At 43.8% G+C, this 471,799-nt stretch overlaps 6 protein-coding genes, 1 long non-coding RNA gene, 1 other non-coding gene and 1 pseudogene across 18 annotated transcripts; 2 read left to right on the top strand and 7 right to left on the bottom strand.

The window, feature by feature from the left end:
• Positions 1–4,274: 4,274 nt before the first annotated feature.
• On the bottom strand, positions 4,275–13,122 carry NUDT19 (nudix hydrolase 19). The gene is made up of 3 exons (XM_037516365.2): positions 12,430–13,122; positions 5,990–6,197; positions 4,275–4,812 (listed from the first exon to the last, which is right to left on the bottom strand). The coding sequence occupies exons 1-3, from the start codon at positions 13,120–13,122 to the stop codon at positions 4,607–4,609; spliced, it is 1,107 nt and encodes a 368-aa protein (XP_037372262.1). The 3' UTR covers positions 4,275–4,606.
• LOC119250573 (U2 spliceosomal RNA) lies at positions 11,936–12,033 on the bottom strand (annotated as a pseudogene).
• An 11,196-nt stretch (positions 13,123–24,318) lies between the features above and the next one.
• RGS9BP (regulator of G protein signaling 9 binding protein) lies at positions 24,319–28,956 on the bottom strand. Its single transcript, XM_037518126.2, has one exon. It carries the CDS (start codon positions 28,946–28,948, stop codon positions 28,250–28,252), a length of 699 nt encoding a protein of 232 aa, XP_037374023.1. The 5' UTR covers positions 28,949–28,956; the 3' UTR covers positions 24,319–28,249.
• Positions 28,957–29,964: 1,008 nt separating this feature from the next.
• Positions 29,965–81,971, top strand: ANKRD27 (ankyrin repeat domain 27). 5 transcript variants are annotated; one of them, XM_037516361.2, is made up of 29 exons: positions 29,965–30,061; positions 39,248–39,379; positions 46,427–46,537; positions 48,494–48,650; positions 49,336–49,490; positions 49,898–49,957; positions 50,042–50,095; positions 50,178–50,243; positions 50,331–50,407; positions 51,268–51,389; positions 52,421–52,499; positions 53,006–53,138; positions 56,448–56,540; positions 57,591–57,718; positions 58,289–58,371; positions 59,838–59,953; positions 60,385–60,477; positions 62,047–62,244; positions 63,740–63,799; positions 63,895–64,014; positions 64,976–65,020; positions 67,842–67,964; positions 72,705–72,902; positions 73,735–73,854; positions 73,939–74,100; positions 75,357–75,468; positions 76,461–76,539; positions 76,734–76,806; positions 78,166–80,252. In XM_037516361.2, the coding sequence occupies exons 2-29, from the start codon at positions 39,278–39,280 to the stop codon at positions 78,403–78,405; spliced, it is 3,159 nt and encodes a 1,052-aa protein (XP_037372258.1). In that variant the 5' UTR covers positions 29,965–30,061; positions 39,248–39,277; the 3' UTR covers positions 78,406–80,252. The 5 variants fall into 5 exon arrangements, with proteins under 5 accessions (XP_037372258.1, XP_037372259.1, XP_054553033.1 ...); XM_037516362.2 differs by lacking the exon at positions 29,965–30,061 and adding an exon at positions 30,217–30,327; XM_054697058.1 differs by lacking the exons at positions 29,965–30,061; positions 78,166–80,252 and adding exons at positions 30,357–30,375; positions 80,263–81,971.
• Positions 81,522–87,050, bottom strand: PDCD5 (programmed cell death 5). Its single transcript, XM_037516364.2, has 6 exons — positions 86,921–87,050; positions 86,018–86,055; positions 84,074–84,135; positions 82,959–83,050; positions 82,018–82,089; positions 81,522–81,700 (listed from the first exon to the last, which is right to left on the bottom strand). Exons 1-6 carry the CDS (start codon positions 86,984–86,986, stop codon positions 81,653–81,655), a joined length of 378 nt encoding a protein of 125 aa, XP_037372261.1. The 5' UTR covers positions 86,987–87,050; the 3' UTR covers positions 81,522–81,652.
• Positions 87,051–89,959: 2,909 nt separating this feature from the next.
• LOC119250589 (U6 spliceosomal RNA) lies at positions 89,960–90,062 on the bottom strand. The gene has a single exon (XR_005126329.1). It is a non-coding gene; the product is annotated as a U6 spliceosomal RNA (small nuclear RNA).
• Positions 90,063–153,145: 63,083 nt separating this feature from the next.
• On the bottom strand, positions 153,146–221,634 carry DPY19L3 (dpy-19 like C-mannosyltransferase 3). The gene is made up of 19 exons (XM_037516358.2): positions 221,574–221,634; positions 219,757–219,898; positions 216,958–217,091; positions 200,466–200,556; positions 194,046–194,167; positions 193,046–193,191; positions 190,111–190,234; positions 189,429–189,563; positions 181,646–181,777; positions 180,587–180,688; positions 179,053–179,126; positions 178,723–178,881; positions 175,822–175,947; positions 175,333–175,444; positions 174,439–174,495; positions 170,080–170,162; positions 161,709–161,841; positions 158,613–158,771; positions 153,146–157,183 (listed from the first exon to the last, which is right to left on the bottom strand). The coding sequence occupies exons 2-19, from the start codon at positions 219,857–219,859 to the stop codon at positions 157,022–157,024; spliced, it is 2,154 nt and encodes a 717-aa protein (XP_037372255.1). The 5' UTR covers positions 219,860–219,898; positions 221,574–221,634; the 3' UTR covers positions 153,146–157,021.
• Positions 221,635–238,727: 17,093 nt separating this feature from the next.
• ZNF507 (zinc finger protein 507) lies at positions 238,728–261,259 on the bottom strand. Of its 5 annotated transcripts, XM_037516355.2 has the most exons (8): positions 261,091–261,130; positions 259,552–259,643; positions 257,811–257,918; positions 252,360–254,491; positions 250,011–250,128; positions 245,711–245,825; positions 239,364–239,498; positions 238,728–239,247 (listed from the first exon to the last, which is right to left on the bottom strand). In XM_037516355.2, exons 4-8 carry the CDS (start codon positions 254,487–254,489, stop codon positions 238,881–238,883), a joined length of 2,865 nt encoding a protein of 954 aa, XP_037372252.1. In that variant the 5' UTR covers positions 254,490–254,491; positions 257,811–257,918; positions 259,552–259,643; positions 261,091–261,130; the 3' UTR covers positions 238,728–238,880. The 5 variants fall into 5 exon arrangements, with proteins under 5 accessions (XP_037372252.1, XP_037372249.1, XP_037372251.1 ...); XM_037516352.2 differs by lacking the exon at positions 257,811–257,918 and having other exon boundaries at positions 259,552–259,602; positions 261,091–261,194; XM_037516354.2 differs by lacking the exon at positions 261,091–261,130 and having other exon boundaries at positions 259,552–261,037.
• Positions 261,260–263,383: 2,124 nt separating this feature from the next.
• On the top strand, positions 263,384–421,488 carry LOC119249198 (uncharacterized). Of its 3 annotated transcripts, none has more exons than XR_008552467.1 (7): positions 263,384–263,701; positions 265,536–265,621; positions 280,556–280,606; positions 327,154–327,238; positions 363,755–364,010; positions 369,004–369,074; positions 421,410–421,488. It is a non-coding gene; the product is annotated as an uncharacterized LOC119249198 (long non-coding RNA). The 3 variants fall into 3 exon arrangements; XR_008552466.1 differs by lacking the exon at positions 421,410–421,488 and adding an exon at positions 372,864–372,930; XR_005126096.2 differs by lacking the exons at positions 280,556–280,606; positions 421,410–421,488 and adding an exon at positions 372,864–372,930.
• The last annotated feature ends 50,311 nt before the right edge of the window (positions 421,489–471,799 follow it).

Here is a 471,799-nt window from a genome sequence, read left to right as displayed (position 1 = left end):
AGAGAGGTGTGTGCAGGCCAACTGCCCTGTGTCAGTGACCGTGAGGGACCAGGTGGCCCTGGAGTCTACTACTGGAAATGTTCTTGCTCTGTGAGTGAAGCATTTTTCCACCCAGTCTTGCTTTTATTGTGATTTCCTTGGCAACTGTGATGCCAAGATGCAGTGGGGGCCGAAGTGTTCAGATTTCTGCTTTTATGGACTGGCAACAGGTGTCACTTGCTTCACATGGAGTCGGGTTCTGCTCTTGGCTGAGACGCTATTAGCTGTGTAAATCTGTTTCTCAGCTGTGTCACAGGCACAATCATGGTGTTCATTGAGGGCTCTTCTGGCTATAATATTGTTTTCCATAACAAAGACTATGCCCAAGACCAAAAGTCATTAAGGAGAACTTTCTATACATTCAGAAGCCAGCTAGAATGCCAACAGTATCTGTGGTTCTCAAATTTTACACATTTGAAACATTTGCTGAAGAAGATAGATTTATTCTAGATCAGAATTTCTCAACCTTAGCCAGATAATTTTTGGTTGTGGGCAGTTGTGGGCATTGTAGGATATTTGATTGTATCTTTCCACAACTCTGTCACAACCACCAAAACTGTTTTCAGATGCCAAATGTCCCCTAAAAGGCAACAGTGTCCCAGGTTGATAATTGATCTAGAAGTATTCCTTTAATCAGGATTAAATAATACACATAAACTTTATTTATCAATACCTCTATAGGTAGGAAAACTAAGACATTTCATGAAAAATGAAATATATTTTATGTACACTCAATATACAAAATACAGTAAAAGATGTGAAATAGAATTTGTGTCTTAACTATTTTGCAACTTTAATCAATAAACACTATTCCTTTTTTTTTAAGATTTATTTATTTATACAAGAACCGGGGTACAGGCCAGATGCGCGGGAGAGTGAGAAGATTCACCAGAGACAGATTGAGGAATAGAACAGGCAGGCTGAGGGGAGAAGCAGGAGAGACAGGAGAGGTCTGCCGCGCCATGTGGGATTCTCACTGGCCGGCCGGGATCAAACCCGCGCTACAGAGGCTGCGGACAGCTTCACAGTGAGGCGCTCAACCGTCTGTTCCACCAGGGAGGCCCTAAACACTATTCCTCTTAAGAGGTAAAAAAAAATTACAGATATAAACATTTAATTACAACACTAACCAATTTGTATTAACATTCCAGAATAAAAATAATTAAAGCTTTTTTCAAGGCTCCATAATGTCCTTAAATATTAACTAAAACAGACCTCCAATTTCGTAAGCCCAGTAACTAATGCCATTTGCTTTTAAACATAATTGATCTTAATCATCAAGCTAAACACATAACAAGAAAATAATGACATTGTTATTTGAAGATTGTCTCAGTCTACTAATCAGGCACCCTTAATACCAGCAGAAAATCTAAGGAATTCATGGATCAGCCCCCTAAGCATATCAAGGAGAAGTGTTAATACACTGGGCAGTTAGAAGATAATGGCAGGGGGGCCTCCCCGGTGGCACAGTGGTTAAGCACTGGGTTGCGAAATTGCCCGCAGTCTCTGCAGCACCGGTTCGATCCCCGGCCACCAGGCAAGGGTCCCACATGGCGTGCAGATCTCTCCTGCCGTGCAGACCTCTCCTGCCGCCCGCTGCTCCCCTCAGCAGTGTGCTTTGTCAGTCTGCCTGCTCTGCTCTCCTCTCTGACTCTGGTGAATTCTCTCACCCTCCTGCGCTTCTGACTGTACCCAGTGCTTGTATAAATAAATAAATAAATAAATAAATCTTTAAAAAAAAAAAAAAAAAAAAAGAAGATAATGGTAGGGGCCTCCCAGGTGACGCAGTCGGTTGAGCACAGTGCTGTGAAGCTATCCGCAGCCTCTGCAGCGTGGGTTAGATACCGGCCAGCCAGGGAGATATCCGCGTGGTGTGGCAGACCTCTCCTGTCTCACCCGCTGTTCCCTTCAGCAGTTCTTCTGCCTGTTCTTCTCCCTGCTCTGTCTGGTGAATCCTCTCACCCTTCCATGCCTCTGGCATGTACCCCAGCTCTTGTATAAAAATAAAATAAATAAATCTTAAAAAAAATAATAAAAAAAGATTAAAAGCCACACTACTGGAAGACCACTGGACTAACGAGGAGATCAAAGAAGAAGTCAAACTATCACTATTTGCAGATGATATGATAATATACATAGAGAACCCCAAAATCTCCACAGAAAAACTAATTCAACTCATCAATCAATTCAGTAAAGTGGCAGGATACAAAATCAACACGCAAAAGTCAGTAGCCTTCCTATACACAAACAATAAATCTGAAGAAGAAGAAATCAAAAAAACCACCCCTTTTATTATCGAAACAAAAAAAATCAAATATTTGGGAATAAATCTAACAAAAGAGGTAAAGGACCTATACAAAGAAAACTATAAAACACTGTTAAAAGAAATAGAAGAAGACACAAAGAAACGGAAAGACATCCCCTGCTCATGGATTGGAAGAATAAACATTATTAAAATGGCCATCCTACCAAAAGCAATATACAGATTCAATGCTATTCCAATCAAAATCTCAATGGCATTCTTCAAAGAAATAGAACAATTATTGATGAAATTCATATGGAATCACCAAAAACCCCGAATAGCCAAAGCTCTACTGAAAAAAAAAGAAGGAAATGGAGGCATCAAACTCCCAGACTTCAAACTATACTACAAAGCCATAATCATCAAAACTGCATGGTATTGGAACAAGAACAGACATACAGACCAATGGAATCGAATAGAAAATCCAGAAATAAACCCACAGATTTATGGTCAACTAATCTTTGACAAAGGAGCAAAGACTATGCATTGGAGCAAAGAAAGTTTGTTCAATAAATGGTGCTGGGAAAACTGGGTCGCTACATGCAAAAGAATGAAGCTTGACCACTACCTCACACCATACACAAAAATCAACTCAAAATGGATTAAAGAACTAGACATAAGACCTGAAACCATAAAATACATAGAAGGAAATATAGGCGAAACACTACGGGATTTGCACATCAAAGACATCTTTACAGACACATCACCCAAAGCAGTGATAGTGAAGAGAAAGATAAACAGCTAGGACTACATCAAATTAAAGAGCTTCTGCACAGCAAAAGAGACAATAACAAAAACAAAGAGAAACCCCACCAACTGGGAGAACATTTTTGCACCCAACACTAATGATAAAGGACTGATCACAAAAATCTGCAAAGAGCTGATGAGACTCAGCAACAACAAAGAAAATAATCCAGTCAAAAAATGGGCAGAAGAGCTAAAAAGAAACTTCTCTGAAGAGGAAATGCAAATGGCCAACAGACATATGAAAAAATGTTCAACATCACTTGTAATCAGGGAAATGCAAATCAAAACTACCATGAGATACCATCTCACACCAGTGAGAATGGCACATATTAAAAAAACTAGCAACAACAAATGTTGGCGAGGATGTGGAGAAAAAGGAACTCTTGTGCACTGTTGGTGGGAGTGCAAACTGGTCCAACCATTATGGAGAGCTGTGTGGAGATTTCTGGACCTACTAAACATAGAGCTTCCATATGATCCAGCAATTCCACTCCTAGGTATTTACCCAAAGGACACAGAAACATCAATTCCAAAGAGCACCTGCACTCCTATGTTTATAGCAGCACTGTTTACAATAGCTAAGCTTTGGAAACAACCCAAATGCCCAAAAATAGATGACTGGATCAAGAAGATGTGGTACATATATACCATGGAATATTACTCAGCATTCAAAAAAGATAAACACATGCAATTTGCAGCAACATGGATGGCACTGGAAGGGATCATGCTCAGCGAAATAAGCCAAAAAGAAAAAGAAAAATACCGGATGGTCTCACTCATAGCAGGAATCTAGAAAACTTAAATAAGGGACCAGGAAAATGAATATAAGAAAGTGAAAATCAAAATCAACAAAAAACTATGAACCAGAGACACTTTTTGGGGGTGGGGGGCGGGAGGGGAAGGATTGGGGTCAGAATGGGGCGTTTGCAATTGTATGGGGGAATATAAAAATAAAATTTAATATTTAAAAAAAAAAAAGAATTAAAAAAGGGCGTGTCTCAGACAGAATAGAGATGTGTGTCCTAAGATAAAGACACTTAAGGACATAGTCAAAGTAGGCAAGTGGCAACAAAACATAACGCTGTATTGAGAAGGTCAAGAAGATCTACCAATAAAATAAAAATGTTTAATAACTAGTGTATCAAAAGACTAAATGGAAATTAGAGAATTGAAAAAATATAGTAGGTGAAATTAAATGGCTGTCTAATAAGAAAAAAAAAAAAAAGATAATAGCAGGTCATTTTATTTAAACTTTTGAGATAATGAAACAATAGTGGGAACACTGAATTTTTGGGGGAGAGTGGTAACAAGATCATTAATACTTTATACTTGTGGCATATTCTAAGGTTTAAAGAATAAAATAAGCAAGAGAACTCTTGATATGAAAGTGCACTTGAAAGATGAAAGACTGTACTATAACTTTTATAGGCACAAAATACCTTAAGTTTCACAAAAGTCCAGTCTATCTTCATTATTTATTAGGAAGACTTCAAGTAGGCTGCCTGACAAAGCAGTTGTCTATAGTTGGCTCTTATTTACTATGTAGTTCTTGGGATAAACATGTTTATACTTTGACTGAACAGTCACATAGATGCCATAAAGATGGCGACTGTATATCACTAATCGGTGAAATTTTTTGCCTGCTTTCATGATTTCTTCATTCTTTTTTTCAGTGGATATAAGTTCTTCTAAAAACTTTGAGTCTTCTAAGTACAGCTCGTCTCCTGAAAAATATTTTAATTCCATAAAGCATTACTTTATAAAACATTCCAATATATTAGCAATATACAAATCAGTCTTTATTTTCTATTTCATGGATTTGAAACTAACCCAGTTAATAACCCTAACTTTACATTAAATAATCTAACTTTATGAGCTTACATTTCTTTTTTTGTTTTTGTTTTTAATAAGCTCCCTCCCCCCTTTGTTATACTCTCAGTCAAGAATTTCTTTGGCGGGCCTCCCTGGTGGTGCAGGCGGCTGAGCACCTCACTGTGAAGCTGTCCACAGCCTCTGCAGCGCAGCTTCGATGCTGGTAAGCATCCCACATGGTGAAGCAAACCTCTCCTGTCTCGCCCACTGCTCTCCTCAGCACTGTATTTCGGTCATTCTGCCTGTTCTGTTCCCCTCTGTCTCTGGTGAATCCTCTCACCCTCCTGTGCATCTGGCCTGTACCCCGGTTCTTGTATAAAAATAAATAAATCTTTAAAAAAAAAAAGAATTTCTTTGGGCACATAATATTGAGGACCAGTATTGTTTTCATCACAATCTGCAACTTTTCTTCTAGTTCATGACTGTAACATAGTCAATGTAAACATAAATCATCATACCCATCTAATTTTTGATGTTTCATTAAGGGCTGCTCCAATAATTTTAAGATTACATTGGAAGAATTATCATTTATACATCAAAACTGCTAAACTTTCTATCCATAGGCTGAGTGACAAATATCACTGAGAATGAAGACAGGTAGCTATGAAGTAAGATAGGTCACAAAGTCCACTCCAAGTTGTCACAAATGCTCCATCCTGTGCTCACCCTAAAACAGACCACCTACAAACTCCCTAATTCAAATAACTTAACAATTTACATGCTCTCATAATTCAAAATTAAAATGTAAAAAAGCAAGATAATGTGAGAAAGAAATCTGTCAGTTTAAGAACTATATTTACATATGTACATGCATATTATTTATAGTGATTTATTCAGAACTCTTTATAAAAATACCATGGATACTTTATATGTTTTGACTTTATTTAATTAATACTGTCTTAGAGTATAAAACACAGACTGTAACTCATGTCTTGGTGTTAGACAATACTGCCATACAGTTCCTTAAATGTGAATAATTAAAAAGTTAAATGTGAATACTGACACAAGCATCATGCTTTAGCGATTTACCTGGTAAAAGCTGGACCATCCCATCAGCTGTTAATAATGTGATCGGCAGAAATCTTTGCACCCCTTCCAATGCCTGATTCAAACAAAATTCGTGCAAGTCAGAGAAAGAGGCAAAATTTTCAAGTCTTCTTATTTCATAGAATTGTGGCGGGGCCAACCAAATTTCTTTTGATATGAAACTTTCCACTGCCTCTGATGGAGATGACCACTGTGGAAGAAAAAGATAGGATTTTCTAAGGTTTATTCCATAGACAATGCAAGATTTGAGACTGTTAGAACAATACCTAAGGACTAATTAAAGATATAAAATTAATTCATAGTGTACCTTGCTATATTCCTCTGAGATAACGTGAAAAAATTGGGTAGAAAGATTGGATGAGTTGATTCCCTTAAGGAGGCTGATTTAGGGCCTCCCCGGTGGCGCAGCAGTTGAGCGCTGGGTTGTGAAGCTGCCCGCAGCCTCTGCAGCGCCAGTTCGATCCCCAGCTGCTCCCCAGCCACTGGAGGAGGGTCCCACATGGCGCGCAGACCTCTCCTGCCGCCCGCTGCTCCCCTTAGCAGTGTACTTCGGTCCTTCTGCCTGCTCTGTTCCCTGCTCTGGCTCTGGTGAATTCTCTCACCCTCCCATGCTTCTGACTGTACTCAGTGCATGTATAAACAAACCATCAAACACACAAATAAATAAATAAAACATGACTCTATAAAAAAAATTAAATAAAAAAAATTAAAAAAAAAAAGAGGCTGATTTATTGGGATACTGATCTAGAGAAACAGGAGAGATCTGCAAGGGTTGGCCTGTGAGAACTGTTCAGCATAAAGGAAGGAGATGCTAAGAAGTCAAGATAGTGCTGGTCACTCCGAAGGAAGATGCTGAAATGTAAACTCATGGCAGGAGATTGAGAATTTGGTGCCCATTTGCTCCTTTCATAAATGAGTGTCTTGGTGAGGTCATAAGAATGTGGTGATAGACAAGACAGACTAAGGCTCTCTGAGGTCTTTAATAAGCAAAATACAGTGTGATCTGTGTCACATGTCAACAATATGGGTAAAAGCACAGGGGTAATAGGAACTTTCTGGGAGATCAAAGGGCAGACTATAATCACAGAGGTATATGTAGTAACTGCAGGGTATCACCAGACAGTATTTACCCATTTATCAATAACTTAAGTGTCCTCACTGCTGTGACCTGTGCTCCTTTCTAAGCCTGCCTTCCATATACAGTTTGATAAAAACAGCTGATTCAATGAATATGAAATAATCCCAAAAGGTCTTTCTTTCACTGGTCTATTAAAAACCCACTCTTAAATTGGAGGAAACCAATACCCATTCCCAAACCCAGAGAGTTAAAATTTACCTCTGCCTTAGATGGGCCATAGGCTGAAGGTCACAAACAAGATTATATGTGCTTAAACATCCACTGATAAACCTGCTAAAACTTTAATCTATGTGTTAAGCAATTTATGTTTAACAAGTATCTCAGATTATTCTGAAGTAGGCAAAGGCTGCATTTTGAGAAACAGAGCTCTGGTCTCAAAAGGACCACACAATCCATAAATTTTTTCCATAGCATTCTGCTTGCTCAATTCTATGTGAGTTGAGTGATAGGAATAAGATAAAGAGTTAAGTGACAGATTCCAACCCACTTATTTCAACCTGTCCAGATTAGTCTAGATCATCAGTGAAAATAATTTATCATGTATCAATTACTCATTGCCTATAAAGCACTGCTCTAAATACATTACATAAATATTCTCAGTCTTTAGGATAATCCCACATACTCTCATAGATGAGAAGCTCCTCTAGAAATTCTGAGTTTCAGACTTTGCAAGGGGTTGGGATGGTGGTGACCACTCTAAATTTCCTGTTTCCACACCTTGATATATAAACACTTTAGGCAAACAATACTTTGTTGTGAGAGGTTGTCCTATGCACTGAAGGTTGCTTAGCAGCATCCCTGGGATCTACCCAGGCTAGGTAGCCCCCAATTTTGACAACCAAAAGTATATCCAGACATTGCCAAATATATTCAGGGTTGGGATGGGCATATTCCCAGTTGAAACCACTAATGTAGAAGAGTTTAAGAATTTTTTACTGGAACCTCCTCTTTCAGCCTGAAGAACTATAATTACCATCTTCCATCACAATATAAACAACAGAGAGGTGGACAAAATCTGTAACATTACCTTTATCAGACACTGAAAATGTAGAATTTGTGAGAAAGGGAAAATGAAGTGAGTCCAACTATTACCCAGGCTTTCTGTCTCAAGGTAATTCCCAGGCTGAAGCACAAGAAAGGAGAACCTAATCAGAGTCTAGGGTTTTTACTGAGTTGAGGAGACACAGATCAGAGTTTGGGATGGCCCATACAGGCTAGAATTTGGAAGGCAGTATACCTGAGAATATAATCTGTAGAGGGTGCCCTTCAGTCTTTGCTAAACACTAATTTATATACATCAAGAGGTGAAACTATGTGACACCGGAAAACAGTGATTCCTGAGAAAAGAACAATAACCTGGGACTTCAAGACTAACAATTTCCAGGGCTCATCTAGGGACAGGAATTTTTCTAATTTCCTCCAACAATAGTGGAGAGTATCATGGTAAATATAAGTGATATTCAGTAGACCCCAGGATGGCCACACAGCAGCTAAATATGTCCTAGAAAGAAAAAGATAAATACTGGATGAACTTACTTATAGGTGGAATATGGAGAAGCCAACCGAAAGGTCAAGAAAAAGTCAAAACAAACAAGCTGACCATAGAACTGAGGCATACAGCAGAGGGGGAGGAGAGAGCAAAACTGGGGAGGGATGAACACAAGGGAATATGGTGATGGTTCATAGGTGATATGGTGGCAGGAGAACTGTGGGGACTAAAACAATGTAAGAAAAAATTTTTATCTAAAAATAGAAAATATTGGGCCTCCCCAGTGGCGCTGCTTGCGAAGCTGCCTGCAGCCTCTACAGTGCCAGTTCGATCCCCAGCTGCTCCCCGGCCACCAGAGGGAGGGTCCCACATGGCGCACAGACCTCTCCTGCCGCCCGCTGCTCCCTTCAGCAGTGTACTTCAGTCTGCCTGCTCTGCTCCCCACTCTGGCTCTGGTGAATTCTCTCACCCTCCCGCACTTCTGACTGTGCCCAGTGCTTGTATAAATAAAAAATAAATCTTTAATAGAAAAAAAATTTAAAAAAAGGAAGATTTAAAAAAATGAATTACTCCTACAATGAAAACTACTATACACCTGCTCTAAACCCTTAAACTCAAAAGCATCAAGTTAATTTGCAGTAACTCAACTTTCCACCAGGAAAAGTCTAATATTCTTTAAAGGAATATAATAAAGTGTAATAATCAACATAAAATCACAATACTTAACATCTAATCAAAATTTCAAGACCTATGACAAACCAGGAAAATGTGACTCATAGTGAGATGAAAAATCAGTCAACAGAAACAGGCCCAGAAATTATGAAATGACATTGAAATTATGACAATATGAAAATCCATTAAAACCTGGTATAGTATTATAAATCTGTTACATTGGCTCAAAGATATAAAGAAAACATGAGAGAAACAGAAAATGTTAAAAAATAACTAGATGGAGGGCCTCCCCGGTGGCGCAGTGGTTGAGCGCTGGGCTGCGAAGCTACCCGCAGCCTCTGCAGCACCAGTTCGATCCCCAGCCGCCAGCAAGGGTCCCACATGGCACACAGACCTCTCCTGCCCCACCTGATGCTCCCCTCAGCAGTGTATTTCATCAGTCTGCCTCTTCTGTTCCCCGCTCTGGTTCTGGTGAATTCTCTCACCCTCCCACGCTTCTGACTGTACCCAATGCTTGTATAAATCAATCTTTTTTTTTTTAAAGATTGATCTTTTTATTTATACAAGCACTGGGTACAGTCAGAAGCATGGGAGGGTGAGAGACTTCACCAGAGTCAGAGCGGGGAGCAGAACAGACAGACTGACGAAATACAATGCTGAGGGGAGCAGCGGGCACGGCAGGAGAGGTCTGCGCATTGTGTGGGATCCTCACCTGGTGGCCGGGGATTGAACCGGCACTGCAGAGGCTACGGGCAGCTTCTCAACCCAGCGCTCAACCGCTGCACCACTGGGGAGGCCCAAATCAATCTTTTATGTAAAAAAAAAAAAAAAAAGAACTAGACGGAAGGAACTTGTAGAGATAAAAATACCTGAAATGCAAATTACACTGGATGGTATTTACAGTAGATTGCATTTTATTTTGGAGAGGAAAAACTTAAAAATAGCAATAGAATCTATTCAAAATAAAGCACAGAGACGAAAAAAATATTTAAAAAATGAACCCATGGAATGTTACCTTGTAGTCCAAAACTAGGGAAAGGTGAAAAATGTTTGAAGAAATAAAGAAGAAACCACGTGTATCATAATCAAATTGCCAAACACCAACAATGAAGAGGAAATATCTAAAGTAGCCATACACACCAACCCCCACCCCCCAAATTTTATAGAGAGGAACAAAGAGTTAAAAGCAGACTTCCTAATGGACAATTATGCAAATAACAAAACACCTTTCATTACTGTTATCCTAGAATTCTATACCCAGCCAAAATAACTTTCAAAAGATAAATCAAAACAAAATATTTTTCAGCCAATATTTTCACAGTCAGAAGATGTGACATGCAAGCACTATTAAGTTTTTTAGGCAGAAAGATACAAATCTACAGATTTAAATCTATAAATCTGTATAATGGAATAAAGACTGATAAGATAGTATGTGTATATGTAAGGAAACATAAAAGACATTTCCCCCCTCATTTTCATGGTTCTGGTATTCTAGAGTTTCTAACAGAAATAAAAGTCAAAGGTATGGAAACAATATCATAAAATGGGGGAGAGAGGCACAGAGAAGTGGAACTTTGTTATTATAAAGTTCTAACTATATATATGAAGTGTAAAAAAATTGCAAACTCTAGAGCAACCACAAAGAAGTGCAAGTCAACAATGGAGATAAAACAGGGCTTGTGCAAATAAGCTAAAAGAATTCAGGAAAAGAAAAAGTGGGAGAACAAATGGGACAGATTGAAAAACCAATAGAAAGATGGTGGATTTTAATCTGATCTAATCAATAACATTAAATATAAATTATCTAAATACAATTAAAAGGCAGAAATTGTCACTGGATAAAAAAAAAAGAAAGACTATGTTGCTGCCTACAAAGAAACACACGTTAAAAGACAAGTTAAAGGGCCTCCCAGGTGGTGCAGCGGTTGAGCGCTGGGCTGCGAAGCTGCCCGCAGCCTCTGCAGCGCCAGTTCAATCCCCCGCCACCGGCGAGGGTCCCACATGGCGCGCAGACCTCTCCTGCCGCCCATTGCTCCCCTCAGCAGTGTACTTCGGTCCTTCTGCCTGCTCTGCTCCCCGCTCTGGCTCTGGTGAATTCTCTCACCCTCCCGCGCTTCTGACTGTACCCAGTGCATGTATAAACAAAACAAACAAACAAACAAACAAACAAATAAATAAATAAAACATGCCTCTTAAAAAAAAAAAAAAAGACAAGTTAAAGTGAAGGATGGGAAAAATACACTACCCCATTGCTAGACTAATATGACTATACTAGTATCAGAGTAAACTTCAGGTTTCATAATTCATAATATCAGAGTTAAAGGTTATTTCCTAATAATGAAAAGGTCAATCCTTCAAATCTTTAACAGTCCTACATGTATGCACAGCACTTTACAAGGGAGCTTCAAAATACATGAGCAAAAAATCTGATAAAAATGAAGAGAAAAAGATAAATCCAGTAATTCACTGACGATTCCAGCATTCCTCTCTCAGTATTTCATGGAACAAGTAAAGGACATAAAGACCTGAAAGACATTATCAACGAGTTTAACCTCAAAAGTATTTTCACAAGCACTCCATACACATTCTTTTTTCGAGAAAATTCTCCAAGATATGTTTGTGGCCATCAAGCAGGTCTTGATAAATTCAAAAAGTTTAAATCATACACAGTATATTCGAAAAGGAAAGATACTACAGTTGATCTTAGCCAAAAGGCCAAGAAGCAATTCGAAGAGGAAAGACAAATAAATGGCTGTAGGGATGAAACGAGGTTGGGTCTGAAGTGCTTGAACCAGAAGCAGCACCTGATCAGGCTCCGCAGTCACCAGGAATCTCCGTAGGGGACCGCTGGGGCAATCAAGGGAGAAGACATGCCAATGGCTCTGGGGCTGTAAAGCCAAGAAGCCAAGGAGCCAAGGAAAGCAGGGTGGACTTCACCAACGTGCGGTCCTTGACCCCCCTGGTTCCCATGCCCACCCACTTTGTATGACCCTGAGGATGTGAACTAGTCTCTCTAGGTTTGTTGTATTCAGAGGACCCTGATGGGCCTTGGCCACCAGCCGCGGTCCTCATTCTGGGGCTCCCGTGATGCCCTACTCCGCGGCCGCGGTGAGGACGCCCTACCTGGCAGCCCACCACCTCGGCCGCGTCTGGGTAGACCGGGGGAGGCTGCTGCAGGCAGCACAGGTAGAAGGCAGTGTCGAAGCGGCGGAGGCCCAAGCGTGTGAAGGGCGTGAGCCAAGAGCTCCAATCGTGCAGGGCCCAGATGTCGGGCGTGCAGTCAAGGTCGGCGCACAGGTGCAGGAAGTGGCGCGGGTCCTCGCGGACGCGGGCGCGCCAGGCTTCCAGGCCCGGCGTCTGCTCGAGGGGGCGGCCCAGCACGGGCGCGGCGGGCGGGGAGTCTCTGGGCCGCAGCAGCAGCAGGCCCGCCTCCTCGAAGGTCTCGCGGATGGCGCAGATACGAAAGGCGACGTCATCGGGCAGCGCCGCGGGGTCCCCGTCGGCGACGTCGGGCAGCACCGGGAAGGCGGCGCGCGAGGGCGGCGACGGGCCCAGGCCGAAGCGCGGCGGCCGGTGGTTCGGCGCGAAGAGGCGCAGCCATTCGGCCGAGCGGTCGGCCGCGTCCAGCACGCCCCCCGGGAAGACGTGCGCCCCGGGCATGAAGCCTTGGCGCGAGGAGCGCTGCAGCAGCAGCACCCGGAAGCCCTCGTCGGGCGGCGACGCCGCGGCCGGGCTCGGGCGCGTCCAGCCGGCCGCCAGCATCAGGGTGGCCGCCCGCCGCCAGCTGCTGGAACCCGGCCGCAGGGAGCCGCTCATGGCGGTCGGCGGCGCGCGGCTTCCGGGCCCCGGGTTCGGGCCGGCCAGGAGCGCCTGGACGCTGAAACTGCCGCCCGCTGAGGTCGTCCGGGCGTGAGGACGGAGGCCGGTCATGGAGGGCGAACTCCCGGCCCGGTGTAGGCTGGGCGCCGGGTGAACCCTGCCAGGGGGAGGAGCACGGCGAGCCCTCCTCCCAGCCCGGCGCTCTCGCGGGACCGGGACCGTCGGCGCCGCCCGCGCGGGATGGATAGTCGCGGCCGCCCCTAAGGAGGGTGGCATTATACCCACCCGGGACGCTCTGACCCAGCTCAGGGAGGCTTGGCGGCGCACGTGACCGGCCAAGGTAAAACTACGATGCCGTGTTTTCACCAGCCGTCGTGACACCTACCCCACCAAACCCCGAGAGCTAGGACTTAATCCCTTAAATCGGGTCGACAAGTAGGTGTGTTTACTTTGGCAGGGGGGCGGCCCAATGGGCGTGGCTGACCTTTCCAGATTCTCTTAAACCCCACCAGTGAGAAACTCGTGTGGGAACGAGCTGCCAAATTATATGTTTCCCACTGCACAGCCGCGTGTGAAAGGTCCACCTTGAGTCCCCCAGACGTCATGATCATGTATTCTGGACCCTTTTTATTGTCTGGGCAGCTGCTCCCCTCAGCAGTGTACCTCGGTCCCCCTGCCTGCTCTGCTCCCCACTCTGGCTCTGGTGAATCCTCTGACCCTCCCGCGCTTCTGACTGTACCCAGTGCTTGTATAAATAAATAAATAAATCTTAAAAAAAATGATTTATTTATTTATGATTACAACAACTGGGGTACAGGCCAGAAGTGTGGGAGGTGAGAGGATTCACCAGAGACAGAGCAGGGAACATAACAGGCAGCTTGACCAAAGTTCTCTGCTGAGGGGAGCAGCGGGCGAGTCAGGAAAGGTCCGCTGCGCCATGGCCATGTGGATAGTAGCTACCTGGCCGGGGGTTGAATTCATGCTGCAGAGGCTGCAGAGAGCCCCACAGTGCTGTCCTCAACCCCTTGCGCCACCAGGGAGGCCTCCACCGACATTCTTAGTGGCTGTAATACTCCCTTCTCCAAAAGAAATATTACTGTTTTTTAAGAAAGGCCTGTTTAAATCTGGGTTTTCTCTTTTACAGTCCCTCATCAGTTGCCAACAACTCCCACAATAGCCCTTGGGATTTATCACACATACCTATGTTTTTGGATGAGATACAGACTACTTTTGGTCTCATTTGCATATCATGCGTTATGGGTCATTTCCTGGGGGTGAAGACACACATGGCACTGCTAGTATTTTGGCTGATTTTTGTTAGTATCATTTTCTAAAGGTGCAAATCCCTGTGTACTGACTGCATCCCCAAAACAAAAATAGCCACATACAGAGAAAAACAAAGGGAGGGCTGTTGTCCAGTGGGATGATCTGCCAATTTTCATGGGTCCTGCATTTGCAGAATCTCAGTTGGGCCCCTCCCTGGACTTCTTCCTGACTGCATGCGACTCTGTTCTGAGACAGTCAGTTCAGAATCTTACTGAGTTGGGGTTGACACATTGAAGCCTGTGTTTTTAACCATCCTGGACTGTGCAGGTGAGTGCAGTCCTGTTAGGCATGGGGAGCCTAGAAAAGTAATATTGCCAGCAATGTGGTGACTCCATTGGATGGGACTGGACTGGAGGCCCACCCGAAGGTGCTAAACAAGAAATAATGAGGGCCTAAGCCAGGAGCGTGGCTGTGGAGAGTGGAGCAAAGGGAGTGATTTAGAGAGTATTTAAGGAGAAGACTGGATGTAATGTGGTAATTGGTTGACTATACAGAATAAGGGAAAGCAAGAAGTTAAGATTCTAGCTTGGGAGATAATGCTAGGTATGAAAATATTAGTAATTACTAAGCATCTGCTGTGTGTGAGGCACTAGGAACTTTGTGAGAATTAGCTCTATAATCTTTACAAAATCCTATAAATTGGAAATAACTTGCCATATACAGATGGGAAACTACTAACTGGTTAAGTACCATGACATACTGCTCTTCAGTATAGAACAATATTACATTTTGTAGGTATAAATGTTTATTTCCGTATCATCTACTTTTTCCAAAGGCTCATCCTGAGTGAGATGACCATGCCTGGAGTGCATAGCAAAGTGGATCTTCTCCAACACAGCAGCCTCCAGAAATGCACACACTGCCATGCCAGTTTTACGCAGGACCTGTTGGGAGCCTGCTGCCTAAAGGCAGCTAGAGTTTTTGGAGAATACCTGTTTACTCTGCATACAGAGTTCCAGGATCTTAGAAGTTCTGCAAACTTCTAAGAATTGACTTCTGTTTTCTGAGGACGTGCTGGCTTGTGTGCATGTTCCCTACTAGCCAGGAAAACTTGTATTCAGCAGTAGCTTATTAATCTGTATAAGCATAATCACAATTGCACACTATTTTCTTGTTCCTTTGCTCATATCTTTAATAAAAGCTTGGGCTGGGAGAGTGAAAGGCAGAACTGCTCTTAATGGCACTCTCCCCAGCCTCCCACCATTGCATATTCATTTAGGCTCCGAACCTTCGTTAATGGCAGAGAACTTCATCGGCTATCCTTTCCGCAGCAAGGGCCCTCTGTGCTGATATAGTGCCAATTTATTTATGTAACCAGAGCTCAAACCTATAACCTCGGTTACCTGAACTGCAGCCAAGAACCAAGGCAGAAGCAAAGAACAGATTCTGAGTAGCAAAACAGATACAATATTCAGATTTTAAAGTGCCATGCTGGTAGATGAAATTGCTATGTGGATATATTACTTACCTATTGCTATTACCAAGTTCTTGTAAACTTGGCCCGTTAAAACAGTAAACATTTACTCTCTCACAATTTCTGTGAATCAAGAATTTGGACGGTGGTGACTCAGTATTTCCCAGTAGATTATGTTCAGTGTGTCAACTGGGGCTGGGACTTAATGGACTGGGGCATCCATTTTAACAGTGGCTCACTCAGGTGGCTATTGGTTGGAGGCCTCAGTTCCTCTCTACTTGGCAGTTGAGAGGCAACTTGGCAGTTAATTTACCTCAGAGGGAGGGACCTAAGGAAGAGGAAGAAGCCATGGTGCCTTTTATGACTTAACCTCAAAAGACATTCTGTCCTTTAAAGTGTCTTATTTTATTTTTTGAAATATTCATTTATTTATGCATACAAGAACTGGGGTACAGGCCAGAGGATCACCAGAGACAGAGTGGAGAGCAGAATAGGCAGATTGACTGAAATACACTGCTGAGGGGAGCAGTGGGTGAGACAGGAGAGGTCTGCTGTGCCATGTGGGTCTCCTCCCTGGCCAGGGATCAAACTCAGTGCTTCTGTGGCTGCAGATAGCTTCATAGGCTGCATCTTAACCCCTTGCACCACCAGGGAGGCCCTCAAGTGTCCTATTTTAATACTAGTCAACTCTACTCATTGTGAGAAGAGACTACACAAAGTACCAGGAGGTGGGGACATTGGGGGTCATCTTGGGCAGCAGGCTACCAAAATGAATAAAAAATGAAACCATCTCAGCATTAGAAGAAAACAGGTAAATTGTAATCTTTGACTGAAATTATAGAAGCAATAAGGGAAAAGAAAGAACAATGTGACATTCTTTTTTTTTTTTTGTATTATAACAACCATGGCAAAAAACACCCTAAGGAATTCTGGAAGTAAGCTGGAAAAATTATGTTGTATCTGTCACAGGGATGAAAATTGAGAAGAAATAGGGTAGAAAAAACCTCCAGAAGTGTAGAAAAATGGGCACAGGATGTGAAAAGACAGTTCATAGTGATTTCTTTAAAGTCACGCTGTTTCCAAGTATTGAAATCTTGTCTTCAAATCTTTTGGCTTGTTCTCAAAGTGCCCTGCCCAGCCCTGTCCTGCCAGGGGCATGGGGCCAGCTTCCCTGGGCCTAAGAGTGGGTGCACAGAACCATCCCCCAAGAATGCTGGAGGTGGCACAGTGGTTGAGCGCTGGGTTGCGAAGCTGCCCGCAGACGCCACGGCGCCGGTTCGATCCCCGGCTGCTCCCCGGCCACTGGAGGAGGGTTCCGCATGGCGCGCAGACCTCTCCTGCCGCCCGCTGCTCCCCTCAGCAGTGTACTTCGGTCCTTCTGCCTGCTCTGCTCCCCGCTCTGGCTCTGGTGAATTCTCTCACCCTCCCGCGCTTCTGACTGTACCCAGTGCTTGTATAAATAAATAAATAAATCTTTAAAAAAAAAAAAAAAAAAAAAGAATGCTGGAGGTGACCATGGGCCATTTGGTCATGAGAGCAAGACTGTTTATGACAACGGTTGCTTCCTAGCTGAAGACAGTTGCCTCTTCCTTATTCCATTCTACTGGTCTTTTCCAACTATCTTTACAATGAGAAATTTCCTTGTTTGACTTATTGGAATATACATGCATGCAGAAAGAAAAACTTCCCAAACATATCATGTTGCATTTTATCTCTGGCTCTAAGTGGGCTTTTATTTCAGTCTCTAATTCATTGAGCTCAAGTTCATTTCTGTTATCCATTATTCATCAGGTTTTTCAGTTAAAAAAAAAAATCAGGAAAAGAGTGTGATTTGCAGGGCTACCCATGGAGAGGTGACTTCATCTTGAACTTGGAGACTCAATAGTAGCAGGAAGTCTGTTCATCCTGCCTAGAAACCAAGGCATGTCACTGGGGTTCAACAAGTCACCTGCAAATGACCAGAAACTCAGTGCACAAAGAATCATCACATAAAAATTGTTTCTTAAGGGACGCCCCTGGTGGTCTAGTAAGTCTCGCCACTATCACTGCTGTGGTCTGAGTTTGATCCCCGGCCAGGGAGCTGACCTGCGTGGTGCAGCAAACCTCTCCTGTCTCGCCCGCTGCTCCCCTCAGCAGTGTATTTCAGTAAATCTGCCTGTTCTGCTCCCCCATTCTGTCTCTGGTGAATCCTCTCACCCACCCCCATCCCACACCTCTGCTAACACCCCAGTTCCTCTATGCAAAAAAAAAAAAAAGTTGGGCCTCCCCTGGTGGCGCAGCCCTTGAGCGCTGGGCTGTGAAGCTGCCCGCAGCGTCTGCAGTGCCGGTTCGATCCCTGGCCGCCGGGCGAGGGTCCCACATGGCGCACAGACCTCTCCTGCTGCCCGCTGCTCCCCTCAGCAGTGTACTTCGTCAGTCTGCCTGCTCTGCTCTCCCCTCTGGCTCTGTTGAATTCTCTCACCCTCCCGCGCTTCTGACTGTACCCAGTGCTTGTATGAATAAATAAATAAATCTTTTTTTAAAAATTAAAAAAAAAAAAGTTAAGGGCCTCCCTGGTGGCACAAGGGTTTAAGCACTGTGCTATGAAGCAATCCGCAGCCTCTGCAGCACAAGTTCAATTCCCGGCCGGCTAGAGAGGAACCCACATGGTACAGCGACCTCTCCTGTCTCGCCCACTACTCCCCTCAGCAGTGTACTTCAGTCAGTCTGCCTGTTCTGTTCCCCACTCTGTCTCTGGTGAATCCTCTCACCCCGGCATCTCTGGCCTGTACCCCAGCTCTTGTATGCATAAATAAATAAAGCTTAAAAAAAGTTTAAAAAATTGCTTCTCAAGATGTTTTTAAGAAGCATTTTTTAAAAGGCTCAAAACGGGCCTCCCCAGTGGCACAGCAGGTTGGGCGCAGCGCTGTGAAGCTGTCCACAGCCTCTGCTGCCGCGGACCAGCACAGCAGTGAACGATGAGGCCGTCTCAGGGTTGAGAGATTGCTCAGGGTGGTCAGGGATTCAGTTAAAGAAATGACAAACAGACACACTTCAAGAGAGAGTGTAAATCTGAGTGTAATTTAATTTGAGTTGGTGACCAGTATATATATGTTTTCTAAAAGCATAGGAATGGCAAACATCAGTGAAGAAATCAGCTTGCTTATAGGTTTAGCTTATCATTGACAGGGCAGTGATTTACATCTGGACCCAGGCGCATTCCTAAGTAGTTAGGCTATTAATTTTTCTTTTTGTTTTATGTGATTACTTTTTTGTTTAAACTACTCACTACCAGTAAATTACTATTAATTAGCATGGGTGAATTTTACTTTTCACAATGTAATATTTTTATCATTAAGATTAATGCTAACAAGGCTAAGCATACAACAGAGAAATTATTAAGCTAACAGTTCTATTAATACACAGAGTTTAGTAATGTTTCATTTGAATTAGCCTAGTTATTAGATTTCGTATGTTCTTTTTTAATCAGCAAACCAATGACCTTTTTAGACAGAGAAAGAGAAAAGATTTTAGAGAGACAGTTGTATTAGAATAAAGTTTGTGGGCCTTGAGAAGGTTCCCTGCGGTCAGCATTCCTGTAGTGGCTCCTTGGGGTCGTTATCTTTCAACAGGCTTCCGTCTTATCTATGTCTTCGGGGGGTTTGCTGTTCTCCCACTGCGCGCTGGTTCCTTGCCCAGCCGGACCTAGGGACCGTGGCTTAGCCCTAAAGGTCACTGCAGGGGGAGGTGCAGCAGGTATGTCTTCAGGGGGTTTTGCTGTTCTCCCCCTGCGCGCTGCTTCCTTGCCCAGCAGGACCTAGGGACCGTGGCGAGAGCCATTAGCCCTAAAGGTCACTGCAGGGGAAGGTGCAGCACTCTGCAGTACAGGTTCGATTCCCGGCCAGCTGGGGAGATTCCCACATGGTGCAGCAGACCCCTCCTGCCTGGCTCTCTGCTCCCCCTAGCAGTGTGTTTCTGTCCATCTGCCTGCTCTGCTCCCTGCTCTGTCTCTGGTGAATCTTTCACTCTCCTGTGCCTCTGGCTTGTGCCCCGGTTCTTGTATAAAAATAAAGAAATCTTTAAAAAAAAAAGGCTCAAAATGTTTTCTCAAAAATTGATTCTGTTGATGTGGCATTCTGGAAAAGGCAATACTATATGGACAAATTAGATCAGTAATTGCCAGCCCAGGGATGGTGGAAAGGATTGAGTATCAAAGGACTTGGGATGATGGAATACTCTGTGTCTTGGTGGATTGCATATATTGGTATGATTGTATGACATATAATTTGTATGATTGCACATATTTATTAAATGATTGTATATCTTTATTAAAACTCAGAGCTGCACACCACAGGAACATGAATGTTACTGTGTTGAAATACCTCAATAAATTTGACTTTAAAAATGTATAGATTCCAACTTCCAGATGAATTGGAATTTCCATCTGTAACCTTTACCTTTTTATTATATACCTCTCATTTTGACATGTGTATCTAGTTTGGCCATCAGACTGATTTTTAGCAGTTTTGTTACAGAAAGTTAAATTTTTCATATATACTGTCCCCCCCCCCACTATCCAATTCTTAGGATTTATAGTTTGATAAATAAAAACAGTGGCATCCAACATGTACTGAGCCCTATAGCAGAAAAAGTCTTACCTCTCACTCTAATAAATTCCTATAAAACTTGGTAATTAAAACAATAGACATTTAGGGCCTCCCCGGTGGTGCAGCGGTTGAGCGCTGGGTTGAGGGGCTGCCCGTGGCCTCTGCAGCGCCGGTTTGATCCCTGGCTGCTCCCCGGCCACCAGAGGAGGGTCCCACATGGCGCGCAGACCTCTCCTGCCGCCCGCTGCTCCCCTCAGCAGTGTCCTTCGGTCCTTCTGCCTGTTCTGCTCCCCGCTCTGGCTCTGGTGAATTCTCTCACCCTCCCGTGCTTCTGACTGTACCCAATGCTTGTATAAATTAATAAAAAATAAATCTTTAAAAAAAAAAAGAATGTCCCATCCCTTTAAAAAATAAAAAAAATAAATAAAATAAAACAATAGACATTTATATCTCACAATTTGTGTGGATTTCAGGAACTTGATAACTATTATTACCATCATTATAAAGATAAAGAAATTTAGGTCAGTGAGAATAAGGGACTTTTGAGTGAGATCTGGCTTGAACTCAGATGTACCTTATTTCTTGCCCAGTGTCTTAAACTCAGTGCTACTATGGTTCAACACACAGTACAAAATCTGCTTCTCAGTCCCTGCAGTAGGACTGCCAACAATGCTTTGCTCTTTTGGGGAAGGTTCTGAAATTTTAAATTTGGCGACCATAGGTGATTACTGAAAATGGTTTATTACATTCTTGACCCAGAAAACCCTACAAAGTCATGGAAATTGAGAAGTTCAACTCTTCATGTTCATTTTAAGAATACTCATGAAACTGTCCAGGTGATCTCGGTGTGCATATCTGAAAAGCCACTAAGTATATGAAAGATGTCACTCTGCGGACGCTGTGTGTGCCATTCCTTCATAGGTGGTGGAGTTGGCAGGTGGGCCCAGGCCAAACAGTGGGGCTGGATGCAAGGTCGGTGGCCCTTAAAAGTAGTGCTGAATTTTTACTGCACATGCTTGCAAATGCAAAGAGTAATGCGGAACTCAAGGGTTTATGGTCATTGAGTACATCCAGGTGAACAAAGCCCCCAAGATATGGTAGAAGTTGTGGTTAAAAAAAAAAAAAAAAGGCAGATTATCCCTATATCAGAAGAGGAGGTTGCACAGAAGAAAAAGATCCCAGAAGAAACTGAAGCAGCCTGGGAATGAGTTCAACAGAAAGTAAAAGAAAATAAAAGAGAAAAAAAAATTAAATTTGTGTTTTAATAACAATGTTTTCTACATGTAAGAGCATTTTATTGTAAAAACAAGGTAAGAACACTAAATAAAAATACTGAAAAATACCATTCATAATCCCATCACCTTAACACATATTTTCACTTCTGTGTATCTTCTTGTAGTTCTGTGTACCTAATACATTTAAGCAGGAGACACTCAACTTTGCTTTCTGGAAACAACATATGAAAAGGACTCTTCAATGTACTTTTTCTAACAAGAACTCTCATTTGGCTTATTTACATTTGTCATATAAGCCTTAACATTACAAAATTCTGAATTCAAACCCCAAAGAACAAGGGTGACTAAGATCTCAGGATATAACAATGAGAATACCCAGAATCCTCTGTGGAATGAGATGAGAAAAAGTAAATGAAAGGCTCACTTTTAGGAACCCATCTTGTCCTCCTGGACACATATGACCTTTGGTCAGCTCCTAAGGGCCAGAGACAATATTTGAACAATCTTTGACTTTGTGTTGTCCAAAGTCAAAGATTGTTTATGTGGAGACCTATTATTCTTCCCAGATTCCATCCTGCATTAAAAGGTGAGTATAATCATCTTTTGTGCTTATCATAGAAAATCACTTGGAGATTTATAATTCTGAAGTATTTCTGAACTTCTCTTTATGTAATGAAATCTGTGAAGGGTAAATATGTTGATCAGAGACATTCGTTCAGTTCAATTTAAATGTGTATAAAAATTAATATTTTGGGGCCTTCTGGTGGCGCGGGCAGTTGAGCACAGCACTTTGAAGCTGTCCGCAGCCTCTGCAGTGCCAGTTCGATCCCCGCCGGCCTCGGAGCAACCCACATGGTGAGCAGACCTCTCCTGTCTCTCCTGCTGCTTCCCTCAGCAGTGTATTTCATCAGTCTGCCTGTTCTGTTCCCTGCTCTGTCTCTGGTGAATCCTCTCACCCTCCTGCGCATCTGGCCTGTACCCCAGCTCTTGTATAAATAAAATAAATCTTTTAAAAAAATTGATATTTTAAAAATCACAATAATTGATAGCTGGATCATTTTAAGATGTCTTGTCCCACTAAATTATGTTGTATGACATTCAAAAAAATTTTACTTAGTAATAGATTTTAGTTAGTAGCATCATTCAAAGGGCAGACATGAAGCCTTTAATTCCATGATACAGCTGATACCACTACAAAATACCCCTGCTGCTCTCAAGTTCACCTCAGGCAGGTAATGAAGTTGCAGTTCTGAGGACACCAGAATAGGATTCTTCCAGCTTAAATAACAAATCAAATCATTTTAAGTGGCCTGACTGTTGAGTAAAATAAACTCTTTAATAAATGCTAGGGTGGGCCCCCCCTGGTGGTGCAAGGGGTTAATCACTGCACTATAGAGCAATCCACAGCCTCTGCAGCATGAGTTCCGCCAGCCAGGGAGCAACCCACATGGTGCAGCAGACCTCTCCTGGCTCACCTGCTGCTCCCCTCAGCAGTGCATTTCAGTCAATCTGCGTGTTCTGTCCCCCACTCTGTCTCTGGTGAATCCTCTCACCCCGGCATCTCTGGCCTGTACCCAGCTCTTGTATGCATAAATAAATAAATCTTAAAACAAAATGCTAGGGCCTCTCACACTCAGACTTACAGCCTGAATTCAAATTCCTAATCTGATTTAATTATTAATAAATTTGCTTTTAAATCCATCCACCAATACTGATATGGACTAAAGTTACAGTAAGGACAGTTAATTCTGATTTTAAAGTTAATACAGAATTTTACCAACAGACTGATTTTGGACAGTAAGTACAAACTAAGATTCCATTCCAATATGCTCCAAGTCAACAGTAACAACCCCACCCCCAACCCAAACAAACAAAACAACCCTATCTTGTTTAACTGCATTTTGTTAAATGCTTAAGCTCTGAACGGAACTTTTGAGTCAATCAATCAGGGCCCTCTGTAGGGTAAAGCTTTTTCAGGCTTTTCTGCCCTCCCATTAGGATTGCCCTGCCTGATGGGACACCTGCAGTTGTTTCATTGTTGTAAGTTATGTTATTTACTTCTGTGGGCATGGGAGCAGTATCTAGACATTCCCAAAGAGAAGTAAGAGGCAGGAGAAGAAAACAGGAGAGAGAAGGGAAGAAAGAACCAGAGAAGCCCAGAGTGAAGACTTGCCAGGGGCTTGGAAGCCTCCTGGCCCCCACCCCCAACCTTTGTCGCCTGTGTACCTGGTTGCTGCACTACATGTAAAAGCTCAATAAAAGCCTGAGAAAGCCATGGAGGGCTCCGGGACTCTCCTTTACCCGGTCTGGGATCATACATAACCTTCTCTGAGCCATCCTGGCACTACACCCTCCCATTTCACAAAGGAGGGAAGGGAGTCAAAGGGAGATCAGTGACTGTCTGAGGTACTTGGGGATTGCCCTGGCGCCCCTGCCCATCACAATTGGTTGGGTCCGTGGGAGGAGGCATGGAGGCAACCCCCTAAGGAATGCAGAGGTGAGCCCCACAGCACTTTATCTCTCTGGCTGAAGTCCAGGCTTACACTTTGGAATTCACATTCTTAAACAGCATTCACTATAGAACAGAGAACTATTTCTGAAATAGCTTAAAACTGAGTAGCTAAAAAAACTACCGATGCATACATGGAAAAGGAAAATGCAGCATTTATCAGGGTCTTCATGCAAAGCAGAACTCTGTTCAGCCAAAACTATTTTTCAGTCACTGGGTATCACACACCTCTTGTAAGTTACTCTCATTTTATTTACCAAATATGCTCTCATTTTATTTACCAAAATTTCTTCTTCCCTGGCAGTATTTAAAAGCCTAACTTCCTAAAGCACATAAAAAAGTGTTTGCCAGGCATTATATTCTTACCAACAGTATGGGTTTTGTTTTATTTTTTATTAATATCACCGGTTCAGAACTCATTCATGTAAAAAACAAAGTTCCCAGGGTAAATGCCTTGACATCCAAGTTCTGGTTTGCTCACTGTCAGGTAAAGCAGTGCTATTTTCCCTTAAGAGAAGCCAGGGATGTTTTCTTTTTACAGGTATTTAAGGTCCCAAGAGATCTCTAAGAGCAATCACATTTAAATTGGAAGTAAAAATCCATCCTTTAACTTGTACCTATAATTTCGGGAAATAGCCACCCTCTACCATAGACTTAACACTGACCTTGTCATGTTAGCCTCTCCACTAAACATTTCTCATTTTTGTATTTCTGTCACTTTGTATCATGGTATAAGATCATACCTAGTGTTTTTATACAATAGATGAGTTTGATATTAAACATCTAAATTGAAGTAGGCTTATCAGAAAGTAGGCTTAGCTTAAATGATACAGAGAAAAGTAGAGAGAGAGATACTGAGCAGAAAATGACTTTGCTTGCATCTTATGTATAGCAAACATTCTACTAGGCAAAGTGTAACTCTAAATAATGACAAATATTCCTAGAGCTTAAAATTTTCAAACTCAAAGACTTGCTTAGGTGAACAGGTCAAAGATTCCATACATTTGTTGTGATCAAGCTCATTTTTTGCAACATTTCATCACTACTGTAACTTCAGTGAGTAGAACCTCAGAATCAGGGCCTCCCAGGTGGCACAAGGGGTTGAGCTCAGTGCTGTGGGGCTGTCCACAGCCTCTGCAGTGTGAGTTCAATCCCTGACCAGGGAGCTACCCCCCCACCCCCCGGCACAGCAGACCTCTTCTGACTCACCCACTGCTCCCCTCAGCAGTGTACTTCAGTCTATGCCTGTTCTGTTCCCTGCTCTGTCTCTGGTGAATCCTCTTACTTCCCACACCTCTGGCCTGTACCCCAGTTCTTGTAATCATAAATAAATAAATCTTTAAAAAAAAAAAGAGCCTCAGAATTGGGCACACATCTGACTGTACATATTAAGTAAATACCCCCAAATCTACCAAGTGGGTGTCAAGAATAACAACAAAGAAATTTGTTGGATGGCTTCAATGCAATACAAAATGTCTGATGCTTGTTTCTTTAAAAGTTTCTACAAAACATTTTTTTTTTTCATGAACCAAAACACACTGTGATAGAATCACAGTGTTAGAAACAGAAGAATATATTTAGGGTTTGATTCTTAGGGATATCTCCCACCTCTGCATCACACAATGTCCTAGCCTCCCCTTGCCTGGGAAGGATGTAACTCTGGGGAAGATGACAGATTCTATCTTGTGTTGTATGCAGGAGAAGGTAATTAGAAAACTTCCTTTGTCATCTCTTAAGGGGCCATGAGCATTTAGGTGCAAAAGAATTTGATAAGACCCCTATTGAGATTGACCTAGGCTGGATGAGACAGAAGTTTATTAGTTATTGCTATAAAACTTATTTTTTTTAAGATTTATTTATGTATACAAGAGCTGTGGTACAGGCCAGAGGTGTGGGGGGTTAGAGGATCCATCAGAGACAGAGTGGGGAACAGAACAGGCAGACTGACTGAATACATTGAGGGGAGCAGCGGGCGAGACAGGAGAGGTCTGCTGCGCCATGTGGGTAGTTCCCTGGCCGGGGATTGAACTCGTGTTGCAGTGGCTGCGGGTAGCTTCATAGATTGTGTCTTAACCTCTCGCATCACCAGGGAGGCACCTTGCTATGAAACTGTTAATTGCGTAAGACATTTTGGGTCTTTTAAAACCATGCAAAAAAAAAAAAGGCAAAAAAAAAAAATCAAATCTCATGTTTTGCCATCTGAGATAATGGATTATGTGCACCGAGGAGTAGAAGAGAGGGGAGGACTGGGAAGGACTGAGTGCCCTGAGGTCCTCTCGCTGCCCCCTGACCCTCTGCACTTGTGAAAAAACTGCTAGTCCCCTCCCCTGATCCCCTTTCTCAGTTCTGGGATAAAAATGAAAAAAAAAAAAAAAAAAAAAAACCTTGTCATTTTTTCACTCAAACCAAAGTCACTGAGTTCTGATCCAAATTACCTCTAGTGGCAGAGACATCTGTTTTCTCAGCTGCATTTTCCCACCAATGCTGTCTCTGGATCATGGGTGGGAGGTGGAAGTGCTGGGCCCCAGGGGGTTTTCCACATTTTCTTATTTATTGACCAAAAAAGCAGATGCCGTTTAACATCTGTCATCTAGACCTGTGATTCCAGAGGTTTATGCTGTGACCTCCTGCCCTTAAGGTCTGTTGTAAAACTAGATGCAGGTGTGTATTCAGTAACTTTGTGTATTCAGTAACTTTGTGTATTCAGTAACCTCTTTAAGTAAAGAGGACGGTTTGATGGCGTTGAACCCATTGGCATGAGAAATGTCCTTTATCAAAATCTGGTTATGTGATTTTTCTTTACAATGATTTTTATTTTTAAAAAGTTTCACAGGCAGCTCTCTTGCCCACCTGTGTCTATGTAGGCATCTCTTTTTCTCTTTCCTTTCCTTAATAAACCTGCCCTTTTACAATGTAAAATAAATAAATAAATTTATTTTTTTACTTAAAAATAAAAAGTTTCTCAAATTCCAAGTCAAAGCTGTTACATTATCACCAGTTCAAGGCCTAACTGGTTCAATATCTCTGTGTTAACAGTGTTGTCACTTTACCCTCTTAAGGGGCAGTGTTGGGGGTCGGAGGCTGTGCAGCTCCCTCCAAAGCCAGCTCTTCTACTGACCAGCATGCAAATTCTAAGGGATAGATAGGATTAAGGACTCCAAAGAGGATTCCACAGCCCTCCCCCAAAGGAGGATCAAAAACTCTGGTCTAGTTCTGAACAGAAACAAGCCCCAGGAAGGAGAAAGTGCCTATTTAAATAACTTGAGGACCTGGCCAAAGCCTGCAGCCTTAGAAAGACCTTCCAGATAGGCAATACATGTAGTGGATCCAAACGCATCAAGGCCTATGCAAGGAGTCTTCTCTGGTTTCCTAAGTCAAGTCAGACCCAAGGCTGAGGTCACGCCAAACATCTTCTAGTTGCTTTTGTGACTAATGGATAAACTGCCCAGAAGCACAATCGTTCAGCACAGAGAAAGCACTCTGCAAGAACTTCTATTTGCACACTCTAAGTTTAGGCCCCAAGAATTAAGATAATAAAAACTGCTTGCATGTGTTTCTTGTCCAGGAAACAAACCACCACCCACACATTGCAAAACAACCTCCAAACGGTAACACACATTTCATTTCATCCCCCTTTCAAACTGCCCGGTGTGGAAGGGTGGAAGTAGCTAACAGGGGTGGGGGCACCAAGCTAGGACTTAGTGTAAGCACCAGCACACGGGATAACCCATTAACTCTGAGGAATCTGGGGTCACTGTGGACCATTTTCTATTAATAGGGGATAAAGCTCCTGCATGCATTAGCGTAATGCTCTGGCAGCCCGTGAAAAATTAACTCTTTTTGGGTGAACACGAGGAAATTATGTTCTGCCCGGGCATATTTGTGTTTGAAACACGGGTGTGCGTGTACACACACACACACACACACACACACACACACACACACACGGTTTTAGGTCCATTCCCCTTAAAAATGCCAGATCCATTCCCATCGCAATCCTGGCAGTTGGGTTCATTCTCAGAGGGGTAGGTAACTCGGGAGGGAGTGGTGGCGGTCAGCTCAGTTTTGCCACGCACACAGCCAGGCCCACAGCCACTAGCAGCACTGCACTGAAAACCGCGGCGGCCACGGCCTTGTTCAGGTCACAGGGTCCCGTGCGCTCTTCTATGGACATCGAGGAGGCGCTGGCACTGGATAGGAGCTCAGCGCCCGCAGACTGCCGGGCCTGCACCGTCCAGCGGGGCACGTTGACTTTCATCTCCATGTCTCGTATCATTTCGCCCACCCGAAAGATCTCCCGCTCCAGCTCGCGCAGTTCTTGCAGGTCGAAGTGGCTCTCCGCCTCCCGCCGCAGGTTGCGGGCACTCTGGGCGCGCGCCGCGATGCCCGCTGAGCCTCCCGCCACGCCCGTGCGCACCAGCGGCCGCCGCGGCGCGTGCAATGGGAACGCCGTGCCCAGCACCAGCGCGCGCCGCAGCTCGGCTTCTAGCAGGTCCAGACAGCCGGAGAAGTTCACCCAGAGGCGCTCGAGCTCCGTGCGCTCCTCCGCGTCCAGGCTCCGGTCGCGCAGTGCGGCCGTCAGCCGGGCACAGGTGGCCACCGCCAGCTCCTGCGCCTTTTGGCGCGTCTTTTGCAACTCCTCACGCAGGTTCCGTGAGTCGGCGGAGCCGCCGACGGTCAGCATCAGGTGGTGGTAGCGCGCGGTCGCCCTGTTGAAAGCGTCCAGCAGCGCTTTGCACTCCTCTCTCGCCATGGCGGTGCGCCCCGGCCGCCGGCGGCTCCTCTCCCCAGCTCACGCGCTCAGCGCCGCATGGCGCGCCAGTCCCCTGGCCAGGCTGCCCGCGCGCTCCTCATGGCCGATACGAGGCAGACGCTGCTGCTGCTGTCGATGGAGCCCGGTCCGCACCCGCGCTGGGCGCCTCCACAGAGCGGAGAGGGGGCCCCGTCAGCTGCCCCCCATCCCGTGGTCCATCGCCCCCAGATGAGCTCCGGGGCACACACCGAGTCACCGCACGGCCCACGCCTCCACGACGGCACCCCGCGAAGCCCCAGGGGCGGACCCCATCCTCCTCGGGGCCGGCGCCCGGGCAGGCGGGCCACGGAACAGCGCGCCCCGCCTCGGCCGCGGCCAGGGCGGCCGGCGCGGGGTCCAGGACCCGCCCACCCCCGCCCATCTTCGCCGGCGCCTCCATCCTCGGACCAGGGAGGTCACGTGTGGGCCCTCGTTTTCCCTCCTGCGCACCCCTTTGCAATTCTGAATTACTAGCCCTCGGCTGGTCCAAGCGACACGTCTGCATTTCACGGATGGGGAAACTGGGGTCCAGGCTTACAAAGGGGGGCTCAGTAGCGTCTGTGCAAGGGAGGGTATTAAAACCCGGGAGCGCCGGATGGTGAGATTGTCTGCGGCGTGGGCCTGGGCACCTCGCTCCTCCCAAGCGAACTGCGAAGGGCGCCCGTGGTGAGGGCGGACTCTGGGGTCTCCCCGCCCCGGTCCACCCCACTTTCCAGCCACCCGGCTCGGACCCCACCCCTCGTGTCCGAGCCGCCTCTGGCCCCGCCCCCTTCCGCTCTGGGCACGCGCAGTCGGTGGCTCTGGGCGGGGCGGGTGGGAGTAGGAAGAGCTCTGCGCCGCTGAGCCCCACCCCCCGACCGGGCGGGCTGAATGATTGCTCCGTGCTCACGTCACTCTTAGCATGAGCTGCCTCTCATTGGACAGATCCAGGGAGGCTCCGCCCAACGGCGGGGGCTGGCGAGTTGAGCGGCGCCCTAGCGCAGGGCTGGTGGGCACTGAGGTCCGAGCCGAGGGGCCGGGAGGTGTCGCCGCGGCTCCGGGAAGGGCCGGGAGTGAAACTATGTAGTCTTTTAAGTAAGTGTCCGCCCCTGCGGTCTTCTCCTGCGCCTCCCTCCCTCCCGCGGCTGCGCCTCGGGTCTAAGGCCGGGCGGAGCCTCAGAGTGGGGGGGAGGGGCTCATTCCTCGCCCCGGCCGGCGCCCCGCGGCGCCCCAGCCTGCGCGGGGCGGCCCTCGGGGTCCTCGGCTCTGTTTGTGTGGACCGCCCGGCCGGAGCCCTCCCGGGTCTCGTCCGTAACCGGGCCCTGTTTATCTATCTGCTCTTTGTATCCGGACTGGGAAAGGTGGGGTAAAGAATGCGCCCTCTGACCCCGGCGGCTCCGGGCCGGGAGGTGGGTTCGGGGTCCTGGGAGCTCGGACTTGGAGGCGTTGAAAGGGTCACGCTCATGGGCTGAGAGGGGTCCGAGCCTCGCCTGCCCGCGCGAGTGGAGGGGTGGCCTGGGTAGGGGGTCTGGAACGTCGGGCCAGGCGATTGTGGCTTCCCAGGATGATGAAGGTGCAGAAGAGGGAAAGGGGAATCTCGCTGGGACTCCTCATCCTGCTGGGTAAAGATTACTCCGGGAAAAGTGTTAAGCACCTAAGATGTTCTGGACTCTGGGTCTGTTCAGTTCTTTTCGTTGAGAATGGGCTGCTCAGAGGCACTCAAGTCCATGCCCCCGCTGGCCGCTCCTCCAGGTGCTGGAGACTTGAGGGGCAGGTGGGTATTTGCAGCCTTGGTGGGCGGCGGCAGCAGCAGCAAGTGGCGCATCTTCCTTGAGGGTTTAGGACATTGAGGGAATGAGAAGCTAGTGGAACTGGAGGGACTACCAGTTTGCAAGGGAGCTGGGATTTCACAGAGGAACTCTCTGGGTTTCACAGAGAGAGACCCCTTTTTAAATTAAGTAATCATCTTCCCAACAGCCCTAGAGAAAAGCAGGGGGTATTAACATTTAGAGACGGCCCTCACTAGGGGTGTGTTGAGGCAGCCTTGCGAGTTCAGAGTTGGGCCCCTGGGCGCACTCACTCAACGGTTCAGTTCTTCAGTGAATGGATTGGCAGGTGTTGGGTGTCCTGCCTTGGCTCAAGCCTTGGCCATTCTTTTTTTTTTTTTTTTTAAGATTTATTTATTTTTATACAACAGCTGGGGTACAGGCCAGAGGTGCGGGAGAGGAAGAGGATTCACCAGAGACAGAGCAGGGAGCAGAACAGGCAGATGACCAAAATACATTGCTGAGGGGAGCAGCTGGCGAGACAGGAGAGGTCTGCCCTGCCATGTGGGAGTCTCGCTGGCTGGCTGGGATTGAACCCACACAGCAAAAGCTGCGGACAGCTTCACAGCATTGTGTTCAACCTGCTGCGCCACCGGGGAGGCCCTCAAGCCTTGACCATTCTGTGAGGCTTAAGGTCTCAGTCACTCACGGGCCAAATGAGGACCTTGGCAGGGAATAGTAATTTTCAGGACAAAATGAGTAGGGAAAACCCATCTCTTTGGGGGAAGCTTTAGGGACTAGAGAGGGAGATGAGGCTGCAAGCTGGGTCCCCGAGCCTTGGAGATCGGAAGTGAGAGGCCCTCAATGCCAAGCAGGAAGTGGAGATCTGATAAGGCGAAAGGGAAGTCATTGCAGGATACTGCACAGACCTCAAGTGCTCATCACTTTGTTGTCTTTCTGGAAGACAGGGTAGGCTGAGATCTAGTGGGGGCGAGCCTGAAGCATCCCTTGCAAGGGGGGATGAGAGCAGGAACAGATACTTCTGATCAGCCCAAGTGGAAAGCAGTGGTGCTCCGAAGTTGGGTAGATTTATATTCTCATCTGACACCTTGGGTGAGCTCTGCCTATCTTGACTTGTCATTGAAATAATCCTGCCTGGCTGCATTGCTGGGAGAGTGAGCAGTAGTGTGCCTCAGCTCAGGTCTGGGGTCAAGGTCTTGGTTGTGCTGCTCTGTGGCTCTTGACTGGTGTTGCCCTCTGGAGGGCAGTGGCTTGATTCTTGGTACTCATGTATCTGTGAGCTGCTCGTCTTTTTGTCTGGGTCTCTCTCTGTTTATGAAGCACCAGTGTTAGGTTGATATCCAGTAACTTCTTCCTAGAGCAGAGGAATAAGACTCTGTGATGATACAAGGCCTAGAAAGAACTGAAGCATCCAGACCTGGTTTTTCTGAGGTTGTTTCTGTATCTGAGACACACTGAGAAGCAACTGTTGGAGCTGCTGCCTTTTGGTCCAAGAAACCAGCAGGAGAGGAAGGTGCTGGTGGCTCCTCCCACTGCAAAGCTAGGAGCAGGTTGATGTATAGTGTTGTTCTGAGGGGCTCCTTTACATTTCTCTATTCCCTTGCTGGTCACACCCCCTTCCACACCCTTCTCTTCTCTCTTCCTCTCTGACCTTCCAGTTTCCAGCTGTCTGTGTGTTTGGCTAGCTCTGAGCACACCCTCTGCAGGGCTGCTGCCCAGGGCTGGCCCTTCACTCTTCTTTGGATATGGGCTGTGTTTCCAGCTCCTATGAGAGGTGAACTCTCCCAGGGAGCTTGAGCTTCCTCGAATACCGCATTATCATTTTGTTCAAGCAATGAACAGTTCTGTGTGCCTGCTGCGAGCCAGGTGTTGACCGTACACTTTGAGAAAAGTATGGACAGGATCCATAGATGTGACAAGCCAGAAGGACACCAGTGACTGTGCAACGTGCATTACATCATCAGATTGCTTTCATTTGATAGTTAACATAGATGGATATAAAGTTTTTTTTTTAATTTTTTTTAAAGATTTATTTATTTATAGAAGCACTGGGTACAGTCAGAAGCGCGGGAGGGTGAGAGAGTTCACCAGAGCCAGAGCGGGGAGTAGAGCAGGCAGAAGGGCAGAAGGACCGAAGTACACTGCTGAGGGGAGCAGCGGGCGGCAGGAGAGGACTGTGCGCCATGTGGGACCCTCCTCTGGTGGCCGGGGAGCAGCCGGGGATCGAACCAGCACTGCAGAGGCTGCGGGCAGCCCTGCAACCCAGCGCTCAACCGCTGCGCCACCGGGGAGGCCCTAAAGTTTTCTTTTTTTGACTTCTGTATCACAAATTAAACCAGCTGGAGTATTACTCATGAGTTGGAAAGTGGACCTGGTCAGGGTTTGGTCAGGGTCTTGAAAGAGATGGAGCAGCCACAGCAGGGAGATTTTGGCAGGGAGTGCATTTCTGGGAGGCGCTGACTTCCCTGCTGAGCCAGGCTGCACGCTGTCACCAGATGGTGCCTGGCCACCCAGACTCATCTGGGCTGGTAGAATAGTTGAGGACCACAAAACCACCACCTCCTGAAATGCCCCGTACTGGTTTGAGGCCTTGCCTGACTCTGCTGTTACTATAGTAATCTCAGCTAAGTCATGTTCAGGGTTTCACTGGATTTTCTACAAATCATCCCATCATTTGAGCTGCGGTGAAGGGAGGGTGCAGGGGGGAGAGGGAGGGATTTTTTTAAAAAGGAATTTAAAAGAGAATTTATCATGTTTCTAGTCAGTTTACTTTGCACGTTACTTTAAAATATAAAACTGGTTTTTGGAATTCAGCTTGTCTGGGCATTAAGTTATTTTTAACCATTCACCCCTATATAAGAATTCGACTCTGGCATTAGGGACCAGATTGTATGTGTTTATTACATAACTGCATATTACACTGGACAGAAAGGTTGGGAATGGTGCTGAACAGAGGATTCAGTCATTAGCAACCAGGAGGACTGATGTCCAAGGAAAAGCAGATAATGTGAAAATAAATCACAGCAAGTTCTGTCCTGTTCGCCAGCATTGCTTGCCAAGGGTCTTTTGTATTTACATAGTTTCATGCATTGGACTGCTTGAATGTTTGATGTGTTCAGATCCTTCCCTTACTGTGTTTCCCCTCTCCTATTCACTCTTTGCTGATGCTTATTTCTTTTCTGGGCTCATCTTCTCATTTAGTACCAAAAAAATATACTTTGGGTTCTCAGTGCCTGTTTCTGCCTCCTGAACCTTTGCCCTTCCAGGGATGCCTCCTTTACTCCCTCATTCCTCCCACTTCTGCTTTTCCCTTCTCTGTCTGAACCTTACCCCTCCCAGTGCTTTTCTAGAGTTGTGTTTTGCTTTTCTGGTGCATATTCCTTGCCTCTCTGCCAGGTTCTTAGCTCCTCCATTGAAGCTTGCTCTTGTCACCTCCATTTGGGGTGGAGGTGCTGTCACTCTGCCAGCATCTTGTCTGAGGGACAGAGTATCCCTTCCCAGCCTGTCTGAACATATCACAGTCTGTTCTCTTGTGTTTTTTTTTTTTTTCCCCAAAGCATCTTTACTTTTGTGCCCAGCCACATAGAACCAACTGTGTCAGGAACCAGGAAGAATTTTGTTTTCTTGTCACTCTGTCACAGCAAAATTTCATTATCTAGTTTTTCTGGTAGGGACACACAAAAGGATTATCTGGGCTCCAGCAATAACCAAATTCAACAATTCAATACCTGAATTGTTGCAGATTTGTCTCTGGAGCCAAGGAAAGAGTTCTACTTAGCCATTTTTATGCTGGCCTCTTCTCCCTAAGAGGATTGGCAGGGAGCTCAGGGACCTCCTTCAGGTAGTCCCCAGGAAGGGTAGTAGCCAAGACAGCTCTGGCAAGACCAGACTGAGGGAATTCATTGTGGGAGTTGTGCGGCTTTTTGTCATGGGGACCTTTGAGGAAAATGAAGTATGACTCCTGTCTGTCTGTGGCTCATGAAATATCCTCCAAGCCAGGCATATTTATTTTACATGATGGGTGTAGTGGTTACAGGGATGGATTTTAGAATAAACTTTGATATCACCTAACTGAGTCACCTAACTGAGCCTCAGTTTCTTTATCAGTGACATGAGGGTTAATGATTACTGTAGTTATTGTGAGCATTAGTTATAGTTAGTTACCTATAGGTATTATGAGCGTTAAAATGGGATAGGGATGCATAGACATTATCACAGTGTCTGATCTACATTTGCTCTCAAATGGCTGTTGTTATCATGGAATATTATTAGATATAAAGTAATTCAGTTTTTCATTCATTTCTCACTCCTCTGTATCAAGAATATATTCACTTGATGCTCTTTAACAGCTGCTGATTTTCTCTTTTCAATGAAAAGAAGAGGCTTTAAGCTCAAGGTTAGAACCTTTGGCAAGCAGTAGTATCTAGCAAGATTTTAAATAATGCCAATAGTTTTTATAATTAAAAAATTATGATTATCTTCACTTTATGGGAAGCGGTACCATTTTTCCATCTAAAGTAATAATGGCTTTTAAAAAATACATTTTAAAAGGGAGTAGGCGTTTAAAGGGAAAACACTAGGAATAGAACTGACACGTACAATTGTGCAGATTATTCACTGTGCAGGGGTGGAGAGTGTATGGACCCATATATAACCTATGAGCTTATCATTCCATGTGCACTAGCACAGTGCTGCATCCACTGGGGAAATGGGATGCTTTTTCTAATTCTCACAAAGGCACCATGTAGGCTTGCAGTTGCTGGTGGCACACTGGAATGCACTATGGTAAAAATAATGAGGGTGGCATGTAAAAGGAAGTTGTGCAAACAGGTATTAATAGTTCCCATTGCACAGACTGTGATAGAGACTCAGAGAGGTGGAATGACATGACTAGAACTCTGAAATCTTTTCTGTACCTAGTTTTTGTATTTCTCTCTGATAGATCACTCTGTGAGTGGTAAGAGAAGCCCACTGGGGCAATGGAGGCCCCTTCACAGCAGTAGTAAAATCTATGCAGAAAATACAAATACTGTAATAAAAGTATATGGTTCATGATCTTTGTGGAGAAAATTTAATTGGAAGATATAGAAGATGTACATAGAGGGGCATACCATGTTCATGGATAATGTTTGCTATAAAGACATTGACTCTCCATTCCATAAACACTCTCAACAGAATTTTTTGTGGAGTTGTTGATTCTAATGCATCTAATATTGTAAAGAATTAGGAATAACCAGACAATTTCTAAGAACAAGATAGGGGAGTACTTACTCTACAGAATATCAATGCTTATTTTCAAACTGTAGTCATATAAAATAGTAGTCTACATATTAAAAATGCAAACTATGTTATTAGTAACTTTAAAATACTCATGTTAAAATATTTGGGATACTGTTAAAATAAACACAAAGTTACTAAAAATGTCACTTGTTTAATTTTTAATGTTACTAATAGATAAGTAAAAGCTACATAATATATGTAATTACATTTCTTACAGATGTATGTTGGATAGCTCTTATTGAGGCCACTGAAACAGTAGATGCCAGAAATAGCCCAAACATGCAGGGACTTGGAATATGACAAAGGTAGCAGTATTAGCTAGGTGTGAAAAGGATAGACTTAAAAAAAATGATTTGGCTTATGCTATGGACTGAATGTTTGTGTCCTCTCCTCCTCCCCCTCACTTTCCCACCCCATACACACAACGTTCAGTGAAGCCTAATCCTGAACCTAATGGTATATGGAGGTGAGATTTTTGGGAGCTAATTTAGATTAGATTCATCCTGAGTGTGAGGCCCTCCTGATTAAATTAATGCCATTATAAAAAAGGGGAAGAAAAAGGAGAACTCTCTATGCCATCAGGATGTAGCAAGAAAATGGTTATCTGTAAATTAGGAAGCAGGCCCTCATCAAGAACCAGATCTGCCTACACCTTGATCTTTATCTTCTCAACCTCCAGAACTGTGAGATGTTAATGTTTGTTGTTTATACTATCTAGTCTGGTATTTTGTTACAGAGCCCAAACAGATTAGACAACTCACCAAACAGAAAAAAATAAAATTAGTTGCCTGATTTATAGTATATGTAAACATTAGATGAAGAAGTAAAAAATGAAAAACTTTGAGATATGTAGAAATTATGGAATATTTTTATGGTTTTGGAGTGGAAAAGAATGTGTTTCAATTAGCCTTTGCTACATAAATCATAACAAACCAGCCCAAAATTTAGCAAATCAATCAATCAATCAATCTTTAAAAAAAAAGAAAAAAAAAGAAAAAGATACTTAAAAAAAAAAACAACACAGGGCCTCCCCGGTGGCGCAGTGGTTGAGTGCTGGGTTGCGAAGCTGCCCGCAGCCTCTGCAGCGCCGGTTCGATCCCTGGCTGCTCCCTGGCCACCGGAGGAGGGTCCCACATGGCGCACAGACCTCTCCTGCCGCCCTCTGCTCCCCTCAGCAGTGTACTTTGGTCCTTCTGCCTGCTCTGCTCCCCGCTCTGGCTCTGGTGAACTCTCTCACCCTCCCGCGCTTCTGACTGTACCCAGTGCTTGTATAAATAAATAAATCTTTAAAAAAAAATTAAAAAAAAACAAAACAAAACACAGTTTATTATTTGTCAGTGTTCTGTGGGTAGGCTGGATAGTTCTTATCCTGGTCTTAGCTGAACTTCAGCTGACAGTTGACTGTGCTTACCCGGCCCTCTGGGCCTCTTTTTCCAGTCTTTCATCACTCAGGCTCCTTCACGGTGGTGTCAGGGTACCAAAAGAGTGGGAGTGGAATCTGCAGAGCCTCTTGAGACTGGCACTCAGAAATCAGGGTGTAAATTCTTTTTTTTTTTTTAAAGATTTTTATTTATTTATACAAAACTGGGGTACAGGCCAGAGGCTCAGGAGGGTGAGAGAATTCACCAGAGACAGAGTGGGGAGCAGAACAGGCAGACGGACCAAAAACACTGCTGAGGGGAGCAGCAGGCAACGCAGGAGAGGTCTGCTGCACCATGTTAATTTCTCCCTGGCTGGCCAGTAATCGAACCTGCACTGTGGACAGCTTCTCAGTGGGCATTCAACCCGGTGCACCACCGGGGAGGCCCAGGGTGTAAATTGTGTCTGTTGCTCGCCTAAAGCAAAATGCAGGACTGACTCAGAATCAAGGGGTAGGGAATTAGACATCATCCCTTGATAGAGGAAATCAAAGAGGCATACCAGATGATAGGCAGATTTTCTACGAGCCAAAAAACACTGACCATTGGAGCAAAGATTGACAAGAACAACTATGTTAAAACCATACACTTCTATTTTTGAAAACACTCATTTGAAAAAGTGCAAAGATTAGTCATAGATTGGAAGATGTTTGCGACATCTTTTAGTATCTGTCCATATAAAAAGTATGAATTATAAGGAAAAGGCCAATAGCTCAGAAAAATGGCAGAAGACCTAATTTATAGAAAATAAGGAAATTATTTAAATTTTAGTAGAGAAATGAAATTTGAAAGAGGCAAACTATTTTATATTGGCAGATTGAGAAAAATGAGATAATCTGATGAGACCAAGAAGTGCTGACTAGGATGTGAGGAAGAGTAGCTCATGTACTTGTCATGGGGGTAGAAAGAATTGTCCACATCCGCTGGGGGTGCAGGAGATGCACCCTGCTGCTCCTCCAGTAAGGACGTTGCTACTTCCTTGCTCAGGAAACACCTAAGGGTATAAGAGTGTTCATTTGCCACAGTGTTTGTAAATCTGAAAATGTGGTAGCAACTTAATACAGGATATTAAATAAACTGTGGCATGTTCAATTAAAAGAATACTACGCAGTAGGAATTAGTAAATGAATGAGAGCTGAGTGGATTAGCATGGGTGCATTTGAAGATATAATGTTGATTGAGAAGTGTGTTTCAGAATACTCACTGTATGTCATTTATGTAGTTTGAAGCCCACAAAACAGTACTTTAGATTGGTTACAGAAATTTGGGCAGGAAGAAAAACTTTAGGATAGTGCTTGGGATAGAGAATAGGATCATAAAGGCACAGTTGGTGGATCCCAATCTATTCTGATGTATTTTATTCAAAGAAAAATCTATGGCAAATATGGCCAACTGTTAAAATTTGGTAATTCTGGGTGGTAGGTTTGCGTTATTACTCCATGCTTTTCTGTATGCCTAAATATTTCATTAAAATGTATGCATATTTTTTAAAATGTCGTAATTTTGGTCATGTAAGATGTTCTAAAAATAGCCATTTCTACTTTTACAATGACTTAGCATTTAACAGGATTTTCAGCACATAATTTATTCATTTAATCAATAAAAAGAGTCATCCTGGAATTGGTGGGTTATCTTTGATATTTCCTGATGGAGTGTGAAGTCTGTAGTCTAAAAAAACAGTCTGCAGAATAGAATCATACATGTCAGGGGTGCTTTTTAGAAATTGCCAGATCAAGACTTTTATGTGGGATATAAATCTGAAAGTGATCATTTACTGCCTTTTCCTTTCATCCCAGGAGACTCCTTTTGCCCCATCTGAAGTCCATATGGCTTTGTATGATGAAGATCTCCTGAAAAACCCTTTCTATCTGGCTCTTCAGAAGTGGCGTCCGGACTTATGCAGCAAGGTGGCTCAAATCCATGGCATTGTAAGTGCAAGGTGGTCCTTCTCCATTAGGTATGAATCTGGCACTGCCTACAAGGCCAGAAATATGTGAGAGTTTGGTTGTTTAGAGGCAGTCAGTTGCAGATCTACTCAGTGTTATAGACCCCAGACCATGCTCAACTTGTCAAATGAGCAGAGTGGGACTGTCATGAGCTGCTTAAGCCTCCTGGGACTGCAGTCCTGGGACTGCAGCCTCCTGGGACTGCAGCAGACAGGACTGTAATCCTGTCTCTGAACTCTCAGTTTCAGGTGACACTGGTCTCACTGTATATGTTCACCTCTGTTTTGCTTGTTTCCCATTTGACCTTGAGGGCTTCTCAGGGGCAGAAATGATGTTCAGCCCACAGTGAGTGATGTTCAGCCCACAGTGAGTTCTCATCTGTGGGATGATGCTCACTTCCCTAGGATTAGGGAACATATAGACACATTCATACATACCTGTCAAAGGCATTTTAAAGCCTGCAGGGGCAGCGAGGCCACAGCATCTGCTGCCTGAGGGAGATTCCCTCACTTTTAGGTGCTGGTGAGATCAGCAGGCATCTTGCTTGGACACCAGTGCCCTCTCTCTGTGGTCTCTGCTTGAGAACTTCTTGCTGTGTGTTGCCTCTTTCCCATATCCCTGCTCTTCGTGCCAGTGGCGTGACTTGTCCCATGTTCTGTCAGGTGGTTGATGAGTTGCACGAAAGGAGGACTCATTTCAGCTCACGTCAACTTGAGCTTCCCGGCTGCCTTTCACCTTCCTTAGTACACCCCTCTACCACCAGAAGCCTGATTTCTTAAAGTCTTATGATTGGTGTTGTGACTCCTGTATGTGCCCTGGGATTTTTGTGCTTTGGATTTTAGACACCGTAAAATTCATTATAAAAAAAAATTAGGAAATATAGGTGTTATCAAGATAATAAAAATCTCATCTCGTAAAGCTTACCAAAGACATTCATTGTCAACTCTTCTTCCATACTTGTTGTGAAATGATGCTCTAAGTAGTCTTTGATCCTGGGGATGCTGCAAAAAATATGAACATGCAGGGCCTCCCCTGGTGGTGCAGCGGTTGAGCGCTGGGCTGCGAGGCTGCCCGCAGCCTCTGCAGCGCCGGTTCATTCCCTGGCCGCTGGCGAGGGTCCCACAAAAAAAAAAAAAAAAAAGAACATGCATCATTATCTTAGCCCTCATGGAGCTTAAATGCTAGTAGGAAAGGTGACAACATTTTGGGCAAATATACGCTGATTATAACTGGTCAGCGTTACAGAGACATAATCTAGGACACAGAAGCAATCTTGTTAGTCGGGAGGGCTGTGCCTGATACAGGAAATATTTCTTGCCCATCTTCCTTCTATTTAAAAATACTGCCTGGGGCCTCCCCTGGTGACGCAGCGGTTGAGCGCTCGGCTGCAAAGCTGCCTGAAGCCTCTGCAGCGCCAGTTCAATCCCCGGCCGCCGGGCGAGGGTCCCACATGGCGTGCAGACCTCTCCTGTCACACCCACTGCTCCCCTTAGCAGTGTTTTCAGTCCATCTGCCTGTTCTGCTCCCCTCTCTGGCCCTGGTGAATTCTCTTACCCTCCTATGCTTCTAACTGTACCCAGTGCTTGTAAAAATAAATAAATCTTAAAAAAAAAAAACAAAAAAAACTATTTGGCATTTAAAAAAAATAAAAAAATAAAAATACTGTCTGGATAAGAACATATTGTCATAAGTAACTCCCTTCTGCTTTAAAAAAAATACCACACACTGGAGAGCTGTTATTTCTCAGTGAGCTCTGGCGATCTCTGTCTCAGCCACCACCCTGTTGCCGGCACAGAGCATAGTTTCTGTCACCCAGTAGATGTTTTTTCAGTAATAAACTCGCTTTAATGAAAGGAGAGTTTTGAATAAGAACTTTTTAAAAAATAAGATTTATGTATTTATGCTTACAAGAATTGGGGTGTAGGCCAGAGGTCCAGTGGGTGTAGAGGGTGAGAGTATTCACCAGAGACAGAGTGGGGAGCAGAACAGGTGGAGCGATTAAAATACACTGCTGAGGGGAGCAGTGGGCCAGACAGGAGAGGTCTGCTGTGCCCTGTGGGTCAGCTCCCTGGGATTGAACTTGTGCTGCTGTGGCTGGCGTGATAGCTTCATAGTGCTGAGACTTAACCCCTTGTGCTACCAGTGAAGCCCTGAATAAGAACTTTTCTGTCTTGCGCACTAGTTTTGGCTATACCAAGGAAGGGGAGATTCTTCTCAAACTGTGTTGATCCAAGTCCGCAGTGGACCCAAGTCCCTGGGCCCCTAACTCTAGCCCCTGCCGACATCCATGGGACCATGAGGAGCTGTTCAAGGCCCACGTTTGGCAGCACTGAATTTCTGGCCTTGCTGGGCTTGGTTCAGTGGAGGCACGAGTCAGCGAGGCCATTTCTCAGCAGAAGTCAACAGCAGGAAGCAGCGATAGCTGGGCTGCTCAGCCTGGTTCATGTTGATGACCAGCTCCTGCCCTCTCTTCGCTGGGTGATGGGCGCTGGCTCATTCCTGAGCAGTGCTCCGTGCATACCTGTTGGTTGAAGGAAAACAATTCCAATTACTTCTGGAAGAGTGCTCATACTTTCTAAGAGATCCATGTGTCCTCAGCAAATAAATGCTACATTTCTTTTCATAGGGCTTGATCCTTGGGCCTAGTTTGGCTGTTTTTGAATCTGCCCTGGGCAATAGAGCCTTTTAGTGGGCTTTGAAAGGGGTGAGATCACCACTTTAAAATGTTCCCCAAGGTTTTTTCTGCCCCTACACTTGTCCCTACAAGCCATGCACATGGACTGCCTGTCCTCACATGATGGCAGGTGGCAGCTGGGGGTACAGTTTGACTGTCCCTACCCCCCACCCCTCTGCCCCCAGCCACTCCTTGACTTTGGTGTCCTTCCCAAGTCTTCCTCTGATGGGGATTCCTCTGTGGCCAAGCAGATGCCTCCAGTGTCCCCTGGTCCTTGGGACACCCACACACTGTTTGTCATGGTTACCCCTGTGCTTATCATCACCTGGATGATTATGCAGCTGTGGCTTCAAAGGGCCTGCTGCATGCCTGCTGTGTCCATGGGGCATCTGGGGGAGGCCCCCATGATCCCCAGGTGGATTGGTTGGTCCCTTTGTCTATAGGAAAAACAACAATTACAAAAGGAGATTAAATTTGATCCTTTTATTGTGGTCCTTTAATTATAGGGTACAGAGGCTTTTGAAGGCTAGTCTGGAAACATGTCTCTTAAGTTCCAAAGAACTAACTTTCAAAAAAAATCACTGGTCAAATCACTAAGGGCTTTGAGGCCTATGTTCCAGGGTGTTTAGTGTAGACTCAGCCCACAAACATTTGTAGAGCAGCTACTATGTGCCAGGCACTGCGCTGGATTTACAGGGTCCCACAGATAAGTGGGGAGCACAGCAAGCTTTCAGGGGATTCTAGAAATAGGCCATTTGCAGGACAGAGGAATGAGTATCAGGACAGAAGTTGTCACTGGTTCCGTGGGTTGCACACCCAGCCTGGGGGGATTTGCAGAGGGTTGCTTTAGACTCGGTATCATTAATAACAATTCTTGCTTTCTTACTGGTTTTTCTTTAATTATGGTAATTTCTTTAAATAAGGTAGTGAAATAAAAAGTTTTGTTCAACTTTGAAATGAATAGGTCGCAACTTATGGACTGTGCTGTGACTCTACACTGTGTGTTACAACTTCCTAATGTTTGCTTCAGAAGACATCTGAATCTCCCTGGGAAAGACCCCCTGCTCCCCCACCCCCGGCACTGGCCCCCGCTTCCTGCAGGCAGTTTCAGGGTTCAGGGTTGCTTCGTCCCCCTGTCTGGCTGACTTCCTCACTCCATCTCCACTCAGAGGAGATGGCTGGAGCCAGAGAGCCAACTGCTGGATTCTGCTTGTAATGAAATGCTCCAGGCAGTGCTATCTGCCTGAAAACTGACAGGGCCCCTGAAACTGGGCCTCCCTATTTGAGTAACAAACATTGTTGGGCACCTATTTTGTGTTGACTGTGTGCCCGTGATGGGGACACGCAGAGGAGCCGATTGGGCTTGTGCCAGTGGAGGTGGGTAAATAGATTGTAAGGTGGTTGGAGTGCAGTTGTCTGTGCACCTCACAAGTTCTGGTCCTCAGAGGTTCATCCTTGAGTGGGGCTGGTGACTCTTTCATCCCTGCAGCTGGCACGGGACCATTTCTCAGTCCCTCTGACTGTGGGCAGCCCCTTAGAGGGGCTTCACGGCCTCCCCTTGCCCGCAGCCAACCCTCAGTCTCCAGATCATTCCTTCTGTGCTCTCTGCTGCCGGGAACCCCCCAGGCTCGTACCTGAGGGCCTCCCTGTTCTTTAGTTTTACCTTTATTAAAAGTTAATATTATTATGCTTAATTTCAAACATGTATAAGTAGAAAGAAAAGAATTATGAGCCCCTCAGATCCATCACTCAGCCTCAGCGTGATCCTTGGCCATTCCTCACTTCTGCCTCTTGTGCCATCCATCCTCAGCCACAGGATTATTTTGAAGCCAATCCCAGAAAATTATATAAGGCATTCATGTGATTCCATCTATAAATATTTAGGAATGTATTTTTAAATGACAAGGCCTCTTTTTTACAAAATCCACAGTACAGTGCTGTCATTACAGCTAAATAACTCCTCAATAACTAATTCTTTGGTATTGTTAAATATCTAATATCTGCCAGATTTACCAGATCATCTTGTGGTTGGTTGGTTTTATACTTGGTTTGCTCAAATCAGGATCCAAAGGAAACCCAAACAGTATACAGAAGATCCCCAGTTTACAGTGCTCTGATGTACAGTTTTTTTTTTTTTTTTAAGATTTGTTTATTTATGCATACAAGAACTGTGGTACAGGCCAGAGGTGTGGGGAGTGAGAGGATTCACCAGAGACAGAGTGGAGAACAGAACAGGCAGACTGACTGAAATATACTGCTGAGGGGAGCAGCGGGTGAGACAGGAGAGGTCTGCTGCACCATGTGGGTCACCTTCCTGGCCGGGTAGTCACCATGTGGGTCACCTTCCTGGCTGCGGGTAGTTTCATATTGCTGCATCTTAACCCCTTGTGCCACCAGGGAGGCCCCTGATGTACAGTTTTTTTGACTTAGCAATGGTGTGAGGTGGAGCAGTAGAAACCTCAGGGACTTGATCTCTCCTGGCGCTGGGCAGCCACACCGAGCCACAGACCCAGTTGGGAGTTCAGGCTTAGGATATTTTTGACTGACTCTCCTGCTTGAGGAGTTTGTGTTTCCCTCTGTGTGGAGAGAGGTGAGCTGCTCTTCCCAGCCACCTGAGAAAGCTCCTGATGACAAGTGCTCCCCAGGGCTCCAAAGAGAGTCTTGAGTGTCTCTGCAAAGGAGGCTTCCCTCCCTGGTTCCAGAAGGTGGCTAGACAGGCCAGCTGTCAGGAGGGTGGCTCTGCCCCTCCCAGCTGGATGAGTTGTTGACTCCCTTGAGTCTCTGTTTCTGGGCCTGCACAGTGGGGATTTACAGAGGTGACAGCATATGAACCACTCGGCACGCATCCCACATGTAAGAATGCTCTGGAAATGGCAGCCATTGCTCAGACTTCCACAAGTCTGTGGAAGAGGACATTGCTAAGTCGTCACCTCTTCTTGCTATTAGAGACTGCAGGAACAACACAGACTGTCTACAGTTGTTCGCACCTGTTTGTGGGAGTGCGGGTAGCCACTGCACACCCATCCACTTTAGTGTTCGGAGGACAAGCTCCTCACTGTCCACCTTACCTCCAGCCCGCCACTGCTGAAATGTGGGTGCTGTCCCCATAGAGGCCACAGGGCCTTCCAGTAACTGTGGAATGGGGGCGGCAGCCTTCCGCTCCATCAGGCACTCCTCTGGTGGCCACGGTGTTTGGTCAGGGCCCGAGCGCTAAACGAGCTGATTCTGTTCGTTTTTCTCAAGCTTCGTGTTGGTTCATGTGAACCTTCACTCTGCTGTGTTCTACGGTGTTCCCTGTAGCTGAGTGGCTTTTAGTTTACCCTTTGGGACATTCTTCTCTTTGGAGGGGCCCGAGAGGTGCTTTATGTTTCTGCCTCTGGCTGGAGTCAGCTCTCCAAAGGGTGGTTGTCTGATGGAGTGAGCTCTGTCTGGATACTTTGCTTAGCTCTGAGGACCACTGGCTGAGCCCTGGGGCTTATGCTGCTTTCACTGCTCAGAGAGATGCAGGAAAAGGGCCACCTTTTCTCAGAATGTGAGCTGTGCCCATTGAGGGTCTGTGTCAACGGGTAGCGTGTGTCAGGTGCGTCTGGCGGCGCTCTGTGAACAGTGCGCCCACTGCAGTCCCTGGGAAGCTGAGCCCAGGAGGGGAGCCCAAGCATTCACTTGAGCACACAGGGCTCCAAGGGACTCCACCCTGTTCATCTCCTTGGCAGGTGCACTTGAGGGGCTCCTTCTAGACCTGGGTCCCTGTGCCAGGACAGAGGTGGTGTGGGTGCTGAGTCCTGCCCACGCTGCTTTGAGCTCAAAAGCAGAGGCCTGATATTTGTGGTGGCCACAGTTGGACCAAAACTCATGTTTCAGATTGAGCCTGCCTTGGAGAGAGTCTGGCACCCTAAGAAATCTCTGGTGGTGGCGGCAGCCATCTGTTATTTTCATTGCATCTTTCCAAACTATGACCACAGTTAGGCTTAGAAGAAAAAAAAGCATAGGAAAGAGATGGGAAGGAAACGTGCCTCAGTGCAGTGTTGATCATTCGGGCTGTGGGGTTACGTGGGCTTCTCAGTTTCACCATCCTGTACTTAACACACTATCCTTTCTTCATCCTGAGCCTGCTGTGGGTAGAGGGGGGCATTAGTTCTGGGGGGGGAGCCCATGGTAGTGGCCATGAGCTGCCTGTGTGCAGTGCTCCAAGAGGGCCCCCCCATCCTCAGTCAGCCTGGGGTGGGAGCTCTGTCCAAGGACGGCGGCCTTCTCCCTGCCTTCTCCATGTGGGTCTCCGCACTTCCAAGCAGTGCATTTTTGGATCCATCTGGTTTTGCCGGAGTCTCCAGGCTCACCCTTTTATTTCTCCCCAGGTCTTAGTGCCCTGCAGAGGAAGCCTGTCCAGCAATGTGCAGTCTACTTGCCAGTTTGAGTCCTATATTTTGATACCAGTGGAAGAACATTTTCAGACCCTGAATGGAAAGGTATCTGTCTCCTGTGGGTCAGCCAGGGTCGCTCACTTGTGTGTATGGTGGGGAGGGCCTCTCACATCAGTGTTCCAAGATGGTTGGACATGCACACAGCAGCTCATGGAGTGGGGGGGTGGGGGTCTGCCTCTGAGGAGTGGCTGTGTGAGCAGGGTCCAGGCTGCAGCTCGGTGTGAGGGGGTGCATTATTCACTCAGCCGGGGCTTCTGCTGGTGAGTTGGGGAGTCCCTGGAATACCTCGACTGGTAGATGAGCTCTTTTATCCCCATGTCCTTCAGTGATAATTAGTGTCTTAGACACAAATTTGGACATCAGGGGTGAATTCTTAATTTTTATTTTTATTATTTTTTAACAATTTATTTATTTATGCATACAAGAACTGGTGTTCAAGCCAGAGGTGCAGGGGGTGAGAGTATTCACCAGAGAGAATGGGGAGCAGAACAGGCAGAGCTATCAAAATATGCTGCTGAGGGGAGCAGCAGGCAAGACAGGAGAGGTCTGCTGCGCCATCTGGGTTGCTCCCTGGCCAGCCAGGAATTGAACCTGTGCTGCGGTGGCTGGCCATAGTTTGATAGCGCTGTCTTTAACCCCTGCGTAACCAGGGAGGCCCTGAATTCTTAATTTTTTAAAAAATGTTTTGAAATAGTTCCAAACCTAAGTTCCTGATTTGTCATTGAAAGAACTCACTTTGCCCCGGATTGGTCAACTGCTTAATTTCTGCACATTTGTTTTCTGTTTCTCCTATGTACCTAAATAAATAATAAACTTCTTTTCAGAGAGTAGGTTGCAGATACCATGTCTCTCTACCCCAGAAACACAGCACTGTGTGTCTCCTCCCCGACAGCAGCACAGAGACCCTCCAGAGGTTTAACGTGGGTAGAATGCTGATCCCCAGCACCCACCACATGTGCAGGGTGCCCGTTACACTCCTAGTACCTGCTTGAGCCCCAAAATGTTGTTTTTTTCCCCTCAGGTGTGGACTCGCACAGTGCATTGGGCTGTGAGACTCTAGTTTCTTGCTTTGTCGTTCACGGGGTCACCATTTTTGTTTTGCTGGAGGCTCCCTGAATGTGGGTTTCCCCACATTTCCTCATGATTAGGTGACACAATACCTCGAGGGTGTCTCATCTTTTTAACCGTGTCACATCAGGCAGGGCATGGTGTCGCCCTGGGCATTGTTAACTTGGGGCTGTGCCTGCTCTTCTCTTGTAAGTGGAAGCAAGTGGGTCCCAAGGGGGACCTTCCTAGTGAGAGCCAGCCCCCTACCTACCCATGGCAGGGAAGCAAGGCCACATTGCCCTTCTCAGTGGTGTTGGGGCTATGGTGCTGCTGTCCCTCTTGCACTTGACAGCTGAAATCTGTGGGCACTGTGTGAGGGAGAGGAGGGATGGGCCACAGGGTTACCAGTTACTCACTCGGGGTGGGGGTGTTGAGAGGGTCAGCAGCCTCGTGGCTCCAGGGCCTCTGCTGTTGTCCTGATGGGGATCTGCTCACCACCACTGCCGGACACTTGTTAGTTTCTGGATCCTCTTTGGGGATGAGGCATCAGGCTTATCAGGGCTGGTCTGCCCGGCACCCAGCTGTGGAGAGGACCAGGGTGCATTCTCAAGCCCCATGTGTGTGGCAGCACCCAATCATTTTGATCTCTGAGGTTGTTTAGACAGAAGAGCCTTCTAGCTTTTTCTTTTCCAGAGGGCACAGGTTTCCTTCTACTTTAAGAAACGGTTTAATGTATTTTCCATTGTGACATTAAAAATAGGTCAGGCCACTGCTGGGGCTACCAAAGAGGAAAGAAAACATGGTAGAAACAAAAAGCAAGGCAGGAGAGGGCCTGTGTCCCCACACCCACATTGGCTGAAGGCAGGCAGGGTGGGTGAATTTCATATTGGTGGCCAGGCAAGGGGCTCACGGTCACCCCCAGCTGCTGATGCAGCGCCCAATCTGTTGTTCCAGGATGTCTTTATACAGGGAAACAGGATTAAGTTAGGAGCTGGTTTCGCCTGTCTGCTCTCAGTGCCTATCCTCTTTGAAGAAACTTTCTACAATGAAAAAGAAGAAAGCTTCAGCATACTGTGCATAGCCCACCCTCTGGAGAAGAGAGAGAGTTCAGGTACTCTGGGAGAAAGCCCCTTTCTCCTGGTTTAGAGAAATGTATCTGTTGAACTTCCTTCTGACATAACTGCCCCAAACCTCCCATAAAATGCTCAGGAACCCACTGGAAAGCTGCATCACTGTTTGCAGTCCAACAAAGTCTCCTGGGCTAAAGAGAGGCGGGGCAGGGGCTACTGTGTGGGTTTGCACATCTTGGGCACTACACAATTCCGGGAGGCACTTCCTTGTGAATGTCACCCCCTGGAGTTGTGCAGTGGCAGCCCTGGCTTGTCTCCTGGCCTCGGATTAGGGCCAGCTCATAGAGCATCAGTCCCATCCCAGCCTCACTGCTGCTTTGAGGTCTCATTGTTTTTGCTCACTTTTGATTGCTCCAGGAACTTGAGATAACGATTAATGTACCAAATACACCCTGATGCTTTTACTGTCGAGAAAAACAGGAATGTTTAAATGAGAGCCTCACAGGTCATGCCCATAGTCCCAGATAATCTGATTTTGTCCTTGGAAAAGGCTTCATGAGAACTAGGCTCTCTGGATCCTGGTCCAGGGTCCGGGGTCTGTAACTGGGCTGCTCTGAGGCAATATGTTAAAGTGAGGTCCTGTGGGAGTAGAACAGAGGCTGTGGCACTCCCTCACTGGGAAACTGTGAAGGCTTCAGCCAGCCTGATCCTCTGTCTCTTTTTCAGAAGAACCTTCCACACCCTCAGATCCCTTTTCCCTGAAAACCATTGAAGATGTGAGAGAGTTTTTGGGAAGACATGCAGAGAGATTTGACAGGAACATCGCCTCTTTCCAGCGAACGTTCAGGGAATGTGAAAGAAAGAGCCTCCGTCAGCACATAGTCAGTAGCCATGTTTTTCTCTGTCACAGGCCAATTCAGAGCACGGGATCCCGCTCTGTTCACTCTGAAATTTTGCTGCCCCCACTGTTGGAAGTCTTATTTAAATATCTCTTTCTAGCTATAAAAGTAGCGTAAGTCATGGTGGAAAATTTGCAAATTGTGGCAACGTGTAAAAATGAGTGTCATTATCTATGTCAACCCCAAGGGGAAGGAATTTTTTTTCCGTACCTTTAATGTCTATATACCTTAAAAAAAAAGTTGGAAAGACGCCTCCTCATTGATTTGGTAAGCTTTCATTAGCGCCCCCCAAGCTTGTGCCCCAGGACATACATTTGGTGAGATGTTGCCCTCGCCCTGGGATGCATCCTCCACTGGCAAGCATGACCTGTCTGCTCTGTGTTGCCCAGGACTCGGTGAACGCCCTTTACACCAAATGCCTGCAGCAGCTCCTGAGGGACTCTCACCTGGTGAGCAGCCAGACTTGCCAAAGAGAATTGCAGCTTGCCCAGGCGCAGACATGCGCTCTTTAACCATGCTTTTCTGTCCTCTAGAAAATGCTTGCCAAGCAGGAGGCCCAGATGAACCTGATGAAGCAGGCTGTAGAGGTCAGGCCGCGAGGGACTGGCGGCGGGCGGGCTTCCCTGTCCCCTGGCTCCTCAGCTGAACTGGGCTCTGTTGATTTCACAGATGTACGTCCATCACGATATTTACGATCTGGTCTTTAAGTATGTGGGGACCATGGAGGCGAGTGAGGTAGGAACCGATCAGCGTCGCTCACCATGGAGACCTTTACTCAGTGTCTTTTACAAAATTTGAAGCTCCATTAAAATCTGTTGGTAGGATGCCGCCTTTAACAAAATCACAAGAAGCCTTCAAGATCTTCAGCAGAAAGATATTGGCGTGAAACCTGAGTTCAGGTAAGGGTGTGGGCTGTTGCAGCAGCTTGGTGTCCTCACGGGGCTGGGGCATGAATTTCAGTGCTTGGGCCTGAGGAGTCGTGCAGTTTACCTGTGACCGGAAGTTGGCAGACAGCTGTCTTGTAGCTGTTTGTGTGCCCCCATGCCAGCAGGGGGCGCTACAAGGGCTGGGCCCTGCAGAGTGGTCTCAGGCCCAGGTGGGTCCAGACTATAGACTCCACGTTCTGGTCTGTGGGACTCAGCCGCAGAAGCACCTTTTTTTAATCCCCTTTTTTTAAAAAAAAAGATTTTTATTTATTTATTTATACAAGAACCAGATGCATGGGAGGGTGAGAGGATTCACCAGAGACAGAGTGGGGAACAGAACAGGAAGACTGACGAAATACACTGCTGAGGGGAGCAGTGGGCGAGACAGGAGAGGTCTGCCGCACCATGTGGGTTTCAGCCCGGCCGGCCTGAATTGAACCCGCGCTGCAGAGGCTGTGGACAGCTTCACAGTGCTGCGCTCAACAGCCTGCACCACCAGGGAGGCCCACCTTTTTTTTTTTAATCCTTAATTCAAGTTTCATTAGCATGCAAAGATGTCTAAAGTGTTTGCATTTAATCTTTTCCTCTCTATTTAGCTCGGGATAAGGATTTAAATCTTTTTTCCTCTGATTTTCTGGTGCAGTTTTAACACGTGCAGCCTGAACGGGACCTCTGAAGGTGCTGCTTTGCCACACATTTGAGTTAGATTACTTTTGGGTTTCTGTTTTTGTTTCTCCTTTCTTGTGGTTGTAAGCAATGTGCATCTGAGGTGTGTTATCAGATCCAGGAAGAAGTGCCCTCACACTGTTGGCACCTTCCAAATTATTTTGCAGCTTCAACATACCTCGTGCCAAGAGAGAACTGGCTCAGCTGAATAAGTGCACGTCTCCCCAGCAGAAGCTGGTTTGCGTGTGGAAGGTCGTGCAGCTCATCACACAGTCTCCCAGCCAGAGAGGTTTGTGCTGGGGAAGGGGGCTCGTGGGGGAGGGGGGAGCGGGGTGGGGCGAGGTATCCAGATGCAAGACCTGTCATGGAGCAGCACTATCTTAAGAAGTCATCAGAGGGGCCAGTGCACACAGAGCCTTCCAGTGTGAGCACCCCACAGTCTGTCCTGCTGAGGAGCCTAGTTATGTTAGGCGTGATTAAGAAAATGATGAGCGAGAAGCTTTGGCCTCAAACATGAGCCAAGCTGCTGATGGCTCCATGGGGCTTACTCTCTTCATTAGCCTGTTCTCTCTAATTTACATATTCAAAAAATTTTCCATAATGAAAGAGAAAACAAAACAAAATAAGCAACGGGGAGACAGATCTGTGTGTGCTGACTGCAGGGACTGTCAAAGCACAAGGAGTGGAATCAGCTGGAGTGCACCTGGTGTGCCCCACAGCACAATAGAAAGAGGGGTGGGCTGTTTGTCGGGATATGTGATGGTGAGTTTGTCTCTGGAAAGATGTGTGAGATGCAACAGCAGGGACCCCTGGGAAAGAAGACTGGGTGGCAGGGATGAAGGGGCTGTCATGGTTAGGTCTTTTGCGCTTCTTGAATTTTTAAATGTATAAATGGATTCCTTAAAGTTGCAAAGTGAAAAATAAAAAGTCAAGTGACACGTCACCATTAGCCTCTGCAGTGTCTCAAATGAACATGATCTCAGGAGGAAAAAGGCTTGCTGGGGGCCCTGGGCACCCCTTCCTTCGTGTTCACTATCCCCAGCCTCCCTGGACTCTTTACCCACCCAGAAAGGGGGCAAAGGGTGACCTGTTTGGCGTTTCCTTCCTTAGCACAAGCTCCAGGAATGCCAGGCCTTTGTTTTCCCTTGAACCTGACCTGTATTCTGCGCACTGTAAAGGAAATTGTACACTTGAATATCTCCCTGTTGTGCAATCTTATTGGCTTGTGGTTTTGTGGGTTGGGTGTTGGTGGGGAGCTGACAGGCTTTTTGGGTCCCCTGGAACCTCAGGACAGCTTTGAACATGTATTTCCCCTTGCAGTTAACTTGGAGACCATGTGTGCTGATGATCTGCTATCAGTCCTGTTGTATTTGCTTGTGAAAACAGAGATCCCTAATTGGTAATATTTTTTGTCATCATTAAAATACTGCTTTAAATTGGCAGCACTGTACGGTGGTGGTTTTAGTGGAACTCCAGGAAACTGAATACTTCTCATGAGCCGGGTGCTGTGCCCACTCTCCCTTCATTCTGTAAGTGGTTATTATTTCATATACAGATGGGGAAACTGAGGCCCAGAGAGTTTACGGTGCTCATTCTGGAACATGCAGCTTGTCAGTGGCTGAGCAGGAAGCTGGAATCAGCTCTGTCTAGTCCCAAGCCCATCCCCTCCCCACAGGAGCCCACAGCTCACTTTACAATGGTCAGCTTTCCAAGAACTAACCTCTTCCAGGAAAGTAGCAAGTAGTTTGACTTATTTTCCTAATTGCACACACTCTAAATAGTGGTTCCAGCTTAGCAGTCAGTTCCCTGGAGCTAAATGGCTTTAGTCCCCAAGCCAATAGCATCATTGCTACAGCAGTGTTCATTGTATACAGCACAATAAAGCATTCTTTCCTCTTTTGTTAGGATGGCGAATTTGAGTTATATCAAAAACTTCAGATTCAGCAGCTCAGCAAAAGATGAACTGGGATACTGCCTGACCTCCATCGAGGCTGCAATCGAATACATTCGGCAAGGAAGCCTCTCTGTTAAACCGCCGGTAAGATCTCCCGCCTGGCCTGTCATGTGGGCCTTGTGGCACTTTTGACACAGGTCTCAGGTTGCTTGGTGGGGTGGGGGACTTTCAAGTGGCCTCCTGGGGATGGGGTTTCTGCTGTTTGAGGGCTGTGAGGCTTGACATCCTCCCAGCAGACTAAACATTCAGCACCCAATTGATGGTGACAGTTGACAGATTATTGTTGGATGCGCTGTGTTAATATCCTGCTTCATTAGTCCTCATCACCCTCAATGTGCTGCATCAGAAGCACTGGGGTAGAAGCTAGAAGTGGTGAAATTTGGATAACTTGCCCTGAGAGGCAAGAGATGAGATTATTCACGTATGCAATTTTAGGACTGCAGGCCTCATTGTTATTTCCATGAAGAGTTGGAGAGCTTTGACACAGGGAGGGGGTTGTGTTTTTCTGTGAATGGCAAGACTCTAAAACCAGACCCTGGCCTGTTTTGCTATATGCCAACCAGCAAGACATGACAGGACACCCAGAAATAGCAAAATTGAAACTGATAGAGATTTCTGTGTTATAAACCAAGCATTCTGAGGGTGGAACACTCATTGTACGTTTGTACTGATGCTAGAATCTCCCAAAGTTGTGATAATTTAAAATAGCTGGGAAAACACTTAGCTGTCTAGACCACCACAGGTAGGTAAAAGCAGTTCCTCTAAATTCATTCTTTCTTCACACATTTATGTATTTTCCAGTCTCTTCCCTTTCCACGTATACTTAGTTGAAATAATAGCATTGTAGGGCCTCCCTCATGGCACATGGGTTAAGATGCAACTTTTGAAGCAATATGCAGCCACTGCAGCATGAGTTCAATTCCTGGCTGGCTAGGGAGAAACCCACATGGTGGGGCAGACCTCTTGTCTCACCCGCTGCTCCCCTCAGCAGTGTACTTTGGTCCGTCTGCCTATTGTGTTCCCCTGTTGTGTTTCTCTGGTGAATTCTCTCACTCTCCCATTCATCTCTGGCCTGTACCCCAATTCTTGTATAATAATAAATCTTTAAAAAAATGATAGCATTGTATACTGTTCTTCTCTAAAAGAATAGTGTTATTATTATTTTTCTCTGATTAGAAGACTAATATCTGCTAATATCTCTGTGTCCTGGTTCTCCAGGGCATCTGGCGTGGCCATCTCCACAGATGACAGTTAGCTTGGGTGGCCAGGGAGGGACACTACCCAGTGTGTCCTTGGCAGGCGTGTTGGTCCTTCTGCCTGATGGGAGGTGGTTGGCCCATCAGCCCTTGGGGCAAGGTGTGTATCCGCCTCTGGGTGGCTGGGCTGCCTGTCCCTTGGGTCTCTAGCGGTCAGGTCTGAGAGGTGGTCTCACACTTTATTGATGGAACAGCTCTGTGGCTTCCTTGTCTTCTGGGTTGGGATTCTGTCTGCAGTGATGTCTTTGCCTGAGCCGCAAGCTAGTTTCTTTTCAGAAGGCAGTTCCAGCTAGGAACTTGCGAAGCTGCTGCCCAAGAGTGTCTCCATGGAAAGCTTTAACGGCTAAATAGTCATCATCAAATCATGTTTGACTTTTTTTTTTTTAATTTTTTGTTTATCTCTAAACAAGTTATATTTTACTGTAGATTTTTTTTACATCACATAATGTAGTTTCAAAGACACTTGCTGCTGAAGGTGTAGTCAAACTTGAGATGACCGTCAATGCTTGTTAGGCATTTTCGTAAGTGAAGACGTTCACCTTTTGAAAATAAACACTACTGGGGTGACTCTAGTTTTATAATGAGGGCCAAAACAAACAAAACAAAAACCAGCCTGTGGGGACCACCCTAAAAGAATCTGTACCTTCTCTGCTCCCACTTAGCAGGCTTCTGGTCTTTCTCACTTTATGGGGCTTCCACTACCGTCACCCCTTTCCCACACAGGACTTAGCCAACGCGCTGTCTCTCCTGTAGTTCCTTCTTCCCTGAGGAGTCAGTCCTGGGACATCTGCCAGTCTTCATTGGTCCTTCAAGTAGCCCGAGCTAAGAGCCCCCACCTCACCTGACAACAATGTCTCTGTCCTTTCTCTGACCCTAAGCGGCTTCTCTATAGTCTCTGAGAAAAACAGGTCGTTAGAGCTATTTATAGCACATAGCAGCTGGGATCAAAAATGGCCCTCACTATGAGATGTTGGAGTTTGTTAGCCAAGTTAACCCTTTCAGGGCAGCTGGTGTGCTGCACAGAGGACCCCACCTCTATCTTTGGTGGACCATTAAGCCGGAGTTGAAGAAAGGAACCCTGTCTCACAGCCCTGGCAGGGTTTGCTGAGTTCTTTTGGCAGCAGCTGACTGGGAAAAATTCCTTTACCTCCCACCAAGATTCTTTCCTGAGGAAATTAATTTGTCCTTAGGCAGATTAATTGCAGGTGCCCAAGTGAACATTGAAATAATTTTGTAAAGTAAGGCTAGAACTCTAGGTATTTCTAGCAAGGTAAACATTACCTGCCGTATCTTTTTTTTTTCCCTTTTTTTCCTTTTTTAAAAGGACAGGCTTGTTAGGACTGGACCTCAGTATCTTTTTTTTTAAAAAAATATTTGTTTATTTTATGTATACAAGAACTGGGGTGTAGACCAGAGGTGTGGGGGTTGAGGGAATTCACCAGAGACAGAGTGGGGAGCAGAACAGTTGGATCCACTGAAATCCACTGCTGAGGGGAGCAGCGGGCGAGACAGGAGAGGTCTGCTGTGCCATGTGGGTCAGCTTCCTGGCGGGCGATTGAACTCGTGCTGCAGTGGCTGGCAATAGCTTGATAGCGCTGTGTCTTTAACCTCTGCACCACGAGGGAGGCCCTGGACCCCAGTATCTTAATTGGACTTTGGACCAGTTTGATGTTTTATTAAGTTTGTTCAAAAAGCCAGAACCCTTCTCTCCTGTTAGGTGACAATGGGAAATATAGACCAGGCCATCAAGTGATTTTCCTGTCGGTAGGCCCAGAGAAAATGGCAGGGAATGGTGTGTCAGAATCAGGATAGGAGTCTGCAGAGAGGAGGCGGCCAGGGTACTGGGGCTCCCATTTGGAGTGTGATGCTACATTCTACACTCAGTGGTGACACAGTCCACACACTCATGGCCAGGGTGTTGCTGCTTCCTGGGCCCTAGCAGCAGAGCTTCCGCATCCCGGAGGGACAGATGAGAACTCCCCCAGCCTGCCGAGGGGCTGCTCTCAGCCCAGTGAGAGTGGGGGGCACTGCTGACACTGCTCTGGGGAAGTGGCAAGGATGGTTCCTGGAGTCTCTGTTTTACAGGACCCGCGCTGACATCTCTTGTGACAAAACAGATTGCTCCTTTTCCCTGCAGGAGTCTGAGGGGCTGGGCGACAGACTGGTACTTAAGCAGAGGATGAGTTTACTGTCTCAGATGACGTCCACACCCATCGACTGCCTTTTCAAGGTAGGATCCCAAGAAGTCTGTGGACACAGGTGTGTGAGGGCACCCCCTCCTCGGAGCCTCTGGGCTCCCACAGGGTGGTCTGTGAAAGGTGCACTGACCTTCATCTGCTCAGTCAGAGTTCACGGTGGGGTGCTCTAAGGTGTCATGGTGGGCACTGGCACGTCCGCCCACCTCCCCAGCGTGTGCTGGGTAGTCGCTGCACTGGATGCACACCAGGGGCACTAGACACAGAACCCTCCGGCTGGGCCATCTTCTGTCCACTTGTAAAAATTCGGCATGTCTTTTGGGGCCAGCTGAGAGGCCAGAGCTGGGCCTCCCCCGACTCCAGAAGCCCCGTGTCACTGGGGCGTCAGTGTACACTGGGTTGGGGCGCAGTGCTGGCTGTGGTTTCATGGAGGACCACACATGTGAGCTCCCCACTCAGACCTGACCCACTGCTGGAGGCCAGCGAGGTGACTTGTGGGGCTGGGAGAAGACGGGGCTCCTGGGAGACCTGGTGATGCAGGCTCCCCCAGCTGTAGTGGGGTCCACAGAGAGCCTTCCTGGATGATGTGCTCCCCAAAACAGAATCTCATTCCCTGAGGGGAGCACATCCAGGAACCATAGGGAATGGGCCCTTCAGGTTGGCTTGTTGATGGAGTCTCCTGCTAACTGCAGCTGTTTCCCAACCAAGACTGCTAGAATATGACAGGGTGGGGCTGAGGCTTGTTCTAGTGAGGTGTCAAAACCACACTGGGGTTCAGAATGTATTGCCCCTCCTCCAGCTGCTGCTCTGGGAATTTTGTCATGTTGTTTTTCTAAGTATGGAAACATTCTGACATTTACAAAAATAGTCAATGTAATGAAGGAAGCCCCAGGTAGCAATCTCTAGATCTTGTTTCATCGCTACCCCACCCCATCCAACTGGATTAATCAAAACAAACCCCAGAGAGCGATTCATTCCATTGAGACATACACAGATCCATCTCTGTGGACGCTCAAAAGCTCACACCTTGTAAAAAGCAAGTAATTCCTTCACATTGATTGTACCCTTGGCGTCTGTCTCCTCAGCACATTGCATCAGGCAACCAGAAGGAAGTGGAAAGACTTCTGAGCCAAGGAGAGCAAGACAGAGATGCTGTCCAGAAGATGTGCCACCCTCTGTGCTTCTGTGACGACTGCGAGAAGCTGGTCTCTGGGTAAGAAAGGCCCGTGTTGTCTGTGCTGGGAAGTGGGAGACTAGGCCCTAGGCCAGGCCTCTCCTCTCGTCTGCCAGGAGATTCTGAATAAGGAACTTTCCTCACCGTACTCAGCTTCCTATGCTGTAAAGTAAAACAGTAACCTCTGTGCAGAAGGTGGGTGGGAGGAAGGTGGTAAAAATCCTGGTCGCACCACTGGCTGTAGGAGGGTAGAGGGCCTGCCTTAGCCTCAGAGGTGTTCGGATGGAGGAGGAGGACAGCCAGCTCTGCCCAGCAGCCATTTGGTCTCCCCTTGACCTTCTCCTGCTGCTTTGCTGGTGTCAAGGCCTCCAGGGGTGGAGCAGGACGCGGGACCCCTCACGCTGAAAAATGCCTGCTAGTATGTCTGTCAGGGAATAAGCTGGAAGTAGAGGTCTCAGTCACTCCCCCGGGAGATGGAACAGGGCCTGGATGACCTCCAGGCATTGAGTGGCCTGGCTTGGCCCACACCCCGTACTGACCTACCCTTGGTCCCCGCAGCTCTGCCGTGCTGTTCTCTGGGTACATTTTTCTGTGTCTTTTCTCTCATAGGAGGTTGAATGACCCCTCGATTGTCACTCCATTCTCCAGAGATGACCGGGGTCATACACCGCTCCATGTGGCTGCCCTCTGTGGTATGTGGTCTGGGGTTGGCCTCGGTGGGCTGTCACAGCAAAGGAATGGAGCCAAGGGCAGCCCAGTGGGGGCCTGTCTGACTGGGGCCAGTGGAGTTGGGGTGGTGGGGGGACACCCCACGGGCTTCTCTGGAAGAGCAGAGCAGCAAGCGTTTCTCAGGCCTCCCCGACTGCTCCCCTGGATGAGCACATATTCCTGCTCTCACCACCCGGCGTCGGCACTGCCCGGCACGCAGTCCAGCCAGGGAGGGCTCAACCTGAGATGTGAGAGTGGTGTGTGAATTGGGATTCTTAACAGTCCTGTTTCTACAAAAGAACTTCACTGTGTTTTGAAGTGCACATTCAAAATAGAAAACTACCTTCTCCAGTATCACCTGCCATCCTTCTGTCTCCCAGAGATAGTTTAGACTCAGATGTGTCTGGAATTTCCACATGCTGTGCATGTGTGTGAACATAAAATATATGTTACTGTAGGGCTCACACTATTATGTACTATGTGTTTTTCACTGGGCAATATATAACATTTCTTCTCATCTGTATTTTTTTTTTTTAAAGATTCATGTATTTATACAAGAACAGGGGTACAGGTCAGATGCTTGGGAGGCTGAGAGAATTCACCAAAGAGCACGGGGAGCAGAACAGGCAGACGGACCAAAGACACTGCTGAGGGGAGCAGCGGCAAGGCAATTTGCCATGCCATGTGGGTTTCTCCCTGGCCAGCTGGGAATCAAACCCCCGGTGCAGAGGCTGCGGACAGCTTCACAGCGCAGCGCTCAACCCACTGCACCACCGGGGAGGCCTCTCATATTTATTTTTTTTTAAAGATTTATTTTTATTTGTTCATGCATACAAGAACTGGGGTAGGCCAGAGATGTGGGGTGGGGGTAAGAAGATTCACCAGAGACAGAGTGGGGAGCAGAACAGGCGGATCTACTGAAATCCACTGCTGAGGGGAGCAGTGGGCGAGACAGGAGAGGCCTGCTGCGCCATGTGGGTCAGCTCCCTGGCCGGGGATTGAACACAGGCCGTAGCAGTGATAGTGTGGGTCAGTCATGTGGGTCAGCTCCCTGGCCCAGGAAGAGGGTTGAACCCAGGCCACAGTGGCTGGCAATAGCTTAATGGTACAAGACTTAAACCCCTGTGCCACCAAGAGCCCCTCATCCATATTTTTTAATGGTTGCATGCTATTCTGTCTTACAAATTGATGAAACAATGGAATGCTCTGTCACGGTCTAAAGCTCTTTTCTACCTTGCTGAGGTGGACTGGATCCAGGTCCCTCCACGGGCTGCCCGCAGTACTCTGAACCGGTGACTTGATGTTAGCTCTGGGCCCTCTCATTCAGAAAACTGCTGCAAGTGTGTCTCATGTCTAGAGATTAAGCAACAAAAACAAGGCAGCCTCGCCTTTGGGGTTTGGAAAGCCCCTTCCCTCCCCTTCTCTGTTGTGAAGTCCTTCTGTTCTGTAGGACAGGCATCCCTCATTGACCTGCTAGTCTCCAAAGGCGCGGTGGTGAACGCCACGGACTATCACGGGTCGACACCACTCCACCTCGCGTGTCAGAAGGGTTACCAGAGCGTGACGGTAAGTGAGCGCCATCCCCACTCGGGTCCTTGGGTGAGTCACCTCCATCTTCTGCCTTTACGGGTGTGCTAACCTAGAGCTCCATCCCACTATCCCCACAATGGCTCAGGAGGGGCGGTGTCCAGGGCCCCTCCCTGTGGGTCCACTTGATAGACTACCAGGTCTAGATTTGAAATGGCCCCATAACTTTGGGGGAGAAGGGTGGGGTTGTGGACTTTTAAATCGCTAACCTTTTTGTAAAGGAAGGATGAGAGTGGTGATATTCTTTTCACTCTAGGAGAATATGAGTGAAAATGAAAGAGATGTCCCCTCCCACCCCCATAAGACTCCTCCAGGCCCCGCTTCTGGGGAAGCTCGTGCCTGTGCTGCAGGGTTTGTGGGAGTTCACCTCTCTCCCCCACCCCCCTCTCTCTCTCTTTCTCCCTTGGAAGCTGCTGCTACTGCACTACAAGGCGGGCACCCAGGTGCCAGATAACAACGGCAACACCCCGCTGCACCTGGCCTGCACCTACGGACATGAGGATGTGAGTGGCGCCTGCCATCCCCTGCGCGGTTTTACCCTTCCTTGCTCGTGGAACGTGTGGGTCCCCAGCGAGTTTAATATATGTTTGTTGGTAATTGATGGAACAATTGGCCTAGAATAGTTTCAATTTAAAAAATTTGAAACTTATTGCAGATGCTATATAGAAAGAACAGACACTGAAAACTAATCACCCAATATCCTAAAATTCAATATTTTCATTTATCACTGCTAACTGCTACCACCTGGTTCTCACCTTTGTACATGCTCTGTTTTTGCACTTTCATAATACCAAGGAATTATGTAATTCCTATTTTTCACATCGTATTTAATCGTGCATGTGTGTGCTGCATGTTATATTTTCCCCTCACCATGTTCTCTTCTCCCTTCTGTTCATAATATAGGTAGGTAGGTTTGTATATGCCAGGGGTGGAGGCTGGGCTCATGGTTGATATGCAGACATGGGGGTCACATCATATATATTTTTATGCAACTAGCTTTCCTAACCTAACAGTCCATCACAGAAATCCTCTAGGTTAGTAAATGTAGATCTAGCCCATTTTTTTAAAGATTTATTTATTTATGCATAGAAGAATAAGGGTGTAGGCCAGAGGTGCAGGGGATGAGAGGATTCACCAGAGACAGAGTGGGGAGCAGAAGAGGCAGATCTACTGAAATACACTGCTGAGGAGAGCAGCGGGTGAGACAGGAGAGGTCTGCTGCACCATGTGGGTAGCTTCCTGGCCGGGGATCGAATTCAGGCCGTACCAGTGATAGTGTGATAGCGCAGAGACTTAACCCGTACGCCACCAGGGAGGCCCAATCTAGCCCAGTTTTAATAGCTACCTGGTAATCTATTTTTTTTGTGTTATTTCAGCATCCCTGAGGCCACCCTTGGCTTACTTATTCGCCTGGGGGCTCCCAGGACACTGCATGTGGGTGCACTCATGGCTCCAATTTACTACAGTGAAAGGATTCACAGCAGAAGGGCACATTTGAGCCAGAGGAAACCAGGCACAAGCTTCAAGGAGTCCTTTCCCCGTGAGACAGATGGAACATGCTAATTCCCTTGGCAGTTAGGGAGTCGTTAGGGACACAGGGCCCAAGATTCTTAGAGGAGGATGGTCACACCACACCTGTGTCTGGCATGTGCCACAGTCCCAGACTTCCGCAGGAGAGCAGGTTTTCACATAAACCTCGTTGTTGTACAAAGAGTTTAGGCAAGTGAGCCACCTTATCAGTGTCACTAGAGGACGAGGGGAACACTCCCCAAATCCAATTGCCCAAGGACAGTAGGTGTCAAGAAGACCAGCTGCATGAGGGGCCTTCAGGAAGGGCAGCCCCGGTTCCACTGTGCAGGCTCCTGCACACAATTCCATCACAATTTCATTCCACCTTTTCTCATTGATTGGCACTGGGGTTCTTCTGCAAACACTATGTGTCCTGGCCAGGTAACCTTGAGTCTTGAGGTCCGACTGACTGCATATTGGCTTGGGGAACAGAGCCACAGTTGAGTGGGGGCATGATGGAGGCCATGGGGCATGCGGCTCAGGACTTCCCATTTCCTTTGCAGTGTGTGAAGGCGTTGGTCTACTATGACGTGCAGTCGTGCCGACTAGACATGGGTAACGAGAAAGGAGACACCCCCCTTCACATAGCTGCACGGTGGGGGTATCAAGGCATCATAGAGACGTTGCTGCAAAATGGAGCACCCACAGACATCCAGAACCGACTGAAAGAAACGCCCCTCAAGTGCGCGTTAAACTCAAAGGTAGCTTTTTCATCTGATTGCAGCAGTATGACTTTAAAAAAAAATTAATGTGCACAGCTTGGGTCTTGGCAGTGCCAGGCAGCTGTGCATTAGTGCCTGACAACGGAACTTGGCCTGCTCCCTCTCTGCTGCATTTGGGGCCTGGCTGTTAATGGGCTTGACTTATTTATGTTATTTTTGGTTTTACTGAAATTCCCAGCAGAGTTGCCCCCGCCCCCGCTCTTGGTTTGTGAGCAAATGGAGGGGTGGAGACGGACAGTGTCTCTGACTGAGAGCGGCCAGCAGAGGGGATGGCACCGGTGTGCTGGGCACCAGTTTCCTATTACTTCCTCCCAGGCTCCTAAAAACCTATTCTCATTTGGCCAATGTTGAGCTTCATTGGCCGTTGTTTCTTTCATAAGTGACTTGTTAATGAAGTAATAAGTAATTTCTGGAAATAGTTTTTGGCACCATGTGGTGAAAGTGCTCACTTCTTCAGGGGGTGGGGAGCCAGGGACGTGCCATGGCTGGTTCCTCCTGCCCTATCTCCCAGCAGCAGCTCTGGTTCATCAGCTACCCTCAAAGAAGTGTTTTTGAGTGTGTGAAGCACAGTGGCAGCATAAGTCATGGGCAGTGGATGCCCAGGGTCAGAGCATCTCCCCCTTGTGGCTCACATAAACCATCCTTGTTCAGTGCTGGCCTCCAGATGTCTTAAACCCGTCCACAATCTCTAGCTCTCTTCTGGGTCATTCTTTTAGCTTGTTCTTGCTAGAGCAGCACACTTTCTGTTGATTTTTAAAACCACTGTACTGAGCCTGACACACAGGAAGCTGTGTGTGCTGAATGCTGGAGGAGTCTGGAGAGATCTGCATGCCCACGAGACCATCAGCCCCATCTGTGCCAGAAAAATGTCTTCCACCTCTGAAAGTTCCCTCCCACCCTCTTATTACAGGGTGTGTGTGTGTGTGTAGAATTTAACATAAGGCCCACAGAAGCAGTTTTTGAAGTGGGTCTATGCACCTGACAACAGGGGCCTCGGCTGTACTGCCTATACCTTCAGCGAGGTCTTGGCTCTGCAGCAGCCAGGCTCACAGGACTGGGTGGTGCCGCCCTTTGCCGGGAGATGCCCATGAGGAGGTAATGGCTCCTCAGCCACTGTAGCTTCTACCAAAACCCCTTGAAAAGGGAGATCGGCTAGAAGAGAGACTGCCTTCTGGGCGTGGACCTGAGCTGCTCCCGCCTGAGGTCCTGGATGCCAGTGGGAGAGTTGCCCTCAGAGGCCCCGCTGCTCCCAGGCCTCTCTGAGCTCAGACAGCAGGAGCAGGTATGGTAGAAGGCAGCCCAGACTTTATCATTGTGATCCCCAGTAAGTCTCCACTTGCTCCCAGCCTTGACCTCTGTCTCTCAAGGGGCATGACTGGGTGACGTGACCTTCTAAGGAGATGGACAGGGTGTTATGGGTGACAATGCTTTGATGACCCATCTTATTCAGTATTTTCATGTCCCTTCATCCTAGATTCTGTCTATAATGGAAGCCAGTCACCTGTCCATGGAGAGGAGGCAGAAGTCCTCAGAGGTGAGTCGACAGGGCTGGTTTGTTGCCTCTCTCCGAGCCCAGGGACAAATCTCTGACCCTCTTCTGTCTCCTCTCTCGTTGGGACCTTGCCACAGGTCCCTGTGCTGCCCCCTCAGCGTTCTGTGGATTCTATCAGTCAAGGGTCCTCCACCTCCAGCTTCTCCTCCACATCCGCCAGCTCCAGACAAGAGGAGCCCAGAAAGGACTACAAAGAAGTGAGGCTCTGAGGTGGGAGGGCAGGGTAGACCTGTGTCGTGGCTGCCAATTAAAGAGGCCTGGCCTAACCACGCTGGACAGCCACGCCCTCTGTGGTGGATGTCAGTGCCTGGGAAAGAGCCCGGCGCCTGCCCTTCATGGCCTTCCCTAAGCGGCTCTTTGCTTTGTGGCTTGTGTGTGCGCGCGCAACACACGCGAGAGAGAGAGAGAGAGAGAGAGAATATTCAAAGTAAAAGCCAAACCACCTGTAAGTTATAAGTACTCCAAATTAAGGTAATTTTACAAAGTAAACCCTCTGCCCACTGTTGCCTGCTCCATAACCACCCTGTTAACTTGATGTGGGTCGTTTCTTTCTTCTTGCAAAATTTTATTAGACATTTAAATGCACACACACACACACACACATTGCCTTTTGGAGAAGCTAATTTGTGACGTGGTTTTGCACACACACATCTTTTACCTGTGCCCCCATGAGTGGGAACCCTCCCTGGCTCCGTCCAGTGCCCCCTCCTCCCCTGTCACCTCAAGCACTGACCTGCTCCTTGAGGCCCCATAAACTTAGCTTGATGTGAAACCACAGCAAAGAAAACCTAGAGACAAGCTCCAAAGGCTGAGACCTGGGGCCTGTCTTGGAGCATGCGCCCCCTCAGATGGGGGTAACGGATATTGATTGTGTGTGGTTCTGATGGGTGGCTGGCCTCGTAGGAAGCTGTGCTTCATGGTGACATCCTGGCCACATAAAAGGCAGTGTCATTTTTAAAGACCTGCCTTGGTGACGGGTCAGTGCACACTGCCTACTCCTGGGAGTCCCGTCTGAGCAGTTATAGGGGTGCATGAGACACTGATTGGGTTTAAATGTCAAAGCTCCACTAGTCAGGATGAACGAACAGTTGCTTTTATGATTTGTTATAATTTTATTTTTAAAATCATTTTCCTAACATTCTTGTTTCTTTTGTTAAGGTAGAAAAACTTTTAAGAGCAGTAGCTGATGGAGATCTGGAAATGGTGAGTGTTTGGACGTGCTTTTTAAAAAGCTCTCTTGGTTTAAACAGCTGTTCCTGTGTTTTCTGCCTCCAGCTCACATAGAGCCCATGTGGAGGCTTTGTTCACCAGCACGTGGAGGTGCATTATTACACACTGGGTAATGGCAGTGTTATGCCTCCCTGACAGGTAACAAAGCAGGTGGCCACCACGTCACACCTCTTGGAGTCTCCTATTCCAGGAGGGGTGAGGCGCCTGCAGGAAGCATGCCCATGTCCAGGAGCAGAGTGTGGGCTCAATACTAGTGGGTAGTGTGGTGAGAGGACTCTGTTGGGGGGGGGAAGAGGGGACATTAGTGTGGCCCTGCAGACTCCGTGGACGGCTGTGACCCCGGTCAGGTTGACTCCAAGGAGGTGTTAGGACAGGGAAGGGTCCAGGGGAGATGGTGCTGGCTGCTCTCGGGGGGCAGGGGCAAGGATGTCTGGCTGGAGGGAAGTGGTCTGTCCTGACCCCCACTGTTGGGGCACAGGGAACACCCTTGATGCGATCGCTTGAGAGTGGAAGCAGCCTCAGTAGTTTCCATGGTTGGGCTCCCCAGGAAAGGAGGAGTGAATTAGGAGCTTTCCCAGTTAGGAGCGCTGAACAGAACATGTTGTAAGAGAGCATCACAGTTGTGTGTTGTAAGAGCGCTTTTCACTGTTTGAGTTGGACAGAAATTCTGGAATAGTCAGAACCCAAATGTAGTTGTCAGCAGAGCACCCTTTGCCCAGGGCCACTCCTTGCCCCTCAGACGGACACCTGGTTCCTCTGGAGGCAGGGCATGGGCTCCACGTCAGGGCAGAGCCTGCATGGGGACGTTAACGATTGTCCCGTCATGACATACTCACTCTTCCTTCTGTGGGCAGACAAGGGGGTTGAGGCCGTTCATGCAGAGGTGCACCTGGGGTCACCATCCAAACTAGCCTATACAAGAGGCCCCTCCTGCCCCTGTTGGCCACCTGCCCTCGGCTTCTGACTGACCCTCGTTCTTGTTCTTTCCTCGCCAAGAGGACTTGCCCTTCATTCGCCCATCCTGCTCATCAGGGGGGCCCCACCCTGTTCTTGGGAGATTTGGAAGGGACTTGGGGTAGGGGGACCTTCCTGGAACCCTTTGCTGGCATTTGCTGACTTCCTCGGTGCTTCGAAGCCGGTCTAGAAATGTGTTTATATTATTTTCTTTGCTCAAATTTAATAGCTTAGAAACTAGTCTTTACTGGAACACTAATTTGACCTGTTCAGGGGTCTTGCCAGTGTTTTTGCTGGTTGCCTGGGACATCCTCTTGGGGAGGATGCTGGTGCAGAGTCAGAGCCTGCAACCCCCCCACCTTTTATTTATTTATTTTTTGTTGTGGTAACATCCGTTAACAACATGGCCTATGACTCATCACACCCTTCAGGTGTATGTCACCACACCCCACTACCACCAAGGCCCCCGCACCCTCACCATAGGCCGTTGTCCCCCATCCCCACTCCATCCTCTCCTGCCTCCTCCCCATGTTGGATCCTCAGTTATACAGTCAGGTTTCTGGGGTTTGTTACTGGTTTGGTTTTATCTGACTCTTTGTTTTATTTCTCTGTATTCCACATGTATGTGACACTATTCAGTATTTGTCTTTCTCCTTCTGACTTATTTCGCTGAGTATAATGGCCTAGTTCCATCCATGTTGTCACAGATATGTTAGTCCTTTCCTCATAGCTGAGGAGGATTCTGCTGTGTAAATGTTCTGTGTCTTCCTGACGCCCTCATCTGTCCTCAGGCTCTGAGGTTGCTTCTATAACTTGGCTGTTGGAAATGGTGCTGCAGTGAACGCAGGACTGCATGTATCCCTTCAAGGTAGTGTTCAGTGTTCTTCAGGTAGACACACTGAGGAGAGGTGGTCACTGGGTTGCACCATAGTTCTATCCTGGATTTTTTTTTTTAAGATTTATCTATACAAACACTGGGGTACAGGCTAGAAGCACCGGAGGGTGAGAGAATTCAGCAGAGACAGAGCAGGGAGCAGAACAGGCAGAAGGACTGAAGTACACTGCTGAGGGGAGCAGTGGGCGAGACAGGAGAGGTCTGCTGCGTCACATGGGAATCTCCCTGGCTGGCTGGGAATCGAACCGATGCCGCAGAGACTGCGGACAGCTTCACAGCACTGCACTCAACCCACTGCGTCGCCAGGGAGGCCCCTGTATCCTGGATCTTTTGAGAAGCCTCCATACTGTTTTCCATAGAGACTGGACCAGTCCACATCGCCCACCAACAGTGTACAGATACAGAGTTCCTTTTTCTCCACATTCTTACCAACACTTGTTTTTTTGTTTTTGTTTTTGTTTTTTTGGTTGGGCCGTTCTCACAGGTGAGGTGGTCTCTCACCACCACTTACTAGTTTGGCTTTGAGCAAGCTGTTGGCTCCTCCCAGGGAGGGAGGAAGGGACTGCTGTTGAAACTGCAGTTAGACAAGAAGAGGAGGTTCTCACTAAGTGCTCCAGGGCTGGGGTTTTAAAGCTGCACCCCGAAGCAGCACCTGCTTGTCCCTTTTTAAGAATAGAGAAGAATTTTTAACCTGAGCTACAGAAATGACGACTTAGCCTCTGAACCCAGGAAGAGGCTTCAGAAAGGCTGGAGCACAGGTAAACCCTGGAATCTTTGTGAGGGAGCTTCAGTCTTTTCCAAAAGTACAGCGGAGGTTGAGGAAGTGTGAGCCCTGATTTAGGAGCAGGTTGTGTGTGTGTGTGTACACTCATGTTTAAAGTTCTATGGCTTATAAAGATGCTGAGGATGAGTTTTGAATTTCTATTTCCTTTTGTCCACCACCAGGTGCGTTACCTGTTGGAGTGGACAGAAGAGGACCTGGATGACATGGAAGACTCAGTCAGTGCAACAGATCTTGAATTTTGTCACCCCCTGTGCCAGTGCCCGAAGTGTGCTCCAGCTCAAAAGGTTTGGCTTTGCTTTTGCTGACTGGGTGAGGGTGGAGGGCGCAGTCTTTTTTTCCCCTTATGAAGATTGTCTGCTTGTCTTTCTGAGACATTACAATAAAAGAAAAAGATAAAGGGGTTTTTTTTAAAGATTTATTTTTATGGGGCCTCCCTGGTGGCGCAGCGGTTGAGCGCTAGGTTGCGAAGCTGCCCACAGCCTCTGCAGCGCTGGTTCGATCCCCGACCACCGGGTGAGGGTCCCACATGGTGCGCAGACCTCTCCTGCTGCCCGCTGCTCCCCTCAGCAGTGTGTTTTGTCAGTCTGTCTCTTCTGCTCTCTGCTCTGGCTCTGGTGAATTCTCTCATCCTCCCACGCTTCTGACTGTACCTGGTGCTTGTATAAATAAATAAATAAATCTTTAAAAAAAAAAAAAAAAGATTTATTTTTATACAAGAACCAGGGTACAGACCAGATGTGCAGGAGGGTGAGAGGATTCACCAGAGACAGAGCGGGGAACAGAACAGGCAGACTGAAGAAATACACTGCTGAGGGGAGCAGTGAGTGAGACAGGAGAGGTCTGTTTTCACAGATTCTTGCCAGCCGGCAAGGATCAAACCCACACTGCAGAGGCTGCGAACAGCTTCACAGTGAGGCGCTCAACTGCCTGCACCACCAGGGAGTTTTAAAAAATCAGGAAATATAAGGACTTTATTTGGTAAATTCAGCAGATATTTTAATGCGTTATTCAGTTTCTTATTATAACTAATGAATTGTGAGTGTGAGAAAATGTCAGCGAGGATTATAAAGATCCAGGAACCACCTCTAACCACATAGTTGCTGACTGGGCCTGAGAGCTTGGTCACTTTGCAGCATATCCTTTGAAACATCATCTGCCTTTTTAATACCTGTTTTTTCATAGCAGCCCAACCAGGGAAATTCATTTTGGACTACACATAACCAGCTGCACAAGAGCAGAACAAAAAATCACATATCCTCAGTGTACGCATTGGTCTACAGCTAAAAGCTACATGTGAATGAAGTGCTGGGGTTAGAGTAACTTATCGTGAAGCTTTGTATAATAAGGTGGTTTTATGGTGCTGGGAAAACTGGGTCCCTACATGCAAAAGAATGAAGCTTGACTACTACCTCACAACATGAACAAAAACCAACTCAAAATGGATTAAAGAACTAGACATAAGACCTGAAACCATAAAATATATAGAAGGAAATATAGGCGAAACACTACATGACATTCACCTCAGTAACATTTTTAAAGACACATCACCCAAAGCAGTGATAGTGAAGGCAAAGATTAACAGCTGGGACTACGTCAAATTAAAGAGCAAAAGAGACAGTAACCAAAACACAGAGACACCCATGGATTGGGAGAAAAATTTTGCACACAACACTAATGATAAAGGACTGATCTCAAAAATCTACAAAGAACTGGTGAGACTCAACAAAAACAAAGTAAACAACCCAGTCAAAAAATGGGCAGAAGAGGGCCTCCCCGGTGGCGCAGCGGTTGAGCGCTGGGTTGCGAAGCTGCCCGCGGCCTCTGCGGCGCCGGTTCGATCCCCGGCTGCTCCCCGGCCACCAGAGGAGGGTCCCACATGGCGCGCAGACCTCTCCTGCCACCCGCTGCTCCCCTCAGCAGTGTACTTCGGTCCTTCTGCCTGCTCTGCTCCCCGCTCTGACTCTGGTGAATTCTCTCGCCCTCCCGCGCTTCTGACTGTACCCAGTGCATGTATAAACAAAACAAAAACAAAACAAACCAGCAAACAAATAAATAAAGCATGCCTCTAAAAAAAAAAAAAAAAAAAAAAAAAAAAAAAAAAATGGGCAGAAGAGCTAAAAAGAAACTTCTCCAAAGAGGAAATGTAAATGGCCAACAAGCATATGAAAAATATTCAACATCACTTGTAATCAGGGAAATGCAAATCAAAACTACAATGGGATACCATCTTACACATGTTAAAAAAATGGCACATATTGAAAAAACTAGCAACAATAAATGTTGGTGAGGTTGTGGAGAAAAAGGAACTCTCCTGCACTGCTGGTGAGAGTGCAAACTGGTCTAACCACTATGAAGAGCTGTGTGGAGATTCCTTAATCTACTGAAGGAGGAGCTTCCATATGATCCAGCAATTCCACTCCTAGGTATTTACCCAAAGGACACAAACATTAATTCAAAAGGGCACCTGCACCCCTATGTTTATAGCAGCACTATTTACAAAATAGGTAAGCCTTGGAAACAACCCAAATGCCCCAAAATAGATGACTGGACCAAGAAGATGTGGTACATATACACAATGGAGTATTATTCAGCAGTCAATTTGCAGCAACATGGATGGAGCTGGAAGGGATCATGCTCAGCGAAATAAGCCAGAAAGAAAAAGAAAAATACCGGATGGTCTCACTCATAGCAGGAATTTAGAAAACCTAAATAAGGGACCAGGAAAAAGACTAAGTATAAGAAAGTAAAAATCAAAAGCAGCAGGCAACTATAAACCAGAGATACTACAGGGGCGGAGGGGGGGGCGCAGGGCACGGGGGGACAAAAGGGGTAGGATCAGAACAAGGGGGGTGGGAATTGTATGGGGACTATAACCAAGATGAAAATGCATACATTGTGCAAAAATGAAAAATGATGTAAAAAATATATAAAATGAAAAATATTATTAAAAATAAATAAGGTGATTTTATCTTGCAATACAAAGGTCAATGTCATTCTAACTGTTTTGTAAGTCACATTAATATTCTTGGTATTGGAAAGATATGTCAAGTTAGACAGCCAGCAAGTGAGCACATACAACATATACAAGGCCATTTATGACTGTCAACAGGAAATGAAATACTCAGGTACACACCTATGAGCAAAACATGAACAAGATTTGTGATAGTCACAAAAATGTTGATAAAGAAACCAAGTACAAGTACTTGGAAAGCTGTACCATGTTCATGAAAATTCTACGTAGTAAACATGTTATTTCTCCCCAAACTGATCTTTGGGTTTGATGCGATTTCTATCAAAATTCTAGTTAATTTTTCTTGTAGACATAGACAAGCTTATTCTAAAATGCATATGGAAAGGCACTTTCCCCCAAGTAGCTGAAACAATCCTCTTCTAAGTTAGGAGGAATCCCTACTCATTATCAGCAGTTACCATGGAGCTGCAGTGATGGAGACATTGGTGCTAGTGGAAGAGAGAGACAAGATCCTGGAAACAGATGCACACTTTGGAGAGTCTCAAGTACAGTACAAAAGCAAATCAGTGGAAGAAGGATTTGATCTTTTCAAGTATTGGTGCTAGAGCAAATGGACCTGTGTAGGGAAAAAAAAAAATTTCAACTTAAATTTCATATCCTGCACAAAAATTTAACTCAAACTGGACCATCAACTCAACTGTAAAATGTAAAATCACAAATGTTAGGAGGGAGGGGAAAGGAGACAATTTTTGTTCAAAATCTAGGGCTAAACGCAGAGTTTTTATTTTATTTATTTTTATTTATTTATTTATTTTAAGATTTATTTATTATGTATTTATACATACAAGCACTGGGTACAGTCAGCAGCACGGGAGGGTGAGAGAATTCACCAGAGCCAGAGCGGGGAGCAGAGCAGGCAGAAGGACCGAGGTACACTGCTGAGGGGAGCAGCGGGCGGCAGGAGCGGTCTGCGCGCCATGTGGGACCCTCCACCGGTGGCCGGGAAGCAGCCGGGAATCGAACCATCGCCGCAGAGGCTGCGGGCAGCTTCGCAACCCAGCGCTCAACCGCTGCGCCACCGGGGAGGCCCCATAAACGCAGAGTTTTTAGACTTGAAAACAGATGCACAATCCATGAAAGAAAAAACTTGATAAACTTGCCTCCTAAATTTACAACTTGCTCTGTGAAAACCCCCGGGGAAGAAGCTATAGGCCAACTAGAGTCTATGAGAAAATACCTGCAAGCCACAAATCTGATACATGGCTAGAATCTAGAATATACAAAGAACTCTCAAAACCCGCAGTAAAGAAAAAAAAACAAATCAAGCCGAAAATGGGCAGAAGAGATGAATAGACGTGTCACTGGGGAGCATATATGGACAGTAAAGAAGCACATCATCACCTGTTAGGGAAATGCAAATAACCACAATGAGCCATCCCTGCACAGCTATCACTGCACACTTCACAGTGAACACTCAAAGGGCGGTGAGGATGCAGAGAAACTAGATCACACATCCATTGCTGGGCAGGTTGTCCATGGTGCAGCTCCTCTGGAAAACAGCTTGTCTTTCAAAGAACAAACATTCAAAATTTTTGTTAAACTTTGCCTTTCAAAGCATTCTTTTATGATTTCTGTTTTTTTGTGTCTTACCTGAGAAATCTTTGCTTATCCCATTGTTGTGAAGATGCTCTTTGGTGTTCACTTCAAGAAGTTTTAAAGTTGCTACTTCTGCATTAGGTCCATGATTTTATTTTTGTGTTTGGTGTGAAATAAGAGCTGCTGTGCAGTTTTCCACAGGTGAGTTCCTGCTGTTCCACTTCCACTCATGGACAGATTCAAAGAGGGCACCATTTTATGGGACTTGCCTTTTTGAAGATGGAGATTAACCCTTTGGTACACAATGCCTTTATAAGTAGGGAATTCGCTCCTGGGCAACCCCATTCTCGATTCCACTGTGATCCCAAATCTTGCCCAGGAGCCATCTGGGCAGATGGCTTCCTCTAGGCTTCTTAAATACTAATGGCACTGCTGTTTCCATCTCCTGCTCTTACAGAAGCTGGCAAAGATTCCTGCCAGTGGGCTCAGCGTGAATGTGACCAACCAGGAGGGCTCCTCCCCACTGCATGTTGCTGCCCTGCATGGTCGGGCAGACCTCATCCCCCTCCTGTTGAAGCATGGTGCCAGCGCAGGTGCCAGAAATGCAGACCAAGCCATCCCCCTGCACCTGGCCTGCCAGCGGGGCCACTTTCAGGTATGAGTCTGTCTCCTTGGAGAGCGAGCTTATAGGTACTGCTTTTGCTTAGAACCTCAGTTGGTGAGAAGGCTGCAGAGGGGAAAGGCTTGGCAGGTCACCCAGAGGAGGGCACATTTTGTTGCTCCCAGCCCTGGGGTTCTGAGATGTCCATGGCAGGACTGGTCAATAGCAGACCTTAGGACGCCAGTGCTTCTGGGGGTGCATCTACCCCGCTCCCACTGCCGCTCGCATCTGGTGGCTTCGAGGTACCTATTCTGATTCCACCCCAGCCAGGGCTTCCCCTAGGGCTTGGGTGTGGCTCCTGAGGCTCCACCCACAGGTCACTTCCCACTCCCACACCGCCCTTAGGCTGTGTCTGACTTAGTACTTTATAGAATCAGGGCCTGTTGCAGGAGAGTCTCAAGAAATGATTGTGAAATGATTGACTTTTAAAAAGTTGTGTATTTTTCTTTTTGAAAATGATTATCTGTTCATCTGCCTTTCCATTATTCATTCCCCTGTAAGCTTTTTAGACAGGAACCAGATCACCGGTCTTCCCTCTCTCGCAGGCCTAGCACTGTGCTCCCAGCATCCACTCCCTGATCTGTACAAATGGAGCAGTAATACCAGCTCTCCATGGAGAAATGATTAAATTTAAAAAGAGTGCCTAGCACATTGCCTGGCACAGAACAGACCCTCAAATGTTAATTCCCCCTTCAGTTCTGGAGGGCCAGACACCTGTCCAAAGGGCATTCTGAGTCCATTTACAGAAAACTCAAAAGAACATCAAGTTGGAGAGTTCCTCCTTTGCAAATTCCAGTTAGGACTGAAAATCTCTCCTCCCGGATAGGTGGTGAAGGACCTTTTAGGTGCTAACGTGAAGCCCAATAAGAAGGATAGTGGAGGAAACACGCCCCTCATCTACGCCAGTGCTGGCGGCCACCACGAAGTGGCCGCGTTGCTGCTGCAGGTAAGAGCCAGTGCCAGGACCTGTGACCTTGGGGTCATCGGCCCTCCCTGCAAAGTGAGCTTCTGCGTTCCCTTTTCTTTCTAGCACGGGGCTGCCATCAATGTCGCTAACAACAAGGGCAACACAGCCCTGCATGAGGCGGTGATAGGCAGGCACGTCTTCGTGGTGGAGCTGCTTCTGCTTCACGGGGCATCTGTCCAGGTGTTGAACAAGAGGCAGTGCACAGCCATGGACTGTGCTGACCAGGTGAGCAGCAAGGGAGAGCCGAGGGCACTGGGCATCCTTAGTGCTCACTCTGGACTCATGGTGTTTAAACAGATCTGGAATTGCACCAGCCAGACCTTTGACTTGCTGTCCGGGCTGAGCACCATGCATCTCCCTGATTTTTCAGAAGCACTGGTGGTGTAGGCCAGAGGTGTGGGGCATGAGAGGATTCACCAGAGACAGAGTGGGAAGCAGAACAGGCAGATTCACTGAAATACACTGCTAAGGGGAAGAGTGGGTGAGGTAGGAGAGGTCATCTGCACCATGTGGGTAGCTCCCTGGCTGGGCATCAGACTCAGGCCATAGTGGTGTTATTGCTCAATGATTCAACCCCTAGTCCACCAGGGATGCCCCCCAGTGTGGTTAAATAGATGCCTGGTCCTTGCTCACCTGCTCAAGGTGGCATGCTCGCTGGGGACCGGCCTTTCAGGGTGGTTTGCAGAGGGCCAAGCAGGGGCGCCCCTACCCCTGCAGGTCCTGGCACCCTGGTCTGGCCTCTGCCGAGCCATCAGTGTTCATGGCGCAGCAGGAAGCTGAGGCAGGTCCTGATTTCACCCTTTGGGAACTGGGTCTACACCTGGGGTCTCGGCTGCACAATGGAGAAAGTTTGCTCAGTTGGTAGCTTACACGCCTTGAGCTCTGTAAGGCTTGTGACAACCAATTTAGTGCTCGCAGTTATGAGAATGTTCACCAGCGAGGAGTGATGAGGAAAAATCCCTTCTCCTGGGAAAAAGGTGGCTCTTTCTGTTTTCATGTTGTCTAGTTCCATGTTTTCCTAGTTTTCTAATTAGGTAGACAATTAGTGGGCTCTTACTGGACACCATTGTCATGTCAGTTCACTCTCAGTCCAGCCTACTCACACTTACTGTATTATTAAGAGTGATTTTTCTTAATTTTAGAATTGAAATATTTTAACTTTCATCCTAATTCTTTCTCAAATGATGATAATGATGAATGTCTTTTGCCTCAGTAACCCCGTAACTGTACAACAATGTGGCTGAGCCTGTACCTGTCAACCTCTTTACACAGAGCAGTGACATCCTTGGCCTGGGACATCTTACTGGGGCCCCCGGCAGGGCCCCACCCAGACTGCTCCCCCCACTGCCCAGTGTCCTGTCGTAGCTGTGTCTTTGCTTTTCTGTCCCGCCACCTCAACATTGACATTGACATCAGAAACTGGTCATAACCTAAGTAAGAATAAAAAACAACTCGGTTATCTTTCCCCTTTCAAATTGTAGAATTCAAAAATAATGGAATTACTTCAGGTAGTGCCAAGCTGCGTGGCCACACTGGATGACGCCAGCGAAGAGGACCCCAAGGAGTACGTTACTGTTAAGATCAGGAAAAAGTGTAAGGGCTTCCATTCTTTCTGCAGTTCTCCACTTGGGTTTATTTGGAAGTTCACGAGTGGTTGATTCTCATTTGATTGTAAATGTAAAATGCAATTATAACCATAACTGGGGGTGGGATATAGGACCAAGGAAATGTGTTATTAATATATCCTAACTTAGTAGCTCTTTTTCTTTAGAGATTTATTATTATATTTTATTTATTTATGCATACAAGAACTGGGGTGCAGGCCAGAGGTATGGGCAGTGAGAGGATTCATCAGAGAGAGTGGGGAGCAAAACAGGTGGATCTACTGAAATACACTGCTGAGGGGAGCAGCAGGCGAGTCAGGAGAGGTGTGCTGCGCCAGGTGGGTCAGTTCCCTGTCTGGGAATAGCTTGATAGCACTGAGATTTTAACCCCTGCACCACCAGGGATGCCCTTTATCAGCTGTTTTGACGCTGTTTTTCTGGTGGGTTGTGTTGCCTTGAAGGTCAGGCCTCTACCAAGCTGGAGAAGGGGAACCATGCTGGTTTTTTTCTTTCATGCTTTGTGTTCCAAGCCAAGGCCTTTTCCTAAGCATATTCTGGGCATGCTATCTTCAGAGATGTTTTAAGCTTGCAGGTTTATAGTAATTAGAAGAGCAGTTGCCAAATGGGTTGGGCTAAAATACTTCCTTCTTTTCTTTAAGGTTGTTATAGGGGTCCTTTAATCTACTCTTTTCTAATTATGAGTTTGCAATCCAGTAATGCGAATCAGTCCGTCCTATAGCTACGATTCTGATGCAGTCTTATAATTAGCTGTGGAAAATTTCAGCATATTAAGGATTTAGCTTTGTTTCATGAGGGTTCATACAGTAGTAGATGTCTCCTAACATGATTCCTTAAATTCAATAATTTCCTAAATTTTGTTAAATTAAGAAAATGGAAAGACTGCATATATGCTATAATTCTAAAGCAATTCTTAGCTAGTTTTGGAAGTTTTGATATGTATGTTTGTCCTTTTGTCTACAGGGAACTCAAAAATATATGATCTGCCAAATGAACCTTTTACAAGACAGTTTTATTTTGTCCAGTCAGTTGGTCAATTGAAGTGAGTATAAAATTCGGGTTGATTTCTATACTTTTGACCCTACATTTACTTACAAGGGAGGCGGGGTATGTGTGGTTTTAATGAATTCTAGGCAAATGTGCATGCACAAAATGATGCCACCTTGTGGCCAAACAGAGTATTTCATACCACTATCCCAAACATTGCTTTTTTTTTTTCCTTTTTGGGGATTTTAGGGGAAAGACTTCAAGGGAGTTTATGGCAAGAGATAGAAGTGTCCCTAATTTAACGGAAGATTCTTTACATGAGGTGAGTTATTAAACACTGGCTTACAGTCAGTTTTCTAAAGCCTGGCTTTTTAAAAACAAAATCATTATAGATATATTTTTTATGTCATTATTCCCTTCAGAATTAACATTTAAAACTGTAGGGGTTCCCCCCCTCATTTTTATTTATATATCTTGATATTGTTGTTCATTTTTGTACAATTTTTGATTTCTCCTCTCAGGTGTTGTCCCCATAAAATTACCACCACCAAGATGCCCGTGAACCATCACCAATTTATAGTTGCCTGCTAGTTTTGCCTTTTTTTTTTTCTTTCTGATCCCTTGTATGGTTTCCCTGTGTTCCTCCTATAAGTGAAACCATTAGATATTTTTCTTTTTCCTTCTGGCTTGTTTCGCTGAGCATGATCCCTTCCAGTTCCATCCATGTTTCTGCGCATGGCATGAGTTTATCTTTTTTGATCGCTGAGTAATATTCCGTTGTGTATATATACCACATCTTCTTGATCCAGTCATCTATTTTTGGGCATTTAGGTTGTTTCCATATCTTGGTTATTGTGAATAGTGCTGCAATAAACATAGGAGTGCAGGTTTCATTTTGAATGAATGTTTTTGTGTCCTTTGGGTAGATTCCTGGGAGTGGAGTTGCTGAGTCATATGGTCGCTCCATTTTTAGAAATTTGAGGGTCCTTCACATGGCTTTCCATAGCGGTTGGAACAAAAACTGGAGTTCTTTAATGGGTCTGTCAAGGGGAAAGATTTCATTTATTACATTTAAGAATACATTTCTGGACTGAGAACGGAAAGCAAGGGAAAGGTAGAAAGCGGTGTGCGTGAGAAGCCCTGCAGCCCTGGCGGCTCAGCTGTCAGCAGCAGCAGCAGGTTCACAGCAGTGCTGCTGGGGCCTCTCCTCAGAAACACTTCTTGCTGCTGCTCACCTCCTCTGCTGACAGGGAGAAGAAGGGTTTCTGCCTTTCAGCATAGGCTTCTTAGAACAAACACTCAGTCTAAATCTTCTAGACCATTCAAGTGTTTTATGTTAGTATGACTGATTAAAACTTCATAGTCAACCTTTTCCTGGTCTTGCTAATATGAGAGACCTACAGCTAGGAGGGAAACAAGCGCTTAGCTTTGCAGATCCTGTCTCCCCAGCAGTACAGCGGGGGTGGTGACCAGGTACACACTTGTTAGGATGGTAAGGATGACATGTGAGGTCTGTGCATCTCACACCCAGGGTGTGCCCGTCACACTGCTGTCCCGGGGATGTCAGCTGAAGTTATGCTGGAAAGCACATTGAATGACGCAGATAAGCATCGAGGGGAGCTGTTGGCGGTTTTATAAAGTAGTGTCAACGAGAACTGCTTAAATGGTCCCTTTTCTTTAGCCAAGGAGGCCAAGAGGCACACTGACACAGACGCCCCTGCCAGGCCAGAGCAGCTCTCAGACTACTGACCAGGGACGCGGTGACCAGCTTGAGCGGTCTGGGTGGAAGCACAGCACTCCCAGAAGCCGGCGAATGGTGCGGAGACACACTGTTGGGGATGCCAGTGACACGGTGGCCCAGGGCCCAGAGCGGGCTGGCGGCCTCCCTGCTCGCCAGGAGGCTGGCCTTTCCCAGTCTTAACAGCGATAAGGAATGTCCCATTTGCTGCCAAGAAGTGAGTGCTCAGCAGGATGCTGGGCATGAACACGGCCTAGGACAAAATGTCCTTCCAGACAACTGGGAAACAAAGCAGAAAGTTCCTGAAAGCTTTCCTGTGGCCAAGGAAAAGAAGGCAACAGAAAACTTACCACCATCTCTTGTCTTCAGAGCTAATGAACACACTTGAAAAGAAGGGGACAAAAGTTGCCGTGGTGTCCTGTCCCCGAAGGCTGGGTGTTTCTTTTTAAGTGTTAGGTTTCCTTGGTTACAGTGAGAGGTTTCATCACCAGGTTGACCTCCCACTGAAAGGTGCTAGACCCCCCAGATGTGTGTAAATCAGCAAACCCCAAGCTAGAGCTCCCCGCTCTGGGAAAAGCTGAGATTAGCTGCAGTCCAGGCTGCAAGTACCAAGGCCGGGCAGAAGTGCACATTGGCATGAAGACAGGAACTGGAGAGTATTTCTTTGCAAAGCAACACTTGAACCCAAAGATGCCTAAATGCCCTTTTGAAGTTCATTCTAAAGAGGACCCACTAGACCAGTTCCATACCACGCATGAGGGAAAACTAGGTTTAATTCTTTTTCCAGCCAAGTACAGATCCCTGCACATGCGCATGGGTCACAGTGTCACTAGAAACCTCCCTTTCCGTTAAGAACCTCCCTTCCACGTACCCCTGAGGATGGTTACTGAACTAGAGAGATTTGGCACATCTTTTCTTAGTCTCTTGCTTCAAATTCCAAACTTACAGCACAAGCCAGGTCCAAGTTCCTTTACGTTAGAATTTATTGCCATTTCTTCCTTTTTATAAATTTCTACAGATTATACTGTTATTTTTTTATGTTACTAATTGGTCGAGAGCTGCAAAGGTGGGTTTGTCCTGCAGACATTTTCAAATGACTTTGTAAGAAGGAATGGTTTTGCGCATGTTCTTGGAAATACTTCTGTATGTATACAAGGGAGGGGCTGATTATTTTTCTACAAAGTAATTTATGATTTCTAATTTTCTAATGTGCCTTGGATATGTGCCAAATGATGGAAAAGAAACAGTAAACTTTATGATTCTTGAGTGTCTGGTATGTTTGCCTTTTCAGTTGAGGTTTTGCTGTGGGGAGATGTTTCTCAGCACTTCTGGGACACACATGCTTTATGTGTGGAGAAAACTCTTCCCACCAGCTGGGTATCCACCTTTACAGAAGTGACTGTGACTGAAACACGTCAGCTGGATCATTGTGAACAGAGCAGTGTTTGGGGCCTACCAAAATGTTTTCTTTCAAAATTAGAGCCAAAAAAGACAATGATGTAGCTTTCTAGCCTGAACAGGAGATGAGCACTTGGCTTTGTGAATTTCTTTGTTTTGATTTATTTCTTCTCCTTATCCTCATTTTTAAACAAAAGAACATAAGCATAAGGTGGTTTTCTGTCACTCCACTTAAGAAGTATAACCTATAGTCCCTTATCACCACATCCCCAACATGCAAATTCACAAATACCACCTAACTTTTGGGGTGCTATGGTATCATCTTGAAAATGTTCGTGTGCGCCTGTTTAATTCTAACAGTTGTCCTGGCAGGCAGGACTGTTCAGTGAGGAAGATGGGTACAGAGAACTGAGGGGCCCGTTTGCTTGAGCTGAAGCCGAGGCCCGATTGGCTATGTCAAGAGGGCCTTGAACTCAAGTTTCCAGCTTGGGGTTCCCCTTCACCTGGAGGCACAGCCCCAGGTGAGTTAGACTGTCAAACTGAGGGGAGGCGTTGCCTCTTGAGCTACCCTGGTAATCAGCAGAGCAAGCTGTCTGAAGTGATTATACCTCAATTATTTTTAACGCTTGTGTTTTTCTGCAGTTTTCTCTACTTAAAGCTACGTTTGACAGTTCAGAAGTGGGAATGCCTGAATTTCTGCTCTGGGGAAGACTGTCTTGCATTTAAAGTACCATCAGTCAAATTAGAAAGTTTAGGATAATCTCTCCCCACCCCAGACTCCTCGTCCCCATTGCCGTCCAGAATGGCCACCCTTGCAGGCAGAACCACTCTTCCCGTCTTAAAAATCTTTGAAGGACAGGAACCTGAGTCTCCACACAGTTGTGTTAGTAGATGCCATGGAGGCAGCGGCTATTCTGCAGGAGAAAGCGTGTGAAGATTAACTTCTGAGCATTATGTAAACGAGACCTAAAGTGAAGCTTATCTGTAATTGGGATTCTCCCCCCCAAATCCTTCACTTTGTAATGCCTTCAAAATTTTTCTGATGTGCTCGATAGTTCTACTCACTGATTTGTTGGAATGCCAGACACTTAATCACATTGGTTTTCCTGATCAATGAGGTGTTTTACAAAAATTTCATCTCAAATACAGTATAATCTCCCATATAGTTTAAAAGTTCATCAGCAATATGCTCACTAAAGTGTCAAGCACACTCAACCACTCTGTGGCTCGTGACCCTACACAGCTCACGAAGTTAGTCCTGTCCCCAGATCCCGGTCTTGGGGGACGACGAGTAAAGGGTGATGCCAAACCGCTCATTTAAGTTTATGATTTAAATTTATGAATTTTCACACCCTAGCGGGAGTAAAGCACAATCTAAGAGATGACGTTTAAATTACCTGCAGCTTCATCTGTGAAGACCCCAGGACACGTCTGTCAAAATGTTTTAACTGCTAAACCAGCTCACTGGATTTTAATGAGAAGTTGATGTCTCACATTTTTCTTAATTGCACTAACCAGTCTCTCCCAGTTTATATTTTTTAATGAAATATCACTCTTGTTGCAGAGGTGGTTTACTATATAATTTAGTCTCAATGCCTTTTAAAAGCAGATTATAAATGAAACCAAAGCTAGGCGTTTTCTTACATTAAATGTAAGTACTATCTGCAGAAGAACAGTCGCTTCCCTGCTTTCAGGGCCAATGTCTAGGAGTGGAGTGTTTGGCTTTGCCTGCCCTGGGCTTAGTTCTCGCCACTGAAGAGCGCAGGCAGCCTCTACTGCAAAGGGTGTGTCCAGGCTGCTGCGTGGGTTTAAGAGCTTTTGGTAGGAAAGGGGGAAAAAATTGAAATGTTCATTTTCTGTTCCTTTGGCTATGGTACAAAAAGAACTTTGTTCAAACTGTCATTTTGAATAACAAGTTTATTTTTTTAAAGGCATATAGACAATAAACAAAGTAAACATTCAATCAGGTCTCAACTTCTGCCAAGTAGTCCTAGAATTGTTCCATTAAGTTCAGTCTCTCAACATTACAAATTCAATAATCGTCATCTTCATCAGAGTCCATTACTTTTCTTCTGTTGAACTGGGGGTGAAATTAAATCAGTGTCATGTTTACTAAAGCATAATTCAAATTTTCCAGAAGAAAAATTTCTACCTACTATGTTTAGCATAACATTTTTTTGTCTTCCTTAAAACCTAGTGTTTTAGATCTAAGGGGACGGGAACAACAGAAAAGCCATAAAAATCAGACCCCGTGATAGATGCAGTCTTTCTCCCCAAACATCTATGTGTTACAAAAAGAACTTGTCTGTGGACTGACAGATGGCCGTGTCAGCAGAGGTGCGTTCAACACATCACTTAAAACGGTTTGTTTTGTGGTGTGCATTTGGGGAAACTTACTTTAACTGTTGTTTTCTTTTCTGTCTGTTGGCTTACTTTTTCAAGGATTTCTATTAAACCTTGTTCTGAAACCTAGAATAGCCAGAAAGAGAAAAAGAACTTTTGAAACAAAGAACCGTCCTCAGCAGACAAGTTTCACAACCTTTTGAGATACGGGAAAGTGAAGGTGGCATGAGGTTGAGACAACTGCTCGTATTTATCAGTTACAGTTATAATTTAAATTTGCTTGGTTATCCTCACTTGAGGGGAGGGAGTTTCCATCTGTTCGCTTCCTCAGAAAAGCCCAAAGTTAACAGGTGCCGAAGTACACCTTCATTATCATCCACAGACGATGAGAGCCACCCACACCACAGTGTTCAGTGCCAGGAGTAAAGGCGCATCACCCTGAGAAGCTCAGATGCAGGAGGCACAAAACCCAGGCTCTTTTGCAAACAAGTTCTTGGAATAAGGGGCTCGGGCAGGACTGACTCTGTGGACTGTGGTGGCAGCAGGCTTCCTGGTGCAGGTGGGGCTCGCCTGGGTCTTGAGAGAAGGCCCAGCTGCCCAGTGTGTCTCCATCACAGCATGAAGGGAACCCACACGACAATCAAGGGCTTTTACCTCCTCTGACCTCCATAGCAAGCTTCACTTCTACCTATATTGGCAGCTCTGTAACTTATTGACAACCCTTGTTTCCAGTAAGTTAAGCTGGCTGACAGTAACAGTTGTGGGGTCACACAGACACCCATGAAGTTCCATGGCAATGTCCAGGAAAGGAAAGCAGTAGAGGATTTTAAAGCAATTTATTGTCTTTTAGTATAGATATGACTATTCTATTTAAAAATTATTTCACAGAGTCAGTAAGAATTCCATAACCACAAGATGAAATTGGCCTTGCGAAGGTATGTTCTGGTACAGCAGGTAACACGGGGTAAAACTGCCTCAAGGCAATCCAAACTCACCTTCCCACTTAGTTGTCCATATCTTGCCATCTGTATAAGGTAATTCTCTACTGCTTTAGTTTTTTCGGGCTTTACAAGTGCTAAATTACTTACTAAAAAGAAAAATATACAAAAGTCATCATAACTAAATGCACATATTCTTAAAGCTATGCATTGACATTTCCAAAGCATTTCACAGACCATGTCTAGAGAGGGAGGTAAGTAGGCCAGATAGTCCTCTTAAAAAAGAAACTGAAGTTCAGCAGTGTCGATCTCAGTCAAGGCTACACAGAGGGGCTGAGCCCAGATTGAACTTGGGCCAAGAATGAACTTGGGTCCTCAGATTCTAAGTTCCCTACTTATTTTTAAAATATGATTGCCCTCTGGAAATCAACTTACAGGCTGCTACTCACATACAGCTGTGGTCATTCATCCGGGCTCCTTCTCCTAAGCTGGGCTTCAGTTTATGATACGGAATACATTAGTTCATTCTGATTGGCTTAATTTCATTTTTTATAGGGCTTTATTCTTAGTTTTTATTATGCAAAATTATGAATCGACATTAAAATCAAGAATGCAATAAACCCCTAAGTTCCCATCACCCATGGCAACTACCAGCAACGTGTGACCGCCTTGACTGAAAAGTTGTTGCCTATAAATTTTACCTACTTTGTGCTTGGAGATCATCTCACTAAGAACCAAGCTGGTGCTTTCAATTAATGATTAAAGTACTTTTCTTTAAGAATTATAACATCGCACTCCTTATAAATACTCTATCTCGTTTTTTTGATACAACTAATATTTACTACAGAGATAGCAGTATTTGTTGGAAATTTTTTTAAAGATTTATTTATTTATACAAGAACTGGAGTACAGGCCAGATGTGCGGGAGGGTGAGAGGATTCACCAGAGACAGAGCAGGGAACAGAACAGGCAGATGGACCAAAGACACTGCTGAAGGGAGCAGCGGGAGACATAGGAGAGGTCTGCCGCGCCATGTGAGTTTCTCCACAGCCAGCTGAGAATCGAACCAGCACTGCAGAAGCAGTGGACAGCTTCACAGCGCTGCGCTCAACCTGCTGCACCACCGGGGATGCCCTCTGGTAAATAATTTAAAGGAAACTGGAGATGCTTACATCGGGCCCGGGCTGATTGATCCAGAACTTGGGCCAAGATACTGTTTCTCATTTCTGCTTCCCTACAACAAAAACAGGTCAAGCAAAATTAGAACGAAGCAGCCAGCAGTCCTATAGAATAGACAGAAACATAACTCACTCGACACACTCCGCAAGATGGACCCCTGCTGCACACACACAGACTGCGCCATGGTCCGGTGCCATGTGGGTAGCAGCAGGCATACTAAAGTAGAAGAGTCCACTCTTGCCCTCAGAAGCTACCTTTACATTAGCACCCACCAGGTGGAAAGGTAAACTTTCTATTTTCATAATTCAAGGTGGAGTTCCAGTTCAACCACCATTACCAACACTTACTAAGTACTTCATGTGAGAGGTTCTAGCACTGTATAGTGAGAGTTCGATTAGAAGGACCAGTGATTCATCTCTGTGATAAGAGATAAGGAAGCTGAGACCCAGCGAAGACACTGAAGAGACAGGTTATCTGAGGCTAAGCTAGAACCACATCTATGTTTTGAGATTCTTCTATTTTTTTAGGTGGGGAGGAGATAGAAATAATAATTCTGCAACTATCCTTGCAGTTTCCTGCCTATCCAAGTAGAAACTAATTCATGTTCATAAGGCAGTTATTTTTTTTTAAAATGATGTCCTTCAAGAAACAACACACCACATAGACAAAAGCAGATTCTTTGGCTAAAACACTGGCTGTGCCTACTAACTGCCCCACGTAAGGAGCCCTAGGGCTCAAGGCACAGAGCCTGAAGCCCGCTACTTGGCATGTCCCCCTTATTCCAGAGTCCTCTGACCCTGCTATGAGCTGTACTGTACTTCACTCAATCTAAGATGTATCTCTAACAACAAGAAAACACTGCAGAGGAGGGTCTAATATAAGATGCTATAAGGTAAGGCAGAATAAGCCTGCTGTGCAGAAGGGCCAGCAAGAAGGCATGCATGCGCAACCTTGGCCCAGACTGCAGGTTTGCTGCCTGCATTCACTCAACCAGGGTGGAGGGAGGAGGATACCTCAAGCAGAGAATTTTAAGAGGTCTCCGGTTAGAAATGTACCCAAGTGATGGCAGAAGCAAAAGTAAATCCTCTCTGAAAGAACCCAGGATAAAAGGGATCAATTTTGACACACAGCCCATTTCGGACATGTTAAAATGGTAAAAAAGGCACATCTTAGAATCAATGAAATTCATTTTCTCGCTGGCACTATCCCAGGTGTATACCGTTTGTCTTGTCCCACTAATTAAGCCACTCAAGGGCAGGAACTTTCTCTGCCTCACCTATTCCTGCAGACCCAGCAGAATGCCTGACCCTGAGCAGGTACCCAAATATTTGCTGAATGAACATGTCAAGTGGTAACATGATGGGGGAGGGAAAAAGAAGAATTGTTCTGTAGGTAGAGTTTCAGGTTTGCAAGATGAAAAAGTTTTAGAAATCTGTTGCAAGAGAATACAGGTACTATTTCACTGTACACTGGTAAAGTTTGTGGGGTTTTTTTTTTTTTTTTTTTTTAGTCACAACTAGGGAAAGAAGGTAGCATGGAGCAACCACGTATTCATTCCACTAACCTGCCATGTGTGAGGTGCTCTGCTATGCACAGGGATAAAACAACAGTAAGAGTACTATAATAGTTACTAATTATTGAGAATATACTAAATGTCAAGCACCTGACCCAAGTAATCCTACCCTATCAAGTAGTTCTTGCTGTGCTGTTTTTAAAGTAATTTAGCAGAGCAACAAGCATCAACCCTAACTGCAAAGTAATGTGGGACTCCACATGTTTAATAAATTAGAACAATGATACCAGGATGATTCACAGAGAAATCACTACATCAGGAAAAAACTAAGATTCACACACTTGTTAAAATAACTGAAGTTCAAAAAAAAAAAGAAAAATTGGTAAAATCACCCTCGGTAAAAATTCTGAGCTCCAACCCATACCTGTGCTTTGCTTCCTGTTGTGCTGCATCTCCAGGGTCCTGAAATGATAATTTTTACCTTTTAGTGGCGTGCTTTCACAGAGAGAAACAAAACAAAGCAGGAACTATCCTAGTTGGCTTTTGATACCTAACAGGCTCCCGCAGTGAGACACAGAGTCCCCAAAACTAAACTGGACCTCACACAGGAGAATGGGTTACTTGTCATTCACCACAATGATCTGACAAGTTTCCAAAGCCACAATCTGACAGAGTATTTTCAAACACAACAACAATCAGGGAGGGGCGTCCCTGTACTATGCAGTTTACAATAACTGATGGAAAATGAAATCTGCTTCGGTGCTGGGGATGATTCAAGCGGAGCTTCACTAGGGACCACCCCTAACCCACCCCGGGCCGGGGCCCGCCCCTCCCGGTGTAGACACCCCCAGACACTCATCTCCGAGGTGAGCGCGGCTCCCGACAGCCAGCCCCCCACAGCGGGTGGGTGTCCCTCGACTCCCCGCACCCGGCGCGGGACAGACCCTCAAAAAATGTTTGCCGATAATGTGGGGGCGGCACCACTGAATTCCAGAAAATAATTCGAGGGCGAAAACGGTCTAGACACAAAAGCCGCACAAGAGTGCGGAGGGCCCCGAGCAGCCCGCGCTCGGCCCGGCCCGACGCCCCCGCGCGGGCCCCCTCCGGCCAGCGGACCCCGGCCCGACAGGCCCGGCCCGGGGGCGCACGTGGCCGCCCGGCAGCCCCGGGCCCCGCGCGACGGGGAGAGGCCGCGGGCCTCGGGGGGCCACGAGGCCGCGGGGGCAGCGGCGGGGTCCCGGGCCGCGGGTCGGCCCCGCTCCCGGCGCCCAAGCCCCCCCCCCGGGGCCGCGCCCTCCACCTCCGGCGAGGGCGGCGCCCCGCTCACCCCGTGCTTCGCCTGCAGCTCGGCCAGCCTCTGCTTCCGCAGCGCCTCCAGCTCCTCCTCCGCCATGGTGCGGCCGCCCGCCCTGCAGCAGCAGCCCCGGCCCGCTCCGGGGGATCTTCCGCAGCCCCTCGGCGCGAGCTCTCCCGCCCCACTGCGCAGGCGCCCGCAGCGCCCAGGCATCACCAATCCAGCCCCGAGCCACGCCGCCCGCGAAGCCAGGGCGCCGAGTGAGGCCCGATTCTGCGATCGCGGATTCGGGCGTGGGCGGGGCCGGGGACCGAAGCTCCGCGCGGAGCTGGGCGGCCGGTGATGTCAGCCCCCCCACCCCCGCCTCCGTGCGCGCTCCGGGCGCTGGCCGCTGCCTCGTCTCAGACTGGATGTGCGGGGGAAAGGGTAACTGAAAACAGGTCTCCATCGGAAACTAGAATAAGGGGCCTCCCTGGTGGCGCCAGGGGTTAAGCACCGCACTATGGAGCAATCCACAGCCTGTGCAGCATGAGTTCGATCCCCAGCTGGCCAGGGAGCTACCCACATGGCGCGGCAGACCTCTCCTGTCTTGCCTGCTGCTCCCCTCAGCAGTGTACTTCAGTCAGTCTGCCTGTTCTGTCCCCCACTCTCTCTGGTGAATCCTCTCAGCCCTACATCTCTGGCCTGTATCCCAGCTCTTGTATGCATAAGTAAATATTAAAAAAAAAAAACTAGAATAATAATAATAGGTAAAATTTGTTGGTGGCCTGTAATGGACTAGGCTCACTGATCTCCCATTACAGATGAGGGTCCCTGGGCTTAGAACCCTTTAAGTGGGGTGGGGTGGGGTGGGGGATGTTCTGAAACTGGATTGTGGTGATGGTTGCATGACTCTTAAATTTACTCAAAAACCGAGTTGTTCACTTAAAATGGGTTAAAATGGGGTGCTGGAAGATGAAAAGACTCGGGGGCACCCAACCACTGAGAAGCCAGGTTAAAGCAAACTTGTGAGTTTTGGGCACTGACCCAACTTTCCTCAGAGGTTGCAGAGGGTAGAAGGAGGAAGGAAGGGGAGAGAGCTGGGGGACGTTGTACCTGCCCCCAATGGGCCTCCCTCGGAGGATGTTGGGGTGGCAGCTGTGCTGGGATGAACTCCCTGACCATTCTCTAGTGACCCTTTGGAAGGGGGCTTAGGGGTGCGGTGGGGAGAGGTGGGGGATGCTCAGCTTCTTCACCTCGTTAGTCTTGCCTGTTATCCATGTACTGTTTTAATTTTTTAATTGTACCAAAATCTAAAAATTACCATTTTAACTCTACAGTTCAGTAATGTTCAATATGTCCACATCATTGTGCAACCAATCTATAGAAGTCTTTACATCTTGTAAAACTGAAACTCTCTACCTATTAGATAAAAACTCCCCACCGCACCCCCAGCCCCAGCCCTGGAGAACCAGCATTCTATTTTCTGTCCTTCCGATTTTTGCCTAGAGTGCCTACCTCCTATATGTGACAATCCATATTTGTCTTTTTGTGACTGGCTTATTTCACTTAGCATAATGTCTCCAAGTTTCTTCCTATTGTAGCACGTGTTAGAATTTCTTTTTAAGACTGAATAACTTTCCATTATAAGCATAGTCACGCGGCCATTAATGAGGGGGGTACATTCCGAGAAGTGCTTCCTTGGGTGATTTGGTCACTGTGCAAGCGTCCGAGTGTAAACTATTACACATCTAGGCTGTATGGTGTAGCCACTTGGGGCTGCCATGGTATATGGGGTCTGTCATTGCTGAAACATCATTATGCTATGCAAGACTATGGCTCACATTTTATTTATCCACTCACCCATCAGCAGACATTTGGGTTGTTTCCACCCTCTGGCTATTATGCATAATACTGCAGTGAATGTGGCTGTACAACTCTTTCAACTAAGGAATTTTGGGGTCTCCCTGGTGGCCTATGGGTTAAGTCTCAGCCCTATCACCACTGGGGTGTTAGTTCCATCCCTGGCCAGGGAGATGACCCACATATGGCACAACAGACCTCTCCTGTCTTGCCTGCTGCTCCCCTTAGTAATGTATATCAGTAAATGCCCTTGTTCTGCTCCCCACTCTATCTCTGGTGAATCCTCTCACCCCCTGCACCTCTGTCCTATACCACAGCTCTGTGCATAAATAAATAGATATATCTTTAAAAAAAGAACTATGGGGTATCAACACTCCAATGTGTTTGAATTTGACATTCTCAGACATTAATGATGCTTTTCCTCTAATGTGTAAACAGGAGAGATTTTGGGGGAGAGGTTATAAAAATTAAAGTCTGGCGTCTTAACTCCTATTTCAGGGTGTCAAGGTTTGAGACCCAGCTGGGCACTAGTGGATGTGATGGTTTCCACTCACAAAAGCCAGTCCTTGTCAGAAGGATGTAGGCCTAGCTAGTGTGGTGCACACCCCCATAAAGAAGTGGGGAAACCAGAATAGCAGAGATGGGGATCCTCACCGGATTCTTGTATCAAAATACATCCCCAGTGGATCAAATATTTAAAGGTTTAAATAAACAAAGCCCAACACTAAGATAAATTATGTAGTTGTGACTGTTTTAGGGCAGAAATGAAACGGTTTCATCAAATCATCTGGGTTGGACCTCTTTGAAATGTATTTTTGACAGCTTTTCATTTTTCTTCTAAGGTGATTATCCTGTTCCGGTTTCCTGTTTCTTCTTGAGAGAATTTTAATTTCTAGAGAACCATTCACTTCATTCAGGATTTCATCCTTTCAAAACGTGGCCAGCACCTCTGTATCTGTGGCACTATCTTCTCAGGGATTGTTGATTTGATTGTTCATTTGTGGATCATGGTTTCTTTTTTCTTGATTCTATTCTCCAGCCATTTTAATATTTCACTGGTTCTTTTTCCCAAGGAACTCAAATTCCTTGGGAAAGGAATTGTATTCTTTCACAATTATTTTCTATCTTCAGCTATATTCATTTCTATCCCCTTTTTTCTATTTTGTTGTTACTTTCTTTCCAGTTCCTTTAGGTGAATGTTCTGTTTGTTATTTTTTCTTTTTCCTTTTGAATAATATGGAACGCTTCACAAATTCACATGTCATCCTTGGTAGGGGCCACGCTTATCTCTGTATGGTGCCAACGTTAGTATATGTGCTGCTGAAGCAAGCACCGTGTGTTTGTTTTTCTTCTTTCTTGTTTAATAATGAAAACATTTAAGGAATGCGTTTACTTGTGAGTACAGTTTAGGGTGCATCCCCTCATTATTTTTTCTTTGACAGTGTCCTAAAATGTGTTTCTCTTGTTTTGAGAAAATTATAATTTACTTAACTCTTGATCAAAAATAATGTATTTACATGATTACAAAATTATAAGTGGTACATGAGGAAAGGCAGCTTATTCCTTGCCCACTCCTTCCCAACCTAGTCTCAGTTCTGCAAAAAAACTTTTTCTCAATATACCCAAAGGATACAAAATCACTAATTGGAAGGGAAACCAGCACTCCTATGGTTATTGCAGCACTATTTACAATAGTTAAGATATGGTAACAATCTAAAAGCTCCAAATCAGGTGGCTGGATCAAGAAGATGTGGTCTATATACACAACGGAATACTACTCAGCAGTCAAAAAGATAAACTCATGCCATTTGCAGCAACATGGATGGAGCTGGAAAGGATTATGCTCAGTGAAATAAGTCAGAAGGAAAAAGAAAACTATCAGATTGTTTCACTTATGGGAGAATATAGGGAAACTGAAGGAAAAAATCAGGAAAAATACAAAATTTGCTGGCAAATCATACATTTGAGTCAAACAAAAGGGGAGCAGGAGGGAGAGGTGTCAAACCAGGAGGGAAGAACACAAAGGACTATGCTGATGGATCACGGGTGCTGTGATGGTGGGAAAATTATGGGAGAAGTCAAATATTGTACCAAAATGAACAACGATGTAAGAAAATAAAAAATAAATTAAGAAAAAAAATTTCCTCTAGCTTGGCTCTTTAGTTGTTCCTTTTCATATTACCTCCATTTATTCTTTTAACATCTGTCTATTGAGTCCCTGTCCCCTATATTCTGAGCAGCTCTTCCAGGCACCAGTATACATAGAGGGGAATGAAACAAGCAAAGTTCTCCGCCTGCCATCCACTCTTACGTGGTACCGGGAGGGGACAGAGTGAACATGTAAAAAGTCAAGGACAATATATTAGACAGTGATCCCTGAAGTGCTACGGGGGAAAAAACTAAAGCAGCTAGGGAAGGGCGTGCTGGGGAGACATTTTCATTGAGATAGCGGCTTGAGTAAAGTCTATAGAGGGCGGGTGGGTGGGTCATGGAGGGGTGGATCATGAAGATATCTTAATGAAGAATATTCTAGGCAGAGGGAACAGAAACGCAATGTCCTGAAGTAGGGGCATGTTTGCTGTGTTTATGGCACATTGAGGTGAGACTAAACCGTGAGTGAAGGGGGAAGGAAAAGTGGAGTCCAGCAAGGCATTAAGAGGCTATATATTTACACAATATACCTGTGATGTTATTGGTTTATGTAGTTTAGACATTTTCCAATCACCTCCTTCCATGATGGATGAGGATTTGACACTTCACAACCTCGATTTTCCTTCTTTTTTAGTTTCTTAATACACATTTTACTATCTTTAGTTCCAAGGTTGGTTTTGTGTTGTATCTTCAGGCAACATACTTACACTTTCTTTTTCTTATTCCATCAGGTGGTATTTCTTAGCTTTAAAAGATGAAGATAAAAGCATCTCTACCCTTTCAGTAAGTTCACACCCTTTCTTCCACAGTCTCAGCTTTTATAATCTGGTTTCATTGCTCTATCTTATTGATATTCAGATCTGTAATCAGAATGAAATGAAATCTTTTTGCTTTGTCTATAGATTGATTCAAAAAGTTAAAAATCACTTTTCCAGTTATGACTTTTGCCTTTTTTTATTGTGATAAAATGCACATAATGTAAAAGGTTATTATTTTTAAGGGTGGCATTAAATACATTTACCACCATCCATCTCTAGATCTCCCTAACCATAACTGTTTACTCATCAAACACTTTCTTCCAGTGTTTCTCCCAGTGGTTGGTAACCACCATTCAACTTTTTGTCTCTATCATTTTGATTACTCCAGGTACCTTATATGGAATCAATTTTTGTTCTTTTGTGACTAGCTTATTTCACTTGGCATAAGGTTCATTTGTGTCGTAGCATGCGTCAAAAATTTCCTTTTTAAGGGTTGAATAATATTCCATTGGATATTTATAGTATGCCTCTTTTTGTTTATCCATTTATTTGTCAGCAGACACTTGAGTTGCTTCCACTTTTTGGCTATTGTGGTATACACAGTGTTTCTTGGCCTCCCAAGCCCCTGCCACTAGCCCGTGTCCTCTCGTTTGTTGTACTGTGGTGTATTTCCCTATGGACAATGTCACATTTTGTCACTCTGGAGCCCACTTGCCTACTCCCTCTCCCAACACCCTGCTTTTTCTCTGTAAGAGCAGTAGCTCGTTCATCTATTGTAGAGTAATCCAGTGACTCGATTACCACAGGGCAATGTCATTTTGTGCTATTTTGACCAATTAAAAATACCTTTTTCTAAATAAAAAAATTTTAAGTAATTGAATTAGAAAAACTTAACTCTTGGATCTTTATTTTTTTAAGATTTATTTATTTATGCATATAAGAGCTAGGGTGTAGGCCAGAGGTATGTGGGGCTTGAGAGAATTCACCAGAGACAGAGCGGGGAGCAGAACAGGTGAATTGACTGAAATCCACTGCTGAGAGGAACAGCAGGCGAGATTTATTTTATTTATACAAAAGCCGGGGTACAGGCCAGATGCACGGAAGGGTGAGAGGATTCACCAGAGACAGAGCGGGGAACAGAACAGATAGACTGATGAAATACACTGCTGAGGGGAGCAGCGGGTGAGACAGGAGAGGTCTGCTTGCCATGTGGGTTGCTCTGAGGCCGGCAGGGATCAAACCGGCACTGCAGAGGCTGCGGACAGCTTCACAGCGCTGCGCTCAACTGCCTGCGCCACCAGGGAGGCCTTTTATTGCATAATTTTCAACATTATTTTATAAGATTGAAGAGATGTATTCTGCATTCAGTGGACAAGTTTAACATATACATAGCATGAAACTATTTAACTCTTCTACATACCTGTTCATTATTTACTAGATCTGTCAAAGACTAAAAATATGTTTAATGTTCTTACCGTAGTATTGTGTTTCTATAGATTTCTCCTTGTCTTTTTAATAGTTTTGCACTCTTGTTTACCTTGTAACAGTCATAGTAGTTGTGCATTTTCTATTTTATTTAAATAGGCCTCTTTGTCCCAATTAATGGGAGTAAAATTCCTATTCTGTTCACCACATGCCTTCTGTACTCTATTTGGATGTCAAATTGCTTTCTAATTTTTTTTTTTGCTTCTTAAATTTTTTCTGGATTCTCCAGTAGCTAATTTTCAGGCAATGGTTCCTGCTCCTACTGAGACCAACCCCCTCCCCTCATTGAAAATGTTAAAGATTTTGAAAAAATCTTTGCAGTAAGATTTTTGCAAAATTGGGGTCATCCTGAATAGGACACTTAATGACGTGGGGATCTCTAGCCAAGGATCAAGATGAGGGAATTAATGGATAGGTTATTAGGAGGAAACATCAAGGTAAGAGGATTCTTGCTAAAGGCAGGTCAGGGCCTCAGGTATCAAGGGTAGGGGGAGAAAGGGGTAGAGGATTCTTTGCTAAGACTGCCAAAGATAGAGTAGGGGTCAAGGTCAAGACCTAGTTGATAAGAGGGCTCAGAGAAACTAAACTAACTAAAGTTACTAACTAAACTAACTAAAGTTTGGTCAAGGAAAGAGTCAGTCAATTACTACATTCCAGCCTCTCTCACTTACTCGAGAACTTTGCTTCTACAATTATCCCATTTGTAATATGTCTTCTTTAAAAACCAACCAACCATCCAAACAAACAAACAAACAAAAAACCATCCTTATACCTTAAATCAGATCCAAACATTAACTTAAAATGGATCAAAGACCTAAAAGATCAAAGAACTAGAAAAAAACATAAGGGATAAACTTTGTGATATTGGATTTGGTGATGGTTTCTTGATTATAACACTAAAAGCATCAAAAGTAAAAGTAGATATATTGGACTAAATTAAAATGGAAAAACTTCTGTGCATCAAAGAACCTAGCAACGGAATGAAAAGGCAGCCTGCAGAATGGGATGAAAAAAAATATGATTTATATATCTCCTAAGGAGTTAATGTCCAGAATATAAAAAGAACTCCTCCAACTCAACTATGGAAAAATAACCCAATTCAAAAATGGGCAAAGGGTTTGAATAGATACTTTTATAAAGAAGGTATATACAAAAGACCAGGAAAAGATGTTCAACATCACTAATCATTAGAAATAGTGCAAATCAGAACCATAGTGAGCTATCTCACATGCGTTAGGATAACTATTATCAAAAAATTCAGAAATAACAAATGTTGATAAGGATGTGGAGAAACTAGAACCCTTGTGCACGGTTGGAAATATAAAATGGTGTAGCTGCTGCAGAAAACAATATGGTGGTTCCTCAAATAATTAAACATAGAATGATCTAGCAATTATACCCAAAAGAATCAGAGACAGGATTTTGAAGATATTCACATACCCATGTTCATAGCAACATTATTCACAGTCGCCCACGGGGAGAAGCAAATGAATTATCCGTTGACCAATGAATGGACAAGCAAAATGTGGCATATACATATAATGGGATATATTCAGCCTTGACAAGGAAGTGAATTCAGACATATAGAATAACATACGGAACTTATGCTAAGTGACAACATTATGCTAAATGAAATAAGCTAGGCATGGAAAGACAAATATGTATGATGTTAGGGAATGAATGGGGTCCTCCTTAAATTCATATGTTGCAGCCCTAGTGTGGCTGAATTTGGAGATAGATTCTTTAAAGGGGTAATTAAGGCTAAAGGGGAGCGTATGGTGAGGTCCGAATCTGACATGACTCGTATCCTCATAAAAAAGTGGAGGCACCAGGGATGTCTGTACACAGAGGAAAGGTCACGTGAATGCACAGCAGGATATAGTCATCTGCAAGCCAACGATCTCAGGAGAATCAAACCTGCCAACACCTTGATCTTGGGCTTGCGACCTCTAGAACTGTGAGAAAATTAATTTCTGTTGTTTATGCCACCAATCTGTGGTGATTTGTTGTGGCAGCCCTAGCAGACTGATCTGCTGAAGCAGTCAGAAAGGAGAATGGTGGTGTCCAGGGCTGGGCAGAAGGGACTGGGAATGGCTTAATGAGTAGAGTTCAAGTTTTGCAAGATGAAAAGAGTTCTGGAATTGGTTGTTTAATGCGACTACACTTAATACCACAGAATTGTACATTTAAGTGGCACACTTTGTTATATGTTATGCATATGTCACCACAATTAAACATAAACGAAACAAAAATCCTCCCTTGTTACAAACCCCCAGTACTATGGACCTATTTTTCTGCTCTCCTTTATAGCAAGACTCCCGAAAAGACTAGCTCATATTTGCTGTCTCCACTTCTTATTTTCTTGTGAAACCAGGAATTTCTCCAACCAGGAATTTCTGTCTGTGTTTGGGGTCACTGGAATAAGCTTTTTTGATCTCTTGCTCCTTGGAATACTTCCCCTTTGGCTACCTGATTTTTGACTCATTTCTTCTTTGTTGGATCTGGCTGGCTCCTCCCTCCCCTCTCTCTGGGAGACTTCCCAGGGTTCTGCCCCCAGCTTTTGCACCAGCGCCTGCAACCTCGCCCAGTGACATCTATACCCTGGTGAACCTCACATCTTATCTCTTGTCCCACCCTCCCTTGGAACTCCTTGCAAGATATCCTCTTGCCCACTCAACATCATTCTGAGCGCGTCTAACAGGTGCCTAGAATTCACCACACCCAAGACCAACTCTTGGCTTTTCCTGCCCCCTCCATGGTTTGCCATCTCAGTAAATGACATCACTTTGCCACCAGGTCACTTTGCCACCAGGTTATGGCACCCCATAAGTGAACACCAAAGACCTTGGACTCACCTGGAATCATTCTTTTCCTGTCTCCCTCCACATCCAATATACTTGAACATCCTGTTGTCTGTCCAGAATCTCTCCAGGATTTCGCCACCTGCCTTGGCCAAGCCACCTTCCCACAGCTGGATGACAGTGCCATGGTTTCCTAGCTAAATGAGCAAGAGGTGTGAGTGCTCAAATTAATGATATGAAATATAAAAGTGTGTCACTGAGGACACTGTCAGAATGTAATTCAACGTTTTTCTTAGGAAGGTTGCAGGTGAGAACAGGTGATCATATACCAACATATATTGCTGGGAGACCTAGCAAGTCTCCTCCACCCAGTATCTAAGGTATACCCTGTAAAATAATGTTAGCATCACCAGGAAGTCTGCACACACATACACACACACAGTACACCTGTATCTCTGTTGACTAACTTAAAGTAAATTCATATGGTCATTTGAATTTTAAGAGGGACATTGGGGAATGTGAGGTATCAACTGTGCAAAGAACTGCATTATCAGAGAATGAGCTGGACATTTGCTCGTTGTGGGAGGTTGATGGTTCTGAGAGGAGCAGGTCTGATTCTACTTTCAAAGATGATGGTAACTGACTCCTATGCCTGAGCCTCACCCACACCCCCCACCCATTCCAGGGGTTAGCGTTTATAATCTGTTACCTACATCTTGGTGATAGAAACAGCTGGAATTTAGGGTGTATTTTTTGGCTTAACCAAATAGACACATCCAATCTGTGCCATTAAAATGTCTCCGGTCGGGCCTCCCCGGTGGCGCAGCGGTTGAGCGCTGGGTTGCGAAGCTGCCCGCGGCCTCTGCGGTGCCGGTTCGATCCCCGGCTGCTCCCCGGCCACCGGAGGAGGGTCCCACATGGCGCGCAGACCTCTCCTGCCGCCCGCTGCTCCCCTCAGCAGTGTCCTTCGGTCCTTCTGCCTGCTCTGCTCCCCGCTCTGGCTCTGGTGAATTCTCTCACCCTCCTGCGCTTCTGACTGTACCCAGTGCATGTATAAACAAACAAACAAACAAATAAAGAAAGAAAACATGCCTCTATTAAAAAAAAAAAAAAAACCTATAAAAAAAAAAATGTCTCCGGTCCCAGGATGGCTGCATTAAAGTGTCCCATCACTGTGGTGAGAGGCTTTTGAGTGGGGTGCGCCTGGCTTAGTGGGAAGCACCACCTGGCCCTGCAGCTGGCCACCAGCCGGGTGATGTGGTCTCCGGGCACCCCAAGGGTCAGCGGCGGGCTGTCCTGGGACCAGGCAGAACCCAGAGAACTTAACTATGTGCAGAAACAGAACAAGAGAAGCTTCTTGGGGTGGTATGGACAAGAAGAGAGGAGCCAGCAGGCAGGCTTTCCAGCATCCCTTCTCTGACAGCTCAGCTAGGACACCAGGCATCTGGTCAACCCATCTTTGTGCTTTTCCTTTTACCTCCACTTCTTGCAGCAGCCACAGCACAGAGGCCCCCCGTGCAGCACCCAGGATAGCTCATCTGCTTTGCTTGGGTCCCCAAGAAGCCCTGAGTACCCTGAGTCCTGGTGTCTCCTGTCGGCAGCAGAGGGAGCCCACACTCCACCAAAAGGCGTGGAGTTCCTCATTATCATACAAAGCAGAAAATACAATAGTTGTTTTTTGCCGCGCAGTATGTCCTTACAGATGAAGCTTTAATCTCCCTCGTACATCTCTGTTGCCGTAAATTCATGCTCCATTATGGTACCATATGCTCGGATATGCTCAGAGAAAGCCACCGTGAGCTTGGCAGTGAACTTGGGCCTCAGATCTGTGCTGTGCGTTGAATTGCACACTTAAAGGTTGTCTCAGCGCGCTGTTGGATCCGGTTGATTTGCCGTGCTGCTGCAGTTGATCGGCTGTGTCATGGCAAGGTGTCAGTTATGTCACTGAACCCACTGACACTGATGACAGGCGGAGGCAGAAGGAAAGTTGGCCGTTTGAAAAAGCCCAGAGGCGCCCGCTGTGGAGTGGGGTTGCGTCTGATTGTCTAGCAGCTGCGGGTTTGCCTTCTCATCTGTTCCTAAGTAATCGATATTGATGCTCCTTCGCTCAGTGCATGCTTATTTTACATGCAGTCGCCTGTGTGGTTCACAGAATGGCATTTCTTGCAAATCCTTTTGGGCTTCCTGCTAAAGTAGGTGTGATGTCAGATAGCAGATGCGGGGTAGTTCTGGGGACTTAGTCCCCCAACGTGATTCCTCATACTGTGCCCTTCCTGGGAAAACAGAAAATGTTGACCTTTTTTAAAAAAAACGAAACAAAACATTCTCACTTTATGTTTCTCCTCCCAAAGCAAATGACCAAATACAGAGGCAAGGTCCTCGGCCCCTTGATCCCCGCCCACAGCCAGCTACACCTGTGCCTGGAGTGACGGGGTCCCTGGGAAACATTTAGAAACAGGTTCTCATCTAAAGCCTGTTTTTTGCATAGGAGAACTGGGGTGTAGGCCAGAGGTGTGGGGTGCGGGGTGAGAGGATTCACCAGAGACAGAGTGGGGAGCAGAACGGGCGGATCTACACAGCTTGAGCTTTTGTGGCCACCTGCTGGGAAGCACCCCCCTTCTCCTGAAGCCTGTGCCCTAGAGTGGGGGCAGGGCTGGTGCCCCACTAGGGCCCCTCTGCATGGCTGGAAAGACCATGGGCACAGAGCCAGTCCTGGAGCTTTCCAGGGCCAGCGGGCTTTTACTTTTGGAACCCCACAGCATAAAATATAAAAGGTACAGAAATGCACCCTTCTTCCCCCTCAAGGTGACATAAATGATAAATGACAGTACGTGGGCATAGACACCTACTCTCTCATCAGCGTGTTATTAACCCCAACCTCACATCTTTTCCTCTACAATTTGGGGCTGATGCGTTTTTTCCCTCCCAGGCCGTGGAGACACCCCCGTGGGTCTTTAAAGAGCTCAAGGTTGTGGGCCCTGATGACATCTTGATCTTGGACTCCTAATCCTCTCTGTTGTTTAAGTCACCCCATCTGGGCACTTCTGCTGTGGCGGCCCCAGCGAACTAGTACACAGCCCTCTAGGATGCCTGGAGGGGGGCCCTGGTCTCTCTCCAAAGAAGAAAGAGAAGGCCGTCTACCAGCTTCGCCCCAGTCTGGTGGGAGCTTCTGCTCAAGGAAACCCTCATTGTACACTTACCTACAACCTCCTCACCTCACTTCTCAATTGACTTTTTTCCTGGTATCGACAGACCCATGGGGTGGGGGATTTGGTGGGGGGTAGAAGAGATAGGGTAGGAGTGCTCTGTCCTTGGCCACAGTGATTTGTTCTGTTTGCTATTCCTTGGAGGAGGGGGTATAATGGGGTGGTCCCCAGAATAAAGGGAGGTTCCAGGTTCCCTGCCCCACCTAAAGGAGGGTGGAGCTAAGCAAGGAGGAGAAGAGGCTGGAGAGGAGACTGGAGAAGGAAGGAAGCAGGATGGAGAGCAGGAGGGAGACCTGGAGGAAGCACATGGAACAAAGACACTTGTAAAGAAGCTGCACTTGCCTTTTGGTCTTGGACTGGTTGAGACAGATGCGGGTCAACAATGGCAGCTTTTATCTTGATTTTGATTTTGCTCTTTTCCTTCCAGACTTGTCTGGATGTTTCTGATCTTTTCTGTGGGTCCCCACTGGAAGTTGCTCTGGGCCAGTCACGTTTGGCTGCACTTTTACCCACGAGGGGATGGGTAACTTTGGGTGCTTGATTTAGAAATGATATTCTTTGTCTTTTCTGTATTGTTCACTAATTGTATTAAAGTTCCTTTCCATTAAATGTCTTAGATGTTTTGTCTTGATGCGGCGGATGGCAGAACCTATTTAGAGCAGGCAGGTTTGGGGGTTCTGGGGCTCCCCCTCTCCCTGCCCTGTAACAGGGGGAGGAGGCGGAGCACCAGAAAACTGGCTCCTGGGCAGGGGTCCTCCAGCCTTGAGCCCGGTTCACGCCCTGTGTGCCTTGCTGCCTCCACGTGTCTCTTCAGACCATCCTCTCGGCTGGGAGTGTCTCTGCCATTCACTGGCTTTTGGCTACTCAGCCTGCCCCTGTCCCATGAGAGCTGGACCAAAATCCAGTGGTGGGCTGTGGATGTGTGCCACGGCTTTGCGAACAAGCAAAATAAGACAAGCCCTGATTCAGGGTGCTTGCACCACTCTGGTGAAAATGCTCCTGTTAGAGCCAGTTGCAGGCTGCCGTTGTGAGGGCACTGAACAGGGCGGTGAATGGGAAGAGATGCCCAGTGGTAGACCACGGTGTTGCATGCCCACCGTCGAGATGCATAAGTGACCTCAAGGGCAAACAGGTGCGTAAAACAGACTAGAATAATTAGGAACGGTGTATTGGGTACTTATTATCTTTGTACTTCAATCCATTTTTTAAAATTGTAAACCCCTATCCTTTAATTTTAATAATGACCGTAGTTAACAACCAGCTTGCAAATTTTCCAAAATTTAACAATTGCCTCTGCATGTAAGCCGGCAGGAGCTGGTCCCAGCACACAGCTAGGATAACAATAACCTGTGTGTGGACACAGCAAAAGCGGCAGGTGTGGGGAGTAAATGGCCCTAGTCTGTGAGACCATGTGAGTTGTGAGTAAACACACTAGCTGTCTACTTCCCACTCCAGTGGGAATGAACACACAGACAGTGCTGGGGTCATGAAATTATACCTTTTTTCTGAGTTTGTGGCCACAGCCATATCCCTAGACACCTCTGGACAGTTGTGTGACTTCCTGGGTGGGTCTTGGTGGACTGCCCAGGCACACAGCCCCCTGGCTTGGGTCCCCCTGGCTTGATCCTTGGGCTGCAGCACCCAAAAGGGCCCCTGCTTGGGGCCTCAGTGACTTTCCTGGCTCATGGCCACTGCGACCAGGACTTTTTTTTTTTTTAAGAGAACAGTGGTGTTTTTTGGTTGTTTTTGTTTTTTGCCTAGAAGAACTGGGGTGTAGGCCAGAGGTGCAGGTGGTGAGAGGATTCACCAGAGACAGAGTGGGGAGCAGAACAGGTGGGGTTAGTGAAATACGCGGTTGAGAGGAGAAGTGGATGAGACAGGAGAGGTCTGCTGTGCCATGGGGGTCAGCTCCCTGGCCGGGGATCAAACTCAGACCTTACTGGTGATAACACTGGGACTTAACCCCTAGGCCACTAGGGAGGCCCCAGGACTGTTTTTGAACAGTAAGAAGCAGCAAAACTCTGGGGGCCCATAGCATTCCCGTGTGATGCTACAAAGCAGGGTGACGCTGGGGCTGATGGTCTTCCTTGCGATTCTCCCCCATCTGTTTCTTCCTGGGTTGTGCCGAAATGTTTTAAGCCATGAGAGATGCAGTCCTTATTCCTTAAATAATAGTATATTGACTACATTTGACTACTGTTGTAAAATAACCAAAATTATAATATGAGCTATTAAATTATTAATTAAAAATTTAAAGGTTCTGTGATAGAATCATTTTGGCATGAAAATCCAAAGCTCAGCTGGGAATAGAACTATATCAAACAATATCCTTCTGGCCAATAGGTGTTAATAGAAAAAAGTGATAATTCAAGAATATATTTCCCCTGCTGGAGCTGTAAGGGGACTGTGATGGACACGATTAGTTGGAGTTACCCAGACCAGTGCATGTAACGTGAAGCAATAAACCCCTTTCCTTCTGAATCCCAGGGCAAGTTAGGGAGAATGAGGCAGCCTCGAGGACAGTGCAGGTGGGGACCTCGGGAGAATTAAGGAAGGCTTCAGAGATAAGGGCAGCAAGAGGACTGTGTTCACGCTGGCCTTGGTTGCCTTCAGGGGATAAAGGATGGTGGATTTTGGGAAACGGAGAGTGGGTTCATTAGGGCAGCAGACTCGCTTATGAAAGGAGATGAGAAGGGTCAGCACTGAGACCGGTGGGCGCCAGACTGGTTTTTCTCCTTCAATAGCTGATGTTTGACTTTCTCTTCCCTAAAATGCAGGTGTGCTCATCTGGGAGACTGGGTCATAAAGATAAATCTATCAAACAAAGGGGAAGTTGCAACAAATGGGGAAAGACAAACCTGGTAGATAAGGAATGTGAAGATCCCCCGCTCAGTAGGAGATTGAGACAGCCGAGAACTAACCAATCACAAGGAGACTGGTGGAGCTTTAGAATAATGAGGGGAAGAAGGTCTATATTCCCTGAGACACGACTCCACTTTGGCTTCCTAGGCTCTCCCTGGCCTGGTTTCATGGCCTGGGAGTCCCACTTGATTTCTGTTCCTTTTCTCCTCCATAGACTTTGTCTTTCTCTAAACAAACCTTCCTCTTCTCGCTTGCTTGCCTGAGCGTCTGGGAAGTTCCTGCTGCGGCTTCGTGAGACACCAACCCGTGGGGGTCTAGTGGCTGGGACTCAGCGCTGCCCTGCAGCCTGGGATCGTTCCTGGCTGGGAGACTAGGCCTGACAATTCCGGTATCACTTCCAGGGAGACATCACACACATGTCGTCGCTGCTCTCTCCATGCCTGCTGATAAATAACTGATATTGGGCCTCCCTGGTGCTAGGGGTTAAGTATCAGCGTTATCACTGCTATGGCCTGACTTTGATCCACAACCAGGGAGCTGACCCACAGGGCGCAGCAGACCTCTCCTGTCTGGCCCATTACTCCCCTCTGCAGTGTATTTCTGTAGATCCACCTGTTCTGCTCCCCACTCTGTCTCTGGTGAATCCTCTAAACCACCCCCACCCCGGCACCTCTGACCTGCACCCTAGTTCTTCCGTGTAAAAATAAATAAAGGAATAACCAATATTAAACATCAAGCCACTGGGCTAGGACCGCTAAACACCAGGCTGGTGGAAGGATTTTATTTATTTTTTATCTATTTTATTTTTATTTTCTACTGGCACAACCTTCTATTTATTTATATTATTAAAGCTGCAATAATGAAATGAAAGCTAATTTAATGAAAGAGGACCTCAGGAGTGAGGTCATTAAATATAGCTAAATACACATTAAATATTAATACCTAATCTATCCCAAATTCTGGTCTTGGAGAAAAAGGTCAGAGACAATTACAAAGAAGGTGCTTCATATTAGGTCCATTTTTAAAACTGTGAGATCATTTGGGAAAACCCTTTTTAGTCTTTTATCAGCAATTTCTCTTGGTCTTTTGTTGGCAGCTCATTTCTGCCATCTCCTTTGCCTTTATTTTTATCACTGGATTCTTGTAGAGATTTTTGAGGCCACAGACGACTAACAAACAGGGAAATCGGAGAGAAAACATACGGCTCCAGGAATTTTTTTGATTTTTTTTTTTTTATTTTTATGTAGAAGAACTGCAGTGTAGGCCAGATGTGGGGGGGGGAAGTGGTCTGTGTGTGAGAGGATTCACCAGAGACAGAGTGGGGAGCAGAACAGGTGGGTCTACTGAAATACACTGCTGAGGGGAGCAGCGGGTGAGAAAGGAGAGGTCTGCTGCGCCATGTGGGTAGCTCCCTGGCTGAGGATAGAAGTCAGGCCATAGCAGTGATAGTGCTGAGACGTAACCCCTAGCCACCAGGCATTTTTTTTTTTGTGGACCCTGCGCAGGGCTGGAATTGTTAGGGGGAAAAGTATGTCCTAAAGCTAATTCCATACAGGCTTTGTGGACTCCACCCCCACTCCAGACCAAAGCCATCAAGACATTGGGAAAGACAAATCCCATCACCGCCAAAGGGAAGGTTGCTGGAACCTGAGGGTGGGGTTAAGCATCGGGTAGGACGCATTAAATACTTTATTTCCATTTTCTCCCTGAGTTGTACATTTCCTCATTTCTCTTTCCTTTGTAAATAAACCTTTTATTAACCTTTTGTGTGTGCCTGCAGTGGAGTATTTATAAGTCCCTTTTAAGCGCGCGGGTGAGGACCCACAGCCAGGCAACCCATTTTTATATCGGGGCTGCTCTGTAACAGAATGACAATATAAGGAATATACCCCACTGGCCCAGGTTTGAGCCCCTTCACCGCAGTGGTAGGATTTTAGTTCCTATGGAAAATAGGCAAAACCACTTCATAACCATCATTTTTCATGAGATGAAAGCGTGCCTAGATGACACACACCACATGCATATGTGTAAGTCTATCTAACGTATAGACCATATGTACACGTGTGTGCTGCACTCATCCATGTGTCCACTGGTCGTGTTGTTAGGGGGAAGTGATGTCCTGAGCTAATCCCATACAGGATTAACTTTGTGGACCCCACCCCCACTCCAGACTAAAGCCATCAAGACTCTGGGAAAGACAAATCCCATCACCACCAAGGGAGGGTGGCTGGGACCTGAGGGTGGAGTTGGGCAGCCAGGTTGGATATAAAAAACCAAACACGTGGGCCTTGGGCTCTCTCTGGCTCGCGATCGCTCGCCTCCTGGCTTCACCGCTCCTGGCTGGCGGCGAACTCTGAGAGCATCATTTTGGGATTCCTGATCGGCGGATCGGGTAGGACTCATTTAAAACTTTGTCTCCCACTTTTCTCCCAGAGCTGTACATTTCCTCATTTCCCTTTCCCTTGTAAATAAACCTTTTTATTAACCTTTCACGTGTGTCTGCAGTAGAGCATTGATAAGTCCTTTTAAGCGCGCGGGTGAGGACCCACAGTCAGGCACCCCGTTTTGTATCGGGGTTGCTCTACAACAGTGTGACCAAAATATCTGGAGGAAAAATAAAGCTTCCATGTATCAAGGGGCTGTTCCCCACACTCAGATATGCGGCTTCTGCTCCTGTTATTTTAACTTTCAGACTCAGCTCTCCTGGGGGCAGTGGCCAAGTCTTGCCTCAGTTGGGAGCTGGGGCCCAGGGTCACCTCCTGCCCAGGGCCGGGGCTGGGGATGAAGGGCTGCTGCCTGGGGGTTCTGCAGACTTTTAAGAGGCTTTGAGGTGCAAAACACACATTTCCTTCACTCCCAGCTGATAATTCCTGCATCAGTTATTCATCTCAGGTGTAATCTTCATGGGGCATTTAAAGCAGGAGAGACAAAGGGATGCTGGCCCAGGAGGGTAGGGGTGCATTTGCCACTATCTCTTCTCTGGGCTAAGTAAAAACAAACTGCTGTGACCCCCAAGTGTCTCTTTCAAGACCCAAGGACTGTGGAATCCATTGAGAGCTTCATTAAGTTAACAGCTGTCCTTAATTTTTTAAAAATAGGTAGAGGTTTTTTGTTTTTGTTTTTTTTTTTTCCTTGTAGGCAGTGGTCATGAAATGGTTGGGTATCATCAGATGAGGAAGGGAAAACATTCCAAAAGAAATTTGTTAATGGGGCAATTGTGTCCTCAATTTTATGTTGTATTTTTAAAAATCAAAAATATTGAGGTATAATTTGCATATAATAAAATGCACACGTTTTAAGTATATGGCTTGAGTTCTGACAAGTGTATTCACCATGAAACCATCACCCCTATCAATAGGCAGATAATTTCCATCACTCTATATTTTTGTGTGCCAGGTGGTATACTGGTAAATATTTAACAGCAGTCTTTCTGGAAAAAAAGGTCACATATTTAACATCTACTTATTTAACATTAATTTACATTGAAAAGTACAAACTTTATTGACACAAAGGGTGTTTGTTATGTGGTTTATATGTAATAATAAAATACTTGATTTTTTTTAGGGTAAAGTCCGTATTATAGTCAGTCGATTATCACAAAATGTTTTCACTGATTTTTGTCACTGCCTCCTATCTTTAGCCAGTCAATGATTACAGTTAACTAGTATTGTTCTTGTTAGGGGGAAAAGGATGTCCTAAAGCTAATTCCATACAGGCTTTGTGGACTCCACCCCCACCCCAGGCCAAAGCCAAAGACACTGGGAACTCCAAATCCCATCACCACCAAAGGGAAGGTGGCTGGGACCTGAGGGTGGGGTTAAGCAGCCAGGTTGGTATAAAGCCAGACACGTGGGCTTTGGAGGGGTCCCCCATTTTGACTCTCTGCCAGCTCGCAGGCATCCGGCCAGCTCTGAGAATGCTTTTTGGGTTTCCAGGTCGGCGGATCGGGTAGGACGCATTAAAGACTTTATTTCCCTATTTTCTCCCTGAGTTGTACATTTTCCGTATTTCCTTTTCCTTTGTAAATAAACCTTTTATTAACCTTTTGTGTGTGCCTGTAGTGAAGTATTAATAAGTCCCTTGTAAACGCGTGGGTGAGGACCCACAGCCAGGCAACCCGTTCAATATCGGGGCTGCCCTATAACATTCTGACTTAACTATATTACTTTCGTTCACTTTAAGAAGATAAAATGAAATAAGACATATGCTGGAATATCCCTTGATTGTCAATGACAGAAGCAACTTCTTTCTCAATCAGACAATAGTTTCTGAATGTCAAAAGAACAATTTCTTAGTTTTTTGTGTTACCCAAAACATGACACTAAGCTTTTAGGTTTAACTGGCATTAGACATACTATTTTTTTTTAAAGATTTATTTATTTATTTATACAAGCATTGGGTACAGCCAGAAGTGCGGGAGGGTAAGAGAATTCACCAGAGGTAGAGTGGGGAACAGAACAGGTAGACTGACGAAGTACACTGCTGAGGAGAGCAGCGGGCGTGGTAGGAGAGGTCTGTGCGCCATGTGGGACCCTTGTCAGTGGCCAGGGATCGAACCGGCGCTGCAGAGGCAGCAGGCAGCTTCGCAACCCAGCGCTAAACCGCTGCCACCAGGGAGGCCCTAGAAATAATTTTTTCCATAATTTTCTTCAATCTAGTAAATTTGTTAGGGAGAAATGATGTCCTGAGCTAATCCCATATAGGCTTTGTGGACCCCACCCCCACTCCAGACCAAAGCCATCAAGACATTGGGAAAGACAAATCCCATCACCACCAAAGGGAAGGTGGCTGGGACCTGAGGGTGGAGTTAAGCAGCCAGGTTGGGTATAAAAACCAAACACGTGGGCCTTTGGGGGCTCGCTGTCGCTCGCCTCCTGGCTTCACAGCTCCTGGCTTGCAGCCAGCTCTCAAAGCGCCATTTGGGATTCCAGATCGGCGGATCGGGTAGGACTCTTTTAAAACTTTTTCTCCCACTTTTCTCCCTGAGCTGTACATTTCCTCATTTCCCCTTCCCTTGTAAATAAACCTTTTATTAACCTTTCGCGTGTGCCTGCAGTAGAGCATTGATAAGTCCTTTTAAGCGCGCGGGTGAGGACCTACAGTCAGGCACCCCGTTTTGTATCGGGGCTGCTCTAAAACAAATTGAAAAAAATAAATCAAGGCCTGATTTGTAAAGTTTGCCAATCTCCAATTCTTCCACCATAGCCATCTCTTTTCTTTTCTTTTTTTTTGTGTGGAAGAACTGGGGTGTAGGCCAGAGGTAGAGGGGAGTGAGAGGATTCACCAGAGACAGAGTGGGGAGCAGAACAGGCAGATTGACTGAAATACACTGCTGAGGGGAGCAGCTAGCGAGACAAGAGAGGTCTGCTGTGCTGTATGTGGGTGAGTTCCCTGGTTAGGGATCGAACCCAGGCCGCAGTGGTGATAGTGCTGAGACTTAACCCCTAGACCACCAGGGAAGCTCCCATGGCTCATTTCAAATAGCCAGTGTGGTGGAATTGGGTAGAGGTGGAAACAATTATATAGCATTTCTAGCATGTAGACACAATAGCTGTAAAAGACTTCAAGAGCGTGGGTAACAGTAAAGGAGAGTAAAATGGTTTGGAAGAGGTAAGATTTGAGTATTCTCTTTGCTTTTAATATTACACATTCATTGAATTAATTTTAAAATAATAGCAGTTTAACAACTGGCTCCCATAACTCAAGGAAATTTAACAGTTGACTCTTATGAGCCAGTAGAGTCCGCCCGCCTCAGTATATCACTACTTTCCCCCTTTCCAATCCTCACCCCCACTCCATGCTCTGGACAACCATCTGATTTCAATCACTATAGATTAGTATTATTGAATTTCATGGAAATAGAATCCTGCAGCATGAGCTCTTTATTGCCTGAATTATCTTGCTAAGCACAATGTTTTCATAATATTGTGTGATTCATTAGTTTGTTCTCTTTTATTTTGAGAAGTGCTCCTTTGTGTGGCTATCTCAGTTTGCTTATCCATCCATTTGTGGTGGACCTTTGAGTTGTTTTCAGTTTGGGGCTATAGCAAAAGGTGTGATGAACATTTGTGTACAACTCTTTGTGTGAACATGTTTTCACTTCTCTTGGCTAAAGCCCAGGAGTGAAATTGCTGAGTCACCCTAGAAGTTTATCTTTAACTTTATAAAAAAACTGTTAAGTTGATGTACAGCCTACATTCTCGCCAGCAGCTGGACAGCTGCAGTTGGTCTCTGTGCTCGCTAACACTTGGAATTGTCAGTCCTTAAAAATTTTAACCATTTGATATGTGTGTCAAAGTATCTCACTGAGGTTTTGATTTTGCATTTCTCTGATGCTTCATGAATCATGTTGAGCAAGGGGATTTTAAGCCGTTTGTGTATTGTCTTTAGTGACATGCTTGTTCAAGTTTCTTGCACATTTTAAAAAAGTGAGTTATGAAAACAACGTAACTATTCATCAACTGATGAATGGAGAAATTAAATGTGATGTATCCATACGATGGAATATTATCTGGTAATAAAAGAGTGAAATATTAATATTTGCTATGATATGGATGAACCTTAAAAACACGCCAAGTGAAAGAAGCCAGACAGGAAAGGCCATAGATTATGTAATGCTATTTACATGTTAGGATATGCAAATCTCTAGAGATAGTAAGCACATTAGTGGCTGCCAAGGCCTTGGGGCATAGGAGTTGGGGGGCAGGTAGCTAAAGGAGCAGGGTTTCTTTTTAAGGTAATAAAATGTTTTAAAATTGGCTGTGGGATTGGAGACATAGCTCTGTGAATATACTAAAAGTCATTGAATTGTACATTTTAAATGGATGAATTGCATGACGTGTGAATTATAGCTTGAAAAATGTATTAAAAACATAAGTGGCTTGTCTTTTTATTAGTGATTTTATTAGTGGAAGTTCTTTACATATGAGGGATACGAGCAACTTGTGAGTGCTTTTTTAAGAATAGAGTCTTTAATTTAGATGAAGTTCAATTTTTTTCTTTTCTATTTAGTGCTTTTAATTTTATGTTGAGGAAATCTTGTCTACTCCAGGTTACAAAGATTATTCTTATGTTTTCTTCCAGGAATTTCGTAGTTTCTGCATTTACATTTAGCTCTCTGGCATATTTCAAGTTAATTTTCATATATGGTATGAGGTCAGGATTGAGGTTCATTTCTCTCCATACAGATGCCCAATTTTACTAACATAATTTGTTGGAAAGTCTATCCTTCCTTCCTGTGAACTATCTTAGTGCCTTTGTAAAAAATATCCATTAACCATCTCTCTTATGTTGACTTTATCAATACATCTGTCTTTATGCTAATCCTGTAATTAATAGTAAGTCTTAAAGTCAGGATTATAAATCCTCCAACTTTGTTCTTTTTCAAAATTATTTTGGTTATTCTAAATCCTTTGAATTACTTCATGAATTTTAGAATGCGCTTGTAAATTCTACCTCAAAACCTGTTGGGATTTCGACTTGGACAGCACTGACCTTGTAAGTCAGTTGAATCTTGTAATCCATTAACATTTCTCCACTTATTTGGGTCTTCTTAAATTTCTCTCAGCAAAATTTTGTAGTTTCAACATAAACATCTGGCATGCTTTTAAAAATTTGATTTCTATCACTATAGATGATTTTGGATGCTATTTTAAATGGTTTCTGAAGTTTTTGTTTTCTAATTATTTGTCACTCGGTTCTAGAATCGGACATTGGTGACAGTAGGAAAACAGGGTCATATTCAGCCTTGTGTGTTTTCATTAAGTATAACACCTTAGTTGGTAGCAATGTCTGTGAAGCATGGAGTTAAATTCCATTTGTGCGTGCACACGTAGGCATGTGAAAACCGGTTCCCAGATTTCAAGAATTTTGTCTTAACCCCTTGTGCCACCAGGGAGGCCCTGATTTCAAGAATTTTGTTATTAAAACTGATGATGAAGAGCTCACTTTCCAGCAAAGTGGGTCCTCTCTTTTCATCCCTCTGTTTCCTGAAGGTAGGAAATTTTGGGATGGAATCCAATTCTTTGTCTGTTTCTGAGCAAAATTAATGTAAGTGGAGAATCACAAAGAAAAAACAATATTAGATAAACCAGCATACTGGAATATGCAGAGATTTTCTTATCTTTATCCAATGTTCTCCTGATGGACTCAGAGTTTTTTTTCCTTTTTACTTTTTTTTAAAAAAAGATTTATTTTATTTATTTATGCATACAAGAGCTGGGGTGTAGGTCAGAGATGGGGGAGGTGAGAGGATTCACCAGAGACTGAGTGGGGAACAGAACAGGTGGATCTACTGAAATACACTGCTGAGGGGAGCAGTGGGCGAGGCTGGAGAGGTCTACTGGGCCATGTGGGTCAGCTCGCTGGCTGGGGATCGAACTCATGCTGCAGTGGCCGCAGATAGCTTCATAGTGCTGAGATTTAACCCTTTGTGCCACCTGGGAGGCTCCAGAACTCAGAGTCTTATTCTAGAAGCTCAGCCTAGAGGAAAGCCAGTTCTCTGTTCCTGACTCAGATCACTGGATGTTTTTTTTAACAAGTGACCTGGTAGGATATTCAGGAGAGACAGTTTGTGTCTATCTCTCCAGAGCACCCAGAACTCTTTCTTTCTGCCACAGTGGAAGCTCCAGGATACATTTACCATTTGCCAGAGTTTCCAGCATGAAGTGAGGTCAGTTCCCAGGGGCCAGGATGCTGAGCTGATGTTCTGAGAAGACGCGCGTGGAGGGTAGTGGAGAGGGGCTTCCCAGGATAAGAACTGGATTAGGGAATGGGCCAGTCGGGAAGGAGTGCTGAACTAGCAGAGACACAGGAGTCAGGGTGTCAGTGGGCTCCCGCCTCCGTCTCCACATCACTGGCATCCTGTCCATTGCTCCTGTCATGAAATTGACCTGATGCAATGGGAGCCACAATAGGCCACCCAGAGGTGACAGAACCAAGGGTAAATTGCCACCCAACAGTTCTGCCTGCAGAGGTGGACAGAGGTGGAGAGTGGCAATGGCAAACCTCTCTGGCAGGTCCAAGGGGTGTCACTGAATAAAGGCAGCATCACAGCAAAGCTGCACATCCCAGTGGGGACCGCCAGGTGGTGCCTGCACACAACTGGGACTCTGGGTCTGAGCCTGCTTTTCACTGGAGACATTTTAATCGATACAATAAGCCTCCAAAGAAGTTGTGTGGCTTGAAAATATACATCAACATTTTTCCATACGTCCCACGTTTTATATTTGAAAGTCAGAGAATATGAGTTTGGAAGGACACTTACCACCCTGCGCAGGCACTGGAGAACCTGCCTGGTCCTGCAGGGAGCACCCCTGGTGTGGGTGTCCTGCCTGCCGCTGTCCTGGGCGAGGTTAAAGTAGCTGGCCCTGCCTACGGCCTGAGAGGGGTCTTTCCCACTGCCCGCCTCTGCCTGGAGCCCCCTCTGTCTTCTCTTCACCTCCTACCCTTTTAAGGCAGAGAACTAAGTGCGTGAGGAGGAGACATCTCTTGGGCTGTCCTTGGCAGGTGCTGGGTGGGAAGAGCCCAGAGGTGCGAGGTTAGACACCCTTGGGGGTCAGCATTCCTGATACGGTGAGAACCCCTGCTTCCAGCAGTCACATGTGATCTGCACCAGCCAGGCAGGGCCTGCGCTGGACTGGGCAACCCACACGGGCTGCCTCCTTGGCCCAGTCAAGGACCCTGAAAACCCTGTAAGTGGGGAGAGGTTGCGACCCTGGCTCGGGTAGGGGGATCCCTGACTAGGTATAGGGCCATGGGATCTCATAGGATCATCCAGGATCTGGGCAGTTCCATTGGGATGAAGCTGTAGCACTGTGAAGGGAACACAGAAGTGACCAGGGCTGCTTGGTGACCACAAGCATTGGCGCCACTTACCTGGGAACGTATCTACAGACACCAGCCCAGTAGAAACCACACTGGGTTTTAGGCAACACCTTGTGCTCTCCCGAGTGGCCAGATCAGAAGGATCCAGAGATGAACTGAAGCTGCAGGTGGGACCATTGCTTATGTGCTCTGCATGGAATCCCTAGAGGGTGGACCACCCATGGTTCTGTGCCAACAGCCCTCCCTCCCAGTGGCGGGTTAGGGGATTGGCCAGCTTCCCTTCCCTGCAGCAGGGAGCTGCTTGCCAGGGCCACCCCATCCCACCCTGTTCTCTTCTTGCCCCAGGTGGAGCCAGGTGCCAGGAAGTGTCTGGAGCAGTGCTGGGATCACCGATCAGACTGACCCGCGTAAAAATTGCTTTTATTGACGATTAGTTCAGAATTCCAGGATTCATAATAAAAACATTAAAGGTGTCATTTGTTAACAATGGCATATTAAATCACCCTAAAACTTAGGGCTTAAAATGTCAACAGTTTAGAATTAGAATATCTTAGAATTGGGGGTGGGGCTGAGTAGTCCCTTTGCAGATTTCGCTGGGAACAGTCATGGGGCTGTATTCAGCGAGGAAAAGGGGCCAGCAGGTGTCAGCAGTTAGTGCTGGTCTCCAGGCCTCCTCCTCTGGCCTCCTTAGAGGGCTGGCCTTTCCTTCAGTGAAGTGACAGTCCAAGGGAACAAACACTGAAACTGTGCTCAGGACCTCACACTTCGTGACTCCTCACACATTCTCTTATCCAAAGTCAGAGGAAAGCCCAGGTCCAGGGGTTGAGTAAATGAACTTGACTTCTCTAACGGGAGGAGGCATAAAATACCGTGACTTTGGTTTTCATTCGCAACAGCTCTTTTTCCCTGAGTACAGCCGTGTCCCCCTCTTACAAACTGTGACATGCATTGTTCTTACTGTCGTGTGTTTACAGAGGGTGACTCTTGTTGATTTCCAGTTTGACCCAAGAGGGTGACTTTCAGGTTACAAGTTACTAGACTTTGTTTTGTTTGCTTTGATCAGCTTGTTAACCCCCCGTCCCCCACTGCCTCGGTGGTAAAAATATGTGCTGTTATGCTGGGGATGAGTTTAGGTTTTATTTGTGGCTTAGAGAGGATGACTTCTCATACACACACTATGGACATTTGACAAGATTGTGTATTTTGTTGTTTAAAAGATAAAAACAGATTTATTGGTTTGTATTTTTCCAATATGTTCTACTCACTCGATGGTTTTTTTCTTCTTGTCTGGAGTGTCATGGCTCTTTCCTAGAGTCCTTGTGGCCGGCAAAGTTGGGGGGCACCATGTTGGGTGGGTAAGGAGTTGAAATCAACCAACAAATGATGATTTTTCTCTGTAACTATTGTGGGGCCTCATGAGGGAGGAACTCTGGAGTAGAGGGGAGGTGTACGAAAAGCTCAAAGGCAAGCTTTGTGTATTTCTTATCCTCACATCAGGATGGTGTAGGGAAGGTAAAAAAATTATCAGGCTTTTCTGCCCTCCTGCCATTAGGATAGATGAGGGAACCCTGTGGTCCCGAATGCATGCCTGATGGCGGGCACCTGGAGCAGGGTGTGGGCAGAGGTAGATGGGATTCACCTGGGCTGAGATTGTGCTTTTAAGGGCGGTGTCATGGGGACACCAGCAGAGAGTGAAAAGAGTGAAAGAGGAAGCAGAACAGAATAGCGGAACAGCAGAGTGAAAGGAGCAGAGAAGCAAAGGCCACAAGAGAACGCTGGAGAGCCCAGAGAGAGAGAAGGCTTGTGGGGACTGGGAGGCCTGCCAGCCTCCCGGCCCCCCAGCTCCCCTGCCTAGTTGCATACCCGGTAAAAATCCCAATAAAAGCCTGCAAAAGCCACCGAGGGCTCCAGGACTCCTCCTTCACCTGTCTGCATAGGATCATAGAAAACCTGCACCGAGCTCTTCCTGCCGCTACAGATGGCACCCGCGGTGGCAAGAGTCCTTAAAAGAATGCCATAGAAATATCGAGGACAGTGTGACATACTTTGCTGATGTGCGGGCCTATGTAATTGCCTGGGAGAGACAAAAGCAATAGAGCAAAACATAAGACGTAAAAATGTTGTAGGGGCAGGAATGGGCCACTGAGCAGGTTTTCTATAATCCAGCAAACCAGACCAGGTAAAGGAGGAGAGAGTCCTGGAGCCCTCGGTGGCTTTTGCAGGCTTTTATTGGGATTTACCGGGTACACAGCAGGCAGGGGTGCTGGGGGGCCAGGAGGCTGGCAGGCCCCCAGCCCCCAGCAAGTCTTCACTCTATCTGGGCTCTCCGGCCTTCTCTCTCTCTCTCTCTCTCTCTCTCTCTCTCTCTCTCTCTCTCTCTCTCTCTCTCTCTCTCTCTCTCTCTCGGCTTCTGTTCTGCTTCTCTGCTTCTTTCTCGGCTTCTGCTGGCGTCTCCATGACGCCGCCCTTAAAAGCACAGTCTTGGCCCAGGTGAATCCCATGTACATACGCCCACACCCTACTCCAGGTGCCCGCCATCAGGCATGCATTCGGGACCACAGGGTTCCCTCATCTATCCTAATGGCAGGAGGGCAGAAAAACCTGATGCTTTTTACCTTACCCTACAGTTGTGAAGCAAAGAGAATGACAGAAGTGAGGGCAGCTGTGGGAAGGCTCAGGAGGGGGCACCTCTGGGTGAGGCGACTGGAGGTTTGGCTTCACAGAGCTGGCCTGAAGCCTGGACAGGGCTCCTTTGGCCTGAGAGGAGTTTGTACTTGGTGACTTCAAACATATAAACAGTTAAGTCTCAGTGGCCACAAGGCTACCCAGCGAACCAGAAGGTTCCTAATTTTGGTTATGCCATTTCGCTTTGCATTTGGGGTGTCTGCCCATATATCTTATGAGCGATGACATGCAGCATAACAAAGGCTGATCTTAAATGGGTTGGGTTGCCCAGAGTTTGGTTTTCACAGGAGAAGGACCCCAGGACTTGTCCTTGGCCTTATGGAATCATGTAGTACCCACAGGGAACTTATGTTCTTCAGGGGTAGAGAACTTTTTATTAAAATACTGGTGTACACCTCCAGTTGTTGAAAACTGTAATTTTTTTTTTTGTCCTCTGAAAATGTTTGCTACTTGGGGCCTCCCTGGTGGTGCAGGCGGTTGAGCACCGCACTGTGAAGCTGTCCGCAGCCTCTGCAGTGCGGGTTCAATCCTGGCCGGTGGGAGAGAAACCCACATGGCGCAACAGACCTCTCCTGTCTCACCCGCTGCTCCCTCAGCAGTGTGTTTCAGTCAGTCTGCCTGTTCTGTTCCCTACTGTCTCTGGTGAATCTTCTCACCCTCCCGCATATCTGGCTTGAAACTGGTTCTTGTATAAATCTTTAAAAAAAAAAAGTTTGCTACTTGTTTAACTTTGCTCCTTGTAAGGCAGGACTGGACAAGGTGCAGGTTTTCTGATCCCATGCAGACCGGGGTAAAGGAGGAGTCAGAGTCCTCAGTGGTTTTGCAGGTTTTTATTGGGGTTCAGCGGGTGCAGGGTGCATGGCAGGCAGGGGTGCTGGGGGGCTGGGAGGCTGGCAGTCCTCCCAGCCCCCAGCAAATCCTCACTCTCTCTGGGCTCTCTGGCGTTCTCTGCTTCTGCTTCTGGCTTCTTCTCTTTCGGCTTCTCTTTTGGCTTCTGCTGCTGCTGCTGGCGTCCCTGTGACGCCGCCCTTAAAAACACAGTCTTAGCCCAGGTGAATCCCATCTACCTATGCCCACACCCTACTCCAGGTGCCCGGCATCAGGCATGCATTTAGGGCAAGGATCCATCATCTAGCCTGATGGCGGGAGGGCAGAAAAGCCTGACATTTTTCTTTACCCTACACTCCTTTAAACACGCAATCCTATGTTCACTGCAGCACTATTTACAATAGCCAAGATATGGAAACAACCTAAATGCACCAAAATAGATGACTGGATCAAGAAGATGTTGTCTATACACACAGTAGAATACTATTTAGCAATCAAAAAGGGATAAGCTCATGCCATTTGCAGCAACACAGATGGAGCTGAAAGGGATTACGCTCAGTGAAAAAAGTCAGGAGGAAAAAGAAAAATATCAGATGATATCACTTATAGGAGGAATATAGGGGAATCAAACACAGGGTAAAAAAAAGACAAAACTTGTAGGCAAGTGTAGATCTGAAACTTAAAGCAGGGGAGGGGGAGGAAAAGGGATCAAAACAGGGGTGGCAAGAGCACAAAGGACCATGGTGACGGTTCACAGGTGATGTGGTGGTGGGAGATTTACAGGGACTACACCTGAGGGGAGACATCAAATGTTGTAAAAATATGAACAATGTAAAAATTTTTAAAAATTAATAAAAGGAAAAAATGTATATACATTTGCTCCTTTGGTCTGCCACACAAATCTTGTCCACTTGAGAATTCAAGAACTAACTCCCTGTGGGATGTCAAGGTAAGGGCCAGTTCAATAAAGGGCCAAGCATAATCACGATGTGGGGTAAAGTGCATTACGCAGGGTGGTCTGGACCCCAAGAAGGTCTTGAACTCTTGTGTGCATCTTGATTGCTAATTAGAAAAAGGTGTCTCAGCCTAGAAACTACTGAAATATGTAAACTGGGAGGCATTGGTTATGGAAATTAAAATCAAATGCATCAAGCTTTGCATTCCTGATTACATATTCAAACCATACAATTACAGTGTATAAAATCAATTTTTTACTATAGTCATAAGTAGTGATTAGACATAGACTTTAAAAATTCAAATCATATTTGTATTAGATGGAATCCCTCCACTTTTTTATTCCCCCCAGAAAAAAAAAAATCTGAATGGGGAAACTAGAGCCCAAGTCTCCCTTCTTCATAAGTAGCCCTTGAAATAGCTGGATGAGAACCCACTGTAGCTTGGGGGAAGATCTGGGAAAGAAATGAAGGTGTCTTTCTTCAAATGTGGTACCATTTAGGACCCCAGTTTCTAACCTTCAGAGCTTCCAACATTGTGTCAAGGATTCAATGTCCAGATGTAACTGCCCAAACCAGATCTTTTGCTTGCACCAGGAAGCCAGAATCTGAATCATGAGAATTGTCTCTACACAAAGGCATTTTATTTGAGATGGTCATCAAGGGAGTCAGCGGGATTGGCACCCCCAAAACAACCGAATCCCCAAATGGCAGAGTGCTGGGATTTTTTAAGGGGTGAAGAAAAGTGCAGGGCTTCTTGTCTCCAGGTGTGAGGAGATGCGGGCAGTCCAGGTGACGGGGGTTCAGAGTGTTTGAGGTTCCAAGTGTTAGGAGTTGGCGCCTCAACTCCGTCCAGGGTTCCCAAAGACTACACGGAGCCAGAGATGCAAAAGCAAAAGGCTTTATTGCTAGCTTAAGCTAGGGCCCATGTACCAAGAATCAGATGTCCTCCTCCGGCCTAAGCCTTTCTCTGGCCACCTCGTGTAGTAAGTGGGGATCCCGGACGAGCCCCCAAAATGTTAGGAGTTGGCGCCTCAACTCCGTCCAGGGTTCCCAAGGACTACACGGAGCCAGAGATGCAAAAGCAAAAAGGCTTTATTGTTAGCTTAAGCTAGGGCCCAGCTCTGCCTGGAGTACTGACACAGCATTCTCATCAGGTTGAGAGAGGGACCCCCTCCCAGAGCAACCAGCTGTTTTTGTACTTTGTTGACAGGATGCGGGGACTTTTCACACCTGGGGCAGGGTCCACCCTGATTGGATAGCTCTCATGGTGCCAGCTAAGTTTCGTTTTTCCTTATGTTGTGGTTTCTGCCCAGAAACGAAACCTCGCGGTGCCTTTTTGAGATGGCAGTTATTTCTCAAAATGGCTGCAGTCTTGCTCATCTTACACAAGCAGGGGGTTTTCTTGGCAATTAGCAGGTGTTTGTCTCTGAGGCCACAATCAACTCAGAGAGACAGAGAATGTTATTAGGGATGGAACACAATGATTTTTCCAAGTTCCCAGCAATGTAGGTGAAGCCAGTTAATGGTTAATCATGAGGAGGGGAGAGGGCGCAAATCAGTGAGTTGGCAGTCTGAGAGAGGGAATGCAAAAGGGTGGTTAGAGTTCAATTCCATGGATTCCTAATTTTAAGTCTTTTCTGTTGCAAAATGGAGGTGATCCAGCTACACAAAGAAAATGAAGGTGGGGAGCCTCCCTGGTGGCTTAGGGGTTGAGTCTCAGCACTGTCACTGCGGCAACCTGAGTTTGATCCCCAGCCAGGGAGCTGACCCATAAGGTGCAGCAGACCTCTCCTGTCTCCCTGCTGCTCCACTCAGTAGTGTATTTCAGTCAGTCTGCCTGTTCTGCTCCCCACTCTGTCTCTGGTGAATCCTCTTAACCCCTGCACCTCTGGCCTACACCCCAGCTCTTGTATGCATAAATAAATAAATAAAATGTTTTACAAAATAGAAAATAAAATAAAGGGGGAGGAGTAGAAAAAGAGTGGAGAGGTGGTTAAACACAAAGGCCAGCTCTTTACCAGAGTAAGTGAACAGGAGGCTATGAGAAAGCCCCGAGGCCAAACTGTGGTCTCTACACAGCCATTCCTTATGAAAAGAAAAGGTTTCTTGGAAAATGGTGGATTCTACATCTGGACCAGAAGAAGTAGAAATTATAGCTGGAACATCTTGCTCCACAAAGCAAGGACATGCTCTGAGGTTGGTGGGAACACAGCAAAAGGACACAGGGGCTGACTACGAGGCATCCCCACTGGGCAAATCTTGGACAATCGAGCGCGAAGACTGAGGCAGCTGTGGATTATCACATTCAACAGAAAAATGGTTTGAATCCTAGGGCACATGCCCAGCCCCTCCCTACTAAGAAAGAATGGCAATGTAAAATGTGGACTCTAAAATGTAGAAGAAATGGTAAGAATAGAAAATTACATTTTTTGGTAACAAATTTTGTTAAGTCGATTCAGGTGAAACTTATTCAAGGAGGCTAAGTTGGTGTCTTATATAGGTTGTTGGAACAAGATAATCACACAATCTTGGGCCTCCCTGGTGGTGCAAGTTGTTAAGCACTGCTCTATGAAGCAATATGTAGACTTTGCAGCAGAGTTTGATCCCTGGCCAGGGAGATACCCACATGTCGCAGCAGACCTCTCCTGACTCACCCGATGCTCCCCTCAGCAGTGTATTTCTGTCAATCTGCCTCTTCTGTTCCCTGCTCTGTCTCGGGTGAGTCCTCTCACCCCCTGCATCTCTGGCCTGTACGGCAGCTCTTGTATGCATAAATAAATAAATCTTAAAAAAAAATTACACAATCTCAAAGTGTCACCCAAAGGCTTATGAGTCATGACGAGAACATGGAGAAATCTGGCAGGTGCCACTTAACCAAATAACAAGATTCCCTCACCAATGCTGGCATCAGCTGAGACCGTGGGTCTTCCTTTGAAGGACACAACATCACCTAGGAGGATCCTTGCCAAAAAAATATTTAATCTGAGTTTACTCGTGAGGAATCAACAGGAAAATTCAAATTTGCAAAATATTCTGCTAAATAATAGAAATATCAAAGCCAAGGAAGACCCAGAGAGACTTGGGGATCTGTTACCGATGGAAAGAGATTAAAGAGACGTCACAACTAAATGCAGTGTGAGATTATTGACTGGATCTTGGATTTAAAAACCAAACAAGTATAAAAGGCACAATTGGGACAACCTAGGAAATTAATCATGGGGTGCTCCCCTCACCTGTGATGATGACTGTTGCCAAAAAGACAAGAAGCAACAAATGTTGGCGAAAAGGGAGTCTTCCTACCCTGTTGTGGGAATGTAAATCCATGCAGCCACTGTGGGAAACAGTATGGTGATTCCACAAAGAACCTGAGAATAGAAATTCCATGTGATCCAGGCATTCCATTGCTGGGTATTCATCCTAAGAACACACAAACATGAATTTGGAAAGGTCCATGGGTCCCTATGTTCATTGCAGGTTTATCTTCGATAGCTAAGGTTTGGAAACAACCTAAGTTGGATGAGATTTCCTCACCAATACTGGCATCAGCCGAGACCGTGGGTCTTCTGATGAAGGACACAACATCACCTATAAGAATCCTTGCCAAAAATATTTAATCTGAGTTTAATCATGAGGAATCAACAGGAAAATTCAAATTTGCAAAATAACTGCTAAACAACAGGACAGTTGGATAGATTGATACCCATTCATGGATAGATGGATGGATACTGAAGATGTAATATTTTCACATATATGACACATAGGTGGTATTATATACACATGGGATACTATTCAACTATAAAAAATGTAGAAATTTTGCTGTTTGAAATAACATGCTTGGGCCTTGAAGCTATTATGTTAAGTGAAATGTGTCAAAGATAAATACTATGTATCACTCATATGTGGAAGATAAAGAGATAAAACAACAGAATGGTGGTTACCAGAGGGAAGTGGGGGTGGGTCAGTCAAATAAAAGAGATCAATCAATTGTATGGTAGAGGATGGTAGCAATAACATGAGAGTACATACAGATGTCTAATTTTAATGTTGTATGCCAGAAATCTACATAATTGTCATAAACCAATGCTATCTCAATAAAAATGTATATAAAATGGGTTGATTCGTTTATAGAGAAGTTAAAAATTTTCATTGCAATAACTTATGCTTTTACAGAGAAATGTCTTTGTTCTTAGGAGCTACATGCTGAAATGTGTGAATTATCATTGGGTCTACAATTGATTCTCAGAAAGTTTAGCCCCCCAAAATGGCTGCTTGTGTGCATGTGTGTAGAGAGGGTGATAAAGCAAATGTGGAAAAATATTAGCAAGTAGTGAATCTAGGAGTAGGATGTTTGTCTGATTATTGTACTGTTATTTCAGCAGATTTGAAAATGGTTAAAATAAAAGGTGGAAAGAGAAGAGCTGGTCAATCATTGTGACTATTTGCCCATAGAAATGTTAGGTAAGTTTTAAGTAAAAAGATTAAATTTAGATGTCATCACTCATCACATTTTTAAATTAATGTCATTATGATTGTAGTGATAACTGTTTTTTTGAAAAACAACATCTAATTAATTTTTCTGCATGTTTAATTTTTGAATAGAAATACATTCACATAATTAAAAAAAGTACACAAAGGAATTTCCTTCCATCCTCCCCCATCTACCTCAATTCCCATTCTACCTTTGGCCTCTTATTTACTCTTCCAGAGATTACTTCTACATACATACACAAAAGCAAAATGTTTATTTTTTTCTTCCATTGTTACATTAAATAGTATAGTCTACATATGGTTCTACAGCTTGTCCTTTGCACCTAAAGTATCTTAGATATGTTTCGGTATAAACACATAAAGAATTGGACCATTTTTTTTGAAATTGAGATATAATTGACATATAACATTATATTAGTTTCAGTGTATAACACAGTGACTTTGTATTTGTATATACTGTCATAAGTCTAGTTAATGTTTGTCACTGAACAGTTTCAATTGTTTTTCTAAAAATAAAAAAATTTAAGATCTACTCTCTTAGCAGCTTTCAAATATGCAGTATGATATTAACTTTGGTTGCATGCTATACATTATATCCCCAGGATATAATGCATTCATTAAAGGAAGTTCCTTTATTCCTTATTTCATTAAAGGAAGTTTTTACATTTTCACCTGCATTTTGCCCACTGCCCAGCTGACTCTGCCCAGCTGACTCTGACTCTGCCCAGCCTCTGCAGCGCCGGTTCGATCCTGGCCAGCCGGGGAGAATCCCACATGGCGCAGCAGACCTCTCCTATCTCGCCCGAGGCTCCCCTCAACAATGTTCTTTGGTCCTTCTGCCTGTCTGTTCCCTGCTCTGTCTCTGGTGAATCCTCTCACCCTCCCGCTCATCTGGCCTGTACTCCGGTTCTTGTATAAAAATAAATAATTTTTTTTTTAAAAAGTGAGATTGTGTTGTGTTTGTCTTTGTCTTATTTCCCTTAGCATCCATGTTTTGCAAGTAGCAAGGTTGCCTTCTTTTTTTATGACTGAATAGCATTCCATTCTAAATATATATTTCACAATTTCTCTATCCATTCCTCCATCTGCGGGTGTTTAGGTTGTTTCCATGACTTGGTTACTGTAGGTAATGCTGCAATGAACTTAGGGGTTCAGATATATCTTTTCATATTAATGCTTTTGTGTTCTTCAGATAAATACCCAGAAGGGAATTGCTAGATTATATGGTAGCTCTATTTTTAATTTTTTGAGGAATCTCTGATTGTTCTCCACACTGGCTGCACCAATTTACGTTCCCACCGACACTGAAGAAGGGCTCCCTCCTCTGTATATCCTCACTGACACCTGCTATTTCTTTCCTTTTAGATAGTAGTCATCCTGACAGATGTGTGGTGATATCTCATTGTGGTTTTGATTTGTATTTCCTTGATGATTAGCGATCTTGAGTGACTTCCCCGGTACCTGTTGGCCATCTGAATGTCTTCTTTGGAAAAAATCTGTTCAGATCCTCTGCCCACTTTTTAATTGATTGCTTGGGATATTTTCGCTTTTGAGTTGTATGAGTCCTTTATATATTTTGGATACTAATCCCATATCAGGTATAGGATTTGCAAATATTTTCTCCCATTCAGTAGGTGGCCTTTATGTTTTCTTGATGGTTTCCTTACCTGAGGCCATTTTCATTCTTTACACAGCTGTGTGGTATTGTACTGTATGAACATAGTTTGATTTATTTATCTTTGACAGACTTTAGAAGTTTTCTTGTCTTTTGCTATTGCAAACAATTCAAAAGTGAACACCTTTGAGCACATACCTTTTTACACATGTGTGCTGGCAAGACCATAGAATATAGCACCAAGAGGCTCCTGAGGCAGAGGGACACGATTTCGTAATTTTGATGACTATTGCTTTTGGAATTAAAAATCTTCTTCACATAAATTTCTACCCCTGTGCAGGAAAAAGCTTTCCTGGCAGCCTTGTCAACAAAATGTACTATGAAGCCTGTGAGTTTTTGCCTGTTAGATGAGGACAGATGATTCTTGGGGAAATTTCCATCTGCCTTGCTATAATAAATGAGGTTTTTTCATACCTTTAAGAATCTTTTGCAGTTTCTTTCTGTGAGCTTTTCATACTTTTTGCCCCTTTTCTATTTCATTGTATTTTTATGGGAGCAAGGGGTTTACAAGAGGAATTAAAACTTGTATGAATGTGAGGAGTTGAAGTTCTGAAATAGAGCTTCTAATCAGACCCCCAGAAACATTAGCACAGCTGAGGCCAGAGTTTGTGGGAAGATTCTGGGGTTGTGGGAAGATGAGGGGCTCTGTATGAGCCCTGCTTTTTGGGCACTGCAGTCCAGCACTGTGTAGTGGGTGGGGGCTGCTCTTGGTGCCCATCAACCAAGAGCTTCCAAGACTTGCTTCATCTCCTCAAATTCAAAGGACGACCTTCTGCTGCCATCCACATTTTGCATTAGAAAGCACGAGTTGGGTGTCCTCCAAGCCCATCTGGGTCAGGGCCCTGGGCTCCTGGTGCCAGGCTGGGTGTGTGTGGGGGTTCCAGGACAACTTGGCTGCTTGGCAGCTTTAGGGGCAGGTGGGCTGTGAGTCTGAGGCAGGGTTTGGGGGATACCAGGGGGGGACCAATTCAGGGGACCAAGTCTGGGGTTCAGGGTGGCCCTCTGGGCAAAGAGGGAAAGGGTGGGCAGGAAGCTTGGGAGAAGAAGGGAGTAGAGGAGGAAATCTTGGCACAAGGGCTGATGTTCTTTTCCCCATTTGGGCACCCAAATCGGACTTTAAACCACCAGAGAACTTTCTAAGATGTAACGTCTCAAAATCCAAATTAGCATGTCTCTGTATGAAAAAGTAATCTGAATTAATGATCATATAACAGGATACGGGGCAGAGCCCGGAGCCGGCTGCGGGTGAAGGTAAGTAATTAAGCGGGTGGAGCAGGCGGCAGGGGCGCCTGGACACCCCGGGCTCCATCAGCCAGAGCCGGCTCCAGCCCCTTACTTCACCGCTGCGGGGGCCCAGGCGAGGGCGTGAGCGGGTCCCTGGGCTAGAGGCGGACGCCCTCCCGGCGGGGCCTGCAGAGGGACGGTCCGCAGCGGGCAGCCCTGGAAGAAGACCCGCATCTACGGCGCAGACTGGAGAGGCTCTGGGGGGAAGGGCTTGCGCCCCGGGAGGCGACTGGTGACTAGGACGACAGGAGGGGAGCGCCCGCGAGCCGCACTCACTGCCTGGAGGCCTTGGCGCTGCAGACCTGCCTCCCAGGCTCCGGGGAGCCGACCTTGTCTTCCACTGGATTCGAAGGGGTGGGGTCACCTCTAATAGGGCATCAATAAAGTTTCAGGATAATTAAGTGTCTAATTGAGTGTCTAAATTCAGCTGAAGCAATTTACATGGAACCTTGCCGCATCTGTGGTGCTGTTTTGTTTTTTTTTTTAGGAAGTCACTTTTTTTTGAGGCTGGGATGGGGTGTGTTGGTTGGGTGGAGAGCAGGGTGTGGAGGGGGCTCGATGGACTCTGGAGGACTGTGGGTGCCTGGGTAGTGGGTGATAGCATACCTCTGAAGGGATGTGAGCCTGCACCTCTGAATCACAGCGTTGCAAATCAATGTTACTTCAATGGAGAAATAAACTCTTTTTTGGCTTTAAATAAATCCCTTAATAATTCATGTTTTTTGACTTTTAAATTTTCTTTCTTGAATTCCTTTGATATGATTGTGGCTGCCTTTTGCTTTTTATGAAACTGTGTAGGGTGCTGTGGCCACATGTAGGGTAAGGTAAAAGGATCAGGCTTTTCTGCCCTCCCTCCATCAGGATAGATGAGGGAACCCTGTGGTCCTGAACGCATGCCTGATGGCGGGCTCCTGGAGCAGGGTGTGGGCATATGTACATGGGATTCACCTGGGCCAAGACTGTGCTTTTAAGGGCGGCGTCAAGGGGACACCAGCAGAAGCCGAGAAGCGGAGCAGAACCACGTGAGAGCAGAGTGGCAGAGACCACCAGAGAAGGCCAGAGAGCCCACAGAGTGAAGACTTGCTGGGGGCTGGGAGGCCCCATGGACAGTAGAGACTGACTCGCCCTTGTGAAATAGGATTAGTGCCCCTTTCCCTGACCCCCTTCCTATTTTGGTTTTGGTGGGGGTGTTCTCTCTGCAGAATTGCCTAACCCGAACTTCTGTGTCCTGCTTGTCAGTCTTTGGTAGGATCTCCACATTGTCACCATGGAGAGACATACTGATCCCCTTCAGTTTGCCTTTCCCTCTCCTTCTGCTTACCTTTCCCACCTCTGTTACATGTACTTTTCAGTGTTTCCTTTGTCAAAGTAAAAGCATGGACATTTTTTCCTCGTAATCATTTCTTCTTCCCGACCTGCCTAAAGAGTAAGTCAAAAAAATAGAACCAATATAGTATTTATTTTAAAAAAAAGTTGGTTTAAAAATAAGCAGGCAACTATAACTCAGAGACATTCTGCAAGGAAAGGGGAGGCAGAAGGATCAAAACGGGAGGGAAGAGCACAAGGTGATGGTGCACAGGTGAATGGGTGGTGGGAATTTTACGGGAATGTCACCTGATTAGAGAAAGCAAACATTGTACAAAAAATGAACAATGATGATATCTATATCTATATATAAAGAAAAAAAAGGGAATGAGATCTAGAGGAAAAAAAAAGCTGGTTTAGATCATGCAAGTGTTGCTCACTGGAATACCTCGCTTGTGACTTTGTACATCGACACATAACTTCCTCAGAAGGAGCGCTCAGCAGATATATTACTGCCCAAATCTCTGCATGTTTGCAACACTTGAGTGATAGTTGGCCTGCTTAGGAGTTCCAGGGTCAAAATTACTTTCCTTAAGAACTTTGAAGGCGTTTTGCTATTGAAGAAGTAATTTGCAAGACTAAATACCTTGACTGATACTACTATGGTGCTCGGTTCCAAGGTTTTGTGAGTGTCAAATTTAATCTGTAGTCCTGTGAAATCTATAGTATTATTATCCACATTGCACAGATGAGGAAACCAAGGTATGTAACTTGTCCAGGCAGGATTAAACCCTGGCACCTGTGTGCTGAAGCTGGCAGGCTCCTTCGATTGAGGGGTGACCTCTTGCACAATCCTTGTTCTCACAGGGTTCCAGAAAGACTGCTTCCCTTCCCTACCCCTTCGGGCCCAGGACTAACAGCTTCCCAGTGTTCCTGCTCCCAAATGCTTTGTCACACCCTGTTTGGTCCCATAACCCAGCCCAAACTTCGGTTCCGAGTCTGTGCACTTACCCATTGGAGGGGGTCAGTTGTATGCTGGTGGACAAAGCTAGACTTTTTGTGGTGATCACACTGCCGTACATGCAGATGTCGAATAAGAAAGTTCAGCCACTGAAACTCATATGATGTTACAAGCGAATGTGCCTCAATTTTAAAAAAGTGATCATTAAATTGCTTTTCTTAAGCCTCTTGAATGCCCACCAGGGACTGTGACTGTTAGCATGAGACCAACGGGTATGCTGGGACCCCCAAACTTGTGTGCTCTAAAGGGATTCTGCCATCTGCTACATAAAGACAAAGCAGACTCTTAGTGTCTAAGGTCTTCAATAGAATGGTTGTGCATAGAGAGGGAAGAAGAGAAAAGATATGATTTCTCAGTGAAACACCCCAATGTTACCCATCCCCTTGTGTGCAAATGTCCAGTTAAACAGGTTTGGCCCAAAGCGGGACCATCAGGTCTAAAAGCTTGCCACAAGCCTAAGGCACCTTCTGGTGGGGAACCACAGTTTCGAAAGCTCCCAGGAAGCTGGCACAGAAGGAAAGACGACATCAATATAATAGCTGCCACTGTCAGCCTCCCTGAACATCTAGTCACCGTGTCTATTGTCTCTACTCCCTGTGTCTCCTTCTGTCTGCAGAAGCAAGAGTCCTTTCCGCTTGTTTTAGTCCACACGTCTTCCATGTAACACAGCTTCACCTGGCCACCACCCCCTTTATGGGGATATCTCTAACATGGCCAAAGCAGTCACATGTCTTGGAAGGGCCAGGGCTTAGAATCAGTCTGGTTCTGGGTGTCTGTTCCCCAGAAGTAGGTTTAAGACATGAAAAGACAATAGTTTGGGGGCTTCCCTGGTGGCTCAGGGGTTGAAGTCTCAATGCTATCAAGCTTTTGCCAGTCACTGCAACATGAGTTCAATCCCCGGCCAGGGAGCTGACCCACATGGTGCAGCAGACCTCTCCTGTCTCCCTGCTGCTCCCCTCAGCAGTGGATTTCAGTCATTCTGCCTGTTCTGCTCCCCACTCTGCCTCTGGTGAATCCTCTCAACCACCCCCATACACCTCTGGCCTACACCCTAGTTCTTGTATGCATAAGTAAATAAAAATAAATCTTTTTTTAAAAAGAAGACAATAGTTTGAATGGACAAAATTTAAGTTAGTGCATTTTAATTTGGTATTGAATAAACCCATATTTAAAAAAATCAAACTTGTCCTAATATTGTTATACCAATAACCACACTGTTCGTGTCGTCACTTTTATCTATTAGTATTTCAGATCTGTATAGCAAAATAGTTGATCTAAGCAACTTATCTTTTAAAAATAGCATCATATAACTTTAAGTTCTTTTACCATTGTTCAAGTGTTTTGAAAACCAGAGAGCATCTTTCTATGGGACCCTCTGGGGCTGCCAGGTTCAGCCTCCCCTTTGGGTTCTAATTGTCATTACAGAGAAGAGTGGTTGTTTTTCAGAGTTTGGACAACAGGTCCACAGTGAAGACATCGGCTCTGAAAGAGTTACCATGACAACCTCCCTATTCAAGGTAAGCATTTAAGTTTTATCGAAACAAAGGACTCGGCTTTGTGTTAAATTGGTCCCCACGGCAGGGCTGCTCACAGCACGCACGTCGTATTGGCCCCTTTTCCTGGGATTCGGGCGCTCAGCTCCTGACTGGGTGGCTACCTCCTTGCATCTTGGACTCAGATCAAGAACCTGGTCTATTTATGAAATAAGACCCAGCTGCCCCAAATAAGCAAGCTCTCTGTTGGCCGTATGTAGCACCTCATTGTGTAGTTACTATTTGCTCTTGGAATAGAGGCTCTTAGATCTGGAAAGGAGATTTCGTTACTGGAACAGACTGCTGGGCTTTTTTCTCTGTTTGGCTTTTCTTGCTGCTCCCTCTACCCTGGGAATCCTGTTTCACTCCTCCCAGTGACTCGTCCGTTGATTGCTTAGTAAATGTTGCTGGGAGAGCTAGCTATCCATTTGGGGAGAAGTCACTTCTTTTTGTCTTGTTATTCACAAAATCTGATGGCTTAAAAATTAAAATTGCTAGAGATGAAGAAACTGAAGGAGTGTGTTTTCCTAATGAGAAGAAAGAAAAACATCTAGAGGCCCTAGCAGGAAAAAAAGAGGCCACCAGAAATTTAAAATGTATATACACAACTTCATCACAACAGGTAAACAAGTAACAAAATTTCAAACGTATGTGTGCTATATGACAAAATGTCAATAGCCATAAAGGCTTATGAAGTAGATAAGACAAATATGCGTAAAAGATATTCAAACATGTGGATCAAAGAAATATAAACAAATAGCAGAAATATCACCATCACCTTTTGCTCCAGCTGAAATGTGAAAATCCTGAGAAAAATTAAGGGTGTGTCTGAGTCTGGGCAAGAAGCATTTCTGTTCTGTTGATGGGATGTAAAATTGTAGCGACTTTGGAAAGGGTATGTGTGGCAATGTTTGTCCATTTAAAATGTCCAAGACGGGCCTCCCTGGTGGCACAGCGGTTGAGCGCTGGGTTGAGAAGCTGCCCGCAGCCTCTGCAGCGCCAGTTCGATCCCCGGCTGCTCCCCGGCCACCGGAGGAGGGTCCCACATGGCGCAGACCTCTCCTGCCGCCCGCTGCTCCTCTCAGCAGTGTACTTCGGTCCTTCTGTCTGCTCTGCTCCCTGCTCTGGCTCTGGTGAATTCTCTCACCCTCCCGCGCTTCTGACTGTACCCAGTGCTTGTATAAATAAATAAATCTTAAAAAAAAAGTCCAAGACTTCAACCCCCCAATTCCCTCCCTAATCATTGATTTTACAAGAATACTTTTACAGACTAAAAATGAGAGTATGTGAAAGTGGGAGTGTGTGCATCACAGTTTGAATTTACCTTGTTGGTAAATTTGCTCACATTCTTTTCCTCCACTGAAAGCTCTGTGAGGTGAGGGACCATGTCTCATTCACCGTTTTGTCCCCAGCCAGGTGTGGTGCTTTCCACATGGCAGATACGGAAATATTTGAATGAGTGAGTGGATGAGTGAATGGATGAGTGAATATCATGTAGATGCAATTAAACAAAAGTGGGATTATGTTACTAATACATGGAATGGATTTGGGTCAACGCGTCAATGATACAGAAGGTGAGATTTACCCTGATGTTCATGTCACTCACACAGATATAGTAAATAACTGAAGTTGAAATATACAAAGCAAAACTAGAAGACATTAAAGAATAAATTGTCACAAGGAATTTCAGAGTGAGACCTTTGGACACATCCTTCTCGCACTTTGACAGGTCAAATAGGAAAAAGGGAAGAGTTGGTGGCTCTGCATTGGGTAGACATGCTCTCCCAGGTGTCTGCACCTCATACAAACCCACCCACGGACCTCTCAACCTCTGAAATTCTCCAGTTCCACATGGTAGTAGAACAGGGCACATTTTCTAAAAATTTAATGTGACTTGAAATTGATTACAAAAGTTTATTTAAAAAATTCAAGGTCTGGAAGTAAAACAAATAAATCTTTTCAGTAATCTTCTGTCAGGGGTTAATTTCTGCCAAAAAGCAATTACGGATCATTAGAAGGTTAGTAACAGAGAGCAAGAAGCAACAAAGCTTCTGAGAGGCAGCCAGTGCTTTGCTCAGAGAAAGAGAATGGAGTGCTTTCATTATTAGGCTGGAGAGGATGGACATAAATGAACCAAGTATTCCATAAAAAACTAGAACACCTGGGCCTCCCCTGGTGGCGCAGGCGGTTGAGTGCAGCGCTGTGAATCTGTCCGCAGCCTTTGCAGCGCGGGTTCGATCCCAGAGGGTCGGTGAGGGTCCCACATGGTGCAGCAGACCTCTCCTGTCTCCCCCGCGGCTCCCCTCAGCAGTGTGTTTCCTCAGTCTGCCTGTTCTGTTGCCCGCTCTGTCTCTGGTGAATCCTCTCACCTCCCGCGCGTCTGGCTTGTACCCCAGTTCTTGTATATATAAATAAATAAATAAATCTAAAAAAAAAAAAAAAGCTAGAACACCAATAAAACAAAGCCAAGAAAAATAAAAATGGGACTAATGGAGACCAAATTAGAGGACAGCAAATTAAAGAACTAGAGTAGAATTTTTAATACAAGGAATAGTTTCTGGAAAAGATGAAAAATGACTAAAATTTTAGCAATGCTAACCAAGAAAAAGAAAGAAAACATGGGTAGTCGTGCAGGGCACAGAGCCCAGTGGGAGAGGATTATTACCTGGCATCCTCCCTATGCCCTGCTCTCCCCGGCCGAGCTCTCCTGGTCTCAAGGGCTGGTAAGCACCCTGGCTGGCCAGGCTGGTCCCTGGGGAGCTCGGCTGTGTATTTGGTGAGGAAAATGCAGACCTTTGCTCTTGTCCTTGTCTTCCCTTGGGCCAGGGCCAGATGCCAGTGGTGAACTAGCTTGGGGCAGTCTCCTCCTGAAAGTGGATTTAGAACCCTGCAGCTCTGTCAGGCTGGGCTGCTCCTTTAAATGGAGAATCTGCAAACTTGAGATGGAAGGACAGGCCTTGTACTCCGAGGTGTGGAAAGCGCTGTTAGCTAAGAGGAGGGAGCAGCAGGTGTGGACATCGCTGGGGCGGGGAGAGAACATCGACATGGCCTGATGGACATGGCCCAGAGTGGCCTAAAGGCAGCGGCTTCGCGGCTGAGCAACTCCTCCAGTTCTTGGGTTCTCTGAGACCCTTTTCCCTTCTGTGAAGGTATAATTTACAAAAGATTAAATGACATGACTCAACAGCAGTAAATGCCAAAGAGTTTCTTCAGCTCAATTAATGTGGGGACCAGGAAGATGTGAAAATGAGTTCTGAATACAGTTGAGGAACTGGGTGTTTCAGGAATTTGATAAAGCAGGGTTAGCGACATTGCTCCCTGAGAAAGAAACCCGCGAATCTCCTATAGGCCCATCGCTATAACACCTGGGACTATTTTTCCTATAGGTCAGAGATTATTTGCATATCTAACTGAAATAATCTCTGAGTTCTCCCCTGCCCTGGCAGAGCTCTACCTGACAACAGAAAGGAGAGCAGGGGTGCAGGCCCAGAACTACACTCAGAGCGCCTGGCAAATCTCTCTGTTCTATTTCAAGTTTTGGAAACTTGTACTTAAAAATAAACTGCCTTTAAGCTGATCTGAGAGGAGTTCTGGTAATCAAAGCCTAGAGGGTCTTCACCAAGTGTGGAACAGAAGCAGATGAAACAGGCAGGAGAAGTCAGGCGTACAAGACTCAGAAGGGAGTCCTGAGACTCTAGGGGTGGGATGGGGTGGGGTGGGGAGTTGGGAGGATGGGGATAAGGGTGGGGTAGAGCACATGGGCTCCCGTGAGCCTCCCTTTCCAAGGTTCTAAACCAAGCTATGTAAAACAAAGAGAAATAGAAGTGCACATCAGTTCATTATCAATGAACCAAACTATCAATCAACCTTTGTATTTGAGACCTGCTGTGTGATCAGAACCAGGTTGGAAGTACAGATGTGTGCGGGTGCTCTAAGCTGGCTCCCCAAGACTTCACAGGCAACCAACACACTGAAATTACTTCTCAGGTATCGCACACATGGTTTGTTATTCCTAGACGTTTTTCATAATCATAGATTATTGTAACTTATGGAGAGAGTGGCAGTATAGTGTATTTGCTACTACTTTTTTTTTTAAGATTTATTTATTTATGCATACAAGAACTGGGGTACAGGCCAGAGGTGTGGGGGGGTGAGAGGATTCACCAGAGACAGTGGGCAACAGAACAGGCAGATCCACTGAAATACACTGCTGAGGGGAGCAGCGGGCGAGTCAGGAGAGGTCTGCTGTGCCATGTGGGTTGCTCCCTGGCCAGGGATCAAATTTGTGCTGCAGAGGCTGCAGATAGCTTCATAATTGCATCTTAACCCCTTGTGCCACCAGGGAGGCCCCAGTATAGTGTATTTGAACTAGCAACAACAATTAACTATTGGGAGGAAATGAGAAAAAGGTACATTTGTGTTTTCAGGGATTTTTTTTTTTTCATTTTTTTGTTTAATATTTTTATTGAGGTAACATTGGTCTACAACACTGTGATTTAGAGGTGGCACTTCATGGCTCTTCACTTTTATGTCACTGACCACACCCACCAAAGCACCCATAAATCGCCACCATAATCCTCCTTCCCCCTTTGCTTCTCACCTCTCACCCTCCTCTTCAGGTAGTCTCAAATCTGCAGTTGGAGTTCTAAGTTTTGTTTTGTCTTTTCCTTTGCTTTGTCTCTTTATATTCCACACGTGAGTAAAACCATTGGTCTTATGACAACCATGTTGTCGTAAGCGGCAAGATTTCACTTTTTTTTAAAGATTTTTTTATTTATACAGGAACTGGGGTACAGGCCAGATGTGCAGAAGGGTGAGAGGATTCACCAGAGATAGAGCGGGGAACAGAACAGGCAGACTGATGAAATACACTGCTGAGGGGAGCAGCGGGTGAGATAAGAGAGGTCTGCTGCACCATGTAGGATTCTCGCCAGCCGTCTGGGATCGAATCCAGCTGTAGAGGCTGTGGACAGCTTCACAGTGCAGCACTCAATCGCCTGCGCCACCAAGGAGGCCCAGATTTCACTTTTTTTTTAAAAAAGCCGAGCAGTATTCCATGGCGTACATGTACTTCTTCTTTATCCACTGGGGTCAGTCCTGGGGCAGTTAGACTGTTCCTATAACTTGGCTGTTATAAATAGTGCTGCAATGAACATGGGAGGCTGTTATTCAGGGATTATTCTTGATGGCCACGTCAACTCTCAGACTTTCTTGGGGAACTGCGGATTTGGAGATGGTGTCAGTTATCTAGGGCTGCTTAACAAACCTCTGCCAAATTTAGTGCTCAACATAATGACTTATTATTTCCCACAATTTCATGGTGTGGCTGTGCTCTGCTGGAGGAGCCTTCCATTAGGTTCCCCTGGGGTTTCTCATGTGGCTATAACCATCCAGAATATCCAAGATGACCTCTGTAAGGTCAAGGCCAGGGCAGAGATGGGGTTGGGGAGGGGGAGAATTTGAAACTGCTGCCACCTGCATCCCAGAAGCCGGCTCTGCCCGGTTTGCACGGGCCCTGATTAGCAGCATTGAAAGAACAACCAGCTCTGAGAGAAAAAACTTCTTTGAAAAGCAACTTTGACTCCGCATTCTCCACCTCCCTCCAAGGCCAGACCCTGCCCTATAAAAGCTTGCCCTTATCCCCCAATGGGCTTGACTTCTCCAACCCCGGTGGGGGTCGGTGCAGGAGCACAATAAATTTCCTGCCTGTGAGAAACTTAGCCTTGCTTTCCTTTTCTTTACCACACTGATCCTTTCAGTCTCCAGTGTCTATGGCCTCATCACTGCCTGTTAGCTGGGCCTCTCTGTCCACTTCATCCCTAATTATTTTGGAGTCTACCACAGGCTTGCTCACTGGGCAGCAGAACAGTCCAAGAATTACAAGAGGAAGCGCCAAGGCTTCTTTCCGCCTGCCTCATATCTGCTGCATCCTGTTAGCCAAACTCCCCAAAACAGAGGACCACCATGTGGTAGGGTAATGGACCTCACCACAAGGTGGGAGGGGCTGCAAGGTCCCATGGGAAAGAGGCCTGGCCTCATGGAGGCAAGATTCCTTGGGAGCCTTACTTGACTCATTTACTGGCAAACCATAAGGCAGTCCCTGTTCACAAGGTTCAGCAGGAAAAGGGCATGTGGCATTAATGGGCCTGCTTAATTCGGGCAGGACCACACATATGGGAGGACTTTAATAAACATTTACTATATCGAGCCAGAAGAATGAATTTAGACCCTTGTTTTGTAATCTTCCTAACCTTACCTTGCACAGTCTACAGACCAAAAACCCTGAAAAAGATACTTAAAAGATTAAGTAAAAACTACTTCAGAATTTTTCATTCCACTTAATTTGAACAAATAGTATATGTATATATATCAGCTAATGAATATTTCAGTCTTTCACGTATGAACCAAAAATGTAATTATGGATTTGATTTTACCAACGTTTGCTGCCTGCAGTAGGCAGTGATCACAAATTGCATTAAATGAAAGGTGAACCCCATTATAGTATCTGGAAAATGGAGCTTAATAAGTTTTATAATTATGGGGCAAATCTATGCAAATTGCAATTTTTATTAGGCAATTTTCCATCTTCATCTAGGCTCTAATAGTCTATTAGGCTGGTGGCACTTCAGTGCTTTTATTAAGGAAGTTCTTTAACTTCTTTTCTGTTTTGTTCCTTATAATGAAGGAATTGTATTTTGGGGGTAAAATGGTCACAGACCTGATTTACTTATCTTTTTCGATCACATCACAAATAGGAAGCCGAGTTCTATGTTAATTACTCAGCTAAAACTCTACAGAGCCAATTTATACCCATCTTGTATAATGACTGAAAACTTAAGAGGATTTTTATGCTCTCTCAAAAAACCTTAATACTGAGATCTTTTCCATTTACTGTACCATGTTGAATGTTGGCCAAAAGAAAAGGACTTCTTGATTTAAAAATTTTGCCAGGTCAGTTTTTCATCCTATAAGTGTTGATTCCCCTGCTTGGTGATTATGAGGCTTTGAATCATTTTATAAGGGTGGAATTCAAAGTTGACACATAAAAGGAACCATAATATTCCCTTTGTCCACTTCTACTGCTCTATGGTTTGGGTATATTTTATGATATCAGACCCTGTAATTCAATGTTTTTAGCAAATTGTCAGGTTTTATTGTCATGTGTGTACAAAATTTTATCATGTTTTCTAAATCATGATTTGATGAAGAGAAAATGGCCCAGTGTCCCTAAGCATGAGGGGAAATGCATGTAGGAGGTTTTTCAGGTTGCTTGGTATTTTTTTTTTAATTATTTTTTTTGCAGAAAAACTAGGGTGTAGGCTAGAGGGGTGGGGGGTGGGAGGATTCACCAGAGACAGAGCGGGGAGCAGAACAGGCAGATTTATTGAAATACACTGCTGAGGAGAGCAGCAGGTGAGACAGAAGAGATCAGCTGTGCCATGTGGGTAGCTCCCTGGCCGGGAATCGAACTCTTGCTGCAGTGGCTGTGGATAGCTTCATAGTGCTGAGACTTAACCCCCTTGTACCATCAGGGAGGCCCAAGATACAGATGAATCTTAAATGCATATAATAAAAGAAAGACATCAGTCTGAATGACCCAATTATACAACATTTGGGAAAAGGCAAAACTATAGAAATGGTAACCAGATCCGTGGATGCCAGGTGTCTGAGTCGGGGGTTGAGCAGGGGGAGCACAGGGGAGTTTTTAGGACTGTGAAGCTATCCTGTATGCCACTATAATAGCAGTAGTGGCCACATGACAGCATGCACTTCTCAAAACCACCAGGTATTTTCTACACTCTTTAAACCTCAGGAAGCAATACTTGGAGCACCGTACTCCTTGTCTGCAGCCCTAAAACAGAGGGATAGTGGTTCTGTCCCAGAAGTCAGCTGTTGCATCCCTTTCATTTCTGCCACCTCAACTCAGGTCATAGGTTCACCAAGGACGGAAGCCCGTCAGTCACTCCATCTAAACACAACATACACTTTTTAGAACACTGCACAGGGGATAGTTGGTTTCTGTGTAAGAAGTCCAGTCCATACCAAGACCACCACATGAGAAAAGCCATTTAACCATATGGAGCTAACACTAGGAGTAAGAGGTGCCCACCAGCCACCAGTTGTCCTAACTACCATGGCCCAGGGGGCAGACATGCGAGTGAAGAGCAGACAGATATGCCCATATAAACAACTGACAGCTAGTTCTTCACTTCTCTGTCTAAGGGAATAATTAAGACAATGCTCAATCATCAGGAAAGGAGGGTGAGGCTATCATGTGGTTCTCAGCCAGGCTTATATGGAATTGGCTCCATTCACAGATCACCAAAAAGCAAGCAATGTGGAACTGAGCATAGATGTTACAAAAATGGGAATGGGGAGATGAGGATTAAGAACACACACGAACAAATATTCAATTATGTGATTGAAGAAACATTTAGATAAAACTTCTCCAAAGCCTCAGGAAAACTATGTTGTAAGAACTCAAAACAGAAAGGCTACAGTCAGAGACAAGAGCATCAAGCATCAGAAAGGGAGGGAAAGTGGCTCTTGGAGAATGCGTTGAAGGGAAATGATTTCTAGAAGGGAAAACCACCTCTGAAGCCCATTGCAGTCAAGACTGTACTGCTGCCATGGAGAAGATGGCCAAGGGAAACCCCAGCAAGTACAAGGAGCAGAAGTGGAGAACATACATGATTAGACAATGGACATGGAAGGTGATAGAAGTGGTGCAACACACAGTGGGTCTTCCCAAATAGAACAGAACAAATTTAACAAAAGTAAATTTATAGAAAAAATAGAAGGGTAACTGTGGTTTATATGCTAACAGGATTCTCTTACTAGAACATGAAAAATCAGTATAAAATCATCAGGCTAATATAAATTCTAGAAGCATCAGGGCAAGATAAGGTTATAACTTGTCATAGGAAATTTCAGTTGACTTCAGACTTTCTTCCCAAACTCAAGATGCCAAAAGATAATGGAACAATTTTTGCAGATGTTGGTGGAGAAAAGACTTCGGGTTAGGAATTCACAAATGCTTCTTAAATTATATACTTTAGTTGATGGAATGCATATTAATAAGGATCAAAATAAATAACGTATGAATATGGAGAATTAAGTTTGTGGTGACCCTTTAATCTAAATACACAGATTTATTAGGTTAACATGACTGGAAATTGTGGTCATAAAACCAGAATTTACATATTAAAATTTTTTTTTTACATTAAGTAGCTTATTCAAGAAATGTAAGCGATCATAAAAATTCCAGCTAGTGCCAGCAGAAATAATGGATGGGGAAAGGATGGAAAGATCTTGGCTTCTTTGTTTTTTTAATAAGTGGAATGTCTAGTCTGGCTGCTATAACTAAGTGCCATGGACTAGAGAGCTTATAAACAATAGGCATTAACTTCTAACAGTTCTGGAGACTGGAAGTCTGAGACGAGGGGCCAGCATGGCTGGGTGAAGTCTCTTTTGGGTTGCCTTGCTGTGTCCTCATGTGGTGGAAGGGATTATTGTTCTCTTGTATGAGACCACCATTCCTGAGGGCTCTACCCTCAAGACTAGTCATTTCCCCAGGCCATCACTTTTGGGGTTAGGATTACAATTTATGAATTTGGGGGGACACAAACATTTATGCAAGAGCAGGGAATCAAGAGGCAATAGTTTAAATTGAAAGCTATTAAATACACTTTAGCCTTTTTATACCAACCCCTACTTTAGATACAAACTTTAAGAAATGCCTTCTATATACACACATACAAAAATAATATAAAGAAATCACTTCTCTGTATACTCATTTATGTGCTTAGTCTGATTAGTTTTGAGGGTGATGGTGTCGCTCATCTCTCTCTCTCTCTCTCCATGCATTCCCTGTGGTTTTTCTTCATGCATTCCAATGCTATGTTATTTGGTGCATAGATGTACATGCCAGTTACCTCCATTGTGAGCTGTGACCTTTATGATAAAGTGATCCTCTGACATATTTAATGCTTTTTACTCATAATTTACATATTTGATGATTGATATGATTGCTACCCATGTTTTTCTTTGTTTGCATTTACCTTGTATATTTTTATGTATCCTTTTGTTTTCCTATTGTGGTATTCTTTTGTTTCAAGAATGCCTCGTATTTATCGCATAAAGTTGGACTTAGTTTTTAGGCCCGATTTTAGAATCTGTTTCATTTAGTGGGTTATTTTATTCCATGTTCTCTTATCATCAGAATTAATAGGGCCAGAGGGATAAACTAATGAATTAAACCAGAGTTCATAATTAGGCCCTAGTATCTAAAGAATTAATTTTGTCATAGACATTTCCTCAGAGAAGTGTGGTGTCAAAGAGCCACTATGTGTTTGAAGAATAAGTTAAATTCTCACCTTTCTCCTTACACCAAAACAAATTTCAGATAGCTAAAAAATTAAATGTGAAAAGTAGTGACAAATGGTCAGTAAATATGAAAGTATGCTTAATCGTAGAGATTAAAGAAATTCAAATTAAAGCAATGAGATCACTTATTTATAGCTACTTGTCAAGGAATTAAAAAGATGGATTATAGCAAATGCTATATGATATGAAGAAGTGGAACTCTTTTGTATGATTGGAAAGTTGGTGTTTGGCACTGTGCTTTCAGTTTAACCAGATCAAGAATCTTAAAAAGGGCTCCCCGGTGGCGCAGTGGTTGAGTGCTGGGTTGCGAAGCTGCCTGCAGCCTCTGCAGCGCCGGTTTGATCCCTGGCTGCTCCCCGGCCCCTGGAGGAGGGTCCCACATGGTGCGCAGACCTCTCCTGCCTCCCGCTGCTCCCCTCAGCAGTGTAATACTGCCTGCTCTGCTCCCCGCTCTGGCTCTGGTGAATTCTCTCACCCTCCCGAGCTTCTGACTGTACCCAGTGCTTGTATAAATAAATAAATAAATAAATAAATAAATAAATAAATAAATAAATAAATGAATGAATGATGGTATATCTACTTTTTTTTTTTTTGCATAGAAGAACGTGTGTGTAGGCCAGAGATGTGGGAAAGGTGAGAAGATTCACCAGAGACAGAGAGGGGAGCAGAACAGGCAGACTGACTGAAATACACTGTTGAGGGGAGCAGTGGACAAGACAGGAGCGGTCTGCTACGCCATGTGGGTCAGCTCCCTGGCCAGGGATAGAACTCAGGCTGTAGGGGTGAGACTAACTAATCCCTAGGCCACTAGGGAGGCCTACATTTACCTTTTTAATTGCAAGGGACAGAATTCCAATTTCTACAAACTTCAGAAGGAAAGGATCGCCCCCTCCATGGGGTTTCCTGGACAGGGCTGGAAGCTGGGACTTGAATACCCCCTCTCACGCCCCCTCTGCCTCTCCCTGCAAACTGGCTCAGTCTTTTCCTGGGCTTCCTTCCCTTGGAGAACATGAACTCAGGAGGCACTGGGCTTGCACCTTCCCAGCCCCCCATGGAGGGCTGCTTAAGAGACGGTCTTCAAAAATACTTCCTGGCATGGACCTGGACCTCTGTTTCCATTTCCACTCATGCCACAAGGGAGTCCACACAGGCTATTTCCTCTGCTGAAAAAACAGCCATGCAGCAAACAGAACTTTCCACATGGAGGCTTCCTGACAGCAAGCGTGGGGCGTGCTCCATTACTGGTGAACCCCGCCTATGGGACAGAGGCAAGCATTTCCTCCCAACTCGTCCTTGGTGAAAACAACAGCGTGAGGCAGTCGTGGGCACTGCAGAGTCCATGACCAAAACTGTCTTCTCCAAAGACTAAAAGGTAGTTCTCATATAAGCATTTTCCAACTTTTAGTTTAGAACAGTACTTGTAAATGAATCTCTAAAGACAAAGATGTCCTGCATCGGCCATGTAGGGTAATGACTCAGACACTGGCTACTTGGTCAGAAACCCAGCTGCAGCACACACGGCCTGGGGGGCCTTGAGCAAGTGATTTGCTTGAATTTCTCATCTGAAAATGAGGTTGATAGTAGTAAGTACCTGTTTCAGGGTGATGGGAGGATGAACTCAGTTAATATGTGCACAGTGCTTCGAGGGATTCCTGGCAGGGTGGTGATGCTACAGTGCAAATGTTAAATGCAATACGTGCAATCGAGAAGGAGAAATAGTCAGTGTTGGAGTGATATTCCGTCTTCCCCTGCTGAAGAGTGTGTCGACGGCTGTGAGCCTCGGGCAGTTCAATCTTTGTATATTGGGAATGGGGCAAAAATTGGGGTAGAGACCCTGAAATTTAGTTTCTAAGTGTCTGGAGAGAGCACCTCCTGGGACCAAATTTAGAAATTCTTGTGCACCATCCAGGGACTTTAAGCCATACGCCATGAGTGAAGGGGATTTTTGGATTATCACCGAGCGTGTGTAAGTACATATTGCTTGTTGGGAAGAAGGGGAATCCAAATACTCATTGCTGTTGGCCATATTTCCCTTTCTCCCCCTTTCCAGCCACACGGTAGGGTCACTTTGGCGCCCCCTGGTGGTTGAGCGGGGCCATATAACTGCAGAAGAGACGTGTCGCTTCCAGCTAGATGATTTTTTAAAAATTTTATATAATTCTTACATCATTTTCATTTTTTGCACAATGTATGCATTTTCATTTTGATTATATTCCCCATACAATTGCACCCCCCTTATTTTGACCCTAGTCCTTCTCCCCGCCCCTCCTCCCTCCATCCACCCACCCCCACAGTGTGTCTCTGGTTTATAGTTGCTTGTTGATTCTGATTTTTACTTTGTATTAATTAGTCTTTTCCCTGGTCCCTTATTTAGGTTTTCTAAATTCCTGCTATGAGACCATCCGGTATTTTTCTTTTTCTTTCCGGCTTATTTCGCTGAGCATGATCCCTTCCAGCTCCATCCATGTTGCTGCAAACTGCATGAGTTTATCTTTTTTGATTGCTGAGTAATATTCCATGGTGTATATGTACCACATCTTCTTGAGAGCTGTGTGGCGATTTCTTGACCTACTAAAGATAGAGCTTCCATATGATCCAGCAATTCCACTCCTAGGTATTTACCCAAATGACACAGAAACATTAATTCCGAAGGGTACCTGCACCCCTATGTTTATAGCAGCACTGTTTACAATAGCTAAGCTATGAAAACAAGCCAAATGCCCAAAAATAGATGACTGGATCAACAACTAGCAGCTAGGTGATTTAATTTCTAGTGCAAGACCCCCAGAGTCATCTCTGCCTTGGCCATAGTGACCAGGCACATGCCCAACGGGAGCTGCTTCACCCACTGAGATGGGACGGAGGAGAGCCAATGGAAAGTCTGGTCAACCCAGCTAAGGGTGGTAAATAACCTTCAGTGCTTTGAGCCACTGACATTTTAGGGCTGTTTGTCTCTGTAGCAGAATCAAGCCTTTCTAAAGACACAAATCGTAACGTGAGCATTTCACTTGTATAATATCACCTTGCTCTCTGTCCCCCTATTTTGTACCACAGTGGCATCAGCACCATGCTGATCATCCGGGAGCCCCAGGAGGTGGATGGTGATTGATTGATGAACACCATATTTTTCATGCTAGACATTTGCTTCCATTGGGCCTACAAGGTCTCCACTTAGCTTTGATTAAAACATAAATTGGAGTAGACTGCTCTGTAGTGACAGGAATATAAAAGTTGCTAACTTAGAGGCACTTCATTCTGAAGCCATTTGCACAGCTCACACGCAGGTTTCATGGCAAAGAGTTAGGAAGGCAGATGAGCACAGGGAAAGCAACACAAGTTCAAAATGCGGCTGGCAGGAGTTCTCTGAGGGGACTCGGCCATCTCAGTGGTTTCTACGTGGAGGTGATGCGCATTGAAGGGAGGCAGCTGCTTCTCAGCATATCCAGGGCTCTGTTTCCTTGTAGACCAGAGAAGGGGCCTGGAAAGCCCGGTGAGTCGTGGCACGTAGAGCACACAAAGCTCAAAGTCATCCATTTTTGGACCGACTCCTCTTAGTTACTTCACAAAAATGTTTCTTTTCCTGCTATGTGTCACCTTCCAAGAGGCTCTCCCTTTTAAAGTTTATCCTCTTATTCCACCTTGATTGTTAGTACAGGTTATGTTATTGGTCTTAGTTCACTTCGTAAGAGCAATGAAAGGGGGGGAAGGGGCAAAGGGATGGGGCTGCAGGATAAGCTTTGCCTTTTTAAATAATTCCACAAGGACGCTGGTTAGAGAGCACGTCCCCAGCCCAGCTCACACGTCGCTGCCAGCTTTCTTCAAAGTGCGCGTGAGGTGAGCGAGTCCAGGACAGAAATCACTGCCTTCTCGCTGATCTAATATCCAGCGTGGCAGCCCATCACTCGGCCACGCTGTGTTCTGTGACAGCCATTCCACAAGGTGGGGAATGGCTGGGAGGATACAGGAGGAGATGTAGACAGACAGCGGCTGCCGGGGTGAAAGCTGATGACCGCGGAGACTCGGTCGTGGTAGGGAGGGCCAAGCCGGCAGACACTACAGATGGTGAGGAAATTGAATGACTTATGGATTCAGGGGATTCTGGGGAGAGAGTCCGATGAGGTTTCTGGATGACGGGGTTGTCCCCTGCGCTACATGGAGTGGGCTGAGTGATGGGCTCCTAAATCGTGGCCTCCACCATGTCCCAGAACCTGTGGATGTGACTTTATCTAGAGATGTAGTTAAATTAAGACTCTCTAGATGAGATCATCTTGGATTTTTCCGGGGCCTTTTAAGAGAAATGGAGAGGGAGATTTGAGGCATGCAAGCAGAGAAGAAGGCGTCTGAAGACCCTGTACATGGGCCAGTCTGTACACAAGTCTGAACCAGAGAAGTCAGTGTGCAAGGCATTTGCATATAGGTGGCTTTGAAGTGAGCACATGGCAAGATCACCAAGGGGGAGAAAATAGAGTGAAAGGGAGGCCGAGGACCAAGCCCTTGGGGCTCCAACATTGCAAGGGATGAGTAGAAGATATAGCTGCTCGTGAGCTAAAGAGTTGAACTGCAAGAGAGGTGTCTTAAAGGAGAGGGCGCTTTGGAACAGATGGAATGGTAGCTGGTGCTTAAAATTACAAGGGCACAAGGATTAAGAAACAGTCACCAGGGCCTCCCCGGTGGCGCAGTGGTTGAGCGCTGGGTTGCGAAGCTGCCCGCAGCCTCTGCAGCACCGGTTCGGCCACCTGAGGAGGGTCCCACATGGCGCGCAGACCTCTCCTGCCGCCCGCTGCTCCCCTCAGCAGTGTACTTCGGTCCTTCTGCCTGTTCTGCTTCCCACTCTGGCTCTGGTGAATTCTCACCCTCCTGCGCTTCTGACTGTGCCCAGTGCTTGTATAAATAAATAAATAAATCTTTAAAAAAAAAAAGAAACAGTCACCAGATCTCATGACATCCTTGGTGACATCAACAAGAGTTCTGCTGGTCAAGTAATCCTGCCAAAAGTGCCTCAAGTGGATTGAGAGGTCACAAAAGGCAGTTTATTTTGGTGTATTTGAACTTTATTTTCTTTTAAAGATTTATTTATTTATTTATACAAGAACCGGGGTACAGGCCAGATGTGCAGGAGGGTGAGAGGATTCACCAGAGACAGAGCGGGGAACAGAACACACAGACAGATGAAATACACTGCTGAGGGGAGCAGTGGGTGCGACAGGAGAGGTCTGCTGCGCCATGTGGGATTCTTGCCGGTGACCGGAACTGAACCCTCACTGCAGAGGCTGAGGACAGCTTCACAGTGCAGCGCTCAACCGCCTGCGCCACCAGGGAGACCTATATTTGAACTGTTATTAAGTAAAGAAGAGAGAGGGAGGCTTAGATTGGTTAGATTTGTGTTTTTGTTAGTTTGTTCCTTTGAGAAGGATTATGAGTATGCTGAAAAGCACATGGGGAAGAGCCAGTTGAATGGAGAGTTTGACTGTAACGAAGAGGGATGGCTGACTGTGGAAGTATCCTGAAAGTTTCAAGATGGCAACACACAGCAGGCGGAAGGGTGTCGTCTCTGTTGCTCCAGGAGGAAAGGACGATGCATGTGAATGGCAGGAGAGGAGAAAGTTCTCACGCCATGGCTTCCATTTTCTCCGTAAGACTGGCCTTGGAGTGGGGGCAGGCAGGCTCTAAAGGGGTACCCTGTGGGGTCTCCTGGTGCAGCTGCCTTTGTGTGACCCTCCCTTGAGTATGGGCTGGACCAAGTGACTTGCTGTCACAGAACACAGCGTGGCCGAGTGATGGGCTGCCACGCTGGATATTAGATCAGCGAGAAGGCAATGATTTCTGTCCTGGACTCGCTCACCTCATGCGCACTTTGAAAAAAGCCGGCCGCGACGTGTGAGCTGGGCTGGGGACGTGCTCTCTAACCAGCGTCCTGCGTGGAGCTGACACGGCTGACGCAGGAGGAGATCGCACGAGGACCCAGTCCCAGCTCAGCCTTCACAGGAGGCTGAAACCCAATGAGAGACCTGGGTCAGAGGCACCCAGCCGATCCCGGCTTGGGCTCCTGAGTCACAGAAACAATGAGATGATACATGCACTAAGGGTTGAAGCACTAAGTGGTAATTTGTTAGGTTGCACAAGATAACTCACCTGGGCTTTCTTGCTGAGCGTATAGAGTATACACCCTATAGAATGGGGCTAGTGTAGAAGGGGGCTAGAATGGGGCTGGAATTTGAAAGAGGAGATTTGAAATAGTTGTGGAAAGTGAGCGTTTACGTCAGCCAGCAACACAGTAGGATTTCTGGGCTCTGTCGAGAGCTCTCATGAGTTTTGCAGTCAAGGCTTTAGAGTGGAACCAGTTTGTTCGATGCAGGTATAGTGGGGTCGTTAGTCAGCTTTTCCTAATGAAAACCTTTGTTATGTTTTGATGGACCAAGGGAAGTCTAGCGCCAAACCCCTCCAGTCTTTCCACAGCATCATGAGAGACATTTATTCTCTGCATATTTGCTGAGGGCTTATTATGTGCCAGGCGCTCTTTATTCATTAACTAATAGTTACTCAGTGTCTAATTGGAGCCAGGTGTGGTAGACCCCATTCCAGTGAGGGACGGGAGGAGAAATAAGTAAACAAGATGGCACTGCACACTAAGGAGCAGATGAGGGCATAGAGTTGCGGGGGGGCGGGGGGTGCTTCTTTTATATAGGGAGATCGGGGCGGCCAAATTACAAAGAGTTCTGGAAGCAGAATCTTTGCCCTCCTGAAGTTGCATTTTAGGAAGGAAATAGAAAAAGGACTGACAAAAATAAGTAATTGCGATGCTGCTAGATGGTAGGAAGCAGAATTAGTGAACAGGGCAGGTCTCTAAGAAGGCAGTACCTGAGCTAAGGGAGGGAGGGAGCCCTGTGGGGCTGAGGAGAGAGAATGGCAGGCGGGTGGCGGGGTAAGTCTTATGGAGCTCTCCCCACATGGGACCATGCTTGGAATGTCCAAGTAGGACCCAGGGCTTTGGGAAATTAGATTTGCTTTTTGCTCATGACACGAAATGTTTTAAAAAATTGTCACAAAGTAGAAAAAGGTGGGAGGTGTTTATTAATAGGTGATTTAGTCTCATCAGGGGTAAACATTTTATATAATAGAGTAGAAAGAAACCAGCAAAACTCCCCCTTTTAAAAAAAAATTTTTAAAGATTCATTCATTTATGCACACATGAGCTGGGGCACAGGCCAGAGATGTTGGAGGTGAGGATTCACCTCCAACAGACAGAGTGGGGAACAGAACAGGCAAACTGAATGTGATACACTGCTGAGGGGAGCAGCAGGCGAGACAGGAGTGGTCTGCTGCACCATGTGGGTCGGCAACCTGCCTGGGGATTGAACTCATGCTGCAGAGGCTGCAGATTGCTTCATAGTGCAGTGCTTACACCCCCGGCACCACCATGGAGGTCCAGCAAAACTCCCTTTTAAGAGGTATCAAAATTGTGTTAATGAGCAGCAATAAATATTTATTAGGTGCTCACTCTGCCTAGCACCATCCTAAATTTAAATTATTAACTAATGGAATCCTTTCAAAATCTATGGGATGAGCCAGTTGATTTAATCTACTTACAGTTCAGGAAACTGAGTCAGTTTCTGTGTTTGTGTGTCTGGGTCCAAGGTCACACAGCTGTCAGGTGATGATACTAGGGGAGGGCCTTGCCCACAATGTTGCTTCCTCCAATCTCTTTCTTGGGAGGATATTAGAAAATATTAGCAAATAAGGTGTATTATAGCTTAACTCTAATGGAGTGGATTATATATGTGTAGGGAAAACTAATTTTAAATACCTTACTGAAACAAGTACCATCACATGTCTGGTAGTCAGAAAGCAGGTTAGATTTTACAGATGACTCACGCATTATTTTGTATTAGAATTCTTACTATTAACCTAAAATATAGAAATACTAATAGGAGGGCCTCCCTGGTGGCGCAAGGGGTGAAGCACAGCACTGTGAAGCTATCCACAGCCTCTGCAGCACCAGTTCCATCCCCAGCTGGCCAGGAAGCAACCCACATGGAGCAGTAGACCTCTCTTGTCTCACCTGCTGCTCCCCTCAGCAGTGTACTTTGGTCAGTCTGCCTGTTCCGTTCCCTACTCTATCTCTGGTGAATCCTATCATCACACCTCTGCCCTGTACCCCAGTTCTTGTATGCATAAATAAATCTTAAAAAAAAAAAGAAATACTAATAGGCTAGTGATTTAGGATTAGGTGCTAACATGCTGCTCCTTTAAAATATTGCCAATCTGGAAAACCCCAAACTAATCATGGAGAATAGTAATTTTTCATGTTTTTTTTTTTTTTAAGATTTATTTATTTATTTATACAAGCACTGGGTACAGTCAGAAGCGAGGGAGGGTGAAAGAATTCACCAGAACCAGAGCGGGGAGCAGAACAGACAGACTGATGAAATACACTGCTGAGGGGAGCAGTGGGCGCAGCAGGAGAGGTCTGCACGCCATATGGGACCCTCACTGGCTGGCTGGGGATTGAACCGGCGCTGCAGAGGCTGCGGGCAGTTTCACAGCCCAGCACTCAACCGCTGCGCCACAGGGGAGGCCCATTTTTCATGTTTTATAGTGTTGATACACCAGGTTCAAAAACCCTGCATTTTGTTTTCTTTGTCAGTTGTGAGTACTGTCTATTAATGATTGATTTTCATTTAATCAATTTAATACTTCTTTTTTTTAGAGCAGTTTCAGGTTCACAGTGAAACTGAGCTGAAAGTACAGAGATTTTCCACATACTCTCTGCCCTCGCCTCTCCCCATAGCTTCCTCCACTGTCAGCAGCCCCACCCGAGGAGTATCCTTGTTATACCGATGAACCTATACTGACCCCTCATTATCACCCAAGGTCCATGCTTACCTTCGGGTTCACTCTCGGTGTTGTAGGGACTATGGGTTTGTACAAATGTCTAATGACGTGTCTCTACCACTATAGGATCAAACAGAACAGTTTCACTCAAAAGATCCTCTATGGCTAATTTCTCCCCACCAGCCTCTGGCAACCACTGATCTTTTCACTGTCTCCATAGTTTGCCTTTGCCAGAATATCAGAGTCAGAATCATGTGTTTATTTATGTTCGCTTCTTTCACGAAATTGTATGCTTTGAAGGTTCTTCCACATTTTCTCATAGGCTGGCAGCTCTTTCTGTTGAGGCACAGGCTGCTGTTCCATTGTCCGGATGGACTAGTTTATCCACTTTGCTCCTGAAGGACAGTCACTGTGCTGGATACAGTGGTGAGTGCTGGAGAGCTGCAGGGGTGAGGCACAGAGCAAGGACTAATGCCTGAGCATGGGGCACTCAATATTAACAGCTGTAGCCTGGGCTGGGTCAGAGCATCCGGTTCTCCTTATGGGAGAGGCTACCACCCAAAGCCCAGGAGGCGGTATCAGAACACCTGCCACCTGCCATCCCAGGGCTAAAGCAAAACAAAGAAACTCTTAAACAAGAGCCCAAGCTCCTACCCAGAAGTGCAGCAAACACCCCAGGGGAAAGTTCTGTGCTGGGAAAGAAGAGATGGACTCCCGGCCTGCGACACCTGTCAACTCCGGCCTGTCCCCAGCGCTGCCTCTAGTGCTTCAACAGCCTGAAGCGGAAGTGGCCACGAGACTATGAGATACAGGACCCAGGAGCCGACAGAGGAGGGTCACTGTGGAGCCTGACACACAGTTCTGGCACCCACAGCACAGTAGGAAGTTCAAATTCTTGAGTCTACAGGAGGTGATTATTTGGTGCCCGAAAAGCCACACTGAATAAGGAAACTAGGAAATGGGTACAGGCAGTCGGCTAGGAACAGGGTGGCCCAAACCCCGAGCCCCTTTATCAATCTGAATAAGGAGCATCAGTGGGACGGTGCCCCACCCCCACCAAGTCCAGGTGTCTGAAACTCATTTATCAAACTTAATGGGGAACAATTGATGGTCAGGATACCCCCAACGCCATTAAAATGGGATCTTCAGGACACCAGTACAATAACACAGTGCTACAGCAAAGGACCAAAGCTAGTGTCAGGGATGGTGGGCCAGGTTATGTGGGAGACTGAGTGCACCGGAGGAGACCCCACCGGCCCCCAACCAATCAGCAAGAGACACCCAACAGCCCAACCCCCACTTCTTGCCACTATACTTAACGGGTTGTCGGAATAGTGACTTTTGGGTTGTTATGACTTTTCTTTTTTTTTTTAAAGATTTATTTATGCATACAAGAACCGGGGCACAGGCCTGAGATGCGGGGGCAGGGGGGTGGATGAGAGGATTCACCAGGACAGGAGAGGTCTACTGCGCCATGTGGGTTGCTCCCTGGCCCACCGGGGATCGAAGTTGTGCTGCAGAGGCTGCGGATTGCTTCATAGTGCGGTGCTTAACCCCTTGTGCCACCAGGGAGGCCCTGTTATGACTCTTCTAACAACCCAACACACACACATACACACACACACATTCACACTCACACACTCACACACTCTCTTGCTCTTTAGCCTCTCAGTGGCTATGCACTCGGTACCATTCTCTGCTCACAGAACTTTCCTGTGTTCCTCTTATGTATCAGTGAATCTCTCGCTGCTCTCCTAATTCTGGTTTTGAGTTGAATTCTTCCCTTGCCAAGTCAAGAACCGAGAGGAGCCTCTGGAGGTCCCTAGACCCTTAAGGCCGGATTCACTAAGAAACACTATAGTTTAAAAAATACAATTGAGGACCTCAATAGCAAACAAACAGAAGCAATGGAGAGAATTAATGAGCTCAAGAATACAATGTTGGAGAACACAAATAGAATAATGTAGAAAGAGAATTAAAAAAAAAAAAAAAGAAAAGTGTAAGAGCCCTGTGTGATAATTTAAAGAAAAATAATCTCTGTATCATGGGGGTCACAGAAGGAGAAGAGGAAGCCAAGGAAATTTATTTAAAGAATAATCATCGAAAAACATCTCAATCTGGGAAATGAACCAGACGGCGTAATCCAGGAGGATCAAAGAGCTCCGTACAAAATAATACCGCCTCCAGTGCACACCAACACACATCATAATAAAGCTGTTAAAAACCAAAGGCAAGGACAGAATATTAAAAACATCAAGAGAAAGAAAGGTGACCTGTGGGAACCCTGATGAGACTGTCGTGCCCCTCGCAGTAGCAACACTATAAGCACCGAAGAGCTGGAAGGTGATCCTCAAGTACTTAAGGAAAAAGACTTCTAGCCCCAACCCTCTCCCAGCAAGATTAACATTCTATATAGAAAGGAGAGTAAGGAGCTTCACTGAAAAGCAAAAACTAAAAGGCTTTATCAACACTAAGCCTCCCAAGAAAGAAATCCTCGTGGGTTATTATAAAGCAACAGAACAATGAGTGTGGAGGGAACAGACGTAAATCACTTAACATGGAGGAGGAGGAAAGTAACAGTGTGGCCAGATAGCACAATGGTCACACAAGCAGCTCTTCATTTACTAACCTCAGTAGAACCCTCAAACAAGAGATAACAGAAGCAACACATATGACAACTGAAAAGGAACTTTAACAAACTATAACAGGAAGTCCTCAAAGGATAAAAAAGACTTGGACACCCCTGGTGGTGCAGGCGGTTGAGCGCAGCGCTGTGAAGCTGTTCACAGCCTCTGCAGTGCGGGTTCGATCGGGTTCGATCCCGGCCAGCTGGCGAGGGTCCCACATGGCGCGGCAGACCTCTCCTGACTCACCCACTATGCCCCTCAGCAGTGTATTTCAGTGAGTCTGCCTGTTCTGCTCCCTGCTCTGTCTTTGGTGAATCCTCTCACTCTCCAGCGCCTCTGGCCTGTACCCCAGTTCTTGTATAAATAAATAAATCTTTAAAAAAAAAAAAAAAGACAAGACAAACCAAAACCAGAAATAAACTCTAAATGGATAAAAGATTTAGATAATAAGACCTGCAACAATAAAATATATAAAGGAAAACATTGGCAATATGTTCCATATAGCAACAATAAAGACATTTTTTGGTGACTCAACACCCCCTCCCCACCCCCATAGCAAGGGAATTAGAAACAAAAATAGGGCCTCCCCTGGTGGCACAGGCGATTGAGTGCTGCGCTGTGAAGCTATACGCAGCCTCTGCAGCACCGGATCGATCTCGGGGGGCGGCAAGGGTCCCACATGTCGCAGCAGACCTCTCTCCTGTCTCGCCCGCTGCTCCCCTCAGCAGTGTATTTCATCAGTCTGCCTGTTCTGTTCCCCACTCTGTCTCTGGTAAATCCTCTTACCCTCCTGTGCATCTGGACTGTACCCCAGTTCTTGTATAAATAAATAAATCTTTAAAACAAAACAAAACAAAATAAACAGTACTTCAAGTTAAAAAGCTTCTACACAGCAAAAGAAAATACATGAAGAGCTAACCAACTAAATGGGAGAAAATATTTACACAATATATAACTGATAAGGGATTAATATCCAAGATACATAAAAAACTCATACAATTCAACAATAAAAAAAGTCCAATTAATAGACAGCAGATATGAACAGACAATTCACCAAAGAGATACATCCAGAAGGCCAAGGCCATATGAAAAAATGCTCATTGTTACTTCTAATAAGAAGTAAAAGGCTTTAGGGGGGTGGGAATTGTATGGGGACTATAACCAAGATGAAAATGCATACATTGTGCAAATATGAAAAATGAAGTAAAAAATACATAAAATAAAAATAAGAAAATAAAGAAGTAAAAGACTTTGATGGGGTTGGGGTACCCTGACTCCCATAGATTGTTCCCCATTTATTTTGATAACTGGATTTCAGACACCTGGGCTTGTGGGGGCACCCTGCTGGTTCCCACTGATTGCTTTTTATTCAGACTGGTAACTGTGCTCTGGGGCTTGGGCCACCCTATTCCTGACTGAAGTGGATGGCGAGCACAAATGCTGGCTTCTCGAAGTTAATATGGCCCATTCGTAACTCTGTTCCTCCTCCTGCAGAGGGCCTGCTGCTCCCTGTGTCGGCTCAGGGCATTTTCTTGTATTTTTCCTATTTGTTGTCTGTATCCTTCACTAAAATGTAAGTTAAATGAGCATATGGACCTTGTCTGTCTTATGTTACGCATTCCTAGTGCCTACAGGTCTCAATAAATATGAGCCTAATGAATTTAATCAGAGAGACATTAGATTAAGCCATATCTAAAAGCCCAACAAGTTTAATATGCTAATGAACTTGCTTCATGGTTTAAGCCAACTTGAGCTGGCCTTATTGTAACCCCCACCATGACACTTCTATTTTTCCTAGGAGGAGTTTGTGTAGTTGTATCTAAAGAATGCCATTATAACCATTCTTATTCAGTGCAATAATAGGATATTTTTTATTCATGGCTATATCATAGGCCTCCCCCATCCCCCCAGGTCCATCACAGAGTAGGTGCTGGGTGACCTCATGGAAGGAACCACTGAGCTGGACAACAGCAAAGGGGGAGGGTGTGTTCATGGTGTCCATAACCCACCAGGCTCTTACAGACACTCAAAGATTCAGAAACATTTCCTATCAAACAAAAATGCTGCCCACAAAGACAAAGCAAAACAACATACAGGAGGTCCCCTAATGATGATCTTGTCTATTTGTACTACCCTATTAATTATCAATAATCTCAAAGTACTTTCCTAGCCAGAGTGAGTGAATTTACTGTGAGATCAGGTGTTGTAAAAATATCATTAACAGCAGAGAATGTTAAATGAGCACAACTTATGTAAATAATCTTAATAGCAATGATAAGAGAGATAATTGTTCACAGGTGTCATTTCCTGGGGAAAAAACATCCACCTTTTCTTGCAAGAGAAAATGCTAATAGTTTCATTAAATTTATGAGTCTTAATTAGCACACTGCTGTTCTAATTACTGTGCTAGTCCTGAAATCATGTTCCTTCACTCCTTTGCCTCTCTTAAGCAGATTCATACACGATCACACTTCCATCTCTTTATGAATATGTGCATTGTGGCAAGGCTTTGACATTCATCCTCAACAATGATGGTGTCTCACCAAACACATTCATTCAATCAGCTTTTCTGTCGTTGTAGCTCATTTCTCACTTACACACACACCCATGCACACCCTTGTTAGGCAAGTCGTACTTCAGAAGTTATCAAGAAACTGGTTTTCCTAAAAACTGTTCTTACTGCTCTCCTACTAAGTACCTAAAGTTTTTCTTAATCATATTTTCTGCAGTCAGAAAAGTTCACATAAAATCACTAAGGGCTCTTTAGTACCTGTCTGACTGACATACTTTGTTCTTCATACTTTCTCTTTGACATTCTAATCTTGATAGTGAGGACACTACCCCACAATTCCATCTACTGCATTCACCATGTGCAGAGTATGGGGCCTAGTGCTTTACGCAGTATCTCATTTAATCCACCCCTTGACCCAATAAATAATAATTATTATACCTCCATTTACAAAAGAAAAAAGAAACATGCCAAGAATATAAGGAGACTGCTGAAAGTCACATGACCAATTCTCTCCTCTCCTTGGGACATCAGTGACACCTACCATGAAATGTTCTAATATACCTGATGCTCTTTCCTTGTTCATCATCCCCTCACCTATGTTTTAGTCTGAATATTTTCTTCTAAACTATCATCCAGTTGATTGGTGCTCTCTTCAGTTGTGTCTAATTTGCTATTTAACCCATCATTGAGTGCACATTTCTTGTATTTTCCTGTTCTAGTATTTCCATTGTTCTTTTTTTTAGTTTTCAGTTCACCAAAATTCTCCATCTTGTCATTTAAATTCTTAAATAAGCATAGCTATTTTAAAGTCTATGCTAAAAACTCTAATATCTGATTAGACTGTGGCTTTGTTTCTATTTCAGTTCTGTCAGTATTGCTTTTTATTAATTCCTAGCTATTACTGATTGAGTGCTAGTGATTACAGAATATTTGAGACCCAATGCCAGTTTCTTCTGGCTGGAAATATATCAGACACTGATCACTTCTGCTTGGAATTTCAGTATCTTTTTTGAACATTAACAGTCAGACACATTTGTTATCGATACACTCATACAGAAATGTAGACTACCTCCCATCTTCCCAAATTACTAAAGAAGAGAATTTAATCAAGAAATAGAAACAATTCCAAAGGTCAAAACAAACAGCATTTATCTCTTTGAGGATACATTGTGCTGATAGCAGCCTTCTCTTTAGAAATTTAAACTATAACTTTGAGGTTCAAGTGAAACAAACAGGTAGTTATAAAACCAAATTCCATGAAAAAAAAAAAAAAAACAACCCACAAAACTCTCCAAGTCCTTTAACATTAGCAAGACTAATGTAGACCTTGCCATATTCATCTTTAGTGACCATATACTATTTAGTGCATATTTAATACATTTTAATAATTCAGTTCCTTGGGTTTTGACATTCAAAGAAATGAAAGACATCTTGTCTAACTTAAAAAGAGCTTTATTTAGTATACAATCTCCATACAATCCAGTACAACAAGTTATAAAAGCTCTTTGTCAGATTTTACCTATAGGATATTAAATACAGAAAATCAATTGCACAAGAAAGTAAGCCACACGCTCATTTAAAAAGCTTTCTGCATGACCAGATGAACAATCTCTTCTAGGCCAAAAGGTTGTCATATATAAAGTATCTGGGAGCATATTAATCAAGATACATGATCTGAGAATATTTTAATATGTTCCAATTAATTCCAAGGTTTAAATGAAATTTTAAAAATGGAATATTTTTATGTCCATTCAGGTAGGTTTTGGCCAAAGATGACTTAAAATTGTTATATCTTAGACAAAGTTCATGTGGAATCATAATAAACACTTTTAGTTAATTGTGAAGATACAGACAAGATGAAATATTTACATATATCTTCAACACCTGGCAGAATCCCCCCACCCAAAACACACACACACACACACACACACACACACACACACTTTATCAATTGATCTCACAAGGGTCAATAAATCATCTCTAAGTGAACAATAAATGGCCTACGTAGCATGTAATTATGCTCCTGGCTAGTATATCTGAAATGAATTCCTATTTTTTAAAAGTCTGTATTAAAAGTGACTGGAACCTTTCGGCTATTATAGAATCCTTATTAGCCACTGTGATCAGTATCAGTAGTTGGTCATTTAATGAAGCAAGTAGGTTAAAACAGGGAAGCATAAGTTTAAGTGCACAATTGCACATGCATTTGCTAATCTTTTGATATAAAGCCAAGACCTTTCCTTTGCACAAGAGTCTAACGGTTACAGTTCTAGTCTTACATAAATCAGACTAATTAAATGATTTGGGTATATTTTAATACCCTCTGATCAGTCAAGAGTTTTTAAAGGTGCAATGAGTACTTATATAAATGTATGATGCAATCTAAGCTCAGAAATTTTCTTGAATTCTGTTTTCCCAAAATTTTGTAATTTTCCCAACCACGGCTACATTAAAGCAATTTTTATTAGAAACTCAACCTTTACCAAATTTTGCCAAAGCATTCAAATTAATTTTTGCAGAAATAACCCTTTCATTTTTACATTCATATTTCCTTGGTGTATGGTGAATTGTGTCCTTACAGTAAGAAGCAGAACTGGCACAGAGAAGTTTGCTATGGACCTCGAACTCAAGAGAGGGAGCAGAGGTGTGTGAGAGAATACCAGGGAGCAGCCCTCCAGCAAGGGCTTCAGCTTACAGGAGGATGGAGGCTACCAACGGGTCTGGAGAGTCCTGTAAGTAAAGGTTAATTAAGAGCACTTATTTACTTAGAGGTTCTTCCGAATGCTAATTCTGAAGCAAATTCAAGTTATTCTATCTGTAAAAAACATACAATTTGAGGCTATTGCCTGACATCAACACAGCCACCAAGATCTGCGCAGCAGGGAGCTTAGGTCACAGGTCACTTGCTTTGGCTTGGTAAAGAGCCAGGAGTCAGTCGCTTTTCTTCTTTTTCCTTCTCTCTACTCCAGAGAGAAGTCATAAAAGAGAACACTGACAAGCACTAAAAATATTTCACATGATTCATTAAAAGATTTGGTCATTAGGAAATAAAAATGTCTACTGTACATGGTCACAGTGTCCTGGAGAGTGTAGGTATGGATTCTGTCTTGCAAAAATTTTTTTTCTGGCACTTTATATTTTTTATTAAAGACTAAACACTAAATGTTGTGGCAACAATGGCAGCTAGACTATGATAAAAAGATTACCGTATGCCATCAATGTGTTGATGATAAGCATAAAAGTTTAAGTGCGTCTCTCATATATATTGAGAATCCAAATACCCAAATATTTAGATTGATGCATATAGGAATATTTAAAACAAACTGAAATATGTCGGAGAAGGAAAAGGAGGATTTTAAAAATGAAACTACAGAGTCTAAAATGTTGTACCTTACATGTGCTTAGTCTCAATTAGAGTAAGGCACTCGCTGAAGGATGTACTGACCCATGCTGTCAGCTACAACAGGCATGCATCATTACTGGCTTCATTAAAGTTTTAGTGCTGATTAAAATGTTTTATTATTGTATTAGCCTAAACTGCAGTGGTCTCCAACCTTATTAAAGGGATTCAGGAAAGATATAATTCAGGAGTTTCAGTTGCATAATTTAATAACCCAGCTACTGTCAAATTTTTATTTAAATACGTTTTGATAAAAGCCAAGTATCCTTGAGTTCAATATGAAAGTGCAAATTTTTTTTCTGAATGCTGCTTAATATGTAGTAACTAAATATAAAATCATTTGAACATGTGATAGATTGATCTTGATGTCTACAGTCATTTACTTTACTACAATGGCAAGGAAAAACATTTAAATCATTTCCAATTGGCAAGAACAGGGTAGAAAGTTAATTTCCTTAGGCATTTTGATTTAATTAAATGCACAATAAACTTTTATCAGCAACTTTTGCAAGTCTTCTGCACTAGAAATTAATTATAAAAGCAATTATCAAAAAATTTTGAGCAGGTACACACATCCTCTTTGTTGTTTACAAATCAGTATGACTTAGAGGCACTTGGTTACCTTTGAGTAAGGAAAAAAAATGATACTACTAGGGCCCTCGTAGTAAGATTGGAGACCACAGTCAAACTTGGTATGAAAATGCTCTTTGCCAAAAATATTGTATAAGTGGATTCATTAAGATACAACATTTAAAAAGTATTTAGACTTTGCAAGGGTCTAGGCTATAAAAAAATACAAAGGCTAAAAGCAAAAAGTTTACAAAATTTTGCAAACCCAGTAAATTTAAATGAGTAAGAAATAAAGAAAAATTATCTTACTTGCTGCAGGATAGGTTAAGTAGTATCAGTAGGCTTCAAAATAATAACACAGAACACTAACAAATTTCACGTGGCTACATAACATTTCAGTCCCTTTAAGACTTACAATACGGAACTTGTAACACTTTTCGGTGTCCAGCATTAAAACATGCACACACATGTGTGCACACAAATGCACACGCACAACTTAATACATGATACACTATATTTCGGACAGAGCACAACAAAATTTGAGATTCATACACAGGCTTAACATGATTTTTGGGGAAATATTAAAAGCATGAAAATTGGAAAACATTATAAAATGTTTAGGTGAAACAGGACAATAAAAAGCTTTTTTAAAAAAGACACCAATTGGTCTTCACTAGTGAAATAGTATTAAATAATCTAATTATGCATTCTCTCAATTCAATTCAACCACATGTGGTTGTCGTAAGTCAAACAAAAATTATGAGTATTTCATACCCCAAACAGGCTCTGAATTGTCAACATGATACATGGCTATTCAGGGCATCTATGGACACATACGGTTCTTCCCAAAGACAACTTTCTAGATCAATCTTAGAAAGCTGAGAACATTTAGGCTAGAGAATATCCATGGAGACTAGACAGAAAAAGACACATTTGTATAAGATACTTTCAAAGATGGCAATGCTTGTGTAAACATCTGTAGAACTTATTCATGTCACAGCTTTAAGGTAAGGGCTATCCAATCACATATGAAACATTATCTACTGAGTCTCATTATGATGAAGTTTCAGGTATGAAAAATAGAGATTGAACAGGAAGCTTTGTTACTTGCTTCTGGAAAGCTTGTAAACGTGGAATGTTTTGTTCTGAAACACTCTGGTGAAGTACGCGGTGTAGGGAGGCAGGTTTCTTTTGATCTCTTCACAGAAACGAGGGTGGCCTGCAAGTTTCAAGTCAGGATCATTCTCTCCTGGGCCATCCATCATCTAAAGCCAAAGCCAAACCAAACACAACTTGGGAAAAGCTCATCTTTCTAAGAGACAACAGATACAGCAGCAGGTACTGGTTTTCTTTAAGATGACAGGCTAGTGAACATAACAATTATTTCAATGTCAGTGGACCTGAAGATGGCCTGGTCTGTTCCTCCCTGTCAGCAGAGTCAACCAAGGCTGAGGAGGAGAGTTCAGTGTCACACAATGACCCCCTTCAATGGCAAAGCTAGAAGCAGAACTTGGATCTCCTTATTCTTAAGACTTGCTCCTCAGACATACAAAAAATACAGAGAATTATTTGTGACCAGAGAAAATTCTCCAACTTATCAGTAGGCCTGGTCAGTAAAAAGTCACACATAAAGCAAAATCTAAATGCATGCCTTTGGTCTGCATCTCTCTTCATTCAAGACAGCTACAGACAGCTGTTTTCCTTGGGCAAAAACCTGGAGCTCATATCCCTCCCCCCACCTTTATGAAGGTATGACTGACAAATAAAATCGTATATACTCAGGGCACCACCTGAGATACACATCCATTGTAAAGTAATTAACCATAGTCAAGCCATCTACATTGGTCAAAGGGACAAACCTGTGATGTGATGGATACTTTCTGGGGATCTAGTGCACAGCCTGGAGAAACTGTAGTTAACGGAACTGCCTGGAATACTTGCAATTTGCTAAGAGAGTAGATCTAAGGTGTTCTGAATTTCACATTCTGTACAGTGGGTTTTTTTTTTTTTTTTCAGAGTTAAGCTAAGTTCATCATTTTTCTCACTCATTTTATAAATATCTGTCAGCTTCTGTATGCAATGATTATAGCACACTCCACAGCTAAAGGGTGAAAATCTTCTGCTCACTCTACTTGAGGCCTGGAATAGATCCAGGGACATTTTCCTGAGAAGGGAGGACGAAGAAGGGCTTGTTTTCCTGCTTGGGAGTGCAAGCTGGGTCATCTCACAGGACCTGTCTTTGTGGAAATGGGCCAGTGGAAAAAGGGGCACCCCCAGTGTGCACCCCCAGGTAGAGTGGTGAGAATGCAAGACCATGGCTGGGAGAGGGGAGACACTGCTGTCCATCACTCACATATGACTTAACTGATGCTCTGGACAGTGGTTTATAAAAGCCGAGGTCTTATTTTTTATTTAGCAGCAAAATCCTTAAAAAAACCCAAATTTTTATGCGAACCCTCACCAGACAAACCAGCTGATGAGAGTTGTTCTGTTGGCCACCAGCTGGGGACCTAGAGCTTCCTCTTCCCAAGCCCCCGTGGCAGTCACTCAAATGCCAGGGTAGCAAGTTCTGCAGAATACAAGCCAAAGTCGAGTACTCGATTCTGCTATAATCCTATCACGGCAATGTAGAAACAGATTCCCGCTACTCGGGAGCCACCTGGACTCCTGGTCCCCGGGCGCCCTTGTGCTCACGTGTCCGTTGGCGACGTCCAGCAGGTCCCGCAGCCGGCAGCCCCGGCGGTGCCGCCGCTCGTAGCAGATGCTGTCCTCCAGGATGACATAGTCGGTGCCGAAAGACCTGAGGAGCGCATGCACGTCCTCTGGAGACCGCTTTGCATATATCTGATAAACCTTCGGATTGAGATAAAAAAGGGAATAGGGTAAAATGCCACTTAACTACCAGAAAGGTCACGGGGGAATATCTAATGACATAACTGCCCACCGGCTGAACGTAAGACCAGGACCCCAGCGCGCCGGATGCTCTGGGCTTCTCACTGTCACTCGGGCTCACGTGCAAGGCCCGCAGGGGTATGAGGGTAGGGGTGGGGGGAAGGGATAGGTGGAGGGGGGTGGAGGGGGGCGGGCGGTGACGTTTCCAAAGGGACGTTGCCATGACTTGGCCTTGGGAAGAGGGGGGAGTGAGTCACGCTGAATACGTTGGCTTTAGACAGTGTAATATTTTAAGCTACGAATATATTCATCAGCAGACCTTCTGAGACTGCTTCTGCAAGGTAAGTGACATAGCTGAGTAAATAAGCCATAGCCTCAACCTTTACAAATGGGACATTTGGATTAAAACGGTGTATTTGGTATGAGGGTAGTACAGTTTGAGGGTGTATGGGGTCCCAGTTTTGATAATAGCAGTTGGGGAAAGCACCCCCTAGAAGTCCCTGCTTCTAGGCTGGGGCAGCACTTGTTGCTTTACTACTACTCTGTGCCACCCTGCTTGACCAGGGGATCCTACACTTCTCATTTTTCCTGGGACAAGAGCAATTTATAGCATCCAGTGGAGGTTCAAAAGTGGTTCCACCTTCCATTCACCACCAGTGCCACACAATTTAAGTGAATATTCACGGATACTGAGTGTCCTATATTCTGGGACTTGGCATTGGCATTGGAAAAGGTCGTGTGTGTGTGTGTGTGTGTGTGTGTGTTGGGGGTAATGAGAGATATTGTTTCCTATGCTGCCCACTGATTTTTAATAGGTTTCTGACTTGGGAGGTTGGGTCTGTAGCACCTAATTAGTTGTATGGTGGGTAAAGTGGTGGGAGGTGAGCTGCTTCTCCTAACCGGTGACATCATTCCCTCATGTCCAGCACCAGGCTTCAGACTGGAGGCATCCCACAGATTCAAAGGGTCAGGACTAAAGAAGGGCCTAGGACCTTTAGGACATCAGCTTTTAGGGCACAAAACTAACCAGACAGGGATAGACCCTGGCGAGGATGCAGCACAGGCAGACTCCCAGCAGCTGATAAGCCTTTCCGGCATCCCCTGAGTCCAAGCACACAGGTAACCTGCTGGCTAAATTCTGGGTCTGGGGCCAAGTTGCAGCTGTTAAAATGCTTGGGCCAATTTATAGTTCCCATTTTAGCAGGAATATAAACTCAGATGATTCTCATTAAAAAACAAAACAGAGGACTTGGTAAAAATGATTTGCTTTTAGGCTAGTCAAATCTCACTCCAAAGTAAGACTTTTCAGCAACTTTCAGCTATCAAAATTAAAAAGTGACTGATATGAAACATTAGTAATTTGAAATCACCACTGGGGCCTCCCTGGTGGCGCAGTGGTTGAGCGCTGGGTTGCGAAGCTGCCCGCAGCCTCTGCAGCACCGGTTCGATCCCCGGCTGCTCCCCAGCCACCGGAGGAGGGTCCCGCATGGCGCGCAGACCTCTCCTGCCGCCCGCGGCTCCCCTCAGCAGTGTCCTTCCGTCCTTCTGCCTGCTCTGCTCCCCGCTCTGGCTCTGGTGAATTCTCTCACCCTCCCGCGCTTCTGACTGTACCCAGTGCTTGTATAAATAAATAAATAAATATTTTAAAAAAATAAATAAATGAAACCACCACTGGTAAGGACTGCAGGGTAGGAGACATGTTCCCTCCCGCAAGGCTGACAGGAATGCACTGGTACAATCTGTACAGAGGGCAACTTAGTAGAAGTCATGTAAATGACAAGTGCCCATGTCTTTTGCCCTGCAATTTCACCTCTCAGGGCCTGATGACAGGCGTCCACTCACCCATCTAGATTGACATGCCGCAAGTCTACTGTTTGGAACTTTGTTCAGAAAATTGCAAAAAATAAGTAGATGTTATGCCATATCTACATAACAAAGCACAGTGTACCTTTAAAAATTAATCAGAGCACTGATTAATTCACTGGATGGGAGGGCCTCCCCAGTGGCGCAGCAGATTGAGCAGAGCGCTGTGGAGCTGTCCGCAGCCTCTGCAGCACCAGTTCAATTCCCAGCCAGCCAGAAAAATACCCACATGGCGCGACAGACCTCTCCTGTGTCGCCCGCTGCTCCCCTCAGCAGTGTTTTTGGTTGTCTGACTGTTCTTTTCCCCACTCTGTCTCTGGTGAATTCTCTCAACCTCCCGCGCCTCTAGCCTGTACCCGTTCTTGTAGAAATAAATAAATCTTTAAAAAAAAAAATTTACTGATGGGATATACTGGAAATGGAATAATGTCCAAAATATATGAAAAGCCAAACAAGAAAGATGTAGGACACTATTCCTTAAAAAAAAAAACAAAAAAAAAAAACAATGAAGGGGGAAGAGTATGAACCTGTGTATACATATGTGTATGTGCATGAAACACCTGTGGGAAGGTACACAAGGAGGGAGGACACACAAGAAACTGATAACGTTAGTTGCCTCTGGGGGGCGGGGGCAGAGCCAGCAGGAGCTAGAAGACAGGGATAGGAGGGACACTCTTATGCCCCCTCTTGTATGTGCTGAGCTTTGAACTTTGTGGCTGTAGTAACTATTAACACACACACACACACACACACACACGAGAAGGTCCGTAACAAATGTGACCAGTATGTGTTACTCCTTTTCCTTCTCTCTCCAGTTCACATCTTGAGGTGTTTTATCTTCTCAGTTACTCTAACAGGGAGAAACACATGGTCTAAACAGCAGGCCTTCGATGGATGTGGGCAGGCCAAAGATGAGCATCAGGAGATGTGAGTCCCTACGTTTTGACTTCCCTTCAAAACCTACACACAGCATTAAGCCCCAGCTTTAGCAACTCAGAAGCACAAGGAACCCCCGCTGCCCCGACCGGCCCTCACCGCTTTGGTCCGCTCTCGCAGGCTGTTGTCTTCATAGTGCGGGTGGTTGGTTAGGGTCCTGCCAGTGCACAGCTTGACCCCGGCCAGCAACTGCATGCTGCCAGCAAACACAGCCTTTCTCGGGGTGTTAGAGCTGGAAGATTTGAGATTGTGAATTAACCCTGGTGCTAAGATTTCCTCAAAGGCAACAACAAAGACACTATCACACTCTCAGACTCCCCCAGCTATATCAGGAAGTGTTAAGAGTCGGAAAAAAACAGAGGAGGCTGCTTGAGTTTCTGATTTGCACTCAAATTTATTTTACAAATCTGTTTTTGGCAATGATTGGGAAGCTTCTCATGTACTGTTCTGATGGGTTCACTCTTATAATGAATTGTCTTAGATGCAGGTATCTCCTGAGGTAAGTCTTCCAGGCTAAAGCCAATGATTCACTCCTGCTTCTGTTCTAGGGGGGCACATTCTGAAAAGAAAAAAGCCTCAAAAGGTTGCCAATGCTTTTTGTATTAAACTGAACTAAAGGGCTGCCTAGAGTAAAATAACAAATTATAAAGCCAGAAACTGCCATTGATTATAAGCCAATTCCAAGGGGTTTTGTTTAAAACAAGAAAAGACAGATCACAGATCTTACTATAAATTACTTTTTAGTGAAACAGAACTAGTAAACACAGAAGAACATGGAAAGAAGATTCTGAAATAGCAAATATCATTCAATATGGGCATATGCAGCATTCCTGTTATAGAAACACGAAAATAGTTTGTATATTCCTTGTCTTTAGTCCTGACTATGAAAAATTATACACATCTGCAGGCATATAGGGCACCCTCATATTTAATCAGAATCTCATATTCCGATTCATCAAGGTGTGGGTCTCTGCCTCCCCATGAAGGACAATGACGTAAAAACATCCCCCCTCCCCCCCATCCCCGCCCCGGAAAAAAAGAATCTCAGTATTTGATTTAATTCCCTTCCACTTTTTTTGAAATCTGGGAGTTAATTGCAAATGGATGAGGTGTCATTTTTATAGTGAAGATGATAACAGCTTTTCTGTAGATTCCTCTCAATGAGAGTTTCCTGTGGCGACCCCGCAGAATACTGCAAGGTACAATTATCCTTGTGTTATGTATGAAAGAGGAGTCTGTGCTTGAGGGCCAGTTCCAATGGAGGAGTTTTGAGAAGGAATCTAATTCAAGTAATTAAAACAGAAATTAAAACAGAAAATGCTAGCAGAGTCTGTTGCCCTCAGTGTTTTCGGAGAGCAGCGTGTGAAGCTTGCTCTGGTGCAGAAGTTTCTAAGAGAAGCCCCCTCATATCTGTATGTCCCGTGAGGATGTTCTGCTTATTCCAACTTAATGTTGACGCTGCCCATGGATGCTATCCTTGGATGCCTGCACCAAGCAAGATACCCCACAGTTCCATGGTAACATTTATAAATAATGCACTTCTGAAAAATTCAAGATTTTCTAACAATGACAGTCACATTCATTTCTTAAGTGATGGAAAAAAGTGGACAGGATTATAGCAAGCAGACAGGGAACGACAATAGGCTGCTTCCTCCCCTAGTCATGCCAGAGCCCAGAATGTAGACAATAGAAAAAGTCTTATATGAGCCTGAGTATGCTGACAATCAGACCCATAGATGTTTGCTCACTTCCCTGAACCAGCACTCTTATAAAGAAGTCCTGATTTGCCCCATATGGTCAAGGAAACAGGAGGATTTGCATAAAAACATGAGAAGGTGCATTGATTTCCTTAGTGAAAGGTTTTACAAAAATTCAGTTTAATTCCATTAATACTTAGTAAGCACTTAGCCATGCCTTACATAGCATGCTGCCCCCACTTAAAGTGTGCCATAATAGCTGGAGAGGACAGACGTGGACACTCAATAATTGGTGCAAACACCATTATCTTTTTAAGTTAGTCTTCTTTCTTTTGTATACCTCCCATTGGCACACACCATTTCACTGCAATAAACAATACAATAACATCACATATTAATGCCAAAAAGGGTCTGTCTATGGGCCCCCTGACCTAAACTGCCTTGAACGCAGGGAGAAAGTAAGTAGGGTCTAGTGTCTGGCAGAGTACGCAGCAGAGGCGAGAGCTTTGGGGTAAGCTCTCCTGGCACGCACAGCCTTACTGCCTAGAGTGCCAAGCCGTTCTTTCTACACAAACCGCAAATCCAGCAGCTGAGCTGATAACATCCAAGCTGTAAGACTGTCTTAGCAGCGCTGTTGTGAATATATAACAGGTATCAGCCCGGGGGAGAGGCCCAGAGCTGTTTATCGCGCTTATTTTATAATTGTGGCAGAGACAGATGCCTGACCTGCTATCTATTTATGGCTAACAATCAAGGTTTCATCGAGCTGCTGGAGCAACAATCACAATACTTTGATGAATTACATAGTTCACAAAGGCTTGAAATGTCAAAAGTCCTGGGAAGTTATTCTTTGTTGGGTTAAAAAATATGACTGACTGCTGGACTGGCAAACATGTGATAATCTGTCTTCAAGAAGCTTACTAGCTAACAGAGCTAACTCAGCTCCCACTGCGGTCAATCAAGGAGGAGAAAACTGGTGGTTAGTCCACTATATGCTCACTAATGCCCCCTGCAGGCCTTTAGTGGTGCTGGGACAGAAACACCGTGCTATCACGTAAGGCCATACTATCACATAAGGACAGCCTCTCTTCAGTATACACTGAGGACTGAGAGTCCCCTGTCCTATCACCCAGCAGCCCCCATCTCCCAGCAGAGCAAAGTAATCAGTTACGATGGCTTAGAGGAGTTGAGGGGAAAAATGGAATAAAGCTCATTCATTTGTAATATCTTTTTATGTTTGGCCTCTTTAGTGAAGAGTTAGCAAAGTCAACCCCTTGGACTGTTAACCTGTTCATTCACCGAGGTCCTCGGTTTTATTTTAAAGTAGAAAAATACAAAGAGCCTAACACCTATAAAAGGAGTTAGAAACAATACTTCTTTGGAAACTTTGACGTCCAAGCATAGGAGAGATGATGCTTATTCACTTTATTCTGTTTAACTTGGCATCATATTCTAGTCCCACGGTAAATCTGGAATATTTCCCTGCTACTCTGAATATTTAAGTTTACCTCTAAAGTATATAGATAAGTAAAACAAGCAAAAGTGAAGTAGAACAAAATTAAAAGCAGAAAATCACACATTTCCAAAACCTGTATTCACTGTATTTTATGTTTTCTGTGGTAAACTTCGCAGGCAAGGGGGAAAAGGATTATTTGGTTTTAACTAAAAATGTGCAGTATGACAGGTGTAATGCTGGGTGTTCTTCCTTCCCAGATACTTTCGCTGAGCGAGCCTGTGGTGTGTGTCTAAAATAGCTAATGTGCTTTTAACCATTGAATGACACTTCTCTATTATAGAGAAACAAAGCAATTTTTACCAATGTTTGAATAAATGATGTATAAAATGAAAGGATAATTTGTTTTTATAGCTCTACACCAAGCTCCATAGCAGGCTGCCCAACCTGCAAACAATTTCTTCTGTAAGAAATGTCACTAAATAATGACAAGGACTCACAGGTCAAATGGATTTACATTATATAATTTGAATGTCATTCCAGGAAGACCTGATGGTATTTTGAACAAATAATCTCATTTATTTTTGAAGCTCTCAGCTTTAAAAAGTTAATTACTGTGGAACTAATAGGTAAACTGAGCATTAAAATATAATGTGTGAACGTTTCCCTTACTTACACTTCAAAAATTTACGAAATTATGCAAATACTACAAAATGATTCATTAAAAATAAAAGAAGCCTATAGGCATTTAAAGTCTGGATTTAACCTACATCATATTTAAAACATACAGTAATTCTTTCTGCTTTGATTAAACGTGAAGAAACTTTGGTCCTTTTTTGTAGTCCCATTGTGAAAATATTGCACACGTAGGCTTCATCACTGGAAAGAGACTGTTTCCAGTAGAAATCTCCTAAAGCCAAGTAGTTTAAATGTCAACCTCAGGATATTCAAATCTATAAGTCTGTCTATCTTAATTACATCCTATGAAAGAAAAATTTCAGGAACCTCAAACTAAAATGGTCTAAGGACATAGAGGAATGACGTATGGACCAGCAACTGCTGTAGCATTTGGTCTTGCTGAAGTAAGTGTGCTTTCTAATCACATATAAGACCTATTGAAAGTCCCACCAAGGTTATGCAGACATACCAAAAAGCAAAACCAAAAACTAAACAAACAGATAAAAAACACCAAGGTTTTACATCTCTGTATCCAGGAAACATTATCAGTGAACAGGGCATTTGAATCTGCTGGAACACAGGCATGTGGCACCTCAGGGTCATGTGGGGGATCACCCAGGCCCGGACTGCAGGAGGCACAGATGAGCTGACCTCTGGCTCTCAGAGGAGATGCTGAGATGTCTTTGAAAAATAAAATGTCTTTGAAAAATAATGAGAAATGCAATCCCTAAGTAACCTTGGTTTTTTTTTTTTTTTTAAAGATTTATTGATTGACTGATTTATACAAGCACTGGGCACAGTCAGAAGCGCGGGAGGGTGAGAGAATTCACCAGAGCCAGAGCGGGGAGCAGAGCAGGCAGACTGAAGTACACTGCTGAGAGGAGCAGCGGGCGGCAGGAGAGGTCTGCGCGCCATGTGGGACCCTCCTCTGGTGGCCGGGGAGCAGCCGGGGATCAAACCGGCACTGCAGAGGCTGCGGGCAGCTTCGCAACCCAGCGCTCAATCACTGTGCCACGGGGGAGGCCCAGTAATCTTGGTTTTATACCTAACTTTAAAATCTTGATTCCTCTGAGGAACTGAAGAGGGAAAGGATTAAACAACATTTCTGTTCTTAAAAATGACTCTGAAAGTTTTTCCCACTAAAACCTGGTAGGCCTCTATAAATGGAGCTGACAGTTCCGTGGGAGAAATGAATGAAGACAACAGTGCTGAGGTGAGCAAAGAGGCAGGCAGAAAGGATTGCCACCCAGTGTTTGCCTGTCCAGAGCGTCCTGTGGACACACAGCAGGTGCACAACATTTCTGGAGAATTGTTTATCGATAAGTAGACAACTTCAGATATGAAACAACTTTATACAGTAAGCTTTAAATTATTTCAAAGAAAACAAATCCCTCTAGTGTAACCACTCATATTAGTTAGTGCTTAGAGGAATCCCCCTTATTTTCCCTTGAGGCCATCTGTTTAGCCTCTGAAAGGTCCTTACTGAGCCCCTCAAAGAGTAAAGAAAACAACTGAATTGGGCTGAGGTGATGAATTCTTTCACTCACTCTTCAAGCAGTAAAGCCTCAGGGAATTTGGAAACATCTAGTCTCAACGGAAGCTCAGACCTGGGAGCACACCTCACCCAAAGCGGGGAGAAGGCTTGCTCCTGCATCAAGTGCACTGGCACAGTCTGGGCCATGGTGGTTGTTTCTTACAGCAACACTTAATCTTTGCTCCACATTTATTGAAAGGATATATTTCTTTTACTTTGTGAAAATTATTTGTTCATGACCTTTGATCATTTTTCTATCATGGTGATCACCTATTCCTTTAATTACTTGAAGTAATTATTTTTCATATAATCACCTTGCATATAAGTATTATTAATATTTTCTGGCTTATGCATTTCAAATATTGTCTCAGATTATTATTTTTCAATTATGTCTATGGTGTTTTATAATTTTTGGTTATTTCTTTTTATACAGACAGCTATGGTTTCTGCTTTACTGTCTCTGTAAGCTTTTTTCCATCTAAAAATCATTATTAAACTGTATTAAACTAATAAGAAATATTTCATTAAGAAAAGAAAAAGAGGGCCTCCCCGGTGACGCAGCGGTTGAGCGCTGGGTTGCGAAGCTGCCCGCAGCCTCTGCAGTGCCGGTTCAATCCCCGGCTGCCGGTTGAGGGTCCCACATGGCGCACAGACCTCTCCTGCCGCCCGCTGCTCCCCTCAGCAGTGTACTTCGGTCCTTCTGCCTGCTCTGCTCCCTGCTCTGGCTCTGGTGAATTCTCTCACCCTCCCGCACTTCTGACTGTGCCCAGTGCTTGTATAAATAAATAAATAAATCTTTAAAAGAAAAAAAAAAGAAAAAGAAAAAAAAAAGAGTTGCCCAGCACCAAATGGAGAGGCCCTGAGGGATCTCCTAGTTTCCACAGTCCAGACTCATCCCAGAAGGCAGTCATGCTGTAACAAAAGTTGCACCCCCTCCCCAATACACGCTGTCCTGGTAGCTTTGACACAAGCTAAGGATGGGGGCCAGAAGTGGCAAGAACGAGAGGTAGTGGCGTCCATTACTAACAGGGCTGGCTCCCCACAGGGGTCTGCTGCTGCCTTCAGACAATTTCCAATAGCCACCCAGCCACCAACCCCCATCTTCAGCCCAGCCTTTTCTCCAGTGCAGCCCAGACCAACCAATATCACAGACAGTGATGTGAAAGCTGAAGGTCGTATTTTGTTTCAAAAACAGAACACGTCAAGGCAGGTGAAAAGAATATTAAGTACTTTCACATGTTTTTGGAATTGAAGCCTATGGACCCAAGAGCTGATCTAAACGTTGATTTAAACAAATACATTTTGTGTCTAAAATAGACCCTGTTTTGGCATCCATTCATCATCACTTAAACTTATTTCACAAACATGCCCAGCAGCTATTTTTGCAAAAACAATAATTTAGATTTGAAGAATTTTAAGGGAAAACAGGCAAGATTAGAAGACAATGGAAGCAACTTTTTTTTTGAACAATATAAATCCTTCCATTACTGAGAATTTAAAACAAGTCATGAGTCTACACACAGGGAGAGCAAGGAGGGGGACAGACAGCTTTCCTAGCAGAGGAGTCACCTGAACAATCTGTCATCTAGTTTTCAGGACCAGCAACGTCACTTTAAGTAACTTTCTGTGAGGAAAGCATGAAGATAAAGGTATTACAGCATGGACATCTAGTAAGATAGAGCCAAAGACAGGCGGGGGCTTGCTAGCATAAACAGTAAAGGGGTTACAAGTAACTGCTAAAAGAAACGGAGGTGAGATGCTGATCATGCTAATCCAGGTCAATCCAGAAGACCCACCAACTCCAGGATTCTATAAGAGAGGAGATGCCCGCATGGTATTAACAGTGCAATTTTAAAAAGAGAAAATATCAGCCTCACCTTCAGATGCAAGTCATAAATTTCCAGTTGACTATAGTTAATGCAAAAGTAATTAGCTTTTCTTTATAGGAATAACCCTCTTTTCCCATACACAATAAATACTGAAGGAATTACTTACTCTATAATTGTCTGCCATGATTTAAAGTTAAATAAATAAATAAAGACAAAGCACTGCTTAGCACTCTCAGCACTGGAAATATATGAAAAATTATACTCACTGCATCTAGTCAAACTCAGTCTGACATTGGGACCAAAGCCACATATATATTTTAGGCATAAATCTCTATAAAATCCATGTATTGCCCTCAAGAGACCTAAGCTATCCAACATTTACCATCTCTTAATACACAAGCGGTGCTAAACTGTACTGGTTAGTAAACATTAGTCATGAGCAAGTGCCAATATGGCTACTAAAATTCTAAGTGATGGGGACAATACAGCCCAAGCTTTCAGACTGTGTCACCCAAGATTTGCAACATCTATTTAGTGTGAATAATCACACTGCTGCTGTTTTGGTTATAACACAGGGAAACACAGCATTACAGGCGAAAGAAAGCTGCTCTGATTAGAAAAACGGGTTTTGTTGGCGGGAGGCAGGTTTCATGACCAGAGCTTTGAAGCACAGATTTCATTCCAAAGCTGAATGCTGAAGCAAAGCATCAAAGTGCAGGTGAAAATAAGAACCAATGTAACATGAAAGGATGTTCAGAGAGGAAAAGAGCTTTTTTATTTTAGGTTCTCTCTAGGCCGAGGCTTGTGTAATATGATTAGTTAATATGATATCGGCACAGAGCTATTGTAATTCTTATTAACTTTAGCTTACAGAATAATTTTTAAGTGATTAACAAGGAAAGACTATTTTTATGTGTCAGCATTGATAGAAAATTTGAACAGTAATAAAATGAAAGAAAACGATAAAGATAAAATTGGCAGAGTAGAGAACTTTATTTCTACTGCAGTCAGAGCTTGAAATGCATCCCCCATTCTGTTGCCCCTTCCAGATGAATATTTTCCCTTCTGCAAAGGACTGTGGTTGAAAAGAACATTTCTTTAATAGAAAGATAGTACTTCATATAGACAGTTTTAAGAAAAACTTTGAAAGAAAGAAAGGACTTTCTTCACAGTTAGATTTGGAAGAAGGGTAACAACAACAAACTCCAAATGAGATCTACCTTGACTCTTAAACAGCACGTCACATTTGAAAGGTGAAAAAAGAAAAAGATTCTCTTACTTAATCCAATTCATCAGCTCCACTGTATCTGGATCGTAGAATTCTCTCAACTCGGAGAGTTCATCCATCATTCCTGGCCAGAACTAAAATTAAAAACAAAACAAAATAAATCCAAAATCCACCCACACCCACAACAGCCACTAAGATTGAAATGGAAAAGGAGAAATTATACATAATCTGGGAGCTAAATAAATATGCAGCTGGGCCACTAGCACCACAACTCTCCTAGGAAAAGTGAGCTGAAGTTTGAGAAAACTTCCAAAATTATTTCGAGCCAAGTTAATTAGGGCTAGAGGTGCTGTCAATTTTTTAATTTTTTTGTCAATTTTTTTAAACGAACTTTTATTTTACTTTAAAAAGTGCTATGCATCTGTTATTAACATCAAGTAAAACATTGACCTGGATCTGACAGGAAGAGTACCACGAGGAAGCTCACAGTGTACTGGGGGCATGTGACTAGCCTCACACAGGCTGCACCCTTGAGTGCAGCATGTGCCCTGGGAAGACGGCAAGCACCATCTCAGAGCTGCAAAAATGCTTTTGGAATCTCATTTTATCCTCGCCATTATCCAGGGAGACAGATAATCACTATCACTATTTATTTTTCATTTTGTTCATATGGAGACCTCAGTTCAGAGAAATAACCTGACTTGACAAGCTCACAGTGTAGAAACGCCTCGACCTGGAACCTGACTCCGAATCTCGCCCCCTAGCACTGGGTAACATGGGGGTTATGTACTTTGTACTAGAAATGTGAATACGTGTTGGAGGTATATAAATATAATTAACAGGTGCCATGGGAGAAAAGAATACTTGAAAGTAGGACTCTAGGAAAATCTGGTAGTTTTGAATACCATATTTATGCCACCAGCACCTCCTAATTGACTAGCTAACTTGGGGTTAGCAGACAAGTAGCTTTGAAAATTATACTGAGCCCACTGCCTATCTAATCTAACTTGTCTGTTTATTCAACAGTTAACCAAATATTTATCAAATGTTTTATCAAATGACAATTGGCTAAAAGGACTTGCTCATCATATATGTCCTAAAGTGAACTGCAGAATTAATTCCAAATATTAGGATCGAATACCAATGACAAAGTGTCTATGCTTTCATTGAACTTGAAAATAAAATTATTTAAGAGCCACTAGCTAGAGGCAAAGGGGCATCTTACTGGCCTGTAGTCATGTTTTAGTCCTATCACTTTCTTTTTTTTTTTTTTAAAGATTTATTTATTTATTCATACAAGCACTGGGTACAGTCAGAAGTGCAGGAGGGTGAGAGAATTCACCAGAGCCAGAGCGGGGAGCAGAGCAGGCAAAAGGACCGAAGTACACTGCTGAGGGGAGCAGCGGGCGGCAGGAGAGGTCTGCGCACCATGTGGGACCCTCAACCGGCAGCCGGGATCGAACAGGCGCTGCAGAGGCTGCGGGCAGCTCCGCAACCCAGCACTCAACCGCTGCGCCACCGGGGAGGCCCCCATCACTTTCTTATCCTGACATCCCGTTTGGTTATTTTTACTGCTCATTTACATCTTGTCTCCAGGGTGGGTGAATGAGGAAAACTGCTGGTGATAAAAAATCAGGTATCAGTTCTTCTGGTTCTATACTTTAGAACATAAAAACTGATTAAATGATATTTTTGTAAAATTTCAATTATCCATTATCTTTATTAATTTTATAATCAATAGAATACTAATTTTTAAACATGTTCTAATTCTTTTGAAATAAAATATATATTGAAGACTGTGACTTCAATGGATATTAGATAATTTGATAATTTTCTAGTTTGAAAGCAGCTGTTAATTCTGGAAATATTAAAATCTAATGATATAGTCTGGTGGTAATCTTAATGTAAAAGTAAGTGTTAAATGAACTTCAAAATATATGAGTTCATATAACTTACGAATCTCTTCAATGTTTGGAAAACAGACTCAGTTTCAGGGTAACCTCTAATACATATTATCATTATTTACTTCTTGATTTATATTTCGCAAGTTTTGAGAAGCTGAAATATCTAAACTATTTTGTACAGTGAAAGCTAGATATGTTAGGATTACTCCTAAAATCCAATACTGAAAGAGAGAGGGCCACTAGCCACTAGTGGTCGTTGGAAGCCTTCTTTAAAATACTAACTCCCTTACTTCAAGATGCCTACAAAGATTTCCTAGTGCAGTCTCTAATTCTTCTCTGATAGCGGTTCTCAATAGGGGTGGAGGGACAAGGTTTGCTCCACCCCCAAAGGGGCATTTGGTAATGTCTGGAGACATTTTGACTGTCACACCTGGAGGGAGGTGCTATTGGCATCCAGGGGGTGTGAGATAAGGATGTGGCTAAACTTCTAGCCTGCACAGGACAGCGCCCTCCCACATAGTGTTACCCGGGTAACATGTCAACAGTGCTGCTGTTGAGGACCCCATTCTCTGCAAGGGTTCTCAGACATGATGGCGCCTTAGCCCCACCTGGAGGGCTGGTTAAAGTGCACTCTTGCCCCTAGTTCCACTGTTTCTGACTCACAGACAGGTCTGGAAGTGGGACCTAAGAATCTGTGCTTCTGACAAGCGAGGTCACAAGCACCAATCTCCCTGACACTTGGGGACCCCTGCTTTACAGTATGGGTTATTTCTTTTTCAATGCCCTCCCTCCATTGTATTAAGAACAAGAGACCTAAGTCTTCACATAGCTTTAAAATGTCAATCAAATTTCAAATAAATTGCTGAGACAGGGGCCTCCCTGGTGGCACAGCGGGTTAAGAGCAGCGCTGTAAAGCTGTCCGCAGCCTCCGTGGCACTGGTTCGATTCCCACCCAGCCAGGGAGATTCCCACATGGCCCAGTGGACCTCTCCTGTCTGGCTCTGCTCCCCTCAGTAGTGCTTTCAGTCTGTCTGCCTGTTCTGCTCTCGGCTCTGTCTCTGGTAGATTCCCGCGCCTCCCTCCCGCACCTCTGGCTTATACCCTGGTACTTGTATAAATAAATCTTAAAAAATATATATTAAAAAAAATAGCTGAGACATAAATGGACTCAGCCCACCCACACAGGCCGTGGGAAAAGACTGTTAGAGCGTGCAGACCTTTTTAGCTGTGAGAAAAGAACGATGAGCTGTATCTTCTGGGTGAGAAGAGTGTCTTATCCCTCAAAATAATGTGTAAAGGTAAAATCACCTCATTCATTGTTAAATCTATATTTTGTTTAATCCTTAACTGTTGCTTCCTAGCTGTCTGAAGAAGTTTTAACTATTTACAGCACAGTAATAAAATTCCCAGAAGCGGGGAGGTAGACATAAGCAATTTCTGTTTTTCAGTACCTGAGAGTGAGTGCAGGGTTCAGCCCATAATAGTAAATGTTTTGATAAATAAGAACATAATAGAATATAATTTTTGAAATATTTACAAAAGCATTATCCAACATAGTGACTACTAAACTTTTTTTAGCCTAAAATTTTTACTTCAAAACAACTTAGATGAAAATATATGTAAATAAAATCCAAAGCTGATCCTTTCTGTGGGGGTGTTACCATTGCCCCCTTTAGCCACCCTACCAAATTAGGGACTCTATACTGTGTTTAACATCCATTGTTTTAACTTAGAACAAAAGTTGAAGTAAGAACATCTAAACTTAAAAAATACAAGGTTTGTTTTTGAAAAGAGAGGCTGAGAGCTCAACTGGATAAAACAACCGGCTACCTTCCCAGGTGAGAATTACAGCCTGTAAATCACAAAGACAAAACAAGAGCCACAAAACAGTCAACCTGATCAATGACTCAATGCCTCTTACAGAGAATTCTCAGAATCGAAGCACAGCTAATGCCGTTTCAGACATTTGTCAACTGAGAATAAGAAGAATTTCATTATTTCCTACTGAAACTGAAGGACAGAAAAAACTAATTTTAGACTACATTTATATATACCCAATCCTCTTACAAAGATGACTTTAAGCATCTAATATAATGAAACACGTGGATTAAAGTACAATGCATTTTAAAATCTCTGACTCTATACAAAGTATTAATAGATGACAAGGGAAATTTTTTCCTACTTTATTCATCTCAAAATAGGGTGGTAAATGTCTTTATTTTCAGAAACTGCATCATCTGAATACTAAGTCAAAATGAGAATTAATTCGAATTATTAAATCCTAGTAGTTTTTCTATAATTTCTGACTTGTTAAAAACTATTTAGAAAACAGATAAGTTTTCCTTATCAGAGCCAACTGCTATAGAAGGTAAGGAGATAGCAATAACCTCCACAACCACTCTATTTGCCAAGGATTATATAAAGTGCAATGTAACACAGCAATTATTCTGCTAAATAATAGCAGAATATAATAATTAAATACAAGAATGAGGAAAATGAGTCTTACCTTACAGCACAGATACAGCAGTATTAATATCGGTACTGAGTATCGCATTACACATATCTGGTAAGAAAAAATAATTCGGATTACAAGCATCTTGTCTTAAAAGTTAATTTTGCAAACATATATCTTAAAAAATATAATTTAATGGAGCGTGATCCTCAAATATGCAAACAACTGAGTCCATGTCGGTGTCCCAATAGGTCACAAGGTACATAAGCTTCTACCCTGGAGAACAGCTCACAACTGCATTTATAGGCTATTTATTATTACCATACACTTATTAATAATTATTTACAGGAGAATATATGACAGTAATAATAGTGATGTAGATTATAGGATTATTGGTGACTTTTTCTTCTTGTTCTATTGCCAAGTGCTGTATAATAAATATATCTAACATAAGGTCTAAGAAAGAAATACTTCAAAAAATAAAATTTTAAATAAAATTATTAAAAATTAATACCATATTGGGCCTCCCTGGGGGTGCAGCGGGTTGAGTGCCATGCTGTGAAGCTGTCCACAGCCCCTGCAGTACGGGTTTGATTCCCCGCCGGCCAGGGAGCAAACCACATGGTGTGGCAGACCTCTCCTACCTCGCACGCTGCTCCCCTTAGCAGTGTCTTCGGTCCATCTGTCTGTTCTGCTCCCGGTTCTGTCTCTGGTGAATTCTCTCACCCTCCCGTGCCTCTAGCCTATACCCCAGTTCTTGTATAAATAAATACATCTTTAAAAAAAAAATTAATACCATATAAAGTCATAATATATCAACCATCTATTTTTAGCTTCAAAATTGTGTATCCATTTTATCAGACTAATGTATAAGCAATTCTGAAATAAAAAGGTGGATTAAAGAAATATTAAGTCACTAAAATGAATGGAAGAAGGGACAGCACTGACCCACTTTGGATTATAAAGGTGGACCAACTTCAGAAGTAACTCCCAAATTTCAGGGCTGCATAAACCAAATGACGCAAACACGCACATGTGTGACGTCCAGAGGTACTTCATTCTGTAAGAGCAGGCACAGGCAAAAGTCAGCACGTGCTAGCTGTGCAGGGAGCTGGCGTCTGAGTGGCTGTAAAGGCAGCAGTGCTGACTGTGACAGTAAAATCTATTGAAACTGTCAACACTGTCTTTCAAAAGGGTAGATGAATACTACCGACTTTATGGAACTATGAGTAAAAACAGAGAATTTTGGTCATTAGGAAGAACTAGTTATAAATAAATAATATTTTACATTGGGAAAAGCCAGAAAACAAGAATAATTACATGGAAACCATGATCACTAATGAAGGGGATTGGCAGTTTCCAAATTATATTGCAAAATGATGTCACATAAAGAGTGGCTGAATAAAACCACCAAATAAATGGGTAAGGCAAAAATACCTCATTGTGCTCAAAGCCAAGACTCCAAACAGGATGGTGTGTATGAGGTTGTAGGCAGTTTCTGGCTTTAGGCCAATTGTGCAAGTTGCCATTGGACCCATAGGTTGCTGATTACTTGTCGAATCACTGAATAAAAAGTAGCAAACAAACAATATTGAAACTGGATATATAATTCAGCTAAATTTTTCCTGAAGACACAGAAACATATGCCTTCATATATCTAGAAATGTTTTCTTCCCCTCAGATAAAATGATCAATTCTGAATTTAAGAGGTTAAATTTGTCATAATTACAATTAAAATTTAATAGATTTTATTTAAATTTAAATAAAATATCAAAATGCTTCAAACTTTTAAGTTATGAACAAATAACAAAAAGAAATCTTTTGGAATCACTGAAACTGAGAGATCTTTAGTGATGTTTTTACAAGTTATCAGTATTCTTCAATATTTTACAAACAAGAAAAAAAATGTATCCATAAACTTGGGATTCAGTTCCTTTGTGAACCAATAGGTCACTTCTAACCTACTAATGCCTCTCAGACAGCTTTTATAAACTATGACTACACTAAAATGATCACACCTGACAAGAACAACTTCTTAAAACATCACCTATGCTCATGTTCTAGTTTCCCTGCTTATTAGAATTGTTTTTTTATAGGCGGTTTCTTTGATTCAAGAGCCAAAACTTATACACTGCATTTTGTCATATCTTTTAAAATTATCTTCAATCACATAAAAGTATTCTTCCTTCTTATAAGGCTATTTAGTGGTTGAAGAAAATGTATCATTTTTCATATAACTCTTCCCACCTTCTGGATTTGGCTAATTGTTTCCTGGCAGTGGTGTTTAATGCACTTCTCCATTTCCATGGATCTTACACATTTGTAATTAGATCTAGAAGTAGATAATTAGAGGCCAGTTCATTTTTTTGGGCAAGAACACCTCATGGGGTAGGATGTGTTCTATATGGCACTGCACTGGGAAGGATACACATACTGTCTGAAGGTCTCCACCTTAGGTGGATAAGTGTTTGGATGTTGCACAAAGTGTCATGAGGGGGAAAGAAAACAATGGAAAGGCGACCAGTTTAAGTTAAAAATAATGCTTTTATGAAGGCACCCTTGTCCTTCATATAAATCCAATGGATTTGGATATGTGTGATACGTCTAGGTAACCACAGAAACATTATTTCCTAGAAATCCTTTCACCCCCTAGATTCATAAGGAAATTTAAATAATACTCTAAAGGTAATTTATAGCATGGATAGTGATTTTTACTTATTATCTATTATAAGCCTAACTCTAGCTTCTATATTGGTACTAAAAGGTTAATGCAGACAAGAAGAATCCATGCCCTTATCTCCCCTTGTTGCCTGGGGACTTGTGCACCCCCTCCCCTGGTCCCTGAGCTGGGAAGCTCACATCTTATGAACATAGAGGAGGAACATTTTAGTTATGTTTTTCACACTAATGCAGATGTGTTGTATAAGTGTAATGGTATCAGCCTTCCTAGTACTAAAAAGGTAGGAACAATTTAAATACTTGGCATTGATAAAATATTCTTCAAATTACTTAAAAATTCATATGAAGATACTATAATTCTTAAATTACTTTAATTAATGTAGTGCTTTTCCTCTAATATCCCTACCTGATAGATGAGGATGTTCTAAAATCTTTATCTATATTCATAAACCAAATCAGTTTCCAGAAACGACTCATTGATTCACACTGAGAATGGCAGACGTTTTCACAAGACACTGCAGACCAACTGAACGTCCTGCTTTGCATGCAGTCTAGAGTCCTGGCGACACTTGGTGTGTCTGGAATAATATTAAATTACACTGTCTAGAATAATTTCCATCTATTTTCACAGGGCTAAATTTTATCTTGGGCTAGGTATAAAACAGAACACTTCTGAAAGATACTAAAAGAGTTTATAGTGAATGAAATATTTTCATGGTTCAATGTTGCTTCATTTTTAATAATCGTGAAACACCTCAACTGATCTGGGCTTATTTTAATGACTTTTTCCCAGAACAGCTCTCTGGTGGCTGTGAATCACAGTTCACCAGCAACTTAATTGGCAAGGTAACTACATAGAAAAAGGGCTTCCTTCTGAGCTTCATTAAGTTTTCATAAATGACAGTAGTTTCAACTTCTTACACTTAATTTTCTTTCAATTTAATAAGGACAGTAAGTGCAAAGCCTCCATCAGCTTGATTGGTAGGTTTTCTGCAAGTTTTCAAGTCTTCATACCCCCTAACTTTTTCTTTTAGCAGATTAGTAGACATGCTGAGTTTTAGAAGCTTATCTATTTATTATTCCTTAAGGTTTTTTAGTAGATGCTAATAATTATGATCTACTGTAACTTTATATGCTCTTAAACAAGATGCAACAAAACAAGCAAATAATATTTCACTCTTGATATTTCGTGAGAAATATAAAAGGTAGAGGAAGAAAAGTAGAAAAACACAAGAAACTATTAATGTGACCAAATAGAAAGACTTTGAGTCAATCATAATAATTATAGCTAATGATAATGAAAATCTACAAAAACATCTAGACATGAGGCACTATTTAAATACTTTATGTTGTTTTAACTCATTTTTCACAAAGCCCTGTAAAGTACTCTTAGTATTTCCAGGCTATGGATAAGGAAATGAAAATACTGAAAGGTTCCATCTAGCGCAAAGACTACTCCATCCCAGGAGCCTTGTAAGGTAAGACTGCGCTCACTGCTTCCTGGTGCTCTTAACTCTGACTTGGATATCTTTCCTCTTCTGGTGGATAACACCACACTGTTCTGTGTCGGATATTTTGATTTCCAACTTAACAATTTTTTTGCAACATAGAACAAGTTCATCAAAACATCGCAGCATTACATTTCTGAATACACCATACCTGAGATTGTGGAAGGCAACAGCTAATGCTGCAACCACTGTGATGGATAGAACAAATATGTAAGCATAGAAAAGCAGAGTATCTGAAAGCCTTTCAAATGTATTAAGAGGCAGGAGGCCAAAAGCTTCTTCACAAAGATACAGATTTGCATCAAAATCTCTAGGGAACAAATGGAAAGCAAAGTATTAAAATCAATATAAGACAGGTAAACTACAAATTTTTCCTCAAAATGATCCTGCAATTAATAGTTGAAGGCAGAATGATAGATTGTTTTAAACTCCATGCTGATGTAATATAAAAACTCAAACATCGATTTAAATTCATTCATACCTTGTTGCTCCAAACCCAAATTTTGCCTTCAGGAATTTAAATATGTGTTCATCTGATTTCAGGTTAAGAATTTTCTGTTGGAAAGGGAGAAAACAAAACTGCTATTAATGTCTTAGGCATGGTTTCCAGCTAACTTCCTATTCAATACATTTATTCAGTGTTCACTTTCAATGGACTGTATGTCTATATGCAATTTTAATTAGTAAATGTTTCCAATAGTTCTTAGAACTAGGAATTCAAAAGAAAGGACTTCCACACTCCCTCCACTCTTTTTTTTTTTAAGCAGAGTCATTTTTTCAAACAAAATCTTATGTTTAAGTTTAATTTGTAAAATAGATAAAAGATAAGCTTCTTTGGTTTCAGAAAAGGGAAATGTCTGTAGCCTGGTGAGTATAATTTTTTAGATCAGAAAATAATACAATCACTTGGAACCCCCAATAGGTTTATCTTCTACAAGGCCTGCTTGTCTTTGGTGTCTTTTGTCTGCAGATACAACTGATATAAGACTCATTCCACAAAGACAATTCAAGACACAGTATAACCCTTAAGGGGTGAACAGACAAATGCCAGTGCTTATCATTAATGATTATAATTTTAATTCATATTTTATTTTTTAATTTATGGCTTACAAAAATCCATATAACATAAATGGGTGAAGAAAGTGTGTCAGAAAGAAAAATGAAGATAGAAAACAAGAGCCCCAAACTGTGGTTAGTACCTAAAATATGTTTACGAGGGAAGAGCCACAAATCTGGGTTTATGCATTCTAGAACAAATGCAAACACAGAGATAAAAGCATTTATGTTAGTCATAGGGTCACAAAATTAAAACAAACCAGTTGCTCAAAGATCCTAGTATGCTAGAACTGAGACTTAAAAGAAATTTTCCCCTTAGGTGTAGTAAAAACAACAAGGAATCTCGTGGATAATGTTCCCTAATTCTTATTGTAGATTGCTGGCAAAACATCAAGTACAATTAAATAGTTGTTACTCTTTGGGGAGTGAAAAAAACAGCAGTCCAGACCTACAGCTCTCTACTGGCTCAGTCCAAGACCAGATCACTTACTATGTGGAGTGGGCAGACGGATGAACTGTATACCTTTCAGCTAAGACTACTTTCAAAAATGTTCATTATTCTGCTCAAATAAGCTTTGACAAGTACTGTGTGGGATTTAAGAACATAATGACAGGGAACTGGAGTGGTGGTATTTAGTAAAACCAGTTTATTTATTAACTCCCCAGGAAAAGTCATGTCATCTCTTTTTTAAGTATTGCAGTACAGAAAAGTATCTCTAAAAAGTAGAATTTTCTAAATTTAGAGAGGTACCTGCTTAAGGTTTTTACTTTTTAAAAAAGCGTGATAAATCAAAAGGGGATTTCAAGGTGGAACGTATTAAAGAAGAGTGAATAGAAATCAAGGACTAAAATCAAGGAAATATCCTGTTACTGAAGCAAAGTTAATACTGAGCCTATTTGAAGTAAAGGTGGTAAATCTTTAGTACTGCTAAATTAATAACTTCATTTTATTAACCTACCTTAGCAATGTTGTTGAGAAAGAGTGTGAAACATAAAACCACAAATAAGTGCAACAAAAGTTTTCCAAGCCTATTAAAGAAGCTTCCAGTTTTCAGATTTTTCTAGAAAATAAAAGTTTTAATTCTTAAATTTTCATATAACTTCATAAACATTGAAGATGAGATTACTTAAGATTTAAAACATGGAATCATATAACACGGAACTGTGGAAACATATAACATGTGGAGTATATAACCCAGAAATTGTTCATGATGCTACATGGTCTTAATATTTGCAATTTTCTAATAGTAAATAAACCCCTTCGTAATGAGCAACGTAAGTGGAGAAAATGTGTCTGATGTGAAAGGGTGGGGCAAAAGGTGGTGTCATCACATCAAAGAAAGACAAGGTGTCCACGAATTTGAGACTGTGATGAACGTATTCCTGTAAGCAGCACATTCTTATTCAAGTTCATACATGCACAAAAGTTAACATCATTTCTTTTATTTCAACTTTAAATCAGTGGCACTCAAGTTAGTATCTTTGGCTAATCCCTGAAAAGAAATAAAATTCTAATTCTCTAAAAAATACAAAATGCCAGAAGGAAGGGCATATCAGAAAGCTTGAAAGCAGAAATACTATTCCACACATTTCAAAAGGAAAAAAAGCAAATAATGCCACTAGTGAGTTTTAATGGGAATTTGGCCATAAATTTTTCTTTGTATGCTATATGAAAATGAAATCCAACCAGTCACAGTTTAAAAATTTACCTTAAGGGCCTCCCTGGTGGCCTAGGGTTAAGTCTCAGCACTATCACCACTACAGGCCGAGTTTGATCCCCAGCCAGGGAGCTGACCCACATGGCGCAGCAGACCTCTCCTGTCTTGCCTGCTGTTCCCCTCAGCAGTGTATTTCAGTTGATCTGCCTGTTCTGCTCCCCACTCTGTCTCTGGTGAATCTGCTCATCCACCTTTCCACACACCTCTGGCCTACACCCCAGTCCTTTTACACAAAAACAAAACAAAAAAACCCAACAAAATTACCTTAAAAGCAAATTCACAACAAAAAACCAAACCTACCTGAAGTTTTCTTGCAATTAATACTGAAAAGTTAAAACTGATAAGCAATGATCCAAGAATCATGGAATTAAAAAACTGAAGAATGCAGACCAGGAGTAAACCTGTTATCTGTATACCATACAGCCATGTCGCCTGCAATGACCAAAGATTAGATGGTTAAACAGGTTTTATCAAGAGACGACCCTGTACTAACATGCTGGTTACCAGTTGGATACATCTCAAATTATAAATATGCAGAATATACTCTTCCTTCAAGGAATACAATCTAAGAAAGGAAACTAAATCAACAGCACCTTTAAAATTTTATAACATGAATTAAAGAGCAAAAGAATGGGAATAACACAAAGCAAAGAAAGCAAACAATGGTGTGAATGTTGTCTATGAATGGGCAAGCACAGTTCATAGTCTTCAATTTTCTGCTAAACTCTTTTTTAGTTACTGCCCACTGTCAACAATTAGTATTTTATTATATTCCATTATTTCCTAATTTTCCATACCATGTACTTTAAGACTGAGTTATCCACTGCTTCATGTTATTTATGTGTGCCTAATCCCCTCAGCTGACTGAAAACTCTTCCTCATTCTCTCTGACCTCACATGGCAATAGCAGGCAGTACAGTGTAGCGGTCAAGTGCAAAAGCTCCAGTCTCAGCACCTGAACCACAGTGCTGGTTTGGGTATAAATCAGGAGTGTGACATTCATGTCCTGGAAGAGTTTCATCTGTAATAGTGGGATGATTATACCTTCCTGAGAGCTGCTGTAAAGAACTGATAGAAGAGCCAGATGTGATGTATTAAAATGCCTAGCACATAATAAGCACTCACTAAAGACAGCTTTTGATGTAGTAAAAATTGTTGACAGGTTGACAATGAATGAAACAAAACTCAACCAACTTGAACACACACAAAAAAAACATGCCACAAAGGAAAAAAAAAAAGACAGCTTTTAATAAAGAGGTGATACTTCTCTCTTTCAAATTAGACAATTACATATTCATAGTGATATATGAAAAATGCCACTTTTATCCAGCAATAAATCATATTTTTATCTAATTTTGTTTTCTTACCCTCAAAGGAGACCTACAACTAGCTTTTAAAAGCAAGGCCTAAACCAGTGGTTCTATTTTATGAATCTGTCCTAAGAAAATGCATTCATTCCTCCAATATTTATTGAGTGACACTATTCTCGTTGACATTGTTAGGTATTGGTATTAATGGAAACTTGGGAAAATGGATACTGATAGATTTTAGGATTATAAAGATAATATATTTTTATTGTAGGAGATACAAAGAATTCAGAAATACATAAACAAGAAATAGTAATGGAAAGAAAGGTGGGTTCTACAGTCAAAATTCAACATCATTACCTACAGAAACAATACTGACTTCATAGTGGTAAATATTTTATTATTTCACAATATACCGTATAATCACATCAATGACTATTCTGTGTGTGGAAAAAAATCGGCCAGTTTTGGACAAAGGAAAAGGACTTGCAGAAGCAGAAGTCAGCAGATCAAAATGAAATGCTGTGAAGGAGCCCTGTGGTCAGCCCCGTCCATTGTCACAGATCAGTGGAAATGAGTGTCTAGAAGTCCCGAGCCTGGGAGGTTGAGGGAGGTGGGGTTAAAGAGGGTGGGGAGTCGAGGGGCTCCCAACCCCTTTCCCTCAAGTAATCTACAGAAGTCTAAGCAAACAGGCATTTCCTCATGATAAAATCTTTTATCTCCTAAGTTCCTGCCTTTCTTATACACAAATTAACATATACCAGAGAAACAATGCCTGCAAAAATGTGTGTAGTCTCAAATGCAACTCCTTTTTCTAAGAAACACTGTCTATCTCAACGTTTTACAAACCAAACTACTGTGGAGGAGGGTGGAAGAAGCAGCTGCAAGGGACACCTTTCCTACCAGTCTCTTCTTTTGGGTTTGAAGTCTCAATTTCATTATCTAGTAGATTATTTGTCTAACCATCATTGAGACTTTTATTTCAGTTAACATGTGAACACTTAATTTTAAATGGTGATATAACATTCTACCAAATACCACAATTTGCCTGCCATTAGATCTCTTCAGTGTTTCCAGCCTTTTATTATTATTGAAATTAATATATAATGAATATTCTTTTAAAAAACCCCTCAGATCATTATATCTCATTAATTCTTTATTTTGTTCATTGTTATATATCTAGCACCTAAAACAATGTCGACTAGAAATAGTACCATTCAATAAATATTGGAGGAATGAATGCATTTCCTTAGGACAGATTCATAAAAACAGAACCATTGGTTAGAGAAGAAATGGTTTTTCCTTTTTTAACAGCTTTATTGAGATAGAATTCAAATGTCATAAAATTCACTCACTTGAAGTACAACATTCATGACTTTTAGTATATTAACAGGCTTGTACAAAAATCACCACAATCTAAGATACTCTCATCATTCCAAAAGATAGCTACCAATTAGTCCTCACTTTTCATTCCATGCTGTCAAACACCAATGGACTTTCTGTCTCTATGGGTACTCTGGACATTTCATTCAAATGTAATCATAGACAATGTAGTTTTTGTGACTGGCTTCTTTTACTTAAGACAATGTTTTGATGCTTACTGGTGTTACAGCATGTATCAGTACTTCATTCTGTTTGTTGTTGAATGTTGCATTGTACCAATACACTACCTTTTATTTATCCATTAATCAGATGATGGGCATTTGGTTGGTTTCCTCTTTTTGGCTCTTATGAATGATATTGCTCTGAGCAATTATGAACATATTTTTACATGGATAAAGGTTTTCATTTCTTTTGGGTGTGTATCCAGCAGTGGAACTGCTCAAACATATGGTAACTCTACATTAACATTTGCAGAAATGCTGTTTTCCAAAGTGAATGTACCATTTACAAACCCCCCATAAGGCACGGGAGTTCCAATTTCCTTACATCCTTGCCAGCATTTGTTAATACCTATATCTGCTTTTTCTTTTCCTCAATTTTAGTGATCCAAGTGGGTGTAAGTGGTATCTCATTGTGTTTTTTTTTTAAGATTTATTTATTTTTATACAAGAGCTGGGGTACAGGCCAGAGGCGCGGGAGGTTGAGAGGATTCACCAGAGACAGAGCGGGGAACAGAACAGGCAGACTGACAAAATACACTGCTGAGGGGAGCAGTGGGTGCGACAGGAGAGGTCTGCTACGCCATGTGAGACCCTCGCTGGCTGGCAGGGATCGAACCGGCACTGCAGAGGCTGCGGACAGCTTCACAGCACGGTGTTCAACCCACTGCGCCACAGGGGAGGCCCTCATTGTGGTTTTGATTTGCATTTTGACTGATGTTATTGAGCATCTTTTCGTGGCTTACTATGGACTTTTATGTATCACCTTTGGAAAAACGTCTAAATTCTTTACCCATTTTTTATTGTTGAAAGAGATATAAGAGATCTTTATATATTTGGAAGACCTCTGATAAGGTATGCGATTTGCCAATATTCTCTCCCATTTTGTGGATTATCTTTTTACTTTCTGGTATACCTTAAAGTGCAAATGTTTTAAATTTTGATGAAGTCCAACTCATCTATTTTTTCTTTAGTCACTTGTGCTATTGGTGGTGTATCTAAGAAGACGTGGTTAACTTCAAGATTACGAAAAATTATTCCTATCTTCTAAACATATTATTTTATTTTATGAAAAAATTTATAAGTAAAATAACATTTTTTATAGTGTTAGCTCTTACATTAATTAGGCCTATGTTGACTTATTGTGTATGGGGAAAAGAAGGGTTCCAACTTCATTCTTTTGCATGTAGTTGTCCAGTTATTCCAGTAACATTAGTTGAAAAGATTATTCTTTCTCTATATAATTATTTTGGCACACTTACTAAAAAATCAACAGACTATTTTTCTGGTCTCTCAATTCTAATCTACTAATCCATGTCTATCCTATTGCCCGTATTACACTATTTTCATTACTGTAGTTTGGAAGTAAGTTTTGAAATTGGTAAGTGTGAGTCCTCCAACTTTGTTCTTTGTCAACATTGTTTTGGCTCTTCTGGGTCTCTGGAGTTTCCATATGAACTTTAGGCTCATCTTGTCAATTTCTGTAAAAAACCCACTGGAATCTGAAAGGGACAGTGTTGAATCTGTACATCAAACTGCCACCTAACAACAGAAAGTCTTCTAACCTATGACCATGAGTATCTTTTCAATTTATGTAAATCTTTAAAACATTCAATGATGTTTTGCAGCTCGTACTTTTTGTTAAATTTATATCTAAGTATTTTTGCTCTTTTTGGTGCTATTCCTTCTAGTACTTTTATCTTTTGTTCCTTTTTCTGATGAGGTGTAAATGTTTTTCTCATTAATTTTTAGGACGTCTTTAAGGATAACAACTCATTCACAAACACTTTTTTTTCAAATAAAATAACTTTTTAGTTTGCCTTTATTGTTTTTTTATGTTGGCAGGTTTTTTTTTTAAGATCAAGTAAGCAAACTTCCAGGGAAAAAGTACAGTTTGTATTACAAGACTGCATGGTTTTGTTAATGTTCAAAAGAACACTGCTGGTGAGCAGCCAGAAATATGAAACTGAACAGAACTGTATATTAGAGGTCCCTGGATCACCAGTGCAACACCTGTTATTTCTTCCCAGATTCTCTTAGTCCAGTCCAGTTAGGAAACAAGTAGCAATACAGTCTTTCTATGTAGAGTCACTGGAATTTTCTTCAGTGGATCATGCTCATGCTCTTCATCATCATTCATGATTAAACATGGTTAATATTTAACATTCATAAAATCTCAATGTTCTAAATGAGTCACATATATTAACTCATGCAGACCTAGCAATCTGGCTCTGGAGTCTGTGTTGTCAACCACTGTGCTGTACTGACAAGACCACAAGAAATGCCAGAGACTCAGAACTTTGGTATTCAATTCTGCCAAGACTGTCTTTATAATGCTCCAAGAGCCTTATGGAATTTTGCTAAAACAAAAACCCTGTACACATTTCTGAGTGAAAACTTGAGATTTGGAGGAAGAGATTTTCCATCACTCACAAAAAGAAACTCACGGGTACTGAAAAGACACTGCTTCTTGTTACACTAGGATCAGAATTTGTATTATCTTTCTCTACACCAATGTGGGTTCCTATGAGCTGGCTACTAGCTGGCCACTGATAGGCAACTGTGATCTAGTTGCTATTTACAAATCACAGCAGAGAATACCTTGACTACCTATGGAGCACAGTCCATATCGTGAGGCAGGCCTGGGGATGCCTAGGCCGCTGTTGACCTGATTACGTGACTATCTCCATGGTAGTCTCGGGATAACTCTGTGATAACATCAAATACTTTGCTGATGCAAATGGCTCTTGATGTATGGTCACAATGTCCCCTTCCCTGTCCCTCATAAAACTTTGTCCCCCATTCCTATTCTACCTTTCGGACTTAATTCCTCATACCATTGTTGCATGATCAGCTTTAACTAGCCTGTATGCTTTCAATAAATGGTACAAGAACTTCTGCTCAAGTAGCAGAATGTTGCCTTGCAAACCTGCTCCACGACTGCTGTGTCCCTCATGGCATTCCTGCCACAAGGCAGCAACAAAGCTCCTGTTGCAAGACACCAATAATTCTAAACTCTTCCCATTTGATATTATAAGACAGCAATGATTCCAATTTATGAAGAAACTAATAGTTGAAAAGTAAGATCATCTGCTCAAGTTTAAAAAGCTAGTTATTTTCAGAGCTAACACTAGCAACTTTGTTTCATGACTCAGAATTCTTTCATCTTAGATCTGTTCCTTCTTATATTCTGATACTTATAACTACCTCTGACACCAAGAGAGTTTTAAACATTAAAGTTGAACAAAGCTTAGGACTGATTATAAGATAAATTAACTGTATTATTTAGTTTGTGTGTGTGCCAAAATGGTAATTTTTATTCTGTGTTCTAATTTTAAAAGAAATATTTGCTACAGAAAAATTCAAAACATCTAAAAAACAGAAAGAATATACTGAACATCAATCATGTAGAGCAGACTATTAATACTTTAACATACAGCTTTTCAGAACCTTTTCTCAATTTCTTACATGTTTTACTTTTTAGAAAAGGGAGAGGAGAAGATGAGGGTTATGTAATACTCTATTATGGATAGTCCATGTTTATTTAACAATACCCTAATGCTACTGTCTGAGATTGTTTCCAACTTTTTCTTATTGTACTACAACTAATATGAACATTTTTGATTATTTCCTTAGGATAAATATACAGAAGTTGAAGTACTGGTGAAAGAGCGAACACATTTTTAGGCCTTTGGTACCTACTGTGAAACTATAGTACATGAATCTGATAGCCTACCTGCAGTGTGTGAGTGACCACTTACATCACACTTGCAGAAACACTAAATACACACACACATACTCACTCTTAACTTTACCATATCTACCTCTTTTATTTTACTGTATTTACCTTCCTACCCTGTTCCATCATATTCCATCCAAATTCTACTTATTTGTGGCCCAAATCTAGATTCCTACTTCTCAGAAATCTTGTCAGACTAAAAAGAACAGTTTTCTTCTAGACTGATAGCACTTACCATTACCACAAACTGTCATCATTTCTAGTTATCTACTCAAGTTGTCTGTCTTTACTTCCCAACCTAGATGGTGAACTACCTGTTGAGGGAACAATGGCTCACACCTGTTGGCATTTTCTACAGTGTTGTTCCACTCTGACTGCCCAGTATAGAGATGGGACCTACTGCCCAGTGTGTGAGGCATGTATGCGAGTGACTGCAATGTCTCTTGATTCAGGTTCAGTCACTTTCCAATATTATTGCATCTCTTTTGACAGGGAACAAATGAGTGCAACTCTTATGTATTAGGCTATATTGCTGCCTTAGATCTGGAGGCAGTATTTTATTATACTTGGAAAACACTTTAAGTTATTGCTAACTAAGGATAGTATCTATGAGCAATTTTTAAAATGTATACAATACATCAAAACATATGGAAAAAAAACAAGCAGTTAAATGATAGCAGCACACTTGGGAGATAACTAAAGGCTTCCTATGACTGACTTATTTCATAGAAGACATTCAGCTATACACTAAGGATTCACATTCCATGTTGTTTAAATGTTTCTATGGAGGGCCTCCCCTGGTGGCGCAGCGGTTGAGCGCTGGGCTGCGAAGCTGCCTGCAGCCTCTGCAGCATCCGTTCAATCCCTGGCCACAGGGCGAGGGTCCCACATGGCGCGCAGACCTCTCCTGCCGCTCGCTGCTCCCCTCAGCAGTGTATTTCGTCAGTCTTCCTGTTCTGCTCCCCGCTCTGACTCTGGTGAATTCTCTCACCCTCCTGCGCTTCTGACTGTACCCAGTGCTTATATAAATAAATAAATAAATAAATAAATCTTTAAAAAAAAATGTTACTATGGAAATTTTATAAATTACACAGAAAAAGTGTTGTGTATCTGTTGAGTTGCTGGGGAGGGAAGGCAGTACATAGTTTAACACATTTTAAAAGAACTATGTTTTAAAATTTAAGTAAACCTTATAAAGGACAATTGCTCTAAATATCTATTCTCCAAATAAACCCATCTTTTAATGAAAAATAGGCAGAATCAAAGTTAAGATGGTCAAATGAGGTGCAGAAGTTACTCGGTTTCAACTGACCACAGCATAAAGCCAAGTAGAAGCCTCAACTTTATCATTAAGCAGGTGCAGATTTTGAGCAAATCCTATGATATAAAACACTACACAATGACCATCTCAAATGAGAAAAGAGAGCCAAGCTTGCCTTTACTGCCGGCAGCATGTCCAAGGAGTCCAGAGTGAACAGCACTAATGCTTGCATCAGCATCATAAATTGATTAAATTGCCATGTCAGGCTAAAGAGAAAAGTTGATATGAAAATGGCAAGAAGTGTCAGCCTCTGTGAAAAGAAAACCTTTGTATAATTTACATGTCTCTAGTAATAAAAAGCCTTGCAGACAAGTTTTCTCAAGAGCATCCAATATCTCTATAAAGCAAATAGGAAAACCATAAACTGTTGCTCTGAAAACCCTTGCATTTGTTATTTAAGCTCTAAATGTACTAAAGTGACACTTTGCATATAAATATTCACATACGGTATGTGTATTCTACGTTATCACGGGGGCGATAATGCACCAAATCGCATCTCAAGAGCAATGGCTTAAAAATTCTGACAGTTTTGCAGAAATTGTGTGTGGGTTTGCTGCAACTATTTAAGGGCACATTATGTAGAGTACATTTTTAACATCAAATATGAAAACATTTTCTTCACAAAGTAGAAGAAAGCTCAGAAAGAGAAAACTTAATTTAACTCAAGTTAAAAAAAAAAAAAATTGGTCAGGGAATAAGAACTACCCCCATGTATTGGGACAGTATATACATCACATTTTCTGCAGCTTCTTAGATAACATTGGAGAATTGAAAAATAAGGTATAATGAAAACTTACCTCAGAAAGAGGCTGCAATTTTGGTCTCAGAAAATATGTAATTGCTGCTATCTGAATGGCAAAGAATGGCAGCGCCCAATTCTCCCTCAGTGGGATGGTAAACTCCACTCTTGTAGTATCTATTCTGCACAGAGGAAAACACAAATGGCCCAAGTGACAACTTTTACTACATTTCTGCAAAGATTTCCTAAATATGAAAGATATATTACATGAAGTGTATTTAGATTCTAGTAACAACTTGTCCTTAATCATTGTCACCCCTGTAACATAAAATTGTCACTGAGAAAACGTCAGCCAGCTGTGCTGGGGCATTCCGTCTGCTAAGTGGTAGAAGGGGAGTTCAAGCCCATGCTCTGCTATTCCCAGACCCATGCTTGTTCATGCTTTTATGTCTGTTTTGTACTTTTATGTCTCTCTAACTTCAGTAATGCCAACTGTCTAGCCTCTGCATTCTCTCTCAGTTTATTTCTTTAGTGACTTATGCTTGAGTTTTAAGCCTGTCATTGGCCATAATATTTAAAGGCTTCTTCCCCTAGAATGTAAACCCCAGGGGACAAGTATCCTTACATTCTCACCTTTCTACAGCCAGCAGCAAAAACCATCGAGGCACATAGTAGGTATTCAATAGATGTTTTCTTAATTTATCTTTAATAGGAACAATATAAATTTGACTTTCATTTACTCTTAGCAAAAATATCAGATTAAAATGTTAAAAGGCAGCATAACATAGTGATCTCACATCCTCTATTTGAATTCTTTTTTTTTTTTTTTTTTTAAGATTTATTTATTTATTTACACAAGCACTGGGTACAGTAGTCAGAAGTGCGGGAGGGTGAGAGACTTCACCAGAGTCAGAGCGGGGAGCAGAGCAGGAAGAAGGACCGAAGTACACTACTGAGGGGAGCAGTGGGCGGCAGGAGAGGTCTGTGCACCATGTGGGACCCTCCTCCGGTGGCCGGGGGGCAGCCGGGAATGAACCAGCGCTGCAGAGGCTGCTGGCAGCTTCGCAACCCAGCCCTCTCTATTTGAATTCTGACCAAGACTTAGCTCTGTGTGTGTGTGTGTGTGGGGTGGGGGGGATATGGACATATATATTAACTTAAGCTTTTAAGTAATGTGCATGTTACCTAACCTTTTAAACCTCAATTTCCTTAGTTCTAAGATAATATTAATAGTATCTATATTATAGGGTTGTTATAAGAATATATATAAAGTGTTTTTTAAAGTGCTGGACACATTGTAAGCATCAATAGGGTTATAACAAAAATTCTCTTAAGATTACAAAATGAAATCATTACTATAACTTGTGCTCAAGTTTTAAGACACTTATTGAATAATGGTATTGCTGCTGTAGGTCAGACAACAATTCAATATATATCTTGAATATATATATATTTTTAAAGATTTATTTATTTATGTATACAAGAACTGGGGTACAGGCCAGAGGTGCAGGGGGTGAGAGGATTCACCAGAGACAGAATGGGGAGCAGAACAGGCAGATCTACTGAAATACACTGCTGTGGGGAGCAGTGGACGAGACAGGAGAGGTCTGCTGTGCCATGTGGGTAGCTCCCTGGCTGGCCAGGGATTGATACTGCAGAGGCTGCAGATAGCTTCATAGTGCTGTGTTTAACCCCTTGCGCCACCAGGAAGACCCTCTTGAATACATTTTTTAAAAATGTCATTTCAGGGCCTCCCAGGTGGCGCAGCGGTTGAGCGCTGGGTTGCGGGGCTGCCCGCGGCCTCTGCGGCGCCGGTTCGATCCCCGGCTGCTCCCTGGCCACCGGAGGAGGGTCCCACATGGCGCGCAGACCTCTCCTGCCGCCCGCTGCTCCCCTCAGCAGTGTGCTTCGGTCCTTCTGCCTGCTCTGCTCCCCGCTCTGGCTCTGGTGAATTCTCTCGCCCTCCTGGCTTCTGACTGTACCCAGTGCATGTATAAACCAAACAAACAAACAAACAAATAGATAAATAAGACATGCCTCTAGAAAATTAAAAAAAAAAAAAAAAAAAAAAAATTAAAAAAAAAAAGTCATTTCAGGAGCCTCCCAGGTGGCACAGGGGTTAAAGACAGCACTATCAAGCTATTGCCAGCCATTGCAGCACAAGTTTGATTCCCCAGCCAACCAGGGAGCTAACCCACATGGCACAGCAGACCTCTCCTGTCTTGCCCGCTGCTCCCTCTCAGCAGTGTATTTCAGTCAGTCTGCCTGTTCTGTGTCCAACCCTGTCTCTGGTGAATTCTCTCACTCCCTGCACCTCTGGCCTACACCTCAGTTCTTGTGTGCATAAATAAATAAATTTTTTTTTTTAAAAAAGTTACTTCACAAAAAAAAAACCCAAAACACCTCAATAATAATGGTGGCGGGTATGGTGGCCTGGACCTGAAGGGCATGATCCTACACTTCTGAATCAAATCACAGATAGCATTGTAAACCAATGCCGCTGCAATTAAAAAACAAAGTTATTTCACAAGTCTCCAGTATTTAGAAATTAATAACATGTATTGAACAGTGTGAGAACTTGCTTGCATTTGCACAGTACTCTATGCTTTGCTGATTATGAGCTGCACACAACCCTATTAATGTTGATAGTAAAGGTATTATTAAATCATCTTTAAGAGATGAGATATGTGGTTGGAGAAATATTGATTACCCAGAAACTGGCTATGGAACTGGGATTATTATGGATGATTCTCTTGATTTGTGATTCAGTGTTCTGTTTCTCAGCTAGAAATATACAGAATTAAGACTTTCTACCTTACTAAGACAAACACCACCAGGTGAACCAAGAGAAAATGACTGAGAGAAAATGAATAAGAGAAAATGACTCCCATACAAACAAATGTGGCAAAACAACTTTCTTTGAACTGCAAATGAAGCAACATCATTTTACTTATATTTTACAAATGGAAACAAGCACACTGATTGCAACTTACCTATTTGTGACATACCAGAAAGCTGCCAACAGTCCTGACAGCCACGTGCCACTGAGGAGCCAGCTGGTTATGTACAGAGCTGTGACATAGATCGCTTGGAGACCAAACAAAGTGTAAATATAAAAATAAACTGGCTCTAAGTATTTCTGTAAAAAGGAACCATAAAAAAGATGTGTTAGCAAAGCCCTAATCCTTCTGACTGCCATTTAAAAAATATGACTGGAAATTTAATATTCATTCCTTTCCATTTAAAAGCAAGCTGGCAGCCTTCTTCTCATGGCCTAGAGCAGAAGAGGAAGGGAGGTCCTTGAGGACTCTGGGTTCATTCTTACTCTAGACAAATCTAACCCCTCACTGCCCAGTTTTCCTTATTCACATGAGAAGTGGTCACTTTGATTTGCTAATTTTCCAATTTTTTAAAGAATTTCAATGATAAAGAAAATTGTTAGCATGTTTTCAAATGAAATTATTTTTCACCTTTTAGGATTCTGCTAGCCAAAAGAAGTCAGAACGGAAAAGATAGCTATTGCATGGTCTCACTTTTATGTGGAATATAGAGAATCCAAACAAAAGGGCAGGAAAAAATCAAAACTAGCAAGCTGACCATAGAGCTGAGGCATACAGCAATGGAGGGGCGGGGAAGGGGGGCAAAACTGGGGAGGGAGGAACACAAGGGAATATGGTGATGGTTCACATGTGATACAGTGGTGGGAGAACTGTGGGGACTACAAAGATGTAAGAAAAAATTTAATTAAAAAAGAAATATTTATCACCTTCTAGACTGCACATATATGCACGCCAGGAAGCATTTATTTATTTAAAATAGCTTACAAAAGATAAATTTTAAAAAGTTCGCTATATATGGAGATTTTTAGACTATTACTGTTTTAATACCAAGTCAGCTGAAGATCAGAATAATATATGTGAAACTTACAACTTAAAATGGCAGAATTTTGACTTTGATCTGATAGTAACAATTCAATGTCAGAATACAACATACCTGTATGGGTAGAATTCTATATAAAATACTGAGAAAAACCTCTTGGTAAATATTCATTCGTTGCAGGAGGTTAATTGTCTTCATAGATTCAGTTTTGTTATCATATATTAAGCCATGAAAACCTAAGGTTGATATTTGAAAAGTCAGGAAAAATTACAATCACTCATTCATTCAAGACTATGCTTAGATTTGTTTAGCATGTGCCAAAGACTGTGCTAAGCAATGGCGATAGAAGAGTAAGCAAAAAATATAGTCCTATCTTCAAAGAGCTTACCATGTATTAGATGAGCATTATTTAAATGTTTACACAAATATAGGTAAATTGTTACTGGTAAATGCAATGACAACACAGACAGTTCTTCTCTAGAAAACTGGCCCAGATTTTAACATCACCCTGCCCGCCCTCCTGCATGAGACCTAAGTACATTCAAGGAGAGTAAACTTAGCCTTAGCCTCCTCACCCGCCCCCGCCCCCATGCATTTGGCTATTTGACTTGCTCTGACCAATGGCAGCTGATTGGATATGCCACATGCCACATCTGAACAGAGGCTTTGAGACAATGCATGTTTCCACAGCAATTTTGCTCATAACATCTATGTTCCAAATAGGGGCTGGATAATGAGTCAAAGAAGAAACCTGTTGCTACAGAATTACAGTGCTAGTGAAGTCATTTGTGACTGTAACCAAGCTAACTAAAAGAAGAAAGGAATAGACTGTGCACAGAAGACAACCTGCACATAGTCCTTACACATAAGATGCTCAGCCTTGTTTCCACTAGAAGCACAAATTATGACTCTGCTGAGATACAATTCCCCATGTATCAGCTTGGAAAAAAATCACTCAGTCTGACCATGTACTCTGTGAGTAAGGCTGGAAGAGGTGGGGTTTCTCATAGAATGCAGTTGGGAATGCAAGATGGTATAAACCCTATGGAGAAAATTTGGTAGTACCCCTAACAAAGTTATAAGTGCATTTACCCTTTGATCTTGGACTTAACCTAGGAATAGATTCCAAAGACAGACTGATAAAAAGACAAGACGATGGGCATGAGGTTATTCATGCAGTGCCATCTGTAACAGTAAAAGATGAGAAACAACCCAAATGCCCATCAAGAAAAGAGATTTTGGACTGAACTGTATAACCCCACTGTGTCTGTATTTGGACAGGGTTTACAAGAAAGTAATAAGATTAAGTGAGGTAGGGGTAGGGGTCTAACCTGATAGGACTTGTGTCCATATCAGAAGTGGGGCAAGACAGAGCTCTCTAGACACACACGCATAAAGGAAAGGTCATGTGTGCAGACACAGCTGCACAAGAAGATGGACAGCTATAAGTTGGGAAGAGAGGCTTCACCAGAAGCCAAGACTGATCTTGGACTTCTGTTTTTGGAATTGAGAGAAAATACATGTGTTGTGTAAGTCCCCCAGTCTGTGGTAATTTGTTATGGCAGTGCTACTAGATGAATACAGGAGTATTAAGGGTTGAAAGTCTGTGTTCCTCTGCTCCCCAAATTCATGTTCAAGCCCCAACACTGCCATATGAAGATGAAATGGGCGTTTGGGAAATGATTAGGGGTTAGATGACATCACAACAGTGATGGTGGGGTTAGTGCTCTTATTGAGAGAGATACCAGAGACCTTGCTTTTTGTCTGTCTTCATGTGAGGAGAATACAAAGAGAAGGTGGCTATCTGCAAGTCAAGAGGGAGTCCTCACCAGAACCCAACCTGCTGGCATTCTGATCCCAGACTTCCTACCAATAAAACTGAAGGAGAATTTGTTTTTCAAGTTACCCAGTCCACAGTATTCTGTTATGGTAGCCCAAGCAGACTGAGACAAGAAGGTTATGTGAATAAACTAAGCTTATCCATATAAAAAAATACAGTTGCAAAAAGTAATAAAGAATGCCTTTATATCCTACTAAAGTGATTTCAGATGTTAAGTGAAAAGCAAAACAGATAACAGTATATACCGAAGTTTTGTGATAAAGGGTGATATATGAGCATATAAAGTACTTATATTAAAAATGTTAACAATAAAGGAATAAACCAAAAATTAATAAGAATGGTTCCCTAAAGAAGGAAACTAATACTTTGAAAGTATTCTACATAGTAAAACAAAACAAGTTAGCAATACCATCAATGACACAAGACACCAAATTTTTCAACTTAAGAAAGAAGAGCTACATATATGAAATAAAAAAGTAAGAACTCCGGGGCCTCCCTGGTGGCCTAGGGTTAAGTCTCAATGCTGTCACCACTACCGTCTGAGTTTGATCCCTGGCCAGAGAGCTGACTCCCACATGGCGCAGCAGACCTCTCCTGTCTTGCCCACTGCTCCCCTCAGCAGTGTATTTCAGTAGATCTGCCTGTTCTGCTCCCCACTCTGTCTCTGGTGAATCCTCTCCCTTCCCCGCACCTCTGGCCTACATCCTAGTTCTTCTATGCAAAATAAATAAATAAAATATTTTTTGAAAAGGTTAAAGTCCTGGCCTCCCCGGTGGCGCAGCGGGTTGAGCACAGCACTGTGAAGCTGTAAAGCCAACCGGAGCCTCTGCAGCGCAGGTTTGATTCCCAGTCAGCCAGGGAGATTCCTACATGTCCTGGCAGACCTCTCCTGTCACGCCTGCTGCTCCCCTCAGCAGTATGTTTTGGTCATCTGCCTGTTCTGCTCCCCACTCTGTCTCTGGTGAATCCTCTCACCCTCCTGTGCCTCTGGCCTGTACCCCAACTATTGTATAAATAAAAAATAAATCTTTAAAATAAAAAAAAAAGGTAAAAGCCCTGGTACCCTACTTTTGAGTTGAAAAATAGCTATATTCATATTTTCTCTTAGGGAAAAAAAATTCACATCTCCTAGCTCTGTTCACTAAGAAGGCTTGGAAACCAGCATCCCTAGTACCCAGATTGTGGTCTCTAAATAGCCACTAAAAAAGGAATGCGATTCCTCAGAGAAATGGTTGATTCTAGGTCAGGGGTAAGAAATACACTGAATGATCTTGAAACATTTTGACATGCCAAAAAGCAGGGGAGTTTCAAAGACCACTGGAGTCAGGTCAAAAAAGACAGCAACCTACCTAAAGGGCATCCTATTATCTAAAGATTGCACAATTTGAAAGTAGGGGGAAAAAGCAAGAGTGAAAGACATCAAACTTATTCGAAAAACAATAAAGGGAAAGGAGCATTATTTATCCTGCCTCTCCTTTAGGAACTGAAGATTTATATTATGAAACATCTAGTGAGAAGATTTTCTTTAGAGATGAGTCCTGTCTAATAATGATGGAAGGAATGACAGCATTAGAAACTCATCACTTTATAGACCTTATGCAATCAGCCAATTTAGGGAACGATCACTGAGGTGCTATACCGTTAGGTGAAATACAAATTAATTGAGAACTTAATATTGGAGTCAGTCTCATCCCCCAAAGAAGGACAGCCACACACTATATGTCCTTGAATGTGAAAGTGTACACTGCCAGTTAGGAAGTATCTGTGCCAGAAAACAGAACCTAATCTGAGCAAGCCTCTAAATCTAGCCACCAATTAACAGGGAATTTAGGCAACAAACATTAAATAATACTATGGGGCTCCAGCAAAATCCATGAAGTGGAAACTCTATTTGACAAATGAATCTGTGTTTTCAACAAAAATTACTAGAAAAAAAGGATGGAAACAATAGATTAAAAGAAACACTTATAGACAGACATAGTAAATGACTGCAATGTATAGACTTCATTTGCATCTCAAACACTACATTAACAACCTGTAAGGCAATCAGAAAGATGAGAATGCTTTGAATATTAAGTAATTTCTTAACTGTGTTTAAGATACAATGATAATGAGAGATATTCCTATCTTTTAGAGAAATGTACTTATGTATTTACAGACTGAGCAATATGACTTGGAGTTATTCCAAAACAGGCCAGGTTGAGGAAGGGTGTATAGAGAAAACAAGGTTGGTTGTGAATTGATAACTGTTTTGGCTGGACGACAGGTACAGCCATTAGATGTATCCATATAAATCCATGAGAGGATACTCTCTACCTTTTCATATGCTTGGAATTTTCTAAGAAAATAATCTTAACAGATGACTTAAATGAATTGAAACAGATCATACTTGAATTCATAGCCACACTTAAAAAGAAAATACCGGGCATCCCTGGTGGTGCAAGGGGTTAAGATGCAAACTATGAAGCCATTTGCAGTCACTGCAGCACGAGTTTGATCCCCGGCCAGGGAGATCCCCACATGGCGCAGCAGACCTCTCCTGACTCCACCGCTGCTCCCCTCAGCAGTATATTTCAGTCAATCTGCCTGTTCTGTTTCCCACTCTGTCTCTGGTGAATCCTCTCCCCGACCCTTACACCTTTGGCCTGTACCCCAGGTTCTTGTATGCACAAATAAATTTAAAAAAAAAAAAAAAAAGAAAATACCATTATTCACCTTTAGAGCAGAGTTTCTGAACTTTAACACTATATATATATTTGGTATTTTGACTTTTCGGGCCTGATAATTCTTTATTGTGGAGAATGTCCTGTGCATTGTGGATGTTTAGAAGCATCCCTACCCTCTACCCACTAAATTCCAGCAGCTCCCACTCCCACTACCACTGCTAACCATCAAAAAATGTTTCCAGACATTTCAAATGTCCGCTAGGGCACAATTGCACCTCAATTAAGAACCACTACTCCAGAGGATACTAGAGAAGCAATTTACAAATTTGAGAACTGGTAAGTACAGCTGACTGTCACTATTCACATGAGTTATGTTCTATAAGTACTATAAATGTATGTTCTTGACATGAAAACTGAATTATTAATACTTAACAAGTAGAACTACACAGGATATTTTATAGACTTAAAATAGACAGTCCTCTATTAGTGTCCTCTGAGCCTCTGGTCATGCATTTTCATCAGCCAATCGACATATAACATTGATTTATGTGTGTTTCTGTTTCAAGATACCTAAAATATATATGTGTGTGTATATATACACACACACACACACACACACACACACACACACACACTGTTGATTCATTAACATTTTACTCACGAGCAACAGCACTATCATTCATACTTGAACAAATTATCTAATTTGTTTTAGATCATTTATCTGATGAACATATTTTCTCTGTAATGCCAACATCACCCCCTTTTTGCACTTAGGAACACCCAATACTCTAATACTAAACAGCATTCTAATACTAAGCTTGAGGGTTGTTCTAAGGAGCAAAATCACCAACAAAAAGCACAAAAGTTGGAACAACATGGCACAAAATAGACCATGAAAGGCACTAATTATGAAAGCTGCAATAAGAAGGCAGCGAGACACTGCCCTGTTTGACCTCAGCTAGGAATGCACTTGCTGGGCAACAATTTTTTTTGCCACTCTGCACATGTCCATGATCAACCATGAAAGTACCTTGAATGTTGGTTCTGGGGTTACAAGTTATTGAGGAGATAAATTTGCAAGAATAACAAGTCTGACTGACTTGAATAGGAGGAAAAAAATCAACAGTTAATCTGTCCTCCTTATGTAATTTGTACCTCAAGGGTCATCACATAATTGATTAAAAAGAAGGTTTTCTATAAAATGGAGTTCCAGTAAACATAGGAGGAATGATAGAATGTCACTTTTATAACTCAATTAAAACAACAGAAATAAGCAATCATCATCAGTGGTTGTTAAAAATCACTGAACAAAAGGTTGAGGTAGTTAACATTAAGGGTGAATCTGACTATTTACACAGGAACCAACTGATTGATTTTTTTATGACACAAAAAGAAAGGATATCACAATTTCATGTATTCTATTGTGATAAAATTAGAAGTGCAAAACATCACCTATGAAGAATTTTTGCCCAAAATACATCTGAATCCAAACAAAATCTCGAAAAGGGTAATTGTCTGCTGTATGTACCCATTTAAGTACATCAAGCATATAAATAGAAGAGATCCTTTTGGGGGCTTCCATTAGAAGGAGTAATGTAAAGAGAAAATGTGGGGAAATGGCAATTGCAAAATAAAGGATTGAGTGGGATACTATGGGGACAAGGGAACCAACTGTCATTTTTATTTATATTACCAGTCTCCGGAAATAATCCTTTCACCTGCAAAGTCCACTTCCAAAATGATCATGAGAAAATGAGAGCAAAAATCAAGAAATTGCAAACAGATTTACTTTGGGATAGAGTAGAGCTGAGAGGAGAGAGAAGAGTTACATAAAGTTTTATATAATATCTTCCAAAGAAAAACATTTTCGTGGATTGATTAGATGTTAACAAGGAAAAACTACAGGAGTTCAAAGAAAAACTACACACGTACTATAAAGCATTCAAAACGCTTTTAGTGCAAAAGTATGTTCTGGCTGAAAACTGAAAAGAATAAAATAGACCCCCCAAAACTATTAATTGCAATTACCTTGTGTGAGAGTTGGAGCCTGCAGCATTTGCTTGTAGTACGAGTAATATAATCCACATTCTGTTCTGAATGAGATTTCTCGCTCCACTTCCTGAAATGAAGTTAGGTCTACTGGGTTTATATGACCTAGTTTGGTTTAAATATCTACTGTAGAAACAGGGTAAGAACTCAGCTTGATAGAACCCTGAAATAAGAAATCTCAGCAAATAAGAACAACAGAAGGTAGATAGCTATTGATTGGTAAATAGAGAGGTTTATTATACTAGTTTCTACTTTTGTAGATGTTAAAAATTTTCCATTACAAACCATTTCTAATAATGGAGATGACTAGTTCATTTATGTTGATGTTAGAGAGTTTAATTTCACACAAATTAAAACTAATCTATGTTCACAAAGGAAATGGATACAAGAAATATTAAACTGCTTTTACATATATATTCAATCTTAGAAGAACTGAAATTTTAAGGTAATAGCTATTAGTCAATTTAGTTGTAAGAAGATTTTATGAAATTCAAACGTTCAATCATTAACATAAAATATAGAGGCAACTGGTAATGAGGATGGGGAAGGTTTTCTGGAACAATTCTATTAATACTCTTAAATCTTTTTTATGTATATATAACATTATTAATGAACAAAAAAAAATTTATGTCACTAAATTCTTTTACACAAGTGATCGAAACAAGTCCTAGAATCTACTTCAACAGATTGTCTAAATCTTTAATTTATGTTTTTTTTCCATTAAAACATCTGTATTCCACAAATCCAACTTTACTGGGGAAATATGATAAACACTGAACATCTTTCTAGTAGATAAATTTTTTTAGCACATCTTTGTCTTTTCCTACTTGCAACCATTTTTCAAACAGCAATAAACATTTCATTGAAAGAGCCATTCATGATATTTATCTTCAGCCCTGGAAATTATTTAATGTACTTATTCAACCTTTTAAAAATTTCTTTAAATATTTTTCCTATCCTTTAAAAAAAGTGTTAAAAATCAATTCATTAATAAATAAAGCATTGAAGAAAGACTCAATTACCTAAGAATATAAATATCTAAGAAGTGACCTTGAAAAATGATGGTTTTATTGTTGTTAGCTCTTTTTTTAAAAAGGAGAGGTGGGCTAAGGTTGCAATCTGTCTTATAAAATGAACTTCCTTCCACAGAAGACAAATTGGCAAAATCAGATATGAGAAAAAAGCCCAGTCTGTTTCTAAAGCACACTTGCTTTATTAAAAAGACAATATAAAATGAGTAGGGCTTTTAGCTCTTACGTTCACTACTTAGTGTTGTAGCGTTCACAGCAGTAAAGACAACACAGCAGTCATGTTAATTCATTCATTTTTAATCTTTGAGGAAAAAAATGGTTTCTTGCTTTTGGTAAAATAAAACTAAATGGTAGCATTTTTTTCTAGAATGTTCAAACTTGTACTTGGTCGATGAAACTGTAAAAGCTATGAATAGATGCTAAGTGAGCAAATATTAGCTTTTGTCATACAATTAAAATAAAAGCATTAATTTTGATTATATTCCCTTCTCTCCCACTGCCTTAAGTGTTCAAAGTTTGGCTGCCTTCAACAGAGTTTTCTAATGTCAAGCCTGAACCCCAAAATAAAATGGAGAACTAAGTCAGTCTTTCACATATAGGAGCTTCATATATGACAAAGAAGAAAAGATAGACTTCATCAAGATGGGGGGAAAGGAAAAAAAAAAACATTGCTCTAAGTACTAAAAATAGAAAATTTTTGTGCCCCGCCCCTCTATTTAATATCCCCAGAATGTGTAAAGAACAGAGGGGGACCTAATTAGTAAAAATGCATTCAAACATGATTAATTGGTAATCTTGGCACCAGCTGTATAGAACCAAATGCTATACTTTATTAGACAGATACTTGCAAGTTTTACATCTGCTTCATGCTAAGAGAACAGCTGCTTTCCTCATTCAAACACTTTTCCAGTTTTACAGCAATTTATACTTTGCCTGGCGGATCATGCCAATGTACATCAATAGAAGTTACCCTCTAAAGAATGCAAAACGAATGTATATTTCATATTTTAATTTACAAAAGTTCCACAGGGAAAGCAATGCTGAGAGACTGAAAGCATCTCTGCTGCTAATGACGAAAGAAGTGGAAAGACAAAAGAAATGGATTTTTAAGGAACAGTACAGCTAAAACTGTTTACATAGTTTAGCAGAACTAGTAAAAGGAAAAAGCATGAGGAAAAAAATAACCGCTCACAATTAATGATTTGTATCCCATGGCAACACACAAAATATAGCAAACCCTTTTAGACAAAATGACACCAAATTTGCAAAGGAAACCTATTGTTTGTTGCAAAAAATCTAATGTAAATAACTTTTGTTTATACAAATTGTCCCCCAAAATAACTAGGTTTCTGATAGTGGGGGAGTCAACAAAAAAATCAACTTTATAATCTGTTTCAGAATTAGGTTAACAAATCATCTCACCAAGAAACAGCTCATGATAAGACAGCTGTTCTTAAAGTTCTGTATTGGGAATCATGCCCTCAGCAAGCATATTTATGGCATATACATGGTTTATTGTCTGGTTAAATTCATGTCCATCTGTTAGAATGTAATGATTCTTGCCCCAGAGTTGATTAAAGCCGTGACACGTGACAGTTGCCAAGCAGTGGCTGTGAGCAGCTCCGGCTGTTGTTGCCTGACAGTACTTCCACTGGGCCATGCTGAAGCAACCATTACCTTGGTACTACTGTTGTAACTACTTTGTAGATTAACCCTATTTATTCGAAAGACTCTTGCTTTGCAAGAGTATTCAAATAAGACAATATGCAAATTTTGCCATACAAAAAAAAAAAAAAAGGAACTGGAAAATGCTAGCACAAGGAAAAAAGACTTAAAAAAAACAAAGGTGACTTGAGTGGTTTTAGCCAAATGAAAATTACTTTTTATCATTGAACATCTATTTGCTGGGGAAACAAAAAAGTATAAGAATTTAGTCCTTGATTTCAATGGGTTTTAAGTCTCACTGCGAAAGAGACATAAAGGAAAATGAATATTCAAGGAAAGTATCAATTAAAAGAATGACTAGCCTCTTGCCTGATCTATTAAACTAAGCTCCCCAGTGGACTTCAGGCTTCTAATTGGTCTCTTTTCCTCCAAACTATCTTTCTTGTTCATTCATTCATTCATTCATTCATTCATTCATTCATTCATTTGTTTAATACATATTGGCCAGCAACAAGTGACAAGCATCCTGCTGGGAGATTCAGCGTGAAACAAAGGAGACAAAAATCTGTTTTCAAAGAAATTGTAATCTAGAGCAGATGAAAAAGAGAACAAATAAGTAAAATATAAGGCGTGAAACAGACAAGGGGGATAGGGAGAGAAAGAGAGGTGATGTAATCTTGAAAGTCGGCATGGACAGTCTCAGCAATGTGACAACTGACAGAAACCGGAGGAGGGGGCCCTTGTAGACATCTGAGGGAAAAGTCTGTGGGTCAGAAAGAACAACTCCCACACACCCTGACGAACAGTGAGGAAGACAGAATGGCCTGGGTGGCTGGAACAGGAAAGACAGCTTATTAGGGCTAGGGAGGTAGCGGGGGCAGAAGTGGTCAGAGAGGTAACGTGGTCCTGGTTTGTAGTTGGAATCAGGGATGCAGGGGAGGCCAGGGTTTGTTTTCAGGCATGTGAGTTTGACTGTGAAGGGTTCTGTGCAGAGGCTTAAGTTGCTTGATATTGAACAGAATCACACTGCTTGCGGTGTTCACAAGAGACTTGGGAAGCAAAAGCAAAGCAGAAAAACATGTAAGGGGGGCCATGGTAATAACCCAGCAAGATGAAGGGAGAGGTTGAGAGAGGAGGAGAGATGATCAGGTTCTATATATTCTCAAAGTAAAGCCAATAGGATTTCCTGTGGGATTTAATGTGGGGATTGAGAGAACTAACATTCAGGATTTCTGTCCAGAGGCACTAAGGATGAAGGTGCAATGTACAGAAATGGAGATTCAAGGAGAAACACCTGAGGACAAGGAAAATCTGGCTTTGACTTTGGACCTGTTATGTCTGAAATGTCCACTGCCCCTCTGAATTTGCAGATGGACAAGTAGGTGGCTGGACATACAAACCTGGAATTCAGGGGAGAGGGCTGAGCAAGGGATAAACCTTCGGGACCATTGCAGAGATGGTATTTAAAGTGATAGACAAGATTGTCTTAGAAATGAGGGTGGACAGGGGCCTCCCTGGTGGCGCAGGCGGTTGAGCGCCGCACTGTGAATCTGTCTGCAGCCTCTGCAGCGCGGGTTCGATCCCGGCCAGCCGGCGAGAATCCCACATGGCAAAGCAGACCTCTCCTATCTCGCCTGCTGCTCCCCTCAGTAGTGTATTTCTTCAGTCTGCCTGTTCTGTTCCCCGCTCTGTCTCCAGTGAATCCTCTCACACTCCCGCGCATCTGGCCTGTACCCCGGTTCTTGTACAAGAATAAATAAATCTTTAAAAAATAAAAATGAGGGTGGACAGAGAATCCCGCTTCCAAGTCGTTGGGTTCCCTGCCCATAAGAGTTCAAGAGGCTGCGGAGGAAGCCGTAAAGGAGTCAAATATCAGCTGGGAAGGCAGGAGTGAAACCAGGGGAACATGTGTCTGGAGCCATGAAAAACCTTTAACAGGGCAGGTTGAGTGAGAGATAACTGCTAAATTCAGCAATTTGGAGGTCACTGTTGACTTTAACTAGAAATTTTTTTTTTATAAAGTATTCTTTTTTTTTTAAGATTTATTTATTCATTTATACAAGCACTGGGTACAGTCAGAAGTGTGGGAGGGTGAGAGAGTTCACCAGAGCGGGCAACAGAACAGGCAGACTGATGAAATACACTGCTGAGGGGAGCCACAGGCAGCAGGAGAGGTCTGCGCGCCATGTGAGACCCTCGCCTGGCGGCCAGGGATACAACGGGTGCTGCAGAGGCTACAGGCAGCCTCGCAGACCAGCGCTCAACCGCTGCGCCACCAGGGGAGGCCCTAACTAGAACTTTTTAAGAGCAGTACCATGGGTGAAGCCTGATGGGAGTGGGTTCAAGAGAGGGAGAATGGAAAGACATGAACAGAGACCGTTCGGGCTCTCAATTTGCAGGGAGAATTCTGGTGTTAAGGTGAGCAGGAAAATGCGTTATTGGCTGAAAGAGAAAATGGGTTCAGAACAGACTCCCTGCTGGAGAAGAGAGAAGAGAAAGAGAGATAGCAAGAGTGAGAGCAAAAGAGAGAGACGACAATTTTTAAAACGAAATACTTAGGTTTCTGTATTTTGGTTTTGTAGCCTGTTACTTTCTGAATTTTACCTTATTGCTCATAGCAATTTTTTAGATTATTCTCTTGGGGCTTCCAGGTATATAATCATATCATCTGCAAATTACTTGGCTTCCTCCTTTCTAATTTTTATATTTTTAATTTCTTTTCATATTCATGTTGCTGGTACCTTCCAAACAATGTTAAATAGCAGTACTAGTAATCGATAGCTTTGACTCAGAGATATGCTTCTAATGCTGTGGTGCCTCTGGCCACAAGAGCTTACTTAAATGTAATTAAAATTAAAAATTCAGTTCCTTAGTTCCTGAGCATTTGGCTATAATATTAGCACAGCACAGATAAAGAAAGTCTCATCATCACAGAAAGTCCTGTTGGATAGTATTGTTCTAGCATTTCCCTAATGGGTAAGTATTCAGTCTATGCTACATTAAAAAAAAAAAAAAAGGTATGCATGTATTCTCATAAGTTTTATGGAGACAGAACTCACATACAAGTCAGCCATTTAAGGTACACGACTCAATGGCTTTTACTATATTGAGTTATGCGTGCTTCCCGCTATGGCCTGACTCTTGTTGCAGCTGTCCTATGGAGGTGATCAGAGGATGAAGATGGTAAGGGGTCGTGCAGCTCAGCACAAGAAGCCCCAGGTCTGGGCCAGCAGGATGGGGTTTGAAATTCCAGCTCTGGCACCTGTTAGTGGCGTGGCCTCAGGCAAGTCACTTAATACTTTGAACTTCATTTCCTCTTTTGTAAAATAAAGAGAATCAACCAGGATGAGGTTTAGGATTTAAGAATATGATCTATGTGTGAGATGTGAGTGTACATATTTCCCCAGGAGCAATGGTTCAGTATTCTCTCATTTAGAGTTCTCAATGACTTTATAGAACAGAGCTGCTGGGAAAAGAACTGATTGTAGTTAGATTCTGATCTTTAGTTTTTGTGGGAGTTCTATGCCTGACTTATAAAAATAATTGGAAAATTTTCTTCCTCCCCAGTGTTCTAGAAGGTTCAGACACTATTGTAATATTTTGGTTTTTAAAGGGTTTAATATAATTCTTTTGTAAGATCAATGGAGTCTGGTATTTTGAAGGGTAAGGAATGAGTAGCTCTTTATCAAGTTTCTCTGTCATATCTACAGAAATAATTATGTATATTCTGGGGGCATCCTTTCCCTCTAAGACCTTTAATTTGCACAGAATCAAACAAAATGGTCCTGTGTGGCTCTTTGCAATTTCATGGTCTCTGGAGTTATTTCTGTTATTTCATGAGCTCTGTAATTATTACTTATCTTGGATATCTGTAACTGTTTTTCCCTTTCTATGTATGAAGTTATCTTTATCTTTACATTTCTTTCTCTGTATGATGGTTTATCTTAGTTTTCATCCTTCTCATAACCACGCACTTATGAATGGTTTTCCTAATTTTCAGTTGATCAACTTCCCCTTTTATTCTTCCTTCTTTTGTTAGGTTTTGTTTACTTTCCAACTTCACAAATGGAATAATTTATTTATGCTCATTCATTGTTATTTCATCACATACTATTTACAGTCACAAATTTCCTCCAGAGTACCGTTTAGCTATATCCCATAATCCCAAACCATGACTTTCATCATTTTCTAGATTTCATTAATGATTTCTATAAATTCAGTTTTAATTTCCTCTGTGACCCAAAAGCTATTTAAGAAATATTTAAATATTTCTATTTAGTGTTCTTGTTTTTCTTTTTGGTTATGTCCCATTTTTACTGAAAAGAATAAGTTAAAGACTCCTTTTGAGTTTTGTGAGTCTATAACTGTTACCCCAAAGTAATGAACAAGCTAAGAGACACCACATTGTGATTAGAGTATTGTGTGTAAAATTCCTGCATTTTTGGATCTGAGATTTTAATGTTTAACGTATCAATGTTTTAGTGTGTGATCTGTGGACATCTGAGAACATATAGTCTGTCTTGAGATACTTATAGATTAGATCTGTTGTATTCATCATATTCCCTAGGTCTTCTTTATTACTTATTTTCCTACTTGTATTTTTATGAACTGAGAAAGAATTACAACTCTTCCAATACTAAAATGTTTCTTTACTCTTCTTACATTTCCTGTGGCTTTTGCTTTATGAATATTGATGATAAGTTATTTGGTGAACAGACAGTCAAAATTGTGGGGTTTCCCATGTTTCCTTTAAGAAGGGACAGGCATTTGTACACTTCTGCTTTGAATTCCTCTTTCACATTGGCAAGTGTTTTATTATGTTTGCTTTTGATGTGACATTTCTGCACAGTCTTCAGGCATCTGCTATAAAATTTTTCTGATGGCTGTTCTTCATTTATTATTTGCTATTGTTTTTCTCTTCCTTCTTTTCTTGAATCATTGTACAGATCCTGTGCTGGCTCCTTGCTTTTTATTAGTCATTTTGGAATGTGGGAAGTTCTTTCTGGTTACTTGCAGGAAGTTCATGTTGGAGAGAGTGAGCACCATAACTGAGGCCAATACTTTCTCCTGTGACACCACATTACATATGTGTAAATAGTTTCTTCCTCATTTCAGTCAACAGAGGTCAGCAGCTTCAGGGCTATCTAAAATACAAGTTTTCTCTATTTATTCCAGTCTTCTTAACTTCCACTTTTACAAATTGTCTTTTCTCTGTGATTACTCCTTTTAACCTGCCTTGCTTGCTTCTCTTTCATACCACAGTGTACCCAAGAAAGCTTCTATGATTATCCCTCACACCCAGTCCCAAGCTCTGCACAGGGGATTCAGGACAGGCAGTAACTATGGACAGTGAAGCTTCAGCAGTGCTGCAGGGGGCCTTGCTGCCCCAGCCAGGTAAGACACTGGCAAGCGGCTAAGAAAAGGGCTTCACACAGTGGGGCCGAAGTTTAAAGAGCCTCACACAGTGGGGCTGAAGAAAAAGGGACTCACACCGTGGGGCCGAAGACTTTTAAAGAGCCTCACACCGTGGGGCTGAAGATTCCTTGTGCCTCACACTGTGGGGCTGAAGATTAAATATCCCTTTGTTTTTTGTTCTTGGTCATAAAAAGAAAAAACCTTATGGAACATACATTGGGCAATAAATTATACATATAAGAATATTGTAAGTACATGGCATGGAAAATTACTTGCTTAAAAATTAAACACTGAATAATTTGGCCCACTTGACAATGGGAAATAATTATTGTGCAAGGGCATGTCTGATAAGCAACCCAGAGCTGGTCATAATAATATTCCTCATATAGAAGTTCCGTAGAGAAGCCTTGTAATGAATCACGAAGTTGATTATGCTAGGAGTTTCTAGGTAGAAAAAAGTTCTAACAACTGATTACCAGGAAGCAACTGGTCTCTAGCTGTAAGTCATATAGATAGAAGAGTCTCCTGATATTTTAGCCTTGTCGACAGGGTGGTACCAAGGACTGTGAGCTGACCTAGGTAGTTGTTTAGGCTGAAATAATGTGTCTAAGGTTTAATTATCAATTAAATTTTAAGGTCCTTTCTTTTCTTAAAAACACGTAGGCGACAAAATGTCTGTGGGAAAGGAATGTACTGATTGTTTTATTTTGCTTCTATGCTTATGATGATGTAATCCCATGGCTTGCCTTAAACATATAAATAAAGACTCACTGAGACCCTCAGCAGGAGATGCTTGCACCAATGTTAGAGTGTATTGTATCTGCCTCAACTTCCCCTTTCCCCTTCCCTTCAGCCCTTAAGAAAGTTTCACCTAGGCCATCTCATCCTTTCAGGGACACCTGACCTGACATTTTGCCGTAAGCTGGTCTTCGACACAGCAGCTCCATGTGAATCTGAGGCTTCAAGAATACTGTCTCAGCATCTTTAGGCTCCTTTGAGCTTCATGGATTTGGCAGCCCTTCCTCGTATATTGTGGCTCCAGATTACAGGTCGTTCTTAATTTCATCAAAGACAGAATGTGACTACAGGTTTCCCCCTGCTATGCAAAGGTAGAATTTTCCTATCTGTTTTGATCTGGTAGGTTATTTTTTGGGTTGGGGAATGCTATTACCATTCATTTATATGGGAAAAAATTTGAACATTCCCAGACTCAAATATAACCTACCAAATTGTACCAAAACTGAAATAGTCTACTTTGGAATAGCAGGGAAACCCCTATTTCTCAATTTCCTCAATGCTATAATTGTTAAAAAAAAAAAAAAAGGAACTGATATGCTTACACTGCCACTTTAAAACAAGAAGTCAAGTAAGCAGCTTCAGAAGGTTAACCATACAAACAGAAACAATCTAATATCTAAAACTGGGGATCACGGGAATGCTGAATTAACTAAGTATAACTTCAAAAATATTAAATCATAAATCATAATTATTGTAACTTTGAAAGTTTTGTGAATATTTAAGTATATGAAAAAACAATATGCTGTAACAGATAAAGTGGATTACAAAATTATATTAGGATCATAAGTAAGTAAAATACATACACGTAGAGGATGAAAAAAGGAAGGCATAAAATACCTTTTTGTTAAAGATAATTAATATTGAGTAATGCTTTTCATTTAAAAATTTTTGTTGAATGGTATTGTCTGTGCAATTAAAGAAACATAACACGTTCAAAAAATAAAAAGAATATACCATACAGATTTTTACTGTAAGCTCTGCTAAGCACAGCATCACTAAAGTGCACGGAGGGCTCCACACTAGCCAGCACTGGCCACTTCCCATCCCTGAAGACAAGGGATGGGAACCCTTCTGTTCTAGCTCCGGCCGGATCTCTTAGGGCAGCCAATCCTCTCCCCCTCTCCTCTGCCCACATCACTCCCACACTCCTGGGGTTTATCTCTACTTCAAATATACTATGTTTAACTTGGCACTGATGATATGCCAGGCATCCTAAGGGTAGCACAGCCAGTAAGAGCATGGGCTTCGAACCTTTTTACTTTCTTTTGATTATAATAAGGGAAACAAAAAGGCAGATTTCATTTAGAGGACACTTCAGAGTTAAAACATTTGGGCTTTGGAAACACCACATTAAATATGTGTAAATGCACCTAAAATAAACAGAGTGGATATTTAATAAAGGCAGTCTCTAATACTTTTAGTTTCCTAGCAAGGAAATATAATACAAATTTTTAATTTAAAAATACACTAAGACAGGATGCCACATACATATTTTCTATGATTGTTCAAAATCATTATCTTCTTCAACTTTTAAGTTAGGGTTCATGAGTTCCACATTTCAAATGCTAACATTAAAAGAAATCATATTGAATACATAAATCCAATGTATGATTTGTCTATTTTATAAGCAATATTTTTACTGTTTGAATAATTACAACCAGTTCAAAGTATTCAATAGATCAATGTATTTTAATAAAAAAATCTAGCCTAGCAATTTTGGTAAGTTATAACCATAGACAAAAGGAAAACAGTTTATCTTTCTCAAATATTTTCATGACCTCTGATATAAAAACAGTGTAAATTATAGAAATATATTCATGGAGGCAATATGAACTCTGAAAAATAAGCTTTTCCCTTGGCTAAATAATGCTTTTGATCAGTAATGACTATAATTTTCAATGTTTTATTGAAAGAAACTGTGTAACATTTTAAAATTATTGTTTCATTTAAATAAATCAAAACAAACTTGAAATGTAATTCCTTAGCTGCACTAGCCTGCATCTCAAGTGTTTAATAGCTACATCTGGCTACTGTGTTGGGCAGTGAACAGAGAGATCATTTCTTTCACTACAAGGAGTTCTGTTACAAGCACTGGGCTGAGTTCACCTAAGATGAAAATTAAGACAAGGGTGGCACAAGGGGTAAAGTCTCAGCATTATCAAGCTATCCAAAGCCACTGTAGCACGGGTTCAATTCCCAGCCAGGGAGCTAACCCTCATGGTGCAACAGACCTCTCCTATCTCACCCGCTGCTACCCTCAACAGTGTATTTCAGTAGATTCGCCTGTTCTGCTCCCCACTTTGGTGAATCCTCTCACCCCCTGAAACTCTGGCCTACACCTCAGTTCTTGTATGCATAAATAAATCTTTAAAAAAAAAAGAAAATTAAGGGCCTCCCCTGGTGGCACAGCAGTTGAGCGCTGGGCTGTGAAGCTGCCCGCAGCCTCTGCAGCTCCGGTTCAAACCCCAGCCGCCGGCAAGAGTCCCACAAGGCGCACAGACCTTTCCTATCACCCCTGCTGCTCCCCTCAGCAGTGTGTTTCGTCAGTCTGCCTGTTCTGTTCCCAGCTCTGGCTCTGGTGAATTCTCTCACCCTCCTGCGCTTCTGACTATACCCAGTGCTTGTATAAATAAATAAATGAATTTTTAAAAAAAGAAAAAAGAAATTTAACTTTAAAAGAAAATTAAGAAAATTAAGATAAATACCTATACAGAGGTATCATCAGATTGGAGAAATAGTTACAACATCTGAAGATTCCTCTTGTAAAAGGGGGTATGGTGGTTGTGAGATGTCTGTGCTACAAGCTATTGTCTGAATAAAGAAAAAAAAATGTATGAGACTCCATGCTCAGTTTCAGGGGAGATGGTAGTAGGAAGAAACCTGTTAGAAAAGGTGCCTACTTTATAGCTTCTCCTAGATGGTATCTGAGGCAGAAACTAGGTAGAAACTAGCGTAGGGTCTCTCTCACTCTACACACTCCTCCAACAATCTTGTCTGCATGTCTATAAGCTGGTAATACGGAATGTCCATCTCCAACACAGATGGAAGTCCAGTCCTTGGATCCATAAATCCAGCTTCCTTCATTGTTATATCCTCTTGGACTGCTTTGAAATTGACTCAAAGCATCCAAACTTGATTTCATCATTTCCTGCCTTGTTGCCCCCTGTATAATAAATAATTTGTTGGGATTTATGTCTCCAGTGGGTGGGATGTAGCCAATATCCTAATTTTCGCAGTGACGGGTTATTTGTTTTTCATGGTGGGTTATTCACTTTTGAGTGTGTGCCAACAGGCAACCCCTAGATAGTTTGTGTCAAGGAGATGACTCAGGACAGGGTCTAGTGAGGCCAAAAAGACCATGTGATTAGATGCTGGGATTTGGAGCTGGCTGTTTATCAGTCTCCTCTGTGGATGGGAGAGGGGCTGGAGATTTTCAGCCTCTGGCTAATGAGTCAGTCAATCACATTACATAATGAAACCCCAGTAAAAATTGGGGTAACAAAGCTCAGGTAAGCTTTCCTGTTTTGCAATACTCTACATATTATCTTACATCAGTGTGCCAGGAGAATAATCCATACTGACTCTGCAGGGAAAAGATAATGGGAGCTTGGAGTTTGGGATCCTCCCACACTTTGCTGCATGTGTCTCTAGGTCTGGTCGGTTCTGCTTTGTATACTTTTGATAAAATAAAATTGCAATCCTAAGTCTAATATTTCCCCGAGTTCTGTGAGTTGTTCTAGTGAACTACTGAACCTCAGAAGATATTGGGAACTCTCAAACTTACGGTCAGTTGGACCCCCAAACTACAACTGCTGTCTGAAAAGGCAGTTTTATGGAGGTCTGTCCTTCACCTATGAAGCCTGGCTTTGCTCTGTGTAGCTAATGTCGGAAATCATTTCACCCTCCAGATCTGCTCCTCCCACAGGGTTCATTATCACAGCGACTGGCCCTTCCATCCATCCATCCATCCATCCATCCACCCACTTGCTAATGAGAGTAAATCATCACAGATGATTCTTCCCTCCTAACTGCCCTCTACACAATGAATCAACACATCCTTCCAAGTCTACCTCCTAAAAAGCTCTGGTACTTATCTCCAACTCCAGTCCAGCCTACGAAGTCCTTTATAATCTCATCTTTTCCTTTCTTGTATCATTTTTCTTGTTGCCCATAAAATTCTGGTCACATGGATCTCTTCTCTGATACTCGACAAGTTTACTCCTACCTTAGAACCCTTTCACATTGTGCTGCCTCTGCTTACGTTTTCACAGATCTCAGTGTGGCTGGTTCCATCGTAACAGTTATATCTTGGCTCATGTCTTCATCAAAGTGGTCTGCTTTACCTCCCAATTTCAAGCAGCCTTCCAATAGCGATCTCATTTCCCTGTTTAATTTTTATCATAATAGTTTTTTCTTTACAGTTTCTGATTTACTTCTCATCAGAATTAAGTCCCAGATCATGTTCAAATGCTGTATTCTCAGGGCCTAGATCAGTGTCTGGTATACACAAGATATTCATTTATGGAATATCTTAATGGGATAACCAGGTATTACTGAATTCACTGAATTGGATTATCCCAGTGGGTCTCTTGTATTGGTTTTGTTTTTCTCAAATCCATTCTCCACACTGTAACCTGAGTCATCTTTCTAAAACACCAATGTGATGACATAAAACTCACTAATATTTTTAGCATTTAGAATGCTCTACCCGTGAGACACTGAAGACAGGTCCTTTCATAATCTGACTTCTGGGTACCATTCCAGTGCACTCTTCACCCCCTCTACTCTCTCCGGTCATGTTGAACCACCCTGGACACTCGAGGCTTTCTTACCTGTACATATCTCTTCCCTGTGACACTCACTTTTCCTCCCAATTTCCCTGGTTAACCCTTATTTATACTTTGGGATCTCCTTAACTACCACTTCTTCTATAAAACCTTCCCTGAGGGCCTCCCTGGTGGTGCAGGGGATTAAGCACTGCACTATGAAGCAATCCGCAGCCTCTGCAGCACAAGTTTGATCCCCGGCCAGCCAGAGAAAAACCTACATGGTGAGGCAGACCTCTCCTGGCTCACCCACTGCTCCCCTCAGCAGTGTATTTCAGTCAATCTGCCTGTTATGTTCCCCACTCTCTCTCTGGTGGATCCTCTCACCCCTCACATCTCTGCCTGTACCCCAGCTCTTGTATGCATAGAAATAAATAAATTTAAAAAAAAATAACACAAAAAACCTTCCCTGATTTACTATAATTGAGTAGCATACTCTTCCAGCTGCTCCCACAATACTCCATCACACCCCATCAAGGCGCTGATTTTGGATGTGCTATAATTGTCTACAGAGTTGTCTGTATCCTTCCCAAAAGCATAAGCTCCTTGAGGGCAGGGGTACTCTATTGTTCTCACTGAGCACAAATGCCACAGGCATGTTGTAGGTCCTGGATAAGTATTTGCTGGATGAGAGTAAATATATTATATTAATCTAATATACTGGAAAATCTGCTGGCAAATTCAGAAATCTTCACTATTCCTTTCATGTTCTTCATGGTATTTAAATCAACGTGACTCATAGAACAGGTGCTCAAACAGTGCTCAACACTAGATACAAGTATAACAACTTCCTTAACTTGGTGAAGAGAGAAAAATCGAGGACCCCTTAGGTTTCTTGATGATAGGAAGTATTTATTTAAGGATACTAGCAAGGCAACTTATAAACGTTCAAGACCTAAACCTACAGTTAAAAATCAAGTTATGCAGGGCCTCCCTGGTAGTGCAAGGGGTTAAGACGCAACCTGTGAAGCTGTCTGCAGCCACTGCAGCACGAGTTCAATCCCCAGCAGGCCAGGGAGCAAACCCACATGGCGCAGCAGACCTCTCCTCACTTGCCCACTGCTCCCCTCAGCAGTGTATTTTGGTCAGTCTACTTGTTCTGTTCCCCACCCCGTCTCTGGTGAATCCTCTCACCCCTCACACCTCTGGGCTATACCCCAGTTCTTATATGCATAAATAAATCTTTAAGTTATGTAGTCTCTTTCAACATGTCCCTTTGGTTTACATTTACTAGTATTAAATTTTAGCTACACAGGGATATTTCAGTCTTTATTCAAAATAGCTAGTACTTAATAAATAAGTACTAAGTTGTTTAACTCTAGGGAATCCATTAAGTCCCCCATTTTATTTTTTTTTAAGATTTATTTATTTATGCATACAAGAACTGGGGTACAGGCCAGAGGTGTGGGGGAATGAGAGGATTCACCAGTGACAGAGTGAGGAACAGAACAGGAGGATTAACTGAAATACACTGCTGAGGGGAGCAGTGGGAGAGTCAGGAGAGGTCTGCTGCGCCATGTGGGTCACCTCTGTTGCCGGGGATTGAACTCGTGCTGCAATGGCTGCAGATTGCTTCATAGTGCTGCATCTTAACCCCTTTCGCCACCAGGGAGGCCCCAAGTCCCCCATTTTAAAGAGTTATTGATGAGCAAATTTTTCTTGACACCTTGTCACTGAAGGTTAAGAATTTTTATTCTTTGGTATCATCATAATTTGTATAAAGATATATACACAGATACATGATATACCTATAGAGTAATATGACAAAGTTTTTAAAATAAACATAGAAGTTATTCATAAAAATTAAATCTCTCATTCATAAAAATTAAATCTCAAGTAGTGTTTCGTGGACACTCATTCTCACAATGGAACCAGAGTTCAAACTATTCTGGACACTTTTTCTGGGATTGCCTTTAGATCCTGCATCGATTCTTTTAAATATTCTCATAGATGAAAACTCTTTGGCCTCTTTTACATTGTAAGCAACTAGTTGTTAGAAGCTACGGGTAGTAAATAAGGTCAACGATCATGACATTTTGGATGAAAAACATCAGCAGTAAGTTTCCTTGTGTAAATGATATAGATAGTATAAAAACAATGCCAAGAAGCACTCTAGAATGTTGAGAGGGAGAAAGAAGAAAGAGTAGGAAAACTGGTATTTAAAAAGCCTCTTCTGAGAAACTAGCAAAATTCTGGCTCATTCCTCCCCTTACATCTATTTGCATACACTATTAGAAAGGTGTGAACACACCTATGGAGGCAGATTAAAATTTCAAGGTTTAGAGCAGTGGCTGTTGACTTTTTTCTTTAACTATAACAACAGAAAAAAAATTTATACTGTGACCCAGATTTTACATACATAACCATAATTAAAAATTTCACAAATAATTTCCAAACATACTATATGGAATAGTATATGGTATCACATCTATCTGATTTCCTTAAGGAAAATTTAATCCACTGCACTAATTTCACAATCTACAGTTTGACAAACACTGGACAGAGTAACTGTGGCCTAACTGAAATAAATTAATGGAAAAGAGAAAACTCAGTTGATTATAAAAACTCTGATGTTATTTAAACTAACAAGCACAAAAGTCTATTTTCTCTTTAGATAAACCTTTAAGAAACTGGATTCTTTATGGGAAAACTGTGCTGAGTTGGTCATTCCCCAACACAGCTAACTGTCAGAGACACTGATAAATGAATCAGACAATGGTCATAGAAACCCCATACCTTAATATTAGAAAACCATAAATCGTTTTCATGTAAAGTGGCCAGGTAGACAGATGTAAGAAGTCCAATGCAAAGGGCAGTGGCTCCACCAATTGTAAATGACAGGATCTTCCATAATCTTCTACTGGTAAAACCTTTTATAGAAATGAAATAAATAAGTCAGTAAAAAATGTAGAATCCAAAAGTTCTACTTTAGACAACTAAGTGGCTAAACTCCAGGTGCCTGTCATTGATGAAGCTTCCTGTGTCCCAGCAGCTAGTTAGGCACACTGTTCTGTGATTCCACTAATCTGTTTCATACTTTCATTACAGTGTTTACCCCAATGTATCAACCTGTTCACTTGTCCATTTTGCCAGCTACAATGTAAACTTCTTGAGATCAAGTACATTATCTTAATCATCTTAATACCCCCTCTAGCAAACCATAACACTATAGTTTAACTAATAAGTTTGTTAAATGGAGGAATAAATGGGTTACATACAGGATGTAAACAGTCTTTTTGATGGTCTACTTATAACTGTGGTTTATTCATTAAAAGCTTAATTATTTAAAATTCAAAGCCGCATAGAGGGAAAGTGCATCATAACTCAAGTTAAAGGACATAAAAACTAGGAAAAATATTTATAGTATATATGAAAGTTTAAATATCCTTAATATAGGATAGTTTTAGGATAATAAAAAATGATGAATATTCCAGTAGGAAACTTAATCAGCACATGAATAGGCAATATGGGAAAGAAAAAATGGCTAATAAACATAATAGAAAAGTTAAAATTTATTAGTATTAAAGAAATGCAAATTAAAACTATGAGCTATAATTTTAAAAATCTTGGCCAATTTGCGTAAAAATGTTCATACTCTGTTTTGGTAAGTATATACAAATTAAACATTTTCCAAACACTTCTGATAGAAGAATAAATTCATACTTCTCTGAAATGCAACATGGCAAGAGGGAGTAAAAGCCACCGAAATGAGCATAATATCTGATAAGTAAAATTCTACAAGTAGGCATATACCCTAAGGAAATAAAATTCTGAACAAAATTTGGCCACAGGATGTTGACTGCCATTCTATAGGTAAAAAACATATAATTCTTCAACAATGAATTAAATCAATTGTTATCACCACATAAAGAGTATACATTTATATTTCAAAAATATACTGACTTATATGTTCATAAGTGAAATAGAGCAAGTCAGCAGCAGCATGCAAGATCCCAATTTTGTAAAACTACCTAAGAAGGTGAGCACGCACGTGCTGATTTACACAGCAAGATAACCAAAGTGTCATGGTAGGCATCCCAGGATGTGTGCTACAGTGGGAATATTTTTTTTTAAAAGATTTATTTATTTATTTATACAAGCAGTGAGTATAGTCAGAAGCGCAGGAGGGTGAGAGAATTCACCAGAGCCAGAGTGGGGAGCAGAACAGGCAGAAGGACCGAAGTGGGCGACAGGAGAGGTCTGCGCACCATGTGGGACCCAGGCCTGTGGCCGGGGATCGAACTGGCGCTGCAGAGGCTGCAGGCAGCTTCGCAGCCCAGTGCTCAACCGCTGCACCCCCGGGGAGGCCCAACATGTATTTTTTTTTAAAGATTTATTTATTTATTTACACAAGCACTGGGTACAGTCAGAAGCGCGGGAGGGTGAGAGAATTCACCAGAGCCAGAGTGGGGAGCAGAGCAGGCAGACTGAAGTACCCTGCTGAGGGGAGCAGTGGGAGGCAGGGGTCTGTGCGCCATGTGGGACCCTCCCCAGGTGGCCGGGGAGCAGCCGGGGATAGAACCGGTGCTGCAGAGGCTGCGCCACCAGGGAGGCCCCATATAGCGGGAGTATTTTTTTCCTTGTTTTTGCTTTGTTTAATTTTCAGATTATTTTCTGACATGAATAAATAACTGCTTGCTTTAACAAGAGAACAATCTTCAAAGTTATGCTTTAATCAACAAACTAGAATTTGCATTGTATAAGATCATAGGAAAGCTTCCCTCTGTAGTGTCAAAAATACGTTATTTGTGACTAGCTAAGATGGATGGCATGGCTTCTCACTCTATATTAGTTTCCTTTTATAAAACTGTTTCCACAAATTACTTTGCTAGCTGGTAAGAATTAACATGGCTGCAATTAACATAAATTCTGGCAAATATTCAAAATGGCTAACGGACATAAAATTTTTCATGCTTTTAAAAATCTTGACTATGCTTGGTTAAGAAAGCAATTTGGGAGTTAAGAAGTTGGTAATTAATGTCATTTGATGTATGGCTTAGCAGGAATCTTCAGCATTCTACAAAAATAAAATTTTAAAATTATAAAATTCTGACTACTTATACCCCCCCAGCCCCCAAGCCCGCACACGTGCGTGCGTACACACACACACACACACACACACACACAAAGGAGAAACATTTCAGGAATTTGAAAATAAAAAAATTTTTGATTCTTCTTTCAATATTTGAATGTAATGAGAAACTCACCCAAGGTAGCATACACAAACCGGACAAATTAGAAAGGGTAAAATCGGAACAGTGGACAAAAGCATTAATCTAGAGCCCAAGGGCCAGACTGGCATCATCGAAAGCTATTTATCGGACAGCTGAAAAACAATGGGAACGCTTTCATAATGATCTAATCATACTGTAAACCACCATTATCAAATCATTCATAAAATTAAAATATCAGGGTGCTATTAACAAGTTTCCTCAACTGTTAGGTCTCATCAAATTTTTATCCTATTGGAGAGTGATCTTTTAATAAGTAAAAATAAAAGCAATCCAAAATGTTGCTTTAATTAAAAGCACCTACCAGATGGCAACTCATTTTCCAATTTCACATTTTCTTCTTGTGCTGCATAATCCTCAGAAACTTCAGAAGTTTTTGTTCCTTTTCTTTGCCTGATGGATATCATGGTGTCAATGACTTACATGCATTGTTCTTCCAATCACTCCTAAAAACAACACAGAAGTAAATGGCCCATCTACAAGGTGGCACCTTTTCTCTCCAACACACCCTGTGCTCACAAGTCACATGGTGTAAATGACTTGACTTCAGTGCCTTTCCTTGCTTAGCATATCCTCCCATGTTCCCATCCAGATCGTCACCAGCCTTCAATGCCACTCTCAAGACACAACATAGTATTTAACGTAACCAAATTTATGAAGAGCCTGTTCTAAGAGTGGGGAACACAGGTGAGCATCCAGATCCAGTCCCTGCACTCCTTCCAGGAAGTCTCCCTTCTTTTGAAGTGCCAGCCTCTGCACATCTTTTCCCATCCTGAGCCACTGCTATCACCATGCAATTTATCACATAATTATGTAGCTTTATATCCTTTGCCACAGTTCCATACCATGTGAGAGGCATTCAGTAGTAAATCTGTCAGTAGCCTGACTGTTAAAACTGAATACAGTTTGTCTCAGGTATCGAATTTTATTACCTGCGTTCTTTAAAACAATTTACACTGGAAGCTATAGGAATGTGCCTCAGTGGAGCCAGCAGCGGGGGCGGGGCGTGACAATCAGGGCAGCTGCTATCCCAGGGAGCAACGGTGGGAGTAACTGCAGGGAGCAGGCGCCTGGATTGGAAGCAGCAAGTGGGAGGCAGGGGAGTGGTGGCAGTGAGTAAGCTGGTTCCAATCCCCCGGAACATCTTGCTTCGCTTATCTGAATAATGAGCAGTGTTTTACTAATCATTTATTAAATATGATCAGTTGCAGGACACAATGATGAGGGCAGATTATTAATTCCTAAAGGTAAACTAATTGCTATAGAGAAAAGAACAAGCCAGTTAACATTACACAATTAATTTATTCATTCATTCATACAAAAAAAAAAAAGTGAGAAGCAAAACAGACTTAGTAAAAGCAACAGAGTCTGGAGCAGAGAGGGAGAAAAGGCAAAGCCACATAGCCAAAGATGGTTTCTGAATCCCCAAATTACCTCCTCCTGGGGTCGTGCCCTTTTTGGGGGAAAGAAGATCTGGAAAAACCCCATCGTGGACAGAGTCTAGCGAGTTAGGACCGAAAGTGCTTAAGTGTCAACTATAAGTCAGGCACGTGACAACAGCACGAACTAGGGAACAAAAGTTTCTCCTTCAAATTAAAAAGAATATCACCCCAAATGTTTGAAAAAGGAAAGTGAAGCTTTACTTTCCATGATGAGGGTCCAGCTTGGGCTGGCATTCCGGGGCGCCGCAGGGCACGCTCCTCCGTTCCCCCCACCCCAGCATCCCGAACCCCAACGCCCCCGAGGGGCCGGCGGCGGCCGGAGAAGTTTAGTAACTTGCTCCAGTTCCTCGGAGTCCGCGGAGGCCGGACACCAGGCAGGCCTCCCCCGCGCGCGAGCCCCAGCGCACAAGTCGCCCCCTCTTTGCAAACTTCCTCACCCCCGAGTTGTCGCCCCCCGCCCCGCGTTCTGGGCGGGCGGTCCGGCGCCCAGAGCCGCCCCGGGGAGCCCCACGACGCCGCCAGAGGCCGGGCCGCGCCCCCCGACCGCGCGCCCGCGGACTCCCGAGAGTCGCGGCGGGGTCCCCTGAACGCCGCCCCCCGCCCGCCCGCTCGCCCGCCGGCCGCCCGGGGCCGGCCGCCGAAGCCTCGCGCCCGCGCGGCCCGACACGCAGCCACAGACCTGCGGCCTCAGCCGTCCTCGCGCGCGCTCCGGGCGGGGAAGCAAGCCGGCGGGGCGGGCCGCCGAGGGCCGCGGGGGCGGGGCCGCGCTCGGGCCTCGCCGCGCCGCCGGGACAGCGGGGACTCGCAGCCGCGCAGCTTTGTGCGACACCCTGCAAATGGGGACGGGGGGCGTCAGCGGCCCCGCAGAAAGGGGCGCGCCGGGGAGGCCGGGCCGCTGCGGCCGCGCCCATAGGTCTCGGGAGCCGTCCGTCAGAGCGAGACCCCGCCCCCTCCCGGGACGCCCCGCCCCGTCTCGTGCGGCGCCGGCCGGAAGGAAGCGGCGCACTTCCGCCTGTCGGGCTGTCGGCGTCCGCCGCGCGCTGCTGCCGCCGCTACCTCGGGGGCGGCGAGCACAGCTGCCGGGTTGGCGTGGCCGCCGGCGGACTTCTGGGGCTTCCCGGGCTCACTTAGCCTGCCGCGCCCCCGGGCCAGAGCGAGAGGTGCGGCTCGGACGGGGAGCAGGAGCCGGGCCGCGCGCAGGGGTGGCCTCAGGTCGGGCGGCGAGCGCGCCCACCCGGCTTCGGCCTCAGGCCCCAGACTTGGGGGCGGGCGGGCGGGCGGGCGGGGGTCGCTCCTGACTTCCTCCAGCCGGTGCCCGCCGGTGGGTGCTGGGGTTTCGGTGAGGCCACGACGGGCGGAAGCAGCCCCACCGCTCGGCTTCCGGGGTGGCCAGCCTTGGGCGCCCCTCCCGGGTTTTGGCAGCCCGGCGTGACCCCGGTTGCCTTTGATCTGTGCTTGGAAGCCTTTTGCAGACTCCCAGGGAGGGTACCTGCCGACGTGCTTCGGCAGCTCCAAAGACTCCCCGCTTTTTGTTAGGGGGCGGGGACACTGTTTTCTTCCTGGATTTGTCTTTAGGAATCTGCTGTGCCTTGCTCCCCTGTGTTACTGTCTCCAAGCTAGAGTGTCACTTCTGAGGACAGGTTGTGGGCTGTTTCCATGGCTGTCTTTCTTAATCCCGCTGCGAAAAACAGCAGATAAAGCCTTTTGCCAGCACAGACTCAAACCACGTGTTGGTTTTTCTTAAGGAACTGTCCCCACCTGTGAAAAGCCAGGCCATCCCTCTAATTCCACCACAAAATGCCTTCATCCAGGAAGCCTTTCCTAGTTTCCCTGTTGGGTAGTTTTCTTCTTTGTGTATCTGTTGCTGTTAGTAACAAGCACACATTCTGTGTTGGTGGATTGAGGTATCTGCTGAATGGCTTTAATAAAAATGAATGTCAGCGGCTTTTTCAGATGGCGTTTGTCATGTTTCAGTGTGGTTGTGGGTGTCTTCCTTGACGTTATGGATTTGAGAGCAGGGACTGTGTATAATCTTTCATGTTAAGATGCCTTACATGATATGCATTTGAGTGCTTAGTAAATACATACGTGATTTGAGTCCACCTTAAATAGAATCCCCACTCCATTGTATTTGTATTTTTCCTTAAATTGTTGTCTCACACTGGGGGGAAATATGTCTGTCGTGAAGCATGCATCCCTTGAGTAAAAGAAATAGTACTCATTAGCAGCTGCTTGTTTGTTTTAATATGAAATGATTTAGCTAAGCAAAATAAGCTTTGAGACTTAAAAGAAAGTAGGCATCCACTGCTGAGAATAAGTCCTGGGAATAGTAAGTCAGTTAAGAATGAGCCCTTACTCTGGTGAATTTTCTCACCCTCCCGCGCTTCTGTCTGTACCCAGTACTTGTATAAATAAATAAATAAATCTTTTTAAAAAAAAAAAAAAAAGAAAATAAGAAGAAGAATGAGCCCTTAGCCTGATAGGCCAGTGCTGGAGGTGATGGATGAGGGATAGTAGGCCCTTATGCCGGTGAGGTCTGGTCATGGATTCTGACTACAGTGTGTGCAGGAACACTTGCGTTATGGACTCTGGCTTTTCCTCTCGTGTCCAGTAATAGTTAAACTGCGGTCCTCAAGAGTGTTTTCTGGAACCTGCAGCATCACAGTCATTAACTGGGAGCTTGTTAGAAATGCAAGTTATCAGTCTGTAGAGGTGGGGACTCATCTGTTTTAAGACATTCTCTGTGATTCTGCACTCGATAAAGTTTGAGAACCACAGCAAACCCTTGCTACTCAAAATGTGGTCTGTGGACTAGCAGTATTGTATCACCTTAGAAACGATCTCAGACTCTCCCCAAGACCTGAACCAGAGTCTGCGTTTGAATATAATCCCAAGGTTTTTTGTGTGTATGGCACAGCTTGAGAAGTCACTAACACTGTCCACCAAGGGAGGTCCCAAAGTAAGATACTTTTTTATCGGAAGGTTGTGAACAGTGCTAGTGACTTCTCTGTTGGCTTTTTCCTGTCTGGTACACAATGTTTAGCTTTAAATTTCTTGATTATGAATACTCTTGATCACTCCTGGTTTTTTGTTGTTTTTTTTTTCAATGTCTTGCAAGCTCCTCTACCTCTTGAAAATCAACAATTATTTGGCCGATGGCTCCAGTTTTCACTGTGATTCCAATAACTCATAAATTTTTATGTTTCAGTGTATCTCCTGATCTCCTGATCCTATATGTCCATTGTTTAGTGGACATTTATTTCCATGTGTGCCAACACCTCAAATTCAATTTGGTAAAAATTAAATTTCTGGGGCCTCGCTGGTGGCGCAAGGGGTTAAAGCACAGTGCTGTGAAGCTATCCACAGCCTCTGCAACAGTTCGATCCCCAGCCAGCCAGGGAGCTACCCATGTGGTGCAGCAGACCACTCCTGCCTCGCCCGCCCACTGCTCCCTTCAGCAGTCTATTTCTGTCAGTCTGTCTGTTCTGCTCCCCACTCTGTCTCTGGTGAAGACTCTCACCCCCACACCTCTTGCCTGTACCCCAGTTCTTGTATGCATAAATAAATTAAATCTTTTAGAAAAAATTAAACTTCTAATCCCCAAACCTGCTTTTCCTTCCATGTGCCCCATTTATCTCATTGCTCAAATCAAAAACCTCAGAGCCAAACTATGTTCCCCCTGTCATGTAATCCATGTTTCCAATTAAACATTTGCTCCTGCTGGGCTTATTCCTAAACATCCTAGAACTTGGCCAACATTCCTCCATCTCCGCTGCCATCAACCTAATCTAAGTTACCATTTCTGTTCTGGGTCATTTCCATACCTGGTTCCTTACCTTCAGTCCTGCCCCCTGTCCTTGTCCACCAGTCCATTCAAAGTGTAATAAGCAGACTGATGTTATTAAAATATAAATCTCTTGGTGGCTTACTGACTTTATGGTAAAAATCAAGCTTCTTTTCATAGCTTGTAAGGATTGACATGAACCAGCCTCTTAACCTCTCTAGTCTCATCTCTATTTCTATTCATAAATTCTTTCCAAGGTTTTATAAGTGAGCACTCTCTTTACCTAACTACCATTCAGCCTCTACTGAAATGCCGTCTATTGAGTGAGCTACCTTGGAGGATGACCCACAGCTCTAGGTCAGCCTTAAGATGACTGCAACCTTATGAGAGATTCTAAGCCAGAACTGTCCATATGGGTGACTCCTAAATATCTGACACACAGAATCAATAAGAATAAGTGTTTATTGTTTTAGGCTATTGCATTTTGGGGTAGTTATTCAATGAGATCATCAATGCTAGAATAACCCTCCATATGGATGTATCACAATTTATTTCCTTCTAATTGGACACTTTGGTCGCTTCTAGTTTTAGATTATTACAAGGGATATGGTGGAGAACATCATATGTTGAGGTAATTTTTTTTTAAGGTTTATTTATTTATACAAGAACCGGGGTACAGACCAGATGTGCAGGAGGGTGAGAGGATTCACCAGAGACAGAGTGGGGAACAGAACAGACTGATGAAATACACTGCTGAGGGGAGCAGTGGGCACAACAGGAGAGGTCTGCCGCACCATGTGGGACCCTCGCCTGCCGGCCTGGATCAAACCAGCGCTGCAGAGGTTGCAGACAGCCTCACAGCGCAACGCTCAAACGCCTGCGCCACCAGAGGAGGCCCTGTTGAGGTAATCTTTAGAATATATTTCTAGAAAATTGCTAGAACTCATTTTATTTATTTTATTTTTAAAGATTTATTATTTATTTATTTATGCAAGCACTGGGTACAGTCAGAAGCGTGGGAGGGTGAGAGAATTCACCAGAGCTAGAGTGGGGAACAGAACAGGCAGACTGACGAAATACTCTGCTGAGGGGAGCAGCAGTCCGGCAGGAGAGGTCTGCGCGCCATGTGGGACCCTCGCCGGCAGCCGGGGACCGAACTGGCGCTGCAGAGGCTTCAGGCAGCCTCGCAGCCCAGTGCTCAATTGCTGCGCCACCAGGGGAAGCCCTAAAACTAGTTTTAAATTAGAATAAACAGTGGCAAACTACATTCCACAAAGGTTAAAAATTTTATTACTTTATACTTTAATTAATGTGTATTTTTTTTAAAGGGGCGGGGATGTGTGTGTGTGTGTATGTGTGTGTGTGTGTGTGTGTGTGTGTAGAAAAACTGAGTTGTAGGCCAGAGGTGCAGGGAGTGAGAGGATTCACCAGAAACAGAGTGGGAGCAAAACAGGCAAATCTACTGAAATACACTGCTGAGAGGAGTAGCGGGTGAGATGGGGGAGGTTTGCTGTGCCATATGTGGGTCAGCTCCCTGCCCCGGGAATCAAATCATTGTGGCAGTGAAAGTGCTGAGATTTAACCCCTGGGCCACCAGGGAGGCCCGTTAACCAATGTGTATTATGGCACTTATTTCTCCATGCCCTTGCCTACAATGGCTATTTTTCATCATTGCCAACCTTAGGTAACAAATGCTGTATCACTTTATGATGTAGAGACAGTTACAGCAATGGCTTATTGACCCTTTGATGTCTTTTCATGTTATATTTAACCTTAATAAGAAGGGGTTATGTATAGATTATGGATATTAATTAACTTTTGGTCATATAACTAACAGATATTGTTTCATTATTGTGTCCCTGGCATAGTGGTTTTCACTCTGCACCTATTTTCCTTTTTGCTATTGTCAAATCTGTCATCTTACCTTTATGGCTTCTGGGTTTTTCTGTCTTAGAAAAACCTTTCCCATCCCAAGATTATAAATTAAAAAAAAAAAAATCTCTTCTACTTTTGCCTTTTTTTGATACAAGGTGAAATTGTGATATTTTTCTAATTGGAGAGCCAATTGTTTCACCGTCATCCTTACCCTACTGATTTGAATTACCTATAGCTCATATTAATTCCTCTATGTAGATGATCTATTTGTAAACTCACTCTCTGGTTTAAATGTTTTATTTTTTTAAGATTGATTTATTTATGCATACAAGGACTGGGGGTAGGACAGAGGTGCGGGGGTGGGGGGGTGAGAGGATTCACCAGAGACAGAGTGGGGAGCAGAACAAGTGGATCAACCAAAATACACTGCTGAGGGGACCAGGAGTGAGACAGGAGAGGTCTGCTGCACCATGTGCTGTGCCATGTGGGTTAGCTCCCTGGCCAGGGATACAACAAGTGCTGCAGATAGCTTCATAATGCTGAGACTTAACCCCTTGTGCCATCAGGGAGGTGCAGTTTAAATGATTTAAAGGAAGGACTAAAGGCAGAAGTTGCCCCAAGACTGCCCACCTGCACAGATCTTTTTTTTTTTTAAAGATTTATTTATTTATTTATTTATTTATTTATTTATTTATTTATTTATTTATTTATTTATTTATTTATACAAGCACTGGGTACAGTCAGAAGCGCGGGAGGGCGAGAGAATTCACCAGAGCCAGAGCGGGGAGCAGAGCAGGCAGAAGGACCGAAGTACACTGCTGAGGGGAGCAGCGGGCGGCAGGAGAGGTCTGCGCACCATGCGGGACCCTCCTCTGGTGGCCGGGGAGCAGCCGGGGATCGAACTGGCGCCGCAGAGGCTGTGGTCAGCTTCGCAACCCAGTGTTCAACCGCTGCGCCACCGGGGAGGCCCCTGCACAGATCTTTCTTAATAATCCTGCCACTTTGGAAGGGCAGCTTCTTACCTTCAAGAACTGCCCATCTGCACCTATGCAGTTGTCTCTTTTTCTCTTTTCTCTTTCCTAACAGACCTGCCCTTTTCACTTACAATAAAGCCTCATTTCTATCTTAAAAAAAAAAATTAAAAGAACTCAAATGCAACAGTTTCACATATTTTTAATTACTGCTTCTTTATTGAATGCTTTGTATTTGGGAGCAGTATTGCCCCTTTATTATCTTCTTTTAAGCATGTCTTGGCAAGTTTTGCATAATTATTTGCTTAGAGAAACTTTATTTTTTTAAATTTTTATTATATATGTATATATTACATTGTTCTTCCTTTGTGTACAAAGCATGATTTCTCCCCACAAGTGTAGTCCCCACAAACTGCCCATCATCAATTCACCCATGCACCATCACCATGGACCCTTGTGTAAGAACACATTCCCTCCCCTGTTTTGATCCCTCTTCCTCCCCCTCCCCTGCTGAGTGTCTGCTTAGAGAAACTTTATAATCCTCTGCTAGCTTCCAAGAGAGAACATGGAGGTCTTTTACTAGATTTGTATAAAATGTATGGAAACCTTTGGGAGAAAGAGATCTTTGCAATGCTGAATGTTCTCTAATGGGGCTAGGCATTCGGTCGAAGAGTCTGGCACACTACATTTGTTTTTCCCAATAGGACTTTCATCCAATTCATATTACTTCACTTGTCCAAAAGGTTTGGCTTTTCAAGTGTCTTGACAAAAGTCAGAGCAGCAGTCTCCAAACTTCTTGATAGCTATGAGAGAGGCTTGGTAGTAGTCTAGCTGGACAGCTCTGTGCCCAGCTGAAAACTGTACCACCCTAGGAGAGAATGGATGCTGGGGGTCAACTCTGGTGAAAGTATGTTCTTTGAGGGGTTAAGGTTGAGTGTGTATTATTTCATGCATACTATTCACCTTGTTTATTTTATGATCATGAACTGTAAGCACAAGAATTATTTTATAAAGCTAGTACGTGGAAACAGCTTATGATTGAGAAGCAGAACCAGGGTAATCAATCTAAAAAATATCTGATTATCTGCTCAGCTACAAAACACAGATCCCCTAGTTCTCTGACCCCACTTCTGCCCCCGCATTTTATGGAAAAACAATTTCTATTTTTTTAAAAACTGGAATTTTAATTTCACTGGGTAAGTTTTACCAGAACAACTGACATAGAAACATTAAGAAACTCAATTTGTAGGTTGTGATTGACTATATCAGCTGAAAGATGCTATGTACATGCAGATTATTGCATAACCAAGATCTTCGCAACGACCCTGTAAGGTTTAAGCATGATCGTCTGTGTTACTGATGAAGAAACCAAGGCTCAAAAAAGGTTGCATACCTGACTCAAGGTCACATGCTTGGAATCAAGCACCATCCACAACTGTGTCAGATCTTGATGAGGTATTTTACAGGCCACCTCGTATAACAGGCCACCTCATATAACAAAGCCCCTGGAGGTGGGTCTTTTAGTTATTTCACACTTCAGAAAATAGAGAAAATAACTGAGCTCCTAAGGTTAAAAAAGATAAAGGCAAATTACATTTTTTTTATTTATTTTTTAAATAATAAATTTTATTTTTATATTCCCCCATACAATTGCAAACTCCCCATTCTGACCCCAATCCCTCCCCTCCCGCCCCCCACCCCCCAAAAGTGTCTCTGGTTCATAGTTTTTTGTTGGTTTTGATTTTCACTTTCTTATAGTTATTCATTTTCCTGGTCCCTTATTTGAGTTTTCTAGATTCCTGCTATGAGTGAGACCATCCGATAATTTTCTTTTTCTTTTTAGCTTATTTCGCTGAGCATGATCCCTTCCAGCGCCATCCATGTTGCTGCAAATTGCATGTGTTTATCTTTTTTGAATGCTGAGTAATATTCCATGGTGTATATGGACCACATCTTCTTGATCCAGTCATCTATTTTTGGGCATTTGGGCTGTTTCCAAAGCTTAGCTATTGTAAATAGTGCTGCTATAAACATAGGGGTGCAGGTGCTCTTTGGAATTGATGTTTCTGTATCCTTTGGGTAAATACCTAGGAGTGGAATTGCTGGATCATATGGAAGCTCTATGTTTAGTAGGTCCAGAAATCTCCACACAGCTCTCCATAGTGGTTGGACCAGTTTGCACTCCCACCAACAGTGTAGAAGAGCTCCTTTTTCTCCACACCCTCGCCAACATTTGCTGTTGCTAGTTTTTTTAATATGTGCCATTCTCACTGGTGTAAGATGGTATCTCATGGTAGTTTTGATTTGCATTTCCCTGATTACAAGTGATGTTGAACATTTTTTCATATGTCTGTTGGCCATTTGCATTTCCTCTTCAGAGAAGTTTTCTTTTAGCTCTTCTGCCCATTTTTTGACTGGATTATTTTCTTTGTTGTTGCTGAGTCTCATCAGCTCTTTGCAGATTTTTGTGATCAGTCCTTTATCATTAGTGTTGTGTGCAAAAATGTTCTCCCAGTTGGTGGGGTTTCTCTTTGTTTTTGTTATTGTCTCTTTTGCTGTGCAGAAGCTCTTTAATTTGATGTAGTCCCAGCTGTTTATCTTTGCCTTCACTATCACTGCTTTGGGTGATGTGTCTGTAAAGATGTCTTTGATATGCAAACACTAAACCCCCAAAAAATGGAGTACACATTTTTCTCAAGTGCACATGGATCATTCTCCAGGATCGATCACATACTGGGGCACAAGACAAACATCAACAGATACACCAAGACTGAAATCATACCAACCATCTTTTCTGACCATGAAGGCATCAAACTAGAAATAAACCATAAAAAGAAGGCAAGGAACTATCCTACCTCATGGAGATTAAAAACCACACTACTGGAAGGCCACTGGACTAACGAGGAGATCAAAGAAGAAATTAAAAAATACTTTGAATTGAATGACAAGGAGGACACCAATATCCTAAATGTATGGGATACAGCAAAAGCAGTAATAAGAGGAAAATATATAGCAATAGAAGCTCACATCAAAAAACAAGAAAGAACTCAAAGAAACAACCTAATCTTGAAGCTCAGAGATCTAGAAAAAGAACAACAAAAAAAATCCCAAAACCAATAGAAGAAAAGAAATAATAAAAACCAAAGCAGAAATAAATGAAATTGAAACTAAAAAAACAATCCAAAAGATCAATGAAACCAAGAGCTAGTTCTTTGAAAAAATCAATAAAATAGACAAACCCCTAGCCAGGCTCACAAAGGAAAAAAGGGAGAAAGCACAAATAAATAGGATCATAAATGAAAGAGGAGAAATCACAACGGACACAGCAGAAATCAAAGGAATAATCAGTAACTACTATGAACAGTTATATGGAAACAAGTTCAACAATCTAGAGGAGATGGACAAATTCCTACAACTCTACAATCACCCAAAGCTAGATAAAGAAGAAACAGAACACCTAAACAGACCAATTACAAGCAGCGAAATTGAAATGGTAATCAAAAACCTCCCCAAAAACAAAAGCCCAGGACCTGATGGATTTACAAATGAATTCTACCAAACATTCAGAGATGAATTAGTGCCTATCCTTCACAAACTCTTCCAAAAAACTGAGAAGGAAGGGACAATACCAAACACGTTCTATGAAGCCAACATTACACTAATACCAAAACCGAACAAGGACAACACAAAAAAGGAAAACTACAGGCCAATCTCCCTAATGAACACTGATGCAAAAATCCTCAATAAAATTTTAGCTATCAGAATCCAACAATGTATCCATAAGATAATTCACCACGACCAAGTAGGATTCATTCCAGGGACACAAGGATGGTCTTTTTTTTTTTTTTTAAGATTTTATTTATTTATTTATACAAGCACTGGGTACAGTCAAAAGCGCGGGAGGGTGAGAGAATTCACCAGAGCCAGAGCGGGGAGCAGAACAGGCAGGATGACTAAGTACACTGCTGAGGGGAGCAGCAGGCAGCAGGAGAGGTCTGCGCACCATGTGGGACCCTTGCCAGGTGGCCGGGGATAGAACCAGCGCTGCTGCAGAGGCTGTGGGCAGCTTCGCAGCCCAGCGCTCACCCGCTGTTCCACTGGGGAGGCCCGCAAACTACATTCTAAAAGCAGCTACACACCCTGGCTCTGGCAGCTGTGTGTCTGCACATCCTTCCCTTGCTTCGGGTGTGATGTGGTGACTTCTTCCCCTCGAGGATTCACATATTTCTTTTCCCTGCTAGCACAAAGTAAGTTTTTAATACTGTCTCATCACACACTGGAGTCTCTTTATCAGTATTTGCACAAAGCGTTGTGCTAGCTGGATACAGATGCTGGAGAGTCTTATTTTAAATAGTTTTTAGCCTGTATGGTGATACCCTGCATGGCCTCCAGCAGCACCACAGGAGGCACGACTCCCCAGCTGTGTCCTTAGGCTTCACTTGGAGATGGGCTTAGGAAGTGGAGATAATCTTGAAACCACTGGGTTCCTACAATTATTTCACTATTTCTGCATCACTATTTTTTGGAGAATGTGAGCTGCAGAGGATCAGAAATAAATACAGCTTAAGATTTGAACCACGTCCTGCTGTACTTTTTCTCAGAAGTCTGAAATAGAATTTTCTAACACCTTTTGTGGTTAGAAATACTGAATTTAAATAGGCCTGCAGATATAAACAAAAAGAGCAAGATGTGGATTGATGCGCCTATTTCAGTAAGACACAGCCACATTATTTCTGAAATATGGATACTAAAATTAATATAATGACAAATAGAAAAAATGCAATCTGGAGATGTGCACTGTAGTGTCAATAAACCTTTAAATAATGCTGTTAGGTACTAATAATAGACCTGAAGAATGAATAACTTTTTAAAAAAATTTTGTTGAGGGCCTCTTCAGGTCACAATTTTTCATTGTATACATATTTAAGATGACACTTTATTAATTATGTAAAAAACAGATTTGGTTATCCCTTATACCAGTGACAATGACATGGATAATTATAAACTTTTTTTTTTCCTTTTAACAAAGTATAAAGCTGAGAAATCAGAAAGATGAAGTTAGGCCTGAGCTCACTGCTGAGGGTTCATTATTTTCTGATTTGTGTAAATAAAACTCCATCCACCTAACATGTAATGTCCTCTTCCAACAAAGGCCCCAAGTAGCTCGGTATCACCATGGAAACACCCGTCTTACACTCAGTTTTGTGCACTGTCTCGAAAGGGTGCCTTTACTAACTTGATTAAGTAATACTGCTGGTGCAAAGGCGGTGGAGTTAGGAAACAGACACACACCAACAATGGATGATTTTGTTATATACATAATGCTAAGAATTTGTATTGGATGCCTAAAATTAAACTGTAAAATTAAACCTTCAAAGGAAGATCTACTATAATCTACTTTTATAAACAATCAAAACAGTGGGGGGAAAATCGAGATTAAAAAAACATTATCATATACCTTATGATTCAAATGAGAAAACCAGACAGTGTATTGATTATTGTACCACCAGATAAATGAGATCTAAAGTTCCCAACACAGAATGCAGCGTACTCATTTGAATTCTGAGATATAAAGCAAAACACTCCAAACTTACCTAAGGAAGCTCATTGTATGACACTGATTAAAAACAGAAATTTCTTTAATTTATGGGTAGGGCCTCCCTGGTGGTGCAAGGGGTTAAATGTGAGTACTATAAAGCTATCTGCAACTACTGCAACACGAGTTCGATCCTGGCCAGGGAGCTGATCCACATGGCACAGCAGACCTCTCCTGTCTCGCCCACTGGCTCCCCTCAGCAGTGTATTTCAGTAGATCTGCCTGTTCTGCGCTCCACTCTGTCTCTGGTGAATCCTCTCACCTTCCGCACTTCTGGCCTGTACCCCAGTTCTTGTATGCATAAATAAATAAAAAAAAAAAACATTTATGGGGCCAAGAATGTTCACTGCATCTTGACAAACTGGTTTGGGATAAATCTTTGTAGAAGTTGCTATTGTGATTCTTTCTTAGCTCTGGCAGTTTACAACAGCTCTACACAAAAGCCTACCACCACCTCTACCCACCCCATAAATTTGATATTAGAGTCACACAATTTTAAAGAGGTGCGTCTAAGACTTTCTTCTCAATATCCTGGATTATTCAAGTCAATCGTGAGCCCAGCTGAGTGGGTCAGTTGCCATGGTTACCTTGTAGCAGTTACATGTGCAGGTGGTGTGGCCACATCATTACCTGTAGTGCCCACAGCTCTGCAAGGGTGAAGCAGCCAGGGTCTCACGGACACAGAGATTGTCAGGAGGAAAACAAGATCATACTATTTGTGGCTGTGTTAATGTTTAATTTTATTATGTGTTGCTGGTTTTTTTAAAAAAGATTTATTTATGCATACAAGAACTGGGGTTAAGGCCAGAGGTGTGGGGGGTGATTCACCAGAGACAGTATGTATTGCTGTTTTTTTTTTTTTTTTAAAAAGATTTATTTATTTATACAAGCACTGGGTACAGTCAGAAGCATGGGAGGGTGTGAGAATTTACCAGAGCCAGAGCGGGGAGGAGAGCAGGCAGAAGGACCGAAGTACACTGCTGAGAGGAGCAGCGGGCGGCAGGAGAGGTCTGCGCACCATGTGGGATTCGAACCGGCGCTGCAGAGGCTGCGGGCAGCTTCGCAACCCAGTGCTCAACCACTGCGCCACCAGGGAGGCCCTGTATTGCTGTTTTAAATGAACTCTTTGGTTTTAAATATCAGAGATGCTGAATTTGTGAGTTAGGTTAAAATCATTCAGAAGAACAGGAAGACTATAAAAATTGCAGAGAAACAATTTAGTTATTGAACAGTGCTATAAAAAGCTTGCTTTATAACCTTTCTTCTTTCTGGTAGCTTTAGAGGATATATCATGCTGTTGCTCTAGCTCAGAGGTCAACAAAGTTTCTACCAAACTATTTACTATCAAATATAATAGTAAAAAATTTGATCTTTGTGTGCCACATGGTTTCTGTCAGGACTCAACACTGCTGAACACAGGCATCTATAATACGGAAGAGAACGGGCCTGGCTGCGTTCCAATAAAACTTGACTTATACAGGTGGCTGACCAGCTCCGAAGCAAGGGCAATCATTTGCTAATCTCTTCTATACCAGCACTAACAGAAATAGAACACAAGCCACAAATGTAATTTAAAAATTTTTAGTAGCCACAATAAAAACCAAAACCAAACTAGGTAACATTATTTTATTTAACCCTAAATATCAAAATTTCAACATGTAACCAATCTAAAAAGAAACTGATACCGATACTTCACCTTGTTTGTACTAAGATGTGAGAACTGTTGTGTTTGCACACATAGAGCACACTAACTGTGTTTCAAGTGCTTATTAGCCACGTGTGCCTACTGGCTGCCAAGAATCCCGGATGTTCTGGGTCTCCCGTACAGGAATTTCAACAGTGCACCTGGAGTTTAGTGACAGAGTTGAGGTTTGGTTCTTGAAAGACAGAAGATGTAACTTTGATGCCCCAGGGGACAAAGGAAGGCAGCTATTTGGCCTCAGACACTTTAACTTGAGGTGGCCCAGGATTCCAGGGTGGAAATGGACAACCAGACGAGTGAGATTATTATTGGTATACTCTTTGTCCTTCAATAAAGAATAGTAACTGTCATTAAACAGACTGGATCTTTAGCATTTTGACTATGCCAAAATTGAAGGTATATAAAAGGATGTGGTTTGGAAGGTAAAACTGTGGAGTAAGGGAAAAGCTTCAACTTTAGATTGAATCTTTAAAACAATTTAAAAAGTCTTTACAGTCTTTAGGATCTGTGTAAGGCAGTTCAGTGCTTGTCAGCAATACTATTAAAGGTAATCATAAACCATAGGTAGTTAATAAACCCCTGTTTATTATTTAAACACAACTTTCTAAGTGATCTAATCAAGGTGTCCAAGATAAGAATGACTATAACCTTTTATTAATAAAACTTAGAGGCAAGTGTTTTTAACAAAAAAATTTATTACCAAAATACAATATTAAAGTCAATACATGACAAACTCCTGTAAAGCAAAATAAATTATTCTAACATTGTACAGTATTTCCAAAGGTAGTTAAAGAAGCGCTATAGACCTTGCTTCACTGTATGCTGAACAGATAAACTGTTCTACCATGAACACGATCCTAGAGTTTTAGGCTTTAAGGCATGCAGCTCGATGTGCTGGATAATTTTACAAAATGCAAATCATCCTATTATAATAAGATACAGTGTCAGAATTAACTGTAGTCTTTACATGTCAGTGTTCCAGAAATTTTTAGACTTTGGCTATAGAAGCAATGCCATAGTGTTACACAATACTTATTTCTTAAAAAAATACATGTATTCATGTCCATGAATATCAAACTCAAATTTCTATTAAATATATTTTATATAATATTACTTAGAGCACCTTGCTGTACAATAAAAAAAGATTAAATAAGTGTCTATGAAAACTAAAAATATAATAAGTCTCAATAGAGAAGCCTGCTTGTCCTTGTCAAGCCAAGTACATTGCGGGAAGATACAATGTAAACATGGGTGCCATCATTTGCTTTGTGAAAAAAGATGAGAAAATAAGAAGGGAACCACCAACAGCTACCTTCAAAAGACTGAAAGATGTAGAACAAAGGCTTCAATCAGTGTCACTACACTGCACTGCCAGACATGGAGCTCAAATCTACAGATGACTGGAAGACAGGCACAGTTAAGAACATTGGGGATACCAACCATACTCTCTGGATTATGAGAAAATGATAGAGCTCTGAAAAGCATTATTTATAATGATGAGAATACATCATCTCCCTCCTACCCCCATCCCCACCTTTGCCGCATTGGTTAAGTATTTTTTAAAAAGTATTTTCACCATCCAATTTTATAACTGTAAATGTTCAGAGCAGAAAACATACTATGAGTGTTAACATGGCAAAAGATCTAGCACTAATACATGAAATGTTATTCCTAAAAAGGGAATTCTTGCTGATTACTTGTATACCTAACTTTTTGACAATTTAAATTGCATATTTAGTCTTCATTATTACTTTTAGTATTCCTGGTAGAGCACGATGAACTTAAGGCGTGCCACCAGCGGTAATGGGAAGGTGGGGAACAGCCTTGGTGTGTGGTTCCTCCTGTATGGCCAGGAGAAGGCTTTGGAGGATATTGCAGGCCAGAAGTAGAAGAAAGTTTAAAGGCTTTAAACTTCTGGGCTAATTCTGGATTAATTTTTCTCATGAGCTATGAAAATTTTAAATCCATGATTGCAAATGGAAAATTTAAGTATCAATTAATGGATGTGATTTAAGGTAATGAAAAAAGGTTAAAAATTAATTCACTATGAAATTTTGAGTGTGTTTCTGTTTGGTGTTTTCCAAATAATTACATAAAACCAACGAAAATTTATAAAATAAAATTCTTCTAAGGTTAATTTTTTAGAACAGATTTTACAAGGAAATACTGAGAAATAGCTACCAACAATGAAAAAATGGATGGAATGGCAATGATGAGTAATAATGGAAACATTGAAAATATTTTATTTGAATTTGAATTGAAATATAAATGTTTTATTTCTGAAAACAAATGAATATAAATCCACATAGAGTGGAATTGGAGAATATAATCTAGAGTATATAAATTCATTTTATGTTTTCAAAATCAAATATCAGAAATGGGTTAACTTTCATAAATAAATTAAACCTACCTAAATTAAACAGTTGCAAAGTTACAATAAATTTTGTTTAAATATCATCATCAAAATGAGATTAAAAAAACAAATCAGACAATGTTTCAAGATGCCTAACCCTGCTTAAATAGTTCCTAATGCTTCTTTGAAAAGGTTAATTCATTCCATTCTTACCTAGACTTTGGGAAGAGAATTCTTTCCTAAAATACATCTTTCTTAAAATACATCCCACCCAGAAAATTTTCTTTTCAATTCTAAGTTGGTCAGTGTCACAGCTTCGGCTCTAGATGTTAGAAATCAAGTTCAGGAAGAGCACCACAAAGATCGTGCCTGCATGGCGCACTGGCCTTCCGCATGTAGGCAGAGTTTATTTTAACAAAACAATGCATAAACAAATCATCAGAACTACAAAAACAAAACAGAAAAACCTTGTTCTCATCACTCTTAAATACATTATAATACAAATGTGTAATTAACGAGATTACATGTATTTGATGATGAGTTTTAAAGCAAAAGCACTTTTAGTTGGTTTTCCTTACATTCTATTGGCACACTAACAAAATGGAATTTTTCCTAAAGAGGAGAAACCCTGTAGAAATGCTGTTTGTTATTAAATGTCTTATAAACAACCTGAATTGTGACTGTATTTTAATCACATTTGGTTATACCTCTTACATTAAGTATACCTAAATTATAAACTCCAGGAAGTAATATCTCAATAGCGATATTCATTTTAAGACTTCTGAATTTCATCCTTCTTCCCTCAAATGATTTTTATTTAAGAGTTCAAGCTATTTCTAAGGTCCATTGATCAAATGCCAACTTTCACTTTGCTGCTTTAACACCCTTTCAGAAAACAAGCTTGGTCTAGTTTGCAAGAGAACTGGAAGGCCCACACACCTAGGGATTACACATGCGGCGTTCCTTAAACATTCTGAAAGGAACCTCTGTGGATGCCTGCACTCCACGACTCACCACTTCCATAATTCTTGAGATTTGGGTTGAATCTGGCCAGAATTCACCTATTTCCTTCTTTGCCCATAAGAAATTCATTGTAAATTTAGATAACTACTTCTTAAATATCTACTTACAATCTAGATCTGGACTTAGATGTCTGGTTTTTCTTTTCTAAGGACTAAAACATAAGACTTAGATCAAAACCCATTAATCTTTTCCCTGCTGACTGTTGGTAACACTGAAAACCCCTCAGCAAGCTGCTTCCCACTGCTCACCTGAGGCCTGTCACTCTGCAGTTGGCATGTCAAAATTGAGAACTTAAGCCTATGACAATTCCATAACAAATTTTAGAATGGTTCCTGAAAAGTCCTTTCTCAACTCTTTTGCTTACATTTCTTTCTCAACTCCTTTGCTTGCATTTCTATACTATAATAAGCTTTTAATAATAAATACACTCAATACTAAGAAGAGGTAACAGGGTTAATACAGGACTACATTTTTGCTTCTTCCTCAACCCACTTCCCCTTACTCAAAATATTTAAGTATTTACTACTTATCCATTTGGAATTCCTTTGATTACAAATTTGGTTCCAAAGGTAATGACATTTGTCATTTCCTCAAAAATCATCCCAACTATTTCTTCCGTGTCTAGTAAGTTATTTGACAATGCAAAGGTAAAACTGTTTTCCTCTTCAAGTAATTATTCCAACTAATTTGTGTTTAGATTTGTGCTGTGGTCCTTATTTAGGATGATGTTTACGATTTCACCCTCATGCTCTTTCATATGATCCAAGAGATTTTCTTTGCTGGTAGATTCGAAGCCACAAATGCAGCAACAGAAGAGTAAAACACAGTACTCCATACCAGGAGGGGCGAGACTGGAGGTTTTTTCTAAGCTACATGAGGTATTGCTTGTAGGGCTCAGTTTCTCATTTTCGTTGGGGCCTACAATTTCACTGGGGGTCTGGGAAATCAGCTCTGAGGATGAGACCAAGTTTTCCGAACTTCCACTGATATGATCGGCTCTTTCTTCACTGCTGTTTAATAGAGTCTTTCCAGGGGTTTTCCCCAGAACTCTTAAAAACAAAACAAAACACACCAAACTTTGAGTTGATTATTCTGTAGGATTAATAAATTTAATCCTAACTTTAATTCACATACAACAAAAAAGGGAAGGAGTCGGATCAAATACCTGCCACTTTGTGAAATTGCATCATTAATAGCCTTGTTTACTTGTTCGTAGTTATAATTTTGGTCACTCGCGTGTTTCCACATATGAGACTTCAAAGATGGAGGATGGCTGCACACATAGCCACACAAAGAGCATCTGAAAGACATTTTGGAAAGCACCAGAAGAATCCCATAACACGATTTTAAAAAATTACAATGATTTTGTAACAATTTTTAAATCCCTCATGTTTTATTAGACATTTCACCAACTCTAAGATGTTACTAATTCCAAGAAACATACAAATTTCAGAGAGGCTAAAATGTCCTAGAATGGATATCCTTGAATCAATGAAATAATGAATTTTATATTATAAAGTACTTACAAGAATTAAGACAAGCATACCAGATTAGTGTAGCTACTATAGTATTTGGAAAGACTGCTAGCTAAGATACAAAATCTTTGCTCTAAATTATTTAATCAAACAGGAAGAAAACCACACAAAGCCAATACTTTATTGCACTGTTTATTTTTTTAAATAAAGATTTATTTATTTATGCACACAAGAACTGGGGTGTAGGCCAGTGGTGCAGGAGGGTGAGAGGATTCACCAGAGACAAAGTGGGGAGCAGAACAGGCAGATCTACTGAAATACACTCCTGAGGGGAGCAGCAGGGAGAGAGGAGAGGTCTGCTGTGCCATGTGGGTTAGATCCCTGGCTGGGGATCAAACTCATGCTGCAATGGCTGGTGATAGCTTCACAATGCTGTGTCTTTAACCCCTGCACCACCATGGAGGCCCCCCATTCCACTGTTTCTTAGGAAAGCAAAGTGGAATTAATTTTTTCTCTTTAAAAGATTTATTTATTTATTTATTTATATAAGCACCAGGTACAGTTAGAAGTGTGGGAGGGTGAGAGAATTCACCAGAGCGATGAAACACACTGCTGAGGGGAGCAGCAGGCACAGCAGGAGAGGTCTGTCATGCCATGTGGGGACCCTTGCCAGTGGCTGGGGATCGAACCGGCGCTGCAGAGGCTGCAGGCAGCTTCGCAGCCCAGTGCTCAACCGCTGCACCACCAGGGGAGGACCTAATTTTCAACATGAATTGTGCTTATTTATAATCTACAGAATGTGGCAGTAGTTGTCTAAAAGGCTTCAAAAATTATGATTTCATGAAAAAGGAATTTTAAAAATGTTTTCATTCAAAATAATAATTGTTTCATATAACTGGGTACATTTGGTAAAATCTGAACTCAATAAAGTAATCAAAAAAAAATTACACAATCTTTCAGAGTACTTTTAGAATTATCCCCACTCTCCTGGTTCCTCCTCTTATTAACATCTTGCATCAGTATGGAATATTTGTTACAACTGATGAACTAATATTGATATATTACTATTACCCAAATTCTAGTTTATATTAGGGCTCACATTTTATGTTACAGAGTTCTATGGGTTTTGACCTGTATCCACTATTATAATATCATACTAAGCAATTTCCCCACTTTAAAAATCCTCTGTGCTCCACCAATTCATTGCTTTGACAACCCTGAAACCCTAGTGACTGCTTTCGCCTTTTCTATGTCACCACATCTTGGAATCATATTGTGCAGACAGCCTTTTCATACTGTTTTTTACTTAGCCATGTACATTTAAGGTTCCTCCACATCTTTACATGGTGTTATAGCTCTTTTATTATTGTTGAGTAATATTTTACTGTATGGATGTACCACAGTTTGCTTACCCGTTAACTTACTGAAAGATATCTGGATGCATTCAACTTTTGGCAATTATGAATGAAATTGCTATAAATATTCATGTGCAGGTTTTTGTGTGGATAGATATACATTTTCATCATTTGGGTAATACCTAAGCAACACAATTGCTGAACTATATGGTCAAAGTATGTTTATCTTTTTAGGAAACTGCAAATGTTGTTTTAAAAGACATTTCTGTTAGATACTGAATTACAAACTTAGCAAATTAGGTAATTTAATGTGACCTCTTCCCAGAACAGTATGAGACAGGTCAACAATAACAAAAACACATACACATACACAAAAGTCAAAAGGCATCAGAATAAACAAAACAATTACATATGGCAAGAACTAAACTCTTCTAACATACCTCCAATTTAACTTTACCATGGCAAGCAACAATATTATTTTAGCATTATTATTTTTGTGACATGTTCTGAGGCATCAGGGCCAAGGCCTCTGACCTCAAGAAATACCAGGTCACTTAAAGGCAGTTAAGTAAGCAATTCTTGGAAGAACTTCCCAGAAATTCAAACATATTAAAAGATCTACAATCTCATTAATAGTCAGAGAAGTGAGTCACACCCACAAGACTGACAAAGGTGTCTGATAATGGCATATTTGCAGAGGTGGGGAACTGTAGACACACAGACCATGTGTAAGTGTCTGTATGCACAAGCATTCTGAAGAGTAATTTGATTATCTGTTAAGACAGAAGAGGCATGTGCTTGTGAAGTACAAGTCCAGTTCTAGGGTCCAGCCTCATCTACATGTTCACAAGGACACATCAACAAGAACAGTAACTTGTAGCCACAAGAGCAAAAAAGGACATAGTCTATAATCACTGTTTTCCCAAGGGATATTATGGAATTATTTCCATATAATGAAATAGAGCATTAAAGTTAAAGAACTAGATCTGTATTTATCACATGAACCAGTGTCAATAACAATTAGTGAAAAGAGAAAATTATAAAATGATTTGTTTGGCACAACATTTAACCCGTTAAAAAGCCAAAACCAGTATATATTGCTTATTAAAAAAAACATATCTGTGTTTGTATATATAACACAAACATATCTGTTTGTATCTGTGTGTGTGTGTGTATGTATAAGTACACATTGTATATGTAGCAAAGTGTTTAGATGCCAGGAAATGACACATATCATTATCAGGACAATGTGAAGAAAAGGGTGAAAAACTAAGGAAGTGAGGTTTTACCTGTCCCTATGTTTTCTTTCTTTAAAATATTTGACACATTTTATTTCTATATGGTTTCACATGAAACCTCCCAGAAAATTCTCTATCTAAAATGAGCCACAGAGGGCCTCCCCTGGTGGTGCAGGTGGTTGAGCGCAGTGCTGTGAAGCTGTCCGCAGCCTCTGCAGCGCTGGTTTGATCCCCGCTGGCTGGCCAGCTGGCAAGGGTCCCCCATGGTGCGGCAGACTTCTCCTGTAGTGCCTGCTGCTCCCCTCACCAGTGTATTTTGTCAGTCTGCCTATTCTGTTCCCTGCTCTGTCTCTGGTGAATCCTCTCACCTTCCCGTGCATCTGGCCTGTACCCTGGTTCTTGTATAAACAAATAAATCTTTAAAAAAAAATAAAATAAAATGAGCCACAGAGTGCTATATAGTAAATGGTCCCCTGAATGAAAAGTCAGTCTTAGGCAATGAGAATTTTGTATTTTGATAAAGCAGATCAGAAAATAAATGTCAGAAGTTGAAAGTCTATCTTACAGAATATCTCCAGTGTTACTTGAACCCTTAAAAAATAACACTGGCAAATAACTAATGTCTATCTATTTAGGGTTTTTTTTGTGTGTGTGCAGAAGAACTGGGGTGTGAGAGGATTCACCAAAGACAAAGTAGGGAGCAGAACAGGCAGACTGACTGAAATACACTATCAAGGGGAGCAGCGGGTGAGACAGGAGAGGTCTGTTGCACCATGTAGGTTAGCTCCTTGGCTGGGGATTGAACTCAGGCCACAGCAGTGACAGTGCTGAGACTTAACCCCTAGGCCACCAGGGAGGCCCTGATTTCTCTTACCGAAAAAAAAAAAAAAAAAAAAATCATTTTGAAATGGTTTTGGATTTTCAGAAAAGTTGAGTTTCTCCTATTGTTAACATCTTACCTTATGGTGGTACATATATCTGTCATAAGGAGCCAGTGTTGATGCGTCATTATTAACTGAAGTCCACACTTCAGATTTCCTTAAATTTTTTATTTTTTTTTTTTGGTGGGACCCTCGCCGGCGGCCAGGGAATGAACCGGCGCTGCAGAGGCTGCGGGCAGCCTTGCAGCCCAGCACTCAACAGCTGCACCACCACAGGAGGCGCTTCCTTAGTTTTTCCCTAACATGCCCCTTCTTTGTTCTAGGACCCCATCAAGGACACCACGTGACATTTGGTCATCGTCTCCTTAAGGATCTTTTAGACTCTAACAGTTTCTCCAACTTTCCATGTTTTTAATGACTTTGACAGATTTGAGGACCATTGATCAGCTATTCTGCAGACTGCCCCTCAATGTGGGTTTGTCTGATGTCTCTCTCCTGCTTATCCTGGGGCTTATGGGTTCTTGGGAGGAAGACCACTGTGGGAAAGTGCCATTTTCATCCCGTAAGACTGTCAACGTGACTTGATGTTGACCTTGATCGTCTGGTTGAGGTACAGAGTCTGCATAGTAAAGTTACTCTTTCTTATCCCCTGTTACCATATGGTACAATCTGGAAAGAAGTTTCTATGTGCAGCCCACATATAAGGAGTGGGAATTACAATCCACCTTCTGGAGGGTAGAATATTAACATAATATTTATGGAATTCTCCTGCACAGGAGCCTCTCTACTTTAAATCATTTATGTATTCCATTATATTTACTTATTCAATCTTATTCATACTTTATTATTGATGCCATGTCATTAAATTTAAGAATAAAGACTTCCCCCAAAAGGGCAAAACTTTCTTCTCATTTCAGATGATGCAGTGCCCCCTATTTTCATTATATTCTTCCAAACACTTCCTACTATAAATCATGAATGATAATGTTCAATACTATCACTCCATCTACAATTTAAGTCATGGAGTTATGGTTAATAATGCTTAATGACATTCATTTCACTCTGGAATCCTCGGGATCCTAGTTTTAAAAATATTTGGGAAAATAAAATAGAAACAATGAGGTGGGTCAACCTCCTTCCACAGAGCTACACAGATATACTGTCTGAATAGTGATTATAAATAAGCCTGCTGGCTAGCAAATTAAATACATATTAAGTATTTAAAACCAGATATATAGAGACCGCTACAGTACAGGATCAAATAATAGTATTATAAAGGGTATGTAGTCAGGTTTTCACTTTAGATACTGACCCTATAACTTTCTCACACTCTCACTTGTGTCATACCCAGAAAACCCAGGTAGACTTAAAACAAGTTCTGACAAAGGTGCAAAAGTTCATGTCCACAGCCTACCGCCACTGTGCTGACTGGTTTTGCTGGAGTGGGAATCTAGTGTTGTTCCATCAAAGCTGCAATAGAATTTAGTCTGTGACCACTGGACAAATGAGGCAAAAATGTTTTGCCTTGACTATACATAAACAATTAGTTTACTCTCAAGAGACATAGCTTATTTAGGAAATACTGATTTCTATTTATCAGCCTATCTTAAGTGACTGAGAATGCCTGTATTTTCTGAAAATGCATTATTAGAATTGGCTGTTGTGAAAAATCAAGGTATAAAGTTAATTAAATGACCTTATTCTACACATGATAGCTCTATTTTCAAAAAGAGAATCTTTTATAGGAAATTTTGTTGTTAACTTTCAAGTTTCAAGGATCTTTTGCTCTTAGAACAGATGACTTAACTACCTAATTACTAAAATGTGCTCTATACTGCTATAATTTATATCCAAATGAAACTGAAAACATAAAACTGACAGATAAAGACAGCTTCCTAAATTTCAACCAGACAAAATGCCTATTGTCCTATCCTGAGGTGGTCTAAAGATATGGAGATTGAGCCCAACAGACCCCAAAGGTAAAGATATGGAGATTGAGCCCATTGCAGAATCTCCAGTTCCTTTCAAATTCTACATAGGTATACAAATTTAGCAACCGACTGACAGCTCATAAGGAGTGATCCCTCCCAAACAGAAGACGACTATCAGTTCAATCTGCACAGGCTCAGGGCTGCACTCCTACTGCCCACCTTTGACTATGCAGGTGTCTCTTTTCACCAACTCTCTCCCTCTGCAGGGCAGCAGCTTCCTGCCTGCCCGAGGCCTGTCAAGGCCGCCCACCTGCAACCATGCAGGCCTCTCTTCGCAAACCTGTCCCTTCTGGGGCAGTTCTTCCTGCCCACTTGTGTCTCTGCAAATGTCTTTAACTGTTTTATCCCTTCCCTAATAAACCTACTCTTTAAATATTAAAAAAAAAAAAAGAAAAGCCTGTTGTCCTAAGACTCAAACCTAAAGTTCCCATTAACAAACTAAAAAAGACAGGACAAGCTTTCTTGGCAGTTACCTTATCTTTAAACAACTGTTAGGGAATTTTAATTTTCTCTTTACTATAAAATATTTTACTACAAGTGTTAAAACGTTTTACTAGGAGCGTCACACTTACCTGTACGGCTTGTCAGAATTATGGATGCGTCTGTGGTTTCTGGCACCAACGTATGTCGTACTTGTGTAATCACAAACATCGCATCTATACTGTTTCTGGACTGAAGACTTATTCCCTAGACAAGGGATTTCAGGGTTTTAGTGACATGCTTTGATTAGATTTAAACGACAGTATTTACCTTCCATTATAAACGAATATTTATACCACAGTGTATTAACATTTCCATCAAGGCTTTTTCACTGTTAACAAGTCTGAACATGGCTTTTTAGATTCTCCTGCATCTGGATTGAGTATCATCTGACTGAAACATTTACATTGGGTTGGTTGTCATTTATTTATTTATTTTAAATCTCTTTTTTAAAATATATTTTTTATTTTATATATTTTTTACATCATTTTTCATTTTTGCACAATGTATGCATTTTCATCTTGGTTATATTCCCCATACAATTCCCACACCCCCTTATTTTGACCCTAATCCCTCCTCCCTCCCCACCCCCCACTGTGTTTCTGGTTTATAGTTGCTTATTGATTTTGATTTTTACTTTATTATAATTAGTCTTTTTCCTGGTCTCTTATTTAGGTTTTCTAAATTCCTGCTATGGTCCTCATTTAATGTATAAAATTCTAAAATATAATAAACTTGGTGCCCTGCTGACTGTGTAGGAGCTGAATTAACCAGACACACTATGTGTTAGTCTAATCAATATTGGCTATTCTGTCTTAAGGAAACAGTGATTTGCCAATAAGCTGTAATTTAATATTATAAAGTATGGCTACAAAGCAGATGCAGGAATCTCCCTCTTATCCAGTTTCAGTTGTCTGCAGTCAACCACAGCCTGAAAATGTTTAAACAGGATATTATCAGGGAGAGGGAGAGAGGCCATAGTCACATACTTTTACTACAGTATATATTTATAATTGTTCTATTTTATTATTGTTGTTGTTACCCTCTTACTGTGCCTAAATTATAAATTAGACTTTATCATAGGTATGTACATATAGGGAAAAACATAGCCTATGTAGGGTCTGTTATTATATGTGGTTTCTGGCATCCATGGGGGGGGCGGGGAGAGGAAGAGGGTGTGTGTCTTAGAGCATATCCTTTGTGGATAAGGGGGGGGCTAATATATAATAAACTTTACAATATAAAAAGCTTTTCCATCCTGTGGGTTTATTTATAACTAAATGTCAGCTGTCAAAGTAACAATGGAAAGAAAAGCAACTGCAAATTATGAAGTGCTATATAATAGAGTATAATTATATCTAGTAAACTGACAGGTCACAAGGACTGAGGTGATGACTAATGTGAATAAGCAGCCTCTAAAATTAAGGAAACAGGGATCCAATAGAAACAGGCCATGCGACTACGCTCGCTACAGAGCAAGGTTGGTAACTCAAATCAGGGTAAACCTGACACAGGAAAGCTGGGTGACCTGGTCCTATGAAACTGTTGAAGATCCGCAACATTTTATTTACTCTCTTCTCCAACATCAAGTTTCTCCAGCATCAAATGTGCTGACCAGTTCCAGCCTGCTTTGTATTTGGAAAAACAGCAGTCATGGAAGTTGAAGCATACAGCAGAGCAGGAAGAAACTTTAGGTAGAACACTAGTGAGCCAGGCATAAAAGTGAAATTGGTGGCACAAAAGAAAACCCACACTGAAATTTTAACAAAACAATGAAAATCCTTAAGTTAAATTTAAGCTTTCTAAAACTGAATTTTTCTTTTGCTAATAACTACTCTTGCCAGGCAGAACAAAATGTCCTCATTTACTGGTATAAATCTATAACATTAATACACACACTAATCATAATTATAATCTAAGTATTACTCTTAATTGGTAGGTTAAAAACTTGGACTTGATTATAAGTGGCACTGTTCCAAATGCAGTTTTTTAAAAAGCCCTGAAAAAATGAAGTGTGAAATATTGGATAATGGTTTTGTGTGAGAAGTATTACAGATCAATGACAACTAATAAAAATGACAGATGGAAAAACTTAATATAGCACAGAATGAGAGTCTGTGCTACTTCAAGCAACTGTTTCCAATGGGAAGAATATTGGACTTAAAGTTAAAAAACTTGGGCTCAGTCCTTGCTCTGCCACTTAGTACCATTGTGATCACCGGCAAAGTATTTATATCTTAAGGACTCAGTTTTCTCATCTATAAAATGGAAACATGAGAACGGCCTAGCATGATTTAGTAAGCCCGGGGGTACTCCTGATTCCCCTTCCCAATGGGCTGTACTTTACCAGCATGTTTGCATGTCTGTGACCTGTCACTAGCAGCAGACTTCAAGTGGGCAGGGATTTGCCTGTTTTGTTTACACTGAATCCCTAGGACTTGGCAAACTTTACGGTTGCAAAATAAAGAACAATTTAATTAAATGTCACAAAGAAACAGCATATGAAAGTGCTCTACCCGTGTCTCTATTAGCACCTGTGGTGCTTGCTGACTTAGCTGTCAGTGCAGCTCTCTCCTCAGTGGGCTGGGTTCCTCCAAGGGAGAGATGCCTTCACTGTGCTCCCAGCACCTTGCACAACAGCCAGCTAAGATGGGCTCTCCATGCTTGTCAGAGGAATGTCTGAAGTACCATTTTAATGGCCATCTGAGTGGAAAACATGCCTTGTTATCTGTGCCATCATAAAGGACAGCAGCCAGGGATCACGTTCCCACACATCTCCCTTCTTAGTTTTCTAAAGTAGTTAATGAAACAAATCATTTTTATCTTCTTTGTGAGTTAAAAAAATTGTTCTTTGGGCTAATCGATTCAAGAGCTCTAAAGCTGAATTAACAAAATAAGAGTAGAGGTCTGAGCATGCAGGAGGTTACCAGTCATCTGAATTGTTATGACAAAGAAAAGCAAATGGAGCCAAATTAGGGCGGGGGGTGGATAGTAGCAATTTAAAATCTGCATGTTTAACCCTAAGAAACAGAGCACGATCTACAAAAAAACAGATGCTGCAAAATGGTACATGGTGGACAGATGTCAATGCTGTCAAGACTGAACTGGTTATGTTAATCTTGAGCTGACATGTTAATCACTTTTATTAAAATTGTGAGTTTTATAATTTGTTAAACCATTTGGACTGTTTTAAATTACTGCTTTTGAAGCTGGTGCTCGAACAGACCTAGTCTACTGCTGGTATTAACCGCAGGTGGTGCCACTACACTTACTTTATTCCTTCATTAGGGATTTATGATCCAATGATATCAAATGTTTTAATGTCTCTTTTAAAGGGGATATGGAAACATAATGAATTAAAATAAAAGGAGGCATTTAGGGGCATTTTGTTAAAAAAAAAAACAAAACTGTTTTAGCTCAGCCATCTATCGCAGAAACAGATGCTATGTCATAAACTCCTTTTGTTTGGGGTAGTTTTACAGGGATGACATCTGCTTGACAAGGGAATTTTGGTGCTACAGTGGTGTCAAAATCAGTTCTTTCAAAAACATTCCAGAATCAGTTATGCTTTCTGGGGTATAATTTAATGAAGCATTATGGTAAAACATTTTATTCTGCAGTTGTTTCTAACTTTAATTCTTAGGAAGTCTAAAAAGGAAAGTCACCCCAATATGTTTTATTTCCCATAAACACTATGTACCATGCTTGAGACATTTAGAGCATATCAATTCAAGGGAGCTGATGCAAGGAAGCACAGCTTATTAAGCTTTATCCCTAATTCTCCGAATGTGGCATCAGCCTTTTCATGAAACTAATTAAATCTTTTGAGTCTAATATTCCCATTAGCAGAAACTTGGCTGACTGGTACCTAGCCAGTACATGAAAAAATCCTGTAATTTTATTTTTTTAAAAAATGCAGATGAAACCCGGCAGTCATGCTTGAATAAGAATAAAGATCACAGCAGGAAGGCTCAGTTAAAGTTTGAGGTGGGGGCTTGCCATCTGCAAAAGCTCTGTTCTCCAAGGGTCACCCAGCACTGAGAGGGAGAGGAGGCTTGTGACTCCACTGCAGCTCCCCTGGCTGGTGAGCATGGTCCCTTCTAGGGGTGAATGCTGTGACCTGCTCCTGCAGGACAGCACACATTTCAACACAATAGCAACACAGCTGAGGCTGTGGACTTAGGAAGAGAGTACCTCTTACCCAGGACCTAGTAATAATGGACATCCTTTAGTCTCAGAAATTCCTTAGGAACAGAAGGTTCACTCACATTCATAGTATAAAAACAGAAAAGAATGCATGTAGCTTTACTTCTACAATCACCCACATGACAACTGATGGCATTTTGCACTTCACATGCTTGTCATGCAGCCTGTATAAGAAAATGCAGATACCTTCCTGTACACACTTCCCGTCGGCTGTATCGCTGGAAATTCTTGACTCATTAGAAGCTGCTACTGACAAGGTGTCTGGGAGACTGTGTTGCTCTCTCTCGTGATTCCTCAGTTGACTCTAAAAAATTCAGAGAAACTAATATGTAATTTTCAGTAAGGACACAAGCTCAGTCACCGGAGGCTATAGAGTCACCAATGTTTCTATGGTCTAGAATTTGTTACTAATATTTTCAAACCAGATGTGCGAAAAGTTTTGACCCACATGGCAATTTATGGAAAGAGAGGCACTAGAGAACTCAAACTCATCAACAAGGGAGTTCTTTTCATGGTCTCTGAAAGGAAGCCGTCACTGTCTTAGGAAGCAGGCCCACACAAAGAAAGAACAGTGGTTAGGAAAACTCAACACTTTCACCAAAATAAATCCAACTGGTAAGTGCTGAATTCTTGCTACTTTTTGCCTTTAAATATTAACTAAATGTGTAAGAGACATCTAGCAGCAGCTGGTGCTCCAAGGATATTCTCCTCCATATCCATCCCCATGACTCAGGAATGCAATAACAAAAGAAACTGCTGGAAAATTCGGGAACTTGCCTGCCTCTGCATGTAAGACATCATGTAGAAGTCTACTTGTCTGATGGCCTGAGGCCATTTCATAATTTCATGAGGCAATCCAAATGGTGGTGAATCTCAGACTTAGGGACTTGAGGAATAACCCTGATTACTTTTTTACTACCAGTCAGACCCCAGTTCTGGATAATAGTAAAGAAAAAGTCTATATCCCAGCCAGTCCTTTAGGATATATATATATATATCTATATATCTATATCAAATAGTCAAGTGGCACATTGAAGAAAACTACTAAACCAGAGCCTCCCCTGGTGGCACAGGAGGTTGAGTGCTGCGCTGTGAAGCTGTCCACAGCCTCTGCAGTGCTGGTTCGATCCTAGCCAGCCAGCGAGGGGCCCCATGGCACGGCAGACCTCTCCTGTCTTGCCCGCTGCTCCCCTCAGCAGTGTATTTTGTCAGTCTGTCTGTTCTGTTTCCCACTCTGTCTCTGGTGAATCCTCTCACCCTCCGGCGAGTCTGGCCTGTACCCCAGTTCTCATATAAATAAATAAATAAATCTAAAAAAAAAAAACAAAACAAACAAACAAACAAACAAAAAAACCAAAACAAAAAACAAACTACTAAACCAATGATTCAATGTGTACAAGTTTCCTTAAAGAAACTGTATTTTATACTGATTTTTTTTTTTTTTTTTGGGCATAGAAAAACTGGAGTGTAGGCCAGAGCTGCTGCGGGGGTGGGGGGGGAGGGTGGGAGGGCCGAAAGAGGGGCCAGAAGGAGGGAGTGAGAGGATTCACCAGAGACAGAGGGGGGGAGCAGAGCAGGTGGACTGAATGAAATAGACTGCTCCCTGGCCAGGGATCAACTCAGGCTGTAGCAGTGATAGAACTGAGACTTAACTAGGCCACCAGGGAGGCCCCCTCATGCTGGTTTTTGGTCTTAAGGCAGTGCAAATGATGGAAAAAAACAGTTAAAGCTTTGAAACTCTCTCAAACTGCCCACAGAAGAGCACACATCCACCTCACTATCTCTCATGAAGTTCAATTAGCCCATTTTTTCCTTTTGCAATGATACACATCATGTTTGTTCTTTATGTAGCAGCTGAAATGACTTGCATTTTGGAGCCATAGAATATGAAAAAAATTTTGTGCTAATGACGCAGGATTAAATTTGTGCATGTCAAATGTGTGTGCACTGTCACTCTGTTGGACCCTCCCTTGCCATTTTAACTGAACACATTAAAAACACTAGCACCAGGGGCCTCCCCGGTGGCGCAGCGGGTTGAGTGCCGCGCTGTGAAGCTGTCTGCAGCCTCTGCAGCGTGGGTTCGATCCCAGCCCACTGGCGAGAATCCCACAAGGTGCGGCAGACCTCCCCTGTCTCGCCCGCTGCTCCCCTCAGCAGTGTATTTCGTCACTCTGCCTGTTCTGTTCCCCACTTTGTCTCTGGTGAATCCTCTCACCCTCCTGTGCATCTGGCCTGTACCTCGGTTCTTGTATACATACATAACTCTTTAAAAACAAAAAAAAAAAACAAAAAACACTAGTGCCATAAAGAGGCTATTAAAGAGGCAGCAGGGAGACAAGTACCCTGTTCCAGAAATTCTACCTAGACTTCAGTCACAGTTTTGATACTACTTAGTCTGGGTTCCCCTGGGCAAATTCTCAAACTTGCTGGTCTCAGTTTCCTATCTATAAAGTAGGTAGCTGAACTGTATCCACAAAAGGCCCCCACTGATCTAAATTCTAAGGTTCTCAAATGACTTCACCAATCAAGGCTTACCTTATAATGAAAAGACTCTTCGCACTGCTTGCACTGGTATATTCTTGTTTTACAGTGGTTGATCATGTGGTTCTCCAGTTCTTTGCTATTGTCGGCTATGTGCTCACAGATAGGACACTGGTAGGGCTGTCTCTGTCGATGGACTCGCAGGTGCTGCTTGATGTAGCCCTTGTTACCACTTGTGTAGTGACACAAGCGGCAGCGGTAGGGCCGCTCAGCGTTAGGGATGTACTCCACCACACTGCCTCCTGACACGCTTGTGTCGCTGTTGGGTTGACATTGGGCGTTATCCTGTAACTCCTTCAAGATGTCATCATCTGAAGCGTTTTGGTCTGTTCTTTCCCTCAACTTTTCAATGACAGTTAGTAGGGACATGCTGATGCCTGTCTTAACTTGCCCGTCAGACAGTTCCTGCCGACCCTCTGGGAGCGCTACCAAGGTAGAGTTGCTTTGGTTAAAAGTAGTTAGTCCATCTGCAGAGTTTTTAAGTGGTGACATCATTTTGGAATACGCTGCCAACGTACTATCTACTTGTCTTTGTCCGGTATCTGGAGCTAAAAGGTTTATATTCCCGTAGTGTCCAAGGTTGGCTCTTGTTAGTTCTGCAGCTCTTATAGGCATCGTGACCAGCGCTTCTGCAGCCAATGAGTGCAGCCTAAGAGACTCAGAATTCGTCCTTCTTCGGCCTGGTGGGGCATTTTCATCAGTAGCCAGTCCTTTATTTATTAACTCGCTGTCCTCCTTCTCTGGATTGCTCCAGCCTATGATCAGTCCCCCGATATCAACAGTACATTTATCAGCATGGTAAATCTCCTCTGTGCCTTCACACCCAATTGGAGCTTCTGCTGGGCTGAGGTTCTGCCCCTCTTCCATTTCAGCATTCATGAGGAAACGTTTCTGGGAAAGTGTTTCTTCAGCACTCGGCAAACGTTCCACTATCACGTTAACATGGCCTTTTTTGTTTGGGCTACTGCTAATGATTTTCTGTGCTGACGAAAGCAGGCTATCAGCGATCAGATTCTCCTCAGCATCAGAAATCACCTCCAGCATTTCTTCCTCGTGAGGGTCAAGGGTAACTGACTGACTGAGGTGAACTCTGCCTTCCATGCTCTGTTCTAAAGGAGCAGATGATAACGGCTCTGAGCTGCAGATCTGCACCTGAATGGAAGGCCCATTGTGGATACTCAGTTCATTGTCTCCAATAGCAATGACCACTGCATCAACGCCCCCAGGTGCAGCAGCTACCGAAGCGTCTAGCAAACCAAGGGGCTCATTTTCATTCTCAAAGATTGGATAGGAACAATCAACCTCCCCGGCATGTTTCCAAGCATGTGTTTTTAACATTCTCTGCTGCCCACAAGTATAACTGCAAAACAAGCACCGGTACATGCCATACTGTTCATATGCATACCACTTCCTCCTACCCATTTCTGTCACGGGTGCAGTCTGGACAGCACGAGCTTGAGGGTTATCCACACTCACTGGGACATCAGGAATGGTTTCATTATTTCTTTCTGTGGTTCTCTGACACAAGGAGTTGGAGGGACTCACGCACTCCTGGGCTTTGGACTGAGGATGGCTGTTGGCATCATTCTCATGGTCATTTACCACGTGAGCTTCAAGTTCTTCTTGGCTCTTAGATGTAACGTGGCACTCTGAGCACATTAGTATCACCTCATTCTGCTGACCATGCTGCTTGATGTGATCTTTCAACACAGAAAAAGATGATGACAGGAATTTACAGAGGCTACACTGGTACGACATGGCCTTCCCATCGTTCTGGGCAGGAGAGTCAGGGGTAGAATTTGTTTGCGACATCTCAGCCCTTCTAATACCAGCAGCAGGTGATTGGGTTACTTTAGCTGGAATCTCACCAAGTTCTTCAGTTTCAGGAGACCGCGTTGCAGCACTTGACCGTGAACGCTTTTTTCCAATTAAAAGACATTTTTGTGACTTTTCATGTTCCACTATCTTGCTTAATTTTTGGATAACATGGATTAATGGATCAGTTTTTGCTTTTTTTTGTTCATCAATTTCCACGGATGAACTGATGACAGTTTCAGCAGTCAATATAGCTTCCTGTTCCCCAATATCTGGCACCAACATGGCAACACTGCTACTTTCTTCCATATCTAGAAAGAATAATACACAATAAAAGTACCATGTTGAACAATTACAGGTACATATTCGATTCTAGGCTAATCTTAGAGTTTAAGTTAACCTATGTATTTTCTAACTGGGAGCTGCTTACCACTATACCTGGCTACACCCAACATAGACTTCACTCCTTTGGAACTTCTGTCTGGAATGTTACCTCTTAACATTCCGATGCTGGAGACCTCCCCACCTTTCACTGCTTTGGAAATTTCTTTGGAAATGATTTTAACAGTCTGTATCTCTTTCTTTCTTCATTTTCTTTCCCCCAGACATTTAGATGAACCCAACTGGTACTCCTTCTTGGCACAATGTCAAAACCCCAAAAAGTTTCCTATTCCTAGCTTAATGTAGCCATTCCTTTTATATATGGAACCTCCTTAAGTTCCTGTGAGATACCATTCTATAAAGTCAATACATGATTAATAGTTGGGAAATCACTTCTGACACCAAATATAATATAGTTTTATTACCAAAATTATAAAATTCCAGTTTTTTCCTTTGGAATTGTGAAAATACAGTCACGTAACCTATTGTAAAAGGCACAGTGAATTTCAAGAAGTATGATGCAAATGAAACCAAATAAAAGCAGTGATCCAGTTCCTTCTTTAACTTCTCCTTCGCTTTATCTTCCTGAAGATAAACCACAAACTATGCTGTGGCTTTTTTCTAGAGGTCATATTAATGGTCAATTATCACTCATATACATATAGCTTTTTCTTTTTCTTTTTTCCTGAAAGGGAAAAGGGCACTAGAAAGGTGGGAAAAAAAAAAAACCCAACAAAAAAACACACAACTGATCTCCTAGTTGTTTCAGGTCTAAATATGCACAGAATCTTTAGAAAGGTTAACCGTAGATTCTAGTAAAGCATTAAGGGCAAGGAAGCCACAAACATAAAACACTCATATTCTCTTTCAGCCTGAATCTTGAATACTCTAATTTCCTGGCAGTATTTTCATTTCAAACATTTCCTTTGGCTTAAAGTGAGATTAATTTGTTGACTTGGATCACATTTTAAGGTTGGGCTTCTTTCCAGCAACAAGTTTTGTTTTTCCACATTTTAGGTGCATTCTGGGATCTTACTCACAACATTAAGTAAATGCCAACAAAATTTTTAGTGGCACTAGTCAGAGACCAAAGACCGTACTTTTGCAAACTTCAGTAACAGGCTCTAAATTCCGAATGCAGGAGGTGGATGGAGGCTCCTCTTCTTCCAGGTGACTGATCAACAGATGAGGCTCTAGCGCCAAGTCACACTGGACCCCACTAATGCCTGCCCAGTGTGGTGCCAGTTCTGCATCAACTCCTGGCAGCAGTCAGAACTTTTCCTCTCTTATTTCCCACTCTTTCTGGCACACTTGCCTTCTTTATCTAGGTTCACATCAGGCAAGAAGGCAAACATTTTACTGTGGGCTTTACCTCTTTCTTCCTTCCTACTTCTTTGCCCATGGGATCAGACTTTCCCCCCTCTGTCCCACCACTACCTGCAAGGAATGCACCTAGTCTTCAGAATGACAGCCATTCCAGCCAATCCTTTGAGCATTTTCTTCCCTAAACCTGAGGGCTCTCAAAGGATGAGTTCCTTTTACATCTAAAGTAGAAGAACAAAAGTGTTTTTAAATCTTGATACTCAAGTCACTAAAGAGGGGACCAGTGGGGAACAATTTGTTTTAGTAAAACCCTTTGGGACTTCATAACTCTCTTTACTGTCGCATAATTCCACATTTTTAGGCCTCCTGGAGTTGTGGCTCTTTGTTCCCTTTACGATCATCCATCTAAGGCTTTCTTTCAGTCAGTTGTTGTTTAATAATGTGATTCCTACACTATTCAATTTCTTGCACAAGAGATGGGGCTCTATTGTAGGGGTGAGGTCTCCTTGCCAAGAAATGTGATATCCATGTAGGCTGATTGATAATCTGAAGGTTAACAAGTTGAGTGTCTGCTCAGCAGACTTTGCACACCCACAGGGTTAGAAAGGTGACTCATGTTATTCCTCTTCTACTAATGATATAATAGGAGGGAGACGGAGCGGTGCAAATTGCTCCCTGTGGATATTTCAGTGTGTACCTTAAAAAGAAAGTGAAATGAAGAAGAGGAGGAGCTCACCCTATCTCAAGAAAAAGACTAATACAAAAGAATCTGACAAAGCACTCAGATTTTTAAAGCTGTGTCTGCTCAGGCATTAAGAGCTAATGGAAATTTGCAGCAGATGCTCCAATTTTCCCTGCACATTTATGTAAGTATCTCATTTTAGAGACTGCATACATTTGGGAATAAGTACAGAAATGGCAGCTATAAAACAGATATGACAACATAAAATACACCAAGAAACACCTGAAAGCCAGTTTGGATCCACATGGCAAAATCAACTCACAAGTTAGGTCTCATTAAAACAGAAGTCTCTGATTAAAAAAAAAAAAAAAGGCCACATAAACAGCTCATAATAAAGAGAAGTTAAACTGACCTTAAGTCCAATTCTTTATCTTTTTACAAAAATTTCACTTCAGCCACCAAGGCAGCTTTGGGATTGCATGTTAAGTGAGGTAAAATTTATTTAAGTGACGAGAGAGATCAGGAACAGAAACACAATCCCAGTGGCCGAGCAGTGATGACACTATGGGTTATAATCATTTGTGCACTATTCTTGGCCTCCAAGAAACCAACGCAAATATAAGTTTAAAAAAGATGGCCAATGAGGTGGTTGGGTGGGAATAAAACAAAAATGGCAAATTATGTAATTGAATTTGTGAGTTGGGTACCTAGCTGTTCACCATACTATTTTTTCTACCTAAGAAAATGTTTAAAAATTTTCAAAATAAACAGTAAGAGAAAAAATTGTAATGTGCAAAGCACCAAGCAAAGTACAAGGAAGAACGGAAAAAAATTTTAAATGCAGAGCTTAAAACTGAGTTGACTGAATAAGACAAATGTAGTTAGAAGTTTAAGAGAATGAATGGCTTTTAAACAATGCAACAATACACAAGGTAAGATAGTAAGAAGGCAACTATCAATAACCAAATCCTAATAGAGACCTGAGAGCTTGTTTTGGTCTGGTAAGGTTAAGCAAAGGCTTCTTGAAGAGGAAAGATGTCAACTACAGTTCAAAAGGGCACGCCAGATGGCATCCAATACTCTTCTCTGCTCACTGTCTCCTCTTCCCCACTCTGTGCTCTGTCTCAAGAGGGATTACATCATTAGGCTCCCATGCCCTCTCGTTTCTGGTTAAGTTACACCAATGGGGAGCCATGGAGCAGAGGGATACAGCAGAATGAGCTCAAGATACTCATTTCCTTTACCTTAGTGCCCTCCTTCTAGGTCATCTTGGTCTGGCACGTCACTCAACAGAAGGCCATTCTCTCCAGGCAGGTTGCTCTAGAAGACTCTCCCTTCTGTTGCTGTTAGCTCTAGATAAACAGAATATTCCTGTGGCTTGCTTATATGTCTCACATCTTCATTATGAATATCTTTGTATACATACTCTCCTAATTTGAATTATCCTAAATTGAATGTGCCATTTATTTTTTTAGAATTCTGTTGCCACTAGAGTAGGACAGACAAGGAAGGCGGCCCAAACATTCTATCTTCAGAAATGAAAATAAGCCTAGGGGTTAGTAAAAAGATCAGTATGGCTGAATAGGAATTCTACTAGGAGGAGGAAAGACTAGAGGCATTAGGAAAATAGGGGGTTTATTGCTTGAAGTTTTTAGACATTAACACCATTACATCAAACATATCAAATTGTTACAACCAAATAAGAGTTGTAGCCTATACCAGAAAAATTCTATACCTTTACTATCGAGTCTCGAATTTTTCCTAGACAACAGATTCCACAGGCAAAAGCTTGTAATTAATGTCTTTCCCAAGAAAAGAGCCGAATTATTTCAGTTGTCTTTTTTTCCTTATAATTTGCTATTCAGTTTATTTGTGTATCTAATTAGCTCCTTTCAGTTATAGCAGTATGGTTATCATAAATCAAATTGAACAATTCATGTGGGCCTGAACACGACGGGAAAAGGCTATAATTTTCTTTGTAAGCATGAAGACAGTTCAGAATATTATAAAAAGCCTTCCCTTTTAGACTAAGATTTTTTTTTTCCCAACTTGAAAAAAATGTCCATGTAAGTAATGGCCAACTCCCCATTCCTCTACATTACTGTGATTCTAAAAAACAAAACATTCTGGTCCAGCCAAAAGAAGGCAGGGGACACACACTTATGGGCATCTCTCTTAGAGTGCCCTCTGTGAGCTGTGTGATTGTAGGAAAGTCACTATTTCTGCTGGTTTTAGATTCCTCAGAAACAAAACAAGAGAGCAGAGCTGGTTAAACTTTCATGTTCCCAAATTTTAAGCTGCCTATAACGAATTTTCTCAGAACTGTTCAAACATTATCTATAGCTTTACCTTACTAACGTCAACTATAATGTATTTGAATTAAGATCTCCTTAGTTTATTATAATTATTGCCGTTAAGAAAAAACTGAGTCTATCATAACTTTATGAATTTTATAGTCTGAAACTTCTTAGTTGGCATTTAGTCTGAGAAAATATTCTAATTTGGCAGCTGCAATTAAGACATAAGGTCTAACTAATGTTAACCAGTACTCAGATTTAACATTTACTGAGCACCAATAATGTGCCAAGCATAGTGCTAGGGACTATGAAAATGGGTAAGAGGGAATGTTTGTCCAGGAGGAGCTCACAAGCCAGGGAGTAGTGCCTATGGAATTCTTTGTGACACTAGTCTCTTTCTTACAGATGAGCAATATAAAACTCACATGTAAAGTAGTAACTGCTTGAAGAATTGGAATTCAGGCCTATCTGATTCTAAATCCAACCTTTCTTGATAAACCAAATTTCCTCTTGTTTCTTAGTGAGAACAAAAATTTATTAAGTATCAACAGTGAAAAGAATAAGGGCCTTTCACAGCTAGGCTCTAGCAAACATGTTAGTGTGTTTGATTGTCATTATGCTTTGGGCCAAGTAGGTGTTATACAATTCTACAAAAAAGGAAACGCTCATCGCAGTTGAAGTGACTTACCCAAAGTTACATGGCTGTTAGAGGCAGAGCCAGTGTCTTTCAAATCAATTCCTGAAATAAATACAGTCCCCTGGATCAATCTTCAAATCCAGCTGTGACCAAGAATGAAAGTATACAGTATCAAACATTTCTTTCTTTCTTCTTCTTTTTTTTTTTTTTTGGTGAAACAAAGTAATGATTTTTTTTCCCCCTGTGGCAGTGAAAAATTTCTCAATATTCTATGTCAAAAAGAAATTCAGAGGGATGTTTATGTAACCCAACCATGTGATGCAAACTGACATAATTTACCAAACAAGTAGATTTTCGACTTTTGCACAAATTAGAAAAAATTGCTCTGTAAACTCAGAATAATCGTGTGTCCTGTTTTAGCTCAGAATTTGATGAAATCAAAATATTATTGGTTTTACTGACAATTAATTAGGAAGAGTAAATTGTATATTGCTTTTTTTACATGAAAAATATAAAGGATGATTCTGCAAACTTCAGAGTTCTACAAGCACAGTGGGCTGAAAGACAGCATGAAAAGACAGGACGCGATGGATTGACCTATATATTTTCTAATGCAGTTTCCTGTCCTGGTCCTACACTTCTTTGCTACTGTTTCTTATCTACCTAGAATGAATCTAAAAGATGAAAGAATGCTTATTTTTTTCCCCTGGAATGTTATCTTATCGATTATGGCTAACAGTTCACTGCCAGGGCAGAAAGCTTGTCTTTGGTCTTCCCCTGAAGTTAATTTTAAACGAGTTAGTGAAGTAAAAGAATGAAGGGTCAGACTTTCTCTTTTAATCAATAACGCAACCCATACACTGAGTCATAGTAAAGTACTGAATAAGTACAAACTCTAGGAGGTGATCATTCCTGTAATCTCTGATAAGAGAGATGCAGACGGATAGGAAATTACAACCCACTGCAGTTAACTAAAAAGATCGCCTACGGGTTGGGATGGTGGCCTCCGCCTAATTAATCATCCAGGCCTTTCACACAAACCATTCACTTCAGATGCCCGCAGGTCTTAAGAGGTGGGCGCTTTTCCCAATGATCTCGGGGGAGACCATTTCATCAAAGAGATTCGTAAGAGGTGCAGAAAGCTAGGACTTCCTTTCTGTAACTAGTTTGTTCTACAGCAAGCGGAGGTTAGCTGAGGCAAAGGGGGGTTGAGAAGAGTAATCAAGAGATAACAGCGTGGCCACAGTTGTTAGTTCCATCCCGGCTGGCCTAAGCGGTCTCACAAATGCAGAGGGGAAGGAAGCAACGCTTCAGCCGGCCTGCCTAGGGGACAGGCTGGTGACATTATGCAGGAGGCGGCAGGTTCCCCCCACCCACAACCGCAGGCTAAGCCCGAGGTCTCAGCGGGCCTTGCTTTGGGCGGTACAGAGGACCGAAAGAGGACACGGAACTTGGGGCATGGAGCTAGCACCCGGCGTGTGTCGGCCGGCTCAGGAGGAAGCGGCGCGCAGGTAGAGGCCTGAGGGGAGGACGCACATGGCTGGCGGCGGCGCTATCGGCGGGCGGAGGGGCGGCCCCGGGGCGCTGTACCTGCGGTCGGGCGGCAGCTGCTGCTTCCGCGAGCCTCCTTTGGCTGGCCAGGGGCCCGGCCGTGCCCTCGCCCTCCTCCTCGCCCACCTCTCTCCCGGCTCTTTTCCCTCTTTTCCCCCGCTTTCCCCCTCCTCATCCGCAGCTCCAAAATGGCGGCGCAGGGGATGGATCACGTGAGCCGCGGGCAGGTCAGGTGACCCGAGTGGCGGGCGGCGGGGGCGGAGCGATGCTCAGGCCCCGCCCACGGGCATCTCGGGGCGCTGAGGCCGGGTGAGTTCGAAGGAGGTGCTGGGTTGGCTCGCTGCACTCCTCCCCGGTTTTGAGCTGTGGGGCTCTCGAGGGCCCTGCTTAGCCCTCCCCGTGGGCGCCTGAAGTTAGTGAGTGTTAACTCTGGACTCTTCCCACGTTGCCCAAATGTGCTGGGGGCTTCCCTTCTACCCCCTCCCCGCCCTCAACTTCTTGCAACAATGGACCTGTGTGGACGTTCTTTTCAGCCCGATGCTTCTGATTTTATTTTATTTTATTTTATTTTGACTGCTTTTGGTTGGGCTGTTCTTTCCGTGTGGCGTTATGGCTACAATGTCGAGGTCCGAACTCGCTTCCCGAATGGACTGCAGATGTGACGTGAGGAGTAGAACTGACCCAAAGCGATCTATTAGCTTGAGAGATTGAGGATTTATAATAACTCATCCCAGGGGCTGTAGAGGCAGACTTAGTAGCTTGACCCAGCGACACCACCTCAGTCCTGTGAGGACATCATGGTGTCACACACGAGGGGTGCAAGCAGCCCTGTGTTGCTTCTTTTGCCGACAGAGTCCAATACAGTGAGTGATGCCATGCGCCCACCGCCCCTGGCATGTTGGACAGTTTTGGTAGTTTGTAACTACACAGCAGAAGACTGGGTCCTGGAGGTTTGTGCTGTTGGGTAGTCACAAATAGCAGTGAGGGAATAAAAACCCAAGATTCCACTCGTACTAATGCACTGGACTTTGCCACTGAGATACTGCTAGGAGACTTCCAGATGTATTAAGAGGCTTTTGCAGCAGGCTGAACGCTGATCAAGTGGGAGAAATATTCAGCAAAGCTTAGTCACTGTCCAAACAGTCAGTACTGCAGTATGCAAAGGTAGAATTCTGCTATTCCACAGACTCCTTTGCCAACTGGACCAAAGAACTAAGAAGAAAGAATAGTAAAAGGGTTGAGCGTGAGGGGTAAAGGGGAAAAAAATCAAGGAAAACCAGAAAATGGTGAAAGAGAAATTGAGAATAAACAATGTGCAAATTTCTTTCCTTTCTTCACTTCACACAAACAATTTTAGTTTTGACTATCAGGAGAGAGTTTTTTTTTTTTTTTAAATAATAAGTCTTTTAACTGTAAGGTTCATGAATCTGAAGTGGACAGAACAGAAATCAGAGAATTTGATCAGAGGAAGGTGCACAAAGTGGAGAAACTACTATTGAGGGAAAATAAGAAAATTCTGAAGTGAAAGGTGGTCAGTGTATCTTCCAAGTTCCTGTGGCTGTCGCTCTTGGTATTCACCTGCTCTTTCCCAATGTCTCTCTTCTTGAACAAGGTTAGATATAACTTTCCTGTCTTTTTTCTGGTTTCCTGGCCTGTGACTGATTTAACTAATGAAGTGTGTGTGGAAGGGAGGGGTGCTGCCTGCATCCTGCAGCATGTATTTGCCATGCAATTCCCTCTGGAGTACTCTTTTTCTCTTGGCAGTGTTAAAAATGGTGGCTACCCTATAAGCCTACATTTTGGGGGACAATGATAACCTGAACCCCAAGCTGTCCCTCCATGGATATGAAGGGTGATGTCTTGGAGCTGTTTGTTACTGCAACTGATGCTCCTCCCTACACTCAAGTAACTAGAGAGGAAGAACCACTAGAAAGACACATTACAGGCAGCCTGGAATGTTAGTGAAAGAATAAGGGCCTTAATTCCTGAATATAGAGAAGGTCTAAGATGGAGAATCTGAGAGAAAAATCTAGACAATTTCAAAAAGCCAGTGGAGGAAAACCTCAGTATTTATCTTCCCCATATGGAGCTCTCCAGAAAATAACACTAAGCAGTTTTAAGTCAGAGGAATTCAAAGACATTCAAATGAACTTCCATTGAACTTGTGGACATCTCACTAAAACTCTTTTAGGTATGTTCACTTGCCACAGAATGTTATTTGTCATGATTTAATTAACCGAGATTTGGTATTATAGATAGGAAACTTGCTTACTCAGCTATCTACCACCTGCTCAATGGAATCAGATTTTGTCTCCAGATGAGCGATGACTTAGATAACTGAATCCCTATCTCCTCACATCTCATTTTCTCACTTTGGTATCATTAATTAGTTGATGAGGTTGAAGGTCTTGCTTCTTCCGTAAGTATCGTGCATCTGTGTCTTCTGAAATCATCAGGGAGATATTGATAATGCATAATGTGTTCTTGCCTCCACCAACAGAGCTGAAATCAGAGACTGTTTAGACTTTGGAACGTCTAAGGTAGTGCAGTGAGTAGTTGCCAAGGTGATGGCTGGTTGTAAACGAATGAGACGCTAAACCAGTTGAAACTTGAGAAGAAGACCAACCAATTTCCCTCCTTGCTACTCATGGTGGGTACCTTGTCTTTGGTGTCATAAGACTAGAATAGATTTCTTTTGTAGAGACTAATCATGTCAGTCCTCAGCATAGCACAGAAACTTGCAGACATGTATTAGCCTGTTTTTCTTTCATTTGTAAATTTTATCAAGATGTTAAAAAACATGCACTTAGAATATCCTGCCTGAAAAAAGGAAAGATTGTGAAAGGGTGAGAAGAGGCAGGAGAGCTGAGGGGAAAAGGTTGTGGTGGTGTGAACTGAGAAGATGAACACGAGCGCTTTTCCCCGTAGCTCTCCTGGAACTGCAGCAGGTGGGCTCTGTCTCTTTAATGTGTTCATCCTGCTTGTAAAATACAAAGTTCCTTTTTTTTTTGAGCTTCAGATGTCTTCTATATGGATGTACAGAGTTTAATTACAGGCATCCTCTGGTTCAAAATGGGACTTCATCATTAAGAATAATGGCAAGGTTTGATTTTATTAATGAATGAAAAGATTGCTTGATGTAAGTCAGAAGGAATGTAAGATTAAAAGACATGATATATTATTATATATACAGCTGCCAGTAATAAATTAACATTAGCTCTGGGTTCCTTACACTTTGCATCCTGAATATATACCTAGAAATACTTCATAATTATAGTTCGGGTCTCCAGAATCATCATAAATTATCCATCTGTCATTCATTCTCTTAAAAGCCTCAGACCTACATTATTTCAGCAGTACATCTATGTCTAAAGTCTCTGGTGCTACGAGGCACCCATACTAATTTATGTCTTATTGAGGACACGAATAAACCAGTGGGGTACATAACAACCGATGATGATTAGGAAGAAATGGGGAAAAAAACAGGGGTAGCCTATGTGAGAGCTGGGGTTTGCTCTAGCTGAAACTTTCAGCTCCACTGTTTTGGGCCTGAGCCTCTAACTGGTTTAGAAGAGACCTGGTGAGAAGCTCACACTGTCATAGCATCCAAAGCAGCTCTGTAGTCTAGGTTGTTAAGGAGAGCTGTACACAGCTTCCTTAGCTCCTGGGAATCATACCCAAGACCTGGGCCTAGGGACTAGAATCAATGGTGGTGACACCTAGTGGCTGACCTGGTATGTGTAGTCAAGTCAGGGAGGAGGGACGTTTGCATTGTCCAGCTAACCCAAGCCTGACCCTGGGCCTCTCATCAGGCGAAGAGTTTGGTTTCTGGCAGAGATTCCCTGAAATCATTTTGATTTATGGTTGGAATCCAGGAAAGGCATCAGCAGGCTGGGAGTGGAGGTGGAGAGGGGCTGCTTGGGAGGCCGTCAGGAGGCTCCTTTCAGTCTGGTCTGCATATGCCACAGACTTACGCTGCGGCAGAGCGGGGCTCGGTGGAGCAGGGCGCTCGCCTCCGCCAGACTGTCTCTCTGCTTCAGTGCAGACTGCTTATTGGAACGCTCAAGCAATTTTCAGTCGTCTTTGTCAATAAAGTCAGTCTCTTCTCCACAAGGGGAATGAAAATGAGATTTTGAGACCTCCAAAGGGCTGTCTCCTTTGGCCACTTTATCTGCCCAGGAGTCTTAGCCGAGTTGGGTGGCAGCTATTCGCTATAGCCAAAACCCTGTTGACAGGTAATACCACCTGCTTCTGAACAAGACAATGTGATTATAATAGGATACTGTTACATTCTTCTCAGAGAAGCAGTTTCCTTAAAGCGGTGACCTTTATTGATGAGAGGTGCAGAGGAAGAAAATGAAAAGGAGAGGGGGAAGAAGATGAAGAAAGACACTAAGAGGAAAAGAAACTGCTAATCAAACCCTGAGAGCCTGGCTAAGGGGTAATCCTGTGACCTAAAAATGTGTCATTTGTTATTTTGACAGCTCCTCTTGAGGTGATAGACTAGGAGAAGCCACTAGCATCAACATCAGCTGGCTGGGAGTTCCACTTCTTGCTTCCTCAGACATCAGTAAGTGGATAACCATAGACAGCAAGTAGTCTACCTGCTAAGGTTTCCTGTCTCTGAGCTCCTCATACACTGCGGGAGACCAAGCGTCAGGATCACTGTTTAGTGTTTGATTTCCTGGAATGTTTATTTCATGGAGAAAAAGACATGGGTGGGGAAGGGAAGGAAAATGCATATGGCACCAGACACAGTCCACACTGTAATTTTCATGCCCTTTCTGGCCATAAGGCCAGAACTGCTGATCTTCGGTTCTGGCAAGTCTTAAGGTTGGAGGGACCCTGCAGAATCCTGTTGTGAGATGGCAGTGGGACACTCAGAATTAGGCATGAATAGGGCTGCATGACACATGTGAGTTCATGAGTAGGTGATCAGGTTCCATGTCATCCATCATTCTTTCCCCAGCACCTCTCCCTCAGCTCATGCCTCTAGGTCAGATGGAGGGTGATTCCCATGACACTCTGATTGTGGGTGGGGTAGGGGATGAGCCTGAACCAAGGTCATGACTGGATCAGCTTGGTATGTGGAAGAAAACGGGCCAGCAAGGGTGGAGGTGTGAGGTGAGGGTGGACACAGGGTGTGTGGACCTTGAAGGGCATTCTGCCTGGTGTGGGAGGCTTGGAGTGGAGAGTGGGGTGAACTTTGGTCAGAAGGGCATGTTGGGGCCAGGGATGGCTTGGGCAGAGGCAGGGAGCAAGCATCTGGTTCAGGACCCTGTGTTAGGGGCTCTGCTTGTCTTAGTTCACACATTTTTGTAGACTTAGCTCTGCGATCGTTTATCCCATGTGCCTTTCCTGCCTCCACACCTGTCTGCCTTGCTGGGGAATGAGCACCAATAGGCCAGGGAGCTTGTCAGTCTTGCTCATTGATAGTCTCGCTGCCCCAGAACCAGGCTTGGAATGCAGCTACATTCAGTGAATACTCACTCACTCACTGAAAGAAGAAGTGATTTTATTTAGCACACATGCTTGTAGGCATACACTTTATTTGAGGAGCTACACAATCTTTTTGGGAGATTGGACCTCAGGTTGAGAGCAGGGGGCTTGGGAGAGAGAATAAAAATGGAGTCCATTTGGAAACCTGAGAGTTGGCCTCAGAGAGGTCCTAAAAATCTAGAATGTGGTCTGGGCTTCATCCCTGAGCTTCAAAACCTAGACCTTCCTAGCTGTGAGATCTAGGGTAAGTTACTTAACCTCTCTGTGCCTCTGTTACTTCATGTGTAAATGGAAATAGTGATACCTATCCATAGGACTCGTGAGGTTTAAAAAGGACACACTGTAATATGAAGCATCAGTGCACCTGACTGATAGTAAAGGATCAGTAAAGATTCAGAGTAGAATGATACAAAATGGAAGGAAGAAATGGTGATAAGGGATGCTGTGAGCAAAAAACATGTATTTGAAGAGCCAAGTTCTTGTGACTAATTGGAAACAGGGTGGAGGGTCAGTGAGCCCCTTTGTTCACTCAGTGTGCCTGCGAGTGAGGATACAGGCAGTTCTAAGCTCCAACACTGATGACAGAGGCAAGCATGGAAGTCAGAGGACACATGGAAAAGAAGAAACTAGAATCATCCAGCTATTTTAAAATCAGCTTATTTTAAAATCAGCTTATCAGTCATGGAATTTGATGTAAGCCCAGTTAGGCATGTCACATGTGACTGAGTTTTCAGCCTATTTAACTTAAATGTGGCTTTTGCTGGCAACTGAATATGTGCTGAAACCCTAAGATTTAGTTACATTTTGGTTAAGAAGTCCAGAAGACTTTGGACTTGGCTTTGAAAAATTGAAAGTGAATTGAATTTGCATTATTTAAGTGGTTTATTCAGATTAACGTTGCTATCTCTTCAGATTTAAACTTTCAGAGACTTAGATTTGATATTTCAGCAGCAACAATGACATCTAGGGGTTGGTTTCTACAGGTTTAATCTTAGATATATATCCCTTACATTTGGAAAAGTAAGGGTGTTAACACATCGATTCAATCCAAAATTTCTGCACTGCGTGAACTTGGTTGGTGGCCAGGGCACTGAAAGCTGGACGTGGCTTCTGCTGTCATCCAAGGAAGCTACATTGCTTCTCAAATTGCAACATCTCTCAGTCTGCTCAGTGAGTTCTCTCTGTGATGACAGGATTGCCTTCCCCGCCTGGAGTGGGGGCTGGGGTCTCAGGTTCTAGCTCCTTCCTGTTTTTTCTGTTCTTTTTGACTAGCTGGTGAGGGGGTCTTTGCTGGGTTGCCTCGTCTCTGTCCTATGTTTTTATCGGATTCTTCTAAGTAAGGGCTGGGATCATTCCCTTGACCATGGCTTTGACTATCAGAATCCGAGGCAGTGTTTGGTCTGTTGTCCATCAGGCAGCCTTCTCACAGTGTTGAGTGAGTCTAGGTTTGTCTGTATGTGTGCATGTGCGAAAGTCTGTGTCCCTTGGGTTGAGGTCGGAATGAAGGGCGCCTAAAAGCCAATGCACATCTGTGGATTAAGTGCACGGAAAACAGATTATTTAGAGGACACCAAATATACATGTTAATAGGACATAAATTATACATGAAAATGTCTATGAACATACTGGAAAAATTCACAGGTACTCAGTTGATGTTTCAGGTCCTTCTTAGTGTGAAAACTCTGATTTTGTGCAGATTAAAATTAGTATCCTGTTCCACTGATGAGTAATAACATTAGTGTATACACGTTATGTTTTTTTAGTGTGTTTTAGTGAAACCAGTGCAAAATAGACCCGTCCCCTTATGGAGTATGAGTTGACCTCACGTTATTGAGGTGAGAGGCCAGGATTGGGTTTGCAGGACTGTAGAGTTAGCTGAGGATGGTAAGACTTGGCTTAACTGTATTACAAGGTGGAACTTCATGCCCTCATCATTTAGTGTTCTGATTATCTCAAGGAAAATCTTTTTGCTTTTTGTAGCCACGTAACTACCTACCTTTCCTTGTCTCTCTTTTGTATGTTCCTTTTTTTTTTAATTTTTTTTTTAATAGAGGCATGTTTTTTATTTATTTATTTATTTATTTGTTTGTTTGTTTTTTGTTTATACATGCACTGGGTACAGTCAGAAGCACGGGAGGGTGAGAGAATTCACCAGAGCCAGAGCGGGTTGCAGAGCAGGCAGAAGGACTGAAGTACACTGCTGAGGGGAGCAGCAGGCGGCAGGAGAAGTCTGCGCGCCATGTGGGACCCTCCTCCAGTGGCCGGGGAGCAGCCGGGGATCAGCCGGGGATCGAACCAGCGCCGCAGAGGCTGCGGGCAGCTTCGCAACCCAGTGCTCAACCGCTGCGCCACCAGGGAGGCCCTGTTCCTTTGGTTTCCTGCCTTAGCAAAGAGACTGAAGGATTGCTGTATCACCTATGGTCAGTTTCACCTTCTGAATAGCCTTCCAGTCTTTTCCTTTATCACGGTGCCTAAAAGTGTCCAGAGGCTTCTACTAAACATCCAGAGCGTTATGCTCCTAGGATGTCCAGTCTGTCCCTGGCTGCTGCCCATCCTCAGCCCCATCACTTCTGTCCATACTCAGGTGCACTTTCTGGTTTCTCAGCAGCACTACATTTAGTGTCCTCGCTGCCTCTTTCCTCTCCTCATCATGGTTATCGCTTACTCTTCTCAGGTCTCAACAGAAGAGCCTTTTTCTCAGAGAAGCCGTCCCTGACCTCTGTGACCAGGTTGAATACCTTTACCCCCCCTTCGTGCCTTGTGCTGTTTGGTCACAGCTTTTACTTTAGCTTTCATTTATCTGATATTTGCATCAGTGTCAGCTCTCCGTAAACAGTGGAGTCTGTGATGTCAGTCCACATGCTATTATCAGTACATTGCCTGCTAATGAAGAAACAATGAATGAATGAATGAATGAATGACCAGTGTAGTGGAGTTTGTCTTAGCTAACTGAGATTCTGGTAGTGCTTTCCATCAACCCAATATCAAATAACTCCGTATCTTAGTCTGTTCAGGCTGCTATAATAGAAAACCGTAGAATGAGGGGCTTATAGAACATCAGAAAGTTACTTCTCACAGTCATAGCTAGACTGGAAGTCTAAGCTCAAAGTGCTGGCAGATTCAGTGTCTGGTGAGGACCCACTTCCTTGTTCGTAGATCTTTTTTTAAAAGATTTATTTATTTATGCATACAAAATCTGGGGTAAAGGCTAGAGGTGTGAGGGGTGAGAGGATTCACCAGAGACTAGTGGGGAGCAGAATAGGCATATTGGCTGAAATACACTGCTGAGGGGAGCAGCGGATGAGTCAGGAGAGGTCTGCTGCGCCATGTGGGTAGCTCCCTGGCCAGGGATCAAACTCACGCTGCAGTGGCTATGGAGAGCTTCATAGGTTGTGTCTTAACCCTTGTGCCACCAGGGAGGCCCTTTGTTCATAGATCTTTTTACTGTGGCCTCACATTGCAAAATGGGGAGGGGAGGATTTCTTTTATAAGGGCACAGTCCCATTCATGAGGTGCCATATTCTTGACCAAAGCATCTCCCACCACTAAATATAACCTTGGGGAGAGGTATTTGGAGGGACACAGCACTCTGTTTCTAGTGCTCCATTTGATCATACCAAGTAGAGAAAGAGGCGATTGACGACATGGGTTAAATTTATGTAGGTTCTTGGACCCAATGAGGAATTTTTGATCTAAATGAGTACTTAATATCACTGGGTCTTAGTGTTGCATTAAGTTCCAATTACTTGAGTCATCTCATTAATCAAAGGTCTTTCTGTGTGTTAACACTGAAATGATGTAGCAGAGAGGGGAACGGGTAATTTTGCATTGATGGAGAAGTTTGTCTGTGCTAGCAGAGTCCAGGAATTGGGGGTTACATTCTCTTAGCTCTGGGAAAGAACTTCATCTCACTCTCTCATGGAAATAATTTTTTTAAAAAGGTATTTGTCTCAGGCCTCCCCGGTGGCGCAACGGGTTGAGCGCTTTGCTGTGAAGCTGTCCACAGCCTCTGCAGCACGGGTTTGGTCCCTGGCCAGCCAGGGAGATACCCACATGGCATGGCAGACCTCTCCTTTCTTGTCTGCTGCTCCCCTCAGCAGAGTTTTTGGTCCGTCTGCCTGTTCTGTTACCCACTGTCGCTGGTGAATCCTCTTGCCCTTCTGCACCTCTGGCCTGCACCCTAGTTCTTGTAAAAAAAAAATAAGTTGTTTGCCTCATTAACCTCAGGTTAACATATTCTTGATGCTGTATCTAGAAAGGAAAGAGTGTCAAATGACATCTTAATTTGGAGCAGAGATTTGTAACTGGTAACCAACTTTGAGAGAAAAAAGAGGAGTAGCTTCAAGGGGACAGAGTGTTAGTATCCAAAGGTTTCTCTGAAGTATTCTTCTAATTGTGTTTAAATTTATTCTGATTTTCAAAGTCAAGAGAAATAGCCTAGCATAGAGGTGAAGGGTACAGATTTCGGGGTCAGCCTGCCTGGGTGTATTTTCTGACTCCATCACTAGACTGTCACCTTGGGCACATCACTTTCCCTCTCTGCACCCCAATTCCTCACCTTTTACATGCAGAGAATAACATTTCAGACCACAGAGATATCATGTGAGTTTTATGAATTAAAACTCTGCAGGGTATTTGACCAGTAGAAAGCACAATTTCAGTATTTGCTATTGTTATTTCTTGAGAAGTGGGGGTAGATGGGCTTTGTGTTTGAAACCTTTCTCATCTGCTTATTTAAGTTTCAAAGCATCTTAGGTGGGTGCTGTGAGGGAGAATCCCTGCTTTCAGGGAAGTTATCATAGTTGAAGAGAGAAGAGTCCTTTGAGTACAACTGCAAAATGTACTAATTCCTTTCTTTCAACAAATATTTCTTGAGCACCTACTGTGTGCCAGGTGCTGTCCGAGGCGGGGGAAAGGACAGACCAAATATCTATCCTCAGGGTCCTTAGAATTTCGTGAGGGAGAGAAATACAGCTGATCCTTGAAAAACGTGGGGGGTGGGGCACTGATATCCCCCCACCATTGAAAATTTGAATATAACGTTTAACTCTCCCCAAACTTAACTACTAATAGCCTGCTGTTGACCAGAAGCCCTGCCAATATCATGAACAGTAGATTAACACATATTTTGCATATGTATTACACACCGTATTCTCACAATACAGCAAGCTAGAGAAAATGTTAAAATCATAAGGAAGATGAAATACATTGTATTGATGGGCAGTTTATGTTTACAAGAAAATCCACATACCTGAGGATACACAGTTTAAACCCAAGGGTTCAAGGTTCAGCTGTAAACAGGTAAATAGGTAGCACTATAGAGAGCAGACTGCAGTGCTAAGAATAATCAAGAGTTAAGGAGAGGATGAGGGTATGAGGTGGAGGGGGTCACTGTTTTAGATTGATGGGCCATTTGGAGAGGCTGCCCTGAGGAAGATCAGAGGGTAAAATCCAGGAATTTATCCTTCCGGGCTTGAGGGACCAAAGAGTGAACAGAACCTGAAAGACCCCATGCACAGGAAGGCCAGGAGACCTGAGGCTTGAAGGAAATGACTGGTGTGTATAGGAAGAACCAAGGGGGATGCCATATGGGTGGGCTCCAGAGCAGGGGCCTCAGAGTCGCAGGAGTGCTCATGCCTCTCACCTATGTGCAAGGTATCCTGGGGGCTGCATGAGTTCCTACAGTGCATGCCCAGTGCCTGGGACTTGCCATTTTCTTCAGCTGGTGCCATGTAGAGCTAAACCCTTCTCCTCTGCCTCTCAGTGTTGGGAAGCTGAAGCAGGTGCGGTGACGCCAGCTGAGAGCCCAAGAGCAAATGGGATTTTAAAGTTGTTAGGGCATTTGGCATCTAGTTCCCCGAGATGAACAAAGTGTCTTGTCTGGTAATTGCAATTAATGGCTCTGCTATTCAAGCATATCCGTCAATAAATCTTCTCTAATAACCGATTGGGCACAGTCGTTGCCATAGTTATGTCTCTAAATTGAGCCCAGGGTAGTTGGCCATGACACTGACCTTACTGGGGTCAGGGCTGCTTCCTGACTATATGACTCCATATCCCAGGAATTAAAGTTACCCTCCAAAAGGTTGGCTCTGCGCCAGCTGACAGACAAACTCAGCCCCTCATCTTAACTGCCTGTAGATTTCCTGTAAATCTCTTAAATGCTGAATAAAAATCTTTGAAGCCCCGTACCATCAACAGTTGTATTAATTAATCCTGTCCATTCTGTAAAAATCCTGTCCACTTCTGTACAAATGCAAGGAGGTACTCAGCAGGGACACCTCCTCATAGGTTGGCAATCACCAGTGTCCTGCACAGAAGGCCTCAGCTCAGTGTCTGATGTCATTGCCTCAACATGGAATCGTCTTATATTCCTCCCTTCTAGAGAATTCCTTCTCCCCAAGTTAACCCCTCCTGTGGGCCATGATTCTGCAGCCACCTTGCTGGCTTATTTTGCTTTAAGGGTTCAGATTCCCTAGGCTCCACCATTGCTTCAGAGACCAGATCTGCCCCTTTCCGCCTCAACTCGTGACATGCCTTATGTCCTCAAGAGATCTTGGATTTCTAGAATGCCATCTCAAAACCAAGTTTGGAACACCTAATGAGGTGGGGGTATTTTTAAATGTGTCTATTTATATGTTTGAGATGATTGCAGGTAATTGCACAGAAGGTGAAAGAAGGGATCTGGAGGCAAAAATACTCAGTAAAAGTCACTCTTAATTCCTATCTGTGTAAAATGCCTCAAAAAAAAACAAAAACAAAAACAAACAAACCCAAAAAAACCCAACAAACAAACAAAGGAAAGACAATGGATGGAAGTTTATCCTTTGACCCTGGCTGGGCCCAAAGCTTGAGCTCAACTTTCAACACTCTTGTTTTCATTGCTTTCTGTTTTTGCCTTCCTGCTCTTTCCTCATTGTTTACCTCTGATGAATGTTGTAGCGTTTCATCGCTGGAAGGATCTCAGTGATGGGAAGAGTGGTATGGTGGTGTGAGTGTAGGCCGCAGAGTGGAGTTGGGTCCTGCCTGGGCCAGGTTTGGTCCCGCACTACTTTCCTTTCTGGGGATCCCTCTAGGAGGGTGTGGCAGGGCTCGACTTAATTCACTTTCACTCAGCAGGTCCATACGTGAACAAGGAAGAATCATTTGTATATACAGGAAATCTGCAAAGGCATCCCTTTCAAATGAAATAACCCTGCTTTGTTGTTTGGCCTCTACAATTTCCAAATGCATGTACACTTCGTTATTTCGCCTTGCCTGTTGAAGTTGGCAGATATTGCATCGTTTATGAATGCAAGGTCTGGGTTTGCAAGTCTGTGGGCGCTGTTTTTCTTTAGCAGCACGTGTTCACTTTGTGTTTCTGTGTTACCTTTAATTAAGGTATGTACATTGCTTCTTTAGACATAATACTGTTGCACACTTAGTAGGCTGTAGTGTAGACATAACTTTTACATGCACGGAGAAGCCAAAACATTTGTGGAACTTGCTTTATGGATATAATCACTTTATTTCAGTGGTCTGGAACTGAACCTGCGGTATCTCTGAGCTGTGCCTGTATAATAAGAATGGTGTCTGTTTTCAAAATGGGCAAAACTTGTAAAGCTTGCTGGTCAGAGCGGGAATAATCTTAATGTTTTGGGCTGTAACATTTCAAATTAGAGCCTAAAGAAAACCCACTGGCCCATGCATGGGTTCTGATGGGAAATGCTCCTTCTTTTAAAATGCTGCATATCAGTGGCTTATAAAATTATTTAGAGGATGTTTGATGGATTTGAATGATTAAGCAACGTCAAGGAGAATTATGGTTTCTCTGTTAACGACGTGGCATTGCAAGGAGTTGAAAAAACAGCAAGAGAGTTGTTTTAATAAAAGAGGGAAAGAGGGAGCCAAATTAAATCCAATAAACACCTAAAGCTGATGAGTTGGAGGCACCCATTTTCTTTCTTTTCCTCCCTTTTCTCCTCTGTGTTGGGTGTTCCTCAGCACCTCTACCAGGGCATCCAGTGCAGACCTCCAATTTACACTGGGTGCATATCCACGGGACAGGTGGTGCGCCCCTCCGCCCCATTGCCTTCAAGTTTCTAGACTGTCCCAAATGCATTTCTTCTGCAAACTGGTGAGTGCTTTTCAATGGGCAGCTGGAGCATTCATACCAGGCTTAGAGGAGCACCTAAGTGCACAGGACTCTGCTGAATACTTTGAGCTCCAGTAGAGGGCAGCCTGGCGATGGGGCTGTTAGCAGAGATGGTGCTTCTGCACCCCCTTATATCCAGAGGGCTCACAGCGTGTGCCTGGTGAGTAGGGCTACATACTGGCAGCAGGGGCAGGATGGCTGGCTTTCATCCTCTTCATATCGGGGACTATAGGGAAAGAGGCTCCCTTCGAGAGAGACGAGGAATTGCAGAGAAATTGAAATGAGGAGTCACAGCTAGAAGAATCAGAGGAGAGAATGAGGAAAAGTCAGGGGAGCACGAAAGGAAGGAGGAGACCAGGGAAGAACGGCAGATTTAGGCTGAGTCGGAGCAGAAGCACCATCAAGGGGGATTCAGTGCATCCTGCAAGGCCCAGTGCAGCCTTCTCTTCTCTGCCCTTCTCCCTCTCTTCTTCCCCTTCCTTTGGGGTTTTTGTCGTCATAATTTTGACTTTCCCTTTGAATTGCAATCTAAGGCAGCTAAAATATTAAAAAAAAATTTACCCAACTCACACAGTTAATACATATATACAAGTATAAAATTCCAGGCAAAGATGGGCATACAGGGAAATCAAGTCTCCTCTGCCCTGTTATCAGCCCCCCCTCCAAGTTCTTTTACAAAGGAACCATTGTTAATCGTTTATTGTATTTCTTTTAAAAAAAGATTCTATGCAAATACATACACAGAAAGCATACGACACACTGTTTTGCACATTGCTTTTTTCCCACTTAGCCATATGATCCTGGAAATCGTGCCACATCAGTACATATAGAGCTGCCTTGTTGATTTCAGAGCCTGCATGGTATTCCATTTTATGGATTTGCTATAATTTATTTTACAAGTCTTCTGTTGATGGACATTCAGTTTGTTTCCCATCTTTTGCTGTGCTGTATTTCCTTGTGCAGATAGCTTTGTGCACATGTATGTGAAGGAAAAATTTTTAGAAATAGGGTTGCTGGTCAGAGGCTATATGCATTTTAAAATCTGAAAAATATCACCACATTTCCTTCTTTTCAAATTTACAGTACCACCTTGCCAAGCCAGTGTTATCAAAAGTTGATCTTTGACAATCTGTTAGGCAAAACATGTATCTCTCCGAGTGAGCCGACTCATCGGCATTTCCTTTTCTGTAAACTGTTTGTTCATGTTAAGGGTAGTTTTGATAAATCCGTTTGGAAGAGAGTCAGGTTCATAGAGGTCACCAACTGGGAAAGATGGAAGGAGGAGAGGAGAAGAGCCAAGTGAGCTTTATGAAGGAAAAATAAACTCGAGGGGGGACTGTTTCTTTTTCAAAGAAACCACTGTATCTAGATTATGCCCTGTCAATGTGCCATTTCTGCACAGATGGCTCTTCAGTGTGATGAATTGACATTTCTTCTCCTGGACTGTGATATGAGCCTCTCTCTCATAGACCTGGTGCTCACGATGCCATCCTAGCATTACCGGAGTATGTTTTCATTGCAAATTGCATATAAAACCCATTGTTTCATTGCAAATAAAAGTTTAGATTTACTGTGACGTGACCACAATGTGATATTTTTATCCATAAAGCCCTCCGTTACTTCCTTGCTTTAGTGCACTAGGTTGAAGTGAGCCATCTCATTTTCAGCGAGTGACCTTGAGGTGGCAGCAACATTACATTCAATTCTGTGGTGCACCAAGTCCATTACAAAGTGAAAGTAAAAATTGCCATAAATCAGAATAATACTGATTGTTATAATTTTATTATCAGAGCATTAAGTCAATAAAACTTATCTGAAATGTCATTTGCATTGTATACAATTTTTACTAGTTATCCAGTATGTCTTAAAAGCATGTTTAAAACAGTGAAATGAAGAAATGGGTGGTAAATTGTGCAAATGCTGGGATTTGTCTCATGCTATAGTAAAACTAAATTCTCTTTTGATTCTTTGCATTGTAAAATATTCTTTTGCAGACTTTTAACTCTACCGTAATATCTTATGTCCGTTCAACTGTATTTAGTGCCCTATTGTCTGATTGCTTATTTTCCTGCAGTGGTCTGGTCCTTTTTCATTTATGATTTTATATAGGAAGGTCATCTAATATATGGTATCCTTTCAGGAAAGGGAAATGTGGTTGTTTTTTTAAATAATGAGGAATCATGAAACTTATTTATGAAGGAAGTCAGAAAAATTTATTGAAGAATCACTACAAGAGAAACATGCAAATTAAAAAAATCCTGCTTAATAGCATATTCATCACCAGGGTGCTTCCAAGGAGTGAAATAGTTGTGTAAAAGGCAGGATGTTTGGTGATGTAATACTGCTTCTATCAGGTACAATACATGACTACTGTGCATTTTTGTTTTGTCAATTGCTATTTGATTATCATAGTACTACTATGTAATTACTTAAATGCAAGACACTAAAAATGTTTAGACTTAGATTTTTACAACTTTTTATTTTTTGCATTTTATGTGATGGTTTGCTGACATTTAAATTATAGGAGGTTGAAAAAATAGATTTTGAATATGTCCTTAGTTTGATAATGTTATTGATGTTCTAGTTGTCACTTTGGCCTTGGTCTTTGATTAAACCTTTTTAAGAAAGTGCAAGTTGAAGCACCCTGCTGTGATGTGCATTGGACTGGAAGTCAGGAGGCTTGGTTCCCTCCTCCCAGCTCTGCTGCCACCTAGTTCTCTGACCTCAGCTAGTGACCTGGCCTCTCTGAGCTTCAGTTACTTTGTACAGCGAACTGGGCTTGGAGTAAGGGCATCGATTCAATCATTACTCACACTACAGACATTCACAAGTGTCAACTATGAGTTGGGAACTGTACGGGGTACTGGAGATCTGGAGATGGATGAGACACAACCAGTGCCATGAGGGGTTCACAGTGCAGTGGAGGAGAGGGAGAGCCTTGCCACAGGCATCAGGCAAGGTGTGGTGGGTCCCAGCAGGTGATCATGGCTCATGTAACAGGATGAAGCACTTAGTCTGTACCAGGTGCTGAGGGGAGAGCTTTACTTGTGTGGTTTGTTATTTTTTGGTTATAACCCTCCCTCAATCCTATGTTGCGAAATTATAATTGTCCCCATATTACAGATGAAAAAACTGAGATACACACTTCTCAGGGACAGAGGTAATAGATGATGAGCTGGGGATTTTAAACAGGTGTGCTTCCTCCATATACCACACCACAAGCACATGTTCATTTCTTTCCCTTCTGTGTTAACAGAAAATGCCCTTTATTTGAAGAACGTAATGGACAGCTGTACCGTGTCTTGTCCAGCACTCATGGAGAAGGGGCACAGCTCAGAAAGAAGGAAGCCAAAGCACAGAGAACAGCAAACAGATGTGACTTTGACCTTATCCAGGGCCTGGGTTTTCTGTTAGGTCCCTTCTAGCATGGCCCTCTGCTTATTTTCTGAGTCAGAGTGAGAAGGAATCTTAAGGACATCTCTCCTCAGAGCCATGTCGTAGTTAGGAGCAGGACTCTCAAACCAGACAGCCTGCATCAAATCCTGGGGATAAAACACTTAATGTCTCAGTCCCAGTTGATCATCTCTAAAATGGGGGTAGCAACCATGGCTTCTTTGTAGACATGTCTGAAGATTAAAGTAGACAATCCGGTGATGGCCTGAACCCAGAGTCTGGCATGTTAGAAGTGCTTTATAAGTGTTTTCCATAACTGTTATTATTACGGACGGTCTTTTTCTCTTGGGTAGTTGCCATAAATAGATGTGTCATAGGAAATCCAAATCAGAATTAAATTAGAAGCTCACATTTTATCCAAATGTAACTGATACAAAGATCAGAGTAATGTATAGTTAAATGTAAATAATCGAGTCTGGCTTTTTGGTAATAGGAAGCAGCATTGTGAATCTCAAATAAGTTGATTATTAGATAAGATACTTATTCCTCTCTCACAGGAAGTATTGATTTAATTTTGGTGGCAGTGTCAATTTGAGGGGGCTGATTGAATATGTTGGAAAATATTTGAGTAAAATGGTCTAACAAGACAAGTTCTTTGAACTGCATTAACAGCTGCATGCATTTATGTATTCAGAGTTGACCCACCTCCTGGTCCTGATATGTGTCCCCCTCTTGGAGTTGGGAGTCTCACCATAACCAAATCCTGTCTGTTTTGGACTTTAGGGCAGCTCTTGTCTACCAGTTTTCACACAGCCACATGTTGCCTTGATAAAGCGTATGCTAGATGTTATGGAACCATCTTAAAATCACATCTCCCAACAAAAGCTAAGTCCCAAGTGGCTTGCCAATACTGGGTTATTTGAGAGATGCAGAGGGAAATATCTTCTTTTAGAAAGTGATTATATTTGTATATTTGGAAAGTAAAGTATCTGCCTTAAATTTTAAGATGTTTGATCACAAGACATGTAAAAACAATTGATGGTTCTCTAGGGCTCAACTTTTCAATGTGCAGATGCTGTTGAAAACCAATGTGTTCCACTCCTTCTGGGTTTGGTCTACAGAGCCATGGTGCAAAGAGAATTGTTTGGCTGTGCTGGGTGCAGAAATTCCACTGTGATCTATTGCCAATGTGAGTTGAGTCTGGTACTTAGGCCTGCCTGGCATGTACTTCCTGAGCTTCCTTACATTTGTATCTTCAAGGTCATTTTTCTGTTTTTGGTATTTGTTAGAAAATCAATGGACAGTTTGAATTCTGGTACTTTGAAAATATTACATACTCACATATTCACTCATGTGCACTGACACACGTAGCACTCACAAACGTGTATATGCATGCACACACATTCTTTTCTGACTTCTCTAAGCTGAGAATGAAAGAAAGGCCTTTCATTTTCATCAGAAGTCAAAAATATTTATCATTGCCACCCAAACCTTTTATTATTGTCACTTAAGCTTCCTCCGTTGATGGAGCATAACTTTCATCATCTCCTTTCAGCAGCCCAGTGGTTCTGGTTAGCGCTGTGCGGTTATTGAAGCAGAAGTTGCAGCTGAGAGTAAGAAAACCAAGACTTACCTTCTGTAGAGACTAGGGTCATGGGAGTTACCTGGGCCTGACCTTGTGGGAAGGAGGTTTAGCTGTTTTACCCATCAAGTATCCCACTTTAAAAGGATCAGTGATATGCCTTACTGAACACTTCCTGGTATGAAAGCTGACACACTCTTTTAGCTTCTGTTCTGAAAATGCATAGGAGAAACATGGAGGTTAACCTCAGACTTTCCAAGGGAATGTGATCTTCAGGGGAGCTTCAGTAAGCAGGCTCAGGGATCAGACTCAAAAGCCAGGCTCAGGGTTCAGACTCTCAACCCAAAGTTTTCAGTTAATTTGTATCAACAGAAGAGAGTCTGTGATACATTGTTTTTACTAGGGAGGACTCTTTTTGTCTCCTAAAGAAGAAAATTCCTATTTTCTTTAAGGCGTCAGATACAGATGACTTGTACATTTACAACTGAGATCAATGAAATCTGATCCCTTTGTTCCTAAATTCTTACTCCCCCTCCACAACACCTCCTTAGTTTCAGTCTGCCCCAAAGGATATGGTCAAATTTCCAAAGGATCCTTCTCACCCCAGGACTACAAATTACCCTGACCCTTAAAGAAAAGAAATGGCTCAATAAGAGCAGAGGGTTGAAAATGGAATTGATCTCTTCCCTGGAATGATCCAGAAAAGATTTTAAAAGGCCCATTATCTGGGTCATTTTATCTCAACAATAATTTTAAGATTTTAAGATGGTGACCTGAGTGAATTAATTTTCTTCTTCTTCTTCATCATCATCATCATCATCATCATCATCATCATCATCATCATCATCTCATCATCACCTCCACCACCATGACCACTATCTTCTTTTTCTTTTAAGAAAAAAAAATATTGAAGTGCTGTGAGGGACTCTGTCTGCCTACCAAGAAGGGTAAGTCACCAGGTTAACAGTGTTTAATGCAAAACAAATTGCCAAGTTGGCACTGAGCAGTGTGAAATCTAACTGGCTAGAAACTGTGTCTCATTAGAGACCATCCAGACAGTAAGCAAATGCAGTTGGATATAGTCATGTGATTCCTTCACTGGAATCACAGAAGTGATATTTGCTGCTGGGCAGCCAATTGAGTCCCATGAATCTGTTTGCAGTCTCTCTTCTTTTACATTCTGTCTCTTCTAAAATCTCATCCCTTCCCTGCACTGTCAGCTTGCTTTTGCCCACTTGCCTTCACCAAACATGCTAGAATCTTCAACAAAGACACTCCATTAAGTTGGCTTCTTCAAGACTCACTGGGACAAGTGTAAAGTCTGGATACCCCACTAACCAGTTGAGTCAAGGCCCTTTGTGTTCTTTGCAGATTAGAAATAAACATATTTCTGGCAGAAAAGGACTTGCCTTTGGTGGAGTCCACAGAGTAGATGTTTACATTTATGCCAAGATTTGTTCCTAACCTCTGCTCAGCATTTGTTTTTCTGAAAATGTAGAGAGAAAATCATCATATGCAAATAAAAGCTAAAACATTTCTCATATTGCAGAGTCGAGTGTTACCAGCACTTATATTTCTTGTGAGTTGGCTCCTAAACTTCAGAAAAGCCTGCATCCCTCCCAAGAATGATGGCACACTGATAACTCATTTCCATCAAGGAATTGTTCAAATCAAAAAACTCTTGAAGTTATCCTCAGTTTCTTTGTTCCTTCACACCCACTTAATTCACTAAGGTCTTCCTGCCTCCATCTAAAACAATAGTCCATAGGGCCTCCCCGGTGGCGCAGCGGTTGAGTGCTGGGTTCCGAAGCTGCCCGCAGCCTCTGCAGCGCTGGTTCGATCCCCAGCTGCTCCCCGGCCACTGGAGGAGGGTCCCACATGGCGCGCAGACCTCTCCTGCCGCCCGCTGCTCCCCTCAGCAGTGTCCTTAGGTCCTTCTGCCTGCTCTGCTCCCCGCTCTGACTCTGGTGAATTCTCTCACCCTCCCGCGCTTCTGACTGTACCCAGTGCTTGGATAAATAAATAAATAAATATTAAAAAATATAAAAAATAAAAAAATAATACATTTAAAAAAAAAAAAAACAATAGTCCATATAAAACTATATCTCAAATCTAGCTACTTCTTTCCCCCTCTGGTACCATCAGGCAAGACCACCATCATCATTTACCTGGTACCTGTGAAAAGCCCCTCCTTGTTTTTTTTGATAACTTATCTGCCCTATAATACATTTTTCACATAGTGATAAAAGTCATCTTTACAAATCATAAGTCAGATCATGTCACCACCCTACTTGAAAATCCTTGGGGTTTCCTGATGCTCTTAGGAAAAAACTCAAACTTCTTTTTTTTTTTAAATAATAAATTTTATTTTTATATTCCCCATACAATTGCAACCCCCCCATTCTGACCCCAATCCCTCCCCTCCCGCCCCTCACCCCCCAAAAAAGTGTCTCTGGTTCATAGTTTTTTGTTGATTTTGATTTTCACTTTCTTATAGTTATTCATTTTCCTGGTCCCTTATTTAAGTTTTCTAGATTCCTGCTATGAGTGAGACCATCCGGTATTTTTCTTTTTTTTTTTGGCTTATTTCACTGAGCATGATCCCTTCCAGCACCATCCATGTTGCTGCAAATTGCATGTGTTTATCTTTTTTGAATGCTGAGTAATATTCCATGGTGTATATGGACCACATCTTCTTGATCCAGTCATCTATTTTTGGGCATTTGGGCTGTTTCCAAAGCTTAGCTATTGTAAATAGTGCTGCTATTTACAGCAGGTGCTCTTTGGAATTGATGTTTCTGTGTCCTTTGGGTAAATACCTAGGAGTGGAATTGCTGGATCATATGGAAGCTCTATGTTTAGTAGGTCCAGAAATCTCCACACAGCTCTCCATAGTGGTTGGACCAGTCTGCACTCCCACCAACAGTGCAGGAGAAAACTCAAACTTCTTGTCACCACTCTCCTCTAACTGATCTAATCTGATCTTTTCCCCCCAGGTGTTTTAGTCACACAGATATTCTTCCTGCCCTGGAAGTCACTGATGGACCTTTGCATGGGTTCTTATGAATACTCAGAATGTTCTTTCCCTGATCTTTGCATACCTGGCTTTGTCTTAGCCCACCGGTCTCTATGTAAATGTTATTTCCTCTAGAGAGAACTTCTTGACTACCCAGAACATTACTGTGACTTCTCTGACCTTCCCAATATCTCTCAATCACTCCATCCTGTTTTTGCTCTCTTCATAACCTTTACACTTTTCTAAGTCATCTTGTCTATGGTATGTTTACAATGTAAGTGTTGGTCTCCTCTTAATTGAAAGTACGTGCCAGAGGAGGAACCCTGTTTGTTCTCTATGTTGTGGGTGATTCAGCACCTAGGACAGCACTCAGGCCTTGTCAGAGAACTGAATGCGCTTATTCTAGTTACCCAAGCCAACACATTAAGTCATTGAGTCCTCTCTCTTTATGGTCTTTCACTCCATCCTGGTTTTTTGGTTTCCCCCCTATTCTCCTGAAAAGTTTTTGGGTGAGCAGTACTTCCAGTTTTACTTTTAATTCTTTGCAAGAAATAGACTTTGAGTTGTACATCTTGTTGCTCTGTCATTGAAGTCACTTCATGCTAAGCCGTCTGTGACTGTTTCCTAACATCAGAGGCAGAGCAGTGTCCAATGTTAATATGCCAGTGTTTGTATGCAGAGTTAATCTGTTCTAGGATGACAATGAATCAGAGGAGAAATGTTGAAAACGACACTTGAGGGATCTTAACCCCCTGGATGGCCCTTGCTAAGTCAGGAGAGGCCTCTTTTGCTGGAAATTCAGCTTTCTTGCCCTTCTGGGAGAAATGATGCTGTGAAGAGGTTGAACAACCTAGTCACAATACAGGGTGAAAATTGTGGGAAAGTGGGTGCTGGAAGAACCTCTGTGGAGAAACGCTGCTCACTACTCCAAAGTAGGGGCCAAAAACTTTTGTGCTTTAATGGGACAGTGTTTCATAACAGAAGTTGCTTTTTTATTATATAAGAATAGGTGGTATGCATGCATGACTGCTCCTTCATACATTGCTATTTAAGAACACACACTGCTCTAGTTGGAGATATTTCTACTGGTTCTAGGAGGTTGGAAGCCATCATCCCTCTGGAAGGATAAAAATTCCATTCAAACTAGCCTGCTTCTTAGACTCCCAAGTTCTGAAATTTTATGAACTGATTACTAGAAAGAGAAGGCAGTGATTGTCCTGTTGGGTAAAATCAAATTGGGGGATGGTGGCAAGGAACTCAGGGATAGAAAAAATTAAAATAATGAAAATCAATAGTGCATCTGAAATGATCTTACAGTTCAATCTGAGCAGTTCTTTGCACATGTAATTTGTGAGAAAATTCTTTTTGTTGTGGTGGCAACAAACACATTCCATATAAATGCACAAATATTTTGCTGATAACTATACCATGTTACATTGTGGAGAGTGTGGAATCAAAATCCATCATAGAATGTTAGGGTTGGAAGGAGCGGAGCCCATTTTAGGGTTGAGTAGATAAAGTCCAAAGGGGGAAGGAGTTTTTCCAGGGCGTTAAAAATCATCTGCTGCAGAGCTGGACCTGAAACCAAACCCCTGTCTCCTACTCTGTGTGATTTCTTCAGCCCAGATGCCAGCTCTCTCTTCACCCCCTGGTTCTGTGTCAAGGCACCCGGATGTACGTTGCTCACATGGTAACTTAGACATCGCCCTTAGATTCTGAAAGTACTTTCCTCAAAAAAAAAAAAAAAAAAAAAGGTCTTCATGAGTATGGGGATGGCAAAGAGAGTCATACCACGAAGACCCTAAAACATCTTCTATAGAAATTTCTGGTTAAAATGGCCACTACTGGTCATTCTCAACTGTCCTCTATGCAGTGCTCTGCCATCTGGCTCTTAATCATGTCAGGATGCAAAATCTCCCTTTTTTCTCTGCCAAACTGCTTAGTTCTTTCCTCAACCTGCCCTCAACCCTGTAAATCCACAGCCCATGACACAAAGCATCCTCTAGTTAACAGGACTTTAGAAGACAGTTTGCTTGCTATCTTTATTACCTGAGCATGCTCCTAGAGTTTTACCCCTGTTACCCCAGACAGCTTATCAAATTATTTCCTTTAAACTGATGTAGAGTTTCTCCAGGAGGAAGTCTGAAATGAGAGATTTCCCTGTTGTCCTTAATTTCCATAACAACACAGAGATTCCTAAACAAACTTCCTGGGACCCTTTCAGTCTCAGCTCTGCTCAGGGAATCTTACTGGTACCTTCTCCATTCTGGGTTCAAATCCGACCTTCTGAACCAGAACAATGACAGTGAGGAAATGTTCTTAACTATTGATGTGTGCCCTGCTCGGGGACACCAAGGCCCTTTCAGTTCATCCCCTCACAGATCTGGGGCACCTCTCCACGACCCTACTCCATCCTAGTGCACTCACAGTTGTCTTAGAAGATACTGCAGGAAGTTGTTCTTTGCGGGTAGCTAGCCGGTCCCCACCTTCTTGGTGTCTGAGTGTGTGTGTGGCGTCTGTTGCTGGAGGCCCACAAAGTGTGGCATCAGGACTGGGGGAGGAGGCCAGCTGGTGAGGCTGGTGAGGGTCCTGTGTGTCTCAATAGTGTCCCTTATAGCGGTCACCCATGACCTCTGTGGGTGGGTCACAGGGTTTTCCTCCCTTCAAGCCAGGCCGCTGCTACCTGCTCACATACCACTTTATTACCTGCACTTACTACACACATCGCTGATTCTTTTCTGTGGTTGATCCCAAAACTACGGGATTTTCTGTGGTTGACCCCAAAACTATGGGATTTTCTCTGGTTGATCCCAATGCTTTATGGAAACAGCGGTTTGAGCTCTGCTTCCTGGAGAGTCCCCAGAAGGTTACCTGGCACAAAGAAAGGACCACAAGCAGACCGTTTTCCTACTCAGGGTGACCATAAGCCTCCTCTCCTACCATGTGCATCCTCTTGTTGGGTGCTAGGTGTTTTATATACGTCACCTGTAATCCTCACGACACCTCAAGGGAGTGGATGCCACCACCCCCATTTCAAAGATGAAGAAATCAAAGGTCTGTTAGGTTTGGGAGTCGCCAGAGGTCACCCAGCCATTGGTGGCAGAGCCAGAGTTTGAACCCAAGGCTGCCTGTTGCCAAAGCTGTGTTCTTTCCACAGCGCCTTGCACGGCTCTTGGTAAGATTCCCCGGGAAAGACAGCTCTTCCTCTTCTTTCTAAAACAGACAGACACAGGCAATGTGGAACTGAGTTGTTCCAGAGCTGCCATCTGTTAAGAGGTCGTACCATGGCACAAGATGGAAGATGAGTCGTGGGTGAAAATGTGGGCCCCACGAGGGGGAGCACTGCCTCCTTTGGGGTCCATGTCTCAGGGACTGCCCTCTGGACACCACTTCTGTGCTTTCTGATATGCGACCTGCTGTTCACTGCTGGAGTGTGTCCCTTCACAGATGTCCATGCATGGTTGCAAGTTCCCCAAACCACAGTCCAAAGTCTTGGTGGACCTTGATCAGACCTCGGACCCCTTGAGAGTCAGTGGGCAGCAGCTTTAGTCAGGTCTGAGCATGCCATCCTGTGTACTGCATTGTATCATTTAAAGGTGTTGAGTTGACCTTGAAGATCAACATGTGACAAATGTTTGTGTTGGCGTGTGTATTTATGGACTGACACACACATGTGTGACTGAACATGGGTTGACAATGTTGAAAAGAGAGAAATTCTGAAGCAACTGCTATTGATCTCTCCAACTGTTTGCATGGCGGTGGGTAGAGGAGGAAGTGGCTACTGCGGGGCTGCCAGCCAGCTCTGCTGTCCCAGGTTCACACTCCCCGACAGCCCGTGAAGGCAGCGCTTATGGTCTGGATCACGCATCTCTGCGCTCGCTCGGGCGCCGACTGCAGGGAATCGGAGCCCCCACGAGCCCCTGGTGTCCTCCTGGCAGTGCCTGAGGGGTGGGCTGCTGCCAGATCACCGCTCCCAGACAAATGTGTGAGTGAGTGCTCTAACTCAACCCAAAAGAGCTTTTTAAAAATCAAAGGCAAATCTTTGAAAAGTCAAGGAAAGATGCTTTTGTGAAATTTTTTTTCAGTTTCCCTAAGTTACTGAAAATTTTCAGTTGTGGAACCTATTAGGATTTCCTGCTCGGTGTGCTGGAACTTGATGATGTCCTGGGCCCCTTTGGGCCCAGCTGCTGCCAGTGGTGCAGAAGTGGCAGGTTCTGGACGTGTCTGCCCTAGGTGCCTGCTGTGGAATGTGTGAGAAAGCCCTCAGGACACCATTCCTTTACTCTGACCCCAATCCACTAAACTCACAATTCCAACCATATTGCTATCCAGCGAGGCCTAGTCTAATATTTATAGCTAAAAGTTAACAGTGTGGATACTCAGCATCTTGATATCTGCAAATGAAATTAAGGCAGATAATTTATGACTCTTAAGTGAATATGTGAAGACATTATGGAACCCATCATGGGGCTCCCAGAAGCTATTGGATGGGGTTTCCTAGAAGCCCCTACTATCCATGGGAAGTTTATTAAACACAGGAACCACATAGCATTTCTCCTCACTGTGGTTATTTGATTACTAGGTTTTCACTTTCCTACATTTTACTCAACATAATATTTCCTTACAGAGCTCTGCATGCCGAGATTCTGACGGAATCCCACAGGGAGAGGCACAATTAAGAATCTTATGCAATAACACATTCTTTTGTCCTTGTGATCAGCATATGTATGGCCATCCACAGTGGGGAAAATAGTGCTGATGTAGGTTCTCTGACTTTGGCTTTTTATTTTTGCAGAACCATATTTGTGGATTTTAGTTATCCTATCATAAGCCAGGGTATTATATACCTCAGCATTATGGTAACATTAAGGCATTGACTTCTGGGATAATGACTATTGCTTCTGCAGCAATCTGCTCTTAAGGACACCCTGGGAATATTTCATACTTATCAGTTTTTGACCTCTGAGGCTATATCTATGTAATTTTAAAACATATTGTCATTTCCATACAAAACTAAAACAAAAAGCAATTAACCAGTTGCCTAGTGTTGTCTAGATAAAAAGATCTAGATAATCAACGTAATCTTTGATTTGGCTTGATTGATTAATTAATTAAACATTTATTGAGCAGGGCTGATAGTCAGAGAACAGCTAGGTAATTTGCAAATGTTGATCCTGCCTGTGAAAGGTACAGGGCTGGTGGTGGGGTGGGGACAGCATTGTTAGTGGGTGCGAGGAGGGCCTCTTCTTCACTTACCCCCGAACCAAAAACATGTCCTTGGGAAATCAGAAGCTTCGATGCTTGGTCATGGCAATGGGTCTCAGTGCGTGCTTGTGTGTGGTGTATACTGAGTATAGCTGTACATGCACACACATACTGTGCACACACAAGCATGCACACATGTGCATGCCTTCAGAGAAATGTGGTCACGAGGATTAAGAAGTCTCACCCTCATTGTCAGTGGAGGTGCTAATTAGTACACACTCCATGGAGGATCGACAGTCCTGGCCACCAAACGACAAGATACACACATCCTTTGACGCAGTCATTCAACTTCTAGGAATTTATCCTAGAGATACACTTGCATATGCCAATGATGAATATTTAAAGGTCTTCATTATTAATGCATTAACTCATTCATCAAATATTTAATGAGTTCCTGCTGTTTCCCAGCCACTGTTCTAGGCACTGGGGAAGCATCAGTGAACACTACTGTTCTTCCCTCCTAGGACCTCGTAGCCTGGTAAAGGAGGCAGATGATAAGCACAGACACCCAGGAATGCATCCATAGCCAGACAGGAGGGTGCCCCTGCATCACTGGTGCCTGGCTCAGTCACATTTCTGTCCTAGTTATAACGGCTCGAAGTGTCTCTCTCTTTCTGCTTTCAGAAGTGGTCCAGTCTTTCAGAATTATGTCTCAGATCATAAGTTATATGGTCACCCTGAGGTGGCTCTGATAAATGCCATGAAAAAGAAAAATAAAGTAGAAAAGGAGGGGAGGAGTATAGTGGGTGCTGTTCTGTGTTTTTTTTTTCTTTGTGGAGAGTTTGTAGTAGTCCCCCAAATCAGAAACAGTCTGAAGGACCAGCAGTTGAAGACTATATTCATATAATAGACTACTAGGTAGCTGTCAAAAAGAATGAGACAGAATTATGTTTACTGTTCGGGAATAATCTTGAAGATAAACTATGAAAAGAACAAGGTGCAGAGCAATGTGTGCAATTTAACCCCGCTGTTTATCTGAAGAAGAAGGACACACAGATGTGTTTGGCCATGTACAGGAAAGCTCTCGAAGGACATAGGAATCTGCTAACTGTGGTTGCCTGTGGAGGGGGAGATTGAGATACTGAAGGCTAGGGATGGAGGGAGACTTGCTTTCATCATATACTGTTTTGTTTTCTTTGACTTTTTAAAAAGCTCTGCACATATGTTACCTAATAAAAAAAGAGATAATAATTGGTAAGAAAAGATCTCAAATCTAGTCATGAAGTGCAGGAATCTTCTAGAGCAGTGGTTCTTTCTCAGGCCACATTAGACCCCCTCAGAGCACTTTAAAAAATACAGGTGTCTGGACCCTGCCCCCAGAGATTCTGAGTCACTTGGTTGTAGATGGGCCTGGTGTTGGTATTTAAAAATGAAACTGGCCCAGGTAATCCTGATGTGTCGGGGGGCTGGGAGTTAGCACTGTTCAAACTTTAATGTGCACAGGAGTTGTTGGGGATATTGATAAAGTACAAAGTCTAAGGCATAGATCTGGGGTGGGCATTTCTAACAAGGCTCTGCGTTACTAACTGGTCCCCAGTGATGCTGATGGGATACACCAGTAGGAGCACAAGACTGGAATCTCTCCTGTTCAGAACAGATAGTCCCTGTGCCACTGCTTACACATCTTTGGAGAGGAGCTGCTGACTCCTTTTTGAATGTCATTGTTTCATGGAAGAGTGACTGCAGATAATTAGCTTTTGTAACTTGGAAGATCTGAATGCTACTGAGGTGGCGTGGGATCCTGGACTTAAATCTTCTATGTCTATTATTCTTTTAGGTCTTCTGAGAGCACAGGGTGAGGTGTAGCATGGACCATTCATTCATTCATTCATTCACTCACTCATTCATTTGGGGAACTAGCTTCCAACATTATTCCATGGTGATACTGGGGAAACCCTTCCACCATGGGCAATTCAGAGATGGTACCGATGGTATGAGTTGGTGATACCCCTGAATGGCATAGGAGATGTTAGCCTGGAAAGGGAGTGGTCAGCAGGTAGCACAATTTTTGCTTGTTGGCAGATGTGGGGGCGGGTCTGTGCCTGACACCGTCATTTGCTTGGAGCCCCTAAAGATCCCTGACAGAGGGAGTCACTTTCCTGAAAGCAGATGTGGTGCTCACTGTGTAAGTACAATTGGGTGAAGTGCCCACTGGTCATGGTGGCATCTGTCCCTGCACAACCTCAGTGTGAATTTCTAATGGGCTCCTGAGGGTCATCAAGTGCCTTCAGCCTGAAGGTGCCTTGTTTTGGCTGAATGAGAAACTTAAGGAAGTGGGAATTGGTCCTTTGTTAGTATCATAGTGTAGGGGCAGTATAGGGTGATTATCAGGCTTTTCTGCCCTCCCGCCATTGGGGTTGATGATGGATCCCTGTGGTCCTGCATGCATGCCTGATGGTGGGCACCTGAGGTAGGGTGTGGGCATATGTAAGTGGGTACACCTGGGCTGAGAGACTGGGCTTATAAGGGCGGCGTCATGGGGATGCCAGCAGAACAGCAGGGTGAAAGAGAGAGCAGAACAGAATCAGCAGCAGAGAAGAAAGGCCAAGAGAGAAGGCCGGAGAGCCCAGAAAGAGTGAAGACTTGCTGGCACCTCTGCCTGCCTTGTATGTGGTAAATCCCAATAAAACCCTACAAAAGCCACTGAGGGCTCCAGGACTCCTCCTTACCCCATCTGCATAGGATCATAGAAACAAGCCCTGTGCTTCCTGCCGCTACAGGGAATTGGTCCTTTGTCACTATCATAGTGTAGGGGCAGGATGGGCACAGGGCAGGATCTCTGTGATCGAGCAGATGGGTGAGGAGGAGTCCTGGAGCCCTCGGTGGCTTTTGCAGACTTTTATTGGGATTTATCAGGTACAAAGCAGGCAGGAGTGCTGGGGGGCCAGGAGGCTGGCAGGCCTCCCAGCTCCTGGCGAGTCCTCACTCTTTTTGGGTTCTCCGGCATTCTCCTGTGGCCTCTGCTTCTCTGCTGGTTCTGGTAGTTACGTTCCATGCTCCTTTCGCTCCTTTTGCTCTTGCTGGCATCCCCGTGACACTGCCAGTCTCTCAGCCCAGGTGTGCCCACCTAAGCATGCCCACACCCTACTCCAGGTGCCCGCCATCAGGATACATTCAGGGATCCATCATCAATCCTAATAGCGGGAGGGCAGAAAAACCTGATACTTTTTCACCTTACCCTACACATAGTCCTCACCCTTCACAGCGTGTTCCCCTTTCTACCTGGGCAGATGAAGCATCCATGTTTCAACCTTTTGGATTCTTCTTTGAACAGCAGAAGGCAAATATCTGGGAATGATTTCTTTTTCCAGTGGAACAAGAAGAAAAATCACCTCTTTCCATGCAGAGGGGCTGCCACACAATAGAGCTGGAGCAGGGGTCTGTGGGGATTGGGGAAGGCACAGGAGATGCAAGGATCATTTCCCTGCAAGCTGACTCTGAAGGGAGCCTGTCTCTGCTTTTGTTGGGACAGAAGGTGCCTGATGGGTGGGGCGTGAGGCATTGGATCACTGAAGGGGGAAGTGAAACCTACAGGTGGGGAGGTTCGAGAGGTATTCAGGGTGTATGTTTGTGGAGGGCTCCCTCAGCATGCCTGACCACTTCCTTTCTTTGCCCATGAGCTCTCCTTGCCCAAGAGGCTTTTCTCCCTCCTCACTGCTTCACTCTTCTTGTTGGGAAGGACCCATTTCAAAATGCCTCCTGACTTCCTACCTTCTCTACTTCCCATCTGAGGCAGGCCAAGTCCATCTCACCCACCCTGCACCTTCAGGGATTTTCGTAAACTTGACACTTGCTATTTATCCTCTAAGACCCAAACTCCCAACCAGAATTCCAGGCAGCCTGTTCCCTTTGTCAGGGCCATTTTGCAGCCCTAATCCCCAGTGCCCTGCTCAGATCCAGTGTGTAACAGCATTGCAGGATTTAACTGGCAAGGTGGGGAACAAAGGCAAATTAGAGGGGACCCAAGCAATACTATTCACAGACATAATACCAGCCAGTGGCTCCTGGCTCATAAAAATGTGGCTGGGCTGAGTCTTTATTTTGCAATTAACAGAACGTAACTGAGCTGGACTAGTGACATTTTTGGGTCACCCAGAACGATTCAGTGTGCCCCCTCCCTCTTACCCTCTGTATTTGCCTACCATCCCATCCGGATGAAGGCCGAATCCAGAGCAGAGGTCTGCAGGCCAGGGTCAGGCCCAGGCCCAGTGTACAGGACCCGGCAGATCAAACCCAGAATGAGAAGCAAAGTTGGATCCGAAAACTCAGAGGGAAGGTCCAAACTAAACTGAAGTCATTTCAGATCAGCAGTAAGAAGAGTCTTTGTTGGCTGTGTCAAAAGACCTTTCAAATATCTTCTTCTTGTAGCTCCTCCATTCCTTGGGTCCCAAGCTGCGTGGCTTCCTGGGTATGTTTCCTGTGTGTTTCTCTTAGCTGCTGTAAGTCCTGGAAATGGAGACCAGGCTCATCCCTGATATCTTCGGCTTGCAGCACTCAGTAGGTGTTCAATAAGTATTTTCAAATGACTCTGAATCTATGATATTTAACAAAAAGACCCCAACTTCTCTGACTTCCTTCAGACCCTGCAGTGTATTGTACCTTTGCTAAACCTCATACAAGCAATTCAGTGGGAAGGAGGAAGCCCTTAAGCATACAGCATGTAGTAGGCCCTCACCAAATGCCAGTAAATGCAACCTGCAAGAAAACGTCATCCATGCTTTACTTGGACTAGGTCACTCTCACCTTAACTAGGGTTGCTGGTTTGCTGTTAAGGAAATTGCTTTTCTCCCCAGTTGGAGCCTAAATCAGCCCGTCCCCACTGACCCTCAGGACAGAATCGACTGAGTTACCTTGTGTGGGCCCAACTTTTGAAAGATTCAATTTTCCTAATTTCCCTCCAGGTCCTTAGTGGAGTCAGTGACTGATTAGCTCTAGAATAGTCATGTGCTGGTTGTATTTATAGCACGAATTAATTAATACAGGTAAAGAGCGGGGGAAGATAAAGTGCTACCAGAGTGCAGTGTCTTAAAATGACTATTAACTCATGGGCTGGGGACCCTTGAATGTGAACGTATGGGCAAAAAAGTGCCCTCACAGGTGGAGCCTTTTAAAAAGCATCAACTTGATTACGGAAGACATAAATTAACGGGAGGAAGTAGCTCTGTCAGTGACAGAATCCTTTCCCGCTTGGTTTCCATTTAAATCGACACATATGGTGAGGGTTGTTTCAGGGTGTCAGGCGTGTACGTGCGCTCTCCATAGGAATGCCTCCATTTGAGTGAACTCAGTGGGTGGTGTGGTCGCCCAGCACCCCCTGCTCCTCCCGAGCTGGAGGAAAAGAAGCCACTCATTCTGCAAGGGTTAGGAAGCCCGAAGAGGGCAGTTTGCTGCATTTTGTTGCACTCATCAGAGTTCCTGAAACCCTTGAGAAACGGGTGCTGACATGGTGCCAGGAAGGCCTTCAGGAACAGGGTCTGACCTGGCAGCTAGTGATTTGGGGAGGGCTTGGAGCAGCCTTCTGAGTTCTTCCTGCAGTAAGAGGGCCCCTGTAGAAAGATTTGCAGCTGTTGGGTCCCAGTGCCCTGGAGCTCAGTGAGGGGAGGTGGGAAGGGGAGGGTGTGCGTGTGGACACTTTTTTTCCTCTGCATCCAGCTCAGAGCCACACACAAGGGGATGGAGGCCTGGGGATGGTGATGGTGATGGAAGGCCAGGCGTGGGTAGCTTCAGAAGTTCTGCTGGTTCAGACCAGAACCTGGCTCTTTCCTGGTCCACCTGACCTCTGCCTGAGTGGGAATGCTTTCCAGTTCTGGCCAAAATGCTTCTCCGAAATGCCCCAGTCAGCCCAGAAAACAGTTCTGGGGGCTATTTTTGAGGAGACTAGGGGCTTGAGCTTTTTGGGTAAGAGCCTGGCCCACCCAGTACTGAACCTGGAAGTGTCTCAATGCGGTTGTCCCCTGCTTAAGTGTCACTTAGAAAAAGGCTCCTTCAGAGCAGTGCACAGGACTTGGAGAGCAGATCTCAATTCCATGTCTGCCCTTAGAAGGGCACTTTTGTGCAGTGAACAACTTGTACAACATGTAAAAAGGCTGTATCTCAGGTGGGGCAGGGAAGATCACGGGGCTTCCTCATAACAGCTGTGCAGAGATGAAGAGGTGGCACCACATCTGTAGAGACCCTGGGAGAAGTTGCCACTGGAGGCCTTTTGGCTCTTGGCTCGTGGTACAAAAGTAAGCTACTGCGGGGCCTCCCCGGTGGCGCAGCGGGTTGAGTGCAGCACCGCAAAGCTGTCTGCAGCCTCTGCAGTGCAGATTCAATTCCCGGCCGGCCAGGGAGATTTCCACATGGACGCGGCACACTTCTCTTGTCTCGCCCGCTGTTCCCTCAGCAGTGTATTTCGGTCATCTGCCTCTTCTGCTCCCCGCTGTCTCTGGTGAATCCTCTCACCCTCTTGCGCCTCTGGCCTGTACGCCAGCTTTTGTATAAAAATAAATAAATCTTTTTTTTTTAAAGATTTATTTATTTATATACAAGCACTGGGTACAGTCAGAAGCGCGGGAGGGTGAGAGAATTCACCAGAGCCAGAGCGGGGAGCAGAACAGGCAGACTGACAAAGCACATGGTGAGGGGAGCAGCGGGCGGCAGGAGAGGTCTGCGCGCCTTGTGGGACCCTCGCTGGCGGCTGGGGATCGAAACAGCACTGCAGAGGCTGCGGGCAGCTTCACAGCCCAGCGCTCGACCACTGTGGCACCAGGGGAGGCCCAAAATAAACAAATCTTAAAAAAAAGTAAGCTAATGCATTATTGGAGTCCAGTCAGTGCATCACCCTGGGTATTTCAAAATAGGGGATTTAACACTGGGTGGCTTACAAAATTTGGAGGAGTGGGGGAAGGAAAAAGAATGGAGCAGTGTTATCTGGTGATTCAGAACTACCAGAAGCTGGTGCTACTCCTGCTGCTTGAGGGACAATAGGGAGGGTCGGGTGAGCCAGCACCCTTAGTCCCTGCTGCTGCTGCTGTTGCTCCTATGATCGGAGCGGAGCTGCTTGAGCAGGAAGCCAGACCTGCACTTGCTGGCTTCCCGCTGCCGCCACTGTTACTGCCTTGGCTCTGTCCCCTCCCTGCTGGCTCTCCTCCAGGACTGCTGCTGCTGCATCTGCTGAGACGCCTCAGAAGCTGGGAAAATGGCTCCTCCCTTCCCCAGGCCTTCCATTTCTTTCCTAAAAGTGCTTCCTAAAAGCTGAACCTAGACTGAGTCAGCCAGCTTGCCCAGGAGCTCGGAGAATGCCCTTTGCAGGCACCCAGCCTGCCCTGCGAGGGAAGGGTGACCTGGCCAAAAGACAGCATCCGTGAGACTACACGTTCGCCTTTGCTGGTCTTGTTTTTCCTTTGTGGCTTAAAATTGGAAGATTAGAGAATTTGATATTTGATATTTACTCTGGACCCACTAAGTGTCAGGCACTATGCTAAGCCTGGAGATGCAGTGGCAGGCAAAAGGGAATTCCTGTTCCCATGTGCTAATAGGCTCAGGAGAAAATACCGCGAATGCATCCCTGTGGCCAGCCACTGAGCTAAACATGTCCACGGCCCTCCATTTGGTGCTTACGACAGCTCTGTGAGCTTTCATAGGAGGCAACAGAGGCTCAGGTCATTAAGCCAAGGCCACACTCACTGGAAAGTTCACTGCTACCTTTGAGGGTTCTTATGAAGTCCTTGCCTTTGTGGGTGTGAGATGGGCCTTGTTTGCTCCCCTAGGTGAGGAGCCTTTGTAAGATCTGTCTTGGACCTTGTCTAATGGGGTGCTGCAGGCTCTTATTATAGGACGGGGGGCCTGCTCCTGCTCCAGGGCTTGGCATCCCTCATGGCCTATCCCCAGTGCCCCTCCAGCCCACGATGGCCTTTCCTGCCTCACAGTTCCTGGAAGAGTTCATGGTCCTCCTGCTTGGGCCTCTTGGGAACATGTCGCTGTTATTCCTGACATTTCTGTGCTGAAGTCTCTACCCTTCCGGGTGGGTGCCCAAGAAGGAGGCCTGGCTTATCCGTCTTTGTGTCTCTTGAACCTGGCACAGCATCTGGCATGTAGCAGAGCGCTCAGAAAGACATTATTCATGTAAGTCACCTGTATAAAAACCCAAGGCCATGCAGCCCACATTTGGCAGTCTTCAAAAGTAAATTCAGCCAAAAGAATTGAAAGAAGGGACTTGAAAAGATACCTGTACACCCACATTCATAGCAGCATTATTCATACAAGCCAAAGGTGGAAGTCGCCCAAGTATCAGCAATGGGTGAATGGATAAAGAAAATGTGGTCTGTACTTACAGTGGAATATTATTCAGCCTTAAGAAGGAAAGAAATTCGACACATTACAACATGGTTAACTTGAAGACATTATGCTAAGTGAAATAAGCCAGGCACAAAACACAAGTACCATATGATTCCACTAATATGAGATCCTAGAATAGTCAAATTCATGAGACGGGAAATAGAATGATGGTTTTCAGGTACTTGGGGCAGGGGGAGGGGACTGGAGAGTTATGGTTTAATGGGGACAATTTCAGAGTAAGAAGATGAGAAAGTTCTAGAGATGGATAGTGATGATGGTTAAAATGGAACGTTTTATGTTAACATATTTTGCACCTCAATAAGAAAAAGTACACTCAGGAATCTGCACTGGGGCATCCTGGTATGGTAGGGCTTTTGACCCCGAACCTGAGAATCTTGCTTAGGGAGGGTCGTTGAGCACGAGTCAATGCCTGCCTCTGTGAGGATGGGTTATTCCAGGATTATTTCTAGTTGTTGAGATAATGAACTCATATCTACTTGGGCCATTATCTGACGCTCCAGGGGGCACACTGGTCCTGGTGAGGTAGGGTCTCTGGAGGCAAAGTGTTTCCCTGGAGATGGGGTACGAGTGCCTTTTCTGTTTGCTTAGTAGCATGCCCTGGGGCTGTGCCCATCAGTCTCCATTGGGATTCTGTGCTGAGAGGCAACTGAGACTGGTAACTCCAGCAGGTATCGGCACATTAGGCATAGGCTGGAGGCCCCAGACAACTCCAGGAGAACAAGACTTGGGGAAAGGAGTGGAAAGGAGCTGGCCCAAGACCCCCGGGCAGTGTGGCAGCTTCTGTAAGTCGGGGCACTTGGGCTGAAGTGAAGTGCTCCCTTCCCGAGTCGTGTCCAGGTGAAGCGGCCAAGTCCAGACAGCAGGCTGCTGCTGCTGGGAGAGTGAAGAACACTGGGGCACTGGGGGGGAGAAGAGAAGAAAGCTGGGGACCTGAGAGGAAGGGGCACTGGGACTGAGCAGCCACCGTGCAAAGTGCCCTTGAACAAGGGTCCCTCTCTGCTCAGATTGCACGGGACACAGAGCCACCCTGGTACTCGCCCCAGCCCACATTCCCCAACCCCATGCCCCAGTTGTAAGCTGCAGAAAGGTTCAGGGAGCAGGAGCAGACGAGGGGGGGCCTCTCTTTACCTTCGCCTGGCCCAGGTTGGGTGTAAAGGCTGGTTCTGGATGCACTGCCCCAGAGTCTGGGTCTTGTCATCAGCTGTGGGAGGACAAGGGTGGGCATGGAATTCTTGGCTTGAGGAGCTATGATGCCGTGTTCCAGCTGTTGCCTCCCAGCCTGTCTTGGGAGAGTGCTTCCTGTTGCACTTAACCCAGACTTTGTCAGTCTCCAGTAGTAACAAAGCAGCTAGATTTGGGGACCTTCCTGAATCAAGACCACAAAGGAGGGAAGAACAGTCACAAAACATTGCATGACCTGGTTTGGCCTAGAAAAATGTGAGTCTTGGCAAACTTTTCCCTTCTTCCCAAACATGCAGTAAAATGTTTACTTCCACACAGGCTTTTAAATGCAAGGCTGATGTGCTTGCTCCCCAAGTATATCCACAGATTTAAAAGGTACATAAAAATTCCCTTCATGGACCTCCCCTAGTGGTGCAGGCAGTTGAGCGCAGCACTGTGAAGCTGTCCGCAGCCTCTGCAGTGCGGGTTCAATCCCGGCCGGCCAGGGAGATACCCACATGGCGCGGCAGACCTCTCCTGTCTTGCCTGCTGCTCCCCTCAGCAGTCTATTTCAGTCAGTCTGCCTGTTTTGTTCCCCGCTCTGTCTCTGGTGAATCCTCTCACCCTCCCTCGCATCTGGCCTGTACCCCGATTCTTGTATGCATGAATAAATAAATCTTTAAAAAAAAATTCCCTTCATGTGGCTACAGTAAACTTTTGTGCAGTTGTTCTGTGAGATTAGTGGTCTGCAGACCATCTTTTTAAGTTTGATCACAGAATTGTCAGAGAGCTAATTATCAGCTGTTTTGGGGATGATGAAGTTTATTTATTGCCAAGCTGCTGTATCCTAGGCCATTTAGCCTCCAGAGCCTAATATCTCCAGGACCTCAATCCTTCCTGGAGCAGGAAATGTTCCCTGTTCTTTCTCTCCTGTGCTCTTGTCTCAAGCATGCTCAGTAGCTGCTTAGCTGTGGGTATTTCTTTTTTTTTTTAAAATTATTTATTTTTTACATCATTGTTCATTTTTAAACAATATTTGTTTCCCCTGCCCCCGACCCCAGGTGTAGTCCCCATAGAAATTCCTTCACCAGTGCACCCGTGCACCATCACCTCAGTCCCCTGTGCTCCTCCCCCACCTCATCCTCTCCTTCCTCCTCTGCAGGATGTCTCTGGTTTGTAATTTTCTGTTTTTGTTCTGTTGTGTTTTGTATTGTTTTTATTTTTTTTACACTGATGCCTTATTTGGTTCCCCTATATTCCTTCTATAAGTGAAACCATCTGATATTTTTCTTTTTCCTTCTGACTTATTTCACTGTTAGCTGTGGGTATTTCACTTCGGGGCTATCACAGCACCCCTGGGGCACCTTGTAAGGCTTGTGGTCTGTGATGTCTGGAGGCATGTGTCCTACTAGGAGAATGTGCTGCCATCATGCCTGTTCCCCAAATCTGGACCCGCTGGGGCCTAAGCCAGCAGACAGCAACTGGTGGCCTGATCCTGAGGAACTGAGGCCTGGCTGGCATTGGCCACCTGCAGTGTCGTCAGTCTCAGTGGAGGCTGTGGTCCCTCCCGGCCAAGCATGTAGGGCTTCAGCCCTGTGCTACCCTCTGCAGGGTCTGCCCTTCTCTGGGTGTCTGCTGGGCTAACTTCCTTCCCAACTTCTGGTGTGTGCTCAAACTATAACTTTTTCATCATTGTTATTTTTAATTGTGGTAAAATAGACATAATGTAAAATGTACCATCTTCACCAGTTTTTTTTTAAAAGATTTATTCATTTATGCATATAAGAGCTGGGGCACAGGCCAGAGATGCGGGGGGTGAGAGGACCCACCAGAAACAGAGCAGGGAGCAGAACAGGAAGACAGACTGAAACACACTGCTGAGGGGAGCAGCGGGCGAGACAGGAGAGGTCTACTTCACCATGTGGGTTACTCCCTGGTGGGCTGGGGATCGAACCTGTGCTGCAGAGGCCTTGGACTGCTTCATAGTGCAGTGCTCAACCCCCTGTGCCACCAGGGAGGCCCCCATCTTCACCAGTGGCACTAAATGCTTATATTGCTGTGTCTTTACCAAGTAACCTCCAGAATGCTCATCTTATTGGAGCAGAATCACTGTTATCTGGTCAACAACTGCTTCCGGTTCCTCTTCCCCCAGTGCCTGACCAACATCATCTACTTCCTGTCTTTGAACTCGACCACTTCAGGCTTGTCATATAGGTGGAATCATATATGACCTTGCTGGCCTTGCTGGATTCTAGGCTAACTTACTTTTTAATTTTTTGAAGCATCTCCACTGCTCTGCACAATGGCCATACTGTTGTACATTCCACGTACACAAGTTTCCTTTTCTTCTTATCCTTACCAGCACCTGCATTTTCTGTTTTTTTGGCTTGTAGTCATCCTAATGGGTATGAGGTGGCATCTCACTGTGGTGTTGATTTGCATTTCCCTAATATTAACATTAATGATGTTGGGCATTTTCTCATGTGCTTATTAGCCATTGATAACTGCTTTGCAGAAATGTCCATTCAAGTCTTTTGGCTATTTTATTTTTTTAAAGATTTATTTTATTTATGCAAGAACTGGGGTACAGGCCAGATGCGCAAGAGGGTGAGAGGATTCACCAGAGACAGAGTGGGAACAGAACAGGCAGACTGACGAAATACACTGCTGAGGGGAGCAGCGGGCAAGACAGGAGAGGTCTGCTCGCCATGTGGGTTGCTCTGAGGCTGGCGGGTATCGAACCGGCATTGCAGAGGCTGCAGACAGCTTCACAGCACTGCGCTCAACTGCTGCACCACCAGGGAAGCCCATCTTTTGGCTATTTTAAAATTAAGTTATTTGTGTTTTGTTGTAGAATTGCAGTTCTCTATTCTAGATGTTATCCTCATATCAGATATATGATTTGCAAATATTTTCTCCCATTCCATGGATTATCTTTTCATTTTGTCGACTATGTCCTTGATGGTATTATAAATTCTGATATAGTTTATTTTGTCTTTTGCTGCTGTGGTTTTGGTGTCATATTGAAGAAATCGCCAGTTCTAATATTGTAAAACTTTCTCATGTTTTCTTCTAACATTTTCATAGTTTTAGGTCTTATGTTTATGTCTATGAACCAGTTTGAGTTAATTTTTAAATATAGTGCAAGGTAAGAACCCAATTTCATTCTTGTGCATATGGATATTCAATTTTCCCAGCACCATTTATTGAAAAGGCAGCCTCTTCCCTATTGAATGGATTTGTTGAAAATCATTTGACCTTATAAATGAGAGTTTATTTCGGGGCTCTCTATTCTATTCCATTGGTGTATGAGTCCATCGGCCTATATGATACTGTCTTTATGCCCATATCACACTCTTGATTACTGTAGCTTTGTAGTTGGTTTTCATTTTAGGAAGTGTGAGACCTTCAGCTTTATTCTCCCTTTTCAAGGTTATTTTGGCTAACACCTCATCTTTTTTAAAAGGTCTATATTCAGAATCTGAACTAGGGTGAGGCAAGTGAAGAAGGGGTGCCCAGGGTACAAAGTGTAAGGAGGTGCTGACTCTCAGGTTTTGACCCTGCACACGCACCACCTGAGAGCAAGCAGCTCCTTGTTCTCCTCACCACAGTCCCTGCCCTGCCTTACTGTCACTCTTCCCAATTCTGAGCCCATATGATCCTGCACCCAAAAATCCCACCCTGCTTCCTCGGCACCTTTTAACAGACTATATAATCTACTTACGATGTTTATAGCTATTGTCTGACTTCCTTCACTGGAAAGCCAACATCGCTAAGCAAGATCTTCTTAGTTGGAGTCTCTGTTGTCTGCAATGCCTGGGGTGGGGCCCAGCATTTGTTAGGGACTCAACAGATGTTCATTGACTGACTGACTGACTGAATGAATGCCTTATGCTGCTTTCTCCTGGACCCTAAAACCTTGCTAGGCAGCAGGTTGGAGAGTCCATCCTCAGGGGATTCCTCCTGCTAGGGACAATGTTGAGGAGTGAGAGACTGAAGAGCCCAGGCCTCCTGCCTCCTCCTTGGGTTGGGGAGAGCTGGGGGCATGTGAGTATGAGCTGGCAGAGGCAGCAACCACACCTGAGTTCACGTTACTTGAGTGATGGGTTGTCTGGCCCCTTTGCCTCATAAAATGACAGTGAGAAAGGCCCCTCCCCTGTCCTGCCCAGCTCAGCACACAAGCCAGCCTGGGCAGTCTCTGCTTGGATCATGCAGGCCACTCTGTGCCCACTTCCTTTCAAATGCCCCTCCAACTGTATTTATTACTGTGAGGTGAAGTAGAGCCAAGTTATTGCCCTTGATTTAAGACTGATTGACCCCAATTTTATCATTCACCTTTCAACATTGTCTTTAATGTTATTTTATGTTGCGGTGTTGAAGATTCTGCTCCTGTCGAGTAAGCAAAAAGCGACCTTGTGTACATATGTATAAAACTACCCCTTCAGCTGAATTAAAAGTGTTCATACAAGTGGTGTATTTACAGGATGGGGCATGAGTTTTGGCTTCTTCAATTTATTTTCTCCTAGTAAGTAATCTCCTTTTAAAGTCCATGAAGGCAATTTTATATAATATTTATGATTAATATAACAAACATGTAGCCAGCGCTTACTCTGTCCCGGGCACTATTCTGAGCCTTCCCATGTAGTAACTCATTTTGTCCTGACACCACTCTACAAGGTGGGGCTGCTATCCTCCCCATTTTTCAGGTGAGCAAAATGAGGCATGATAGGGGGTCACTTGCTCAAGTCATCTCAAGGTAGCTTACCCAACGTTACCCAACTAGTAAGTGGGAGCTGCTCCAGAACCCAGGCCCGGCTTCTTTCTCCAAGTCTAGTGCAAATTGCTTGCTTTGGTTCTTGTGTGCGGTTGCCTTAAGTGGATCGAGAGGTGAGGCGAAAACTGCAAGAGCGACACAAATGCCAACAGATGAGTTACTGCCACTGGGTTTTGGTGTCCGAGATTAAGCTAAAGCTGGGTGTGTCCTGTGGACATGCTGGCATCAGGGAACGAGGGGCTTCCCTGGAGAAGACTCATAGCCAAGGGAGGGGATACGGCTCTGCCTGTCTGACCTGGGAACTAAGCGCAGGCAGGGGATGGGTCTGGGAGGTGGAGGATGGGGCTGGGAGGGAGGACCACAGTTTTCTAAACACGTGGTGGCTGGAGGTGAGGAGTTAGAGACTTGAGAAAGAGAATCCATGTGTCCCTTTAGAACTCCCAGTGGCTTGTATCTGTGACACCAAGGGAGTGTTTGTCCTGGGGGTGGTTCTGACCTCCAGGTGTAACAAATTGGAAAGACTTCAGACTAGGCCTCCTTTCACCAAGATGGCTGCAGCATTAACTAATTTCTGTTTTTATTTTGTTTATATTTGATTATTTCCCTCTGACAGGACCTGGGGACAGGGGATAGAGAGGACTACAGAGTCTGAACAGTGAGTCATCAGTCTGGGAGCCTGGGGCTCCTCAGGAAAGATTTTCACTAATGGAGGGCCTCCCCTGGTGGCAGAGTGGTTGAGTGCTGGGCTGCAAAGCAGCCTGCAGCCTCTGCAGCGCCGGTTCTATCCCCGGCCACCGGCGAGGGTCCCACATGGCACACAGACCTCTCCTGCCGCGCCCGCTGCTCCCCTCAGCAGTGTACCACATCAGTCTGCCTGTTTTGCTCCCCACTCTGGCTCTGGTGAATTCTCTCACCCTCCTGCGTTTCTGACTGTACCCAACGCTTGTACAAATAAATAAATAAATAAATCTTAAAAAAAAAAAAAAGACTTTCACTAAGGAATCCAGAGATCTTGTGTGCAGTGTTAGGTTTTTTTCCTTTTCTGCCTTCTGTTTCCTCCTATTGCGCCTAATCTTCAGGAAGGCTTGTTGAGCGCTACGTTCAGGTAAATACAGCTTTGGGAAATGAGAAGAGGACTGGAGTCCACACATGGAGTTAACCAAAAAAAGAGGGCACTACAACACCACATTCAAGATAAGGAACATTTCCATCATCCTAAGAAAGTTCCCTCGTCCCCTGTTCTTGTGACTAGGTGCCACCCAGAGCCAATTATTGCTCTGATTGTTCTCACTAGAGATTAGTTTGATCCATCTTGAACTTCAGGTAAGTGAGGTCATGTGGCATGTATTCTTTTGTGTCTGGTATTTTTCATTTGACATTTTTTGGGATTCACCCATGTGATTGCATGTGCGAGCTGAGTAGTATTGCATTGTATAGAATACATCACTGTTTGTTCATCCTGTTGATGACATTTGGGTTTGTACTTAGTTTTGGGCTAATATGACTAAAACTGCTGTGAGCATTTGTAGACAAGTTTTTTTTTTTTCCTTTAAATGTGCTTCTGCTGTTATATACATTTAATTTTTAGAAATTAATTTTCTTACTTCATTAATTTTTGAACAGTATTTGATTTCTTCCCTGAGATGTAGTGCATGTAGTTCTGCCACCACCACAGCATCCATGATCCATCACCACAGTCCCTTGTGCTCTTCCCTCCCCTGTTTTGTGACCCCTCTCCCACACCCTTTCTTGCTCTATGCCTCAGATCTGTGGTCAACTTGCAAGTTTTGTGTGGACAAGTTCTATGTGAATATACATTTTCATTTCTCTTGGGTATATGTCAAAAGCTGAAACTGCTAAGTCATATAATAAGTGTTTAAATTCCTAAGAAGCTGCTAGTTTTCAGAACAGGTTGTATTATTTTCATTCCCACTAACAATGAATGAGAGTTCCAGTTTTACATCCTTGCCAACATCTGTTGTCAGTCTTTTTAATTTTAGCCATTAGTGGTTGTGAAGTAGTATCTCATTATGACTAATTTGCATTTTCCAGGTGATTATTTGAATACCTCTAGTTGAGCTTGTTGCCCATTGATGTATATTTTGTGAAAAATTTGTTCAACTATTTTGTTCATTTTAAAAGTTGGATTTTTGAAATCTAGTCAAAAGATGGGCAGAAGAACTAAAAAGACACTTCTCCAAAGAGGAAATGCAAATCGCCAACAGGTATATGAAAAAATGTTCAACATCACTTATAATTGTGGAAATACAAATAAAAACTACCACTTCACACTAGTGAGAATGGCACATATTAAAAAAAAACCTGTAACAACAAATGATGGTAAGGATGTGGAGAAAAAGGAAACTCTATTATACTGCTGGTGGGAATGCAAACTGGTCCAATCACTATGTAAAGCTGTGTGGAGAACCATCAAATTACTAAAAATGCTTGCTATGAAAAGTTCTATTTGGTCATGGTATATTATTCTTTTTATATATTACTGGACTTTATTTGCTAATACTTTGTTAACATTTTTTTGTGCATGAGGAATAATGATTGATAATTTTCCTTCCTTATAATTTCTTTACTGTTTAAAAAATTTTTTTTTCAAGATAAACACATGCAATTTGCAGCAACATGGATGGCACTGGAAGGGATCATGCTCAGCGAAATAAGCCAAAAAGAAAAAGAAAAATACCGGATGGTCTCACTCATAGCAGGAATCTAGAAAACTTAAATAAGGGACCAGGAAAATGAATATAAGAAGGTGAAAATCAAAATCAACAAAAAAACTATGAACCAGAGACACTTTTTGGGGGGTGGGGGGGCGGGAGGGGAAGGATTGGGGTCAGAATGGGGCGTTTGCAATTGTATGGGGGAATATAAAAATAAAATTTAATATTTAAAAAAAAAATAAATAAAAATAAAATAAATTAAAAAAAAAAAAATTTTTTTTTCTATGTTTTAACTTTGTCAGGTTTGTAATCCATGTTGTCTTGGATTTAGAAAACTAGTTGAGCAATGTTCTCTCATTCTCTATTTTTTGAGAATTTACATAAGTTGATTTATGTCTTTTCTGATTTATGATTCTTCTAATATTAGTTTTAGTAATTTGAAATTTTCAAGGAATTTGCCCATTTCATATAAGCTGTCAAATTTAATCCTAGCAAACTTTTAAAAAAATAATATTGCATTGTTATCCTTTTAGTGTCCACTAAAATGAATGAGTATTAGATCTTGATAACTTTTTAAAAGTAATTGTGATGTCCCTCTTTTTATTTTTGATATAAAACTTTTGTATTCTCTTTTTTATTTCTTAGTCATTCTACTTAAGCCTTATTAATCTTTTGGCTGTGTTAATTTTCTCTATTATTTGTATATTATTCCATCAATTTGCCTTTTCAAAATTACAATAAGTTTGGTTTCCTTTTTCTTGTTTCTGAACATGGGAACTTTGAGAATTGTTTCAAATCTTTCTTCTTTTCTATCATTTTTATTAAAAGCTGTAAGTTCTCTCTAATTATTGCTCTAATTATGTCTCACAGCTTTTGATATGGTGTATTTTCATTATCATTCAGTTTAAAACATTTTTAAAGTTACTTTGGAATTTATTTTTTGACCTATTATTGATTGGGTTAGTCATGTATTGTGAATTTACAAATATTTATAGTTTTCTGTGTGGTCAGAATAAATACTGTTTATTCAATATTTTGAAATTTATTTCAGTATACTGAAATTTATTGACACTTGAATTTAGCAAGATATGATTTATATTGGTGAACATTCCAGCTGCAATTAATTGGAAATGTGCAATATTGGGTCCAGTGTTCTAAAAATATCATTAGGTTAAGTTTTTTTGCCAGCATTCTTCAAATTTTCTGTTTTTTGACCAATTTTTAAAATCTGTTTTATCAGTTACTAAGAGATTTATATAAAATCTTCAATGATTGTGTGTTTGCCAAATCTCCTTTAAGTTTTGCTTCATATATATTCAAGCTCTTTTATTACTATGCACACATTTTAGATTATGTCTTCCTCATAAGATCTGAAACCATAAAATATATAGAAGAAAATATAGTTGAAACACTACATGACACACACCTCAGTAGCATCTTCAAAGACACATCACCCAAAGCAAAGATAGTGAAGGCAAAGATAAACAGTTGGGGCTACATCAAATTAAAGAGCTTCTGTACAGCAAAAGAGACAATAACCAGAACAAAGAGAAACCCCACTGACTGGGAGAAAATTTTTGCACACAACACTAATGATAAATGACAGATCACAAAAATCTACAAAGACCTGATGAGACTCAAAAAAAACCAAAAAAACAAACAAACAAACAAAAAAAACCAAAGTAAATAATCCAGTCAAAAAATGGGTGGAAGAGCTAAAAAGAAACTTCTCCAAAGAGGAAATACAAATGGCCAACAGGCATATGAAAAAATGTTCAACATCACTTGTGATCAGGGAAATGCAAATCAAAACTACAATGAGATACTATCTTACACCAGTGAGAATGGCACATATTAAAAAACTAGCAACAACAAACGTTGGCGAGGATGTGGAGAAAAAGGAACTCTCCTGCACTGCTGGTGAGAGTGCAAAATGGTCCAGCCACTATGGAAAGCTGTGTGGAGATTCCTCAACCTACTAAACATAGAGCTTCCATATGATCCAGCAATTCCACTGCTAGGTATTTACCCAAAGGACACAGAAACATTCATTCAAAAGGGAACCTGCACCCCTATGTTTATAGCAGCACTATTTACAGTAGCTAAGCTATGAAAACAACCCAAATGCCCAAAATTAGATGACTGGATCAAGAAGATGTGGTACATATACACAATGGAATATTACTCAGCAATCAAAAAAGATAAACTCATGCCATTTACAGAAATATGGATGAACTGGAAGGGATCATGCTCAGTGAAATAAGCCAGAAAGAAAAAGAAAAATACCAGATGGTTTCACTTATAGGAGGGATGTAGGGGATCCAAAAAAGGGATCAGGAAAAAAAAAAGTATAATAAAGTAAAAATCAAAATCAACAGGCAACTATAAACCAGAGACATTCTGCGGGGATGGGGGGGTGGAGAGGGGGTTGGATCAAAACAGGCATGGGAAGAGCACAAGGGACTATGGTGGTGGTACACGGGTGAATTGGTGGTGGGAATTCCATGGAGACTTTCTATACCTGAGATGATAAATCATACATTGTATAAAAATGAAGAATGATGTGAAAAAAGATATAAAATAATAAAAAATAAAAAATAGATTATGTCTTCCTGATAAACTGTCTCTTTATAACTACAAAGTGTCTTCTTTATCTGTGGTTATATTCTTTGTTTTGAGGTCTATTGGACTGATATTAATATAGTCAAGCTGGCTTTCTTGTTTATTTATTATCTTTTTTTATCCCTCTACATTGAACCTCTATATTTCTTTTCACTTAAAATGTGTTTTGTAGATGTCATGTAGTTGAATATTGCTTTTTGAATTCCATCTGTTTATGCTTTTTGATTGGAGAGTTAAGTCCATTATATTTCATTTGAAGGTTGCTAGTCTACAAGTTAATATCTTGTAATTTGTTTTCTAGTTTTCCCATCTGATTTGTATTTATTTCTTCTTTCCTGAATACTTTTGCATTATTGTACCATTTTTTAACATTCCGTTTTAATTCTTTTAATACATTCAATGCAAAGAATTATACCTCTTTGCATTTTTTTTTAGTTGATGGTGCTAGGAATTACAATGTGCATTCTCAACTCATCTCAGTCTATTTTGAGTTAAATATTATACCTTTTCATGTAAAGCATAAGACCTTTACAATAGTAAAATCCATTTTCCCTGCCCTACCTTTGTGCTAATGGTGTTATATTTTTAATAATACTTAATAACCCCACAACATTGTATAACCATTTTTTTTCTGAGATGATTGACTTATAAATAAAGGAACAAAAAGTCTTTTATATTTACCTACTTACTTACTATTCTGATATTATTCATTCTTTCTTGTAGTTCTGAATTCAAATATGAGGAGCAGTCCACTGCCATTCTTATCATTACTCTTCTGTATGCTAAGAGCCGCTATTAACTCACTGCTTTTAAGGTTGTTTCTTTACCTTTAGTTTTCAGCAGTTTGACTTAGGTGTGATCTAGGTGTAGCTCTCTTTGTATTTTTGCCATTTGGGATTCACTGAGCTTCTTGGCTCTATAAGCTCATGCTATCCACAAAATTTGTGAAAAATTTGGTTGTTATTCCTTCACATAATTTTCTAGCTTCCCTCTTTTCCATTCCATCTGGAACTCCAGTTACATATATGTTAGATTGCTTGACATTTTCTCCACAAATCCCTGAGGCTGTGTTCAGTTTTTTGCTGATATTCTTTCTAATTGAGTAATTTCTGTTGATCTGTCTTCAAATTCACTAACTTTCATCTCAGCCTCCAATTTTCTGTTGTCTATATAAAGCATTCATTTCAGGCATTGTATTTTTCACTTTCAGAATTTTCACTTGGCCCTTTTTTGATATGTATGATATACATCTCGCTCTCTGTATTTCTGCTATTTATTTTTTGTGATATATTTTAGTCCTTGAATACGTATTTATAAAGCTGCCTGGAAGACCTCTTCCTGCTAATTGCAACCTGTGAGGGTTTTTTAATTGAATGATTATTATTACTGTTTTTTTATTATGGATCACATTTTGATGCTTTTTCCCATATCCGGTAATTTTTGAGTGGATGGTGGAAATTATGAGTGATGCAGGGTGGGGATGCTAGATCATGTCATCTTTCTTTAAAGAGTTTTAATTTTTGTCTGGTCAGGCAGTAACATTACTGGTGGATTATTTCTGTCCCATTAGAGTTGGTTTTATTTGTTGTTAGGATCTACTTTAATTTTGAATTTGCCTTCAATTTTTTTCTTTTTTCCTTTAAAAAAATTGAAGTAGCAGTACTGCATTATAATATGATATAAATTTCATATGTACATCATTGAGAATCAAAGTATGTGTTTGCTACATTTAGTTCACCACCTAAAAGTCCAGTTCTGTCCTTCACTAAACCATTGTCCCCTTTGTTCCAATTCACCTCGCTCCCTTCCCTCTTCTCTTTTGGTAACTACAATTTGATCTTATAGTCCAAAAATTTATTTTTGTTCATTTAGTTCATCTGTTTGTTTGTTTTCTTTATGTACTACATATGAATGACACCATATAGTGTTTTTCTTTTCTTTTTTTAAAAGATTCATTTTTATTTATTTATTTTATTTATTTATGCATACAAGAATTAGCGTATAAGCCAGAGGTGCAGGAGGTGAGAGGATTCACCAGAGACAGCGTGGAGAGCAGAACAGGCAGATCTACTGAAATACACTGCTGAGGGGAGCAGCAGGTGAGGCAGGAGAGGTTCTGCTGTGCCCTGTGGGTCACTTCCCTGGCCGGGGATCAAACTCAGGTCGTAGTGGCTGCTGATAGCTTGATAGTGCTGAGACTTTTAACCACTGTGCCACCAGGGAGGCCCATGTTTTTCTTCTCCGTCTGACTTATTTCATTAGGCATAATGTCCTCTAAGTCTATCCATGTTGTTGCAAATGTCAGGATTTCTTCTTTGTATAGCTGAGTAGTATTCCACTATATCCATTCATCAATTGATAGGCACTTAGTTACTTCCAGTATTTGGCGATTGAAAATAATGCTGTAATAAAATAGGGGTGCATATATTTCTTTGAATTAATTTTTTGGTATTTTTTGGGTAAATACACAGAAGTGGGATAACTGGATCATGTGGAATTTCTGTTTTTAATTTTGAGGAATCCTGTGTCTTTTTCCATGATGTCTACTAATTTACATTCCCATGAACAGTATACATATCCTTTCCAACATTGTTGTTTCCTGTTTTGGGACAATAGCCATTCCCAGAGGTGTGAGATTCCATTGCATTGTTGATTTGATTTGCATCTTTCTAATAATAGGAGATGATGACTATATTTTCAAGTGCCTATTGGCCATTTGTACATCTTCTTTAGAGATGTGTCTATTCAGATCATCTGACCATTTTTTCATCAGGTTTTTTTTTTTTTAGTTGTTGATGAACTTGCCTTCACTTTGGACTGTGGTTATTAATCCAGAGGTAGGGCTTTTTTGAGATCTGAGCTGGAGGCTTGAGCATGCAATGAAGTTGTTTTTGCCTTGGCTTGGCCAAAATGCCAATGTCTTCTAGCAGTGTACAGCCTCTGGGATGGCCATGCCACTCTCAGCTCCATGGCAGGAGACATCTGCTAGGCTTCTTGGAATCTCACCCTGTGGATGCACATCGCATCCTTAGCCAATATCCCAGGGTCGTCTCCCTACTGGATTGATAGGGCTCCTCTTTGTGAGGGTCTCCCTTTTTCTGTTGATCTCCACGGAATTCATCCACTCAATAGCTTAGAACTTAGATCTATTCCTCTTCTACTTTAGTGCAACCATAGCTCCATTTAAACTTCTTATATCATATAGCAGAAAGTTGCCCTCTGAAATAAAGTCTGAGAAATAACGGGGTTCACTTTATGTACATGCCTTCTCTCAAAGTTACAGTCCTGCACTGTCTGTTGCTCAATGTCTGAAAATAGTGGTCTCATCTATTTCTCTACTTTCATAGTTGCTTTTGGCAGGAGGGCAAGTCTTGTATCCATTATTCTGTCATGGTTGGATGCATATGTTTCTCAGTGTTTTAAAAAGAGAAGATATTATTTAAAATATAAATGCTACCTTTTGTTGTTGCCTATGTCAGTTCTATAAATTTTAGCAGGGCCTGTTTAATTTATGGATAGATTTGATGTGATCTAACTCTTTCTCTGATACTTGAAAAGCCTTTAATGAAGTTTCAATTCTTTTATTTATGGTTGGAGATAGAGATAACTTTTGTATTAAGCTGCAGACCTGGGCTGGTTGTCAGGAGACTTGGGCCCTAACCGTGGCTCTGCTGCTAACCAGTGATGTGACCTTAGATTTCTGGCCTCAGCTTCTCTGTCTGTAAAATGAATTGAGTGAGTTGTATGCCCTCAGGTCCCTTCTAGCTCTGACATTTTGGGAATGTCATTAAATTCTGACATTTCATTCTTTCCTTATAGCAAGCTTTTCATAGAGGGTTGGATACAGAGATCCTAGTATGCTGAGCCCCTGAATGGCTGGCATAGGCAGATGAGGGTAATCTTGAAGCAGAAAAAACAAATTTTATCAATTGACAGTTTGGCATAAACCAGTCTTTATCATGAAAGGTAAGAGTATCAATAAAAAGGATTCATGCACCACGTGTTTGTATACCTATTTGCTAGATCTTTACTTGTGAGGGTTGTCATATTCTTGAGCACCTGTTCTGTTCCAGGTTGTGGAACCAGGACATAGGTCCACTCTTTCTCTCAATTGTGTCCTTACTCTCATGATGTCCTTTCCTGGCATTAGTCCATTGCTCAATGATGGCAGAATCTTCAGATGTACTAAACATCAAGGAAAATGAATGCACTGCTACTCCTTGTATTCTGCTTTGAAAGAGATAATCTAGGCATAAAAGAGTAACACTGTTTGACTCTATTTGCATAAAGTTCAAAGAACAGGTAAAGTTCATCTTTGAAATAAGTTACCTTTGGGTGGAAGGGGAAAGGGTGTTGATTGTGGGGGCCTCAGAGGGTTTTCTCTATCTCAGTAGTAGTTATGTGAAGGCGTTTACTTTGGGAAAATGAACTGAAATGTATGCTTAACTTGTACATCATTCATATGTGTGGTGTATTTCAACAGTTTAATGAATGCCAAAGGAAAAAAAAGAAGAAGATACTATAGTTGAAGCTAAACAGTTTCTTTTAAAAAATCTTGGTGTGGCTATGTGTTTATCTATCTTACAGAAACCAATTACTTAATCTGACTTGTATCTTAATTACAATTTTAGAAAATATATAAGGCTCAAATGGTTGGGTCTTGCAGTTTACCTCATTGCTTTAGCACTTAACTAGGAAGTTTTTAATCATCTGGTCTAATCTGTATAACTTGAGTGACTGCTATTAAAATTCTGGACACTAGTGAATGAAAGTGTCACCTCCAGGAATCATTTTTCTGAATTGATCAGATTCTGGAGATACAGGAGCCATATGCAGTCTGGGTGCTGAGCGATAGGGGGGATGCAGCACTAGTAGCATATTCTCTCTTCAAACTATGAGTAAATTCTTGGCACGGTGATCTGACTCAAAGGAATTGGAGATTTTTTGGCCCAACCAAAGATTGGGTCTTGTGATACTCTGAAGTGGGCATTTGTTGCATTTTACCTCCCACTATCCACACACTCCTCCTGATTTTACTGGGTGAGGCTCAGACTTCTTTTGTCTGAGTCCACATGCTTTAAGGAGGTTTTTACCATCTGGCTCCAGGGAGGAGGATACGACCCAGTCTAAGCCAAGCAGTACACTCCATTTTTCTGGTTGCAGTGATTGGTCAGGGATGTGCATGTGACTCAAGTCATCAACACTTTGGTCCAATCAGTTTGGGTTCTGAGTTTTAGTGCGGATTCATCTGCTGACCTATGTATTATATAGACTTGACCTTGAGGCTGCTAGGGCTGGGGTGGAGGGTTACCCCTGGAAACAGAGGTGGGGTTGGGAGCAGTAGGTCTCTGCTTTATTCCTGCCCACACCAGCTCACCCTCTGGACCTCTCACTTCTGTGAGCCAACACATGCTGTTTTGCTTCAAGCCTTTTTGGTTTGAATTTTCTGTCACTGGCAACCAAAACTGTCCTCATTGCCATACCCACCTTTTCTCTGCCTGTATCTCTGCATCTATTTTGACACAAGAATGATGGAGGGAATTCTAATGGCTACCCACTCATGGCTGTTGAGACAAATCCTAAACTCAAGGGCTTGAAAAATTTTCCTTGGCCCGAGGACAACCACAACGTCGATGATAACAATACTGGCAAAACCCCAGGCTTCCCCAAACTTCTCCACAGTCGTTATGGCAAGTTCTCACCGTCTTCTGTTGGCAAGATGTGGCAAATATTGCAGCTCAGTGGCAAGAGTGAGAAACCCATGTCCTGAGCAGCTGGGTGATTCTTCTTAGCAGCTTTAGCTCTATTTAAACCTCTCAAACTTTGCTCTGTGTGTGCGTGTGCATCGTGTGTGTGTGTGTGTGTGTGTGTGTGTCTGTGTAGGAGGGTTTGGACTCTCTTCCTCTTTTGTTATGAGGGAGAACAGGGAGCAGATTGGAACAGGTTGTAACAGTTCCGCACGCCCGGGTCCCGGTGCTTATTTCATAGTGCTGTCTGCCAATTGGCGCCTGGCTCCCATGCCTCTTTGATTTATGTATTTATTGTAAAGCAGCCAAATTTCAGAGAGAAGAGAGGAGATTCTAATTTAATAGTAAGAGCAAGGTGTAATTTCTTATAAAGGGAGGGAAACACACCCGCATTCTTATTTGATGTCAGAAAACAAGACTCTGTTCAAAGGCTTTTCCCTCCCATTTAGAAATTAAGATGCAGGATGTCATTTGACCAAATGATTATCTCAGTGTTTTCTAAGATAGGATCACTTTATTTGTATGTGTGTGATTTTACATTAGGTAGGTTTTACCTTAGGAGATAAAGATAAGCAGAATGAAAAAAAGAAAGCAACAAATCCCAACCATTCAAATAAATAGCGATGCAAGCAAATCCCCTAAAATCTTACCACCGATCACAGTTTTCCTTTTTAAACTGGTTAAAAATATTACTGAAAGACCAAGAGTTTGTATCACAGTTAGAGACCATTGCACCATTTTTGGACTGATATGATGAGTACTAGTGTTGGAGCTGCTTGGAGGGCCTGAACAGATCTGCAGAAGTAATTGGAAGGTTAAGGATGAAAATGGCTACAACAGTAAATAACCACAGAGTTCCCAGCTCTAGACTGGCTGGTCCTTGTTTGCCTGACGGGCATCAACGGCTGGAGGGGGGATGCCACCCCATTGCCTTTGTAGGGCGTCTTCTGTCTTGGATACCACCCTCCTGGATGTCCCTTGACGTCAAGTAGATTTATTCTGTGCAGCTAAGTGATGCTGTCAGCCTGCGTTGAGATGTGGTGAGGAGGAATCGGTGTGCGGGAGGCGGGAGCCACAAGCAGCCTCCTCCCTACCTCCCTGTGCCCCTGGGGCTCAGTCTCTGTATGTTGCAGCCCCATCCTGCCCCACCCCTGTGAGTCCTCCTCCCACAGGTGGCTCCTTTTGGGTGCTTGAACCTCCCAAGCACTTCTGGGCACCCTGGTCTTAGCTGGGGATGCTTTGACTTCAGAGACTGGACCTGTGGACCCTGGTTGGTGGAAAGCATCTCAGACTCCCACCATGCCTCAGTTTCCCTTTCTTTCAAAACAGGCTTAATAGTATTTATCTTTGTACCACTTACAGATGTGAAATTAGAACAAAATGATAAAAGTGACAGTAATTAGGAAAAAGGCTCTGTGCAAGTCCATCCCTGTGATCAGCATTGTCATGATGACTTTTATTAGGGTCTTAAATGATCACACACTGCTGTTAAAGACATGATCTGGGAACAGAAATAGAAATGAAAGCTGTACCGACCTGCAACCTTGGGGTAGAAAAATCCCCTTATTCTGTTTCCTCTTTCAGAAGAGAACTTGATGTGATAGGGTCATTGCATGTAAAATGCTTTAAGAATGTGATCTGTACTTCATCATTTTAAAATTCAAACATTCCTGAGCCTTTTTTCCCCTCACCCGTTCATATTTATCTTCTTGGTCTTGCCTTCATTGGGCACCACATTTGTATTGATAAATTGTAGGTAGTAGGAGATGTATTGATGGGATGGAGACAGTTCAGAATGTAGAGTGCTGTGGCTTTGCATATCATTACACCTAGCTAGCTTTTTGCCTCCTGAAAGCTGTCGATTTGTGCATTATTGCTATTCAGGCTGATAAATGACAGTAATTGTTCTTAAGTTGAAGAGCTGGTTTAATATGCTGTCTGGCCTGGGAATTTCCTGAGCACCAGGGTTAAACTAGTGCTCCACTCGAGCTAGCAAAATGGCCCTTTTTTCATCTCAGACTATAGAGTTAATTGAATTACTCGCTATTCATGCAGTTTGTAGCCTTGATTCTAAAGATACCATGAATGATAGGGGGAGGGAAAAGCTTTCTAGGGGTAACTGTGGGCCCTGCTTCAAGGACATGACCCCCCTTTTCCAGTGGAGGGCAGTTTACTTTCTGCAGTGCAGTTTGCTTCCCTGTCCCTTTACTTGCTGTTGGTGGTTTTGGGGTGGTGCTTTGAGGTTATCCAAGCCACAGGTTCTGGAAGACAGCAGGATTTTGATGTTATAAAGGTGATTTCTCTGAGGTGATATTTGCATGTTTTCTAAAATCCAGACATCAGAGCCCTTGAGCTCTTTGTGTTTTATTTTGTTTACTTTTTAAACTTTTGGTTTGGAACTTACACTGTGATCTGGGTAAAGTCTAAAGTTGCCACTCAGACCTGTCTCATTCTGTTTTCTGCCAGGCAACTCAGCCTCTAACTCAACCATTCAATCCAAAGGGCTCATTCAAACCATTTTGAAGCAGCAGACCCAAAAGGTGGGGAAGGCTAGAGGTGGAGTAAGATTGAACCGCAGGAAATGGAAGGAGAGCTCCCCTAAGGAGCAACTCATCCGGATCTGGTGTGTGGGCAAAGGTTTCCAGAGAAGTTAACCCAGCAATCTCATCTTCATGGTGTTTCTGGATTGACTGTCCAGGTGTCCCCTGGGAAGAATGAACCCAAAGGTAAATGCAAAACAATCAAGAGCCCCTGGTTGCCTCATTTAGACACTTTGAGATGTCAGAACCTCAGTGGCATCTGTGATGCTAGATTTGCTTTTGTTTTGTTTGGGGGCATCCGTGTACACTCTCCCCACACAGATACCCATGTCCTGGAGGCTTAAAAACAGGCCACTTTCACATTTCAAGCTTTTGTAACAGTTTGGGGCATTTTATATGGCTCACTGTTCTCCTCTCTCTGGATGGAAAATGTTTGGAACCAAATGGTGTTCAATGAGGACTTTTACCCTGTTTCGTTCTGACTTAAGAAAAGTTGGGAATGCTCTTTTTGCATGCCACTTCTTTGTTATCAGCTCTCAAATGTGGCCACTGAAGTAGGACTGAGGGATGGAACCCCATGCCAGAAGAACTGGAGTAGGGAAAGACTCCCATTTAGAGACATTAATCATTTCTCATCATAGAAGCCCATAAAATCCATTTTTTTGCTACCTGACAAGGAATGAGATAATGAAAGAAGATTGCTTAAAATGTAAATCATTTGGATCTGTTGGTAACACTGTTTAGAATTAAATTCATGTGTAATAGAACTTCCGATCAGAAATGAACAGTTTCCCAGACAAAGCCATCATAAGTTCCATAATTTCACGTGGATGCCTCCATCGCTAATGGAGCTGGTGCAGTTCACTTGATAATACTCTAGGCAGGAAAGGATCATTTTTCCTAGTTCTGTAACTAGCAAACATGATTGCAAATCGTTCACTCCAGTTCTCCCTGTCCAGCATCCCTGAAGAATAGATCTCACACCTTTACTGGGCTAGAAAGAGGAGTGAGCATCCCTTTCCCAAGACACGCCCTGAGGTCTAAGAGTGACCTGGTGCTTGAAAAAGTTTCAACTCCCTGGTTCCTCAGTCCCTGGGGCTCCTGCCCACACCCCCTTTCTGTGGTATCCCATACCAGGAGGGCTGGATTGAAGCGTAAACTATTCACAGAGACTGGTCTGCTCGAGGGATTCACCTGGCTGACCCAGGAGGCTGCATGACCCTCCAGTAGCAGGGATCTCTCTAAAGGAAATAGAAATGGGCAAAAAAGATGTTGGGATCCAGGATGTAGATGGCACATCGCTCACAATAACAAAAATGTGAACCATCGAATCCAGTGTCATTCCTTCTTCAGTCTGCATCGAAACCTTCTAATTATTCCAAGAGAAAGGCTACAATACCAGGCTCTCTTCCATTTGCTAACCTCCCACTGATTAAAAAGGGAGAAATGGGTCTCAAACACCAAACCTTCTTATGTGACAGTATCTGACTGGAGCTAAAAAATACCATTAATAAAAGGTGGTGTATAGTTAACGTTTTATTTGTGACAAGTGATATGGATTCCATCTAAACAAATTTCTTTAAATGGTCAATTTAATACCGAAATGAAGTAAACAAGTATACCAAGTAGTGCTGTGGTTTATGGGAAAATCCTGAAGGTGTCCTATGAATGGCTGTTGTCTGGGAAGCAGCTCTATTTCTGTGAGGTGCCTGTGACAAGTGGGCAGGGCGCCCCTCTGCTGGAAATATATTATTACACCAGAATTCATTGTTGCCCAGCCTGGATTCCAAACTATTTTTGGAATACTACTGTCTTAATTTCTGTTTGAAGAGGAAATAAATGTTCTTGTAGAAAATTGTACACACACACATACACACACACGACATGAAAGAATGGAAAAGATAGGGAAGAAAAAAAGTCCCCTAAGGACCCCTTAGCTAGGGACACTTTAGCTAATATCTTGGCTTATTTTCTTTGAGTATTTTAATGTGAAAACACACATAAATTTCTGCTTCGAACAAAACTGTGGTTCCAGTGCACTTACAGTCTTGCAAACTGCTTCTTTTTTTCCCCCCACTTACTGAATTGTAACATTTTCCCATGTGACAATTTTCTGTGGTGCTTAGTATTTCATCACTGAATTCAAATCAATCTGCTACTATTTATTCTAGATCATTCTAGACTCTGGGTGCCATGGCTTCCCAAAGACCCCAGCCTGGCGGAGTTTACACTCCAGGTGCATTTGGATGTGAGGCAATCACTCAGTCAGTCCCTTATGTTGGAGACTTGGAAGGTTCACATTTTCGTTATTGTGGGCGATGTACCATCTACATCCTGGGCCCTGACATCTCTTTGCCCATTTCTGTTTCCTTTGGAGAGATCCTGGAAGTAGTATCTCTGGATGTAAAGACAATAACTGTTGACACCCTCACTTTACTTTTCAAGTAATTGTTTTCCATTTGCATATCCTTGTCAATGTGTTAATGTGTTTTGCCCCTTTGATAATTGGATATGTGTTCTTTTCACTGTGGAATTTTGAGGATTCTTTCTGTATTCTCATTACTAGTCATTTGTCCGACAGGTGGTTTGAAACTATTTTCTCCTCATGTGTATGAAACTCTCCAGCCTCTTCATAGACTCTCACAAACCATGTTTTTCATTTTGATGAGGGCCAATCTCTTAATTTCAGGTCTTTAGATTTAACCCTAAGCGTGTGCAAGGTTTCAGAATGAGGACCAATGCTCCATTAAAATATATGATCCTGAGGAGCTACTAAGCATCAAGCTTAGTGTGGTGAGAAAAAAAGTCCAGTTCTTGCCCACAAGGGGTTAGATAGTGAATATATAAGTATAGCAGTAGTTATTTAACTGCACTGGTAAATAATGTTCTCAAGAAAAATAGTAGGAATTCTGAGAAGGTGAAACAGGCTTTGAAAAGGCCCATTTCCCCGAAGGAGCTTCATTTATGTAAAGTGAGAGGCCTGACGAAGAGTAGGCTCAAGAGAGAAGAGGCCTGGGCGCAGACACCAGTCTTGGAATGGGGGACCCTGGGGAGAAGAAGCATGGCCTCTGTGGTGGGGGCAGCACAAGGCGAGAAGGAGAAGGGTCCCTTGTCCGTGGAGGGAGCTGGGACTTTATCCTGAGACTGACAGGAGGTGGTGAAAGGTTCCACTGATTGAAGGGTCTGGGACCCATTCACTGAACTTTACAAAAGCATCATATTCTTTGCAAGACAGAAGTCTCCACTCTGTGTTTCACCTAAATAAGAAGTTAGATACTTAGATTAGTTGGCTTATTTCTAGATCCCAAGGCCTAGAATACTTCATACTTAAAAAAACAATCATTTGAGAAGCTTCCACTTTAGATCTAGGATATGCAAAATGGTCTAAATGAGGAGGGCAACAAATGCCCAGTGGGAATTAAAAGCAGCCATGGCACCTCTGACGTGCTAGGTTAGATGATGTCAAGGATGGCCCGGCTGAGGGCTAGGGGGCAGGTGAGTCAGGCATTGGGCCTCTTCCACTTGCTACCCTCTCAGTGGGGTGGCTGGGCGGGGGAGTGGCATGGCTGTCCCACCCGGATGAGGCATTCATGGGTGCATGGTTGCTGGGTCTTGGGGGGTTGCCTTCGCAGCTCTGCTTTTGCATTTCAGAGCCATTTCTTAGCACTTTTGGAAGTCTGGACAGCCTTGCAAATTCACCCTTCTGCCAGGTGAAGAGCAGCCTTAGGGCTGTGGTGAGACAAAATAGAGAATAAAGACAGAATAAAGAGTAAAGACAGGCTCTATAGGCAAACCATTGTCACTTCACGCCAGTGGTACACACACCTAGTCTTGAGGTGTCTTGAACCCTAGAGTCCCCAACGGTGTGTTGTGAGGTGGTGGATACTATCTTGGGATGCTTCCTGTACTGCCCCAGGATGTGGGCAGGGCTGAGCCAGGCCCTGGGTGTCTAGGCCCCACAGTGCCCTCACATGCTGCTGCAGCCCCCCACTCTGTCCCCAAGGAGGAGGTGGCTACAGGAGCATGCGAGAGCTCTCCGAGCCTGCACACCCACCCAGTTGGCTCTCTGTGGGGGTGGAAGGGAATAGGCCAGTTGTAACACCAGCTGTCAGCACACAAACTGCTTAATTTCAAAATCATGCCACAGACAGAATTAAAAACACCACACTCGAGTTAAAGTGAGCTAAAGGAACAAAGAGAAGAATTTCCTACCCAGAGCAGGGTGACGAATAGGATGCTCTGGGGGCCTGGGAGCCCCAGGAGAGGGTCTCCTTCGGTGACTCCCAGGAGGCTAGTGGGGCCTGGAAAGCAAACACACAACCCTGAATCACTTGCCCAACCTGCCTGCGAATAACAGTGTCAGTGGGTTTCTCTGACGTTCCTTTTCCCTTGCTTGTCTGGCGTGTGAAATTTGGCCAAGTGTTGATTCGAGGATGCTGCAGACCCCCCTCTCTTTAACCATGCGCAATATCTGAGGGCGGGAAGGGATCGCAGTGCCCCCCATCTGCCTTCCTGCGGGAGGGAGATGCTCCTGTTTCCTCTCATCTGCAGGACGCTGCCCTCCCCGAGGTGAGGACGCGCGGCCCGCAGCCCAACGGGGTGGACGGGGAAGCATTTCGATCTTCCTCATTGCAATTATATGTATTTAAAAGTAGACACAGCTTCAAATGAAATGCAGAGCAGCAGCCCTGGGAAGCGGCAGCCTGTTCCCTGTCACAGGATTTGGGATGTGTCTGAAATGCTTAATGGGAAGGGAGGCCTGAGTCACCGTGGACTCGGCCATTTCCCCTTCATCAACGGGTGGGGGCGTGAGCCGTGGCCTGTGGGATGAGGCCTCCTTGTTGGGAACGAGCTCCCCCTACTCTGTGGGCCTTTTGACACTTGACACATCTCTTAGACAGGTCCCTGCCACTCTGCACCCAGATTTACTAGTCAGGGGAACCTTGGATGATGAGCAAATGCTCAGCTTCTTCAGAGTTGGAGTTGGGTCTAGGTAGGGATTCCCAGGCAGACACGCAGCCATTCTCTCACCAGGAGAGCCGAGATACTACCATTTTGGACTCTAGTTCTTTTGCCAGAGACAGTCCCCACGGGGTATCTGTCCAGGAACCAGTGGGGACCGCTGAACGCCCGTGCCTTGCTGTTTTCTTTCCCTTGACTGTGGCCCTGGGAAGGGTGGGAAGTTGTAGGAGTAAGAGGCAGGGGCACGGGCCTGGGGGAGATGAGCACATGATAGTCTAGAGTTTACGGGGCTTTCGCCGTGTTGTTGGGAAGAGCCTCCGGCTATGCTCCGGCCTGTCACCCGGGGCCTTGCTCTGGCTGCCAGGGCTCTGCTCTCCCCAGCCCCCTCGGCCACGGGGCATCGGCTCGGGCTCTGAGCTTCCTTCTTTTCTCCCTAGTGTGCTGCTTCCAGGAATTCTCACCTTCCCCAAACCACTAGGGGAAGCCCCTTCTTGCCTCATTTGACTCGATTACATGGCTTCTTCCTCTATGAAACTCAAAACAGAGAAGTACACTGAGGAGGAAAACTTATTTTTTCTCTCTTCACTCTGGAAGCCAGCCTTGATCCGAGTGTTCCTATAGCAACATTAATTCTCCCAAGTTGCACCTACTGTATAATAAGTTATATATATAGAAGACCTACTGGGATCCAAATACCCCATATGTGCAAGCGAATGAGTTAATGCTGCCGTGAGAATTAACAATGTTCCGTCTCCTCATTTTCATGCTTTTAAAGTTACAACCCATGTTTGCTGGGTGCTCTGGATGCAGGGCTTGGGGAGCAGTGGATGTGGGTGCAGTTCTGGCAGAGTGAGGGTGTCTGGAGAATTTTTGAGTCTGACATGGAAATGGACTTGGGGACACGGGCATCCTTCCTAGACCCCATTGGGCCCTTCCTTGAGCTCAGCTCCACGGTCTTGGCCTCCATGGTTATCTGACCCGGAAGCCTGTCAGCAGAGACCTCAGAATGAGAGAACCAGGTATCACTCACAGACAGATAGGGCCCACCAGGGCCAGCTTATGGTGCTGCTTGAGTCCTGGGGGTAGGGAATATGTAGATGGTCCTAGAGAGTGTTTTTTTGTCCCTCTTTGCCCCCAGGTGGTAGAAAATGCAGGTTGCTTGGCTTTGGGGAAAGTTCAGGCCTGCTGTGGGTCTCCTGTCTCATTTATGTGGGTAGGGGTGTTGGTTTGTGCAAAGGCAGTGGCCATGCTGTTACTGAAGGAGACCATGGTCACATTTAGAGTCAGGCCAGGGCCAGGCATGGTGCCGGTGCTTTCTGAGTGGTGCGCCATTGACCTTGCCACAAGCTCTGCAATTATCTGCTGTTGCACAGGTGAGGAAGCCGGGCTAGAGTCAGTAAGCCAGTGACTAGGCTAGAGCTGGAGGAAGGCCTCCCCATCCTGCATTGCCAGTGATGGGATGCTCTCCCTTGCTCTGATGAGTGGCCTGCAGACCTGGTGTGACCCCTTGGCCTGCCCCTGCCTCATTACGCCTTGCACCTAAGACCCTGGAGCCCAAGGTTGGTCTTCAGCTCACAGGCTAACCCTCTGGTGTTGAGATCCTTAAGTGCAGGGTAGATGTGTGGAGGCAGGTGTTGAGATGTGGGGGGGCCCTGGAGACTCCCTGTCCATACTGCTCCAGAGCCTTGCGGGCATGGGTATCTGGGCACACACACCCTGTTTGTTGGTTCAGTTGTCTCCATTCTCCCTGCACTTCACCGCCCACACTGGAGGCCTGATCCTGAGCTGGGCCCTGGTCAGGGCTATGGACAGTAGGCCTCTGCTGGACGGCAGGCTGAGAATGACAACGCCGTCAACCGCCAGAGGGCGCCACGCTCCAGCCGCCAGCTGCTCTCAGGTGGGAGCTGGAGTGAACTCTGGGTTTTAAAAGAATTATCTTAAAACCAGAGGGCGAAGAGTTCGACTCGTTTCTGACTGTTCCTTCCTTCCTGCACTTAATAAAAGGCCTTTTTTTACTCTGCCCGCAGCCAACAGGCCCCCTGAAGGGGTGTAAAACTCAATAGACACTCACGGAGATAAAAACCCTCGTAAAAGTTCTTGGTTCTAAACCTTTTATGGCCCTGAATGGGAGTGTTCCTGGAAGGCTGATTTGGGAAGTGAAATGGTCCATTTGTCCCCTGTAAAGCCAAGTTGAGTCCTGTGATCCTGCCTGTGTCTCTGACCTTCCCGCCCTGCAGAGAGCCGGGCTCAGCCGCGGGGCAGCTGGCAGGGGCGGGTGCTTCCCCTAGGATGGATGGCAGCAATGAGGAGCATGCTGGGCTGCTCCTGGGGCTCCTGGGCCTTTGCCAGCACCCCAGCATCACACAGTGCACCCCCAGAAGGCACAGCTATAGTGGGGTGTAAGCCAAGAAGTGCCAACCTGGGGCAAATGTGTGGGGGTTGCCCTCTGCTAACACTAGTGTGCAGGGGTGACCCAGGTGGTTAAGACATGGCTCAGTTCTGGGGTCTCATGGCCTAAAGAGAAAGTGGGTGGGGTGGTGGCTGGGATGTGGGCTGAACATCCCCTGTCCATTTGCTTCCTCCTCTTCCATCACATTCACTGGGCAGGTTTTGCCTTGTGGAAGGGATGGCACAGTAGACCATGGGGAAGTGCAGGTTAGTTCTTAACTTTTGGGGTTCTAAGGTATATTAGTCAGCTTGGGCTAATAAAACAAATACCAAAGACTGGGGGTTTCATCAGCAGAAATTTATTTTTTCTGGGGGCTGGAAGTGTGAGGTCAAGGTGTTGGTAGTTAGGTTTCCTCTCTGCATGGCCCAGGTCAGCCTGGGTCATGGCCTCTCCCCACTCATTTGTCCTGATCTTTTCTCAAAGGGCACCAGTCATATTGGATGAGGGCCCACCCCAATGAACTTATTTTTAAGTTAACTACCTCTATAAAGCCTCCAAATACAGTCATATTCTGAGGTACTGGGAATTAGGACTTCAGCATATGAGCTTTGGGAAGACACAATTAGGCCCAGCATTCCTCAAGCTTGACTAATCTACTTTATTAAGAAAAAAAAAAACTGCAGATAATAATGACTTGAGTTATTTTGGCTGTATTTTCTATATTATAAAATGATAACAAAATAGGATAACATTAATTGAATTCATCCCACATGCCAGGCACTGTACTAGACACTTTCCCTGCATGATTTGATATTCAAGCTACTCAACGGAGAAAGGTAGTAATATTTTTGATTACAGACCTTACAAAAACAGATTTACACTCTTTACCCTTACGGTTTTTAGACAACTATAAAACCAGGTCTCATTTACAAAATTATAAAACCACTAAAATTTAAAATAGCAACATTCATTTAACGGAAAGGATGATATTGTTTTGCTGAAACCAAAACATAAGCTAGAACATGAGTCTAGAACTCACAAATAAAATCCAGGTCCTTACTAGATTGACAAGATGCCATATTTGGGTGTGGGATGAAGGAGTGTAGGGGGCAGCGTGGATTCAAATTTTCCACCAATTTTGCTCTGTTTGAACCATCATTGGTAACAAGGTGGGATTTTTCCTTTTCTTGTTCCCTTCTTTCACCTCCTCATTACTTGCTGAAGAGCCAATAAAGAAAGATAATTTATTGGCATAACAACACATGAAAGTTATACTCCAGGAGCTGTTGAGATTAACAAGAAAAGGTCATTGATTCAGTCTGCAGAATCTGAGGGATCTGAAACCTCAAAGCAATACAGGATCTGAAAGGTCTGCCTGTGCCCCACCACCGTGGGGCGTGGACCCGAGTGAGGGCATGGGGCTGGAAGAGACCCACAGCTGTAGGAAGGAAGAGAGAAGACCAAGACCAGACAGCAAAGATCCCTGTACCGTGCCGGACCTGTGTGGTGACTCAATAGAGAAAGATATGGGCATGTTAGAAGCTCTCCTTTGTCTTCTCCTGATGGGCCCTAGCTTGCTCTTTCGGGGTGCATGCTCCCCCTCCCACTCTGAGATTGGAGTCCATGAATGTTCTTGTATAGTTCTATTTGACCTTCCCTCAATCCCAGTGCACATTCATTCTGCCCCCCACACCCCTCAGTCTTTGGTGCTTCCCCACCTCTGCACAAACTTGGCATGGAAATCCCCTGGTGGGTAGTCACCCAGATGATCCAGAACCTGTTTATAGTCATGGTGCCTTTTAGATGCATTTCCCTGATTGAAAATATTTTAATTAATTAATTAATTTTTAAAGATTTATTTATTCGTGTATACAAGAACCAGGGTGCAGGCCAGATGTGCCAGAGGGTGAGAGGATTCACCAGAGACAGAACGGGGAATGGAACAGGCAGACTGACTGAAATGCACTGCTGAGGGGAGCAGTGGGCGAGACAGGAGAGGTCTGCTGCGCCATGTGGGTCAGCTCTCTGGCCAGGGATCAAACTCAGGCTGCAGAGGCTGCAGACAGCTTCACAGTGCTGCACTCAACTGCTGCACCACCAGGAAGGCCCCTGATTAAAATTATTTAAAGGAAAAAAAAATTACAGGAGGGCTTTGTGGACCTCTGAGAACATCTCAGTGAGCCTTGGTTGAAAGTCTCTGAGTGTGCCCAAAAAGGGGGACAGAGGTATTCTCTGAAGGAGCACGGACCTCAAAGGCAGAGGATGTGAATCATCAAGTTGTGGTGCCTAGCTGGGAACTCTAGGACAGAGACTTCCTCCCGGTGGGTCTCAGTTTCCTGAAAAGTGCTAGTCTTAGATGGCAGAGGCCAATGTGACCACAAAGACACATGAGAGTGATCTTCGTCATTCAATGTGGGCTACACAGCTGGATGGCATGCAGCATGGCACTGCAGGGACTTGGGCCCCAGTGTCTAGTGTGGGGACAGGGGATTTGACTCCCATTGGGGCACCCTTTTTTGTGAAGAAGGGGAAATGAGGGGTCCCCCCCACAGCCTGATGTTTGACTCACAGGATGTGGGCTCTGACTGAGGCCCCTGCAGAAGGAGGTGCTGGTCCTGGGGCAATGCCAGGTGGGCATGGGCACTCTGGTGCAAAGATACTCAGGAACTCCCAGAACCCAGCCTTCCTGCCCCTCCCTCCCATGCTCAGATACCTGGGGCAGAATCCCCCAACCAAACTAGGGCCAAAGCATGATTTTGGGCCCGGTGGGAACAAGGCTTGGAGCCTACTAGGCTCTTCTCCCTGGAGCCTCTGGAGCAGGGGCAACAGTGGTGGTCCTTCTCAAGGCGCTGGCACAAGTGAGAGCTTGTCCCCAGTGCTGTGTGGATTGAGGGTAACTGGGTAGTGCGGTGTCTGGAGAGGAAAGAAGACAGGCAAGATGAGACTGCAGAGGTGGATGAAGGCCAGAGCCAGCTAAGCCAAGGTTGGGGGTGGACACCCGGCACCTGGTCCTCCTACAAGGGACCCAGATCCTGGTCTGAGAGCCAGTATTGCTTCCCTCTCCTCCATATTTCTGGAATCCCAGTGGGCTCTGCCTGCAACTCTGACAAGGATATGTAGAGCTGAGTTTAGCTCATTGTCCCCTTGGCCCCCAGCCTCAGAGGCTGTGCTGTCTGCAGTTCTGTATGTGTCCACAAGCTGCTCTATGTGTTTATCACATGAATGTGTGATGGGGGGAGGGGTATAGGCCTGGAGGAAAAGCCTGGAGACATATGCTCCTGTCAGTGATGGGCTGCAGCCCCCACCCCCAGTGGAGCATAGGTACCTCCTTCCATAAGAGGGGTGTGGAAGACTCTACTCCTCCCCAGGTATGGCCCTTGTCTCTAGAATCCATGTACAAGTTACCTGTCAGTCCTTCCAGCCAGAGATTGCAAAATGGACTCCCCCAACCATGCACTGACATCTCAAAGTGGGGTGTATGTGAGACCCCATTCAGAACGGTCTCTACTCCTGGAACTACCCCTGGAACTGGCAGGGGCGAGGTTAACTTGGTGACTCTGGACCACTACAACAAATTTACTGTCATTCCTGCTTAGTAATTAATGCCCTTGCTGCCTGCTCCAGCAGCAGATGCAAGAGATTTAAGGAAATATTTTAATCTGAAATCTAGCAGCACAGAGATTAGGGTGGCGTGGGCCTGGGCTGTAATCGACATATTTCTCGTCTGAGGCTGACCCATCCGGTATGTGAGTCCTGCTCGTCACTTTGGATGGATAGCTAATCACTCTCGTGTTTATGATTATTCCTGTCCTTCATGGGGTGTGGTGAATTAGCTTGGTGCCATTTTCGAAAATATCAAGCATTTTTATACATTAGGTATAGTGAATGGCAAATACTTGATGTAAAGTCTGCAGTTTTACTCCATAACCAGATTGTAAAATATGAACTGAATTAATCATAACTGCGAAGACTAATGGTACGTTTTCTCTTATTTTATCTTTAGTGCCTTTCAGATCATGTTTTAAAACCTTCCATGTCTGGCGTTGGAAACGCAACCGCGGCTTGGTGGTGGATAGCAAGAGGCAAAGGTCAGACCGGCGGCTGGGCAAATATTGTGTGCTGGATTTATTGTTTTAATTAAGAGCGTGGCAGTTCATCATAAACTGTTTATGGCGTTTCTGCACAGTGCAGCATTTTGAAATCAGCTGTTTTAATGAAAACATAATGTCATATCTGTCAAAGTTCTAAATATTTTGAAAGTGAAATATGGAAACAAGAACTTTAATTCTAGGTTTACTGAGATTAGCTCATTGAATTGCTTTTAAATCCCTTAAGAGGGTCACATCCTGGGTACTGTATGGTTTCATGTAGGTGACTGGGGAAAAAAAATTCTAGGAGGTTCTCAAGCTGGTTATTTAATAGTGAAAATACAAGTTGAAGGTTAATGTATCGAAAAACAAAACCATTACAGTTGGCGTTGGGGCTTTAGATTAAAGATGCAATAATGGGTGTGCAGGGGCCCTGATGTCGAGTTGTTTGGGGAGGCCTAATTGTGCCGAGAGGGAGCTGGGAGCCTCTCAGGGTGGGAGAGAAATGGAGGCCCCCCTGTCCCTTTTGGTGGTGAAGCCTCCACAGCACTGTGTATGCAACTAATTATTTATAATGACCTCAAAGATGATGAGGTTTTTTGGACTTTTCAGGCTGAGCAGTTTGCAATCCTAGTAATTCCCTCTCATGGTCGCTGGGCATCTGTGTAGACATGTCAGCCATTCTTGGTTACATTTGTTAGGGAGTCGGATAAAATATTTGTCTAATCTGGAAATTGTATTTTTAGCTGTACTCTCATTGGAAACAGAAATTAAGCTTGTCATTAGATGCCGGGCCACAGGAGTTGACTGAACAGGGTAATGTATGTTATATTCTGTGCTATACTTGGTCAAGTTTCATATAGATCGTATTCCACATTATTTTATTAACTTTAATATCTGCACTTCCTATTACCAGACATGCCCCTCATTCAAAGCACAGAGGCACAGTTCTCTAATCAGAAGTGACAGCCTATATACTTTCTCTCAGCCATTACTCGGTAGCCTAGAGCAAAGAACTCTGTTTCCTTGAAAATGTTTTGAATTGGGTTATTTTTATTGAAGTATTAAAGTAATTCTTCAGATTTTAGGCTATTATTTAAGTACTTTTGGGAGAATACAATAACCTCTGGATTCTATAGGCTTTGTTACTTTAACAATCCGGGCTGCTAAATGCATCTTTTTAATGCTGGTTATATCAGCGTCTCAGAACGCATCTGACCAGCGGAAGCTAAGAGCATTCAGGTAATTATAGAAAATTAGTAGACTAAATTAGTTTAGGAAAGCACAAAAGTCTAATATTAAAACCGCTCGCAAAATATTGGCCCCGTTTGCCAGATTTTCAGCGACAAATGCACATTTCTAATTATTTTATCTTTGTGTTTCTGTAATTTGGTAGAAATAGCCAACAGACTAGTTAGGAAAACTGAATGGGGTGTGGGTTCATGTTGTCTTAGCACGGACTCATGACTTCTATAAAACTTATAATCCATAATGTTGGGGGAGGAGGTGATGGCAAAGGCCAGACTGTGACTTGTGGGGGGTGGGTAGTATGGGCCTGATGTTGGGTGCTTCTGGGGGTCACAATTCAAGCTATGAAGACTCTCATGGGCTCCTTTCTGGAAATGGCCCCGTTTAATCAATAGAGAGTTAAAAGGGCACTTTTCACATGCCTGCCCAAACCAGCTTAACCTGACACCTGCATGGGCACCGTCTTCTTATCCTTGGGATGCCTGCTGATGGGTATGTTGCCAGAGGTTTGAGTAGATGTCGCTGAGCACCCAGTATTCACCAAGACACAGTTTTGGGCTTGTCATCTTATGGATTCCTTCCTGCATTGTCCTTTTTTCCTGCTAGGAGAGGCCAAAGAGAAGACACCATCTGCTCAGGGCCAAGGTAGCAAATGGCAGAGTGAGATTGAAATCCAAATTCAGAGCCAGGATTCTTCCGTCTGCTGGGCTGTGCCACCTCTGTTGAACTTAATGAGCCTCATTCCTCATACTTTTCCTTTTCCTAAGTCTCTAGGTAGTTTGTGAGCAACTGGTCATTTCTAACATGACCCAGAGTTGGTAAGAGGCTTTGAGGAAGAGTAGTTTGCAATCTATGACTAACCAAAACAACAACAAAATTCCATAAGCAAACCGGCATTAGGCCATTGGAAAATAACTGGGTCGGGTCTCACGTCCCTTTCATCTACCCATTAGAATTAACTTTCCACTGTGGGAAACTAACAAGGTTAACTATGCAAATCCAGGAACCTGCTAGGGAGTCCCAGCTGCAACATATCCTGGGATAGAGTTGGAATTCATTAAAAAAATAAAGTCCTAGCCAATTATCTAGGCATTCAGAACTCAAAATTTCTGAAACTTGGTGAGAATTAGTATACAAAAATTGGGGAAGTATATATATCCACGGCAGAGAGGTTAAAGCAAATGTGAAGATAAAAGGTATCAAAAGCAAAGGTGATTTCCAAAGCAGCCAGCAAGACATCACTAGAACCAGATGGGTAAACCATTTGGTGAGCACTCTGGATGCCTCAGTCTAGTCTTTGAACCAGGGTGTGTCCCAGCATGCTGAAATGCTGGCCAGTGGCTGTAAGTTGTTAGTTCCACCAACCCACAGGTGGACTCACAGTATGAGGTTTACAAGCACATGAAGTCTTACCTCTATAATTACCCGTTGGATTGGCACCAACATACCCATTTTATGGATGAGTAAATTAAGTGTTCTTGTTCTCTTAGCCCAAGATATCCAGTTAAAACAAATCACAGTTTAGAAGAGACTAAAATGTAAACATAACACTAGGCAATTTAGACAGTGCTTGTAGGTTTTTTATTATGAGCTGCTCTGTTTGGTGACTGTTCTCCTTTCTAGTTTGGCTCTGTGGTGATTGACTTTCTGTGAAATGGCTTGTCATCAGTGGCAGAGCTAGTGATACTCACCAAACACTCCCTTCTTTCTTCCAAGTTTCCAGCTCCTCTGCAGATATGGAGGGTGTGTCTTCTCCTGGTCAAAGGGCTGCTTCTAGGGAAAAGCACACCAGAGCCTGTGAAGTGGCTGACCATGGCTTGTGCTTCCTCTGCCCATACAAATCCATGTTGAGATTTAGGAGCCACAAGATCAGTAGAGCCTGGATCACAGAGTCACAGGGAATGTAGCACAGCTGTGTGTGAGGCTCCCTGTCTCTCAGTGGGTTTCCTGAGGGCAACGAAGTAACATTGTTGTGTTAAGCTGCTAGAATTTGGGATTGCTAGTTATAGCAGCTTAAGCCTATCCTATCCTGGTTTCACACCTCTGGGCACTTGCTTTGGCAACTCATCTCTTCCCGGGGCTCAGAAGTAAAGGCTCTGCTTCCTCCTCCTTCTCCCTGATCCTTCTCCCTGATCCTTCTCCCTCCTCTTCTTCCCATCTTCTTTGGTTTAGCAATATGAAGCCATTTGTGATCTTTGCATTCACCACACAGTGTACAAATGAATTGTATTGTTTTCCTTGATACCACCATTGGCTCCTCCTTGCTGAAACTGACTATATAGCAAGTGGTCGAGTTTCCACTGGAGGGCAATTTATATTTATTTGAGCTGCCATCACCTCCTTATTTAGTTTGCATAAACTACCCAGGACAGGAGAGGAATCTCCCTGGACCCTGTTTATCTTGTAAAAGTGGAGCTTGTTCTGGAGGGTGGATCACGCCTCACATGGACCTCCCTCCATCCCTTCTAACGATGAATAATCAGTCATCAGGAGAGGGGATTAAAAAATAGATTTATTGCTATTTCTAAAAGTCAGAACTAGAGGGTGAGTAAACACAACAACAGATGTATAAGAACGTAAGTAGAAACACTATTTTACAATAACATGTACTGAAACACATTTATGTACTGGAAACTATGAAAAATAACTCTCTTTAAATGATTTAACATTTGCTCTTCCTTAGATACATTGAGTTTTCAGGGAGAGAACTAAGATGCTCTCAGCTCTCCTTTGTGAAAACCCTAAAGCCTTCGGGATCTTCTGTGCAACCAGCGTATGGTCTAACAGGAGACAGTGAGCAAGTGAATGCGTGTTATGCTCCCTTTTCATCTCCCCCACACATGGTGGATTTTTAGTGGGGTGGCTAAAAGGAAGTCAGAAGCTCATTTGGAAGGTATTCTGTTAATAACCTTACTTTCTGAAGAAAAAGGAGAGTGTCCTTCTCACGAGGAGACCTGCATTCTGTGCCTGTGATAGCTCTCCTGTGAGAACACCAGACTACCCACCAGGCTGTGGGTAGTCCATTTATGCTGGTGAGGAGATGTAAAGTGTTAGCTGGAGGAAATCTGACTTCACAGCTCTGGCCTTTTTTTGGAGGCCTTAGCTGTTGGGCTGTGCCATTAGCTATAATATGATAATATGGAAAAGGATTCTAATGAATGGTGCTTAACAGACATGAGGCATACTTCCCAGTCCTTGAAAGTGTCTTAAAAAGTAGATTGATTGGAAGGATTTCTTGATTTGGGCTTTTATTAGGATGCTAAAGAACAGGGGGGACCTGAAACTGGCAGAGGGAACCCTGGAATGATGTTGGACCACCAACTCTGGAGCTGGGGATGGCCACAGTGTCCCGGCAGCACAGCAGTGAAAAGGCAGCTGGTCCATCCAGTCTGGCCTACACATCAGGGTAAGTGTCTTTTTCCTGGAATTGACCTTTTCTTAGCAAGTACCATCAGCTACTTGTCTGGGGACTGTGTAGCTTTTGACCAGGTTCAAAAGTGATTGGTGAATAGGAGCTCAGCATGATTTGGGAGGAGAATGGAACGTGCACTCAGAGCTCTGACACCTTTGACATCAACAAATCTCTCTTTACATTCTCTTCTGGGCATGGCTTGGATATTGGAAGTCCAGTTTTTACAGGCTTTTCCCCACCCCCATATAACTTACCAAACCTTCTTTCCTTAAGAAACTGGTCAGAATGAAATTTACACGTGGTCTCCAAATTCCTCTCAGAAAAATAAGGACAGGATTTGCCATATTTGGAAATGAGAAGTAGAATGTATGGCTTATAATTTTTTGCTTTGCTGACTCTGTGTGTGTGTGTGTGTGTGTGTGTGTGTGTGTGTGTGTGTAATTGCTTGATTTGGAAATCTGTGACAGAAAAATCAGATCACATAGGTGTGTGTTCATTTTTGCGCTTGTTGCCTCTCTGGCTCAGCGTTATTGAATTGGCTTCTATCTTTTTCTCTTCTGCAGCGGCATTGAGTAACCTCTGTACTAATGCAATATTAAGGACCGTTATAATTAGCCACCTTAATAAATTTTTCCAGGATGGATAGGCAGTGTTTGGATTTCTTCAGAAGAAAACATCCCTCTAACAGTATTCCAGGGGAAGCTATGGAGAGAACAATGAACAGAAATATCTGGAAATATATTAAGATATATGTGCATATATTGGACATTAGCACCATACACTAAGCATATTGGGAATATGCTTCAAAATATTTCAAACATTGTTGACCTTTGTTATATAATCCCGGGCTCGGGAAAACATATTTGCATAGACTTAGCAATATATTGTAAATAACTACATAGGACAGTGTGTATTTTTCCTTAAGATGCAGTATTATAAGCAAGACATTAAATTATGCCTATCAGACAAAGCAGCCGGATCTCTACATTTTTTTATAGCACATTCTATTGGGAAGACATCCCTGCTTCTAAAAAGCACATGCATTAACTGCCTGATTCATGTGGTGACATGTGGCATATCCAAATGCGATATGGATCTCTCAGGAATAAAAACAACATAGCAAAACCATCACCCTGGGATGTTCGTTGAGTGAATATTTTACAGACACACTCCTTTTATATTTATATAATAATTTAGTGTTATGACAATTTTTTTAGCAGAGTTGGCAGTTTTTCTTTTTTATAATGGTATTATATTTGTGAGCCTATTAAGTGCATATGGGATAAACTACAGAAAAAAGTATTTTTCATAATTCCTCAGGGTGCTTGTAGCAAAAAAAACCCATATTGGTTTAGAAAAATGTTAATAAAAGGTCAAGCAGAACTTTCCAATGCTTAGCATGACAGCAGTGGCAATTTTGAGGACTTTTTGAATTGTATATGGAGGGGATGTGAGATTTATGGGACTTCCAGGAGGAAAATAGTACCTAATATCTTTTCTAAAAAAGAAACTGACCCTTTGGCAGGCTTGTGAGCTTTAAACAAAGAATCAAAACGGCATTTTGCGTCTCCCTCTTCTTTCATTGCCCAGTGAGCCCGGGCTGGTCTCGGCCTGGCTGGGATCCCCAGGAGCGCAGTGCGGGGCTGCTGGCTTTGGGGGCTGTGCAAGGGCTTCTCCCCAGTGGGCATTTCTCCAAGAGTCAGAGAAGCAAATGGTGAACATGAAGGTATTTCCCCCTTCCCTATCCCCTGAAGCAGAAAAACACACTTGCCCTCCAAACCAGAAGGGAAAGGCAGGTGTGTCTGAAGGCCGGGGCAGTGCCCACCAGGGGGCAGGGGTGCTGGGCGAGAGCGGGCGCCGGCAGGCTGCCCGTGTGGAATTCCCCCGGTTTTCCCTCTCCCCCCTTCTAGGTCTCTTGCATCAGGTAATAAAAAGGAGAAATTCTGGATTTCTTAATCTCTCTCTTTCTCCTTTTCCTTTCAAAGAACTTATAAAAATGCAAAAATAGAGCATGGTTATTTGGGGATTTTTATTTAGCAGTTGCCTGCATTTTAGCATGTTTCAGGCAAACCCATACACTGTGATTCCGACCGGCCTCAAATTACACTTCCTCAAAATAGAAATGTTCTCTGCAAAGAAGTGGACAGAGAGCGACTGCCTTGGCTTGGATCCAGCCTGGCTCCCCGGGGGTGGAAGCTGAGGCACCGAGTGCCTGGAACAGCCGGACACACCCTCCCGCGGCCGTTTGGCAGCGGCCCTTGTGAGAAAGGTGGAGAAAAGACACAGGATCCGCAGGAAACCAGCCACACGTTTCCTCAGGATCTGAGGGTTGTTTTCTACGTCTCCACCACATCCCGTCAGCTCTGCACTTAATGTGTCTTCTCACAAATGATGGCAGGAGAGTCTCGGCCGCCCAGCTCTGGCTCCGACCTGCGGGAAGGTCAGGGATTGTTGGAAGGCAGTGATGGGTCGGGGGTGTCCTCCAAGACTAGGGGAGGAAGCCTGTGGCTTGTGGTGGCATCTGAGCAGAGAGTAGCTCATCACAGCAAGACTCTCTGCAATTTCATTTCAGGGGTTCCCAGGCATCCCATGACCCCATTCCAAGCTTTCAGGCTGGTGCCAGGACTAGTCTGCCCTTGCCCTTGTGGGGTCAGGGACAATTCCAGCCATCCCCCCCCTAGTGATTGCCGCACTGCAGCCATGCAGGGGACGGGGTGGAGGGTGGCGGGAGGCCGGCCCAGTGGTGCAGGTCAGAGTCTGTCTTTGTTGAATAGTTTTGAGGTTGTGCTCATTGTGGATGCCCTGGTCATTTTTGCATTAATTTGGATTTTTAAAAATATTGTCCTTAGCTACATTGATGAGTCTGTTGGTGCTCCCCTATATTTTGAGCTGAGTGCTCCCTCTCCTCACCCTGGCCCTGCCCTGTGAAGTGGGGAGACTTGGCCAGGTCTGAGATGGGCAGAGAAGGTGGCCCTTTAGGAAGGGAGGCTTGATCTGTACCTGGAGGCACAATGACCAGATGACACAATTGTTGGGGGCGGGGGGAGGGGAGGAGAGGCCTTGGACTTGGCTACAGTGACTCTCAGAGTTTCAGGGCAGTTACTCTCAGATCTGATACCTGCCAGGAAAATGCCCTCTTACCTCCATCTGAGGCTTCCTGGGAGCTGCACGTTGCCCTTCATACCTTGATGCCAGCTTGGCTTTTAGCAGTGCCAATGGAATATGCCAGGCAGCAGGCACAACCTTGCAGGGTGGACTCCCGACCAGTCCCAGGGCCCAAGGGGGATCTCTGTGTTTCTCACGCTCTTCTCCAAGGAGAGACCTGGAAAAACCAAGCCAGCTCCCCCGGCCCATCAGATAGGTTCAGGTCAGGTTGTTGAATGGGGCATGTTCCTCCGAGGCCACTCTTGAATCCAAGCGCTGCTTGGGAAAGGCCAGAAGCTCACTGTCTACTCCCCCGGGCTGTGCAGCCCAACCTGCCCCTGCTCAGCTCTGCAGGACTCTGTGGGGCCCAACAGCCTGGTGATGCCACCTCCTCCAGATCTCCCTCCTGACTTGGGGTCTTTCACTAGACTCACTGTGAAGTCCCTGCAGGCATGAGGGCTGTGTGTGTGTGTGAGTGTGTGTATGAGTGTGTTTGTGAGTGTGTGTGTATGCACAGGCTCCCAGACACACCTGCCAATCTACAACTCCTTGATTTTATCCTTGGATCCATGAGTGGATCAGCAGGAGGAGGAGTATTTCTGGATTAAAACGTGTCTTTGCTCCTTGTGAGCCTGAGTGAGGTGAAGGTCAGTACGAGTGGCTCAGGCCTCTCATGGCAGTGGGCACAGGAGGTGCCTCTGACCTTTTGGGGTTCTGCCTTTGTCCCAGGTGGGGCTGGCTTAGGTGTGGACTCATCCCCATCTTGCTTTGTGTCCAGCTTGGGGGCCCTTCCCTAGCCCAGGAAACAGCACAGGCCATTCCTCAGCATGCAGCCTGGTGGGAAAAGAATGGCGCCAGCACCCCGACCCCTTCCTTTCTGGTATGTTCTGAACTAATCATGTGGGTGGGTGCAGCTGAGAGTCTGCTTAGGAATCTCATGTTGAGTTGTAAAGAAAAGAGCAGATCATCTGGATGCTTGTTAAAAGCCCTTATCTATTTCTTAATTTGTATCACCTCATCCCTTCACCTGCCACAGAAGGAGGTGAGGAGCTCCTAAAGGAGTTTATCAACCCTGCCCCATGTGGGCAGGCCTGGGTGCTGCATGGAGAACCCACCACTTTCCAGGAGGACTCTGGGCAGGTCAGACCTGACCCAGTGGGGAGGTGTTGAGCTGAGGACAGCATTGCTGTGCCCCTTTCACCCATCATCACCATGGTCTGGAGAAAGGAAGTCCCTTGAGAGGTGTAGACCCTTAAATGTGCTCTGCCTTCCCCTTGCCCCTCAACCATGAGGTCCCCTGCACCCAGTTCCTTCAGGGCAGTTCAGCGCCCAGCATCTACAGCTGCCTTTGCTCTCAGAGTCAATGGACCTAGGCATTTCTGGGTCCCCATGGGGAGGGGCGGGGGCCCAGGGATAGAGGGCAGGTCTCAGTGTGACACTGAGGCTGTGTCAAGAACATAGGCTTCTAGCACTCACTCCCTGGCCAGTAACTTGTCTGCTTGCCTTCAACATGCCAAGAGGTGCTGTTAGCTCCCTGGCTCACTGCGGCTTCTGTGCTCATTAAGTCACTGAGTCTTGGGACAAATGGGGTGATTGGCACCATCTCACAGATTGGGAACAGAAACCTGGTTTTGTCCAGTGGGGAGTGGATGCGCTATCCCAGCCTGCTGGCCTCTGGGCAGTTCTGACCACTGTCACTTTCCACAGCAGTCTTAGGGAGCATCTTTTGGAAGGTGACTTGTTAAGGTAAAAGCCACCCAGACTGTGGGTGTGGCCTTCTCCCACTGGGGATGCTTGGAGTGGGGGCCGGGGGACTCGGTAAATTGGTGGCTGCACTTAATCTCTACCCGAAAATGCTGCATTGCCTTCTGGACACAAAACTGGTAGAGACCCAGGTCACTGGATTGTGTCTACACATACCTCCAACCACCCCCCATAGTTAGCAAGCCCTTGCTATGCTTACCATGTCCCAGGCATCACATTGAGCACCAGGGTAGAGTGTTGGAGTTCAAGTCCAAAGGGGAGACACTCACAGATGTGTGTGCACCCACGGGCCACCATGTGTGTTCTCACTGCTTCCTTCAGGCAAGCTCCTTTGTAGGAATAGTCAGAAGGGAAAGGAAAGGTCTCCTGACTGTCTGCTGTGGCTGTCTTGGTGTGGGGATGTTGTCTCGGGACCGAACAGTGACACCCGGGGACCCGGGGGGATGTCAGAGAGGGCTGCTACTTAGGTCTCTGTGGTCAGCTCTGGGTGCCACTTCCTATGAGACATTTCTATGCCAATGTAGTGGGGCCTGGGTAAGCTTTTATGATGGCACTGTGCCCAGGGGACTCTTGCTGGGCATGCCCTGTCATCACCCGCCTTATTTGGGACAGATGGACTTTCAGCTAAGTGGCCCAGCCCGGAGGCCCAGTTACCTGCATGCACACTTGTACCTGCTGTGGTGCTTTTGATCTACCCTGCAAGGTGGTGCCTTGGACATTAGCACACTGACTGAGTTGCTGAGTTGCCTTGCACAAAAGAGCGCCCCTAGCCTCATCCAAGCATGTGCGTGCACACAGCTGCACACACAGCAGCCAGGTGGAAACAGTCGTGACTCCACTTCTGCCGCATCTGCACAGAGGTGGGGGGCTGTAGTGTGTGAGCCTCAGGAAGGCCCAGGACTGGCCTCAGACTGGCCCCAGGGTCACCCACACCCCAACAGCACAAGGGAGCATCCTGGGTACAAAGGAGCAGCTTCCTCAAGAGAGGTGACACAGAACTCAGAAACTGGGGGCCCGGCAGACAGAGAAATGGGGATATGGCCCCAGGAGAGGCTAAGTCTTACTCTCATTGTTGGCATATAAGGTGTGTAGGTCAAGAACAGGCATCTCAATTTTTTAAGGATAATTCTAAAAAATTTTGGCTAATTTTTATCATTCCAGTGATGATAATGATTTAAAAGGGAAAACACAGTATATCTCCCCACATAAATGCAGTGAGGTTGGAACTGGGAGGAAACAAGCCATGGAAACCCATTAGTGAATTTCTAACCCTGGAAAATAATGTGTAAGATCACACAGGGAGCATTGGTGGGGGGGGGGGGAAATGTGGGATCCATATTTTTTGGGGAAGCATGACTTCTGTGTTGACCCATGTGGTGATGTGAAGATTCTCTTAGGGTAGATGGAGACTGTGAGTCTGTGATTGTTCTTGCTTTGATTAACCACTAACTCTTCAGCGTAGTTGAGCTCAAGGCTCAATTTGTAGATTTCTGCCTTGAGGAGGGATGCCTTTCCCGCCAAGGGTTACCCATTTCAGCATGGTTCACTTTTTCTTTAAATTTAATTTTGCTTTGAAGAACTGAGTGTAGGCTAGAGGTGCAGTGTGGGCTGGGAGGTGAGAGGATTCACCAGAGACAGAGTGGGGAGCAGAACAGAAGGATCTACTGAAAGTGCTAAGGGTGAGTGCTCAGTAGGTGAGACAGGTGAGAAAGTGCTCAGTAGGTGAGACAGGAGAGGTCTACTGCACCATGTGGGTCAGCTCCTTGGCCGGGGATAGAACTCAGGCCGTAGTAGTGATAGCCCTGAGACTTAACCCCTAGACCCCATGGGGGTCTTTTCACAAAAGTCCTGGTCTGCTGGTTGGGTGAGCTGCCCGAGCAACCCATAGGAAAGGCACCTGGGGAAGTCAAACATCCAGGCTGCACCCCCAGGGCCCCCTCATGGTTGCTTATTAGATTAGCAGCCATCGTGGCCAGTGCTGCCTGATTCTCATAAGCCAGGTAGGACCCAGTGTCTGCTCGGACCTTCCTGCTTCTGTCCTCACCCGCTTTGCTTCTTTCTCAACCCCATGGGGAAATTAAATCAGAACACTCCATTCTGCACAAATCCCTCCAGTGGCTCCCATTACAAACAACTTTTTGTGGCCAGAGTTCCTCTGGAATGTCACTGCCCAGTGCCTCCCTCCATGTCCCTGACTTGTTTGTCTTTGCTTTCCCTCCTCCAGCCACATGGGCCTTCTCTTCTCACAATGCCAAGTCCACTCCCTCCTCAGGACTTACCAGAACATCCTCCTAGCCCGTGTCTTAACACCACCCCGGGTGGTGTTAGCAAACAAAGCTTTCTCACTTTGCTCTTTGTCTCCCTGATCCCGCAACTCCACAAGGGTTTATGTCTACAGCTCCGTTTGTACAATGGGCCCTGCTCTGAACATGTGTTATAGAATATTTGATGAATCAATGAATGAGCCCCCGGAAACACTGCTGGTGGGAATGTAAATCTGGAAAGTCATTTCTAGAAAATCACTAAAAACTATTTTCCTCATTAACAATGAATAGGAAATTGTTAAATGTAGAAAGAAATGCCAACTAGCAAAAAGAATATTAAAAATCACTCAAAACCATTTTTCTCACTAACAATTGATCTGAAATTATTAAATGTATAAAATTAGAAAATACCATTCAGAAAAAAAAGAATACTAAAAATGACATGTAACCTCACCCATTATATTTTTATTTGGAGGCATATACCCTGATAATCTTTTCCTATGTGTGCAGAAAGCATGCTTAAGTTGCTTGTAACTTGTTTTTTTATTAAGCAAGTATGTTGGGAAAAATATTATGAAAAATCCTAATGTGTCTTAAGCACATTTCTATAATAATACTTTAAAGGACTATTGTACGGAGAATTGATGTATTATATATATGTATGATTTTCTCTTATGCTGCTGGAAATTTGGTTTACTTCCAATTTACAATGAACAACCTTACAGCTAAATCTTCATAAACATCTAGGATTGATTCCTTTGGAAGTAGGATCTTTGGGTCATGCATTTGTAAGGATTTTGATAATATTGCCACATTATCCTTCATAAAGGTCACCTAATTTACTGTATCACCAGTTGTATCGAAAGGGTTCATTTCTCTACTTCTTGACAACATTGTATACTACCATTTAAAAAATATTTACCAGTATAGGGGTAAAAATGATCTCTTATTTTTGTTTTTAATTTGCATGCCTTTCATCACTAATAAGGCTAAGCATCTTTTATACATTTATCATTTGTATTTATCATTTGTATTTATTCTTTTGTGAATTGCTATTGTATCCTCATACATTTTTTCCCCATTGAAATATTTATCTTTGCTATGCATTCGTAAGAAAGCCATATACACTAGGGGTATTAACCCTCTCTTTGCTATATGTATTGAAAATACTTCCTCTCGGTTTTGGTTTACCTTTCAGTTTCACAATTGCATTTTTTCTCACAGGGATACATTGTACAAATTTTTAGTTCGAATCTAGATATCTTTTTCCTTTCAGTTTCTGCTTTTGAAATTCGACTTACAGCCTCCCCCTTCTAATTTATGTCAGTGGTACTTGTATGGTCTCACTTAAACATTCAAACCTTTGATTTCTAGGATTTGTTTTATTGTCTTATGACATAAGGCAGTCATTTTATTCTCTAAATGAGTGGCAGATTGCACATATATCTCCATTATTTAGTCATCCTTTCTCACTGATATAAAGTACCTTTATACTTAAAGATAAATGTATGTGTATTTGGGTCTGTTTCTGCACACTCCTATTTTGTGCTTTATGTTTTTAATTATTGTAACTTTCTCCTACATATTTTAATATTTGGTTGAGCCAAATCCCCTTCCGTTACTGCCTCTTTTTTCCTTTTTTTTTTTTTTTTTACAAAAAGTATCCCATGGAGATTTCCAACTTATGAATACTCTCATAGAAATTAGAAATTAATGAGACCAAAAAAGTTTTGATGGAATTATGATTGAATTTGCATTAAGTTGAAAGAGGATGCCATTTAGAGCATGTTAATTAAAAATGTTAATTCCCTTTCATTTAGTATTTACACCTTTAGTGATTCATCTTAACAATGTGAAGAAAAGTTTCTGCGTAAAGAATTTATTTACATCATTCTCTACGTGAACACCCTAAATGAACAATAATTGGGGGATGGGTAAGTATCTGCTGATACAGTCACCACTTGAAATATAATGGAGCCAATAAGAAGATACTTATGGAAATTAGTTTAAATGGGACATAGGAAATCAGATTTGAGCATTGTTGGAATTCTGTATGTGCAGCTTCTGTACACACCATACATGTTCATGGAGTAAGACCAGAAAGATGTACAAAAATATTAATAAGCATGGTTGTATTTGAGAAAGGGCTTATGAATGGTGGCTTCTTTTAATCTGGGGTTCTCCATACTTAGCCACTCTTCTGCAATTGGTATCCATGCGTGTCCTAGCTGGAGCAGAGCGGACGTTTATGGGAGCGAGTCTTGCAGCTCGGGTGTTTGCGCCCGGGGCGGGCGGGCGGGCGAGTCAGGCGGCGCCGGGGGTGCAGTCCCGCGTGTGACCGGAGGGTGGCAGTGTCCGCTCGCAGACCCAGCGCGCGCCCCGATGACCTTTGTCAGCCTCCGCAGCCTCTCGTTTATCACTGATCACAAGAGTGGAATGAACATATTTACTTGTGTTTTGCTTTCCACTTATAATATCTAGTGGCATGGGAGGGAAATGAAAACAATTGTTCATAGGGGAAATTTATGAGCTTCATCTGGCTGCGAGATTTCCGCAGTTGCCCCGACGCCGCCCAGGGACTCGCATTGCTTTTTGCATCTTCAGGCGGTGGAGGAAGGTGCTTTTCCTCCTGCCAGAGCGGCGCTTCAGTGTTTGTCTTCTTGGGTTTCTGTGGCAGTTGCCTCTGAGCAGCGGACTGTTCTAGAAAGCCTTTCTTTCCCTTTGAGTTCGAGTTCCAGAAGAGCCCAAGGATGACCCTTTGGGGTTCTCATATCAGCTTCTGGGTGTCAGGGTGGCCCCCACTTGGTGCTGACCTCCCTATTAGGAGACTGGATTAGTCTGGGTCAACTGACTTTCCAGGGCTGACCCCTGACGATCCTCCCCTACAGTGAGCTGGGGCAGGGGCTGGGGGTCCTCTGCGGACCCCTCAGGAAACTTGGGCTTTCTTAGTTCCTCCTCCTGAGGCTCCAGCAGCATTCTGAGACCTGTAGTCTTGTATTCAGGATTGAGATTGGGGAGCCTGGGGTCAGGAGAACGGAGAGCCCAGGGCCTTCTGGGGAACATGCCTTGAGGAAGGGGGGGGTCTTTCATGCCTGTCCAGCTGGCTTTTTCAGCCTGACAGAGATGGAGGGGGCTGCTCCTTGACCCAAAAGAGGGAAAATCAGTGAGCCTGGGGGTCTTCAGGCCCCTTGGGCCTCAGGCTCAGGGAACTTGCTCCTGGGAGCCTGGAACTGGTGCGTGGTCCTGGCCTGGACATCCATGCACTCAGCTGTTCCTCATGAACAGCCCGGGCAGGGAGGGTTCAGGTGGGGAGGCGCTGAGCCCGGCGTATAGAAGGGGAAAGCCAGGCAGGCTATGCCAAGCACCGAATACCAGGAGCGGAGAAGGAGGAGATGTTGAAACCTCAGGAACTACCCATGTGGACACAGTGCTAACATGCCTTGATGCGGAGACTTTTGTACCACTTATACCTGTCAGTGTGTGTGCATGCGTGTATGTGCATGCGTGTGCATGCATGTGTGCATGTGTGCATGCGTGTGTGCATGTTTGTGCATGCGTGTGTGCATGTGTGTGCACTAATATTGTCTACAGTAGGAAGAGTTGTTTGTGGCTACAGTGGATCCAAGAGTGCTGTTTCTCTCCCCCTTCCCCCATTCCTTCCCTCCTTTCCCTTCCCCTTCTCCCCACTCCCGCCCCCCTTCCTTTTTTACCTTCTTGACTGGGGGAGTTTTTCCTAAAGCGAGTGTGCCCTTGGGATGCCACCAAGACAAAGCCCCCGGGTCCTCACTCCCTGACAGCACCGTCTCTGCTCTGCTGGGGCAGCTCCAGCTCTGCCCGCCGGGATGTGACAGGAGGTGGCAGCTGTGCTGAGAAGTGTCAGGCAAACAGGTGAGCCTTCAGAGCCAACTGGCCGGCAGCTGGGTTTTGTGGGGTCTTGGCCAAGACCCTTCTCTGCAGCTGCACCCCTAGCACCCATACAAGGGACTGAGCTTCCCTGGGACCGGCCAACTCAGCAGCACTGGGAGGTCTAGTCTTAGTTCAGTCAGAGCTCCTTGACCCTCAGTGAGGGAGTGAGGTTTCCTGAGTTGGAGCGAATATTTAAAGACCTCATTTGATTCCCAGGGAGCACCCAGTGTTACGGTGTTACGTTTGCTGATGGGCAGTGCTTTGGCTCTGTCTCAGTGTCTCAGTGTCTCTTGCCCACAGGACCCACCCTCAGCTCATTATAATCCACCGCATTTCCCCAGCAGTCTACAATCAAATTACTCAAGATTGCGCTGCTTTATTGCATATCACTAAATTCCAAGACAAGCAAATACCCAGATAATGAACAATTATTTATGACAAATTATTACCTTTACATGTAAGATTAACAGTTTCTATTAAGTTCAGTAAAGGTGATAACCCCTCCCTGAAAATGTGCGTGTGGTTTCACGTAGACTTTCTCAAGGCTGAAGGTTGGTTCTGGAGGGTGCCGTGTTTGGGCAGGCACCTGCCGGCTGTTGCAGGGGGTATGTCTTCAGGCCCAGGGAGCCCATTGGGCAGCAGGGCACACCTTCCACCAAAGGCAGTCATATTCCTGCCTTAGCGTGGCACCGGGCAGTTGTGGTGAGGCATCTGGCTTGCTTCTTCCTCTTTGAATATGTAATGATGAAAGCACTAAAGAATATGAGATGTTGCACTAATTGCATTTGCATTTAAGTTTTAAAAATTGCGTATTATTTGAACGTATTTTGAACTTAACTTTTTAAATTATTTATGGACTCGCTAACATACGATTTGGTATTTCACCCCATTTCCATGGTTCTTCTTGTGAACAGAATCCTCTGTCAGCTAATTATAACATGCGGTATTTCCCCAGCAGTCCTACAATCAAATTATTCAAAATTGCATTTCTTTATTGCATATTGCTAAAACCCAAGACAAGCAAACATCAAGATAATAAACAATTATTTATTGCAAATTATTACCTAATATATAAGATTAACAGCTTGTAACTATTAAGATTAATACATGTGGTAAACTGTATTTATTATACTTATTTTGTAGCAAATATCTTTGTATAAAACATATGTTTATGTATTGCAATTAATGAGAAAAAGTGTAAGATTAACAATTTATGTTGGGTTTTGTTTTTAGATTTATGCACACTGTAAAACTTATTTATTGCACTTATTAAAAGTATTTAATGATGGACTTTTAGATGCTATATTTTTAATGTGCAAATATAAACTAAAGGAGTATTAAATTACAAAATGGAAAATTATAACCCAAGTCAAAGAATCTAACTATTTTCTGCTATAAATCTGCTTTAAAAAGATCATCACTGGAATTACTGAATCTTTAAATAGTGGCCTTTATAGTACATAATGAGTTCCAATGAGTTATCCTTTGAAAGGCTTTTTTCATCATTAAAACTAAAGTCAACATCTTGCTCTTAAAGATAAATGTAGCTAACAGTATAAACACTGAAATCATTTCGTTTTAAGAGGAGAAATTGAAGGCACATTGGAGGGAAGAGGAGCCGGTGAAGGTGAGACAGCAGGACCCAGAAGAAGGCGAGGCTGGGCCTGGGACGGGATGGGCAGCCTGGGGGCAGAGTGGGAGGGTTTTGTACTCCTGGCTCACTTGGGGTGAAGGTCTCAGCAGGTGTGACTAGACCATCTCTTTGCCATAGTATTAGAAATCTGGCACACAGGGGCTGGTGTTGCAAATATTAAAGTAGAAATGAAGCCTGAGCATTTTTGCTTTGCCAGGGTTCAGGGGTTCCTGCTGCTCTGCCAGGGTGGGAGGCGTATCCTAGATGGCAGTCAGAACAAAAGTGTGAAGGAAACCCCTTGGGAAAACCTGCCCAAGTTTTGGGTCACTCATCTTCATGAGCATTGTAGGAAGGAATGATGCAATGTGAAATTTGTGGGTTTATATGGGGACAAGTCTCCTTTAGCCAAGAACTGCTGAGAAGATGAAGTTGTAACTGAAGTCAAAGAATCTAACTATGTTCTGCTATGAATCTGCTTTGGAAAGATCCTCACTGGAGTTACTGAATCTTTGCAGAGTCCCCTGCCTGCTGTGGCCAGGGGGCTGTATCTCCAGTTGCCAAGTACAGTTCTCTACCATCTGAGGACCCTGAAGAAATGGGGATGGAGGAGAATGTACAGCTTCCAAGATGGACAACACAGGACCCCCAAATCATGGTCCCTGTGCAGCTACCTGGGGACCCAAGATGTGACACAGCTTCTTGGATCTCCGTGGAAGGAGTGGCAAGTGCACACCCCAAGAGAGGGGCAGGCGCTGTGGGGTGAGGAGCGGCTTTCTTCTCTAGTGCTGCTTAGGACTCTAGACCTTCTTAGGAAGACAAGAAAGAAAAGGTGTGTGTGGGAGGAAGGAGGGCCGGGTTTCCAACCCATGTGGCTCACTGTGTTCTGGAGCAAAGTTGGAAAATATATATGCTTGCTCAGAAGCCAAGTGTTCATTTTCTCAGCTGCTTGTATTATTTTATATTAGAAGTCAAAATCTTCCTCCCCTCCAAAAAATTATTTTATTTGTAGTATAGGACACATGCAAACATTTTTTGGAAAGTGTAGAAAACAGAAGACTGTTATTTTGTGTCTGGAAGCACTGCAGAGGCTGCTTACTATTCCTGTCCTTGGGTGCACCCTTCAGTGTCTTGGGGCTCTCACGGGAGGGTGGCCATGGGATGTGGGTGCTGTCTTTTCCTCTGGAAAGCTGCCTTCAGCCTGGGTGGCTGGGGGAGAGAGGGAGGCGTCCATCTCTGATATGTCCCCAAACTCCCTTCTCATGGGCATCCTCTTATCAGCTCACCCACTCACTCATTTCTTCATTTTGTTATGAAATACCTCATTTGTTCATTAATGAATTTGTTGGTCAGTTGATAAAAAATAATTCTCTCCCTTTTCCTTCCCTCCCTGTTTCCCTCCCTCTCTCCCTTTTGATGCCTTCAGTAGGTAGTATTTCTGGGTGCCTCCTGGGAAAGGGTCCCAAATACCCCCCCAGTTCAGCTTTAAGGACTAGGAGTGGGGCAGTTTTCTCTAGATCAGTGTTCTTAAAAAGGATGGGATCCCTCGGTGATGCCCAGTCTTCATTCCCAGAGTCTTTGCTTCTGGAGCCTTCCCAGGGACCCCCTTTGCAGGTGGTTCCCAAGCTTAGGGCCTGGGGCCTCACCCAGAGAATCAGGGTTCATGGAGGGTGTTGGGAACGGAAAATGCCCCTCCTGGGGAAGGTAACTGCTGGACCTTATTTTCCTCGGGAGTCCAGGGAATTAAACTTCTTCCTGTGCTCCAAAGAGTTTACCACATTAGAACATTCAACCTCCAGTAATAAAAGATGCTAATGTTTACAGCAAGGCGACCTTACTTTAACCCACCAAATTGGTCAGTGTTTGTTTGTAGATCTGATGGTATCTAGTCAGAGGTAAGAACCTGCAGCACTGCTTGCTGCAGGTGGGAGAAATAGGAACAGTTTCTAGAAGGGCAAAGCACACTTTCTTTTGACCTACCTTGGCTCCTCTAGGAATTTATCCCGACATTATTACAAATGAGTACAGCAATTGACTACAGGTGTGTTATTACAGCATCTTGTATAAAAGAAAGAAACAGAGGAAACGTTTATGTCTAACCACCGAGATTGGGTGAAGGAGTGATTTTACATTGAGCAGATGGGAGTGAGAATCTGTAAAGTCCGAATGGTGAGAGGGTTTGAGTGCTTGCTGAAATTTGATTTCTTTCTTCCAGGAAGAATACATTTGCGTGGGCGGGAGGAGAGGGTGCAGGGTACGCCTCCCGGCAGAAGGTTCCTGTCCCCTGCAGGAGCAGTCCTGGCTCTGCTGGCTCCCACAAGCTGGCTCACTCAAGCACTGCATTTCAAAAGCCTTGCAAAAGCGCTCATGGCCTTCAATGCCACAATTCTACTTTCAGGAATTGTCTGCAGGGAATAATCTCAGACGAAAACAAAGTCTTATGTACAGTGATGTTTATTGCAGCTTTGTTTTTGACTTTAATTATACAAAACTTAAAAATGTGCACAAATGGTGTGAATCGGAAGCTGGACCTCCATGTACCCAGGCCCCTTCCTGTCCCCTGGTTTGTTGAAGGAGATCCCACATAGCTTATTTCTTTCGTCAGTAACTCAGATGCAGCTCTACAAAAAAGCATAAGCACGGTGTAAGCATGGTGCATTTTAAAATTAACAAAAATTCATGTTGCCAAATTTCTCATTAATTGTTAGTTTGCCTTACTTTTCTCATAATCCGTTTCCTCCTCTTATTTCTATGTTCCAATCAGATAAGGTCCATCCGCTCAAAAGGTTGATAAGTCTCATCTCTTTTCACTTCAAAGTTTCCCACCTCTCTCTCTCTCTCTCTCTCTCTCTCTCTCTCTCTATATATATATATATATATATATATATATATATCTCCTTTGGGATTTTTTGAAGGAACTGGATGAATTTACCATCCCGCATAATCCTGAGTATGCCAATTGCTCTGTTTTTATGTCATTTAACACATATATTTTGCATATCCTGTGACTTCGTCACCAATAAACATCACAGATAAATCCGTATAGCTTGATAGCTATTGTAAATGTCATCAAATAGAAATTGCACTTGTCTCCACCTTGAAGTATTAGATCTGGCACATGACCTTTTTATTTGATAAAAAATGAACATATACATATTCTTATATCACAAATTTTTTTCTCATAAAAATTTTGATCATCATTTTTCAATAGTTTCTAATCTGTATATTTCATTAAATTTCATTATTTGAAAAAGGGGTACTCTTCTCTCAGGTAGGCAGAGGAGCCACTGGCTCCAAAGAGTAAAGTCTTACATTCTTTTGTAAAGGTTGAAAATGAGTGTATTCTAATACTATCACATCTTATTAATTTATTAGCTAAAATACTTTTATTTTAATTTTTTATGGTGAGAGCTAATATGAATAGCTCCTATTTTCTTCCTTTATTTCCCCTATAACCCCTACCCCCACACATGCACAGCCCCCCCTTTTTTAACATACCTCACCAGTAGGCTTGTCTTTTTGTATTTTTTTGAGTACCTTTGAAAAATGTAATTAAAAATCATTTCAAACTTACAGAAAGTTTCCAGCAAAGAATCCCTATGTGGTGTTTACCCAGATTTACCAATTGTTAATATTTTACCACATTATTTATTTATTTTTAAATTTAATTTTAATTAAAAATTTTAAAAAAGATTTATTTGTGCATACAAGAGCTGGGGTACAAGTCAGAGATGTGGGGGATGAGAGGATTCACCAGAGACAGAGTGGGGAACAGAACAGGCAGATCTACTGAAATACACTGCTGAGGGGAGCAGTGGGCGAGTCGGGAGAGGTCTGCTGCGCCATGTGGGTAAGCTCCCTGGCCGGCCGGGATCGAACTCATACTGCAGAGGCTGCGGATTACTTCATAATGCATTGCTTAACCCCTTACACCACCAGGGAGGCCCATTTTACCACATTATTTGATAACTTTATTGTTATGATTGTTATGATGTCTTTCCTCACTAAAATTATTTTTTTTTCCAAATAATTTTTTTAATCTATATGTGGAATACTTTCACAGGAAGTATCCACCATAGGCTGTTTGGTCATCTTGACCTTTAGGTATTGAAAATGAAAAGTTTTGGTCTTGAAATAATTGTAAATTCACTTGCTGTTATAAGAAGCAGTACAGAGAGAACTCTTTATCCAGTTCCTCCTAGTGGTGACCCATTGTAACTAGAGTACAATATCACAATTGGGATAGTGACAATGGGATATTGTCAACACGCAAAACAGCACCATCTTACAAAGATACCACAAATTGCCCTTGTTAGCCATGCCCATTTCCTCTCTGTTCTCCACTTCCCCACCCGAATCTGTTCTTGATTTCTTTCATCAGCATTGTGTAGTTGTCTGTACAAGTTTTATACATGTTTTATTATGTTTACATCTCAGTGTTTAATTGCCTGAGCAATTATAAATGTGTTATATCTTAAATTTTGGTGCTTACTGCTAGTATAGAGAGGTACAATTGATTTTTGTATGTCTATCTTGTATCCTGCAACCTTGCTGGATTCATTTTTTTCTTCTTCTTTTTCATTTTGTAGATTTCTATGGTTTCTTCTTTTCTGATTTGTATGCCTTTTACTTCACTTTTTTCATCATTGCTTCAGCTGGAGTTTCCAGCAATATGCTGAATAAGAGGTGGTGAGAGTGTACACTTGCCTTAGTCTCTCTACCCATTGAGGCTGATGCTAGCGGCAGGTTGTTTGTAAGTGTCCTTTATCATGTTGAGGAAGTTCCCTGCTATTCCTGGTTTTCTGAGAGCTGCTTTATTTCTTTATTTCTTTCTTTATTTATTTTGTTTGTTTGTTTGTTTTGTTTATACATGCACTGGGTACAGTCAGAAGCGCGGGAGAGTGAGAGAATTCACCAGAGTCAGAGCGGGGAGCAGAGCAGGTAGAAGGACTGAAGTACACTGCTGAGGGGAGCAGCGGGCGGCAGGAGAGGTCTGCGTGCCATGTGGGACCCTCCTCTGGTGGCTGGGGAGCAGGCGGGGATCGAACCGGCGCTGCAGCCGCGGGCAGCTTCGCAACCCAGTGCTCAACCGCTGCGCCACCTGGGAGGCCCGAGCTGCTTTATTTCTTTTTCATAATATCATGAATAGGTGTGGAATTTTGCAGAAGATTTTTCTATATCGATTAATATCATCATATGATTTTTAGTTTTTAGTTTGTTAATATAGTGGATTACAGTGGTTAATTTATAATATTGAACTAGTCTTACATACATGGAATATGTTTCATTTTGATATTGTGAATCTTTTTACATATTGTTGAATTCTATTTGCCAATATTGGTGAAGGATTTTTGTAACTGTAGTCGTGTAGTTCCCTCCCTTTCTCCCTTCCAAAGTCTTTGGGGTGTGTGTGTGTGTGTGTGAGAGAGAGAGAGAGAGAGAGAGTGAGTGTTAATTTCCCTTGTGATTTCCTCCATAATCCATGGATTTTTCTGCTGTTTAGTTTTCAAGTGTTGGAAATTTTTTTTGTTGTCTTTCTGTTATTTTTCATTTGGTTTCAATATGGTTGGAGGGTGTACTGTATAATGAAATTATGTGAAAATTGAGATTTGTTTTATGGTCTGGATATGGTATATTTTTGTATATGTTCTATGGACACTTGAAACGAGTCTATTGTAGTTGGAAAGATTGTTCTATAAATGTCAATTAATACTTGTTGGTTGATGGTATTGAGTTCTTCCTTGTTGGTTTCCTCTCTGTCGAGAGAGGGGACTTAAACACCTAAATATCATTGTGGATTTGTCTCTTTCTCCTTTTGGTTCTTCCAGTTTTTGCTTCTTATGTTTTGCCACTCTTTTGTTTAGTGTATACAAATTTAGGATGTATATACATCCATGTAAGAATAAGGTATATGAGAATGGTATACAAATATTCTTGTGAATTGAACCTTTTATTATTTTGTGTTATTCTCCATTTGCTTGAAGTTTATTTGATCTATTATTAATACAGTTTTTGTGTTCCTTTAATACTTGTATGATAGACTTTTCCATTCTTTTGCTTTCAACATGCTTAACTTGCTTATTTGAAGTGAGTTTCCTATGGACAGCATGAAGTTGGTTTATGTTTTTTAATCTATCGCTTTGATCTCTTTTAATTGGTATATTTAGAGTTACATTTAATAAAGTTATTGACATGCTATAGCTTAACTCTCCAATTGTTTTTTTGTGATATGTTTATTTTCTTTTTTTAATCTTCATGTGTGTTTATGTGGACATTTTTTAGGGTTCCACTTTGACTTATATGTACTGTTTTTGAGCGTATCTCTTTGTCTAACTTTTTTAGCAATTGCTCTAGATATTGCTTCCTTTATACACAATTTACCAGAGTTTACTGGTATCATCATTTCACCAATTTGAATGAAGTATAGAAACATTACTTCTCTTTAAGTACCTTTATTTTACCCATTTATGATATTATTGTTTTAAAGGCTTTCTGTCCATACATTTATATCATGTCAGTGTTACATTTTTGCTTCAAACATCAAACATGATTTGGAAGGTTCCTCCCTTGCCTCTGTTGACACTGGAGGGAGTAGTATCCTCACTGCCTTTGAGTGTGGTTGTGGGTACTGGTTCCCCACATGGTGCCACTGCTATAGTGATGTGGGTGATCTTGTTAGCATTGGGTGATGGTGAAAATCTTCATTCCTTACCCAGCCTACTTGATATTACCCCATCAGGGGTGGGAGGGGTGTTTTGTAAATGGTGAGGTCTAGGCTTCCTGTGGTCTCTGCTGACACTGTCAGGAGAAGGAAGAAGCTGCCTCCATATTTGGCCTTCTCTGACATTACACCACTGGGGATTTTGGTGTTCCTCTTGAAGGTGGAATTCTAGATTTCCCGCTAGTCTTGGCGATATGGGTGTGGGCTGGATCAGTTTTATTTTTCCTGGAGAGTTTTATTGTTTAAAAATGTTCTGTCTTATTAGACTTCCCCTCTCTTTGTCCTTTGGATAGAGAGCGCAGGCTTCTGTTGGACCTTTTTTTTTTTTTTTGGTCTGTGCTCATTGTAGTTTCCAGATACCTGGTTTCTTTAGTTGCAAGTCTAGCATATATGAAGTAAAAAGAAACCCAGAGGAGCTGACTGTTATTTCTTGGGTCTTGAGGTCCTAGTCAGTCTGCCTTTGTCTCTCTGTCTCTTCTGGGGCTAGTGAGCAGCCTCCCTTCTCTGCTCACTCTTGCCCCCGCACCCCTCCAGACCGGGGTCTGTTCCATATCATTTAGCGCACAGCCTTTGGCTCTCATTCATTTATTCATTCATTTAGTCTCTCATTCAACAAAATTGGTTGTGTGCCTACTCCTGTGGGTAGGGTGTTTAAAGGGCTTAGGAATTATATTGTTGGTAGAAGAGATAAACAATAATCATAGGATCTGGGAGATAATTTTCTCCTGGGATGACCTTGCCTTATCCTGGTGGACAGGATTCTGTGGGGCAGGGCTTGGGTCTGGGGGACTCCCCTGCCCAGGACTAGAATGGGTGTCTGAGCTTATGGCTCTGGAGGGAGATCCCGAGAAGCTTGGTTCTATAGGACACATTTATTCATCTACTGAGCACCTGGTACTGCAGAGCCTACCTGGGCAGGGATGAGAGATGAGAGCGAGAGGGCCAGCTCTGGGTGCTCCAGACCAGTGTGGAGCTAGGGCAAGGTTGTGGAAATAGCCAGTGCTTTGAAAACTCACCCTTGGATGGAGGATGAGGGCACCAGTGGTGGCAGGGTATCAGGATATGGATTTCTCAAAGAGGCTTCTGACCTAGACCTGGGTACTGATTGAAATACCTGGAAGAAGAGCAATCTGGCAGTGGGCCCTATTCCTGTCCCCCATCAGGTGGAGCACATGGAGGAGGGACCTGGGGGACCCAAATTCCCACCCAGGTTCCCACCCCAGAGCTGCTTCTCCTCTTCATGGCCATTGTCTTCCTCCTGTTGTGATACCCCTGCTAGGCCCCCAGCTGGGCTCTTCTCCTCTACCCCCATGGGCACTGCTGTCCTGCCCACAACGCCAATCCCTGCATTGTTTCCAAAGATGTGCGCTCACCTGGGTGGGTTATTATTAGCCTGCGATAAAGTGAAGGGCCCTGAATGGGAATGCCGAGCTCCTGCCTGACACTGTGGCCGAGGCAAGAAGGAATGATTCATTATGGTTACGAGGCGTGCTCTAATTTCATAAATGACAGTCGTATTTTGGGCGCCACCATGCACAGATAGCATTGTTCCCTGACTGCCTCTCACCTGGGCTGCAAGGAGAATTAGAGCAGGCTTTGTGCAGGGAGATGCAGGGCTGGGGGCACCTGGGGTGGCAGGTGCCTGACTCCGGGAGGGTGAGTGAATAATGCCTCAGTGGGCTGGGGTGTTCAGAGAAAGGGGTCCTGGGGCCCTCCTCCCAATTTGAGGACCTCTACCCTGCTGATTCCACTTCTGCTTCCTGTGCTTCCCTTACTCTTCCCATTCAAATGGCTTCTCCAGCCCCTAATCTGTCCAGGTCTGTCTGAGTTCTGAGTACCCTCCTCCAGGAAGCCCGCAGACCGAGGCTACTCAGCCCCTCCTGTTCTATGTCTGCACATACCAGTGAGTGCCTTTCTCCCTCCCTGTAGGCTCCTGGGCTCCCCGCCAGCCTCCTGGCCCTGGCTGGGTGCTCTGCAACCAGGGACAAACAGCTTTAGATGAGGCTTCCCTGGATGGAAAGGTGGCCTTGTGCTCAACACCCTTGAGACTTCACCCGGTGTCTCCTGGTGAGGCTGAGCCCCCACGGAAGTTCACCAAAAGCTGAGCCCCCACGGAAGTTCAGCCATTGGGAAGTGAGCCCTGGCTGCATGATTTGTGGGGCCTGTGCAAACACAGAGGCACTGGCTAAAAAATTAATGGAGGATTTAGATATAACAGCAGAACCTTATACTCCATGCAGGGTCTATGTTCTACAGAGCTAGCAGCCCATGAAGCTGGCCCTGACCAGGGTCACGGAGAAGAGATGGAAAGTTGGAGCCTGGGGTGAGCGCTGAGTCCTCTTCCACCTCTCCGTGGCCAGGCAAGCTGGACACTGGATTAACTGAGATGCAAGCACCTCAGCAGCCTTCCAGGAGCAACCACAGATCTCACTTCCCCACAGGGCTTCGCTTGTACTCTGGAACCTGAGATAAAAATAATGGAGGAGGAGAAGAACATCCAAGCGCCATTTCATCTCCGGGTGTCTGACTAGGAGAGGAAGCCTCAGGATGGCTGGCGCAAGAAATTCTTGTTCCTGAAATGCTTTTACATAAAATGGTTTCATGTTTAAAAATGAACGTTAAGAGTTGTGTCAATCACAGACACGGAAAGAGGGGCTGACTTGACAGGGAAACAGAACTTTTCTGTGGAGTTTAATTTTTTCCAACACCTTTTTCAATTGGGGTGATAGTAGGGCAATGGAGGGGGCTCCACATGGCCTGGCCCTGGCAGAGTTCACTGTGTGGAGTGTGCCATGGTGAGCCTCTCCCGAAAGGGTCCTGGGCAGAATGCTGGACGAGGCCCCCTCATTCCATCTCCCCCTTGTTCTTCAAGATCAAGCCTTGACAGCACCCACAGACTAGAAGTGGGGACTGGGCAGGCCAACTCCTGGGGGGATAGGCCCCTAAAGCAGGGTCTCAGCCTGCCTGGGCTCCTTCAGCTAAGCTGGCTTTCCCTGGGCATGACAGGTAGTGTTCATCTGCAGGCACAGATAACGTTTTCTTTTTTGACCTGTGCACTGTTTTAACCAAAACCTGAATTAGATGTCAGTTTTTAAAAATCAGAAAATTGCACATAAAGCTCCAGATTTCTGGCTCCTCTTAGAAAAATCTGAGATCCCAGTAATGACCAGGATCAGAGGAGCTGAGTGGGGCTCCCCAGCCTGTAGTTGGCTGTGGTCCCTACTGATCTGCAGTCTCTCCCAGCCCTGCAAGGCCTGCCTGCCCCCAAAGGCCCTGGTTTGTGCTCTTGTGTTTCTGCCTCCAGCCTGGCTTCCTTCATTTACATTGCTTGTCTGGTTCCTGTAGGCATTTTACCATCTCCCATCTCAGTTAGAAGCTTCTTGAGGTGATCTGCTGGTCATGCATGGCCAGTGTCAGGGGGCATAGAAGGTACAGATGGGCAAGAAGTGTCCACATGGTCTCGTGTCCCTCTGTCCCTGCACTTTGAGAATGTACCTGCTTTATCCTGATGGGAGTTATCAGACTGGAGATTTCTTCTTAGTTATTGAAAGCAGTTGGGGCATTGTCTCACCCTGGGCAGAGAGATAAGGGGTGGGGGCGAGGGGACTCTAGGCAGGAGGGAGAAGACATGTCCTTTTGCTACCTGCCCTCTGCCCTTACTTGCTGAAACATGAATTTGCATCATTGTGATCTTATCTTTGAAAAGGTCACTCCCTGGACTGTGTTTTTCTCCTCTGGAAAGCCTGGGCTTCAGGACTGATGGTTGACAGCTGATCCCCTTCAAAAGGGACCAAGCCTCAGCTCCTCACTTCCTGGGGTCCAGCTCACGTGGGGAGGCTGTGGGGATGCTGGCCGGCAGAGCTGATCACGGCTCTTCTGGAGGGAGCCTGGCGGGGCAGCTGCGTCTTCTGAACACCTGCCATGGGGGCAGGTCAGCCAGAGCCAGCTGTAGTTGCTCCGAGCGGGAGGTACAGGACATCCTCAGCCTACGAGTCAAGAAACTGTCAGGGATGCCATGTGACCCAATGTCTTGCGTCTCACCTTCTGGCTCCTGGAGAGGACTGTGGCTCTCCTTCCACAGGGCACGGCCTCTGCACCCAGCTGGAGTTGCCCTGCCTTGGCGTTCTGGCGAGGCAGGGGCAAAGTTTCTTATTGATACAAAAATGGTGACTGCAGCCCGGGGGAAGCTACCACATTGTCAGAACAACCTACCTTCCACCTCTGCCTTATTCACTGACTTTCCAGCAGAAGATGGAAATTTAACCCAAGTGCATTAAATTAAGGGCAATGTGGGGAGCAGGGGGGATATGGCGTTCTTTGGAGTTCTGTGGCAGCAGTGCAGGGGTCCCCTGTGTCCAGGGCTTCTGGAACTGGGTTATAGGCAGTAGGACCCCTCTCTGGCATGAATGGCAGCACTTGGATTCTGGTACCGACTTGGGGGTGGTCTGAAGAGTGTAACCCTCATCACCAAACCAGCTTTGGTCTCTGTGAGTACTGCTTCCCCTCCCTCCCCCCTCATACTCCAGTGGTCCTTCAGAGCACTTTTTCTCATTTTCAGGAAGGTCGTTATATGGGAACCTGGCTGGTGTTAAAAGCTGTTCCTTCTGGAGGTCCAGTGGACTGGGGCACAGCAGGCAGCCTGCTGGCAAGGGACAAGCTTTGGGCCTGACTTGTGGCCAGGCAAAGTCTGCAATCCTCCTGCCCAGGGTGGGCATGGAGGCCAGCGAGGCCCAGGGAGGCCATGTTGGGTCATGGCCAGGGCTTGAGTGACTAGGAGCAGTGCTCAGATGACCCAGGTGTCCTCCTGCCTTTCCTGCAGGCCCTGCGCTGTGGTGGCCGATGGGGCCCAGTTCCCTCCATAAGTCTGAGCCTGTGGGACACAACAGTCCTCACCTGCCCTCCTCAGGGACCCTGGGGACTGAGCCATCTGATACTTTGAACAACTTTCCAGCAAGAAAGGGATCCTGGGGGAGGATGAGAAATCTTATGGTGCTGGAAAGCAGGTCTGCAGTGTACAATACAATACCCAGTTCTAATGGTGGGCTGGCCGTCACCCCAGGCCACAGACCTGCAGAGGTCTACGGGGCCAGGCTGCTTCCACTCCATCCCAGAGGACCCCTGGGTTCAGACTGCTCTTCTCCTGGGCCCTTTGGCAGTGACAAACCCATCTCCTGGGACTGTTTTGGTTTTGGCACTGCGAGTCCATGTCCTGGGAGCTCTCTGCCTTCGTCCTGGGAAAGCCAGGGTGGTGATGGCCATCCCTGAGCATGGAGCCAGAGAGCTATCGGTGGGCCAAAACCCAACACAGGGCCGAGGGTGGGCTGGTCATGAGGTGTGAGCCCAGGGAAGAGGTGATGCTTCTTGCATTTGCTGGGATTCCCGGCACTTGCAACACGGCAGCATCGCACAGCAGAAACGTGACTCCCGTGTAATCGCGGTGACAGCAGCCCGGCCACAGTGGCCTTGCAGTGACAATAGTGGCTACTGCTAAATGTGCAGGGTTTGCCAGCTCGTTCTCTCTGTTAACCAAGTCGATTGATCCCTCATCCCCAGGAGGTGGGGTGGGGGGCCCTTACTCTCCTTACCCCATAGAGGAGTACCCTGATCCTTGTCCCAGGTCAGCATTCTGGAGCTGGGTCTTGATGATGATCCGTCAGGGTCTCCACCTTATGGGACATTGGTGCCCCTTTTGGAGACCATGGTCCTTGGAGCAGCTCATCTTGTGTCTGACACTTTTCCTTCTGCCACATCCTCAGGTCACCCTGATTCTTGGGGTGTGATGAGGATGGAGCACGCCTTTCCCTCAGGCTATCCTGGTATAGAGGGTTACTGGGTGCTGAGTGAATGTGGGGGTCTGCATGACCACCAGCCTCTCTTTTTCACTGGGTGCCTGGAAACCACGCAGAGCCTGGAGTAAAATATCACCAGGGACCTCTTCAGGGAACTCCCCACCTTGTAGAGTCATGGTTTCCTGTAGGTAAAATGAGAAAAATAAAAACATGCCTGCTTTATAATGAGACTCTAAGACAGTGACGCTCTAGGCATCACAGTGCTGTGAACAAGTGTGCATCTGCCCACCTCCACCCGCCCCCACACCCAGACGCCCCCTCTCCAGGGCAGTGAGGGCAGCCTGGACTCCCCACTTGCTCTCTCTGCTGGGTCCCCTCACAGTGGCCTGCTTGGGCACTAGGCACGCAGAGTTCAGGGCAGAGGAGAAGTTGACATTCTAGTCGTACAGAGCTGGGCAGGAAGGAGGCCTGGTTTCCTGGAACATCAGAGGGACTTAGCACAGTTATCCGTGTGGAGAGGGGAGCCCAGGGCTTTGGGAAAACCTGTGGGATAGCCTGGCACAGACACCTCTGGGCACATGGGTGAAGATGAATATCGAGAAGGTGGTGGGTTCCAGTGATGAGTCATTGTCCATCATGCAGACCTGAAACCATTCGGGTAGTGAAGGAAGCAGTGGGGCCACGACAGAGCTGGAGAGTGATTCTCTCCCTGCAGAAACCCAGCTTGATACTTATAAGAGTTGACACATGTGTGATCCTGTCCATCAGGCCTCCTTGTATTTCCTGTGCTGATTTCTTCTGTTAGGTCCCCAGGCTTCTTGCTTTTCTCTTTAGCTCATGTTTCATCTTGCTTTCAGTCCTGCTTGCATAATTGGGAAGCTCCCTGGAGGCCAGGTGGTGTCTGAGTCAGTTGAGAATCTTGTTCTCAGCAAGGCACCGTGGGAAGGGGACACAGCCTCTTCCTGGGGATCACCAGCCACTTCTCACATGCCCAGGGACAAAGGTATCAGAAACCCAAGAAGCAAGAAATGGGGAACCTGCACATCCTACAGAGATATCAGGAACCAACACGACTCCTGTGTGGTGGGCTTGGCGCTCATCCTTTATTCGTGGGCTTCACTCCTGTGGGTATGGGCGTTGGTGCATGGGCAACCTCCAAGGACCGGGAATTCAGGGTGCATGGTCCTGTCATGTGAGAACTGAAGCTGCAAGAGCTGTGACCTCAACACTTCCCCCTTGAGCTTGTTTGGAGTTTCCGAGACCACTTATAGCTTCCTCTGAGATCTCTGCGGGAAGTGGTTTTACTTTCTCCCTTGCTGTGTTTGGAGAAGAGGCTTTCCATGTTTTGTGACCATAAGTGATGGGAATTATAACAAGTCGCGTGAACACACTGGGGTGAGATTTTTCCTTTCCCAGGGTGTAGTGGGGACTGGGGCCGCTCGCTTCTGGGGAGTTTGACATCTTAATAAACTTGACTCCTGAACAGAGGAGGGTGGGGCAGGACAAAGTGCAATATGCCAGTAGGACCCCTGTCTCTGTCGCTCGAGCTGCTGAAACAAAATGCTACCCACTGTGTAGCTGAAATAGGAGAAATTAACTTTCTCCCAGTCCTGGAGGTTAGAAGGTCAAGATCAGGTGCCAGCATGCTTGGTTCCAGTGAGGATCTGGTCCTGGTTTGCAGCTGGCTGCTTTCTCACTCTGGAGGCTGGGGACAGGGGTGGGGTAGGGAGGAGGCCACTGTCTTGTTAGATTAGGGCCCCACCTTAGGACCTCATTCAAACTTCATCACCTGCTAAAGACCCCATGTGTAGATATAATCACATTGGGAGTTATGACTTCAACATATGAATATGGGGGAGACGAAATTAAGTCTGTAGCAACCCCAGAGCCTAGACATCAGTGGTATTAATAACTGGGGTCTTGGGGTGACCATGGCTTTGCTCTTGGATATTCCCTACAGGGCATGATGTTGAACTTTCTTTCCTTCAACCTCTGAACCTCTGCAGAAATTGTATTGGCTCTTTCTCCAGAATAGATTCTAAGTTGGCCAAGCTCCCCCTGTCCATTGCCTCTGGTCCAAGCCACCGACATTTTTTTTTAAAGATTTATTTATTCATGCATACAAGAACTGGGGTACAGGCCAGAGGCGCGGGAGGGTGAGAGGATTCACCAGAGACAGAGCGGGGAACAGAACAGGCAGACTGACTGAATTAGACTGCTGAGGGGAGCAGCGGGCGAGACAGGAGAGGTCTGCCGCGCCGTGTGGGATTCTTGCCGGCCAGCTGGACTGGGATTGAACCCGCACTGCAGAGACTGCGGACAGCTTCACAGTGCTGCGCTCAACCGCCTGCGCCACCACGGGAGGCCCTGCCACCGACATTTATTACCTTCACTTTCCCATCCTCCTCGTCTCCCTGATTCCACTACAGAATTTCTTTCTTTTTTTTTTTAAAGATTTGTTTCTTTATTTATACAAGCACTGGGTACAGTCAGAAGTGCGGGAGGGTGAGAGAATTCACCAGAGCCAAAGCAGGAAACAGAACAGGCAGACTGACGAAACACTGCTGAGGGGAGCAGCGGGTGGCAGGAGAGGTCTGCGCGCCATGTGGGACCCTCCTCTGGTGGCCGGGGAGCAGCCGGGGATGGAACCGGCGCCGCAGAGGCTGCGGGCAGCTTTGCAACCCAGCGCTCAACTGCTGCGCCACTGGGGAGGCCCTCCACTACAGAATTTCTGCACATAGTTCTAGAGCGATCTTGAACACAAAAGCCCGGTCCTGCCACCGCTCTGTCCAAAGCCCTCTACCCGCTCCCCGTTGCATTAGAATCACCCCAATTCACAGCCCCGGGGCCCTCCATGATGCACCGCTGGCCTGACCTGTGGCCCGCGCCATTTTCCCTGATGCTGCCTGATCTTTCAGTTCCTCAGATTTGCACCTTAGGGTATGTTGTTTCCTCTGCTTGCAAAATAAGCTTGTGTTCAGGTCTTGGCTCCCTGAGGGCATGGCTTCTGGGGCTGCTGCTGTCGCTTTCACTGCGTTTTCTCTAAGGTTCTTAGGGTTCTTCCCCTTTGAATGTGGCCTGGTGAGGCAGGCATCTCATTTTCTTGTATGCTGTTTCAGCACATCATCTTTTTTTTTTTTTTAAATATGTATATTTACATCATTGTTCTTTTTGTACAATGTATGTTTTCTCAAGTGTGGTCCCTGTAAAATTCCCACCACCAGTTCACCCGTAGCATAGCATCTTGAGCAGCATCTGGCTCAGGAAGAAGACTAGGTCAGATTTGGGTGGGTGGGACACACTCACAATGTCTTCAGAGGGGCCACCTCACCCCTGTCAGTGTTCAGGGTCATCCATTCTCCGCCCCCAACCACTCCAGCCCCCACATTGGGTAGTCAGTGACTCCATTGACGTCAGACCACTTTGCAGCTTCAAATCACGCCCAGTAGCTCCATGACTTTGCAAGGGTGCTTCCCACCTGCCTGAAATACTCCAATCAATATTTTCCAGAAGGTTCTCAAGATTCTGTTTGAAGAATCTTCCCATTCCCTTCCCCACCCCTAAGGTGGCATTTGTCTGCTGGGTGTCCGCTGAGACACACTTTCCCTCCTGGTGGTGAGTTGTCTTAGTAGTTGCTGAGAGAGGGCGTCACTGTTGTACCATTTCACCTTCCTTTTGGGTGCTCCCATTCCTTGCATGATCCAGACCCTAGAGCTGAACAGGAAGTGGGGCCATTGCATGTGCAGTGACTCTCTCCTTTTCTCCCCTCCACAATGTCACCCTCTCTGAGTAGCTGCTCCTTTTCCTGCGTTTCCGTAGCACTTGTCTGCATGGCTGTCATTGTACCAGAGTCTGCTCAGTTGTCCCTATGAATTCATTCATTCATTCATCCATTCACTCACTCACTCACTCACTCACTCACTCACTCACTCACTCACGCACTAAAGCATCCAGGATGTTCCAGCACTGGTAACTGCTCAGGGTGAGGGAGGATATCCAAGCTACAAAGGGGAGATGGGTGAGTTTGATTGAAGAATTTTCAAGAAGCACATAGATCACAACCCTAGTAAAAGGTATAAGATATTACTTCTAAGTCAAATTTTGTTTTGAGAAGTTCATGAAAGTTGAACATATGAAAATAATTAAAATATCCTGCAAAACAAGGGTGGGGCATCCCCACCCTGACCTCCAGCCATCGCCCTAGAACACTTTGATCAGGAGACACAGGCCACTGAGCAGAGTGTGGGGGACAAGCTGAGGGCTCTGCCCAGCCAGAGCCACCTGGGATGTCGAGAAGAGTTCTCAGGGGACACATGTGAGTGTGCTTAGGATGGGGGATTCTAGGGGGACCACCCACGTCCACCCGCAGAACTTAGGAGCCCCTGTTGTATGTACTCCCTGTCCGCTGGGCCTGGATGCTTCAGGGTCTTCTGGAATCCAATTACAATGGCTTTTGGAACCTCCCACAGGTGTTGTTCTGTCTCCTTGGAATGGTGCTCCCTTTTCCTCATTTCTTCCAAATGTATTGCTGTCCAGGAAGCCTCCCTGGCGTCCCCCCTCCCTCCTGGTGCTCGCTGGCTGCAGTCATTGCTCCAGGCTGGTGAATGCACAGAGGGGAGATTTGGGTCAGGGAGACCCAGGCCTCCCCAGCTGTCCTCTCAGGAAGTTGTGGAACTTCCGGCTCCAGTGCCGTGCAGACCGGAGATATGGACTTCTTCCCGGAGGGCTTATGTAAAGGCTGTTTATTATGCGCTTTCATTCCCCAGCTAGATTACAATCCCCTTGGGGTCACATAGAGCCCGGAACTGTGCTTACATCCAAGCTGTTAATAAATATTTGTGTTGGATTTGGGAACAGATAATAAATGTGAAGAGGAGTTGAAAAAGAGACATTTCTTTTATCCAGAATTTAACTTCTGGGAAAATTCATTTGAAGGACCAAATAAGTAACAATAGGCCAGGAAGTTGGTTTTTTTTTTTTTTTCTTTTGAGACAAAGAGTGATGAAGAATTTGAATCAGTTATGAAAATGCATTTTAGGCATTTTTAGCCACAAAATAGAGCAAGAAAACAAAACACAAAATCCAGAAGCAGCCATGCAGTAGCCCAGGCTCTACAGAAAATCGAGCTTGAGGATAAGATGAGTGCTGATGCTTTATTTGGGAAGTGCAAACTGTGGGCAGGGAGGGTGAGTGGGGAGGGAAGTGAGGCACGAGGGAAGGAAGTGGGGCTCGGTCTTGCACCTAGCTGTGCTGGCCAGGGAGACTCGGCAGGTGGCTCGGCAGGTGGCTCTGCTTGGCTCTGCTGTCTTCTCCAGATGGGCTGTGCACAGAAACTCTGTCTCAGAGCAGTTGCTGGGTGAGAGGGAAGAGGGAATTTGTGTGCCTGGCCCTCCTGTCTCCTGTTCCCCATTGGTCACCGTTCATTGCCTGCAGGGGCGTCTCCCATGTTTCTACCTGCCATGTTCCTACCTGGCATCTCATGGGTATCACTACTACTCTACCCAGAGGTGTTTCTTGCAAGTCTGCAGATGACCAGAGATGCCAGAGGCAGGAGGTGTGTAGCTGGCTGCTGGGGGCACAGTGGTGCCCAAGAGTGGAGTGTATTCAGAGGCGATTAGGGTTAGGGAGTTCAAATATCAGGGAGTGAGCAGTGCCATAAGATTTGGTAATCAAGCTAAATCACATTTTAATGTAATATGCAAACAACCAACATTAATGCAAAAGCTTGTGATGAGCAAAATAACAAAAATGTAAATAAAGACAAAATCCTAAAGGTCTGGGATTCAGTTGAAGCGAGAGAAGTGGCAATGCAGTCTTGGGTCCTGCCTTTTTTGGTTTGTGGGGACATTTTTGGACATATTAAGGTGGAGACGTGACACAGACAGCTAAGCGGTGGCAATGGGGCAGTGGGAATCAGTGTCTGGGCTTGTGGAGAGAAGTGCAGAGCAGACAGCAGAAGGCTGGTATTTGAAGCTGGGGACTGAGGGAGTACTGGAGTGTGATTGTAACTGGAGAAAAGACTGAACCCCATGCACCCCAAATATATCGAGTTTACTGAGAAGGAACTGCTTGGGGAGCTGCAAATACAAAAGTGGAAGGAGCACCCAGATCAGCACCAGGGTGCTCAGACGGACAGTGAAATCACGGTGGTTTCTTTCTGCCTCTCCTTATGTGCACATTTCTCGAGACTGAGCATCTATTACTTGTGCAATGAGAAAACTCTCCATATTTCCAAGATACTGTCATGTTGACGAGTAGATATGCAGAGAGGGAACGATCAGAAGAAGGAAATAGCTTTGTCAGGAGTGCTCAGTGCCGGCCACGCTGGGCTCTTCAGGGCCAGCCTGGCTGCTGCTCTTGCCGCCCCCTCCAGTAAGGGGCACTGGGACAGCTTTGCCGGATTTCTGGAGCTCTGAGATATCTTGAAACTCAGGGGTGCTGGTGTTGGGCTCTTCCCTAGTATGTGATTTCAGAACCAGAGCTTGGATTGGATGAGGGGGTTTGGGCTTTGATGGACTCTACTTTGAGGGTGGAGGTTGTCAGGGGAGTTGCTGCAAAACCAATGCTGATGTTATTTTGTATTTTTGCCTTTTGTTATAGCAAATCCATGTTGGATTTCTTTTGGTTAACAAAAACAGGTACTAATACAGGCCTTTGATGAACGTGAAGTGGTGTGACATGAACTTTGGAAAACGGAGGGGCCAGTACTTGAAGGAGGAAGACGTGGTTGGCCAGGAGCGGTGGAGGATTGTCTTGAGCACATCCTATGAAGAGACCCCTTCCCAGGCTTGCTAAGGTGCCATGCTGAAATGGTGATAATGTGCTGAAGGAACATCTGAGAAAGACTGTGAAAGCACCAAGCACAGCGTGCAGAGAAGGCTGACAACGACTCAGGTGTCTCCTCTCCTGCCTCCCTGGCCCCACAAGTCTCTGTCCTCAGGGCAGGGGTGGGGTGGGGGGGCCGGGTCAGGCTGAGTCTGGGAGGGAGGCTGGGGTGGGGGCTGCCCACGTGATCATGCCCAGGGAAGTTGGGCATGAGGCTGCCAGGGAGAACCTGAAGGAGAGGAGAGCTGGGGGCAGAGTCTCAGGGAGTTCTCAGCTTTAGGAGGACTGAGAAGGGATTATCAGGGAGTGGGGAAGTGAAGCAGGGGTCCCCGTAAATCTAGTGAGGAGAATCAAGATGGCAAGGGGTAGAGCAGGGCATGGGGGTAGAGAGAAGGAAGTGCCTGGGGACAGAGGGACAGGGTGGGCACTGGGGAGCTGTTAGCCTCCCCCCTGCGCCTCATCTCCCCGTCTGGCCCAGGCAGCACTGAACGGAGCTCACCTGTGAGCTCTGACCACCTTTCTCTGCCCTTGGCACTGACGGGAGGACTCTGGGGATGTCAGCCAGGATCAGGAGTCTGGAGGCATGTCTGGTCTCCTCCCTAGTGTCTCTGGCCTCGGGCAGACATGGGGAAAGGGGTTATTCGAGTTCCATCATAGTCACCCCCTGATCCAGTCTCAGGGTGGGCTGCAGAGGGCCCCTCTTCCAGTGCCCTGACCACTTCCATGCCCTACCGGGGGGTCATAGCCAGCAGGTCTCAGCTGCCAGAGACCCACTGCCTCACCTGTACATGATCCTTTCTGCCTCACCTGTACATGAGCCTGAAACACCTTTTCCTTGTTTAACTTGGGGGCTCTGATGTCACCTGCCTACTGGGTGTCCCTGTTCCTCTCCATGGACCTCTGCCTGCCAGCGGTTATTAGGTAGCACCTGGACCTTCTCTCCTCCCTCTCCTAGGCCCCAGGATCATCCTCCTGGGAGAGAAGCTTTCAATCTTATCATGGTGGTAGTGAGAGGAAATGTTGGTGAATAGGGGAGTGGTGGGGTGCACTCTCCACCTGCCGCGGGAGATGAACCAAGGGGGCTGGAACTTAGCATCACTCCCGATGGAAGAAACTCCATCTAGTCAACCCTGGGAACACAGTTCATTTGGAGATCGTTAGTGGAGTCAGGATTTCCCTGCCCCTTGCCTCTGGCAAGGAAAGCTGACCAGGTAGCCTTTGCTACCATGATGTGTCTGCACCTGCCAGTACCTCACACTTGGCCAAGGGCTCTGCTCTGTGTGCTTTCTCTCCTGGCTCACCACACCTTCTTCTTCTTTTTTTTAAAGATTTATTTTATTTATTTATGCATATAAGAGCTGGGTACAGGCCAGAGGTGTGAGGGTGAGAGGATTCACCAGAGACAGAGTGGGAACGAAACAGGCAGACTGACTTAAACACACTGCTGAGGGGAGCAGTGGGCGGACGGGAGAGGTCTGCTGCGCCATGTGTGCATCTCCCTGGCTGGCCAGGAATCGAACCCGCGTTGCAGTGACTGCTGATAGCTTCATAGTGCTGAGACTTAACCCCTTGCGCCAACAGGGAGGCCCCCCTCACTGCATCTTCTTCCCGATGCTTGAGAGCATCTGGTGGTGTCCCTGTGTTGCCTGGGAGCCTCTGGAAGCCGGGAAGTGCTGGCCGTGACCTGCCTTCCCAGTCACACTTGCCCGTCTGTGGGTGCTGCGGGGACTTCTGCAGGGTTTTGGACCCACCAAGATGGAGCCAGATGGGCCCAGAGTCCTGCTCAGATGCCCACTTGGGCCCTGCACCCTGTGCTGTTGCCTCTCTGACTCTCCCCTCCCCTGCCCACCCTCCTCTCTCCTTTCCTCAGGTCAGTTTTGACTGGGTGATGAAATGCCTGGATGTCACATTACTCCTATTTTTTCCACCTACTTCTTAAGAGACTGCAGGGCAGGACTGTGGCGATTCTCTCCATCGGCAGGGCCTGCCCCCGGGTAGATCCTCACAGAGCTTGTTCTCTGTCCTCACAGTCTCATGCCTTCATCCGGGTCCCCAGTCTGGATGGATGCATATAACCAAGCCCAAGGTCACCAGGACCCCAGGCTCTTCTCCAACACTGACTGCTGACACAGAAGAGTCTTTCTTAGCTTTCTTTAGGCCTACCGAGGTGACCAAGAGAAACACCCCCAGAAGGATGTTTGAAGACAAGACTTGTTTGAAGACAAGACTTGATGCTGTCGTCCTCTCACTTTTTACGTCTGTGCAGCAACAGATGTGTAGCATGGAGCTGCTGTGCAGTGGGACTTGGCAGGAGGGTTTCTCCCCCACTGTGGAGCTCCTGCTCCTTGCTCCCCCCATGGTCCTCGGGTCCCAGAATCATGTGCCTCCAGTCACAGCCACGCCTCACTGAGGCAGGCAGGATTACAAAGGCAACAGCCAGTTCTTGTGTAAGCGAGAGGAACATCAGCTGGAGAACTGATCCTTTCTGTCTTTGGTTCTAGAAGTGTAAGTGACTAATAGAGAAAGCGTAAGGATAATAAAGAAGAAAGTTTTCCTGCCCACCTGGATGGGGTGATCCTTCTGGGGCCACCAGAAACATCCTTCTGGGGGTGTTTCTCTTGGTCACCTCGGTAGGCCTAAAGAAAGCTAAGAAAGACTCTTCTGTGTCAGCAGTCAGTGTTGGAGAAGAGCCTGGGGTCCTGGTGACCTTGGGCTTGGTTATATGCATCCATCCAGGTTGGGGACCCGGATGAAGGCATGAGACTGTGAGGACAGAGAACAAGCTCTGTGAGGATCTACCCAGGGGCAGGCCCTGCCGATGGAGAGAATCGCCACAGTCCTGCCCTGCAGTCTCTTAGATTCTTTCGGGGGCCAACTGCCTACGGGACAGTGTGATGGCACTCAGCCCATGTCTCGCAGCTCGCCTGCTGGGGTGGGTGGCTGGACTAGGACAGAGGAAGGGATGTAAACAAGGCATGCGCCTGAGAACAAAGGAGGGAAGTTTGATCTGCCAGGAAGAGGGTGGTGGGTAGTTCCTGTGAGCCTGGCGAGGAACACGCTGAGACTTGGGGGCCACTCTTCGTGCTGCCATTATGTGCACAATGTGGGCCCTGCAAGCCACCCCCACTTTCTGTGTCTTCTTGTCCCTGTCTATCAGGCTGATGATCGACTAGCCCAGATCCTGCAAACTCACCTGAGTGCAGGGAGCTGGGAGGGGCTGGCAAACTGGGCCCCGATGCTTGTTAAGTGGGGTGTCTGCACCTCACCTGGACAAAGTGAGAAAACTGGGGGCCTACTTGGCCAGATCCTCCAGTTTCCAAAGAAACTGGGAATTTGAAGGTTGTGAGAAATCTCTGATTTTTTAAGTGGCAAGTATTTGAAATAAAAAGAAGCAGCAGAGCGTGGGGTGAAACATGTCTGGGTCAGTCCGTCCTTGCTCTTCTGGGCTTCGACCCAGGGCCTGGGTGTTCTCTGTGAGCTTTCCCTACTTCGGTGGCCTGGAATTACTGTTAACCATGGTTCTTTGTGGTGCAGAAAGACTGCCAATGGGTCAAAATGCATTCCAAGGCATCATAAAAGCCTAGGTTGGGGCGCTTGTGTGACTACCATGGACCCCAGGAAACCGATCAACAGTCCTGACATCCCCCTTCCCTCATCTGGTAGCTCCACCAAAGGTCAAGTTCCTTCATCCTTTGTTCATTATTCAACAAATCATTATTAAAGCCTATTAAATGGGGTCTCCCTGGTGGCGCAAGGAGTTAAGATGCAACCTATGAAGCTATTCGCAGCCATTGCAGCATGAGTTCAATCCCCGTCCAGGGAGCAACGCACATGGTGCAGCAGACCTCTTCTGACTGGCCCCCGGCTCCCCTCAGCAGTGTATTTCAGTCAGTCCACCTGTTCTGCCCCCTGCTGTCTCTGGTGAATCCTCTCACCCTCCTGTGCCTCTGGCCTGTACCCCAGCTCTTGTATAAATAAAAATAAAAATCTTTTAAAAAAAGCCTATTAAATGTATGTGCCAGACACATTGCAAATACAACATTTTAGAATTTTTAAAGATACTTTCCATAAGCAAGTTTGCAAAGCAGGAAAAAGCCCGGGTTCAAACTCCACAAGGTCACCTTAAGGTTGAGGAGCCCTTTGAAACCCCGCAGCTGCCTGGAGCCTGAAAGCCAACCCCATCCGGGCAGTGGCTTTTGAAAGTTCATGCTCTGCTCCTTGAGTTTGGAACCGCGTTCCTGTGGGCAGGGCCAAGTCCGCAGAGGGGTGAGGCTGAGGTGGTGGGGTGCCAGCGCCTGGCCATGCACCTGGCCATCCGCCCCTCGGAGCGGCCTCTGCCCAGGCTGCAAGCATTCATCACAGTCGGGTCCACAAATGTACTTAAGGAAGAAGGGATGATCTATTTTGTACACGCTCCTTAAAGGGATTCCATTTTAGCTCCAATTGTAATTTTTACCTTTTCCAGGGGAATTTATTGACACAGTGCCTAGCTCAGCCCTAGTTTTCGGCATCCTCCTTTTGTCTGCAAGCACACTCACCAGCCGCTTAATTTGTCATAGCCCTGGAGGTATCAGAACTAATGAGCTTTGTTTGAATAGACTTTTTCCAGTTCATCTAGCACACTTTGGGGTAATCACTCAGTTTCTGTTTGCTTCTGATCCGAGGCATTGTGGGAAATATAAGAAAATAATGGTTAAAAAAGCAGTATAAATTGGTAACAGCCACATTTTCTGCAAAGCCCTGAAGATGTTATTTTTTTAATTTCACCACTTATTGAAGTATTGAGAGGACTCTAAGTAGGACCATTACAATATAATATCAGAGCAGAATCTGATAAAACGCTATTTTTCAATTAGTCAGGAGTTTAGACTTTGCCTTCTTTAAGCAGTTCACAGCTAACAAATCTTTAAACAATCTAACCTCTTAAGGTTTGGAAGTGGACAGATAATAACCACGAACACATAACAGTGTGTCAGCACCGAGAATTTAAAAATCTATTACGGGGATTGCATACAGGACTGCTTTTTATTGGTTGCACAATTGCATTTTCATTTTTCTACAGCTGATCCTCATAGTCCCCGTTACAACACCAAGCACGTGGTTGAATGTCTAGGAGACGAGGCTTCAGAACAGGTACTGCGTGCCCAGTGTGTAGGGCTGGGGGTATCTGCTTTTAACCCCCACTTGCTTGGGAGCGTCGTCATGTGTGTCACCTCGGTGGGCAACTGTGTCAAGGCTGGGCCTTCTTGTGTTGCCGATAGCTGGGCATTTTCCCAGGGGGTAGAGATGTGCTTTTAAGGATTGCTGAGATCTGTGAAATGGGTCCAAACCACTGTTTCCTCTGACTTCCGGTCTGGGATGGGGGCTTCTACAAAATAAGGTGGGTAAGAGAAGCCCCTCCCATTTTGGGGGTGGCCTCCTGCAGATTTCTGAAATGAAATCAGAAAAGCACCCTACACCCCTCCAAAGATGTGGCCTGGCTTTTCCTAATGGGCAGGGGAGGGGAGAGGAGGCCACTGCCGGAGCAGAACAAGTTGGGGCAGTGACAGGTGGTTCTGGGCAGGGAAAGATGGGCAGCGCGCTAGGGGCTCACCTACCTGGGCAGCTGTTCTAGACGGACTCGCAGTTACTCAGCATCAGCGTCCCTGTGGGCTGGGCAATGTTCTTTAGCTTCCTTTTGCAAATGAGGAAATCAGGGTTCTGAGCTCTTAGACAACCCCGCCCCCCGCATCTCCCTCTCCACCCGTCACAAGATGGTGAGTGAAAGGGGCCACGGTTGAAGCCAGCTCATTCTCCTCAGTGTCCTCCCTGATTGTACCTGCTGGGTCAGGAAGCATCACCACCAGCAGCTGCAGCCACAACAGACTCTTAACAGTGCCTGTGGGATCCAAGTCTCCAGGGCAGGCTTGGCGGGCTGTTGGGAGGTGAGGAAGAGGCCCTGACCTCTGGGGATCCAGTTCCGAGGACAGAGCAGATGCTAACAGTACAGGAAGCATGAGAGAACGTTGGTTTACATCGTTGTTTGTGTTTTCGATAAATGTTTGGGACATCCCCCCAGCTCCCCGCCCGCTTATTGCCATAGCGTACCCACCTTCAAAGTACCCGTGATCTACCCCCTTAGTCCATTGTGATCCCTTCTCTCTTTGTCCTTGCCCATCCCCGCACCCCCGACCCCTCCCGCCCAGGTTGCCTCAGCTCTATAATCAGCTTTCAAGGGGTAGTTTTTTAGTTTGGCTTTATCTGCCTCTTTAGTTTCTTTACATCCCACATATAAGTGAAACCATCCAGTGTGTGTCTTTCTCCTTCGGACTTACTTCACTTAGCATAATCCCTCTCAGCTCCGTCCATGCTGCTGCAAAGTGCCAGAGTTGGTCTGTTTTGGTCGCTCAGTAGTATTCCATTGTGTTCCCTCAAAAAAAAATAAAAGTAAACTTTATTTGCCTTGGTCTATAATTAATGCAAATTTATTATTAATGCAAATAATAAAACTAAAAGAAACATGAAATATGTTAAAAGGTTGGCAAAACTCAGTTTGATGTTTATCAGAAGAAAAAAGAACCCACAAATACTTTACTATAAACTATAATATTTGAATTAAAAAGAAATTAAATTTAATTCAGGAAAAATGACTCAAGATCTAGCTTTTTAAATTAGTTTATCTTTGTCATCTATGGAAAGCTAATATTTCTCTTTCTTCCCCTAAATAAAAACCCTGGACTTTCGGTAAAAAGAAAAAAAGAAGCATAAGTGCAGGCAGGGGTGGGTGGAGGACGAGGAGTCCAGTCCGAGCAGAGGAGTGCCACTAGCCTGGAGCAGGGGTAGCTGCTCAGACCCTGGGACCTGGCTCCCCTCCACAGCCCCAGGCTGGGGGGCTCTGTCCTTGGAGGAGCACCTACAGTGGCTAAGGACTGGCGCTGGAGAATCCACCTGGGAAGTCCTGGGTGAGAAGGTTGGGTCCGGGGCTGCCAGGGAGGGGCGGTGGGCAATTCTCTGGAACCAGAATAGCCAGGCAGAGATCTGGGAAGGTGTGCATTGTAACTGCTGGATGGAGTCCCCGCTTCTGTACATGGGCTCTCATCTTCCAGCATAAGAGAGAACAGGGGCTCAGGGAGCACCTCTCCTCCTCTGTCCACTTCCACAATTGCTGGGCCTCTGATCTGAGCCTTTTATTTATGCCAACTTACAGAACTTCTCTCTCACCTTGTACGGACTGGGAGTGAACTGTTTAATAATCACAGTGCTTATTACTGAAGTCACAGTTATCCATGGTGTTTCTGTTTTAAAGGAAAAAGGAAATAACATAAGGAAAATTTTCACATTGGGAATATTCTCAGCTTGCTTCTTTAAGTGAATATCAAAAACTGGGGTAAGGTGAACAAGTCCATGCTTCGATGGTTCCTGGCCAGCATCTCAGCAGGGACCCCTGACACAGGCGTGGTGCCTTCGGCTTTCCAGAGGCTGTTACTTGACATCCTCTCTTTTGAGCCTCTAAACCAGCCTGTGAGAGAGATGGAAGGGGGATTATTTAACTTCCATTTTACAGTTGAAAAGCCAAGACCGAAGGAGGGAATTATCCGAGGTCACTTGCTGAGTAGGGACTTCCTGACGAATTTTCTGGTCCCCTGATCACCTGGCCCCCGATCCTGACACATCATCAGCAGTAGCCCACCCACCCTGACCCTTGTATCATTCTCTTTTTTAATGAAACGCACTTGGCTTTTATTTAGCAATAGGACACATTGCTTTTGTCTACAAATGTTCTAGAAGACTAAGCTTTGGGTTGTGAGGTATCCAATAGCTGATTTGAGACAAAAATCATCCTATTTGCATTGTCACTGTCAGAGTCTCCCTGAAGTACACTGCCGAAGGTCAATGAAAAATACCCTGGGAAGTTTATCTCTGCGCGTCTTTCTAATTTAAATGGGACCTCCATTTTTCTGAATTTTTTTCAGAGATGACTATATATAGATATATACCCTCTAAACCATGATGCTTAGGAAAATTCTTCTGTAATTCGAAATTTGTTTCATCCATGTTGTCTGAGAAACCTGCGTGAGTTTCCCCCTTTTTAGCCCTGTGGAGGACTTGACATATCTCCATGCTTGCGGTGCCCTCTGACAAAACCATGTGTAGGGTGAATGTCATGGGGAGCTCTGGAAACACAGCCAGGCAGGGATGCCTTTGGACCTGAGGGCGGCTGACCTCTCCCCTTATCAGGACCTCTCTCAGGCAGCCCCTGTGAACATGGAGACGTGAAAGCGTCAGTTGAAGGGCTCCCTACTCTGGGGAAGAGAGAGTGAGCCCTAGATGAGCATTGTAGTGTCAGGTTATTCACTCACTTGATGAGTATCTTTCTGTAAGTCTCCACCTCTTTGATACTTCACTCCCTCATTGTATGGTCACCTCCCTGATACAGAAAGGTACAAATGTCCTTGAGGGTGAACTGGACACTGATCTCTTCTGCAACAGGAGAGTCTGGTCTTTTCCTGCTTCAGAGAGAATTTGGTTATTCAAGTTAATTTGCGGCATGCGGCCAGGAGTGGTATGTGGAGGTACCAATGTGAATGTGGTTGGTTCCAATTTCCTGTGATCAACAGAAAGATAGACATGCTGTTAATTTCACATAGTGAATTCTTGCAGCATAAATCATGTGAAGAGTGAAAGAATGCTATAGATAAATATTGCCCGAACTTACTCAAATTTGTGATATTATAAAAAATTATTTTCTAAGTTGTGAAACCCTGAGCTCTCTGATTCATAAATTCCCAAATCCAGTCCTTCTGTTTCCTCTTTAATACTTGGCATTTATGGAATATACTCATTCCAGAGAAGACAATATGAGTGTAAGGACAGTGGCTTATATGCTTCTGACTCAACTGTCATCTCATTTGACTGGCAAAACAACCCTGGTGGTGGCCTCAGCCTGGAACAGTGAACCTACCTGGATCCCTTCCCACTCAGCCACTTTGGGGTGCAGAAGCAAAAAGACCCCGATTGGGCCTTTTTCTACCTTTAAGAAGGTGAGATTCAAATTGCATAAGCACTGTAAGCAGTAGCTCTTCATTTTTAATTGTAGCCTGAGCCTTTGGGGGCCTGTTTCCCAGGACTGGGGAAGATGAGTAAGGATGGTGGCCCTCGCCTATGGGGCTTGATTTTCGGGCACCCCAGCCTCCTAGCCATTTCACCCCTTCACTCTCTCTGCACTGCAAATAGATTGGAAGCTCCTTGAGGTAGGCACCATACATACTGTTTTTCTCATGGCCCTCCCAAGGGCCTGCTCAATCATCTTGAAACTGTTCAAGTGAGTTTCTTAGAAAATGATAGTTCCACCAATTTCATTTCAAATGGGCATTGCATTGCATTCCGAATGGGAGTTTGGTGGCTCAAGGTTGACAGCGGTCATTGTGCATTGTCCATATGGCCATTTAACTCCTGCTTCAGAGTCCATATTCAGGCCACAAGTGCTCAGCCACAGGGTGGAGCATAAAGAATTTGATGCGGGAACAGGGGGCTATTCAGAGAATCACAAGTGTGTGTGGTGGCTGCTATGGCCTCCACAGGCAGGAGAGCTGGGTCAGAGAGGTGCAGGTGTGGGAGCTGAGGGTTTTCTTGCCAGTAATCAGCAAGAAGTTATCGGTTGCTCTGGGAGGTATTTGACAGGTGACTCAGCATGGCACCTTCTCTCCCCTCTCCTCACTGCAAGGGTTACTGATGGGCACTGGCAGGAGGTAACTTGAGGGCACCCCATGGTAGCTGAGCACATTTTTCTCTCTCTAATAGGTGCCACCGAATTGCTCACGGCAATGGCAATGGAAGTCCATCTAGACAGGGAATGCAACTCGGCCATCAGGAGCAGAGGTTGGGATCTGGGGTTTGCACACATCAGGTGCAGGGGGCGCCAGGGTCAGCACACTTGTGTGTAAGTCTTGAACTCCTAGCTTTTATTTTATTTTCTAAAAAGAGTTTATTTTTGTGTAGAAGACCGTGGGGGTGGGGGAGGGTTTGAGAGGAGTCACCAGAGACAGAGTGGGGAGAACAGGTGAATTGACTGAAATACACTGCTGAGGGGAGCAGCGGGTGAGACAGGAAAGGTCTGCTGAGCCATGTGGGTCAGCTCCCTGGCCAGGGATGGAACTCATGCCATAGTGGTGATAGCGCTGAGACTTAAATCCTAAGCCATCAGGGAGGCCCTAAACTCCTAGCTTTGAGGCATTTGTTTATTTCTCTAAAAGTTCAGGGATTAGGCAAAAAATTAGATGAATCAAGGCTGGTGTAGAAGCTGAAAGTGATGGGGCCTGGTTCCTGAGCTGGGCCACAGGCCACAAACTCTCCAAGGTTATGGGCACCCCTCTCTAGTGCAGGGCTGTTGGGAGTGGTTAGAGCAAAGGAGGGGAGAATTCAGAAACTGTTGTTACAACCTCCTTCTGACTATCACAGGGGGTAACAGGGTGATCTGCTCTTCAGAACCAGGAGATTCTCCTTTACAGCCTTTCAACAATGAAAACGTTTTTATGCCTCCATGCCATGGACCTGAAATCACAAGTAGGGGGCTCTGGGCTGGATTTGGTTCCCAGAAGTGTTTTTATTTGGCCAGCAGAATGGTTCTTTCATTTACTTTAAAGATGTGAATCAACACGAAAAAATCAAGGAGTTTTCTGAAAAAAAAAAAAAAAAAAAAAAAAAAAAAAAAAAAAAATCCAAATTTCCAGTTTTCACCAAAAAGTCATAATACCTGTCCTCGCAGAGCAGCTTTTCCTTTTGGCAGCCTCTACTTGAATAGAGGAACAGCTGCCCCCTTCAGAGGGATTATGTGTTTAAAGTTAGCTACAGTCTCCACCACTCCCTAGTGTCTGATGTTAGGGCAGAGGGCCAGTAGCTGTTTATATGATGCTTACATGAAGAACTCTGTTTCCATGTCTCTACCCAAAGCAGGGCAATGGGAAGTGGTCTTTTCTCACACGCAGACCTCTTTCCTCCTGCGTGACATCCCTGGGTCTAGCAACCCTTTCTGACACTGAGCTAAACAGACTTCCTTTGACAAAAAAGTGGGAGAAAGAAGCTTCTGAGAAGTGATATCTTCAGGTGTGTTTAAGAACCCCCGGGGGAGGGTTGAGGGGATTCAGGGGATGGCAATAGTTAAGTCAGGTACAGCTTATTAAGGTACAGCTGGTTGAGGGCAGCCAGGGCTTCACTAGGATCAGAGCCAATTGCTCAGAAGCTAAGAGTTCATTAGGTGAAGCTCAATGTACAAATCTTAAAGTGACAGTTTTTCACTTGGCAATCTCTCGTGTTAATAAGTTGGTTATGAAGGCAGGGTTAAATGAAGCAGGCACCCAGCTTGTGTGTGCATGTGTGTGTGTGACACACCATGTGTGGTTTCTTGGAGTCGGGGAAAATCTGTCAGCCTTTCTAATACTGAGTTAGTTTTGACAACAGAATAAGATGTATTTTGAACACATGCACGTCCTGCCTTTTCCAAAGGGGGGCTAATGAGAGCAGAACCCAGCAGGAAGGAGGGAGGTGCAGTTCGGTTTCTTTGTGGGGTATTTGCTGATTGAGTGGCTTCTGGGGACAAAGGTGTGGGGCATCTGTGTGCCACCTGGACGCTGATGGCTTCTAAACTAGTCCTGAGGGCCAGAGAGGGTCTCTAGCTGAGGTATGTTTTGGGTGCTGAACTCGCTTGTGAAAGGTGATTAAAGAGCCAAATCGCCCCCCTCTTTCCAAAGACAGGGTCCCTGCAACTCCACATGAAATAGGAAGCCATTCAGTCAGAGTAGCCTATAGAATAGAATAAATTTTTTACACCAATTGTGTAAAAATGCAAATTTAAGGCAAGCAATTAAAAACAGATAGAAATTAGAGATTTTGGATTTTGCCGAGCAAGCTTTTCTGCAGCCACTGTCAGATCTCTGTGCAATTTATCTGGATTCCGTCAGTGGCGGCCACACTGGATTTTGATAGAGAGTCGCAAATCTGTCCCTCTCCAGCTTCTGTGACTTGCCACACACTCTATTCAAGCTGAAGCGTCCGCACAAACCCCTGCATAATTTGGAGTTAATCATTTGTACTTCACAGCCTCTGAGAGCCTTGGACTTGGGAGGTGGGGACAGATTTGGCTTTTTAATCGCCTTGTATATTGTGCAGCTTGAGATAAATGACACCGACTGTCTGAAATCTACATTCTTGCTTCTGATGCAAAACTGTAATTAATTTTGTGCAGTGTTTCAGAATTGATCGTGGTCACTTGAATTTCTAATTTTTCATTCACTTCAAAGACTCGTTTTTTTTTTTTTTTTTTCCCTTTTCCTTTTCCTTAAAGGAATGTGCTCAGGGCACTGAACGTGCTGTGACGCTGGTATACTAAATGACTCTCTTATGCCTCTTTTTCAATAAGGTGAAACAGAGGTCAAGGCCGAGGGCTCATGTTTATCTCTTAGCTTGTATTCAGATGTATTTCTAGACTTATAGGAAATACCATCAAAACTTATTACATTATAACTAAATAGTTTAGCAGCACTTAGGTATTATAAAGCTCAAAAAGCTTCATTCACACATCCTATTCAGTATAAGACAATTAAGCACAATTTAGGCAATAATTACCCTAATTAACTACACTATAATGTTTGTATTCAAGATTATGGCAACATTGTATGACTTCACTATTTAAATAATAACAAGGTTTCCTAATTTCTCTGTATTGATAGTTGTTGTATGTGATTCTTTGTTTGGTATATTTCACTGTAAAAATATTTGTCAGTGAAAGATTGAACAATATGAATGAATTTGATTATGCCATTGTCAAAAGCCCCATGCATCACAATTCCTTGTTTTTAATCACTACTGTAAACCTTGCAGCCGGAGGGCATAGTTTTAATTTGGGTGTCTTACTAATGAAAAGAAAAAAAATAATTGTTTTGCCAGGATTTAATAATAAGCAATAAAATCAGCCAACCAGATTTTACCTCTGCATTCAATCTCTTTTTTATTATAAAACATTTTTGTCCTTTTTTTAGATTACAGGCGTAGATACTGAACATTTTACTAATAAATATTTCAGTTTGCTTATGGAGGCTAATGCTGTCATCTGAATATGGAATTATATTTCTTTCATGCTTCATTATCATTTCATGGTAGTAATGACAGTGAGGCGATGGAATATTTACAGGCTTTTCAGAAGACATTTATCCAATACATTCCCTGAAGGGCACCTAGGCTTAAAGATACATTATCCTTTTGTAAAGCTCTGCCCAGAATCCCAATTCCTGAATCAGCCAATCAGAACTCCCCCCCCCCTTCAATACTTAACACTTGGATGAAATGTGCCTTCCCCCATCCCCTTGGTGGATTCATCCTGGGAGTGAAGAGGAATAGTCAGGGGAAGTGGGACCTCGGTGGCCACAGTCTGTGAAATGGGCACACGACTCATGCCTTCCCTGTTGCCTGGGATCCTGAGTTTGGGGTGTTCCACTGTTGTGTAAAATGCTACTTTTGTCCCAATTATTTTTTAGGTGGCTCCAAGACTCCAGGGTTGTTGATCTTATTAAATGAGGCTGCTGTTAGGGTTGTTCTTATTAAATGAGGCTGCTCCTGATGGGGAGCTAATCGTGATTATGGGAGGGTAGGTGCCTAGAATGCTGTTCTTCTGGGAGGTGGGAAAGATAGCTGGGAAGGGCAGAGGTTACCTGTGTTCCTGCTGTGGTCCTGCAGGAGGGGCAAGGGCAGGGCCTCCCTGGTGCACCCGGAGAAGAGGCATTAGATGATAGAGCACTCGAGGACCACAGAGAACCCACAAGTGTGTGCCTATCTAGGTGGCAGCTGGCTTTTGGCTCCCACCAATTGGATGGATTGTTGGATGTTCTGTTCTTGTAAGAGAAACTGGAAATCTGAATTTTCCTGTGAAATTTACTGATTTTTAAATATTGGCAATTAATGCAAACATTTACAAACTGCTGTGCAAATCAAACAGAACTACATGCTGTATTGAGAATGGTGAACTGCCAGGTTCCAGCCGAGGAGGGCCAAGAGGACATCCACATTGCTTGCTGGGTGAGATGTGGAGAAGGGAGGGTCAATGGGCTGGTGCTGGGCAATCACCAGCAGTGACAACCTGCTTCCATCCTCACTCATGTTGCTCTTGGGATGCCAGGCTGTAGGCCCCTGTCCTGTGTCCTTATCCTTACTGCTACATTTGACTGCTGAGTTTTAGAAAGGTGTTTAGTGGCTAATCTCAATGATTTTATCTTTTCTAAAATTTTTCTCCTGGGTAGGGATGGTATTGATGAATGGGGATCTCATTTGCATGCGTGGTGCTGTGCCCCCGCTTTGGGGACTGTTGGGTCTAAAAACCCCTCCTGAAGAATATTGAGCTATTTCTCAACAAAAGGCTATTTCCCAGAATGAATGAAGGGGAGGGCTCAGATGCAGCACATGGGAGAGCCCGTGGCTGCAGGGGTCCTGCTGGCTTCTGGGCACTGGCTGTGAGGTGTGCCTTCCACCCAGCCGCTGTTGGATGCTTGGCAAGACTCTGCTGCCGGAATTGTTTCTGGGGCCTGCTGCCCTGGCCTGGGGCCCTGGGCTGATTCTCAGGGCAGGCGGCAGTGCAAGAGCTCCTTTGGCAAAGGCATTCTGCTGCCATGTGGTCAAGATGCCTGGCATCCTGGTCACCACACCACCACCAGGGCTGGGTGGTAGTGGAGGGGAGCCCCCTGTCCAGAGGGGAGTCAACGGGGTGTTTGGGACCCAGGAGCCAAGTCTCTTACTGCTGTGGCTCTGACAGGCACCCACAGCTGTCCACTGTGATGGGATCATTGCTCACAACGCTGTCCCTGACCCAATCTTGCTGGCCACCCAGCATTCGCAAATCAGAAGAAAACAGTGAGAACCAGACCTTCCCCGAGAGAATGAGGACACCGGTTTTCTCAGGCTGTCCTTCTGCAGACATGTCTATATTTAGGTTTCCATATGATTAAGAAGCAACAAGATGTGAGACTTTCTGGTCTAAGAGAGAAGATGAGTCAGTCTGGCCATAATTGATTTGAAAAAGGAAGCCGTGCTGGCTCTTCTCCCCCTTCTCCCCAAGTGCATTAAGTTGTTCTGTTCTGGGATTGCTGCCAGGCCAGGTGGGGGAGTAGGACCTCCAAACTTCTACTGCCTTCTTGAGGAAGCCCAAGGAGGTCATGATGGGGTACAAGATCCTGAGCTCTAGAAGCAAAGAAGGATTTGTCGAGAATTTCCTGGGTCTGGTCTTGTGGTATCCAGCCTGAAACCTACTCCCCTCTCTACCCCCAGCTTAGATGGTCATAGGCTGTACCCTAGAACCCAGACATGAGGATTCTCATCTGAGGACCATGGTCCAAGCTTTCCTCCAGTGATTTGGGCTCTAGGCTCGGGAAGAAGCAGAGCGTTGAGAGGCTGGCTGCAGGGGTGGCGGGGCCCCTGTAATATGATGCCCCTGAACCTGGAGACTGTTTTATTCTCTTCCCCATCACAGCCTGGTTCCTCTCTGAGCTCTTGCACTGAGGCGCTCTGAATAGGATTGACAGATGAAATGTAGGCTATCCGCTTAAATTTGGATTTCAGATAACTACTCAATTCTTAGCATAAATATGTCTCAAATATACATGGCACTAGTATTAAAGATGATTTTTAGGCCATTATTTTAATATTTAGTAGATAGTGAATTTTTTTAGCATTAAGATGTCTCATGCATATTTGGGACATATTTTTACTAAAACCGTATTTGTTATTTATCTGAAGTTCAAATTTCACCACGCATCCTGATTTTTTTTGCTAAACTTGGTGATGCTAACCCAGATTCTGTATGCCTGTGACACCTTGAGCCTGCTCCTGAAGGCTGCTTGGAGAAGGGAGATGACCTTGCTTGCATGGCTTATGACTTAGAAGCTGAATGGAAGGTTTGCTGAACTTTGACTGCCCCTCCAGAAATATTTAAGCTGGTTCATGTTTCTCATCAAAGATCTCATTGGATTTTTGTGAGCTAGATGAACTTCTTTCTATTCATTCTATAAAGTGGTGCTTTGCAGAATGCCTGTACTAACCTTTCCTCTGTGCTAATGTTCCTCGTCATTCTACCCCCCAACATCAGCAAAGACCCCACAGACCTTAATCAGCTCCCCCTGGACCCAGGCAGAGCTCTGTCCAGGGTTTTGCTCAGCTTCCCAGGTGGTTGTCTGGCAAAAGTAGCAAGGTGTCCCCTCTGCTGCACATATACTGGATCTTATCCCCACCCACCTATGCCAGTGTGGGCCAGGGTGTAGGGAGAGGGTGAGGATGCTCCAGCCTTTTAACGTTATTGTCTTGGGTGAGTGGGATGGAGGGTGGCTGGAGGAACATTTACATTTGTTATTTTGTTTATTCCCATATTGCTTAAATTTGTTGCATAGAGTATGTACTATTTTTAGACTATGCACACCAGCCTCCTTGAGGAGAAAATACTGGGGGTCTAGAAAATGCTGGGGTCTAGAAAGTGCTGGGGTCTAGAAACGCTTTGACAAGTGTCTCATCTCCACACTGTCACCCACTCCTGGATGGGGCAGTGCATTCATGCCCACAAACCAAATCTGGAGGGTAAATGCAGGCAGTGGACCCAACCCCTCTTTGTGAGTGCTTGAACTCATTACACTTGGGGTGGAGGGAATAAAACCCAAAGTTGGGTGCTGTTCACCAGGCCTAAGGAGGGGTGCTGATCACACAGGCTGAGTGCATCTGTCTCTGCCCCCACAGGACTCCTCCTTGACGAGGGTGTCTTGGTGCCCATAGGGGACGGGCAGTGCTATGTCCAGCAGGACGCCACCCAAGGTAGCCCTGAACTTGGTGACCCATGTATCAATAAACTGCCCTTTCCCCTTGGGGTCGGAGTTGGAAATGCCTACTCTAGAAAGTTCAGGATGCAAGTGGAGGCCAACGTCCGAGGGCAACCGTGCCCTCCAACGGCCCCGGCCCCCACTGGCTTCTCTCAGACGGAGAGGCAATTTTGAGAATACACATCATATTTTTGACGTAGGGCTCCAATCACAAAAAGCAGTGATGGCTACTGCAAATGTATCGATTTGCTTTTCTCCATAGACCTGAGTGCTGTTTGTAGGTAGAGGGGGAGAAAGCCTGAGAACAGAGTGGAATCTACTTCTTAGAAGCCTGGGTTATCAAACTCATTAATCTACATGTCAAGAGGCTAGGAATGAATAATTGTGTGTAGAATTTATCTGCCAACATGATAGCTACTTTTCAGCTTTCTCCTCAGAGCTCCCTCATTGCATGCCCCTTATTATACGCTTTGTCTTCTCCTCCTGAGCCTGCTGGGGCGGTGGGGGAGTTGTACCCCGGCCCCTCTGAGGATGGTTGCTTTGACACATGACATGGCCAGGTCCTCCACTCTCCCCGGCCCACGCAGCCTTATTAGTGCCACACGGTGGCTATCACGTCAGAATGGTGGCTAATTAGAAACACAGGCACAGCCCTGCCTCCTCTGGCACTGGTGTCACAGCGGCCTCCTTTCCAGATTTAGTGGAAAGGTCCTACCTGGGCAAGAGTGGGTAGAGGGACCCTTGCTGTCCTTTGTGCTGTTTGACCTGAGTGGCTTAGGCGGGGGCCGGCAGGCAGGCCGGGTGGGCTTCTTGGACGCCAGGGCTCTCCGGAGTGCAGGGTCACCTCCTTTATCCGTTGGAGACAAATAGCAGAAGAAAGCATGGGGAACTCTCAGGGCTGCACACACAGGAGAGAGCGTGTGCTGGCTTTAGGCTTTAAGACACATGGCTGACACATCTGATAGTTGGAGGGGGCGACAAGGATCAAGCGCCATCCCACCTGGTGCTCCTTGCCAGTGGGTGGGCCGGGGGATGTTGCAGAGGGACAACACAGAGAAGTGGTCTTTGCCCGGCCCTGTCACGGGGGCCATCAACTCAGTACTTTCCACAGCGACCCCCTTGCCAAGAGCATCCCCCGGCAGCCTCTGCCTTGTCAGCTACATTTATGATGTGCTCATAATTAAATGTCCACGAAGCTCGCGGCGTGCTGACCACAGAGGGGCCATAAGCAGTAAGATAAATGAGACCAGGAGATGTAATATTGCTTCACTTGTGGGCTTCGGCTGATGTTAAAGATTGTCAGTGATAATTATTAATATGTGACCTGGTTGAGTCTTTACGTGAACAATCACGATTTTAATAAAGTGGTAAACTCTGTGGTCGCTGTGTTCGCACATCCTGTGGCCGACGAGCTCACTTTTTATATGTGAATTTTGGCGGTGCCCTCCTTCCCTCTGTTTTGTGGATGATGTAATTAACGGAAACCGCCACACTAATGTAATTGATTCGGTCTGGTGATGACAGTCCATCCAGGTGACGCCTCCCCAGTGACTTCACTTCCTTCAGGATGGGTGACAAGCAGTGACGGCCAGGTGAAGAGGGCACAGTGGGTGTTGCCAGTAGCAGCTACAGCTGGTTCATTCTGCCTCACCTGGCTGGAGTTTCCTCTGCTCCCACATGCTGCCTGTGCCCTGAGTGCCCTTAGTGTAGCTGACAGCACTCATGCTCTGTCTAGACCCTCCCATCTTTTTACCATCTTCTGTGTGCTTTGCTCCAAGTCTCCCTACACATCTTTCTTGGAGGGCTGCCTGACCTGTAGGGAGAGCTGGAGTGGCCTGGGGTATATGTCATACCCCTTCTCCTCCAGCACCCAGCGTGATCCTAACCAATCACTATCAGTGTAAGAGGAAAAGGGCCTAGTAATCTTACCTGGAAGAGACAGAACAACTTCAAGGCATAATTTATGCTTATGGGAATGGTGGCTTAAGTAATTGAGACAGTGTTTGGAGAACTAAATTCTAATGTTAAAAATTAACTTTGGAAGAGAAGTCATGTTGTACAAAATATAACAATAAGCCAAACTTAAAACCCCAGTTTACTTAATAAGTGTCTAGCAGTAACTAAGCACTGAGTCTGGAGGAAGAGAACAAAAATGTGTTAATTATCAGGTGTTAAAAAAAGAAAACTAAAAGATTCAATTTCCTTTCCAACTTAAAAAATTTGCAAAATACAAAAGTTAAAATATTGGGTTCAATAATACCTTCGAAACACTTTGAGCATATTTCTGCTTGAATTCTGAATGGGATTTCTGTTTATTGAAGTCGATTTGGAAAGAAAATAGATCCCAGATACAATTTCAAGGATAGGGCAAAAAAGGAGACAACAAATAAACAAAACCAACCAAACAAAAAAAGGGATAAGATATACGAGATCTATCAGGCAAAACAAACCAAGAAAATATGGGGACAGATTATTGGCATCAGATTGAGTAGAACTGAGACTAGAAAACTATAATTATAACAGAGAAAGTATTTTCAGTGATCAAGGGCATATACGTTACATCAAAACTCTTAGCTGTCACTTAGAACTTTGCTCTACATTTATTTAATAGTGGGCCAGGAGCTGGTCATTCAATGCTAAACAAAGCCGATGTGCTTCCCGTCTTTATTGGCCTACAGTGCAGTAGACTGAACTAGTCATGAATCCTAACAGGTCAAATGAGATTGTGGTAAAATATGGTCAGCAAATTGTTAGGAGTACAAGAAGAAATGGAGAGCTTTGTCTTACTAAAAAACTTTAAGACATCTCTTGATATTTGGCAAATCTTGTAGGCAACGACTCTAATGATTTATATGATTTTAAATAATAAATTTGTTTCTTAAGTTGAGATATGATTAATGTTTACCAGTTTATTTTTAATATATTTTATTGAGGTAACATTTGTTTGCAATAATATATAGGTTTTAGCGCTACATTTTCTCACCTCAGCAATAGTGCATATCTCATTGCATCCACCATCAAGTGTCCAGTCACCATTCCACCAACCACCCAAGTCACTCCCTCTACACCTTCTCTCTCTCCTCCTTCCCCTCTGGTAACCACCATTCTATTGTCATAGCCCGAGAGTTTGTTTTTGTTTAGTTTGTTCATTTGCTTTTTAAAAATTGCCCACAGAGTGCAAACTGGTCCAACCACTATGGAGAGCTGTGTGGAGATTTCTGGACCTACTAAACATAGAGCTTCCATATGATCCAGCAATTCCACTCCTAGGTATTTACCCAAAGGACACAGAAACATCAATTCCAAAGAGCACCTGCACCCCTATGTTTATAGCAGCACTGTTTACAATAGCTAAGCTTTGGAAACAACCTAAATGCCCCAAAATAGATGACTAGATCAAGATGTGGTACATATACACCATGGAATATTACTCAGCATTCAAAAAAGATAAACACATGCAATTTGCAGCAACATGGATGGCGCTGGAAGGGATCATGCTCAGCGAAATAAGCCAAAAAGAAAAAGAAAAATACCGGATGGTCTCACTCATAGCAGGAATCTAGAAAACTTAAATAAGGGACCAGGAAAATGAATAACTATAAGAAAGTGAAAATCAAAATCAACAAAAAACTATGAACCAGAGACACTTTTTGGGGGGTGGGGAGGCGGGAGGGGAAGGATTGGGGTCAGAATGGGGCGTTTGCAATTGTATGGGGGAATATAAAAATAAAATTCATTATTAAAAAAAAAATCACCAAAAAAAAAAAAATTGCCCACAAATGAATGAAATCATATGGTGTTAGCCTTTCCCCTTTAACTTACTTCACTTACCATAATGCCCTCAAGAATCATTCATATGCCCCAAATGGCAAGATTTCTTCTTTTTTCATGGCCAAGTAGCATTCCATTGTGTATATATACCACATCATCTTCATCTATTGTTATCAGGCATTTCGGTTATTTCCATATCTTGGCTATTGTGACTAGTGCTGCAATGAACATAGGGGAGCATATATCTGTTCAAATCAGTGTTTTCATATTATTTAGATAAATACCCAGAAGTGGGATTGCTGGATCATGTCATAGTTATATTTTTAATTTTTTAAAAAAATTTATTTATTTATTTATACAAGCACTGGGTATAGTCAGAAGCGCGGGAGGATGAGAGAATTCACCAGAGCCAGAGCGGAGAGCAGAACAGGCAGAGTGATGAAGTACACTGCTGAGCAGAGCAGCGGGTGGCAGGAGGGGTCTGCGCGCCTTGTGGGACACTCGCCTGGCCGGCTGGGGATTGAACAGAGGCTGCGGGCAGCTTCGCAGCCCAGCGTTCAACAGCTGCGCCACCAGGAGAGGCCCTGTATTTTTAATTTTTAAAAGGTGTTCCATAGAGTTTTTCATAGTGGCTGCACCAATTTGCATTCTCATCAACAGTGTACAAGGATTCCTTTTTTTCCAACATCCTCATCACCATCTACTATTTCTTGACTTTTTGATAGCAGCCATTCTAATTGTACAAGGTGAAATCTCATTATGATATTGATTTACATTTCCCTATTGTTAAATGATGTTGAAAATATTTTCATGTGTCTTTTGGCTAACTATGTTTTTTTTTTTTTTGGTGGGACCCTCGCTGGCAGCTGGGGAATGAACCAGTGCTGCAGAGGCTGCGGGCAGCCTTGCAGCCCAGCGCTCAACCACTGCGCCACCAGGGGAGGTCCTTGGCTAACTATGTTTTTGTTGATGAAATGCCTTTTTAGATCCTGTGCCCAACGGGTTACATGCTTTTTGTTGCTGAGTTGTATGTATCTTTTACAAATATCTTTTCCCATTTAGTTAGCTGGCATTTTGTTTTAACAGTGATTTCTTTTGCTGTTCAGAGCTTTTTAATTCAATGTAGTCCCATTTGTTTATATTGGCTTGTTTCTCCTGCTGTTGGAGATGAAGCCATAAAGACCTCACTAAGAACTGATATCAAAGAACTTGATACCTCTGTTAAGATGTTTCTTAAAATGAGAGATTGTTAGAACTGAAATATTCTCAAAATACATAGTATGTATTGGCTATAAAGAAAGGTTGAATATATTGCCATAGTAAAAAAAATAGATATCATATTTCTAAAAGGAAAAAAGAGTAAGTAAAAAATCTTAATTAACAATTAAAAATTATTAAAAACTCTCTGGAATATCTCTCAGGTCAAAAAGAAATGAAAACTATCTTTAGGTACCAATTAGAAAATAATGACAGTGCGAATACTACATATCAAAACTTACGGTGTTTGGTGAAAGCTGTACTCAGAGGAAATTATGCAGTCTTAAATACAAACATTAATGTACATAGAGTAAAAACAAATGAATTACTAATTCAAATCATAATAAACTAGAAAGACAACAAGAAAATAAACCTAGGAAAATATTGATAATGATCAAACATAAGTTAGTCAGAAAACAAATTTTGGTAATCTAGAAAGAGAAGTGGGTAAAGACATTTGAGAAGTAATTTAAAACTCAGTGAGAAAACACATACAGCAACACTAAAAGTAAAAAAAAAAACAAAACAAAGCATTAAAAGAACTATCTATATGCTCCAAAATTTTTTAAGTGGTAGAAATTATAGGACATATTAATTTAGAAATTTTGTTGAAATGGATGATCTTCTAGTAAATTTTAAATTATAAAATTAATGGTAGAATAGCTGAGTAATAAAGGACAAATTGGAAAAATGATAAGACATAGAATTGTATAAGAAACTCATTTAAATCTCTTTAGGGACTTGGCCTCCTTGGTAGCCTTGGGGTTAAGTCTCAGTGCTATCACTGTGATCCCCTGAGTTTGATCAGGGGATCTAACTGACCAGGGAGCTAACTGACCAGGGAGCTAACTCTTCTATGGAGTGATAGATACCTCCTATAAATGGAATCATGTATATTTGTTCTATGTGACTGGCATGTTTCACTTTGCATAATGTACCTAGATTTATGTATGTTGTCACAAATGATAGGCTTTCCTTACCCCCTTGACTGAATAATATTCTATTGTATGTATGTTTATGTACATACTAAATTTTCTTTTATTCATTCCCTCTGTTGAGGTATCCAACAATGTACAGGATGTTCTCTCTTTCTCCTTTTCTGAAAAGGATTATCCAGTCCAAAATATTATGCTAAGGTTGAGGAACCCTAGTTGCCATGATAAAGATGATCTGAAAATGATAATGTACACCATACTTAAAACTGAAAACTTGGAGGAATTCTTTATATAGTAATAAAACAAAATCTAAGATAACTACAAAATGAACATTATGGTCAAGTTAGTGAAAATGGTGGGGAACTAATATTGAATGGTCAAATCCAAATTATTACTATTTTACAATAATGTTATAAAATTTTAATTTATTTACAATAAAATATTTACTTGCAATAAAATTCCTCTGGAATAGTCTTCTATCTGATAAAGGAGTTCAATTATATGTCCAATTATAAAACAGATATATTCAAATCAATAGGTGTTTTATATACCCAATAAGAAGAGAGCTAAAAGGGATATAAAAGTTTTCTATTTATGAAGAGAATACAAACTATAAAATATCTAAAAAATTCCATAAGATGTGGGCTAGATACCTATAAAAGTAATAAAATTTTCCTGAGGCACATGTAAAAATACTTAAGTGCATATAGATCTCTCTAAATTGATTTAAAAATGGTTCTATTGCAGAAAAATAATTAAATGAAAAATTTTTTTTTTTGGAATTTTGCAAACTAAATCTACGGTTAATATGGATGGATGACTATGCTAGAGTAACCAATAATTAATTTATTTGATAATAGGTTAATTTACAAAGCCACAAAGAATAATAGTAATACTGACCCCCAAATCAATTAAATCAACAGAAAAAAACACAGTTAAGAAATAAGCCTAGCTATGTTAAAAATTGTAATGTGGTTTAGATGTCATTTTAAGTCAGCATGCCCACATTAAAGAGCACACAAAAGAATTTATATTGTTAAAAACATCTTCCAAGATAATGTAACAATTGTGTATCTTATGCCCTTAAAAATATAGCTTTGCACTATTTACAATAGAAACAACCTAAATGTCAAAAAAACAGGTGAATGGATCAAGAAAATGTGGTACATATACATACATATACATAATGGAAGACAACTCAGTGATCAGAAAGATAAAACTCATGTCATTTTCAACAACATGGGTAGAGCTGGAAGGGAGTATGCTAAACAAAATAAACCAGAAGGCGAAAGATAGATAATGGATGGTGTCACTTATATGTGGAATATAGAGAAACAAAAGAAAGGGTCAAACAAAAGCAAACTATAAAACCAGTCCTTGAAAACTGACTGTAGATCTCAGACATCCAAGAGGGGAGGTGGGAGGGAGCGGGAAGGGGAGATAAGAGATGGGAGGGGGTGTGTGTGTTGTGGGGGGAAGCACAATGAACTATGGTGGAGAACTATGTGTGCTTTGGTGATGAGAGAGCTACAGTGACCACATCTAAGTGGAGAAATCCTATATTGTCAAAATATTAACAAAGATGTAAAACAATAGTACTTCCTTAATAAAAACATGTAGCTTTGGAAAATATAAGTACAAACAGAAATACAAAGGTAACTGACGAATCTATATTATAGCAAGACAAATTTCTTATTTTTTAAATAAATGAATATTTGAAGTAGACAAAAGTGATACACAGAATTTAAATGATACAATGAGTAACCTGGTACTAACAAACTTATAATATACATTCTTTTTAAATATGCATAAATCATTCACACAAATTGAAAATGTATCAGACAACAAAGGAAATCTCTGCAAATTCTAGAAAGAAGCAATCATATAGGCTTTGTTCACTGACCAAATGAGAAAATAACAAGTAAGGAAGAGCTGAAATAAATCTCTATACTCATAAATATAAAAATACTTATAAAATGTCTTGTGTTAATAAGGAAATAAAAAGTGGAAATTACAAACTATTTAGAAATAAGCAATAGAGCATTAAATATTAAAACCTGTGAGATGTGGCCAATGCAGCAATCAGAGGAAAATTTATGGACTTAAATGCATACATTAGAAAATGAGGGAAATTGAAATCAAATGGACCAAGCATAATATTCAGGATACTAGAAAAAGAACAAAAAAAGAAAATCAAATTGCCAGAAAGTAGAAGGAAGTAATAAAGATACAAATTGATATTAATAAAATAAATAAGGACAACAAAGCCATTATAATTGATCGATAGAAACTTCTTCAAATTTTATTAACAATGAAATGAGAAATTTAATAAACAGCATCATGACTGAACTAAGGGGAGTATAACTATAGATGCAGAGGGAATTAAATTTTATATGATACTTTATATTAATAACTTTGAAAAAAGTAGATGAAATATGTGATTTTATTAAAAATTATCAATAATCCAAGAAATTTAGAAAATATAAATAAGCTAATTTCTATTGAGGAGGCTAGAAATCTAATCAAATTTCTCCTACTGGAGAGTATGAAGCCCAGATGGGCTTACTATTTAGTTCTACAACACCTTCAAGAAGTTACCTTAGGAAGTTACTCAACTTGTTTTAAAAGCCTAATGTATGTTTGATGTTGAAATCATAACAGAAGTCAGTGTATTTTTAAAATTGTTCTTTGATGATAAACAAACAACCCTTGCTCTCCTAGTCTTACATGTAAAAAGTAGAATAAAACTTCCATTTTCAAGGCAAGTATATCAACCACAAATTTATGGCAACCCTTCCATTCAAAACATGAGCAAAGCAAGAATTCCTATCACTTACATATTCAATATTGTATCAGCCATTCTAGCCAATGCTATATAACAAGAAAAAAAAAAGTCATGTGAATATTGGAAAGAGATTATAGTTCCATTTTGTTTTCTTTGAGGTTGAGCTCCCTAGAAAGTGCAAGATGATCAGCAGAGATACCACTGGAGTTAATAAAAGAGGAACTACTACACAGTAGCCTTTTTAGAACCTGTGCCCAACGGGTTACAAAATAAACATATAAAGACCAATACCTTTGATACACCTATATTATATCATTAGAAAAGTAATGGAAAAATTACTCAATTCTCATACCTATGAGAATTATAAATCAATAATATCTAGTAATAGACATCAGATTGTTGAGTACATAGTAGGTCTGAATAAGTAGAGAAATATATCTTATTTTTGGGTAAGAATGTTTAATAATGTAAAGGTATATATTCTCTTCAGTTGATCTAGAACATTTTTATGGAACTTGTCAAATTTATTTTAGAATTCATATGGAAGAGAAAATGTGTGAGATGAACCTAGACAATCTAAACAAAAAAAAAGAGGTATACTTACTTTACCAAACATATTATAAAGTTATGGTAAAATAGAATGGTGTCAGTGTTAAAGATTTAACTAGAGTAGTACAATGAGTCCATATACAGATCCCTGCATATATGAGTATTGATTTCTGAAAAAAAATGCCATTTCATATTAGTGTGGGAGAAAGTATGACTATTTGATAAATTGTGTGACAAGAAATATTATTGGGAAAAATTATATTTTTAACATTACACTATTCACCAAAGGAAATTCCAGATTAAAGATCTAAGTGCTAGTAGAACCCAAACTTAGAGAATCTACCTAAAGGACACAAAAACATTAATTTGAAAGGAAACCTGCATTCCAATGTTTATTGCAGGACTATTTACAATAGCTAAGATATGGAAACAACCTAAATGCCCAAAAACAGATGACTGGATCAGAAGATGTGGTCTATATACATAGTGGAATACTACTCAGCAATCAAAAAGGATAAACTATACCATTTGCAGCAATGTGGATGGAGCTGGAAGGGATTATGCTCTGTGAAGTAAGTCAGAAGGGTGAAGAAAAATATTGGATGGCTTCACTTAGTTGTGGAATATAGAGAAACCAAAGAAAGCATCAGGAAAAAGACAAAACTAGCAAGCTGACCATAGATCTGTGGCACACAGCAGTGGAGGGGTAGGGAGAGGGGTCAAAATGGGAGGGAAGAGCACAAGGAACCATGGAGCTAGGTTCACAGGTGATGTGGTGGTGGGAGATTTATGGGGACTATACCTGAGGGAAGAAATCAAATGCTTTACAAAAATGAACAATGATAAAAGAAAATATAAAAGTTTAATTAAAGGGGTCTCACTGGTGGTGCAAGGGGTTAGGCAGCGCACTATGAAGTGGTCCAAGGCCTCTGCAGCATGGGTTCCATCCCTGGCTGGCCAGGGAGCAGCCCACATGGCGCAGCAGACCTCTCCTGTCTTGCCCGCTGCCCCCCTCAGCAGTGTATTTCAGTCAGTCTGCCTGTTCTGTTCCCCACTCTGTCTCTGGTGAATCCTCTCATCCCCTGCATCTCTGGCCTGTACCCCAGCTCTTATATGCATAAATGGATATATCTTTAAAAAAGAGTTTAATTAAAAAAAATAACCCAAACTTGGAAATGTAGTGAAGGAAAACATAATCTTATACATAGTCTACAAAGGAAAACATGTTTGTACAGATAAAATCAAAAGCTTCTTAATGACAAGACACCATAAACAAATGAGAAGGGCACATGTTGGTGCAGCAACTGTAATGGACAAAGGATCAATACCCCAAATAAATGTCAATATTTGCAAATTAATAAGGAAAAGAGCATTAAGCTGAAAGGAAAATGATAAAAAATACAAACAGCCAATTCACTGAAGAAAAACTGAACAGGAGAGTAAAGATAACAAATTACTCAATTTCCCTAGTTAGTGAAGGGCATTGAAAATAATGTACAAGGAGGGCCTCCCCGGTGGCACAGCGGGTTGAGTGTAGCGCATTGAGCGCAGCTCTGTGAAGCTGTCTGCAGCCTCTGCAGCATGGGTTTGATTCCCAGCCAGTCAGGGAGATTCCCACACGGTACAGCAGACCTCTCCTGTCTCTCCCACTGCTCCCCTCAGCAATGCTTTCAGTCTATCAGCCTGTCTCTGGTGAATCCTCTCACCCTCCCGTGCCTCTGGCCAGTACCCCAGTGCCTGTATAAATAAATAAAGAAATCTTTTTTTTTTTAAAGAAAATAATGTACAAGGAGATGCCATTTTTCACTCATTGTGTGGGAGAAATTGATAATATCAACTATGATCCTACTTGTCTTAAGTATAAATTAGTCCCTATATTTTGAAGTGCAGTTTGATGGTATCTTTTGAAATAAAAAATACATGGAGAAACTTGCACAAAATGTGCAAGGGATTGGATCGTGTTAACAGTGTTCCTGCAGTCTTGCTGAGAATGAAAGGCTAGAAACAACCAAAATATACATTGACAGAAGTGTTAAATAACTATGGGGAATCATATTACGGAGTCGTGTTTTAAAAATTGAAGCTGGTTTTAATGAATTGATATGTAAAGACAATCAGGGTACGTTAGAAAAGCAGGTTGCAGCATAGTAGGTATAGGATGACATCAACCCCCCCTCATGTCTCTTTTCAAAAGAAAGTGATGCTATGGATTTGTCACTGATGTGCATGGAGGGGTGATGGCAGACAACTTGGTGTTGATTCATACCCTGGCTCATTCTGAAATTGGACTCTCTGGGATTCAAATCCCCATTCTGCTACCGGGTGTCCTTTGGCAGATTCCTTAGTCTCTGCCTCCCCATCGCCCTTTGGGTCTGAATTTTATAATCTCTTGTGAAATAGTAGAGTAGCAGTTTTATCTATTAGGTTGTTGGAAAAGCAATGACATTTTTTCTATGCAAAAATTCTTCATGACTTTCCCAACAACTCATACTTCTCATGCTGTTGGAAAGATACAAGTTAATACATGTAAGCACTTAAAACACCTGCCTGCCACGTGGTAAGCACTCCTAGTACAAGTTATTTTTATTATGGGAAAACTCTGAGTTTTCACACAAATTCATAATGTCATTTGCTCTTGATGAGAATGCAGTTGGGGATTTGTCAATTTTCTTTTTCTGAATTGATTGAATTTTTTCAATTAATTTTTTTATTTTTATATTCCCCATACAATTGCAACCCCCTGATTTTGACCCCAATCCCTCCTTTCCCCACCTTCCCCCGCCCCAAAGTGTGCCTCTGGTTCATAGTTGTTTGTTGATTTTGATTTTTTTCTTTCTTATATTCTTTTTCCTGGTCCCTTATTTAAGTTTTCTAGTTTCCTGCTATGAGTGAGACCATCCGGTAGTTTTCTTTTTCTTTCTGGCTTATTTCGCTGAGCATGATCCCTTCCAGCTCCATCCATGTTGCTGCAAATTGCATGTGTTTATCTTTTTTGAATGCTGAGTAATATTCCATGGTGTATATGTACCATATCTCCTTGATCCAGTCATCTATTTTTGGGCATTTGGGTTGTTTCCAAAGCTTAGCTATTGTAAATAGTGCTGCTATAAACATAGGGGTGCAGGTGCTCTTTGGAATTAATGTTGCTTTGTCCTTTGAATTGATTGAATTTTACAATAAGGATATAGTCTATTTTTTCTTCTGGAATTGAATAAGTGGTATTTATTTGAAACTCACTGGGAAAGTAGAAGTGGTATTTGGACAAGACTTAATCATATAGAAATATTAATGAAGAGCCTTACCATTAAAGTTTGATAGTCCTAAATATATTAGAGATTCATCTATGAAAACAAAGCCGCAAGAGAATAGGAACAAAGGTAAACACTGATGTAATAGCAAGGACATCATGACATCAAAGACAAAGAACATAAGGAAAAAACTGATAGGTTTGATGGCATAAAAATATTAATTGTTTTTCAAATAACCTCATAGTTGACATGAAAAGGTAAATAAATTGTGAAAATTATTTAAACTATACATATCAAACAGATAATACCATTCGTTATAGTATCTTTTACAGATTAATATGAAATAGATATGTGATCAAAAAAATGAAGAGACAATTACAAAAAATAGAAATATAAATAAGGGGGTTGTAATTGTATGGGGAATATAAAAATAAAATGTAAATTAAAAAAAATAGAAATATAAAAAGACAAGGGCCTCCTTGATGGCCTAGGGGTTAAGTCTTAGCACTATCACCTTGACAGCCTGAGTTTGATCCCCGGCCAGGGAGCTGATCCATATGGCACAGCAGCCCTCTCCTGCCTCCCTGCTGTTCCCCTCAGCAGTGTATTTCAGTAAATCTGCCTGTTCTGCTCCCTACTCTGTCGCTAGTGAATGCTCTCACCCCACCACACCTTTGGCCTACACCCCAGTTCTTCTCCAAAAATAAATAAATATTTAAAAAAATAGAAATTCAAAAGGACAATGAATTCAAGTACATTTGCTTTAGTAGTAATCAGAAATATGCAGATTTCAACAGCTTTTAGTTTATTGATTGACAAGATTTAGGAAAAAAAAGTGCTGGAGAAGTTTAATGAAAATGATTTTATTCAGTATAAATTGGGATATGTTTTATGCGAGAGAGTTTTGAAATAAATATTAAATATTTAAAAAATAAGTATATTCTTTGTCCCAGTGTTCATTTTCTAAAAATTAATCAAATGTAGTAATCACAGATGGGCTCACAGATAAATATATCTTTGGTCAATTTCAGTAACACCACACATGCAATGATGTTCATTGTGGTGTTATTTAAATTGTCAAAAATTTGGAAACTGCTTAAATATGGAATAATAAATTAAGTATACCATGGTACAATCAAAGCATGGAATATTATTTAGTCATTAAAAATAATGCTATTACAGACTACTTACTGGTTTGGAAATACCATTGTGTGTTAGAACTACAAAAGATCAATAAATACAATATCAATTTTGTAAGAAAACAAGAAACCCCTCCGTATGTGAATACATACAAAGCCTGTCCTATGTCTCTCTCTATCTTTATCTTTATTTATCTCTATATACCTATCCATATGAGTAAATAAAACTAGATAGAAATGCACTCCAGTGTTAAAATTTATTATCTCTGGGCAGGGATGACATTTATCATTCTCTCTGCGCTTTCTATTTATTTAATTTATTTAGTTAAATATCACACCAACACATGAATACATTCTTGTAAAAACCAACATAGTACAGATAAAGCTGAAAGCATGTCCCCCCGCATCCCCCCAGGGATTCCTTGTAACTAGTGTGCTGTGTAACCCTCCCAAACTTTTATGTTCCCCCCATTGGTTTGAGAGTTAAAACATCTTTTTAAAATTTGATTGTATTTACTCTGAAAAATATTCATAGCATTTTTCTTTGGTGTTTACAGTTGAGAATTTCCTACTATTTGCTTCCATAGCTTCTCCCACTGTCCCCTGATGCCACCTCCAATATTATCCATTAAGATTTTAGTCCCAGTTTGTTTAATTTTCTTTCAGTTATTACCTAGACTCAACTCTAAATTCTACTGATTTCTTTGTGTGCTATTGTTAATTGTCTTCCTATAGTCTTGGGTTCTTATTTTAGATTTTTTTTTTGCAACAATGGATCTTCTTGTAATTCTTCCAGGAAGGATATGTACGTAGTAACTTTGAATCATTGAATGATTTAAAGCTTTTATTTTCCCCTAATGTTTCATTGATATTTTGACTGGATATAGAAATGTAAATTCAGTATAACTTTCTCTTGAAAATTTGATGTTACTAGTCAGTATTCTGTTTGCTGAAAAGAAGTCAGGTGCCTGTTGTTTTGCAAGTGAAATTTTTTGGGGGGCATTTTTTAGGGTTGGTTCTATGATGTAATTTGAATTATATTCTCCCCCTCCCTTTTTTTTTGGTATTTATGGATCCTTTCAATCTAAAGACTTGTTCTTTTTCTTAAGGTCTTAGAAAATTTTATATATTTTTACTCTGACTTTTTTTATTCATTTCATTTTTTCTCCTGACTGAAATGAAATATATTTTAGAACTTCTGGATCTAACTTCAAAGAATCTCTCTCTCCCTCCCTCCCTCCTTTCTTCTCTCCCTTCCTCGCTATCATTTTGTAGTGTGTTTTATTCTTGGGGAATCAGTAATTGCAGCACATGAATTTGTTCTTCAAGTGTGTCTATTTTCTTTTTAACCCATTATTGAAGTTTTCCTCTTAATTTTTTCCTGTGATTTTTTTTCTGAAAGATCTCAAACTGGTTGTTTGAAATAGTTTCATAGAATGAGATATAAATGGAATGACACAGTATGTGTACTTTTGAGTCACTCTGAAGATGTTGCAGTTAGTTATTACTTCATATAAAGGTACCTCTGTTCTCTTGACACCATTTATACTCTTGCTATTTTTCTACTCGTAGAATTTGGGATTCATTGATTGGGATGGGTTTCTGTAAATGTTTGATTGTTTTTAGCAATCTCATTACCTTCATAATTAGGATAGTCGGTTAGTTTTTAATATTTATTAGATGTACAGTGTAGTGAATTTTGGCAAATATAGAGTTGTGTGAACATCACCATCATCAACATTCATTATTTCTGTTATTTCAACTTCTCTTGTGCTTCTCTGCAGTCATCCTGCCACCCTACCCTGGCAATCACTAATCTGTTGTCTGTCCTTATGGTTTTGCCTTTTCAGAATGTGATATAAATGGAATGAAACAATCTGTATCATTTGAGTCTGCCTTTATTCTCTTAGCATGAGACTCTTGAGCTTCATCAGTGTGTTTGCAGGTGTCAGTAGCTTCTTCCCTTTTATTGCAAAACAGAATTCTATTGTATGGATGTGCTGCAATTTGTCCATCCATCCACCAGTTAATGGACATTTGGGTTGTTTCCAAATGTTGGGGATTATGAATAATTGCTTATAAGTTTTGTGTGGACATATGTCTTTATTTCTCTTGGGTAAATACCTAGGAGTGGGAGTCATAGTAATGCGGTAACTGTATTCTTTTTTTTTTTTTAATAGAGGCATGTTTTATTTATTTATTTGTTTGTTTGTTTGTTTTTGTTCATACATGCACTGGGTACAGTCAGAAGCGCGGGAGGGTGAGAGAATTCACCAGAGCCAGAGCGGGGAGCAGAGCAGGCAGAAGGACTGAAGTACACTGCTGAGGGGAGCAGCGGGCGGCAGGAGAGGTCTGCGTGCCATGTGGGACCCTGCTCTGGTGGCCGGGGAGCAGCCGGGGATCGAACCGGTGCCGCAGAGGCCGCGGGCAGCTTCGCAACCCAGCGCTCAACCGCTGCGCCACCGGGGAGGCCCGTGGTAACTGTATTCTTAACTTTATAAGAAGCTGTCTAAATTTTTTCAAGTGGCTGTGCCTTTTAGAAAACTTTTTATTTTGAGATAATTATAGATTCACATGCAGTTGTAGGAAATAACAGATGGAGGTCATATATACCCTTTATCTAATTTTTCTAATAGGAACATCTTGTAAAACTATAGTGCAATATAACAGTCAAGATAATAACCTTGAGCAACTCAAAAGATATCTAAGAGTTCTGCACTTCAAGGAACCCTCCTGCTGGTCTTCCCCACACTGGCAGACTTTGCCCCACTAGTCAGTCATCTGTTCTCCATTTCTATAACTTAAAGAATGTTGTATAAATAGAATCATGTGGTATGTAATTCTTTGTAATTAAGTTTTTTCCACTTAAATTAATTCCCTGGAAAATTATCAAAATTGTTGCATGTAAGCAATAGTTCATTCCTGTTTATTGCTGAGTAGTATTCTATAGTACTACACTTGTCTAACTGTTCAGTTGCTGAAGGCTGTCTGGGCTGTTTCCTGTTTTGGTCATTACAAATAAACTGCTATACACATTGGTGTGCAGGCTTTTATGTGAAGATGCAAACCTTCTTCTGGGATAAATACCTGAGTTCAATTGTTCCATTGTATGGCAGTTGCATAGGTTTTTAAGAAACTGTCAAACTATTCTCCAGAATGGTTTACTCTTTTGTATTCCCACCAGCAATTCCCACTGGTTTATCTACATCCTTACCAGCATTTGGTATTGTCACAATTTTTATTTTGGGTATTCTGATAGATGTGTAGCACTTGTACTACATTTCCCTAAAGGCTAAGGATGTTGACTGTATTTTCATGTGCTTATATGATATCGGTATATCCTTTGTAGTAAAATGCCTCTATGTCCATTTTTGTATTCAATTATTTGTATTTTAACTGTTAAATTTTGACAATTCTCTCTATATACTAGGTACGAGAACTCTGTACAATATGCAGTTTGAAAATATTTTTGCCCAGTTTTGTAGCTTATCTTTTTTTTTCTAGATTGATTTATTTATGCATACAAGAGCTGGGGTACAGGCCAGAGATGCGGGAGGTGAGAGGATTCACCAGAGACAGAATGGGGAACAGAACAGACAGACTGACTGAAATACACTGCTGAGGGGAGCAGCGGGCGAGACAGGAGAGGTCTGCTGCGCCATGTGGGTTGCTGCCTGGCCAGCCAGGGATCGAACTCATGCTGCAGAGGCTGCAGATTGCTTCATAGTGAGGTGCTTAACCCCTTGTGCCACCAGGAAGGCCCTGTAGCTTATCTTTTTATTTTTTATTTTATTTATTTCATATTTATTTATTTGTATTTATTTATTTATTAGTATTTTATTTTATATAATTCTTACATCATTTGTTATTTTTGTACAATGTATGCATTTTCATTTTGGTTATATTCCCCATACAATTGTACCACCCCTTATTTTGACCCTAATTCTTCCTCTCCTGGTCCCTCGCCCCCGTAGTGTGTCTCTGGTTTATAGTTGCTTGTTGCTTGTTGATTTTTATTTTGTATTAATTGGCCTTTTTCCTTGTCCCTTATTTAGGTTTTCTAAATTCCTGCTATGAGTGAGGCCATCCGGTATTTTTCTTTTTCTTTCTGACTTATTTCGCTGAGCATGATCCTTTCTAGCTCCATCCATGTTGCTGCAAACTATATGTGTTTATCTTTTTTGGTTGCTCAGTAATATTCCATTGTGTATATGCAAAAGGCTTTACCTTTACAAAAATTTTGCCATTCAGGACCAGCTAACTCATCACTAGTCTTGGTACCAAAGTCATAATCATGAAAGAAAAAAATAATATATTGGACTCATCGAAATTTAAAACTTTTGTTCTGCTAGAGCCAATATAAAAAGATAAGCTTGTGTATAGCTGGTCCTGAATGGCAAAATTTTTGTAAAGGTATTGCCCTTTGCATTTAAGTTTGTGATCTACTTTTAGTTTATGTATTTTTTTTAAAGATTTATTTATTTATTTATACAAGCACTGGGCACAGTCAGAAGCACAGGAGGGTGAGAGAATTCACCAGAGCCAGAGCAGGGAGCAGAACAGGCAGAAGGACCGAAGAACACTGCTGAGGGGAGCAGTGGGCGGCAGGAGAGGTCTGCAAGCCATGTGGGACCCTCATCCAGCAGCTGGGGATCGAACCGGCGCTGCAAAGGCTGCGGGCAGCTTTGCAACCCAGTGCTCAACCGCTGCTCCACCGGGGAGACCCAGTTTATGTATTTTTTTAAGTGTGAGGTAACGTTTCAGGTTTTTGGCTATGGATATCTGTTTGCTCCACTAGCACTGAATTGTGGTGTTGCCTTGGTGATGGTATAGTTTGGTAACATATTCTGAGGGATGTGATCCTATACTTCTGAATCATATATAGTGTTGTAAACCAATATTACCTTTAAAAATAATAAAAAAAAACTAATCACTTTCTCACAAAACCTGATCTGAAGTCAAATAGGCTGCTGCTGCACCAGGAGGCCACCCCATTTTGAAGAAGAATTAAAAATGGGGAAAAATCATGTGGATCTATTTTTGGGTTCTCTTATGTTCTGATCTATGTGTAGATCCCTCTACCTGTATCATGTCTTGATTGCTATAGCTTTATATTGATAGTAAGCTTTACTGTTAGATAAATTCCTTAATTATTCTTTTTTTTCCATTTTTTTCTTTATTCTTCTTTCCAAGATATTTTTTTAGATGCTCTAAGTCTTGTGCCCTTCTACCTACATTTTAGAATAAGCTGGTTTATGTCTACAAATTCAATGCTTATAGCTTTATAGAAATTGTATTAAACCTATAAATCAGTTTGGGGGAGCATTGATATCATTATTATCTTGAGTCTGGAATACATGAATATGGTATGTTCTGCCATTTGTATTAGGTATTTTTTGCTTTTGTTCATTAGTGTTTTGTAATTTTTATATATGGATCATGGGCATACTTTGTTATAAATCTAAGTTTATACCTATTCTTTTCCTTGGAGTGATTCTACACAGTATTATGTTTTTAATTTTGATTTATGCATTTTTATTGTTGCTATGCAGAAATGTAATTGATTTTTGTGTTGTTCTTTTATTATCTGGTGACCTTACTAAACCTCGCTCATTTGTTCTAGAAATGTTTTTGTAAAGCCCTTGGCGTTTTCTATGTAGATAGTTGTTTTCCTTCATCTGAGCATTTCTTCATTCCCAGTGGATGGATTTGCTAGGTATAGAATTCTCAACTGACAATTCCTTTCTTTCACCACTTGTAAAATATTTTGCCACTTCTTCTGGCCTCCTTGGTTTTAGAAGAGAAATCTGATGGCATTTGATTTGGTGTTCTTCTTAGGTAATATATTGCCTTTCTTTTGCTGCTTTTAAGATTTTTATCTTTAGTTTTCAGAAATTTAAATGTGATGTGACTTGGCATAGATTTTTCTTTTTTTGCGTATCCTCAAATATTTTGGGATTTGCTCACTTCTTTGGATCTGGGAAGTGTTTAACCATATTTCCTTGACTGTTCTCTCAGCCCCAACCCCTTGCTCATTCCAGTGATCAAAGGGTACATCTTTCTGTATTGTCCATGGTCCCTGAATCCTTGTTCATTCTTTCAGCATATTTTCTGCCTGTTGTTCATATTGGGTAAATTCTGTTGGGTTATCCTCAAGCTCACTGATTTTATTCTCTGTCTTCTTTCAGCATTGAGCCTATTCTGCAAGTTTTTAAAAATTTATATATTGGTTTTTCAGTTGTCCACTTAATTCTTTTTTATAGACTATATTTCTTTATTGAGTTTTCTCTAATTTTTAATTTGTTTCAAGAGCAATTGTATAATTGGTCACTGAATCTCTTTTATAATATTTGCTTTAAAAATCTCTGTCTGCTAATTTCAATATCTAATTTGCCTCAGAGATGGCATCTAGAGATTGTCTTTTTTCACTCATGTTGTGATTTTCCTGGTTCTTGGTATCATGGGTGACTTTTAATCATTTCCTGAACATTTTGGTTATTATCTTAGGAGATTCTGGGATCAATTTAAACATTTGACTTGAGCAAGTAGTCACCTTGTTTAGATTTTGCAGGCAGGTGTAAGCCTACTTTTATAGGTTACAGTTCCAACAACAGTCTGGTGAGTTCCTACTGGTCCCTGATGATGCTGTTTGGATGGAAAGCAGTTTCTTCAGGCTAGGCCACCAGCTAAATCTTGTTGGAATAGGATCCTTTCCAGAGACAAAGAACACTTCCCAAGGTGGGTGCTTGTGTGGCAGGTTCCCCCCTGCTTGTGGGAGATGGAGAATATTTCTTGGGTCACACTATTGCTGTGGTAGGACTCCTGTTGCTAGTGGTGCTCTGACTTCATGGCATTTCTAGGTCCTGTGGGAAAGGAGATAATTTATTTTTTTTGGGACTGTACATTATGTTGTGCTCCCCTTTGCCGGGGCCTATGGCTGCATGGTATCTCTGGGTGGGGACAAAAGTCTCAGACTTGCTGCTTCAGTTAATCTTAGACTTTCTGTAGCTTGCCCCATGTATTACGTGTCGGGGGGACAGTCCTCACATTACTAAGTGAGGACTGGGCAGTTCTCCAGGCAGGTACTCAGGGATGTCATCGTCCTGTAGGTCAATGCCTCCAGAATGCAGCTTGACACACTAACTACAGGAAGGAGACAGTTAGGGGTAACCCCCTTGGCTTCTCCTAATGCTGTCTCAACTAGTTGCTCTGTAGCTGCTCCAGGTGCTCTGCCCTGGCCCCAAGCTTGCCACGTTCCTGGTGCCCTTGCATCACTTGCTGTGGGTCTTTCCTGAGTATGTGTTCTCTTCTATCTATCAGGCCCCGTCTTCTTTTTATACCTCAGAGATTGTCATGCCTCAGGCACCAAGAATATATCTTCCTGCATTCCATGCCATTTAGAAGGATTTCCAAGGACTTTTATGTTTAGCTTGTCATCTTCATGTAATCTCTTTTTGTGATCTCTCCTGTTTTCTCAAATTTTCTAAAATAAGCATGCATTACTTTTATAATCAAATACCATTAATTAATATGATTAAAGTTTTTTTTTTTTCCATGACTGTGTGTTGAACATTATGTTGGGGGTAAGTGTTTGTATTTTCCTCTTGGGAAGATTATAGGGAAGGGAAAATGTGCTTGTTGGAGAAGGACTTCAGGGCAGTGGAAGGTATAGCCATCCTTGTGGGGGTGTTAAGTCACGGCCTCTCACTGCAGAGCTGAATTTAGCTTCCGCAAGGGTATGTTTGACAGTGGAAGGTTGCTCCAAGTCCTCATAGGAGGGAGGAATCATTCCCTTTCAAATTGCCAGTGTGTGCAAAATGCTAACACTACACATTTAAGTGACGTATAGATCAGAACAGAATCATAGCTTGATGACATAAATTAAAGTAATTATATTCATTAGCATGATAAAAAATATGCAAACAAATGTTTATTAAATGCAACCATATATCAACTCCAAAGGCTTTGGCGTTGTTTATGTCTTTGTTGCTCCAGCATTTCGTCAAAGGTGGCCTGTCAGGCTGAACTTAATTGACACTAATAGCAGTGAGGGAGGAGGAGCCAGCCCAGAATGTCACTTGGCTCTGTGAGCGCTGGAGGTTTGGGGATTTGCTACCAGGCCTCACCACTCAGCTTGGAACCTTCCCAGGGCCAGTGCTGAGAGAGAGGCCCTGGGAAAGCCAGTGCAGGTCTCGTTACCTCTCATGGAGGAAGGGCCATCCACCTCATAAATAGTTGACCAGATAGCGGACCTGAGGAATCTCAGAGGGTTCAGAGGAAATTTGTTCTCTCAGTACCTGACACAATACCAGCCACTTAAAGGGAAACCTTTTCTGCAAGATTGAATATGTCTCTCCAATGGCTGGTGACTCTGTCTACTTGGCTTTTCCAGAGCCCTTGCAGATGGGAAATAGGCTGTCCTCCCAGGGAGGCTGTGGCATATTTGTGTTGGGTTCTTGCTGGGGAACCTGGCAGGCTACTCTGATGAGGCATCTCATTTTTGCCAGAAAATATGTGAATCATACCCACGAGCACAGTCCCAGGAGGAGCCAAGTTCCTTAACTGTGATGCTCAGGCATGCTGGGCACTTGTTTTGGCCTTGAGAGCTGAGGTACCACAGGTGTGCAGCTGTGCGAGGGTCCAGTTGTTGGGTGGCAGCCAGCAATGACTGCCTTGTTAACTGTCCCCAGAGTGTTTAGAAGGAGCTGGGCTGGGTACATTTGGCTAGTGTCTTTGTCTGTCCATCCATCCCAAATACGAAGAGTGAGAGACATGTCAGCAGTGGTGGAGAAGGGGCTGTGGGGAGGGGAGGGACCGGAGCAGGAGTGATGGTCCTGTCTCTCACCATTTTTCTACCTCTGCCTTATACTTAAGTTCCAGGCAATCCACAGCCCCGGCCAGGAGGCTTTGGCATGGCTCTCGTCATTGACAGGTTGAGCTGTCACTCAGTGTCATCCATCATCATAATCCTGGTTTATCTCCTGTACAAAAGCTCTTCCTGTCCCCAGAGCAGCAGGCTGCGTGGACTGGCTTTGTCATGCTGCAGACTCCACAGGTGTCACTAGTGTCTGCCCCTCTTCTCTTAAATAGGGACACTTCAGAGAGTGAGGCTGCTTCTCAGCCTCTGCGTCATTCCTTCCATCTTGAGTGAGGGCCGGTGGAACGTGGAGATGCTGGAACTTTTGCACCAGGCCTGTGAGCAGCGTGGAGAAGCTGGTCTGGGGGCTCCATGGCTGCCACGTGGGGAGCAGGGAGAAAGAAGCCTGGGCTTTTGATGACCTGCCCTGGTCACCATGGGACTAGCACTGCAAATTCTCATTTTTCCTGTCCTAAAAAAGGGAGCCTGTTTAATTTATTTCTGTGGGGTGGTTTCTGCAGGATGGTGGGGGGGTTGGGGGGAGAACAGATGTTAAGAAAACAAAGGGAGGCGCACACACTGCTTTTGTTCTTGAGCCAATGGTGATCAATTCTGTGTACTTTACTGCCTCATCCATGTTTTGGGGATGGATATTTCAAGTCATTTCAATCAAAAGTGGTGCCACTCTAGGCTCTAAACAAAGGCCTAGATTTATTTTTTTTCTGGCAGCACAATCCTCAAAGATTACACTTGCTGCAACATTTTTAGCCACGTCAACATTCCTTAGGAAATACAAATATGGGCATTATTTCATGGAGATGGCACTGGGTAATATAATAAAATGGATTTATTTCATCTTAATTTATTTAAAATGTGCATAGACAGAACTGGGATAAAATCCATGAGATGAAATATCTCGTTTGCATGAATATATTGAAAAATTCAGCCACCTTCTAAGCCAAAAAAAGAGGCAACTTTTTTTCATCCTCAGAATAATAAGAAGAATAGGTGCTCTTTTTAAAACAAGAAAATATAACCTTGACAGAGAGAAGTGATTCATGCTCCTGGGTCCCCGTGAAGGTGTGAGGGATGAGAGGAGACGGCGGGAGTGCCGTGGGTTGAGGAATGGGGTGAGAGGCAAGACAGTGGTTTGGTGGGAAGAGCTCTGAGGGGGGAGGCAGAGTGGGTGGTCTGGGTTTCCTGCTGGCATGGTCCCCAGGGGGGCAGCATCAGCCAAGTCACTCCCACTTCTGGATTTGATTAAACCTAGCACCTAACAAGTGCTGATAGGGAGGGTCTGAGACAGGTGGGTGTATATCCTGCCTTTGGGGCGCAGCACAGGATGCTCCCCTCCTTGCCCCAGGCAGCTCCCTAGGGCTCTTTGTCCAGAATGTGCTGTCCATGAGGCTAAAGGTCCCAGGGCCTGTGGCTGGATCTAGGTCCCAGGAAAGCAGCTAGGTGACCCAGAAACTGCTTACACTCTCCGACCTTTACCCTGAAGCAGCGGGAGGTAGACTGAGTCAAATGGCCTGGATTCTATATATGGAAAAGTATAGATGAACTGTGTGATCATGAGCAAATTTCCTAACCTCTCTGGACTCTAGTCTCCTCATTTGCAAAAGTAGCTTGAGAGTGGAACCCACCCAAGGGATGCTGTGAGGCTTACGTGATGTGCTCGTGCCAAGTCCCTAGAACATGCCTGACATAATTTGCATCTGATGAATGTTAGTTACCATGTTTTCTTAACAATAGAATGGACCTACCTTTTAATCTCAGAAGGGAGATTAGGAACTATGACTATCGTTTGCTATTGATTGTATAATTGCTTGATGTCAATAACGGCTTTCAATTTATTTCAATGTCTGTCAAATATATACTTTGCATTTTGTGTCTATGAACATCTTGAGGGAAGAGATGACAAATGCCTGCTCAAAGTGTAGGCTTTCCATCTGGGGAAGGCTAGTGCCTGGTATGCTCTGGGGGAAGCTGGGTGTGCCCTTAGGACCAGCCAGCTGCAAGCTGATGGCAGGTGACCCTGAACCTGAATTTGTCACCTTCCACCAGAGCAGCTACTAGTCCTCGGACAGAACCACCGAGGGAGGGAGAGCAAACTTCTGGTGAGTCCCACAGTGAATCATAGCCTCAAGGCTTCTCTTCCAGGAACCCTGCCATGCTCTCCGGTCTTCTTTCTAGGCTTGGGAGGGAATCCAGGAGCAACACCCTCAGGTTTTGAAAATAAGTAAAGCCCAAAGTAGGCTTCCTTTGGACTCACATGTTAGCCAAAGCATTTGAGAAACACAAATTAGTGAAGGGAATTTCTACAGCTCAGTATTGCAATTGGAGTGATGAAGGGATGGTCATGTAGTGGGGTGATTTGGGTCAGAGCCTGTGGCCTGAGGCTCTTCCTGGCACCTGTGCCTCTTGTCCTCCTAGGCTAGGTTCAGCGCAGGTACCCAAGCTCTGTTATAGATGCCTGGGTTGGGCATGAGCAGTGCTGGCACAGGGCTCCACCGTCTTTGACCCTCGTTCAGGGTCAAGAGTGAAGTCACAGAGAGAGAACCTTCCCTGTCACCCTTGTTCATGGTGATGCTGCTCAGAGGGTTGCAGCCTGACATTGGAGGCCCTCACTGGTGAGATGAGGCCAGGATTGAGGGTAAACCAGGCATCTGAACCCAGCCTGACAGTTCCTTTTAACCCATCAAGTTCCTGTCCATCAAGCTTGATCCTCGAGACCAAGGCAGCGCCCAGCAGGGAGCTTGGTCTTTCTGCCCAAAGAGCTTGATGGCCTCATCCTCACCTCTGAGGCGCCGCAGAGAAAGATGCCACTGTCCTTGCTCTCCCTGGAACCTGGGAGGAAAACCAGGTGGCATATGACAACCTATCCCTTGACGGAAGCTGGGGTCACTCCACTGGGCACGCTGAGTGCACACAAGGAGAAATTGAGGCTGCCTGAAGGGCAGCCTGCCCACAGCCTCATGACCTGCTGGAGCAGAGGCTTCCAGTTAGCTGGGGGTGGAGCCAGCAGCACTGAGAACAAAGGCTAGATTGAAAAATGATTATTTTATTATGATTATTTTTTAGTAATGTATTTCATACACTTTTAAGAATTATTGTGTCACACAAGCTTGAGATCATTCTGTTTTCCCTGGGACGGGCCTGTGCTTTGAGCAGGGAGGAAACTTGGAGAGTCGAGTCACTTCAGATGGACTTTTCTGTGCCTCCCCCAACCACATCAAACTCAGAGAGGACAAAATCCCTTTATTTCCCCTGTTGCTTCCCCACACTGCCTCTGCCTCCACCATCTCAGAAGAGAGGCCAGTCAGCAGGCAGAGAACATAAGGAGAGTTTAGATAATGTTGACCTGTCACTGTGAAAGGTTTAGGGGATGTTTCTGATAGTGAGTGGGCAGTTCTGGCTGGTGTGAACCCAGCCCTGGGGCCATGTCACTGTGGGCCCACCTGGGTGGGATTCCAGGCCCTTCTCCACACCCAGGAGCATGAGGTTCGCACCTTCTTCCGCGGGCATCTCTTGACATCTGGGCTTTGTGGCAAAGGCAATTGAGTGCATGTGTGTGGGGAGGGGGTGGCGGGTGTGAGGAGCAGACCACGGGAAGGCTCCAGAGCAGAGCTAGCCTGTGGCCGGGGAGGGCCGCCAGGAAGGACACTTGAGCTCCCTGGCAATCCCAGGGCAGCTGCACATGTCCGGACATTCTGCTCCAGTGGCCTTGACCCCAGGTGACCCAATCCCTCTAACTCCTTATCTGTCCCAGGTGTGGTGTCAGCTACACGGGCCAAAGCAGGGTGTGGTGCCTGGTTCTGTTTGTTGGGAGAGTCTGTGGAAGACAAACAATGCACCGCTCACCTGCACAGGTGCCCCTGGACACCTTTCCATTAATGTCTGTGATGCTATTTTCCAGTTGGGGAGAGATCTGGCTGGGGCCCGACGCCGAGCCACACCTGTGGGTGGTTTTTGGGACACATACAACTGAAAACCCAATAATATAAAATTTTGAAAACCTGCTAAGTAGGCTCCATACTGAAAGAAGATGACAGAGAATAAAATCAGTGAGCTTGGGGATAGACCAATAGAATTTACCCACACAGAGTGTTCCGAGTTCTGGATGTGAATCCCATGCAGGTGTGCTGAGGTTGCTCAGGTGGGCTAAGGTTGCTCAGGCATGTTGAGGTTGCTCAAGTGAATCTCTGCTAAGGGGAAACTTGCTGCTTTGACCTCTGGGGGTGAAGAGGTGGAGGTGGGTAAAGTCAGTATGTGAGAAATCACAGCCTTTTCAGTTCTAATCAGAGCAGCTCTTGGGTTCTGCTGTGTTCGGACCTATTGACTGGGTGACCCTGTAATTGATCATCCCAACCAGGGCACTTTTGAGAGTGAAAGAGGACATGATAACATTTTGAGAATGAAAGGGGGTGAGTGTCGTGGTAATTAAATGGGGGCTCTGCCTACCCAACTGGGACATAAGGTCGCCTTGGGAATAGATAATTTGGGCATAGCTCAGCCATTAATTAGATCACCTCTCCTGCTGTGTCTTGGGGAAATTCTGGGTTCTGGTGTGAGCATGCATGCCGGCGCAGGCACGCCTGTGGTCTCCAGCCACAGGCTCATCCCAGGATGTGGAGCTTGGGAACTGTCGTGTGTGCTGCATCTCCGTGGGTGGAAGGCCGAGCTGGGATGTGTGCTGGCTTATGCTTGATTTGCTTCCCTCTGACCAACTGCTTTCAGTCCCCTTCCTACAGCACAAGAGTTGTGGGGTCAGGCCCCCTTAGGTTTTATCCCAGCTAAGTTGAATTAAGTAACTCACTCCTCTGAGTTTCAGCTTCCTTGGCCATTGGGGCTAAGGTGGGGATACAAAGAGACTTGGGGTGTTGGGATTATTGTGATAATTGCTATGTGTGCCTGTATTCAGCACATAGTACATCCTCAATTGTTTAGGGCTCTGTCTTATGTCCAGAAGAAGCTGCTCCCTTTTGGCACTTGCAGAAAATATCACCTATTAGCATTTGGCTTATTTTATAGTTTAAAATTTTTTGAGTAGTTAAAACACATATGGCATATTATACATACAGTAATACATATATAATTAACCAAAAATGTGATCAATTATATATGTATTGGAGTGATGGTCCAATTTTTTACTGATGTAGTGTGATGAGAAAATGTTTGGGGACCTCCCTCATGATTAGGACAGAACCATCTAAAGTAGCTCAAAGCTACCCAAGGTAAGGAAAATAGAGACACTTGTGGAAAATGGGGAAGCTGTTTGTTTCACACATTCTTCCAGTTAACAGATATTTATTGAGCAACTACCATGTTCCAAGCATTTGCAATATACCAGAGAATAGAGTAATAAACTATACAGTCTATGGGAAGGTGTCAGTGCTATTTAAAAGAAGCAGGGGGAGTGGGCTGGGGGTTGGGGTGCAGTGTGGTAGTGTGGGTATAAAATTGGATGGTCAACATGAAACTCATTGGGAAAAAAGGACATCTGAGCAAAGGCTGAGGGGGGCGAAGGCTGGTGTCCCTCCCACGCCCAGAGCTGTCTCCGTGTTTCAGTTCCCAGATTCACATCTACATTTCTCCCTGAAATCACTTGAACTTTTGGAAATTGGAGCAGACTTTCCCCGGCATGTCAATGCGACTAGACTACTAACATGTGCTCGCAGCCCAGAAACAGACTTCACCTAATTAGCATGGAATCTTTTCCTAGTTAAAAAAACAAAAGCAACAAAAATCCGTGAGCTGGTTTTCTGAGCATCGAATTTGGACAGGGGCAGAGTGGGTGTGTTGGGGGTAGGCTCCACGGGCTCGGGTGGGGCCCCGAGGATGCAGAGTGGTGCCCCCTCTGCTGATGAGGTGGCTTGTTGGCAAAAAGAGGGCAGGTTGATTGAGTCTGCGGGATCATTTTTGAGAAGTTTTTCTCTGATACGTTGATCCTGGGGTAACAGTATTGGGTGGTGTGGCCCTGAGAGAATAGGCTTAATATGACCTTACCTACCGGAGGGAGCTGGGGCTCCCCACAAATTCCCTCCGTGCACAGCCAAGAGCTGGGGCTTCATCCAAAGTGCTTATGTTTATGTTCCAGTTCAAGCCCTTCAGAGCTCTTTTTTCTATGAAAGGGGCTTTTCATGTTGTTTCATCTGCTTTCTGAGGTTATTGTGGAGATCAAACATGATGGAAATTTCATAAGATGAGAGTTACCGTATTACCTAGCTGTTTCTAGACTGGCTATGTTTGCCTACACTCCTCACTAGTTCCTCGTTCTATCTGGTCCAATCCCCCTGCATCCCCCTCACTGCACAGGGCACTGCTTCATTCGTTGAGAAACTTGAAGACAAATGTCACAAAGTCCTCGTCTCTCCACCGCCAACCCCCACAAACCTCCCTGCCTAGGTCACCCCACCCCTCTCCTTTTCTCTTTCCCTTCTTCCTCATATCCTTCTCTCCCTCTACCCCTCTCTCCCTCTCTCTGTCTCTCCCCCTCTTCTGTAAACTTCTCAAGGACTCTGGTTGGTCATTTTGCACCTTTTTCTTTTTTTTATAAAGATTTATTTGTTTATGCATACAAGAGCTGGGGTACAGGCCAGAGGTGTGTGGGGTGAGAGGGTTCACCAGAGACAGAGTGGGGAATGGAACAGTCAGATTGACTGAAATACACTGCTGAGGAGAGCAGTGGGCGAGTCAGGAGAGGTCTGCTGCGTCATGTGGGTAGCTCCCTGGCCGGGGATCGAACTCGTGCTGCAGTGGCTGCGGACAGCTTCATAGGTTGCGTTTTAACCCCTTGCACCACCAGAGAGGCACAAGGGTGGCCCCTCTGCTTGTTATTCTTTTTTTTTTTAATTTTTAATAGAGGCATGTTTTATTTATTTATTTGTTTGTTTGTTTTGTTTATACAAGCACTGGGTACAGTCAGAAGCGCGGGAGGGTGAGAGAATTCACCAGAGCCAGAGCGGGGAGCAGAGCAAGCAGAAGGACCAAAGTACACTGCTGAGGGGAGCAGCAGGTGAGACAGGAGAGGTCTGCCGTGCCAAGTGGGACCCTCCTCCGGTGGCCGGGGAGCAGCAGGGGATCGAACCTGCGCCACAGAGGCCGCGGGCAGCTTCGCAACCCAGCACTCAACCGCTGTGCCACCGGGGAGGCCCCTCTGGTTGTTATTCTTAATCCCTGCATTCCCCATACTTATTCTCAGCCAGCCTGCATCTTAATTCACCTACTTCTTCCCACTACTGTCCTATATTTCACTGCTCCCTCCCCAATTATTTATTTTTTTTAAATAATAAATTTTATTTTTATATTCCCCATACAATTTCAACCCCCCCATTCTGACCCCAATCCCTCCCCTCCCGCCTCCCCACCCCCCAAAAAGTGTCTCTGGTTCATAGATTTTTGTTGGTTTTGATTTTCACTTTCTTATAGTTATTCATTTTCCTGGTCCCTTATTTAAGTTTTCTAGATTCCTGCTATGAGTGAGACCATCCGGTATTTTTCTTTTTCTTTCTGGCTTATTTCACTGAGCATGATCCCTTCCAGCGCCATCCATGTTGCTGCAAATTGCATGTGCTTATCTTTTTTGAATGCTGAGTAGTATTCAATGGTGTATATGGACCATATCTTCTTGATGCAGTCATCTATTTTTGGGCATTTGGGTTGTTTCCAAAGCTTAGCTATTGTAAATAGTGCTGCTATAAACATAGGAGTGCAGGTGTTCTTTGGAGTTGATGTTTCTGTGTCCTTTAGGTAAATACCTAGGAGTGGAATTGCTGGATCATATGGAAGCTCTATGTTTAGTAGGTCCAGAAATCTCCACACAGCTCTCCATAGTGGTTGGACCAGTTTGCACTCCCACCAACAGTGCAGGAGAGTTCCTTTTTCTCCACATCCTCGCCAACATTTGTTGTTGCCAGTTTTTTTTAATATTTGCCATTCTCACTGGTGTAAGATGGTATCTCATGGTAGTTTTGATTTGCATTTCCCTGATTACAAGTGATGTTGAACATTTTTTCATATGTCTGTTGGCCATTTGCATTTCCTCTTCAGAGAAGTTTCTTTTTAGCTCTTCTGCCCATTTTTTGACTGGATTATTTTCTTTGTTGTTGTTGAGTCTCATCAGCTCTTTGCAGATTTTTGTGATCAGTCCTTTATCATTGGTGTTGTGTGCAAATTATTTTTCACCTAGATAATGTTGTTTCCAACTTGTCTTTTCCATTTTTGTGCCCTTCTGACATATTTTCTACCCAATAACCATAATGATCCTTTCTTAAAGACTCGTTTTTTTTTTTTTGTTTGAAGAGCAGCTTTGGGGTCACAACAAAATTGAAAGGGAGGCATTTCCTCCATGACCCCACACATGCAGAGTCCCCAGCATCAACATCAGTCATCGAATGGCACTTGTGCATGACACCAAAGTCTAGAGCTGACCTTGGGGTTGATTTTGGTGCAGTGTATTCTGCAAGGACACAGGGCTAATGACAAGCACACATGGTATTACACTACCCTAAAAATCCTTTGGGCTTTACCTACTCTTCTTCCTCTCACCCCCAGCAGACACTGGGAGTTTTCCTATCTCTATAGTGTTGCCTTTCCCAGAGTACACACACTTGGGGTCACACAGTTGGACTTTTTCTATTAGTAAAGTGTATTTAAGATTCCTCCATACCTTTTTACAAATGGATAGCTCATTTTATTTGAATGCTGAATAATATTCCAATATCCCACTCCACAGTTTATTTATCCATTCGCTGAAGGGCATCTTAGTTGCTTCCAAGTTTTGGTGATGATGAATCAAGTTGCTATACACATTTGTGTGGGCTTCCATTTTCACCCCCTTCAGGCACAATACCAGGAACCACTATGGTTGGATCATACAATAAGGGTATATTTAGTTTTCTAAGAAACCAGCAAAATCTGCTCCAAAATGGCTGTGCCTTGGCTTCCTCTCCAGCCATGTAGGGGAGCCCTCATGGCTCCACGTCCCCCCATAGCTGGTGTGGTCAGGGTCCAGGCTTAGCCATTTGAACAGATGTGTAGCAGCATTTCATTGTTTGAATTTGTGTTTCCCTGATGACATGGGGCTTGGGGCATCTTTTTATTTTATTTATTTATTTTTTTTGCATAGAAGAACTGGGGTGTAAGACAGAGATGCAGGGGTGGGGTACAGGCGGCAGGCTAGAGGATTCACCAGAGACAGAGTGGGGATAAGAGGCAGATCTACTGAAATACACGCTGAGGGGAGCAGTGGGTGAGACAGGAGAGGTCTGCTGTGCCATGTGGGTAGCTCCCTGGCTGGGGATTGAACTCAGGCCGCAGTGGCGATAGCACTGAGACTTAACCCCTAGGCCACCAGGGAGGCCAAGGGCTTCTTTTTATAAGCGTATTTGCCATCTGCATATCTCTGGTGAGGTGTGTGTTAAGGTGTTTGGCCCATTTTAAAATCAGGTCCTTTTCTTATTGTTGAGCTCTAAGAATTCTTCATATATTGGACAACAGTCCTTTATCAAATGTGTTTTTTGTAAATATTTTCTCCTGGTCTGTGGCTTGTCTTCTTATTCTCTTGATTTTGTCTTTCACAGGGCAGCAGTTTTTAATTTTAAAAAAGTCCTGCTTATTAATGATTTCTTTCATGGATCGTGCCTTTGCTGTTGTAGCTAAAAAGTCATCACCATATCCAAGGCCATCTAGGTTTTCTTCTCAAGATTTTTTAGAAATACAAATTAGACTGTGTCCCACTCCCTTTTAAACTACTCAGAGCCTTCCAGCTCCATCTAGAAGACAGTGACTCTGGAACGTGCCTCACCTTGCTCTCCATCCTGAGGCCCTGCTGTCTGGATTTTAGCCACGATGCTCTTCCTTCCCTTTCTCCCACACCAGGCCTTTCCCGCCTTGGATTCTTTGCAGGTGCTTTCTCTTTTGCCCGAAGAGCATTTTCCTTACATGTGACCAGGGACCCCATCATGCTCTGGTCTTGGCTTGAATGTCCCCTTGTCAACACGCCCCACCCTACCACCCATTTGCATTCGCCTCCTCCTCCCTCCTCCTAACTTTACAGTCACTGTCATCTTCTGGATGTGCCGCCATGTACCAAGCACTGTGTGTTCACTGGACGGTTTACAGGAAATTTAAATTTTTTTATGTGAAGGAAATAAACAGGGTAAAAGTGTCGCCCCATGGGAGGGAAGGAGGAAAAGGGAGTTTCCATAGGTCTTTGGGGTGAGCCCCCAAGAGGTGATATTTGAGCTAGCTGCAGTGTGAAAACAGCCAGCTGACCAAAGCTGGGAGAAGGGCCTTCCAGAGGGAGGTGGGGCAGCAAGTGGAAGGGCCCTGGGCTGTGTCCAAAGGCACTGTCGCCAGCGCTGCTGCCTGGTGGGGGTGGCGGAGGATGAGGATGGAGAGGCAGGCAGGGTCTGCCTGCGTTGCTTGTCTGCCGTGGCTGGATTTCCCACTGCCAGCTGTGTGGGTTTCCCACTTGCTCTTCCCATCACTGTCCACTGTCCACCCAGGTCCTAGTGAGTGCCTGTCCCGAGCACGCTCTGAAGAAACAGTTGTACATGCTGAAGGATTAGTATTGCTGTTAATAAGATGAACTAGTTCTCCTCCCCTTTCCTTGGTGGCATTGCCCATGTGTTTACTGTGCCCTTTGTTTTCTGGCCACACCAAAGGGAAACTTCAGGTTCCCCCAACAAGTTTGAAGTGGGGCCGTGTGCATTTCATCAGCAAGTCATTGATGCGTTTCCAGTCATTGCTGGCCCTATAATATTCCCCCCTCCCTTTCATTTTCACTAACAGTTCTCAGAATCTTCTAGAAGCTCCCTAACCAGTTCCTACAAAAAAGCCTGCATACTATTCCTGAGTCAGAAAAGCTAAGACTTTTTGTCTGTGAAGTTGGAATCTTCCCAGTTTTGCCTGTTTGTGGTGCCTGGAGTTGGGAGGAATATTCTATGGGACCTGCTTCCGGGCATCTGAGAAGGCTGCGTGCTTTCTAGATGCACTGGGTGTCTAGACAGGTCCATCTTTTCTGTATTTGATGTGGAATCTTTGTTAGGCACAGGGGACCTGGGAGAAGCTTGAATCCAAAACAGCTTCAGCGGAGGAGGCCCTGCCAGGGAAGTCTGTTTTGTAATGAGAACTTTATGTCGGCGAGAAAACCTTATTAACCCCGGGCCAACCCAGTTTTTTTCCACATGAAATTAATTTATTGGCCCTACTGCTCAGACGTCATTTGGCTCCCGCTGTGGCTCGTATGTCCTGGTCTCTTTTGGAAAAGACTTATTATTTTTAAGAACCACTGCCTCATGATTCTTCCATGGCATTTGACTCCATTGATTCCTCTGGCTTCCTTGAGGGTCTGTGTCCACCCCCATGTGTGTGTGTGTGTGTGTGTGTGTGTGTCTGCATACACCCATCTGTAGAGCGATATGCAGGTGGAAACCAGAACTCAACAAAGCCTGGCGGGGCGAGGGGCGGGTGTCTGGGTGTGGTGGGCGAGAGGGAAGACAAAGATGCTTGGAAAATACACCTCCGCTGTCTGCGCAGTTATAACCACCCAGAGTGTGCTCAGAGCCAGCTCCCTGGATTTGAACCCCAGCCCTGCTATGTGCCCAGTGTGTGCCCCCCTGGCTGTATTTCTTCATCTCTCTGTGCCTCGATTTTCTCACTTGCAAAATGGGGGTAATAAAAATGTCTCATAGAGTTGTGGGCAGATTAAGAGTCAATACATAGCCAGAACTTGAAGTAGTGCCTGGCATGTGGTCAGCGCCCCATAAATATCACCCATGCGGTCACGATGACCTCGCCTTAGTAATTTTCCTGTTGATGGGCTATTTACAGTATTTGGTGAGAAAGCCCTCCTCCACCCTCTTTTACCACTCCATGTAAGCAGGCTCGACATTGGATATGTGCTTCTGTTCCCTCTGGTCCCAGACAAGTCACCGCAGGATCCTGGGGGGCTGTGCTGTCTAGACCGCTGGTTGCTGAGTTCCCACCAGCAAGTGTGCTGTCTGGCCTCCCATGTCCCCCCATCTCTCTCCCCTTTCACCCCCTGGTCTTCATCTCTCCATATTTTGGAATTGGTCTTGTCTGTGTGCCGTCTCCCCCATATCCATAGCCCTGGATACTCCCACTGCTTGGGGCTCCTCTTGAGTGCTCCCCAGGCTCCAGCTGGGCTTTCCCTCTGCCCCGGGGTTATCCCTGGAAAGCAGAAGTGTGGGCTTCTCCCAGATGTCAGGAGTTTTGCAGGATTCCCTCCAGCTGCTTGGTCTGTTAGACCCCAGGGGTAGGTAGGGTCTCCTTGTAACTGTCATCAACTTGGGGGCAAATCCTTTTTGAGAAGTTTCTTTCCACCAGTTCTTTTTCAAATGAACTTTGAACAAATTTATTCAGTTAAAAAATTCATATGTGATAAAAATTACTCTTTTGGTGTGGAGTTTGGTGAGTTTAGACAAAAACCAGCTGTGACATCATCACCACCTTGAAGGCACAGAGCAGATCTTTATACCCCGAATTCTGTCCTTGTAACAGTGCCCTCCCTGCACCCCTTAGACGACTGATGTTTCCGGCCCCCAGCTTTGCCTTTCCCAGAATGCCATGTCAATGGGATTACTCAGTGTGTGGCCGTTTGTCTGACTTCTCCTGTAAGCATGCCCAGTGTCAGACCCACCTTCATGCCTACGAGGACAAGTGCTTCTTGGTTTTTGATGCTGCGTGTGCCCCACGGCATGAGTCTCACAGTCTGTGTTCATGCGCTAGCTGAAGGGCATTTGGGTTGTTTCCAAATTTTTGGAGGTTGTGAATCACTCCACTCCAAAGATTTGGATTCCAATTTTGTGGGGACATAGATTTTCATTTCTTTAGGGTTATCATTTATAAAATCTTGCCGAACTGTTTCTTAAATTGGTTGTACCATTTTGAACCAACAATGTCCGAGAATTCCAAGAATTCCAGTTGTTCTGCTCCTTACCAGCACTAGGTGTTCCTAGTGTTGTCACTTTTTTCTTGTTCTTTTTAGTTAATCTAACAGGTGCATGGGGGACTTCATTGTGGTTTTGATTTACTAATAGTGCCAAACACCTTTTTTGGGGTGCTTGTTTGCCATTTGTCTGTCTTCTTCAGTTAAGTGTCTGTTAAAAGCTTTGCCACTTTTGATCAGTTGTTTGCTTCTCTATCACTGAGTGTTCTTTATACAATCAGGATCAGAGTCCTTAGTTGGATGTTTTCTTCCAACCTATGCCTTGTCCTTTCATTCTGTGAACAGTGACTTTTTCAGGGCAGCAGATGTTTTTGATTTTGATGAAGTCCGATTTATCATTCTTTTATTCCACGGGGTGTGCTTTTGGTGTCATTGCACCAGTTTTTAATTTAATTTTAATTCTCCTAAGACAATGGATGATATTTGGGTGTGGCTTCCAGGCAGCTGCTGTGAAGGCTGCTTGGTCCACTTTCTGCCAGCCTCCACAGCTCCCTGATGGCCATTTTGGTCACAAGCTAGAACTTCTATTAGGAGGAGCACTTTCCACAGATGTCATCTCTCAGAAGCCTCAATGACAAGTGTCCTTAGAAGAGTCACTGAGGAATCTCCTACCCATACTGTGTCCCTAGGTGGGCCAGCCCATCTGCCTTCATGCCTGCTTTCTCAAGGTGTGATCATTCCAGATGCTTCCATTTCTTTTCATGACCCTGGTCTCTTCTGGGACCACCCATAGGGTTTTCTAACTAAATATCTGAAAACAAGGTTGAGGAGCCAGCTGACATCTGAGCATGAAGCCAAAGACATTAATTAAAGTCCCTTGTCAATTGGGCCTGGGTTAGGAGGAACACTTGGGGTGATTTCTGATCCCTGACAATCTCTCAGGACATACTGCTCCTCCAAAAAACTCTGGACTTAATTCAAATGGTCCAGACAGTGTGAGTTTTGAAAAACCCACAAATGTCTCTTTTCGCCTTCAGGGCACCTCTCATTTGACCTCTGCCCTGACTTTGCTGTGTCACCTTGGCCCCAAGAAGAGGCAGAGCACTTGGACAGAAGTGGGAGCTACCCAACCTTGCTGGAGGGGTGTAGATGTCACATCCAAAGTCCAAGCTCTGTATGGGGGCTCAGGGAATCTGGTAGTAACCAGAGAGCTCTGGAGCCCAAAGGCTGGTTATGAAGCGTGTCCCTCGCACCCCAGTGAAGTGGTCACTGCCACTGGTTTCACGGCTACTGCAACAATAACGCTCTAATGTCAGCTGGTTCCTCCAGGATTCAACGCGAGTCAGATGCTGTGGCTAAAGCTGACGACTTGCCTGAAATGGCAGGAGCCAGAATTTGGAATTCCGCCACAGCCGTGCACACACAAAGAAACCTCTTCCTTTGTGTGGTCTTGCCCTCCTGGGACTGTCTCACATGATTCTCGGGGAGAGGGTTTCGCTTCAGACCTTGGAGCATTCTTACCTCACGCGGAGGCATTTTTCCCTGTCCAAGTCTCCAAAACGGTACAGTGACTTGCTGTGGTTGGTGACCTTCTGTTGCAGTAATTCCCTCCTTTGGGCATTGGAATTGATTTTCTTCCTTGTGGCATGTAAAGATTCAAAGCATGCCCCTTGCTCCCTGTCCCTGGAGGGTTCCTACCTCAGCAGCTGAGCCCAGGACAAGGAGAGTGCTGGCCCCAGGACTGGCGGGAAGGGTCCCTGGAGCATCCGCCAGCTCTGAGCTTTCTCTGTCCTGGAGGGGTGGGCCCTGCCCACTGGGTCGGAGAGGGGCTGCCATCGCTGCAGCTTTCTTCCCAAACTGGATTGTAATAAAGGAGAGCCAGTGGCTCGCATCTTTCAGAGGTTTCTTCTTGGTAGTAATGTATTTGTGTTGGTCCCCAGAGAACTCATAATCCCCCGTCTCCCCCCAGGCCCCCACGCGTGTGAGGAGGGTGACTAGAGGGATGTGGAGATCCATCTCTGTGGACTCCCTTGCTGTCCTGACTCTCCATCCCCCACCAGCATCTTGGTTAGGATGCCTCCTGACACCCCTCTCTACCCTCCCCTGCCCACCCCCTCCCAAACCCAGGGACCTGCCCCACCCACGGATGCTGCTGCGGAGGTGACATCTCTGTCCTTTCCTGACTGACCTGGCCTCTGCCTGACTATGGACTTGCCGCAGGACCCAGTTGTTGGGGATCAGGGTGGAGGTAATTTGGAGGTGGTGGGTTTGTGCTGCTCCTCAGGCCCTGTGTTTTTTCAGGAGCTCCAAAGAGGGTGGTCTTGATCGCTTTCCATCCTCCACACTCTTCCCTCTCCGCTGTCACAGTGTATTTCCAGAAGGCATGTGGATCCTGCCTCTCCCTGCTTAAACCTGCTCCTTCTTTTTTTGAGCATGAAGCCCAAAGACCTTGAAGTCCCTTGCCAGTTGTCCCTGGGTTAGGAGGAACACCTGGGGCCACTTCAGTGCCCTGACAATTGCTCAGGACATGACATGCTGTTCTCTTTCAACTCCCTGATGCCACCAGCTCTTCCTCTGCCCCCCCCCTTATTTACTTGCATATTCTTCTAGTTTCAGCATCACAGACCTGCCCTTGGGGAGTCTGACCCTCCAGGTCAGACACTTCTCAGGCTCCAGTTCCGCAGGGCCTTCTGTGCTGAGGAGAGGCAGGGGCCAGAGCACATCCCGTGCCCCGGGGCTCCGTGCTGGCGGCAGGGAACAGACAGCGACAGCAGACAAGTAGGATAGTGCCTGACAGCGGCACTATTCCACTATGTTGGAATATACTCAGCTATTAAAAAAAAAAAAAGGTGAATTCTTGCCATTTGCGATGGGGTGGGTCTTGATGAGGGAATGCTCAGCAGAATAATTAGTCAGAGGGAGAAAGACAAATCCTGGATGTTTCCCCTTACTTGTGGAGGAACAAAACAAGAGGTCAGACAAAACTAAACCGGTAACAAACCCTTGACATCTGACTGCAAAACTGAGGCCACCAGAAGGGGAGGGTGGGGAGGTGGGGGCGGGGAGGGAGGAGCCCAGGGGAGCATGGTGGAGGATTATTGGGGCTTTGGTGGTGGGCGTGGTATTAAGACATACATCTGTGAAGATTTGAACCCATAACCCCCCAAACAGTGTTGTAAACCAAGATTACCTTGATAAACACAATGGAGAAAAAATGAGCAGGTAAGACCCCTCTCAGATGTGACATTTGAGCTGAGGAAAATCCAGCTCCTGGAGGATCTGGAAGGAGAATATTGCAGGCAGGGAGAAGACCAGATTTAATGGCTTAGCGTTGAGCAAAGTCTTGATGGAACAGAAGGAGCCCAGGAGCAGAAGGGGCCTGGTGCCTTGGGCCACAGAAGTGGCAGGTCTAACACCCCCCTCTCTTCTGGCACCAATAATTCAGAAATGAAACATATGCTAATAATGACCAGAAAAGGAATGTAGACAGTGAAAACATTTTCTTTTATTGAACTTCACATATATATAATCATGCCAGAAAAAAATTATAGTATGAGCATGAAAAATACACAATAGACTTATACTATTAAATTACATTAATGTGGAAAATTCCTACACATTGGCCTGTTGCAGTAGTAAATCATAGCATTATAGTTTCTCATTTCAAGCCTTGACATCTGCAAATTTGCCAGTGACTTTGCCAACTGCTTCATGTATTCATGTTCTGTGTTCTCTACAGTCAGATTTGTCAGTCTGTCTTCACCTGCACTTGGTTGAAGAAGACTTCTTTGTTAGTTTTAATTTCAAAAAGTTTCTTTCATGTGAAGCAATAGATATACAAATAGTTATGAAAAGCCTTAAGCATGAAGATAATTTTGGCATAGCTTTATAAAAATTCTATTTCGGATGTCTTCCTTAGTTGAAATCCACTAAAATATCACCAGAAATTTCATCACAAATTTCTATTTTATTCAGCACAAACTTTCAAGGGATTTTTCCTTTTATAAAAATCAGCAAGAGTGGTTGAGTGATAGAGAACATGACATTGGGTCCGCGGTTCTGGTCTGAGTGTCCAGTTCTGGTGTGAATAATCAAATCTTCAAACTTTGCTCTTTCAATTTCTTTGGCGCAGTGTCTTTTGCCATTTCTCCTGGCATTCTTCTTTGATATTTGATTCTTTTTCTATTTCATTGTCCATTTCCTTGCTTTGTTTGCTGCCGTGTGGATGGCTCTCTTTGCATTTTCTGGGCCTCAGTCTTTAAGGAATGGTGTTAAAACTTGATGCTCAGTGTATGTGGTGCAAGCCAGCTTTGGGCTGTTGGCAAATATTTTTGTGACTAATTTACCTCCTCTATAGCTACACACTAGGATAAAGCTACTCAATGGCACTAGGCTATAAGATTTTATTTTCTTGATTCTCTTTTAGTTTTCAAACAATTAACCATACAAAATAATGAATTTTAGTCTTTAAGACACTATTCAAATTCAATAAATCATGCATGAACTATAATTTGCATTTATGAAACAAAAAGGTATCACTGTGTAGTTCATACTCTGTTTTAAATTTTAAACACAAATGAACTTCCAAATGATCGCTTAGGATGACAGAATTGAAGTCATGTATGTTGTATTTCTTCGTTGTGGTGATGACGGACTGACGGACTCTCACTGTTATTTTGAATCTACTGTTTAAATGGAGGATGCATAGTTCCCCAAGGCTTGGAGACAGAGTCTGGGCCAAAAGTGAACTTCAAAAATTCTGAACTGCTGCAAATTTACCCTTAAAACAAATGCATGTAATTGAGTCCATGTGTCTCAGGGGCCTCTGTATAACTAGGCGCTATTGGAATTAACTTCCACGTAGGATCGACTGAAATCTATTGAAATGTTGAAATGATAAAAATGTGTTAATTTGAAGCTTGCATATATGTAATTGAAACTCAAAGTAATGGTAGCACTTGTTTAGAACCTAGACCAACAAAAAATTTTTTTGAGTAGGAATATTTTGTCGTCAACATTACTTTGGCTTGCTGGCGTGGGGTGATATACACGCTCCCTCCCTGCCAGCCTCTGGGCAGCTGACTTCATGGGCAGGATGGCCAGTGCTGCCTGGGTGAGGGGAGGGCAGTGAGGAATGACATTGGAGGGGCTGGCCAAAGCCACAGCCTCAGAGCTTTTGCTTGCCTTGCAGAGGGGGTGTGACTTTCCTCTAAAGTCCAGTGTGTTCTCACAGTGCCAAACAGACATCCCTGCAATAGCACAGGGACACGAAAACCACAGGTGAGTGGGATGTCTTTTCTATCAGACGATAATCTCCCTGATGGTAGACAGTGCCTTTGCCATATCTTTGTAAACTCAGTATTTCTCCCACTACTTATGAGAGACTCAATATGATACACAGACAATAAATAGCCAGACTATAAGTAAAACTTGAACTCTACAACACTTAGCTTAGAAGACCAGTCTATATCTATAGTAGCCAGTCCAGGAAGTCCAACTATTTTTAATAGGTACAGAAAGCCAAATGAGAGTCTCTGTAACAATTGACTCCAAATGATCAGGACTTGATTCATAACTGACAGCCTCCCTAATTTTTGCCCTGCTTCCAACTTAAGACCAATTGAAGGAAGCCGGACTGAACAGCTAACCCATCACATAGGTGTCCTGCCTCTACTTAGTCTGCCTACAGCTTCCCCAGGCCTGAAACCTTTCCCCCTTCTATTGTAAAGCTTTTCCTGTCCCTGTCTTTGCCTCCTCTGCTACAGCAAGCTCTGAATAAATAGCCTTTACTTGTTCCTATTTGGGTGGTCATCGTTTATTTCCACACTTGATTTACATAGTAAATGAGTGCTTGAATGAATTATAAAGGTGCCATCCAGAAGCTGCCCAAAGTATTATGGGGGTGATTAGGCAGCTACAGGAATGGCTGCAGAGAGACACTACAACTGAAGGCCAGTACACAGGCACATCTTTCTGAGTCATCCCTGGGTGTCTTCTGGACACCTGCTTCTTTACACACATGAGATCCTACAAGGCCAACCCAACCCTAACCTGCTTTTACACTTAATACATTGTGAATGTCTTTCCACAAAGTAGTGTAAATAAGGTTGCATTTTAAGTGATTGCATAGTATTCCACAAGGTCAAAAGCTGATTATTTCTAATTTTAATATAAAATTCCTGAGTCAAAGTTTGTACTATTAAGTTTTTTTTTTTTTACTTTTTCTAAATTGTTCTCCCAAAAGGTTATAAAAATTTGTCCTCATAATCAAAGTATATGGAGATATATAGTTTTCTTCTTTGTCAGCACTGAGTCTTACTATTTGAAAGCCCCCAAACATTTTGTATTGATTTACATTTATTTGATAAGCAATGGGCTATACATCTTTTGAAATATAGTTAATGATCCTTTTATTTCTTTTTAGATAAATTTCTTATTCATTTCTTATTTCACATTTATCTTTTTTGGGGGTCAATTCTCCATTGTTTTCATACCATAGTTCTTAAATATTTTTAATATCTGATAAAATAAGTCTTAGAAATTCCTATTTTTTTCAAAAATTTTATGAGGATTTTGCTTGAAATTGCATTATATTTATGAATCAATTGAATAAGCTGCCTTTATAATATTATCAAATGGTATAGCTCTCCTTCCAGGATTTTTTGTTTTACTAATAGGTACCCCTCATGTTTATTGTTTAGCATATTGCTATGTATTCATAACATAAAATTTTAATGTAAAAATTTCAGATTTTCAGTCATTATTAGGGATTATAAAATTTTGTATTATTATTTCTGGTTAGTTTTTACTGGTAATGTGTTTAATAGGAAAACATAGTTAATATATACGTGTGTGTGTGTGTGTATAAAACTAGCCACCATATTCAACTCCCTTAGTCATTCCAATTTTTATTTTTAGTTTATTCTCTTGGGTCAACAAACAGATTGAAAAATACAGAAAAATTTGCAAGTACCTTTCTAATAGTCAATCATTTTATTTTTTTGTCTTTGTCTTATTGAATCACATAGAATATTGTGAATGGTGATTAGAAGCACCCTAGTTCTAGTTACTAACTTGAATGAAAATGATGCTAACTTTTCCACTGTCATGTGATATGGTCTGTAGTTTGAAGTACATATTTGCTATAGTATAGGATAGTACAGTATAGTATCGTATCATATAGTTTTAAGATTGAATCCTTCTATTCCAAATTTATTGAGTTTCCATCAGGAAGAATTGAATTCCTGCCATGTCTTTTCAGCTTCCATCAAGCTGACTACATGGCTTTCCTTCTTTGACTTTCAATGAGATGAGTTAGTTAATAGATGTTTCTAATGTTGAGACATCTTTGGGTTCTGGCAAGAAAAGCTTGGTCTTGTATTTGAATTGCAATATTTTACTTAGAATGCTTCCCTCTGTATTCATAAATGCTATTGATTCATAGATTTTTATTTTTTGTTATATCTTTGGCAACTTTGGTGTCAAGATTATGCTTGCTTCAACAATGAACTGGGAGAATTTCCAAGTTTCTCTTTCCTCTCAAACAAGTTAAATGGTATAGGGATCATCCATGCATTGATAAGGGAAGAAATTGCCCTTGAAACTTGAATTCAGTGCCTTGTTTTTGGAATCAGTTTTCTGACATTTTTTTTTTTTTCAGTTTTCCTATGTTTATCTCCACCTGTCCCCATTTTTTTATTTTTTAGATTTTAAAGTATTTCTTTTGTTGTCAGTTTTGGCATCTATATATTTCCAAGAGGTTTGTTAATCTTATTAAGATGTTAGAAACCAAGGATATGAACTTGAGGGACATTTTACAAAATACCTGATTAGAAAGCCTCTCCACTGTCAAGACCATGGCAAATAAGAAAAGACAGAACTGTCACAACCCAGAGAAACGAAGGAGACTTGATGACTGCTGCAATGTGTTATATTGGGTAGAACTCTGGCACACAAAAAGAATACCCAGGGAAAATTGATGAAATCAGAATAAAGTCTGAAACTTATTTAAAAAATGATTGGTGTGGAATTACCACTTCTCTTATGTGGATACCACCACCCTCCATTGCAGTGATTATTTTTCTTTCCTAGTCTTAGAATTGTTTAACATTTTTTTTTCTTGATCAGACTTGATGGAGATTTGTTTTAAGAGACTAGTTCTTGAATTTATTAGGTGGTTTCATTAAAAAATTGTTGTCAATTTTTTTTTACATGTTTGGTAACCTTTGATCTTCTTGTACTTCCAATTTACAGGAAAGTTACAAAATAGCTTGAGGGACTCCCACACATCTTTGATCATTGTTTAAATCTGTCCCATTTACTTATCTCTTCCTCTTATATATTCTAATTAGTGTGCATGTGCCAATTATTGGTAATTAATATATATATAATTTGATAGTATATATAATTTAATCATGTGATTAAATAATATTAAATAATATCTAAATAATTTGTTAATAGGTTGGAGACATCATTCCTCTTTATTCCTATATACTTTAATGTAATTTCCTAAGAATTCTTTAATAGATACATAGCAGTTACCAAAATCAGGAAATTTAACATTGATGTGATATTATTACCTACTCTACAACCCATATTCAAATTTTGTCAGTTGTCCCAATGCTGTCCTTTCTAGCTGTCCTTTTTCCCCTTATAGGATCCAGGAGAATCCAGGATCAAGGGTTACATTTAATTGTTGAGTCTGTTTAGCTTCCTTTTTTTTTTTTTTTTAAGATTTATTTATTTACGCATACAAGAGCTGGGGTGCAGGCCAGAGATGCGGTGGGCGAGAGGATTCACCAGAGACAGAGTGGGGAACAGAACAGGCAGATCCACTGAAATACACTGCTGAAGGGTGCAGCAGACAAGAGAGGTCTGCTGTGCCATGTGGGTAGCTCCCTGGTGGGGATCTAACCTGTGCTGTGGTGGCTATGGATAGCGTCATAGTGCTGCATCTTAACCTTTGTGCCACCAGGGATGCCTCTGTTTAGCTTCCTTCAATCTGGAAATCAGCCTTCCATTGCGTCTTTTGATCTTGACATTTTTAAAGGGCACTGGCCAGTTATTTTGCAGCCCATCTCACTTTTGGGTTTATGATTCTAATGTACAGGTTGGGCTTATACCCTTCTGGCAGGCATGTCACGCAAAGTTGTGCCCATCTCACTGCATCCTATTACAAGATGTGTGGTGCTGATTTGTTCTAATGTTGCTGATGTTAGCTTAGATTGTGTGGTTACAGTGGTGTCTATCTGGTTTCTCCACTATAAAGTAGCTATTTTTTCCTTTGTGATTCCTAAGTAATTTGTGGAGAGATACTTTCATGCCATGTAAAATTTAATTCTCTTACTCATCAGATTTTCACCCACTAGTTTCAGTGTGCACTGATGGGTTTTTCACTCCATCATTCATTTTCTGTTATCAGTTGCATTCCACTGTAGAAAGATTTTTCTTTCTACTCCCTTAATTAAAAAAGTCATTTATTTATTTAAATCAGCCTGGACTCATGGATTCTTGATTTATTCGGTGGGCTCAAATCTATTACTATCATAATATAAAATATATTTTGATCAAATTGTCCCAAATTTGGCATTCGAGAGTCCCTTCAATGTGGTTGTCTCCTTTTGACATGTCTCCCTCTGACTCTTTGAGTACTTCTTTAGTTTCTGGCACAGAAGGATGTTTTAGGTGCATCTTGTGATTTCCTTGTCTCAGCTCTAGACTCAGATATTTCTCCAAGAGTGTCCACCTGCAACAAACTATAAACAAACACTGATCTCTACTTGGTGACTTCTAGTTGGTAATGGGTTAGAATTTTGAATCTGTCTTCTGCGAGTTCTTGGCTTGAGCAAATGAAAACGTATTATTGAGAATAATTGGATCTTAATCTCTCAGAGTTGGGGAAATATGAAAAGGAAGAGATTAGAAATATATTCTGGTGGGCTGAATTGAAATTCAAGGTAGATGAACTCATGGTTTGTTATATCTCTGTCTCTTTACCTAACTACCTACCTTACATTACCTATTTATTTGTTGTCTGTACATACAGAAGTAAATATGGATGCCTAGATAGTGTGTGTGTTTTTGTGTATATGTTTGTGTATATGTGTTTGTATGGATACACACACACACACTTTTCCCAGCTCTGCCTACTGAGTAGGCCTAGACTCATACACTAGTAAAAACAAGCATATGTAGTGCTAAGACCTTGATTTTTAATAATTAAAAAAAATCATTTATTTGTGCATACAAGAACTGGGGTGTAGGCCAGAGGTGTGGGGGCGGGGGGTGGGTGAGAGGATTCACCAGAGACAGAGCAGGGAGCAGAACAGGCGGATCTACTGAAATACGCTGCTGAGGGGAGCAGCAGGAGAGACAGGAGAGGTCTGTTGTGCCATGTGGGTTATCTCCTGGCTGGGGATTGAACTCATGCAGCAGTGGCTGGCGATAGCTTGATAGTGCCGTGTCTTTAACCCCTGTGCCTACCAGGAGGACCTTGATTTTTAATTTTTAATCTCAATTAAATTTTTTAAAAGTTTACCCTTCTGTGGATATTATATCATAGGGAAATTTTGTAAATTTTATGGCACATTTCAAAAACTGATTTCTGTATGGCAGCAGTACTGTCCAACAGGACTTTTTGCAATGATAAAAGAAAAGGTATATCTTCATTATCTGATATGGTATCTACTAGATACATGAAAGGTGATTAGTGACACTCAAGCACTGATTTTTCATTTAATTTAATTTTAATTAGTTAAGATTTGAATTTAAATGGCCATCTGTGGTTAATGGCTACCACAATAGAATTTTGGATATAAGGTCTGATATATATATATATATATATATATATAGTCTCATATATAGGACATATTAATATATGTATATATTCAAATTTATTAATAATACTTTTCAAATTCATTTTGTTCAAATACTATATAGAATTTGGGGGTATATGATTTTAAGGGATATGTGTGTGTGTGTGTATATATATATATATATATATATATATATATATTCAAGGTTTTTAAAATAATATTTGCCAAACCCTCTATTTTTTTGTCTATATAGGTGGCAAAGATAGACTAATATTCACACTGACCATTTTGCTTCAGTCTCTACCTTGTTAAATATTAATATTATCATCTCTGATTTATTTGTTTGTGTTTGCATGATAAGACTTTGCCCATCACTTTATTTGGCATGTATGTAGAAAAAACTCAATATTTATTTGTTGAATGAATAAATGCATGAATGAATTTTTTAAACTTTCTGGGACATTTTATTGTAGGTGTGTTCTTTTATAATGGAACAAAACTGAATTTTGTTTTTGACCCAAACTAAGTCTTTTACTAGAGAGATTTCTCATTTTCATTTTATGCTTAGTTCCTTCTAGAGCTTTATTTTCTGTAAAATGAAACCATCTCCTGTGTCATTCTTTCTGGCTAAGGAGCCCAGAAACCCTGTCACCTTGAAGACATTCATATTCATGCAGCCCAGAGATGCTTTCTTTTTAATTATTGCTTCTCCATTCTTCTCTTCTTTCATTTTAAACTACTTTCACACCCAGTGCAAATGACCTCTTTTTCTTAATTCTTTCTTATTTTCATTTTTTAACCCTTTTGGGGTCCTGGTAATCTCGCTCTAATTCTCCATTTCAAAATTTGTCAATTGAATTTCTTACTCTAAAACCAGATTTTTCCTTTTAATGTGGCCTCCCATGTTTTTATAGTTGAAATGTTCTCTTGGAAGAACACCCAGAGAATCTTTACATTTTCTACTGTGTCTTGCAGAAACTCAGCCATATAATGTGACGTTTGCTCTAATTGCCCAAATGTATGTCTATACGTCGAGTGGCTAAATATTTCCGTATGTCTTGTGATATCTCTATTTTCTGTCCAATCCAGGGCAGGTTAGTGGGTTATCGAGCAGCGGGTTCTGATAGAGGGTGTCAGGGCTCCCGTTTTACTCTCTTAGGCTCAGTCAGAGGGAGGAGGGAAAAGTTTAGATTTACTATGGTTTTCTTTTGCCAAATTAGCTTCCATGAGCTGTAGCTAAAGGCCCCCAGGCAGGGGGCCGTCTCTTTGTTGGAGTGTCCCCTTCCTGTTGGCTATAGCAGTCCCACGTTAATGGGACAGTGTCCTCTTTTATCTGAGAGAACAGTGTCCTCTATCCAGAGGTTGCGAGGTGTTTCATGGGCTCAGTCCCCCCTGAACGTGTGTGCACTTGGGGTGCTTTGACAACACCTAAGAGAGAAACCAAGACTGCAGGGAGACTCCCTGTCATAGAGGGCAGCCTTCTCTGGCCATCAGTTATTCATGCTGAGGTCACCTCCCTTGTGTGGGCCAGTTTTCAACTAACTCCACCCAAATACATTTGCTTTAGTTCCCCTCATGCCTATTCATGTCTGAGGTTCAAATTCAGACAACTCTAGGGTTGCTGGGTGCCACGGACACAGCATGAGGTCTGGCTTATTTGGAGACACAGAATCCTAACCTGCCCAGATGGAATTCTCAAATCACCACTGCTCTTTTCAGGTCTGTTGCTGCCCTAACCTGGATGCAGGTGGTGAGAAATGGCCAAGTGTGACTCTCTGCCCTCCCCCAAAGGTGAGGACTTCCTTGGAACTGGGGCCTTTCCTCCAGGAAAAGGGACCAGGAGGTGTGCAGAAGTGCTGGGTGTGCATGATGGAGACAAAGGGCTACAGGCCAGACTCCATTGGGAACTACGGGCCCCGGCCAATCCTGCAGCGGCCAGGCAGACTGGCTCTGAGCCAAGACCTGCCTCCGTGACCGTGTCCAGGTCCCACCACAGCTGTATCCTCAGGAGAAAAAAGGGGTCCTGGGGCAGGTCCTGGCTCTGCTGTTTACTATGAGCAGTGGGATCTGGTCACGTTTCTTCTGGTCTCTCTCTGACTTGTGGAGACAACATTTTAACTTCATCAGATTGATGGGATGATTCAATGATAGAACATCATCAAGCTCTGCCTACCCCATGAGGGCCTCATGGTAGGAGCAGAAATTCTGGATTTCGCCTGCCTGCTCTAAAGAGTCTGGCTTTCTCCTTACTGGCTCTGTGTCCTGAGTAACTTATTTCGCCTCTTTGGGTCTCAGGTTTCTCATTCATAAAATGCAGATAAAATACTCCCTACTTCGTAGTTCTGGTAAGAGCATTAAATGAGCTGTGTATGTAAAACACCTTGCACACCACCTGACACATAGCAACGATTCAATAAAAGGTAAACATTTTTAATTAAAAAGAAACCTAGCACTTCCGCTTCTTGGTCTCTATCCCAGAGAAGCAATAACATGAGTGTACGTGGTTGTCGATTGCAGAGTTGTTTGTAAACTAATGTTGTCTAAAAAAAATGTTTGTAGTGCAGTATGAAAAACTGCCAACAACCTAAATGTTCAACAGGACAATGGATAAAGCAACAGTGGTCTGTCCTGCAGAAGGCTCTGCAGCAACTTCGACAATGGAGGCAATTCTGTATGTACTAAAACAGAAGAGCCTCAAGACTTATTGTGCAGTGAAAGTGAAGTGATGGAACAGCCCCCCTAGAAACCCACATGCAGGACCACATGGGCCTGCCACCTGTGCATGAAGGGCAGGTGAACACTCTGATGAAACATCCCTAAATGCTTTGCAAATTTTTAAAATTCTTAACGTCATCTTTGAACTGTGCTTTGTAAATGCAGGCTGATGGAATGGCAGAGCATGCACACATGCCGTGGAGGAGACACACCAGGGTCTGATTAGAAATGGCAGTGGCAACAGAGGGAGCAGAAACAGGGATTTCACCCCAAATAGCTCTGGGCCCTGTGCTGGAACGACAGCAGTAAACCTTGTCAGTATGTAACTACAAAATAAAAGCATACACGTGGATATTGAGGATGTGGATGTTGTACAATAAAGTACATTGGAAATTATTAAAATCTTTAAAGACTTGAGACTCTTTTTTTGTAATGATCCTACCACACTGCAAAGCATAGGCTTAGATTTAAGGATTTCATGAAAAAAGAACACTTTTCTTATGAAATGTCAGAAGAATCAATTATTAATGGAATTAATTTTAAAATTATACTTTCCTTGTTACTGATGATACAGTCATAGAGTGCTATAAACAGGCACTTTGAATTATAAACAAATGATGAAGTCACTTCTAGTTTCTTATATGACCTCCACAAGTTATGAAATGTCAGAGGAAACATTAAAATGCCATTGTATAAATTTACATTGAAAATTGAACTCAGACTTATACAGAACTAGTTCTTGTGAAGAGTTAAATCTTTTTAGAAAAATTGTTCTCTGAGAATCATCAACTCTAGATGTACTAAAATTTGTATTTCGAGATAATTTATCAGAAATTTGCCCCATTGCTGCCACAGCCTGTAAAATACTCTCCAGAGCTCTAGTAACAGTTGCATCAGCAGAAAGATCATTCTCAAAAGTAAAAATGATCAAATATTATTTGCAATTGCATTTGCCGAATTGGATAGACATCACTTTCAAATACATCGATTGAAGATGAAGTTGCTAGAGGTATAAATTTTGATGACCTAATAAATGAATTTTCAGAAATTTGCAGAAAAGAGCCAGAAAATCTATCTATGATCAAGTGAAATAATAAAGTATTATTACTTTTATTATATAAAATTATGACAACTCCAATTTTTTTAACTTGTAAGCTGTTACTCATGTCACCACAATACTCCTACTACATCTTATAAGTAATAGAATTTTTTTTATAGATTTATTTATTTTATGCATACAAGAACTGGGGTACAAGCCAGAGGTGTGGAGAGTGAGAAGATTCACCCGAGACAGAGTGGAAAACAGAACAGGCAGATTGACCGAAATACACTGCTGAGGGGAGCAGCGGGCGAGTCAGAAGAGGTCTGCTGCACCATGTGGGTTGCTCCCTGGCTGGGGATGGAACTCATACTGCAGTAGCTGCGGACAGCCCCATAGGTTGCATCTCAACCCCCTGCACCACCAGGGAGGCACAGTAATAGAATTTTTTTTAAAAGAAAAAGTATCTATTCTAATATCATATCAGGCAGTAAATGATGTCTGGCTATGGTAGGGCCAGTGATGTTAAGTTGGGTGATTTGGTTAAGGTGACTTCTACTGGGTTCTCTGATGCAAAGTTACTGCTTTTCCCTTTAAAATTAGTTCTGATGGGAGATGCTTTGAGACTGCAAATATCCTGTTTCCTGTCACACTTTTGTTCTCTGGTGTCAGCATCCATCATCAATCCTTGCCTGCAAGTTACTACCAAACTGATTGTTTCCATCATTTCTTCCATACTTGTTTACTAAAATTCTATAGTAGGGAAGAGCTGCCTCTTCTCTCCCACTTATTTATTTATTCAATTATTTATGGCTGTTAGCATGGACTTAGGGACATGTGTTTTATTGGAAGGGTCAGAATCCGTTATTTATTTTCTGCTAAAACTTAGCCAGATTTGGCCTTCAGGATCCCCTTCAAGCTAACCAGTGCCTTTCAACTCACCCCCTTGATTTGAGTCCATCCGTCTCTGGGACCACAGAATATTTTCCTGCCCCAGCTCTGAGAATCCTCTTTAATACATCCTCAATCGATGTATTTTCAGGGGATATTTTTAAGACTCTGGAGCCAAAAGATTGAGAGAAGTTGTCTGAGATGTGCCCATGTCAATGGCGTTATGTCCTTTGGGTAGCTGTGATGCTCTGGGAAGGGGCTGATGGCCACTGGAGTCCCGTGCATGTGTGTGATTGTGTGTGCATGTGTGTATGTTTGTACACAGTTTATTACTGTGGAAATTGGTGCTCTTCTTAATCCTGTCACCACGATCGTGAGATACGTTGGGAGATCTTCCTTACTGAATAGAGTGGATGGATCCTAAGGGGCTGCTTTGGGGTGGGGTGGGGTGTCTGGTGGGGAGCTGGGATTGGGCTTTGTGCTTCTGCTTCACCAAATCTGCCTTAAAAGCCAGGGAGGCCCCAGCTTAGGGCTTTCTGATTCTTGGCCCAGCCTGTCCCCTTCTTTCCAGCTTGTAAGGAGAGCTCTGACTCCTGACACGTGCTATGGTGCCAGGACCATTTTCTTGAGAAGTAAACCTGTTTTGCCATGAAAGAAATAGAGATCTCTGGGCCTCCCCGGTGGTGCAGCAGTTGAACGCTGGGTTGCGAAGCTGCCCGCAGCCTCTGCAGCGCTGGTTTGATCCCCAGCTGCTCCCCAGCCACCGGAGGAGGGTCCCACATGGCGCGCAGACCTCTCCTGCCGCCTGCTGCTCCCCTCAGCAGTGTACTGCGGTCCTTCTGCCTGCTCTGCTCCCCACTCTGGCTCTGGTGAATTCTCTCACCCTCCCGCGCTTCTGACTGTACCCAGTGCTTGTATAAATAAATAAATAAATAAATAAACAAACAAACAAACAAATAAATAAATAAATCTTAAAAAAAAAAAAAGAAATAGAGATCTATGAGGAGTGCTCTTGATGGGTGATAAATGTAAATATTCCAAATGTTTTCAAGTTCAAATACAAATATACACCAAAAACTGCCCAGTCCTCTCCAGTTGTAGCAATGGTAGCTGGAATTTTTAGAGTGAAGTATGTCAAATATTTGAAAGATATCAATCATAAACTAAAGGAGTCATTGTTTAGAGTAATGTAACATTTATAATGTTGCGTAATTTTATGATGTCTTCTAATTGGAATGGCTTTCGTTTCAATTCAGCTAAATTATAAAAGTAGAGTTTACTCAGGCAATACTTAAAATTTTACCAACCGAGTAAAATTTTGTTACTAAAGGAACTAATCTCTGCTGCCCAGTAAGAACTGCAGGATTTTCTAGAGTCTGGCACCTACGAGAAGCAGACTGGGGAAGCCAGTTGGTGTCAGAGGGAAACAAAGCACACAATTATGTCTTTTAATACGCTCAGTCCTCCATGGGATAAGGAAAGAGCAGGAGCAATGAGGGGAGCCCTCTCCCTAGGCCCCCGTCCATAAAAGTTCTGAGTCCTCAGTGACAGGAACACCAGCTTCCTGTGAGAGTTACTTGCTTTTAGGTAGAGAAAACCTCTACTTTTTTTTTAATTTTAATTTTTGTGTAGAAGATCTGGGGTGTAGGCCAGAGGTGCAGGGGGTAAGAGGATTCACCAGAGGCAGAGTGGGGAGAAGAACAGGTGGATCTACTGAAATACACTGCTGAGGGGAGCAGTAGGGAGACAGGAGAGGTCTGCTGCACCGCGTGGGTTTGTTCCCCAGCCAAGGATCGAACTCAGGCTGTAGCCGTGATAGTGCTGAGACTTAACCCCTAGGCCACCAAGGAGGCCCGAAAACCTCTACATTTTAACATCTGTTGGCTTTTTATGTCCCCCCCCCCAATTTTTGCCATTTTTATTAGTTCACTTAACAAATGTGCATTGATGCCTTACCATTGATAGGAACAATCAGTGTCTTTGAGAGCAGGTGGAGGCACAGAGATCTGGGGCCTGAATCCACCTGTAGAATAGCTTTGTGTGCACCCCCGGGAGAAAGGGCGGGCCCAGCTGACTCTAGCATGTGGAGCAGGTGACATCCCTCTGCGGTATCTATGTCTCCAGTTGTAACTCTGCCTGGGAACTCAGATTGCGGCTGAGGAATAGGAGGCTTTTGCACTAAAATCTGTCTTTTACCTGTTTAAATTACAATACTGAGTAATTATGTATGTGTAAAAGCTGTCAAAAGTATACTTAAATTGTACCTTTGCCGTGTGCTAAAATTACTTTTCATTACGACCTATTTGTACATGATTTGAACCAAATACCTCAGCCTGGAAAAGTAAATGCATTTTTGTTTTTGTTCTGCAAGTTAGGTCAGCAGACATCTGCAACAAATATGATGGCAAGGGTGAAGGTGACATGATTTACTTAAATCAGGCAATTTCTCCATTAAAGCACCGAAGCCTCAGCTCATAAAGACACTCTTTAGCAGATGAACTATAACGTCGCCCGGCATTTGTCATATTAGGTGATTTGAAAGGAAAGAACAATTATAAAAATGAATGTAATTCTCTGTTGAAGAAAAAAAATCCAGTTTTTCCAGCAGGGGGTGGTTAATTTTCCAAAGATAAAAACAGGTTTCACAGCAATTCCGCTGCTATAACGTTCCACAATTAAAACATAAGAAGAAAAGGTTCCACCACCCAAGCAGACAGTTGTAGGAATTAGTTGTTTGGGGCGGGGGAAGCAGGTTTCCCCTCCAGCATCAGAGCTTATTTTGTTCCCCATAGGAACATCTCTGTTACCATAAAGCATGCTGGTATGCCCCCAACACCCCCACCCCCTGTTTCGGAGCTGCTTTCAATTAGCAGGGATTATTAAACTGGAAACATCTTAAACTGCTGCCGAAGCGACTTTCCTGTGTTATGAGCTGAGCTAGAGGCGTCATAATAAAAGCTGATTGATTAGGGAAGAATGTACTTACAGCAACTGATGCCCAGTGTCATTTTCTAAGCATTTCATAACCTCTCCTGCCCCCTGAATTTTGCGTTTGCATTGGGAGTTTAACCTTGGCTTCTCTCTCTGGCGCCTTTTATAGCCTGGAGGCTCTCAGTTTGCATCTCAGCTGCCTGCACTGGACCCACTCTGTCCTCACACCCCTTGTCCCTCCTGGACCTACAGGTGAGGGTGGGCAGGTCCTGGAGGGAAGGCTATTTGATTGCTGCCTTATCAGGCTTGGCCTGGGATGTCTAATTGTCAGAGCGTTAGAATAACAGCAATAGCACATCTCCAAAGAACACAGCGCAAGCCCTGATGGGGGTGGGAGGTAGAAGTCTTCCAAACACTGCCGTGTTGGCCTTGATGGTCATCTACTACTGATCTTTCTTCAACTTTCTTGTGATGATTTCTTGCTTCTCCAACTGAGCTCTACATTTATCGGATAGCATGTCTTGCTTGGTTAGCTCTGTGCTAAACTTTTTCATAGATACATACATTTTCACATGTGATGCCTTTTTAGAGTTTTAGATATTATATAAATTATATATGACATATTATATAAATTTATATTATTATATGACATAATTAGACTTACAGATGATCTGACATTTACATCTATGATATATAGCATTTAATGTGTATATCATTTAATTCTAGCTACAAAATTCTAACTTAGGGCTAACACCCCCTTTTTTACAGGGGAGTCAACTGAGTGGATTGTCAGTGGCTTGTAGGAAGCCGACTTCAAAATGAGGCAGAGCACAGTCACTGTTGCTTCTTTGTCCAAACCTGCCCCTACTCTGAGCTTCAGTTACTTTAGCTGTTGAAACACATTCTCCCTATTCTTTTTCAGATTGTCCATTTTTTCACCTGTTGGTTTATTCAGCACTTGCTTGTGTGCTTGCTCGGGGCCTGGCACGTCCTGACTCTGGGGACAGTGGTGCGTAGTCAAAGCGGCTCCTCTCTGGGGGCGGGCTCGGGCCCCAGCTCTGATTGTTCCTGACCAGTGTGCAAAGCAAGGAAGGGCCCATCCTCCTTTGATTCTCCGTCAGGCTGCAGACTCCATCCTGGAGCACATCTTGCTGCTGAGAGTCACTGCTTCAGAGAAGGTGCTAGAAGGAAATGTGTGACCTCGGTGGGGCAGCTGAGGTTCATCTGCTGGATTGGATGGACAAATGTGTCAGGATACCTCTCCCTGGGAGGAAGGGAGCCAGGTTTTTCTGCTTTGCATTCATACTTGGGTTGCAAAGACCCAGGAAATCAGCCATGTCTCGTGTTGGGCTGGAGGAAGCTGCTGGGTTTTCTCTTTGGATGCACCCTCAGCCCCTCCCAGGCCAGCGGGTGGGGGAAGAGAGCAGTTCCTTCAGGGGCGGGGCTGGGGGGTGAGGCCCACCACCGTTATTTCTGGATTATGACTCAAAGCACACAACAAGAAGCATTTATTACCTCCAAAGCAGTGCCCGCTCTGTAGTGCTGAATGGAGAGGTGAGGTATTGCAGCTGTTATCTTTTGAACTAACTGCTATTGCGTGTCCCATGACCAGCCGTGGCAGGGTTTTTGTTCCCATGAATGAATGGGCTATAAATCTGTCGGAGTTGACACTAGCAGCAGTACTAGAGGGTGTAAAGAGAAAATGTGCAGAAGAATCTCGTGGTCTTTGCTTGCCTGGAAAATGAGTTCAATAAAATGGAGGTGATCAGTGCTTATTTATAGGGCAAACTGATACATCCAGCATTGGCAGCATCAGAACCTAACTGAGTGTTTTCTCATTTACACTCACTCTGGAAGCACCTCCCCGCGCAGCGGCCGTCAGCCTGGGGAGCTGCTGGTGATTGTAGTGGCCAGAAGCAGCCCAGGGGCCGCCTGCAGAGACAGTATGTTTCCCTCTGTGTGTCTAAGGTTCTGGAGCTGTCAGAGGTAACTGGCTGGAGGGGTTTCATTTTGAGGTTTGTAACCAGTAGGAAAACTCAAGACCGTGGACAGCTCTTTATTTACGTTTCAGTTTTGAGGGTGAATGACAGGAAATGGGATAAAATTAATTGCCATTTTTCAGGCCTCTGAAACAATAAATTCCAGCAACCATAAATTTGGAGCTGGGTTAAGTACTGAAAACAATTTATTGCTAATTTTTCCTTTAATTGCATTCCCAAGAAGAAGGTTTGGTGCTTACTGGTGGAATTATTACATAAAAACGATTCGTTAGAAAGCACAATGAACCATAAATCAGAAGCTTACCTGAAACAGGGTCAAGGTTCCCCACAATTCATCCTCCCCCACCCAGGTCGTCTCCAGTGAGGGCCTCAGCAACCAGAAGAATCAGAAAGAAAGCGCCTTCTGTCCACTCCTCCTTGAAACCACAAGGAGTTTAAGTGTTGACTCAATAAGAAGCTTCATCTCCTAAAAGTGATGGCGAGAGCCACATGTGGAAGGGGAGCAGAGAGGACATAGTGGAACAACCACCGTGTGGCCTCCCTGCCTCATTTAATTTGTTCGGAGGTTCTTCGTCCTGTCAGGCTAGCCGCTGGGGCAGCTGGGGGACAGCCTGACCCTGTTGGTGGAGAAAGTTGAAAGACAGTAGCTTTGTCTCAACTGCTGAGATGCAGTAATAATCTGTCTCCCTTGGGTGCTGAAAGCCTCGTCCCAAGGGGAGCATCCTTTGTGGAGAAGGCTTGTTGGGACCTGGGCGGTCTGGGTAAAAGAAGAGCTGCTGAGGTTCTTGCAAGCAATTGCAAGTGAGCTGTTACCTCTTGGTTCTTGGCGGGAAGGCTTGACTGCGGGGAGGGTGGGCTATTGTCTGCATCTGCTCTCTGCAGTCCCGCAGGGCTGGGAGGCCGGGGCTGGAAGTCACCATCTGGTCAGTCAGTCTTTTTGGTATTTTGCAAGTGAAGAGAGGGCCATCTATTCTCCTGACCAAACCAGCCAGAGGTTGGCCCGACCAGAGCCTGCGCCCGTCTGGGAGCTCGTGTTGGAGGAAACTACAGTTTTAGTTGCCATTTGTGAGAAACTAACGTGTGCTGAGTGGGCTTGTGGTGTAACAGGCACCCACAGCCACACAGAGTGAGTGGGAAGGTCATCTGCTTTCTCCCCTTCCCATCTTAGGCCAGTGATGGTGCAGGTCTGTGCTGCCATCCAGGACAGCTGACCTACCCCTGCTGGCCAGGGCAGGGGGCAGCGAGGGGTGGAGGGAGGGGCCCAGCATCCATGGCACTGAGAATTCCCAGGGTCTTGGCAGGATGGGGGACCTGGACACTTAACGACAGAACAGCGTGGCACACTCAGCACGCAGAGGGTAGGGTTCAAAGTCAGTGTGCTGTGCAAAGCGAATGAGAAAGAAGCCATAGCCCCCTGCAAGCCCCCTGGGAAAGCACTGCAGTGAGAAGAGCCCCGAGTTCATGTCGGAATAGACTGCTGTATCTCTGTCCCTGGGCTCACGCTCAGTTTGGTGACATATCTGGCCCCAAGGGCCTCAGAAGAGCTCAGAAACCGAGGGACCAGTAGATTGCAGCCTCCTTTTCTAGGTCGCCCAAGATTGGGGCTCACAGATATATCACCCCCACTTTTATGATAAGTGCATATCAAGAAATTCCTGTAAATTAAAACTGCACACACTGAGTCCATTGCAAAGAATTTCCAGCAGGACCGAGGAGAATTTCTCAGACCTCTTCCTTCCCTTTTGTACCCCTTCTTTGCCTCTTCCCCCAATTCCTAGTCTAGCTATCACAGATTCTGGAGTAGTTCCTTCCAAGGGGAGATCCAGAGCCCATGACTAAATACAATCTCTTAAGACAGGGTGCCTATCGGGGCCCCTGGGTGCAGCAGACCACTGTGCCCAAGGGACCTTTCCTGGTGGTGCGGGGTGCGTGTGGGTGCCTGCCCCAGGTGACGCAGATAAGCAGTCTGAGCCGTGGGCCTCCTGCGAGGAGGAGGTCTGATTCCCAGCCTGCGGGAGGCCTGGACTGGAGGAGAGGGGTGCTCACACGGAGGTGGGGGGTTGACCATCATGTGCTGTACGTTATTCCGACAGGGAGTGCTCTGGGGGCTCCGTGCGTGTGAAGAACAAAAGCGAGACAGGGCTTTTTGAGTCCCGGAGTCATACAAATTTATTTTTGAATATTTGAAAATACAGTGAAGTTCTAAGAAGAAAATAAAAACTGCCTGTAATCCCACTACCCAGAGATAAACATTGTTAAATTTTTAATGCATTTCTTTACAGGCCCATGGGCATTTAGATGTATTTTTTTTTTTTTCAAAATTGGGATTTTGGGCCTCCCCGGTGGCGCAGCGGTTGAGCGCTGGGTTGTGAAGCTGCCCGCAGCCTCTGCAGCGCCGGTTCGATCCCCGGCCGCCGGCAAGGGTCCCACATGGCGCGCAGACCTCTCCTGCCGCCCGCTGCTCGCCTCAGCAGTGTACTTCGGTCCTTCTGCCTGTTCTGCTCCCTGCTCTGGCTCTGGTGAATTCTCTCACCCTCCCGTGCTTCTGACTGTACCCAGTGCTTGTATGAATAAATAAATAAATCTTAAAAAAAAAAAACAACAAAATTGGGATTTTACTATACATATAGTTTTTATGTCTTGCTCCCCGCCCCCTTATCATAATATAAACATTTCCTATGTCCTAATGATTTTTGCAAACTTTTTTTTCATTTTCAGAATTTACAAAATTGCATTTTTGGGGGTATACCATGTCATTTAACCATTTCCTTCTTGGTAAACATTTGTGTTTTATAATTTTTTGATGCTGCCAGTGAAGCTGGCAACATCAATCTCGGGGAACACCTCTGCTTTTTCTTTACAGTGAGTTCCTAGAGAGGAAGTCCTATGCATGTAGCAAGGCAACTTTATTTTGAAAAATTTGTCCCCAGGGAAGGCAGGTCCTGTGGGTCTTGTGGGAGAGAGGCAGCCTCGCTTTCCAAATAGGAGATGGTCTTTGCAAAGCTGTCTGTTTGATGGATGAAAATATTTAAAATTGGAATTTCTTTTATGATTGAAGTTGAATAAATTTTCATATGTCTATTGTATATGTATATTCTCCTCCTGTGAATTGTTTGATCACTCACCCATTATTTTTCCTGTGGTGAGTCTTTGAAAGCGCTCTTTACAGCATAAAAATATCTACTGTTCAACAGTTAATCTTCTCTCTTCTGATAGGACTGAGACAGGAGATATGAAGTTTGGGATTTGAGCCAGGCCTTGAAGACTTGGGGGATTTTGATAGTGCGTCTTCTGTTACCCCAAAAGTAGCTGCTTGGGTGAGTCACACAAGGAGCCCTCCTAGGACTACAAGAATACCGCTTTGTACATTGAAGAAGATAAATTGGGTGAACAAAAGCAAAATATTTTTGGTCTTGGTCTCTGCTGAAAGTGACATCTAAATGACCATGAGCACTCATTCATCTAAGGAAGGGGCACCCCGACCACCTTCATGAAGAGGTTGGATCTTTGCTAAGCAAATCACTCTTTTTGCTTTGGTTTTCTTCCTTGAACCATGCATGCTAGGAAGGCGGAGTGTTGGGGAAAAAATGACAAGGCTTGGGGGCATGTCCATCTCTTCACTGCTCTGTGTGTGTGGTGTGTGGTGTGTGTGTGTGTGTGTGTGTGTGTGTGTGGTTGGGGGGAGAGAGAGAGAGAGAGAGAGAGATTGGGGAGAGACAGTCTCACTCTCCAAATAGGAGATGGTCTTTACAAAGCTGTTTGGTAGGTGAAAATATTTGAAACTGGAGTGTGTGTGCATGTGCATGTGCATTGGATCCCAGAGTCCAACTAGAGGGACAATTTATGGGAATGTTGCCCTCCAACCCAATTTATGGGGGCGGGTTTGGTTTTAAGCCCCCCAGCACCCCCTTCCCTATGAAGGAGGCCATGCGTTGTTAGTGTTCACTCAGATATGGGATGGGGAAGTACTTTGCTGGCTGGCTCTGAATTTGGGCTGATGGTGATTGGCTCCATGGTAGGCTGCTAATGATCACTGCAGCATTTCAGAGGGTGTTGGCAAGGCGATAATGCAATTAACATCTCCCCCTTTGATAGAGAATGAAGTGAAGACAAGCTTACTTTTTGGAACTTGATGATCACTGATAATTAGGGGAAACCCTTGAGGGGACATATTGGGTGTTTTAGCAATTGCACCAGAATGCCGTGTAGTGAGTTCACCTCGGAAACTACGGGCCAGGCAGATCAATACCCCCGGGTCCCATCCCTTTGGGGTTGTGGTGGGCACGGCCACTCTGCACTTTATTTTTAGCAAATGTATACAGCTAATGTTGCTAGAACCTCTGGTGATGTTTCAGGAAATTTATTTAAAATTCAATTTGTACTTCGTGACTTTAAGCACTACTTTTGGGGAAGTGTGTTTTGCATTATGCCGTATCAGTTCGGGATTATGGACTCCGAGGGAATATGTATAATTTTTATGCACTATGTTTATTGGCACATTTGTGTTAATAGCCAATAAGATGATATTGCCATCTTAATACCTTGCGAGTCTCTGTGACTCTGTGGCTAATGAGTGGGGGCCTCTGAGTACCTAACTGAGGTGGGGAGGGAGGCTTGATGGGTTTGAGGGTGTGGGGAATGAGGCTGGAAATCCAAACACTGGCTTGGCAGGTCATGTCCGTATACTACGGAAGAGGGAACTGTACTACGGAGGAGGGTCTGTGCTTAATCAGGGGACAGGCCACCAAGGAGGCATTGATGTGCTTGCACAGCAAAGTGACCTTCCTTTGGAGAGAAAAGACAATCCCAAAGATATTTAGCTCTCAATTAAATAAAGCCACATCCTCCAGACCTGCTTCCAGTGACCCGTCTCCTCCTGGGAACCCGAGATCTTGCTTTGCAGTGAATTTACGGCTGCTTCTGGACAGATAACAAGAAGTGGGACAGCTGACCCTCCAACTTTGCTCCAGCTTCTCACTGTGGATTGCATGTGATGACTGTCCCAGACATACCTCTCATGTTGAATTATTCATGGTGTTGGCACCAAGAAACAGTGTTGTGGTGGTGTCATGTATCTATATCTAATTTTTTTTTTTTTGGTACAAACATCACATTAGTGCAAACCATGTTTATTGGAAAATTGAAAAAAATAGGAAAAACTGAACAGGATGCAGGTTATTTTCTGCTCCAAGGGATATGTACTGGTGATGAGGCCTCCACATCTCCTTACAGGCGGCTAATAGAGATTTGGGGCTGAAACTGGGTCACAGAAGTCATCACCCTTTGAAATACCAGAGCCAAACAACAGTAGTTAAGGGAATTGGTGGTATTTGGACCTAAGTTGTATGGGTTCTGCTGTGATTCTGTTTGGTACTAAGAGAAGTGATCTGATCGAATTAAAATGTGGAGAAGTAGTATGGAAAACGCAGCTTCTATGACAGAGGGTGGGTGGAATGGCTTCGGAGGCCCCATCCCTGGCTTGCCAGGGTGCTCTCTCGTGGAGAGAGCATTACCTGGGCACTACTGATGCACTACCTGAGCACTACTGATCTGTGACTACCTGGGTCGGAGGAGCTGAAGTTTGTGTCTTGCCTTCACCCCTAGTCGCTGAACTCTCAACAGGCAGCACCCATGATTCTTAATAATCTTTTCATCACCCACAACACAAGACATGGCACCCAGTAGGACCTCTGCAAGAATTTGTAGATTTATAGACTCTGGGTTGCAGGGAATTGCCTCCTGTAACCTGGAAATCACGTGGGCTACTCTCCCACCAGAGAGCTCCAAGACAACTTCTCCCCCCATCTAAATCAAAATGTGTTTGTCCCAGGCCACCCCTGTGCTATTGTGTTGGAAAGGAGGCTGATAAGCTATGTCTGCAGAAGGGGATTCCTATCTCAGGGAGAATCTGCGTCTCCCTCCCACCCCAAATCTATTTATTTATTTACTTGGGGTTCATTTTGTATAATGTTTGATTCCTCCCCTCAAGTACAATCCCCATAAAAATTCCCACCACCAGTCACCTGGGAACTATCACCATTGTCTCTTGTGCTCTTCTCTCCACTTTTTTTTTTTTAAGTTTATTTATTTATGCATACTAGAGCTGGGGTACAGGCCAGAGATGGAGGGGGGTAAGAGGATTCAACAGAGACAGAGTGGGGAACAGAACAGGCAGACTGACTGCAGTACACTGCTAAGGGGAGCAGTGGGTGAGACAGGAGAGTCTGCTTCACCATGTGGGTTGCTCCCTGGCCAGCAGGGGATCGAACTAATGCTGCAGAGGCTGTGGATTGCTTCATAGTATGGTGATTAACCCCTTGTGCCACCAGGGAGGCCCCTTCTCTCCATTTTTTTGACTCCCCTTGCTCCTCCTCCCCTGCAGTATGTCTTACTTCTATAGTTTGCCTGCTAGTTTTGTCTTTTTTTTTTCTTTCCTGATCCCTTGTTTGGTTTCCCTATAATTCTCCTATAAATGAAACTATCCTATATTTTTCTTTTTCCTTTTGACATTTCACTGAGCGTAATCTCTTCCAGCTCCATCCATGTTGCTGTGAATGGCATAATTTTATCATTTTTAACTGCTGCATAGTATTTTATTGTGTATATAGACCACATCTTTTTGACCCAGTCATGTTTTGGGGTATTTAGGTTGTTTCCATTCTTAGCTATTGTAAATTGCACTGCAACTTACACTTGAATGAATGTTTTTGCATCTTTTGGGTATATTCCTAGGAGTGGAATTGCTGGGTCACATGGAACATCTTACTAAAGGTGGCTAGAAGACCAAACTTTTTTCAGTCAAATGTAATGGTGGTACATGCAATTTGCGGCAACATGGATGGAGCTGGAACGGATCATGCTCAGCGAAATAAGCCAGAAAGAAAAAGGAAAATACCGGATGGTCTCACTCATAGCAGGAATCTAGAAAACCTAAATAAGGGACCAGGAAAAAGAATAACTATAAGAAAGAAAAAAATCAAAATCAACAAACAACTATGAACCAGAGTCACACTTTGGTTGGGGAGGGGGGGCGAGGAAAGGAGGGATTGGGGTCAAAATCAGGGAGTTGCAATTGTATGGGGAATATAAAAATAAAAAAAATAAAAAAAATGTAATGGTGATAATCTGGGCAGCAGTTCTGATCAAATCTGGTGACATTTTATAAATCTATCCCCACCCCAAACTTATAAAACTGTTCATCTAATTTTCGTCAGGGATTGTATGGTTTTATGTTGCCAGATTAAAATTTTGAAAAAAAAATTTTTTTTAGTGGTGGTTTTAAGTATAAGTAAGAGGGTGTTTTCCCCACCAAGGCCTATCCATGGTGATGCCATCCTTGCCCCTGCTGTACTATGCCATTCAAGGAATCACCCTGGTGGTCACCTCTTTCTTGTTATTGACAGAAACTGAGCTTCAAAGAAATAGTCCCAGTTAGAATGAGCTGTGGAGTCAGGGAGGTCTGGATTTGAATCCAAGCTCCTCCATTAACCAGCTGTGTCGGGGGGTTGACTTATCTCCCCACCTGAGCCTTGGCCTTCAAATGGGACATGATGACAAAACCCCCACCTCAGTTGGGGTCTCAGATGCAAGTGAGTGTCCTCAGACCTGTTGGGCTGTGAGTTCTTCGAACGCTGATCGGTGCTGTTATTATAGCTCCCTTCGTATTTTCACTCATTCAATGGAAAGTCCAGATGTAAAACCTTTGTTGCCATCATCTTCAGTCTCATTACCTGTTCTCATGACCATGGCCTCATTACCTCCTTCATGTTGGCTTCTTCTCTCTAAGCTGGTGCCAACCACTCAGGCTTCCAAGGAATAAAATAAATTGAAGGTTCATCCTCCTGTCCTCTCCTTCCAGTCCCACCTGCCATTTATAATCCATCATAGAGGGAGCTGGGGGTGACCAGTAGCCTGGCTTTAGAGTCCGTGTCTCCCTCCCCATTTAATACCCCAACCTTTCTCTCTCTGGCTTTGGGACCTGCAGCTTTCCATGATGTGTGAGGCTCTGGCACCTCTGATAATCCTGCTCACCATCTACACCTGCTTATTTTTTCAGAATGTCTCCACCATCTTCTGTGCCTGTTATTCCCAGGTCTCCTTATGCTGCTTCCTTGGCAGACTTGCTCATTGCCCTTGTTAACTTCTTGACATTTTCTTCCTTTGTCTTCAGTAGCTTTCCTGGTTGCCTGCGCCAGCTGCAGGTGTGGTCCCCTGGGGAGGGGCTGGGCCCTTAGCACAGTGCCTGGCACAGGGCACATTGCTTATACTAGAGATGATAAGGATTTCCATTTTTGAGGGTCTGAGGACATCACAAAGTCAGGCTGGATGTACCCCAATGTTCAACGCAATACTATTCACAAAAGCCAAGAGCTGGAACCAACCTAAGCCCACTGACACATGATTGGATAAAGAGGCTGTGGTGTGTACACAGTGGGATGTGAACATATAAAAAGTGGGTGAACATTTTTTCATATGCCTGTTGTCCATTTGCATTTTCTCTTTGGACAAATGTCTTCTAAGTTTTTCTGCCCATTTCTTGACTGGATTGTTTATTTTGTTTTTGTTAAGCTGGGTGAGTTCTTTGTAAATCTTTGTGATCAGTCCCTTGTCAGTTGAATGGAGTGCAAAGATTTTTTCCCAATCAGTGGGGTGTCTCTCTATTTTGGTTAATGTCTCTTTTGCTGTACAGAAGCTTTTCAATTTGATGTAATCCCAGGTGTTTATCTTTGCCTTCACTATCACTGCTTTGGGTGATGTATGTTTAAAGATGTTTCTGAGATGTATGTCTTGTAGTGTTTTCCCTATATTTTCTTCTATATATTTTATGGTTTCAGGTCTTATTCCAGTTCTTTTATCCATTTTGAGTTGATTTTTGTGCATGGTGAGAGGTAGTGGTCTAGTTTCATTTTTTTGCATGTGGAGGTCCAGTTTTCCCAGCACCATTTATTGAACAAACTGTCTGTGTTCCATTGCATATTCTTTGTTCTTTTGTCAAAGATTAGTTGTTCATAAAAGTGGGCTTTATTTCTGGGCTCTATTTGGTTCCATTGGCCTGTGTGTCTGTTTTTGTTCCTATACTGAACTGTTTTAATTATTATGGCTTTGTAGTATAGCTTGTAGTTTGGAAGTGTGATACCTCCCTTCTTGTTTTCATCAGGAGGGCTTTGGCTATTCGTGGTTTTTTGTGGTTCCATATGAATTTCATCAGTATTTGTTCTATTTCTTTGAAGAATGTCATTGGGATTTTTAGTGGAATAAAAATTGAATCTGTATATTGCTTTTGGGAGGATGGCCATTTTAATAATGTTTATTCTTCCAATCCATGGGCCATTTTAATAATGTTTATTCTTCCAATCCATGAGCAGGGGATGTCTTTCCATTTCTTTGTGTCTTCTTCAATTTCTTTTAACAGTGTTTTATAATTTTCTTTTAAGGTCTTTCACCTCTTTTGTTAGGTTTATTCCCAAGTATTTGATTTTTTTGGTTTCAATTATAAAAGGGATGATTTTCTTGATTTCTTCTTCTTCCAATTGATTGTTTGTGTATAGGAAGGCTACTGATTTTTGTGTATTGATTTTGTATCCTGCTACTTTACTGAACTGGCTGATTATTTTGAGTAGTTTTTCTGTGGAGTTTTTAGGGTTTTCTATGTATGTTATCATATCATCTGCAAATAGTGATAGTTTTACTTTTTCTTTCCCTATTTGGATTCCTTGTATTTCTTTCTCTTGTCTTATTGCCCTGGCTAGGAACTCCAGTATTATATTGAAGAGCAGTGGTAAGAGAGGACATCCTTGTCTTGTTCCTGATCTTAAAGGAAAGGCCTTCAACTTTTTGCCATTGAGAATAATATTGGCAGTGGGTTTGTCATATATGGCTTTTATCATGTTAAGGTATGTTCCTTCTATCCTGAGAAATTCAAGGGCCTTCATCATAAATGGATGTTGGACTTTGTCGAATGCTTTCTCAGCATCTATTGATCATATGGTTTTTATTTTTCTTTTTTGTTGATGTGTTAGATTACACTGATCAATTTTTGTATGTTGAACCAAGTGTTCAACATCCCTTATAATCAGGGAAATGCAAATCAAACCACACTAAGATACCACCTTACACCAGTAAGAATGGCACATATCAAAAAAATAAGCAACAACAAATGTTGGCGAGGATGTGGTAAAAATGGAACTCTCCTACACTGCTGGTGGGAGTGCAACCTGATCCAACCACTATGGAAAGCTGTCTGGAGGTCCTTCAGTCTACTAAAAATGGAGCTACCATATGACCCAGCAATTCCACTGCTAGGGATCTACCCAAATGACACAAAAACACTGATTCAAAAGACCACCTGTATGGCCAATCTCCCTAATGAACACTGATGCAAAAATCCTCAATAAAATTTTAGCTATCAGAATCCAACAATGTATCCATAAGATAATTCACCACGACCAAGTTGGATTCATTCCAGGGACACAAGGATGGTTCAACATCTGAAAATCAATCAACGTTATCCAACACATCAACAAAAAGAAATATAAAAACCATATGATAATATCAATAGATGCTGAGAAAGCTTTCGACAAAGTGCAACACCCATTCATGATAAAAGCCCTTGAAATTCTTAGGATACAAGGAACATACCTCAACATCATAAAGACCATATATGACAAGCCAACAGCCAGTATCATTCTCAATGGTGAAAATCTAAAAGCATTTCCATTAAGATCTGGAACAAGACAAGGATGTCCACTGCTTTTCAATATAATACTGGAAGTCCTAGCCAGAGCAATAAGACAAGAGAAAGACATACAAGGAATCCAAATAGGAAAAGAAGAATTCAAGCTATCACTATTTGCAGATGATATGATAATATACAGAGAGAACCCCAAAAACTCCACAGAAAAACTAATTCAAGTCATCAATCAGTTCAGTAAAGTGGCAGGATACAAAATCAACACGCAAAAGTCAGTAGCCTTCCTATACACAAACAATAAATCTGAAGAAGAAGAAATCAAAAAAACCATCCCTTTTATTATCAAAACAAAAAAAATCAAATATTTGGGAATAAATCAAACAAAAGAGGTAAAGGACCTATACAAAGAAAACTATAAAACACTGTTAAAAGAGATAGAAGAAGACACAAAGAAACGGAAAGGCATCCCCTGCTCATGGATTGAAAGAATAAACATTATTTACAGATTCAATGCTATTCCAATTAAAATTTCAATGTCATTCTTCAAAGAAATAGAACAATTATTGATGAAATTCATATGGAATCACCAAAAACCCCGAATAACCAAGCTCTCCTGAAAAAAAAAAAAAGAAGGGAATGGAGGCATCACACTCCCAGACTTCAAACTATACTACAAAGCCATAATCATCAAAACTGCATGGTATTGGAACAAGAACAGACACACAGACCAATGGAATCGAATAGAAAATCCAGAAATAAACCCACAGATTTATGGTCAACTAATCTTTGACAAAGGAGCAAAGACTATGCATTGGAGCAAAGAAAGTTTGTTCAATAAATGGTGCTGGGAAAACTGGGTTGCTACATGCAAAAGAATGAAGCTTGACCACTACCTCACACCATACACAAAAATCAACTCAAAATGGATTAAAGAACTAGATATAACCTGAAACCATAAAATACATAGAAGGAAATAAAGGCGAAACACAACATGATATGCACATCAAAGACATCTTTACAGACACATCACCCAAAGCAGTGATAGTGAAGGCAAAGATAAACAGCTGGGACTACATCAAATTAAAGAGCTTCTGCACAGCAAAAGAGACAATAACAAAAACAAAGAGAAACCCCACCAAGTGGGAGAACATTTTTGCACACAACACTAATGATAAAGGACTGATCACAAAAATCTGCAAAGAGCTGATGAGACTCAACAACAACAAAGAAAATAATCCAGTCAAAAAATGGGCAGAAGAGCTAAAAAGAAACTTCTCTGAAGAGGAAATGCAAATGGCCAACAGGCATATGAAAAAATGTTCAGCATCACTTGTGATCAGGGAAATGCAAATCAAAACTACCATGAGATACCATCCTACACCAGTGAGAATGGCACATATTAAAAAAACTAGCAACAACAAATGTTGGTGAGGATGTGGAGAAAAGGGAACTCTCCTGCACTGTTGGTGGGAGTGCAAACTGGTCCAATCACCATGGAGAGCTGTGTGGAGATTTCTGGACCTACTAAACATAGAGCTTCCATATAACCCAGCAATTCCACTCCTAGGTATTTACCCAAAGGACACAGAGACATTCATTCCAAAGAGCACCTGCACCCCTATGTTTATAGCAGCACTGTTTACAATAGCTAAGCTTTGGAAACAACCCAAATGCCCCAAAATAGATGACTGGGTCAAGAAGATGTGGTACATATACACCATGGAATATTACCCAGCATTCAAAAAAGATAAACACATGCCATTTGCAGCAACATGGATGGCGCTGGAAGGCATCATGCTCAGTGAAATAAGCCAGAATGAAAAAGAAAAATACCGGATGGTCTCACTCATAGCAGGAATCTAGAAAACGTAAATAAGGGACCAGGAAAATGAATAATTATAAGAAAGTGAAAATCAAAATCAACAAAAAAAACTATGAACCAAAGACACTCTAAGGGGGTGGGGGGCAGGGAGGGGGGATTGGGGTCAAAATAAGGGGGTTGCAATTGTATGGGGAATATAAAATAAAATTTATTTAAAAAAAAAGAAAACCAGATATTCTAAAAAAAAACAAAAAAAACAAAAACAAAAGACCACCTGTATACCTATGTTTATTGCAGCACTATTTACAATAGGTAAAACCTGGAAGCAACCCAAATGCCCAAAAAAAGATGACTGGATAAGAAGATGTGGTATATATACACAATGGAATATTATTCCGCAATCAAAAAAGATAAACTCATGCCATTCGCAGCAACGTGGATAGAGCTAGAAGGAATTATGCTCAGTGAAATAAGCCAGAAGGAAAAAGAAAAATAGCGGATGGTTTCACTTATAACAGGAATATAGGGGAACCAAATAAGACATCAGTGTAAAAAAATAATAACAGTACAAAACACAACAAAGCAAAAACAGACAATAGAGACATCCTGCAGGGGAGGAGGTGGGAGAGGGATCAGAGGGAGGGAGGGAGGGAGGGAGGAGCACAGGGGACTGTGGTGATGGTGCACGGGTGCCTTGGGGAAGGAAATTCTACGGGGACTCAATCTGAGGGGGTGGGGGGAAGCAAATATTGTTTAAAAATAAAATATTTAAAAAAATTAAAAAAAAATAGTGGGTGAAATCCTGCCAGTTACAACAACATGGATGGACCTAGAGGGTATTATGCTTAGTGAAATAAGTGAGATGGAGAAAGACAGACGCTGCATGATTTCACTCATATGGGCTACAGAAGGAAACCAAACAAAAGAATGAATGAAATAAAACAAGAATAAACACTGAGACTATAAGACAAAATCGGTGGGTGCCAGGAGGGAAGGGGGAGAGGGGTTGGTGGGCGGTAGAAGGGCCCCATGGTCTGGTGAAGGATGGAGCTGGACTTTTGGTGGTGAACTTCACGTAGTAGATGCAGACGCTGATTCTAAATGATTCTAAATACGGTCCACCTGACCGTAGAGTGTTGTAATGTAATGTTGTGTGCATAAAGCATTTAAAAAGATAAACCAAGATTCCAACCTGGGAGTGATTTGCTCAGACCCTGACGGCCACCTCCCCGGGCGTGGGCTCTCGGCCTGCTGATCTTAGTGGGAATGACCATGACAGTGGTGCCGGATCCACGAGGGAGCTGTCCTTGTCCCCAGTGGAGAGATGGGCATCCCCACCAGGGCACAAAGGATGGGAAGGAGGCGAGAGGAGTGGAGGGTGGGGATGGAGGAGCTGAAAGTGGATGGTGGGAGCAGTGATGCAGGTCTTCCCTGCCAAGCCCACTTTCATGGGCTATGGGTGACTTTGGGTGACTTTGGGTGCTTCTCCCAGGTGTGTCCCAGTCCGGCGTGGCAGTGACCAGCAGCGCTCGGGGGCCACAGCTCAGGCGGCCGGAAGGAGAGGCTGAAGATGAGATGTCACTGGCCACCCTCTCTGTCCCCACAGGCAGTCACCATCTTGGAGACACTCCAAATTTTCACCTTTTAAAAAATTTCCAACTTAATAACTCTACTTAGGTGTTTTTTAGACCCCATAGTGTTTGCAACAACCGTTATGGCTCTATTATGATAATACAAGAAAGTTACATTATGAAATAAATGCATTTTAAGGTTTTTCCTTGGCAACATAATGTAAGGATCATTCTGCATGTTGGTACTAAAGAATCAAAAACAGTTTAGTCAGTGGATGTGAACACTGTTTCTTGTCATCCAGTTAATGGATCTACTGTAGTATTTGTGTTCCTTCCAGCCCTGCTGCCGTACATCAATGAAAAATTATGTTTTTTTCCTCAATGCTACAACACCCGTCATCTTTATAGGCAACGCATTCCCCTTCAAGCCATGCGGTGTAAAATGCCTACCATTTCTCGGCCCCTTCCCCTCCCCGTCATTTACCTGGTTCTTGGCAATCGGGGGTCACTGCCTCCTCTTATTAATGTTCTGTGTAATAGAAATCAGTGCGCCTGTGTTACTCATGTGCAAGCCCCAGCAAGCAGCGGCTGTTAGTGTGCAAAGGGCAGACAGGAAGCCTAGCCTTATTTTTTTAACCCTCTTTGTTTACTGGATCTTGGCAGTCAATCAAAAGCCTTCCTTGCATTTAAAACCGGCCTGCCTACCTCCCAGAAACAGCCACTGTAGTTAGCCCGGATCAGCAGGACCCTCGTCTCATTTCAAAGAGACTCAGACAGACTTGGTGAAAATTTTACTTCCCCATTAGCAAAGTTTTACTGGCTCCAGGGTGATCTGGTGAGGCCTAGGAGAGCCGCATTTTGAAGGAGAATTGGCTCTCCACGGTCATAGTTTCTGGGGTTAAGGGATAGTGGGATTGCCAAATATCACCAGATGATCCTCCATTCTCATTTTGCTGATATTTGCACCTGACGTCTGCCCCGGGGTCTCCAGCAGAGGCCAGACAGGTAGCTGGCATCAGTGAAATGGGCCGGAGAGGGCCACGGCTGCTCTGCCCAGCCCATGCTGCCAGGCGGGAGCACGGATCTGTATTGTCAGGTTCTCCACTGGCTGCACAGAAGTGCTAGCACAGACTTTCAAAAAGATACAACCTTCTGAATTGTCAGTGTTATACAATTACAGTGAAAACTGACGTGTGTTTGTCAAACCAAGTGGGACCAGCACCGGCGGCTGTTCCCACACCCCAACCTCCTCCACACACCGGACTTGCCATGTGACTCAGTCTGGCCTTCAGGGATAGTTTGCGGGTGAAATGATCAGAGTGCCATCTCATCTGCCCTGCCTTCAAGGGGCTTGCAGGGCCTTGGGGCAGTCTGGGCTGAGCAGCATGACGTGGCCAGTTGCCAGGAGCTGGGGGGCATCGCATGACAGCAATGCCACCTGGAAGGGTGAGCAGGCCCACCTGGGCACCTTCCTGAGTCTCCAGGCTCTGTGCACACAGTCCACTAAACAGTGGTTCTCAGACCCAGCCTTTGCTGGGAGGCTTCAGAGGTTATCAGAACCTGGTGAGCTCTGGGCAGAAGTTGGAAGTTAGTGTGCAAAGGGCAGACTAGCACCACGGAGGGGCTGGGGCAATCTCGCCCGGCATTGAGCGCCGCTTGGAAGCCCTGACAAGATGCTGCTGGGAGCAGGCAGCAGTCAAGTCCTTGTTTGACTGTACGATCCCATGACTCTCCTTCCCCGCTAGATTCTGAGATCCTAAATGCAGCAACCAGGACCTGCTTTATTTTTACTCCTGCTTAGTGTCTCATCCTAGGTTCTGCATCAGCAGATGTTTGAGTTTAAGGTGCTACTTTCCTAGGGAGGGGACTGATGAGCTGTTGGCATTAGAAGAGAAAGGGGGGAAGAGAGAGAGAGAGAGAGGGGAAGGGATCAGCCTTCCCGAGCAGGTAAGCTGAGCAAGCTGGCAGGTCATTTTGAAGGTGAGAGGATGTGCCCATGGAGGAAAGGGCAGGATGGAGGCCTTGGCATTGAGAAGAACTCATTGAACAAAATCCCATTTGATTCTTGGGGTGATGGGCAGCAAATAACCTATTTTAAAAGCAGCATCCTTCCACAGAGAGGCGACTGCAAACTGCTGGCACAGCGGCTTCCAGGCTCACCAAGCTCATCCTGGGGCTGCCCGGTGCCGCGGAATCCAGTTCGCTGCTCTGTCAGCTTTCTTGGATTTGACCTAGAGCGTGAAGGCCTGCACATGGGATCTAGGCTGAGTGTCAGGTGTCAGGTCTGAGGGATGGTGGCCTCTGCCCTGGAGGCACGTGTGGACACTGGCAGGCTGGGCGTGTGTGGGGTGTGGGGCAGCGTGTTCATCTGGGTCAGTGTTCGGGCTGAGTGGTGCTGAGCCCGCTCAGTGCTCTGTCCTGGCAAAGCCCCCATGACTCCCTGAAGCGTGTGGGCCTGCCCCATTTCCACGGCCTCCACTTTCAAAGGTGATGTAAGTCACTGCAGAGCCCAAGCCAATTGGCTGTCTGGGGCCTGAGGGGGTCAGCCCTGGGTGGCTGATGACAGCGTGGGGACCTGGCCTAGTGTCTTTCTCCAGGACGATGAGCAGTGCGGCCAAGGGCTGGTGTGCCTGTTCCCAGCTCTCAGTGCAATCAGGGCTGGACTCAGAGAGTGGCCCCCACAGCGAGGCCAAGGGTTTCCAGCACTAACTGAGCAAGAGTGATATTGCTGTGGGGCCTGGAGGAGGCCAGGGCCTTTCCCTCAGGCTTCCTCGTATGTGGTGGGATTCCTTGGAAAGGGTCACTGCCTACCTCCCCACACCTTCCTTCACCCTGACTATGCATCGCACCTCCTGCCATGAGGCTGAATTCAGAAGGCACCCCTTCTCTGCCCTCTGAGCCACCTCCTCTCTGGCTCATCCTTGGAGCTTCGCGGACAGGGGTCAGTGGAGAAGGGCCCTTCGAGACTCTTTCTGCCTGCATGGTGGGGGCCAGATGCAGGGATGGACCGGTCTTCACAAAATGGTCCCCTCCTGAGGGCAGCTTGGACTTTGGGGGCAGGCACCAGCACTGGTCTTTGCAGCGTTTGCCTACAGGAAGCCAAGAGGACATAATTCTGCCCACAGGGTGAGCACTGGGCTAGGAGATATTTGGAAGTTCAGGAAGGAGAGACTTGGGAAAACTCATCTAATATTCTGTACATCCCAAGAATTCCTGATGAAGAGACACTCCTGAACGTGGGGTCTGTGATTGGGTTGCTTTTGTCCTTGCTTGACTGTACAGTCTTGTGGCTCTCCTTTCACACATATCGATATATCTATGTGTATACATGTCTCTCTATTTACTGAAGTACCGTTGTTTTACATCCTTGTTAATATTTGACAGTGTAGGATTTCTCTCTTAGGTGTGGTCACCACTGAAGTACCCCAAGTCCTCTACCAGAGTAAATTGTGCTCTCTGGTCCCCTCTGCCCTCCCCCCTCCTGTCTGGCTGCCTCAGATCTGTGGTCAACTTTCAAGGGCTGGTTTTACTGTTTGCTTTTGTCTGATACTTTGTTTGGTTTCTCTGTATTCCACATATAAGTGACCCCACTATCTTCTGACATTCGTAAGGCAGGAACCAGGGCTTGCTTGGTTCTCCTGTCACTGATGCCCCGCTCCCCCGACCCCGCGTCCTATCTCCTCTATCCAAAGGCCTAGCCACCCTCCTTACCCACACTTGTCTTTCTCAGTGGGAAACAGAAGCTGCCGTTGCTCTTCCCTGCACAGCCCTGGAGGAGGCCCCACGTCCAGCTGATGCTGGAGGGAGCCTCAGGGCAGGGGTGAAGGGGAATGGTCCCCACCTGGGTTGACCTCTGAAGGTCTTGTGTGGGGGAAGATTTGTTGTCTGCCCTTGGAGAATCACATGTCACATGCCTGGCTGGCCCAGCCTGACCCCTTGGTCTGTGCTTTTCCAGACTGGAACTGTCTCTTGCTCCCCAAGAGGCCCTATGCAGTTGAGCAAGGCCTCTGTCAGTGCCACTTAGTGTTTTTGCTTCATCTCCTGGACATTGAGCAAGCTGCTTTTCTTGAAAAGCTCAAGTTGAACAGAAAGTTCCATGCTTGGTAGTGTCTTCTGTGGTTTCCTCCAAGTGAGAATGAAGGGCAGAGCTCTGTCTGCAGCATGGAGGACACGCAGGGCGCACCCCATACCCCGGAGACAGTCAAGGCAGCTTGCAGGGGATCCTTCTGGGGCCCTGGGACTGTGGCTCTCACTGGTGGGCTGGGCTGCTGAGGTAGTTGGCCCCACCTTGGCCTTGAGACTCCAGGGAGTCTCCTGTCAGGGGAGTCAGATGTCTGGTTTATATTAAAGACATCCACTGTTGGGGAGCTGACTCTGTGTAACCCAAGGCAAATCCTCATTCTCTGGACCTCAGTGTCTCCCTTGGCTCCCTCAGCACTATGGGTAGAGTGTGAGAAGATGGTTTACATTTTGAGAAGGACAACGAAACCCACAGTGCTATCCATCATCAGAATGCTGTCCCTTTGGGCTCATCTTTTCTATCTCCTGAATTCTTCTACTTGGTTCAGATTTATCCATCTATCCATCTACACACCACCCACACAACCATCCATCCATCCACCCACCCATTCATTCACCCACCTGTTTGTCCATCTGCCCATCCATCCATCTGTCCGTCTGTCTGTCCATCCATCCGTTCATCCATCCATCCCTCCATCTTTCCAGCCTTCCACCCTCACTTAATAGTGTTAGATACTGGCAGGGCTGCAAAGATAACTGTATCTATGACCCTCTCAAAGAAAAGGACTCATAATTATGTGCCTGTTTAACCTGGCTTCCTATTTCTTCTGAGTCTTGTAGGGTGAAGGAGATGCAGTTTATCATTTGTTCTAGCTCAGGTAAAGCATGGAGTGTTCATATGAAGGGGGTAAGATGAGCTCTAGCTGGAGGGTTGCAGAAGGGTTTGGGAGGTGCCATTTAAGTTGAGCCTTGAAGCCTTCTCAGTTGTGGACACAGTTGTGACCAGACAGGTGTGTCTGTGTATGGGGCTTACTCTTTAGTGGGAGGCCCAGAGATAGGGGTTGGTATTGTTTCTCTGCAGGACCTTCCCTTGGGGGAGAGACTGGGTTTAATTCCCTCTCCCCCCTCCCCTTCCTGTCCAGCCTCCCTTTGGTGACCAGTGGCTGTTTTCTCCAGACATATTCCTCCCCAGTGTGATGCCCCTGGCAAGGGCAGCCAAATCGCCACCATCAAGGGACGTCAGAGAAAGGCCATCTGTGTCCAGATCCTGGCAAGCTGCTTCCGTGCCCAGGCAGGATTCCCACATTTCATTAGGTATCCACTTCTAGAGGCTTTAGGAGTGCAGGGGCATCCATTCACAGGGGTTCACAGGAAGGGAAGGGCAGTGGAAGCTGCGCTCATCTCTCCCAAGAAAGCACTGGGTTAGCTGGGGAAACTTTGTCCAACTTAATGAGAGCAGCAAACAAAGTTGTGGGGCTGAGTGATTGGTATGCATTGTTTTGTTTCTTTCATTAATTCCTGCTGCCATTTGAGATGCAGGGATGAACAATAGCAGGGGCCTGTACAGATCAATACCAGATTGCTGATAGTGCCTATCTGTTCTTGGAGGAGATTATTTGATAAATGGCGTGGTCCATACGTTTTGACAAGTGTTCACTGTACAGCCCAGACCAAGCTGGTTTAGTGGAGCCCATCACAGTAAGCCAGGAGAGCAGAGAGAATTATTTCCTTTTTGGTACAAGCCATACAGAAATTGTTGCTTTTAAGCTGTAGATAATGACTTTTGAGAAAGGGCGGGGCTTACTGGGCTTTCTTCCCCTCTGCATGGCTCCCCTTTCAACTGGGGTTTTAGATGAGGCCTTCCCTGGATAGGGGAGGATGGAAGGAGTCTTAGTTATGAAGGCACCGACAGGGTCACTGTTTTTTAGATGGAAGAAGCTACTGGTCCCCTGAGCTGTCAATGGGGCCTCGAGGGAATTCAGGTGTCTGGAGCCACAGAATGTCACAGAGGATGGCGCTAGTCCCAGAGGGGATTTCACAGAGTAGCAAGGGACAGACAGGGGCAGCAGTCTGGGGCTGGAGCTCCTGGGACCTGGTGTCTGAGCGAGCTGTGCTGGTGGATGGCTGTCACGTCTAGTGCCTCCGTGATGGCCTAGACACCCTCTCCATGGCCCTCCTTTGGCTCCCTGCACACATGTTGCTTAGACACCTTTATGTTATGCTCTGTGCTTTGGTCAGCCTGACCTTCAGCCTATCTGAGAGGTTTGAGTTTCTGCCTCCCCATCCTTCTTGCTCCCTGTGTAGGGCAGCCACATAGAAGCTGTCCTTCCATTACCCAAGGGGCTATCTGGATGAACAGCCGGTGTGTGGACAGGTAACCACCTGAAGGGACAGGTCTGCTTTGCACCTTCAGCCACCCCACGCTGGGTACCGAGGAAGCATTTGGAACCTCAGAGCTGTCTTAGAGAATTCAACACATGGTGTATTTGGGGGTGTCAGGAGAACAAAGCCCTTCTAGGCCACAACCATATCTAAGCCCGAGCATCCTGTGATGTGGCCTGTGCTCCATTTCACAGAAAGAAAACTGAGATCTTGAAATGGAGAAGTGCCCATGGCCCCCTCTGGGGTGAGGCCTGCTGAGCTGTCTGCAGATCCTGGATCAACAATGGCCTATGGATGGCAATGGGGCCCAGGGGTGGACTTTGTCTGCTGAAATCCACCCTCCTCCCCCAAAAAGGGGAGCCTGGAAGCACTGTGGAACCATCCTTCTTGTGATGTGGGGTCCTTTTCCAAGGACTGATTGCTGAATGAGAGGCGAGTACATGGGGGATGGTGACCTTACTCTCAGAGAATGTTGGGGAGGCTGGGGCCATGATATATGGAATGTCAGACGTTATATTTTAGACTTTGCTTTTAAAAATCTCTAACAACCTTCTAAGGAATGATTTGACATCCTTAAGTTCAACACTGGGCACAAATAAAGCTTATGGCAAAATTAACATAAATCATTAGCATTAATCATGCAGGGTTATTGATAGCCGTATGCAGGCATGTATCACAACCCTGGCCAGGGATTCGGGTGAGGCCATATTTCTTCCAGCTGTCCCGACCAGCCCCGCCGCATATGGTGGTGGAGTGGGCTTTCTTTTCTAATTTTCCTCCTCAGCTTGAGCTGTCACAGACACCCCCTGTTCCCATTCCCTTCTCCTCACGCTGAGCTGCTAACTTCATTGCCTCTTTCTCCCTTCCTTTCTCTTTTTTAGAAACCAGATTTCTAGTCTGGGTCAGAATCCATCAACGTCTGTGGCTGTCACCCACCACATGACTAGTGGAAGCAAAATAGCTGGGTGACAATTAGCAATGGGTGGCCTACATAGATCAGTTTCAATTTGGTAGACTTCACTTTTACTTACACATTCATCTCTGAAGCTGAGAAATCCCCCCCGCCCCGCCCCACTACATGGTGTGCTCTTACCACAAAGAGGAAAAGGGCTTCCTCACCAGCTCAAGATGCTGGGGATAAGGGACATCATAAAAAGAGAATAAAGCAAGGGACAGGGCTTTATTGTCATTTATGGCATTTGAAACATATAAACAGTGTGTGTGTTATCTTTATTGAAAACTGAGGACAGAAATTCCTTTAGTCTGACCCCACTATAGGTATCTCGAACTATAATGCAATTGTGGTTGTATTAATAGGAGTATAGTATAGAGAAAAAAGGAGGAGATGGGAAGGGGCTATATCTCACCATATTGATCAGACTACATAGAAAGTATCTTGGTGAGTAAATATTGGGACAGGTTTAGAGACACAGAACTAAGGCTACATGAGCAATGAATAGAGAACATTGGATCCAGGCATATAAACATCCAGGGGGACCATGATTTTTTTTGACTTTTCATATTTGAAGAACTTCCAGTTGAGGAAGCTCTGAGCATCCCCAAGAGGTGGGAGTTCCAGAGATGAGGAACAAACCCAAAATAAGAGAAAACTTAGATTTTCAACACTGACCAAAGCTATCACTTAAAAGGGAGGCGGGAATGAGTTCTCTAATACCAGAGGTATTCAGCACAGGTTAGGTGCCCACTTACAGGAGAGGTTGAAGGACATGAAACTTCAAATCAGGGGTCACAGTAGATAATGTTTAAGATCCTTTGATTCATGTGGAGCTTGGAATCCCATGTGGGAGGGAGAGGGAAAGAAATAACAGTATGGTCATCTTCAACCCCTCATTCCTGACACTGCAGCCAAGGAGATGGACTCCTCCACCACATCTTTCTCCTTTCTGGTTTTATAAGCCTTTAACTTCATAGACTATAGCAGCCTTAATGTATATATCAAAATCAGAGGGAAATGTGCATTCCTTTATGGAGAACTTGAAATTTTCTTCATCCCATGCCCCTGTTAATCAGCAATAAACTTGTACAGTTCAAGGCAGGGGATTTCAAAGTATTAAAAAAAATAACTGACTGGGACAGTTAGGGATTTGAGGAATAAACAGAAATCAGACACAATGTGGGGGTCAGTCCTGCATGGTCAGCTGCCTAACCACCTCTCAGGAAGTGTAAGTTCCCAGTCCTTGGTACTGACACAGCTGCCTCTTTGCTGTTGTTGACCTTGAAGAGCACTAGCTTGTAGTTTAGTCATCTTTCTGTGTTTTAGAAGGAGGGAGTCTAAAAGTTCCTCTGTATTCAAGACACAGGATTTTAGGAAGGACCTTCCACATTTTGGAAAAGGTACATGTCATGAAGCCACTCCACTCTTTGATGGATTAAACCAGAGAGGAAATATTTTAACCTTTGTACATAAGAAGTTCCAACTCAATTCTGCTTCAGGTGAAGCTTGATCCAGCAGATTACAGGATGTCACCAAGGGCCCTCTAGTTATTGGCTTCATCATCAGCATCCACACATTATTGCTATCCCCTCCCAAGGGCTTGAAGCCTTCTTTTCACAAATGTGTAGGTTTTCAGCATCACAAGCTTTGTATCAATACACATTCATCCATGGTCCTCCACTTCCATGATCAAGCAATGCAAAGCCATTGATTTACAACAATTAGTGTCCAACCTTTGTGTAGCATGTAGGGTCAACCCCATCCAAACTTCCCTCATCGAGGGAAATTCATAGTGCTGTTTTACAAAAAGTTAATGATGGTTGCAGGGTGGAAAAACTAGAACATGTACCAATTCAACCTGAAAGTGTTGAGTCCTGGGAAGATGGTTCCCCACCAGGAACTTTTTCCATTTCAGGTTTCTTGGTGAGTCTTGGCACCTTCGACTTTTTTTTTTTCCTCTGCCTTCTTTCACTCACATGTTCTGAGGATTCTGTTCTTGGAAAAAGTAAAGGATATAAATGCATTTGACTTAGAGCCATTCCCCTGATGCATGCTGCGGGTCACCATTTTGGAAGCTCCATGGGAACAAATGGTCCAACTTACATCCATGGTAAATTTACAGAAATGTCTGGAATGGGGCTTGCCTTGCATATGACTAGTAGTATCTCCATCACATTTGCAGACTCGCAGGGCCTAGGTTCACAGGTCAACAACTTTCCTTCATCTGGATCACGTGAGAGTTTGCACGGAAGCTTGATCTGGCCCTTGTGGAACCGTCCGCCACTCCCCAGTGCTCGCGGGCGGCCTTGCAGAGGATTATAATGACTGGGAGTGGCACTGTCGACAGGCATGAATAGGTCCCTTAATTTCATGGTTTAAAAATACGTTAGTTGACCTCAGTATAATTCCTGTATTTTAGTCATTTACGTGTCATGACTCAGTACTCATTCATTAAATATAGTGCTTTTCGAATGAAGAACAGAGATGAAAATTTTTCCTAATGATGACAAGTGATATAATTTAGTTTTATTTCTGTCATATCGTGGTGCCCATGAGCCTGGCCGTGGCTGAGGGTCTGTCTGTGGCGCCACTGTGAGCTTCTCGGAGCGAAGCACCCCTTTGGTCACATCACTCTGGCTAATTGTGGTCCCGTGGGTTTGAGCCACCCTCACTTTGGTCCTTGGTGCTGCTGGGTTTGAGTTGATTGGCTCAAGAAGATCTTCTCAATGAAGACACACCTGCTCTGAGGAGGGAGGTGAGGCCTGGGTGTATGTGAGGGGGTGCATGCTGTTTAGATTCTTGGGTTTTGTGGCCCTGAGCCTGTGATTTTGAGCTGAGGATGGCAAGGCCCTCTTTTCCTCAACAGCGCCTCCCCTTGGCTTGTCTGTATCGGACATTGTCACAGCCTTCAGTTTAATGGCTTCTGAGTAGTCCCCTTTGGGATGTGGGTTTGGTTTTTTTTTTAAAGATTTATTTATTTGTGCATACAAGAGCTGAGGTGTAGACTAGAGGTGCAGGGGGGTGAGAGGATTCACCAGAGATAGAGTGGGGAGCAGAACAGGCAGATTGGCTGAAATACACTGCTGAGGGGAGCAGCAGGTGAGACAGGAGGGGTCTGCTGAGCCATGTGGGCAGCTCCCTGGCCGGGGATTGAACTCATGGTGCAGTAGCTGTGGATAGCTTTATAGTGCTGTCTTAACCCCTTGCACCACCAGGGAGGCCCCCTTTGGGATGCGGTGTTTTGTGTGGAGCTCTCCAAGTGGGCTCTATAAAGCCTTCTTGATGGGGCTGCTTTTTGCAATGCCCTGAAAATGAAGGTCTCATTTTGAAAATTGGAAAAAAATTCCTTCTCAATAGTAACCCAAATGGTTCTTTCGAAGGCTGGGACTCGGGGTCACCGCATCGTTACAAGTGGTCCTGCCCTCAGGACTCACTCCACCGAGTCCCAATCATCCACTTTTCTTAGTTTCTTTTTTTTGGGGGGGGGCATTTCAATGCTACTTTAATGAGTTTGCCTTATTCTATGTTCATCTTAAGGGATATTAAAACCATTTCACTTTATTGGCACGGAAAGCGTGGAGAGAGGAAGGAGGTAGCGCCTGCACACTTAGCATTCAGCGCCAGGGGGTCTTAATTTTTAATGGAGACTTCCAAAGGGGAACCGCTTTCTACATTCACCACTCTACCAACACAGTCAAATGGCATGCAGCCCTCCCGATGCCACGGGCCCTTGCTTATACTCCTCAAGGCGATGATGGCAGCAAATATTGATAAAGTCAAAAAAGGTCCGGTGCCACCAAGCATCAGCACTCAGGAGAGCTTTCCCCACACGCTGAGAGCCCAGGTGGTATTGACCCTCCTCCTCTTGACTATTTCGTTGAGGGTTGGGGGATCCAAATAGGGCTCCAAGGCAATTTAGAAACGAAGGTGGATCCAAATAGGCTGGGATGGGTCTGGAGTCGATCCTTCTAGCTTTTCATCTAGGACTTTTGTCTAAGTTTTCCCCTGGGTGGCCTGTTTTCCCATCTGTAAAATGGTCTCTCTTGTCTTTAGCCCCAGGAATCTGCAATTTTTGTTGTTTTGATTGCTTTTTTGAATTGCCAGCGAGTGTTTTTGGCTGTGTCTAGGCCTTTGAGCCTTGGGAAGTTCTGCAGTTATCTGTGAGTAGGAAGGTTTGGTGTCTTATGGAGCTTCTGCTGGGTGGACAGTGCAGCAAAGAACAGCTCAGCCAGTGTGAGGGACTCAGTGAGGACTCCCATGGCCTAGCTCCATGGAAGAAAGCTTTGATCTAGGTTTATAATGGTGGTAGAAATGAAAGTACTTAAATCTCGATATGTTCTGTTCACCTGGAAGTGGACATGGTAGGTGCCAGAGGGTGATAGAGAGGAAAGCAGGGGTGAGGACACTCCCATTCTATTCCCCATGTCCTGGGACCTCAGTGACCACACTATGGGCACTGCCATTCTCAGGAGCCCCAGGACAGAGCCTTCACCCTGGTACTGTGGGTAGGAGTCTGCAGTAGGTGGGGAGGGAGGGCCTGTCCCCCTCCAAGCCCAGCTCCCTCTGTTTCTTCCACGACCTGGAATAAACAGGGTCACGCACAGTTAAATTTGGGACCTGCTGAAAAGTCAGCTGGTTTCCCCAAAGGTGGGATTCCTGGAAGGGCTTGCTGGTAGGTTGTCCCAGCTCTGGGTTTTAGGGTCTCTCCTTATTCTCTACGCACACCATCAGCTCTTCTCCTGGACCACACAGCTTACAGCAGAGCTGGGTGGAGGTGCTGGGGCAGGTGCCGCAGGGAGACAGCCAGTGCTACACCCATGTCTGTGGCCCCCAGGCTCCCCTTGATGGTCCTGATGGGGCTCTGTCCTCCCCATCATCCATCCGTAAGTTGGATGAGGCTTAGCCAAAAAACTCAGACTGCTGGGACCTTTCTAGTCTGCATTTTAGGAGACTAAAAGTAGAAAATTAACAGATGATTCTCTTCTTCCCTCTTTAGGATTCTCATTTTCCAGAGTTTAGGGCCCAGGCAGTGTAGACTAGTGGTTAGACACAGACGCAGAAGTTTGGGGCCCAGTAAGAAGCAGATGTACTAAAAGAGGGTCCCGGAGAATTTGATGAAAGGACCACTCAGAAAGGGGTAGGTAGGGTGCAGGAGTCCTGGGTCCTGGGTAGCAACCCATACCTGGGAGTGTTGGGGGACAGAGCAGCCCGAAGCCTGAAGACAGAAGGCTGTACCTTCTCTGAGGGCACTAGGGGGTAGCATCCCTGCCAGGAGGGAGTCAGCGAATGAAGAATGAAAATGCTCCATCTCTCCTTTTGCTCTCCCCCCCCCACCCCTTTACAGGAGCTCTGTTTGCTGAACCTCATGGGAAACCCATGATGTAGTCCAGGTGGGGGCAGCCCCCCTGCGTGGGAGAGATGTGGGGAGGCACAAAACCCCAGCCTACTGCTGACTTGAGCACACCACTCCCCCTTGGTATGTCTCAGTTTCCCTATTTGTAAAATGGTGGCAGTAATGGTTTCATCTCACAGCTGTGAACATTAAATGAAGAGAGTGTGGATGAATCACTGAAACATAATTACAAGGGGCTCACATTTACTCTGGAGGACCCGGGTTCTGAGCCATACACTGCTTTGACAGCGTCCCCGCTGATTTGAACCTCAGAGCTTGCTCAGTGCTTGGCCTTTGCCATCTGGCCTTGGAAGTGGCTGATGGTGCTTGTCAAGAGGAGTCCGCCATGTGTGCGACTGAGAGACCCCATTTGAAGGGCCCAGGCAGCTGCATTCACGGGGCTGCACTATGCTGGATTTCTCATTCAGGAGTGCATTAAGTGGGGTGATGCCTTGTGGGGGCAAGAAATGTGGGGAGAAGTGGCAGCACTAGGCTGTTGGGAATGAGAGGCCCCCTTCACTGAGAGTGAAGCCACCAACTCTCATGCTGCGTCCTGTTTGTGCATGGGGGTGGGGACAGCTTGCAGGATAAGCCCTCGACCTTCATGATGGTCTCAGTCACAGCCATGCAGGGCTCAGCTACTCAGAGTCCAGTCCTTGCTTCCAAGAGCCCAGCATCTCTCCCTTTGCAACATGCAGATCCTTTCTCAGTGGGGCAGGTGAACGCCTACCTGGGGTTGGGGGGTGCAGAAACTGGCAGAGCCGGTAGGAAGAGCACTGGCAGGTGGGTTTGTCAGGGTGACAACTTGTACCCCTTATTTATGTTTCTCTGAAAAGCAACCAACGTGTTTTGATGATTTCTGAAGAGTTTAAAAACAATATACTTAATTGCTATGAGTAATTTCAGAGCTCATTAATGTAATAAATCTCTGGAGAGAAATATTCTTAGTTAACGATCAGCATAAAATCAGAGAGTCTCTCCGAGGCGATGGAAGCTTTGCTTCATTCAGCAGTGGAGACAGGCAGGTGGCCACAACGGATGGAGGGGCTGCCTGGTCAATGACAAACAACCAAGACTGTTCACTGTGAGCTTGATGCAGGTGGGAGCTGGCACCTGCCACATCGTCGCCTGGGTGAGGCTCTCTGACATAGTCATCAAAGGGGCTTGTGGTCTTGGGATTTTAGAACTTCAGTTTGGTGAATTTTGTTAAAAATGAAAAAGAAATTACCCATAAGGGACAGGGAAGCTCCCATAAGCCCTTACTGAACACTCTAGGGGTCTTCAAGCTGGCCTTGTGGCTCCTGGTTCTGTGAAGGCACCGGGTCCCCAGGTGAGTGGGAGCAGCCAGGGCCATGCCACGGCAGCGGGTTTGATGGCCGATTCCAGCCAAGCTGGGTTTGGGTTTTAGGAAAAAAAGGAAAAAGGACCATGGCAGTTTTGGAGACATCAGGTTTGAACCTGGCTCCACTGAACCCCTGCATTGCTGGCCCAGAGCAAAATGGCACAGGGCAGATTGGGCACCCTGCCGTGGTTTCAGTTTTGAATCCTGAGCTAGGCTGAGAAGACCAGCCCCACACTTTCCCTGTCACTTTTCCTTTGTGATGTGCTTTGCTGGGGAGGAGGGGGCGCAGGGGGATGATGTGAAGTACAATTAGCTGTAACTTTTGCACTTTCATTCCATATACTGAGATCACAGAAATGCTCCCACCAAAACCAAACAAAACAAAGAAAAAATCCCATATGAGATGACTTAGTGGTTCTACCTGTTTCCACGCACTTGGTGAATTTTTTGTAGGGGGTAGATCAGGACACCAGTGTCCCCAGCAGGTCTGGGGTTCTGCTTGTCCCTCTTAGGTGAGACCCTTGGCACACGAAGAGGGGTTCTGGTGGTTATAGATGTTACACAGTTTACATCGATGGTTCCTGTAGACAAGCCGACCGCATCATCTGGTGATCCAGGGTAGAAGGAGAAATTCTTGCAAGGCTGGAGGGACATGGGCCAGGGGGCTGTGATGGAGGAATTTGGTGCCATCCCCATTGCAGAGACGTCTCAGGGGCTTTCAATTCAGCGATGACCTGATGAGGGGCTTCAAATGACAGCCCATCTAAGGGGCTGCTTCATGGGCCAAAGGGGGCCATGGTGGCTGGGTGGGTTCTACGGGCCCCGACTTGTCCAAGGAGGTTGATCCCTGTGCTCCACTGGGCATGGGCACTTGGTCCTCAGGGACATTTGAGCTTGGTTCTCACCCAAGAATTTTATGTTCTAAAGCAGCAGCAACTGAGGTTCACTGGCATAGAACTACTTCCAGAACACTGCCTGCCCGCCTACAGCCCACTCATCCCCTCGGCTTCTGAGTGTTCTCAACTCGGGGAGCGAGGTCCCTTTTCTTTCCTTTCCGTTCTGGTGGCCCCAGGCACCGCTGCAGGCTTCCAGGAAGAGGTGGCACACTTTGTAACATGAGAAGCACCTGTGCATGGGAAGGTGGGAGGTGGAGACCCATGGATGGGGATAGCACTGCAGGGCCTGGGGAGACAGCATCTTTGTCTGCTCCAGCTCCTGACCACATTCTGGAACCCAACAGAAGTGGGGCTGCCCCCTCCCAAGAGCCAGTCTCAGACAGCCCCAGAATGGCACAGAGAAGCGTACAGTCTGGGAAGGAGGAAGCTGATAAGCAGTCAGGGCTCCAGGGAGGTCTTCTAACAAGATTTCTGCAAAGCTCCTCTTCATATATTTTTGTCCTGTATACTTATCCAAAGGAAACACTTCTGTCAGTACCCGTGGTTCTAGAAGGTGCTATTTAGATGCTGTCTATTCTTTTATCGACTGCTCAGAATGAACAAGGCAGACAAGGAAAGGAAGGATGAGGGGGTAGCCTGGAGAGCCTTAAGTTCAAGTTTAGATAAAACACGCTATCGGGGTTTGCCCCAGGCCTTTCCGTCCATGGTAGCCACAGGGGACGCTGTGGCGGCTTTTGAACAAACTGCAGTCATGTTGACGTGGGTGGTGGAATGAAAGTCGGAAAAATCAGACTGATCTGAAGCGTGTGTTTGTACTTTAATTAAGGTTTTCTGTACCGAGTTAGCAAACTGTCTCCAAGAGACCAAGAACAGGGAGCTCTGTCGCTAGCCCTCGAGTGATCCCTGCAACTGGGAACTTTGCTTCTTTACTTTCATTATTCGAAGCTAGCTTATGCTTTCCCCTTGTAAGTCTAGAGAAAATGCCCTAACCCTCAGACATTACTGTCACCTGCTTAAAATAGTATGACGTTCCTCAAGTCTTAGCAAGCTCTCTAGGGCTCTCTGTTTTCCATGAAAGCATTTATTTCAGTCAAAATACTTCATGTTATTCTCCACTCCGACATTTCACCAAAAAAGAGTTGCAAGAGAATACAGCAGCTCAAAACCAGCGTGTCATTTTTAAAGGAACTATTTCCTTGCTTGCCGAATAAACCCTGTCTCCTGGCATTGACAGTGGGCCACCCCTGAGGACGAGCCAGCCTCAGAGCTCCCCTGTGGCTACACGTCTTTGGGGGTCTGGATCCTGCCTGGGAGGGACTGCCCCCCTCCCCCCAGTGGCCATCACCATCCTGTTATACCTGCGCTCTCCTCCCTGACGGGGCCAGGTGCTCCTCCCGGCCCCCCCCCCCCCCCCCCCCCCCCCCTTCCCGGAAGGCTGAGAGGGCCGCCTTCATCACCCGCATGATGAACCTTTTGAATATTCGGACGTGGGCTCCTGGCTGGAGATGTCATGTCTTCCCCTCTGTTGTTAGTCTGGAGACAACACGGACTCCCCTGGTTTACCTGTGTAGTCCCCGGGCGGCTCAGGTGCCAGGAGCTGCATCCGTGATCGCCTCGTCTCCTGTCAGATGTGGTTGGCGAGAGATGAGGACAGCATGACCACTGGGCACCGCACACTACAGAGGTCAGCTTGCAAGGACAGCGGGACGGCGGTGATATGGCTGTGACTAGTTGTCAAGTGAGTGGAGAAAAAATCGGAGGGGGGGACGTGGCAGGTGGGTGATGGGGGGGCTGGGAAGAGGGAAGTCCTGTCATCCCTGATGAAAGTATTCAGTGTTGTCGGCGATGTTCCACAGGCTGTTTTCCCTAGGGGGGCGGATTTCTAGAGCATTCTTCAGGCCCCTCGCAGGCGACTGGAGCACTTTGTTTCATAGCTGGGTGGTGTTCGTCACAGGCATCTGTAACGCCCTCCCAGTGGTTTAATGTTGGGGGACACTGGGAGGTCCGGCAGGATCATTGTGTGTAAGCGGCGCTGGACACACGCGTGTGCAGCCGCCCTCACACCTGGGACACGGGTGACCCCCGCCCAGAATGACTTTTGCCTCCAGCAAGCCACCTTTTTGAGCCTATAGAACTCCGAAACTGCTGTATAGTCACCAGTGTGTGAGATTTTGGAAAGGAAACCGCGGTAATGATGCCAGTTCTCATGATCATAAATAATCATAATTAACAGGACTGCTGTATATTTATGTTGGTTTGTTTTCAGACACTTTTCATTTTATTTTGAATTTTTTCATATTGTGTTGACTTGAAACACTTCTGTCTGTAGTGTGGCGTGCTCTTGTAGAACGCTGGAGAGCAGTGTACTTTATTTGTCCTCAGAAACAGACCACGATAATGTGGAAGCTTCTATCGGCTGGCAGGTCCACAGAACGGCGGTATTAGTCTTGTTGAAACTGCTCTGTATTAGAGAGACAGAATCAAAAGCCAACGGTTCCGAGTTCGCTCTTGGACCAATAATGTCTTTCCGACTTTCCTCATGCAGCTCGAGTGCTCCCCGAGGAAGGCACATATACATATTTTTCAGCTTAAATTCTTGATAAGCTTGGGTACGATAACTTGACGATGAATAATTGCCCTTGTCTGAAAATGTATGAAGGCTCATGGCTAAGAGCCTGGGAAGCAGAACGATAAGCCTCGTTCTGACACTGAGAGAGAGGCTGTGGTCTGGGTCCTCAGTGATCAATAATCTATAACCCATACATCGATTCTGGGGGGAGCGTCTGGTGCAACGCTCAGGAAATACAATGCCTCGTGGAAGTGCTGACGTGCCCTGGGGCTAGAAAGGGGACCTCCCTTGTGTCAATAAGCTTCCATGGCTTTTCTGGGGGCACAGCACATCCATGGCCGCCTCCCTTTCCACTTGTGAATTTATGGCTGGCCGTCTTTCCTCTTGATTTCCTCCTCTGCCCTTCCCAGGAGGGTCTTCTACCTCAACCTTCCATCAGTGACATGCACCCAGTCCTGCTCCCACACCCGGGGAGAAGCAGCCTCCAGTGGGGGCTGGGCAGCTTCAGAAGGAAGCAAGTTTCCCAGATCAGAGAATGAAGCCAAGTTTGTAAGTTTGTTTTCCCGTCAACCTTTCTCGGGCTTGTGAATTTTGAACTTTTACTATGTGCATGCCGGTGAAACATGGACCCCGCTTAATGATCTGTCTCCCTGTGTGGGAGCTTGGTCGGGAAATGAACTATTCATGTCACCTTTAGAGTCACTGTGGGTTTATGTTGGAGCCTTAGGCCAGATTGACATGGGCAGAAACCATAGGTGATGATGATGATTTCAAGCTTCCCTTTCCTGTGATTATCAAGCTATTTCAACCAGAAGCAATAACGATTTTATGCTTTAATTTTTTAAATTCTGCATCCTCTTGGCAGTGGAGCTCCCTGATCCTGGCCTCGGTGGATGTGAGGGTACTTTACTCCGTAATGACGCATCAACTCTGGATGCTGAACCTGTTTGGTGTAGGAGTTGATGCCAAAGTGTGGCTGGATAGTGACTGGGAAGGGGCCACTGAGGCAGGGACGGAGGGGTGGGGAGTCCTGGAGTGGCTGAGGGGTGAGGAATGGCAAGGAAATTCTCGGGCCTGGGTGACAGGGAGTGACTGAGACTCAGTCTCCCTTCCTTCCATGCTGTACCAGGTGCTACTCTGGCTCCCCCTGGAGGTCTGGAGAGGTCACACCAAGGCAGTTACCATGGAAACGGATGGGCAGGACCGAGGAGCAGAGAAAGGGAAGAGCATGGGGGTCCTGTGTGGTGTCTGCGGTGGGATGGATGGAGAAAACCGCGAGTGTTTGGAAAATCCCACTGAAGGCTCCTGGGAGTATTGGGGGTGCTTTGGGGAGGGCACAAGGAAAGAGCCGGGATCCGGAATCAAGGCCATGGGGTCTGCGGTTCATTGCAATTTGGGTATTTAAAGTCAATGTGACTCATTTCAGACTCTGCATGCCCGCGACACAAGGACATACGAGGCTCACACCCACGGCTGTGACACGTGTCCCGGGCTGTCAGTGCCAAAACGCATTTGCACTTGGCATGTAGTGGTGGACAGAGCTCTGTGCTCAATTGATTCTCCAGTTTTCCAGTCTAGTTGAATGCCCCATCCCAGTGAAAGGTGGGTGTTCAGTTTGGCTGAGAAAACCAATATATCACTGATATTGGTGTCCTGAGGGACTAGCAACAATGGAGATTTTCTTACTGCTTACTATGTACCAATCATTTCCAGGAGCCTGCTCAGCTTTTCAATGATTCTCAAGTAGGTAAAAAGTTTTTGTACCCATTTTACTGATGAAAAAACTGAGGCTTAGAAAAAGATGAACTGTCCTGCCCCAAACTACACACTTTATACGAACAGGGGTTTGAACTCAGCAGTCTAGTTCTAGAGCCTGTGCTTGTGGCCTCTTTCTGTTGTGACAGGGACCTTCTTACATGTGGTCACGGGGCTCAATATCCGCAGCTGTTCAACTCAAACTGGATTAATACTCAAGATCCACCACTAACCAGACCAGGATGTTCTAGCATGAAATTCCAGGACAGGCCGGGGCATCTACTGAGGACTTTTGAGATGAAATGGGCATCTGGGTGCACCAGTTGCTGTGTTGCTGCAAAAACTGCTCCAGATTCACATTTCTCCATCGACCCTGAAATATCAGAGACTAAACAAGAAAACACTGAGTCAGGTGCCGGCTACAGCCAGGTCTGAGCTGTGTGTCTCTTACCTCCGTCCTCCAGCCCCAAAGCCTTTGACTTCAGGTGAGGACCAGACAAGCAGCTAAATGAACACTGCGGGTGGGAGGTATCCTGGAGCAAAGTATGGGGAGAACCCTCTGAAGGTTATAGTTTATCTTTAATCTTAAACTTTGCTTCCTTGGAGACTGAAGTTTTAAACAGTGGACTTCTAACCACAGGTCCCTTTGTACTCAGGGCCAGGGGCTTTGGTAGTGAGGGGAGCTGAATTTTGATGCATTTGAGAATTCTTTGCAAGGAAGTGCCATGTGCTTCAGAGCTGGGGCTGAAGGGAGATTTGGCCCCTGCAGAGGCCTCATGTTGCTTAGTGCCCCCACCCTATCTATGCCCAGTCCTCTCTGTGTGCTAGGAGCCCTTGTGGGTGGCCCTACTGACTGATTTCAACTGGAATTGGCCACTGGGAGCCCCTGGAGGACATCAGAGGCTGAAGGATAATGAGGTGGGCATGCTGTCTCAGTCCCCCCAATTGCAGCTCAGGCAGGAGGTCCTTGCTCTGAGGTCCCCGTGCTTATGAACACATGTCCTCCCTGGCACCTATGGGCACCTCATTCTCCTCCTCTCTTCCCTTTAACCAAGCCCATGATCTAAGTGGCCCCATGAGTGAATTCCCTGGAATGACTGGTTTCCAGCTACTGCCTGGCTCTCTCATAGAGTAGGCACCTGCTAATATGCCTAGTACAGTTGCCAGGTAGGCAGGGCAGGCAGGAGGCCCCAGGTCACCGAGGAAATGAAAACCCAGGGGCCAACGTCCTCAGGAAGTGTTATGCATCAGCTGGGACTCAACCCAAACTCTCCTGATCCCAAATTTGGTATCATTCCCCAATTTTTCTCATGGAATTGTTAAGCTGACTAAAAACTTTTGAATGCTCCTGACAGGAGGGCTTCCTTAAGTGTTTAGCTTGGCAAATCAGAGCAAACCAGGCATATAATTCACACATTTTCCAATTGTTTCTCCTGCCATAGGCAATAGCCCTCTTTCAATCTTTGGTGAGAACCTATATATTTAAAAGAACATTAATGATATTGAGATATGTAGGAAGCTGGTTATTTACCCGGTTGACCAACATGAGAATATAAAGTAAATGATTAGCGAAAGACAAGTGGAATGTGTATTTACATGTTATGATATATGCAGGGGTAAAATGAGTGGTACAAATGTATTTTTAATTTGAGTGTATTTATTACTTGTGAAAGTGAAGACTAATTATGCTGTCTGGATATTGGCGTTAGGAGAGAGGTTCCCGAGGAAGCTCAGCCCCTTGCCTTTGCTTTCAGCATGGCAGGCTGCTCCCTGCTGCTGGGGGTGCTGGGATGGGTT

The sequence above is a fragment of the Talpa occidentalis genome, unplaced genomic scaffold (genome assembly GCF_014898055.3).
Source record: "Talpa occidentalis isolate TD23 unplaced genomic scaffold, MPIMG_talOcc4v2.1 talOcc4.17, whole genome shotgun sequence".
Lineage (NCBI taxonomy): Eukaryota > Metazoa > Chordata > Mammalia > Eulipotyphla > Talpidae > Talpa > Talpa occidentalis.
This window is presented reverse-complemented; position numbering and strand designations above follow the sequence as displayed.

Coding starts and splice junctions, on each gene's coding strand:
- DPY19L3 (XM_037516358.2), bottom strand. CDS start 219,859: ATGATATCCATCAGGCAAAGAAAAGGAACAAAAACTTCTGAAGTTTCT. Junction 200,557..216,957: donor TATGGTTTTCTAATATTAAG/GTATGGGGTTTC, acceptor ACTTCATTTCAG/GAAGTGGAGCGAGAAATCTC. Junction 174,496..175,332: donor ACCTTTATAATCCAAAGTGG/GTCAGTGCTGTC, acceptor TTTTCTTACCAG/ATATGTGTAATGCGATACTC.
- ANKRD27 (XM_037516361.2), top strand. CDS start 39,278: ATGGCTTTGTATGATGAAGATCTCCTGAAAAACCCTTTCTATCTGGCT. Junction 46,538..48,493: donor TTCAGACCCTGAATGGAAAG/GTATCTGTCTCC, acceptor CTGTTGTTCCAG/GATGTCTTTATACAGGGAAA. Junction 51,390..52,420: donor ACAGTCTCCCAGCCAGAGAG/GTTTGTGCTGGG, acceptor TTCCCCTTGCAG/TTAACTTGGAGACCATGTGT.
- PDCD5 (XM_037516364.2), bottom strand. CDS start 86,986: ATGGCGGAGGAGGAGCTGGAGGCGCTGCGGAAGCAGAGGCTGGCCGAG. Junction 86,056..86,920: donor AGCTGCAGGCGAAGCACGGG/GTGAGCGGGGCG, acceptor TTATCATTTCAG/GACCCTGGAGATGCAGCACA. Junction 82,090..82,958: donor ATGGACAACTAAGTGGGAAG/GTGAGTTTGGAT, acceptor TGGCTATTCTAG/GTTTCAGAACAAGGTTTAAT.
- RGS9BP (XM_037518126.2), bottom strand. CDS start 28,948: ATGGCGAGAGAGGAGTGCAAAGCGCTGCTGGACGCTTTCAACAGGGCG.
- ZNF507 (XM_037516353.2), bottom strand. CDS start 261,226: ATGAGGAGGGGGAAAGCGGGGGAAAAGAGGGAAAAGAGCCGGGAGAGA. Junction 254,492..261,090: donor CAGCTGCCGCCCGACCGCAG/GTACAGCGCCCC, acceptor TATTCTTTCTAG/ATATGGAAGAAAGTAGCAGT. Junction 239,499..245,710: donor AATTCTGACAAGCCGTACAG/GTAAGTGTGACG, acceptor AATGTCTTTCAG/ATGCTCTTTGTGTGGCTATG.
- NUDT19 (XM_037516365.2), bottom strand. CDS start 13,122: ATGAGCGGCTCCCTGCGGCCGGGTTCCAGCAGCTGGCGGCGGGCGGCC. Junction 6,198..12,429: donor CCGAGGTGGTGGGCTGCCAG/GTAGGGCGTCCT, acceptor TTTCTTCCACAG/TGGTCATCTCCATCAGAGGC. Junction 4,813..5,989: donor GATGGTCCAGCTTTTACCAG/GTAAATCGCTAA, acceptor AATATTTTTCAG/GAGACGAGCTGTACTTAGAA.